Source organism: Thalassophryne amazonica, chromosome 7 (genome assembly GCF_902500255.1).
Source record: "Thalassophryne amazonica chromosome 7, fThaAma1.1, whole genome shotgun sequence".
Classification (NCBI taxonomy): domain Eukaryota; kingdom Metazoa; phylum Chordata; class Actinopteri; order Batrachoidiformes; family Batrachoididae; genus Thalassophryne; species Thalassophryne amazonica.
The window spans coordinates 60,356,431-60,933,146 of record NC_047109.1 but is presented as its reverse complement, the minus strand read 5'-3'; the positions used below and the strand labels follow the sequence as shown (position 1 = coordinate 60,933,146).

Sequence of the window (576,716 nt, the reverse complement as noted above, 5' to 3'; positions counted from 1 at the left end):
CATTCTGGAATAACAAACTGTGGATAAAGTGAAGCACTGTGAATACTCTCGAGAAGCACTGCACATAATACTAAAGCAACAGAGAACATTGAAAGTAAGCACAAATGTCAAAAACCCTGAATACAAATGGTAGGCATGTGCAGTTTATCTGATTTATGTACAGTTCATGGAATATTCTGTCGAGCTTTTTCCAGAGAATCAGAAAACCAGATACACTGTATTTCAACATAAACAAATGATGCAATCAACCAAGCAACCAAACAAACAACTTCAATTTCAGGAAAACTGGCTGAGCTTCAAGATTACAGTTTGTTCTGGGTGGAAACAATCAAACGTTAAGCAGTGTAGAGCTTGGCTTGTTTCAGTTGTCGCGTTTTAACTCACACACCTCTCATCCCCAGCAGCACAAGTGCACCGAGCGTGCATGCAGAGATTCGGAGAAACTTCCAACTCAGTTTTCTCAACAGTGACGCAAATCAGATCCGCATTGATCCGACACCCTGAAAGTTTAGTCGAGCTGTGGAGGCTCCAGTTGATATGACCGCGCCAGATCTGCTTTAGTGCCACGGGTCTGTCTGTTAGCCCGCAAGCTCTCTGATTCATTCCCTCAGAAACACCCAGTTCCTGGCAGGTTTAATTAGGCTCCAAAGATGGCCAGCTACAGTGGGAAAGAGGCCCAGTCAGAGATTAAACTGGATAAAATGTAGCCATTTGGACAATATTGTAAAATTTTAGTCTGTGGGTTGATTCCACTGTTAGGACAATGACGTTTGTCATAAGTGTTATGAAGCTGTCTGTGGTGTGTAGGTAATGGCATTTTCCACTGATAACATCCTTAGCCTTTGAGTTAATAAGAGTCAGATGACTGGCCGTGCAGTCGGCCAGTTATATTTCATCATGCACAGCTGCAGCAAAAATTGCTTCCATTTCGATTAGTCTCATGCCGGCATTTATCTGAACTCATGTTACAGTATGTGCCAATGACCTTCTTTCATTTCCTGTTTGCGCCTCAAAATCTATGGCTAGCAATCGGGGCTGCAGAAACTACTGTTTACGTTTTCCTGTTCCTTGTAAAAAGATGTTTAGACGCCACCCATCTTTCCCTTCCTAATTTAGACTGGTGATGCCTTTTACAGGAGCCCTAGTCTTCACGAAGGATGTTTGTCTATAGCGCAGTTTCAGTAATTTTCCTGCTGTGGTGTCAGAGGGACGTGGTGAGTTGTGGTGCAGTACAAAAAAGAAAATTAATTTCAGACGCCTGTTCTTTTACATCACACCATTCCAATGTTCAACAAGGTTCCTATGGTTTTGCTGGGCTGTTGTACTGATACTGTCCTTGTGACACACAGTGACATCTTTTGCCTCAGGCCTGCACAGTGTTTCTTCTAAGTGGGAACCTCCCGTGCTGAAAAATTCAGCCAAAGCGGAAGTGCCAAATCTTAGTTTCTTGAATGCCAGCTGTAGCTGGCTCCAAAAACAAGATACTCCACAAAGACCTCCCGTGTTAAAATACCCAAATGTATTGTAGAAAGAAACATTTTTTTCTAGCCTGGTAAAAAAAAAAAAAGAAAAAAAAAAGACTGTTTTGGTCTGTATAGTTAATTTCCCTGTTCATGATAAGGGGGGGGGGGGGGGTATGCACCTCATTAGTTTTCGCTATTTTAACCATAGATTCTATATATACTAAACAAAACCTGTGTGACTTCACTGTTAGGTTTTCTATAGAGACACAGAACAGCCGATATGAAACTCATGTCTGGGCGTCGCCATGTTGGCAGCAGTGAGCTCGCTGATTCATGAACTCATTAATGCATGAAGGGGTGGAGCGTGGGTGGCTCAGTGTGTGACAAAAGAAGCCTGAACACACCTTTCTCTTCGAATCCAATCACCTGACTGGCTATCCTCAGTTTGGGTGTTTATTAAATCATATTTTTGTGAACTGCGTGGTGGTTCCCCTAATGAGTTGCTTTCGTGTGGATATTAAAAGTTATGAGCCACTTATTTTCTCAGTAATCGTGTGTTAAGTGGACCTAACAGATGAAGCTACCGACTGCTACTAAAAGTGATAATGCCATTAGCATACAACATTAAATCCGCCGAGACTTTCATTTAACCCAAATATTGCAGTAGAGACATCTTAGATTATCTGTGATGACGTTTAACCATACAACAAGCCGGAATATTCCATGTCTTTAATAAAATACTCCAAAGGACAAACACAGCCTCCACGGCAGCTACCAGACACATCGAGCGGTTAAACCTACGGTCTAAAGCCCAGGTTACACATAGACGGTTTTGTTGGTGGGTAGTACGTAGACCGAAGTTCGCAGTAGTTCCGGCTGTTTTCGTGGTGAAAAGGGGCGGAGCATTTCGCCTGCGTTTTGAGTGCTGTACTAGCCGCAAATACGCAGATAAAACGGCGCTACAGCCGCCGAATAAAGCGGCGTTTTGACGCCGTAGCATCCGGCACACGTCAGGCAACGGGGGTTAATACCCAGTTATATCCTTTACAATCGCAGGTTAAGACGCACATGAGAATGGCTGTGTTCTGCTGCCGCCGATAATGCCCTGTGTACCGCTGGATTTATCCAGGCAAATCCTGCGTTACTCCAGGAACTTTTGCATATAAGCACCGCCCCCAGAGTATAATAGGCTGAAGCAGCTGTCACTGCAGGGGGAGGGAGCTCATCCTCAGCCTTTTCTTCTCCTTTCCTTTTCCCCTCCTCAACGTGTTGCTCGTCTCCACCACAGGGCTACCCTCTGCTTCTGAACCAGACCTCTTGGTAAGTCCTTGCTGCTGCCAATTTTCTTTTAGGAGGCATACTGGAGCTTCTCTGCAAAAATATCTGGAGCTGGCTGCGAGTGAGAGGCCTGCATGCAGCGCGCTAGCGTTTTTATACTGACCGCCGCCTATCGGCCATTTGGAACGCCGTTAACCGGGAGGTGGCGTTTAGAACGGCGTACTGTCCGCTAGCGCCGCGGTTTTGTGTTCCTCTGTCGCCGGTTAAAACGCCTTTGAGGACGCCGATGTGGGCTCTATCGCCGTTTTACATGCCGTTGATTAGGGATACAACGCTGGCCGCCAATTACGGCGGTGTAAACTGTGGCACTACAGGAAGGGGCAGGATGACACGGCGATTAAAAAGTATCAAACACCGTTGTTTGCGTTGTCTCCGTTGTCACGCGAATTCTCCGGGAGCGCTCCCGGAATTATTCGACATGTTGAATAATTTTTTCGATGACTCCCGGTAAAGCCGGAACTAAGCCACGCCCCCTAGTGCCGGCGTTAACAACGGCATGTGATCCTTAAGACGGCCAAAAACTCTTCCGGGACGCTTCCGGGAGCTCTTACCATCTATGTGTAAACGGGGCTTAAGAGTCGGAGATGCCCGGCTCAGCCGCTGACACTCAAAGTGGCGATGCCCTCGAATTTACTGACCTTTATCTCTTAAAAAATCTTAAACTAAGAAGTCAGAAAAAAATCTCAGCCCCTGTACAGTTGTCATGCAGGAGAAAACTACCCATAGAGACCAAAACCCTTTTTTGTACCAGGCTGTAAAAATGTTTATATCTGCTTTAAAGTTGGACATTTTAAAGTGGACTCTTATGGGAATGTGCTGTGTTTTGGAGCCAGCCTCAAGAGGCCAGTCAAGGAACTGCAACTTTTTGTACTTCCAGCACGGCCTCATGAGGCCATCAAAGTGTACTGCTTGATTTTAACCTATAAAGTTACAAATAAGGGGTGCGATGCTCTGAGTGACAACTCGTGTGTGCACAGGCTGTGAGCTTCCGTGTTTGACTGCATTTCAAAATGTGAGATATTATAGTTTGTGTGTTGCGAGCTAACGGACCAGTTAAGAGTTAAGTTATGTTTGTGCAATTACCACTAATTAGCAGGTACTAATAGCTTGCTCACGTTAGTGCCACAGATGGTGCCAAGCCACCTGTTATGATCACCACTGCCAGTCTGCAAAACTATGCATTAATCAAATACATGTCATTGTTAGCCTAAATGCTAAATGGGGTGTTCACTCGGGCTGTGTTTGTCCCACCCAGGTCAGCCCAGCCTAGCCTACCCTCCACCTGTTTAGCCATTGGGTTCAGTAGGAGTTAGGTGGAGTCAGACACTGCCAGGATAGTGTCATTTAGAGCTGCATCATCTGAGGCTCAAACCAGCTCTTCAGAAAACCTGTGGGTCAGGGTTTGTCCAGTACATATACAGTCGATGGTTTCTTCATTACAGTGTTGTGCGATCATAACACACAGGAAAATGCAAGCAAGCTATTATGACTCTTGGCTCTGCTGAACTGCTTTTAATGTTTAAAGCTTGATGCCTCCTTTCTCCATCAACTTTGATAGATCTCATCCTCTCCGTCAAATCTGAGTGAGCGGCAGTAAACATTTATCTGACGCACACTTGTCTCGCAGTCGAATGATGAGCTTTTGACACCAAATTGTGTTCGTTAGGCTGCAGCAATTCTCTCTGGCTGAGATCGATACTTCGTCTCGTCTTTTTCAGGCTGTCCATTTTTACAAGTTGTTAAAACAGACAAAGTGGAAAGACAGACAGCAAAAGTGAGATTAAGAAAGAAAGAGGGCCATAAAGGGAGAAGGAATCGGCAGTCAACCGTGGAATTGCTGGAGCATGGCTTTCCCAGTGTCTTCTCTTTGGCCAGTTTTCAGGTATAAGTTACTGCATTAACAACATCGTCATAACATTGTCATAACATACCATTCAACGAGCCTTGTTGAATGATATGTTCCAGCTTTCACCAAATTAACTATTCCTTTTCCAGTGAAAGAATGGAAAAACATTCATGATTTGTTTTCTATAATGACAAAAATAGATCCTTGTCATTTGATATGTTATTAATTTATAAACAACAGAAAAGGGACTTTTTCAATTTGGTGCTTGTCACTGGTGCTTAACAGTCCAACATGAACTTTAAAAAGGAGTCCATGATGCCGTGCATTTATTTTGTGTACAGACTGCTGTCTGCTTTCCCCACTCCAGCGAAAAATTGTGAAATTTGTCCAGTTTTTCATCCTAACTTCATCCTGATAGCTCTTCATGCCTCCAGACAGCTTACGACGTGGTGGATTTTTTTTTTATTTGTGTGTGTTGTTTTTTTTTTTGTTGGAACAATTAGCAGCATCAATTAGCATCTTCAAATCGTTATCTACCAGCAAAACAAACTCTGCTATGTTTCGCTAAACACCGCCCCCGGTATTGTGAGAATGCACGGTGGTCGGAGCGTGCAATAGCACATTTCATATAGCACCAAAACTGCACGCTAAAAAAGAATAATTGCACGGTCAATGAAACACAACAGTAAATGGTATGAATAATCCATGTCACGTGACATACAAGCCATCAATCAAATGACAAGGATCCACTCAGCCGTTATATAAATGTTGTTAATGAATAGGGGCTTCCTGTGGATAAAGCTCTTCCACTGTCCAATATGACCAGTTTCATACAAACACACAATGCGTTGTTTCTTTTGTAACTAAACTGCTATTTAGATTAAGGGCCCCTTCACACATAGTGTGAATTTTGTCAAATTGCGCACAAAGTGCGTATGAAGCAGGAATCGTATGCAATACGTGTAAAATTGTAGCTGCTTCTAACGCCTCGTACACCTGTTGCTACAACTATGTGTGCACACCAGCGGCTTAAAGACAGTGTGCGCTGTGACAGCCCATTGAACCCTCTCGTGGCAGGTGTTGGCCAAATTAAAGGTGGCACGCACAAACATCTAACACCGCTTGTATGACACTTAGAAAATGTGTGCCCATTTGCACTATTAACATAGCAACAGTCAGCAGATAATCACTGTCGAGATGGTTGTGAAATTTGTCTAATGGCCTGGTCACACGGCATACAACGATTCCTGAATGAAGGGAAAAAGTAAACAGAGTCACAATTCGTTGACAAAAGGTGGATGAAAAGGTGGATGAAAGAGCTTTATCACCGAACAGCCTACGAAGCAACAGCGCAAAAGGGACGAAAGAGGAACTAAACGAAACCGAAGCTAATGTTGATCTCAACGCTTTACATGAAACGCACCTGGAGCCAGTGGTGGAGCAGTGTGTGTCTGGATCTCTGCGATCCAGGACTCGGCGCTGGGATGGAGCTCATAGCGCTGAGTCCTGGAGAAACTGCAAACAGAAGCTGCAGAGATCTGTTCGTACATTGGTGGGTCCACCTGCCCTGGTTCCTTGTCCAGAAAAAAAGAGGGATCATCTCCATCATCATCAGAACGCTCACTGTCTGACGACACGCTGCACGCGCCGTCTTTCTCCAATAAAAAAAAAACAAATAAACAAACAAAAAACTCTGGTGTGCCGTGGTCACTGCTGTGTCACGGTATTATGTTACTAAGCCATATATATTGATTTATAACAGAAAACTGTCAAATGGTGGAATAAATATAAGTGTAAAGATGACTGAATATATCAAAGCAGTAAATTGATCAGTACATGTGAACGCACACTGACTCCCCATGTGCGCTTATTTCCACCAGCTGCAGTTGATCCACAATGTGAATTCTGCCTTCCAGAACAGCTCTTTATATAATCATTTGAATTATCTACCTGTTGCCACATTTACATAAGGGCTGGATTGTAATTCCTACACTCATAATGTTATATTTAATAAAAAATAAGTGCACGCAGGAGCTGCTGCTGCCGCTGCATTCAAGTACCGTTGGAAATTACACAACTTTTTTGTTGTTTCAAATTCAGCAGTTGCTTGTGGCAACACAAAAGATTAATTCTTCCCTATATAAGGAGCCTGAGTGCATTGAAGCTGATCCCCCACCCAGATAAAAAAAAATCCAAGCAAACAGGCTGAGTTTGCCCTGTAATTTCCAATGGTACATGAACACTGCAGCCGCAGCAGTGATCAGAAATGGCGTCTGCACTGTGTGAAAACATTCAGCTGGTCAAACGAAGTCAAACTAAATGCTAACATTACAAAAACTAAGCAAACGGTAAAAAAAACGTCAAGAACGACAGCAAAACAAAATACGGACGAATTAGGTTTTCGCTGCCCTTCGTTCAAATTTTTCGACAGCTTAAAAATCCTGATGAAGTGACCACTGCAGGAACGAAGCTGAGCGAAGGTTAAATGATGCCAACAAAAGTCAACGAAAGTCCAGATTTATTGTTTCATTTGGCTTCGTTGCCCTTCGTTGAGTGCCGTATGACTGGACCATAAGTGCCCCCATGAGTGTGGCTTTGCAAACAGACACGGTGACACTTTTGTGTGTGTGCTGAACTGACAGGAGGTGTGGCCACCGACAGGAGCGGCTGCGGAGATCTGTGGTTCTGGACGTCACGGTTGGGGAACATGTATTGTGTTTGGATGGACATGAACTAGCAACTGTCCACTGTGACGCACGTGTGTCTGCTTGCTGTCATCACGTGGACATACATAAAAACATATATCGCTGTTGCAATGGGCTGCAGCGAGCGCGCGCACGCTACGCAAATTGACAGGCTACCCCAGGTGAAATGGACCATCAGATCATAACATGCAGCGGGTGATCTGAATGTCACATCACCCATGTGACCTCTGTTCCACATGATGCGGTGTCTGTCCTGCGGTGCTCCGTCCACAAGACACGCCTGTCAGGCAGGATACACGCGCAGGGCTGGCTGGACACATCGGGTTCAGTAGATGTGGACATGATAAGAGCGCTCTGCTTCTCATTCATGTCATTTTATGACTGAACGTCTGTGACGATGGGTCATCTACAGAGGAACAGATGGATCAAACTTGTTTTGCCCACTTGAATCAAGAGATTCAATAAAATGCAGTGTTTTTATATGGTGTGAGGTTTTATTTATTTTTTTTAAATATGTCCATGTCCGTCTTGATATCAGGAATTTTCCCACACCTTTCACAGGACAGCGATGGTAGCTCAGTGGTAAAGCTTCTGGCTGGCAATCAGAGCTTTTGGAAAGTGCAGGTTCGAATCCTGTAGTTGGCATATATATTTTTTGGGGATTTTCACAGCAGCTGCGTGATGTGGTTACACATGCTGCAGCTGCTTGCACTGTGTTCCCGCATGCATGAACCGTCGCAGCGGGAATCGTGTACACCTGCCTGTCGACTCGATGTTTTCGTGGTTCGCTCATTTGAGCTGTTCCGCCGTGAATTGCCCTGAGTTGTACTTATTCATACTATGTGTGAAGGGGCATGGACACACACACACACACACAGAGTGGTGTACCATGGTACACACAGACATACCCGAAGGACAAGGTCCCCATTTCGAGCCCACCTTTGTGCTATACGCTGTGTACATCTGGAATCGTGCCTGGAAAAGCTTCCAGCATAAAACGTGCTAAATCAACATGCAGATCCAGACAGCATATATAAAGCAACTTGTCACCCACTTACAGTTGCAATCCGTGGAACGGATGAGGCCCTAAAATGAATGCTTCACTTCCAAGACATTCAGTGTAATTGAAGTCTCCCATATTCTGATTAAAGCAGTCAGCTGGAAAACAGGAAGAGTCTCTTATTCCCCTCCAGTATCCCCCTTGTTCATGTTAGTATTCAGAGCACCTTTTTTACTACTCCATTTCAAGAGCAGACAATATGTCATTCTTCTTGATATAATTAAGCAATTAAATGAACAGCTAAAATGTGAGCAGAAAATGAGATTTAATTACACAGTTACAGAAGGTACCGTCTGAAAGAGATTGATGGCACGACTGGCTGATAAGATAATATCAATGTTCTAAATTAGCTGAACCCTGGATGCTGATAGTGACATAAACATCCATTACAGAACTGTGGACGTGTTCTAAAGACAGCTCTGCTGTGACAGGGTTCTCAGATATTGTCCTTAATGTTTCCAGATATTACTGTCTGTGGATTTTTGTAATTTGCCCCTTTGCAGAGAACCAAGCTTTAGGCAACCTGGATTCACTACAGTTTCAAAAATTTCCAAAGGTGACCTTGGCTGTGGTTTGACAAGTATTTTTTTTTCTGCTGTGACATCTAAAATTGGACTCAACACCAAATCTCCTTAAGCTACATCTGATATTTGTAGCTGTGATCACATTTCACCATTCCATCTATACTACGTAAATCCAAATATAAGCAGTATGCTCAATACTTTTTGAGGTAAAGATTTTAGCGCTTCAATTTTTATTTGAATGTTACTCACATACCTGCTGACCTTGTACATTATTTCCTTATAAAATACTTTATTTTTATTGTTACTTTCCAGGCACCGTGGCATCATATGGAGAGTAAATACCAATACAGGTTGTGGTCTTGACTTTATGACATTTTCTCAGTCCATAAAAACTCATATTGTAACAGGAGTACAAGCAATTTTAAAATTAATACAAGGGGTCTGCTTCAGTAGAAATATTTCTACTCATTGTTAAAACCTACCTGAATACTGCAGTTTATAATTAGACAGATTAGATAATGGATAGATTAGATAGATCCCTTTATTGATCCCTTGGGAAAACTCCCTCGGGAAAATTGAGGTTCCAGCAGCATTGTATAGCAGCACACAGCGTAAGAAGCACACAGAGTATCAAAAGTGAAAGTAAAAAAAAAACAGTTTGCAAATATAAACATAAATATTAGACATACCGATCAATATTGGTTTACTGGCTACTACTGTTCCTCTCCTTCCTGTCGTCTGTCTTCCTGTTACTCCTCCTCCCCCCCTGAGTGAGGAGTTGTACAGTCTTGATGGCCTGAGGGACAAAGAAGTTTTTCAGTCTGTTGGTCCTGCACTTGGGAAGGAGCAGTCTGTGGCTGAAGAAGCTCCTCTGGTTCTTGATGGCGGTGTGCAGAGGGTGACTGGCATCATCCATAATGTCTGGCAGTTTGTCCAGTGTTCTCTTCTCTGCCATCATCACCAGAGAGTCCAGCTTCATGCCAACCACAGAGCCAGCCCGCCTGATCAGTTTGTCCAGTGTTCTCCTCTGTGCTACCGTCACCAGAGAGTCCAGTTTCATGCCAACCACGGACCAAGCCCACCTGACCAGTTTGTCCAGCCTGGATGTGTCCTTCTTGAATGTGCTACCCACAAGGACACCACGGTGTAAAAGAGAATGCTGGCTACTACGGACTGGTAGAACATCCACAGGAGTTACCTGCAGATATTAAACAAGCACAACCTCCTCAGAAAGTACAGCCTGCTCTGTCTCTTCCTGTACAGGTGGTTGGTGTGGGTTGTCCAGTCCAGTATGCTGTCCAGCCACAGCCCGAGGTACTTGTAGAATCCAGCCTCCACCTCAGCTCCCTCGATCAGAACTGGTTGTGGACTTAGTGAATGCTTTTAATTTATTTTAAATCAATTTGTTGTTGGGACTGTTGCTGTTCGATCTCAGCACTGTATTTGACACGATAGATCATCGTATAGTACTAGATAGGCTTGAGATCACTTTGGGATCATTGGAAATGCCCTCGAGTGGTTGACTTCCTATTTAACCAGTTGCTTTCATTGTGTTCAGCCTAATAATGTCACTTCAAATCTTGATCCTATGAAATAGGGGGTTCCACAAGGGTCCGTCTTAGGCCCGTTACTTGTCTCCCTCTATATAGCACCACTTGGGCAGATACCATGTCATTGTGGGATTACTTTTCACTGTTATACTGATAATACTCAGCTGTACATGCTGATAACTGGAGGTAACATTACTCACATTAAGACTTCAGAGGATTGCCTGGCATAAGTGAAAAGTTGGATGTCTAGCAACTTCCTGCTTTTAAATTCAGACAAGACTGAGATGAGGGTCATTGGTCCCGCAAGGCATAGACACCATTTTGAACAGCGAATGTTAAACTTAGATTTGTGTGTTATACATGACAGTGATGAAGTGAGGAACCTTGGGATGTTCTTCGAGTCCTCATTATCCTCTGATCTACACATTAGAGAAATCACTAGGACTGCTTTCTTCCATCTTCATAATATAGTGAAGATTTGTCCCATTCTGTCTATGGCTGATGCCGAGACTCCGATCCATGCCTTTTTCTTTTCCAGACTGCTGCTACAATGTTGACTAGAAGCAAAGAGCTTGACCTCCATACCCCAATTTTGGCCTGTCTTCATTTCCTTTCCCTGCGAGGTCCAATTTTAAGGTTTTGTTAATAACTTACAAAAACATTCATGGACTTGCACCTTCCTACCTAGCTGATCTAATTAAACCATATGTATAGGCCTGTGTTCTGCATGCTCAGAATGCAGGATTACTACGAGGTCTATTAGATAATAAATCGACCCTTTTATTTTTTTTTAACTATATGGATTTGAATGACATGCGATTACACCAATCATGCTTGAACCCTCGTGCGCATGCGTGAGTTTTTTCACGTGTGTCGGTGACGTCATTTTCCTGTGGGCAGGCCTTGAGTGAGATGTGGTCCCGCCCTCTTGGCTGAATACCTTTGTTTCACACGCTGCTCGAGACGGCGCGCGTTGCTTTATCAACATTTTTTCTGGACCTGTGAGGAATATCCGAGTGGACACTATTCGAGAAATTAAGCTGGTTTTCGGTGAAAAGTTTAACGGCTAATGAGAGATTATGGGGTGTTTCTGTCGCTGTAAGGACTTCCCACGGACCAGGACGTCGTGCAGCGCTTCCAGGCGCCGTCGTCGGCCTGTTTCGACCTGAAAACATCCTTATTTAAGGCTTAATTCACCCAGGACGTCGTGAGAGAACAGAGAAGATTCAGAAGAGGCCGGCATGAGGACTTTATGCCGACATTCCACTGTTTAAGGACATTTTTTAATGAAAGACGTGCGCGCAAATTCGCCGAGTCGTTTCCGTGACGACTCGGCAAATCTGTGTGCGCCGCGTTAGGAAAAACACCTCCGTGTTGAAAACCATTTGTAAAATTCAGGCGGCTTTTGATGGCTTCCAACAAGTGAGTAACTGAGAAATTGTGAGTAACTGAGAAACAGCTTGGGCATGTTCCAACTTGCCCGTTAAGGTTTCCAACACGGAGGTGTTTTTCCTGTCGCGACCCCCGCAGTTGGGTCCGGCCCGACATGCGACTCTGCCCGCACGTTCTTTCATTACAAAATGTCCGTTAACAATGGAATGTCCGAATAAACTCCTCATGCCGACTTCTTCTGAAAGTTCTCTGTTCTCTGACGACTTACTGGGTCAACAGTGCCTGAAATGTGGAAGTTTTCAACTTGAAACGGCGAGACGCTGCCGCCTCGAAGCGCAGATCGCCATCAGGCACCATGGGCCATCCTTACGGCGACACTACCAGACCAAAATCTCTCATCAGCCGTTAAAATTTTTACCGAAAACCAGCTGAATTTATCGAATGGTGTCCACTCAGTTGTGCCTTACAGTTTTTGAAAAAAAATGTATCAAACAAAGCAGCAGTCTCTGAGCCATTCCTAAACAATGAAAAACGACGAGAGGGTGGGCGACTCCTCACTCAAAGACTGCCCACAGGCGAATGACGTAACCGACAGGCGTGAAAAAACTCTCGCATGCCCACGAGGGTTCAAGCATGTCTGATGTAATCACACATGATTCAAATCCATATGGTTTTTGAAAAAAATAATATCGTCGGATACTTTTCTAATAGACCTCGTATGTGTCCCTAAGGTTAAAAATACACTCAACAAAATATAAATGCAACACTTTTGGTTTTGCTCCCATTTTGTATGAGATGAACTCAAAGATCTGAAACTTTTTCCACATACACAATATCACCATTTCCCTCAAATATTGTTCACAAACCAGTCGAAATCTGTGATAGTGAGCACTTCTCCTTTGCTGAGATAATCCATCCCACCTCACAGGTGTGCCATATCAAGATGCTGATTAGACACCATGATTAGTGCACAGGTGTGCCTTAGACTGCCCACAATAAAAGGCCACTCTGAAAGGTGCAGTTTTATCACACAGCACAATGCCACAGATGTCGCAAGATTTGAGGGAGCGTGCAATTGGCATGCTGACAGCAGGAATGTCAACCAGAGCTGTTGCTCGTGTATTGAATGTTCATTTCTCTACCATAAGCCATCTCCAAAGTCGTTTCAGAGAATTTGGCAGTACATCCAACCATCCTCACAACCGCAGACCACGTGTAACCACACCAACCCAGGACCTCCACATCCAGCATGTTCACCTCCAAGATCGTTTGAGACCAGCCACTCGGACAGCTGCTGAAACAATCGGTTTGCATAACCAAAGAATTTCTGCACAAACTGTCAGAAAACCGTCTCAGGGAAGCTCATCTGCATGCTCGTCGTCCTCATCGGGGTCTCGACCTGACTCCAGTTCGTCGTCGTAACCGACTTGAGTGGGCAAATGCTCACATTCGCTGGCGTTTGGCACGTTGGAGAGGTGTTCTCTTCACGGATGATGCGAAGGAGATGTGTTGCACTGCATGAGGCAAATGGTGGTCACACCAGATACTGACTGGTATCCCCCCCAATAAAACAAAACTGCACCTTTCAGAGTGGCCTTTTATTGTGGGCAGTCTAAGGCACACCTGTGCACTAATCATGGTGTCTAATCGGCATCTTGATATGGCACACCTGTGAGGTGGGATGGATTATCTCAGCAAAGGAGAAGTGCTCACTATCACAGATTTCGACTGGTTTGTGAACAATATTTGAGGGAAATGGTGATATTGTGTATGTGGAAAAAGTTTTACATCTTTGAGTTCATCTCATACAAAATGGGAGCAAAACCAAAAGTGTTGCGTTTATATTTTTGTTGAGTATATATCAGCGGGTCACAGAGATTTCTGTTATTTTGGGGCTGTTCTGTGGAATAATCTAACTGCATAGATAAAATAGTCTGATTTTCATATGTCTAACATATCAAATTTAAATTTGTGTTATTAACAAACAGGTCTCTGCCTCATTTTCTAAATTCTGGGTTTGTTAGGGAAGCACAGGGGTAGCTGCTGATGATCACATTAGTACCCTTTCTGCTTCTCTTTTGATCTACTGTTAGTGACACTAATGTTTTAATTTCTGGTAGTTCTGCCTTATTGATTCTGTTCTCTTTCCCTTTCTGTTTGAGGCATTGCTGGTGTGCCTTGGACCTTACTGAACCGCATGCTGAGCGATTGGATGAGGTGCTACCTGCACTGTTCAGATGGTATTGTGAACTGGAGTAACACAGACTATTTCACTGGACAAGCTTGAGGACCCGGACTTCGTTGGGAGAATTATTGACTTTCATACAACATGGTGATACATCCGATGTTCTGGGGCAACACCAAGTGGAAACAAGAGAGCAGCCAAAAAGACTTTCATGGTCTTGATGGTGCTACTTGCCTGCTATTCATTTTTTGGTTGTTTCTGTTTTTTTCTTGTCACTGTCATTTGGTAAAATGTTTTGAGCAGTGGGCCACCCCTCTGAGTCTGGTCTGCTTGAGGTTTCTTCCTCAAAAATGGCAGAGAACGTTTTTCCTTACCACTGTCGCTGATGCTTGCTCAGGGGGGCTGCTAAAGTTAGACTTTACCCCGTGTGATGTACCTTGAGGCAGCTTTGTTGGGATTTGGCACATTATAAATAAATTGAATTAACGTGTATGGTGTTCATGTATTTATAATTTTATAATGTTTTTGACTTTGTTTAAATTGTACAGCAATTTGTAATTTTAGTCTTGACAGTGCTTTATAAATAAATACATTATTATTGCTGATGTTGTTGCTCATATATTTACCTATTTTAAGCTAAGCAGTGCGGGACCTGGTTAGTACTTGGATGGGAGACCTCTTTGGAACACCACCGACTGTGTGTGTTTTTCCAGATAACACTGATGTTGCGTCAGGAAGGGCATCTGGCGTAAAACTTGTGCCAAATATCAATGCAGATCTGGTTGTATCCGCTGTGGCGACCCCAAACACAAAAGGAGAGCAGCCGAATAGACAACAACAAAAGTCATATTATTATTATGGTGGCCCTAGATTCCACCTGGCACAGAGCAATCCACAGTGCATGTGTCATTGCTGTATACAGGTTTACCACATCCCAGCACTGATGCTTTTATAACAGTATGTGTGCTGTACTTGTACTCATTTTGCACCCAAAGGTGCATCGGTGTTCAGACGAGGAGAGGTCAGGTGTAGTGTTGCATTTCTATGTTGAGGTAACAGACAGCGACTGCGTTATGGAAAAAAAAAAACTTCAAGCGGAGAGATTTCTTACTATGGCAATTTCACCACATGCGTACATTCAGTTATTACACATGGTTTATCATCACACAATGAACTGTAATGAAATGACTGCAAAATCAAATGAAAGCTAAAATATATAACGCAGTGCTGTAATACCCTCAGCCGTATGAGCATTGTGTTGTGTGGGCCGCCAGAAGAGGAGGTACTGCTGGCCCACCTCCAGAGGGCGCCCTGCCTGAAGTGCAGGCTTCAGGCACGAGAGGGCGCTGCCGCCACAGACACAGCCGGGGTTGACAGCTGTCCCTCATCAACTCATGACAGCTGTCACCCATCTCCAATTCATCAATTCACTCCATAAAAGCCGGACGTCATCTCCACCTCGCTGCCGAGATATCATCTACCTGTGAAGGTAATATTCTCTGCTGTATCCAAACTGTGACTTACATCTGATCTGTTTTGCAGCCGTTTTTCCTGTGGTGCACTCTGCTGGGTTGGCGTTTAGTGAGAGAAGCGACGTCTTCGCCTCTCACTCCTTCCAGATAAGTGATTTAACAGGAGCTGCACGAGTGTGTGATTAGAGGTGGAGGTGACTTTCCACCTTCTGTTTGTGTACTGGGTGTGCACACACCCACATCTCACTGTTTGTGCTCCTCGCCAGCAGTACCAGATCCGACGGGGACGGTGATCACTGGGAATTCGGGACTTGGCGGCTCCATATTCACCAGGTTCAGGTGGCAGCGGAAATCGGTGGTTCCGGGCTCTTCTCCGGACAGATGTCTTCTATCCGCGAACCTGCCCCACACGTCCCCTTTGTGTATTGACTGCTATCAGATTCTGAGATTGTCTGTATAATCGTTGTGCACATTCACAACATTAAATTGTTACCTTTTGGCTCATCTATTGACCGTTCATTTTGCGCCCCCTGTTGTGGGTCCGTGTCACTACACTTTCCTCACACACATTGTCTTCTTTGTAATTTGCAGTTAAGAGCGGACATTCGTGCACGCTGATGTCTGTGAAATGTCTTGTATATCCACTCCAGAGGTGTTAACAGGTAACAAAACAGTGTTTTCAGTTTTAGAATTGTTTATTTCTCTCGCTAGCTTTTACATAATATATGACAAAGAGGTTATATTTACACACAAAGAAAACGGAGCTTGCAGCTAGCTTGACCAGCCACTGACATCATAGTGCCACTCTACTCTGATTGGCTCTCACCCTGAACACAATGAAACAGAATGTGACTTTTAACCTCTTAAAATACCTCTTAAAATAGGTCAAGGTTAGCCATCTCCAAACTTGTCCAAAGTCTGTGTCCCAAGAATGTTGCCTGTGAATTTGAAGACTCAAGCAGTAATAGGACTGGAGTTATGCTGAGCACAGACGGATGGGCAGATGGATGAATGGATGCAAAGTCATTGCAATTCCCGATGGCCATATTTGATGGTCTTGGGTAATGAAACAGAAGTAAAAACTATAGCCTTGATCTAATTGATAAACTTTCAGAAACATTTTTATAAGCTGTTTCGGCTCCTGCTTTCTTCTTTGGGGTCATAACAGCAGACCTGAAGTGTATCTGCTTGTTGATGTTGCATACCAGATGCCATTTCTGATACAACTCCATATTACATGTAGAAGGGTACAGATGGTCTGGAACCAATATACTTCTGATTTCAAAGCAAGTGCACTAACTACTTGGCCACCATGCTACCTCAACCTATCCAAAATGTTTTACCAGACACAAATATAGGCTCATGTAGGCTCATCTGTGCAGGCCCCTATAAATCTCCACAGGTGTTTTCACTGATTTTGCCTAATTATACTACACTGTACCTTCAGTGAGGAGAAATGCAGAATTCCCGACAAATCAAAAGTCAGATTTTTTCAATCTATTATTTTCAAAAGTATGGTGGAATGACAAAGTTGGAGCTTTGACTTTGAAAACTGGAACAAATCCACCACCATATCCCCGATGGGAATACAGTGTAAGTGAACATCTAACAACTGAAGACTCCTTTTATTTATAACTTATTTATCTAGACTGGTGTTAACATATTTTGACAACATTCCTTTTTATACTCATTTAAGGCCATTAGGTACAGCTGTCCCCATAATAAAGAGGTATGTGAGCATGTAAATAATGAAAAGAAATCAAATTATTACAAATTATTAATCCGGTTGTTTCAGTGTTTCTTGTTCTACCCCTCACAAACAAAATTTAGAGTGTATATTTGAATCACCCCATCTGTGCCTCTGTAAGTTTTGTAAGTGCAATTCCTATCCCATGTGGTGTATTTCAGTGAAACATCAAAAAATAATAGTATGCTATGTGAAGATGTGCTTAAAACAATTTCTGGTCCAACAACTTCAAGGGGAGATAAGTGGCCATTTGCTGTTTACAGGTACAGAGGCTGACCAGTTTATTCACTTATGTTGTCACTTACTATATACAATTTACTATAATATATTCAATTCAATTCTATACATGCAAGCAACTAGTATGGGAGCATTTGTTGGCTTGCATACAGATCTTTAGTTTATATTTGGTATCATGGTATCATGACATTAGACTTTGAAAGGAAAGAGACAAATCTACAGAATGTGGTTGAGTGATATTTAGTCTCACTGTCACAGTTTTTCTTACATATGTTGGGGTGTGGCAGTTGACAGCTACACTACTTTAATCAGATTATGGATTTGGTAACATCTAATGGTAGCACCACTCATCTGAAGAACCATTCACTGGTTTATTGACAATAAAACCTCTGAGTGAATCAGTATAATTCATCACAATTCATTGGGACTGGCTCAAGGAGGCAAAATGTTTGCTCAATAACTTTCATACATATTTTGATTGTTCAAACTTGGTGAATAATGGCAATTTTCATTCGTGCAGGCTCCCAATCAAACTGAGGAGGCAGAAATGTTCAAAATGGAGGTGGCTAGCTATATAGTATCTGCACATAAGTAAGCCAGTTTTATGTATAAATTTCAAACCAGTGTCTTTTAACTGACTACAAAATACGTATAATACTGTGTAAGTAATTATTTTAAATTTTATCGGGAGATGGCAAAAGATCTGTACTCTTAGCCTGTATGCTGCTCTAGTTTAGCAATATGGCTCATGTTTGTACTGTATACGTGTCTTAAGAATGATAATAGTGAAGTCTTTTGTTATTAAATAATCCACTGTATGAAAATGTGTGTTCATCAGGTAATATCAGATTGTTACCCAGTTGGTTTAATGATTACATGTCTTTGGTACTAGGTCTCTTTGGAGGATCCTTTTGTACCACTTGAATGATTTGTGTAAAATTAATGTTTATTTCAGGAGACTCAGGTGAGGTCTATCACTGCGAGGAATGAATGTCAGCTAATGATATTTAGCCATATGATGTGTTTCTATGGGCTTGATTCAGCAGTGTTAACAACCTCTGTGCCTCAGTGTTAAGAAACTCTGTGCCTGGACAAGGCAAAGGGGAAACCCACATTTCACCTGGCTGTGGCTGAGAGATAGTTACTTTTGAGAAATGCGAGTGGACCACTTTTCTGTCTGCGTGGTTGGCATCAAGTACTGTGGAAGTGGACTGGACGCCTGCATGGACTTCTCCTCAAATGCATCTTCTTTTGTTGTGTTATATCCTGTTTTGTAAAACTTTGCAAAATCTTGTAACTGTTAGAATGGCCTAAGCAGCATCACCCCTTTGAGTCTGGTCTGCTAGAGGTTCTTCCTCAATATCATCAAAGGGAGTTTTTTTCTTATCACTGTCACCTGTGTGCTTGCTCTAGGGTTGGTAACGTTAGACCTTACTGTGTAAAGCACTTTGATGTGATTTGGCGATATATATAAACTAAATAATTGAATTGGAAGTGGTGGTTCTGTGGCGTGATGGATGTTGCAACACATGGAATGAGCACATGGTCCAAGACCTGATGTAATCCAGTATGTAATTTTATGAAAAAATTTAACTTGGTACATGTTCATATAGCCGTGGAAGGGCCTGCAAGAAGTAAGTCACAAATCCTCCACTTCCATTTCACTGGACCGCTTAGATGAAATGGGCATTGCTGATCCCAAGCATGACTGGGCTGTGACAACTTGAATACAACTCTAATCAACTACAAGGTGAACAGTTTGTGTAACTGAAGCATCAATTTTGTTAACATTCACAATTCCAGTTTAACCATGATTAAAGTAAAGTCCCCTTTCTGCCTAAAGTATCACAAGCAAATATTCTCCAGTGATCATCTTTGAAATTGCTTTACAATCATTTCTTATTTGCACACTGAAACTTCACTGAAGGCAACCACAGTGCCCGTCCTTCAGTATGTTTCCAATTACCTCATTGGGAAATAGCTGGGATGGGTGGGGGGGTGCAGTGGAGTGGATAGATGTTGAACAGAACTGCAAGTACACTATGCTTTGATCCTTTCTGCTGAGAAACTTTGAAAAAAAGAAAGCAGGATTGGAGGCATGTCCACTGTCTGGTGAGTGGTCGACCATTACAGAGTCTGTAGCTGCGACATTTTCAGGCTTCTGGATTAATTTTAGAAGCAACTGGATGTCTTGCTGCAGTGGTTTTACGCGTTATTTTATTTCTTAACAATGCTGGGTGACATTTAACAGAGTAGAAAAGGGCACATATCTTCAGTCAACATCTCATATAACTCATATAAGTATTTTTGTCAAAAATAAAAGTCTTTTTCACAAACAGGTTACTGGATAGCTCACGACTGCAACTCAGATTGGTGAAGGGAAAGGGAAGCAACTACAGAGCTGATGGTTCAACTGCAGCTTTTATTTACAGCTCTGATACATAGATTTCTCTGAACATAAACTTGAGCCAGTGGGTGGCGCTAAATCAAATAAATAAGCAAAACAACAACAACAACAAAAAATACCTAATTGAACAGGCTCTCACCTGACTTACTAATGGGACTTTTCTGGTCCACAGTAGTTGTTTGATTCGGACTTGATCCTATCTGACTTTTTTAGTTTTCCACACTGTAACAAATTCAGTTTTAATTTGCAGTACCCTACCGGCAAGAGCTGTAATTTAGCAGTGGGACAGTACTGTAATGTTTTTGCAGAAATAAAATGTTGCATGATGCTGCAACACAAGATTTACACTTTAGAATAATAGTACCATGTAGTATGACAGCAAATTAAAACAGAATTACAGTGTAATATTACAGTGTATTGGCCAAACCGAGTACCTGGTACCTGGTCCAGTTTCTGGTATCACCTCTGTTGCAGTCCTATGTGATCTCAAGAAATGGCAAAATGTGATTGTGAAAACACTGCTGGTTACTGATTGATTGAAGAGAATCCTAACCTTCAATGCACTATCATAGTGTAATGGACCAGCTGGGCCCGCTTAATGGGGCGAATAATTACACTACTCTGGATGGCCGAGAATGCAGATGGGTCTCAGCCCCTACCCCAACTCGGTTAGCTTCCCCAAATACTCTGTGTCAGCCTAACAGGTGGCATGAGTTGGGCCCAGGATTTAATGTGAATCACGGTGGCCACCTGGGGGTGTAACGTGTATGAGGTTCTGCGACCTACCTTATCTACCCTGACTAAAGGCGCTTTACTACTACAAAGCTCCAGCACTACTCGGCTCTACTCTACTCAGCTCTACTCGGTTTGGTTCCAAGTGCGTCCTTTTCTACTGCAAATAGTACCTCTTCAACATGGGCGGGGTCAGCAGAGCAAACTGCGGTGACGTCGTTTTATACGCGACATAACATAAACAATGGCGGATTCCGTTGTGTTTACTGCTCTGTAAGTTTTTAAGAGAAAGTTTGTTGGCGGCGAGACAAACACGCTTGAGAAGTACAGAAGACTTTGGGAATTCATACAATATGAAGATGAAGACGAGAAGATACAAGCTGCTAGAGATGAAGAGGCAAACCATGACGGTAAGCTAATTGTTAGCTTCCTAAGTAGCTCGTAAATAAGTAATAACTGCAGGCTCTCGCTATTAACTATTAAAATTGTGGCTGTCAAAATAAAGCGTTAGTTTAGATTAATTACAGCACCTATCAGGCCTTCAGTCACACGTTTTGTTTTGACGTCAGTGACTTGGTCTGTAAATAAAGACGCGTTTCTGAGAGCAATAAACATGTTAATGTCAGTACTTTTTTTTTTTTTTACCAAAGTAACTTGCTTTGATAACTTGTTAGATATCAAATGTGGGAGTTTGTGCGTTTACTGACGTTCACGCACAAAATGTTAAGTTGGTTTTAATGACCGTTAATCAACATCGTCACTGAACTCGAACAGACTTAAAACACTTTAAAAACGTTTGTTTTTCATCCAGATTTTAATGTTCAATGGACAAATTTAAAATATGAAATCAATTAAGATAATTATTAAAGGAGTCATATTGTGCAGTAAGAATCAGCCTCCAAACTCCCACAATTCTGTTTTTATAGACAGCCTTTTATTGTCGTACACATAAATACAATGAAATTTGTCTGCATTTAACCCATCAAAATTACACTTACAGTTCTCCCAATTTAAGATCAATTTACAACTTGTTTAATAACGCCTTGATATGTAACAGAAATAACCCTGATCCTTTTTTACCTGATTATTAAGTGCCCCAAACACACACAGATCTGAGTTTTTTTTTAAATATACCTGCAATTAAATGATTCATTTAGATTGACTAATCACAAACCCTGTAATCAATTGCATTATTTTTTAATTACCTGACAGCACTAATTAAAATATGTATGCTGTGTGTGTTTCAGATGGTTTTCTCAGTGTCACCGCTGCAGAGGTTCATGCCACGGAATGGGACACCTGTCATCATCATCATGTTATACATGTTATGTTTCACTATGAATTTTGAATCAATTTTTGTACTTTTTGCTAAAATGTCTCCACTTTTGTGTGTTTGATTTGTAAAAATTACCAAGGTTTACTGATTTAAAGGCTAACAGTTTGAAAAGCTGTTTAAGCATAATCCAGTAGTAAAATAAGTTTTACATTTAATGGGGTCATAAATGTAAATTGAAGTAAACAGACAGTTAAACTGGTTGTTCAAAATTCCTTGATGTAATGGTGCCTTCACTGAAGTGACTAAACCTTTTTGTTTATGTTAAATACCATTTGGTAAAATCTCAGTTTAGACATGCTTATTCAAGCATCTGTGTAAAGATTCAGCCAGGTGTAGTGTGCAGTGTCTTCTGGAGCGGCAAAAACCCAAAAAATTAAAATTAAATTAAATTAAAAATTCTTAGAAATGAACCTTCATTGCACCAAAACATCAATGACAAAATGTTTTTTACTGTTGACTCAGCCTGAAATGACAAATTATGATACAGTCACATGAGTCAAATTGTTAAAGAGCAAATACAAAAAAAAAAAAAAAAAAAAAAAGCGCAACACAAACTATACAAAAGTTTCATGACATGTGTCATGTGTGTAGAAGGTTGACCACATTACTCCCATTCTGCCAGATCGGATTTTAAAGTTTTATTGTTGGTTTATAAAATTGTTCATGGACTGGCACCTTCCTACCTGGCGGACTTGGTTAAGTCCTACGTACCTACGAGGCCTTTGCGTTCGCAGGGCGCAGGGCGTCTGTGTGTTCCGAGGATGAACAAAAAGTCTGTCGGGTATAGAGCCTTCTCCTACCGTGGTCCGGCTCTTTGGAACGATCTACCTGCTGTTATTCGGCAGTCTGACAACGGTGGAGATTTTAAATCAAGACTGAAGACCCACTTTTTGGACTGTCTTATCATTAATCTTTAATCTGTTGTGTTTGCTTTGTAATTTCTTTTTATTCTACCGTGTTTTATCTTTTTACTGTGCTTTTCTTGCTTTTAATTGATTTTAGATTAATTTGTGTTGTTGTGAATTATGTGAAGCGCCTTGGGCGACTTTGTCGTGATCTGGCACTATATAAATTAATAAATTGAATTAAATTGAAATTGATGTGTGTGTAGTCTGGGGTGGGGGGCGCAGATCACATGCCCTGGTCACGCATCGCGTGCACAAGGTCACCCAGCACGCCAAAATATGCCTGATTAAATGCAGCTTCCACCACCGTTGCTTCCTCAAGGATCAGTCGGATGTGTCGATCACACTGGGCCCAGTTCAGCTTCAGCCTCAACGTCACTCAAGATGGACAGATTCTCCTGCTGGAACAGGCTCCTTTTTCTCTTGCCTGGACAATAATGAAGGTAGAAATTGGAAAGCAAGTTTAAAAAAGAAAAAAAAAAACCTTCAGTCTCTATGATCATTGCCCAGAGTTTCAGTTATCTTGGTCACTTTGCATAAAAATTCTGTTCTTTCAAAATGATCCTCCAACAAATCAGACCATTTAGAGCATCATTTTGAAAGAACATGACTTTTATGCAAAGCGACAAGATAACTGAAACTTTCGGAAGGTCCAGCAAATTTGTTGGACCTTTGTGGGATTTATTACAATATTTATGGGTTCCTGGTTTTTGTTTTTTTGTGTGGGGGGGGTGTCACCCTGTATATATGGTATTTGGGAAAGTTACGTGATGTGAGACACGTTATTCTTACCTGTGATGACACGTTGCTGTGTGGTGCTGGACGTTCATACAGATGTTGAAGCTGGTGTTCGAACCCTCCTCGCTTATGGAACTGGATTCTTCAACAAAAACACAAAATGGCGACATGTCAAAAAAAACACCAAAAGACACATCACCGTAATGACACTAAATGAGTCAAATGTACACGTTTGTTGTCATGCTGACTTTAGGTGTTTTTCTGTCAGAAGTTAATATTTTAAAGTGGAGCACGGAGTTAGCTAGCTCGCTAGTTAGCAATCAGCTAGCTCACTGTCCGCATACATGAGACAACGATGATACTTTAACACAAGTTTAGACTCGCAATCTTCGTTTGTTAAAGTGTGCTTCCCACCAATGGGATAAGTAACATTAAACGGTGCTTTCAAGCAGACTACAGACACGAAAACACTTACCATCCGTCGCTTCTAACAAAGCCGAGTCGCGGTCATCCTGCCTCCGGGTGTTCGCTGTTCGGTGTCCGTAAACAGCGTTCCTGCAGTCGAACCATTTCCAGCCCTTACGGTCCGACCTACTCTGGTTATCGTGGTCCTGTAATCATTTTTAAGCTTTTTCAGCTGCTCTCTGCATTGCTGTAATGTCCGGTGAGCCGGGCGCGGCCAAAGACTGGGAAATTTTCTAATTTTGGATCGTTTCATCCACCTCTCTCCTCCGCCACCAAACACAAACGTCCGTAAATCATCCACAGACCACGGTGTTGTTTTGTACGAGTAAAAAAAATAAAAAAATAAAAAAATAAAAACTCGCCGTGAAAGGAAAGAAAAGGGACGGTCCGCTGTAACGCCGCTGTGACTATTTAAAAATGGCGGGTTTTGATTTTCGTCTCAGACGGCGCGCTCATGACACATCCAGTGACGACATTCTCTGACCAATCAGTGGCCGGCAGCCTGTTGATGTCACATTTTAGTACCCGGCTCGGCTCGCTTGGAAACCGCTTCTGAGCAGGTACTAAAAAAAGCACCTGGTACCAGGTACTAACCCTTGTGGAAAAGCAAAAAAAAACTGAGTAGAGTTGAGCCGAGTAGTGCAGAGTAGTGCTACTTTTGTGAAGTAGAAAAGCGCCTTAATGCAACCCTACAGCGGTAAAAGGGAAGCCCCCCCCCCCACTAAAGAGTAGAAACCTGACTGAACCAACAAAGAACTCAATAATGTCTCTGAAACAAACACTTTGAAAGAATTACAACTCCAATTCCAATGAAGTTGGGACGTTGTGTAAAATGTAAATAAAATGGAATACAATGATTTGCAAATCTTCTTCAACCTATATTCAATTGAATACACCACAAAGACAAGATATTTAATGTTCAAACTGATAAACTTTATTGTTTTTGTGCAAATATTTGCTCGTTTTATGATTTAACATAGTGATGTGAGTGAGGTGATGTAACACAGTAGTATGTTGCATCACCTTTCCTTCTAACAACACTCAATAAGCATTTGGGAACCGAGGACACTAATTTTTGAAGCTTTGTAGGTGTAATTCTTTCCTATTCTTGCTTGATGTGTTTGTGTGGGGCCGCTGAAGAGGAGGTACTGCTGGCCCATCACCAGAGGGCGCCCTGCCTGAAGTGCGGGCTTCGGGCACGAGAGGGCGCTGCCACCTCCCAGGGACAGCACAGGAGTGACAGCGTCACACATCAATCATCAATCACAACATCCCATAAAAGCAGGCAGCAACCTCCACCTCCCTGCCGAGAAATCGTCTACCCGTCAGGTAAACTGCTCAGCCTGCAAAAACATTACAGTAGTAACGTCTTTACTTCTGTGTGTGTAATCCCTAACTTTGCAGACGAACCTTTTGTACACTAAGGAGTAATGGTTGTGTTTGGGGAGTTGGCGTACTCCGCTCCTCGGTTGTGGACTGCTAGTGTGACATCAGGATCTGCATTTATTTCGGGAGTATTGTGATTAAGAGGTGGAGGTGTTTCCCACCCTTGTACTGACTGTTTGCTGGGTATTCACGCACCCACCATCACCTGTCTGTTCTTCCTGCCAGCAGTACCAGATCTGACAGTCGGAGGCAGTGGCCACCTGGGGACTCAGGGCTTGGTGGCTCCGGTGTGCTCCAGATCTGCTGGCAGTGGAAAGAGTGTGGGATCCGGCTCTTCTCTGGACAGGCGTCTTCTATCCTCGAGCCTGCCCACACGTCACCTTGTATTATTCACTGCTATTTTCTGTTATGAACATTCACAACATTAAATTGTTGTATTTTGGCTTATTCCATTGTCTGTTCATTTACACCCCCTGTTGTGGGTCCGTGTCCCTACACTTTCCCAACAGGATTTCTCGGCCAGCTTCATGGATCCCGAGGGGCGTCAACCATCGAGTGAACCACCAATACGCTCACCTAATACGCAGGAGGCGTATTAGGTGAGCTGCAGCAAATCTTAACCGCCTTCACTGCTTGGTTGGACTTGGTGACCGAGCAGAATGTTATACTCAATCGGAGGATGGAGGCTCTCACCGTCCAGGTGGAAGCGCGCACGCAGGGCACTGCTGCAGCACCTCTTCCTGCTGTTCAAGCGCCGAATACAGACATTCCAGTCGTGATTCAACGAACCGCCCCCTTCCCCTGAAGCATACATAAGCCCTCCGGAACTGTACGGAGGTTGTGTCGAGATGTGCGCTGACTTCTTGATGCAGTGTTCGCTCGTCTTTGCACAGCGTCCCGTCATGTATGCGTCAGATGCCAGCCGGGTGGCTTATGTTATAAATTTGCTTCGAGGAGGAGAGGCCACGCGCCTGGGCTACGGCGCTCTGGAGCAAAATTCAGGGCTCCTAACCACATATACTGGGTTTGTGAGGGAATTTAAACAGGTGTTTGATCATCCCAATAGAGGCGAGACTGCTTCGACCGTGCTGCTGTCAAGAGACAGGGACGTCGGAGTGCAGCCGAGTATGCAGTCGACTTCCGCATCGCGGCTGCAAGGTCCGGCTGGAATACTGTTGCACTCCGTGCCGCCTTCATAAACGGACTGTCTCCGGTCCTGAAGGAGCATCTGCTGGCTAAGGATGAAGCCGCGGGATTTTGACGGGCTTATCGACCTGGTCATACCGGTTAGACAACCGATTAGAGGAACACCGTCGGGAGCGGGGTGAGGGTGTGGCCGGGCGCGAGCCGTCCTCTTCCTTCCGGGTCCGAAAGGGTGCCCGCCGTCCCCACGCTCCACAGCTGGAGAGCTCTGTGTGGCAACAGCTCCCCCTGCTGACGAGCTATGGACACGAGCAGGGTCTAAAGTAAAATCTAATGACAGACAACGGAGGCTGGCTCACGGAGAATGTTTTTTCTGTGGCTCGAGTGAGCACATACAAAGGAACTGCCCCAAGCGGTTAAACTACAACGCCCGCCCCTAGAGACTGGGCTAAGGGTGGGCCATAACATTCACGCGGGGAGATCCCGTAGATTCGCACGCATCCCAGTGACGATCCTGAGTGGGGATCTTAACCTTCACGCCCCAGCACTGGTGGACACGGGGTCGGAAGGGAATCTGCTGGATAGCAGATGGGCTAGGGAGGTGGGGCTCCCTCTAGTGGCTCTACCTTCACCATTGAAGGTACGGGCACTAGATGGCACCCTTCTCCCGTTAATCACACACCAGACACAGCCCGTGACTCTGGTTGTGTCTGGGAATCACAGGGTGGAGATTGTGTTCTATGTAACACCTTCTACCTCCCGAGTGATTTGGGATTTCCATGGATGGTTAAGCACAATCCCCGGATAGATTGGCCGTCTGGGGTAGTGACACAGTGGAGCGAAACCTGCCACCGGAAATGCTTAGGATCCTCGGTTCCACCCGGTGTGACAGCTAACGAGGAGGTTAAAGTCCCCCCCAATCTGTCGGCGGTGCCTGAGGAGTACCATGATCTTGCTGACGTCTTCAGCAAAGATCTGGCACTCACTCTTCCCCCACACCGTCCGTACGATTGTGCCATTGATTTGATCCCGGGCGCTGAGTACCCGTCCAGCAGGTTGTACAATCTCTCACGTCCTGAGCGGGAATCAATGGAGACCTACATCCGGGACTCTTTAGCTGCCGGGTTGATCCAGAACTCCACCTCCCCGATGGGTGCAGGTTTCTTTTTTGTGGGCAAGAAGGACGGCGGACTCCGTCCATGCATTGACTACAGAGGGCTGAACGAAATCACGGTTCGCAATCGATACCCGCTGCCTCTGTTAGATTCAGTGTTCACGCCCTTGCATGGAGCCCAAATTTTCACCAAGTTGGATCTTAGGAATGCGTATCACCTGGTTCGGATCCGGAAGGGAGACGAGTGGAAGACGACGTTTAACACCCCTTTAGGTCACTTTGAGTACCTGGTCATGCCGTTCGGTCTCACCAATGCGCCCGCGACGTTCCAAGCCTTGGTTAATGACGTCTTGCGGGACTTCCTGTATCAGTTCTTCTTCGTATACCTTGACGATATCCTCATCTTCTCCCTGGATCCTGAGACTCATGTGCGACATGTACGTCAGGTCCTTCAGCGGTTGTTGGAGAACCGGTTGTTTGTGAAAGGTGAGAAGTGCGAGTTCCACCGTACTTCTTTGTCCTTCCTGGGGTTCATAATCTCCTCCAACTCCGTCGCCCCTGATCCAGCCAAGGTTACGGCGGTGAGAGATTGGCCCACACCGACGATCCGTAGGAAACTGCAGCAGTTCCTCAGCTTCGCAAATTTCTACCGGAGGTTCATCAAGGGTTACAGCCAGGTAGTTAGCCCCCTGACGGCCCTTACCTCCACTAAAGTCCCCTTCACCTGGTCGGATCGGTGCGACACCGCGTTTAGGGAGTTGAAACGTCGGTTCTCGACTGCACCAGTTCTGGTGCAGCCCGATCCCAATCGCCAGTTTATCATTGAAGTGGATGCCTCTGACTCAGGGACAGGAGCCGTGCTGTCCCAGAGCAGGGAGTCCGATAAGGTCCTCCACCCTTGTGCCTATTTTTTCCCGCAGGTTGACCCCGGCAGAGCGGAACTATGACGTCGGCAATCGGGAACTCCTAGCGGTGAAAGAGGCTCTTGAGGAGTGGGAGACACCTGTTGGAGGGAGCTGCGGTACCATTTACGGTTTTCACGGACCATTGGAACCTGGAGTACATCCGGACCGCCAGCGTCTGAACCCCAGGCAAGCCCGCTGGTCACTGTTCTTCAGGTGTTTTGACTTCGAGATCAGCTACCGCCCGGGACCAAGAACCAGTGATCTGATGCCCTGTCCCGGGTCCACGAAGAGGAAGTCAAAACCGAGCTGTCAGATCCACCGCATCCCATCATCCCCGAGTCCACTATCATGGCCACCCTCACCTGGGACGTGGAGAAGACTGTCCTGGAGGCCCTGGCACGGAAACCCGGACCCGGGGACCGGCCCAAAGAACAGACTTTACGTCCCACCAGAAGCCAGAGCTGCAGTCCTGGAGTTCTGTCATGGTTCCAAGCTCTCCTGTCATCCAGGGGTGCGAAGAACCATGGCAGTGGTCCGCAGCGCTTCTGGTGGGCGTCCATGGAAGCCGACATCCGGGAATATGTCCAGGCCTGTACCACCTGCGCCAGGGGCAAGGAAGACCATCAAAAAACACAAGGACTCCTCCATACGCTGCCTGTGCCTCATTGCCCCTGGTCCCACATTGGCCTGGACTTCGTCACGGGCCTCCCGCCGTCCCAGGGCATGACACCATCCTCACGATAGTGGACCGGTTCTCCAAGCCGGCCCACTTCGTGGCCCTCCCGAAGCTCCCGACAGCCCAGGAGACCGCAGACCTCCTGGTCCACCATATCGTACGTCTGCATGGGATTCCATCCGACATCGTCTCAGACCATGCTCCCCAGTTCTCTTCACAAGTCTGGAGGAGTTTCTGTAGGGAAACTGGGGGCCACCGTAAGCCTCTCGTCGTCCGGGTACCATCCCCATACGAAACGGACAGGCAGAGCAGGCAAACCTGATTTGGAGCAGGCCCTCCGCTGCGTGACCATCCGCGCACCCGATGGCCTGGAAGCAACCATCTGGCCTGGATCGAGTACGCTCACAACAGCCAAGTTTCATCTGCCACCAGCCTCTCCCCGTTTGAAGTATGTTTGGGGTACCAGCCCCATTGTTTCCCCGCTTGTGGAGGGAGAGGTCGGGGTGCCCTCGGTCCAGGCCCATCTGAGGAGGTGCCGTTGGGTGTGGTGCACTGCCCGTTCTGCCCTACTCAAAGCCAGGACAAGGGCCAAGGCCCGTGCAGACCGCCGGCATTCCCCGGCCCCTGCATACCAGCCCGGGCAGGAGGTTTGGCTGTCAACAAAGGACATCCCATTACAAGTGAAATCCCAGAAACTGAAAGACCGTTACATTGGCCCATTCTCAATCCTCAAGGTCCTCAGCCCGGCCGCAGTGAAGCTGAAGCTGCCAGCTTCACTGCAGATTCACCATCTTCCATGTCTCCCGCATCAAGCCATACACACCGCTTCCCTCTGCACCTCCGGACCGGTGCCGCCTCCTGTCCAGATCATCGATGGGGAGCCTGCGGACTGTGCGCAGGCTCCTGGATGTCCGTCGACAGGGCCGGGGATTCCAGTATCTGGTGGACTGGGAGGGTTATGGACCCGAAGAACGCTCCTGGGTGAAGAGGAGCTTCATCCTGGACCGGCCCTCTGGCCGATTTCTACCGCCGACATCTGGACAAAGCTGGTCGGGTGCCAGGAGGCGCCCGAGAGGGGGGTCCTGTTGTGTGGACCGCTGAAGAGGAGGTACTGCTGGCCCATCACCAGAGGGCGCCCTGCCTGAACTGCAGGCTTCGGGCACGAGAGGGCACTGCACTCCCAGGAGCAGCCAGGAGAGACAGCTTCACACATCAATCACAATCACCACATCCCATAAAAGCCGGGCAGCAACTCCACCTCCCTGCCGAGAAATCGTCTACCCATCAGGTAAACTGCTCAGCCTGCAAAAACATTACAGTAGTAATGTCTTTACTTCTGTGTGTGTAATCCCTAACTTTGCAGACAAACCTTTTGTACGCTAAGGAGTAGTTGTTGTGTTTGGGGAGTTGGCGTACTCCGCTCCTCGGTTGTGGACTGCTATTGTGACATCAGGATCTGCATTTATTTTGGGAGTATTGTGATTAAGAGGTGGAGGTGTTTCCCACCCTTGTACTGACTGTTTGCTGGGTGTTCACGCACCCACCATCACCTGTCTGTTCTTCCTGCCAGCAGTACCAGATCTGACAGTCGGAGGCAGTGGCCACCTGGGGACTCAGCGCTTGGTGGCTCCGGTGTGCTCCAGATCTGCTGGCAGTGGGAAGCGTGTGGGATCCGGCTCTTCTCTGGACAGACGTCTTCTATCCTCGAGCCTGCCCACACGTCACCTTGTATTATTGACTGCTATTCTAAATTGTGTTGTCTGTTTTTCTGTTGTGCACATTCACAACATTAAATTGTTGTATTTTGGCTTATTCCATTGTTCGTTCATTTACGCCCCCTGTTGTGGGTCCATGTCCCTACACTTTCCCAACATGATGTACAACTTCAGTTGTTCAACAGTCCGGGCTCTCCCTTGTCATACGCTTCGTAATGCACCACACATTTTCAATGAGCGACAGGTCTGGAATGCAGGCAAGCCAGTCTAGTACCCGTACTCTTTTACTACGAAGCCACGCTGTTGTAACACATGCAGAATGTGGCTTGGCATTGTCTTGCTGAAATAAGTAGGGACATCCCTGAAAAAGACGTTGTTTGGACGGCAGCATGTGTTGCTCCAAAACCTGGATGTACCTTTCAGCATTGATGGTGCCATCACAGAATTGTAAGTTGCCCATGACATGGGCACTAACCACCCGTACCATCACAGATGCTGGCTTTTGAACTATGCGCTGGTAACAATCTGGACGGTCTTTTACGTCTTTTGTCCACAGGACATGATGTCTATGATTTCCAAGAACAATTTGAAATGTGGACTCATCAGACCACAGCACATTTTTCCACTTTGCATCTGTCCATTTCAAATGAGCTTGGGCCCAGAGAAGGCGGCAGCGTTTCTGGATGTTGAGTTTTAACTTACACTTGTAGATGTAGTGACGAACTGTGTTAACTGACAATGGTTTCCTAAAGTGTTCCTGAGCCCACACGATAAGATCCATTACACAATGATGTCGGTTTTAATGCCGTGCTGCCTAAGGGATCGAAGGTTACAGGCATTTAGTGTTGGTTTTTAGCCTTGCCACTTACGTGTAGAAAGTTCTCCAGATTCGCTGAATCTTCTGATTATATTATGGACTGTAGATGATGCAATCCCTAAATTCCTTCCAATTGAACATTGAGAAACATTCTTTTTAAACTGTTGGACTATTTTTTCACGCAGCTGTTCACAAAGTGGTGATACTCCCTTTGTTTGTGAATGGCTGAGCCTTTTGCAGATGCTGCTTTTATACCCAATCATTACACTCACAATAGTGTCCTCAGTTCCCAATTATTGAGTGCTGTTAGAAGGAAAGGTGACGTAACACAGTGGTAAACATACCACTGTCCCAACATTTTTGTTGGGACAGTGTTGGGACGTGTTGCAGGCATTTAAAATGAGCAAATATTTGCACAAAAACAATAAAGTTTAGCAGTTTGAACATTAAATATCTTGTCTTTATGGTGTATTCAATTGAATATAGGTTGAAGAGGATTTGCAAATCATTGTATTCTGTTTTTATTTACATTTTACACAACATCCCAACTTCATTGGAATTTCGGTTGTAGCAGTATAATTTATTTACAAAAATAAAGAAAAATAATAAAGATAATAACTGGCTTGTTGCAAAAAGAAAACTTTAGATACCTCAAAAATAAAATAAAATAAAATTTCTTCAGAGGCAAATCTCACTCGAAAGAATAATAAATGATTCACTTCTAAACACACCATGCGATGACTTCCCAACCAATGAGTTTCTTTCAGAATTTGAACAATTTCCTTAGGAAACTATAGCCTACTCCATAAACATGGATATCAAAACAAAACCGCATTGACCGGGAAACACTGCACAAGAAAAATGTCCTCAATGTCCTCAATCTACATACAAGGTTATTTTAAATATAACAAAACAGAAATGGGTACTGTAAATCCGTGGATGTTGCGTCAATCAGGGACCCGGCGATGAAAAGGAGTCACTGGTTGGAAGGGATAATGGCTTTACTCCATACGATAAACGAGGACCACATGTTGGACTTCCCCGCACGTTCACAGTCTACGCGATACAGTTTCCCATCTGGAACAGACTCGAAATGTCAAGTCGCAATGTGGATGCGACCACCTTCCTCCAATGCTCTGGTAAAGGATGACATAGCACCAATGTGTGTCTCGCTTCTCCTCTCCGTACCGGCACAGCGACACCACGGACTCTGCTCTCTCCCCTCTTTGCAGGTGAATCGGGCCCTCTCGTCCTTACGCGCTTCCATCTCCTCCCTCTTTGGCTGGCGTGGCGTAACTGCGGACCCTGCTCTCTCTCCATCTCAACAGGTGAAGCAAGTCCCTCACATCCTCACTCACCCAGCATGGGCAGGCAGCGGTAATCTTCCTGACTCAATGTATAGGCCCCTTCCTTCAGCTTGCTGCACACAAGCCACAAACATGTGAATGGCAAACAACGAAGCTAGCGCTAACTTTAGCACAACGCAGCAGGGACTTCACGGTAGTCTATCAGCACTAACGAGCCCAAAGTGTCCGTAAACGGCGGGTGGCGGCAGGAAAATCCTCCCTTAATCAGCGACAAGCCCCATAACTCTTGCTTCTGCTCTAGGACTTTTTTTTCTTCACAATCCATCTCACCCAATGGTGGGCACAGTTCCGCTAATCCACTAACCGGCAATTATCAAAGCTAATGTTTTCATTATCGGATTAGCTTTTCAGATAACTTTGAAAACCATCAGCGGACTAATTATCTTCCAATAAATTTTGGTCCGATAAATTTTAGACCGCTAACCTATTTTTGCAGGCGTGGTGAACAAAGCTTAACAGTTTCAAACATTTATGAAGTCCAAAATCAAAGATTTGAGTATCTACCTGTTAAATGTTTTGTAGTAGATGCACAGCTCTATCCTCTGCAAACAGAAGAGAGCTGGTTCCAGAAGAAACTGCTCTATCCTCTGCAGACAAAGGAGAACTGGTCACAGAAAAAGAAAAGCTCATTTCTTTTGACTCCATACGGATGTGCTGGCAATATCACCCAAGTCATCCAGGGGCATACAGTTTTAACTTATGGTTAAAATTTTAACCAAACTAATTTCGGACAAGGTGTTAAATTAACGTCACGTCTGAAGTTTTATAAAGTGAAAATATCAGATATATGTTTTAGTTTTAAAGTAATGCAGTAATTTTGGAGGTTTTAGTGTGGACATTGTGTCTCCACAAAGTGCATTATAATCTCAGTACATTCACGACAGAAGAAATGCATTTGAGACGCTCTGATCAGGCTCCATACGGACAAGAACATTAAACCCTTTGTATATTTTGCCTAAAACTCTCATGAATATATCCTCTGGGTTTATAGATGTTGTTATTGTGTTTGTTTTATGTAAAAATGCCAGAAGAAACTCAGGTTGCTTCTCCATTATTTTCAATTGGAATCATTGTGAGCTGAAATGCTTCATGTTCTTTAACGTCTTGCTTTTGTCAAACACTGACTGTCTTTGTTCCACAGTAATATTATAAGATGTCTGTTTTCAGTTTGCGTTTATTAAATTCCACGCATCTTAAACGTAGCAGACACGGATGGATTATTTAGAGGGAAAAGAAAAAGAGTCACAATTCGTTGACAAAAGGTGGATGAAAAGGTGGATGAAAGAGCTTTATCACCGAACAGCCTACGAAGCAACAGCGCAAAAGGGACGAAAGAGGAACTAAACGAAACCGAAGCTAATGTTGATCTCAACGCTTTACATGAAACGCACCTGGAGCCAGTGGTGGAGCAGTGGTGTCTGGATCTCTGCGATCCAGGACTCGGCGCTGGGATGGAGCTCATAGCGCTGAGTCCTGGAGAAACTGCAAACAGAAGCTGCAGAGATCTGTTCGTACATTGGTGGGTCCACCTGCCCTGGTTCCTTGTCCAGAAAAAAAGAGGGATCATCTCCATCATCATCAGAACGCTCACTGTCTGACGACACGCTGCACGCGCCGTCTTTCTCCAAAAAAAAAAACAAATAAACAAACAAAAAACTCTGGTGTGCCGTGGTCACTGCTGTGTCACGGTATTATGTTACTAAGCCATATATTGATTTATAACAGAAAACTGTCAAATGGTGGAATAAATATAAGTGTAAAGATGACTGAATATATCAAAGCAGTAAATTGATCAGTACATGTGAACGCACACTGACTCCCATGTGCGCTTATTTCCACCAGCTGCAGTTGATCCACAATGTGAATTCTGCCTTCCAGAACAGCTCTTTATATAATCATTTGAATTATCTACCTGTTGCCACATTTACATAAGGGCTGGATTGTAATTCCTACACTCATAATGTTATATTTAATAAAAATAAGTGCACGCAGGAGCTGCTGCTGCCGCTGCATTCAAGTACCGTTGGAAATTACACAATTTTTTGTTGTTTCAAATTCAGCAGTTGCTTGTGGCAACACAAAAGATTAATTCTTCCTATATAAGGAGCCTGAGTGCATTGAAGCTGATCCCCCACCCAGATAAAAAAAAATCCAAGCAAACAGGCTGAGTTTGCCCTGTAATTTCCAATGGTACATGAACACTGCAGCCGCAGCAGTGATCAGAAATGGCGTCTGCAGTGTGTGAAAACATTCAGCTGGTCAAACGAAGTCAAACTAAATGCTAACATTACAAAAACTAAGCAAACGGTAAAAAAAACGTCAAGAACGACAGCAAAACAAAATACGGACGAATTAGGTTTTCGCTGCCCTTCGTTCAAATTTTTCGACAGCTTAAAAATCCTGATGAAGTGACCACTGCAGGAACGAAGCTGAGCGAAGGTTAAATGATGCCAACAAAAGTCAACGAAAGTCCAGATTTATTGTTTCATTTGGCTTCGTTGCCCTTCGTTGAGTGCCGTATGACTGGACCATAAGTGCCCCCATGAGTGTGGCTTTGCAAACAGACACGGTGACACTTTTGTGTGTGTGCTGAACTGACAGGAGGTGTGGCCACCGACAGGAGCGGCTGCGGAGATCTGTGGTTCTGGACGTCACGGTTGGGGAACATGTATGTGTTTGGATGGACATGAACTAGCAACTGTCCACTGTGACGCACGTGTGTCTGCTTGCTGTCATCACGTGGACATACATAAAAAACATATACGCTGTTGCAATGGGCTGCAGCGAGCGCGCGCACGCTACGCAAATTGACAGGCTACCCCAGGTGAAATGGACCATCAGTCATCATAACATGCAGCGGGTGATCTGAATGTCACATCACCCATGTGACCTCTGTTCCACATGATGCGGTGTCTGTCCTGCGGTGCTCCGTCACCACAAGACACGCCTGTCAGGCAGGATACACGCGCAGGGCTGGCTGGACACATCGGGTTCAGTAGATGTGGACATGAAGAGCGCTCTGCTTCTCATTCATGTCATTTTATGACTGAACGTCTGTGACGATGGGTCATCTACAGAGGAACAGATGGATCAAACTTGTTTTGCCCACTTGAATCAAGAGATTCAATAAAATGCAGTGTTTTATATGGTGTGAGGTTTATTTATTTTTTTAAATATGTCCATGTCCGTCTTGATATCAGGAATTTTCCCACACCTTTCACAGGACAGCGATGGTAGCTCAGTGGTAAAGCTTCTGGCTGGCAATCAGAGCTTTTGGAAAGTGCAGGTTCGAATCCTGTAGTTGGCATATATATTTTTTGGGGATTTTCACAGCAGCTGCGTGATGTGGTTACACATGCTGCAGCTGCTTGCACTGTGTTCCCGCATGCATGAACCGTCGCAGCGGGAATCGTGTACACCTGCCTGTCGACTCGATGTTTTCGTGGTTCGCTCATTTGAGCTGTTCCGCCGTGAATTGCCCTGAGTTGTACTTATTCATACTATGTGTGAAGGGGCATGGACACACACACACACACACAGAGTGGTGTACCATGGTACACACAGACATACCCGAAGGACAAGGTCCCCATTTCGAGCCCACCTTTGTGCTATACGCTGTGTACATCTGGAATCGTGCCTGGAAAAGCTTCCAGCATAAAACGTGCTAAATCAACATGCAGATCCAGACAGCATATAAAAGCAACTTGTCACCCACTTACAGTTGCAATCCGTGGAACGGATGAGGCCCTAAAATGAATGCTTCACTTCCAAGACATTCAGTGTAATTGAAGTCTCCCATATTCTGATTAAAGCAGTCAGCTGGAAAACAGGAAGAGTCTCTTATTCCCCTCCAGTATCCCCCTTGTTCATGTTAGTATTCAGAGCACCTTTTTACTACTCCATTTCAAGAGCAGACAATATGTCATTCTTCTTGATATAATTAAGCAATTAAATGAACAGCTAAAATGTGAGCAGAAAATGAGATTTAATTACACAGTTACAGAAGGTACCGTCTGAAAGAGATTGATGGCACGACTGGCTGATAAGATAATATCAATGTTCTAAATTAGCTGAACCCTGGATGCTGATAGTGACATAAACATCCATTACAGAACTGTGGACGTGTTCTAAAGACAGCTCTGCTGTGACAGGGTTCTCAGATATTGTCCTTAATGTTTCCAGATATTACTGTCTGTGGATTTTTGTAATTTGCCCCTTTGCAGAGAACCAAGCTTTAGGCAACCTGGATTCACTACAGTTTCAAAAATTTCCAAAGGTGACCTTGGCTGTGGTTTGACAAGTATTTTTTTTCTGCTGTGACATCTAAAATTGGACTCAACACCAAATCTCCTTAAGCTACATCTGATATTTGTAGCTGTGATCACATTTCACCATTCCATCTATACTACGTAAATCCAAATATAAGCAGTATGCTCAATACTTTTTGAGGTAAAGATTTTAGCGCTTCAATTTTTATTTGAATGTTACTCACATACCTGCTGACCTTGTACATTATTTCCTTATAAAATACTTTATTTTTATTGTTACTTTCCAGGCACCGTGGCATCATATGGAGAGTAAATACCAATACAGGTTGTGGTCTTGACTTTATGACATTTTCTCAGTCCATAAAAACTCATATTGTAACAGGAGTACAAGCAATTTTAAAATTAATACAAGGGGTCTGCTTCAGTAGAAATATTCTACTCATTGTTAAAACCTACCTGAATACTGCAGTTTATAATTAGACAGATTAGATAATGGATAGATTAGATAGATCCCTTTATTGATCCCTTGGGAAAACTCCCTCGGGAAAATTGAGGTTCCAGCAGCATTGTATAGCAGCACACAGCGTAAGAAGCACACAGAGTATCAAAAGTGAAAGTAAAAAAAAACAGTTTGCAAATATAAACATAAATATTAGACATACCGATCAATATTGGTTTACTGGCTACTACTGTTCCTCTCCTTCCTGTCGTCTGTCTTCCTGTTACTCCTCCCCCCCTGAGTGAGGAGTGTACAGTCTTGATGGCCTGAGGGACAAAGAAGTTTTTCAGTCTGTTGGTCCTGCACTTGGGAAGGAGCAGTCTGTGGCTGAAGAAGCTCCTCTGGTTCTTGATGGCGGTGTGCAGAGGGTGACTGGCATCATCCATAATGTCTGGCAGTTTGTCCAGTGTTCTCTTCTCTGCCATCATCACCAGAGAGTCCAGCTTCATGCCAACCACAGAGCCAGCCCGCCTGATCAGTTTGTCCAGTGTTCTCCTCTGTGCTACCGTCACCAGAGAGTCCAGTTTCATGCCAACCACGGACCAAGCCCACCTGACCAGTTTGTCCAGCCTGGATGTGTCCTTCTTGAATGTGCTACCCACAAGGACACCACGGTGTAAAGAGAATGCTGGCTACTACGGACTGGTAGAACATCCACAGGAGTTACCTGCAGATATTAAACAAGCACACCTCCTCAGAAAGTACAGCCTGCTCTGTCTCTTCCTGTACAGGTGGTTGGTGTGGGTTGTCCAGTCCAGTATGCTGTCCAGCCACAGCCCGAGGTACTTGTAGAATCCAGCCTCCACCTCAGCTCCCTCGATCAGAACTGGTTGTGGACTTAGTGAATGCTTTTAATTTATTTTAAATCAATTTGTTGTTGGGACTGTTGCTGTTCGATCTCAGCACTGTATTTGACACGATAGATCATCGTATAGTACTAGATAGGCTTGAGATCACTTTGGGATCATTGGAAATGCCCTCGAGTGGTTGACTTCCTATTTAACCAGTTGCTTTCATTGTGTTCAGCCTAATAATGTCACTTCAAATCTTGATCCTATGAAATAGGGGGTTCCACAAGGGTCCGTCTTAGGCCCGTTACTTGTCTCCCTCTATATAGCACCACTTGGGCAGATACCATGTCATTGTGGGATTACTTTTCACTGTTATACTGATAATACTCAGCTGTACATGCTGATAACTGGAGGTAACATTACTCACATTAAGACTTCAGAGGATTGCCTGGCATAAGTGAAAAGTTGGATGTCTAGCAACTTCCTGCTTTTAAATTCAGACAAGACTGAGATGAGGGTCATTGGTCCCGCAAGGCATAGACACCATTTTGAACAGCGAATGTTAAACTTAGATTTGTGTGTTATACATGACAGTGATGAAGTGAGGAACCTTGGGATGTTCTTCGAGTCATTATCCTCTGATCTACACATTAGAGAAATCACTAGGACTGCTTTCTTCCATCTTCATAATATAGTGAAGATTTGTCCCATTCTGTCTATGGCTGATGCCGAGACTCCGATCCATGCCTTTTTCTTTTCCAGACTGCTGCTACAATGTTGACTAGAAGCAAAGAGCTTGACCTCCATACCCCAATTTTGGCCTGTCTTCATTTCCTTTCCCTGCGAGGTCCAATTTTAAGGTTTTGTTAATAACTTACAAAAACATTCATGGACTTGCACCTTCCTACCTAGCTGATCTAATTAAACCATATGTATAGGCCTGTGTTCTGCATGCTCAGAATGCAGGATTACTACGAGGTCTATTAGATAATAAATCGACCCTTTTATTTTTTTTTAACTATATGGATTTGAATGACATGCGATTACACCAATCATGCTTGAACCCTCGTGCGCATGCGTGAGTTTTTTCACGTGTGTCGGTGACGTCATTTTCCTGTGGGCAGGCCTTGAGTGAGATGTGGTCCCGCCCTCTTGGCTGAATACCTTTGTTTCACACGCTGCTCGAGACGGCGCGCGTTGCTTTATCAACATTTTTTCTGGACCTGTGAGGAATATCCGAGTGGACACTATTCGAGAAATTAAGCTGGTTTTCGGTGAAAAGTTTAACGGCTAATGAGAGATTATGGGGTGTTTCTGTCGCTGTAAGGACTTCCCACGGACCAGGACGTCGTGCAGCGCTTCCAGGCGCCGTCGTCGGCCTGTTTCGACCTGAAAACATCCTTATTTAAGGCTTAATTCACCCAGGACGTCGTGAGAGAACAGAGAAGATTCAGAAGAGGCCGGCATGAGGACTTTATGCCGACATTCCACTGTTTAAGGACATTTTTTAATGAAAGACGTGCGCGCAAATTCGCCGAGTCGTTTCCGTGACGACTCGGCAAATCTGTGTGCGCCGCGTTAGGAAAAAACACCTCCGTGTTGAAAACCATTTGTAAAATTCAGGCGGCTTTTGATGGCTTCCAACAAGTGAGTAACTGAGAAATTGTGAGTAACTGAGAAACAGCTTGGGCATGTTCCAACTTGCCCGTTAAGGTTTCCAACACGGAGGTGTTTTTCCTGTCGCGACCCCCGCAGTTGGGTCCGGCCCGACATGCGACTCTGCCCGCACGTTCTTTCATTACAAAATGTCCGTTAACAATGGAATGTCCGAATAAACTCCTCATGCCGACTTCTTCTGAAAGTTCTCTGTTCTCTGACGACTTACTGGGTCAACAGTGCCTGAAATGTGGAAGTTTTCAACTTGAAACGGCGAGACGCTGCCGCCTCGAAGCGCAGATCGCCATCAGGCACCATGGGCCATCCTTACGGCGACACTACCAGACCAAAATCTCTCATCAGCCGTTAAAATTTTTACCGAAAACCAGCTGAATTTATCGAATGGTGTCCACTCAGTTGTGCCTTACAGTTTTTGAAAAAAAATGTATCAAACAAAGCAGCAGTCTCTGAGCCATTCCTAAACAATGAAAAACGACGAGAGGGTGGGCGACTCCTCACTCAAAGACTGCCCACAGGCGAATGACGTAACCGACAGGCGTGAAAAAACTCTCGCATGCCCACGAGGGTTCAAGCATGTCTGATGTAATCACATGATTCAAATCCATATGGTTTTTGAAAAAAATAATATCGTCGGATACTTTTCTAATAGACCTCGTATGTGTCCCTAAGGTTAAAAATACACTCAACAAAAATATAAATGCAACACTTTTGGTTTTGCTCCCATTTTGTATGAGATGAACTCAAAGATCTGAAACTTTTTCCACATACACAATATCACCATTCCCTCAAATATTGTTCACAAACCAGTCGAAATCTGTGATAGTGAGCACTTCTCCTTTGCTGAGATAATCCATCCCACCTCACAGGTGTGCCATATCAAGATGCTGATTAGACACCATGATTAGTGCACAGGTGTGCCTTAGACTGCCCACAATAAAAGGCCACTCTGAAAGGTGCAGTTTTATCACACAGCACAATGCCACAGATGTCGCAAGATTTGAGGGAGCGTGCAATTGGCATGCTGACAGCAGGAATGTCAACCAGAGCTGTTGCTCGTGTATTGAATGTTCATTTCTCTACCATAAGCCATCTCCAAAGTCGTTTCAGAGAATTTGGCAGTACATCCAACCATCCTCACAACCGCAGACCACGTGTAACCACACCAACCCAGGACCTCCACATCCAGCATGTTCACCTCCAAGATCGTTTGAGACCAGCCACTCGGACAGCTGCTGAAACAATCGGTTTGCATAACCAAAGAATTTCTGCACAAACTGTCAGAAACCGTCTCAGGGAAGCTCATCTGCATGCTCGTCGTCCTCATCGGGGTCTCGACCTGACTCCAGTTCGTCGTCGTAACCGACTTGAGTGGGCAAATGCTCACATTCGCTGGCGTTTGGCACGTTGGAGAGGTGTTCTCTTCACGGATGATGCGAAGGAGATGTGTTGCACTGCATGAGGCAAATGGTGGTCACACCAGATACTGACTGGTATCCCCCCCAATAAAACAAAACTGCACCTTTCAGAGTGGCCTTTTATTGTGGGCAGTCTAAGGCACACCTGTGCACTAATCATGGTGTCTAATCGGCATCTTGATATGGCACACCTGTGAGGTGGGATGGATTATCTCAGCAAAGGAGAAGTGCTCACTATCACAGATTTCGACTGGTTTGTGAACAATATTTGAGGGAAATGGTGATATTGTGTATGTGGAAAAAGTTTTACATCTTTGAGTTCATCTCATACAAAATGGGAGCAAAACCAAAAGTGTTGCGTTTATATTTTTGTTGAGTATATATCAGCGGGTCACAGAGATTTCTGTTATTTTGGGGCTGTTCTGTGGAATAATCTAACTGCATAGATAAAATAGTCTGATTTTCATATGTCTAACATATCAAATTTAAATTTGTGTTATTAACAAACAGGTCTCTGCCTCATTTTCTAAATTCGGGTTTGTTAGGGAAGCACAGGGGTAGCTGCTGATGATCACATTAGTACCCTTTCTGCTTCTCTTTTGATCTACTGTTAGTGACACTAATGTTTTAATTTCTGGTAGTTCTGCCTTATTGATTCTGTTCTCTTTCCCCTGTTTGAGGCATTGCTGGTGTGCCTTGGACCTTACTGAACCGCATGCTGAGCGATTGGATGAGGTGCTACCTGCACTGTTCAGATGGTATTGTGAACTGGAGTAACACAGACTATTTCACTGGACAAGCTTGAGGACCCGGACTTCGTTGGGAGAATTATTGACTTTCATACAACATGGTGATACATCCGATGTTCTGGGGCAACACCAAGTGGAAACAAGAGAGCAGCCAAAAAGACTTTCATGGTCTTGATGGTGCTACTTGCCTGCTATTCATTTTTGGTTGTTTCTGTTTTTTCTTGTCACTGTCATTTGGTAAAATGTTTTGAGCAGTGGGCCCCCTCTGAGTCTGGTCTGCTTGAGGTTTCTTCCTCAAAAATGGCAGAGAACGTTTTTCCTTACCACTGTCGCTGATGCTTGCTCAGGGGGGCTGCTAAAGTTAGACTTTACCCCGTGTGATGTACCTTGAGGCAGCTTTGTTGGGATTTGGCACATTATAAATAAATTGAATTAACGTGTATGGTGTTCATGTATTTATAATTTTATAATTTTTGACTTTGTTTAAATTGTACAGCAATTTGTAATTTTAGTCTTGACAGTGCTTTATAAATAAATACATTATTATTGCTGATGTTGTTGCTCATATATTACCTATTTTAAGCTAAGCAGTGCGGGACCTGGTTAGTACTTGGATGGGAGACCTCTTTGGAACACCACCGACTGTGTGTGTTTTTCCAGATAACACTGATGTTGCGTCAGGAAGGGCATCTGGCGTAAAACTTGTGCCAAATATCAATGCAGATCTGGTTGTATCCGCTGTGGCGACCCCAAACACAAAAGGAGAGCAGCCGAATAGACAACAACAAAAGTCATATTATATTATGGTGGCCCTAGATTCCACCTGGCACAGAGCAATCCACAGTGCATGTGTCATTGCTGTATACAGGTTTACCACATCCCAGCACTGATGCTTTTATAACAGTATGTGTGCTGTACTTGTACTCATTTTGCACCCAAAGGTGCATCGGTGTTCAGACGAGGAGAGGTCAGGTGTAGTGTTGCATTTCTATGTTGAGGTAACAGACAGCGACTGCGTTATGGAAAAAAAAAACTTCAAGCGGAGAGATTTCTTACTATGGCAATTTCACCACATGCGTACATTCAGTTATTACACATGGTTTATCATCACACAATGAACTGTAATGAAATGACTGCAAAATCAAATGAAAGCTAAAATATATAACGCAGTGCTGTAATACCCTCAGCCGTATGAGCATTGTGTTGTGTGGGCCGCCAGAAGAGGAGGTACTGCTGGCCCACCTCCAGAGGGCGCCCTGCCTGAAGTGCAGGCTTCAGGCACGAGAGGGCGCTGCGCCGCCACAGACACAGCCGGGGTTGACAGCTGTCCCTCATCAACTCATGACAGCTGTCACCCATCTCCAATTCATCAATTCACTCCATAAAAGCCGGACGTCATCTCCACCTCGCTGCCGAGATATCATCTACCTGTGAAGGTAATATTCTCTGCTGTATCCAAACTGTGACTTACATCTGATCTGTTTTGCAGCCGTTTTTCCTGTGGTGCACTCTGCTGGGTTGGCGTTTAGTGAGAGAAGCGACGTCTTCGCCTCTCACTCCTTCCAGATAAGTGATTTAACAGGAGCTGCACGAGTGTGTGATTAGAGGTGGAGGTGACTTTCCACCTTCTGTTTTTGTTACTGGGTGTGCACACACCCACATCTCACTGTTTGTGCTCCTCGCCAGCAGTACCAGATCCGACGGGGACGGTGATCACCTGGGAATTCGGGACTTGGCGGCTCCAATATTCACCAGGTTCAGTGGCAGCGGAAATCGTGTGGTTCCGGCTCTTCTCAGGACAGATGTCTTCTATCCTCGAACCTGCCCACACGTCACCTTTGTGTATTGACTGCTATCAGATTCTGAGATTGTCTGTATAATCGTTGTGCACATTCACAACATTAAATTGTTACCTTTTGGCTCATCTATTGACCGTTCATTTGCGCCCCCTGTTGTGGGTCCGTGTCACTACACTTTCCTCAACACATTGTCTTCTTTGTAATTTGCAGTTAAGAGCGGACATTCGTGCACGCTGATGTCTGTGAAATGTCTTGTATATCACTCCAGAGGTGTTAACAGGTAACAAAAACAGTGTTTTCAGTTTTAGAATTGTTTATTTCTCGCTAGCTTTTACATAATATATGACAAAGAGGTTATATTTACACACAAAGAAAACGGAGCTTGCAGCTAGCTTGACCAGCCACTGACATCATAGTGCCACTCTACTCTGATTGGCTCTCACCCTGAACACAATGAAACAGAATGTGACTTTTAACCTCTTAAAATACCTCTTAAAATAGGTCAAGGTTAGCCATCTCCAAACTTGTCCAAAGTCTGTGTCCCAAGAATGTTGCCTGTGAATTTGAAGACTCAAGCAGTAATAGGACTGGAGTTATGCTGAGCACAGACGGATGGGCAGATGGATGAATGGATGCAAAGTCATTGCAATTCCCGATGGCCATATTTGATGGTCTTGGGTAATGAAACAGAAGTAAAAACTATAGCCTTGATCTAATTGATAAACTTTCAGAAACATTTTTATAAGCTGTTTCGGCTCCTGCTTTCTTCTTTGGGGTCATAACAGCAGACCTGAAGTGTATCTGCTGTTGATGTTGCATACCAGATGCCATTTCTGATACAACTCCATATTACATGTAGAAGGGTACAGATGGTCTGGAACCAATATACTTCTGATTTCAAAGCAAGTGCACTAACTACTTGGCCACCATGCTACCTCAACCTATCCAAAATGTTTTACCAGACACAAATATTAGGCTCATGTTAGGCTCATCTGTGCAGGCCCCTATAAATCTCCACAGGTGTTTTCACTGATTTTGCCTAATTATACTACACTGTACCTTCAGTGAGGAGAAATGCAGAATTCCCGACAAATCAAAAGTCAGATTTTTTCAATCTATTATTTTCAAAAGTATGGTGGAATGACAAAGTTGGAGCTTTGACTTTGAAAACTGGAACAAATCCACCACCATATCCCCGATGGGAATACAGTGTAAGTGAACATCTAACAACTGAAGACTCCTTTTATTTATAACTTATTTATCTAGACTGGTGTTAACATATTTTGACAACATTCCTTGTTATACTCATTTAAGGCCATTAGGTACAGCTGTCCCCATAATAAAGAGGTATGTGAGCATGTAAATAATGAAAAGAAATCAAATTATTACAAATTATTAATCCGGTTGTTTCAGTGTTTCTTGTTCTACCCCTCACAAACAAAAATTTAGAGTGTATATTTGAATCACCCCATCTGTGCCTCTGTAAGTTTTGTAAGTGCAATTCCTATCCCATGTGGTGTATTTCAGTGAAACATCAAAAAAATAATAGTATGCTATGTGAAGATGTGCTTAAAACAATTCTGGTCCAACAACTTCAAGGGGAGATAAGTGGCCATTTGCTGTTTACAGGTACAGAGGCTGACCAGTTTATTCACTTATGTTGTCACTTACTATATACAATTTACTATAATATATTCAATTCAATTCATATACATGCAAGCAACTAGTATGGGAGCGTTTGTTGGCTTGCATACAGATCTTTAGTTTATATTTGGTATCATGGTATCATGACATTAGACTTTGAAAGGAAAGAGACAAATCTACAGAATGTGGTTGAGTGATATTTAGTCTCACTGTCACAGTTTTCTTACATATGTTGGGGTGTGGCAGTTGACAGCTACACTACTTTAATCAGATTATGGATTTGGTAACATCTAATGGTAGCACCACTCATCTGAAGAACCATTTCACTGGTTTATTGACAATAAAACCTCTGAGTGAATCAGTATAATTCATCACAATTCATTGGGACTGGCTCAAGGAGGCAAAATGTTTGCTCAATAACTTTCATACATATTTTGATTGTTCAAACTTGGTGAATAATGGCAATTTTCATTCGTGCAGGCTCCCAATCAAACTGAGGAGGCAGAAATGTTCAAAATGGAGGTGGCTAGCTATATAGTATCTGCACATAAGTAAGCCAGTTTTATGTATAAATTTCAAACCAGTGTCTTTTAACTGACTACAAAATACGTATAATACTGTGTAAGTAATTATTTTAAATTTTATCGGGAGATGGCAAAAGATCTGTACTCTTAGCCTGTATGCTGCTCTAGTTTAGCAATATGGCTCATGTTTGTACTGTATACGTGTCTTAAGAATGATAATAGTGAAGTCTTTTGTTATTAAATAATCCACTGTATGAAAATGTGTGTTCATCAGGTAATATCAGATTGTTACCCAGTTGGTTTAATGATTACATGTCTTTGGTACTAGGTCTCTTTGGAGGATCCTTTTGTACCACTTGAATGATTTGTGTAAAATTAATGTTTATTTCAGGAGACTCAGGTGAGGTCTATCACTGCGAGGAATGAATGTCAGCTAATGATATTTTAGCCATATGATGTGTTTCTATGGGCTTGATTCAGCAGTGTTAACAACCTCTGTGCCTCAGTGTTAAGAAACTCTGTGCCTGGACAAGGCAAAGGGGAAACCCACATTTCACCTGGCTGTGGCTGAGAGATAGTTACTTTTGAGAAATGCGAGTGGACCACTTTTCTGTCTGCGTGGTTGGCATCAAGTACTGTGGAAGTGGACTGGACGCCTGCATGGACTTCTCCTCAAATGCATCTTCTTTTGTTGTGTTATATCCTGTTTTGTAAAACTTTGCAAAATCTTGTAACTGTTAGAATGGCCTAAGCAGCATCACCCCTTTGAGTCTGGTCTGCTAGAGGTTTCTTCCTCAATATCATCAAAGGGAGTTTTTTTCTTATCACTGTCACCTGTGTGCTTGCTCTAGGGGTTGGTAACGTTAGACCTTACTTGTGTAAAGCACTTTGATGTGATTTGGCGATATATATAAACTAAATAAATTGAATTGGAAGTGGTGGTTCTGTGGCGTGATGGATGTTGCAACACATGGAATGAGCACATGGTCCAAGACCTGATGTAATCCAGTATGTAATTTTATGAAAAAATTTAACTTGGTACATGTTCATATAGCCGTGGAAGGGCCTGCAAGAAGTAAGTCACAAATCCTCCACTTCCATTTCACTGGACCGCTTAGATGAAATGGGCATTGCTGATCCCAAGCATGACTGGGCTGTGACACTTGAATACAACTCTAATCAACTACAAAGGTGAAACAGTTTGTGTAACTGAAGCATCAATTTTGTTAACATTCACAATTCCAGTTTTAACCATGATTAAAGTAAAGTCCCCTTTCTGCCTAAAGTATCACAAGCAAAATATTCTCCAGTGATCATCTTTGAAATTGCTTTACAATCATTTCTTATTTGCACACTGAAACTTCACTGAAGGCAACCACAGTGCCCGTCCTTCAGTATGTTTCCAATTACCTCATTGGGAAATAGCTGGGATGGGTGGGGGGGTGCAGTGGAGTGGATAGATGTTGAACAGAACTGCAAGTACACTATGCTTTGATCCTTTCTGCTGAGAAACTTTGAAAAAAAGAAAGCAGGATTGGAGGCATGTCCACTGTCTGGTGAGTGGTCGACCATTACAGAGTCTGTAGCTGCGACATTTTCAGGCTTCTGGATTAATTTTAGAAGCAACTGGATGTCTTGCTGCAGTGGTTTTACGCGTTATTTTATTTCTTAACAAATGCTGGGTGACATTTAACAGAGTAGAAAAGGGCACATATCTTCAGTCAACATCTCATATAACTCATATAAGTATTTTTGTCAAAAATAAAAGTCTTTTTCACAAACAGGTTACTGGATAGCTCACGACTGCAACTCAGATTGGTGAAGGGAAAGGGAAGCAATACAGAGCTGATGGTTCAACTGCAGCTTTTATTTACAGCTCTGATACATAGATTTCTCTGAACATAAACTTGAGCCAGTGGGTGGCGCTAAATCAAATAAATAAGCAAAACAACAACAACAACAAAAAATACCTAATTGAACAGGCTCTCACCTGACTTACTAATGGGACTTTTCTGGTCCACAGTAGTTGTTTGATTCGGACTTGATCCTATCTGACTTTTTTAGTTTTCCACACTGTAACAAATTCCAGTTTTAATTTGCAGTACCCTACCGGCAAGAGCTGTAATTTAGCAGTGGGACAGTACTGTAATGTTTTTGCAGAAATAAAATGTTGCATGATGCTGCAACACAAGATTTACACTTTAGAATAATAGTACCATGTAGTATGACAGCAAATTAAAACAGAATTACAGTGTAATATTACAGTGTATTGGCCAAACCGAGTACCTGGTACCTGGTCCAGTTTCTGGTATCACCTCTGTTGCAGTCCTATGTGATCTCAAGAAATGGCAAAATGTGATTGTGAAAACACTGCTGGTTACTGATTGATTGAAGAGAATCCTAACCTTCAATGCACTATCATAGTGTAATGGACCAGCTGGGCCCGCTTAATGGGGCGAATAATTACACTACTCTGGATGGCCGAGAATGCAGATGGGTCTCAGCCCCTACCCCAACTCGGTTAGCTTCCCCAAATACTCTGTGTCAGCCTAACAGGTGGCATGAGTTGGGCCCAGGATTTAATGTGAATCACGGTGGCCACCTGGGGGTGTAACGTGTATGAGGTTCTGCGACCTACCTTATCTACCCTGACTAAAGGCGCTTTACTACTACAAAGCTCCAGCACTACTCGGCTCTACTCTACTCAGCTCTACTCGGTTTGGTTCCAAGTGCGTCCTTTTCTACTGCAAATAGTACCTCTTCAACATGGGCGGGGTCAGCAGAGCAAACTGCGGTGACGTCGTTTTATACGCGACATAAACATAAACAATGGCGGATTCCGTGTGTTTACTGCTCTGTAAGTTTTTAAGAGAAAGTTGTTGGCGGCGAGACAAAACACGCTTGAGAAGTACAGAAGACTTTGGGAATTCATACAATATGAAGATGAAGACGAGAAGATACAAGCTGCTAGAGATGAAGAGGCAAACCATGACGGTAAGCTAATTGTTAGCTTCCTAAGTAGCTCGTAAATAAGTAATAACTGCAGGCTCTCGCTATTAACTATTAAAATTGTGGCTGTCAAAATAAAGCGTTAGTTTAGATTAATTACAGCACCTATCAGGCCTTCAGTCACACGTTTTGTTTTGACGTCAGTGACTTGGTCTGTAAATAAAGACGCGTTTCTGAGAGCAATAAACATGTTAATGTCAGTACTTTTTTTTTTTTTACCAAAGTAACTTGCTTTGATAACTTGTTAGATATCAAATGTGGGAGTTTGTGCGTTTACTGACGTTCACGCACAAAATGTTAAGTTGGTTTTAATGACCGTTAATCAACATCGTCACTGAACTCGAACAGACTTAAAACACTTTAAAAACGTTTGTTTTTCATCCAGATTTTAATGTTCAATGGACAAATTTAAAATATGAAATCAATTAAGATAATTATTAAAGGAGTCATATTGTGCAGTAAGAATCAGCCTCCAAACTCCCACAATTCTGTTTTTATAGACAGCCTTTTATTGTCGTACACATAAATACAATGAAATTTGTCTGCATTTAACCCATCAAAATTACACTTACAGTTTCCCAATTTAAGATCAATTTACAACTTGTTTAATAACGCCTTGATATGTAACAGAAATAACCCTGATCCTTTTTACCTGATTATTAAGTGCCCCAAACACACACAGATCTGAGTTTTTTTTTAAATATACCTGCAATTAAATGATTCATTTAGATTGACTAATCACAAACCCTGTAATCAATTGCATTATTTTTTAATTACCTGACAGCACTAATTAAAATATGTATGCTGTGTGTTTCAGATGGTTTTCTCAGTGTCACCGCTGCAGAGGTTCATGCCACGGAATGGGACACCTGTCATCATCATCATGTTATACATGTTATGTTTCACTATGAATTTTGAATCAATTTTTGTACTTTTTGCTAAAATGTCTCCACTTTTGTGTGTTTGATTTGTAAAAATTACCAAGGTTTACTGATTTAAAGGCTAACAGTTTGAAAAGCTGTTTAAGCATAATCCAGTAGTAAAATAAGTTTTACATTTAATGGGGTCATAAATGTAAATTGAAGTAAACAGACAGTTAAACTGGTTGTTCAAAATTCCTTGATGTAATGGTGCCTTCACTGAAGTGACTAAACCTTTTGTTTATGTTAAATACCATTTGGTAAAATCTCAGTTAGACATGCTTATTCAAGCATCTGTGTAAAGATTCAGCCAGGTGTAGTGTGCAGTGTCTTCTGGAGCGGCAAAAACCCAAAAAATTAAAATTAAATTAAATTAAAAATTCTTAGAAATGAACCTTCATTGCACCAAAACATCAATGACAAAATGTTTTTTACTGTTGACTCAGCCTGAAATGACAAATTATGATACAGTCACATGAGTCAAATTGTTAAAGAGCAAATACAAAAAAAAAAAAAAAAAAAAAGCGCAACACAAACTATACAAAAGTTTCATGACATGTGTCATGTGTGTAGAAGGTTTGACCACATTACTCCCATTCTGCCAGATCGGATTTTAAAGTTTTATTGTTGGTTTATAAAATTGTTCATGGACTGGCACCTTCCTACCTGGCGGACTTGGTTAAGTCCTACGTACCTGCGAGGCCTTTGCGTTCGCAGGGCGCAGGGCGTCTGTGTGTTCCGAGGATGAACAAAAAGTCTGTCGGGTATAGAGCCTTCTCCTACCGTGGTCCGGCTCTTTGGAACGATCTACCTGCTGTTATTCGGCAGTCTGACACGGTGGAGATTTTTAAATCAAGACTGAAGACCCACTTTTTTGGACTGTCTTATCATTAATCTTTTAATCTGTTTGTGTTTGCTTTGTAATTTCTTTTTATTCTACCGTGTTTTATCTTTTTACTGTGCTTTTCTTGCTTTTAATTGATTTTAGATTAATTTGTGTTGTTGTGAATTATGTGAAGCGCCTTGGGCGACTTTGTCGTGATCTGGCACTATATAAATTAATAAATTGAATTAAATTGAAATTGATGTGTGTGTAGTCTGGGGTGGGGGGCGCAGATCACATGCCCTGGTCACGCATCGCGTGCACAAGGTCACCCAGCACGCCAAAATATGCCTGATTAAATGCAGCTTCCACCACCGTTGCTTCCTCAAGGATCAGTCGGATGTGTCGATCACACTGGGCCCAGTTCAGCTTCAGCCTCAACGTCACTCAAGATGGACAGATTCTCCTGCTGGAACAGGCTCCTTTTTCTCTTGCCTGGACAATAATGAAGGTAGAAATTGGAAAGCAAGTTTAAAAAAGAAAAAAAAAAACCTTCAGTCTCTATGATCATTGCCCAGAGTTTCAGTTATCTTGGTCACTTTGCATAAAAATTCTGTTCTTTCAAAATGATCCTCCAACAAATCAGACCATTTAGAGCATCATTTTGAAAGAACATGACTTTTATGCAAAGCGACCAAGATAACTGAAACTTTCGGAAGGTCCAGCAAAATTTGTTGGACCTTTGTGGGATTTATTACAATATTTATGGGTTCCTGGTTTTTGTTTTTTTTTGTGTGGGGGGGGGTGTCACCCTGTATATATGGTATTTGGGAAAGTTACGTGATGTGAGACACGTTATTCTTACCTGTGATGACACGTTGCTGTGTGGTGCTGGACGTTCATACAGATGTTGAAGCTGGTGTTCGAACCCTCCTCGCTTATGGAACTGGATTCTTCAACAAAAACACAAAATGGCGACATGTCAAAAAAAAAACCAAAAGACACATCACCGTAATGACACTAAATGAGTCAAATGTACACGTTGTTGTCATGCTGACTTTAGGTGTTTTTCTGTCAGAAGTTAATATTTTAAAGTGGAGCACGGAGTTAGCTAGCTCGCTAGTTAGCAATCAGCTAGCTCACTGTCCGCATACATGAGACAACGATGATACTTTAACACAAGTTTAGACTCGCAATCTTCGTTTGTTAAAGTGTGCTTCCCACCAATGGGATAAGTAACATTAAACGGTGCTTTCAAGCAGACTACAGACACGAAAACACTTACCATCCGTCGCTTCTAACAAAGCCGAGTCGCGGTCATCCTGCGGGTGTCGCTGTTCGGTGTCCGTAAACAGCGTTCCTGCAGTCGAACCATTTCCAGCCCTTACGGTCCGACCTACTCTGGTTATCGTGGTCCTGTAATCATTTTTAAGCTTTTTCAGCTGCTCTCTGCATTGCTGTGATGTCCGGTGAGCCGGGCGCGGCCAAAGACTGGGAAATTTTCTAATTTTGGATCGTTTCATCCACCTCTCTCCTCCGCCACCAAACACAAACGTCCGTAAATCATCCACAGACCACGGTGTTGTTTTGTACGAGTAAAAAAAATAAAAAAATAAAAAAATAAAAAACTCGCCGTGAAAGGAAAGAAAAGGACGGTCGCTGTAACGCCGCTGTGACTATTTAAAAATGGCGGGTTTTGATTTTCGTCTCAGACGGCGCGCTCATGACACATCCAGTGACGACATTCTCTGACCAATCAGTGGCCGGCAGCCTGTTGATGTCACATTTTAGTACCGGCTCGGCTCGCTTGGAACCGCTTCTGAGCAGGTACTAAAAAAAGCACCTGGTACCAGGTACTAACCCTTGTGGAAAAGCAAAAAAAACTGAGTAGAGTTGAGCCGAGTAGTGCAGAGTAGTGCTACTTTTGTGAAGTAGAAAAGCGCCTTAATGCAACCCTACAGCGGTAAAAGGGAAGCCCCCCCCCCACTAAAGAGTAGAAACCTGACTGAACCAACAAAGAACTCAATAATGTCTCTGAAACAAACACTTTGAAAGAATTACAACTCCAATTCCAATGAAGTTGGGACGTTGTGTAAAATGTAAATAAAATGGAATACAATGATTTGCAAATCTTCTTCAACCTATATTCAATTGAATACACCACAAAGACAAGATATTTAATGTTCAAACTGATAAACTTTATTGTTTTTGTGCAAATATTTGCTCGTTTTATGATTTAACATAGTGATGTGAGTGAGGTGATGTAACACAGTAGTATGTTGCATCACCTTTCCTTCTAACAACACTCAATAAGCATTTGGGAACCGAGGACACTAATTTTTGAAGCTTTGTAGGTGTAATTCTTTCCTATTCTTGCTTGATGTGTTGTGTGGGCCGCTGAAGAGGAGGTACTGCTGGCCCATCACCAGAGGGCGCCCTGCCTGAAGTGCGGGCTTCGGGCACGAGAGGGCGCTGCCACCTCCCAGGAGCAGCCAGGAGTGACAGCTGTCACACATCAATCATCAATCACAACATCCCATAAAAGCCAGGCAGCAACTCCACCTCCCTGCCGAGAAATCGTCTACCCGTCAGGTAAACTGCTCAGCCTGCAAAAACATTACAGTAGTAACGTCTTTACTTCTGTGTGTGTAATCCCTAACTTTGCAGACGAACCTTTTGTACACTAAGGAGTAATGGTTGTGTTTGGGGAGTTGGCGTACTCCGCTCCTCGGTTGTGGACTGCTAGTGTGACATCAGGATCTGCATTATTTCGGGAGTATTGTGATAAGAGGTGGAGGTGTTTCCACCCCTTGTACTGACTGTTTGCTGGGTATTCACGCACCACCATCACCTGTCTGTTCATTCCTGCCAGAAGTACCAGATCGGACAGTCGGAGGCAGTGGCCACCTGGGGACTCAGGGCTTGGTGGCTCCGGTGTGCTCCAGATCTGCTGGCAGTGGAAAGAGTGTGGGATCCGGCTCTTCTCTGGACAGGCGTCTTCTATCCTCGAGCCTGCCCACACGTCACCTTGTATTATTCACTGCTATTTTTATGGTTATGAACATTCACAACATTAAATGGTTGTATTTTGGCTTATTCCATTGTCTGTTCATTTACACCCCCTGTTGTGGGTCCGTGTCCCTACACTTTCCCAACAGGATTTCTCGGCCAGCTTCATGGATCCCGAGGGGCGTCAACCATCGAGTGAACCACCAATACGCTCACCTAATACGCAGGAGGCGTATTAGGTGAGCTGCAGCAAATCTTAACCGCCTTCACTGCTTGGTTGGACTTGGTGACCGAGCAGAATGTTATACTCAATCGGAGGATGGAGGCTCTCACCGTCCAGGTGGAAGCGCGCACGCAGGGCACTGCTGCAGCACCTCTTCCTGCTGTTCAAGCGCCGAATACAGACATTCCAGTCGTGATTCAACGAACCGCCCCCTTCCCCTGAAGCATACATAAGCCCTCCGGAACTGTACGGAGGTTGTGTCGAGATGTGCGCTGACTTCTTGATGCAGTGTTCGCTCGTCTTTGCACAGCGTCCCGTCATGTATGCGTCAGATGCCAGCCGGGTGGCTTATGTTATAAATTTGCTTCGAGGAGGAGAGGCACGCGCCTGGGCTACGGCGCTCTGGGAGCAAAATTCAGGGCTCCTAACCACATATACTGGGTTTGTGAGGGAATTTAAACAGGTGTTTGATCATCCCAATAGAGGCGAGACTGCTTCGACCGTGCTGCTGTCAATGAGACAGGGACGTCGGAGTGCAGCCGAGTATGCAGTCGACTTCCGCATCGCGGCTGCAAGGTCCGGCTGGAATACTGTTGCACTCCGTGCCGCCTTCATAAACGGACTGTCTCCGGTCCTGAAGGAGCATCTGCTGGCTAAGGATGAGCCGCGGGATTTTGACGGGCTTATCGACCTGGTCATACGGTTAGACAACCGATTAGAGGAACACCGTCGGGAGCGGGGTGAAGGGTGTGGCCGGGCGCGAGCCGTCCCTCTTCCTTCCGGGTCCGAAAGGGTGCCGCCGTCCCCACGCTCCACAGCTGGAGAGCTCTGTGTGGCAACAGCTCCCCCTGCTGACGAAGCTATGGACACGAGCAGGGCTAAAGTAAAATCTAATGACAGACAACGGAGGCTGGCTCACGGAGAATGTTTTTTCTGTGGCTCGAGTGAGCACATACAAAGGAACTGCCCCAAGCGGTTAAACTACAACGCCCGCCCCTAGAGACTGGGCTAAGGGTGGGCCATAACATTCACGCGGGGAGATCCCGTAGATTCGCACGCATCCCAGTGACGATCCTGAGTGGGGATCTTAACCTTCACGCCCCAGCACTGGTGGACACGGGGTCGGAAGGGATCTGCTGGATAGCAGATGGGCTAGGGAGGTGGGGCTCCCTCTAGTGGCTCTACCTTCACCATTGAAGGTACGGGCACTAGATGGCACCCTTCTCCCGTTAATCACACACCAGACACAGCCCGTGACTCTGGTTGTGTCTGGGAATCACAGGGTGGAGATGTGTTCTATGTAACACCTTCTACCTCCCGAGTGATTTTGGGATTCCATGGATGGTTTAAGCACAATCCCCGGATAGATTGGCCGTCTGGGGTAGTGACACAGTGGAGCGAAACCTGCCACCGGAAATGCTTAGGATCCTCGGTTCCACCCGGTGTGACAGCTAACGAGGAGGTTAAAGTCCCCCCCAATCTGTCGGCGGTGCCTGAGGAGTACCATGATCTTGCTGACGTCTTCAGCAAAGATCTGGCACTCACTCTTCCCCCACACCGTCCGTACGATTGTGCCATTGATTTGATCCCGGGCGCTGAGTACCCGTCCAGCAGGTTGTACAATCTCTCACGTCCTGAGCGGGAATCAATGGAGACCTACATCCGGGACTCTTTAGCTGCCGGGTTGATCCAGAACTCCACCTCCCCGATGGGTGCAGGTTTCTTTTTTGTGGGCAAGAAGGACGGCGGACTCCGTCCATGCATTGACTACAGAGGGCTGAACGAAATCACGGTTCGCAATCGATACCCGCTGCCTCTGTTAGATTCAGTGTTCACGCCCTTGCATGGAGCCCAAATTTTCACCAAGTTGGATCTTAGGAATGCGTATCACCTGGTTCGGATCCGGAAGGGAGACGAGTGGAAGACGACGTTTAACACCCCTTTAGGTCACTTTGAGTACCTGGTCATGCCGTTCGGTCTCACCAATGCGCCCGCGACGTTCCAAGCCTTGGTTAATGACGTCTTGCGGGACTTCCTGTATCAGTTCTTCTTCGTATACCTTGACGATATCCTCATCTTCTCCCGGATCCTGAGACTCATGTGCGACATGTACGTCAGGTCCTTCAGCGGTTGTTGGAGAACCGGTTGTTTGTGAAGGTGAGAAGTGCGAGTTCCACCGTACTTCTTTGTCCTTCCTGGGGTTCATAATCTCCTCCAACTCCGTCGCCCCTGATCCAGCCAAGGTTACGGCGGTGAGAGATTGGCCCACACCGACGATCCGTAGGAAACTGCAGCAGTTCCTCAGCTTCGCAAATTTCTACCGGAGGTTCATCAAGGGTTACAGCCAGGTAGTTAGCCCCCTGACGGCCCTTACCTCCACTAAAGTCCCCTTCACCTGGTCGGATCGGTGCGACACCGCGTTTAGGGAGTTGAAACGTCGGTTCTCGACTGCACCAGTTCTGGTGCAGCCCGATCCCAATCGCCAGTTTATCATTGAAGTGGATGCCTCTGACTCAGGGACAGGAGCCGTGCTGTCCCAGAGCAGGGAGTCTGATAAGGTCCTCCACCCTTGTGCCTATTTTTCCCGCAGGTTGACCCCGGCAGAGCGGAACTATGACGTCGGCAATCGGGAACTCCTAGCGGTGAAAGAGGCTCTTGAGGAGTGGAGACACCTGTTGGAGGGAGCTGCGGTACCATTTACGGTTTTCACGGACCATTGGAACCTGGAGTACATCCGGACCGCCAGGCGTCTGAACCCCAGGCAAGCCCGCTGGTCACTGTTCTTCAGGTGTTTTGACTTCGAGATCAGCTACCGCCCCGGGACCAAGAACCAGTGATCTGATGCCCTGTCCCGGGTCCACGAAGAGGAAGTCAAAACCGAGCTGTCAGATCCACCGCATCCCATCATCCCCGAGTCCACTATCATGGCCACCCTCACCTGGGACGTGGAGAAGACTGTCCTGGAGGCCCTGGCACGGAACCCGGACCCGGGGACCGGCCCAAAGAACAGACTTTACGTCCCACCAGAAGCCAGAGCTGCAGTCCTGGAGTTCTGTCATGGTTCCAAGCTCTCCTGTCATCCAGGGGTGCGAAGAACCATGGCAGTGGTCCAGCAGCGCTTCTGGTGGGCGTCCATGGAAGCCGACATCCGGGAATATGTCCAGGCCTGTACCACCTGCGCCAGGGGCAAGGAAGACCATCAAAAAACACAAGGACTCCTCCATACGCTGCCTGTGCCTCATTGCCCCTGGTCCCACATTGGCCTGGACTTCGTCACGGGCCTCCCGCCGTCCCAGGGCATGACCACCATCCTCACGATAGTGGACCGGTTCTCCAAGCCGGCCCACTTCGTGGCCCTCCCGAAGCTCCCGACAGCCCAGGAGACCGCAGACCTCCTGGTCCACCATATCGTACGTCTGCATGGGATTCCATCCGACATCGTCTCAGACCATGCTCCCCAGTTCTCTTCACAAGTCTGGAGGAGTTTCTGTAGGGAACTGGGGGCCACCGTAAGCCTCTCGTCCGGGTACCATCCCCAGACGAACGGACAGGCAGAGCAGGCAAACCAGGATTTGGAGCAGGCCCTCCGCTGCGTGACCTCCGCGCACCCGATGGCCTGGAGCAACCATCTGGCCTGGATCGAGTACGCTCACAACAGCCAAGTTTCATCTGCCACCAGCCTCTCCCCGTTTGAAGTATGTTTGGGGTACCAGCCCCCATTGTTTCCGCTTGTGGAGGGAGAGGTCGGGGTGCCCTCGGTCCAGGCCCATCTGAGGAGGTGCCGTTGGGTGTGGTGCACTGCCCGTTCTGCCCTACTCAAAGCCAGGACAAGGGCCAAGGCCCGTGCAGACCGCCGGCATTCCCCGGCCCCTGCATACCAGCCCGGGCAGGAGGTTTGGCTGTCAACAAAGGACATCCCATTACAAGTGAAATCCCAGAAACTGAAAGACCGTTACATTGGCCCATTCTCAATCCTCAAGGTCCTCAGCCCGGCCGCAGTGAAGCTGAAGCTGCCAGCTTCACTGCAGATTCACCATCTTCCATGTCTCCCGCATCAAGCCATACCACACCGCTTCCCTCTGCACCTCCGGACCGGTGCCGCCTCCTGTCCAGATCATCGATGGGGAGCCTGCTTGGACTGTGCGCAGGCTCCTGGATGTCCGTCGACAGGGCCGGGGATTCCAGTATCTGGTGGACTGGGAGGGTTATGGACCCGAAGAACGCTCCTGGGTGAAGAGGAGCTTCATCCTGGACCCGGCCCTCCTGGCCGATTTCTACCGCCGACATCTGGACAAAGCTGGTCGGGTGCCAGGAGGCGCCCGTTGAGGGGGGGTCCTGTTGTGTGGACCGCTGAAGAGGAGGTACTGCTGGCCCATCACCAGAGGGCGCCCTGCCTGAACTGCAGGCTTCGGGCACGAGAGGGCACTGCCACCTCCCAGGAGCAGCCAGGAGAGACAGCTGTCACACATCAATCATCAATCACCACATCCCATAAAAGCCGGGCAGCAACTCCACCTCCCTGCCGAGAAATCGTCTACCCATCAGGTAAACTGCTCAGCCTGCAAAAACATTACAGTAGTAATGTCTTTACTTCTGTGTGTGTAATCCCTAACTTTGCAGACAAACCTTTTGTACGCTAAGGAGTAGTTGTTGTGTTTGGGGAGTTGGCGTACTCCGCTCCTCGGTTGTGGACTGCTATTGTGACATCAGGATCTGCATTTATTTTGGGAGTATTGTGATTAAGAGGTGGAGGTGTTTCCCACCCTTGTACTGACTGTTTGCTGGGTGTTCACGCACCCACCATCACCTGTCTGTTCTTCCTGCCAGCAGTACCAGATCTGACAGTCGGAGGCAGTGGCCACCTGGGGACTCAGCGCTTGGTGGCTCCGGTGTGCTCCAGATCTGCTGGCAGTGGGAAGCGTGTGGGATCCGGCTCTTCTCTGGACAGACGTCTTCTATCCTCGAGCCTGCCCACACGTCACCTTGTATTATTGACTGCTATTCTAAATTGTGTTTGTCTGTTTTTTCTGTTGTGCACATTCACAACATTAAATTGTTGTATTTTGGCTTATTCCATTGTTCGTTCATTTACGCCCCCTGTTGTGGGTCCATGTCCCTACACTTTCCCAACATGATGTACAACTTCAGTTGTTCAACAGTCCGGGCTCTCCCTTGTCATACGCTTCGTAATGCACCACACATTTTCAATGAGCGACAGGTCTGGAATGCAGGCAAGCCAGTCTAGTACCCGTACTCTTTTACTACGAAGCCACGCTGTTGTAACACATGCAGAATGTGGCTTGGCATTGTCTTGCTGAAATAAGTAGGGACATCCCTGAAAAAGACGTTGTTTGGACGGCAGCATGTGTTGCTCCAAAACCTGGATGTACCTTTCAGCATTGATGGTGCCATCACAGAATTGTAAGTTGCCCATGACATGGGCACTAACACACCCCCGTACCATCACAGATGCTGGCTTTTGAACTATGCGCTGGTAACAATCTGGACGGTCTTTTACGTCTTTTGTCCACAGGACATGATGTCTATGATTTCCAAGAACAATTTGAAATGTGGACTCATCAGACCACAGCACATTTTTCCACTTTGCATCTGTCCATTTCAAATGAGCTTGGGCCCAGAGAAGGCGGCAGCGTTTCTGGATGTTGAGTTTTAACTTACACTTGTAGATGTAGTGACGAACTGTGTTAACTGACAATGGTTTCCTAAAGTGTTCCTGAGCCCACACGATAAGATCCATTACACAATGATGTCGGTTTTTAATGCCGTGCTGCCTAAGGGATCGAAGGTTACAGGCATTTAGTGTTGGTTTTTAGCCTTGCCACTTACGTGTAGAAAGTTCTCCAGATTCGCTGAATCTTCTGATTATATTATGGACTGTAGATGATGCAATCCCTAAATTCCTTCCAATTGAACATTGAGAAACATTCTTTTTAAACTGTTGGACTATTTTTTCACGCAGCTGTTCACAAAGTGGTGATACTCCCTTTGTTTGTGAATGGCTGAGCCTTTTGCAGATGCTGCTTTTATACCCAATCATTACACTCACAATAGTGTCCTCAGTTCCCAATTATTGAGTGCTGTTAGAAGGAAAGGTGACGTAACACAGTGGTAAACATACCACTGTCCCAACATTTTTGTTGGGACAGTGTTGGGACGTGTTGCAGGCATTTAAAAATGAGCAAATATTTGCACAAAAACAATAAAGTTTAGCAGTTTGAACATTAAATATCTTGTCTTTATGGTGTATTCAATTGAATATAGGTTGAAGAGGATTTGCAAATCATTGTATTCTGTTTTTATTTACATTTTACACAACATCCCAACTTCATTGGAATTTCGGTTGTAGCAGTATAATTTATTTACAAAAATAAAGAAAAATAATAAAGATAATAACTGGCTTGTTGCAAAAAGAAAACTTTAGATACCTCAAAAATAAAATAAAATAAAATTTCTTCAGAGGCAAATCTCACTCGAAAGAATAATAAATGATTCACTTCTAAACACACCATGCGATGACTTCCCAACCAATGAGTTTCTTTCAGAATTTGAACAATTTCCTTAGGAAACTATAGCCTACTCCATAAACATGGATATCAAAACAAAACCGCATTGACCGGGAAACACTGCACAAGAAAAATGTCCTCAATGTCCTCAATCTACATACAAGGTTATTTTAAATATAACAAAACAGAAATGGGTACTGTAAATCCGTGGATGTTGCGTCAATCAGGGACCCGGCGATGAAAAGGAGTCACTGGTTGGAAGGGATAATGGCTTTACTCCATACCGATAAACGATGGACCACATGTTGGACTTCCCCGCACGTTCACAGTCTACGCGATACAGTTTCCCATCTGGAACAGACTCGAAATGTCAAGTCGCAATGTGGATGCGACCACCTTCCTCCAATGCTCTGGTAAAGGATGACATAGCACCAATGTGTGTCTCGCTTCTCCTCTCCGTACCGGCACAGCGACACCACGGACTCTGCTCTCTCTCCCTCTTTGCAGGTGAATCGGGCCCTCTCGTCCTTACGCGCTTCCATCTCCTCCCTCTTTGGCTGGCGTGGCGTAACTGCGGACCCTGCTCTCTCTCCATCTCAACAGGTGAAGCAAGTCCCTCACATCCTCACTCACCCAGCATGGGCAGGCAGCGGTAATCTTCCTGACTCAATGTATAGGCCCCTTCCTTCAGCTTGCTGCACACAAGCCACAAACATGTGAATGGCAGAACAACGAAGCTAGCGCTAACTTTAGCACAACGCAGCAGGGACTTCACGGTAGTCTATCAGCACTAACGAGCCCAAAGTGTCCGTAAACGGCGGGTGGCGGCAGGAAAATCCTCCCTTAATCAGCGACAAGCCCCATAACTCTTGCTTCTGCTCTAGGACTTTTTTTTCTTCACAATCCATCTCACCCAATGGTGGGCACAGTTCCGCTAATCCACTAACCGGCAATTATCAAAGCTAATGTTTTCATTATCGGATTAGCTTTTCAGATAACTTTGAAAACCATCAGCGGACTAATTATCTTCCAATAAATTTTGGTCCGATAAATTTTAGACCGCTAACCTATTTTTGCAGGCGTGGTGAACAAAGCTTAACAGTTTCAAACATTTATGAAGTCCAAAATCAAAGATTTGAGTATCTACCTGTTAAATGTTTTGTAGTAGATGCACAGCTCTATCCTCTGCAAACAGAAGAGAGCTGGTTCCAGAAGAAACTGCTCTATCCTCTGCAGACAAAGGAGAACTGGTCACAGAAAAAGAAAAGCTCATTTCTTTTGACTCCATACGGATGTGCTGGCAATATCACCCAAGTCATCCAGGGGCATACAGTTTTAACTTATGGTTAAAATTTTAACCAAACTAATTTCGGACAAGGTGTTTAAATTAACGTCACGTCTGAAGTTTTATAAAGTGAAAATATCAGATATATGTTTTAGTTTTAAAGTAATGCAGTAATTTTGGAGGTTTTAGTGTGGACATTGTGTCTCCACAAAGTGCATTATAATCTCAGTACATTCACGACAGAAGAAATGCATTTGAGACGCTCTGATCAGGCTCCATACGGACAAGAACATTAAACCCTTTGTATATTTTGCCTAAAACTCTCATGAATATATCCTCTGGGTTTATAGATGTTGTTATTGTGTTTGTTTTATGTAAAAATGCCAGAAGAAACTCAGGTTGCTTCTCCATTATTTTCAATTGGAATCATTGTGAGCTGAAATGCTTCATGTTCTTTAACGTCTTGCTTTTGTCAAACACTGACTGTCCTCTTTGTTCCACAGTAATATATATAAGATGTCTGTTTTCAGTTTGCGTTTATTAAATTCCACGCATCTTAAACGTAGCAGACACGGATGGATTATTTATTTGGAATAATAAATGATCCATATGATCCGTATGAAAACTGCAAGTTTTCAGGGTATCTACTGTCATCTACTGACCAGTAGTGTTCATAGCAGTATTCGCACTAAGTACTAAGTGTCTGGGCACCAGTAGATGGCAGTGTTCTATTTATTTTGACCCCGGTTATATCCGACAGTTGTCAAATCAACTTTTTGGCTTTGCAAATGGCTTTGTTTTTTTTACAATAAAAAAAATGGCATATTTTACAAATGCACATTTATATATAAACACCAACACACACCTCACATTAACGTGTTGGTTTTTACATAGAATGAATGAGTCAACCAATCAGTGTTAGCGGAGGCTCATTTACCCATAATCCCTTTGGCATCTGTCTCTGTTTGTTACAAAACTTCAGAATTAGTGCATTATTTACAATTAAAGATATCTGTTAGATTTTAACTTTGTACAAATGACAGAATTGACATTAATGGAGTTATTCTGTCTGTATTAATTTTATTTACACTTCAAAACCATAAGTCAGCACTGCTTTATTTTCCAAGACCTCCGCCTCACGGTGTCACTGCTATTGCATAGAGAGTTGAGCTTCGCAGCTCCTCTCACCTGCTTCACTGTTACAAGCTACATAGTAAACAAGAGCTTCCAACAGTGGGCAGGGCGCTCAAAGACAGAAGTGCTTACTCATTGTTTGGGTCTGTGGTTGTCTTTGACACTACCAGAAGTGATTCAGCTTGTTAACTGCAAGTGTACCGGAGCCAATACTGAAAGGTTATTGGTTAGCTGTAGCTTTTGATAATTTTTTGGGTGGTTTATCCGTTTAGCTTCATAAAAGATAAATTTTCAGTTAGCTGATTATCTCTTATCGAAGCTAACCTTTTGGTTCACTGTGCCCACCACTGGTCTCACCACACCTGTCGCCCACACTGTCCGAGAGAGACTACGCCTGAACCAAAAAAAACCCTGCACCCTTCACTTCCGTTTTTTTTTGTCCTACCAAAATAAAAGCTCCAATAAAAAGGTAAAACTTTTATTCAAATTGAGTCTTTTTCTGGCTCTCCGCCACAACAGTGTTATGTGTCGGACGCAGCTCGGAGAACCGACCAGCGTTTGAAGGACCCAGTATGAAATAAGCAGAGCACGGTACAAAGGCTAACTGAATTTAATACATAACAGTGATCATAATAATAAGAAAAGGTGCGGTCTGGCGTGGTGCGCTCCCAGCAGCGCTAATGGTCCGGAGCCAGAAGCTGTTTCGGACCCAAGGACCCCGCCGACACCCCCCAGGTGGCCGCAACAACCGAGTCTGTGAAAGAAGGAACCATTATGTGAGTCCACACTCTACACACAGAACACTTAAAGGTGTACAAACAGCAAACACTTCCTGGCTTGATTACTGATCAGCTTCCAACCTGCAGGCATGGAACATCCCGTTCACAAATCACCACCGCAGTGGAAGCTGATACATGACTAACATACAGCTCAATACAATAAGGTGTGAGGGACACCACATTTACTGACTGTATAACTGTTAGTCACAAAATCCAACGTACCTCAGGAAGTGTGCTGACGAGCGTGAGACCTCACCCTCTCCTCTTTCACAGACCGTGCATCAAACCTGGACATTCTCAGCGTCCGCTGCTGATGAGATGGCTCCCAAGACGACGATCTCACCCGTCTGGTCACAAGGTCGAGTCTCTGGCAAATGCACACTGTGCACTTCAGTCTTAAATGCCAACATACTCCAATCCCTCCAGATGCACCTCAGCTGTGAGTCCTGATGAGTCGCAGGTGATCAGGGTGAAGTCCTCCTAACAGCCTCAGCAACACAGCCACTCAGTCCCAAATGCACGCCACCTGGGAGGAAACACAAAAGGCAAACAAACCAGCAGCCAGGCCCCCCCAGCCATACAACAAACAGTACAAGATAGGAGACAAAAGACATCCTGAACAGACTCGACATTTTAGAAATATCATTCGGCAAGTACTGCTGTCAATATTGTAATGTAACATAGACTTTAAACTATTCAGTGATTTATGTGTGGCATTCTTCTGCTTTTGTGTGCCGCTTGGACAATCATAACGTCACAACAGTTTCATGTAGTGTCACTGTGGCTAATTAGGAATAATAAAATTGGCTGAGGAAAGGGAAGCACCTGCTACCAAAAGCACGTAGCACTGAGCGGAGTTACATTTGAGTTGGCACCTTCAAGTGAAAAAGCACTACAACAATCAAACAACAGGCAGGGCGGCAGGGGCAAACTAGAACCATAAGAATGAGCGCTCACAGAGTCTAACACCTGCATGTTATATGTTTGACACTGATTCATGCAAACACATTATTTGTGATTGCTTACGGGGGACCGTTCGGTCAGCAACACTGCTCCAAATCTTGCCCATTCTACATGTAATGAGTCATGAGTTGCATCATGAAAGTCATCCGGCATAATACTTGTGCCAATTCAACATGCAGATCCACCTTGGATCTGCCGTGGTGATCCCCAGGTGAAAACAAGAGAAAGGCCGATACTTACTAAACCCAATCTCTTATTTCAAACATTTAATTACTGTTCTGTCCATGGTATTTAAGCAACCTGGTGAATAATTATGCTGCGTTCTGCAGGTGGAACACACAAACAACTTTGCATGCAAGCATGAAATAATCCATTAACTCTTGCCTTTTGACGTTTACAATGAATGACTTTTTAAAAAAAAATTGTGCACCAAGAGATGGTGACCTCTGTGCTGCTGGAACGTCAGTCTGTCAAGTGCAATACGTTAATGCCAAAGTTTCAAATGTGGGAAATATAGATGCTATCAGTACCTGTCAAATTTCCTTTTGACCTTGATCAAGCATGTTGCATGTGCAAACCTCACCTATATGCATGTTCACTCCCTGGAATTTTGCAAACTCATGTGGACACACCAGAAATTGAATATTCATGACGGTAAATGCAATAAATGGACAATACTCACTGTTTAGAGCAATTGAAAGATGCTAACCTCAGCATGCAGTGTTAACGCACCTTGACACTCGCACAAATTTCATCCGTGCACTGGCACACAATCTGGCATGCTCGTGAGTAAACCCGCTGTAGACTGTGCGTGAACTGTGCAAGGCTGTGTGCCAGTGCGTAAAGAAAATTTTGAAATGTTCCAAACTTCTGGCACGCAATAATTTTGTGATCTACTTGTGAACATTGTGTAACCTATTCAAAAACACTGCGTGTCTATAATAAACATTACTTTACAGATACATTATCTAACTCATTAGAAGGAATGAAAATGCAACTGTTTCACAAATCCATTACTATATATATCATAAATAATTACCTTTGAAACAAGATTGCAGCCGGTCTGCTCTGTGTAAGCCAGATCCCATCAGATCTCAGAATCTAAGCAGAGCAGGATCTGGTTAGTACTTGGATGGAAGACCTCTTTGGAACACCAGCGGCTGTGTGTGTTTCTCCAGGTAAAACTGGACTTGCGTCAGGAAGGGCATCCAGTGTAAAACTTGTACCAATTACCAATGTGGATCTGGCTGTATCCGCTGTGGTGACCTCGAACATAAACTGGGAGCAGCCGAATGAACAACAACAACCTTTGAGACAAGACTGCAAATGTGTTCTCCAGACCAGTCTTCACCCAACTCAGGGGTGCCCAAGTTCGGTCCTTGAGATCTACCGTCATGACACTTTTAGTTGTCTCCCTGTTCCAACACACCTGAATTCAATGAAAGGTTCATTGAAACCCTGCTAAAGTGTTTTTCATTGGATTGAACAGGGAGACATCTACGAGGTCTGTTAGAAAAGTATCCAACCTTTTTATTTTTTGCAAAAACCTGATGAATTTGAATCACGTGTGCTTGCATGAGCCAACCTTGAACCTTCGTGCGCATGCGTGAATTTTTTCACGCCTGTCGATTGCATCATTTGCTAGTAAGCAGCCTTTGTGTGAGGATGGGTGTAGTCTCTCATCGGATTTTCTTTGCAGGGAAAATGCCGAAGCCATCGGCATGAATTTCGCTGCAACTCTTTTCATGGCCAAATCTTCTGTCACAGTGGAATGTGCCGAAAAAGTGCTGATGTCCATCTCTTCCGCAATTAGTCACATGACGGTCCCGCATCACCACAGCATTCACTTTGGAAATGATCCGGTCATTTCAGCATGTTGATGGCCGACTGGAGCGTGGCTCACTCTCCACCGTTGTGCAAATGTCTTTAAACCGGTTGTACCGCTCCTTAATCTGTGTGATGCCCATAGGATTGTCACCGAAAGCCATCTGAATAATCCGAATGGTTTCCACCTGGCTGTCACCCAGTTTCTGGCAAAATTTGATGCAGTCGCGCTGCTCCAGTTGTTCCGCCATTTTCCTTGCAAAGAAAATCCGACGAGAGACTACACCCATCCTCACACAAAGGCTGCTTACCAGCAAATGACGCACTCGACAGGCGTGAAAAAATTCACGCATGCGCACGAAGGTTCAAGGTTGGCTCTTGCAAGCACATGTGATTCAAATCCATCAGGTTTTTGCAAAAAATAAAAAGGTCGGATACTTTTCTAACAAACCTTGTAAGAGTGTCAGGAAGGTTTGTTGTATATGAGTGAAATTTTGTTGCATGGGTGTCTAATAAATTCAATTTAATTCAATTAAAAAAAGGTAGATCTCGAGGACCAAACTTGTGCACCCCTAAAAACTGAATAGCAATGACAGCATGAAGGCTTGTGAGTGATATGGAACTGCACCACAGGTGGCAGCAGAAAGAATCCAACAAGGGTTGTAAGTGCAAACAGATACATGCTTCGTTTCAAGCCAGATAGATAATTTTTATCCCATTTCAGAGCAAGGATTCATACAGCTGCTTTGCTCCTGCAAGTGTTTTAACCTGCAGGTATGCGCGGTTATCTCCTGCATGTTTGCTATTCACCAAATAATATAAAACACATGGCGAGGAAATGGTGGGAAACCAGAATCAATCCCACAAGACTTAGTGGGAGGGATGCGGGCCACAATGCTGGCCACACACATGTAGGTGGGTTACACACAAGCCACATTTGAAACGGTACAGTTTAACGTAGCTGTGGGCTTCAAAAACCCTCCATCATGGTCACTGGTCATCAGCGTAATACTCTACTTAGAAGAGATTGTGGTTCAGTCAGTAGTGGCCTGCACTTTTTCATCTAGGGTCGAGTTTCAACTTGTGCAGTTATGACATTTCTCTATGTGAATGACTCATAATCGCTTCTCCATCCAGAGCAAATAAAAATGAAATGCTTCAGCCCATTAATTTTGTTTTATTTCTTGGATCTCTTGCAGCGTTGTCATGGCATTGCAGATCGGCGCTCCTCTAGCTGTGTGGTGATGATTGATGTTGCAAAGCATTACAACATCCTGCATTACACTTGTTAGTATGGACAAGTAGTCACATCACATGCACGGAAGGAAAAGAAAAATTCAACCTGAACACAAATACACAGATTAAAAAAGGTAGGTTTTTAACTTGTCATAAACCTCTAAACCATTGAATTTTTAATTTATTGTACATATCATTTTTAGTTTTTTGTTGTGAACAACACAAGAATCTATAAATGTCACTTTTGTTTATTTGTTTAATTTTAAACAATGTAATAGTACCTGTATGAGTATGATGGCAATCTGACATTTGACCCTATTGGCATTGACCTTCACTCAAATGACTGACATCTGGATGACCTTTGAGAAATTGTGCATAGTGAAAGTTCTGGGGTTTCTGGTGTGGGTTGGCCTCTGCCAGGGCTGCACCTTGTCACCAATCCTGTTTGTGATATTCATGGACAGGATATTGAGGCGTCGTCGGGGGGACGCTTCAGTTTGGTGGGGTCAGGGTCTCATCACTGCTTTTTGCAGATGATGTGGTCCTGTTGGCTTCACTGGCCTGTGACCTCCAGCACTCACTCAGTTGGTTCACAGCTGAGTGCGGAGCGACTGCGATGAGGATCAGCACCTCTAAATCTGAGGCCATGGTTCTCAGCAGGAAACTGATGGATTGCCTACTGGGCGTAGGGAATAAGGTCTTGTCCCAAGTGAAGGAGTTCAAGTATCTTGGGGTTTTGTTCATAAGTGAAGGGACAATGGAGCGTGAGATTGGCCAGAGAATTGGTGCAGCAGGGACAGTGTTGCTTTTGCTCTACCATACTGTTGTGACAAAAAGGGAGCTGAACCAAAAGATGAAGCTCTCAATCTACTGGTCAATCTTCGTTCCTACTCTCACCTATAGTCATGAGGTGAGAGTAGGAACAATGAGCCCACACTATGAGCTACATAGTGCGGTTACAAGCAGCCAAAATGGGCTTCCTCAGGAGGGTGGCTGGTGTCTCCTTAGAGATAAGGTGAGACGCACAGTCATCTGTGGGAAGCTCAGAATAGAGCCACTGCTGCTTTGCCTTGAAAGGAGCCAGCTGAGGTGGGTCAGGCATCTGGTGAGGATGCCCCCTGGGCCCCCTCCTAGGCAAGTGTCCCAGGCACGTTGAGCTGGGAGGAGACTACAGGGAAGACCCAGGGACTAGGTGGAGAGATTATATTTTCACACTGGCCTGGGAACACCTTGATTTCCCCCAGTCAGAGGAGGTTAATGTGGCTTTGGGAAGTTTGGGGTCCCCAGCTGGAGCTGTTGCCCCTGCGACCCAGTCTCAGATAAGCGGCTGAAGATGAGTGAATGATGAGTGACAGTTACACAATATCAATTCAAAGACACGGAGGAAGGCTCTGGCAAATAAATCTTAGAAAGAAGGACAAACCTAGACAATCTGGTGATTTGTGAGCATCCCTGTTTTGCTTAAAAAGATACCAGAATAATTACAAACTGATGCTCAGCTGCACACAAACACAGACGTTCCAAAATGCAAAAGCAAATTTACACGGACTCAAAATAGAACAGACATCAGAATAAAAGTGAACAGAATATTGATCCCAGGACGAAAATTTGAGATGACACATATAAAACACAAAGACAGGCCAGACTAATGAAGTAACAGAAATGGAGCAGAACCCAAAATGCAAACCATGATAACCATATTTCACCATAAAAGGAAAATACGTAAGATCATACCCTTTTAAAGTATGTTGGCACATGGTAAGTAACTCTTGCAACTCCTTCAAGGCCAAGATGATTTGAATTCTTTCTTTGAGTCTTACAAGTCCTCATTTGTCTGCTCCTGTTCTCCTCTTTCTTCAGCTTTACACTAAATTCCCTCTCTGCTCTGCTGGCAGAAGGCTGTAAAAAGTGGCGCGTCTGCCTGTTGATCAGATAGCCCTATAACTAATGAAAAGCGTCATTGAAGTGACAGCAAGATTAATGAAGTATCCTGTGCTGCACTCACATGTGGCACAGTGGGGCTTATCCAGCAGGGCTGCCGCCACTGCTTAACTGCTATTTATGGTGACATGTAATGCCCCGTTCTGCCACTGACACCTGCATGTCAAGGTTAAAAAAAACATCCAGCACTACCACGGTACAGCGAGGACGACCGGCTGGGGAACATGGATAAAGGCACGTTTAGTGAAGAGGAAAGACAGGATAGGGAAAATTTCCATTTCATATTGTGAAGAGTTATTTACGAGAAGTGGGCTCAGTTGGCGGTGGAGATGGAGACAATGGGAATCCAGGATTAATTGAAATAAACATCTGTGCTCCACAAAATGGCTGCAGTAGCCTGAAGGACACAAGAAGATCATATGCAACTCTTGAGAACATTTCTAATGTTTCATTGCGTCAGTCAAATAACTGTTGCTTTCACAGACATCTGTTTGGTGCCTTGTTGGTAGGTTTGTTTGGACTGTTGGCAGGGTACTAAAAACTAAACCAGCTGTTATATAACGTGATGAATACGTTGGTTCTGACCTGAAATAATCTGTCACAGCATAAAATGGATAAAGTTGAGGATTAAGAAATTAGATTTTTGAAGTTTCCAATTTAGTTGCACAGTAAATGCAGTATATTTAATTTTGTATCTGGCATTACCGTTTTGTTTGTGATAGTTTTGTTGTGCATTAGACTGGTTTTTGTTGGAGGCAAAGACCTGGCAACCCTGTCTAGAGCGGAACTCCATGTTGTAATTGTTGTAGTGCCATTTCAAGTTAAACTTTATTAATGTCCTTTGCAAATTGTGTTAAAACAGACTTCAACATGTATTACAGCAACAAAGTTTTAAAATATTGACTATCCAGCCTAGATTTCACTGCATGTGTGACAACACATAATAAAAAACAGTCACATGGAAAAGTTTACTGAATACTTAGCAGCTTGCTATGCTGGAGTTGTATTTTAGCAAATCTCATTTTTATAAGATAAAGAAGAAAGATATGTAGCCACACAATCTATTATCCTCCACCAAGGACTTAATGTTTTTGGCTTTTCTTATATGGATGTCAGCAGAATGACTCAAAAAGATATGAATGGATTTTCAGTGGAGACTTTTTGGATCAAGAAACAGTTGACATGATTGAGACAGATGGAGACCCACTGTTATTTTTATTTTTTTAATTAATGTAGCAGATATAAGTTATGACAATATTTAATTAAATCTGAAATTTAATTAAATACCTCAAATCCTAGTTTTTGTGACATTCTGCCTGATTCAGCTTGGCTCGTGCTCATTCATACTAAGGGTGATGAGGGTTTAAGACATGAACAAGAATGCTTTGAGGGCCCCTTCTGGAGATGTGAGATGCTATAATTTAATTACACAGTACTTTGGTGTTGATATTTCCTGGCACCGTGTCAACAAGAACCTTTGATCCATAAGGAATGTTTGTTGAAACTTTCTAGACACCTCGTAAATTCAGCTAGGAAATGTTTAAGACTGGTCACTTTGTGAAAAGGTGAGTCAAGTGATAACACAGTCCTTCAGCTTGCGACATTCCAGCCTTAGGGCCCCTTCACACGATTGAGACAGAATGGCATACAAAGGAGGATTCGAATGGCACTTGTGTAAAATCAGAGCCACACTCGAACATACGGCAGTCGCCACATCCATTCGGGCACAGCACACGCATTCTACATTCGCATGCTGCTCACGCCAGAAACCCATTCAAATGCGGGCAAGATGAGGTTGCACTGCCATCTGATCTTGCTCGCAACATTCGCACAGCATGATGTGCGCAGGTTGGATTCAATGGCCATGTTGAACTGTGGTGGAATGGCACGATAGAGTTTTCAGCCTTCACACCAGCGGCCGAATGTCGGCGAATGCTGAACGAGTGGCCATTTGACCCACCCTCTGAGTCCGGAGTCCAGGTGCCACCCACAAACATCCAACACCACTTGCGGGGCGCTTGAAAAGGTGGAGCCATTCGAGCAGCCAGCATGAGAGTAGAGAGCAGGCGACCACTTTCGAGCTGGCTGAGCAAATAGCGCTGCATTGTTTAGGTGCCCCGCGAGTGTGCCATCACCAAGCAACACAAATGGCAGACGAGTGTGTGGTTCCCCTCCCCCCGCAACACAAATGGCATGTGAATGTGTGAGCTCCCCCTCAACAGAAATAGCGTGCGAGTGTGTCAGCCCCCCCACACCATGATCCAGAGGGTGATTACTATCTGGCACAGTGCTCATATGGATGGCTGTCATGTCCATGCTGGAACAGCTGACAGCTGTGCAACTCACAGCTGGAGAACACATATCGTGCCATGAACAACATCAGTGCTCCAAAATCCACGCAATGTGCATGTGTGGGCGGGCTCTCATGCTCTCATAACATGCTAATAAATACGTACAGACAAGATCACATAAGCACCAGACAGCCATGTCTCAGTGTGCACGGCGCAGTGTGAACATTGCTATCAGCCGGCCGGCCAAGCTAATGTCACTTCCGCCACGTAAATTGTGGTCCACATGACAGACAGAAAGAGTGGAAAATAAATAAAACATATATACAATAAGGGGAAAGGCGTGAACTCATTCATGTGTGATTGCTTTGCTCATAGCGCCGTGGACACAGGGGGTGTGTCAGCTGACCGTCAGCCAGCGACTCACTCTTAGGTGGAACTCAGAGAGTGCACATGATGTGATAAATTAAAACACAGAGAACAGAGAGGAGGACAAATAAATAAATACTACAATAACTAAATACATATTTACATAGGAAATACATAAATAATCACAGAACCTCTGGACAGAAGGTGAGACTTTTTTCTGTGACCTGTGAGTTGGTCCGGACAGGTGCACATGTCAGCGGCAGCAGCAACTGCTGGGTGCTGTGTACTCGCAACTTGCTGCTGGGGAACACATATCGTGCCATGACAACCATCACCTGTCAACACCCCACTGCGATGCGCATGTAGCGGCATGCTGTCCTCACGTGGTAATAAATATAAACACATATCACCTTTGCAAGTGGTCAGCAGCGAGCACGTCTGAGGGGGCTCACTCTTTTTTGGCCGATCTCTGCTTCTTTCACCAAACTTCATGTTATGTGTGAAGGGGCCCTTAGAAATGTCAGGAAAATCAGTTCTTTTTAAAAATTGAAATATTAAGGCAATTTTGATTCTGTAAAGATATGTCTGTGACCATATTTTCAATTTCAATTTTTCAATTATATAGCGCCAAATCATAACAGTTGCCTCAAAGAGCTTCACACAGGTAAGGTCTAACCTTACCAACCCCCAGAGCAACAGTGGTAAGGAAAAACTCCCTGTGAGGAAGAAACCTCAAGCGGACCAGACTCAAAGGGGTGACCCTCTGCTTGGGCCATGATACAGACACAAATTACAGAACAATTCACAGAACAATTCACGGATGAATATACAAGAAAATGCTAATTCATATCACTTTGAGCAGATGGAATCAGTTAATCAGTGAAATCACCTGGTGGAGTCAGTGGCTGCAAAGAAAACCTGCACCCTCTAGGCCCTTTCTGGAACAAGCTGCCCACCCCTGATTTAGAGGGACAATTGTGGTGTGTAAAATGACATTTTGGGGGCCAAGTAACACAGTGCAATAAGCTGGGGCCTCAATTAACACATTTTAAAATGGCTGCTAAATCATTATAATATTGCAATTCTCTCTGGGTTAACTAACCCACTCCAGTTAAATAATAATGTTTTGCATATCTGTAGTGGAGGTGTAATGGTCTTTTTTGTTTCAGATTGAATAAAGATGGATGAGCTCCAGTGCCCAATCTGCAAAAAATCTGTGTTAGAAAGTCAACCTTGTGCAAATCTTACAACAAAAGGACATGAAACCATTCAGAAAGCCAGAACACTGTAGGCAGTCCGGTGTCCCTGACCCTTAAGGGGCTTTCACAGTGGTGTATTCGTAGAGCTGCTCATTACAGCATATCATCTGTATCAGCTGTAATGAGCAGCTCTCCGCCCACTTCACAAGGAGTTTTTTCTCAATACGTAGCAGTATGTTGAGGGCTACGCGCGTAGGATGGAAGAAATTAAACCTGTTTAATTTTCTTCGGCATACAGCACAGAGCCTTCACGCGAGTACACGCAGCGCCGTGCTACTGTCCGCTATTGTGAGCCCGCCCATGCTTCAATACGGTACTGTGCACCACTTCACATCTCCCTGTTGTTCTTCTGGAGCTATATAGATACAGATACTGCAAGATCATTGCTTCACTTTATCATACTGGACTAATTATATAACTGTTTCACTGTGTCGCATCATTTCATAAAAGCGCTCTCTCTCTCTCTCTGTGTGTGTGTCTAATCGGAGCTGTGACTTTAAAATAAACGTGCACTCGCTGCATGTCGGTGCGCTCATCAGTCGCCCTGATCGATCAGTCTGATCAAAGCTGAAAAGTGCTGTGAATCTTTAAAATACACGCGCACTTGCTGCATGTTGGTGCGTTCATCAAACGCCCTGATCAATCAGTCTGATCAAAGCTGAAAAGAGCTGTGACCTTAAAATAAACTCGCACTCGCTGCATAAAAAAAAAAAAAAAAACTAATAATAATAATGTTTTGAGCCGCACCACACCATGCAGTAGAGAACAGAGCACACTTCCACAGAGACAGAAAATAGCACTGAAACTGGTGCAGCATAGCACACGCGACTGTGTGCCACATATTAAAACGCAAACACACGCAGCTACAAGTATGAACGAACACTGTTAACGGCTGAGTACGCACGTATTTCGGGCATATTTAAATGAAACAACGCTGTAAATGAGCAGCTCTACGAATACGCCACTGTGAAAGCCTCTTTATGCGTCATTTTAAGAGCGTCAGCAGCGATTCACTGATTATGACCTCGTTTCTGCTTAACACTAGAATTACCAGGCTTTTCTCACTACTCCTTTTTCTACCGGAGGGTGCCAAAAGGCACCGCTGGGGTAGGTAATTTACAACTCATTAGGCTACCTTTTCTTATGTGAATGCAGCCATTAGATCAGAATGTGCCAGTACCAGAATCACCAGCAGTTTGAGCCTAGTGTTCATTCTTATTCTTTCCCTTCAAATGATCATTTGTTGCTCTGTTCCATTTGCCTGCACAGAACTGGGAAAAAGGGCTTTTGCTTACTCGGCTCTGTCTACATGTATCATGTTGCAAAAAGACTGGAAATTAACTGAACTTATTTCATTGAGCACGTTTAAGTCCAGACTTGAGATGACCTCTTTAAATTGTAACTGTTTTTGTTAATCTTTTTTATTTTAATTGTGTGAATTTAATTTGAATTGTAGTGTAACTTTTTCTGCCTCTTGGCCAGGACTCCCTTACAAAAGAAATTTTTAATCTCAGTGAGACTTTTCTGGTTAAATAAATGTAAATAATAATAATAATAATAATAATAATAATAATAATAACAATTTACTTTGATGTCCACGAATGTATGAAGCTAACTGCTTTTTAATATATACAAGTACATCTCACAAAATTAGAATATTGTGAAAAAGTTCAGTACTTTTTCTCAGATATTTTAGAAAGTGACATATAAACATTACATATCAATCAATCAATCAATCAAAGTGACATATAAACATTACATATCAATCAATCAATCAATCAATTTTATTTATATAGCGCCAAATCACAACAAACAGTTGCCCCAAGGGGCTTTATATTGTAAGGCAAGGCCATACAATAATTACATAAAAACCCCAACGGTCAAAACGACCCCCTGTGAGCAAGCACTTGGCGACAGTGGAAGGAAAAACTCCCTTTTAACAGGAAGAAACCTCCAGCAGAACCAGGCTCAGGGAGGGGCAGTCTTCTGCTGGGACTGGTTGGGGCTGAGGGAGAGAACCAGGAAAAAGACATGCTGTGGAGGGGAGCAGAGATCAATCACTAATGATTAAATGCAGAGTGGTGCATACAGAGCAAAAAGAGAAAGAAACACTCAGTGCATCATGGGAACCCCCCAGCAGTCTAAGTCTATAGCAGCATAACTAAGGGATGGTTCAGGGTCACCTGATCCAGCCCTAACTATAAGCTTTAGCAAAAAGGAAAGTTTTAAGCCTAATCTTAAAAGTAGAGAGGGTGTCTGTCTCCCTGATCTGAATTGGGAGCTGGTTCCACAGTAGAGGAGCCTGAAAGCTGAAGGCTCTGCCTCCCATTCTACTCTTACAAACCCTAGGAACTACAAGTAAGCCTGCAGTCTGAGAGCGAAGCGCTCTATTGGAGTGATACGGTACTATGAGGTCCCTAAGATAAGATGGGACCTGATTATTCAAAACCTTATAAGTAAGAAGAAGAATTTTAAATTCTATTCTAGAATTAACAGGAAGCCAATGAAGAGAGGCCAATATGGGTGAGATATGCTCTCTCCTTCTAGTCCCCGTTAGTACTCTAGCTGCAGCATTTTGAATTAACTGAAGGCTTTTCAGGGAACTTTTAGGACAACCTGATAATAATGAATTACAATAGTCCAACCTAGAGGAAATAAATGCATGAATTAGTTTTCAGCATCACTCTGAGACAAGACCTTTCTAATTTTAGAGATATTGCGTAAATGCAAAAAGCAGTCCTACATATTTGTTTAATATGTGCTTTGAATGACATATCCTGATCAAAAATGACTCCAAGATTTCTCACAGTATTACTAGAGGTCAGGGTAATGCCATCCAGAGTAAGGATCTGGTTAGACACCATGTTTCTAAGATTTGTGGGGCCAAGTACAATAACTTCAGTTTTATCTGAATTTAAAAGCAGGAAATTAGAGGTCATCCATGTCTTTATGTCTGTAAGACAATCCTGCAGTTTAGCTAATTGGTGTGTGTCCTCTGGCTTCATGGATAAATAAAGCTGGGTATCATCTGCATAACAATGAAAATTTAAGCAATGCCGTCTAATAATACTGCCTAAGGGAAGCATGTATAAAGTGAATAAAATTGGTCCTAGCACAGAACCTTGTGGAACTCCATAATTAACCTTAGTCTGTGAAGAAGATTCCCATTTACATGAACAAATTGTAATCTATTAGATAAATATGATTCAAACCACCGCAGCGCAGTGCCTTTAATACCTATGGCATGCTCTAATCTCTGTAATAAAATTTTATGGTCAACAGTATCAAAAGCAGCACTGAGGTCTAACAGAACAAGCACAGAGATGAGTCCACTGTCTGAGGCCATAAGAAGATCATTTGTAACCTTCACTAATGCTGTTTCTGTACTATGATGAATTCTAAAACCTGACTGAAACTCTTCAAATAGACCATTCCTCTGCAGATGATCAGTTAGCTGTTTTACAACTACCCTTTCAAGAATTTTTGAGAGAAAAGGAAGGTTGGAAATTGGCCTATAATTAGCTAAGATAGCTGGGTCAAGTGATGGCTTTTTAAGTAATGGTTTAATTACTGCCACGTTAAAAGCCTGTGATACATAGCCAACTAATAAAGATAGATTGATCATATTTAAGATCGAAGCATTAAATAATGGTAGGGCTTCCTTGAGCAGCCTGGTAGGAATGGGGTCTAATAGACATGTTGATGGTTTGGATGAAGTAACTAATGAAAATAACTCAGACAGAACAATCTGAGAGAAAGAGTCTAACCAAATATCGGCATCACTGAAAGCAGCCAAAGATAACGATACGTCTTTGGGATGGTTATGAGTAATTTTTTCTTTAATAGTTAAAATTTTATTAGCAAAGAAAGTCATGAAGTCATTACTAGTTAAAGTTAAAGGAATACTCGGCTCAATAGAGCTCTGACTCTTTGTCAGCCTGGCTACAGTGCTGAAAAGAAACCTGGGGTTGTTCTTATTTTCTTCAATTAGTGATGAGTAGTAAGATATCCTAGCTTTACGGAGGGCTTTTTTATAGAGCAACAGACTCTTTTTCCAGGCTAAGTGAAGATCTTCTAAATTAGTGAGACACCATTTCCTCTCCAACTTACGAGTTATCTGCTTTAAGCTGTGAGTTTGTGAGTTATACCATGGAGTCAGGCACTTCTGATTTAAAGCTCTCTTTTTCAGAGGAGCTACAGCATCCAAAGTTGTCTTCAATGAGGATGTAAAACTATTGACGAGATACTCTATCTCACTTACAGAGTTTAGGTAGCTACTCTGCACTGTGTTGGTATATGGCATTAGAGAACATCAAGAAGGAATCATATCCTTAAACCTAGTTACAGCGCTTTCTGAAAGACTTCTAGTGTAATGAAACTTATTCCCCACTGCTGGGTAGTCCATCAGAGTAAATGTAAATGTTATTAAGAAATGATCAGACAGAAGGGAGTTTTCAGGGAATACTGTTAAGTCTTCAATTTCCATACCATAAGTCAGAACAAGATCTAAGATATGATTAAAGTGGTGGGTGGACTCATTTACATTTTGAGCAAAGCCAATTGAGTCTAATAATAGATTAAATACAGTGTTGAGGCTGTCATTCTCAGCATCTGTGTGGATGTTAAAATTGCCCACTATAATTATCTTATCTGAGCTAAGCAGACAAAAGGTCTGAAAATTCACAGAGAAACTCTCAGTAATGAGCAGGTGGATGATAGATAATAACAAAACTGGTTTTTGGGACTTCCAATTTGGATGGACAAGACTAAGAGTCAAGCTTTCAAATGAATTAAAGCTCTGTCTGGGTTTTTGATTAATTAATAAGCTGGAATGGAAGATTGCTGCTAATCCTCCGCCTCGGCCCGTGCTACGAGCATTATGGCAGTTAGTGTGACTCGGGGGAGTTGACTTATTTAAACTAACATATTCATCCTGCTGTAACCAGGTTTCTGTAAGGCAGAATAAATCAATATGTTGATCAATTATTATATCATTTACTAACAGGGACTTAGAAGAGAGAGACCTAATGTTTAATAGACCACATTTAACTGTTTTAGTCTGTGGTGCAGTTGAAGGTGCTATATTATTTTTTCTTTTTGAATTTTTATGCTTAAATAGATTTTTGCTGGTTATTGGTGGTCTGGGAGCAGGCACCGTCTCTACGGGGATGGGGTAATGAGGGGATGGCAGGGGGAGAGAAGCTGCAGAGAGGTGTGTAAGACTACAACTCTGCTTCCTGGTCCCAACCCTGGATAGTCACGGTTTGGAGGATTTAAGAAAGTTGGCCAGATTTCTAGAAATGAGAGCTGCTCCATCCAAAGTGGGATGGATGCCGTCTCTCCTAACAAGACCAGGTTTTCCCCAGAAGCTTTGCCAATTATCTATGAAGCCCACCTCATTTTTTGGACACCACTCAGACAGCCAGCAATTCAAGGAGAACATGCGGCTAAACATGTCACTCCCGGTCCGATTGGGGAGGGGCCCAGAGAAAACTACAGAGTCCGACATTGTTTTTGCAAAGTTACACACCGATTCAATGTTAATTTGACTGCAGGCTTACTTGTAGTTCCTAGGGTTTTTAAGAGTAGAATGGGAGGCAGAGCCTTCAGCTTTCAGGCTCCTCTCCTCTGGAACCAGCTCCCAATTCGGATGTCTTTTTCCTGGTTCTCTCCCTCAGCCCCAACCAGTCCCAGCAAAAGACTGCCCCTCCCTACTACTTTCTACTACTACTTTATTTATTCAGTGTCTCCAAGGGAGCAACGAGCTGTACAGCAATGGGTATACAGAAAAGCACAGAATAAAAGAAAAGAAAAGAAAGAAAAGAAAAAACACACCAAACATTCAGTACACAAGGGGGACACAGTACAGACCTGGATCGATGGAAAAGGAACCGAGTTACCTAACACGATTTGCCATCAACCCTATGTATCTGCTTCTCTCCTCCGATCAGCATTCAGAACAGAGATAGCCACAGGTACAAAGGAATGCTTATATCTGTTACTCCTCACTGTAGGAAACCTAAGCCTCGCTCCAGATGGCAAAAAACAAAATTCACCATGGAGAGGGTGGGCCAGATCAGATAAAATTCTCTGAGCCTTCCTCCTCACCTGTCTGGAAAACAAGTCAGACAGTGAGGTCTGTTGGGCCCCCAAAAGCTTGCTGCACAATTCTACAATGTTGTGAAGTGGCTTCCTTGCTTTAATGCTGAGATTTCCGTACCAGCACATCATCAAAAAATTTAAAACCGATTCAATACAAGATTTATAAAATAGGGTCATTATTGTCCTGTCCACTTGAAAATATGACAACTTACGAAGACAAAAACAGATGCTGCTGCCCCTTCTTGTACAGCAGGTCTGCATTGTCATTAAAGTTCAACTTGCTATCGATCAGCGTTCCCAAGTATTTATAGTTGTCCACATACTCCACCTGTTGGCCTTTGATTGTAGTGGTTTTGGGTGAGGACATCCGTTTCCGAAAGTCAATAACCATATCTTTTGTCTTGTCAACATTCAGCTGCAAGAAGGAGTCGTCACACCACTGAACCATATCTGCCACGACAGGGCCATGTTCCCTTTCATCACCATGCAGGAGACTGATTATAACAGAATCATCTGCAAATTTTAATATATGGCGATTCTTATAGAGGCTGCAACAGTCATTTGTATACAAAATATACAAGAGAGGGGACAGCACACAACCCTGTGGTGAGCCTGTTGAGGAATATAAAACATCAGAAAGGCAACCATTTACCCTCACTCGCTGAGATCTCCCTGTTAAAAAGTTCAAAATCCAACCTGCCATAGTAAAATCCAGTTTAAAATCCTTAACAAGCTTATTTATTAAAATATGTGGTTGGATAGTGTTAAAAGCAGAAGAAAAGTCTAAAAAAAGAAGACGTGCATGTGCCTTAGAACTTTCTAAATGCTTCAGGACCAAATTTAAGAGGGTGGCAGTAGCATCCTCCACACCTCGACCAGCCCTGTAAGCAAACTGAAGAGGATCGAGTAAATGCTCCACCTTGAAAGAAGTTCATTCTTCATCAATTTTTCAAAAGACTTCATTACTAATGAAGTAAGAGCCACAGGTCTAAAATCATTGAAGACCTTAGGGGATTTGGTTTTGGCCACAGGGATTATTGTGCTTTGTTTCCAAACATTAGGAACCCTCTGTTCATTGACTGACCTTTGAAATATATCAAAAAAGACTGGGCCTAGTTGTTCTGCACAAGAGGATAATAAACGGCCGCAGATATTGTCTGGCCCTGGACTTTTTTTGGCCTTGATTCTTCTAAAACAGGTAACCACAGCCTGTTCATTAAAAGGAGGAGAACCTGGGCATAACAAGTCATTTTTCCATTTACAGATTTCATGATTAAAATCCAGAGACTCAAATCTCAAATAAAAATTATTAAAATCTTGGGCCAATTCTTTTCCAGATTTAGTGTCATTAAGAGTTATCTTGTGATTATTATTTTTCCCAGTCAGTGCTTTCAAAGCAGCCTTGAAGGCCCATAAGAGCATCCTCTGTCCACAGCTTGGACGGCCTGGTCAAAGCTCTGCCCTTCCTCAAAACAGAGCGATACGTTGGGATGAGCTGCACGCAGTTGTGGTCAGAACTTCCCAAAGGTGGGAGAGAGTAAGACCTATATGCTCCTTTAACCGAACCATAACACATGTCAAGGATTTTATTTTGCCTAGTTGTGCATATGACATACTGATAAAAGTTCCTCAGAACATGCTTCAGAGAGCATTGGTTAAAATCACCAAGAACAAAGATGGGTGCATCTGGACATCTAGACTGCAGTTTTTGAGTCACATTAAAAATAGTCTCAGACGCTCTGTCGACTTTTGCTTTGGGATGCACATACGCCACAATAACAAATATTTGTGGAAATTCTCGGGGTAAATACGGTGGCCGTAAGGACACCGCTAAAAGCTCTACATCTTCAGTGCAGAGTTTGTCTCTCACAATGACATTCTTACACCAGCGCTCATTGACGTAAAGACACACTCCTCCCCCCTGTGATTTGCCAGTCACATCTACATCACGATCGAGACGAAGGGGTTCCCCGAAGTTATCCAGTGCCAAATTTGCATCAGCGTCATTAGCCATAAGCCAGGATTCCGTTATTGCTATCAGGCACGCCTCCCTGAATTCATGTTGGAAACGTATTTGTGCCTGTAGCTCGTCAACTTTGTTTCTGAGTGACTGAACATTCATGAGAATCATAGATGGCAGGGGGATCCGATTCATGGCTTGTCTCCGCAGCCGCTGACGCGCGCCGCCCCTTTTCCCTCGCTTCCTGGTTTTGCGAGGAGAAACATATTGAGAGTTTTTAAAATAATCCGATCCCTGAGCCTGGTTCTGCTGGAGGTTTCTTCCTGTTAAAAGGGAGTTTTTCCTTCCCACTGTCGCCAAGTGCTTGCTCACAGGGGGTCGTTTTGACCGTTGGGGTTTTTATGTAATTATTGTATGACTTTGCCTTACAATATAAAGCGCCTTGGGGCAACTGTTTGTTGTGATTTGGCGCTATATAAATAAAATTGATTTGATTTGATTATCTATCTTACTTCAGAAACCTTCTTTTTCTTCCATATATTCATCAGTCATTTCTTCAATTTCCAGCTCCACACTCATCATTCTGTCAGACACTCTCTTCACCTCCAACATACACTTATCCCTAAACCATTTTCCCTCCCATCTCCACCATGATAAAACTGTTTGACCCCACATCTGATGTTGCTGGCCATATATTCCTTTTTGCTTTGGCTCTTGGATACACAGTATGTCTACCTATCTTCCCTTCACTCTACAGTGCACCTGGAAAGCATTGACAGTGCTTCACTTTTTCCACATTTGTTATGTTACAATCTTATTCCAAAATGGAGTGAAAAAAAAAAACTTTCACTCAAAATTCTACTCACAACACCCCATAATGATAATAGATTATGGGGACAATGCAGATTTATTAAAAATAAAAAAGAAACTAAGGAATCACATGTACATAAGTATTCAAACCCTTTGCTCAATACTTTGTTGATGCACCTTTGGCAGCAATTACAGCCTCAAGTCTTCTGGAATATGATGCCACAAACTTGGCGCACCTATCTTCCTCTTTCCTCTTTGCAGCACCTCTCAAGCTCCATCAGGTCGGATGGAGAGCGTCATTTTCAGACCTCTCCAGAAATGTTCAGTCGGACTCAGGTCTGGGGTCTGGCTGGGCCACTCAAGGACATTCACAGAGTTGTCCTGAAGCCACTCCTTTGAAATCTTGGCTGTGTGCTTAGGATCATTGTCCTGCTGAATGATGACCTGTCACCCCAGTCTGAGGTCAAAAGCTCTCTGGAGCAGGTTTTCATCCAGGATGTCTCTGTACATTGCTGCATTCATCTGCCACCACCATGCTTCACTGTAGGGATGGTGCCTGGTTTCCTCCAAACATGACACCTGGCATTCACACCAAAGAGTTCAATCTTTGCCTCATTAGACCAGAGAATTTTGTTTCTCATGGTCTGAGAGTCCTTCAGGTGCCTTTTGGCAAACTCCAGGCAGGCTGCCATGTACCTTTTACTAAGGAGTGGCTTCCATCTGGCCACTGTTGTTGTGGGCTGCCTGTTCCTGCTGCTGCTGTTTCTCTTCTGCACAGGTGGCGCGCCTCAAGCTGATTGACACACCTGCTCCTCATCTCATCAGTACCTGCATATAAACCCTGGCTCTTCACTCCATCGTCACCAGAAACTCAGAGTGTCTTTCATGCTAACTGGCCTATCTTAGTGCATTCCTACACAGTGATAATTCTGAGCTCCCATGCTCTTTTGATTGCGCGCTGTAATTTTTCCTGCAGCCTGTCTGAGTTTTCAAGCTCAGCATTTCTTGTTGTCTTTTTTCTAGCTTCAGCTCTTTTCAACAGCTTCAGCTCATTTCACCACTCTGGACTCAGCTAAAGCTGGGCAGACACTGTACGATATTTTCAATCGAACTCGGCTCCAGCTCAAACTGTATGACAAAACCGCAGAGTGTAAAAGTTCAGAGTGCACAATTTATGTTCTCACACTGTTGGCCCAATGATTTGATGCAATCTGACTACTCACATTGTACGTTCAAAAGCCACATGTCAGACTCGTGTTTCCAGAGGCAAAATGTAAACAGAAGCTTTTTTTTTTCTTTTTCTTTTTTCAAACTTTTTCAAACTACATTTCTTATTTTTACAAAAACTTGATGGGAGACATCAAAGTTTTAACCAAAAAAAAATACACAACTTTACATGAGTTGAAGAATAAAGGGCCTTTCACACTGAAAGCATCAAACACGTCAGAAGTGTCAAAAATCGGTCTAAAAAGCATTATTTTCAATGAGACGCGTTGCTTTTTAGACACATCAGAAGAGTCACGTCAAAAGCCGAGCTAAAATGACACTTCTGACAGGAGCGCACATTGCCGCTTGTCGGCAGGCTGACGTGGTCAAAGTTCAATCCAATCCAACTTTCGACGCTCTGAGCTGTAACGTAGCTTCGCGCTGTCCAATAGGAACGACGTGTCGGGCCAAAACACAGAAGACTAGTGGCAGAAACCACTGATCTGTACAAAGACAGAAACGTGTCACAGGACTGTTCATTTATAGAGCAGTTTTCTGAAGAAAAATCCTTGGAAATGTTTTTTGTTGTTGTTGTTTGTTACCTCAGAATTTCTGATTACTGTAAAAAAAAAGTTTAGAACACTTGTAATTAAAATAGCAAAATAAATCAATAAATGGTTCTTTAGAAACCTTTCATCTGTAAATTAAAACCACCTGTTATTTCAGATTAGATAATTTCTTGTTTAACATAAGGAACCTTAGACATTTATTTTTAGACAAATAAAATAACATGGAAACGTATATTTTTTAAAGTCTGGTAGATTATTTATATCTCATTTCAACCAGAAAAAAACAGACACTGTAAATAAATACAAATGTTTATTAGAAATGCAACAGGAAATAATTTACCAGTGACTGCACTGTGATAGTAAAGTGGGATTTCTGTGACATAAATTTCATGATGAATTTGTTAATGGTCATTTCAACTATTTCACCAAAATATGTAATTCCCTTTAATGTTGTTATCAGGACAGAGTCATTTCTAAAATATGAATTTGAGTGCAATAAGTGGAGAGCTTCTATCTGTGCAAATGTCTTTTGACTTTGATTAGTGGACATTTTTAATGATCCGTTCATTTATTGTTAAAATATAAAATGAAACAGTTTTTAAAAAAAAAAAAATAAAATAGTTGCTGTTGAAAGTGCCTTTTATTTAGAAGCAGGTGATGTTATGCTGGATTCTCAGGACCAGATGAAGGTCTCTTCTGCAGCTTTGAACTCTGGTGGTGTTGCTGAAGACACTTTTGTCCTATTTTGAAGAGCAGAGATGTTTTCTTTCGACTGGACTTCGTGGTGTTCAGCTCATCAATGGAAGTTTGGTTGTCTGCACAGTAAATGTTCCTGATTGGGACAAATAAAAATATTTCTTTAAATATAAAGAAACACTAAACAGTTTATATATAAAAAAGAAGGGGAAAAAAATGGAAAAAAAAAACGATGGAAAAAAAAAAAAACGCCTGAAAAAAATGTATTTAAAGTTGAGCTTTTGTGGTCTCCGAAAGAAGCTGTGGCTTTATTTGGTAAAAATAAAAAAGACTGAACCATTTACAAATTAAAGCGTTCACTCAGATCAACTGTACTAAAAGACTGAGCTAACGTTAGCCGATCATTAAACTTTCACAGCAGTTCAGTAAACGTCATTTTAATAAAACGTCGTTTTATTTTTGCATTATTCTCACCTCGATAAAGCTGCAGAACTAAACTCCGTTTGGCAAACTGGGACTTCGCATATATCCAAAAGGTGGGAGATTTCGGACTGAGTGGGTTTGCTCCATCCCCCCGGCTGCCTGCCTCGGTCTGCCAAGGGATGATGCCTGAAGGCCGGCTTCTCCGTGTGGGTCGGCCCGCTGTCGCAGTTCGATCGATATCCCACCAAGTTGTCAGTCCTTCCTCAGTCAGCGTCACTCCGAAAAGTAGCTGAAAAAAAGCTTCTCCCAGCAGGGTGATGGGAGAATCGTTCTACTGCTGTTTTTTAAAGCTTTTTTGTGGTTCAGGCGACCCAAATTCAAGATGGCGATCGCTGAACTTTTTTCAGGTTTTGGAAACAGCCAGAGTGTGACGTGTCGGACGCGTTAAAGCGTTGGTATGCGTTGCGTGAAGCTTCCGACGTTTTCAATGTGAAAGGCCCATTAGGGGGAAAAAAGAAAGCTGCTCTCCCAAAAGAGATGATCACTGTTTATGCTCTCTCCAGTGTTTGCAAAGGCACAGTGTGAGAGGTAATCAGCGCGTAGACGCTTGTAGTGCTGCTTCAGCAGCACAATACCCTCACGACGGCAGACCAGAATATCAAACAGGTTTGATTTTCATCCGACCGGATGGCGATCGGAGATGGTCGTGAGTTGTTAAACTCAGCTCGCTACTCCATGTATACTACACGATGTAGGACGCGCGATTAAGCTGAAACTCGGCGCAATCCAGAAAATTCTTTCACGAGGGCCAAAGGGCCAAACCTCAGTGTAAGCCCATCTTAAGATAAACTGTCACTTAATTTGATTGTGAATTAAAGTTGATCTACTTCTGTAACTGACTCGGTTCATGTGCACAGTAATTCACTCACCTGTGTATCTTCTCCAGATTCCATGTCGCCGCTTGTAGGCGGCCACCTGGCTCCTGGATTACATCACTTGGGTTTGATGCCACCTGGACTGTGGTTCCCTGGTTCAACCGCTGAGCGGGCCCTGTCTCCACCTTGCAAGGCTGCCTCTTCATCCACATCCATAACATTCCATTGTAAATAAACCAGTGTTCTGATCCACTCTGTTTCATTTCTGCTCCCAGCTTTTTGGTTCGCCGTTCCACTCCAGCCCGAACCACAACAACTCTGCCACACAGGCCTGATTGGTGGATTGCTGCAGAGATGGCTGTCCCTCTGGAAGGTTCTCCTCTCTTCACAGAGGAATCCTGGAGCTCTGACAGAGTGATTGGGTTCTTGGTCACCTCCCTGACTAAAGCCCTACACCCTCAATCGGTCAGTTTAGATGGGCAGCCAGCTCTAGGAAGAGTCCTGGTGGATCCAAATTTCTTCCATTTATGGATGATGGAGGCCATTATGCTCATAGGGACCTTCAAAGCAGCAGAAATGTTTCTGTACCCTTCCCCAAATTTGTGCCTCGAGACAATCCTGTCTCGGAGGTCTACAGACAATTCCTTTGACTTCATGCTTGGTTTGTGCTCTGATGTGCACTGTCAACTGTGGGACCTTACGAGGTCTGTTAGAAAAGTAACGTACCTTTTTGTTTTTTGCAAAAACTATATGGATTTGAATCATGTGTGATTGCATCAGCCAAGCTTGAACCTTCGTGCGCATGTATGAGTTTTTTCACGCCTGTCGGTTGCGTCATTCGCCTGTGAGCACGCCTTGTGGGAGGAGTGGTCCCACCCCCTCGTCGGATTTTCATTGTCAGGAAATTGGCTGATCGACTGCTGCTTTGCTTCATCAAAATTTTTTCAGAAAGTGTGAGAGACAGCCAAGTGGAAACCATTTGGAAAATTCAGATGGCTTTCGGTGAAGATCTTATTGGGATCACACAGATTAAGGACAATTACAACTGGATTAAAGATGGCCCACAGCGGCGAATGGAGCGCCGCGCTCCGAGCAGCGATCGACAGGCTCAAATGACCAGATCACTTCCAAAGTGAACGCTTTGTTGATCCAGGACTTCGTCTGACTACCAGAGAAATGGCAAGACAGCTGGACATAGCACTTTTTTGGCACATTCCACTGTTACAGGAGTTTTTGTAATGGAAAGAGGAGCGGAGAAATTCGCCATGGAGCCGCTCATGGTGCGGGACGAAAGCACCTCCGTGTTGGTCTCACAGGACAAGCCCTAACATGCCCAGCTCTTGCACCATTCGGAAGATTCAGACGGCTTTCGGTGGCTTTTCAGTCGTGACTATCCGAGAAATTGTGGACGAGCTGGGCATGCCACAACATGTCCTATGAGGCTTCATCACAGCGTTGCTTTTTGTTCTGTGCCCTGCGCCTCCGACCCGATGCGCGAATTTCTCCGCTCAGCAAGGCGTGCTCACAGGTGAATGACGCAACCGACAGGCGTGAAAAAACTCATGCATGCGCACGAAGGTTCAAGCTTGGCTGATGCAGTCATACATGATTCAAATCCATATAGTTTTTGCAAAAAATAAAAAGGCCGTTACTTTTCTAACAGACCTCGTATATGTAGACAGGTGTATGCCTTTCCAAATCATGTCCAATCAAGTAGAAACATCTCAAGGATGATCAGTGGAAACAGAATGCACCTGAGCTCAATTTTGAGTTTCATGGCAAAGGCTGTGAATACTTACGTACATGTGATTTCTTAGCTTTTTGTTTGATACACACACACACACACACACACACACACACACACACACACACACACACACACATATATATATATATATATATATATATATATATATATATATATATATATATATATATATATATATGCAAGGAAATGGCGGAACGACTGGAGCAGCGCGACTGCATCAAATTTTGCCAGAAACTGGGCGACAGCCACGTGGAAACCATTCTGATTATTCAGACAGTTTTCGGTGACGATCCTTTTGGGCATCACACAGATTAAGGAGCAGTACAACCGGTTTAAAGACGGCCGCACAACAGTGGAGAGCGAGCCGCGCTCCGGTCGGTCATCAACATGCTGAAACGACCAGATAATTTCCAAAGTGAACGCTGTGGTGATGTGGGCCCGTCGTGTGACTATCCGAGAAATTGTGGAAGAGGTGGACATCAGCACTTTTTTGGCACATTCCACTGTGAAAGAAGATTTGGCCATGAAAAGAGTCACTACACAGTTTATACACTTTCTCAATCAGGCATGAACATTTTCTCACTTTTCTCTCGTGTGTAAACACTCTCAAAGTTCAAACCTTAGTAGGAAAATAATACCAAACTGTTTCAGGCCCAAACATTTGTTTGAGAAACGTTTTCCTATAAATAATTATGATGGCATTTAGAACTAACAAATTAATTTTAACGATCAACGAACGAGGTCTGACACATAAGAAATTATTAATAGTGACTTTATTTCCTCTAGGCTGGACTATTGTAATTCATTATTATCAGGTTGTCCTAAAAGTTCCCTGAAAAGCCTTCAGTTAATTCAAAATGCTGCAGCTAGAGTACTAACGGGGACTAGAAGGAGAGAGCATATCTCACCCATATTGGCCTCTCTTCATTGGCTTCCTGTTAATTCTAGAATAGAATTTAAAATTCTTCTTCTTACTTATAAGGTTTTGAATAATCAGGTCCCATCTTATCTTAGGGACCTCATAGTACCATACCACCCCAATAGAGCGCTTCGCTCTCAGACTGCAGGCTTACTTGTAGTTCCTAGGGTTTGTAAGAGTAGAATGGGAGGCAGAGCCTTCAGCTTTCAGGCTCCTCTCCTGTGGAACCAGCTCCCAATTCAGATCAGGGAGACAGACACCCTCTCTACTTTTAAGATTAGGCTTAAAACTTTCCTTTTTGCTAAAGCTTATAGTTAGGGCTGGATCAGGTGACCCTGAACCATCCCTTAGTTATGCTGCTATAGACTTAGACTGCTGGGGGGTTCCCATGATGCACATGATGAGTGTTTCTTTCTCTTTTTGCTCTGTATGCACCACTCTGCATTGAATCATTAGTGATTGATCTCTGCTCCCCTCCACAGCATGTCTTTTTCCTGGTTCTCTCCCTCAGCCCCAACCAGTCCCAGCAGAAGACTGCCCCTCCCTGAGCCTGGTTCTGCTGGAGGTTTCTTCCTGTTAAAAGGGAGTTTTTCCTTCCCACTGTCGACAAGTGCTTGCTCACAGGGGGTCGTTTTGACCGTTGGGGTTTTTCCGTAATTATTGTATGGCCTTGCCTTACAATATAAAGCGCCTTGGGGCAACTGTTTGTTGTGATTTGGCGCTATATAAATAAAATTGATTTGATTTTGATTTGATTTGATTTGACTCACCAGTATTTCACAGATCGGGCGTCTGCGTCCTGGCGCTGCGCCTTTTCCCACTCACACCTGGCTGCAGGTGTCTGTTTCCGAGTGACAAACACAGTTATGAGTAGTTGTTGGCGCTCTTTTCTCTTCTTGGCAACAAGATTCTTATAAACAGATACACAGAACACTGTAAAAAAAAAGGCATGCAAAATTGGACTAAATACTCCACGAGACTCCGAGGCCACGACAGGTAAATGGCGTTATAGCGAGGGACCACTGTATTCTCTTTTCACATGTCAATAATTCTTGACATGTGGCTATTTGCTCGCTCAATTAATAAGACACACCTAATCTGTCAGATTTCTTTATTTTTTAAATGCATTTCTGTATTTATTTTATTGTGACAACCGAATGGAGACGACAAAACCTGGTTACAGCACGGGCGAATTAAGGGAATGACGAAACTACAGTTGTTATTATCAATTTCATAGTCTAAAACGATCACACCACATGAAGTTAAGATCAGCGCTGCTCTGGCTGCAGGCTCAAAGTCTGGAGAAAAAGGCGAGCAGCGCTTTCTTTGCAGTCAGCGCTGTAGCCACGGATCGTGCTCGCAAAGGCGGGATTTGTATTGATTATTATGTAGTATAATCAGGAAAGTGTTATTTATGTAACATATGCATTGATTTGTATAATGGCACTGTTTATCATGTTGATCATTTTCATTTTTATGTGGATTCCTGCGCTGGTTCATTTTGGTGTATAATTTACGCCACCTCTCGACCTGGTGTATATTTTCAGCACAGCGTACGCCAACGACCACATTGATAAATGCCAAGTAGCGCAGCCGTTTTGGCGTACACCCCATATACGCTCAAATATCGCCGTACGCAACATTGATACATGAGGCCCAATGTGTGCAAGAAGGTCCCACCTCCCATGCATCATGTGTTTATTCTTAATCTATTTCAAACAGTGAGATCAAGACAGACCCAACTCCAGGAATTGGGCCACGGCGGCAGGTAATTTCGCCTCAACATATAGGTAAGGACAAAGTGTTCCAGTTTTCAGCAGGCTTTAGGAATGACACTGAGGTTAGGGCTCCTTCACACATAGTACAAATAAGTACAAATCATGGCAAATCATAGTGGAACAGCTCGTATAAGTGAACTACGAAAACATGGAGCTGACGGGCAGGCGTGAACAAACATGCTGTGACGGTGTCGTGCAAGCAGGAGCACAGTGCGAGCAGCTGGGACGAGGCGCACCACATCGTGTCACTCATGTGGAGAACAATAACATAAAAACCTGCTGTATAATTAGTGAATATCACTGGGTTGATATAGATAATAAATAAAAGGGGATGCAATACAGAACCCTGCGGTTAAATAACCCTGGTTAATTAACAAAAATAAAATGCCACTCACGGGATTCAAACCTGCTATTTACAAAAGCTCTGATTATCAGGCAGAAACTTTACCACTGCACTACAATCACTGTCTTGTAACAGCAGCATGAAATTACTAAAATCAACAAGCAGATATGCATTTCTTTTTTTAAAACGAAAAGAAAGTGCCATGATAACCGACCAAACAGCGCTTGTGATGGCGTATTTCTACTGATACTTGACTTGTCATATAGTCCTGTGCCACTCACAGGACACGCATGTCGGTCCGGGTCCATGCGCATGTCCTGCCCGACGCATGTCCTGTCAGACAGACGTGACATTCAGATCGCCTGTTGTGTGTCCACATGAACTGATGGTCCGTTTCTCCAGCCCGTCGCAAAAGTGATATATGCTTTTATGTATTTCCAAGTGAGGACTGCAAGCACATGCATGTGAATGTACGTCAAAACACGGCATTGAAATCGGTTTCAGGGCCAATTATCCTAATTTGCAAGTAAATCCTCGCGTTCCCTGCGTACACGTTCACGTCTGACTGCACCATTTACAGGGTCCTCCAACAACGCAAACGCAGTCACTGTCAGTGCCATTTTACTCATCACTTTGCGCATGCTTTTATATCCATCAGTATAATTGCAAACACGTGGGTGTGTTAAATGTGCATCAATGTGTCTCTGATGTGCACATCACCCTGATGACTTCTTGTTTTCACACTATTAATGGTTCCCTGCGTCACCTGTAGAAGTCGGTGGCACAATAGCTTGGCACAATAGCTGTAGAAACGTGCGTACGCCAGCCAGGATTTTTGCGTTAAGACAAGTGCTTTACTGTTAAGACAAGTGTATGTACATCCTGCTTTGTTGTTAAATAGCTGGTTTCCATTGGTTTCCATTGTTTGGGAGGACTTCCAACCCCCACTGAGTGATGGCGAATGGTTCCACAGCACACTTGGTTCTATGATTCAAACCCATCCTGCACAAGTAAATCAAGGAAACATCCCAGTAGTGTGGAACGATAGTAGGCCGAGATTCAGTTATCTGGATGTGAGACTTTGTTCACATCACAAAACATGGCAGAATTCCTAGTGGGTTTCACCGATAGCATTTCAGCACTCTTGGCTACAATTACTCAAGTGACTCAAAGGACTCATAAAACCTGGATGTTTCCTGAGTGACTTAGGAAAACTCAAGTCTATAAAATAAGCTGAGTTTGCCATCTCTGGCACTAACTGACTGTTGAAGGGACAGTTTATTCGAAAGGAAAAATAATCCATGAGTAGTTGTGCATAACTTCTTTCCCTGATATTTCTTCTTTTCCTTTTTCTTTCTTACATTGGAGGCAGTCCTCTGTAAGTTATCAGCTGTGATGGCTGCTCAGATTCAACTCCAGAACCTTGCTCTCTTGCTATTGGTCTCTTGTTTAGGAGAAGAAAAGTTTCAATTTTTGCACATGCCTGACTTAGACAAAGGAATTCACTGAGGGATATTATCACATTGCGGAACTAAATGTAATCATAGACCATTTTCACACTAAAACTTTTGACATATCCATCCATCCATTTTTTATACCCACTTACTCTTATTAAGGGTCACGGGGGGCTGGAGCTAGTGTGCCTTGATAGAGTGGTGACATGACGAGTCGAAACAAATCGGTCACGTGACTCATGGTACCATCTTGGATTCAAAATAGAGTTCACTGTCAATCTATCTCTTCTAAATCCAGCTATAGTTGTGCATTTGGAGGCACAAATAGACACAGCAAAGGCTTCAAGATGTAAAGATTCCCTTCAGATCCGAACAGAAGAAAAATTTGAGAAAATAAAGTCAGCCGTGTGGGATGGAAGTCGACATCATCTTCAAAGCTTTTCCGAGGTAAATTTATTGTTCAGTCCAATGTACAGTAAAACTCACCTAAACCATCAACGTATAAACCAGATATTGGCAGTAGTCACCAGACAAAAAAGTCCTAAAGTTTTTGTATTGTTTTCCATGCAATATACACTGTATATCACAGATTTTGTACAACGGATTTTTCGCTCACATCAGATAAAATGTCCCGTCCGATCGCAATGTATTTCCATTAAAAACCCCTCACATGTGGGACTGAGGTCATTTCCATGATTAAAAGTCTGACCGTTTATTTTTTTCACACCATGCTCAGACTCGGACCTGAAACCTGACGTGCACCTGTTAAATCAGACACACATTTTCTGCTTTCAACCCTTCGTCTGCCAAAATATTATAATAGTTTTTACAGTGCACACACTGATTACAAGTGGATCAGAAAAGGCTGCAAATTTACAGCACAAAGTCAGTAAAAGAGGAAATTGTTCAGCTTACCTTTGATTTGGAGGTGCTGATTGTAGACAGAAAAGCTTGTTGAGGGTCAAATTAGTCCAGAATAATCCAGAGACGGAGAACTTTAAAACTGTCACACACGTCATTGCATGACACGGATTTACAGCTGTGCAGCTGCATAAATCAGGCTTTAAATTAATTAAATAAATCATCAGAAATTGTAAAATGATGTAAATCAGATAGCTTAACTATTTTTATATTTATTTTTGATAGCACCTGTACCTGGATGTGTTGCTGTATGTGGTTAAATGATTAAAAAAATGTTGAAAACATGAAAGGTTCATTCAGTAGTTCAGCGCAGTTGGAACCAAAATGGCGCCATGTTCTGAGTTGACAGCACACTCTCTAATTAAGGCACTCTAGCTGGAGCCTATCCCAGCAGCTTTTGACATATCACTGTTTTAAAAATAATCAAATGAAAGTTCTTACCTCTGGGGAAGGCCGAGCTTCCATTTGCAGGTAAGTAAAATAGAATGAAAAATTCATGGTCTCGCATTGTTACCAGAATGAACACAAATATTTAGTAGTTCTAATCAACCTCAAGTCCAAACCTTTCCACAGGTTTTATGAAAAAAAAAATGTTCTGTGTGTAGTCATCATGCCAAGTACCAATCAAATCTTATCTATATGTGGAGGTTTCCATAAACCACCAGAAAGTTTTCATTTAAAGAAAGCCACATCTCACCATTAAATTGTTTGTCAATCATTTATCCAATTATTTATGGCCTCTGACAATTTAATGTGCATAAAAATGGTTGTTATTGTTCCTAAGTGGTTAGTGTAATATTTTTGATATACCCATCGAATAAAAGCTGCAAGTCTACGCTACAAGCACATCTGTCAAAATATCTCATTGTAACACATTCCAGCAAAATTTGTACAATATTCACACATGATTGTGTACATGTTGTCGCTTTCAATTTATTAGCTATAACACACAGTCGGATTCCAGCTGTGACTTCACTGTCGATATAAGGAACAGTGCTACTTACAGCTAACACGCTATCTTAGCTGTGCACAGGTGGACCAGAGAAGAGCATCGACTTTATTGCACTTTCATACGTGTTTGTGAAACTTGTAAAAAGCTTGGAGGCACAGTACCAGTACACTGCACTTTTGAAAATATTATTTACAGCACAAATTAGCCACCTGCTAGTTCCAAAGTCACTATGTGCTAAAAATACCAGCGGGCTTAGTTGTTTTCTGAGTGATTGTCTTTAATGTACCCTGTCACACATATAGTATCAGTTTAAGGTATCGTGTGTCTCAGACTGACGTATAAATAAAATGTGAAGTATTGACTTTGAACTTTCAGTCCTAGCGTGAAGGTCGCTAATGTTGAATAGCATGACCGGCCTGCGTAGTGTCACAGTGATGACCTACACAATAAAATGTTTTCTAAGCACATTCAAAAGGGTGCAGCAGCTTGAGCAGCTAATTAACACATCTTATTTGCTGTAAAATGTTTTTTTTTTTTTTTTTTATCCTACCTCTAGATTTATCCTGATCTAAAATGGAATGCTTGCTTCAGGGATTGCAGTGATGTTGAGACTGAAATTGTTTTTGCTGTTGTTATTGTTGGAATGGATCTGTGGAGCCAGGCACAGAACAAATGAGAACATCAGAGGTATAACAAAAGGACATACATAAAATAAAAAAATAAAAACAAAATAACAGGAATGTCACCTGATGTGGCTTGGGTATGTGATGAGAAGAGATGATAGATATGTCACTGAAAGATTTATGAGAAAGTACATGAGCAGAGAAGGTCAGGGTGGAGGTGGATGGATCAAATAAAGAAGGTTAATCAGACACTTCCATGACACTTTTCATTAGTTATACGGCTATATGACCAACAGGCAGACTCACCCAAATTTCACAGCTTACTGCCAGCAGAGGAAGGAGGGAATTTAAACCTTTATGGTCTTTCAAATTTCACAAAACTGAGAAAATTTTGTTTTTACTGAAATTCAAGTATTATAACACAGCTTTATATTGTAGCATTGCAAAATTACAGCTCATTTTAATGAAGAGAGCATATTTCCGGGGCGTTACAGATGTAAGATGTCTTGTAAATCACTTCAGATGTGTTATCTGTTTACAAAACAATGTTTTTACATTTAGAAGTGTTCATTTCTCACTGACTTTTACAAAATATATGACAAACATTTGATTTATGCAGAAGTAATGTGTTTCTGAATATTTTCCACTAATTTTGTTTTGTCTGAGTGAGCAGCCGCTGAAGTCACATTGCCACAGATTTTCACAAATGTCACAAATTTTTGCATTCCTGTGAAGTAACGTATGGCTGGGGCTCTGCTTTGATGGGTGCCATTTTTTGAAGAACACACCTCTGGAAAGAACACTGATACAGCATAGTGTATGGTTCACTGACACTGAGAGGTGGATGTAATTGTGCATTGATTTGTGATATTTGCCCTTAAAGCTAATATCGCTGAGTTTCATAGACATGAAAAACATCAGCAACTTCCCTTTGATGGATGCCATTTTTTGACCAACACAAGCCTTATTTTAATGGTAAATGTTAAAATAATTTGTGCAGAGTCCACGAACCCATGTTGGGCATTTCCTAAAGCCCTTTACTTGTTTGTTGTCGTTGGCAGTTTCCTCGCTTGCGAGGATAGTGGGAAGGCCTTTTTTTTTTTTTTTTTGTTAGTTTATTTTCTACAAGCCCTCTGGTGGCTGAAAAGTCCGATGCGGGATGCACAAGACCTGTTACACTTGGGGCAAATGAACACTTGAGTAGGCTGGGCTTGTGCTGCTGCCCGCTCTTTCTGTCTTTGACGCTTCTGGCGTGAGGCCTCACTTCTTTCTGCCTCAAACTTCAGGCTGGCGGATTTGATGCTGGAACGCCAGCTGAGTCTATCTGTAGCTAGATGCTGCCATGACTGATGCTGAATGCCTGCAAGGGAGAGCTGTTTTTTCAGCTGGTCCTTATAGCGCTTTTTGGGGGCCTCTTGGTTTCGTCTCCCTTCCTTGAGCTCGCCAAAGAGAATTAATTTCGGCATGCATGTATCATCCATTCTGACTACGTGGCCTGCCCAACGAAGCTGTTGTTTGAGTATACTAGACTCCATGCTGGGCAATTTGGCTCTGGTAAGGATGTCCTCATTTGAGACGTAGTCCTGCCACTTGATCCCGAAGATGTTTCGGAGACAACGCTGATGAAAGCATTCCAGTAATCTGATCTGCTGGTGATACAGAACCCAGGTTTCAGCTCCATACAGGAGGGTAGGGACCACAATGGCTCTGTAGACCTGCAGTTTTGTGGAAAGGTGCAGTGCATGATTCTGCCAGACTTTCTTTGAGAGTCGACCAAAAGAACTGCTGGCCTTGTAAAACAACAACAACAAAACCAAAACTCTTATGGTGAAGACATCAACGGCCTGATCCAGTGTGTCACTGACTACGTGAACTTCTGTGTGGGGAGCACTGTGCCCACCCGGAGGGTACGGTGCTTTCCCAACAACCACCCCTGGGTGACCCCCGAGCTGAAGGCCCTGATGAACCAGAAGAAGAGGGCTTTGAACTAGGGGATACAGAGAGGAGCAGCGTAGAGTCCAACAGGAGCTCCAGTGGAAGATCTGTGCAGCCAAGAAGGTGTATGGAGGGAAGATGGAGGAGCAGCTGGCCTGGAACAACGTCAGAGACGTATGGAGATGCCTCAAGACCGCCTCTGGATTTGGGCAGGGTGCCAGCAGGACTGCAGATGGGGATTCTCGGTTCACAGAGGAGCTAAACAGCTACTTTAACCGTTTTGGCTCCTCCACGCCTGCCCCCCCCGCCTGCTCCCGGCCACACACGTCTCCAGCAGGCAGCCCTCCAGTCCCCCTGACCCACCACCTTCTACCCCCTGGTCACCTTCACTGCACCCCAGACCTCGTCCCTTCCCCCCCACAACTGTATCTGTACCAGCCCACCTCAGCTCACACCCCAGCTTCCCCCCCCCCCCAAACACACACTGTAACTCCAACTGAGGTGAGAGGCCAGTTCCTGCGGCTGAAGCAGAGGAAAGCAGCAGGACCTGATGGGATCTCCGAGAGGCTGCTGAGGACCTGTGCAAATGAGCACTGTGAGGTCCTCAGCCACATCTTCAACATGAGCCTCAGCCTGGGGGTGGTCCCCACCCTGTGGAAGACCTCCTGTGTGGTCCCGGTTCCCAAAACACCACACGCCAAGGAACCGGCCCAGATGGTGATCGACTTCAGGAGGAAACCACCACCTCATCCACCGGTGAACATCCAGGGGGAAGACATAAAGACCGTGAACAGTCTCAAATACCTGGGTGTTCACCTCAACAGCAAACTGGACTAGACTCACAACACCGACGCCCTGTACAAAAAAGGTCAGCATCCCCTCCACCTCCTGAGGAGACTGAGATCCTTTGGAGTGAGCAGGCCTCTGCTTAAGACCTTCTACGACTCTGCTGTAGCCTCTGCTCTCCTCTATGCTGTCGTCTGTTGGGCCCCAGGCAGCACAGCGTGGGAGAGAAAGATACTGAACAAGCTGGTCAGGAAGTCCAGCTCTGTCCTGGGCTGTCCTCTGGAGTCTCTGGAAGAGGTGGCCGAGAGGAGGGTGTTAACCAAGTTCAAATCCATCATGAACAACTCCACTCACCCTCTGCACCGGACTGTAGTGGAGCTGACCAGCTCGTTCAGTGACAGACTGAGGCACCGTCAGTGCAAGAAGGAATGATACCACAGGTTGTTCCTCCCTGCTGCTGTCAGACTGTACAATAACACTGTGAAATAACCACATGCAATAGTATGTCCACAAATCACGTGCAATATCAATATTAATATGTCCACATATCATTTACAATAACAACTCATTTACAAATCCCAGCACTAATGTCTCCTTACCACATCTAAACTCCATTTCACATATTGTAAAGAAGATGCTCCTATCTACCTTTCAATCCCAATCATGTTTATATATATGCATATGTATATGTGTATGTGTATAGATATGTGTGTGCATATGGGTATGCGTGTATGGGTGTATGTGTATGTATATGTGTATATGCATATGTATACATATATATGTATATAGGTATGTACGTGGGTGTGTATATGTGTGTATGTATGTATGTATATATATATATATATATATATATATATATATATATATATATATATATATATATATATATATATATATATATATATCCTTGCACACGCTGTTGATGAACATTTTCCTCTACTTGCACCCACCTTGTGTGTTTTCTTAAGAGCTGACATAACGTGGATTTCTCCTCTGTGAGATCAATAAAGTTTATCTATCTATATGCTCGAACACAGCCCCACACAATTGTAAAGGATGGCTCCCACCCTTTGCACAGTGATTTTAAACTTCTTCCCTCCGGATGGAGGTTTTTAATCCCAAGGTGTAGAACAAAGCGAAACAGAAATAGCTTTGTTCCCGCTGCTATCACTGAACTGAATAAGCAGTAGCAGCTATTGCACATGGATTTTTACTGCCTTTTTAGTCCAGTAAATGTATGAAAAATAGGTGGTCAACCCACCACTAATTGCAACAGAATTTATTTCTTCACTAATGGGTGCAGAAATTCCTCAAGAATAACATACTAAAAGTCCCCTAAAATTCAAGCAGTGGAACAGTACCTAATTCACTGGAATCTGAGCATATGTACAGCGACAAAATTGATGCATTTTGTGGGCATATGCTTCATATATACCCAGTCTCTTCAGTACAGTTAAGCTATAAATGTATGAATAACTGAGAAAGAATTGATCTTGTCATGCATTTGGATAAATTATTAATGGAAAAAACACAAATATAAAATGTAATTCAGGTTTCATGACATTTTACTTTGGTATATTGCGACGATAAATGGATACATAATGTATTTCCCAATATACTTTCTAAATACACAGATGTATAGGGTTTAACTTCTGCAACATATATCAACACTTCCAGTGCCATGTTTGGTATTTCCTTGCATGGAATAGGGCTTTGACTGAGTAAAACTGTACTTGAATAATGAAGCTTCAATGTGGTTGCACCTGTTGCATCCTCGTGCGGCTCTTTATCAGGATGATCTGCAACACCTGTGACATTCACGTGCAGACTAAGGACTCTCAGCTGGCGTCAATGAAGAAATGAGGAGTTGCATTTAAGCCAGCAGTGATGAGGGCTGTTTGCCCGAGAATACAACCTTGTTACGACCTTGTATCGACCGTTGGGGACGCTGAGGGCCGCTCCAGAGTTTGACGTTGATGACGTCTGTGAAGGAGGACTAGGGTGAGAGGCAAAAGCTGTCAGCACACATCAGAGGTGATTATCGTTAAAGGCTTATTTGTGAATATAATGTGGTGTTTTTTGCACAGCTAAATTTGAACATTGAAGAAATTGTCTTGTTTGCTCCTCGCGGCTGTGGTGTGCGGAATAATAAACCTACGCAAGCCGTGAGCAGCTGTTCATCTGAATTAACTCTGAAACCTGAACTGAACGTGTTGCTGATAAGTGTGCCTTTAATAGCTTTCTGGTAATAGTATTGAATAATCTCACCTCTGTTCCCCCTCCACAGAGTACAGTTCTGGGAAAAGCCACCTGGGGGGTGTCGGCGGAAAACCTGAGTCCAGAACGTTCGGGCTCCGGTCCGTTGAGGCGCTGAGAGAGCGCGCAGCCTCTTCACCCCACCAGTATTATTTAATTTGTATTTCTTGTACAGTACCGAAGGGTGATTAGAAAATAAAATTGTTTCTTTTGGAGCTGCTTCTGGTTATTTAGCGCTGGGTTCAGTCAGACGCTGGACCGCTCCTCGAGCCGCGTCCCACACATAACAATATGCTGTAGCATCTGTGCCAGCCAGGTAGCTTTCCATTTCTCAGTCAGGTCATTGACTGTGGTCTACTCCTCATCACTTTGTTGCAGATATTCTACAACCCCTGGCAAAAATTATGGAATCACCGGCCTCGGAGGATGTTCATTCAGTTGTTTAATTTTGTAGAAAAAAAGCAGATCACAGACATGACACAAAACTAAAGTCATTTCAAATGGCAACTTTCTGGCTTTAAGAAACACTATAAGAAATCAGGAAAAAAAATTGTGGCAGTCAGTAACGGTTACTTTTTTAGACCAAGCAGAGGGAAATATATATGGACTCACTCAATTCTGAGGAATAAATTATGGAATCACCCTGTAAATTTTCATCCCCCAAACTAACACATGCATCAAATCAGATCTGCTCGTTAGTCTGCATCTAAAAAGGAGTGATCACACCTTGGAGAGCTGTTGCACCAAGTGGACTGACATGAATCATGGCTCCAACACGAGAGATGTCAATTGAAACAAAGGAGAGCATTATCAAACTCTTAAAAGAGGGTAAATCATCACGCAATGTTGCAAAAGATGTTGGTTGTTCACAGTCAGCTGTGTCTAAACTCTGGATCAAATACAAACAACATGGGAAGGTTGTTAAAGGCAAACATACTGGTAGACCAAGGAAGACATCAAAGCGTCAAGACAGAAAACTTAAAGCAATATGTCTCAAAAATCAAAAATGCACAACAAAACAAATGAGGAACGAATGGGAGGAAACTGGAGTCAACGTCTGTGACCAAACTGTAAGAAACCGCCTAAAGGAAATGGGATTTACATACAGAAAAGCTAAAAGAAAGCCATCATTAACACCTAAACAGAAAAAAACAAGGTTACAATGGGCTAAGGAAAAGCATTCGTGGACTGTGGCTGACTGGATGAAAGTCATATTCAGTGATGAATCTCGAATCTGCATTGGGCAAGGTGATGATGCTGGAACTTTTGTTTGGTGCTGTTCCAATGAGATTTATAAAGATGACTGCCTGAAGAGAACATGTAAATGTCCACAGTCATTGATGATATGGGGCTGCATGTCAGGTAAAGCCACTGGGGAGAAGGCTGTCATTACATCATCAATAAATGCACAAGTTTACGTTGATATTTTGGACACTTTTCTTATCCCATCAATTGAAAGGATGTTTGGGGATGATATCATTTTTCAAGATGATAATGTATCTTGCCATAGAGCAAAAACTGTGAAAACATTCCTTGCAAAAAGACACATAGGGTCAATGTCATGGCCTGCAAATAGTCCGGATCTTAATCCAATTGAAAATCTTTGGTGGAAGTTGAAGAAAATGGTCCATGACAAGGCTCCAACCTGCAAAGCTGATCTGGCAACAGCAATCAGAGAAAGTTGGAGCCAGATTGATGAAGAGTACTGTTTGTCACTCATTAAGTCCATGCCTCAGAGACTGCAAGCTGTTATAAAAGCCAGAGGTGGTGCAACAAAATACTAATGTGTTGGAGCGTTCTTTTGTTTTTCATGATTCCATATTTTTTTCCTCAGAATTGAGTGATTCCATATTTTTTTCCCTCTGCTTGGTCTAAAAAAGTAACTGTTACTGACTGCCACAATTTTTTTTTTCCTGATTTCTTATAGTGTTTCTTAAAGCCATAAAGTTGCCATTTGAAATGACTTTAGTTTTGTGTCATGTCTGTGATCTGCTTTTTTTCTAGAAAATTAAACAACTGAATGAACATCCTCCGAGGCCGGTGATTCCATAATTTTTGCCAGGGGTTGTATGACCTTTGCAAAAGCCTCTGCTTGTACTGCATCTTGCGTTCGACCAAGTTGAAAACATTTGGTACTTGCATCATCAGGGATATATTTTTTAGGTATCTGCTTACCAGGTCTAAAGTTCACACGACAGGCCTGCTGGTGTACAGCATCTGCTGCAGGTAAGACAGAGACAAACTCCAGTCGTGACTTCACCTTATGACTCCAGTCATCCTTTCTATCCTCACATGCAACTAAAGCTGCAGTTTTGAAGTCATATGTCCTGACAGGTGTGAGGATGAAATCCTTCTTATTGCCATCATAAATATTTCCTGTTCCACAAGAAAAGACAGTTTCTTTTCTAGTCAAATGGCTTTTCAACAGACCTCAGTTTCTGTGTCTTCTCCTCAGAAGCTTTATTTTCTCTTTTGCAGTTATGAGCCTCAATGCTGGTGTCGCGGAACGAACGGTCCGCCCTAAAAATTGGTCTGCTCTGCCTTCACTGTGCATGCATCATTTGGAACCACAGCAGCACGTCTGAGTCTGATTCTCTGAGTCTGACTCTCTGAGTCAGACTCTCTACACCCAAAGTGATCAAAGGGACTAATGTGATTATTAATCATCAGATGACAAAGTAAAACCTCTTACAACCCCAATTCCAATGAAGTTGGGACATTGTGTAAAATGTAAATAAAAACAGAATACAATGTTTTGCAAATCCTCTTCAACCTTTATTCAATTGAATACACCACAAAGACAAGCTATTTAATGTTCAAAGTTATAAACTTTATTGTTTTTGTACAAATATTTACTCATTTTGAAATGGATGCCTGCAACACGTTTCAAAAAAGCTGGGACAGTGGTATGTTTACCACTGTGTTACATCACCTTTCCTTCTAACAACACTCAATAAGTGTTTGGGAACTGAGGACACTAATTGTTGACACTTCGTAGGTGGAATTCTTTCCCATTCTTGCTTGATGTACAACTTCAGTTGTTCAACAGTCCGGGGTCTCCGTTGTCATATTTTGCGCTTCATAATGCACCACACATTTTCAATGGGCGACAGGTCTGGACTGCAGGCAAGCCAGTCTAGGACCCACACTCTTTTACCACGAAGCCACGCTGTTGTAACACGTGCAGAATGTGGCTTGGCATCATCTTGCTGAAATAAGCAGGGACGTCCCTGAAAAAGACGTTGCTTGGATGGCAGCATGTGTTGCTCCAAAACCTGGATGTACCTTTCAGCATTGATGGTGCCATCACAGATGTGTAAGTTGCGCATGCTATGGGCACTAACACACCCCCATACCATCACAGATGCTGGCTTTTGAACTTTGCGCTGGTAACAACCTGGATGGTCTTTTTCCTCTTTTGCCTGGAGGACACGACATCCATGATTTCCAAAAACAATTTGAAATGTGGACTCATCAGACCACAGCACACTTTTCCACTTTGCGTCTGTCCACTTCAAATGAGCTCAGGCCCAGAGAAGGCGGCAGCATTTCTGGATGTTGTTGATGTATGGCTTTCACTTTGCATGATAGATGTATATGTAGAGTTTTAACTTGCACTTGTAGATGTAGCGACGAACTGTGTTAACTGACAATGGTTTTCTGAAGTGTTCCTGAGCCCACGCGGTAAGATCCTTTACACTATATGTCAGTTTTTAATGCAGTACCGGATTGAAGGTCACAGGCATTCAATGTTGGTTTCGGCTTTGCCGCTTACGTGTAGAAAGTTCTTCAGATTCTCTGAATCTTCTGATTATATTATGGACTGTAGATGATGGAATCCCTAATTTCCTTGCACCTTAACGTTGAGAAGCATTGTTCTTAAACTGTTGGACTATTTTTTCATGCAGTTGTTCACAAAGTGGTGATCCTCGCCCCATCTTTGCTTGGGAATGGCTGAGTTTTTTGGGGATGCTCCTTTTATACCCAATCTTGCCACTCACCTGTTTCCAAACAGGTGTTCTTTGAGCATTCATCAGCTTTCCCAGTCTTTTGTTGCCCCGTCCCAACTTTTGAGTTGATGTAAATGAGCAAATATTTGCACAAAAACAATAAAGTTTATGAGTTTGAACATTAAATATCTTGTCTTTGTGGTGTATTCAGTTGAATATAGGTTGAAGAGGATTTGCAAATCATTGTATTCTGTTTTTATTTACATTTTACACAACGTCCCAACTTCATTGGAATTGGGGTTGTATTTAGTTCATGCACTTGTATCAAAGCGTTTTTTTTTTTTTTTTTTTTTGTGGTGTTGTCATGTTACTTTTTTCAAAATTTTTTGGTTTCTGAATTCTATTTCTATTTCTATTTTTTTTTTTACAGAACATTGCTTAGCTCTGCTATGCACAATTTGTCATTGGTTTCCTAGTGATAACTGGAAGATAGACAAACAGGCATAAAATTGTAACCTCCATCCAATTTTGGTGGTGTAGGTAACAGAACAAGAGCACTGTGCTCGTAGAGCGTGAACCTCCGCCAACACTAGTTTCCAGTTCCACAAATTTTTACCTTGTAAAAACATTTTCAAGGTCAAAGTCCTGTTAGAAGTGACTTTCATAAGCTAAAATACAATACAAAATATAGATCAAAAGGGCTTTTCAATGTTAAAATCAAATATCCACTAAATCTGCAATATCAGATGTGGATCAAACTTAGTGTATTCATTGAGAGTGCCAGTTTGTAGTGATGTTATGCTTGATGCAGATGGCTCGACACAGTATCGATATTTCAAAGCAGAAGTGTCGCTGCAAGATGTTTCGACTCCCCACGTCACGCTGTGAAAATTCACATGACACACCCCAAATGAAGCTTCGTTAAGTCACGTGCGTATCTGCAATGTGTCACACGGATTTGAAACTCTCACAGAGCTGATAAATGGACACAATCCCTCGGTAGTTCATGGGTCTTTTAAGAGTAGGAGGGTTTTGGCATGTGTTATTACTATGGTCATCGACTGATAGAGAGAGAGAGAGAGAGAGAGAGAAAGAGAGAGAGAGAGAGAGAGAGAGAGAGAGAGATTTAAGTTAGATTAGCATTAGATTAGATAAACATGATACATTTATACACACACTGGCACATAGACATTCAGACACTATACATACTGATTTACACACTTACTGACATATATTCAGTACACATACAGAGAAAGATTAATAGGTTAGTGGATCAGTGTAAAGTGAGTGTGAGAACATTAGAAAGTGTTTGTGTGATAGTTTGTGTAGTGAGTGTTTGACAGTGTGAGGAAAGGAGAGATAGGGACGATGGAGGCAAATGTTATCCAACTGTTTACAAGCTGGATAAAATCTATATTCATATGCCAGCAACTTCCATGCCGCGTGAGAGAGTCTTGTCCAAAACTGGAGAGGCAGGAACAAAGAAGAGGAACAGACTCAAGCATAACACAGCTGAAATGCTCTTCTTTTTAAATAAAAACCTTTAAACCCCCAAATCGCCATCATTTTGTACAACTATGGTCACAATTGCACTAGCATTTCTCAATTTATATCTGTTACATACAGTATTTTATGATGGCACAGTCACATTATAACACAAGTATATTATTAATGTCTTTAAAAGAAAAAATAGTAAAAAATCTCAAGCTACACATAAAACCTTTATTATTAAACATACATACAGTAACAGTTCCTGACTGTTTCATGACTTCTCCCTTTATTGTTCCATGTGAGTGCTATGTTGAAGATGGGGGAGCAGATGTCATCATCAGCACCAATGATGTTAGAATGAAGCACTTTGAGGTGACAAAAATGGACATAGAGAGGACTTGTGACCTAGCCAGAAAAGATGTGTCGGCATCAATTATGCTTTGCAAACTTAATACCCATTACTACATTCGATGACATTGAAATCAAGGATGGCTGTTCCAGCGGTATCAAACATTTTGTGTCTGCTACCTACAACCCGCGTGAATGTCTCAAACCTCAACCAACTTCTAGGCATCTTATATATGCTACTCTGGGTCCCGGAGTCTCCTTGCAGCTGGATGTGCCTGGAACACCTCCGTAGGGAGGCGCCCAGGGGGCATCCTTACCAGATGCCCGAACCACCTCAGCTGGTTCCTTTCAACGTGAAGCCTCATACAAAAAAGTTTTGCTCTGTCACTCGTTTTCTCATACATGCCACCTGTATGGGGTGAATTGTCATGTAACTCATCTGCTGAAATTTTTTCAAGTCCTAAAGTTACGTATGCATAATTATGAGCATGGTAGATTTGAGTGACAGCTAGGTGTGGGTGTTTGTGATCGAGGCGGACACCCACTAGTAGATCCCAAGAATACTGCTTGTTTTTGTCTGAGCATTTGAATACAAATATCTGAGGTAATATGAACTGCTGCTCTGGCTTCCTCCCACATCAAAAGACATGCAGGTTAGGTGAATTTGAAAATAAATTGTCTGTAGGTGTGCATGTGAATATGTTTGTCTGTCTATATGTGGCCCTTGATAGACTGGCGTCCTGTCGAGGGTTTACCCTGCCTCACGCCCTGTCCCTGCTTGGATAGGCTCCAGCCCCCCCTTAACCCTTAGTTGAAATAAACGGGTATAGAAAATGGATGGATGGATAGATGAATATGGATTGCTGTGTAATAACAGACCACCTTGTCAGTAACTAGGTTACTTTTGGTACACTGTTAGTGCCATGGTTGAACCAATATGCTGGTCATAATTTTTAATACTCCCACCCACCTCCCCATTGTTACAAAAACAAGCATCAATCAATCAAATTAAACTCATGTTACCTAGCTTGTTAGCCTTAACTAGCTTATTCATTTCCAGATAGGTAAGAGTGTTCAGTCTTCATTTGTGCCACCCAGGTAATGGTGGTCTTGCCCACGCTATACCCTTCACCCATTTATGGTGAGCTGGGAGTTAGATGGTGTCAGGCATTGCCAAGATGGCAAGTTGCCCTATTGGAGTTGCTTCAAAACAGCTCTTCAGAAAGCCTCATTATTTTTAGAGTTGATGGTTTATGCAAATCGATCTGTGTTATTTTTTCCCAGCATGTCAGCTTGTAGGAACAGTGTTTTGTAGACTCCAGAGCGTTGCTGTGATGTTACTAAGAATACAGACAACCAACAGGTCGAGCACTCTGCTACAACATTGTGACATTATTTTAACAATTGTATGCCACACCCCCCTAATAAAACAACGCCGGTGAATATGATAAAAAATACTTAAATAATTATACATTAATTTAATTTAAAAAGGTTATTGAGGCATGGACTTGTGTTGATCAAGGAATATGAAAAACTAAAGGTAAATATAAAATATACATGGTACAGCTATACTGACTGATGTCGGTTATTGTTCGTTTTGCACCCATATTATTTAATTTATTATTACATGCATATAGAATACTAAAATATGACATTCTACATCTATAACAATGGCTCTACACAATCTTTCCAAATCGCCATTTTTGCTTTAAAGACAAATCAGAGTGAAATGTTTGGACATTTTGCATCCTCATGGACATTGGTTGTTGGATATAAACCCTGAATGCTGGTTATTTGTAATTGACCACCACTGAGTTCTGGCCAGAGAACTCAGATTGAAGTTTTTGTTATGTGTCGGACGCAGCTCGGAGAACCGACCAGCGTTTGAAGGACCCAGTATGAAATAAGCAGAGCACGGTACAAAGGCTAACTGAATTTAATACATAACAGTGATCCAAAAACAACAAAAGAAAGTGCGGTCTGGCGTGGTGCGCTCCCAGCAGCGCTAACGGTCCAGAGCCAGAAGCTGTTCGGACCCAAGGACCCCGCCGACACCCCCCAGGTGGCCGCAACAAACCGAGTCTGTGAAAGAAGGAACCATTATGTGAGTCCACACTCTACACACAGAGAGAACACTTAAAGGTGTACAAACAGCAAACACTTCCTGGCTTGATTACTAATCAGCTTCCCAACCTGCAGGCATGGAACATCCAGTTCACAAAACTCCACTGCAGTGGAAGCCGATACATGACTAACATACAGCTCAATATAAAAAGGTGTGAGGGACACCACATTTACTGACTGTATAAATGTTAGTCACAAAATCTAACGTACCTCAGGAAGTGTGCTGACGAGCGTGAGACCTCACCCCCTCCTCTTTCACAGACCGTGCATCAAACCCTGGACGTTCTCTGCATCCACTGATGATGAGATGGCTCCCGAGACGACGATCTCACCCGTCTGGTCACAAGGTCGAGTCTCTGGCAAATACACACTGTATACTCCAGTCTTAAATGCCACCATGTTCCAATCCATATAGATGCACCACAGCTGTGAGTCCTGACGAGCCGCAGGTGATCAGGGTGAGGTCCTGATAACCTCAGCAACACAGCCACTCAGTCCCAAATGCAGCCACCTGGAAGGAAAAACAAAAGACAGAAACAAAAAGGCAGCCAGGCCCCCCAGCCACACAACAGTTTTAGTATGAATGAATGTGAGTATGGCAGAATGAACGCTTGAAGTTGGACAGAAGTTTCTACTAAAATACAAACAAAATACATGTCATTAGTGCAACTAATCCAAATTTATACTGCTCTGAAATTAACAGTAAATACCAGAGCCGGAGTATTAAATAATAGGTACGGTCGGCAACGTCATTTCCACTTAGTTACGGACGCTATTTTGGACTCGCCGCTTGAAAACAAAACTGTACGTGCACTCACAACCATTGTTGATATAGTCATCTTTACTGTTATTTGTAAAGGCCTGCCGATTTGGTCATGCCAAATGGCATATGAGTATGTAGAGAGCCTTGATAGGTGTGCAAAAGTTGCTGCAGTTAAAGTTAAAGTTGCTGCAGTTAAAAAACTCATAGTTGGATCTCGGGATCAAGCTGATGGCCCATTGTGAGGCGAGCTGCCATCTGTCCCACCCCTGCCTCTCGGCGCCCCCTCGATGCTCTTAGCTGAGTGTCCTTTGGAGTCCGAAGCACTTACTTTGAAAAAAATTGTGTTCAAAGCAGACCCTGTTGCCTCAATACCCCAGCTTGGAATAAAGGATTAGGACTCCGGTTCTATTTTGTAGGCTTTCTTTCTCTGAACTGGGGCCATGATTAAGAGGGACGGCCAGGGGCGTTCATATTGTGCTGCTAGAGGTGAAATTCTTGGATTGGCGCAAGACAGATGAAAGCAAAATCATTTCCCAGAAATGTTTTCATTAATCAAGAACAAAAGTCGGAGGTTCGAAGACAATCAGATACCATCGTAGTTCTGACCATAAACAATCAGACACTGATAAAGTTACCCTGAAACATAACGAACTGAACAACTCACATCATCAGGGACTTCTGACCAACTGTGTGACCATTGTGGAGTCGTGCTGAAACTGGAGGTTACCACACACACACACCCGAACATTCCAACCTAAAGCACAGAACTGAGTGATTCACCTCAAAACGGGACTTCAAAATAAAAGCCTGTAATACCAACGTCTTAACATGAAGCATTCACAACATTGGTGATGGATTAAAGAAATAAGGTAAACTATTTATACATTTTTATTGTGTTAATCGTCAGTTTGGTGACAGAATATTAATTTTGTTTGTATATGGAGTGCCTGCAGAGGCCTTCGATATTTACAAAACCTTCGACACCACAGTTACACACTGCAAACTCAGAGCACCACAGACGTAAACAGAGGACTCAGTACCCACAGTCACGAAACAGCAACACTTACCACTGCATTGTAACTTTTTCCTTAAATGCTAGCTCACAAAATTTCCCCCTTGGTGTTGTGGTTTTGGCTCATTAGTAAAGTAGGACACTCATGGGCTATTGTGAACACTTTCATTTTAACCCTAGAAACCATTTGTATTGAACCAAAGATGCACTTGACAAGGGGCTCCACCAATGTGCACACAGCGAATGTGTACTGGATCCACAGTCGCATCCCTGACCAGACAGGGGTGGCCAAACAACATGATAATCAACTCTTTGACTACTACAGTAACATGAATACAGCTTAAGACAGTCTAGCGAGAAGGGTAGAAGTCAAAGAGTTGGGGTCACAGTGTTGCCAAGTGCATTTTTAAAGTAATCATGGTAATCATATCATCATCAATCCTCAGCAAGTAATCATCATAATTCATCAGTTTATGTGTTCCTTTAAAGATAACATATAGTACCTAAGTTCTTAGGTTTCCATTTGATAGCATAATGGTTATACTTTTTATTTTCCTATAGTATGCTAACAGAGTTACTTTAGATAGATACCAGTACACTCACATACTCATAGCTTCTGTTTCTACAATAAAATACCAGATTTATAGCTTAGCCTGCTAACTATATTTAATTTTACTACTAGTCTACATACTAAATTACCTATACTACAATATTCTCCTGTGATGTCTTATCCTTCTTATGTCTTATTATTTATTATATATATATACCTTTTCTTGAGCTGCTTGGGTGGGTAGGGAGAGTTCCTACCCACCCAAAAGCTTTTCAGCCTACCATCCCTGGTTCTCAAGACCAGGCACCTAAGTGGCTCTACTCTACTCTTTTCTACTCTCCTATTTTACTCTTCCTTTTTAGATATTTAGATATAACTTTATATACTAGCATAGTTCCACCTTAGAATTGGAATATAATAGATATTCCAATTCCTATATTCCAATTAATAATAAAAGATATACCTTACTGAATTTTCTTGGCTGTGTGTGACCTGTGTGCTGCCATGGAAGCCTGACAGCCATCGAGCAGTAAGAGCGTCCTGTGGCAAAAGAACATTACCAAACCAGCTCCGTCCACTAATAAACAGAAAACAGGATTCCTTTCCATTCCTTCATGGAATGGTAAGGAATCCTGTTTCGTGCAGGAATCCTGTGCAGGAAGGAACGCTGAAAGAACGAACGCTGAAGTAAATCGCTATTCTTGCAAATCGCCGACTTTAGGGACAGCAAGAGAAGACGAAGAGAAATGCAACATATAAGAAGCAAATCAGAGTGTGTCGCCAGTAAAGGGTGAAAAAAACCCCAACAAGTGTTAATGTGTGGGGAGATAAAAAAAAAAAAAGAGCGAGAGGAAAGAACAAAGAAACCATAAAAGGGAGGAGATAAGAAACAAAAAAAGAGAAGCTGTCTGTGAGAGTGAAATACTGCAGATATATAGAGAGTTAGAAAGTGAGAGCGTTCACAGTAAGAGGGAGCAGTAAGAATAAAAACTAAATTAAAAAAAGGAAAACGAGCAGGCTGAAGATAGCAAGCAGAGAGAGCGGAATTAGATCAAATAAAGGAGGTACGGGACCAATGTAAGGAGAGAGAGAGAGAGAGAGAGAGAGAGAGAGAGAGAGAGAGAGGGGGGGGGGGGGGCTTCCTTGACACATAACAAATATGAGACATCTACAGAGAGAGAACGAGAGCAAGGCATCTGTGGGAAGAAGCTGTTGCTGGAAAATGTAGATAGACACCGAGAGAAAAGAGGCGAAGGGATCCAGAGCACGGAGGGGCCAGCACTGCTCAGGCAAAGGAGGAGGAGGAGGAGGAGGAGGAGAAGGAGAAGGAGAGGGAGGAGGAGGATAGAAGCAAGCCAGGACTGTTTGAGGAGGAGAGAGAGGCAGCTCCGGAGGTCCACAGACAGCAGACTGGCCACTAACGCTGCTGAGGGACTGAACTGTGAGCAGGCACACTGAGACACGCACACACACACACATCCTATAGGAGGGTACGAGACATGTCCAGGCTGTCCATGGACACACACACAGGACGCCAGAGAGGACAGACCGCAGACGTCCGAGCCTGAGGAGCCATGGAGAGCAGCATGTTCTTTGGTCAGTGTTTTGTGTGTGTGTGTGTGTGTGTGTGTGTGTGCGCGCACGCGCGCGTGCATCTGTGCATGTTAACACATGATCTAAATGTTCAGTTAATGTGCTGCAGGGTGATTATTTTTATGTGTTCTGGATACTAAAATTATGAGGAAGAGCTGTTTCCCCTCAAAGGGAAAGAGTTCCAAGTTAAAGGACCTCAGAGAGATGGCTGTGGGGTTTGTGTTCCCTTCTAGCACTTCATCACAGTCAAATGTAGGTTTTATATCTACAGAAAAGTGTGTTTAAAGCTCTCCAGGCTGTTTCTTACAGGAGAACAATGGACCAGAAGGGCGGTTGATTCTGAGAGCAAAAAGTATGAAGTTTGACACTGAGAGCTTCAGTAACAAGTCATTTATTGGATAGACAGGATTTACATTATTATTATTATTATTTTAAAAATGTATTTTTCATTTGCCAAGATATCTGTAATTAGAGTTTGATAACAAAATTCTAAATTAGGATACGTCCAAGTAATAATAATGTGCCATTGTTGTCTAATCCAAGAGATACTGTTCAATTTTGGATGTCTGAGATACAAATCTGAGATATTTCCATTTCAAGTTTGTCCTCAGTTATTCTAGTGTTATGACTTATTATGACTTGTCAAAACGCAGCTGTAGATATCCTCAGTTTAAGTTTGCACTATAAACAACCCCTCTGGAGACACCGATAATGAAATTATGTGTATGTTGAAAGCATTTATGACTCAGCACAATTTCTATCATATAAAATTACTGATTATCACATATCTTGTCATCCTGACTGCTCACATCATCATTAGATATCTGATGTTTACTTGTAAAAAAAATCTTGATATATCTACAGATAATCAGATTTGATTAGCTTGTGATTAGCTTGTTGCTAAATTCATTCATTGCTAAATTCATTATCATACGAAGAGATGACAATTTAGCAAAAATTATTAATTTGTTACCCATGGAACAAAGGTAATTGAGAGTGATGATAAGCACTTTTAAATGTTTTTTCCCCTCCTTGTTTCATTCTTTGTAGCGTAATTGCTAACATACAGCACAACATTTGAAATGTTGCTTTCTGGAACGATTACTAGGGTTACACAGCGAGTCAAATTGCTACTGTAAATCTGTGCCATCATAATAGAGATTAAATTCTTACTAGGAAAAATGTAGTTCGAGATGTGTTAAATTACAGTTCTTTGTTGTCAAATCAAACCGAATTTCATTTTTAACCCAGAGTAGTCATGTTGCAATTTCAACTATTCAACTATTCACCTTTGTATACTGGCATAGTTCTACCTTAGAATTGGAATATAATATATAAGATATACCTTACTGAATTTTCATGTAATTACGGTTTATTAATTGAAACTTTTCTTTTTTTTAGCTGGGTGCCATATAGTCTTTAAAACTTTAACAATACTTGCAGGTAACACACACACAAGCTTTTGATTTCATTGTGGTCAATTTTTACTCACTGTCCATTGACAGGAATAACATAAAATAGGTGTAACAAGTGGAGTTAGATGGTTCCCTGCTTTTAAAGGCCCTTGATATTCTCTGTGGATATCTAAGGCTCCTTCCATTAGTTCTTATTGAAGAGATTGAGGAGGCTTAGGAGGACTTAATGCATGAGTGGCTCCTCGTGGAGTGCTCTTCTCACGGTTGGCTTACAATCACAGTGGAGAAATAATTACACTGGGATCCAGATTTCTGAGGGGGTGATTTGTTCAATGAAAGTCTCTGTTTTCATCCTTCGGGATTAAAGCGATCTGAAGTCACAGACCGTGGCTTGTAAGAACGAGCAGGATTTTCCCTTGTTGTACCATACACAGTGAGCAGGGGGAGTGAAGTGCAAAGGAAAGGGAGCTAGCTCATAAATGAATAAGCTGTCAGGTGCACAGACAGCCAGGTGTGACACTTCAAGAAAGCACAGAGAAAAATAGAGGTGACAGAGGTCTGGCTGGATGGACGACTTCTGAATTCGGCCTCATTTAGCCTAAAATCGTATGAAGTGAAAGAGGATGAGCCGCTGGCTATCAAACGTGCTCAGACGGGGATCACAGCCTGCAGATGGTGATGCATTTGTGTGGGGGTGTTTTTTTTTTTATCTCCGATTTGTTCCTGATGATATACTTTGAGCTGTGTTGTAAGTAAAATGCGAACATCTGATCTCCACTGTGCAAAATGTGAATAAAAAAATAAAAAAGAAGAAGAAGAACAAGCAGAGGAAAGGTCACAGTTACGTGACGTGCATCATATTGGCATTCCTGAATGCAATCCTATCTGTACTGCACGGAGAAGGCGGATGGTATCTCTTAAAAGATTAATAATGCTGTTTGCGTACCAGCCCTGCAGCAGCACTACTGTTTAACCGAAGCGTATTTTCTGTTACACTGATTTATTCTGGTTGAAGTAAAGCCACGAGGCTCTTGACCTGTATAAAAAATGATGATGTAATGAATGAAAAACACAAGTTGTCCAACAGCATCAAAAGCAGACAGTTAAAGAACCGTAACCCAGCGGGGTAATGGGTCCTTAGTGCGAGCTACAATCATACAACCTATTAGTGTTGTTGAGTCGGAGGCCCAGAGGATTTCTAGCGGTTGCGTCTGGCTTTGCAGTTGAAGTTTAGCGGCACATAAACTTCTTTTTGGTGAACCTCAGATTACAGAGTGCATGGGAAGTGATTGTTGGATGTGATTCAGAGACAGCTGTGTTTATTAGCCTTCATGACAGCGCCGATGTAAAGGCGGCAGCATGCAGCTCTGAGCCAAAAGGCACGCTAAGTGAGAATTATATATGCTCTTACATCCACACTTTATCTTGAAAAGATTTACTGTGAAATCAGTGCAAGTGTGTTAAAAAAAGATGAAAGTTTTAAATCTACCCTTTGGACACACTTTGTTCATTTTATTTGCAGCAAAATTGATTTTATCCTCTCCAGCTGAAGGGACTCAGTGATGTGGGCACACATCAAGGGTCACGGAATATAATCGGCAAACTCAATGAAAACATGAAGGTGTTAATCACATCAGCATGTGAGCGATTTTGAGCGGAACTCACATTTATCTCATAATTGGATTTGTGTTTTGTGAAGGTAGGCAAAGTCTCCGGGAGAGATATGCTCTTTTTTTTTATCGTGGAGTCTCGGCCTCTCTGGACAGATCTTATCGCCGGGATCAGAACATGAAGAGAAGCGGAGATAGAGGAGAACGGCACAAGATGATTAATTATTAATGCCAGTCAGCGTCCTCCAGACATCGTTTTTACTCTCTCCCTCTCTCTCTTTTGACACACTGCCGCAGGAGTAAAAGCGCTTCAGCCCAGATAAGTGAATTGCTCAGAAAGGGCAATGCAGAGGACGGTCAGGGTCGAAAGCAGGCCATGATACTGTAGCTGTCCTCTCCCCTGTGGACACAACATGCAGTTAAAATCCTAAAGTTTATGTGCTGAATCATTAAGCTCACAGATACAAACATGTAGGCTTTGTAAAGGTCATTTCCATCCAGCATTTACTGTATATTGTTACTCTTAAAGAACCTCAGAGTCCAAAATGTCTCATAGGATAACTGTCAGCATTCATGGCAAGGCACCACCGTGTCTTCCACACAATGGGTCATGGTTAGCAACCACCCGTGCAGACCACCAGTGATAATTGGGCACCTCCATGGCATTTTTTCCACTTACTGGGATCCTTAGCAGGGAAACACACTACATTGCCAATAATGTCATAAACGTTCACAATACATGCAAATAGTATGGTTGAACTGAGTCTCCCTAACACCCCTACAGGGTACCATTCTACAACCCCTGGCAAAAATTATGGAATCACCGGCCTCGGAGGATGTTCATTCAGTTGTTTAATTTTGTAGAAAAAAAGCAGATCACAGACATGACACAAAACTAAAGTAATTTCAAATGGCTACTTTCTGGCTTTAAGAAACACTATAAGAAATCAGGAAAAAAAATTGTGGCAGTCAGTAACAGTTACTTTTTTAGACCAAGCAGAGGAAAAAAATATGGAATCACTCAATTCTGAGGAAAAAATTATGGAATCATGAAAAACAAAAGAACGCTCCAACACATCACTAGTATTTTGTTGCACCACCTCTGGCTTTTATAACAGCTTGCTGTCTCTGAGGCATGGACTTAATGAGTGACAAACAGTACTCTTCATCAATCTGGCTCCAACTTTCTCTGATTGCTGTTGCCAGATCAGCTTTGCAGGTTGGAGCCTTGTCATGGACCATTTTCTTCAACTTCCACCAAAGATTTTCAATTGGATTAAGATCCGGACTATTTGCAGGTCATAACATTGACCCTATGTGTCTTTTTGCAAGGAATGTTTTCACAGTTTTTGCTCTATGGCAAGATGCATTATCATCTTGAAAAATGATTTCATCGTCCCCAAACATCCTTTCAATTGATGGGATAAGAAAAGTGTCCAAAATATCAATGTAAACTTGTGCAATTATTGATAATGTAATGACAGCCATCTCCCCAGTGCCTTTACCTGACATGCAGCCCCATATCATCAATGACTTTGGAAATTTACATGTTCTCTTCAGGCAGTCATCTTTATAAATCTCATTGGAACGGCACCAAACAAAAGTTCCAGCATCATCACCTTGCCCAATGCAGATTCGAGCTTCATCACTGAATATGACTTTCATCCAGTCATCCACAGTCCACGATTGCTTTTCCTTAGCCCATTGTAACCTTGTTTTTAATCTGTTTAGGTGTTAATGATGGCTTTCATTTAGCTTTTCTGTATGTAAATCCCATTTCCTTTAGGCGGTTTCTTACAGTTCGGTCACAGACGTTGACTCCAGTTTCCTACCATTCATTCCTCATTTGTTTTATTGTGCATTTTCGATTTTGAAACTTATTGCTTTAAGTTTTCTGTCTTGACGCTTTGATGTCTTCCTTGGTCTACCAGTATGTCTGCCTTTAACAACCTTCCCATGTTGTTTGTATTTGGTCCAGAGTTTAGACACAGCTGACTGTGAACAAGCAACATCTTTTGCAACATTGCGTGATGATTTACCCTCTTTTAAGAGTTGATAATCCTCTCCTTTGTTTCAATTGACATCTCTGATTCATGTCAGTCCACTTGGTGCAACAGCTCTGCAAGGTGTGATCACTCCTTTTTAGATGCAGAGTAACGAGCAGATCTGATTTGATGCAGGTGTTAGTTTTGGGGATGAAAATTTACAGGGTGATTCCATAATTTATTCCTCAGAATTGAGTGAGTCCATATTTTTTTCCCTCTGCTTGGTCTAAAAAAGTAACCGTTACTGACTGCCACAATTTTTTTTCCTGATTTCTTATAGTGTTTCTTAAAGCCAGATAGTTGCCATTTGAAATGACTTTAGTTTTGTGTCATGTCTGTGATCTGCTTTTTTTCTACAAAATTAAACAACTGAATGAACATCCTCTGAGGCCGGTGATTCCATAATTTTTGCCAGGGGTTGTATTATGCTCGCCCACAATCCAAAAAAAAAGTGCAAAACGGGATGAAATGGCTTACTTCCTTACAGGCTGGCTTATAAAGTGCAGACCTGGCAAGCCACACGAAAACAAAAGTAAGGAGCTGCGCCGGGGTGGATGCGCTCTCAGTCAGAACTGCAGAAAACACTGTTTTTTGATTAAAATTTTTACCTTGATGGAGCACGATTAAAAACAAGTTTCAGTCTGTACTCACTAGGAATAACCTGTTTAGGGCCCCTTTCCACATAGTTCGAATTTGGTCGAATTGCGCATGAAGTGCACATGAAGCAGGAATCGGATGCAATATGTGTAACATCGTAGCTACCTCTAATGCCTCGTACGCCTGTTGCTACAACTATTGCGCCACACCAGCGGTTTTAAAGGACAGAGTGTGCGCTGTGAGAGCCCATCAAACCCTCTCGCAGCAGGTGTCAGCCAAATTCCAGGTGACACGCACGAATGTCTAACACCGTTTGTTTTGCAATTAGAAAATATGTTGCCATTCACACTATTAATATGACAACAGTCAGCAGACAATCACTGTCAAGCTGGATGTGAAATTTGTCTAAGTGCCCCACATGTGTGGCTTTGCAAACAGACACGGTGACACATTGGTATGTGCACTGAACTGACAGGAGATGTGGCTGCCCACAGGAGTGATATGGAGATATGTGGTTCTGGACGTCCCAGCTGGAGAACATGTACTGTGTTTGGACGGACATGAACTAACAACTGTCCACTGTGACGCACGTGTGTCTGCATGCTGTCATCCCATGGACATACATAAAAACACATATCGCTGTTGCAATGGGCTGCAGCGAGCGCGTGCACACCGTGCACAATGACAGGCTACCCCAGGTGATCCGGACTGTCAGATCATAACACGCAGCGGGCAATCTGAATGTCACGCCACCCACGTGAGCTCTGTTCCACATGACGCGGTGTCTGTTCTGCAGTGCGGCATCCACAAGACATGCGTGTTGGGCAGGACACGTGCACGGGGCCGGCTGGACACGCTGCCAGCAGATGTGGACATGATAAGAGCGCCCTGCTTCTCATTCATGTCATTTCATGACTGTACATCTGTGACTGTCTGATCCTCTTCATATTTGTATTGCCCGCTTGATAAGAGGGATTCAATAAAATGCAGTGTTTTTATATGGTGTGTGGTTTTATTTTTTTAAAAATACGTCCATGTCCTTCATGATATCAGGCATTTTCCTGCACCCTTCAGAGGACAGCGATTGTAGCTCAGTGGTAAAGTTTCTGACTGGCAATCAGAGCTTTTGGAAAGTGCAGGTTCAAATCCTGTGGGTGGCATGTAATTTTTTATTTTTTTTTTTTTGGACCACAAAATCACTAAGGGCTCTTGAGCAGCGTCCTTAATCCCCAGGTTGCTCCTGTTGTGTAGTGAGTGTCTTGCATGGCAGCACCCTGACATCAGTGTGTGTGTCTGTGTCAGTGGGTGAATGGGAGGTATAACTGTAAAGCTGTTTGAGCTTCTGATGTAGATGGAAAAATGCTCTATAAATGGAGTCCAATTACCTATGCAGTCCATTCAGGATTAGATGAGAAGGAACAGTGCTCTGTGCAATAGCCCTATATGTCACCATTCCTTTGACAGAATGTAATTTCAGCTATACCCAAGGACACCTGAGACAATGAGAGTAAGAGTGGACGCTCCAGGAGATTGATGGTGCGGACCTTTGTTCTTCTGCAAAGGTATCAGGATCATCTCTGTTTACATCTCTGTTACCTTCCCAGACATCTCACCCTCTCAAAGGGTGATGTCCCAGAGACACAAATGTCACTGTCTGCCAGGGTCGGACTGGGAACAAATTTTGGCCCTGGCATTTTTCCTCTGGACCAGCCCACTATTGGCCCGACGAATCCACCCCCAAACACGCATACCCACCAGTCCATACCGAACCCCCAATGAACAAATACTATACACCTAAACACCATGAACACACACCTAAACACACACTTTCACTGTCATTTCACCTTGATCATAGTACAAAACGCGGACCCGGCGCCACGAGGGGGGCAATTACATATTTTGACGAATTACAAGTTTAAATGACTATATATATATATATATATATATATATATATATATATATATATATATATATATATATATATATATATATATATATATATATAAAACATCATGAGGTTTATGTCACAGAAATCCTACTTTACAATCACACTGCAGTCATTGTTAAATTATTTCCTTTTGCATTTATAATAAACATTTGTATTTATTTAGTGTTTGTTTTTCTGGTTGAAATAAGATATAAATAATCTACCAGACTTCAAAAAATATACAAGTTTCCATGTTATTTTATTTGTCTAAAAGTTTTAATACAGATGAAAGGTTTCTAAAGAACCATTTATTGATTTATTTACCTGTTTTAATTATAAGTGTTCTAAACTTTTTTTTTTTAACAGTAATCAGAAATTTTGAGGTAACAACAAAAAAACATTTCCAATGATTTTTCTTCAGAAAACTGCTCTCTAAATGAGCAGTCCTGTCACACGTTAATGTTTTGTACAGCACACAAGCGGAAAAACGTTTTTGTGTCTCCAAAGTGTGTGTGTGAGTGAGAGAGAGAGAGAGAGAGAGAGAGAAGAGAGGTAATGTGTAACCACTGCTATGATTCACACAGCAGCAAATTAAGGAGCTGAAGTCCGTAGCTGTTGCATTTAAAGATTAACAAAAGTAAAGCACAGTTAACTAAGATAAAAGAAACGATTCCAACCTTGTATCAGTAGAAGAGTGGAGAGAAGTCCAGGCGCCGAGGACTCAATCCATTCACAGGGGTGGGAGCGGCCGCCTGCTCTTCCTGCAATCTGATTCGCCACCCTGTACGCTTCTCCATTGTCACTGGCTGTTGGTCATGTCAATCATTGTGCTCGATTGTAAGTCTCCATTGTGTGATCAAATGGAAACAAAACTGAAACCTAGAATAAGACTGCGCCGTGTATGAAACACTACAGAACTTTTATTTTGACACAAATTCAGGAAGTGGCTCTGTAGCTGCGCCGATTAAATGCTGTAGCTTCACCGATCACAGACTTTCCTCGTGTTGACAGCAGCGCGCGGTTTGAGAACACTGTATATTTCCATAATCTGTATAAATATGGGATGGCCGGCCCACGCATGTCTAAACGTGCAGCGGCCCACCGGGCAAATGCCCAAAATCACAGATTACCAGTCCAAGCCTGCTGTCTGCATTAGTGAATCGATCAACAAGTTTGACACTTGCACCAGATATAGACACATCAGCTGTTGGCTGTGTCCAAGAACTCATTCAAAGCCTGTATCTTAGTCTTCAAAGAAGATTGCAAACACCGACACTCTGAGTCCTCACTCAACTTTCCACATGCTGCAATCAGGACATCATTGATTCCACCAAGATAACAGCTTCATCTGCAAACTTAATGTTATTGAATCTCTTCTCACTACCAATGGCACCAAAGTAGCTGGACTCTATCCTAACCCAACACCCACTCCATTGCAAGCTCTCAATACAGCAGGAGTCAGAATACACTCCTGATTAATGCTTAGCCCAGCAGTCACTGGGTGAGAGGTGGCGTATACCTTGGACAACTGGCAGGCTTTCACAGGGCAATACAAGTGGGAGGAAGGTGGAGCACCCGGAGGGAACCCATGAAAACACGGGAGGACATACAAACTCTACACAGAAAAGACCAGATGGGAAGCGATCCCAGGATCTTCTGCTGTGACGCAGCAGTGCTAAGTACACATGAAGATAACATACAGAAAGAGTTTTTTTTTTAATGTAATGAAAAGCAAGGAAGAGGCAAGAGGATGGCAACTCTGGATCACTGGACTGAATACCAATTTGACAGATACCACCATTTGAAATGATCACCGATTCATGTTCATGTATGATTCTTCTGTATGATTCTTTTCATGTGCCGCCTCCAATGAAGAAGAAGAAGAAGATGAAGAAGAAGACAAACCCCTTTGAATACAATGAAATAATCACATTCTTCACCATACATGGCCAAAAATGTGCAAGATGCGAAAATTTTCTCTAGCATATACAAGTAGCATACTGGGCTTCTAGTAACTTAGAACTAAAGATGCCAATTGTACTGGAATTTTGTGATGAAACCAAGGTTTTTATTATCTATTTCTTCACTGTTTTAAGTGGTTTTATACCAGGGATCTCCAGCCTTGTCTCTAGAGAGCACTTTCCCTGCATGTGTTCCATGTCTACCTTCTCTAGTCACAGCAAATTTTTAAAAAGCTGGTGTGTTGCAGCTTTTGATTGGCTGAGTACACCTAACTGAGCTAATTATGTGTGAGCGGAGTGGAGAGTGTTAGAAAACATAGAGAACTGGAGACAGCCCGCTTATATAGCAAACTCTGTGTGCATAAGCAAGTTTCAAACATGTTAAACATATCTGACAAACTGAGCATGATGATTTGCCTACGTCTCAGCTCTGGTTTAAAAAAATAACAAAATTTCAATGCAGCAATATGAAGTACACATATTTTACATTTTAAAATGTTGGAGTATATGTGGCAGGGTGTGATGCTGGCCCCGTTTGGAAGATGAGGATCACAGCAGAGCTGTCTTGTGAGCAAAAGAGCATGCTTTTAATTAAGCACGGAATGCTCCTGCCAGCAGATGAGCTGATGTTAGATGAGCCAGATTTGCTCCAGAGATGACAATTCACCAAGCTGGACACCAAAGACAGCAATCATCAGATAGTTGGCAGTCCAAGGTGCACTCAAGGTGACTGAAGATAGAAAGGTTTGACTTGGCACAGCAATCCAGAGTGGGTGGAAAGAAAATTCCACAAGGAAAAAAGGGGACAGATGGCTCTAGTCTGGAAGACTTGCAGAACCCAGAAGGGAGAGAAATAAGCAGTGCAACAAAAGACTTACAATTATGATGGCATGTGTCTGCTTGAGTTTAACCATGTCCTCTCCTGGGCATGAAGTAGGTCATGAAGTTCACTGGAAAAGTGTCACCCGATGCTTTTAGTTTGCGAGCCCACGTTGCCCAAAATTTAAAGCAACTGTTGTTTTTTTATGTTAAAATCGTGGCTTCAAAATCATTTTGCTGGTGCATCAACTTATAGGAAGAACAGCATTTCTGTCATTGCCACATCCCTCCAAAAGGCCTGGTATTGCAGTTTACGAGGTCTGTTAGAAAAGTATTGGACCTTTTAATTTTTTTCAAAAACCTGATGGATTTGAATCACGTGTGCTTGCATGAGCAAACCTTGAACCTTCGTGCGCATGCGTGATTTTGCCATGAAAAGAGCTGCAGCGAAATTCATCGGCACGAAGCTGATGGTGCAGCAACAGAGCCTCCGTGATGAAGTCTCACAGGACATGTTGTAACATGCCCTGACATGTCCAGCTTGTCCACAATTTCTCGGATAGTCACACGACTGAAAAGCCACCAAAAGCCGTCTGAATCTTCCAAATGGTTGATGAGCTGGGCGTGTTACAACATGTCCTGTGAGACTTCATCACGGAGGCGCTGTTGCTGCACCATTAGCTTCGTGCCGATGAATTTCGCCGCCACTCTTTTCATGGCAAAATCTTCTGTCACAGTGGAATGTGCCGAAAAAGTGCTGATGTCCACCTCTTCCGCAATTTCTCGGATAATCACACGACGGTCCCGCATCACCACAGCGTTCACTTTGGAAATGACCCAGTCGTTTCAGCGTGTTGATGCCAATTGGAGCGTGGCGCGCCCTCCACCGTTATGCGGCCGTCTTTAAACCAGTTGTACCGCTCCTTAATCTGTGTGATGTCCAGAGGATCGTCACCGAAAGCCATCTGAATAATCCAAATGTTTCCACCTGGCTGTCGCCCAGTTTGTGGCAAAATCTGATGCAGTCGCGCTGCTCCAGTCATTCCGCCATTTCCTTGCAAAGAAAAAATGACGAGAGACTACACCCATCCTCACACAAAGGCTGCTTACAAGCAAATGACGCAACCGACATGCGTGAAAAAAATCACGTATGCGCACGAAGGTTCAAGGTTGGCTCATGCAAGCACACGTGATTCAAATCCATCAGGTTTTTGAAAAAAATAAAAAGGTCCGATACTTTTCTAACAGACCTCGTATAACTCTGGTGTGACGTGGTGAAAAACGTCTTGCAACAACTGTAAATTCTAATTACCAGGCAAAAGATTTTATATAGCTGGCATTCACCCACCAGCTAGCTGTAAGAAGAAGCTAGCTCAGTGTATGATCAGAAGCTAGGTAAGCCCATTTTGATAGTTTAGCCTGTAAGTAATTTGAGGTCATGTTAGCAAATTTGCTACACATCATGCGCAGATATTGAACTGTCTAATGCATATTATAGACAATGTGCTTGTAACATTGTCTTTTATATAATGGCTGAGTTGTCATTTGACTGGTGGCTTGTATGTCACATGACATGGATTATTCATACCATTTGCCATTGTGTTTCATTGACAGTGCAATAGTTTTTTTTAGCGTGCAATTTTGATGCTGTATGAAATGTGCTATTGCATGTCCCGACCACCGCACGTGCTCACACCCGGGGGGGGGGGGGCGGTGTTTAGCTAAAAATAGCAGAGTTTGTTTTGCTGGCAGACGATGATTTGAATGAGCTAATTGACGATGCTAATTCTTCTAATGCACAAAAAAAAATAAAATAAATAAATAAATAAATAAATAATCCACTACACTGTAAGCCTTCTGGAGGCATAAAGAGTTATTACGATGAAAAGTTGGACTAATTTCTGATGTGATTTTTTGTTGGACTGAGCAACTACACAAAGTCTTTTTTTTTCTTCTTCTTTTTTTTTTTGGAAGTTCACAAAGTCATTGAACGGCATCACGGACTGCATCTAACTGTTTTTCCAAGTTCACTGAGAACAATTTTGGACTCCAATTTAAAGTTCATGTTGGACTGTTGACATCAAACCACCAGTGGAACAACAAATGTAAGTCCCTTTCTGTTATTTATAAATTAATAAAATATCAAATAACAAAGATTTATTTTAGCTGTTACATATAAAACAACTAATGAATTCGGCGACGCCTCATTGAATGGTACGTTCCATCTTTCACGTCACGAAATATTCGTACCATTGAACTCAAAAACATTCATTATTTGTATACCATTACCCTCTCCAAATTAAAATGGTTAGCAAACAAAATAGTGTTACAGTATATGGGCTGAAAATGCAAGTGGTATTTTAGCTAGAGTACAACATTATCATTCTTTTTGTCATCAAAACCTGTATTGAATCTTATTAAAAACGTAGTATCATGATCAAATGAATAATCACTCCTGCATGGAAGAAATTCTCTTAAAGAAGAATCAGAAATGACCGTTATCATCAAGGATTACAATTTATGCTTACAAATAATATTACTTTAAAGATAAAATATTTGCCACACATTCCTTTCTCCATAATTTATGGGGACGGTGATGTAATTATGCTTTGGGATATGTATCGAATTGTGCAGCTCATCTCTCATTGCACTCCTACAACAAATATAAACATGGTGTCATATCTGTGTGAAATCCTGCATGATTGTGCTGCCTCGTTAATTGACATGCTTCTTTGGTTCCTGGTGTTGCTGACTCCGTTTACATCAGTTTGTCAACAAATGAACGTCTATTGTTGTCCATGGGGAAGCTCAAACTGTGGATGTATTTATGACAGTAGTGAAAAGAAAAATTAGACTTGGCACCTGTAGGGGGACCCAGAGAGCAATTTTGTGTTATGTTGCTTTGTCTGTTCCTATGCTGCTGTTTCAGGGTTTTGACGTTAAAGCTACAGTGTGTAGGATATAGGGGGGGTATAGAATATGGATGGATGGATAGCCATCTGTTCATTAGTGCAGCAGTGATTCAGTCTTCTTCTTTTTTCAGCTGCTGTCGTTAGGGGTCACCACAGCTGATCAATAGTTTCCATCTCACCCTGTCCTCTGTATCTTCCTCTGTCACACCAACGTCCTGCATGTCCTCCCTCAGCACATCCATAAACCTCCTCTTTGGCCTCCCTCTTCTCCTCCTGCCTGGTGGCTCCATTCTCAGCATCCTTCTCCCTATGGTCCCTTCTCTGCACATGTCCAAACCATCTCAATCTCGCCTCTCTGACTTTGTCTCCAAACCGTCCCACCTGAGCTGTCCCTCTAATATGTTCCTTCCTAATCTTGTCCATTCTTGTCACTCCCAAAGAGAATCTCAACACCTCCAGCTCTGCCTCCTGTCTTTTTGTTAGTGGCACTGTCTCTAAGCTGTACAACATAGCTGGTCTCACTACTGTCTTGTAAACTTCCCCTTCACTCTTGCTGATATTTTTCAGTCACAAATCACTCCTGCCACCTTTATCCACCCACTCCACCCTGCCTGCAGTCTGTTCTTCACCTCTCTGCCACAGTTGACCCCAAGCATTTAAACTCATCTACTTTCACCACTTCTACTCCTTGTAACTGCAGTATTCCACTGGGCTCCCTCTCATTCATATACATTTACTCAGTCTTGCTCCTACTGACTTTCATTCCCTTGCTCTCCAGAGCAAATCTCCACTTCTCCAGGTTAGATTCAACTTGCTCTCTACTCTCACTGCAGATCACAATATCATCTGCAAACATCATAGTCCATGGAGACTGCTGTCTGATCTCATCCGTCAACCTGTCCATCACCAATGCGAAAAAGAAAAGATTCAGAGCTAATCCTTGGTGTAATCCCACCTGCACCTTGAATGAGTTTGTCATTCCAACTGCGCATCTCCCTGCTGTCACACCATCCTTGTACATGTCCTGCACTACCATCACATACTTTTCTGCCACTCCAGACTTCCTCATACAATACCACAACTCTTCTCTTGACACCCTGTCATAAGCTTTCTCTAAATCCACAAACACACAATGTAACTCCTTCTGGTCGCAATACTTCTCCATCAATATTCTCAGAGCAAACAATGTATCATAGTGCTCTTTCGTGGCATGAAACCATATTGCTGCCCACAGATGTTCACCAGTTTTCTAAGCCTAGCTTCTACTACTCTTTCCCATAACTTCATGCTGTGGTTGATCAACTTTATACCTCTGTAGTTACTGCAGCTCTGCACATCACCCTTGTTCTTAAAAATATGAACCGGCACACTCCATCTCCACTTCTCAGGCATCCTCTCACTTTCCAAGATTTTATTAAATAATCTGGTTATAAACTCCACTGCCGTCTCTCCTAGGCATTTCCATGCTTTCGCTGGAATGTCACATGGACCAACTGCCTTTCCACTCTTCATCCTCTTCATAGCTGCCTTTACTTTATACTTACTAATCTCTTGCACTTCCTGATTTACTCTCTCCACATCACCCAGCTTTTTTCCTTTTCTTTCTCTCAATTTCTTCATTCATCAGCTCCTCAAAATATTCCCTCCACCTTCTCAACACACTGTCCGCACTTGTCAGCACATTACCACCTGCATCTTTTACCACCCTAACTTCCTGCACATCCTTTCCAGCACTGTCCCTTTGTCTGGACAATCGGTGCAAGTCCTTTTCTCCTTCCTTACTGTTCAACCTCTTGTAAGTAAGTCCCTTCGGCTGCTCCCTTGTTTTCACTCGGGGTCGCCACAGCAGATCATGTTGAATTGGCGCATTTTTTTTTTTGTGCCGGATGCCCTTCCTGACACAACTCCCTCACTACATCTGCAGTACTTTCCCAGTTGTCCAAAATTGCTTCCCCTCCATCCAGTGCCTCTCTCACCTGCTCACTGAATTTGACACAACAGTCTTTCTCCTTCAGCTTCCACCATCTGATCCTTTGTTGAGCTCTACCTGTCTTCTACTTCTTCTTTACCTCTAATGTCATCCTACACACCACCATCCTATGCTGTCTCGCTATACTCTCCCCTGCCACCATCTTACAGTCTCCAATTTCTTTTAGCTTGCATCTCCAGGATGAATCAGAGTGTGTTCTTAAGCTTAAGAATGAATCCTTCAGCTTGCTTAAAGAAGATCATAATCATTGCTAAGGGACTTTAGGTGCAGCAGATCCCACTTCTGGAAACGTGGGTGTCTCAACAACCCCTGAGAGATGACAAAAATATAATAACAGAATAAATTAATAAACATATTAAACATTTAGATTTGTTTCTCTGTTGTTATTTACATCATTATTGTCATATTCAGCAAACAGCATTTAGAGTATTCTATAAAATGGTATAAACAGGGGTTAAAGTGGGCCAGAATGGTCTGGAACTGTGTGCTGGAACCTCAGACAAAAATGAATAATTTGATTCAAAGTAACAACAGTGCAATGCGTGGCTAATAGCTAAGCTCATTTTTCGTGTGCTGCCTGCAGGTAAATTGGCCTGCTTGCTGTCCCTCAGGCTAGCTCTAATTCAGCGACATGAGGGTGATTCTTTAACTACGGGCACTATTGGCCTTGTAAATGTAATTTCCACCACACCATTGCCTTACAATATAAAGCGCCTTGGGGCAACTGTTTGTTGTGATTTGGCACTATATACATGTGCTCTGATGTCACTGTTTATCTCCATAGAAACTACCCAAACAATCTTTCATACAAACTGTTTAAAGGGACATTACAGTGTTGTGGTGGAAATTACGGCAATAGTGTGGGACAACTACATTTTGTTTAAAAAAATCACAACAGTTGTATGACATTGAATACCCCAATTATGTTTTGATTATTTTACTGATATTTTATTCAGAGATACTTTAAAACATTAGAAAAAACGTTTCTTTACCATTCATTTTTATCATTGAAGATTAAAAGTCTGAGTGTGGGACAAGCACAAAACGGCAATATTTGCATATAATGATGCTGAAAAAAGGTGAAAAAGTCATCATATACTACTAGAACAAATTTCTTAAAACACTTTCATTGTAAAGATAACTATAAAAGTGTGAAATTTCCCCTTTTTTCTGTTTTTCATACAATATGATCAAAGGACATAATAAGTGCCCATAGTCTAAGAATCACCCATGAATGTGTTCAGCAAATCAGATCATAATATCATGCTCTGACCCCACCTTCAGAAACATGCAGTTGTTCTCACGGTCGTGTCCCCTTGCTGTGCTTCTTTTGAGTGCATCTGTGTTCCATGTTGGTCCACAAGAAACTCAGTGTTCAAAGCCCTGTGCACACAGAGACAAGTTCAGATGTGTGCCATATTGGCATTTCGTTCCACATGGAGCCAGCGTTCTCACAGTCTGAAAATGCTACTTTAAAAAAAATGACTCCAAGTGGAGAAATGATTTAAACACCTGATTTGCATTTTCATGTGGACAGCCTGTACAGAACTTTTTTCTGAAACCTTGTCATAGCCCTGCGTCTCTAAGCACAGATGCTCATAATTAATGACGATGTTGTTGTTGCTGTTAACAGTGGAACTTTTTTTTGGTGGATCTTTAAGTGGATCTTTTGTTTCTAGCATATGCTGAAGAGACGAGGGATGGCTGTTGTGAACGCTGATCGTGAATAAATGGAGCACTGTGACACGAATAAGATAATTACAGAAAAGAATAAAAAGAATGAATTCTTCATATCTACATGGCAGTCGTTATGTTGCACCACTAAGTTATTACAGTAGCTGAAAAGGGACATATTTCATCTTTTTGGGGTTTGCATTGTGGCTGCAAGACTGAAGCACAAAGAAGCAGAATCATTCATTGCTCCCCTGTATAGACTGTCTGCTGGTTGCTAGTTAATGCCTCCAGGTTTTTGTGATTCTGCGGTCACAGAAATTAATGCAAAATCAATGATTTACTGTATTTTTTGCGAACACTGCTTATTTTCTTTTTTTTACCACATAAGTTGTGGCTAAAATGACGAAGACACAGACAAAACACCCCTCATTCATGGCCACTGTCACACACCATGCAAAGGACTGAGCAAAACAGTAACCTGTGTTTCATTTGTGCTCACCAAGAGAAGTCCTGTTAATATTAATATTAATTCCTTGTTAATATTAACAAGGAATTAAACTTCAGCACGTGATGGAGTGTTTGCAGAAAATAAAAGAAACAGCACAATTAAGAAACTATTTCTGTGAATGTAATATTATAGTTCACCAAGCCCAACTGTGTCATGAACCCAACCCAATCTTTCAACATTTTGTGATGACATCGCGAAAAGTACATTAATCTATTGGTTTGTAATACTGTTACGAAAAGTGCCACTCTGGAAGCGTATTGAATTCACTGGATTAAAAAAAAAAAAAATTGACCACTGACATTGTAATTACGAGAACAGATCTCATCATTACGAGATAAAAATCTCAAAAAATACAAGAAAAGATCTCATAATTACGAGATCTCGTAATTATGAGATAAGATCAGGTGTCTAAATTGTTTTATATATATAGCTTCCGTACTTCCAGTCCCTCAGTAAAGAAGCGGGCTAAGGTTAGCCTGTGATAACACACTGTACTCAAACACAAAGTGTGGATTTTGTTCTGGTTGTGATCAAATCATCTTATGACCTACAAGAGTTATATGATTAATATGGTAAGAAAAATGAATTAAATACATTATACACAACACAAATGGATGTTATTGTTTCCTACATTTCTCAAATATTTTCTTTTTGCTGTGAAATTTGTATATTGAGCTTCACTGAGGGCTGCAGAGAGAGCAGATGTTTTTACAGTTTTCTTTACAGCCTAAAATACAAATCACTGGTAAACTTTTAATGGACAAACTTCACAACCACAAACTTGAATTTAGTCATCAGCTGCTGCCAGAGCCTGTAGCTCTGAGTGAGAAATCTTCATTTAGCTTGATCACTATCTAAACAAATCAGCACAGCGGGACTGTTTAGGAGGAGCCCCGCTGATATATATAATCAGGCTTCTAATTCCAGCAGTCTTCCTTTGTCTTGGCTTTTTTCCATTAGCTTGCATCTTAATCATTTCAGGTGTTTTTCATGATTTGTTCTGGAATCGAGACAAATACAGAATACTAATTCAAGCTGGCTGAAAACACAACTCTGTTTCCCATGTAATTTAGAGTTTTTCCATTTTATGTTTTATGCCGCCTGTCTCATTTCCAAGATATTCAGGCACTTTGTTATCCAATATTAATGAGTATGACGTGTCAAACGTGTTGGTGAGAAACAATTTTAGAAAATAGCAGTCAGGCTACATGCAGAGTAAACAACTATGTGGCTAAAGAGTCTCAATGGCCCCAGAACTTGGCACTCTGGAAGTGGAGTCAAATTTTAGTTTTAGCCCAACTCAAGTCAAATATTGACATTCCTAAATATGCACATACTGATTCTATCCCTCTTGCACCCTGTGCCCTGGTTTGCACTAAGATTTTACACTGCATAACTAGTAATATGGAGTTAGACACATCCCTAATTAATCTGTGGGGTGTATTTTAGACTGTGTGCCAGAGGTCATCAAAGTAGGACTCTGAGACTTGAAAGATGTCTTTCAACATTCACTCAGATATTTTCAAAATGGGACCCTTTTAAAACTCAGGTCAGGCTTGGGAGCATGCGCTGGTGTCATTTGTCATTGCATCCACCATACCACGGAATTGCGGGTGATGGACGGCAACCACCCAGACAAATATCCAGTCCATATCCGCCTCTCAAAAGTAACCATGTATCAACTTGAGTCACATGAACCATGAGCTTTCCCTTAGCCTTTCACTTTGGGTCCACAACACTGAGGCACCTGTGTGCTGGATCATGCATGCCCCATGGTCAAAATCTCATAGCTGAGATTTGCTTAAGATGCAAGTGTTACTCCTCATCGTAGTCTCCCTGAGTAAATGTTTGACTGACACCAAATCATTCAAGCAACATAAAAGCATTGTCCAAGACACCTAGTACCAAAGAGTACCATTGAGCTGTCGCATTAAGTGACTGGTTAGTGTCCAAGTCTCAGAACTATGCAATTAGGCATGAAGCACAAAGATCCGAAAGACTTGGACCTTGGACGTACAGTGACCTCATGAATCTATAAGCTCTTCCTAGGCATCTCGCGATCTCAAAGGTTGTGGACCCAGAGACAGGAACGTCACTGGCAAAACAAGCGAGTGCCTTTAGACATTCAATACCTTCACCACATACTCATACACTTTTGATGGCCAGGAAATCATTGAAATCCTGACTACTAGGCTTGACCTAAGCCAATCACAAAACCAGACTGTTATGTGTCGGACGCAGCCCTGGAGAACCGACCAGCGTTTGAAGGACCCAGTATAAAATAAGCAGAGCATGGTACAAAGGATAACAGAGTTTAATGAACATAACAGTGCTGTGAAAAAATATACAAGTGCGCGGTCTGGCGTGCTGGTTTTTGCGGTGCGCTCCCAGCAGCGGCAACGGTCCGGAGCCAGAACCAATTCGGACCCAAGGACCCCGCCGACACCCCCCAGGTGGCCGCGACAAACCGCGTCTGTGAAAGAAGGAATCATTAGTCTGCACCACAGACTAAAACAGTTAAATGTGGTCTATTAAACATTAGGTCTCTCTCTTCTAAGTCCCTGTTGGTAAATGATATAATAATTGATCAACATATTGATTTATTCTGCCTTACAGAAACCTGGTTACAGCAGGATGAATATGTTAGTTTAAATGAGTCAACACCCCCGAGTCACACTAACTGTCAGAATGCTCGTAGCACGGGCCGGGGCGGAGGATTAGCAGCAATCTTCCATTCCAGCTTATTAATTAATCAAAAACCCAGACAGAGCTTTAATTCATTTGAAAGCTTGACTCTTAGTCTTGTCCATCCAAATTGGAAGTCCCAAAAACCAGTTTTATTTGTTATTATCTATCGTCCACCTGGTCGTTACTGTGAGTTTCTCTGTGAATTTTCAGACCTTTTGTCTGACTTAGTGCTTAGCTCAGATAAGATAATTATAGTGGGCGATTTTAACATCCACACAGATGCTGAGAATGACAGCCTCAACACTGCATTTAATCTATTATTAGACTCTATTGGCTTTGCTCAAAAAGTAAATGAGTCCACCCACCACTTTAATCATATCTTAGATCTTGTTCTGACTTATGGTATGGAAATAGAAGACTTAACAGTATTCCCTGAAAACTCCCTTCTGTCTGATCATTTCTTAATAATATTTACATTTACTCTGATGGACTACCCAGCAGTGGGGAATAAGTTTCATTACACTAGAAGTCTTTCAGAAAGCGCTGTAACTAGGTTTAAGGATATGATTCCTTCTTTATGTTCTCTAATGCCATATACCAACACAGTGCAGAGTAGCTACCTAAACTCTGTAAGTGAGATAGAGTATCTCGTCAATAGTTTTACATCCTCATTGAAGACAACTTTGGATGCTGTAGCTCCTCTAAAAAAGAGAGCTTTAAATCAGAAGTGCCTGACTCCGTGGTATAACTCACAAACTCGTAGCTTAAAGCAGATAACCCGTAAGTTGGAGAGGAAATGGCGTCTCACTAATTTAGAAGATCTTCACTTAGCCTGGAAAAAGTCTGTTGCTCTATAAAAAAGCCCTCCGTAAAGCTAGGACATCTTTCTACTCATCACTAATTGAAGAAAATAAGAACAACCCCAGGTTTCTTTTCAGCACTGTAGCCAGGCTGACAAAGAGTCAGAGCTCTATTGAGCTGAGTATTCCATTAACTTTAACTAGTAATGACTTCATGACTTTCTTTGCTAACAAAATTTTAACTATTAGAGAAAAAATTACTTCATAACCATCCCAAAGACGTATCGTTATCTTTGGCTGCTTTCAGTGATGCCGGTATTTGGTTAGACTCTTTCTCTCCGATTGTTCTGTCTGAGTTATTTTCATTAGTTACTTCATCCAAACCATCAACATGTTTATTAGACCCCATTCCTACCAGGCTGCTCAAGGAAGCCCTACCATTATTTAATGCTTCGATCTTAAATATGATCAATCTATCTTTGTTAGTTGGCTATGTACCACAGGCTTTTAAGGTGGCAGTAATTAAACCATTACTTAAAAAGCCATCACTTGACCCAGCTATCTTAGCTAATTATAGGCCAATCTCCAACCTTCCTTTTCTCTCAAAAATTCTTGAAAGGGTAGTTGTAAAACAGCTAACTGATCATCTGCAGAGGAATGGTCTATTTGAAGAGTTTCAGTCAGGTTTTAGAATTCATCATAGTACAGAAACAGCATTAGTGAAGGTTACAAATGATCTTCTTATGGCCTCGGACAGTGGACTCATCTCTGTGCTTGTTCTGTTAGACCTCAGTGCTGCTTTTGATACTGTTGACCATAAAATTTTATTACAGAGATTAGAGCATGCCATAGGTATTAAAGGCACTGCGCTGCGGTGGTTTGAATCATATTTGTCTAATAGATTACAATTTGTTCATGTAAATGGGGAATCTTCTTCACAGACTAAAGTTAATTATGGAGTTCCACAAGGTTCTGTGCTAGGACCAATTTTATTCACTTTATACATGCTTCCCTTAGGCAGTATTATTAGACGGTATTGCTTAAATTTTCATTGTTACGCAGATGATACCCAGCTTTATCTATCCATGAAGCCAGAGGACACACACCAATTAGCTAAACTGCAGGATTGTCTTACAGACATAAAGACATGGATGACCTCTAATTTCCTGCTTTTAAACTCAGATAAAACTGAAGTTATTGTACTTGGCCCCACAAATCTTAGAAACATGGTGTCTAACCAGATCCTTACTCTGGATGGCATTACCCTGACCTCTAGTAATACTGTGAGAAATCTTGGAGTCATTTTTGATCAGGATATGTCATTCAAAGCGCATATTAAACAAATATGTAGGACTGCTTTTTTGCATTTACGCAATATCTCTAAAATCAGAAAGGTCTTGTCTCAGAGTGATGCTGAAAATGTAATTCATGCATTTATTTCCTCTAGGCTGGACTATTGTAATTCATTATTATCAGGTTGTCCTAAAAGTTCCCTAAAAAGCCTTCAGTTAATTCAAAATGCTGCAGCTAGAGTACTGACGGGGACTAGAAGGAGAGAGCATATCTCACCCATATTGGCCTCTCTTCATTGGCTTCCTGTTAATTCTAGAATAGAATTTAAAATTCTTCTTCTTACTTATAAGGTTTTGAATAATCAGGTCCCATCTTATCTTAGGGACCTCGTAGTACCATATCACCCCAATAGAGCGCTTCGCTCTCAGACTGCAGGCTTACTTGTAGTTCCTAGGGTTTGTAAGAGTAGAATGGGAGGCAGAGCCTTCAGCTTTCAGGCTCCTCTCCTGTGGAACCAGCTCCCAATTCAGATCAGGGAGACAGACACCCTCTCTACTTTTAAGATTAGGCTTAAAACTTTCCTTTTTGCTAAAGCTTATAGTTAGGGCTGGATCAGGTGACCCTGAACCATCCCTTAGTTATGCTGCTATAGACGTAGACTGCTGGGGGGTTCCCATGATGCACTGTTTCTTTCTCTTTTTGCTCTGTATGCACCACTCTGCATTTAATCATTAGTGATCGATCTCTGCTCCCCTCCACAGCATGTCTTTTTCCTGGTTCTCTCCCTCAGCCCCAACCAGTCCCAGCAGAAGACTGCCCCTCCCTGAGCCTGGTTCTGCTGGAGGTTTCTTCCTGTTAAAAGGGAGTTTTTCCTTCCCACTGTAGCCAAGTGCTTGCTCACAGGGGGTCGTTTTGACCGTTGGGGTTTTACATAATTATTGTATGGCCTTGCCTTACAATATAAAGCGCCTTGGGGCAACTGTTTGTTGTGATTTGGCGCTATATAAAAAAATTGATTGATTGATTGATTATGTGAGTCCACACTCAACACACAGAGAGAGACCACTCAAAGGTGTACAAACAGCAAACACTTCCTGGCTTAATTGCAAATCAGCTTCCCACCCTGCAGGCATAGAACACCCTGTTCACAAAACTCCACTGCAGTGGAAGCTGATTTAAACGACCAACATACAGCTCAATATAATAAGGTGTGAGGGACACCACATTTACTGACTGTATAAATGTTAGTCACAAAATCTAACGTACCTCAGGAAATGTGCTGACGAGCGTGAGACCTCACCCCCTCCTTTCACAGACCATGCATCAAACCTGGACGTTCTCTGCATCCACTGATGATGAGTTGGCTCTTGAGACGACGATCTCACCCGTCTGGTCACAAGGTCGAGTCTCTGGCAAATACACACTGTGTACTCCAGTCTTAAATGCCACCATGTTCCAGTCCATTGTAGATGCACCACAGCTGTGAGTCCTGACGAGCCGCAGGTGATCAGCCTCAGGTGATCAGGGTGAGGTCCTGATAAACTCAGCTACACAGCCACTCAGTCCCAAATGCAAGCCACCTGGAAGGAAAAACAAAAGACAGGACAGAAAACAGAAACAAAAGGCAGCCAGGCCCCCCCAGCCACACAACAGCACCCCACCCTCACGGGAAGCCTCCCGGCGACCACACAAACCCGGCCCAGGAGAAACACCCCCCTCCAGGGGCCATGGCTGGAAACCGTATCTGCATTCGTCTTCCAACAGAATGGTTGATGTCTTCTCCTCTGGCTGCATCTTTGCCTTTGTTTCTGTCAGTCACTTAGCACAGGTGTGGCCAGGAGTTCTTAAACCTGTGCGGTCAGCCTTTGTCCAACCATGTTCACAGTCTGATTAGTCATAAAACAAAAAAAGACAAACACAAACAACCAAACCACCCCCCCCTCCCCAGGGGACCGTCCCATCAAACCCCGGGAAGAGGAGAAAAGAAAAACACAACCCAAACTTAAGCTTACAAATAAAAACGCTAACACCCCCCCCCCCTCCCCAGAGGACCGTTCCATCAAACCCCGGGAAGGGGAGAAAAGAAAAACAACCCAAACTTAAGCTAACAAATAAAAACACTAACACCCCCCCCCCCCCTAACGACATGTAGGGACCAACACCCCCCAGAGGACATCCCGCCAGCTCCAGGAGTAATAACCACAGCCGAGGTCCCTCTGGGATCCAGTGTTACCCACGGGGACTCCCAGCGCCTCCCCGAGGACCATTCCATCAACCCCAGGAGACGCCTCCCCTCATGACCAACGGACCCAGCCCCGGCCGTCTATGGCTAGATGGACCCACAGCCCTTTCCCCCCCAGAGGACACCACAGTCAAACCCTGAGGGCGGAAACTGGGGGGAAAAACAAAAGGAGAAAAAAAAAACATACAAACAAAACAACCCCACCCCCTTGGCGCAGTGGAAACTGGAAGCACGTCCAGTGTCACCAACCGTGACTATACCCCAGAAGCCAACCGGGAGGAGTGGAACAGCGGTTATGGCAGACGGCACAAAACGGCGCCACTCCTCCGACTCCCAAACCAGCCACCAGCTGCGGGTATATCCCACTGCCCCAAACCTCAGCCACGCCGATGGCAGACGGCTCAAAGGCGCGCTGAAGCCGGAGGTGGAACAGGGAATCAACAAACAAAAACACCCCCCCCCCCCAGGTGCAGAGGTTACCTGGGAAACACCCAGCATAACAAAACTGCACCACTCCAGCAACGCCGACACTACGGCTCACACGGCTGGAGCCAGAGGAGAAGAGAGGGAACAAAAAGAAAATACCCCAAACCCCCCCCCCCCCCCCCCCCCCCGGGTGCAGAGGTTACCTGGGAAACGCCCAGCATAACCAAACTGCACCACTCCAGCGACGCCGACACATACGGCACACCCGGCTGGAGTCAGAGGAGAAGAGAGGGCATAACAAAAAACAAACAAAAAAAAAAGAAAAAAGAAAAAACAACCCAATTACCACCCCATCACCCCCCAGGGGACCGTCCCATCAAACCCTGGGGAGGTGAAACTAAAAAAAAAACAAAAAGAAAGACTAACAGACTAACATAAAGTTGCTTGGGTCCTGTTTTGTTGCTCCAAACAGGCTGCAGGGTCACAACCCCAGACACTAATAGTGGAAAAAAAAAAAAATCCCACACAAAAACCAACTCAAAAAACACCCACACAAAATGAACTAACACAAAACAAATAAGTGATTTATACCGTCAAGCTCAAACAAATGGAACACACCTGTTCCAACTTAAGAGCTTGGTAATGTGACTCAGTCACCAACAGAGGGAGCCAGAGTGCTAAAAATGAAAAACCGCCTTTGGTGACAGAGAAAACAAACGAGCTGCTTTTCTGTGCGCAGCTGAGTGCAACACACAACCAAAAATGTGATTCAACTAAATAACACCGGAGCTGACACAACAGACGCAGTAGCTATCATTACCCGGGGAAACGGGGCTACGACTGTAACACAGGAAGCACCGCGACCCGTGCCACAGAGCTCCGCCGTGCGCGTTCACCCATTACAGACCCACTCCTGCAGCTCCCGTTTAAACCTCTTATCCGGTCGAAGTGTGACACGAAGCCGTCACCAGTCACACTCCACCACGACCCACGGATAAGGCACAAACACAGGAACACGGCTGCATGAGCGCTCAAATCAGTATTCAGTAATGGGTTCTCCAACGCGCACCATCCGGGCGGAGAGCACCCGCAACTGATCTGGATAACTTCTGAACGTCTGCTGCCGCCTTCCTGGCGCATTACCGTCTCTGCTACCGCTGGGTCCGTGATGTTTGGCCAGAGACTACTGTTATGTGTCGGACGCAGCCCGGAGAACCGACCAGCGTTTGAAGGACCCAGTATAAAATAAGCAGAGCACGGTACAAAGGATAACAGAGTTTAATGAACATAACAGTGCTGTGAAAAAATATAAAAGTGCGCGGTCTGGCGTGGTGGTTTTTGCGGTGCGCTCCCAGCAGCGCCAACGGTCCGGAGCCAGAATCAATTCGGACCCAAGGACCCCGCCGACACCCCCCAGGTGGCCGCGACAAACCGAGTCTGTGAAAGAAGGAATCATTATGTGAGTCCACACTCAACACACAGAGAGAGACCACTCAAAGGTGTACAAACAGCAAACACTTCCTGGCTTAATTGCAAATCAGCTTCCCACCCTGCAGGCATAGAACACCCTGTTCACAAAACTCCACTGCAGTGGAAGCTGATTTAAACGACCAACATACAGCTCAATATAATAAGGTGTGAGGGACACCACATTTACTGACTGTATAAATGTTAGTCACAAAATCTAACGTACCTCAGGAAGTGTGCAGACGAGCGTGAGACCTCACCCCCTCCTTTCACAGACCATGCATCAAACCTGGACGTTCTCTGCATCCACTGATGATGAGATGGCTCTTGAGACGACGATCTCACCCGTCTGGTCACAAGGTCGAGTCTCTGGCAAATACACACTGTGTACTCCAGTCTTAAATGCCACCATGTTCCAATCCATTGTAGATGCACCACAGCTGTGAGTCCTGACGAGCCGCAGGTGATCAGCCTCAGGTGATCAGGGTGAGGTCCTGATAAACTCAGCTACACAGCCACTCAGTCCCAAATGCAAGCCACCTGGAAGGAAAAACAAAAGACAGGACAGAAAACAGAAACAAAAGGCAGCCAGGCCCCCCCAGCCACACAACACAGACACTGCAATTCCTCACTCAGCTTCTCAAGTATTGCAATCAGGGTAACTTCTGATTCTGCAAAGATCACTGTCTACAAAGTTAAGGTTAGTAAAGACTTTCTTGCCAGCAAAGACAACTACACTGCTGGCTTCCACAACACTATTCAACACCAAGTCCAATGAACAGTGTAGGAGCCAGACACATCCCTAATGAACACCAGTATTCACTGGGAAAATGTCAGAGATTTTGCTGTTGCTCTCTACAACACTCACAGTATCTGTGTGTTGGCTAGCTGTAATGTCCACATCTTAGGAATTGAATTTCTAAAGATTGACCACTTTTAGAATATTTGTCTTTTTTAATCCAAGTGGGCCGTGTTAAAAAACTATATGGTGTGTGATTTTTTTCGCCCATGCTCACTGGCAGAACAAACCTAACCTCCATTGTTGTGACATCTTAGTTGTCATTTCCTATCAACGACAAACTTTGACATGATCCCACCAAACAATTTTCACACATATCGGTGTTTTGACGGTGCACTTTGCTCTGGTTGTCGGTGGACTCAGCTAACCTGAGGCACGGTGTTGACCCAGGCTGACGTCAGGCCGACATGTTGAGAGATAGCGTGGTTGGTTGATCCCTACAGAAAGACAGTCTTGGTTAAAGTTGGGACTAGGACGTGCCTCCACATGAGAAACGGCATGTGCTCTTTTTCCAACAGATGGCAGCACCCCGGCAACTGGAGGGAGAAGACAGAAGACAGAGGGAGATAGGAGTGGTGGTGGGGAGGGGAGGATGCAGACTGTGGCTTTTCCTCCTTCTGTGCTTTATGACTTGCTTTTATTTGCCCTGTATCACTGTCCATCAACCAACATGTGGCAAATATCTTTTTTTTTGGTCTCTAGCTGCTGGTTTGATCCATTATTTGCCAATGTATTAAAGTCATATGGTCCAGAATTCTATTATCATAAAATGTGCAGCAATTAAAAAAAAATCCCCCTAGTTCTCATTACAGTTTTGCGAAATGACTTCTTTAATTCCCAAAGTTTGGAAAGCAGAGATAGTTTTCTCCCCCACCATTCCTTATTTTTTCTAATCTCATCATGTTGAAATCAGGCCTCTACTGCTTCCAATTCATGGTTTATAAAGCACTTTGCTGGTATGACAATAAAAGTAAAGAATTTACTATTGTTTTTTCTGAGATATGTGTGGGCCAGACATCTCCTGCCATTGAATCATCACATCTGACAGACTGCGCCTGTTGTTTCACAATGGCTGTTTGTAGGAATACTTTTTTAATCTCTGTTTTGAAGAGATATCACAGCATTACGTAGTGATCATCTTCGTGTACAACGTATTGTCTGTCTACCATTCATGTCTCACTGAGATTATAAGGAAAGAAATTCATATCAGTGGTGATATTGATGCTATCTGCTGTGTGCAGATGGGTGGAGATGCTATTGTCCTGGTATTGCAAACTATCTTTATTTTGATCTGGGAAATGGGTATCATCCCTATGGACTGGAAGAAAGGACTTGTCCCACTCTGGAAAGGAAGCAACAATGGCCTGAATTACGATAGCTACATGTGTATTACACTACTCTAGGATGTGGTCAAAATTCAATCAATCAATCAACTTTTTTCTTATATAGCGCCAAATCACAACAAACAGTTGCCCCAAGGCGCTCCATATTGTAAGGCAAGGCCATACAATAATTATGAAAAACCCCAACGGTCAAAACGACCCCCTATGAGCAAGCACTTGGCAACAGTGGGAAGGAAAAACTCCCTTTTAACAGGAAGAAACCTCCAGCAGAACCAGGCTCAGGGAGGGGCAGTCTTCTGCTGAGACTGGTTGGGGCTGAGGGAAAAAAAACAGGAAAAGACATGCCGTGAAGGGGGGCAGAGATCGATCACTAATGATTAAATACAGAGTGATGCATACGGAGCAAAAAGAGAAAGAAACAGTGCATCATGGGAACCCCCCCACAATCTACGTCTAAAGCAGCATAACCAAGGGATGGTCCAGGGTCACCCGATCCAGCCCTAACTATAAGCCTTAGCGAAAAGGAAAGTTTTAAGCCTAATCTTAAAAGTAGAGAGGGTATCTGTCTCCCTGATCTGAATTGGGAGCTGGTTCCACAGGAGAGGAGCCTGAAAGCTGAAGGCTCTGCCTCCCATTCTACTCTTACAAACCCTAGGAACTACAAGTAAGCCCGCAGTCTGAGAGCGAAGCGCTCTAATGGGGTAATATGGTACTACGAGGTCCCTAAGATAAGATGGGACCTGATTATTCAAAACCTTATAAGTAAGAAGAAGAATTTTAAATTCTATTCTAGAATTAACAGGAAGCCAATGAAGAGAGGCCAACACGGGTGAGATATGCTCTCTCCTGCTAGTCCCCGTCAGTACTCTAGCTGCAGCATTCTGAACCAACTGAAGGCTTTTTAGGGAACTTTTAGGACAACCTGATAATAATGAATTACAATAGTCCAGCCTAGAGGAAATAAATGCATGAATTAGTTTTTCAGCATCACTCTGAGACAAGACCTTTCTGATTTTAGAGATATTGCGTAAATGCAAAAAGGCAGTCCTACATACTTGTTTAATATGCGCTTTGAATGACATATCCTGATCAAAAATGACTCCAAGATTTCTCACAGTATTACTAGAGATCAGGGAAATGCCATCCAGAGTAACGATCTGGTTAGACACCATGCTTCTAAGATTTGTGGGGCCAAGTACAATAACTTCAGTTTTATCTGAGTTTAAAAGCAGGAAATTAGAGGTCATCCATGTCTTTATGTCTGTAAGACAATCCTGCAGTTTAGCTAATTGGTGTGTATCCTCTGGCTTCATGGATAGATAAAGCTGGGTATCATCTGCGTAACAATGAAAATTTAAGCAATACCGTCTAATAATACTGCCTAAGGGAAGCATGTATAAAGTGAATAAAATTGGTCCTAGCACAGAACCTTGTGGAACTCCATAATTAACTTTAGTCTGTGAAGAAGATTCCCCATTTACATGAACAAACTGTAATCTATTAGACAAATATGATTCAAACCACCGCAGCGCAGTGCCTTTAATACCTATGGCATGCTCTAATCTCTGTAATAAAATTTTATGGTCAACAGTATCAAAAGCAGCACTGAGGTCCAACAGAACAAGCACAGAGATAAGTCCACTGTCCGAAGCCATAAGAAGATCATTTGTAACCTTCACTAATGCTGTTTCTGTACTATGATGAATTCTAAAACCTGACTGAAACTCTTCAAATACACCATTCCTCTGCAGGTGATCAGTTAACTGTTTTACAACTACCCTCTCAAGAATCTTTGAGAGAAAAGGAAGGTTGGAAATTGGCCTATAATTAGCTAAGATAGCTGGGTCAAGTGATGGCTTTTTAAGTAATGGTTTAATTACTGCCACCTTAAAGGCCTGTGGTACATAACCAACTAACAAAGATAGATTGATCATATTTAAGATTGAAGCATTAAATAATGGTAGGACTTCCTTGAGCAGCCTGGCAGGAATGGGGTCCAATAAACATGCCGATGGTTTGGACGAAGCAACCAATGAAAATAACTCAGACAGAACAACCGGAGAGAAAGAGTCTAACCAAATACCGGCATCACTGAAAGCAGCCAAAGATAACGGTACATCTTTGGGATGGTTATGAGTAATTTTTTCTCTAATAGTCAAAATTTTGTTAGCAAAGAAAGTCATGAAGTCATTACTAGTTAAAGTTAATGGAATACACAGCTCAATAGAGCTCTGACTCTTTGTCAGCCTGGCTACAGTGCTGAAAAGAAACCTGAGGTTATTCTTATTTTCTTCAATTAGTGATGAGTAGAAAGATGTCCTAGCTTTACGGAGGGCTTTTTTATAGAGCAACAAACTCTTTTTCCAGGCTAAGTGAAGATCTTCTAAGTTAGTGAGACGCCATTTCCTCTCCAACTTACGGGTTATCTGCTTTAAGCTACGAGTTTGTGAGTTATACCACGGAGTCAGACACTTCTGATTTAAAGCTCTCTTTTTCAGAGGAGCTACAGCATCCAAAGTTGTCTTCAAAGAGGATGTAAAACTATTGACGAGATACTCTAACTCCCTTACAGAGTTTAGGTAGCTACTCTGCTCTGTGTTGGTATATGACATTAGAGAACATAACGAAGGAATCATATCCTTAAACCTAGTTACAGCGCTTTCTGAAAGACTTCTAGTGTAATGAAACTTATTCCCCACTGCAGGGTAGTCCATCAGGGTAAATGTAAATGTTATTAAAAAATGATCAGACAGAAGGGAGTTTTCAGGGAATACTGTTAAATCTTCTATTTCCATACCATAAGTCAGAACAAGATCTAAGATATGATTAAAGTGGTGGGTGGACTCATTTACTTTTTGAGCAAAGCCGATAGAGTCTAATAATAGATTAAATGCAGTGTTGAGGCTGTCATTCTCAGCATCTGTGTGGATATTAAAATCGCCCACTATAATTATCTTATCTGAGCTAAGCACTAAGTCAGACAAAAGGTCTGAAAATTCACAGAGAAACTCACAGTAACGACCAGGTGGACGATAGATAATAACAAATAAAACTGGTTTTTGGGACTTCCAATTTGGATGGACAAGACTAAGAGACAAGCTTTCAAATGAATTAAAGCTCTGTCTAGGTTTTTGATTAATTAATAAGCTGGAATGGAAGATTGCTGCTAATCCTCCGCCACGGCCCGTGCTACGAGCATTCTGACAGTTAGTGTGACTCGGGGGTGTTGACTCATTTAAACTAACATATTCATCCTGCTGTAAAATTCTTAGCAACTTCTGCAGGTGTATCACTGAGAGTGTCCTCACCACTGTGTGGTATGATAATTGCACAGTCCAAGACAGGAAGGGTGTACAGCGTGTGATTTTGACCTCACAGTACATCTCTGGGGCAGCCTTCCCCTCACTGCAGGACATTTACCAAACCACAGTCCTATATGGGACACACAACCTCATCAGGGACAGTACACCCGCCCCCAAACACTCACTCTTCACATTCCTGCCATCAGCAGACACTACAGGAGTCTGAAGTCCAGGACTACTGGGCTTGAGAACAACTTCTACCCACAGGCCATTAGGCCTCTCAATAACTCTCTTACACACTGACCCCTCCACCACCTGAGTGACTTATTTCCTCATCCTTATTACTATCATCCTCTAAGTATTTATTATAATAGCTCTGTTCACTATTTATGCATCCATGCACCTTACATCTCCTGCACAGCAGGGATGCTACTTAAAACTACTCAATATTGCACAAAATTGCCAATACTGCATCAATTGCACATCTGCACATCCTCTAAACTGTACATCCTTTAAATAGTGTATATAGTACATTCTTCAGTCTAATAATGTGTATTTTATAATGTGTTTTCTTTTTGAAATCATCTGATGTGAACTTTCTACATGCAAATTTTCTAGGGAGAATGAACAGAGAAAGAATTTCATTATGTGGTATAACTGCCTGTTTTTACTGTCCACACAACACTAAAAAAACTCTTAACCACTAACCACCTTGCTCTGCAAGTACTCACTGAACAGATGCATTAATATCAGTGGTGCTTCATTGCAGCTTATATTGATTTTCACAAAGCACTTGTTTTGGTTGCCCGGGCTGCTGTCTGGGATATTTTAACAATTTGCAGGATCTCCAAGAAGTTGCTGTCAGTGCTGAGCATGAACAGAATCTCTTGAGTTTCTCCCATTGAATACTGGAATTCCTCAGGGATATGTTCTAACACCTACTCTGTCACATGCTTGCATGGGCTGGGTATTGGATAGGGTTGTGGAATCCAGTGCTTTAGGTGCCTTTTTTTAAGTGAGAAAATGTTTATTAACTTTGACTTTGTGGATGATACTGTGATATTTGCAGAATCAATGAATAACTTAACAGCAGTATTTCAGATGATGAGTGAGATATCACAGTGTCTGGGTTTGTGATTTTCCTGGAAGTCTAAGAATCAGGGTGGGCTAAGCTGTCAGAATTGTATCTGTATGTGGTGAAAATGCTGAATTTGTGGAGACTTTTATTTATCTCAGCGGTGACATTCCCCTGGGTCCTTAGCATTTGAAATCGACAGGCACCTGGGAAAAATTTATGGAGTCATGAGGTCTCTAGACCTTGTAACTCCTTTGCAGGAGACAGAAGGTCATAGTCTGTAAGTGTCACTTTCCTGTCTTACGACGTTGTGAGACTTGGACATTAACCATTGACTGAAGGTGACAAGTGGATGTCTTTGGCTCTTGGTCTGTTCGGAGGATCCTTGGGTACCACTGGAATGATTGTGTCTAATAAACAGTTACTTAGGGAACGTGAGATGAGGAGTATTGCTTGCATTGTGAGGAATATGCCTGGCTGTGATGGCGGCAGTGACATAGACCACTCGTGCATGCTCCGGGACCTGACCTGTGATGCTGGAAGAAGTATCCAGTAAAAGTAAGTAAGTTATTTCAAGTTCCCCCTATTTTTCTACTCAGGGTTACCCAGTGGATATAGATTCACGTTTTTATTTGGCACATTTTACACCAGATGCCCTTCATGACATAACTCCACATTACAGGGAGAATAGGCAGGGGTGGTCTTAAACCAGAACCTTCTGTATTTGAAATACGTGTACTTTCCATTTGGCTACCATGCTGCATGAAAGTATTCAGTACTAGATGTAAATCATGCATTTAATATGTACCATATTAGTCATAAATGTCTATGCATATATATACGAGGTCTGTCCATAAAGTATCGTACCTTTTTATTTATTTTTTTAATCTATATGGATTTGATTCATGTTTTCACGTCAGACAAGCTTGAACCCTTGTGTGCATGTGTGAGTTTTTCCACGCCTGTCGGTGACGTCATTCGCCTGTGAGCACGCCTTGTGGAAGGAGTGGTCCCGCCCCGTCGTCGGATTTTCATTGTCTGGAAATGGCGAAATGATTTGGGGTTTTTTCCATCAGAATTTTTTCAGAAGCTGTTAGAGACTGGCACCTGGAAACTATTCAAAAAATGTATCTGGCTTTCGGTGAAAATTTTACGGGCTTCACAGAGAATAAGGTCTGTTAGTACAGCTTTAAGGACCCCTTTAAGGACCCCTTTAAGGACGCTCAGCGCGCCGCGGTCCGAGCTGCGGCGACACGGCACAAGCCACCCGACCATTTCTGAGCTGATGGCTCTGTGGATACGAGACCGTCGTGTGCTCTTTCTCTGGTTATCACAAGAGCTGGACATCAGCCTTTTTCCAGCAGATTTCACTTTTAACAAGAGATTTTGTCATGGAAAGCCGCGCGGAGGCTTCGCGCGTCACGACCGATTCGCTTTGGAAGCGAGACAAAGGAACACCTCCGTTTCTGCGTGTCAGAGGACAAGTTTGGACATGTCCAGCTCTCCACAATTTCACTGATACTTACTGGACTGGTAAGCATTGAAAGCCAAGATAGACATGTCCAAACTTGTCCTCTGACATGCCGAAACGGAGGTGTTCCTTTGTCTCGCTTCCAAAGCGAATCAGTCGTGACGCGCGGAGACATGACAAAATCTCTTGTTAAAAGTGAAATCTGCCAGAAAATGGCTGATATCCAACTCTTGTGATATCCAGAGAAAGAGCACACGACGGTCTCGTATCCACAGAGCCATCAGCTCAGAAATGGTCGGGTGGCTTGTGCCGTGTCGTCGCAGCTCGGAGCGCGGCGCGCTGAGCGTCCTTAAAGGGGTCCTTAAAGCTGTACTAACAGACCTTATTCTCTGTGAAGCCCGTAAAACTTTCACCGAAAGCCAGATAAATTTTTCGAATAGTTTCCAGGTGCCAGTCTCTAACAGCTTCTGAAAAAATTCTGATGGATAAAACCCCAAATCATTCCGCCATTTCCAGACAATGAAAATCCGACGACGGGGCGGGACCACTCCTTCCACAAGGCGTGCTCACTGTTGTGTGGGCCGCCAGAAGAGGAGGTACTGCTGGCACACCACCAGAGGGCGCCCTGCCTGAAGTGCGGGCTTCAGGCGCGAGAGGGCGCTGCCGCCTCACAGGAACAGCCGAGGTGACAGCTGTCACTCATCAACTATGACAGCTGTCACCGATCATCTGCACTCACCCCGGATAAAAGCAGGATAACACCTCCACCATGTCGCCAAGATATCGTTCTTCTACGGAGGTAACTTCTCAGCTGTCGTCAACTCTGACAAATAATCTGAGCTCTTTTTGCAGCCGTTTTCCTGTGGTGTTTCCTTATCTGCTGGATTGGCGTTTGGTGTGATTAGCGACGGCTTCGCCTCACACCCCAACCAGATAAGTGGTTAAACAGGAGCTGCACGAGTGTGTGATTTGAGGTGGAAGTGGAATTCCCACCGTTGTTGTTACTGGGTGTACACACACCCACACTTGACTGTCTTTGCTCTTCGCCAGCAGTACCAGATCCGACACGCGGAGACTGTGGCCACCTGAGGGACTCCGGACCTGGCGGCTCCAGTATCCTTCGGGTTCGGTGGCGGAGGAAATCGTGTGGTTCCAGTTCTTCTCTAGACGGACGTCTCCTATCGTTGAGCCTGCCCACACAACACCTTTATCCATTGACTTTGTATTTATTCTATAATCTGCTGTGTGTGGTTGTGGCATTCACAACAGTAAAGTGTTCAAATTTAACTCCTTCTATTGTCCGTTCATTTACGCCCCCTGTTGTGGGTCCGTGTCACTACACTTTCACAACACTCACAGGCGAATGACGTCACCGACAGGCGTGGAAAAACTCACGCATGCGCACAAGGGTTCAAGCTTGTCTGACGTGAAAACATATGAATCAAATCCATATAGTTTAAAAAAATAAAAAGGTACGATACTTTATGGACAGACCTCGTATATATATATATATATATATATATATATATATATATATATATATATATATATATATATATATATATTTATATATTTGGCAACAGTAAAATGATGTGATGTGTGTTTGGGTACCTGATTTTGGTGAATTGTAATAGTTTTCCAACGTACATGCCTAATTTACAGGTTTATTTGTCTCATAAATTGGAGATAGGAAACAAAGATTAATTTTGAATGAAACTAAAAGGGCATTCCATAGATACAGCTGCCATACCTCTTATCTGAAATACTGATCTTTATCCCAATCTCAGAACTTTGATCCCACTTGTGACCTCCTTCTCGACTGGGATGTAACTTTGATTTTGATTGTTGAACTTTTATCCTCGAAACTTTCATGCATATTAAAACTGAGTTTTCATGCTGATAACCAATATTTGATCTTGATTGCTGAACATATATCCCAGTTGCTCACATTTCATTCTGACCATTGACCCTTGGTATTTATGTGATGACTGACATTTGATATCATGATCTCTAACCTTTGATCCTGTTCCTGATCTTTGACTGTGAACTTTGACCCTTTGTCCTTAGTATTGATATTTGATACTGACTGCTGAAGTTTGATCCTGATATTTGATCTTGATTGCTGAACTTTTAATGCTATGGCTCACATTTCATCATCACTAGTGACACTTAATATTCACGTGATGACCTTTGATATCTTTATTACAGTAATGATATTTGCTTCAGTCTGCCAACTTTTGTTTCTAATTACAGGGTCACAGGTTAATACTTAGTAGCAGGGTGAAAATATGATCATATCCCAGGATTAAGCAGCCAGTCAGGATCTGCCCTTTGATCTAGAAACATGTTCCACTCTTCCATTGCCTTTCATTTTAATAAATCAATTGGGCTCTTTATGCAGTGCTGCTAAGAATCAATCCAACAAACAATCAGAAACTGTTGATCACAAAACCTCCTCTATTGGAGGTAATAATAGACCATTTTCTTGCACGAACACAGCAGTGTGATTCAACATTATCCTGCCAACTGCAGAGTCTCACAGGAGCCAAGTTAGTGCCAAGTTTTGAAAAGCATCTCAAGATACTCTTTATGTCTTTCATTTTCTTGGTTTCATTTGTAACATATGGTTATGCCTCACTCTGTGCTTCTATCTGCTCAATTTTCTTTTTTCTTTAAAATGTCTTTGAAAATGACGTAGTTTGCACTTTTGGGAACAAAGCTATCATTTAATGTTTTAATTCAGAGGTGTTACAGTGTTAGATATATTTGTGTGTTCAATTATGGTTTTCTTTGTTTTGGTATTAAAGTACCTATCTTAGGACTGTATTCTTAGTTTTCAATATTATTATTATTCTTACTTTCCTTTGTTCTCTGTTGGTATGTGCATGTTGAACCGGAGTTAACCATTTTTTTTTACCATTTAGGACAAAGAGAGTTAGGTTACATTATAAATCATATATGTTCCATTACTGCGCGGGGGTTGGACCTCCTTCAAATGCCCACAGCGGCCAGTAAGGAAAGGATTTTACAAAATAAGGTCTGCCTGTGTCATGCCTATGAAATGTTTTATAAAAACTGTTTGTGTCCATTGTTCGGGATTCTGTTCTGTGAGAGACGTTCACAGAATCCAGGTCTGATATGTTTTCACTGTGACTTTGAATAAATTTAAAAGTGCAGACTAGTTTGCATTTGTACTTTGTGAAAGGCAGTGTTACAGAAAGAACCGGAGGAAAAATAACAACAGGAAATCTAATTTAACATCTAGCTTTGAAGGAAACAAATAACATCATAGGTGTGTGCCTTATTGGATTGACTGGTACAATACAGAGTCAAAAAGATGATTTGAAGCCATGTTAAACATACAGAGGAACAATAGAAAACAAATTCTAACACACCTTGGTGATTCAGTGTGAACGTACAGTGAAATATTTTTGGCTGCAGATCATGTTCCTGTTGCTGACTGCAGTTCATTATGTTGACTTTGCCCCTCCCTCCTACAGGTAACACATGTCAAAATGGCCTCATGCCTGCTCTGATGCGTCCAGCGCTGCCAGCCTTCCAGCCCTCACTGGGCATGAAACAGTTTCTCCCATTTCCCTTGGATACCACCTCAGCAGTCAGCCTCCTCCCAGGATTCAACACGGTGAGTCTTTTCCTTACCTCCTGTTCACTGCGATCTACCAGCTGGCTTTCCGATGCTGTTTGATTCTCGCTGAGGAGGCACTCAAGGTTACCTGCTGTGCTGTGAGAAAACCAAATCTATCATTTTTGATGTTCTCACATTTCTACATATTACTAAGGGCATAACTAGATAAAGCTGTGGATCTCTTATAGCATTTTCAGACCTCTTGTCTTGGTTTTGGAAGATTCTACACATGCATGATCTATTGCAAAATGCAGTCATGAGTCATAAGTATACGAGGTCTGTTAGAAAAGTATCCAACCTTTTATTTTTTTTTTTCAAAAACCTGATGGATTTGAATCACGTGTGCTTGCATGAACCAACCTTGAACCTTCGTGCGCATGCGTGATTTTTTTCACGCCTGTCGGTTGCGTCATTTGCTTGTAAGCAGCCTTTGTGTGAGGATGGATGTAGTCTCTCTTTGTTTTTTCTTTGCAAGGAAATGGCGGAACGACTGGAGCAGCGTGACTGCATCAAATTTTGCTAGAAACTGGGCGACAGCCAGGTGGAAACCATTCGGATTATTCAGACGGCTTTGTCCACAATTTCTCAGATAGTCACACGACTGAAAAGCCACCGAAAGTCGTCTGAATCTTCCGAATGGTGGACGAGGTGAGCATGCCACAACATGTCCTGTGAGGCTTCAACACAGTGGCGCTTTTTGCTGCGCCATCAGCTTCATGCCAATGTATTTCGCCACCACTCTTTTCATGGCCAAATCTTCTGTCACTGTGGAATGTGTCGAAAAAGTGCTGATGTCCACCTCTTCCACAATTTCTCGGATAGTCACACGATGGTCCCACATCACCACAGCATTCACTTCGGAAATGATCCGGTCATTTCAGCGTGTTGATGGCCGACCGGAGCGCGGCTCACTCTCCACCGTTGTGCGGCCGTCTTTAAACTGGTTGTACCGCTCCTTAATCTGTGTGATTCCCAGAGGATTGTCACCGAAAGCCATCTGAATAATCTGAATGGTTGGTTCAAGGTTGGCTCATGCAAGCACACGATTCAAATCCATCAGGTTTTTGAAAAAAATAAAAAGGTAGGATACTTTTCTAACAGACCTCATATAAGGTGATGTGTAATTAATGATGACTACAACATTTTTATGGCCAGGTTTGGAGTATGTCCATTTCCCTGCAGGCTTCAATGAAGAAAATATATGTAAACATGCTCAATAACTCTGCCACCATGATGACTGAACAACACTAGTTCTCGTATTCACTGATATATCGCCATGTAAGCATGCATCTATTCCCACAATACCGCAAGAATGGTCACACTTTTGGGTGCGGGTAAATGATCATAAATTCATGCATTCCCTCATGCCTTAGTTTCTTGATCATTCATGTACAATAACTGTGGATTTAAAACAGTGAATAATACATTATGATCATGATGTATTATTCACTATAGTTAATGCTTTAATGAATGTGCTGTTTATGCATGAGGTCACACATGAATTAATTTGAATGTTAATTCCTAATTGTACATGAGATAGTCATGCATGAATTCATGTATAAATTCATGATAAATCATTTACCTTACATGGAAAGTGTTACCAAGAAACATATTCAGTTACTTTTTTGTGCCATCTCCTGAGTTGAGTAAGGAAAAATGGCTGTAAAAGTGATTATGCATACCTATGAAAGCCATTATTTTGAGTTTATGTTTATTTATTTTACATCATATTGTAGAGATCTGGTTTTGCATTAAAATTAAACAGCATCTTTTAAAAATATAAGCAAACAAGAGCAATCAGAGATTTCTGACGTCTGCCAGTCCGGATCCAGATCACCTCCAAAATGCAGTGGAGTATTCCATGATCTATCCGAGGTGCAAATTTGGTGAGAATCCGTAAAGTAGTTTTGAAGTAAAGCCTATATAAAGGGTAATCTTGATCCAGAATCCACATCCAGATCCAGATCACCTCTAAAATTCAGTGGAGTCTTCCATGCCCTAACATCTATCTGTAGTGCAAATTTGGTGACAATCCATGAATTTGTTTTAATGTAATCCCTCAAAGACTATATAAAGTAAAATCTTGATCCAGAATCTGGATCCGGATCATCTCCAAAATTTAACGGAGTCTTCCACAGCTTAATGTGTATCTGTGTTGAAAATTTCATCAAAATCTGTGCAGCGGTTTTGACATCCTTGGTGGATGTCATAAAATATTTTATAAAGTATCCTGAATTTTATCATTTCAGTCCCAGCTGCTCCATTGTTTTCACACGGGGTCGCCACAGCAGATCTAAGGTCGATCTACATGTTGATTTGGTTTTACGCCGGATGCCCTTCCTGATGAAATGTGTCAGGGGTGGAGTTTGAACCTTGTGCACTGAAATCAAGCACACTAACCACTTGGCCACCATGAAACAAACGAAAGCACAAAACAAGTGGGCTAATATTTTAACAGTGCACTTCACACAGCCTGTAACTTTCATGAGGCATAGGAGCAGATAATACCACGGCTCTTGACACTGATGTGACTGCATGCAGCTGCTCTTTGTGTACGCCTGGTCCTGTCAGCTCTCTGAAGCTAAGTGGGTCACGGTTAGTACTTGGATGGTAGACTTCTTAGGAAGATCAGGGGGTGTATGTGTTTCTCGGTGGGTGAAAGCGGAGTTGCCTCAGAAGGATCATCCGGCGTAATTCGTGTGCCAAATCCCAATGGAGATCTGTGTTGGGTCTGCTGTGGTGACCCAGAACTGAATAGGGCAGCTGAAAGACAAACAACTTGATACTGATATGACTGTTTGAAATGCTCTTTGTGAAAACCTTCCAAAGATTATACTTCATAATCTTTGATGCAATAGCTTGAAAATGTAAGAAAATGTGGAATGGCATTGGCTTCAAATATTTGTCTGTGGTGTTGCCCAGAAAAGTACAAGAAGAAAATGCATAAATGGCACGTCACTATTTTTCTGTTCATAACAGACAAAAAATTTCTGTCATCAAAAAAATGCAGAGTAGAAAAGTGCATTATCTGATTATTATTATTGAGCAAAAAGGAGCCATCTCTTTCATATACTTACAATCCACATACTTTGTTTTTTTAAAACATATTTTGATCTTTTGGAGACAGTTGGGTTCACTGACCCAATTACTGAGTCCCAAGTACTGACCAAATGGAATTGATTGGATTGTCTCAGAGTGATGCTGAAAAACTAATTCATGCATTTATTTCCTCTAGGCTGGACTATTGTAATTCATTATTATCAGGTTGTCCTAAAAGTTCCCTAAAAAGCCTTCAGTTAATTCAAAATGCTGCAGCTAGAGTACTGACGGGGACTAGAAGGAGAGAGCATATCTCACCCATATTGGCCTCTCTTCACTGGCTTCCTGTTAATTCTAGAATATAATTTAAAATTCTTCTTCTTACTTATAAGGTTTTGAATAATCAGGTCCCATCTTATCTTAGGGACCTCGTAGTACCATATCACCCCAATAGAGCGCTTCGCTCTCAGACTGCAGGCTTACTTGTAGTTCCTAGGGTTTGTAAGAGTAGAATGGGAGGCAGAGCCTTCAGCTTTCAGGCTCCTCTCCTGTGGAACCAGCTCCCAATTCAGATCAGGGAGACAGACACCCTCTCTACTTTTAAGATTAGGCTTAAAACTTTCCTTTTTGCTAAAGCTTATAGTTAGGGCTGGATCAGGTGACCCTGAACCATCCCTTAGTTATGCTGCTATAGACGTAGACTGCTGGGGGGTTCCCATGATGCACTGTTTCTTTCTCTTTTTGCTCTGTATGCACCACTCTGCATTTAATCATTAGTGATCGATCTCTGCTCCCCTCCACAGCATGTCTTTTTCCTGGTTCTCTCCCTCAGCCCCAACCAGTCCCAGCAGAAGACTGCCCCTCCCTGAGCCTGGTTCTGCTGGAGGTTTCTTCCTGTTAAAAGGGAGTTTTTCCTTCCCACTGTAGCCAAGTGCTTGCTCACAGGGGGTCGTTTTGACCGTTGGGGTTTTACATAATTATTGTATGGCCTTGCCTTACAATATAAAGCGCCTTGGGGCAACTGTTTGTTGTGATTTGGCGCTATATAAAAAAAAATTGATTGATTGATTGATTGATATTTAAGGAATTCTGGCACCGGGTGCAACTCATAACTTGTGTGACATTCACACTTTGTCTGTTTGCTCGTCACAAGGCTGTCCATGTAGTCAATTCAATTTATTTCATTTATATACCGCCAAATCACAACAAAGCTGCTTCAAGGTGCTTTGCACAAGTAAGGTCTAACCTTATCAAACCCTAGAGCAAGCACACAGGTGACAGTGGTAAAGAAAAACTCCCTCTGATTATTTGAGGAAGAAATGTCAAGCAGACCAGACTCAAAGGGGTGACCCTCTGCTTGGGCCATGCTACAGACACACTTGATAATAGTCCACAATAGATTTCAAAATCTTGTTCTTGTCTCCTATGAGAGCAGAAAGAGGGAATTCTAAGCTGCCATCTGTCCATTGCACAGTTTCCACAGGTGTGATAATAATCAAGCTGTTAATATGCTCCTAATATGTCTTTCAAGAAGTGCAGAACTAATCTAGCTGCAGGGATGAGAGTCTGCATCCTCTGATGGTTCCTAGTTCTTCATGATTTTTCTCAAGAGGTATCTATAGTTGCCTTTTCTTTTCTAAGGAGCTCAGATCATGATTGGGTTAAAAAAAAAAAAAAAAATCCATTAAGTGCTTGTGGCGGTTTGCAATAATGCCATGTGAACAAAAGCCACTGTTTCATTGAATTGGCTGTTCAATATGTCACATTGGGTGTTTGGACAAAACATCTGATGCAGCTGGGAAAACTAATCAAAACAGTGAAAGCAGTTTTTCATTTGAAGACAGGCACACTCTGTTTAAAATTCTGTTACACCTTGGTATTTTGTCATTTTTAAAAATAATACTAAACAATATAACACAGGATTTCAGAAAACATGCACAAGATAATTGCAAGATCTCGGAGGGAAGGACAAAAAAAAAGAATCAAAAGTGCAAAAAGATGATCGGTGCAATTGTTCCACATACCATCGTCTCAGCATGATACAGAACAACAAATGTTGCAACATCACAGCAAAGTCACAAAGCAACAAATTGGTATGGGGTCCGACAGTATGAATATATTTCTGTAAGGTGAGAAGCACTGTACTGGCATATTTTAACAGGCATATTTTTGTACATAGGTGGATTGTTAGGTCAAATACAGCAATATGTTAAAGGACAATGCTACTGATCAGCATTATGGATGAATACATGCAGAAAAGCCTGTATAGTTGGGTTTATAAATAGTTGGACATGAAATAGTTTTTGTAAATTTTCTCTCTGTACACCACCACAATGGAGTTGAAATAAGGCTGGTCTCCCACTGCCAATTCTTTGGCCCCAATTGAGGTATGCATTGCATACATGAGGTGATTGGGTCTGATTGTCTGCAACAGCAGTCTAATGCTGTCACACAGTTCTCACCAGATCACTGCTGATTGCAAGCGGCATTAAACCACCATGTGCTCAGCGACTGTGGTCCCCCATCTTTTATTATGAAATAATGGTGAATTTATGTGGAAATGGTTGCTGTACAAAAGCTTCAGATATTTGTTGCTGAGATAGATGATGACTGGAGTGCAATTTGAAGCAGAAACGAGGTGATAATTGGTGGATTGCTGCTGACGCTTAGAAATGACGCATATGCAGTGAAGGCGCAGTGAAGGCAGGGGGGACCAATTTTTAAGGACAACACCGGCTCAAAATAGTTAAAATGTGCTTATAGTGCAAACTGTTTCAGAGATGTCAGAAATGTTTTGGGAGCTCCCCTCACAAGATGACTTCTTGCACAGAACTGCCTATTCCAGAGAAACTGAGCACGCACCACTGTATTGTTTGTATTTATTAATTGACGTAAATGAAGTGTAACATAGTTGCAGATATGAAAATATTAACATATCCATTCCCTGACCTGTCTAAAGTAGTGATTTGGAAACCTTATATTACTTTTGTGCAATTACTTATGGGCTCTGAAAATGGAGGCAGTGTACAATTGGCTGTAATTCCCAAATGTTTAAAGTGATTTTTTTTTTTGTTTTTTGTTAAACCACTTCAATGAAAGCTGACAATCGAGCAAAGACTGATGACCACAAGACCACCACTGTAACTGCATGAGTAGTTACAGTGGTGGACTCAGGACCAGAGAATCCTCAGTCTGATTCTCCGTGTGAGTGGAAAATCACTGAGGTTCCTTGAGCAAGACCCTTAATCTCTAAGTTGCTTGCTGTGTTTAGTTCAATGCCTTGCATAGTAACATCGATTAAAAGCGGCCTGGAAAAAAGCACTATATAAATGCAGTTTATTGGCATAGCTGACTGGACACTGCATTCATCAGTGCTACTTTTATTGGACAATTGCCACACCCACCAAATAAATAAATAACATAAATGCACTCCATTCATACAGAAAAAGTTTTTTGCAATGTGTACTCAAGATGATGAAACTTTGAGTAATCCTTTTCTTTGTCAGCTGGTCAACACAAAAATCTCTTTTGAAATATTCAAATATTTCTATGCACTAAAAATAAGAGGATTTTATTGGACTTTCATTATGTAATTTCTGAATTGTTAAGTGACAAATATTAATTTCAGATAAAAAACAAATGATTTGTTTATAGGTGTACTGTTCAGTACATGACAACAAACACATTTGTTGCTACTCAAGGATAATCTTACTGTGAAATTGTGATCAAATACAACCTGATGAAATTATGTAATTTAATCACCTAAATTCATCTGTTCTCTATTGAAGCCTTTACGGTGTCAAATATCGTGCATAATCACGTTCTCGCTGGGGAGGCTGAGATTTCATTGTCAGTGTAAACAAGTGTTTGCGGGTGGTGGAGTGGACAAGCAACAAGCAACTTGTTTGCAACATTGTGTCGTTATGGAGGTGAGTTCAACCAAAATATGTATTTAGGTGTTTAACTAAGATAATTGTGTTTTTATTGTGAGTTTTATAAAAAAAAAGAAAAAAAGTGCATTGCTGTTAGGGTTGTGTGTCGGGAACCGGTTCTTTTTGGGTATCCTTAAGAAATGATTCAATCCATCAACATCAATAGCCTTTTTGCTTAACGATTCCCTTATCAGTCCTTCAGAGTGATTTTTTGTTGTGAAAATTGTTTTTGGGGGTGTTTGTCAGGAAAATGATCATTTCTGTACACTGATTACAGACCCTGCAGTGGGTCTGTATAATAACAGTTTGTGCAGCGCAGCTTTGCTTTGAACCTTGAACCATTGAAGCAGTGCTTCGATCTGCTGCTTTGTTGGTTCTTTGTTTTATGTCACTTTCTTAATTTTTCCCCACTAAAACCCTAAAGAGCATATGTCTGTGAGTAATATTTAACTTTTTTATGAATGAATGAATGAATGAATGAATGAATGAATGAATTTATTCAGCACACACATAAACAAAACAAAATACCAACATAAACTCTTACTAACATACATAAAAAACAAACAAAAGAAAAATACAACAATAACTCAGTTTCTCAAATTAGGTGCAGCCGAAAGGGCATGGGCTGAAGCAAAAGCTTGTAAATGCCCACCCCGTACACCATACACCCGTTACCATCCACAATTAAATACACTCAAATAAGATAGAAATCAGAAAATAACATAACTAAACAGAATAGAACAATTTCATATTTACATTTTACATTTTATATCTACATTAGAATATAGTTAGGTACTAACAATTGCATCAGTGGCATTCCATTATTTTCAATTCATTTAAAGTTTAACACATTTTTACCTTCTAAGCAATTACAAATAGTCTTGCACCCTGATCATTACTGACATAATGTCATACACCAAGTACTGTTCAATGTCTATGCAATCGTCTACACTTCTTACTAACTCTATTAACATTTTTACTCGTTTGTGTACTGTGCTAACATAATTTCTTTATATTTCTTTTTGAACTTATAAATGTTTCCACACAATTTAATGTGGTTATCCAAATGATTCCATAATTTAACTCCACATACCGACACACCCCAACTTTTCAGAGTAGTTCTTTACTATAAAGTTACCACATCCCCTCAATCCATACTGTCCTTCTCTCTTACAGAACAGTTTCTGTATATTACATGGCAGTTCATTTTTATTGGCTTTAAACATTAGTAATGCAGTATGAAACTTTACCAAATCAGTCATTTTTAATAATTTTGACCTGATAAACAATTCATTTGTGTGGTCTAGATATCCTACTTTATGCAAAATTCTAACTGCACGTTTTTGTAATATAATGAGGGGATGAAGTGAACTCTTATAGTTGTTACCCCATACTTCTATACAGTAAGTTAAATAAGGCAAAATCAATGTACAATATAACACTCGAAGGGCATCATGCTCCAACAAATATTTAACTTTATTAATAACTGCGAGACTTTTGGAAACTTTACTCTGTATATATCTAATGTGCTTTTTCCAACTTATTTTTTCATCTATTATTACACCAAGAAATTTACATTCTGATACTCTTTCAATTTGAACACCATTTATACATATCTTTATCTCAGAGTTTACTTTGTAAAAACATTATTTTAGTTTTATCTAGATTTAAAGATAATTTATTTGTGTCCATCCAACTTTTTAGTTTATTCAATTCCTCATTAATAATACGGGTAAGTTCACTATAATTTTCATTTGCATAAAATATGTTTGTGTCATCCGCAAATAAAATCATTCTCATCACTTTGGATATATTAAATATGTCATTTATATATAAATTAAATAACTTTGCTCCCAAAATTGAACCTTTGGGTACTCCGCATAAAATCTCCAAGTTATTTGATGTAAACTCACCCATTTTCACAAACTGCTTTCTCTCCGTTAAGTAACTCTGTATCCATTGCAGTGCAGCTCCCCTAACACCATACATTTCTAATTTTTTAATCAAAATTGAATGATTAAGAGTATCAAAAGCTTTCTTTAAGTCTATAAAAATGCCAACTGCATATTTCTTTCTCTCTATAGTATTGGTTATCTCCTCTATGGTTTCAATTACTGCCATTGAAGTGGACCGCTTACTCCTAAAACCATATTGGCATTCATTAAGAATTTCATACTTTCCAATAAATGACTCTAATCTATTATCATATAGCTTTTCCAAAATTTTAGAGAATTGTGGGAGTAAAGAAACTGGTCTATAGTTTGTAAAAATGTGTTTATCTCCACTTTTAAATAGAGGGACAACTTTAGCCATTTTCATTTTGCTTGGAAATTTTCCCGTTATAAAAGATAAATTACAAATATATACAAGTGGTTTGACAATACTTTCTATTACTTTTTTAACCAGTATCATATTAATATCTTGAAAATCAGTTGAAGATTTACTTTTAAATTTTCTAACAATAGTAATAATTTCAAGTTCATCTACAGGAGAGAGAAAAAATGAATTTCTATTTCTCTTAATAAGTATTGGAGAATCAGGACCTTTAACAGAAATTTTATTGGCCAAATCCGGGCCAATATTAACAAAAAATCATTAAAATGATTTACAGTTTCACTCATCTCATAGTTATCTTTATCCTTCTCAATAAAATAATCTGGATATATCGTTTTTCTCCTTCCATGCTGCATAAGATCTTTTAATATTCCCCAAACCTTTTTTGTATCACATTTATTCCTTTCCAGTTGATTTCTATAATATAAATTTTACTAGTTCTTAATAGCTCTGTTAGTTTATTCTTATATAGCTTATATTTTATTTCAGCTTCCTTAGTTTTCAATTTAATAAATATTTTGTAAAGACTATTTTTCATTCTACAAGCATTCTGTAGACTTTTGGTCATCCAAGGACGTTCCACAAATCTTTTTTTACAACTATATTTCTTAATTTGACAGTGTGTGTCATATAATTCCATAAATATCTCCATAAACTTACTATAAGCCCTGTCCACCTCTTTCTCACAATAAATTAAGTTCCAATCCTGGGAATTTAAATCATTGTTCAGGGATTTAATTGCTTCCTCCAAACAAACCCGTTTATAGATGTGTTTTTTCCCTCTACAATCTGTAATTTTGTTGTTATATATAATTAACACTGATGGTCCGATATATCACAGACCATTATGCCGCCTGTAATGTCATTCATAGTGCTATTTGTGAAGATGTTATCAATTAAAGTGGAACTGTGATCTGTTACCCTGCTAGGTCTAGTTATAGTCGGATAAAGGCTCATGTCAAACATCATATTAAGAAAATCATTAGTCCATTTGTGCTTTGTGTGATTTAGTATATCTATATTAAAATCTCCACATATAAACATAGTTTTATTTTCCTTCTTTGAAAATATTTTTCCTACACAGTCAATGAATAATTCTACATCAGTTCCTGGAGACCGATACAAACAACTCACAATTACATTTCTCTCCGTATCATTATGGATTTCAATTGTAACAACTTCTAAAACATTATCTATAGCCAGAGTCATATCCTCTACTAATTTAAACCTAATGCTATTATGAATATATAGTGCCACTCCTCCACCTATTTTATTTTTCCTATTAACATACTTAAGTTCATATTCTTCTATTTCAAAGTCAATACCTTTGTCCTCATTAAACCAAGTTTCTGACAAAGCAATTATACTAAATGTATGTGCAAACTGCTGTATATATTCTTTGATAACATTAAAATTAGCATACATACTTCTACAGTTAAAGTGGATAATTGACAGTTTTTCCTTCATTGTCATAGCATGTAGAAAATCATCAACAGTATAATATTTAGAATCAACATTAAATGTAGAGTAAAAAGTATTATCCGGGTCTAGTTCATTTTCTAAGTCTTGAAAATTATAATCAGTATATGAAAATAGATTCAGTTGCTCCAAATGCATTGTCCTTTGATATAATTCTGAATCTGTACTCATCTTTTTTTTTTTTTAAATAAAATGAATTCTATACTATTAGTAACAATCGATCAAGAATTACCATCTCTTGATTCATCTTTGTCTTTGTGTTCATCAAAGGCTCAAAATTCACCAGTAACTAAATCTCTAGTAGTAGTAGTAGTAGTAGTAGTAGTAGTAGTAGTAGTAGTAGTAGTAGTAGACGTCCCCTCATAAATATCTAAGTCACTGAGGTTCTTAACCACCAACACCTTAGCCTCCTCCGGTGACCCATTGAGCTTAATAAAGACTTTACAGTTATTTACCCAAGTGCTTTGGATCTTTTTTAGTTTCCTCAGGTGTCTGGCTTTTCTGGCAATTTCGGCATTTTTCCGTGTCAGGTGATCGTTCATATAGACATTAGTACCTTTCAGTTTTCTTCCTTGTTTAATTAAGGTAATCTTTTTCTTGAGATTTGCAAAACGTAATATCAGGGCTGGCACGTCCTCTCGTCTTCTTCTCGGTAATGTGTGACAGGCTTCCAAATCACTTACATCCAGTGAAATATCGTGCACATTGAGAAAGGCTGCTACCTGTTGCTCAATAGAGCTTGACTCTTCCTCAGTGGGCTCATTCTGTTTGTTATTCGCAATCACCGCATGAGCATACGACCTGGGTTTGATCTTAAACCCCGTGATTACAATATCTTTCATTCTTGTATATTGTTCCAACTCATCAACTTTCCTTTCAAGCTCTGTGATCCTCCTGTTCTTTTCCTTATTTTCTTCTCGTAATTGCTTCACTTCATCCAGAAGCGCAATGATTCTCTTTTGGTCCTGACGGATTAAAGCAACATCTTCCGTTAAAGTATCAAGTGACTTTCTGATTTCGTCACACTCCTCCAAAGAAAGGTTTCTCTCGATGGCATCTTTGGACACAAATAGTTTGTTTGCTAACCTACTTCTCGGCTAACTCAGTAGCTGGCTCACCGCTATCGCCTGCGTCGGGCCTGATGAATTCTGCCTCGCCGCTGTAGCCTGCGTCAGATCTGGTGGAAGCTGGCTCACCGCTGTAGCCTACGTCGGGCCTGGTGGATGATGGCTCGCCTCTGTAGCTTGCTTCGGGCCTGTCGGTAGCTGCTCGCCGCTGTAGCCTTGTTATGGTCTTCTGAAACAGTTGATGGATGTATTTTATAACTTAAAAACGAGACCGACGCTAACGTGTTAGCATGTCTATGTCATTTTCAGTGTTAAAGTTAGCATTAAGCTAAGCCATTATCAAGCCTCCCTCCCCAGCACGCAAAGGATTCTAGGATACTCTAAAACCGTGAATATCCACTTAGTCCAATCAGACTGGAGCCCACGCCTACAGTCATAGGGTGAGAGGCAGGGTACATCTTGGACAGGACACCAGTCAATCGCAGAGCCACATGTCGACAAACACATTCATGACTACTCACACTCACATCTTCAACCGCTTGGTCCAACCAAGGGTCACGGGGGGCTGGATCCTATCCAGGCAGTCATAGAGGGTCAAGGCGGCGTACACCCTGGACAGGATACCAGTCTGTTGCAGGGCACAGACTGGTACTACAGTCAATTTAAAGTTTCCAGTTCACTTAAGCTGCATGCCTTTGAAGTGTGAGAAAGCAATAGCACCCGTGTGATCACAGGGAGAACAAGCAAACTCCACAATCGGGGAGAAAGGGATTCCAGGACCTTCTTGCTGTGAGGCAATGGTGCTAACCAATAAGCCACTGTGCTGCCATTACCTCAATGAAATAATGTATATTTGAAGGTGAAAAGTCAACACATTTCTCATTTGTTTATAAATATTAGATACTGAGATTTTTCATTATTTTATTTTCCAACATTTTTAGGCACAGTTTTTGTGGCTTTACTTCCTATTCATGAGAACTCGAGCTTCTGGTTCACATGCATGCTGATTTCTGTATCCGGAATTTTCCCTACAGTTTGTGGAAACATTTGCTTAGCATGTTGATTGATTGTTTTGACCATCTGCCTGTTTGCCTGTGTCTTTCATTTGCTAACTCCCTCATGAACACTGTTACTTTGCAGACTGCCTCTCCTGTGGGTTTCAGACCCCCATCTGTCTAACATAAGCAAATAAAGTCTGTGAATTTCACAACTCTGTGTTGTTCTCTGCATTGGGGTCTTCAGTTATACTAAAACCATTACAAAATGTGGCTACCAAACACATTACATTGTTGAGGATGCCTATTACGTCTCTATGTAAAGCTTATTCAAAAATATTTGAAGACAGTTGTCTGGTTTTGAGGTATTTACATTGCCATACTCAAAACTGCCAGTCACTGTAATTTTAGGCTATCAGGAGTTATTTTGGGATGATGATTATTAACATTTTAAATCTTTTCCTCGAGTGCAAAAACAAAACTGACCTTCTTCTTCAATATCAATAACAGATGTAAAGAGCTTTCTGAAATTCAGCATTAACTTTAGAGACCTTATTGGATTTGAGACCACTGAGGCGCCGTCATTTAAAGCACTTACTCCAAATGCACTTACAGTACCAGGAGTCACGTACATATGTGTATAGATAGATTTATTGATCACCTTGCTCAAAGTAATTATGAGGAAATATGTGGGTCTGAATCAGCAACGTCAACAAAAATATTTGATGACTGGTGAAAAGGAAACATCTGAAAGATAAAAGCCTAAAGGCATAGGGGTGTCTTCTGTTGAATAAATAGAAAAGCCCAATTTAAAAGTCCTGCTGAAATATGACACACAGCTGGCTAATGGTGCCAGAGACACACAAACATGAAGGGATGTTTCAGAGAAAGGCCTAGAAACCCAAAGCCTGAGTGTGTTGTATCGCTTTTCTCTCCTAATGTGAATTTAAAAGACCTGTCCACAGATAATTAGTAATACAGCAGACAGCCTCCAAACAGTGGAAAAGTGATACTACATTAACACAAAGTCATCACCTCATACACACAGAAACACAGTATTCTTTCTCTTCCAACCTGCTATTGTCCTCTATGTCTGTTTCGCTTTGTTTCACGTCATCTCTGAAAGTTTTCTCCCACCTCATGATTTTCTAATCACCAGCAGAAACTAGTGCAAATTAAAAATGCCAAAAACACCGTGTGAGGGTTCTGTGCAGGGGTTTGTGTTCTGATCTGGTTTCTGCACAAAGCTATTAGCTGCGCTTTCAACGCAAATCAAAGTTTGGTTTCTGGGGCTTAGCATGTACGACGGATCAGGTTTCTTTCAGTGTGACGCAGCAGCAGGCTGGCTAGGTGGGAGAACGACATTTTACTAATTGTATAAACAGTTCTGCAAGAAGTGCTAAAGTGTCATTTGCAGCTTGGCAAAGCCTGTCAGCTCAAACACATTTCAAAGAGACACATCCCTCTTTCTGCCTTCATGGACATTTATATTACTGTAGTAGTAGTCATAATATAATAACAGCACCAACAACAATAAGGAGAAAATCCTGTTTCTGTGCATTGGCTCAGTTTAAAGTAAATTAGTTGTGGTATACGCTGCATCCAGAAAGTATTCACAGCACTTCACTTTTTTCACATTTTATGTTATAGCCTTATTCCAAAATGGATAAAATTGCAATGAACTGTTTACAGGATTCAGTGCGCCACTCGAAGTTGTCAGCGATCTGTTGTCAGCGCTGGCATTGGCGTGGGTTGCAAATACATTGGCGTGGGTTGCAAATACAGCAGACAGAGTAAATATGCAATGAACAGGAAAAACATTGAAGCCATTCACAGATGAAATCCATTGTAGAATTTATCAAAAAGATATGAAAATTGTCAAAATACATTAATTTGCTGGAACCGCAGGTGTGAGTTGTTTTGTTTTCTGTACACAGTAAGCACACAGCACTGAGGTGGATCATCCATTACGGGTTTCCAATTACAATTTTCACATGATGCTTTGTGTATTTCGGCCTATCAGTACCAAATGACTGGGAAAGTGATCAATTAAATTAGTTATGCACTGATGCACTGGCAACGGCAAAGCAAAATGCAGTGCAATAGTTTGTTGAGATCTTTCCAAAATTGTTTTTCCATTTCATACCAGTCAGAAAAACGTGATACTTGAGGTGAACATAATTTTATGCAAACTGATCAGTACAGTGGTAAAATACGGCCACACTTCACTCTGCTTTGCCATTTACAGTTCTAATAATAACATTCAGAAGTGACAACAAACCTAACTGTTGTCACATATTGGTCTTCACTCACAAATATTGCGTATACACAAATCTGTGCTTAAACTGTGCATACACACATTTCATGCACAAATCTGGGATTCAGCAGTATGTTCATATATAAACGTGTTCACTGATTACGAGTACAAACATATTTAGACCTTCCTCACACCATGTGCACAGTTGATGAAGGCCCAGTATTCCTGTAAGATATAAAAACATACCTACTTAACGAAATGCATAGTATATGAACACTTTTTTAAAGGCTTTATTCATAATTTAATATTATTAAATAATTTAATTCCCTGGCAGGGGTTTCAGTGCAGAAAGTTCCCGGTTCAAATTCCATACCTGCCACCATGTGATGTGGAGTTCCATCAAGGAAGGGCATCCAGCGTAAAACTTGTGCCAAATCAACGTGCAGCTCCACTTTGGATCTGCTGTGATGACCCCAAGTGAAAACAAAGGCGCTGCCAAAGGGACTTACAAAATACAGTGGGGTAAGAAAGTATTTAGTCAGTTCCTGATTGTGCAAGTTCTCCTACTTAGAAAGATGAGAGAGGTCTGTAATTTTCATCATAGGTACACTTCAACTGTGAGAGACAAAATGAGAAAAAAAAAAATCCAGGAAATCACATTGCAGGATTTTTAAAGAATTTATTTGTATATTATGGTGGAAAATAAGTATTTGGTCAATAACAAAAGTTCAACTCAGTACTTTGTAACATAATGTTTGCTGGCAATGACAGAGGACAAAAGTTTCCTGTAAGTCTTCACCCAGTTTGCACACACTGTAGCTGGTATTTTGGCCCATTCCTCCATGCAGATCTCCTCTAGAGCAGTGATGTTTTGGGGCTGTCGCTGAGCAACATGGACTTTCAACTCCCTCCACAAATTTTCTATGGGGTTGAGGTCTGGAGACTGGCTCGGCCACTCCAGGACCTTGAAATGGTTTTTATGGAGCCACTCCTCCATTGCCCGAGTGGTGTGTTTGGGATCATTGTCATGCTGGAAGACCCAGCCATGTTGCATCTTCAATGTTCTCACTGATGGAAGGAGGTTTTGGCTTAAAATCTCATGATACATGGTCATTCATTCTTCCCTTAACACAGATCAGTCGTCCTGTCCTCTTTGCAGAAAAACAGCCCCAAAGCATGATGTTTCCACCCCCATGCTTCACAGTAGGTATGGTGTTCTTGGGATGCAACTCAGCATTTGTCTTGCTCCAAACACGACGAGTTGAGTTTTTATCAAAATGTTCTATTTTGGTTTCATCTGACCACATGATACGAGGTCTGTCCAAAAAGTAACAGACCTTTTTATTTTTTTTTCAAAAACTATATGGATTTGAATCATGTGTGATTGCATCAGCCAAGCTTGAACCTTCGTGCGCATGTGTGAGTTTTTTCATGCCTGTCGGTTGCGTCATTCGCCTGTGGGCAGGCTTTGAGTGAGCACTGGTCCACCCCCCCTCGTCGGATTTTTATTGTGAGGAAAATGTCAATGATTTGGAGCTTTGCTGCATCAAATTTTTCCAGAAACTGTGAGAGACAGTTAGGTGGACACCATTCGCTAAATTCTGATGGCTTTCAGGGACGATTTTATGGGGATCACACAGATTAAGGAGTGTTACAGCCGGTTTAAAGACCGCCCACAGCGGCTGAGAGCACGTCACGTTCTGAGCGGCGATCGACAGGCTCAAACGACTAGATCATTTCCAAACTGAACGCTGTGTTGATCCGGGATGTCGTCTGACTACCACAGAAATGGCAGAAGACGTGGACATCAAGACTTTTTCGGCACATTCCACTGTTACAGGAGTTTTTGTCATGGAAAGAGGAGTGGAGGAATGCGCCACAGAGCCACGAATGGCGTGGGACAAAACCACAGGAATTTGCGCATCGGGATGGAGTCGCATGGCGCAAAGCAACGCCGTGATGAAGCCTCACAGGACATGTTCTGGAATTTCCAGTTAATCCACAGTTTCTTGGATAGTCACACGACTGAAAAGCCACCGAAAGCTGTCTGAAAGCCATCTGATAGCCGTCCTGTGAGACCAACACGAAGGTGGTTTTGTGCCGTGCCATTCGCGGCTCTGTGGCACATTCCTCCACTCCTCTTTCCATGACAAAAACTCCTGTAACAGTTCTTTGGAAATCATCACTTTCTCAGTCATTCCTCCAACAAATGCCACTGAATGATGACTGCAATCCTTCTCCTAATCCTATTTATTTTTATTCTGCTTTGATTCGCTTTTTGTCAGCAACTTTGGTGTCAAAACTGTCTCAACCTCAGGTGAGCGCATTCAGCATCCAGAGTGTCAGTCACTGCAGCCGCAGGCTTCTATAATATTATGTTTTTTTTCAGACTTAGAGCAGGTGGAAAACTGTGCCTTTAATAGCTTCTACCTCCGACACCATTATTTCACTTTCCACTGTTGTGAAAAATCTTTTTTTTTTTTTCACTTTTTGGGACCATTTCTCATTCATAACTAAACTTGGTTCACCTTTGTCCTGCACAGCGCTACTCTCCATGGCATGCCAAATGAATGTCCTTGTGTAGACAAATAGAAGCGCGGTATTGTGCAGATTGCAGCTTGCGGGCATGCGCCTGTTAGTTTAGAATGATTCTGATTCACAAACATATGGAAAGTGGTGAGAACAAATTTGCTGGTATGCATTTGTCATGTATCCAGTGGTGATTTTGCACACATGCTTATTTTGTGTGGAGAGACTCAAAAGTTTACATACCCTGGCAGAATTTTTTTTTTTTTTTTTGGCCATTTTTTTCAGAGAATATGAATGATAACACAAAAACATGGGTCTTCTTTTTAAGAAAATACTCCTCTATACCATTTCATCATGAAGCTGTATAACTGGTGATAACTGAAGATCAAAGGGGGCGATACACGCGATACACAGTATTAAGAACAGGGGTATGTAAACTTCTGATCAGGGTCATTCAGGTAGTTTCAGTTGTCATTATGATTTGAAAAGAGTAAACAGAGTTGTTTGACAATAAATGGCTTCACCCAACCACTAACCATGAGTGAAACAAAAGTTTTTGTGTTATCATTCATATTTGAAAAATTCTGCCAGGGTATGTAAACTTTTCAGCACAAACTGTATGTCTGAAAATGGAAATTCATGAATGACAGTGAAAATAATTTGTGATGTCTGACGAAGTACTGCTCATGCTGTTACACACACACACACACACACACACACACACACACACACACACACACACACACACACACACACACACACACACACACACACACACACACACACACACACACACACACACACACACACCGAGCCATAAGAGCAGCAGGATATGAAGCTAGAGGTTTTAGATTTTGAAATTAAAAGAGAAGATAAAGTTCAGCTGGATGATTTAGACAGCTGCTGACAATCCGTGAGCTGTTTCTTCTTCTTTTCTTTTTTTTTCTTTTTTTTTTTTGCAGTGAGAGCTACTGCCTGAAAGTCTGTGACACACATGAGATCAAAGAGGCACCCCTCTGTTGGGTGTTTGAGCAGCAGCAAAAGATGAAGTCTCCATAGATATTATCCTAGTTTTTTCAGGCCAAAAAGTGAACAGAATGGCGCATCATTAGGAAGGAAAGAAGGAATAAGAGTGAATTGGGCAGCTGTCAAAAATCTACTCTGTACTTACGGGAGGTTCTTGTGTCAGGAGCCACTCTTTTTTCTTCACTCTGCACTCTGAAGATGTTAAATCTTCAGCGGACATTCAGACTAAAAGTGTCACCAATTTGCAAATATTCCCTATAGCAAATGTAATGGTAGCACTTTATAACTACACATTTGCAAGCCATTAGTTAATGTCTATAGTTATTATAAAGGTCTGCCTACCTAGTTATTACAAAGTTCATAATATCACCACCAATATGTGCTGTAAGTGATAACAAAATGTAAAATAAATATACTATGCAGTCGGAAGACTCATAAAAATGTGAGTGCTTATGCTTTTCTTACACATGCAACAAAAACATTATGTGATAGTATACAAATAATGAATGTTTATGAGTTCAATGGTATGAATATTTCATGAACTGAAAGATGGAGCATTTCATCTTTCACCTCATGAAATATTCGTACCATTGAAAGAATGGAAAAACATTCAGTATTTGTTTTACATAAAGGCTAAAATAGATCCTTGTCATTTGATATTTTATTAATTTATAAACAACAGAAAAGGGACTTAAATTTTGGTGTTCCTCACTGGTGCTGAATAGTCCAACATGAACTTTAAATAGGAGTTCAAAATTGTTCTCAGTAGTCCATGATGCCGTCCACTGACTTTGTGTACAGACTGCCGTCTGCTTTCGACACTCCAGCGAAAAATCACGTCAGAAATTTGTTCAACTTTCCATCTTGACTTCATCCTAACAGCTCTTCATGCCTCCAGATGGCTTACGGCGTGGTGGATTTGTTTGTTTGTTTGTTTTTTGTGTGTGTTAGAAGAATTAGCAACGTCAATTAGCTCTTTCAAATCGTCGTCCGCCAGCAAAACAAACCCTGCTATGTTTAGCTAAACACCGCCCCTGGTCGTGTGAGCATGTGCGGTGGTTGAGGCGTGCAATAGCACATTCCATATAGCACCAAAATTGCACAATAAAAGAACTACTGCATGGTCAGTGAATCACAATGGCAAACGGTACGACTAATCCATGTCACGTGGCATACAAGCAACCAATCAAATGACAAGGATCCACTCAACCATTATATGCCCCAACCAGTCCCAGCAGAAGACTGCCCCTCCCTGAGCCTGGTTCTGCTGGAGGTTTCTTCCTGTTAAAAGGGAGTTTTTCCTTCCCACTGTAGCCAAGTGCTTGCTCACAGGGGGTCGTTTTGACCGTTGGGGTTTTACATAATTATTGTATGGCCTTGCCTTACAATATAAAGCGCCTTGGGGCAACTGTTTGTTGTGATTTGGCGCTATATAAAAAAATTGATTGATTGATTGATTGATATAATTGTTAATATGTAATGCATGTGATTGCAATAGTGTTGCAGGTCCTGTGTTATGTGGGCCGCTGAAGAGGAGGTACTGCTGGCCCACCACCACCAGAGGACGCCCTGCTTGGAGTGCGGGCTCCAAGCACGAGAGGGCGCCAGACCCAGAAGAAGTGACAGCTGTCACTCATCGCACCAGCTGTCACTCATTCTACACCACTATATAAGCCGGACTGCAACTCCACCTCCGCGCCGAGAAATTGACTACCAAAGAGGTAATTTTCTCTGCTGACTCATATCGTTGAGTGATAATCTGAGCTTCTTTTGCAGCCGTTATCCTGTGGTGTTCGTCCTTGTCTGTGGGATTGGCGTTTGGTGTGACAGCGACGGCTTCGCCTCACACCCCCAAACCAGATAAGTGGATTAAACAGGAGCTGCACGAGTGTGTGATTGGAGGTGGAGGTGCTCCCTCCTAACTGTGTGCAGACTGTGGATTACTGAGTGTGCGGACTCACACTCATTCATCTTGTCTTTGCTTTCTGCCAGCAGTACCAGGGTCGACAGCCGAAGACGGAGGCCACCTGGGGACTCGGGACTTGGCGGCTCCGGTGTTCTTCAGACCGTTGGTGGTGGAAGCCGTGTGGGACGCGGCTTCTCTCTCGTCGGGGGTCTTCTATCTTCGAGCCTGCCCACACATCACCTGGTGTTAATTGACTTTGCAAATTTTGTGTATTTAGTTGTGTGTTGTCACAACATTAAATTGTTACATTTGTTATGTGTCGGACGCAGCTCGGAGAACCGACCAGCGTTTGAAGGACCCAGTATGAAATAAGCAGAGCACGTTACAAAGGCTAACTGAATTTAATACATAACAGTGATACAAAACATAACAAAAGAAAGTGCGGTCTGGCGTGGTGCGCTCCCAGCAGCGCTAACGGTCCGGAGCCAGAAGCTGTTCGGACCCAAGGACCCCGCCGACACCCCCCAGGTGGCCGCAATAAACCGAGTCTGTGAAAGAAGGAACCATTATGTGAGTCCACACTCTGCACACAGAGAGAACACTTAAAGGTGTACAAACAGCAAACACTTCCTGGCTTGATTACTAATCAACTTCCCAACCTGCAGGCATGGAACATCCAGTTCACAAAACTCCACTGCAGGGGAAGTCGATACATGACTAACATACAGCTCAATATAAAAAGGTGTGAGGGACACCACATTTACTGACTGTATAAATGTTAGTCACAAAATCTAACGTACCTCAGGAAGTGTGCTGACGAGCATGAGACCTCACCCCCTCCTCTTTCACAGACCGTGCATCAAACCTGGACGTTCTCTGCCTCCACTGATGATGAGATGGCTCCCGAGACGACGATCTCACCCATCTGGTCACAAGGTCGAGTCTCTGGCAAATACACACTGCATACTCCAGTCTTAAATGCCACCATGTTCCAATCCATATAGATGCACCTCAGCTGTGAGTCCTGACGAGCCGCAGGTGATCAGGGTGAGGTCCTGATAACCTCAGCAACACAGCCACTCAGTCCCAAATGCAAGCCACCTGGAAGGAGAAACAAAGGACAGAAACAAAAAGGCAGCCGGGCCCCCCCAGCCATATAACAGTACCCCACCCTCACGGGAAGCCTCCCGGCGACCACACAAACCTGGCCCAGGAGAAACACCCCCCTCCAGGGACCATGGCTGGAAACCGCATCTGCATTCCTCTTCCAACAGAATGGTTGATGTCCTCTCCACTGGCTGCATCTTTGCCTTTGTTTCAGTCAGTCCCTTAGCACAGGTGTGGCCAGGAGTTCTTAAACCTGTGCAGTCAGCCTTTATCCAACCATGTTCGGTCTTTAGTCATAAAACAAAAAAGACAAACACAAACAACCAAAACATCCCCCCTCCCCAGGGGACCGTCCCATCAAACCCCGGGAAGAGGAGAAAAGAAAAACCCCAAACTTAAGCTTATAAATAAAAGTGCTAAAACACCCCCCCCCCCCCCCCCCAAACGACATGTAGGGACCAACACCCCCCAGAGGACTTCCCGCCAGCTCCAGGAGTAATAACCACAGCCGAGGTCCCTCTGGGATCCAACGTCACCCACGGGGACTCCCAGCGCCTCCCAGAGGACCACTTGTCAACCCCAGGAGACGCCTCCCCTCATGACCAATGGACCCAGCCTCGGCCGACTATGGCTAGATGGACCCACAGCCCTTTCCCCCCCAGAGGACACCACAGTCAAACCCTGAGGGCGGAAACTGGGGGGAAAAAAAACAAAAGGAGAAACCCCCCCCAGGTGCAGAGGTTACCTGGGAAACGCCCAGCATAACCAAACTGCACCACTCCAGCAACGCCGACACTACGGCTCACCCAGCTGGAGTCAGAGGAGAAGAGAGGGAACAAAAAGAAAACACCCCCCCCCCTCCCCAGGTCCAGAGGTTATCCGGGAAACGCCCAGCATAACCAACCTGCACCACTCCAGCAACGCCGACTCTACGGCTCACCCGGCTGGAGTCAGAGGAGAAGAGGGCACAAAGAAAAAAAAAAAAAAAAAAAAAAACAACCCAATTACCCCCCCATGACCCCCCAGGGGACCGTCCCATCAAACCCTGGGAGGTGAAACTGAAAGAAATAAAAAGAAAGACTAACAGACTAACATACAGTTGCTCGGGTCCTTTTTTTTTTTTTTTTTTTTTTTTTGGCAGAACTGCAGGGTCACGACCCCAGACACTAAATAGTGAAAAACAAAAAAAATCCCACACAAAAACCAACTCAAAAAACACCCACACAAAATGAACTAACACAAAACAAACAAGTGATTTATACCGTCAAGCTCAAACAAATGGAACACACCTGTTCCAACTTAAGAGCTTGACGGTAATGTGACTCAGTCACCAACAGAGGGAGCCAGAGTGCTAAAAATAAAAAAACCCCTTTGGTGACAGAGAAAACAAACAAGCTGCTTTTCTGTGCACAGCTGTGAGCAACACACAACCAAAAATGTGATTCAACTAAATAACGCCGGAGCTGATACAACAGACGCAGTAGTTATCTTTATCCGGGGAAACGGGGCTACAACTGTAACACAGGAAGCTCAGCGACCCGTGCCACAGAGCTCCGCCGTGCGCGTGCACCCATTACAGACACACTCTTGCAGCTCCCGTTTAAACCTCTTATCCGGTCGGAGCGTGACGCGAAGCTGTCGCCAGTCACGCTCCACCACGACCCACGGATAAGGCACAAACACAGGAACACGGCTGCAAGAGAGCACAAATCAGTATTCAGTAATGGGTCTCAAACACGCACCATCCGGGCGGAGAGCACCCGCAACTGATCCGGATAACTACTGAACATCTGCTGCCGCCTTCCCGGCGCGTTACCGTCTCTGCTACCGCTGGGTCCGTGATGTTTGGCCAGAGACTACTGTTATGTGTCGGACGCAGCCCGGAGAACCGACCAGCGTTTGAAGGACCCAGTATGAAATAAGCAGAGCACGGTACAAAGGCTAACTGAATTTAATACATAACAGTGATACAAAACATAACAAAAGAAAGTGCGGTCTGGCGTGGTGCGCTCCCAGCAGCGCTAACGGTCTGGAGCCAGAAGCTGTTCGGACCCAAGGACCCCGCCGACACCCCCCAGGTGGCCGCAACAAACCGAGTCTGTGAAAGAAGGAACCATTATGTGAGTCCACACTCTACACACAGAGAGAACACTTAAAGGTGTACAAACAGCAAACACTTCCTGGCTTGATTACTAATCAACTTCCCAACCTGCAGGCATGGAACATCCAGTTCACAAAACTCCACTGCAGGGGAAGTCGATACATGACTAACATACAGCTCAATATAAAAAGGTGTGAGGGACACCACATTTACTGACTGTATAAATGTTAGTCACAAAATCTAACGTACCTCAGGAAGTGTGCTGACGAGCGTGAGACCTCACCCCCTCCTCTTTCACAGACCGTGCATCAAACCTGGATGTTCTCTGCATCCACTGATGATGAGATGGCTCCCGAGACGACGATCTCACCCGTCTGGTCACAAGGTCGAGTCTCTGGCAAATACACACTGCATACTCCAGTCTTAAATGCCACCATGTTCCAATCCATATAGATGCACCTCAGCTGTGAGTCCTGACGAGCCGCAGGTGATCAGGGTGAGGTCCTGATAACCTCAGCAACACAGCCACTCAGTCCCAAATGCAAGCCACCTGGAAGGAGAAACAAAGGACAGAAACAAAAAGGCAGCCAGGCCCCCCCAGCCATATAACAACTTTTTGGCTTATTCATTGTCCGTTCATTTGCGCCCCCTGTTGTGGGTCCGTGCTACGACACCTTCCCAACAGGATTTCTCGGCCATTCGTCATGGATTCCGAGGGGCGTCAACCCGAGCTTGAATGGCCAATGGAAGAGCCAGGAGCGCAGGCGTCAGCGGGAGGCGTGTTGAGTGAGCTGCAGCAGATCTTAACCGCCTTCACGGCTCGGCTAGATTTAGTGACCGAGCAGAATGTTCTCCTTAACCGGAGGGTGGAGGCTCTCACCGCCAGGGTGGAAGCGCGCGATCAGGGCGCTGCTGCAGCCACTCCTCTTGCTGGTCCTGGGCCCGTAACAGACGTTCCACTGGTCGTTCAACGACCCCCCCCCCCAACGTCCCCTGAAGCATACATAACCCCTCCGGAACCGTACGGGGGCTGTGTTGAGACGTGCGCAGACTTCCTCATGCAGTGTTCGCTCGTCTTTTCACAGCGTCCTGTCATGTACGAGTCAGACGCCAGCCGGGTGGCTTATGTTATTAGTCTGCTTCGAGGAGAGGCACGCGCCTGGGCTACGGCGCTTTGGGAGCAGAATTCACGGCTCCTAACGTCTTATGCTGGGTTTATACGGGAGTTCAAACAAGTGTTTGACCATCCCAACAGAGGCGAGACTGCTTCGAGCGTGCTGCTGTCAATGAGACAGGGGCGTCGCAGCGCAGCCGAGTATGCAGTCGACTTCCGCATCGCGGCAGCGAGGTCCGGCTGGAATAACGTCGCGCTCTGCGCCGCCTTCGTAAATGGACTGTCTCCGGTCCTGAAGGAGCACCTGCTGGCTAAGGAGGAACCGCGGGATTTTGACGGGCTTGTCAGTTTGGTTATACGCTTAGACAACCGTTTAAATGAGCATCGTCGGGAGCAGGCCGGGGGGCGTGACCAGGCACGAGCCATTCCTCCCCCTTCCGGTTCCGAAAAGGTGACGTCGTCCCCACGCTTCACTGCCAGAGAGCTCCGTGTGGCTACAGCTCCCCCTGCTGAGGAGGCTATGGACACGAGCAGGGCCAAAGTAAAAACAAATGTCAGACAAAGGAGGCTGGCCCGCGGGGAGTGTTTTGTCTGCGGCTCTTGTGAGCATATGCAGAAGGACTGCCCCAAAACGGTCAAACTACAACGCCCGTCCTTAGAAACTGGGCTAAGGGTGGGTCATAACACGCACGCGGGGAAATCCCGCAAATCTGCATGAATCCCAGTGACGATCCTTTGTGGGGATCTAACCCTTCACGCCCCAGCACTGGTAGACACGAGGTCGGAAGGGAATCTGCTGGATAGCAGATGGGCAAAGGAAGTAGGGCTCCCCCTGGTGGCTCTGCCGGCACCATTGCAGGTGCGAGCACTAGATGGCACCCTGCTTCCATTAATCACACATCAGACACAGCCAGTGACCTTGGTTGTGTCTGGAAATCACAGGGAGGAGATAGTGTTCCATGTAACACCTTCTACCTCCCGAGTGATTTTGGGATTTCCATGGATGGTGAAGCACAATCCCCGGATAGATTGGCCGTCCGGGGTTGTGACGCAGTGGAGCGAAACCTGCCACCGGGAGTGTTTAGGATCCTCGGTTCCTCCCGGCACGACGGCTAATGAGGAGGTTAAAGTCCCCCCCAATCTATCGGCGGTGCCAAAGGAGTACCACGATCTTGCTGACATCTTCAGCAAAGATCTGGCGCTCACTCTTCCCCCGCACCGACCGTACAATTGTGCCATCGATTTGGTCCCGGGCGCTGAGTACCCGTCCAGTAGGTTGTACAACCTCTCACGTTCGGAACGCGAATCAATGGAGACCTACATCCGGGACTCTTTAGCTGCCGGGCTGATCCGGAACTCCACCTCCCCGATGGGTGCTGGTTTCTTTTTTGTGGGCAAAAAGGACGGCGGACTCCGTCCATGCATTGATTACAGAGGGCTGAACGAGATCACGGTTCGCAACCGATACCCGTTACCTCTGTTGGATTCAGTGTTCACGCCCCTGCATGGAGCCCAAATTTTCACAAAATTGGATCTTAGAAACGCGTACCACCTGGTTCGGATCCGGAAGGGAGACGAGTGCAAGACGGCATTTAACACCCCGTTAGGTCACTTTGAGTACCTGGTCATGCCGTTCGGCCTCACTAACGCCCCCGCGACGTTCCAAGCTTTGGTAAATGGCGTCTTGCGGGACTTCCTGCATCAGTTCATCTTCGTATATCTGGACGATATACTCATCTTTTCCCCGGACCCTGAGACCCATGTCCAGCATGTACGTCAGGTCCTACAGCGGTTGTTGGAGAACCGGCTGTTTGTGAAGGGTGAGAAGTGCGAGTTCCACCGCACTTCTTTGTCCTTCTTGGGGTTCATCATCTCCTCCAACTCCGTCGCCCCTGATCCGGCCAAGGTTGCGGCGGTGAGAGATTGGCCCCAACCAACAAGCCGCAGGAAACTGCAGCAGTTCCTCGGCTTTGCAAATTTCTACAGGAGGTTCATTAAAGGCTACAGTCAGGTAGTTAGCCCCCTGACTGCCCTGACCTCCACCAAGGTCCCCTTCACCTGGTCGGATCGGTGCAAAGCCGCGTTCAAGGAGTTGAAACGCCGGTTCTCGACTGCACCAGTTCTGGTGCAGCCTGATCCTGATCGCCAGTACATAGTGGAAGTGGACGCCTCTGACTCAGGGATAGGAGCCGTGCTGTCCCAGAGCGTGGAGGCTGATAAGGTTCTCCATCCTTGTGCCTATTTTTCCCGCAGGTTGACCCCAGCTGAACGGAACTATGACATCGGCAATCAGGAGCTCCTCGCGGTGAAGGAGGCTCTTGAAGAGTGGAGACACCTACTGGAGGGGGCGTCGTTGCCTTTCACGGTTTTCACGGACCATCTGAACCTGGAGTACATCCGGACCGCCAAGCGGCTGAACCCCAGGCAAGCCCGCTGGTCTCTGTTCTTCGGGCGCTTTGACTTCCGGATCACGTACCGCCCCGGGACCAAGAACCAAAAATCGGATGCGTTGTCCCGGGTGCACGAAGAGGAAGCCAAGGCGGGGCTGTCGAACCCCACCGAGACCATCATCCCCGAGTCCACTGTCGTGGCCTCCCTTACCTGGGACGTGGAGAAGACCGTCCGGGAGGCCCTGGCAAGGAGCCCGGACCCGGGGACCGGCCCCAAGAACAGACTGTACGTCCCACCAGAGGCCAGAGCTGCCGTATTGGACTTCTGTCATGGATCCAAGCTCTCCTGTCATCCGGGAGTGCGTAGGACCGTGGCAGTGGTCCAGCAGCGCTTCTGGTGGGCGTCCCTGGAAACCGACGTTCGGGACTACGTCCAGGCCTGTACCATCTGCGCCAGGGGCAAGGCAGACCATCGGAGGACCTCGGGACTCCTCCAACCCCTGCCGGTGCCTCACCGCCCCTGGTCTCACATCGGCCTGGACTTCATCACGGGCCTCCCGCCGTCCCAGGGCAACACCATCATCCTCACGATAGTGGATCAGTTCTCCAAGGCGGCCCACTTCGTGGCCCTCCCGAAGCTCCCGACGGCCCAGGAGACGGCAGACCTCCTGGTCCACCATGTCATGCGACTGCATGGGATGCCATCGGACATCGTATCAGATCGTGGTCCCCAGTTCTCTTCGCAAGTTTGGAGGAGCTTCTGTAAGGAGCTGGGGGCCACCGTGAGCCTCTCGTCCGGGTACCACCCCCAGACAAACGGCCAGGCAGAGCGGGCTAACCAGGAGTTGGAGCAAGCCCTTCGCTGCGTCACCTCCGCGCGCCCAGCAGACTGGAGTCACCATCTGGCCTGGATCGAGTATGCCCATAACAGCCAAGTCTCGTCTGCTACCGGCCTCTCCCCTTTTGAGGCATGTTTGGGGTACCAGCCCCCATTGTTCCCGCTGGTGGAGGGAGAGGTCGGTGTGCCCTCGGTCCAGGCCCACCTCAGGAGGTGCCGCCGGGTGTGGCGGACCGCCCGCTCTGCCCTGTTGAAGGCCCGGACGAGGGCCAAGACCCATGCGGACCGCCGGCGTTCCCCGGCCCCCACATACCAGCCCGGGCAGGAGGTGTGGCTTTCAACAAAGGACATCCCTCTCTGTGTGGACTCCCCTAAGTTGAAAGACAGATACATTGGACCATTTAAAATCCTCAAAATCATCAACCCGGCCGCAGTGAAGCTGGGAGTTGGAGCTTCACTGCGGATCCACCCTGTAGTCCATGTGTCCCGCATCAAGCCACACCACACCTCGCCCCTCTGTGCACCTGGACCTACGCCGCCTCCTGCCTGGCTCATCGACGGGGAGCCTGCTTGGACAGTCCGCAGGCTCCTGGACGTCCGTCGTAAGGGTCGAGGGTTCCAATATCTGGTGGACTAGGAGGGGTATGGACCTGAAGAACGCTCCTGGGTGAAGAGGAGCTTCATCCTGGACCCGGCCCTCCTGGCCGATTTCTACAAAAGACACCCGGACAAGCCAGGTCGGGTGCCAGGAGGCGCCCGTTGAGGTAATTTTCTCTGCTGACTCATATCGTTGAGTGATAATCTGAGCTTCTTTTGCAGCCGTTATCCTGTGGTGTTCGTCCTTGTCTGTGGGATTGGCGTTTGGTGTGACAGCGACGGCTTCGCTTCACACCCCAAACCAGATAAGTGGATTAAACAGGAGCTGCACGAGTGTGTGATTGGAGGTGGAGGTGCTCCCTCCTAACTGTGTGCAGACTGTGGATTACTGAGTGTGCGGACTCACACTCATTCATCTTGTCTTTGCTTTCAAGACGGAGGCCACCTGGGGACTCGGGACTTGGCGGCTCCGGTGTTCTTCAGACCGTTGGTGGTGGAAGCCGTGTGGGACGCGGCTTCTCTCTCGTCGAGGGTCTTCTATCTTCGAGCCTGCCCACACGTCACCTGGTGTTAATTGACTTTGCAAATTTTGTGTATTTAGTTGTGTGTTGTCACAACATTAAATTGTTACTTTTTGGCTTATTCATTGTCCGTTCATTTGCGCCCCCTGTTGTGGGTCCGTGCTACGACACCTTCCCAACATCCTGGTTGCTGATAGTGTCACACTTGTGCTCTTGGTTTTGTTTTGTTTCCCTGTTTTTTGTCAGTGTTGGTGACATTCTCGCAGTTAGTGTGCAAATAATCTGCAGTTTTTGAACATTTCCAAAACTCAGCATGAACCTTGTACCTGCCCAACTTCACTGTGATGCAGATGATTACCTCCAACACGCAACATATGTTTATTTGCAGCACTAGGAAAAAAGCCTTTTGATTAGAATGCATAATGCAAAGGATAAAAAAATGAATGCAGTGACAGTCTTATATTAGTCAGAGAATGAACTGATTGAAAAATACAGTAAATACTGGGTGCTGGGTGCTGTCATTTCTGGATGGAAAACAATGATTAATGTTATCTTTTAATGTATTGTTGCATAAATCATAAGTTGAAGAACTGAAAGCAACTTCGATGAAAATACATGTAAGATCAAAGCCAGTGGTATAATTTAAACACATATTTTCTTTCAGACATCATCATGTTCAATATGAGCAAAGCAATGTTCCTAAAACATCATGTCACTATGGTCATTCAGAGACTGCTGGCTGCAGCTGCTGTGAAGGCCTGTCTTTTTTTTTTTGTATTTTATTGCTAATATCTGTACCACAGTTGCAAAAATTACATTAGTAACACACTACATCGTCATGGTTTAAAATCCTTTAGGGCACGCAAGGTCCCCGAAGGAACTGAGGAAACTAATTGTGAGTGTCATGATTGGGTATAAAAGGAGCATCCCCAAAAGGCTCAGCCATTCACAAGCAAAGAAGGAGTGTGAACAACTTTGTGAACACCTGCATGAACAGTTTAACAGTCCAACAGTTTAAGAACAATGTTTCTCAATGTTCAATTGCAAGGAATTTAGGGATTCCATCATCTACAGGCCATAATATAATCAGAAGATTCAGAGAATCTGGAGAACTTTCTACATGTAAGCGGCAAGGCCGAAAACCAACATTGAATGCCCGTGACCTTCGATCTCTCAGGTGGCACTGCATTAAAAACCGACATCATTGTGTTAAGGATCAAGAACATTTCAGAAAACCATTGTCAGTTAACACAGTTAGTCGCTACATCTACAAGTGCAAGTTAAAACTCTACCATGCATAGCAAAGGCCATACATCATCAACATCCAGAAACCCTGCCACCTTCTCTGGGCCTGGGTTCATTTGAAATGGCCAGACGCAAAGTGGAAAAGTGTGCTGTAGTCTGATGAGTCCACATTTCAAATTGTTTTTGGAAATCATGGACATTGTGTCGTCCGGACAGAACAGGAAAAAGACCATCCAGATTGTTACCAGCGCAAAGTTCAAAAGCCAGCATCTGTGATGGTATGGGGGTATGTTAGTGCCCATGGCATGGGCAACTTACACATCTGTGATGGCACCATCAATGCTGAAAGGTACATCCAGGTTTTGGAGCAACACATGTTGCCATCCAAGCAACGTCTTTGTCAGGGACGACCCTGCTTATTTCTGCAAGACAATGCCAAGCCACATTCTGCACGTGTTACAACAGTGTGGCTTCATAGTAAAAGAGTGCGGGTACTAGACTGGCCTGCCGGCAGTCCAGACCTGTCATCCATTGAAAATGTGTGGCACATTATGAAGCGCAAAATACGACAACAGAGACCCCGGACTGTTGAATAACTGAAGTCGTACATCAAGCAAGAATGGGAAAGAATTCCACCTACAAAGCTTCAACAATTAGTGTCCTCAGTTCCCAAACGCTTACTGAGTGTTGTTAGAAGGAAAGGTGATGTAATACAGTGGTAAACATACCACTGTCCCAGCTTTTTTGAAATGTGTTGCAGGCATCCATTTCAAAATGAGCAAATATTTGCACAAAAACAATAAAGTTTATCACTTTGAACATTAAATATCTTGTGTTTATCGTTTATTCAATTGAATGTAGGTTGAAGAGGATTTGCAAATCATTGTATTCTATTTTTATTTATCTTTTACACAACGTCCCAACTTTATTGGAATTGGGGTTTTGTATATATATCTATCTATCGATCGATCGATCGATAGATAGATATAGATTTCTAGATAGAGTGTGGTCTTTCAGTTTTAAAGCATGATTTATTCATTTCACTCATTCTCTCAGCCCCAGCATGCTCATCTCATCCAGATCTTCTTTTTCTTGTTTTACAGTGGTTGGTATCAAGCTTAATGGTACATTACTACCAACGTGTTCTTTGGAGAGCGAACTGCAGTACCTGTTTTAGATCAGTATACAGGACCACCTTTTCACATATATGCTGCCATCATCTGGCCATAGATGATAATGCAGCATTTTTTCAGATGTATCACTTTGAAATCCTGGGCCAGTACAAAAGCACCAAATGCTTTGAGAATGAAGAATTGATACAAATTATTAGTGTTATTTTATGAGTTAATTGAAATAAATTGTATTTACCCATGTCAAATAAATGTAATAAAATTAAAAGCATATTTAGTTGGCACATTAGCCTGTACGAATGTGTGTAATTACTGTTTTCACTGCTGCATGTTTTTATTATTTTTTTATTAGAACATACAGATCTGAGATTATAATTGTGCACAGAAAGGAAACAGCTGCTTAATTCACTGCAGCGCATTCAGTGATTTACAGATCGGGTAGAAGCCAGTTTCCATCTGAAGTCCCACAGAAAACATATTTTTCTATCTGCTGAGATGAGGTCGGGGTTGCTTATATGCCTCCAAAGTCCAATAAACATTTATGCTCTTTTCTTCTTCTCCTTCTTCAAAAAGGATCCTAAGGATGATGATGACATTCTTCCATTAGGCTGGTGCAGCAGTTCATCCCTACATACACATCGTTGATGCTTTTCTTATGAAAAGTGGAGGTCTGTGTGTGTGTGTGTGTGTGTGTGTGTGGTGTGTGTGAGGAGAGTCATACCTGCATGAAAGAGAGGTACCACTTTCTGTTGTTCAACCTGTGTACAATCATGTTCTGGACTGAGTGACTGACACAAGCCAGAGGGAAGGAATCAATGTTTGTTATCACACTGCAACGTGTTGGTGTCCTAACTGAAGAAAATAGAGCAATTTCAAGTTTAAAAAGGAGCAATGTGTGTAATTTTAGATGCACAACAAAGGATTCATTGATCTGAAGTGGAGTTGCAGCTCAGAGCAGTGTCCAGATGACCATGTTATCTTGTTGTATTTGTGTCACTGCTGGCACTCATTTAATAGTTAATGTGGATTTTAAATTTTTTTTATTTTTTTTATCATACTTCCATTTATCCAGATTCACTTTCACAAAGTGTGCCACCGATTTGCTTAAGGGTCTGAATGTTTCGAGTTGGGTTTTGGTTTACTGTGTTCAGAGTTAGTGACTCTTAAAATTAACCAATGAAAACATTGTGAGGACCTTATCTTGATGGTCTATGGGGCACAGTCTGCGATGTGTATGTACCCTATTTCTGATCAAGCTCCACTGGCTACCTATTTTCACCCACATCAAATTCAAGTCATTCATGCTTAACAACAAAGTGACAACTGGCTCTGCACCCATCTATTGAAATGCTCTTATGAAGTCTTGTGCTATGCCTCAGCTGCTGCACTCCTCCAGGAAGTGGGGTCTGAGACTGTCATCCCTACACAAAAGGCAACCAGAGAATATTTATTTGTATGATATGATATGATATACTTTACTGTACCATAGGAAAATTTATCTTGGACTCACAGAACAATAAAAGCAATCTACATAGTAGACTAACACACACACAACATGGTATAAATAACACATAGCAGACTGACATCACAACAGTCTAACCTCCCCTCCACCCGATGAGAACTAGGCATTAACCTATATTTCACTCACCCCATAACCACCATGAAACATTGCACAATTCTTGCAGCCTCAGGCAACATAAAAAAAATTGGTAGAAGTAGGCATAAATGATTTTTTGAAATGATTATGTTTTCAGTGGGGGACTCTATAATGTCTACCAGAGGGCAAGAGCTCATATTGTGTGTTTTGGACATGTGATGGGTCACTCACTGTCCACTGAGCAGCCTCAGCACAGATTGGTCATACGTAGAATGAAGGGATCCTTCCTTCCACTCACGCTCATAGCTGTGTGAATCAGATGACCGAGCTTAGTTTTAAATTGCACAGAGAAGTTGTCAAACCATGCGGACATCACATATCTGACTGAGCTCATCGTATACAGCCTGATAGAATAAGAACATAATTCTCTTGTCCACACCAAATACTTTGAGTCTGCATAAAAATTAAAGTCTCTGCTGTAAGCGAGAATACAGACTATCAACATGGACCTTCCAGCTAGGCATGGGCCGGTATGAGATTTGGACGGTATGATAACCATGGGCAAAAATACAGCAGTTTCACGGTATAGCTTTAAAATGTGCTTTAACAACATTATGGCTATTTGCATATGAAGCGTGCGTGATTCAGGCGCACTAATTGATGTGATGTCTACCGCTACAAGCACTATACCACTGATAACTTTAGAGAAAATACCAAAATAATAGTCACTCTTTTAGACATGTAGCATCTGCTCTGTGGGAAACATGACTTACTTGCTTAGGGAGAAAAGTGGCTGGAATATGGTCCGGAACTCCAGATGCTCAATATTGACCCAAGTTCACCAACAAAGTGCTTGGAATAGATTTATTTGTCCTTCTTGACATGTTTGTGGGAGAAATTTGGTCAACCACAAGCATGACTCAAGTCCACCACTTCTTCTCAGTGGTTTCAAAGATGGGATAAAGTTTACTCCTTCCATGTAATCCTTTGTGGGTATCTTGAATCGCTCCACGTCCTACACAGGCCATAGCTATGGTGCTTTGTTGCCACCGTTTTTGGCTTGAAGGGATATTCCGCAGAAAATAAAATGAAAAAGCCAACTTGGTCCTTTTAGACAGAGGGAAAAGTTCAGTGCAGTCATCCTTCAGTCATGATGCAGAGCTAGCTAACGTTGGTTACCTGTTTGTAAACAGAGACAGAGGTGTGCGCCGGGGGAAGGGCGGCAGCGGCTGCCTCCGCTCTGCCTGTCAAGAATTCTCATAACCCATTCATACTGTAGGGACGGTATAACGGAAAATTTTAGTGGTTTTGATATTGTGACTTTTTCATGCCGTGGATACCATGACACCAGTTGTCAACCCATGTCTACTTCCAGCTAAAGGTCTGATCCAAGTGGATCCCAAGGTATTTGTATGAGCAGTATGACCACAGGACTATGGTCCACCACTGAACTGGGGTCCAGGACCATCTCCTTGGTCTTAGCAACATTTAAAAAGAGATGATTAGTATCTTACCATTGCACAAAAGTTTTTCTACTTCTAGGAAATAGGCTGATATGTGTGTGTCTTTGTGCAGTAGGATGAGGATAGCACTATCATCTGAAAATTTAAAAACAAAGTACCCAGAGTGACTGTTACTACATTCATTTGTATACAGTGTGAAAAGAACTGGAGAGCTGATGCACCCGTGAGGGACACCTGTGCTGATTTTTCTAGCTTCTGAGAGGGCGTGATTGACTCTGACACGCTGACTTTGATTTGTTAAAAAGGTTTAAAAAGGGAGTAAACCCGATGGTGAAACAAACTATCAAAAGCAACCAAAGCAAGGGTGTCCCTCTCTACTTTCAAGAAGGTCTTGAGAACCCAGCTCTTCTGAGAGTACCTGTTCCCCTAACATCTCTAACAACCCCAACATGCTTTCGTTGCCTTTTCAGATTTCACTCTCTGGTATCTATTTAGATTTTTGTAGAGCATTTTTAACAGCAAAATATATTACAAGTCCTTTTGGGAATATCATGCCAGCAAGTCCATAAATGTTTCAGTCATAGATATTTGAGCATTTATAGCAAACTAGCACAGTGAAGAGTACTTAACAAGTTGTAAGGGCTTTTCTTAAAAAAGAAAAAATAAGGACACTGTTGGAATCAATGCATTAACACTGATTTTAGGCTATAAATAAAATACAGCACTCATAGAATGCTTTTCTTCAGTCTTTTAAAAGTGCTGGATAATTGTGTTAAAACTATCAAGCTTCTACTGTTTCCATATTGTATTGTGCTTACAATAATTAATGCCAGGGTTCTCCACAGAAATTTGTAGTATAGCGGTGCTGTTGGGAGCTATCACCTGAGGCAGTGCACATGTTGACTGTTTCAAGTACAAATGGAGGCCACTCATCACTCTTCACTTATCTTCAACCGCTTTTCCGGGTTAGGGTCACGGGGGCAACAGCTCCAGCAGGGGACCCCAGACTTCCCTTTCCCGTACCACATTGACCACCTCTGACTGGGGGATCCCGAGGCGTTCCCAGGCCAGTGTGGAGATGTAACCTCTCCACCTAGTCCTGGGTCTTCCCCGGGGTCTCCTCCCCAGATGGATGTGCCTGGAACACCTCCCTTGGGAGGCGCCCAGGAGGCATCATTACCAGATGCCCGAACCACCTCAGCTGGCTCCTTTCAATGTGAAGGAGCAGCGACTCTACTCTGAGCTCCCCACGGATGACCGAACTTCTCACCCTATTTTTAAGGGAGACACCAGCCACCCTCCTGAGGAAGCCCATTTCGGCCGCTTGTACCCGTGATCTAGTTCTTTTACATACCATGTTTCTAAAAATATTGGACAATCAGGTACTTAAGCTCACAATAACATCCAAATCATGAGCTCACAACAACATTTATTGAAACTATAACAGTTACATGTACATTTTTTATCATAGATTTGATTAAAAAATGTTCAGGCAGTAACATCAATTCTTCTTTTATTCATCTTGGCCCAGTTGTTGCAAGCTGAGTCAAAGCTGAATGTTTCTGCCTCATCTCCTTCAAAGAAATCATAATGGATCACAATGGAAATAACTGTTTTCGCTTTCTGTTGTCATCCATGTTTTTTTAATGTATTCACAATAATATTATGTACTTACATCGAACTTACAAAATAAAAGTAATCAAGCAATCAATCAAGGAGGTTGTCCAGGGTGTGATGTCATTGTTGCATGATTGTGCATTGTACGTTGATGAATGTCGAGGATTTAGCAAATGTAAACAGTAATGGAGTTTTCACTTGGAAAATGAGCAACCAGTACCAGGATAATTTTGTTGGTGAGGAGTTAGCAAACGCTGTGTCATCATGATAACGTCACTGTTGTTTTCTCTGAGTTTGTACAACGTATTTGTTAAGCTGGGCAGACACTGTACGATATTTTCAATCATTGTACTCGGCTCCAGCTCAAACTGTACGACAGAACTGCACGGTGTAAAAGTTCAGAGCACGATTTATGTTCTCACACTATACGGCCCAATGCTCTGATGCGATCTGACTGCTCACATTGTACGTTCAAAAACCACACGTTGGACTTGTGTTTCCAGAAGCAAAAACGTAAACAGAAGCTTTTTTTTCAAACTTTATTTACATTTCTTATTTTTACAAAAACTCTCGATGGGAGACATCAAAGTTTTAACAAAACAAAACAAAACAAAAACAATACAAGACTTTATATGAGTTGAAGCGGGCGGGGGAGAACAGAAGCTGCTCTCCCAAACAGATGATCACTGTTTAGGCTCTCTCCAGTTCCGCATCGGTGTTTGCACAAGCACAGTGCGAGAGGTTGGATGCTTGTAGCACTTCAGCAGTGGGATACCCTCACAACGGCCGACCAGAATATCAAACAGGTTTGATTTTCATCCAACCGTACCATTGCCAATCAGGAGGTGGCTGTGAGAGGTTAAATGCAGCTTGTTACTCCATGTATACTACACGATGCAGGATGCGCGATTAAGATGAAACTCGGCGCAATCCAAATTCTCGCACGAGTGAAAAAATCGGCTGAAAAAAGGCCAAAACTCGCACAGTGTAAGCCCAGCTTTAGTCATTTTCTATGGCAACCGGCCTTCAAACATGCTCCAACAGACAGCCTGAAACAAGAGACATTCAGAACTGGGCCAGAAGAGCAGCAGGAATGAATCGACAGAGAAGGAGCTTCTCGCCAGTCAGGCCTGTGGCCCAGAGAAGAGATGCGCAGTCGGTTACAGACATTAACATACAGTGGCAGCAGCAGGAAACAGCAGCATTTGGAGGAAAAGTGCTTAATCAGTGAAGTTCCACAAAAACAACACACAAAGGATATTATTATTGTTATTATTTCCTTTACAGGAGGGGTCGTAACTTCAGTTTACGATTACAGTTTATTAATATCTCCCGGTGAAGTGGGAGATATTAATGGTTCAGTCCACGCCAAAGAACTTGTGGGCTGCACCATGAAAAAGGCACATTATCCAGGAACAAATAAAAACTGGCCAGTGTGAAATGGTGGACAATTCTCCTTTCTTGCCTGCAATAATAGACCAGAGTCCTGGTTAGCGACTTTAATCAGCAGAAAGGTGAGTCACGATTGCTACTGTAGCGATTGCCGGGTGGGACGCTAAAACTGTAAATTGTTGTGCTGCACTGCATTATGGGAGTTCAGAGTTTTGGGGTTTTAAGTGCTGTTATTGTGGTTCATGTTAGTTTAACAATGTTGTTAGTGCTATTGATTTATTATGTTTTTGTAGTTCACTTGGTTTAGTCAGTTTAGTTAAGTGTCATGTTCTCACCATAAGTGAAAACTGTATTGCGCTTGATACCTTCCGCCACGTCTGTGTTGTTTCATGTGTGAAAAATAAAAGCACCTCCTTGCAGCAGAGTGCAGAAAAGACAAAAGCTGAATGAAAGAATGAATGAACAAGTCTATCACGAATATTACGGGCACGCCTAAATATAAATTTAGGCAATTCAGCACAGATGTCTTTAAGTTTGGGATCACTCTTAAGAATGTGCCAGTGTTTATAAATGATGTCTTTTATTCTTCCCGCCAATGGAGTATAGCAGGTAGAAAAAACAATTTAGATTTTGAAGAATCTTAGATTTTTTCTTAAGTAAAGAGGCACGATCAGTATTTAGAGCTCTATCCCATGCTTTACCAACATCAATTTTATTATAACCACGTTGTTCAAACAGAGTTGCTAGATGAGCTGCTTTTGACATAAAATCAGTAATAGTAATACAGTTTCTTCTGACTCGCAAAAACTGACCCACCAGTATGTTACGAACTAAATGGTGCAGATGATTATTATCTGCTCTCAATAAAGTGTTTCTACTAAGAGGTTTACGGTAAATAGTTGATTGCAAAAAATTATTAGCATCCTAATAAACAGTAAGATCTAAGACGTCAATGGAATGAGAATTATAATTCATAGTAAAAGATAAATAATCTGTGGTAAAATAAATATAATTCAAAAACTGATGTAACTCATCATGTGTGCCCCTCCAAATTAAGAGGACACCATCAATATGTCTACGCCATAATGATATTTTTGAGTGAAAAGGGTTATTTTCAATACTAAAGATATATTTCTCTTCCCAGAAACCCATCACTAAACAGGCGTATGATGGAGCAAAAGCACTCCCCATAGCAGTCCCCTGTAATTGTAGATAATATTTATCTGAGTATTTAAAAAAAATATTCGATAAGACAATCTCAACCAATTTAATCAAAAAGTCTGAAGGTGGTAACACATCAGTAGGACGTTTAGCAAGATAGAAGGAAATGGCTTCTAAGCCTGCATGGTGAGGTATGCATGTATACAGGCTTTGTACATTCAGAGACACAAGGATATCATCACTTGCACAATTCCAATTATTAATTAAGTTTAGGACATCAGTGGTATCCTCAAGATACAAAGGTAAATTGCGAACAAATTTTCCCAGAAAAAAGTCAACAAATTGTGAAAGAGGCTCAATAAGACTTCTAATATTAATAGTATGATTCATGAATTTATTGACTTATTGCATAAGAAAGGCTGGATAACAGAAAAAGAGAAGTTTTTTCTTTGAAGTGAATATCCTCACTGTCCAGTATTTTATGGTTTACCCAAAATTCATAAACAATTGGATGACCCTCCATTACGGCCTATTGTTTCTGGAACAGGGACTCTGTGTTACAACAGCGTGGCTTCGTAGTAAAAGAGTGCAGGTACTAGACTGGCCTGCCTGCATACCAGACCTGTCGCCCAATGAATATGTGTGGCGCATTATGAAGCGCAAAATATGACAACAGAGACCCCGGACTGTTAAACAACTGAAGTCGTGCATCAACCAAGAATGGGAAAGAATTCCAGCTACAAAGCTTCAACAATTAGTGTCCTCAGATCCCAAACACTTATTGAGTGTTGTTAGAAGGAAAGGTGATGTAACACAGTGGTAAAGATACCACTGTCCTAGCTTTTTTGAAACTTGTTGCAGGCATCCAATTCAAAATGAGCAAATATTTGCACAAAAACAATAAAGTTTATCAGTTTGAACATTAAATATCTTGTCTTTGTGGTGTATTCAATTGAATACAGGCTAAGAGGATTTGTAAATCATTGCATTCTGTTTTTATTTACATTTTACACAACGTCCTAACTTCATTGGAATTGGGGTTGTATTTCATTGTCTGGGCAGAACCCTGAATGCCATGATTCCACATACTCTGATACAGTAGATTGCTGTATGCACCTCTAAAGTTGGTTTGCAATCCAATGATAAACACAAAGAATAAGTTTTACTTTTATTAATTTTTAAGTGTTATTTTCAGACTGCAAAGGTGAACACCTCAAAGCAATGATTCATGATGGATCTTATTGTTCATGTGCCTTCACAATGACATTGCTAGATTACATAGTGCAATGCTAATGGCTAATATTAGCATGGCCATTTGGCTCCTTTGTAAGCATTTTCTGATAAATATCTGTAATAATATGCCTTGTTGTGCAGTTAATTGGCCTAATGGATCATCTAAGAAGCATGTGCTGCAGTTTTTCTGTGGAGTGAGGTGCATAGACTGTATGTATACTGGACAGAGTCTGTGTGACGTCACCCATTGGCTTTCTATAGAGACCTGAAAAATCAGAAATGACCCCCTTTTCTGGGCATCGCCATTCGCCTCATTCCCATCTCCCATAATCGTTTGTGCTGTCAGACAGGTTCCGGTTTCATTCGCCGCTGACTCGGCCATTGAAAGCCGTTAGCCGCCGACTCAGCTGTGGAAGCTTTATCAAGAAAAATGTTAGAAGTACTGAAGTAGTATCTTCTCTCCTAACATTTTATGTCTTTTAAAACTGTTTATGTGCTTACAATATGGAGAAAAAATGTCAGGGAAAGGTTTGTTTTTGTAGTTCAATAGGGGAGGTGATGGTCTAGTAATTAAAACGTTGGGCTTGAGACCAGAGGATCCACAGTTCAAATCCCACCCTGACCGGAAAATCAATAAGGGCCCTTGTGCAAGGTCCTTAATCCCCTAGTTGCTCACGGTGTGTAGTGGGTACCTTGCATGGCAGTAGCCTCACATTGGGGTGAATGCGGGGCATTGATGTGTAAAGCACTTTGAGCATCTGATGCAGATGGAAAAGCGCTATATAAATACAGTCCATTTGTTTACATGGGTGATTTTTTTTTTAGCACTGTACTGCTGAGGCTTGCACAACACGCCACCCCCAGAGCACCAGAGGTTCACCCGTCACAAATACAATAACATGCTTTAAGGGCGGTATGCATTTTCAGAGGCCCAACGTCCATGCCCTCCCGCCCAAAATAATCGATATTCGCCCGAGTTCGACGATGCGCTATGACGTCATCAGTTTATGCACAGCGGGCGGGTATTGGGATACCCGCTCGTTACTGCGGGCAGGTATAGCTAGGTAGTGTAAATGTAAATCTATGCTACCAGTCAAACAACGCCTCAGTAAGTGATAATAATGCCCAATATCTCTCTAGCTGATTTTTTTTTAGCCATCTCATGAAGTTAAATGACAAAATTGAGGCCTGTTCTTCAGCATTATGGGTTTAGTATTCTCATTTTTGTGGCCAATTTGGACAGTAGTTTCACTGACACCCCACTCACTTGCTGTCTTGTTCAGAAGTACTGGCACCACCAATGATGCATTTTCATTTTGGGCATCTTATTGAAGGAAAGATTCATCTCAAAGCAGAGATAGGTGTGTTGAACTATTTTTCAAAGGAGAGATAGGTGTAATGAACTGTTTTTGTCCCTTGTAGCTGAAGTTGATTTATGTTATAATACTCAAACTAAACCGAAATTTTATCTCGCCAATCTTGGCAAAATAGATAGGGACAGTTTTCATCCCTGCAAAAGCTAGTTTGTTAAATAGCCATCATAAGCATATTAGTTTCTATTTTTTCGTAGGTCTGAAGCCAGTGGCACCAGTTCATCACTTTCAAAGGGCTTGCGAAAGATCCATCGCAAGAAAGGAGGCTACAGCTATAGTGGAAACTGGTGCAAATCCCCTGGCTGTCAGAACCAGTCAGGTAGAGACAAGGAGCTAGGGATCAAGAGAAGCTACTACCTCTTCCCAAAAATGATGCCAAGAACATTGCAAGGAGGAAGCTTTGGTTAAAAGCTATACCCTGAGAGAAATGGGAGCCCAGGACTAGCAATCGTATCAAATAACACATCACATCAAATACATATTTAGTGGCTGTTTCCCCCTCTGGAATAATCTTGATTATTTGTGATGCTTATGGTGGAGAATGTGACATGTACATAACACAGATTTTTTTTTTTGGAACATTTTAACAATAAAAACTAAACAACTCAAAGTGCCTTATTTCCATCCTTCATTTTCCTTCACACAGTGCTCTTTTGTTGTCTGTAACACACAGTGGTTTGCACAGCTAACCAAAACGTTAGCTTCGATAACAGATAATCAGATAACTGAAAAGTTATCTTTTATAAAGCTAAACCGATAAACCATCCAAAGATTTATCAGAAGCTACAGTTAACCGATAACTTCCCGTATTGTCTCCGGTACACTTGCAACTATTAACAAGCTGATTTTGAGTTTTAACACCACGATCGCTTCTGGTATCATCAAAGGGGACCACAGACCCAAATAATGAAAACTTATCGGAAGATAACTGGTCCAGTGATGGTTTTCAAAGTTATCTGAAAAGGTAATCCGATCATGAAAACATTATCTTCAATAATTAGCAGTTCGCGGAAGTGTGCCCACCACTGGTAACGCACATTACACCTGATAAGTGATTACTGTATTTTTAAGAGATTCAGATATTTGGGGCAGAGCAGAACCTTCTTTGCAATAAATTCATCCACTAATGTTGGAAGCATATGAGAAAAGTAGAAATTCTGCAGGTATTTCATGCGTCTGTAAAGACTGTCAAATGAAATGTCCAACTCCAGGTGCTCAGTTGGTGTCCAGATAACCAGCTACAGACAGACACATCACTGTCAGCTGGACCTAGAGGGATGTAAAAATATGTCTTAGTTTATTTTAATGAAGGCTCACATGTATTCTGTCACATTAGTTCATAGATGATAATAAACAAAATGTATTCACCTGGAGATCTGCCTTGACCTGCACTGCATGAACACCCTGCTGTTTGTGTTTCACCTGATGCTGAAACTCAAACCCAGGCTCTGTGATCAGGGACTTTAAGGTTTTTGCTGGCCTATACGTCTGTCTTAAGGCAAATAAGTTGTGTTCCAAGACTCTTTTAACAGAACGGGACCAACCTTGTTCCTGTGCAGGACCTGATACGCCTCAGAGCTTTTCACATTATTCATTGCCTCCCCATGTGAAGCGAGAGCTAATAAAGGAGCTAAAAGTGCTCTCTTATGTTATCTTAGACCACTTCATGTTGTCCTCCCACCTTTTTATATTTGTAGACAACGGAATTGTAATGTTGTCTCGTCTGAGCTGTGACAGCTGCTGTTTATGTCTCTAAGCCTCGTAGACAGCAGATTCGCATGAACAGTTTACATGGAAACAAACGCTGGTTCCAGTTCATACTGTAATACGCATAATTCATACAAAGCTTCATGGGAGCTCGGAATAAGGTGGATATTATACACAAGTTTCATACTCATCTTCAAAGAAATGTGAGAGAAATCATGAAGTAAACAAGCAATGACGAACGAAGATCTTAATGCAGTGTCGGACAGGAACCTGTCTGGGTGAAATCTTATGAGGCGCGTGATTTGGGTTGGAAAATCAACTGCACTGATTCAGTATGAACTCATTAATACATAAAGGGGTGGAGCATGGGTGGCTCAGTGTGTGACGGAAAAGATGGAACATGCCCCCATCCCAGATCTGAAGCATCAGTCTTGGTTCGGGTGTTTATTAAATCATATTTTTGGGAACTGTGTGGTGGTTCCCATAATGGTTTGCTTTGGTGTGGACAGTAAAAGTTAACAGCCATGTATTTCCTTAGGAGTCGTGCATTAAGTGGACCTACCGACAGATGCTAAAAGTGCTAACACCGTTAACATAAATAAGATGAGAGTTTCAGTGAATGCGAATATTACAGCCGGGACATCTTAGATGATCTGTTTTGACGTTTCACAACACAACAAACCCTATTATTCCAGGTGTTTGTAATACTCCAAACAGACACAACAACACAACAGCGAGTGTTTCCACTATGGCCGGAGGAGAAGTTGCTGGACCCAGCCGATGTCACTCAAAGCAACCACCCCCACTATTATACAGAATTTTACTCCTTAAAATGCCTTAAACTAAGAAATTAGAAAACAAATTCACCTCCTGTACAGTTGTAATTGAGGCAGAAACTATCTATAGAGACTTTTCTGTCTGCGTACATACACTCGGTATCAGTGAAAATGTGGTTGAACAATTGTAGACAAGATCACTGACTTGTTGATGTGTATATCTTGGTCTTACTGCTATTTCTTTTTCACAAATGCTATCATGTAGACACGTATATGTTGACGGTGTCAAACAAGCGTGGAAAAGGAAGAGTTCTTAGAGTAACCTAGAACTTTTTAGATTGCTCTCTAACTTTCAATTGAAGTCATGGAGCAGTTATCAAAATTGCCACCTTGAAAGAAATTGAGCAAACCAGAATGGGGGGGGGGGGGAGGCACGTATTGAAAGAGAAGAAGGATGGAGGAGGGGCTGTGAGGATGAGGTGTGTTTCAGTTGTCTTTCTTTTGGCCTTGGAAATAAGAGCTATCTTGCCGGGAGCCTACATTTGTTTTGGAGAAACAATACAAATTCCATTTCTCCCTACAGAGTAATCAGGAATGTGATTTATTGATTCTATGTGCAGATCTGCACACCGGGAAATTGCTTTGTAGTCTTGCAGCAGCAGTGACTCACACACTTCAGTCTGCACTCTCTGAGGCTTCACAGTCCATTTCAGTGTGTGCCCAACTGCACTGAGTCCATGCTTGTAACAAAGACCCAAATGGAAGTGTGCTGTTCGGGAAAGCACGCACAATATGGCTTTGATTTTTTTTGTTTGTTTGTTTGCTTTTTTTGTTTTTTGCACACACACACACACACACACACACACACACACACACACACACACACACACACACACACACACACACACACACACACACACACACACACACACACACACACACACACACACACACCTTTCAAATGATTGCTCACAGCATGAATCGTATCATGACAGAATGAAAGCACACAGGATGAGTCAGAGCTGTTTTGCAGCCTCTCATTTGATTTACACATGTCCCATAAGTATCTAATGGTCTCTATAAATTGTGTTCCCTGGGGGAAGCGTGCGAGCTCATGAACAGCAGGACAATGATCAAAGTGAGAGCGAGATGGACCACCGCCGTGCCAGCCGCCTTTCAGCGAGTCACACCTGCTGTAGTGGAATGGGTATTTCTTATCACCCCAATAGAGCGCTTCGCTCTCAGACTGCAGGCTTACTTGTAGTTCCTAGGGTTTGTAAGAGTAGAATGGGAGGCAGAGCCTTCAGCTTTCAGGCTCCTCTCCTGTGGAACCAGCTCCCAATTCAGATCAGGGAGACAGACACCCCTCTCTACTTTTAAGATTAGGATTAAAACTTTCCTTTTTGCTAAAGCTTATAGTTAGGGCTGGATCAGGTGACCCTGAACCATCCCTTAGTTATGCTGCTATAGACGTAGACTGCTGGGGGGTTCCCATGATGCACTGTTTCTTTCTCTTTTTGCTCTGTATGCACCACTCTGCATTTAATCATTAGTGATCGATCTCTGCTCCCCTCCACAGCATGTCTTTTTCCTGGTTCTCTCCCTCAGCCCCAACCAGTCCCAGCAGAAGACTGCCCCTCCCTGAGCCTGGTTCTGCTGGAGGTTTCTTCCTGTTAAAAGGGAGTTTTTCCTTCCCACTGTAGCCAAGTGCTTGCTCACAGGGGGTCATTTTGACCGTTGGGGTTTTACATAATTATTGTATGGCCTTGCCTTACAATATAAAGCGCCTTGGGGCAACTGTTTGTTGTGATTTGGTGCTATATAAAAAAAAAAAATTGATTGATTGATTGATTATCATTTTGCTTGTGTTCAGGGCATTTAAACCATCTGAACTTCAGTGAGGGCTTTATGTTGGCTGAGTCCGGCCTGATGTGTTCAACCATGATAACATTTCACTCTCTGGATCGCTGCCAACTCACTACGCTCCGTCACTTACCACTGGAATGCAGAGATAATAGGTGAAGAGCTCAAGATTTTTTTTTTTTTTAACGGGGGTGCTGTCCACTGTCTCCACCTTGTCTGAGTAAATGTCAGCACACTATACTGCAAATCTCAGTATGCAAAGCTCCCACAACTGATGTTTGCATAAATGAAATTAAGGGTGGTAATCAATAAAGACCCATTTTAATTAATGGAAAAATTTTGTACAACCTCTTCCTTCTGAGGTTTCAGCCACCATCCTCCATCTGCTGACAGTGCAATGTTTTTGGTTTGTCAATTTGGACAAATCAATATGTTTTTTTTTTTCTTGGATTTTAAAAACGTAAATTTATTTATTTATTTATATAGGAAGCGACACATTTTATCCTGGTGGAGAACAAAGCAGATATTAACATTGGCTCACTGTCACAATGACATGTTTTGGGGGGCAGGGATGGAAAGGTTTTGGGCAATTGTGGTCCACCATATGAGGGCCAATTGAGAAGTTTAGAGCCTGGCCCATGTTGTTGGTTGGTTTCTCAGAATGCAAAAGATGAAGAATCATGCCCTACTTTTTCTGGTTTGGGATCAACACTTCTCAATTGCCCGTCATATTTCCCAATGGGCACCAATTTGAATGTTTTGAAATCTCAAGGTTAAGGCTGCAGTTTTGTTTTTATAAAGTTGCGCAGCTGAGTTTGTCATGTTGGAAGATATAATGTAAAATATACATTAAATGGCGTTTTCAATGTTAAATGGCCATAAAATCTGCAATCTGGATCACATCCAAGTCAAACTCTGTCAGTCGATCCTACATAAGGGCCCCTTCACACATAGTACGAATGTGGCTGATTTGCACATGAAGTGCGCATGAAGTAGGAATCGTATTCAAAACGTGTAAAATCGTAGCTGCCTCTAATGCCTTATTTAAGGGCCCCTTCACACATAACGTAAATATAACACATAAAGCCGCGCACACAGCAGCGGAAGAAAAAAATAAAAAAACACCACAATTTATAATACTTAATTCCTGTTATAAAGATTGGATTTAGCCTCCGCCAAGACCTATACCAGGAAGTAATGAAATTACGTGGATTACTGTTCTCCTTTTCATGTTTTACATGAATTGCCTGATGTGCTTGTCTTATGAAGAGCCAGCTGGCTCCCATGTCATGAAGAGTTGGCTCCCGTGTCATGAAGAGTCGGCTCCCATGTCATGAAGAGCCGGGCTCTCTCGTCGTGAACACATCAGCAGTGATCTGCTGCAAATGCGATATGTGTTTTACTTATTACAAGGTGGGGAAATCCTACAGTGACACGCGCCTCACAGGGCGTCCCGTGGGGGGTGATTTCCTGCATGGCACGATATTCAGCAGCTTTGCGGTGAAGCTGAAGCAATGTGCTTTAATTTATTCCCAGGTGAGGACAGCATGCCGACGTCCGCGCTTCATGCTGTAGTTACGCGGCTTCATATCCTACAAGCCAGTAGAGGTGTTCCCGAGCTGTGACTTGCGAGCACAGATATTTGAACAGCTGCACATCACAGGGAGACACGCCCACCACTGTCAGCTGACTGGCTTCACACCGTGCAGCGCGCTAAGATGCTGGACAGTCCTCATGAGGGCATGAGCGCCCGCACACACATGCACTGTGTGTTCTCCAGCTGAGGTGCAGGACACAGCGGTCAGCTGGTCCAGCACCGGACACTGGGACTTTCAGCCACAGCTGACAATATTGGATTCATTGAGTCTGTGTGTTGTTATTGTTGGTGGTGTATGTGTGTGTGTGGGGGGGTCTTTGGCACAGTCACACACGTATGTTGCTAGGTTATGCCACTTTCGTGTGGCACTTAGACACTTTTCACAAACAGCTCGAATGTGACCACCTGTTCTCTACTATTGTACCAGGTCCCCGAATAGCCCCGCCTTTTCTAAGTGTGCAGCAAGCAGTGTTAGATGTTCATGTGTGACAACTGGAATTTGGCCGACACCTATTGAGAGGGGGATGGAATGAGCACGCGCAGGACATTCGCTGTCTTTTGGCCGTTTGTGTGCACGAATGTTGTAGCAACAGGTAACGTTTGAGGCGGCTCCAATTTTTTATGAATGACATGCAATTCCTACTTCATACACTAGTTGGCTTCAATCGTGTTATGTGTGAAGGGGCCCTAATATTGAAAGGCCCATTTGGTGTACATTTTACATTATATTTCAATCAAAAGTGCCTCAATCACTCTAATTTTTCTGTTATGGATTTACCTACACATCTAAAATTGGATGGAGGTTTCAATTTTATGCTTGTCTGTCTATCTTCCAATTATCAGTTGGAAACCAAGAGCCAAAAAGCAATGACAAATTGTGTATAGCAAAGATAACCAATGTTCTGTGAAAATTATCTGAAAAAGAATTCAGAAAATGAAAAAGTTGGAAAAAACCTGACAACACCACAAAAAAAAAAAAAAAATGATTCAAGTGCATGAACTAAATACATACTTCTGACATTTGATCACCTGTAATTTAGATTATGAAAACCCCTTCTAACAGGACTTTGACGTTGAAAATTTTTTCCAAGGTAACAATTTGTGGAATTGGAAACTAATTTTTGCGGAGATTTGGGCTCTATGAGCGCGGTGCTCTAGTTTTTTTTTTTTCTCTCTGTCCATGGGTTGATGAAACAGTTGTCTCATAATCTTGATTTTGTTGTTGTTGTTGTTTTGACCCACAGCCCTAACAGAAATTTGTGTTTTTATTCAGCACTGTTGCACTTTTGAATCCCAGACAGTGCTGTCTGCAAAGGCAAATGCTGCAGCTTAAAAGCGATCTCAGAGTCCTTACACATCAGTGTTGTAGACTTCAGTGTGTGTGGCATCATTCAAGATTGGAAGAGGCTTATCATGGATAGCATGATTTCTTGGCTGAGCACAAACATGCTCCGCCAGTTGCCAAAACAGCCTACTATTTAAAATGTATTAATAACAAGTGCAAACATAGATTTTTATTTAACACTGGGAAATCTCACTCACAGTGGAGGATATCAGACAAAATCCCACAGTCTGTGTGGCTGCGTTAGGACATTTTCCGTATTATCAAATGTCATCCCTGGCTGAAGACTGCTTTTGTTTTACTTTGACACTATTTCTTTAGAGAAATTGTCTCTAATTGAGCTAAATGTACTCCACATTTTCTTGGCAGATTGGTTTGAGATTTTTGTTTATTTCTAGGGCCATTCTTGCTGAGTATTGTAAAGTTATCATTTGTCACAAGAAGCATTCCATCCAGCTTTGAATGTGCTGTAATAAAACACCTTAAGAAAGCCAGTTTGAACACTGGGCTGCTGAAAAATTATAGACCTATTTCCAAGTCATCATTTTGCTTTCCTGAAGTACTGGAAAAAGTGGTAACTAAGAATGGAGGTTATTTATCAGAGAAAGAGTTTTTGAGCCTAATATTTAGGGCTCATCATTCAGTAAAGTGAAGTGGTGACTGATTTGTGGCATTCTGGTGTGTCTCGACTGGTGATTGCAGGTTTTCTGCAATTCCACATAGAACAACTTCTGAATTCTCAACTGGGATGTATAGGATACCTCATGGTTCTCTTCTGGGTAGAGGTGCACTGATCAGGATTTTTTAGGCCGATCATCGATCACTGAAATTTCGATCTGCCAATACCGATCAAGGCCAATACCGATCAAGTACATATTTGGATCATGCCCAAAATAAGAATATAGGTCTAATGTATAGGACTATTTTTGCATTAAAACGTAATGATGAAAACAAAAAAACATGCATTCAAATATTACACTGACTTTGTTCTACCAGCAAGCTTTTTTTTTTTCCATGTTTCATGTTGCTCAGGTTACAGCCTACAGAGAATACGTTGAGAATGTAAAATACAGCCCTCATTCTATGGGGTTAAAATTGTCTCATAAATATTTGTAAATGCACACAGGGTGATCTACAAATAATCATTGATTTGCAAATGTGTTCAGATATCCACAAATGCAAATTTCATATTTGTAACTTCTAAATTGGTCTTTGTAAATAATGTTGTATTTGCAAATATAAAACGTAATTTGTAAAAAAAAAAATTACATTTGTAAAACTGGAAATTGTATTTGTGAATTGAGTTTCAGCATTTGTGGATCACCAATTACATGCATTCATCGCTTTCCTCTGTGACGTAATTTTGAGACATTCTTTTCGCGAAATCCACAGATCCACAAACAAATGCCTACTGATTCACAAATACACACTCATGCACACTGGATATCCACTAGATGGCAATGTGGTTCCATTCATTACACAGCAGTCTATTTAGATTTCTGAGCCATTTGACCCATTTTGACTTCTGATATGAGCTGGACGGACATGGACTACATTAGATGATGGCGACTGCTCTCCTTGACCGTCCAGCTCATATCAGAAGTCAAAATGAGTTTACGTCACAGAGGAAAGCGTGTCATGACAGGACCAAGCGCTCCCTGTGCTACTGCCTGCACTGTTGTGATCGGTCCTTTTGATCGGCGCATTTTGCCGATCACCGATCAAGGCACGATCGCCCGATAATGATCGTGCCCGATCGATCGGTGCACCTCTAGTTCTGGGTCCACTTTTCTCTCTGTATGCAGCACCTTTTGGTCAGAGTATACAGAGCCATGCTTTTGATTTTCACTATTGTGCTGACAACCTGCAGATTTAAGTTAGTAATGTCTTCTACTTTTCTGCTTTTGAATTATTGGCGGTGGGCCCATAGGGGATGCTGGGGCGCCACCCTCCCAGATGTGGAGGGGAAAAATTATATATTTAAAAAAATATTATCATTGTCAGTTTTACATAATAGTAGGTGCCTACATGTAATCTGAATTATTAAACAACATTTCCACCAACTGACTCTCATTCAACAGTGCATTTCCACCGACAGAAGCACAGAACGTATCATTTCTCCTCTTGCGCGATCACTCATGAGCCCCTTGAAGTGCAGCGAAATGACCAATTGTGTATGTTGCTAAGGAAAAATAACAAATATTTGGCCAATCACCATGGGCAAATTTAATATCTTGGGGCGAGAGATATTTTTGCCGCTGGACCAACTGTGTGGGGTTGCTAAGGAAAATAATAAATATTTGACCAATCAGCATCTCCAAATTTAATGGCTTGAGTCCCCCCTGGATTTATCAAAGTGCTGCTGTTTTTGGTGGAAACAAAAACCCCACCGACATTTGGGTTATATTTATTTTTTTGACTCCATGTGTTTTGCTGGAGTAAGTTGAAGAACTTTGGGACTTAACGACTGCTGCTCCTCCTGGCTGTTTTATTTCCTCTGAGGTTTTCAGCTGTGGATTCACTTTCGGATCCCACTTCAGCTCAGGTGAGCCCGCGAGATGTTAGGATTTAGTCCCGAATGTTGCTCCTGATGTGGAAATGAGGATGAAAATTTAAGATAAAACGGATGAGTGATGTATGTTTGTTTATTTCTTTTAGGGGGACGAACTCAAGTTTAGCAAAGAATTTAATTAAATGGTTTTGTATACTTAATTTGCTTTGTCCTGTACACTTTTAATTAATTTGAACCAATTTAACTTAAAGGGTTTGGTGTTATTACCTAGCCGAATTATTTAAGTTATTCCTGCTTCTTTATTTTGCCTCCATTCCACTCAGTAATGTTCATGTAAATTATTACCTAAATTTTACCTTAATTTTCTCTCTCTCTCTCTCTCTCTCTCTCTCTCTCTCTCTCTCTCTCTCTCTCTCTCTCTCTCTCTCTCTCACACACACACACACACACACACACACACACACACACACACACACACACACACACACACACACACACACACACACACACACACACACACACACACACCATCTCTCTCTCTCTCTCTGTCTTTAGAAGGTGATGTGAACATTGTAGTATTTGTCAATTGAAGAATTTTTCCATATTTTGAAAGAGTCTAAATTTGGTGATGTTTTCTATTCTGTTCAGGGGGCATCATTGTGAAATCCAGGATCTGTTTGTCTGAAGATAATGGCAGTTCAGTACAGTTTGGTGTACTATGTGTGTAATTGGTGTCAAATGATGAAATGTTCTTTGCTCAAGAACTTGAGTGTTGTATTGATACTGTTCCTTTCCAAAGTATAAATGAGGCCTAATATAGCTGTAAATGGTTAACTTTATCTGTGAAACTGCTGATTTTGAGAAGGACATTAAATGATTATTGTGGAGTTGTAGTAATTTTCTGACTGTTCTTTTGAATGCCTGTACTGGACTAGGCAGGGAAATCTATTGGCACAGCAGCCCCACCAAGATTTTTTTTCACCAGCCGACTCTGTTTTGAATGCAGAGAAGATCGAGGTGATCATTGTTGGCCTCGCCAGATAGAGACAACTACACAATTAGTGTCACTGGATGACTGTGTAATTCATCATTTCAGTTTTAAATTATTTTCATTTATATAGCGCCAAATCACAACAAAGTTGCCTCAAGGTGCTTCACACAAGTAAGGTCTAACCTTACCAACCTCCAGAGCAAGCACACAGGTGACAGTGGTAAGGAAAAACTCCCTCTGATGAATTGAGGAAGAAACCTCAAGCAGACCAGACTCAAAGGGGTGACCCTCTGCTTGGACCATGCTACCGACACAAATTACAAAACAATTCACAAAACGAATATACAAGGTCTATTAGAAAAGTATTGGACCTTTTTATTTTTTTCAAAAACCTGATGGATTTGAATCACATGTGCTTGCATGAGCCGTCCACAACGGTGGAGGGCACGCCGCGCTCCGATCGGCATCAACACGTTGAAACGACCAGATCATTTCCAAAGTGAACGCTGTGGTGATGTGGGACCGTTGTGTGACTATCCGAGAAATTGCGGAAGAGGTGGACATCAGCACTCTTTCAGCACATTCCACTGTGAAAGAAGATTTTGCCATGAAAAGGAGTGGTGGCGAAATTCATCGGCACAAAACTGATGGCACGGCAACAGCGCCTCCGTGTTGAAGCCTCACAAGACATGTTGTAACATGTCCAGCTCGTCCACAATTTCTCGGATAGTCACACGACTGAAAAGCCACTGAAAGCCATCTGAATCTTCCGAATGGTGGACGAGGTGAGCATGCCACAACATGTCCTGTGAGGCGTCATCACGGAGGCGCTGTTGCTGCGCCATCAGCTTCGTGCCGATGAATTTCGCCGCTACTCCTTTTCATGGCAAAATCTTCTTTCACAGTGGAATATGCCGAAAAAGTGCTGATGTCCACCTCTTCCGCAATTTCTCGGATAGTCACACGACGGTCCCACATCATCGCAGCGTTCACTTTGGAAATGATCTGGTCGTTTCAGCGTGTTGATGCCGACTGGAGCGCGGTGCGCTCTCCACCGTTGTGCGGACGTCTTTAAACCAGTTGTACCGCTCCTTAATCTGTGTGATGCCCAGAGGATCGTCACTGAAAGCCGTCTGAATAATCTGAATGGCTTCCACCTGGCTGTCGCCCAGTTTCTAGCAAAATTTGATGCAGTCGCGCTGCTCCAGTCGTTCCGCCATTTCCTTGCAAAGAAAAAATGACGAGAGACTCCACCCATCCTCACACAAAGGCTGCTTACAAGCAAATGACGCAACCGACAGGCGTGAAAAAAATCACGCATGCGCACGAAGGTTCAAGGTTGGCTCATGCAAGCACACGTGATTCAAATCCATCAGGTTTTGAAAAAAATAAAAAGGTCCAATACTTTTCTAACAGACCTCGTACAAGAAATGTTGCCAATGCACAGGACAGGAGGGTTTCTCAAACAGACACCACACCCATCTCTGGATGGTGCCGCACCTCAAACAGAGAGAAAAAAAACAGAATCAGGCATCAGAAAGACAAAAAATACAGTATAATTTGTCAGCATTAAGCAACAAGCATAATCATGCAAATGTAAAACATCTTGGTATGATTTTTGATCCATCATTGTATTTTGATCTGCACTTTAGAGAGGTGGTCAGGGCGGCCCATTCATTTGTGTGACACTGCAAGGATTAGACCTGTCCAATTTCACCAGATGCTGAAATTTAAAGTAGACCTGCATTGAAATAAATGCAGTCAGATCTTTGGACCAAAAAATGACTTACATTTACACATAAGATCCTTCTGAATGTAGTAAAGTAAATCTGCAAGCCCAGATCTGTCATTCAATGGAGAAATCTTCATTTAAAAATGACAAATTTACAGCTAATATTTAGCCCTCCGCAAAACTGTCCTTCTCATCATGGACGCTGCCGAGACGTCACAGAGAAGACCCTCTCCCAGCATGCATTGCGCGCCAACTGTAATTTGTGAATTTACATCAGTTTGCATCTGCACCTTTTTCTTGTCTTATATGGAAGGATCTACTTTTTTTAAAATTCATATTGTCTTGCGGCACATTTGGTGAGTACACATTTCTTTTATTTGTGCTTGAAAATTATTTTGGGGGACTTTTTCATATGCCTGTTTGATTGAGTGGTGTCACAATGAAAATCTACTGTCTTTCGCCTCCGGTACCATCGCGGGATATGGAGGCGAGACCCGCAAAGACCCAGTCATTAAAAATATATAAACCTCTCTCAGTGTCCATGGAGCTCTGGGGCTCCGATTGCCGAGACGTGCGGTGCTGTGGATTTTGCCACAAGAAGTCTGTCCTTGCAGCAACAGGTGTACCGGCCGCTTCGCATTAAAACAGCAAGCGTAATCTCAGGACTTGTGCCAAGTGTGCTGCAGCTCCATTCAGGAGACAGAGAGGTGATGCCGGTGTTGTGCGCTGAATCTGGCACAACACCAGCTGCAAAGCAGACACGGGCGGTATGAGTGGCCCGCGTCGGCGGTTAACGAGCTCGTTAATGAGCCCGCAGACTTAATAAGCGCAGCGGAGGCAGAGAGCGGGAGAGGAAGAACGGCACCCGCTGTCGATGTCGTTGCTGACCTGAGCACACAGATCTGTATCTCACATTCATTGCAGCTTACTTTTGGATGTTGAAACCAGGACGTGTATAAGTAACATTACTAACAGATAAAATCAATTTCAATGCGGGATCGGACTGAAGGCGGGAAAGCGTCGTCTTGTCCCTGACGTCATGGAAATGATACGGCTGTACAAACTGTTTTCACAGAGGGCTAAATTTTAGCTGCAAATTTGTCATTTTTAAACGAAGATTTCTCTGCTGAATTACAAATTTGGGCTACAGATTTAGTTTACTGCATTCACAAGGGTCTTATAAATACATATCAACTATTTCTTTCTGAAATCTGACCACATTTATTTCAATGCAGGTCTACTTTAAATTCTTTTGTATCCTTCACAACTGACTATTGCATTGTTTTATTGTCTGCATTACCATATAGAAGAGTGAGATGTCGTCAGATGCTTCCAAATATGACTGTTAGAGTTTTGATTAAAAGCAGGGGATTTGATCACATTACACCTGCTTTCGATTGCCCTCACGGGCTTCTTGTCAGTGTCAGAAGAGATTTTACAGTTTTGCTGCAGATTTATAAAGTTGTCAATGGCCATGCATCAACCAAGTCTTACTGAGCTTATTATTTAACCTTATGTGATATCTGGACATCAGGCTGGTTTTATGCCACTTAGGAAAAGGTCTGTGCGATTTAGAGATGTTGCTTATCCTGCTCCTACTTTGTGGAACAGTTTGCCTGTTAACATGAGGAAGCCCATTTCCACTTAATCGTTGAAACCTCTTCTTAAAACCTATTTATTTTCTACTATCTAGAATTAGTTTCATGGGTTTGTCTTGTTTTAACTATCGCTGTTGGTTTGCATGTTTTATTTGTATTTGCATTTTTTTCCACCTGAAAATGCAATATCAATAAATAAGTAAATTATTATTATTATTATTAATATGTATATGTCGCAGATATGCACGAGCGAAGCTCTTCAGCATCTCACCATGCCATTTAGGTCCTTCAGACTTTTTGTGAGTAAATGCTTAGCATGGCTAAAACCTTTCAGCTTCTATGGGGGACACCCCCCCCCCACCAGACCCTCCACCTTCTTAAGCAATTTTCTTTTTTTTTTTGCCTTTCACATGTCTGGAAGCTCCTCACCTTCTAACCATGTCATTTAAGCCCCTTTCACTGTTGGGAAAGTGTAGTGACACAGACCCACAACAGGGGGCGCAAGTGATCGGACAATGAAAGAGTCGAATATGAACACTTTACTGTTGTGAAAGAGCACAACAAAAACACAGAGGATTACAGAATTTGAGCAAACAGTCAATCCACAAAGGTGACGTGTGGGCAGGCTCGAGGATAGAAGACGTCTGTCCTGAGAAGAACCGGAACCACACGATTTCCTCCGCCACCGAACCCGGAGAATACTGGATCCGCCAAGTTCCGAGTCCCCAGGTGGCCACCGTCTCCGAGTGTCGGATCTGGTACTGCTGGCGAGGAGCAAAAACAGTCATATGTGGGTGCGTGCACACCCAGTAACAACAATGGTGGGGATTCCACCTCCACCTCTAACACACACTCGTGCAGCTCCTGTCTAACCACTTATCTGGTTGGGGTGTGAAGCGAAGCCGTCGCTGATCACATCAAACGCCAATCTCTCAGATAGGGAACACCACAGGAAAGCGGCTGCAAAAAGAGTTCAGACTAAGACACAGTTAAGGCTGAGAATATTACCTTCACAGGTAGATGATATCTCGGCAACAAGGTGGAGATGACGTCCGGTTTTTATGGAGTGGAATGATGAATTGTAGATGGATGACAGCTGTCATGAGATAATGAGTGACAGCTGTCACCCCCGGCTGTGTCCGCGGCAGCGCCCTCTCGTGCCTGAAGCCCGTACTTCAGGCAGGGCGCCCTCTGGTGGTGGGCCAGCTGTACCTCCTCTTCTGGCGGCCCACACAACATTCACACCGGGCCCACTTTGAGTTGCTTCCTGTGGCGTCATGACGATGCAGGAATGTCTGTGTCAGGTGCGCGCAGCAAGGGGGCAGAGAGGAGGTGAGAACGCAGAGGAGAACCTGCAGGTGTCAGGGCCTGACGGTTTATCTGGTCTGTTGCTTGGTTTTTGGTTTGTTTTTGTTCTCATTTTGCTCAAGTATTGCTTTTCTCTGTATTCTTTTCTTATGGGGATTTTACTGCTGGGGTCTGTCTGTGGTTCTCTATCTCTCCCTTTCTGGCCACAACCTGTTTCTGGTTTCTTCCATGCACACCTGTTCGTGATCTACTGACTGACACCTGGGGTTTTATTAGCTCACGGGTTGTGTTAGTTCTTTGCCAGTTTGTTGCGCCCTGTGCCTTGATCCCAGCTCTTGTTTTCGTGTTTTCTAGATCTGCCTGCTTCATTGTGAACTCGACCTTCTGCCCATTTATTCCGACCTAATTTAGCCTGATGATCTTTGTGCTGCTGCTGTGTTTTTTGGACTGCCTTCCTGTGTACCGACCATCGCCTTCCTTCTCATTAAAGCCTTTTTCCAATCAGAGCTGTGTCAGTGAGCCTTGCAATTGTCTCCTACCACACCAGCCTGTCAGAAGGCAGAATGGCTGCACAGAGAAATCAGAGTGCACAGTCTGGCTGCAGCAATGCGTCATTGCATGCATCAGGCTCAGAGCTGAATGGATTTCATGCTGTAATAAATGATCATCTTCTAAACTCTATAGGAGATATGATTTGGAATTGTTGCGCCAGGCCGTGACAGAATTAATAAACATGAATCTCACCTCCAACAGCAGTCCAGGGGTGTTTCCTAGCATGGACGTGGATGTGGAGCCAAAACCGCAGCCTGTGGTTAAAATCCTCTCACCCAAAATAAAAAAATTAATCCCATGTGTTAATCCGACCATCGCGGTGTCCAGAGTTGCATTGTGCTCCTGAAGTGAGCAAAAAAGAAAAAAGACATTAAAGTTTGCTGGAAAGGCTCCGTCTGACACAGGGGACAGCATGGCACACTGCCATCAAAATTTCAGCGAAGCTGTCCAGTGGCACTAAACACGCGCTTCATGCCACTGGCTCATGCAGCATTATGCACGCACGCACACACACACACACACACAGATACGCTTTGGATGCCATCATGCAGGTGTGGACGAGGTAATCCGGATGCGTTCTGTGACACGGCTGACCACGTCTCTTTTCCTCCCGACTGCATCGGATTATCGCAATATTTGCTGTTCCTCCACATTCTTGCTATGTGTGACAGGGGTATTAGTTTTTTATTTCTAATAAATTTACAAAAATCTCAAAAAAACGTGTTTCACATCATTATGTGGTATTGTATGTCACATTTTGAGGAAAAAAATGAATTTCATCCATTTTGTAATAAGGGTGCAACAGAACAGAATGTGGAAAAGGTGAAGTGCTGTGAATACATTCCAGATATACCGTATATCAATAGGTATGGGGCTGAAAGCATTACATCTTTGGTAGATAAAATAATTTGACTTAATTTGAGTTGCGCTAAAATCTTTTTTTTTTTTTTTTTGCATTAAATTTGCTCATCTTTTTTTTCAGGTGTTTTTTTTTTTTTTTTTTTTTTTTTCAAGTCTTCTTTTTCATCATCATTTTCACACTCTGTATGGGGTCAACATGCCTGTTGGTTTGGCATGGATTTTGAGGGCCAGATGCTCTTCGTGACACTAACCTTCTTTATTTATCTGAGCTTTGGAAGAGACTTTGCCTCATTTGGCTCGACATACCTCTATGTCTTTAAAGTGACACTCCTTCATAATCGTGTCAGTGTAAAACATCCTCCCAAATCAATTTTTAAACCCCACAGCGTTGTTTTTCATTTGCAGCAGTGCAGTGTGTCAAAACAAAATAAAACAAAAAAAAAAAAGTCACTGGGCAGAAAAGTGGGCGTAGACGTGCTTTGTATATGTGAACATTTAAAAACGAGTGTTCCTTAGTTAGAAAACCACAAACTCTTGCATTCTGTTCATACTCCACACAGAAATATGACCTTTGGATTCAAATCATGATCTACATCCATCTGTATTTGGTGCCGTTAGATGGTATTATTGCACATACCACAAATGGCCACTTGGTAACACTCATAGCAAAGCAAGCAAACAAGCAACAACAACAAAAACCACAAGTACCTATACATTCAGACTAAAATATTAAATTGACGGAACGGAATAAGATTTTAAGTTGAGGAAATTCCCAAAAATACTCTGAGGTGGAGTCAAATAATTAAAATAGTTATCCTACTCTGTTTTAGGTCTATGACTAATTGGAAAATTGATTATTAATGATAATTAAATTAATTTCCAACTACAACCCCAATTGCAATGAAGTTGGTACATTGTGTAAATAAAAACAATACAATGATTTGCAAATCCTCTTCAACCTATATTCAATTGAAAACACCACAAAGACAAGACATTTAATGTTCAAACTGATAAACTTTATTGTTTTTGTGCAAATATTTGCTCATTTTTAAATGGATGTGTTGTGTGGGCCGCCAGAAGAGGAGGTACTGCTGGCCCACCACCACCAGATGGCGCCCTGCTTGGAGTGCGGGCTTCAAGCATGAGAGGGCGTTGGAGCAACGGAGAGTGACAGCTGTCATTCATCATCTGCACCAGCTGTCACTCATTCACCACATCACCATAAAAGCCGGACTACAACTCCACCTCCCTGCCGAGAAATCAGCAACCAAGAGGTGATCTTCTCTGTGGTAAATTTCTCTGCTAACGTAACTCTTCCTTGCAGCCGCTTGCCCTGTGGTGTTCTTATCGGAGCTGGAGAAGGGCGTGACCGCGACGACTTCGCATCACGCTCCGTAGCAGATAAGTGGTTACACAGGAGCTGCACGAGTGTGTGATTGGAGGTGGAGGTGCTCCCTCCCAAAAGAACATTGACTGTGAGTGGACTACTGAGTGTGCGGATTCACACTCACCTGGATTTTCTCTGTTCTCTGCCAGCAGTACCAGGGTCGACAGCCGAAGGCAGGGGCCACCTCGGGACTTGGCGGCTCCGGTGTTCTTCAGGCCCGCTGGTGGTGGAAGCTGTGTGGGAATCGGCTCTTCTCTCGCCAGAGGTCTTCTATCTTCGAGCCTGCCCACACGTCACCTGGTGTCTCATTGGCAATCCATATCTCTGTCTGTATTCCATTGTGTGTTTTCACAACATTAAATTGTTACTGGTTGGCTTATCCATTGTCCATTCCTTAGCGCCCCCTGTTGTGGGTCCGTGTCACGACACCTTCCCAACAGGATGCCTGCAACACGTTTCAAAAAAGCTGGGACAGTGGTATGTTTACCACTGTGTTAAATCACCTTTACATTTTACACAATGTCCCAATTTTATTGGAATTGGGGTTGTACATTGACAATAAATTAATAACTTTGAGTCATTTTTAAAATGCCCAAATCCTGTCATTTCACCTTCTTAAATGTTAATATTTACTCCTCTCTTATGGTAAACAGAATATTTTTAGGTTGTGGACAAAACAAGACATTTTATGATCTCAAGAACTAATAGATTAAATGAGAAAGTAATCAACAGATTAGCAGATGATGAAAATAATTGTTGGTTTCAGCCCTATTCTACTTTCCATGCATGTTTACTTTTTCATTATGTGCATTTGTTTCCTCTGTATTTCAGTGCTATTGCACAATCTGCAGCACAGAAACTTGAAATGTGCCAGTAAAACAGAAGACAGCAGCAATCTGTTTTTGCTTATTGGTTGATGTGCCTTTTTTTATAAGTGATTTTAAAAATATGTTCCTTATAAAATGGCCATCTGGTTGTTTCAATAAAAGGAAGAACAATAAATTCAAGAATTCAAAAATTAATAGCAGACATCAATCTAATTTTGAAATTGTGATGTTTTTGTGTGATACAGAATTGTTCATGGCCACAGACATAGCGGTCGGACTGATGTTTTAAAAAAAAAATGCTGAAATGCCATCAAAACAGATGTTTACTTGAGCTTTCTGTCAGGTTTGGATATATAAGATGTGTGATTCCAGAGAAAATGGCCTTGTAGTGATGCCAGATTTGACTGGAAAGAAAAATGAAGTTAAACAATCCGAAACACAGCCATGTGCTACAATAATAAAATCTTAGGTTTTGGAAAAAAGTTACAAAACATTTTTTGTTTACATTATACAAAGTCAGACTGAAATGAAGCACAGATCCTTTAATAATCCAGCCATATGTTTTAAATGAAACTGGAGACCTGCATTGAGTCGTGACATTATGCTTGGCACCACTATGTCAAGATTTAAATGCTGACATTCTTATCAAGATATTGAAGATGATGATTTGTGTTTTAACTTCTTGTTTGAAAAGACCAATAATGTATTATTTTGCAGGTTTTTGTGTCTGTGTATATATATATATATATATATATATATATATATATATATATATATATATATATATATATATATATATATATATATATATATATATATATATACAGTGAGGAAAATAAGTATTTGAATACCCTGCGGTTTTGCAAGTTCTCCCACTTAGAAATCATGGAGGGGTCTGAAATTTTCAACTTAGGTGCATGTCCACTGTGAGAGACATAATCTAAAAAAAATAAAAAATCTGGAAATCACAATATATGATTTTTTTAAATAATTTTTTTGTATGTTACTGCTGCCAGCAAGAATTCTGGCTCACACAGACCTGTTAATTTTTCTTTAAGAAGCCCTCTTATTCTGCACTCTTTACCTGTATTAATTGCACCTGTTCACACACTCAATCAATCACACTCCAACCTGTCCACCATAGCCAAGACCAAAGAGCTGTCTAAGGACACCGTGGACAAAACTGTAGACCTGCACAAGGCTGGGATGGACTACAGGACAACAGGCAAGCAGCTTGGTAGAAGACGACAACTGTTATGATTATTTATTAGAAAGTGGAAGAAACACAAGATGACTGTCAATATCCTTCGGTCTGGGATTCCATGCAAGATCTCACTTTGTGGGGTAAGGATGATTCTGAGAAAGCTCAGAACTCCACAGGAGGACCTAGTCAATGACCTGAAGAGAGCTGGGACCACAGTCACAAAGATTACATTAGTAACACATGATGCTGTCATGGTTTAAAATCCTGCAGGGCAGCAAGGTCCCCCTGCTCAAGCCAGCACATGTCCAGGCCCGTTTGAAGTTCACCAGTGACCATCTGGATGATCCAGAGGAGGAATGGGAGAAGGTCATGTGGTCAGATGAGACCAGAATAGAGCTTTTTGGAATCAACTCCTCTTACCATGTTTAGAGGATGAGAACAACCCCAAGAAAATCATCCCAACCGTGAAGCATGGGAGTGGAAACATCATACTCTGGGGGTGCTCTTCTGCAAAGGGGACAGGACGACTTCACCATATTGAAGGGAGGATGGATGGGGTCATGTATTGTGAGATTTTGCCAAACAACCTCCTTCCCTCAGTAAGAGCATTGGAGATGGGTCATGGCTGGGTCTTCCAGCATGACAATGACCCCAAACACACAGCCAGGGCAACTAAGGAGGAGCTAAGGAGGGACGTAAGAAGCATTTCAAGGTCCTGGAGTGGCCTGGCCAGTCTCCAGACCTGAACTCAATAGAAAATCTTTGGAGGGAGCTGAAACTCCAAACTTGAAAGATCTAGAGAAGATCTGTATGGAGGAGTGGACCAAAATCCCTGCTGCAGTGTGTGCAAACCTGGTGGAAAAACTACAGGAAACTAATTGCAAACAAAGGCTACTGTACCAAATATTAACATTGATTTTCACAGGTGTTCAAATACTTATTTGCAGCAGTAACATACAAATAAAATTAAAAAAATCATACATTGTGATTTCTGGAATTTTTTTTAGATTATGTCTCTCACAGTGGATATGCACCTAAGATGAAAATTTCAGACCCCTCCATGATTTCTAAATGGGAGAACTTGCAAAATCGCAGGGTGTTCAAATACTTATTTTCCTCACTGTATATGTGTGTGTGTGTGTGTGTGTGTGTGTCACCTTACTTCCAAGAAGGCATGCCAGACTTGGAATAGAGGTTTCAGTGGTGGGTAAGGCGGCTGCTAGCAGTAATAAATCTGACAGCACAATGGTAAACAAGACTGTACACAAGTGTTTGAAGCACACAATTACACAACATCACCATAGTCAAGTACAGGCTTGAGAGTAACATTTATCAGATGCTTCTGAGCTCTGAGGGAAAACATGACTTATTTCTATAAAAGACCTGAGCTTCACCCTCAGTTTAGAGATCAGGTGTTTCATATGAGCTTTGAAAGAAAGCTCTGCATCTTTAATTAAACCCAAATACTTGTATGTAGTGACTAACTCAAGTGTTTGACCTGTGGCAGTTTTAATAACTGGTATGCTACACTCCCACTTGCATGCACATCTATGGTCAATTTAAAGTGTCTAATTCACCTGACATGCATGTCTGTAGGTGTTGCAGGAAGCCGGATCACCTGGAGGGAACCCACACAAACATGAGCAAAACTTGCAAACTCCACACAGAAAGGCCACAGGTGGGAAGCGATTCTACAACCTTCTTGCTGTGAGGCAACAGTGCTAACCACTAAGCCACCATGTTGCCCTATGATTTATTTGCTGTCATAAAAAATGAAAATGAGGAAAATTGCAAGAGGTGCCAAAGTATTTTCATGCCACTGGACCTCTAATAATTAGAGCTTTCACAAATAGATTTCAAGACTGGCTACCTTGAATCTGCAAGGTTAAGTTGACATGCTAGCTAAATTTGACCATACGGTCCATTTACTTTGTATCAGCTTGTAGGAAGAATGCTACTCTTGACGTAGTTAGCGTCCTACGTGGCCATAGGCTTGATTCTGGTGTTCCTTAGCTCAAAAAGCTGAGGCCATTTCTGGCCACTTTGGTCTCAAATCAACCAGATAACTTTTTTCCTCAAAGAAATGTGTGTGGGCCGCTGAAGAGGAGGTACTGCTGGCTCACTACCACCAGATGGCGCTCTGCTTGAAGTGCGGGCTTCAAGCATGAGAGGGCGTCATAGCAACCGGGAGTGGAAGCTGTCACTCGTTATCAGCACCAGCTGTCACTCATTCACATGACCACCACCATAAAGGCCGGTCTGCAACTCCACCTCCCCACCGAGAAATCAGCTACCATTCAGGTAACTTCTCTGCTGACTTAAAACTGAATAATAGTCTGACCTCTTTTGCAGCCGTTTTCCTGTGGTGTTTGCCTTATCTGTGGGATTGGCGTTTGGTGTGATCAGCGACGGCTTCGCTTCACACCCCAACCAGATAAGTGGTTAGACATGAGCTGCACGAGTGTGTGATTGGAGGTGGAGGTGCTCCCTCCTAACTAAACACAGACTGGGGGATTACTGAGTGTGCGAACTCGCACTCATCAATACTGTTTCTGTTCTCTGCCAGCAATACCGGGTCTGACTGCTGAAGACAGTGGCCACCTGGGGCGCAGGGCTTGGTGGCTCCAGTGTTCTTCAGATCCGTTGGTGGTGGAAGCTGTATGGGATCCGGCTCTTCTCTCGCCAGGCGTCTTCTATCTTCGAGCCTGCCCACACATCACCTTGTGTATAATTGACATTCCACCATATTGTTATTGTCTGTACTTCGTTGTGCGATTCACAACATTAAATTGTTACTTTTTGGCTTATCCATTGTCCGTTCATTACCGCCCCCTGTTGTGGGTCCGTGTCACGACACTTTCACAACAAAATGTTTGTTTTAGTTGATCACTGAAACTACAGTTAAGCTGCCCCTTGTAAACATGAAAATTCCTAAATTGATGCTTATAAAGACAGCTGTTTCTGAGTTTCGACTTTGATGTCCATCCCTCAGTATTCAGCACTCTGCGTGCGTGCAGGCTGGATCTGAGCTGTAACCGTAAACCTCACCAGTAAAGCAGAATCAGCTGCAGTGCGAGCTCATGCAGTTTGCACCTGCAACCTCACTGTTGTAATGAAAAGCACACTGGTCCCAGGGGTCAAATTCAGCAGCGTCTCCTTTGGACTGAGACAAGTGACTGGTGGATTTATGAGAGGGACAGACTCTTAAACCTAAATTATCATTTTGACAAGGTGGCTCAGGGCTCGCCCCGCTGTATGCCTGCTGGTTCGGGCTGTCAGGCATTCCCCATTTGTCTAAAGCGATACTTCCCCTCTGCAGGTCCAGGCTTGTAAAGCTTTCTGATGTCTACTTTTTCTCATGAATGGTGGTTTTCACTTCATAAGATGAAACAAATGTCTCCTGCATGCCCAGCAAACTTAAACAAGGGTCAAAAATAAATAGTTTGCATTGTAAAAATTTAACATAAGACAGTGGCAACTGAAAAAATATCTGTAGTACCAAAATGACATTCTGAACTACTCACCAATCTTTTGCAGCTTGAACATGCTACAAAACATTCATGCAATGCTCCAGAATTAAAGAGTAAAAGTCATTTCTGCTGTATTTGATATGCAGAATGATGCACTGGGAGACGTTTCTTGCATTAGCAGAGCTGAAAACGCAGAGATCAGCAAAAACCACGAGTAGAACTGCCGAGCACCATCAGACCTGTGAGGGGCGTTACATGAATCCAACGTGTATGACATATTAACATTCAGTGTTTGCAGGTAGCTCATGCATTTTTCTATTGGGGAGCATTGATTTTGTAAATCCAGTAGATGGTGGCGCTCCATGGACTCCTCTCTCATTACCATGGTATCAGCCTTGTTTGACATTCATGGTAAGATATTGTGAGAAGATAAATCGTTTAATCTCACTTTTTATTGAATCCTGTCAGGAGTGAGATGCTCCTCTCTGTCCTGTGGGTGTTGGTAAAGAAGTCTGATAGAATGATGAATTACAAAACGTCCTGTGAGGGAATTTAGTAAAAAATACGGTCGAACACCATCCGCTTGAGTTTCTCTGAACAAATGGGTGAAAACTCTTTTGTCCTGACTATGCACTTTTATAAATTTTACTCATGTGAACTGTATGATTCAAGACAAATAATTATGTTATATTTACAGCTGAAGTTTACCTGTACCTTGGTTAAAAATTTTCTAATTAAATTTTTCCCATTCCATTTTTATCAAACACTATGAGTTAAGTCAATATTAATGTGTGCTTTAATACCATATAAAATTACTTAAAAATAATACATCAAAGATACAGCTGATTTATTTTAGTTTTTAGCCATGATACTAGATTTTCATTCAGTCAAAGATTGCTGCATATTTACACAGAATTGAAGATTGCAAAACATTCCAGAAATTGATGGAATTACTTTTAAAAACTTCTGAATGACAACTGTTACAACTAATGTATAACTGGGGACCTTTGGCTGTATTCAAGGGCCTAGCTGTCAAACCAGTGCCTTCTTTACAGTTAGTGGGGCTGCATAGCTAACCTGTTGTTCATTTTGTTATTAAAACACCTAATTTGGCACACATATTCTAAATTAATTAACTCATGCTCATTTTCAGATGTCGGGGCATCCTGGAGCCAAACTGTAATGACCTACAGGGGTCAATGTTACACAGGGGTCCAAATTGAACAATGATCCAATCATATTGAAAGGTATACCACATTATTTGTCTGATCATAAAGATTCCAAAAAGGTATAGTTTGTACTATCTATGAGTGAATGTTATGGCATTATGGGGTAAAAATCACAAAAAAATGGTGACAAAGGTCAATTTCAGTTTGTACAGGGGTCAAAAATTAAAGTGGCTCCAATTTTGGTAAATAAAGTGATGCAAATTATTGGTTTGAGATAAAATGATTAATAGATGAAAGTTTTGATTGTGTTGACTGCTTGGCCTCCAAAGTAAAGGTCAAACAAGGTCAATGTCGATTGGATTCTATGACATGTGACATATGTCCACCAATAACATAATAACTAAGCATGACAGATGGTGCAAAGTATTCCTTTTTAAAACACCCTGCTCCAAAATGTAAGAAGGCAGAGATTCTACAGGTACACCTACAACCAAACATTCTCTAGTCAACTCTGAATAATGTCACTTAGTCTTTCAGAAGCTTTTAAAAGTAATGCGACGCAAGTTGTTTTCACATTCATCATGGTTTGAAAAATTGCTTGAGGGCAGAACTGTAATAAATGTTCCTTCGATTTTTGTTGTTGTTGTTGAATGATTATGGCTTTACAGTTGTGTTATAAGCCATGCATGTTATTTGGCGTCCCACAGAGCTGTATAGTATATATATATATATATATATATAAAGGTTGGGTAGAATTACTTTGAAAGAATACAACCCCTGGCAAAATTTATGGAATCACCGGCCTCGGAGGATGTTCATTCAGTTGTTTAATTTTGTAGAAAAAAAGCAGATCACAGACATGACACAAAACTAAAGTCATTTCAAATGGCAACTTTATGGCTTTAAGAAACACTATAAGAAATCAGGAAAAAAAATTGTGGCAGTCAGTAACGGTTACTTTTTAGACCAAGCAGAGGGAAAAAAATATGGAATCACTCAATTCTGAGGAAAAAATTATGGAATCATGAAAAACAAAAGAACGCTCCAACACATCACTAGTATTTTGTTTCACCACCTCTGGCTTTTATAACAGCTTGCAGTCTCTGAGGCATGGACTTAATGAGTGACAAACAGTACTCTTCATCAATCTGGCTCCAACTTTCTCTGATTGCTGTTGCCAGATCAGCTTTGCAGGTTGGAGCCTTGTCATAGACCATTTTCTTCAACTTCCACCAAAGATTTTCAATTGGATTAAGATCTGGACTATTTGCAGGCCATGACATTGACCCTATGTGTCTTTTTGCAAGGAATGTTTTCACAGTTTTTGCTCTATGGCAAGATGCATTATCATCTTGGAAAATGATTTCATCATCCCCAAACATCCTTTCAATTGATAGGATAAGAAAAGTGTCCAAAATATCAACGTAAACTTGTGCATTTATTGATGATGTAATGACAGCCATCTCCCCAGTGCCTTTACCTGACATGCAGCCCCATATCATCAATGACTGTGGAAATGTACATGTTCTCTTCAGGCAGTCATCTTTATAAATCTCACTGGAACGGCACCAAACAAAAGTTCCAGCATCATCACCTTGCCCAATGCAGATTCGAGATTCATCACTGAATATGACTTTCATCCAGTCATCCACAGTCCATGATTGCTTTTCCTTAGCCCATTCTAACCTTGTTTTTTTTTCTGTTTAGGTGTTAATGATGGCATTCGTTTAGCTTTTCTGTATGTAAATCCCATTTCCCATTTGACTCCAGTTTCCTCCCATTCGTTCCTCATTTGTTTTGTTGTGCATTTTCGATTTTTGAGACATATTGCTTTAGGTTTTCTGTCTTGACGCTTTGATGTCTTCCTTGGTCTACCAGTATGTTTGCCTTTAACAACCTTCCCATGTTGTTTGTATTTGGTCCAGAGTTTAGACACAGCTGACTGTGAACAACCAACATCTTTTGCAACATTGCGTGATGATTTACCCTCTTTTAAGAGTTTGATAATCCTCTCCTTTGTTTCAATTGACATCTGTCGTGTTGTAGCCATGATTCATGTCAGTCCACTTGGTGCAACAGCTCTCCAAGGTGTGCTCACTCCTTTTTAGATGCAGACTAACGAGCAGATCTGATTTGATGCAGGTGTTAGTTTTGGGGATGAAAATTTACAGGGTGATTCCATAATTTATTCCTCAGAATTGAGTGAGTCCATATTTTTTTCCTCTGCTTGGTCTAAAAAAGTAACCGTTACTGACTGCCACAATCTTTTTTTCTTGATTTCTTATAGTGTTTCTTAAAGCCAGAAAGTTGCCATTTGAAATGACTTTAGTTTTGTGTCATGTCTGTGATCTGCTTTTTTTCTACAAAATTAAACAACTGAATGATCATCCTCCGAGGCCGGTAATTCCATAATTATTGCCAGGGGTTGTACATGTGGATTACATGTATATATGTACATACATTTGGATTACTTGTAATCTGATTACCTTTGGATTACATTTCAAAGTAATCCTACCCAACCCTGAAAAAAAAAAAATATATATATATATATAGAGAGAGAGAGAGAGAGAGAGAGAGAGAGAGAGAGAGAGAGAGAGAGAGAGAGAGAGAGAGAGAGAGAGAGAGCGCTCCATGCCAGGTGTCACGTTCTCACCCACAGGCATGTGTGCTCAGCGGTGCATTCCTAACCATCTTTAAAAAAAATGAAGCAATCTTCGCTATATAAATGTAGTTATTGTGTAATATTAAAAATTAAAGTGTGCTCTAAGCATCACCTTTGAGTTATAACATTTGTTGGAATTTTAAGGCATTTGTACTCAATTGAAAGGGACATAAATCTGAAAGTGATCTCGAGAAAATGAAAGAAAAGAAATCCCTTTTCCTCATTTGTCTTTTTCCTTTGCATTCCAGTGTCTATGAGCTTCCTTCCACTGATAAATTACAGAAGCAGAAGAATTAGTAGGATTCATAGAATTAATCAGAGCATAAGAATCCTTTAAAACAAACAAACAAAAAAACAACAGCATTGTGGGTGTTTGTGCCAATACATAATAAATAATGGCTGGTGCTGGAGCAGACTTGACCATGCTATAATAAATATTAAGAACACTGCAAAACATTTAATCCAAAACATAAATTGTAGTACTGTGAAAGATAATATTTTAACTGGACCCCCCCCACCTAAAAAAATAAAATAAAATTCAAACAAATTCGCACTCACACAATTCCTATCTGTTTTGCTTTTTCTTTTCAAGCACAGTGTTTTTTTTTGTGTCCTTTCTATGTGGAGTTTACATGTTCTCTCTGTGTCTGCATGGGTTCCTTCCATGTGCTCCGACTTTATCCCACTTCCAAAGACATGCAGGTTCAACCCTCTCTCACAGCATTTTGTTATGGCATCACAAAAGTACAGTAATCGCTTGGTTCGTGATATTGTCACAAAAATGTGGAGCTTTCGTGACTGGAGCACAAATTATTTTCATAGCAGGAACACAAAATGCAGGGTGATGTGGGCGAGGCTGGTGGGGGGTATTGGAAGGGGTCGGGCTAGAAATAGTAAAATAATAAAAAAAAAGTGTCATGAAGATGTGACTCATTTCATGACAGGAGCACAAAAAAGCATGATGCTGGGCTGTGCAGGTTAGGTGAATTGGTGACTTTAAATTGACCATAAGTATGCGCACAGGTGTGAATGCGTTTTACTGTCTATATGTGTCCCTGTAATACACTGGTGTCCTGTCCATTGTGTACCCCACCTCTGAGAAGGTCCACTAGGATAGGCTCAAGCCCCATGTGTCCCTTGACTGGAGTAAGCAGGTATAGAAAATGAATGAATAAAAGTGTCTGTTAAAGTATTATGTAATAAAATGCATATTTAAAAAGTCCAATTTTGGCTGCATCAAATTAAATTTGAGTACTAATATTAAAGGATGATTAACTAAGTGTGAGGTCTGTACAGGAAAATACATCAGACCAAGGTGTTGACAGTACGGACCGAGCGTAGTGAGCTCCGTGCAAAAACACTGAGGTCTGATATTCTAGTACAGACCGAGCAAACAAGGTTAATAATTATTTTTTTATATGGCTATTATGTATATAAACATGCGAATGTCTGGTATCAACCAAATATGAAAGTTGCTGATGGTGTTGGGCTCGTAGTCAGACCTGTTCGCTTTCTTCACCTCCATGAAGAACTTGCTAACAGATGGTCCAGTCATTAGCTTGTAAGCTTCAATCGTTGTGTTTTTTGTGATGCTGTTTAGATATTTATGGAGTATGTTCATGTCCGACTTAGTTTTTCTAATCATGTTTTTAGCTTTCTGGTTTGTAACAAAGTTTTCAATCTGTTCTTGACTGTTTGGAGCTGTGTTTTCATGTGATTGGTCTTCATCTCATTTTGCACATGCACTCCGGCCTTGTTTGCTATTAATTTCTCCATTTTCTTTGTTCACTTTTTTGTTTAGTTTTATTCCGTACCATGAAAATGGTAAACAAAGTCACAAATCTGATGTGACTGTGTTTCGGACCGATGGTTATGGTAATGGTCTTATAAGGGAAAATATCAGTCCGGAAATCAGCCAATCAGAGTGTGCGTACTGTTGTAGCCATATATTAGACTGTAATATTATCACAGCTGTACAGGGATACACCGGTGTCGCAGACGAAACGGTCTACCCCTAAAAATCGATCCACCTTTTGCATCTGCGCATGCGTCATTTTGGACCGCAGCAGCACATCTGAGATGGAGTCTCTTCACCCAAAGCAATCAAATGGATTAATGGGATTATTAACCATCAGATGATAAAGGTAAAACCTCTGAAATCATTCAAAAGTCGGTTTTAAGCAGAAACTCAATGAAATTCCGTGATCCTTTGAAATGACCAATGCGCTGTAAACGGATCAGCTAGCAGCTCATTTAGCCACGGCGCTCTGATCGCTTCTGCTGCCTTTTATGATGAAATAATGCTGAATTTACGAGGTCTGTTAGAAAAGTATCGTACCTTTTTATTTTTTTCAAAAACTATATGGATTTGATTCATATGTTTTTACGTCAGACAAGCTTGAACCTTCGTGCGCATGAGTTTTTCCACGCCTGTCGGTTGCATCATTCGCCTGTGGGCAGGCTTTGAGTGAGCACTGCTCCACCCCTCTCGTCGTTTCATGCTGAGGAAATGGTGGAATGATTTGGGCTTTTTTCCATCAGAATTTTTTCAGAAACTGTTAGAGACTGGCAGCTGGAAACCATTCGAAAAATTTAACTGGCTTTCGGTGAAAATTTTACGTGCTTCACAGAGAATAAGGAGTGTTACTACAGCTTTAAGGACGGCCCACAATGGTGCATGGCGCGCCACGCTCCGAGCCGCCATCGAGAGGCAGAAACCACCACATCATTTCTAAACGGATCGCTGTGTGGAGCCGGGACCGCCGTGTGCAATTTCTCTGGTTATCACAAGAGCTGGACATCAGCCATTTTCCGGCAGATTTCACTTTTAACAAGAGATTTTGTCATGGAAAGCGCGCGTCACGACCGATTCACTGATGAAGCGAGACAAAGGAACACCTCCATTTCGGAGTGTTAGAGGACAAGTTGGGACATGCCCAGCTCTCCACAATTTCTCTTATACTCACTCGACTGGTAAGCACTGAAAGCCGAGATAGGCATGTCCCAACTTGTCCTCTGACAAGGAGGCGTGGAAAAACTCATGCATGCGCACGAAGGTTCAAGCTTGGCTGACGTAAAAACATATGAATCAAATCCATATAGTTTTTGAAAAAAATAAAAAGGTACGATACTTTTCTAACAGACCTCGTATGTGGAAATGATTGTTGTACAAAAGCTTCAGATTTGTGTCCCTGAGATAGATGATGACTGGAGTGCAGTTTGAAGCAGAAATGAGGTGTTAATCCGTAAACCGCATCATCAAGGGGGACTGATTTTTATGGGGACCGTTCAGTCAGAGACACCGGCATGCAGTATGCAGGTGGAAAGGAGAAGTTAGCAATTTGGACATGTACAGTATGTTAAAATAAATGAAGATGACAAAAGTAGATCAGATTGCAACCTTTGCTCTGCAAAACTGTCAAGAGGGACAGTAAAAAAGTACCTCAAACCACAACAAGCTGTCTTCAAGACAGTCTGCTATGTGAAAATCTGCTCATTGCTGTGGCTCATTGGAGGAGTTAAACAGAAAAGTGTGATTCCTGCTGTCACTGAGCTGCTCCGCTTTCTGTCCAAAATAACAGTTGACAACCACAGTATCAAAACAATGAAGGAAACTTTAACTGACTGTAAAACATTTCAAGATCATTTAACTTGGAAATGAAAGTTCATCCTCTGCGAGTTCCAAGATAAACAGTTTAAAGAATACCTTTGATGTAGTAACTCAGAAAGAAAGGTGAAGTTGTCCTTTTTTTAACCTCTTAGTTTATATTTTAGTTGGAATCCCGATATGTATGACCTATGTGCAGTATTTAACTATTTGATTATATCTGTGATTCCACAATGGTTTAAAAAGACTGAGCTACTATTTCATAGTCCAGTCATTTTTTTTTTTTTTTTTTTTTTTTTGCTGGGTTTTTTTTTTAAACAGATAAATTACAAACCCAGGTACAATCAACAAGTACATATCTGACACGTCTCCAACACAATTAATTATTGTAAGTTTAACTTTCTCAAACTTATAGAATTGAGTTAAAAATCCAAACTTGTCAGATCACTTTGAGTCAAAGAGAAGAAGAAAGTTGCCAGAACTAAATGAGGCTGTTAACATGTATTTGTCTAATAAGTGGTAGTTTGGGGGGCATCCAATACTGTATCATAACTCAGTGTTAGTTTGTTTTTTGTATTTTGTTTTTCCCATTGTGTATTTGGGACAGAGAGGACAAACTAAACTTGATGTCTTTCAAAGAGTGTCTGAAATAAATTGTGTTTAAAGACACTGCATGCTATAGCAACTGAAATTTCAAAAGATATACTAGATTAAAGTAGCCCTCACACCTAGCTGCGGTTTGTATTATTTGGCAGTGGAAGCCCCCGCCGGGCAGCAGTCAGTGTGTATTCCTCCTGTGTGCCTGAGAGAGCAGGAGCACCACTCCTAAATGTTAGGAAAAGTCTCTTTTTTCCACAGCTCAATAGACTCCTCGTTACCTAGAACCTGCCTTTGGTCAATGCAGGATGGCTTGGGGAGTCTAGAAATAACTCACTGATCTGGGTAGTCTTGATGTGTACTCTGCCTTCTGCATCTCCTGGCATCTCTGAGTATTCTGTCCTACTCTGTGTGAAAATTAGAATTTCAGTTTCTTTGAACCTGCACGGTGGTGCCCAGAGCTGAACTCCAGGTGGCAAGAAAGTCTGGATGAGCAAAATGTTAAACATGTTCAAAACTGGCACAAGTTTAACAAACCTTTCCCAACTTGTGTTGATCTTTTCAGTATTCATGTTGACACACGCATGAGTAACACCAAGGTGCTCAGTAAAACTCAGAACCAATCCCTCCCATTTGTGAGAATTCATGCTCATAGTTGTTCATAGAACACATAGATATCAGACAGTCCCTCCTTATGTAGAAGAACATACAGACATACAGTAGGTTGGGTTTCAACTGTAGTTAGGAGACTGTTCAGTCAATCATAGTGCAAATCGAGTCAAACCAGTATGACCAAACTATGCAGCTCTAGTAGGTCCACATAATGTGATAGTTACCTGTGCATATGTAGGTAAATAGTTTTTGGCTCATTCTATAATCAGTATTATATCACGGCTGAGTGGATCCTTGTCATTTGATTGGTGTTTTGTATGTCACATGACATGGATTAATTCATCCCATTTGTGTTGCATTGCATTTAGAGTGCGGCTTGGCTCCATTTAGAGTGCAAATTTGGTTCCATATGTTTGGTACCATTGCACTCTGCACACACACACACACATGAGCGCGCACGTACGCACACATGCACATCCTCGTGCACACGCACACGCGCCCTCATGCACGCACGCACATGTGATCATGTGCATGCACACACACACAAAACAAATCCACTGTGCTGTCTGGAGGCAGTTAGCAGGGAGAAAGAAAAGCTGGTCTCATTTCAGACGTGATTTTTTTTTCCGCTGCACTGAGGACATACACAGTCTCTTTTTGGTAGTATACGCATGCAGAAGTGCCGACCAGGTTGTGTGTGTGCGGGGGACAACAACTCTCCCGAGACATAATTTGATTGAGCTAACTGATTCACTCACTCACACACACACACAAAACAAATCCACTGTGCTGTCTGGAGGCTGTTAGCAGGACGAGAGAAGAAATCTGGACTCATTTCTGACATGATTTTTTTTTTTGCTGCACTGAAGACCAAGCCAGTTGCGTGTGTGTGTGCGCGCAGGGGACAATGACACGATGATTTGATTGAGCTAACTGACACTGCTACACACACACACACACAAAATCCACTCCGCTGTAAGCCGTCTGGATGATGAAGACCTGTTCACATGAAACACTGATGTGATTTTTGGCTGGACTGAGGAACTACACAAAGTCTTTTTTTTTTTTTATGGAAGTCTGAAGTCAGTGCACAGCATCACTGGACTACACGTCACAATGGAACACCAAAATGTAAGTTCCTTTTCTGTTGTTTATAAATTAATAAAATACCAAATGACAATGATCTATTTTAGCCCTTATATAAAACAAATAATGAATATGTTTACATTCTTTCAATGGTACGAATATTTCATGAGGTGAAAGCTGGAACATACCATTCAACAAGGCGAAGCCAAGTTGAATGGTATGTTTCTCCTCATAAACATTCATTATTTGTATATTAATTGCTCCAGATTTGATTTGAAGAAGCCCTCAGTTTTGTTCTTCTGCAGGTTTTTTTTTTTTAAATGTAATGAGTGTGTTTTTAGTGTTTATCTGAACTGACAAACCCTGGAGGGTAAAGCATCTGTTCACTTTGAACAGCCAGCTCTGTCATTATCGGTGATTGCAGTCACAGTTAAATGTACTCTGAGACTCCAACATGTCAGACTGTGTTTTTATTTTTGTGACCTTACTGCACACCATAAATTATATTCTCTTAACGTAGGGAAACCTCATCCTCTGCTCCAACATAATCAGGGTTCTGTGAAAGAATGAAACAAAATTGTTACAATATACAGTGTATCCGGAAAGTATTTACCGTGCTTCACTTTTTCCACATTTTGATATGTTACAGCCTTATTCCTAAATAAAGTAAATTTAAAAATTCAACTCACAACAGCCCATAATGACAACATGTTTTTTTTTCATTTTATTTTTGCAAATTTATTAAAAATGAAGAAAAAAGTAAGAAATCACGTGTACATAAGTATTCACACCCTACTTTTCGAAGTGATGCCGACTGAGGGAGGACTGACGACTTGGTGGGATTTCGATCGAACTTCGACAGCGGGCCGACCCGCACGGAGAAACCGGGATTTGGGGCATAATCCCTGGGCAGACCGAGGCAGGCAGGTGATGGAGCAAACCCACTCAGTCCGAAATCTCCCACTTTTTGGATATATGCGAAGTCCCAGTTTGACCAGTGGAGTTTAGTTCTGCAGCTTTATTGAGGTGAGAATAATATAAAAGTAAAATGTGACGTTTACTGAACTGCTGTGAAGGTTTAATGATCAGCTAACATTAGCTTAGCTTTTTAGCACAGTTGATCTGAGTGAATGCTTTAATTTGTAAATGGTTCAGTCTTTTTTTTTTTTACCAAATAAAGCTACTGCTTTTTTCGGAGACCACAAAAGCTCACCTTTAAATAATTGTTTTCGGGTGTTTTTTTTCCATTGTTTTTTTCAATTTTTTTTCTTTTTTATATATAAACTGTTTAGTGTTTCTTTATATTTTAAGACATATTTTTATTTGTTACAATCAGGAACATTTGCTGTGCAGACAACCAAACTTCCATTGATGAGCTGAACACCATGAAGTCCAGTCGAAAGAAAACATCTCTGCTCTTCAAAATAGGACAAAAGTGTCTCCAGCAACACCACCAGAGTTAAAAGCTGCAGAAGAGACCTTCATTTGGTCCAGAGAATCCAGCATAATATCACCTGCTTCTAAATAAAAGGCTCTTTCAACAGCAACTATTTTATTATTTTTAAAAAAAGCTGTTTCATTTTATATTTTAACAATAAATGAACAGATCATTAAAAATGTCCACGAAATCAAAGTCAAAAGACATTTGCACAGGTAGAAGCTCTCCACTTATTGCGCTCAAATTCATATTTTAGAAATGACTCTGTGCTGATAACAACATTAAAGGCAATTACATATTTCGATGTAATTACAAGTTGAGGTTTATGTCACAGAAATCCTACTTTACAATCACACTGCAGTCATTGGTAAATTATTTCCTGTTGCATTTATAATAAACATTTGTATTTATTTACAGTGTCTGTTTTTTCTGGTTGAAATGAGATAAATAATCTACCAGACTTAAAAAATGTACAAATTTCCATGTTATTTTATTTGTCTAAAAATAAATGTCCAAGGTTCTGTTGTGAAAGTGTAGTGACACGGACCCACAACAGGGGGCGCAAATGAACGGCCAATAGATGAGCCAAAAAGTAACAATTTAATGTTGTGAAACGTGCACAACTAATATACAGACAATCTCAGAATATAATTACAGTCAAATCACAAAGGTGACGTGTGGGCAGGCTCGAGGATAGAAGACGTCTGTCCTGAGATGAACCGGAACCACACGATTTCCTCCGCCACCGAACCCAGAGAATACTGGAGCCGCCAAGTCCCGAATTCCCAGGTGATCACCGTCCCCGACTGTCGGATCTGGTACTGCTGGTGAGAACAAAGACAGTCAAGTGTGGGTGTGTGTACACCCAGTAACAACAGCGGTGGGAATGCCACCTCCACCTCTCACTCAATATGCTGATGTGTTTGTAGTGATCCCTCAGAGAAAAAGAGTGCCGTCCTGCACTCACTCAGCTTCCACAAAACAAGGGACCGGTACGCCTGCAAACACTCACAATGTACATATTACAGATAAACACAAAAAGGCTGAGGATATTACCTACAATGAAGTACGATATCTCGGCAACGAGGTGGAGATGACGTCTGGTCTTTATGGAGTGTGATGATGAAGAATGTGTGACAGCTGTCAGGAATTAATGAGTGACAGCTGTCACTCCCGGCTGTGTCCGTGGCGGCAGCGCCCTCTCGTGCCTGAAGCCCGCACTTCAGGCAGGGTGCCCTTTGGTGGTGGGCCAGCAGTACCTCTTCTGGCGGCCCACACAACAGGTTCCTTATGTTAAACAAGAAATGATCTAATCTGAAATAACAGGTGGTTTTAATTTACAGATGAAAGGTTTCTAAAGAACCATTTATTGATCTATTTAGCTATTTTAATTAAAGTGTTCTAAACTTTTTTTTAACAGTAATCAGAAATTTTGAGGTAACAAACAACAACAACAAAAAAACATTTCCAAGGATTTTTCTTCAGAAAACTGCTGTATTAATGAGCACTCCTGTGACACATTTCTGTTTTGTACAGATCAGTGGTTTCTGCCACTAGTCTTCCGTGTTTTGGTCCGACGCATCGTTCCTATTGGACAGCGTGAAGCTACGTCACAGCTCAGAGCGTCGAAAGTTGGATTGGGTTGAACTTTGACCGCGTCAGCCTGCCGACAAGCGGCAATGCGCGCTACCGTCAGAAACGTCGCTTTAGCTCGACTTTTGACGCAACGCTTTTGATCCATCTAAAAAGCAATGCGTCTCATTGAAAATAATGCTTTTTAGACTGATTTTTGATGCCTTTGATGTTTCCTATGTGTTCAGTGTGAAAGGCCCATTAGGCTCTTCTCTCCCGATTGCTCAGTTTAGATGGGCTCTAGGAAGAGTCCTGGTGGATCCGAAGTTCTTCCATTTATGGGTGATGGAGGCCACTGTGCTCATTGGGACCTTCAAAGCAGTAGAAATGTTTCTGTACCCTTCCCTAGATTTGTGCCTCAAGACAATCCTGTCTTGAAGGTCTACAGTCAATTCCTTTGACTTCATGTTTGGTTTGTGCTCTGACATGCACTGTCAACTGTGGGATCTTATATGTAGACAGATGTGTGCCTTTCCAAATCATGTCCAGTCAACTGAAATTACCCCAGATGGACGCCAATTATGCTGTAGAAACATCTCAAGGATGATCAGTGTTAACAGGATGCACCTGAGTCCAATTTTGAGCTTCATGGCAAAGGCTGTGAATACTTATGTACATTTTTTTATTTTTAATAAATTTGCAAAAATCTAAAAAAACAACAAAAGAAAAACAGTTTTTTCATATTGTCATTCTGGGGTATTTCTTGTAGAATTTTAAGGATTGTACATAACTGTTTACATATTCTACCTGTTGTGGTGAGTATGATGACGTTTCTTACACTTGTTTAAATTATATCCATGTGATTTTGTTGTCTAAATTAACTAACAATTTGCATTACATTTTTCATCTAAATTGGAGAAACTTTAACTTTGACCTCTGTACAAACTGAAATTGACCTTTGTCATGATTTTTTTTTTTTTTTTGAGTTTTTACCCCATGAATCTATAACATTCAGACACAGATAGCCCAACTATACCTTTTTGGAATCTTTACGATCAGACAATGTGGAATATTTTTCAGTGTGATTAGAGCATTTTTTTTTTTTTTTTTTTTTTTTTTTTCAATTTTGACTGCTGGGTCATCCTTCCTTGACCCCTACCTGGCTACAGCTACCTCCCTGGGATGGCCAGCATACATTTTTGTGTAAGCCATGGTACACTGAAGCTGTACTGCAAGTCCTGTTTAGCCACCTTAAGTGGTACTGAAAAACCTGCTTGGCCCATGGTCTAATTCAGCAATTTAATGAGTGCTGTGAAACAAACCTTTGGTACAGAAAAGATACCAGCTGGAGTCACTGATCCATTACCACTAATGGGAAGACATACAACTTCACAAAGTAAGACCTTTTGGAACTTTGAGCACTACTAAATAAGTACAAATTACTACAATTGTACACTGTCAGACACCTGTTGTGATTGGCGGGGTTTAATGAGTGGTTGATATTCTCCTGAATTTTTACATTTCTCAGTACAGAAGATGATGATACAGAGATGCTGAAAAGCCCAGGAAAAATAATTCAAACTGTTATTCACATTATAACATAGAAGGTCACTACAGGATACATTTACACAGATAACACTGCAGCTGCTTTGCAGAATCTGATTTCATCAATAAACATCTGAATTGAAGTACATTGTATCCAGCTGTCATATTTGAGAAGATTTCCACACCATGCTATTGGCCATTTTAGAAGTGACTGGTGTAAAACCTCATGGAAAAGTCATAAATTCTGTTGAAGAAAGATCCCTGTCAAAGCAGAATTTTCTTGAAGCTGCAAATTGTGAAGGACAGAATTTATGTTAATAAGCTCTCGTGTGACATTTACAGTCCAGCACTGGCCATTATGCTATTTCAGGTTTGACTAGAGTACGTGAAAAGACGTTGTCGAAATGGGACTGATAACACTGTTTTATGCAAGTTCCCAAAGAAGCCAAATGGACATTTATCTGCATCCAAATAAAATGGATAATGACTTTAAATTGCTTTGCAGCCAGGATTAGCACCATCACAGCAGACGGACGTAACACTGATTATGCTGAGTGCAGTGTAATGTTTTAAGGTGTAAGTACACCCTCACTTTCTGCCTGTGTCTGACATAATTTAAAACTGCAGAGACTTGCAACACCACATGAATCCAACGACAACATACAGAATTACATGAAGGCTGATGTTTGGATGGGAACTGAGAATGAATAAAAGAAGAATCAGAATCACTTTTATTCGCCAAGTATCTACAAGAATAGAAGGAATTTGACTTTGGGTTGAGCTGCACTCTCTCTGTACAAGCTTGTATAAATATACACTAAACACTAAATAATTCATGATAAAAATGTGCAATAAAAAATGTGTGTAAAGGAGAAACAGACAAACGATTGAAGTTGTACATGAGGTATATGAGTTTGTGAGTTTTTTGGCAGGTTAAATTGTTGAACAGTGTGATGGCCTGTGGAAAGAAACTGTTCCTGTGTCTCGCTGTTTTGATGTACAGAGCTCTGTAATGTCGACCAGAGGGGAGGAGTTTAAACAGTGTGTGTCCAGGGTGTGAGGGGTCTGCACAGATGTTACCAGCTCACTTCCTGGTCCTAGTCCAGTATAAGTCCTGAATAGAGAGTAGGCTGGCTCCGATTATTTTTTTCTGCAGACCTGACAGTTCATGTCATGTCTGGAGGCGGAAGGAAACCAAAAAGAGATGGAAATGCACAGGACAGACTGGATGATGGATGTGTAGAAGATGATGAGCAGTTCCTGGGGCAAGTTGAACTTCCTGAGCTGTCTGATGAAGTACATCCTCTGGTGTGCCTTTTTCCTAATGGACTCTATGTGGGAAGTCCACTTCAGATCCTGGGAGGATCCCAGAGAACCGGAAAGTGTTCACAGTACACACAGTGTTGTTGAGGATGGGGGGTTCCCCTGAAGTCCACTATCATCTCCACAGTCTTGATCGGGTTTAGGTCTGTTTGCACCCTGATCACCATCCTGGATGAGAACAATGATGGTGGTGTCCTCCAGAAACTTCAGGAGTTTAACAGAGGGGTTCCCTGAAGCGCAGTCGTTCATATACAGGGAGAAGAGCAGTGGGCAGAACACACACCCTTGAGGGGCGCCAGTGCTGATTGTTGGTGGGCTGGATGTGATGTTCCCAAGCCTCACCTGCTGAGTCCTGTCCATCAAGAAGTTGGAGATCCACTGACAGGTGGGAGCTGGCACAGACAGGTTGAAGAGTTTTTGGCGGAGAATGTTGGGGATGATGGTGTTTAATGCCGAGTTGAAGTCCACAAACAGGATCCTCACGTACGTCCCTGCAGAGTCCAGGTGCTGCAGGATGTAATGCAGACCCATGTTGACTGCATCGTCAACTGACCTGTTTGCCCGGTAGGCAAATTGCAGAGGGTCCAGCAGAGGAGAAGACTAATGAGACTGAATATTTGGCTCCACCACCATTTCCATGGAGATCAGTAAATTATGGACTGCGCCTTCATCAAACGACAGGTTACTCATAGCCGACTATTTTGTAGCAGGTTGTTAATATGACAATGGATGCAAAAATAATTTAGGGTGGCGTCAGAACGGGCTGTATCACGTCATTATCAATATACCAGTAGAAGTTCATCCTGCAATATAAACAATATAACTAATGATGCATTTTCATATGCGCTGCATATGGGCACTTCATGTAGAATGATGGCAGAAGACTGGTCCAAAGCATGCAAGTAGGAAAGCTGACCATACAACACATGATACAGTGTGATCCTGCCTTGTCATAACTCATCAACAGGAGGTAGAAGTGTGTTGCCGAATGATCATTGTGTGATCCTGTCTGCAGCTGAAGAGCAAGGCAGACGGCACGCACACTGCGCAGTAGATCAGTCCTGTATGTGCTCCATGCAAGTCACTAATATACCATGTCATGCCCTACTTTTCTTGTTTGTATTTTTTTTCTCTTCACTGACCCTCCATTGCTCTGTGGTTGTGCTGTGTAAACATTCAAGTGCGCACCTCAGAAGTCAGGTCCTTTGACGATGTGCACTTTTCTTTTTTCGGCTGCGCCCATTGAGGATTTTGACCACTCACGAGTGTGATGAAATTATCATAGCATTGTTAATGCCAAGAATTCACCCCACAGCAAGCCATATTATCTCAGATATTTGCATTAAAATGCTCAGAAAGCACACAGCATCTGGCAACCTCTGGAGCAGTGCTGACTTGGCACACAGCTGTCACTCAGAGCAACCATGCCACAATTATTATTAACTTCAGGGCCTAAGATATTGTAAATTTGAGAGGTAAAAATTTACCCCTGTACATTTGTCATGAATGGGGAAACAACATCAAACCATAATACACACACACACACACACACACACACACACACACACACATATATATATATATATATATATATATATATATATATATATATATATATATATATATATATATATATATATATATATATATATATATATATATATATATATACATTGGTGGACACAGATAACCAAAAATTTACTTTGACAACAGATAATAAGATAACTGAAAAGTTATCTTTGATAAAAATAAACCACCCAAAAATGTATCAAAAGTTACAGATAATCGATAAATTCCGGTGTTGTCTATGGGACCTTTGCAGATACTAAAGAGCTGAAATTGATTTTTAATACGATCGCTTTTGAAAGCATCAAAGCGGTAAAAGACCTAAAAAATAATAACACAGACCGCAAAGCATTCTGGGTAAAAGTGCTAAACAGTGATTGGTTCAGTAATCCATTATGTAAATCAACACGTTAATGTGACGTGTGTCGTGTGTTGGTTTAAAGATAAATGTGCTTTTGTAAAATATTCCATTTTTATTTGTAAAAACAGGCATTTTTACGGAGCCCTGGAAGTGTCATCGCAATTGCATGTTTTAAAACTTTTATGATGTTGTAAAACGTGCACTCAATATTAGTAAGTAAGTAAGTAAATTTATTTATATAGTGCCTTTCACAGACATAAGGCCATGTACACACGTTGTCGGGTATTTGTAAAACTGAATATCTTACTCTTTCAGTTTGGGGAAAAAACTTCATCCACACTACGTCATTTAAAAAAAAAATCCGTCCACATCGAACCATATCAATGTGTTGTAATTAGTCTGCCAAACCTTTGGGTGGCGGTACTGATTAAAATTCTATCCAATCAGGAGCCTTATTCTCTTGTCGTCACTTCCACAAAAACTAAAAACATGGCGCCAACCTCATTCGTGTGGACCGATAAGGAGTCTGAATTACTTCTAACCGTAGTTTTAGAATACAAAGTTAACATATATGCACACAAAAAGCGCCTGGACAATGGACAATACCAACACTTTGAGAGCAGCCATGTACCCAAGACGTTTAATACTGCCATGAACACTCCTGGCCACTAGATGGCAGTAGCGGCCTTGAAATATATATATATACACACACGAGGTCTATTAGATAAGAAACTGACACTTTTATTTTTTTTTAACTATATGGATTTGAATGACGTGCGATTACACCAATCATGCTTGAACCCTCGTGCGCATGCGTGAGTTTTTTCACGCGTGTCGGTGACGTCATTTCCCTGTGGGCAGGCCTTGGGTGAGATGTGGTCCCGCCCTCTCGGCTGAATTCCTTTGTTTCACACGCTGCTCGAGACGGCACGCGTTGCTTTATCAAAAATTTTTCTGGACCTGTGAGGAATATCCGAGTGGACACTATTCGAGAAATTAAGCTGGTTTTCAGTGAAAAGTTTAACGTCTGATGAGAGATTATGGGGTGTTTCTGTTGGTGTAAGGACTTCCCGCGGAGCGGGACGTTGCGCAGCGCTTCCAGGCGCCGTTGTCTGCCTGTTTCGACCTGAAAACATCCTAATTTAAGGCTTAATTCACCCAGGACGTCGTGAGAGAACAGAGAAGATTCAGAAGAGGCCGGCATGAGGACTTTATGCGGACATTCCACTGTTTAAGGACATTTTTAAATGAAAGACGTGCGCGCAAATTCACCGAGTTGTTTCCGTGACGACTCGGTGAATCTGTGTGTGCCGTGACAGGAAAAACACCTCCGTGTTGAAAACCATTTGTAAAATTCAGGCGGCTTTTGATGGCTTTCAACAAGTGAGTAACTGAGAAATTGTTTAACAGCTTGGGCATGTTCCAACTTGCCCATTAAGGTTTCCAACGGAGGTGTTTTTCCTGTCGTGACCCCCCGCGGTCGGGTCCGGCCCGACATGCGACTCTGCCCGCACGTTCTTTCATTACAAAATGTCTGTTAACAATGGAATGTCTGAATAAACTCCTCATGCCGACTTCTTCTGAAAGACAATCCCACAACATCCAGAGACTTAAGGTACTCAGGACGGATTTCATCCACCCCAGGAGCCTTGCCACCGAGGAGCTTTCTAACCACCTCGGTGACTTTGGCCTGGGTAATGGATGAGTCCGCCTCTGAGTCCCCAGTCTCTGCTTCCTCTTCGTAAGACGTGACGATGGGATTGAGGAGATCCTCAAAGTATTCCTTCCACCGCCCAACAACATCCCTGGTCAGGGTCAACAGCTCCCCACCCGCACCGTAAACAGTGCTGGTGGAGAGCTACTCCCGCCTCCTGAGGTGTCGGATGGTTTGCCAGAATCTCTTCGAGGCCAACCGATAGTCCTCCTCCCTGGCCTCCCCGAACTCCTCCCAGACCCAAGGTTTTGCCTCTGCGATCTCACGGTTACTGTACCGGCATGCTTGGCTTGCCGGTACCTGTCAGCTGCCTCCGGGGTCCCACCTACCAACAAAGTTATATATATATAGTTGTATGCAAAAGTTTGGGCACCCCTGATAATTTTCATGATTTATCTTTAAAAATCAATGGTTGTCTGGATCAGAAATTTCAGTTAAATATATCATATAGCAGACGAACACACTGATATTTGAGAAGTGAAATGAAGTTTCTAGTATTTACAGAAAGTGTGCAATAATTATTTAAACAATATTGGACATGTGCATAAATTTGGGCACGCTTGTCATTTTATTGATTTGAATACATGTAGCACTAATTATTGGAGCACAAAATTGGTTTGGTAAACTCAGTGACCCTTTACCTCCTTACACAGGTGAATCTAATCATGACAAAGGGTGTTTAAGGTGGCCATTTGCAAATGTTTCCCCTCTTTGCATCTCTTCTAATGAGTGGCAACATGGGAGCCTCTAAACAACTCTCAAATGACCTGAAAACAAAGATTGTTCAACATCATGGTTTAGGGGAAGGATACAAAATGCTATCTCAGAGATTTCAGCTGTCAGTTTACACTGTGAGGAACATTGTGAGGAAATGGAAGACCACAGGCACAGTTCTACTTAAGGCCCGAAATGGCAGGCCAAGAAAAATCTCAGATAAGCTGAAGCGAAGGATAGTGAAAACAGTCATAGTCAACCCACAGACCTGCTCCAAAGACCTGATCTTGATCTTGCTGCAGATACAACCCCTGGCAAAAATTATGGAATCACCGGCCTCGGAGGATGTTCATTCAGTTGTTTAATTTTGTAGAAAAAAAGCAGATCACAGACATGACACAAATCTAAAGTCATTTCAAATGGCAACTTTCTGGCTTTAAGAAACACTATAAGAAATCAAGAAAAAAAATTGTGGCAGTCAGTAACGGTTACTTTTTTAGACCAAGCAGAGGGGAAAAAATATGGACTCACTCATTTCTGAGGAATAAATTATGGAATCACCCTGTAAATTTTCATCCACAAAACTAACACCTGCATCAAATCAGATCTGCTCATTAGTCTGCATCTAAAAAGGAGTGATCACACCTTGGAGAGCTGTTGCACCAAGTGGACTGACATGAATCATGGCTCCTCCGCCACAGGAAAAACACCTCTGTTGGAAGCCTTAAGGACAAGTTGGAACATGTCCAGCTGTTAAACAATTTTTCATATACTCACTCCACTGAAAGCCATCAAAAGCCGTCTGGATTTTACAAATGGTTATCAACACAGAGGTGTTTTTCCTGTGCCGCCGCACCGCGCCGGCTGCGTCCCAACGCGCAGACCCGTCCGCACGTCTTTCATTAAAAAAATCTCCTTTAACAGTGGAATATCCGGATAAAATGCTGAAACTGACTTCTTCTGAAACTTCTCTGTTCTCTCACGACATCCTGGATCAATAGAGCCTGAAATGTGGAGGTTTTCAGCTTAAAACAGGCTGACGACGGCGCCTGAGAGCGCTGCGCGACGTCTCGCACCGTGGGAAGTCCTTAAAGTGACAGTATCACCTCAAAATCTCTCATCAGCCATTAAAATTTTCACAGAAAACCAGCTTAATTTTTCGAACCGTGTCCACTTCGATGTGCCTTACAGGTTTAGAAAAAATTTTGGTCAAACAAAGCGCCAGTCTCTCAGCAACTTCTCAGACAAAGGAATTCCGACGAGGGGCTGGACGACTCCTCCCACAAGGAGTGCTCACAGGTGAATGATGTCACCGACAGGCGTGGAAAAACTCACGCATTTGCACGAGGGTTCAAGCATGTCTGACGTAAAAACATATGAATGAAATCCATATAGTTTTTGAAAAAAATAAAAAGGACCTATACTTTATTGACAGCCCTCGTATATATATATAAATAAATATATATATATATTTATTTATTTATTTTTGCCACCAACATGTTTATTTCAGCTGTAAAGTTGGGCATTTTAACATGGGGGTCTGTGGGGAGTGACTTGTTTTTGGAGGCAGCCTCAAGTGGCCATTTAAGGAACTGCAAGATTTGCCATGTTGGCATTTTTGGCCTCATTTTTCAACACGAGAGGTTGGACCTTGGACTTTTCATTTTCTGTCTCTCACAGTCTGCGTGGGTGTATCACACAATGTACAGACCAGCCCAGTGGGGTAGTCCTACAACAAACAAGAGTTCCAAATTGGATTTCCATCACATATGTCACAGAAATCTAAAATGAAATCTAAAATTCAGGCATGAATTATTGTTATAATAGCAGGTTAGAGCTATGTGTGTACACATAATTTTAATTTTTAAAAACTTTTTGGGTGTTACACAAAGGCCTACACATATTTAACTGTAAAATGCAAATAAAAACTGATTATGAGTAATATGTCCCTTGTGAGGGAGGCCCATGTTATGGTGTTATATTTTGGGCATTGTTATTTTTCATTTTGATGACATGAAAGTGTGAATTTGCCAAGTGCCTGGAAGCAGCGCAGTGACTGTTTCCAGTTCAATATTTCATCCTGACGGCTCATGATGGTGTGAGAAGGGTCAGCAGTGAAGAGCAATGGGAGACGGCACAGGGAACATTAGTATCTGAGGAAAAGTACTGTGTACAAGAGGAGGAAAGGGAGGAAGGAATGGAGTGCAGATAAAGGCTCAAGCTTACACAAAAATGTAATCGAATGGATGAGGCACAGGACACAGGGTTTATCCCACAATTATTGTAGGGTGGGGTGAGTTTGGGGCTTTGCAGCTGACCGTCAAGCCAACAAGGTGGTCCCAAGGGAAATACTGCTGGCTGTAATGACATGAATTCTTTACAGCAAGCTAAAGACAGATCAGAGAGAAACTGCAAGCAAATTAAGTGAAATTTATGTCCTCCCTCATATAATAAGCTATTATATAATGGCTGAGTGGATCCTTGTCATTTGATTGGTGCTTTGTATGTCATGTGACATGGATTATTCGTCCCATTTGTGTTACATTGCATTTAGAGTGCAATTTGGTTCCATTTACACATTAAAGTCATGAGTTTTAAGTTAACACTGACAGTGAAATTAAATTAAAACTAACTGAGCAGTGTAGGACCATGTGTACACTGGCGGTGTTAATTTAACACTGTCAGTGTTAGTTTTACACCTGTGATTTTACTGTGTAGTGTGCAAATTTGGTTCCATACGTTTGGTACCATTGTACTCTGCGCGCGTATACACACACACACACACACACACACACACACACACACACACACACACACACACACACACACACACACACACACACACACACAACAAATCCATTGTGCTGTAAACTGTCTGAAGGCATGATGAGCTGTTAAGAGGAAGTTAGAATGAAAAGCTGGACTAATTTCTGATGTGTTTTTTTATTCGCTGCACTGAGGAAGTACACAATCTTTTTTTTGGGAAGTACACGCGTGCACAAGCGCTGTCCCACTTGTGTGTGCATGCGCACCGCACACACACAACGATTTGATAGAGCTAATTGACGGTGCTAGCGCTTCTAACACACACACACACACACGCACACAAAAGATCCACTCTGCTGTAAGCCGTCTTCATGAAGCGTTGTTCAGATGAAAAGCTGTAAAGCTGAAATGATTTTTCGCTGGACTGAGGAACTACAAATAGTCTTTTTTTTTTTTTTTTTGGAAGTACGAAGTCAGTGCACAACATAACCGGACTGCACGTCACAATTTGGACTCCTATTTAAAGTTCATGTAGGACTTTAGCAGCAGTGATGCTCCAAAATGTAAGTCTGTTTTCTGTTGTTTAGAAATTAATAAAATATCAAATGACAAGGATCTATTTTAGCCATTATATAAAACAAATAATGAATGTTTTTACGTTCTTTCAATGGAACAAATATTTAATTCGGTGAAAGATGGAATATACCATTCAACGAGGCAAAGTCGAGTTGAATGGTATGTTCCAGCTTTCACCTCATGAAATATTCATACCATTGAACTCAAAAACATTCATCATTTGTATATCAGTTTACTTTGAAAAGCATCTTCTTCTCATTTTCATGTCACCCCTGCTTCACTCTGATTTTATTTCCAGGGATTAGCAAAACATCAGATTAATGGATTTTGGAACTCAGTAGGTCTACAAAATTTCCGTAAGTAACTCCATAAAATCTACCTCATATTCAGCTCTGAAATTTTGGGTTCTGATAGATATAAGTGAGGACTAGTGAACCTCCTGTTTTGAGTCATGTCAGCTTCTTTCAAGATGCAAAATGACTGTAGCGTAAAATAAAGATAAGCCAATCAAATTGCTTTAAAAACCTTATTGCTAATTGTAAGGTCCTTGCCACTAAAGTTGGTCTCCCATTGCTGATACTTGATGCCGAAGCAGCATTTGTTGCAGTTTTTGATATGTATGTCCAACCCTACCCATAACCACTGCGGAAAGTTTTGACTCACTGGGTGCAATGTTGAGAAATGTTTCTATTACAGTAGTGTTCAGAATAATAGTAGTGCTATGTGACTAAAAAGATTAATCCAGGTTTTGAGTATATTTCTTATTGTTACATGGGAAACAAGGTACCAGTAGATTCAGTAGATTCTCACAAATCCAACAAGACCAAGCATTCATGATATGCACACTCTTAAGGCTATGAAATTGGTCTATTAGTAAAAAAAAAGTAGAAAAGGGGGTGTTCACAATAATAGTAGTGTGGCATTCAGTCAGTGAGTTTGTCAATTTTGTGGACCAAACAGGTGTGAATCAGGTGTCCCCTATTTAAGGATGAAGCCAGCACCTGTTGAACATGCTTTTCTCTTTGAAAGCCTGAGGAAAATGGGACGTTCAAGACATTGTTCAGAAGAACAGCGTAGTTTGATTAAAAAGTTGATTGGAGAGGGGAAACCTATACACAGGTGCAAAAAATTATAGGCTGTTCATCTACAATGATCTCCAATGCTTTAAAATGGACAAAAAACCAGAGACGCGTGGAAGAAAATGGAAAACAAGCATCAAAATGGACAGAAGAATAACCCGAATGGCAAAGGCTCAGTCATTGATCAGCTCCAGGATGATCAAAGACAGTCTGGAGTTACCTGTAAGTGCTGTGACAGTGAGAAGACGCCTGTGTGAAGCTAATTTATTTGCAAGAATCCCCCGCAAAGTCCCTCTGTTAAATAAAAGACATGTGCAGAAGAGGTTACAATTTGCCAAAGAACACATCAACTGGCCACAGTTCACAGTGAAGACAGTGAAGCATTGTGATGCAAGCATCATGATATGGGCATGTTTCTCCTACTATGGTGTTGGGCCTATATATCGCATACCAGGTATCATGGATCAGTTTGGATATGTCAAAATACTTGAAGAGGTCATGTTGCCTTATCAATCAATCAATCAATCAATTTTTTTATATAGCGCCAAATCACAACAAACAGTTGCCCCAAGGCGCTTTATATTGTAAGGCAAGGCCATACAATAATTATGTAAAACCCCAACGGTCAAAACGACCCCCTGTGAGCAAGCACTTGGCTACAGTGGGAAGGAAAAACTCCCTTTTAACAGGAAGAAACCTCCAGCAGAACCAGGCTCAGGGAGGGGCAGTCTTCTGCTGGGACTGGTTGGGGCTGAGGGAGAGAACCAGGAAAAAGACATGCTGTGGAGGGGAGCAGAGATCGATCACTAATGATTAAATGCAGAGTGGTGCATACAGAGCAAAAAGAGAAAGAAACAGTGCATCATGGGAACCCCCCAGCAGTCTACGTCTATAGCAGCATAACTAAGGGATGGTTCAGGGTCACCTGATCCAGCCCTAACTATAAGCTTTAGCAAAAAGGAAAGTTTTAAGCCTAATCTTAAAAGTAGAGAGGGTGTCTGTCTCCCTGATCTGAATTGGGAGCTGGTTCCACAGGAGAGGAGCCTGAAAGCTGAAGGCTCTGCCTCCCATTCTACTCTTACAAACCCTAGGAACTACAAGTAAGCCTGCAGTCTGAGAGCGAAGCGCTCTATTGGGGTGATATGGTACTACGAGGTCCCTAAGATAAGATGGGACCTGATTATTCAAAACCTTATAAGTAAGAAGAAGAATTTTAAATTCTATTCTAGAATTAACAGGAAGCCAATGAAGAGAGGCCAATATGGGTGAGATATGCTCTCTCCTTCTAGTCCCCGTCAGTACTCTAGCTGCAGCATTTTGAATTAACTGAAGGCTTTTTAGGGAACTTTTAGGACAACCTGATAATAATGAATTACAATAGTCCAGCCTAGAGGAAATAAATGCATGAATTAGTTTTTCAGCATCACTCTGAGACAAGACCTTTCTGATTTTAGAGATATTGCGTAAATGCAAAAAAGCAGTCCTACATATTTGTTTAATATGCGCTTTGAATGACATATCCTGATCAAAAATGACTCCAAGATTTCTCACAGTATTACTAGAGGTCAGGGTAATGCCATCCAGAGTAAGGATCTGGTTAGACACCATGTTTCTAAGATTTGTGGGGCCAAATACAATAACTTCAGTTTTATCTGAGTTTAAAAGCAGGAAATTAGAGGTCATCCATGTCTTTATGTCTGTAAGACAATCCTGCAGTTTAGCTAATTGGTGTGTGTCCTCTGGCTTCATGGATAGATAAAGCTGGGTATCATCTGCGTAACAATGAAAATTTAAGCAATACCGTCTAATAATACTGCCTAAGGGAAGCATGTATAAAGTGAATAAAATTGGTCCTAGCACAGAACCTTGTGGAACTCCATAATTAACTTTAGTCTGTGAAGAAGATTCCCCATTTACATGAACAAATTGTAATCTATTAGACAAATATGATTCAAACCACTGCAGCGCAGTGCCTTTAATACCTATGGCATGCTTTAATCTCTGTAATAAAATTTTATGGTCAACAGTATCAAAAGCAGCACTGAGGTCTAACAGAACAAGCACAGAGATGAGTCCACTGTCCGAGGTCATAAGAAGATCATTTGTAACCTTCACTAATGCTGTTTCTGTACTATGATGAATTCTAAAACCTGACTGAAACTCTTCAAATAGACCATTCCTCTGCAGATGATCAGTTAGCTGTTTTACAACTACCCTTTCAAGAATTTTTGAGAGAAAAGGAAGGTTGGAGATTGGCCTATAATTAGCTAAGATAGCTGGGTCAAGTGATGGCTTTTTAAGTAATGGTTTAATTACTGCCACCTTAAAAGCCTGTGGTACATAGCCAACTAACAAAGATAGATTGATCATATTTAAGATCGAAGCATTAAATAATGGTAGGGCTTCCTTGAGCAGCCTGGTAGGAATGGGGTCTAATAAACATGTTGATGGTTTGGATGAAGTAACTAATGAAAATAACTCAGACAGAACAATCGGAGAGAAAGAGTCTAACCAAATACCGGCATCACTGAAAGCAGCCAAAGATAACGATATGTCTTTGGGATGGTTATGAGTAATTTTTTCTCTAATAGTTAAAATTTTGTTAGCAAAGAAAGTCATGAAGTCATTACTAGTTAAAGTTAATGGAATACTCAGCTCAATAGAGCTCTGACTCTTTGTCAGCCTGGCTACAGTGCTGAAAAGAAACCTGGGGTTGTTCTTATTTTCTTCAATTAGTGATGAGTAGAAAGATGTCCTAGCTTTACGGAGGGCTTTTTTATAGAGCAACAGACTCTTTTTCCAGGCTAAGTGAAGATCTTCTAAATTAGTGAGACGCCATTTCCTCTCCAACTTACGGGTTATCTGCTTTAAGCTACGAGTTTGCGAGTTATACCACGGAGTCAGACACTTCTGATTTAAAGCTCTCTTTTTCAGAGGAGCTACAGCATCCAAAGTTGTCTTCAATGAGGATGTAAAACTATTGACGAGATACTCTATCTCCCTTACAGAGTTTAGGTAGCTACTCTGCACTGTGTTGGTATATGGCATTAGAGAACATAAAGAAGGAATCATATCCTTAAACCTAGTTATAGTGCTTTCTGAAAGACTTCTAGTGTAATGAAACTTATTCCCTACTGCTGGGTAGTCCATCAGAGTAAATGTAAATGTTATTAAGAAATGATCAGACAGAAGGGAGTTTTCAGGGAATACTGTTAAGTCTTCTATTTCCATACCATAAGTCAGAACAAGATCTAAGATATGATTAAAGTGGTGGGTGGACTCATTTACTTTTTGAGCAAAGCCAATAGAGTCTAATAATAGATTAAATGCAGTGTTGAGGCTGTCATTCTCAGCATCTGTGTGGATGTTAAAATCGCCCACTATAATTATCTTATCTGAGCTAAGCACTAAGTCAGACAAAAGGTCTGAAAATTCACAGAGAAACTCACAGTAACGACCAGGTGGACGATAGATAATAACAAATAAAACTGGTTTTTGGGACTTCCAATTTGGATGGACAAGACTAAGAGACAAGCTTTCAAATGAATTAAAGCTCTGTCTGGGTTTTTGATTAATTAATAAGCTGGAATGGAAGATTGCTGCTAATCCTCCGCCCCAGCCCGTGCTACGAGCATTCTGACAGTTAGTGTGACTCGGGGGTGTTGACTCATTTAAACTAACATATTCATCCTGCTGTAACCAGGTTTCTGTTAGGCAGAATAAATCAATATGTTGATCAATTATTATATCATTTACCAACAGGGACTTAGAAGAGAGAGACCTAATGTTTAATAGACCACATTTAACTGTTTTAGTCTGTGGTGCAGTTGAAGGTGCTATATTATTTTTTCTTTTTGAATTTTTATGCTTAAATAGATTTTTGCTGGTTATTGGTAGTCTGGGAGCAGGCACCATCTCTACGGGGATGGGGTAATAAGGGGATGGCAGGGGGAGAGAAGCTGCAGAGAGGTGTGTAAGACTACAACTCTGCTTCCTGGTCCATGCTGAAGAGGACATGCCCTTGAAATGGGTGTTTCAACAAGACAATGACCCCAAGCACACGAGTAAATGAGCAAAATCCTGGTTCCAAACCAACAAAATTAATGCGTCACAGATGTGAAGAAATCATGAAAAACTGTGGTTATACAACTAAATACTAGTTTAGTGATTCACAGGATTGCTAAAAAAGCAGTTTGAACATAATAGTTTTGAGGTTGTAGCGTCAACAGCAGATGCTACTATTATTGTGAACACCCCCTTTTCTACTTTTTTACTAATAGCCCAATTTCATAGCCTTAAGAGTGTGCATATCATGAATGCTTGGTCTTGTTGGATTTGTGAGAATCTACTGAATCTACTGGTACCTTGTTTCCCGAAATATACTCAAAACCTGGATTAATCTTTTTTTAGTCACATAGCACTACTATTATTCTGAACACTACTGTATATATATATATATCTTTGACTCACATACTGACTTTCCACTGTTTTTAATTCACATTGGTCACAAATGGTTACTATGTTACTAATATGACAAACCACTAATATGACTTCATATTAGTGGTTAATAATAGATAACCATCTTCAGCTAATCCCCCAAAGTAACCATTCTATATATCCCTTATATGAGCATTCTGCAAAAATCAGAACCTTAGCTTGCGGCCTTGACTATTTACTTTGTGCTTTCCTTATGTTCAATCACTACAAGAAGTTTGGCTCAAACTGTATTAAAACTCAGGTTATTTTGTTGACACACAAACACACAAAACACAACAGTACCTCTGCATGCATGAGCATGTTTGGATGTAAAAACACAAAACTGTACGCTAAAATGTTTCCTTTCAAATGCAGCTGTCACATAAAACAAAAAGCACATTTGTTTGCCAAGTATTTCCTCCCAGCTATTTGTAGCATGCCATTCAATGTGCTTAGCGTTGGCTTGAACACTTTGGTCAATAAATGAGGAGATATTCCCTGATGCATGTCTTTTGTGTTCAGTCAGCTGTGCTTCTGACCTAACCATGCAACCACACTCATACTTCAATATATAACAATAATGACAGACCTGCTTTCTATAATTATAGCTGCTACATTTACAACTGATGCAGATAGATGTGTTTTTTGTGGCTGATTCCTGAGGGCAGGTATTTTTTTAAATCTGGGGATTTAAAAAACTACTGCTGACTAATGATCATGATGATGATGATGTGCGATTGGTTGTCTATCTGCTGCCCCTGGTTGTTCAGGGTCACGTATAGTAGATTCAATACAGATGAATATTGGTATTTTGCACAAGTTTGACATCAGTTGCCCTTCCTGATGTTCCTCCACTTCTACATGGAAAAACACAAACAGCTCCTGGTCTTCAGAAGCAGTGTCCCAGCCAAGTACTTATCAGGACCTGCTCTGATTCACTTCTGAGGGGATCAGGTGGCTCCTGGCTGATAACAAATTATCATTAATCTGTACTTTGTTCAGAAAAGCGGAGCACCTTTGATGGTCTTGCTGAATTCCAAGCCCTTTGATCATGCCCTCATTTGGGACATACAATTAAAATTTTGTGAAAATTACTTAAATTTTGTTAGTTATCAATAGGCAAAAGAATACTATGTTCACTAAAGTAGGCGGTCCTTAGGGGATCATTAATCTAAACATGCTTAAATGCCCACCTAAATTAAAGTGAAAATCACTGCCATATCCTTCATGTTATTGTGGGCACAATAATGAATACTGTGTTTAGTAAAGTAAGAGGTCCTTAGAGGGATTTTGTGAAACCTGATTCAATTTCAAACCCATCTGAGATACACTCATGAGGGATGTCCAGTTCAAATGTGTTGAAAATCTGACACAGATTTCTGTTCCATTTCCTTCATCTTGCCTTAGAGTGGTGGGGTATAAAAATAGACTGAAATAAGTGCTGTGAATGTAATTGATTGGCATATCCAATGTTCACTATTTTGAGAAAAGAGTGCAAAGCAGAAGTAAGTATAACATGTTGACACTTCTGGGGTGGTAAAGATGTCCTCGCTGGACGCAGAGCAAGAGACAGCAATAATGTAAGCACACCTTTTGGCCTGTTGTCATTTTATATATACACCCTCTGGTTTGAACCCACTGAATGTAGAAACCACAGACCCCCCCGCGGTCGGGTCCGGCCTGACATGCGACTCTGCCCGCACGTTCTTTCATTACAAAATGTCCGTTAACAATGGAATGTCTGAATAAACTCCTCATGCCGACTTCTTCTGAAAGTTCTCTGTTCTCTGACGACTTCCTGGATCAACAGAGCCTGAAATGTGGAAGTTTTCAACTTGAAACGGTGAGACGCTGCCGCCTCGAAGCGCAGATCGCCGTCAGGCGCCGTGGGCCGTCCTTAAAGCGACACTACCAGACCAAAATCTCTCATCAGCCGTTAAAATTTTTACCGAAAACCAGCTGAATTTATCGAATGGTGTCCACTCAGTTGTGACTTACATTTTTAAAAAAATTTTGATCAAACAAAGCAGCAGTCTCTGAGCCATTCCTAAACAATGAAAAAATCGACGAGAGGGTGGGCCACTCCTCACTCAAAGACTGCCCACAGGCGAATGACGTAACCGACAGGCGTGAAAAAACTCTCGCATGCCCACGAGGGTTCAAGCATGTCTGATGTAATCACACGTGATTCAAATCCATATGGTTTTTGAAAAAAATAATAAGGTCGGATACTTTTCTAATAGACCTCGTATATATATATATATATATATATATATATATATATATATATATATATATATATATATATATATATATATATATATATAGCCTGATCCCATCAGATCTCAGAAGCTAAGTAGTGCGGGACCTGGTTAGTACTTGGGTGGGAGACCTCTTTGGAACACCAGCGACTGTGTGTGTTTCTCCAGGTAACACTGGAGTTGCGTCAGGAAGGGCATCCGGCGTAAAACCTGTGCCAAATATCAATGCGGATCTGGTTGTATCCGCTGTGGCAACCCCGAACACAAAAACGGGAGCAGCCAAATGGACAACAACAACATTCAGATCCTATTATGTTATGTACAATTAATACATGTTCAATCAAGCCCTCTTATTTTGTCACATGATAATTTCACAAGGACCACAATGGGAATAAATGTTTATGGTTTATTGTATTATCAGTGTATCACTGATACATTCACCTCTGTATGTTTATATTGATGTTGCAGAATAAAGTCATTCAATCCATCAATCAATCATAAATATTTATTTACATTTCAACAGCATCTGCAGCAAGGTGTGTATGTGTGCATACATGAGCTTTTGACAAGAACGGAAGTTACATTTGAGTTTGCATGCTGTGCATGCTAATGTCCAAGAAATGTCTTGTAAATCACTTCAGAGGTGTTATCAGGTTCCAAAAATAGTATTTATTTTTCCCATGCGTTACATAATATATGAGAAACATGTTATATTTACATGTAAACGGTTCTAAAAACGTGTTCAGCTACACTACCAACCAGTACAAAATGAATAGAGGAGCAAACCTCTTCTTTTTCTTCAGTCTTCTGTCCATGCTGCAAAATGAGATAGAGTAAGTAAGTATGAAAATTCAGTAAGGTATATCTTCTATTATACATTTACTTACATAAGTAAGTATGTGTCTTTTGGGCAGCTGTGTCAACATGGCCACCTCCATGAGTGAGTCTGCTCCTATGTAGACATGAAGGGCTCATTCTAATCTGGTGGAAACACATTGGTTTTTTCTTACAAGTCATCATACAATAATGAACAGTTGATTATAAATGCAATGTTCCATTTCTGCTCATACGCAACCCTAAATCCTACACATTATAGCTTTAAGAGATATGCTCCAACAAATAGATCTTTAGTAGCACAGGTAAAACCATTACAATTTGAAACACATCTGGAAACAATAATAATAATAAAAAAAACATATTCTGTGAGTTTCATTCAAAGCACAGTCAGGGAGAATTTTCTTATCCAGTGAAGCGCTCTGCAATGATATTTCTCCTTACTAGTTTTTTCCAACCTTTGATGTGTCTAACACTGCACATAATCCCGCATTTTTGATCTAAAATTCCAAATTAGATCATTGATTTGGTAGAACATATAATGTTAAAACTCAGCTTTCAGACTTTAAAGCTCTTTAAGCCTTTTTCTTTTGTATCACCGCAGCTGCAGCCTTCGCTCCTTATAAATGCATAACCTCTTGGTGGTCACTCACTCGCGTCACTCCACATCCTCCTGGGTAATAATAATAGTCTGTGAATTTTATTTTTAAAACACCTAGGAGGTTGTTCTGTCTCATTATATGCCAAAGAAACGCTCCACCTTCAGATTTGACTTGCTAATTTCTGAGGAAAATGTGGCAACAAGCTGCATCATGGACATCGGCTGATGAACTAACAGTTTCTCTCGATCAGGCGGTGGAGGTAATTGGGAGAAGCATCGGGGTGAGAATTATATTTGACAGGTCATTCATTCCACTTTAGTTAATAGTAAGCGAGGCCAGCTGTAGGGAACGCAACATTTAGACCTCACCAGTTTTTCCTTTTGTATGTACGTTCATAGAAATCAATGTGTTTAATACCTTCTTGTCATCACATATTCCTTTATGTGTCAGGAGCATCTGAAAGGAGCAGCCAATATAAACACGGCACACTTGAGTGTTTATACTATAGTGCGTTATATTTTGCCGACATTGTATATATTATGTGATTACACAGGTATTGGGTGGATGGGTGCGTGCCACCGAACAGCGTTCCACTAAAAATAACTCAAGAGTAGTAATGCAGCAATATGTAAATCCTGTGCTGATGACAAGCAAGAGCAGAGGCTGAATATCATGCACCATAAATAAATCATCTATTTGCTAACTGTGGAATCATAAAGACCCCAGAGTAATTAGGAAATGAAAAGCTGTGAATATGTTCTTATCCAAACATTTGGATTTTTGTTATGTCATCAAATGAAAATCCAAAAATTCAGACGTATTTATACAAATAGCTAAATAAAAAGCAAAAACAAGTGACATTTTGACATCTTTTCCAGGCACATCCATGCATTTTTCAGCAAGACAATGCAAAAATGTGTTGAAGGTCTGAAACACAGGAATCGATGTATGTTAACAAATGATATGAAGTTGACCACACAAATGGGAAATATCTTGGGTTTGTGCTGTCTGCAATGAAACAAAATTCAAAGTAAATGTAAGAACCACTGTTTTTGCATTTTGCCTATCATCCCAACATTTTCTGATCACCTTAAGTCACTGCATCCAAGTATCACAACTATATATTTGGCTTAGTGGCAGTGGTGGGCACAGTTCGCTAATCCGCTAACTGCTAATTATCAAAGATAATGTTTTTAATTATCGGATTAGCTTTTCAGATAACTCTGAAAACCACCATCGGACCAATTATCTTCCGATAAGTTTTGGTCCGATAATTTTTAGAGGCTAACATTTTTACAGATGTAGTTCTTGTAGTAGATGCGTGGTTCTATCCTCTACAAACAGAGAAGAGGTGGTTCCAGAATAAACTGCTCTATCCTCTGCAGGCAAAGGAGAACTGGTCATAGAAAAGAAAAAAAACTCATTTGTTTTGACCCCATACTAAAATGCTGGCAATAGCACCCAAATCATCCAGAGGCATAGAGTTTTAACTTATAGTTAAAATTTTAACCAAACTAATTTCGGACAAGTTATTTAAATTTAACGTCATGTTTGAAGTTTTATAAAGTGAAAATATCAGATATATGTTTTAGTTTTAAAGTAATGCACTAATTATGAAGGTTTTAGTGTGGACATGGTGTGTGCGTATAGTGCATTATGGGTAAAAGTTCACAACAGGAGAAATGCATTTGAGACGCTCTGATCAGGTTTCACACGGACAACAGCATTAAACTCTTTGTATATTGTGCCTAAAACTCTCATGAATATATTCTCTGTGTTTATAGATGTTGTTATTGTGTTTGTTTTATGTAAAAATGCCAGAAGAAGCCCAGCTTGCTTTTCCAAAAGCCGAAATTGTGATTCAGGCCATGTGATATAACCGGCGTCAAAATGCATAGAACACTGCCATCTACTGGTAACCGGTTATATCACAGTGTTGTCAACCACAGCATTTTAACATTATCTTATCTTTCCAAAACCTGAGAGACCACACACGTGGAGATAAAAACAAATCATAGATCTGACAGGTTTAGTTGTACAGTGTGTGGTGTCAGCCACACGGTAAAAACAACACACACGAACATATTTGACACACAAACATTCCCAGGACCTCGCTTTCTGATTGGCTGCATGTCACACTTAGCTCCTCACGTCCTTCTAAGCAGATTAGAGTGCTCTTACAAACCACACATGGCAGGAATATCTGATAAGATTATATTTAGTGTCATCACGATTGTCGGGGCATCCTTAAGATCGTCAGAAGGGGAAGATCGGGTCCGATATCGGCCTAATTATCTTGCCATGTAAACAAGGCTTGATGTTATGACGCCTCATGCAGCGACTGATTGATCTGTTATAACACCGCACAAAACATGTTTTCACTATTGTTGTGTGGGCTGCCAGAAGAGGAGGTACTGCTGGCCCACCACCAGAGGGCGCCCTGCCTGAAGTGCGGGCTTCAGGCACAAGAGGGCGCTGCTGCCACGGACACAGCCGGGAGTGACAGCTGTTACTCTTTATGTCCTGACAGCTGTCACTCATTCTTCATCATCCCACTCCATAAAACCCAGACGTCATCTCCACCTCATCGCCGAGATATCGTACTTCAATGGAGGTAATATCCTCAGCCATTTGTGGTAACTAATAATCTGTCTATTGTGAGTGTTTGCAGGAGTACCGGTCCTTAGTTTGTGGGGGCTGAGTGAGTGCAGGACGGCACTCTTTTCCCCTGAGGAATCACTGCGGTACTCATCAGCATATTGAGTGAGAGGTGGAGGTGGCATTCCCACCGTTGTTGTTACTGGGTGTACAAACACCCACACTTGACTGTCTTTGTTCTTCGCCAGCAGTACCAGATCCGACAGTCGGGGACGGTGATCACCTGGGAATTCGGGACTTGGCGGCTCCAGTATTCACCAGGTTCGGTGGCGGCGGAAATCGTGTGGTTCTGGCTCTTCTCAGGACAGACGTCTTCTATCCTCGAGCCTGCCCACACGTCACCTTTGTGGATTGACTGTAATCATATTCTGAGATTGTCTGTGTATTCGTTGTGCACCTTCACAACATTAAATTGTTATATTTTGGCTCATCTATTGACCGTTCATTTGCGCCCCCTGTTGTGGGTCCATGTCACTACACTTTCACAACAGGATATCTCGGCCAGCGTCATGGATCCCGAGGGGCGTCATCCATCTGTTGGACAGCCAATGGAAGAGCAAGGTGCACAGGCGTCTGCAGGAGGCGTGCTCGGTGAGTTGCAGCAAATCCTCACTGCCTTTACCGCTCGGCTGGATTTGATGTCCGAGCAAAACATCATCCTTAATCACAGGATGGAGGCTCTCACCGCACAGGTGGAAGCGCGCGATCAGAGTGCTGCTGCGGCTCCTCCTCCTGCCGACCCGGTGCTGGGTATTAACATTCCACTGGTCGTTCAACAAACCCCCCCTCCATCCCCTGAAGCATATATAAGTCCCCCTGAGCCGTACGGGGGTTGTATGGAGACGTGCGCGGACTTTCTGATGCAGTGTTCACTCGTCTTTGCACAACGACCCGTGATGTACGCGTCTGACGCCAGCAAGGTGGCTTATGTTATTGCTTTGCTTCGGGGTAAGGCACGCGCCTGGGCTACGGCGCTCTGGGAACAGAACTCACGGTTGTTATCAGCATACACTGGGTTTGTGGGGGAGTTCAGAACAGTGTTTGATCACCCTAACAGAGGAGAGACCGCTTCAACAATGGTGCTGTCAATGCGACAGGGGCGCCGGTGCGCAGCCGAATATGCAGTCGACTTCCGCATCGCGGCTGCGAGGTCCGGCTGGAATAACGTTGCGCTCCGCGCCGCCTTCATAAACGGACTGTCATTGGTCCTGAAGGAGCATCTGGTAGCTAAGGAGGAACCACAGGATTTAGATGGGCTTATCGATCTCGTTATACGGTTAGACAATCGGTTGGAGGAACGCCGTCGGGAGCGAGGCGAAGGACGTGGCCGGATACGCGCCGTCCCTCTCCCTTCCGGGTTCGAAAAGGGGCCGCCCTCCCCATGCTCCACAGCCGCAGCGCTCCGTGGGGCAACAGCTCCCCCTGTTGACGTTGTTAGGGAAACGCACAGGGCCAAAATGAGGAGGCTGGTCCGCGGGGAGTGTTTTCTCTGCAGCTCAAAGGAGCACATACAGAAAACTGCCCCAAACGGCCACAACAACAACCGCCCTCAGAGACTGGGCTAAGGGGGGGTCAAAACATTCACGTGGGACACACACAGATTGCCACACGACTCCCAGTTAAAATTCTGAGTGGGGATTTAACCCTTCAAGCCCCAGCACTGGTGGACACGGGGTCAGAAGGGAATCTGCTAGACAGCAGATGGGCAAGGGAGGTAGGGCTCCCTCTGGTGGCGCTTCCTTCGCCATTGCAGGTGCGGGCACTAGATGGCACCCTCCTCCCTTTAATCACACACAAGACACAACCAGTAACTCTGGTGGTGTCTGGAAACCATCGGGAGGAGATTGAGTTTTTTGTAACTCCTTCTACCTCCCGCGTGATTTTGGGCTTCCCATGGATGTTGAAGCACAATCCCCGGATTGATTGGCCGTCTGGGGTGGTGGTTCAGTGGAGTGAAACCTGCCATCGGGTGTGTTTAGGATCCTCGGTTCCTCCCGGTTTACAGGCTAAGGAGGAGGTCAAAGTCCCTCCCAATCTGACGGCGGTGCCAGTTGAGTACCACGATCTTGCTGACGTCTTCAGCAAGGATCTGGCACTCACCCTTCCCCCGCACCGTCCGTACGATTGTGCCATTGATTTGGTTCCAGGCGTTGAGTTCCCGTCCAGCAGGCTGTACAACCTCTCACGACCTGAGCGCGAATCAATGGAGACCTACATCCGGGACTCATTAGCTGCCAGGCTGATCCGGAACTCCACCTCCCCGATGGGGGCAGGTTTCTTTTTTGTGGGCAAGAAAGATGGCGGACTCCGTCCATGCATTGATTACAGGGGGCTGAATGAGATTACAGTTCGCAACCGATACCCGTTGCCATTGTTGGATTCCGTGTTCACCCCCCTGCATGGAGCCAAAATCTTTACTAAGCTGGATCTTAGAAATGCGTATCACCTGGTTCAGATCCGGAAGGGAGACGAATGGAAGACGGCATTTAACACCCCGTTAGGTCACTTTGAGTACCTGGTCATGCCGTTCGGCCTCACCAATGCCCTCGCGACGTTCCAAGCCTTGGTTAACGACGTCTTGCGGGACTTCCTGCACCGATTCGTCTTCGTATATCTGGACGATATTCTCATCTTTTCTCCGGATCCTGAGACCCATGTCCAGCATGTACGTCAGGTCCTGCAGCGGTTGTTAGAGAACCGACTGTTTGTGAAGGGCGAGAAGTGCGAGTTTCACCGCACGTCTTTGTCCTTCCTGGGGTTTATCATCTCCTCTAACTCCGTCGCCCCTGATCCGGCCAAGGTTGCGGCGGTGAGAGATTGGCCCCAACCAACAAGCCGTAGGAAGCTGCAACAGTTCCTCGGCTTCGCTAATTTCTATAGGAGGTTTATTAAGGGCTACAGTCAGGTAGTTAGCCCCCTGACAGCCCTGACCTCTCCAAAAGTCCCCTTCACCTGGTCGGATCGGTGCGAAGCCGCGTTCAAGGAGTTGAAACGACGGTTCTCTACTGCGCCAGTTTTGGTGCAGCACGACCCTAGCCGCCAGTTCGTGGTTGAAGTGGACGCCTCTGACTCAGGGATAGGAGCCGTGCTATCCCAGAGCGGAGAGACCGATAAGGTTCTTCACCCGTGTGCCTACTTTTCACACAGGATGACCCGGGCTGAACGGAACTATGACGTCGGCAATCGAGAACTCCTTGCAGTGAAAGAGGCTCTTGAGGAGTGGAGACACCTGTTGGAGGGAGCGTCTGTGCCGTTCACGGTTTTCACTGACCATCGGAACCTGGAGTATATCAGGACCGCCAAGCGGCTGAACCCCAGGCAAGCCCGCTGGTCACTGTTCTTCGGGCGTTTTGACTTCCGGATCACTTATCGCCCCGGGACCAAGAACCAGAGGTCGGATGCCTTGTCCCGGGTACACGAAGAGGAGGTCAAAACTGCACTGTCGGATCCACCGGAGCCCATCCTGCCTGAGTCCACTATCGTGGCCACCCTCACCTGGGACGTGGAGAAGATCGTCCGGGAGGCCCTGGCACGAAGCCCGGACCCGGGAACTGGACCAAAAGACAAGCTATACGTCCCACCAGAGGCCAGGGCTGCAGTCTTGGACTTCTGTCACGGTTCCAAGCTTTCCTGTCATCCAGGGGTGCGAAGGACCGTGGCAGTTGTCCGGCAGCGCTTCTGGTGGGTGTCTATGGAGGCCGACGTCCGGGAGTACATCCAGGCCTGTACCACCTGTGCCAGGGGCAAGGCTGACCACAGGAAGTCCCAAGGTCAGCTCCAACCGCTTCCTGTGCCTCATCGCCCCTGGTGCCACATCGGCCTGGATTTTGTCACGGGTCTCCCACCGTCCCAGGGCAAAACCACCATCCTCACGATAGTGGACCGATTCTCCAAGGCGGCCCACTTCGTGGCCCTCCCGAAGCTCCCTACGGCCCAGGAGACAGCGGACCTCCTGGTCCACCACGTCGTCCGTCTGCATGGGATACCAACTGACGTAGTCTCGGATCATGGTCCCCAGTTTTCCTCTCACGTCTGGAGGAGTTTCTGCAGGGAACTGGGGGCCACCGTGAGCCTCTCGTCCGGGTACCATCCACAGACGAACGGACAGGCAGAGCGGGCCAACCAGGAGCTGGAACAGACCCTCCACTGTGTAACATCCGCGCACCCGACGGCCTGGAGTAACCATCTGGCCTGGATCGAGTATGCGCATAACAGCCAGGTGTCTTCTGCCACCGGCCTCTCCCCATTTGAGGTGTGTTTGGGGTACCAGCCCCCATTATTTCCCGTGGTGGAGGGAGAGGTCGGTGTGCCCTCGGTCCGGGCCCACCTTCGGAGGTGCCGTCGGGTGTGGCGCACCGCCCGTTCTGCCTTGTTGAAGGCCCGGACGAGGGCCAAGACCCATGCAGACCGCCGGCGGTCCCCGGCCCCTGCATACCAGCCCGGGCAGGAGGTGTGGTTGTCGACGAAGGACATCCCACTACAAGTACAGTCACCGAAACTGATGGACAGGTTCATCGGCCCATTTTGCATCCTCAAGGTCCTCAGCCCTGCCGCAGTGAAGCTCCAGCTCCCAGCTTCACTGCGGATCCACCCGGTGTTCTACGTCTCCAAACTCAAACTGTACCACACCTCACTCCTCTGTGCTCCCGGTCCGGCACCGCCTCCTGCCCGGATCATTGACGGGGAGCCGGCTTGGACAGTGCGCCGGCTCCTGGACGTCCGTCGAATGGGCCGGGGGTTCCAATATCTGGTGCACTGGGAGGGGTATGGACCCGAAGAACGCTCCTGGTTGAAGAGGAGCTTCATCCTGGATCCGGCCCTCCTGGCCGATTTCTACCGCCGACACCCCGATAAACCTGGTCGGGTGCCAGGAGGCGCCCGTTGAGGGGGGGGTCCTGTTGTGCGGACCGCCAGAAGAGGAGGTACTGCTGGCCCACCACCAGAGGGCGCCCTGCCTGAAGTGCGGGCTTCAGGCACGAGAGGGCGCTGCCGCCACAGACACAGCCGGGAGTGACAGCTGTTACTCATTATGTCCTGACAGCTGTCACTCATTCTTCATCATCCCACTCCATAAAACCCAGACGTCATCTCCACCTCATCGCCAAGATATCGTACTTCAATGGAGGTAATATCCTCAGCCATTTGTGGTAACTAATAATCTGTCTATTGTGAGTGTTTGCAGGAGTACCGGTCCTTAGTTTGTGGGGGCTGAGTGAGTGCAGGACGGCACTCTTTTCCCCTGAGGAATCACTGCGGTACTCATCAGCATATTGAGTGAGAGGTGGAGGTGGCATTCCCACCGTTGTTGTTACTGGGTGTACACACACCCACACTTGACTGTCTTTGTTCTTCGCCAGCAGTACCAGATCCGACAGTCGGGGACGGTGATCACCTGGGAATTCGGGACTTGGCGGCTCCAGTATTCACCAGGTTCGGTGGCGGCGGAAATCGTGTGGTTCCGGCTCTTCTCAGGACAGACGTCTTCTATCCTCGAGCCTGCCCACACGTCACCTTTGTGGATTGACTGTAATCATATTCTGAGATTGTCTGTGTATTCGATGTGCACCTTCACAACATTAAATTGTTATATTTTGGCTCATCTATTGACCGTTCATTTGCGCCCCCTGTTGTGGGTCCGTGTCACTACACTTTCACAACTATTTGATTTCTTTGTGCAACTGAGATCGTTATTCAAGCATTCAAAAGGCGATTCCTATCACCACACAACTCCAACACACGAGAAAGTTTTTTGAAAGTTCTTGTTATTGAAAGAAACCTTGTTTCCCTAACCGGATAGAGTTGTGATGTCATCACACGTGCGCTTAGGCGCTGTCTCGCGGGATCTTGAAAATTTCTTTCTTTTTTTAATACAAATGAAAGAAATGACATATTTTACAAAAGCACATTTATTTGTAAATACCAACACATTACATTGATTCACTTGTGTTTGTTTTTACATAGAATGAATGAATCAACCAATCAGTATGAGTGGAGGCTTAGTTGCCCATAATCTCCTTTGGGCATCTGTGTGTTAATGTTCAAATCTTCAGAATTAATGCATTATTTTAAAATTAGCAGATATTTATTATATATCACTTTGTACATTTTAAGAGGTTACATTAATGTAGTTATTCTATCTGGAATAATTTTATTTTTAAAGCAAAACCATAACTCAAACCTGCTTTCCATTTCAAGACCTCTGCCTCATCGCAGGACCACTGTATCTCGTCAGGGTAAATGTTGCTTTCCTACAGCAGGGGGCAGAGTGCTTGGTCCTTCTATCGTCTGCAAAGGTATTGGCATCACCAAACACCTCTGTACGCTGACCTCATGACTCCATGAGCTCTCCCCATGCATCTCTCGATCTCAAAGACTGACAACCCAGACACATGAATGTCACTGCTGAGGAAAGTGAGTGTCACTACAAATTCATCATATTCATATCTAACTCAGCCATTCATCTAATGGATGAATCCAGAAAGCCATTGAACTCTTGGATCTTATTTTGAGCCAGAACAATCACAAACCACTCTGACTCCTTGTTTAGCTTCTCAAGTGCGGCAATCATGGTATCCACTGATTCGCAAAAATGACAGCATCACCCTTGAATTCAAAGTCAGTAAACCTTCCCTCAACAACAAATGAATCTAAACTGCTGGTCTCCACAACCATACCCAAATCAAATCAAATCAATTTCATTTATATAGCGCCAAATCACAACAAACAGTTGCCCCAAGGTGCTTCATATTGCAAGGCAAAGCCATACAATAATTACAGAAAAACCCCAACTGTCAAAACGACCCCCTGTGAGCAAGCACTTGGCGACAGTGGGAAGGAAAAACTCCCTTTTAACAGGAAGAAACCTCCAGCAAAACCAGGCTCAGGGAGGGGCAGTCTTCTGCTGGGACTGGTTGGGACTGAGGGAGAGAACCATGAAAAAGACATGCTGTGGAGGGGAGCAGAGATCAATCACTAATGATTAAATGCAGAGTGGTGCATACAGAGCAAAAAGAGAAAGAAACAATCAGTGCATCATGGGAACCCCCCAGCAGTCTAAGTCTATAGCAGCATAACTGATTAAGATTAGGCTTAAAACTTTCCTTTTTGCTAAAGCTTATAGTTAGGGCTGGATCAGGTGACCCTGAACCATCCCTTAATTATGCTGCTATGGACGTCGACTGCTGGGGGGTTCCCATGATGCACTGTTTCTTTCTCTTTTTGCTCTGTATGCACCACTCTGCATTTAATCATTAGTGATCGATCTCTGCTCCCCTCCACAGCATGTCTTTTTCCTGGTTCTCTCCCTCAGCCCCAACCAGTCCCAGCAGAAGACTGCCCCTCCCTGAGCCTGGTTCTGCTGGAGGTTTCTTCCTGTTAAAAGGGAGTTTTTCCTTCCCACTGTAGCCAAGTGCTTGCTCACAGGGGGGTCGTTTTGACCGTTGGGGTTTTACATAATTATTGTATGGCCTTGCCTTACAATATAAAGCGCCTTGGGGCAACTGTTTGTTGTGATTTGGCGCTATATAAAAAAAAAAATTGATTGATTGATAACTAAGGGATGGTTCAGGGTCACCTGATCCAGCCCTAACTATAACTAACTATATTAGGGCTATCTGGAAGTCCTGAGCAATTTCTCTCACCAGGCGCTGGAAGGGCAGCTTGCGGATCAGCAGCTCGGTGCTCGAGGACCACAGTGTAAATAAGCATCCATATTGGAAGCGTTCATGTGTTATCCTCGGCAGTATTTTTATATATCTTATATCATTTTATTGCCGAATAAAATAAAATAAAATTCTGGGAGCAGTGGATTTCTGTTAGCGGCGGATCTCTCTCAGCGCCATGGTGCCGTGAGGCTTCTTCACACCAATGTTGAAGCTTCTGCAATTGTTTGCCAAATGCACGTAGTGTATCGCAGCGGCCACCGCGTCGTAATCCAGAATGGCCGCGGGACACAAAATGACGTGACCGATACGTCACATGAAAACCCTCTATACACAGTCTCCAGTTCCTAAATGGCCGGTGACCATTCCACATGAAAGTTCACAGGTCATTTTGGAACTGTCAATCAGCCACTTTTTTGAGATATGACAACTGATGCCAATACTGGGTTCCCTTGATCAGACAATATAAATGGAACAAACAAATATTTACACTTCTGATGAATTACATTTTCTCACCCAACACTTTTTAAGAACCAATCTCAAATTTGTTTGCTGTGTAAATATCATCATACATAATTTAAGAGTCTGAATTATAGATGGCTAATTATCATTTTTGACTGAAGTTATGTAAAATGTCTGCATTTTTTATAGATGAAAACAAATTCATAATCAGCAAACTCACTCGACTTTCTTGTTTATTATTTGGTTATTAAAAGACCTGTCAGCCTGCTTTTCATTGACAGCACATTCAAGACTTATCCTGTCACGTCTTTAGACTTCTGGCATATATAGTAGTTTATTACAGTCACATTCAGAGGTGGTGCAGTCAAGGGTGTTGTTTTCGGTTTTGTGGAAGGGTTTAGGTTGAAAATGTTGAACTTGCAGAGACATTCATTTAGCTCAGCACTGACATTCATATCTCTGGGTTCTGGGCCTTTGAGAATGAGAGGCGCCTGAGTAGAGTTTATGGGGTTGTGAGGATGAGTCTGAGGCTTTAGGGTTGTGACGCTTCCTGTCTTACTATTTGGTTGTGAGACCTGTATATTAACCAGAAACCTATGGTAACCAGTGGTGGGCACAGCTAACCAAAAAGTTAGCTTCGATAACAAATCAGCTAACTGAAAAGTTATCTTTTATGAAGATAAACCGATAAACCACCCAAACATTTATCGAAAGCTACAGCTAACCGATAACTGATAACTTGTGGAATTTAATAAACGCAAACTGAATTTCAGACATCTAATATATATTACTCTGGAACAAAGATGAGAGACAGTGTTTGACATAAGCAAGACGTTAAAGAGCAAACGGGAATCGAGTGCAATGATTCCAATTGAAAATAATGGAGAAGCAACCTAGGCTTTTTCTGGCATTTTTACTTAAACACAATAACAATGTTTATAAACCCAGAGAATATATTCACAAGAGTTTTAGGCACAATATACAAAGAGTTTAATGCTGTTGTCCATGTGGAGCATGATCAGAGCATCTCAAATGCATTTCTTCTATCGTGAATGTAATTGAGTGAGATTACCCATAATGCACCTGGACACAGCATGTCCACAGTAAAACCTTCAAAATTAGTGTATTACTTTAAAACTAAAACATATATCTGACATTTTCACTATATAAAACTTCAGACTTGACAATTTAAATAACTGAACAAACCAAAATCAGTTTGGTTAAAATTTTAACCATAAGTTAAAACTGTATGTCTCTGGATGACTTGGGTGATATTGCCAGTGTATCAGTATGGGGTCAAAAGAAATGAGCTTTTTTTCTTTTCTGTGACCAGTTCTCCTTTGTCTGCAGAGGATAGAGCACTGCTCAAATGACCTTGTGTCAAATTAATAGCTCGTTAGGGAGACTCAACCAAGTAGTATCCTTTGCATTGTGAGAGAATTTCAGCTAAGACATTGTGGACATGTGGTCCAGTTCTCAGTGCATGAACCAACATGAAGGCCAAAGGGACATTCCCATTTCACTTGGCTGTAGCAGATAGATGGTTACATTCTAGAGGTGGGGGTGGACAAGGTGTCCCTGGATAGTTGTCATCCAGGACCCTGGCTAGTTCTGTGGTGTTTTGGATGCAGCACAAGCTGATCTGACCAGTTGAGAGTCAACCAAAGGCAAGGTGTTTCAATTTTGAGAAGAACTGGCCCAATGCCAAGGTTACAAGCCAAGGTCAAAATTTTGGCCCAATGCTGATGTGACTGGCCATTTCAGTGAACTGGTTAAAGAGACATCTATGGTTACTATTAGGCACTAATATGAAGACATACGTATATTGTTTTTGTGGTGATCACATAATTTGCAGCCATTCTAAACACTTCAAATATAAACAAGGTGAAGTACTTGATTTGATTTAATTGTCTTTATGAATTGTAAGGAAAAATAAAACATGCAAATTCAGGTTTATGGTCTGCTACTGCAATGTCAAGACAGCGAGTGTATGTTGGATTACTTATGGGTTGTTTTTTTCTGGAAGCACTTGTGGAGAGATAAAGTTGAGAGGTTCGGAGTGAGGAGGACAAGCAGAATTTAAACAGTCTGCCAAAGCATTTTGAATCTTTTGCAATACCTATGTTTCCGAACAGAGATCAGGAGTCAAGAGATCAGAGATGAAGGAATTACGTTTTTTTGTTCCATGCAGTATGCGAAGGTGGACCAAGTCAATTTTTGCACGTCAGACACTGAGCAGCTTTTGAGGGGCTTTCTTGTTCAGTCTGCCAGTAAAAATCAAATTTTTTTGCAGGTTTGATTTGAATCTGATTCCTTATTGCAAATGTGAACAGTCAAAAGTCGTATGAAATCCCTTTTTTCTTAATTAATTTTAAAATTTATTCATAGGGTGATGCAACATCTGATTCAAATCACATTTGCAATTTTTTTGTCTGACTGCTGGGTTTCGAGTGTGCTACAGCTGAAATGCACTGCATGTTGCGTTGGACATGCACGTCACACACGCAAGGAGTGTTGCATGTTTGTGTATTTACACCCAGCAGTGTTTCAGCTGCTGCTCAGTCTGTCAACATCATTTATCTTTGTTGAAGCTTTTAATTACACACTTTGCCTTTTCTTTGACTGTTTTTGGAAATGACTTTTACAGTTCCCATTATTGCTAAACTGTGTGTGTGTGTGTGTGTGTGTGTGTGTGTGTGTGTGTGTGTGTGTGTGTGTGTGTGTGTGTGTGTGTGTGTGTGTGTGTGTGTGTGTGAGAGAGAGAGAGAGACCTCATAATGGACAGTTTCTAATACATAAACTTAAAATCCAAATATATAAATACATATTAAAATCATCATAACCTATGATTATTTTCAAAATCCACATCCTATGAGTCACACAGATCCGTGTGAGTTGAGTTGCAGCTGTCGGACAACGGACAGCAATCATGTAACTGTTTCCACATGTGTAACTTTTATTACAATAGCAACCGGTGTGAAAGATGGCAGATGAGGACTACAACATGGACACACAGATCAGATCTGGTCACTTGCTATATATAATGTGGACAGTCAGTCAGTAAGATCAGATTCGAGTCAGCTATGCAAAAAATCCAATTTTAACTGGCAGTCTGAACAAAGCCTTCATGTCACCAATTGCTCTGAAATTTTCACACCAGATCTGACTGAAACATACCTTTGGCCACTAGATTTGATGTCACAGTAATGTAATAAACATGATGGTAAAAACTAAATCTGAATATTTTGTACACCATCCATTTGCATCACCTGAAAAAAGAGCACATATATGGGTGTGAGAACAACCACCAAATAAAAAAAAGATAAATAAAAAGAGAAAAGCCATTAGTTAGTATACCTCCTTTGACCTTGGGCAGCCTTGACAGGGCAAACTCTGTGAATTGTTATTTTCAAGAATTGTTATAGATACACATATAGTTACTATTAAACAGTCAATGAAGTCATATGTCACCTTTCAAATTGTTATATGAACTTTGACTTTGAATGACCTTGAAAGGGCAAACTCATTTAGAGTAACTTTTTTGATGAACTGGTTAAAGATACAATTATGGTTACCATGAAAGACTAATATTGACTTATATATCAACCTTTGACCCTGAAAGCTCAAACAAAAGGCCATAAATATTTAACTCAAACAGTTTGGGACCAATGTGGGCTAAATATAGAATTCTCGCCTGCCACACGGGAGGCCTGGGTTTGATTCCCAGCCAATGCAAATGTGTGCTTTAGCAGCATGGTGGCTTAGTGGTTAGCACTGTTGGCTCACAGCAAGAATGTCATGGGATTGATGCCCACCTGTGGCCTTTCTGTTTGGAGTTCTCCCCGTGTTTGCGTGGGTTATCTTCAGGTGCTCCAGTTTCCTCCCACATTTAAGGACAAACGGGCTAGGTGAATTGGAAACTTTAATTCCCCAGGTCTCCCTTGCAAAAGAGGTCTTGATCTCAGTGGGACTAACCAGATTAAATAAAGGTTAAATAAAAAAGTATATACTCAACAAAAATATAAACGCAACACTTTTGGTTTTGCTCCCATTTTGTATGAGATGAACTCAAAGATCTAAAACTTTTTCCACATACACAGTATCACCATTTCCCTCAAATATTGTTCACAAACCAGTCTAAATCTGTGATAGTGAGCACTTCTCCTTTGCTGAGATAATCCATCCCACCTCACAGGTGTGCCATACCAAGATGCTGATTAGACACCATGATTAGTGCACAGGTGTGCCTTAGACTGCCCACAATAAAAGGCCACTCTGAAAGGTGCAGTTTTATCACACAGCACAATGCCACAGATGTCGCAAGATTTGAGGGAGCGTGCAATTGGCATGCTGACAGCAGGAATGTCAACCAGAGCTGTTGCTCGTGTATTGAATGTTCATGTCTCTACCATAAGCCGTCTCCAAAGTCGTTTCAGAGAATTTGGCAGTACATCCAACCAGCCTCACAACCGCAGACCACGTGTAACCACACCAGCCCAGGACCTCCACATCCAGCATGTTCACCTCCAGGATTGTCTGAGACCAGCCACTCGGACAGCTGCTGGAACAATCGGTTTGCATAACCAAAGAATTTCTGCACAAACTGTCAGAAACCGTCTCAGGGAAGCTCATCTGCATGCTCGTCGTCCTCATCGGAGTCTCGACCTGACTCCAGTTCGTCGTCGTAACCGACCTGAGTGGGCAAATGCTCACATTCGCTGGCGTTTGGCACGTTGGAGAGGTGTTCTCTTCACGGATGATGCGAAGGAGATGTGTTGCACTGCATGAGGCAAATGGTGGTCACACCAGATACTGACTGGTATCCGCCCCAATAAAACAAAACTGCACCTTTCAGAGTGGCATTTTATTGTGGGCAGTCTACGGCACACCTGTGCACTAATCATGGTGTCTAATCAGCATCTTGGTATGGCACACCTGTGAGGTGGGATGGATTATCTCAGCAAAGGAGAAGTGCTCACTATCACAGATTTAGACTGGTTTGTGAACAATATTTGAGGGAAATGGTGATATTGTGTATGTGGAAAATGTTTTAGATCTTTGAGTTCATCTCATACAAAATGGGAGCAAAACCAAAAGTGTTGCGTTTATATTTTTGTTGAGTTGAAGGGTGGTGTGTTGCAGGAGCATAAAATTATTTAATAATAAAAGAATCGATCACTTGTTGAGACCAATTTATTACACCATTATGGTATCACAGATTCAAAAAGAAACTAATTTCTATGAATCAATGTTGCACACTCAGAGAACCTGTTGTTGTTGCTCTATTATTGTGTTAAAATGTAAGCCATTTGAATGGAATATTGTTCCAAACATTTTCACAAACAGACCCCATACCTTCTATGAAGGAGGATAATTAACACATCTTCCACCCACATCTGAGCATCCATATTCTGATGTCAGTTAGAGACAAACAAATAACAGTTTTCAAAATTCACAGCAGTGTTTTGTTTTTTTTTTTACAAAAAGAAAATTCCAGCCAGAACTGTGCATCTGTTTGAGTAAATGCTGAGATTATGGCATTGAGAAAGCGGCCCCCTGCAGTTCTCGTCTTATTTCTGTAGGCTGCAGCGCTGTGGTAAAAGCTGACTGTAATCTTCCTGTAAAAGTGCCAGCTTAACTCAAACAAAATGTCATATAATTGATTCTTTGATGCACTGTTGTGTTTTTCGCTAAAGTCAGCCTGTTTGTTTAAGAGTGCGTCTGTCTGATCCAAACCGCCATCACGCAGGGCTTTTAACCAAAGCCAAAAATTGTCTACGCTCAGTGTTTTTGTTCTTCTGTCAGTCATTTGCTGTTAAAGTCATTCAGTCTCTGCCGCCGTCGCAGCTCATCACTGTAGTGACCTGTCACATAATCCAGCAGCACTGAGTGGGGAAGCATCAGCGGACGCTACTGTGCTGAACTTTGAGATGGACAGGCCTTCTGTGGGCTGTCAGATCGTATCCAGCAAATGACCCACTCGTTGTCCCTCGCTGTCATTGCAGTGTGACGTCCCTCTTGACAGCAACACATCAGTGAGACAAACAGACCAATGAAAGGAGACACCTTGGCACATTTGTTCTCTTCCCTTTTATCATGAATTTGGAGTTTATGAACAAGCCGGTGCTTTCCAGTCTGTCACACCTACACCTACCATGTGGGCATATTTTTATGCTTGATCAGGGCTCCATTCTGTCATGATGTGACGAGTTGGGTACCCCCATTGCTTCAGTTTGTGATGGGTGGGGAGATGTGTTTTTTTGACACCTGCATCATTTCTTTTTGACAGCGCACTGAGCTATGTGCTTCATTTAAGCATCATAAGGGAACATCCATCTGTTTTGACTGTGGTTGTGGTCATGGTTGGGGTTAGCATTTCCCCACACATCACAAATCAATGCAACTGGTGCATATTGACATTCTGTCAAAATGTGATGACTTCGGTGTGAGACTGGACTGGTCACACAGAGGATGTGTACATTAGAGGGTGACACGGGAGTAGATTTCACTCCTGTCCCATCTGATTCCCACAGAAAAATTCCTGTCCCATCCCAATCCCCAGCCAGAGTAAAAAAAAAATAAAAAAATTCCTGTCCCATCCCACTCCTGGTAAAATGACTCCCACTCCCATCCCACTCCCATTCACAATGACTCCCACTCCTGTACCATTCCCATTTTTTTTCCTTCTTTTAGTTTTTAGACAATACACTGAATTTGATTTGACCATCTCCCCATTCTTTTTTAGATTACTTTGTGTTCTGTAGTTTTATTTCAGAACATATGGCAACAAGAACAGTTCATCTGTGGTAATACAGGGAGGCACTTATTGCCTAAATCCAAATAAAAATAAACTTCACTAAAAGACACAAAACAAATAATGCATGGCCTGTGGTCAACATGTGGTGGTGATGGACACATAATGATCCTGACATTTACTTTGACTTCTATTTCTGTAACTGCAGACTGTATGAAACCAACATATTTCATGTTTTGTGAGATCAGCTTTATTTTTTAGCTATTTTTGTTAATATATATCCATTCCTACATTTAAGACCTGCAGCATTTTCCAAGGAAAAAAAAAGGCTGGGACAGGGCAGTTTATTCTAAATGTAAGAATTAATCATTTTTACAGCCAGTTTTCTTGAGAAATGTCAGAGGATGAATACATGAACATTTCCAAGTCACTGAATATTTCTTAGACTTCATTTATATCAATCATTCAGAAATACTAACAGTGTGGTACTTTATGGTAAATCTGTGTCATGTAGGCAGTTCTCAAAAACTAAATGTCCATGCTGGAAGGAGACAAGTGAGGGAAGCCACCAAGACACAACTCTGGAAGAACTTTTGGCTTCTGTGGGTGTGAGTGGAGAAACTGGGAATAGTTCAACATTTTGATTTTTATCTTCATTTTATACATAGTCCCTTTTCTGATTTGTGGTTGTTTTCTGTAATTACAGAACTGCTATAAAGAAAAGTGTTAACATTTTATTGTTTTTTTTTTTTTTTCAAACTTTGTAAAACAAACACAAACATCAAATTCTTATGAAGAAGGAAAAAATACACAAACATGTTCAAGAAAAACAATGCAGACTGATTTGACTCTCATGACTTTTGAAAATAATAAGAGGTAACTTACTTTGAAATAAATGAAATGCAGACCTGCAGCCTAATAACTGAAAAATAACACAAAAATCAGCAGCTTGTGTTTTTATTCTGACTAGAGTTCATTTCTGCTTTTTTTTTCACCTCCTCAGTCACGTTTTGTGCTTGAACATAAAACAACTACATTAAATCATCTAAAATAAATATCTTTGGAAAATAACAGCCTGTTAAAGTTCAGAGTTCTCAGCTGCTTTATGTGATTTCTGCTTCTGAACATCACTGCAGAGTTTCTGCACATCAGGTTTTTTTTAACACACGTGTGTGTGATTTTATAATGTTCATTCCTATATTCTCATTTTTTAAAGGAATTTTGACCATTTATTTCATCTCATAATTTCAGTATAACTGTCACTGACACGCACACGGTGTGAACAGGACGTACCGTCAGAACAATCCAGGGAGAAATAAAGGCAGTGCCACACTTTTGTTTCTTTTCTTAACATGTTGCTTCTCTCTGTGCTCAACGCGCACCCTCTCCATGCACTGACTGAAGCAGCTTAACACCCCCCCCCCCCCCCACAGCCAGCCGACTCACACACACAGATAGCCGCAGCAATTGAACCCAGTACTAATTTTAGACGGCTTTAAACAATGCTGTCTATTTTTTCGGCCATCTTTTTTGAAAATTGACCATCCAAATTGACGGCAGGACGGCTCGCTGCCTAAAACCTTGGTTCCCGCTCCCGTCTGTTCCCGCTAACTTTAATCCTGTACCGTCCCAATCACATGATAATAGCAAAGTTGACTCCCATACTGTGGGAATTAAATCCCACGGGAATCCCACGGGATTCAATTCCCGAAAAAATGTCAGCCTCTGGTGTGCATGACAAGTTCATGGTGTGAAAATGGGTAACTGTACAAAGAACTGAATAAAGTGGCAAGTGTTTTGAACATTTCCAAACCACTTACCATGTCATTTCGAGCACCCGCAATCATTTGGCATTGTGTGACATGTTTGTGGCAACAGCCAGTCTGCTCTATATAAGCCTGATCCCATCAGATCCCAGAAGCTAAGCAGTGTTGGGCCTGGTTTGTACTTGGATGGACGACCTCTTTGGAACAGTAAGGGCTATGTGTGTTCCTCCAGGTGAAACTGGAGTTGCATCAGGAAGGGCATCCGGCATAAAACTTGTGCCAAATATCAATGTTGATCTGGCTGTAGCCGCTGTGGTGACCCCAACCAAGTGAGAGTAGCCAGTAACACCAACAACACAATGACGTGTTTGTGGCAGACAGTGGCAAGTTGGGTGTGAGAGGGCTTTAGGTAGTTGGTTCCACTCACAAATTGAATGAGAGAAGAAACTCTCATTATAGTAGTCTTGTGGTTTTGGTAAGTAATATATTTGTTTGTGTGACTTTTTCTGAGGGTCTTGGTTGTTTACACCTTCCATACATTTCCAAGGGAATAGCAACTAGGCCATTGATGTTTCTGTAAGTCATAGACATTCTACAATAATACTCACCAGTGTTTTAGTGATTCCCAACCTCAAGACTCAAGCATAATATCAACATGACTACCGTATTTTCCGGACTATAAGTCGCACCGGAGTATAAGTCGCACCAGCCACTTTATCCATTATAAAGAAAAATAAACCATAAATAAGTCGCACCGGAGTATAAGTCGCACCAGCCACTTTATCCATTATAAAGAAAAATAAACCATAAATAAGGTCCCCTGGACTATAAGTCCCATGGACATATAGGTATGTTAACATGAAAAGTTCAGATGATAATATTGTGACGGCTACCGTTTTCGGATGCATAGTTCACCAGTCGCAACTTGTAATCTGCAGAGTATGATTTTCTTTTTGGTGGCATTTTTTCGGGCCTTCTCCGTTGTCTTGTTAAGTTATCAGTAACGTTAAAATTTTTATTTTTCTATGGTAGTCAGAAGTCGCAGGAACAGTCACACAAGCCTCGAGTGCCCTCTCGTGAGCTGCATTTTACCTACGGATATGTTTGTATTTTGCGGACCACATTGCGAGCCGAACCATGCAGCACCTACCTGCGCAGCTCATGACCACCCAGCGGTGTCGATCCAGCTCCTTCCAAGTGCAGACGCTAATCCTCCGCCGTCGCTCAGTGCTCCCATGCAGCTCTCAGCGTCAACTCTGCTCACACTGATATCCAAGGGTTGAAGCTGTCTTGTTAGCCGTCCCGGAATAAACACCATGTTCGTCTGCTTCAAACGCTTTTCACAATCATCGACGCCAGCTCCTTCCAAGTACACACGCTAATCCTCCGCCGTCGCTCACCCAATGCTCCCACGCAGCTCTCAGCGTCAATTTAAACACTCTGCTCACATTGATATCCAAGGGTTGAAGCTGTTCTGTTCGCCAAGCCGGAATAACAGCAAGCACCGAGTTCGTCAGCTTCACACGCTGTGGGTGAGGTGAGGAATACGCATCCAAAGTTCTGTTCTCTGATTGGTTATCGCGACCAGCGTGAACTATAGGATGGCCGTCATACTACAGTGCCCATGATGCATTGCATTTCCTTTTCCGGTGGCCATTGTAAAACATAGATCGACTCTGTCACGTAAAATTGTTTTGTTACAGTAAATTAATTGAGATCCTACCGGTATATTTTTCATTTATAAGTCGCACCGGAGTATAGGTCGCACCCCCGGCCAAAACATGTAAAAAAGTGCGACTTATAGTCCGGAAAATACGGTACTCTTGTGGAAACAAACATATCTGTCTGTTCTGTTTTTGCCCATTCACAGCTTGTTGATGTGTTCAGAAGTGTAAGGATTCCACGCTGTAGTACAGAATTGTAGTTTGAGTCAGACTAGGGCTTTTTTTATGCCCTTTTTATGTCAGTTCTGTTGGTTTTTATGTTTCTTTTGAGTACTCTCAAGGTTCTATTGACTTCAGCCACAAGGTGTAAAATGTGCAGTGTTAAAAACTGTTCCTGACTATTTGGAGCACTAGAGCTTAAAAAATGAAAAGTAATTAATTTTCTTTTATTGCATTGTTGCATAAATAAATTGTTTGTTCAATATTCTTCAGTTTTTGATGAGAAGTGTGAGCTAGTAATAGAACCTTGCAAATCAGCTGTGACTGTTAATTTCTATTACCAGACACAAAATTCTAAAAGAACAAGCAACCCCTCCCATGAGGTCTCCCTAACTCCTAAGAGGTCAGTTTGACCACATGTCTCAGGTTAAATTCAATAACATAAAACAGGTTCACAACATATTACTACAGTGTACAGAATTTAATCTGGATGTTGTCATTAAGTTACTCAAGATGCCTCAACATTTCAGTGAGGACATGTCGCATAATTGAGATGTGACATCACTGAGATGTGGCAAAGCCCGTGATGGTTTGTACCCAATCAGGACCATAGTTTCATGAGGCAGCACTGGGACCCTTCGGCATATGGACAGCACAACACACAGACTTTACGTATATCTTGCTATGACTTAGAACACCACAAATTTGGGACATTTATTAGCTTATCTGATAGTTGGATGGAAACAGTTGACCGTTGGGGTTTTTCATAATTATTGTATGGCCTTGCCTTACAATATAAAGCGCCTTGGGGCAACTGTTTGTTGTGATTTGGCGCTATATAAAAAAAAAGTTGATTGATTGATTGATTGAAATCTTGTAAACTCCCACATTTTTATCTTCTCAGACATCCCTTTTCTTGTAAAGGGAGATGCACAAAGGAGAAATTAGTCATCAGTAAATTAGAGAAAATGAGCTCAAATCAGAGTTGCATAATTTACAGTAAATTACAGAGATTATCCAGCAAGAACACTAATCATCAGATGTCTGACTTCATTTTAAAATACTTTTAGTTTTTCAGAGAACAACAAGGAAAGGCTGCGTGCTTTGCCATGTTTCAGATACATCCCATTTACAACAAGACAATCTGTGTTGTAAGCAGAACTTGTTGCATTTTGTCATTTCCTCAAGAGAAATCCTAGACTTCACGATCAGTCAGCCTGATCTCAGCCTGGCCTCAATAACTCAAGTAAGGGGTCTCTACAGAACAAAAGTGGGCCTTTCTCAACACGGGCGTTCTCTCTTACACATAGTGAAAGAACTTAATCTGTCTCATCCCCTTTCCCCTAATCCACGTCCACATTTAAAGTTGTAAGATGTTCACTGGTGGAGAAACAGCCACTGTTATTGAGGACAAACACACTGTGCTTTACATTGACACATGCTTATTAATCTCTGGCTATTTCTCCCAATGAGAAGACATTTTGAGAAGTAAGAGACAAGATAGATGTCTCACTGGACACATATAATAAAGTATCCCATCTGGTGTGTTGGCAAACTGTTCTTTTGTCAGCAGAAGCTGTACCAGGCCAAAGTCACTTAGGCTAATGTCAGATTTCTAAACAAAGACTTTGGCTGGCTTCAAGCCTCGACAGACCACAACACTCCTGCCAGTCTATCTATGACATTTTTATTGCCACTGCAAGCTGGGCAAAAACCTGCAGAATTAATTTCTTGCTCAAGTAATATGAGCCAACATTAACAGAGTCAGCTCACATTGCAGACACTTCTACACTCAACAAAAATATAAACGCAACACTTCTGGTTTTGCTCCCATTTTGTATGAGATGAACTCAAAGATCTAAAACTTTTTCCACATACACAACATCACCATTTCCCTCAAATATTGTTCACAAACCAGTCTAAATCTGTGATAGTGAGCACTTCTCCTTTGCTGAGATAATCCATCCCACCTCACAGGTGTACCATACCAAGATGCTGATTAGACACCATGATTAGTGCACAGGTGTGCCTTAGACTGCCCACAATAAAAGGCCACCCTGAAAGGTGCAGTTTTGTTTTACTGGGGGGGTGATACCAGTCAGTATCTGGTGTGACCACCATTTGCCTCATGCAGTGCAACACATCTCCTTCGCATAGAGTTGAAGAGAACACCTCTCCAACGTGCCAAACGCCAGCGAATGTGAGCATTTGCCCACTCAAGTCGGTTACGACGACGAACTGGAGTCAGGTCGAGACCCCGATGAGGACGACGAGCATGCAGATGAGCTTCCCTGAGACGGTTTCTGACAGTTTGTGCAGAAATTCTTTGGTTATGCAAACTGATTGTTTCAGCAGCTGTCCGAGTGGCTGGTCTCAGACGATCTTGGAGGTGAACATGCTGGATGTGGAGGTCCTGGGCTGGTGTGGTTACACGTGGTCTGCGGTTGTGAGGCTGGTTGGATGTACTGCCAAATTCTCTGAAACGCCTTTGGAGACGGCTTATGGTAGAGAAATGAACATTCAATACACGAGCAACAGCTCTGGTTGACATTCCTGCTGTCAGCATGCCAATTGCACGCTCCCTCAAATCTTGCGACATCTGTGGCATTGTGCTGTGTGATAAAACTGCACCTTTCAGAGTGGCCTTTTATTGTGGGCAGTCTAAGGCACACCTGTGCACTAATCATGGTGTCTAATCAGCATCTTGATATGGCACACCTGTGAGGTGGGATGGATTATCTCAGCAAAGGAGAAGTGCTCACTATCACAGATTTAGACTGGTTTGTGAACAATATTTGAGGGAAATGGTGATATTGTGTATGTGGAAAAAGTTTTAGATCTTTGAGTTCATCTCATACAAAATGGGAGCAAAACCAAAAGTGTTGCGTTTATATTTTTGTTGAGTACAAACAGTAAGTATCCTCAAGTGATGGCATGCCTGTCTGAAGGATGCAAAGCCAAGACAAATAAAGGATGATCAACTTATCCCTCCTTGATGCATGAATCAATGAAATTGGAAAGATCCCCATCTGCACAGTACTCCATTATAACTGGGGTGTTCATGACTAAGGGCCCCTTCACACATCGTATGAATAAGTACAAATCAGGGCAAATCACAGCGAAACAGCTCGTATGAACGAGGCGTGAATTATCACAGTGTGAGCAGATGGATCATGTATAACCATATCGCGCACCTGCTGTGAAAAAAATAAATAAATATATGCCACCCATGGGATTCGAACCTGCAATGTACAAAATCTCTGATTGCCAACCAGAAACTTTACCACTGTGCTACCATCGCTGCCCTATAAAAGGTGTGGAAAAATGCCTGAAATGAACAAGGAGATAGATGTGTTTAAAAAAAAAATAAAACCACACACCATAAAAAAACGACACCTCATTTTATTGAATCCCTCTTATCGAGCAAACAATACAAGTATGAACCGTCTGTGCCTCTGTAGATGACCTATGGTCACAGACCTACAGTCATCAAATGACATGAATGAAGCAGTGCTCTCTTATGTCCACATCTACTGGCCTGGATTGTCCAGCCGGCCCCGTGTGTGTCCTGTGAACGGCACGCCACAGAACAGACACATGACGTGACATTCAGATTGCCTGCTGAGTGTTATGATCTGACGGCCCATTTCACCTGGGGCAGCCTGTCAATGAGCATGCCATGCGCGTGCTCGCTTGCTTGCTACAGCCTGTCGCAACAGCGATATATGTTTTTATGTATGTCCATAGTTGCAGTTCAAAGACTAACAAGAACTGGTGGTCAGTGGACCTCATTGGTCAAGATTCAGAGCTGAATATGCAGTTGTGTTTACTGAGTTACTTACTGCAAATTTTACAGTCAACAGACTGACTCCATTAATCCTTCACTTGTCCTGTTAATCGCATGGAAAATGTATTGTAGCTTGAGCTGTGAAAGATAATTCTTGAGTATACACATGAATAAAATCAGTTTTGGACAAACAGTATTGCTGAATGTCCAGACAAAATACTTTGAGTCTGTTTTTAGAAAGTCTGTGTTTACTGTTTTTACGTACTGTTAATATTTGAAATATACACACCTTTAACCTGACACAGGTTCTCAATGAAATTTCAATGTTGATGACACAAACAAAAGAAGACGGAAAAAAATATATAGTCCATGATCCATTCATTTGCTTCTTTCCTTTTTTCCCATGACATTTTCTCTTCTCCCTGTTGTTATGCTGGATATTATTTGTCTTATTGCAAATGACTGTTACCAGCTTGCCCTGTGACAGACTGGGGTCCTGTACCTGCCTCATACCCTATGACTGCTGGGATAAGCTCCAGCCCCCTGTGACCCTTAACTGGAGTAAGCGGTTGAAGATGAGTGAGTGAGTGAGTGTTATCAGCTTCTGCAATGCTGCTCATTTGAGGGTGGGCACTAAAGGGTTAAAATATGGCACACTTGACACAATAATCCTACATCTGGGGACAGCCCTTGTATGTCCCCATCAGAAACATGGCACTTTCTCTGAGTTTTTGGGCAAATTACACAACACACAAAGTAGAAAGAAAAAGTGACGATGCGGTGGAAAGCGGACATGTGTTGCAGTTTATTTATGACCCGGAGTTCAAACATGTTGAGGCGGTTGTGCAGGCGAGAGACCACAGCTACTCTGTCAAAGTGTGTAGGCTAAAAGTTACCGACATGACCTCTCCCATTTGCCTTGTCTTTCCTCTGGGAACCGAAAACAACTGCACTTTTTTACACTATCTTTCCATTAAAAGTGATGCTGTCTTTGTGTTGTGCAATGGCAGTCTCCCCGAAAGTGGTCAAATCCCACAACATCACGCAGGGGTTCAAATGAGACTGTGCTGCCCCATTGTGTTGTGTTTTTGTGAGTCCAGTGCACCTCCATGCTTCAAAATGTCCTTCAGAGTGTCCTTAAAACTCAATAAAAGATGATCAATCCATCTAGAACCCTCTGGCAGGTCTCCATATAGGAGGGCCTTGACTGGCTGCTCTTCTACCATATGTGCACCATAACCAAATCCAATCTGTTATTGATGAGGATGATTTTAATATCTGTGCTTTTGAAAGGCAGCAGCATTACTGGTTTTGCAAAGGTGTTGAAACTTTGTTACAATAAAGTAGTTAAATAGAGCGCAGTTGGGAAATAGTTCATCTCCATTAGCAGCAGCATGACTCATCTTCTGTGTTCAAAAATTTGAAACAAAATCCCACATTTTGCTTATTTATCAACAACTTGAAAACTTAATGATTTTGAAGATTTGTAACAGCTGGTTTATTGTATTTTCTTAGTAATTCTGCCAACACACCAATCAACAGAAATAGGGGAAAATGTAGTGTGTTTGGTGGAGTTAATAAACAAGCTAGACCACAAATTACGTCTGTCTTTTTATCTTTGTATAGAAGCCAAAATCCCCTCTTCAAAACTGCTGTGAACTTTTTTTTTTTAACTGCCTGTTGGCTGCACTCAACATCATCTCCTTCAGTCTGTGTTGTGTGGTTATTTTAGCCTGCGGCTAAAGACGTTTTCAAGGCAGACATCTTGTCAGAATGATTGACAAGTGTTGGTGCCCAACTCGACCTGCTGAAAATTACATTTGACTTGAAAGATGATACCAATGAGGTGCACTGGATACTGCTGCTGGCATGACAAGGGGCATACGTGATATGCTTTGGCACAAGTGGATGTGTAACAGGGTTGTTTGTGTGTAGAGGAACATTTGCTCTTGCAACATTTGTATCCCTGACAGGCATGGGCCACATGCAGTGTGGAGCTTAGTGGTGGTTGATGGGAGCAAAACTCTAAGAATAACATGTCCCTTGTAATCCAGCTCTTCGCTGCAGACAGGAGCTAAACACATCATACATCATCACAACAAGGCAATGAAATGGTACACAACATGGTGATTTCTTTAAAGGATATGTGAGAAGATGAACAAGAGTTGATGGAATTTCTGTGCTGATGTGAGGTAGAACCATTGACACCGCAAGAATAGCAAAAGTGCCAATTCAGACAGAATTTTAAATCAAATTTTTCATCACTTTATATGACTAATGGCATTTCCACAAACTGATACTGAAAACTGGTGTGATCATTTTTGCACGGGTTTGACACTTTTTTGTGACTTCATCACTACATACAGTACTTCACAGCATCTGCAGCAGAGGGAGGTTGAAATAATATGTTTTAAGCTCGATGCATGTTTCTAGTAAGAGGTCATGCATTCTGTTGTGGCCCAGATGTTTTTAACTGGTGTTAGCTTTGCAAACCTCAGACCTCAGTTTCCCAGCAGGCTGCAGTGCGTCTGTTCCTCCTCTGTTGTGTTTTCTCTGCCAGGAACCCTCGCCAGCTCCATGTGTCATCTTTGATTTTCTCTAAAACTTGGGTGAGATTTGCAGAACAAAGGTCGACTGTTGCATAATGCTTTCCATTCTTTTTTTTTTTCCCAACTTCTGCTAAGGTAAAAGTAGGCACTGCTCAAGTATCACAATGCAGTTCTCATTATTTTCATGGTAAGAAGGCCAAGCAATTCAGTTCATGATGATGCATTTCCTTCTACCTTTTGAGCATCACTAACAATTAGGACAGACTTAACTGATTTGAATCATAAGATTTTATTAAACAACAAAATTGGTCAAAGTGTTCCTGCACAAAATTCTGCTTGAAATCAGGGTGGAGATTTGCACAAACTCAACTAAATATTATATTTGTTGGACTGCCCGCTTCAATAATATGTCTGACTTCCCCACAAATAAAGAGCAAATCGCCTGTCTGTGTTGGGTTTTTCCTATTGTTTTGTCAGTTATTACATGTGTTCCTTGTCAGCTGATGTCTGGCGCAGCAAAAAAAAAAAAAGGTGACTTGACATGCACAGTCAGTTTCAAATATTAACCACACGGACAATAATTTACTTCACTGAAGCATTTTGTACAGCATTTATATTAAAGCAGAAAACTCATGGAAGCTTCAAAAGTTCCTACCTATGTAAGGGCCCCTTCACACACAAAGTTGGGAGAAAGAAGTAGAAACTGGCCAAAAAAGAGTGAAAAAAAAAAAAAGATTTGGTGATCGGCGAAAAGTTCCATCTGTTGTTGGGAGAGACACACGGTCAGACAGGCGTGAACGATCCCGTGGTGACAGTTTCGTGCACGCTCATGCATGCACGAACACAGCGCGAGGACGTACATTGCGCTCAGACAGCAGCGGCAGCGATTACATGTTGGACATATTATTTATGCTGTGCAGACATCAACGGAATATGACAGCGCAAAATAATGTGAGTGCACAGAACAGCATAAGAACAATGAATGTACTGTTTAAATGTAAGACAATCATGTTACTGGCCATGAGTCTGTTCTCACTGTAAAAACACACACACACAAAACACAACTGCACTTTTTAATATTTAATTCCTGTTATAAAGAGCGGACAATACAAGAATTATCCTCCTCCTGGGCGTACACAAGGAAGTAATGAACTGTCATAGATGACTTTTTCTTCCTTTTAATTTTTACATGAATGACCTGATGCACTCGTATCATGAACACAACAGCCGGCTCCATGTGTTTCTTTGTCCAGCGCACACTGAAGCGCTGCTGACCGTGTTGCAAAGGTGATATGTGGTTTTATTTATTACAATGTGAGGACAGTCCACCAATGCACGCACCTCGCAGTGGCATCTTGTTAGGTGATATTCTGCATGGCACGATGTGTTCCCCAGCTGTGCGTAGCGATGACACCGCGTCCAGGTGCAGCTTTGAATGCATGGTCGCCGTGCGCCCTGAGACATGGTTGGGGTGATCTAGTGTGTTTTTATTTTTTCCATGTCGTCATCGTTTGAAGACACACCTGCAGTAATTGAGCTGGCCACACTGATTAATCTGTAAGGCTGTCAGTCAGGCTAAGACACGATGAACAAACGTGTGGATATTGCGATCGCATGTCAAGTGACGTGCCTGTGCGGGCGGCTGATGCTGTGACACGCAGGTGGGTTGGGTTCTTATTTTCAGGTCCTGTCACACCTTGACGATTTAGCCTGTGTATCCCAACCATATTAAAAACACTGTCATACGCGGGTGCACGTCAAATAAATTAATGTAGCTGTCACACCTTGATGACTTAATCACACTGACAGCCCCGTTTCCACAGAGTGGTTCGGGTTGATGCTGCACGGCATTATACGTGCCAGAATGGTTAAGTCTGGCTTGGTTTGCATTTCGACCACAGGGAGAACCCTTTTGTTTGGCAGGTGGAACACTTAAATATTGACGAGCATGTCATCAAGCAATTGCACAGTGTCACGTAGCTCCTCCACTCCACACAGAGACAAAACGAGTAATTTAAACATTATTTCATTTTATTTCTTTGTGGATCATGTGTTTTTAATTTCATTGCTTGGAGACAGAGTCACCTGACACCTTTAATGAATGACGTGCTGTGACTTTCAACTTCTTGTGGTGCAAAGACAGGCTTGGTGAGGGTGAGAGGAGGCTCTGCTGACAGCAAACAGCAATGGATTCACCAGCAGCAGCTGATGTCGAATCCATGATGTGATGGAGCCAAGTGTGCAAAGTGCCGGTATCGACTAGGGTTGAGCCGGATACTTGTTTCAGACGAGTATCCGGTATGGATAAAGCATTTTTGACAAGCACGAGCATGATCCGAAAAAAACTCATCAATATCTGTGCTCGTGCTGAAGGAAAATTCTCATTGGCTAACTGACTGTCTTCATGCTCTGTCTGCAGTCAGACCTGTGGCTTTCTCTCACACACACACACACACACACACACACACACACACACACACACACACACACACACACACACACACACACACACACACACACACACACACACACACACACACACACACACACACAAACAGGATCTCTCTCTGTGCTTGGCTGGATTCTGCCTCATGTTGCTCTGTCAGTACTCTAAGTTTTCTTCAGCTCGCCTCTTTTTCGGTTTGTCTGATATTTAAAGTTATTTGGTGTTTTTCTCATTTCAGGAACCCTGAAGTTTGTTCTGCAAGACATGAAAGTCCATGAAAAATGCAACACTTGGCCCTAACTCAGAGAACAAAAATGGTTGTGTTCTGTGCAATGCATACTCAGGGCTGACTTGCATCTCTTTCCATACAAAATTCAGTCTCAGAGTGAAATAACTCCCCAGCAAATGACAAGGAGACTTGAATTTGCTCGGTGGTTTTCTGGAAAACTGGAGACGGATGATTTGTTTCTTAGGAAACTTCAGACAAGGAGGTTACATTGACCATGTGTTGTAACAGATAAAGGGTTAAAACATCAAAAATGAAAGACTGAACTAAAAGCTGTGCATTGGAAAAATTACATGCATTGGCCACATGGTCATGCAGAAATATCTGATAATACTGAATGCGTTTTCTGTGCTGTCAGAATATTTTGGGTACATTTTTTGGCGACACTCTATATCTATCTATCTATCTATCGATCGATCTATTGACATTTTTGGCGACACCCTATATCTATATCTATCGATCAATCTTTTGACATTTTTTAGCGACACCCTATATCTATCTATCTATCTATCTATCTATCTATCTATCTATCTATCTATCTATCTATCTATCTATCTATCTATCTATCTATCTATCTATCTATCTATCTATCTATCTATCTATCTATCTATCTATCTATCTATCTATCTATCTATCTATCTATCACCAAAAAATGTACCCAAAATATTTTGACAGCACAGTTCCAATGCACAGTTTTTCTATCGATAGATCGATCAACAGACAGACAGATAGATAGATAGATATTAGGGATGAGCAAGTACACCACTATCTGTATCTGTATCTGTTCAACCATCTAAATTATCTGTGTCCGTATCTGTACTCGTAGCGGGCGTGGCCTAAACCGGAAGTGGGTGTGGCTTAACCCAAAATGGCTGGGGCTTTAATCAGTACATTATTTTAAGTCTGAAATTGATCAGAAGTTGCTATATTGATTGTTTATTTGAAAACTATTTACAGAACAGCCTCAAAATTGAGATTCAAATCAATGTTTTTGATCACAAAAGTAAGAGAACTATTTACAGAAAAAGTTTTTTTAATGAACTCAGAACATGAATATTCTTAAGTGTATGAATGAATATTTACAGAACAGCTTCAGAATTGAGATTCAATGATTTGATCACAATAGTAAAGGAACTATTTTACAGAACAAGTTTTTTTTCTAAACTCAGAACATGAATATTAAGTGTATGAATGAGTAACAGAACAGCCTCAGAATTGACATTCAGTGTAGCAGGAAATTATATGAACTACTACGTATGCATGAATTGTCACACTCAACACAACTTTTTTTTGAAATTTTATGATCAAACTGTGATTTTTTTTTTTTCATTTTATTTATTTTTACTACCTAACATTCTTGGCATTTTTTTCCACACAAAGTTAAACAATATTAAGGTGTGTGTGTCTGTGTCTGTGCGTGCATGTGTGTCTGTGTGTGCATGACTGTGTGACTGTGTGAGAGGGAGCGAGAGGTTGTTCGAACTGCAGTAAGAAAGTGTCAGATACTGTGTAAGTTATCTGTAAGACTATTTTTTAATGATCTGTGTGAACTTGGTGATTCATGCAAACATCCAGTGATGGCAAACAGGGAAGTAATATGTCAGCCTTGTTCACTGTATTCTTCTCAAAAGCACCTCGCTCAGTAGGAGCAAAGTTTTCCAACTGACTTTATATTACCAGCCAAACGAAGAGCAAGCAAATGGTTAAAAAATAAATAAATAAATAAGAAACCCGACTGGAGGTGCAGCACGCCACGAGCATTTTCAGCTCTGTCTTTTCAAAAGCACCGCGTATGACACAAAACAAGTTCACCAAGTAACTTAAAAGAGGCGAGCTGAAGAAAACTTAAGGAATACTGAGAGAGAAAAGGGAGGCAGCCAAGCACAGAGAGAGAAAGAGATCCTGTCTGTGTGTTTGTGAGAAACTGCAGTGAGACATGTCTGTGTAGGGAGGGGTGGGCGCTTTGTGTGACTGGCCAATCACAGAGAGTGAAGACAGTCAGTTAGCCAATGAGAATTTTCCTTCAGCACGAGCACAGATACTGAGTTTTATTCGGATCATGCTCGTGCTCGCCAAAATGCTTTATCCGTACTGGATACTCGTCTGAAACAAGTATCCGGCTCAACCCTAATATATATATATATATATATATATATATATATATATATATATATATATATATATATATATATATATATATATATATATATATATATATATATAATGTGAACAACAAATGAACACTCGTATGAAACAACACATCTGATGTACTTCTACCCCCAACTTTTCAACTGATTTCCAACTGATTTCAGCATTTGATAAGTGTAAGCAATATATTCAGACAATGTAGCATGCAAATTATGTTGATATTTAGTAATTGTGATGCCAAGTTTAAGGTTGTCACATTCTAATTGCTATTATGTTTATTAATGCTGCAGTAGCCACCTGCCCAGGGCCTGCTGGTCGCTACAGGGTGCTGCTGACCCCTCAAAATACTGAGAAGAGGAAATATGATCAAAAATAAGTATAGTTTGCTCAGACTCAGAGAACGCAGTTTTTCAGTGTCAATATGCATTTTAATGTGTTCCATCACTTCATTTCAGGGTTTTCGTTTCAATTAATTTAATTTCGGTTAGTGAGAGTAAAGCCCACATCTTATTTGGGCCACTGGTTATATAAAAGGTCATAAATGTTTCAGAATCATGCGACCTGAGGCTGTGTTTTAATTTGAGCATCACACTTTCCCTCAGAGACTCTGTACATCCCAGACCAATTGGCATCATTTGTCATGTTTTTGTTATCTAATTTTAATGTATAATGGACAAATCAGTCACACTTGTGAATTGTGAACTGAAGTGAAATTGAGTATTGAAGTGTATGTCTGTGTTGATATGTAGTGTGTTGTGAATTTGTGTTTATGTTATTATGACTGTTATAACTGTTCTATAATTGTTGGACTCACAGGCTTTTATATAACATTCATGTTATTTGTATGTTTCTGTTCTTTCAGATTTGTGTGTGTGTGTGCCGAATAAATCCATTCATTCATTCAAAATCATCAATTTGCATTTTATTGCATGAAATAAATATTTGATTACCTACCAATCAGCAAGAATTCTGTCTCTCACAGACCTGTTAGTTTTTCTTTAAGAAGCCCTCTTATTCTGCACTCTTTACCTCTATTAAATGCACCTGTTTGAACTCGTTACCTGCATAAAAGACACCTGTGCACACACTAAATCAATCACACTCAAATCTATCCACCACAGCCAAGACCAAAGAGCTGTCTAAGAGCACCAGGGACAAAACTGTAGACCTGCTCAAGGCTGAGATAGGCTACAGGACAACAGGCAAGCAGCTTGGTGAGAAGGCAACAACTGTTGGTGCAATTATTAGAAAATGGAAAAAACACAAGATGACTGTCAGTCTTCCTCGTCCTGGGGCTCCATGCAAGATCTCGCCTCGTGGGGTAAGGATGATTCCGAGAAACCCCAGAACTACACGGGAGGAAACTGGTCAGTGACCTGAAGAGAGCTTGGACCACAATCACAAAGATTATATTAGTAACACACTATGCCATCATGGTTTAATATCCTGCAGGGCAGCAAGGTCCCCCTGCTCAAGCCAGCACATGTGCAGGCCCTTTGAAGTTCACCAGTGACCATCTGGATGATCCAGAGGAGGCATGGGAGAAGGTCATGTGGTCAGATGAGACCAGAATAGAGCTTTTTGGTATACAACTCTACTTGCCGTGTTTGGAGGATGAGAACAACCCCAAGAACACCATCCCAACCATGAAGCATGGGGGTGGAAACATCATTTTTGGGGGTGCTTTTCTGCAAAGGGGACAGGATGACTGGAGGATGGATAGGGATGGATAGGGTCATGTATCGCAAGATTTTGGCAAACAACCTCCTTCCCTCAAAAAGAGCATTGAAGATGGGTTGTAGCTGGGTCTTTCAGCATGACAATGACCTGAAACACACAGCCAGGACAACTAAGGAGGGGCTCCGTAAGAAGCATTTCAAGGTCCTGGAATAGCCTAGCCAGTCTCCAAACCTGGACTCAATAGAAAATCTTTGGAGGGAGCTGAAACTCAAAACCTGAAAGATCTGGAGAAGATCTGTATGGAGGAGTGGACCAAAATCCCTGCTGCAGTGTGTCCAAACCTGGTCAAGAACTACAGGAAACGTCTGACGTCTGTAATTCCAAACAAAGGTGTTTGTACCAAATATTAAAGTCTGTTTTTCAAATAGAATGTAACCAGCCTTATTTAAGACCAGGCCCACAATTTCCCACTAGGCTTGCAAAAGTCAAACAATCATCAACACAGCATCAAAATAGTTTGCTAGTTAAATGAAAAGGTACCCCTGTAGATCTGTGTCCATTTAAACTGTCCAGTCTATTCCACAACAGAGCCAGCTTTTCAAACACATTTTTATGAAAATGAATCAATATGAATTTGAAACCTCCTGCAGCACAAGACAAGAGAACATGCACAGCTAAAAACATAACCTTGGTGAAAGTAATGACTCAGCTCAAGAGTGACTATGTACCTTGTTTGTATGTATCTTCCGACCCAACTAGTTTAACGTTATCATCCACTGATGGACCAACACTTTCTTTGGGAATATATTCTATACAGATTGACAACACCTCGATGTCAGAACAGAAATGCTGCTCTGAATTTGCTGTGATGCTGAAATATAATGCCATTCTGCAGACCTTTTATGCTGTGTGCCTCAGAGGATCATCAGTGTCTGAAAACACTCACCAAGGAGTAGTTTAGTCTACAAACACAAGTAATATGAATGATTCATGTGCATCTCTGTGCCTTTGCTGACAGCTTAGTTGTTACCATGGTTTTGCTGAAAGAGACGCATTTTATTGCAGATCGATTGAAATTCACTGACATTCATGTTCAGCATATTATTGTCTGGGTTATCTACCTATCTATATCAATATTATATATATATATATATATATATATATATATATATATATATATATATATATATATATATATATATATATATACTTTTTAGATTTGTTGTGGATAAAAGACATGAAAGATGGCAAAAACAAAATATGCAATTGCATATGACCTCATTTAACTATGACTTTATACTTAATTACAAGTGCTGTCAGGTAATTTAAAAATAACATAATTAATGACACGCTCTGTGATTAATTAATCTAAATGAATCACATGTATTGTTTTGGTGGAGGAACAAACCTCAAATCACAACTCACATTTAGTGTAAAAATATGAGGCACTCAGGAGTGCAAAAAGAGTGAGCACAAAGAAAAGTACTCATCAAAAACATTTACAGAAGTATTGTAATGTATAAAAATAAAACGTGCAATCTAAGAACTTTACAAAAAATTATACATCATGAATACACTGAAGATGATTCATTGTTGCACGACAAAGTGTATTTTCATAAAATGTGCTGCCTTGTTTTGCCTGATGTGTATGTGTGTGCATATATGTGTATTGGGGGAGGGGTTGAGGGGTTGATTGTCGACTGTGGAGAGTGTTGCTTTCAATAGCCTTAAAAGGCTTGGTTACACATAGACGGTTTTGTCGGCGAGTAGTACGTAGACCGAAATTTGCGGTAGTTCCGGCTGTTTTCGTGGTGGAAAGGGGCGGAGCGCACGCAGCGGGGCTCCTCCTCGCTCTTTCCCCCAAAAAACTGTCATAATTGTGTTTAGAAACTAGTCACCATTTGCTTTATTATACATCTGTGTAGTTAATTAATAAAATATTCTCTACAGACGATTCGCTCATGCGCACGTAAAAAAAGAGAAAGAAATAAAGAAACTCCGCTCCCTGCTGCTGCTGTTTGCAGCGGGGCTCCTCCTCGCTCTTTCCCCCAAAAAACTCTGTCATAATTGTGTTTAGAAACCAGTCACCATTTGCTTTATTATACATCTGTGTAGTTAATTAATAAAATATTCTCTACAGACGATTCGCTCGTGCGCACGTAAAAAAGAAAGAAAGAAAGAAAGAAACTCCGCTCCCTGCTGCTACTGTTTGCAGTGGGGCTCCTCCTCGCTCTTTCCCCCAAAAAACTCTGTCATAATTGTGTTTAGAAGCCAGTCACCATTTGCTTTATTATACAGCTGTGTAGCTAATAAGCAAAATAATCTCCAGGACGATTCGCGCACGCACGCACGCACGCACGCACGCACGTAAAATAAAAAGAAACTCCGCTCCACGCTGCTGTGGTGCTGCTGCTCGCTCCAAAAACTCTGTCATGATTGTAAAATAAAGGACAAAAGAGACATAAGTCCTGCTGACAGGCTGCTACCAGATACAGGACATGTTCACATCTTCAAACTCCAGACATCTCCACGTCACTACATATTCAGTCCCTGATTGGTCATCGCGGCGCGACAAGAACTGTGGCACTACAGGAAGTGGCAGGATGAAACGGCGATTAAAAAGTATCAAACGCCGTTGTTCGCACTGTCGCTGTCGTCACGGGAGGTCTCCGGGAGCGCTCCCGGAATTATTCAACATGTTGAATAATTTTTTTGACAATTCCTGGTAAAGCCGAAACTAAGCAACGCCCCCTAGTGCCAGCGTTAACAACGGCGTGTGATCCTTAAGATGGCCCAAAACTCTTCCGGGACACTTCCGGGAGCTTTTACCGTCTGTGAGTAAACGCGGCTTAAGAGCTATGGAGCCCCCCCCCAAAAAAAAAAAAAATCTGACGTGGCGTGCACAGTGTTAACCACACAATTTACTTCACTGAAACATTTTGCACAGTGTTGTATTAAAACAGAAACTCTGGCTCTTATGGAAGATTAAAAAAAAAAACCTTTCTGCCTGTTTAAATCCAGGCGACTCTGCAGTTAAATAATCCGTTTGTTGGTGTTTGTGATTCCTGCTCATTAAGATAAAAAAAAAAATCCATAATTTTTCTATGTCTCTTATTGAAAACACTAGAACAGTGTTGGTGACTCAACACTTAAAGCCAGTTTTTGTTGTGTTTTCATCCAGAAGCGCTTGTTCCACCCTCTCACTCTCAAAACAGCAAGCAAATGTCTAGGCAGTGGGAAAGATCCATCTGAATGCCCCTCAAAGTTCTGAACATGCACAAAGCTTAATGACAAACTTTGTGGACATCATCTGATAAGAAACCCATTTTGGTGGATGGAAAAAAGACTTTTGTCGGAAAAAATGAACACAGCTCATTCAATGTGTGACTGTGGCAAAGCTAGCCACATTGTCACACAACATTTCCTGTCTCTTGAAGAATACTCTTTCACAATAAGAGCACTGGGCAAATAGATGACGTCATCACAAGTCCAACACAGAAGAGGAGAAAAACATTGTGAAGATTAATTTGTTTTATGGTTTGTGGTATTAGAAGAACCCAAATATGTAGACATGGAAACTCTGGGGTTTTCATGTCTGGGCCAGTGTCCAGTGTAACCACTTCAACAAACAGTCATGGAGCACACAGTACTTAAGTAATCCTGACGAGGGAGTAGAACAACCGGGAGGCACAAGGAGCAACAACCAGGAAGTCTAATGACAATGGAAATACTCAGAGGGCACAAAAATACATACATAAGGCCCCCTTCACACATAACACGATTGAAGCCGACTTGCGCATGAAGGAGGAATTGCATGCCATTCGTGAAAAATCAGATACCTCGTGCACCTGTCATCACAACATTCGCACACACAAGCGGCTGAAAGACAGCGTATGCCGGCAGGTGTGGGGCTAATTCCAGGTGTCACACACGAACATCTAACACCACTCTCTGCACACTTAGAAAAGACGTGGCTTTTAGCACTGTTAGCAAGAAAATAGTGAGCAGACAATCACTTTCGAGCTGGATGTGAAAATTGTCTGTTTAAGAGTAATTGATACGAATCAGTATCTACATACAAATGTGCATGATGCAAGTGCATCAATTCATTCATTGTGCATTGATTCAATTGACCGGTTGAATCATGTTGCATCGCTCGCTGCCTGCTTGCATAGATTTTTTTCTGAGGCACATTGAATGCACCGCGGAAACTCAGCCACATGGGGTGTGCAGCCAGTACATTCTGAGTGCCGGTCCCAAGCCCGGATAAATGAGGAGGGTTGCGTCAGGAAGGGCATCCGGCGTAAAACAAGCCAACCCAGCTATGCAGACTCAGAATCGAATTCCCATACCGGATCGGTCGCGGCCCGGGTTAACAACGTCCGCCACTGGTGCTATTGCCCAACAGGGTGCCGGTGGAAATTGGGCTACTGCTGGGCGAAGACGACGAAGAAGAGGAGGAAAACTATGCCACGAACAGCGGGAGAAGAAGAAAACTAGAAGGGTGGAAATGAGAGTAGGGACTTTGAATGTTGGTAGTATGACTGGTAAAGGGAGAGAGCTGGCTGATATGATGGAGAGGAGAAAGGTAGACATATTGTGTGTACAAGAGACCAAGTGGAAGGGAAGTAAGAGCAGGAGCACTGGCGGTGGTTGTTGTACCTCACCATGGTACAAGTTGTTGTACCATGGTGAGGACAGGAAGAGAAATGGTGTTGGGGTCATTTTAAAGGAAGGGTATCTTAAAAGTGTGTTGGAGGTTAAGCGAGTGTCTGACAGGGTGATGAGTGTGAAGTTGGAAATTGAAGGGGTGATGATGAATATCATCAGTGCATATGCCCCACAGGTAGGTTGTGAGATGAAGGAGAAAGAAGATTTCTGGAGTGTGTTAGATGAGGTGGTGGAGAGTGTGCCCAAGCATGAAAGAGTGGTGATAGGAGCAGACTTCAATGGGCATGTGGGTGAAGGGAACAGAGGTGATGAGGAAGTAATGGGTAGATATGGTATCAAGGATAGGAATGGGGAAGGACAGATGGTAGTTGATTTTGCAAAAAGGATGGAAATGGCTGTGGTGAATACCTACTTTAAGAAAAGGGAGGAGCACAGGGTAACATATAAGAGTGGAGGAAGGTGCACACAGGTGGACTACATTCTTTATAGGAGATGCAAGCTAAAAGAAATCACAGACTGTAAGGTGGTAGCAGGAGAGAGTGTCACTAGACAGCATAGGATGGTTGTTTGTAGGATGACTTTAGAGGTAAAGAAGAAGAAGAGAGTGAGAGCTCAACAAAGGATCAGATGGTGGAAGCTGAAGGAGGAAGACTGTTGTGTGAAATTTAGCGAGCAGGTGAGAGAAGCACTAGTTGGAGAGGAAGCAGTTTTGGACAACTGGAAAAGTACTGCAGATGTGGTGAGGGAGACAGCTAGGGCAGTACTGGGTATGACATCTGGACAGTGGAAGGAAGACAAGGAGACTTGGTGGTGGAATGAAGAGGTCCAGGAAAGCATAAGGAGAAAGAGGTTGGCGAAAAAGTTTTAGGATAGTCGGAGAGATGAAGAAAGTAGACAGGAGTACAAGGAGATGCGGCGTAAGGCGAGAAGAGAAGTGGCAAAAGCAAAGGAAAAGGCATATTGCGAGCTGTACAAGAAGTTGAATAGTAAGGAAGGAGAAAAGGACTTGTACCGATTGGCCAGACAAAGGGACAGAGCTGGAAAGGATGTGCAGCAGGTTAGGGTGGTAAAAGATGCACATGGTAATGTGCTGAGAAGTGAGGAGTGTGTGCTGAGAAGGTGGAGGGAATATTTTGAAGAGTTGATGAATAAAGAAAATGAGCGAGAGAAAAGGCTGGATGATGTGGTGAGAGTAAATCAGGAAGTAAAAGAGATTAGCAAGGAAGAAGTGAGGGCTGCTATGAAGAGGATGAAGAGTGGAAAAGCAGTTGGTCCAGATGACATTCCAATGGAGGCATGGAAATGTCTAGGAGACATGGCAGTAGAGTTTCTAACCAGATTGTTTAATAAAATCTTGGAAAGTGAGAGGATGCCTGAGGAGTGGAGACGAAGTGTGCTGGTTCCTATTTTCAAGAACAAGGGTGATGTGCAGAGCTGCAGTAACTACAGAGGCATAAAGTTGATCAGCCACAGCATGAAGTTATGGGAAAGAGTAGTAGAAGCTAGGATTAGAAAACAGGTGAAGATCTGTGAGCAGCAATATGGTTTCATGCCGAGAAAGAGCACTACAGATGCAATGTTTGCTCTGAGAATACTGTTGGAAAAGTACAGAGAAGGACAGAAGGAGTTACATTGTGTGTTTGTGGACTTATAAAAAGCTTATGATAGGGTGCCAAGAGAAGAGTTGTGGCATTGTATGAGGAAGTCTGGAGTGGCAGAGAAGTATGTTAGGGTAGTGCAGGACATGTACAAAAATAGTGTGACAGCGGTGAGATGCGCAGTCGGAATGACAGACTCATTCAAGGTGGAGGTGGGATTACACCAAGGATCAGCTCTGAGTCCTTTCTTGTTTGCAGTGGTGATGGACAGGTTGACAGATGAGATCAGACAGGAGTCCCCATGGACTATGATGTTTGCAGATGACATTGTGATCTGTAGTGAGAGTAGAGAGCAAGTTGAGTCTAGTCTGGAGAAGTGGAGATATGCTTTGGAGAGAAGGGGAATGAAAGTCAGTGGAAGCAAGACTGAGTACATGTGTGTGAATGAGAAGGAGCCCAGTGGAATAGTGCAGTTACAAGGAGTAGAAGTGGTGAAAGTAGATGAGTTTAAATATTTCAATCAATCAATCAATCAATTTTTTTTTTATATAGCTCCAAATCACAACAAACAGTTGCCCCAAGGCGCTTTATATTGTAAGGCAAGGCCATACAATAATTATGTAAAACCCCAACGGTCAAAACGACCCCCTGTGAGCAAGCACTTGGCTACAGTGGGAAGGAAAAACTCCCTTTTAACAGGAAGAAACCTCCAGCAGAACCAGGCTCAGGGAGGGGCAGTCTTCTGCTGGGACTGGTTGTGGCTGAAGGAGAGAACCAGGAAAAAGACATGCTGTGGAGGGGAGCAGAGATCGATCACTAATGATTAAATGCAGAGTGGTGCATACAGAGCAAAAAGAGAAAGAAACAGTGCATCATGGGAACCCCCCAGCAGTCTATGTCTATAGCAGCATAACTAAGGGATGGTTCAGGGTCACCTGATCCAGCCCTAACTATAAGCTTTAGCAAAAAGGAAAGTTTTAAACCTAATCTTAAAAGTAGAGAGGGTGTCTGTCTCCCTGATCTGAATTGGGAGCTGGTTCCACAGGAGAGGAGCCTGAAAGCTGAAGGCTCTGCCTCCCATTCTACTCTTACAAACCCTAGGAACTACAAGTAAGCCTGCAGTCTGAGAGCGAAGCACTCTATTGGGGTGATATGGTACTACGAGGTCCCTAAGATAAGATGGGACCTGATTATTCAAAACCTTATAAGTAAGAAGAAGAATTTTAAATTCTATTCTAGAATTAACAGGAAGCCAATGAAGAGAGGCCAATATGGGTGAGATATGCTCTCTCCTTCTAGTCCCCGTTAGTACTCTAGCTGCAGCATTTTGAATTAACTGAAGGCTTTTTAGGGAACTTTTAGGACAACCTGATAATAATGAATTACAATAGTCCAGCCTAGAGGAAATAAATGCATGAATTAGTTTTTCAGCATCACTCTGAGACAAGACCTTTCTAATTTTAGAGATATTGCGTAAATGCAAAAAAGCAGTCCTACATATTTGTTTAATATGCGCTTTGAATGACATATTCTGATCAAAAATGACTCCAAGATTTCTCACAGTATTACTAGAGGTCAGGGTAATGCCATCCAGAGTAAGGATCTGGTTAGACACCATGTTTCTAAGATTTGTGGGGCCAAGTACAATAACTTCAGTTTTATCTGAGTTTAAAAGCAGGAAATTAGACTTCATCCATGTCTTTATGTCTGTAAGACAATCCTGCAGTTTAGCTAATTGGTGTGTGTCCTCTGGCTTCATGGATAGATAAAGCTGGGTATCATCTGCGTAACAATGAAAATTTAAGCAATACCGTCTAATAATACTGCCTAAGGGAAGCATGTATAAAGTGAATAAAATTGGTCCTAGCACAGAACCTTGTGGAACTCCATAATTAACTTTAGTCTGTGAAGAAGATTCCCCATTTACATGAACAAATTGTAATCTATTAGACAAATATGATTCAAACCACCGCAGCACAGTGCCTTTAATACCTATGGCATGCTCTAATCTCTGTAATAAAATTTTATGGTCAACAGTATCAAAAGCAGCACTGAGGTCTAACAGAACAAGCACAGAGATGAGTCCACTGTCCGAGGCTATAAGAAGATCATTTGTAACCTTCACTAATGCTGTTTCTGTACTATGATGAATTCTAAAACCTGACTGAAACTCTTCAAATAGACCATTCCTCTGCAGATGATCAGTTAGCTGTTTTACAACTACACTTTCAAGAATTTTTGAGAGAAAAGGAAGGTTGGAGATTGACCTATAATTAGCTAAGATAGCTGGGTCAAGTGATGGCTTTTTAAGTAATGGTTTAATTACTGCCACCTTAAAAGCCTGTGGTACATAGCAACTAACAAAGATAGATTGATCATATTTAAGATCGAAGCATTAAATAATGGTAGGGCTTCCTTGAGCAGCCTGGTAGGAATGGGGTCTAATAAACATGTTGATGGTTTGGATGAAGTAACTAATGAAAATAACTCAGACAGGACAATCGGAGAGAAAGAGTCTAACCAAATACCGGCATCACTGAAAGCAGCCAAAGATAACGATACGTCTTTGGGATGGTTATGAGTAATTTTTTCTCTAATAGTTAAAATTTTGTTAGTAAAGAAAGTCATGAAGTCATTACTAGTTAAAGTTAATGGAATACTCAGCTCAATAGAGCTCTGACTCTTTGTCAGCCTGGCTACAGTGCTGAAAAGAAACCTGGGGTTGTTCTTATTTTCTTCAATTAGTGATGAGCAGAAAGATGTCCTAGCTTTACGGAGGGCTTTTTTTTATAGAGCAACAGACTCTTTTTCCAGGCTAAGTGAAGATCTTCTAAATTAGTGAGACGCCATTTCCTCTCCAACTTACGGGTTATCTGCTTTAAGCTACGAGTTTGTGAGTTATACCACGGAGTCAGGCACTTCTGATTTAAAGCTCTCTTTTTCAGAGGAGCTACAGCATCCAAAGTTGTCTTCAATGAGGATGTAAAACTATTGACGAGATACTCTATCTCACTTACAGAGTTTAGGTAGCTACTCTGCACTGTGTTGGTATATGGCATTAGAGAACATAAAGAAGGAATCATATCCTTAAACCTAGTTACAGCGCTTTCTGAAAGACTTCTAGTGTAATGAAACTTATTCCCCACTGCTGGGTAGTCCATCAGAGTAAATGTAAATGTTATTAAGAAATGATCAGACAGAAGGGAGTTTTCAGGGAATACTGTTAAGTCTTCTATTTCCATACCATAAGTCAGAACAAGATCTAAGATATGATTAAAGTGGTGGGTGGACTCATTTACATTTTGAGCAAAGCCAATAGAGTCTAATAATAGATTAAATGCAGTGTTGAGGCTGTCATTCTCAGCATCTGTGTGGATGTTAAAATCGCCCACTATAATTATCTTATCTGAGCTAAGCACTAAGTCAGACAAAAGGTCTGAAAATTCACAGAGAAACTCACAGTAACGACCAGGTGGACGATAGATAATAACAAATAAAACTGGTTTTTGGGACTTCCAATTTGGATGGACAAGACTAAGAGTCAAGCTTTCAAATGAATTAAAGCTCTGTCTGGGTTTTTGATTAATTAATAAGCTGGAATGGAAGATTGCTGCTTATCCCCCCCCTCGGCCCGTGCTACGAGCGTTCTGACAGTTAGTGTGACTCGGGGGTGTTGACTCATTTAAACTAACATATTCATCCTGCTGTAACCAGGTTTCTGTAAGGCAGAATAAATCAATATGTTGATCAATTGTTATATCATTTACCAACAGGGACTTAGAAGAGAGAGACCTAATGTTTAATAGACCACATTTAACTGTTTTAGTCTGTGGTGCAGTTGAAGGTGCTATATTATTTTTTATTTTTGAATTTTTATACTTAAATAGATTTTTGCTGGTTATTGGTGGTCTGGGAGCAGACACCGTCTCTACGGTGTCTATTTGGGGTCAACTGTTCAAAGTAATGGAGAGTGTGGTAGAGAGGTGAAGAAGAGAGTGCAGGCAGGGTGGAGTGTGTGGAGAAAGGTGGCAGGAGTGATTTGTGACCGAAGAATATCAGCAAGAGTGAAGGGGAAAGTTTACAAAACAGTAGTGAGACCAGCTATGTTGTATGGTTTAGAGACAGTGGCACTAACAAAAAGACAGGAGGCAGAGCTGGAGGTGGCAGAGCTGAAGATGTTGAGATTCTCTTTGGGAGTGACAAGAATGGACAAGATTAGGAATGAACATATCAGAGGGACAGCTCAGGTGGGACGGTTTGGAGACAAAGTCAGAGAGGCGAGATTGAGATGGTTTGGACATGTGCAGAGGAGGGACCCAGGGTATATAGGGAGAAGGATGCTGAGGATGGAGCCACCAGGCAGGAGGAGAAGAGGGAGACCAAAGAGGAGGTTCATGGATGTGCTGAGAGAGGACATGCAGGTGATTGGTGTGACAGAGGAAGATACAGAGGACAGGTTGAGATGGAAACGATTGATCTGCTGTGGCGACCCCTAACGGGAACAGCCGAAAGACAAAGAAGAAGATTGAATGCACCGCGGATGGTTCGGGCACCAGAGCGGCCGTTGTTTTTGAGGGTGTTTATTGAGAAAATTATTATTTCTCTACATTGATTGCAGACTGCAGTGAATCTGCTTGAACCTTGAAGCATTGAAGCAGCACTTCAACCTGCTGTTCGCTGGTTCTCTGCTTCACTGGTTTTCGGAAGCGACAAGTCCACTGGCGTGAGCACCAGCCGGTGCTTAACTGAAGTTGTCCATCAGCTATTGGAAATAATTCTAATAATAATAAAATTATAATAATAATCATTATTATTATTGTAATAATAATATCCTCTGTTTGGTGGGACTAAGTGTGCTGCTTCAAAGCGCTGCGCAGATTTTGGTTGTAGTTAATAACTTCAAAGCGACTTACCATTTTAAATCAAATGACACCTCTTTCCAAATGTTATAATACAAACAATAAACTACAACCAACCAAAACCGTGTTTTTTTTTTTCCAAAAATGAGACGCCCTACGTTTTTTTATGAATTACATCCTGACATGCAGTGCAGCTGGCTGAAGAGCTCAGCTCAGAGTCTATGGAGTTATGTTTGTGCGTATCGCATCTTATTGTCAGTGTCATCATGTATCGCTATATGTATCATGTTGCTGGTAGTGTGTCAAGTTGCATATCCAATCGTCAGTGATGAGATTCACATGCCTAAAGCACACACTCATATCCACACACCCTGGAGGAGGGAGACAACGATACACAAACACATCCACAAGACACAGTGAAGGCACACACACACACACACACGCAGGTGCACAGACCGGATGAGGGGAGACACAGCCACACACAGGCAGCAAGGAAGTCTGAGTCTGTGGACATTTTTAAGTCAAGACTCAAAACCTATTTTTATTCTCTTTCTTATGGATAGTTTTTATTTTTATTTGTTTTATTCTTTTACTTCTGTTTTTATTTATGTATTTGAATTTTTTATTCATTTTTAATTATTTATTCAATTTTATGTTGACTTGTTTTATGTAAGGCGCCTTGAGACGGCTTTTGCTGTGATTTGGCGCATTATAAGATAATTAAATTAAATTAATTAAATTAAATTAAGGAAGAGGGGACACATGACAGACAATAGGAGACACGCCCACACAGGAGACCAGGGAACAACTACATACAAAAACCCAAAATCAACCACAAACTCAAACACACGGGAAAATGTGCCGAAGGGGCGGAACCGCCACAATTTTTTAGTTTTTACAATATACTGGGGATCACGGAATTAATTTATTTTAGGTGGGTATTTAATAAAATTTAACAAAAAAAAAAAAAACTTATTTCAGGTGGGCTGATGCTCGGCCCTGAGCCCTCAGACGCGTGAATACGGTAATAATTTGAGGTATCATTAAAAGATGTGGGGGGTATTTCTGTTACACGTGTCACAGAGTTTTCAAACAATCTTTGTCAGAAATAAAATTATGCTTAAAGCAGGAGAATATCTTTAAAAGTGCTCAGACAATTGTGCAGCTTAGAATATACTGAACATTAAAGTGATTTGGCACAATATAACCCCTTTAATAATTCTCTTATTGCATCCAGACCATTTCATGTTCAAGTCTGCTCCTTGAACATTAATACCTGATTGAAATATATCATGAATCAAGCGTTTTGAGACATTTATGCGTTCTGTGGCTGTTTAATTAATGATAGTTAAAGTCCAACAAGCCTTTCAGCAGACAAAAAATGAAACAAAAACACCAAAAATCAGCTAGTTTACACCCCCCAACACACAAACATTTTAACAATTACTTAGACAGTTATTCGAACAAGTTACTCAACTTATGTGTGGAGCAGACCACTATGAAAAATCAGTGGACCTCTTTTTATTCCTAACGTCTTACAACAGCATAAAGTGCTGAACTCAGAGTTGTGGTTGTTCAGGCCTAGTATAACTTGAATCACGATTAATAATTTATAAGATGTTTGTTCCTGAATATTATGGTCATTTTTGGTGCGCGTATTTGTATAAACGTGCAGCAAACGGGACTCTCACTTCCTTGTTCACCCAGCTATGTCTTATGCAGGGGAAAAAACATAACTTCCCTTTTATCATTGGTGGAAAAATGCATGACCTGAGTCACTCAAAATCACCAACCCACATGGGTTGCTGATGACATTCTGGTAAAAATGCCACCAAAGGCAGACTAAAGTGTCAACAATGCCTCCAGGTGGACAACAGGAAGAGTGACACTCCTGTGGGTGAGGCCTGTGTCCACTGTTTTGTGTTAGACAGGAATCATTTTTTGAGTGGCACAAATCATTTATGTAGCAAAAACACCTGAAGTATTTCCTGCATTTTAATGTAAATAGTTGTATGTAACTTTGTTGTTTGCTACATTTGTACATATGTTTTTGAAATTTACAGTTTATATTTGCATTCTAAGTTATAAAAATGATTTGTTAAATATCCTTGTGGTTTTCACAGTAAAAAAAAAATTTTTTTCAATTTGGAATGTATGTTTTTTTTCTGTGAATTTAGGTTAATTGTGTTAATACAGTATGTAACAATGAAATAAAAACTCTAAAGTCACACAGGTGAGGTTGTGCTGAAAAAAATGACACCAAACAAGACAAAGTAAATAGTTTTTTTTTAAAAGGTAAATTGTGAAGGTAACACCAAAAGTAGTCAAAAATGGACAATTACACCCTGGATCCCAGAGGGTTAGCATGAAGACTTTTTGCAAATGTTCTTCAACATATATTCAATTGAATACACCACAAAGACAAAATATTTAATGTTCACACTGATAAACTTTATTGTTTTTGTGCAAATATTTGCTCATTTTGAAATGGATGTCTGCAACACGTTTCAAAAAAGCTGGGACAGTGGTATGTTTACCACTGTGTTACATCACCTTTCCTTCTAACAACACTCAATAAGCATTTGGGAACTGAGGACACTAATTGCTGAAGCTTTGTAGGTGGAATTCTTTCCCATTCTTGCTTGATGTATGACTTCAGTTGTTCAACAGTCCAGGGTCTCCGTTGTCGTTTTTTGCGTTTCATAATGCACCACACATTTTCAATGGGTGACAGGTCTGGACTGCAGGCAGACCAGTCTAGTACCTGCACTCTTTTACTATGATGCCACGTGGTTGTAACACATGCAAAATGTGGCTTGGCATCGTCTTGCTGAAATAAGCAGGGACCTCCCTTAAAAAGATGTTGCTTGGATGGCAGCATGTGTTTCTCCAAAACCTAGATGTACCTTTCAACATTGATGGTGCCATCACTGATGTGTAAGTTGTCCATGCCATGGGCACTAACCACCCCATCATCACAGATGCTGGCTTTTGAACTTTGTGCTGGTAACAATATAGATGGTATTTTTCCTAGTTTGTCCGGAGGACACGATGTTCATGATTTCCAAAAAACAATTTGAAATGTGGACACAGACACAGCACACTTTTCCACTTTGCGTCTGTCCATTTCAGATGAGCTCAGGCCCAGAGAAGGCGGTGGCGTTTCTGGATGTTGTTGATGTATGGCTTTGGCTTTACATGCTAGAGGTTTAACTTGCACTTGTAGATGTTGCGACGAATTGTGTTACCTGACAATGGTTTTCTGAAGTGTTCCTGAGCCCACATGGTAAGATCCTTTACACAACGATGTCGGTTTTTCATGCAGTGCCACCTGAGGGATCGCAGGTTAAGGGCATTCAATGTTGGTTTTCGGCCTTGCCACTTACGTGAAGAAAGTTCTCCGGATTCTCTGAATCTTCTGATTATATTATGGACTGTAGATGATGTAATCCCTAAATTCCTTGCAATTGATCGTTGAGAAACATTGTTCATAAGCTGTTGGACTATTTTTTCACACGGTTGTTCACAAAGTGGTGATCCTTGCCCCATCTTGGCTTGTGAATGGCTGAGCCTTTTGGGAATGCTCCTTTTATACCCAATCCTGACATTCACAATTAGTGTCCTCAGTTCCCAAATGCTTATTGAGTGTTGTTAGAATCAAAGGTGATGTAACACAGTGGTAAACATACCACTGTCCCAGTGTTTTTGAAACGTGTTGCAGGCATCCATTTCAAAATGAGCAAATATTTGTACAAAAACAATCAAGTTTATCAGTTTGAACATTAAATATCTTGTCTTTGTGGTGTATTCAATTGAATATAGGTTAAAGAGGATTTGCAAATTATTGTATTCTGTTTTTATTGACATTTCACACAACGTCCCAACTTCATTGGAATTGGGGTTGTAAAGGCACAATCACAATCAATGTATGTCTTCCTTTTAATACAGAATTCAGAAGAAAGTTTTGATGTTTAGGTTTTTTTGAGCAGTGTTTCAAGTTTCCCATCAATAATTTGCAGTGCCAATGAAAGGGTTGGGAACCATCCCCAGCACCTTGTTCTATCCATTCTGTAATTTCAGCTTTCCATTTTCATTCTGTTGAATAATTTATCCCGTGTTTGCCAACATGTTGGGCAACATGTTTTGCCCTGAGGTTGCTAGCTGGTTAGCTTTGAGGACTGCACCATATTTCTCCTCGCAGATGCTAGCTCATTAGCTGGGCTGAGTGCATTATATCTCTCCCCGCGGTTGTTAGCTTGTTAGTTTGGCAGAATTCATCATATTTTTCCCAACAATTTCTAGCTTGTTAGCTGAGATGAGGTCCACAGAAATGACCATGTGACATGTCCAGTATTCAGAAAGCAGACATTGTACATGAGTTCAAAGACAGGTGTTCAGAATTTGTGATAAGCTGTCCAGCATCCACTCACCTTCCACCAGGGGGCAGACAGGGATATTACATAAGCATTAATGGTCACCAGATGCAATAGCACATACTCTCACGAGCGCCCCGAGCTTAGCTTATGGCAAACTAAAAGTGGACACACTGGTTTTGGCCGAACGCCTATACAGTTTTTGTATATTTTGTGTTAGTACGTGCTCACGGCCAATGTGCTTGATGAATTCCTGCCCAAAAAGTAGTTCCCAGATAATTGGGAACTACTTGGGAACTACTAATTGGGAACTAATGGCACAAGAACTGTATCTCGTGTGTTTTTATGCCTAAATGATCATAAGTCAATACTCCCACTCATCCAGCAGCATCTTCTCATGTCGGCAAATTCAGCGCCATTTTGCAAACAACCACACACTGGGTCAGGCGAAAGTAGTCCAGCGAGCTCAATCTGTGGGCGAGCTATCCAACAATGCCAGAATAGCAGAGATGTTGCTCCAACAAGAGTGGCACACTGAGCAGGGTGACAATAGCATTTGTCCTCATTATACGAGGTCTGTCCATAAAGTATAGGTCCTTTTTATTTTTTTCTAAAACTATATGGATTTCATTCATATGTTTTTACGTCAGACATGCTTGAACCCTCGTGCGCATGCGTGAGTTTTTCCACGCCTGTCGGTGACGTCATTCGCCTGTGAGCACTCCTTGTGGGAGGAGTCGTCCAGCCCCTCGTCGGAATTCCTTTGTCTGAGAAGTTGCTGAGAGACTGGCGCTTTGTTTGATCAAAATTTTTTCTAAACCTGTGAGACACATCGAAGTGGACATGGTTCGAAAAATTAAGCTGGTCTTCAATGAAAATTTTAACAGCTGATGAGAGATTTTGAGGTGATTCTGTCGCTTTAAGGACTTTTCACGGTGCGAGACGTCGCACAGCGCTCTCAGGCGGCGTCATCAGCCTGTTTCAAGCTTAAAACCTCCACATTTCAGGCTTTATTGATCCAGGACGTCGTGAGAGAACAGAGAAGTTTCAGAAGAAGTCGGTTTCAGCATTTTATCCGGATATTCCACTGTTAAAGGAGATTTTTTTTAATGAAAGACGTGCAGGCGGATTGCAGCATCGGCTCGCAGCCACCGCGACGCGCCGCCACAGGAAAAACACCTCTGTTGGAAGCCTTAAGGACAAGTTGGAACATCTCCAGCTGATAAACAATTTCTCATATACTCACTCCACTGAAAACCATCAAAAGCCGCCTGGATTTTACAAATGGTTATCAACACGGAGGTGTTTTTCCTGTGCCGCCGCACCGCGTCGGCTGCGTCCCGACGCGCGGACCCGTCCGCACGTCTTTCATTAAAAAAATCTCCTTTAACAGTGGAATATCCGGATAAAATGCTGAAACCGACTTCTTCTGAAACTTCTCTGTTCTCTCACGACGTCCTGGATCAATAGAGCCTGAAATGTGGAGGTTTTAAGCTTGAAACAGGCTGATGACGCTGCCTGAGAGCGCAGCACGACGTCTCGCACCGTGAAAAGTCCTTAAAGCGACAGAATCACCTCAAAATCTCTCATCAGCTGTTAAAATTTTCACTGAAAACCAGCTTAATTTTTCAAACCATGTCCACTTCGATGTGTCTCACAGGTTTAGAAAAAATTTTGATAAAACAAAGCGCCAGTCTCTCAGCAACTTCTCAGACAAAGGAATTCCGACGAGGGGCTGGACGACTCCTCCCACAAGGAGTGCTCACAGGCGAATGACGTCACCGACAGGCATGGAAAAACTCACGCATGCGCACGAGGGTGCAAGCATGTCTGACGTAAAAACATATGAATGAAATCCATATAGTTTTTGAAAAAAATAAAAAGGACCTATACTTTATGGACAGCCCTCGTATGTTCCTTTAAAATGGTGACTTATGTACACGGTGATGGCATTTATTGTTTTTGAGTTATTGTCTACACCACTCTGCCTGGATGGACACACACACTGGTCTACATATTTGCTTTTTAAGACAATAACAATTAAACAGGTATTATTAATGAAGTGGCCAGTAAGTGAATGTTTCACTTATTAGAGGGACATCACCCAGGACAATAGGAATAGACTAAACTGTGAGCAGACAAAAGTGTAAATAGCTAAAATCTGTGAGACAGATTTGTTAAGGCTAAGAAGATGCTTGAGGGCGAAAAGAAGCATGGCAGGAGGGACTGTGTGTTCCTTCTCTTTGTGTGCCCGGTTGCTCTTTGATTCTCGTTAAACAACCGGACATAGATTGCAAACAAACAAACCACTCTGCCATCATGTGCAGAACGAGTCTGCAAGCAAACACCAAAGCAGCACACGCACAATTTGCACATTTGCTTCCTGCAGCCGCTGTGTGTGTTCGCACAACTTTCAAAGCACAGACTTTTATGATTTTGTTGCTTAACCCTGGTTGTGTTTGTATTACGGAGAACCTGCCTGTTCCTAATACTCTGCTTGAACCTGCCTGTCTGTGCGTGTGAGCAGGGCTGAGTTTAAATCAGTTTTTCTTTTTCGGCCGGAATCTGCTTCTCAAGCCGAACAATTTTCCGCTTGTCGGTTAGCTTTCCTGATTTTGTGCTCTTTGTCTGTCAAGCTGCCAGTATACTTCAAGGGAAAATAAAATGAAAGAAAGAAAGAAAAGAATGGTTCAGTGCAGGCAATTCAGTCCTAAAGAACTATGTTTTTATATGCCACTAGGTGTTCGTAGGAAGTGCAGAAAAATCTACTTTATGGTCGTGTCTTCATGCACAGGAGACAACATCACCACACAGAGCAAGGCTTACCGACGTTACAGATGAAGTTCAACAGTTTTCAACCTGGGCTTTATTTTTAGAAGTTGTGGTGTTTATCTTTTAACTCAGGACAAAAATAATTTTAATCAGTGCAATATGGATTTACAAAGCAAACAGGATAACTTGCCTTATAACGTAATGGCACAAGGAAAGCTAAAAACAAAGTAAACCAATTGTTGTTGCTGCTGAACTTGTAAAGTACACGTCTATGTCACTAAATGCAAGGAAACTTTTTAATACATCTTCAACCATTAGTGGCTTACCTTAGCCTCCAGTCCATTCTGTGGTGCTGCTGACCACTGAGTCATTGCAAGTCAATTGCAGATAACAGGCTCACCATTAAGGACTGCTGAACTCTGTAATCATAGTCTTATAAAGTTTCTTTACATTTCTTGAGGTAAACCTCTATAGACAGTCTACTTCCAGGCACTTCAAGTGACATTTTTACCTTTTCAGTGGCAACAAGAAGCAGTTTGCTGTGAGTGGTTTTAGCTTCCTCTGTGCAATCACAGCCTGAGATGGCATTTGCATTCTAAACCAAGACTATTCAAATTGCTTTCATTTTTGTGAAGTGAAAACTTCAATAAACAGAGCGCGGGTTGAAAAATGGGGTCGAAAAATGTCAAAGTTTCCCTTTACAAGGACAAACTGACAGTGGTTAAAGTTTACTGAGTACTGAACTAATCCAAAGAATAAGAACACAGTTTGTTTGTTTTTTCACACCTGTCATGTTTGGTTAGCACATCAATGCTTACTTTCTGTCTGAGAGGCAGGAAGGCCACTTTGGATCCCTTTCTGGACCAAACAGACCTTTTTGTCTAACCAAAAAAGATGATCTCATTCTGGATCAGATTATATTGTGGTTCAATTTGACAAACATTGTTAAAGGTGCTGCTTACCACCAGGCAAGGCGAGCAAATGCTTGGGACTTCAGGCCAGTATCCCCCACCCCCCACTAAAAAAAGCAGTCATGACATAGTGACTGACAATAAAAGACATCGGTTACACTTGTAACATAATGGTGATGAATGCTGTTTGGAGAAGCTGCTGTGAATTTTTGCGTAGGGGCCCGGTATGTTCTAGAACAGGGGTGGCCAAGTTCGGTCCTCGAGAGCTACCTTCCTGACACTCTTAGTTGTCTCCCTGCTCCAACACACCTGAATCCAATGAAAGGCTCATTAAAAGTCTGCTAACGAGTCTTTCATTGGATTCAGGTGTGTTGGAGCAGGGAGACAACTAAGAGTGTCAGGAAGGTAGCTCTCGAGGACCGAACTTGGCCACCCCTGCTCTAGAATCACCACCGTACCTTGTAATAATTATTGTCTGTGAGTCATACTTTCGGATCAATTACAAGAAGTTCTCGCAAAGTAGACTGCTGTCAGTCACCTTACTGGTGTCTCCCAATTTTGAATTGCTGTGGCACGCTTAATTATTTGCACTTTTCTCATTCTGTTAATGAAAACACAATTTTGTCATTTGGCAAACTGGAACTACTTTTAGATATTGCATGTGAAGTTGATGCCTTTGTGTATAATACTGCATAGGTATTATTACACTATGTAACAAATTTTTATTTTTGTTTTGTTCCTGGGTACACAGTGTGTTTTCCTAACCTGTTATGCCTTAAATAAATAGAAAATAGCTGTTATTCCACAGAAACTTTGCTTCTGTGATCAGGACAATGATATTTTGAAATTTGTCTGTTGTCAAGAATATTCTCGATTCGCCTTCACTACTACTGAGTAGTCTTCTAGAATATTTTATAACTGCCAGAACTGTCCAGAATTTTCTAGAAGTTTCCAGAATTATCTAGAAATTTCTAGAATGTTAAAAATAATAAAATCAAAGTTTGTGCTGAATGTAGTCATTTTTCCATAGACTTTAGACATAAGCAGTTGAAATATAACACTTAGAAGCCAGGAACAAAAATTGTGTTACATAGTGTTATTATTATTATTATTATTATTATTATTATTATTATTATTATTATTATTATTATAAGAGCAACAAAGGGGAACTGAAATCAACCCACAAGCATTTTGCTGTACTGACTGAGTATTTTCTGATACTGAGTGTAATACACTTGGAATTAAGAACCCGCCAATCTAGTCCACAAACCAAACCATTTCCAAACCATCAATTATAAGTACAGTGAGCTGCAGCTCATGTAGTTAAGGGTGACAGGTTGTGCATATTTTACAGTTAGTATTATTTATTTTTTAAAACATTTGGTCTTCTTGCATATTGCAATGTATAATCACACCAAACTCCCCTCATCACCATCACCACCACCAAAAAAAAAAAAAAAATCTTGTGAACTTTGGGTTTGAGTCTACAGAAGTGTAGTATCTGCAAAGCAGGTGATTCTATGGCAAAGGAATTGAACTACCAACTTACACCCATCAGCCATAATGTGACCACTGACAGGTGAAGAACAACATTGATTGTCTCATTAAAATGGTACCTGTCAGTGACTAGGATATGGGAGCAAGTTAAGAGTTTGTCCTGGAAGATGATGTGTTGAAAGCAGGACAAATGGGCACAAATAAAGGCCAGATAATGATGGCTAGATGACTGGACCAGATCATCTCCAAGACTGCAGGTGTTGGGGTGTTCCCTGCCTGTCATGGTCAGTACTTTCCAAAAGTGGTCCAAGGAAGTAAACCGGTGGCACACACATCAATGCTCATTGTTGTGTGTGAGGTGAAGACTCGCCCATGTGGTCTGATTCTACTTAAGGATCTGCTGCTACCATCTTGGGTTCAGATATAACAGCACACCTTCAGAAGTCCAGTGGAGGCTAAGGAGGGATGAGGCAGGGATGTTTTGGTGGGAAAAGGGGGACCTATACAATATTAGACAGGTGGTCACAGTGTTATGGCTGATCTATGTGTATAGACCTGCGTTTGATACCAAGTGTGTCTGCTTTATGCTATGTCTCTGTGTTCTGGCATGATACGCTTCATCTGTCTTGTCCTAGTGCATGCAGCTGTAAATGTGTGTCAAAGGGTACCAAAGATGGCTGGGGACTACACCGCAATGGGTATAGTCATAGACTTTTTCTGAATTGGGCTTCAGAAACCATTAACCTATATTTTAAATCTGTGGACATCCTGCATTGACACACACATAGACTATTTTAGAAGTTTTCTAGACTTGAGAAAGTCACTTGGATGAGTAGGAAAATGTCTTATGAGGTCATACGAGGTCCAGCTAAAACAAAGTGGGGTCCTGAGGCTCTATGTTCCTTTGGACCTCTGATCAACACTTTGTTGTTGTGTATGCGTGCCATTTGTGAAGTGTTACATTTGGTTGTTTCAAATGCAACTTCTGTTATGTCACTGCATCTTGTGTGGTGGCCATAGCAGATGGCTACCACACTGAGCCAGTCTGCTTCAGGTTTCTTCCAGTAAAACGACAAGAAGTGATTACATAGTTTTTCTTTACCACTGTTGCCAATATGCTTGCTCACAGGGTTGGTGCTGTCTTGACATTACACATTTATAGCACTTTGAGGTGATGTTTGGCATGTTTTGGCACTATACCAACAAATTGACATCTGAAGGTAAATTTAACAAGTTTACTTGTGAATTTGTGCATATTATGCTAACGCTTATATTACTCTCACAGATGCGGATGTACTGAATGTATCTCGTACAGCGGTCAGTGTTGAGTTATATTAGCTAATATTGTGATTTATCACAACTGAGGGAGAGTTAAGAGCAGAAGATACAAACAGGATGCGGCACAAAGAAGAAAAAGTCTTAAAGGACAATTTTGACATGTTCTTTTCATCCTAATTGAGACTGTTGTGGTGTCTTTCATCCCCAACCACTGACAGACTATTTCCACGCAGCTGCTCCTTTGCAGTTGGTCGCAGTCTATATTTATATATACTTATCAGATTGTCTGTGCTACTGGGCCACTGTCACAGTCCAGCTCTTCCTGGTTACATCGCATGTCCGAGCTTCTTTGGATTTCTTTTTGCCGGCAGTAATGTTACATTGTGGGTAGTTCATTTTGTGGTTAAATTCACAATCAGAGGTTCTTAAATGTAAAGAAAAAAAAAATAATATGCAGTCCAAATTACACCTTCAAAAAGCAACAAGGTCTGAATCAGCTCTCTGCTGATAGTGTTGGCAAAAACCAAACACTATAAGCTTCATAAATACAAGATTTGTGTCGCTCCATTGCAACATTACAAAATGCCTGATTTCAGCAAGTTTTGTTTCTAACCTTTACTGAGTAAAATGTGTCTGGAGAATTATTTTTAAAAATGATAATGTATAAAGAAAAATGGATAAATACTTGAATTCTGAGCAAAGTAGTAAAAATGATCATGTCAGCAGGGTTCAGTAGAACTGTTGTTTTCCAATCACAAGCATGCATTTACTTATATTAAAAAAATATCGCAAACAACTACAGAGGTACCAGGATTTTACTTTAGTATTTTTTGAGAAGCAGTGTTTTCTATAGGCACATTTGGACAGGATATGATTCACACATTCTAAAAAATTAACTACTGTCTCAATGAGAAAAAGTGATGTAACAATTTTCAGAGATTTTTTTTAAGTTATTTTAACTTAACTCAAGTTATTTCAACTTAACTCAGGAAGTTTTGTGGCATTAATTAAGTTGAAAGCTGAAATAACTAAGTTGAAATAACTTTTAAAAATCTGTGCAAATTAGTACATCAATGCTTCTCATTGAAACAGCATTTCCTTTTTTAGAGTGCATGGAGAGATTAGTTAATGTAATTATTACTGTTGTTTGTCACTGATTTTTGTGTCAGTAAGGATTCCAGCGACTTCTGCCTACTTAGATATAACACCAAGTTATATTATTCCCATGCAAATCAGCACAACAGTAATATCCTGCAGAACAGGAGCCTTCCTTTGTTTATGGATAGTATGGTGTAATTTGGAAGACAGTCAACCTGGAAACAACAGAGATAAGGCATTACACTTGTTTTGTTTGCATAGAATTTCTGTAACAATCTGTTAACACATATTACAGCTACGAAATCATGTCATCATGTTCAAGTTGCGCCTCAACTCACTGAACATGATCAGATGGAGCATCTTCTTCATGTTGGCATGGGGACAGAGTATGCATTAGATAAAATCACTGGGATTGGACACATTTGGTTTGCACTTGTATGGGCATTGTTCAGACCACCTGCTGACCACAATGAACGGGCCGCAAGTCCAACGCAGAGCCGACACACATATAGACAAACTCATCCATGCCTATGGCCAATTTCAGAGTTTCCAATTCGCCTAATCTGCATGTTTTTGGAGGTAGGAAGAAGACGGGCCACCTGGAGGGAACTCTAACAAACAGGGAGAGACATTCAAACCTGGGACCTTCTCGCTGTGAGGCAACAGCATTAACCACTAATCCAAGTGCTGTACAAATTTAAAATGAAAAACATAATCAGACTACTGTATTCACACATACATATTTATGACTGCTTTTTTGTAGCTTCCTCTAACATAATGTTAAATTGAGTTACTTTTAGCAGCAAAAAGTAACAGAGATTATTGTTGCAATAAGGATAAATGTTGTCATTACAGTTGCGATCAGAGGGATTACAGTATAATTCCTTATGGTTTGACCTCTGTTAATGTTCGAGCCTTAAATCAGCTGTTTGATCAACAGTTTGGTGCCTTGCTTCCGGGAAGCTTTAGGCAAAGTGTTTTCCCTTTTAGCACACAGTGAACAATGGAGGAGAACCTCTGATTTACAGGTCAGCCTGAGCACTCTTTTAATTACTCTCCACTTCTGTCTTCTTCTGTCCATCCCTCAGATGGACCCGGTGAAGAAAGCCGTCCTACATCACACTTTCAGACTCCCTCCCACCGCCAAGAGGAAGCATGTCTCCTGCAGCGTTTGCCAGCTAAGGTTCAACTCACAGGTGAGGAAGTTTTCTTCTGAAGCACAAATAAAGTTCAGCAGTCACACAGACTCCTGATACATCAGCAAACGCACCAAACACCACTATGACCACTGATGAATGAAACATCAATGCCCATCTAGGTTTTCACTTTGCCTATGACCCTGAACCATCCCTTAGTTATGCTGCTATAGACTTAGACTGCTGGGGGGTTCCCATGATGCACTGAGTGTTTCTTTCTCTTTTTGCTCTGAATGCACCACTCTGCATTTAATCATTAGTGATTGATCTCTGCTCCCCTCCACAGCATGTCTTTTTCCTGGTTCTCTCCCTCAGCCCCAACCATTCCCAGCAGAAGACTGCCCCTCCCTGAGCCTGGTTCTGCTGGAGGTTTCTTCCTGTTAAAAGGGAGTTTTTCCTTCCCACTGTCCCCAAGTGCTTGCTCACAGGGGGTCGTTTTGACCGTTGGGGTTTTTACGTAATTATTGTATGGCCTTGCCTTACAATATAAAGCGCCTTGGGGCAACTGTTTGTTGTGATTTGGCGCTATATAAATAAAATTGATTGAATTGATTGATTGATGTTTACTTTTACAAAAGTGTGTATTTTCAAATGGCTGAAGAATGAATTCTGAACAGCAGGAATAAAGTTCATGCAAATGTCAGTATATGTGGATCAGTCCTAAAGGACCATGATGCGAAAAAGAAAACCTCAGTGTTTCTAAAATACGTTTCTGCAGAACACAGCATGAGATGAATGAAGAACAATGCATTTTGAATGGCAAAATGTTGTGTCTCTGCTTATATGTGGTGAATACTATTTTGTATTCTGTCTTGTAAATTGTGGGTCAGTTTAGCTGAAATATGAATGGCATTGAAATGGAATTGTACACAGCTTTTGAAAAGAATGAAAAGGATGTGAATAAAAAAGGAACTGTGCGAAATTCAGCAGCCAAAATTTACATTTTTACTGTGTGGGAATAATAGGAAAATGTACAAGTGATGAAATAATTATGTTAAATTACAGTTTTCAAACACTGTTAGCAATTTAACACAGAAGAATATGAATAAAATTAGGGGGAAAGACAGGTCTAACAATAGATCCATTTTTTTTTTCTTTTATGTTGTAGGACAACTTTTTGAAGACAAAATCCACTTTTTCATTTTTTTTTAAATAATGCTTTTAAGACCATATTTTGAGAGAGTAACACACAGGTAAGATGGCATAAAACTGCAAACTGGCCTGCCCTGGCTCCTCGGATCATCGGGTCATTGTGTCACTCAGTCAGTTGTTCACAGGCGGAACCTTCTGCACACCCTCACCACTTGTGAAATGACAGAAGACCTGCAATGCTCTTAGAAGGCTTTTCAGATGAATAAATGCCTGAAAGGTGCCAGGGGATTCTGGTAAAGCATTATGGAATGCGACTGTGGAGGTTTTAACAGAGCTGTACAAACAAAGTTTAACTGTTTTAATAGCCTGAAACAAACAGAAGGAGCAGTTCCGGTTGCAGAGTCTGGTGAGAAGTGTCTGGCTGCAGAATGTGGAGACAGTGGAGCACTGCATTTTGTCAGAGAGAGAAACATTCAGAAATAACGAAGTGCATGACGTGGTGGTATTCTGCTGCTCTCCATATATCTCACCTGATGCTGTTTCAGCAGCAAAACTATGTGGGTTGATTGTTGAAATAAAATACAGTAGGTGTGGGGTGGGGGGTGCAGGAGCTGCTTTGTGCACATGTCAAGATAGCCATATGGTAGCAGTCAAGAGAGGAGTGGAGGAGCAAAAGCAATCGTGAAAGAACTATAAATAATTGGAAATGTTTGTGATTTATTGTGTTATTTGTGAATGTCGCATGCTGGTTCTTATGGTGAATGTGTGCCTGTGGTTGCCTATAGACTCTTTGCAAGTGACATCACAGGTCACATGCAAGGGGGTGCCACACATGGCCAAAGGTCAAGTTTATCTGATCACAATGCACTTGGCTGTGTAAATAAGCCACTTCAACTCGTCTTTCCTATGATTTTCGAGGTTTTTCCGCTAATACACCATGCAAGAGACTTGTTGTGCAGTTCACTGTCACAACAGACATGGGCAGATGGGGAATATGAGCTTCTACAGGATTCCAGTGGACACAGAGTGCTGGGTTTTGCCCCAGAATCCTACAGCAGCATACACAAAATTCATTAAAGTTAATGATGATCATTATCACTGAGGGTAGGGTTAGAAATAGTAAAATAAAAAACTGCATCACGAAAATGTTACTGTTTTGTTACAGAAGCCGCAACTGGACCACGAATAAAAGAGTGAGACTCGGCTGGGTTTTGCCCTGCAATCCCACATAGGGATGGGTATTGATAAGATTTTATCGATATTGATGCCATTATCGATTCCGTTTATCGATCCAATTCCTTATCGATTCCCTTATCGGTACCTCTTGTGAATTTGCTGTGTATTAAAAGTAGGCTTTACAGGTTTTCTATGCCAACAACATTTTATTGAGTCTTAAAATAAATAAATATGAAAATGGTCACAGGATCCTTGAGCTCTGGACATAAATAGAAATAAACAAAATCTGTACTTTTAGCCAAAAGCATGTCCTTTCAGACATTTTGGCATGAATGTCACTCCATACCTCTGAGCTGAGCCCATCTGGCTGCTGCATGTCAGTGCAGGATGTCTCATTTTTTGGGGGGGGGGACGTTTTGATTGATTGCAGTTTATTGTTTGTATTACAACGTTTGGAAAGAGGTGTCATTTGATTTAAATGGCGATTTGCTTTGAAGTTATTCAGTCCGACTGGACTCTATCTTTCAACTTGACTTGGCAGAGAGCCGCGCAGCGTTTGGAGCTGTGCGAACAGAACAGAGGAAGATTCTCATTTCTTTCTCGCAACAAGACAGAGTCCCATTTAGTGACTTTAATCCACAAAAAAATGGGCTCACGATTGACATATTGTAATGGCTTTGGGAGGGGTTAAGAAGCGGAGTTGCCACTTCTGAAAAGCAGCGAAGCAAAGAACCAACGAAGCAATGGGTCAAAGCACTGCTTCATTGCTTTAAGCTTCAAAGGAGACCCGCGCTGCAGAAGTGGTAAGAGAAATCGTCATTTTCCTGACAAACACCCTCAAAAACAACGGCTGCTCTAAAGGGCCGATAAGGGAATCATTAAGCAAAAAGGCTATTGATGTTGATGGATCGAATAATTTCTTAACGATTCTCGAAAAGAACTGGTTCCCGATACCCAACCATAATCCCACAGCTCTTGTGGGCTTTCATTGTTTGTAAGGTGTATGGTGAAGGGTTCTCCATGAGGTACACCATGATGTCGCTGAACTCCAAGGACGGCAATGTCATTCCAAGTGCAGTCAACAAAGAAAACAACACACCCGGTGTTACGTATGGGTGATGGCAATTTTCTCCTTGTACCGTTGTAATTCAGTGTCAGAAAGATGCCTGGTATGTTCGCTTACTCCACGATCAGGTTCAGACATGATGAGTTTATCTCTTAGCTTGTCCCACACTTCGCAGTACATATGTTGTTTCTCGTGTAAATACGACCTCAATTCCAATGAAGTTGGGACATTGTGTAAAATATAAATAAAAACAGAATACAATGATTTGCAAATCCTCTTCAACCTATATTCAATTAAATACACCACAAAGACAAGATATTTAATGTTCAAACTGATCAACTTTATTGTTTTTGTGTAAATATTTGCTCATTTTGAAATGGATGCCTGCAACATGTTTCAAAAAAGCTGGGACAGTGGTATGTTTACCACTGTGTTACATCACCTTTCCTTCTAACAACACTCAATAAGTGTTTGGGAACTGAGGACACTAATTGTTGAAGCTTTGTAGGTGGAATTCTTTTGCATTCTTGCTTGATGTACGACAGTTGTTTAACAGTCCGGGATCTCCGTTGTCATATTTTGTGCTTCACAATACGCCACACATTTTCAATGGGCGACAGGTCTGGACTGCAGGCAGGCCAGTCTAGTACCCGCACTCTTTTACTACAACCCCTGGCAAAAATTATAGAATCACCGGCCTCGGAGGATGTTCATTCAGTTGTTTAATTTTGTAGAAAAAAGCAGATCACACACATGACACAAAACTAAAGTCATTTCAAATGGCAACTTTCTGGCTTTAAGAAACACTATAAGAAATCAAGAAAAAAAGATTGTGGCAGTCAGTAATGGTTACTTTTTTAGACCAAGCAGAGGAAAAAAATATGGAATCACTCAATTCTGAGGAAAAAATTATGGAATCACCCTGTAAATTTTCATTCCCAAAACTAACACCTGCATCATATGAGATCTGCTCATTAGTCTGCATCTAAAAAGGAGTGATCACACCTTGGAGAGCTGTTGCACCAAGTGGACTGACATGAATCATGGCTCCAACACGAGAGATGTCAGTTGAAACAAAAGAGAGGATTATCAAACTCTTAAAAGAGAGTAAATCATCATGCAATGTTGCAAAAGATGTTGGTTGTTCACAGTCAGCTGTGTCTAAACTCAGGACCAAATACAAAAAACATGGGAAGGTTGTTAAAGGCAAACATACTGGTAGAACAAGGAAGACATCAAAGCGTCAAGACAGAAAACTTAAAGCAATATGTCTCAAAAATCCAAAAATGCACAACAAAACAAATGAGGAACGAATGGGAGGAAACTGGAGTCAACGTCTATGACTGAACTGTAAGAAACCGCCTAAAGGAAATGGGATTTACATACAGAAAAGCTAAACGAAAGCCATCATTAACACCTAAACAGAAAAAAACAAGGTTACAATGGGCTAAGGAAAAGCAATCGTGGACTGTGGATGACTGGATGAAAGTGATATTCAGTGATGAATCTCAAATCTGCATTGGGCAAGGTGATGATGCTGGAACTTTTGTTTGGTGCCGTTCCAATGAGATTTATAAAAATGATTGCCTGAAAAGAACATCTAAATTTACACAGTCATTGATGATATGGGGCTGCATGTCAGGTAAAGGCACTGGGGAGATGGCTGTCATTACATCATCAATAAATGCACAAGTTTATGCTGATATTTTGGACAATTGAAAGGATGTTTGGGGATGATGAAATCATTTTTCAAGATGATAATGCATCTTGCCATAGAGCAAAAACTGTGAAAACCTTCCTTGCAAAAAGACACATAGGGTCAATGTCATGGCATAGGGTCAATATCAATGAGCAGATCTGATTTGATGCAGGTTTTAGTTTGGGGGATGGAAATTTACAGGGTGATTCCATAATTTATTCCTCAGAATTGAGTGATTCCATATTTTTTTCCTCTGTTTGGTCTAAAAAAGTAACCGTTACTGACTGTCACAATCTTTTTTTCTTGATTTCTTATAGTGTTTCTTAAAGCCAGAAAGTTGCCATTTGAAATTACTTTAGTTTTGTGTCATGTCTGTGATCTGCTTTTTTCCCACAAAATTAAACAACTGAATGAACATCCTCCGAGGCCGGTGATTCCATCATTTTTGCCAGGGGTTGTATAAAGCCACTCTGTTGTAACACGTGCATAATGTGGCTTGGCATTGTCTTGCTGAAATAAGCAGGAACGTCCCTGAAAAAGACATTGCTAGGATGGCAGCATGTGTTGCTCCAAAACCTGGATGTACCTTTCAGCATTGATGGTATCATCACAGATGTGTAAGTTGCCCATGCCATGGGCACTAATACACCCCCATACCATCACAGATGCTGGCTTTTGAAATTTGCGCTGATAACAATCTGGATGGTCTTTTTCCTCTTTTGTCTGGAGGACACGACATCCATGATTTCCAAAAACAATTTGAAATGTGGACTCATCAGACCGCAGCACACTTTTCCATTTTGTGTCTGTCTATTTCAAATGAGTTCAGGCCCAGAAAAGGCAGCCCTGTTTCTGGATGTTGTTGATGTATGGCTTTTGCTTTGCATGGTATAGTTCTAACTTGCACTTTTAGATGTAGCGATGAACTGTGTTAACTGACAATGGTTTTCTGAAACGTTCCTGAGCCCACACGGTAAGATCCTTTACACAGTGATCTCGATTTTTAATGCAGTGCTGCCTGAGGGATCGAAGGTCACGGGCATTCAATGTTGGTTTTCGGCCTTGCTGCTTATGTGCAGAAAGTTCTCTGGATTCTCTGAATCTTCTGATTATATTATGGATTGTAGATGATGGAATTCCTAAATTCCTTGCATTTCAACATTGAGAAAAACTGTTCTTAAACTGTTGGACTATTTTTTCATGCAGTTGTTCACAAAGTGGTAATCCTCACCCCATCATTGCTTGTTAACAGCTGAGCCTTTTGGGGATTTTAATACCCAATCATGACACTCACAATTAGTGTCCTCAGTTCCCAAATCCCTCATTGCATGTTGCAGTGGAATCACTGTCCCCTACTCGTGCATGCACACAGTGAAACCAATGTACATCATATTAATATGCATAATTACTTGTGGGACACATAAAATCATTTTTACAGAAAGAACAGTGTGCTAACGTCCCAGTACCATACATTGACAAAAGGCCTGGCTCACTCTACACATACTGCAGCACTTATGTAGTACATCTGTAGCCTATCAGTTAATTTTGCTGATCATCATCACAGGACTCCATCAAAAAACTAATAAAATGTGCCTCCCTGCTTCACCTGGACCAAACTTTAACAAATACATTACTGAGTCTTATGTCAAGCTTTTAGTTATTTGTATTTCTTAACAAACCCACTTTCACACAGCTCATTTTTCCTTGTTGTCTCTTAAAACCTTTCCTGAAATTTATGTCATTGCCATCTTTTCTGACCTTTGGATTATGTTTCTGCTTTGACTCAGATGATGTTTACTTGCTCGGGATCTTTGAAAGTTCAGCAGCAGTAGACAAATTTAAAAAAATGATTTGTACTTTGTTGTACCTTGTCCTATTGTGAGAATAGATTCAGGTTTACACTTATCTCTGGAAGTATTGGAACATCAAGGCTTGTACTGTTGATGTTGCTTTAAATTAAAGATACTTGTGATCAACATCAAAGGGTGATTCTGAGACTGTTGAAAATATCACCTTTATTTCCTGTAATTTACCTCTTGATATTGATAGAAGAGATCATCAAATGTATCACAACCACACGTCTCCATAATTTTTCTCCATTCTTCCATCTTCCTCACTGCTTTCTCCCATTTGGTGCTGCACAAATTTGATAAAAGTATGCACTCTTTTCTTGATTGCATACTTTTTGCTTTTTCTGTATCTGTATTTCAGAAACTTTTTTGAATGTGGGTCTTCACTTCCTCATGCATGCGCATATATATATATATATATATATATATATATATATATATATATATATATATATACTCAACAAAAATATAATCGCAACACTTTGGTTTTGCTCCCATTTGTGTGAGATGAACTCAAAGATCTAAAACTTTTTCCACATACACAATATCACCATTTCCCTCAAATATTGTTCACAACCAGTCTAAATCTGTGATAGTGAGCACTTCTCCTTTGCTGAGATAATCCATCCCACCTCACAGGTGTGCCATATCAAGATGCTGATTAGACACCATGATTAGTGCACAGGTGTGCCTTAGACTGCCCACAATAAAAGGCCACTCTGAAAGGTGCAGTTTTATCACACAGCACAATGCCACAGATGTCGCAAGATTTGAGGGAGCGTGCTATTGGCATGCTGACAGCAGGAATGTCAACCAGAGCTGTTGCTCGTGTATTGAATGTTCATTTCTCTACCATAAGCCGTCTCCAAAGGCGTTTCAGAGAATTTGGCAGTACATCCAACCAGCCTCACAACCGCAGACCACGTGTAACCACACCAGCCCAGGACCTCCACATCCAGCATGTTCACCTCCAAGATCGTCTGAGACCAGCCACTCGGACAGCTGCTGAAACAGCAACAGAAATTCGCGCGTTGGGACGGAGCCGCATGGCGCAAAGCAACGCCGTGATGAAGCCTCACAGGACATGTTCTGGCATGTCCAGCTCATCCACAATTTCTCGGATAGTCACACGACTGAAAAGCCACCGAAAGCCATCTGAAAGCCATCTGAAAGCTGTCCTGTGAGACCAACATGGAGGTGCTTTTGTCCCGGGCCATGAGCGGCTCCGTGGCGCATCCCTCCGCTTCTCTTTCCATGACAAAAAATCCTGTAACAGTGGAATGTGCCGAAAAAGTGCTGATGTCCACATCTTCTGCCATTTCTGTGGAAGTCAGACGACGTCCTGGATCAACAAAGCCTTCACTTTGGAAATGATCTGGTTGTTTCAGCGGGGTTTCAGCCTGTCGATCGGTGCTCGGAGTGCGCCGCGCTCTCAGCCGCTGTGGGCGGTCTTTAATCTTTTTTAATCTGTGTAATCCCCATAAAATCATGCCTGAAAGCCATCTGAATTTTCCGAATGGTGTCGACCTGGAAGTCTCTCACAGTTTCTGGAAAAATTTGATGCAGCAAAGCTCCAAATCGTTCAGACTGTTGTGAAAGTGTCGTGACACGGACCCACAACAGGGGGGGTTAATGAACGGACAATGGATAAGCCAAAAAGTAACAATTTAATGTTGTGAATCGCACAACAACGTACAGACAATAACAATATGGTGGACTGTCAATCATACACCAGGTGACGTGTGGGCAGGCTCGACGATAGAAGACGCCTGGAGAGAGAAGAGCTGGATCCCCACACAGCTTCCAACACCAACGGAGCTGAAGAACACCGGAGCCGCCAAGCCCTGCGCCCCAGGTGGCCGCTGTCTGCAGCAGTCAGACCCGGTACTGCTGGCAGAGAACAGAGACAGTCCAGATGAGTGTGAGTTCGCACACTCAGTAATCCCACAGTCTGTATTAAGTAAAGGAGGGAAAACCTCCACCTCCAATCACACACACTCGTGCAGCTCCTGGTCAACCACTTATCTGGGTTGGGGTGTGAGGCGAAGCCGTCGCTGTCACACCAAACGCCAATCCCTCAGATAAGGACACACTCCAGGAAAACGGCTGCAACAGAAGTTCAGGTTATTACACACAAAGTGTCAGTCAGCAGAGAAATTACCTGAATGGTAGTTGATTTCTCTGCGAGGAGGTGGAGTTGCAGTCCGGTCTTTGTAGTGGTGGTGATGGGTGACAGCTTGTGTTGATTAATGACAGCTGTCACCTCCAGCAAGCCGACGCCCTCTCGTGCTTGAAGCCCGCACTTCAAGCAGGGCACCATCTTGTGGTGGTGGGCTAGCAGTACCTCCTCTTCAGCGGCCCACACAACAGGACCCCCCCCTCAACGGGCGCCTCCTGGCGCCCGACCAGGCTTGTCCGGGTGCCGCCGGTAGAAGTCGGCCAGGAGGGCCGGGTCCAGGATGAAGCTCCTCTTCACCCAGGAGCGTTCTTCGGGTCCATACCCCTCCCAGTCCACCAAATACTGGAACCCCCGGCCCTTCCGACGGACGTCCAGGAGCCGGCGCATGGTCCAAGCCAGCTCCCCGTCGATGATCCGGGCAGGAGGCGGCGCCGGTCCGGGGGCACAGAGGGGTGACACGTGGTGAGGTTTGATGTGGGACACATGGAAAACTGGGTGGATCCGCAGTGAAGCTGAAGCTGCCAGCTTCACTGCGGATGGACTGAGGACCTTGAGGATAGGGAAAGGTCCGATGTATCTGTCCTTCAACTTTTGGGATTCCACTTGCAGGGGAATGTCCTTTGTAGAAAGCCAAACCTCCTGCCCAGGCTGGTACGCAGGGGCCGGGGCACGCCGGCGGTCTGCATGGTTCTTGGCCCTCGTCCGGGCTTTGAGCAGGGCAGAGCGGGCGGTACGCCACACCCGACGGCACCTTCTCAGATGGGCCTGGACCGAGGGCACCCCGACCTCTCCCTCCACTAGCGGGAACAATGGGGGCTGGTACCCCAAACACACTTCAAATGGGGAGAGGCCGGTGGCAGATGAGACTTGGCTATTATGAGCGTACTCGATCCAGGCCAGATGGTCACTCCAGGCCGTCGGGTGCGCGGAGGTCACGCAACGGAGGGCCTGCTCCAGTTCCTGGTTTGTCCGCTCTGCCTGCCCATTCGTCTGGGGGTGGTACCCAGACGAAAGACTGACGGTGGCCCCCAGTTCCCTACAGAAACTCCGCCAGACCTGGGAGGAGAACTGAGGACCACGATCCGAGACAATGTCCGATGGAATCCCATGCAGACGCACGACGTGGTGGACCAGGAGGTCTGCAGTCTCCTGGGCCGTCGGGAGCTTCGGGAGGGCCACGAAGTGGGCCGCCTTGGAAAACCGGTCCACTATCGTTAGGATGGTGGTGTTTCCCTGGGACGGCGGGAGGCCCGTGACAAAGTCCAGGCCGATATGAGACCAGGGGCGACGAGGCACTGGCAGAGGCTGGAGGAGGCCTTGGGCCTTGTGATGGTCAGCTTTGCCCCTGGCGCAGGTGGTGCAGGCCTGGACATACTCCCGGACGTCGGCATCCATAGACGCCCACCAGAAGCGCTGCCGGACCACTGCCACGGTTCTTCGCACCCCTGGGTGACAGGAGAGCTTGGAACCATGACAGAAGTCAAGGACCGCAGCCCTGGCCTCTGGTGGGACGTACAGTTTGTTCTTCGGACCGGTCCCCGGGTCCGGGCTCCGTGTCAGGGCCTCCCGGACGGTCTTCTCCACGTCCCAGGTAAGGGCGGCCACGACAGTGGACTCGGGGATGATGGTGTCAGGGGGGGCTGACAGCTCGGTCTTGACCTCCTCTTCGTGCACCCGGGACAGGGCATCAGATCGTTGGTTCTTTGTCCCGGGGCGGTAGGTGATCCGGAAGTCAAAACGCCCGAAGAACAGTGACCAGCGGGCTTGCCTGGGGTTCAGACGCTTCGCGGTCCGGATGTACTCCAGGTTCCGATGGTCCGTGAAAACTGTAAATGGTACCGACGCTCCCTCCAACAGGTGTCTCCACTCTTCAAGAGCCTCCTTCACCGCAAGAAGTTCCCGATTGCCGACGTCATAGTTCCGTTCAGCTGGGGTCAACCTGCGGGAAAAGTAGGCACATGGATGGAGAACCTTGTCGGACTCCCCGCTCTGGGATAGCACGGCTCCTATCCCTGAGTCAGAGGCATCCACTTCAACAATAAACTGGCGCTTGGGATCGGGCTGCACCAGAACTGGTGCAGTTGAGAACCGGCGTTTCAACTCCCTAAACGCGGCTTCGCACCGATCCGACCAGGTGAAGGGGACTTTTGTGGAGGTCAGGGCTGTCAGGGGGCTAACTACCTGACTGTAACCCTTGATGAACCTCCGGTAGAAATTTGCAAAACCGAGGAACTGTTGTAGTTTCCTACGGTTCGTTGGTTGGGGCCAATCTCTCACCGCCGCAACCTTGGCCGGATCAGGGGCGACGGAGTTGGAGGAGATGATGAACCCCAAGAAGGACAAAGAAGAGCGGTGGAACTCACACTTCTCGCCCTTCACAAACAGCCGGTTTTCCAACAACCGCTGTAGGACCTGATGTACATGCTTAACATGGGTCTCAGGATCCGGAGAAAAAATGAGTATATCGTCTAGATATACGAAGACAAACTGATGCAGGAAGTCCCGCAAGACGTCATTAACCAATGCTTGGAACGTCGCGGGCGCATTGGTGAGGCCGAACGGCATGACCAGGTACTCAAAGTGACCTAACGGGGTGTTAAATGCCGTTTTCCACTCGTCTCCCTCCCGGATCCGAACCAGGTGATAAGCATTCCTAAGATCCAATTTCGTGAAAATTTGGGCTCCATGCAGGGGCGTGAACACTGAATCCAACAGAGGTAACGGGTATCGGTTACGAACCGTGATCTCGTTCAGCCCTCTGTAATCAATGCATGGACGGAGTCCGCCGTCCTTCTTGCCCACAAAAAAGAAACCAGCACCCATCGGGGAGGTGGAGTTCCGGATCAACCCGGCAGCTAACGAGTCCCGCATGTAGGTCTCCATTGATTCGCGTTCCGGACGTGAGAGGTTGTACAGCCTGCTGGACGGGTACTCAGCGCCCGGTATCAAATCAATGGCACAATCGTACGGACGGTGCGGGGGCAGCGTGAGTGCCAGATCCTTGCTGAAGACGTCAGCAAGGTCGTGGTACTCGGCTGGCACCGCCGCCAGATTGGGGGGGACTAAAACCTCCTCCTTAGCTGTCACACCGGGTGGAACCGAGGATCCTAAACACTCCCGGTGGCAGGTTTCGCTCCACAGAACCACAACCCCAGACGGCCAGTCAATCCGGGGATTGTGTTTTAACACCCATGGAAAACCCAATATCACTCGGGAGGTAGAAGGTGTTACATAAAACACAATCTCCTCCCTGTGATTCCCAGACACCACCAATGTCACTGGCTGAGTCTGGTGTGTGATTAGTGGAAGAAGGGTGCCATCTAGTGCCCGCACCGACAATGGTGACGGTAAGGCCACTAGAGGGAGCCCGACCTCCTTTGCCCATCTGCTATCGAGCAGATTTCCCTCCGACCCCGTGTCCACCAGTGCTGGGGCGTGAAGGGTTAAGTCCTCCTCAGGATCGTGACTGGGATTCGTGCAGATTTACGGGGTCTCCCCGCGTGGGTATTGTGGACCCACCCTTAGCCAGTCTCTAAGGACGAGTGCTGCTTGTTTTGATCGTTTGGGGCATTCTCTCTGTGTGTGCTCAGTTGAGCTACAGAGAAAACACTCTCCACGGATCAGCCTCCTTTGTCTCTGATCTGATCGTTTTTTGGCCCTGCTCGTTTCCATAGCAACGTCAGCAGGGGGAGCTGTTGTCACGTGGAGAGCCCTGGCAGTGGAGCGTGGGGAAGTCGGCTCCCTTTCAGACCCGGGAGGAAGAGGGACGGCTTGTGCCTGACCACGCCCTTCGTCTCGCTCCCGTCGGTGTTCTGTTAATCGGTTGTCTAACCGTATAACCAGGTCGATAAGCCCATCTAAATCCCGCGGCTCGTCCTTCGCCACCAGGTGCTCCTTGAGGACCAGAGACAGTCCGTTTACAAAGGCGGCGCGGAGCGCAACAGCATTCCAGCCGGCTCGCGCTGCCGCGATGCGGAAGTCGACTGCATACTTTGCTGCGCTCCGACACCCCTGTCTTATCGACAGCAGCACACTTGAAGCGGTCTCGCCTCTATGAGGGTGGTCGAACACCTGTCGGAACTCCCTCACAAACTCAGTATAAACCGTTAGGAGCCGTGAATTCTGCTACCAAAGCGCCGTAGCCCAGGCGCGTGCATCTCCTCGAAGCAAGTTTATAACGTAAGCCACCCGGCTGGCGTCTGACGCGTACATGACGGGACGCTGTGAAAAGACGAGCGAGCACTGCATCAAGAAGTCCGCGCACGTCTCCACACAGCCTCCGTACGGCTCCGGAGGGCTTATGTATGCTTCAGGGGAAGGTGGGGGGGGGGGTCGTTGAACGACCAGCGGAATGTCTGTTTCTGGCATACGGTCAGCAGGAGGAGGTGCTGCAGCAGCGCCCTGATCATGCGCTTCCACCTGGGCGGTGAGAGCCTCTATCCTGCGATTGAGAACACTGCTCTGCTCGGTAACTAAGTCCAACCGAGCGGCAAAGGCGGTTAAGATGTGTTGCAGCTCACCCACCACGCCTCCTGCCTGTGCACCTCGCTCTCCCATTGGCTGTTCAAGCGATGGTTGACGCCCCTCGGGATCCATGACGCTGGCCGAGAAATCCTGTTGTGAAAGTGTCGTGACACGGACTCACAACAGGGGGCGTTAATGAACGGACAATGGATAAGCCAAAAAGTAACAATTTAATGTTGTGAATCGCACAACAACGTACAGACAATAACAATATGGTGGACTTGTCAATCATACACCAGGTGACGTGTGGGCAGCTCAACGATAGAAGACGCCTGGAGAGAGAAGAGCTGGATCCCCACACAGCTTCCAACACCAAACGGAGCTGAAGAACACCGGAGCCGCCAAGCCCTGCGCCCCAGGTGGCCGCTGTCTTCAGCAGTCAGACCCGGTACTGCTGGCAGAGAACAGAGACAGTCCAGATGAGTGTGAGTTCGCACACTCAGTAATCCCACAGTCTGTATTAAGTAAAGGAGGGAAAACCTCCACCTCCAATCACACACACTCGTGCAGCTCCTGGTCAACCACTTATCTGGGTTGGGGTGTGAGGCGAAGCCGTCGCTGTCACACCAAACGCCAATCCCTCAGATAAGGACACACTCCAGGAAAACGGCTGCAACAGAAGTTCAGGTTATTACACACAAAGTGTCAGTCAGCAGAGAAATTACCTGAATCAATCAATCAATCAACTTTTTTCTTATATAGCGCCAAATCACAACAAACAGTTGCCCCAAGGTGCTCCATATTGTAAGGCAAGGCCATACAATAATTATGAAAAACCCCAACGGTCAAAATGACCCCCTATGAGCAAGCACTTGGCCACAGTGGGAAGGAAAAACTCCCTTTTAACAGGAAGAAACCTCCAGCAGAACCAGACTCAGGGAGGGGCAGTCTTCTGCTGAGACTGGTTGGGGCTGAGGGAAAGAAACCAGGAAAAAGGACATGCCGAGAAGGGGGGCAGAGATCGATCACTAATGATTAAATGCAGAGTGATGCATACGGAGCAAAAAGAGAAAGAAACAGTGCATCATGGGAACCCCCCCACAGTCTACGTCTAAAGCAGCATAACCAAGGGATGGTCCAGGGTCACCCGATCCAGCCCTAACTATAAGCCTTAGCGAAAAGGAAAGTTTTAAGCCTAATCTTAAAAGTAGAGAGGGTATCTGTCTCCCTGATCTGAATAGGGAGGGTGAATGGTAGTTGATTTCTCGGCGAGGAGGTGGAGTTGCAGTCCGGTCTTTGTAGTGGTGGTGATGGGTGACAGCTTGTGTTGATTAATGACAGCTGTCACCTCCAGCAAAGCCGACGCCCTCTCGTGCTTGAAGCCCGCACTTCAAGCAGGGCGCCATCTTGTGGTGGTGGGCCAGCAGTACCTCCTCTTCAGCGGCCCACACAACACAGACATTTTATTCGCAATAAAAATCTGACGAGAGGGGTGGACCACTGCTCACACAAAGCCTGCTCACAGGCGAATGACGCAACCGACAGGCGTGAAAAGACTCACGCATGCGCACGAAGGTTCAAGCTTGGCTGATGCAATCACACGTGATTCAAATCCATATGGTTTTTGCAAAAAATAAAAAGGTTGGATAGTTTTCTAACAGACCTCGTATATATAATTAAAGAACTCGATTCTTTGAACAACAGGTGAAGCTACATGGAGATAATGTCCGATGTGACATGGGTATTTCTTCTATATTTGTTGTTGTGAAAACTGTTTTTCACAGTGACACAGTGATAATGCAGACCAGCCTGCTGTCACAGTGCTCTGGTAGATAAATTAGGAAATATTCACTGAAGCATGTCTTTTGTGTTCTGATACTATATTTGGAAATAAAATCAGCTATGTTTCAGACCTAACCGCACCACCACATTAGGATTTGTGTATTTACAATATTGGCATTTCAGCTTTCAAAATTGAATGCTCCAAGGTTCATGTTTTATGTTTGTCTCTTCAAATTTAACATTTTTATTTTTGCCACAGTTATTCTTAGACTAGTGGATCACTGTTTAATGATCAAATGTTTGCTCAGTTTTTATCTGCAATAGTCTGTATTATCATCTTGATATTTTGATGGAACTTTCCTTCTAGGTGCAGGCTTTGAGTTGTGGATCTAAGAGCTGAGCAGTAGCTCTCAGGGTTGCGTTGGGGTTTTTTAGCCTTATCTCTTGGAATGTGATGGGGATAGTTTTAATTCTGATGCTGTTAGAGTGGACAGCTTTCACTTTCAGCCAATCACAGTTTAGTTAACAAGAGCACCAAACCTCAGTAAAACTGTCAGATGAGCTTTATTTTACACCTTTTGTTATCCTTGATTACACTGTCCTTTGAAAATGTATCTTTTAGACAGCGCATGTTACCTGAATGCAGTGAATCTGGGTCATAAAGATTCATCCATCCATCCATTTTCTTCCGCTTTATCCGGAGTCGGGTCGCGGGGGCAGCAGCTCAAGCAAAGCCGCCCAGACCTCCCGATTCACACACACCTCCCCCAGCTCCTCCAGGGGAACCCCAGGGCGTTCCCAAGCCAGCCGAGAGATGTAGTCCCTCCAGCGTGTCCTGGGTCTTCCCCGGGGCCTCCTCCCAATGGGACGTGCCCGGAACACCTCTCCAGCGAGGCGTCCAGGGGGCATCCGGAAAAGATGCCCGAGCCACCTCAACTGACTCCTTTCGACGTGGAGGAGCAGCAGCTCGACTCCGAGCTCCTCCCGAGTGACCGAGCTCCTCACCCTATCTCTAAGGGAGCACCCAGCCACCCTGCGGAGGAAACTCATCTCAGCCGCTTGTACTTGCGATCTTGTTCTTTCGGTCATGAGCCAAATCTCATGACCATAGGTGAGGATCGGAACATAGATCGATCGGTAAATCGAGAGCTTTGCCCCCCTACTCAGGGGGGGTCATAAAGATTTATGGCGGGCTAAAAATGCAGCATAAATGATATCTCCCTCCCCCCCCACAAAAAACCCCAAACCAAACCAAAAAAAAAAAAAAAGCAGGAGAGGACATATTTTTTTAATTAAGTAAAGTAGTATGTAGGACTTTGTTGGTTTACCCTAATTTATTTTTTTTTAGAAATTACATCAATTTTTTAAACAAATTGATTTGTTTTGATTTTGATCATTTTGATTTGACATTCCTAATTCCTCTATCTTATCTTGTTACTTTCATGTCCTACCTGATTAGATAGTGTGTCAGGCGTGGCTATATAATTTAAAATAGCATTCTTGTAATCTCACTAATGTCTGAAGGACAGTACCAGAGCAAAGAATGTCCCAAGATTTTTAGCTTTATTAATATGATGAATGAAATGACACTGAGGTCTAAGGTTCTAAAAACATTCGGGACTCACACGCCATTCCAACTCATTACAGAAATTTTGCAAACTTTATTGCCACCCTTGAAAAATGTCCACTACCTATTTTATAAACACTATCCAATCGAGAGTCCGTGGATCACAATGGGCAGCGCACTAGTGTAACATATAATTTGCTCATAGTGTGCGTGCAGGCTGCAATCTGTTTTCGTGAAATGCAGTCCTTCACAACTTGTTTAGCAGTGGACCAGCTGATGATTTCCACACACCTATTTTGCATAGCATTTTGGAAGGAATCAAAAAATGAATTGGCAGCATAAATATAGCATGGGGCACTTTCATTAAAGAAGCCTTCACTCAATTTCCAACACAGGCAATGTATTTGATGACTCTGAAAGATGTTATTATGTTTTACATGGTGGAATCTGTCTCAGCATATATTTACCTTCCGTCGTCTGCTAATTTAAATGCTTCATTAGAGAGATAGAGTATCTGCCAGTCACCAGGTAGCTCCACGCAGATATGAGGAGGTCCGAAATAAGCTGGGCGGTTATTTATTTATTTCAGTGAAGCCACAAATTGCATTTAATATGCAGTAGTGATGTCTTGTCAAAGTATGAGACTGATAGTGTAGCTTGGAATGAGATGTTGCAGAGCAAACTGTTGCAGCTCTGCTGTGTTCTGAAAAAAAAAAAAAAGATCCATATGATTCTGTATGAGATGCATTATTATCATTCTTCTTATTATTATTATCTATATTTTAATAGCTGTGTTGCAATGCACCATGGGAGTTTGGGGTTTTAAATGTTATTTTGCTTCATGTCAGTTTAACAATGTTGTTGGTATTATTGATTTATTGTGTGTTGCAGGTGAAGTGGTTTAGACACTTTAGTTAAGTCTCATGTTGTCATTACCTTGAGTGAGTTAAGTGTCATGTGGCTGGTAACATAAGTGAAAACTGTGGTGTGTTTGATGTCTTCCACCACTGTCTCTGTTTCTGCTTGTGTAAAATTAGAAGGACCTGCTTACGGCAGAATGCGGGAAAGACAAAACACCGTGTGTGTGTGTGTGTGTGTGTGTGTGTGTGTGTGTGTGTGTGTGTGTGTGCACGCGTGCATGTAACTTCAGTCACACAGAAACTGTGGAGAGCTGACATTTGTCGTTTGGTATACTTATGTATTTTGGGTCAAGGATGAATGCTGCCAAAATGGAATATTGATAGGACTAACATTTTTGGAGAAACTAAGGATATTAGCTAACAACACTGAACAATGGATGTTGCTAACTACATTCTGGACTCACACACCATTCCAGCAGGAGGCAGTAAATCATCTTGATATTAAAAATGTGAGTGTGGTGAGTGATTTTATTTAGTGAGTTCAATGTAAGTGCATAATATAATTGTAAACATGTTAATAATACATGGATGACACAAGAAAGTGAAAACACTTATTTTTATTGTGGTTCATTTAAAAATCATACAACCTTAATTCCAGTTAAGTTGGGACGTTGTGTGAAATGTAAATACAATCAGAATACAATGATTTGCAAATCCTCTTCAACCTATATTCAATCAAATACACCACAAACACAAGATATTTAATATTCAAACTGATAGGTTTTTTTTTTTGTGCAAATATTTACTCATTTTGAAATGGATGCCTGCAACACATTTCAAAAAGCTGGGACAGTGGCAACAAAAGACTGGGAAAGTTGATGAATGCTCAAAGAACACCTGTTTGGAACATTCCACAGGTGAACAGGTTAATTGGAAACAGGTGAGTGTCATGATTGGGTATAAAAGGAGCATCCCCAAAATGCTCAGCCGTTCACAAGCAAAGATGGGGCGAGGATCACCACTTTGTAAACAAATGCATGAAAAAATAGTTCAACAGTAACAATGTTTCTGAACATTCAATTGCAAGGAATTTAGGGATTCCATCACCTACAGTCCATAATATAATCAGAAGATTCAGAGAATCTGGAGAACTACCATGCAAAGCGAAAGCCATACATCAACAGCATCCAGAAATGCCGCCGCCTTCTCTGGGCCTGAGCTCATTTAAAATGGACAGACGCAAAATGGAAAAGTGTGCTGTGGTCTGATGAGTCCACATTTTAAATTGTTTTGGAAATCATGGACGTCGTGTCCTCCTGACAAAAGAGGAAAAAGACCATCTAGATTGTGACCAGCGCAAAGTTCAAAAGCCAGCAACTGTGATGGTATGGGGTGTGTTAGTGCCCATGGCATGAGCAACTTACACATCTGTGATGGCACCATCAATGCTGAATGGTACATCCGGAGACCCCGGACTGTTGAACAACTGAAGTTGTACATCAAGCAAGAATGGGAAAGAATTCCACCTACAAAGCTTCAACAATTAGTGTCCTCAGTTTCCCAAACGCTTATTGAGTGTTGTTAGAAGGAAAGGTGATGCTGAGACCCTGATCCATGCGTTTATCTCTTCTAGATTGGACTACTGCAATGTTCTATTTTCTGGTTTACCGCAGTCCAGCATTAGGGCTCTCCAACTGGTTCATAATGCTGCAGCCAGACCTTTGACACAAAGCAGAAAGTTCAGCCACATTACACCCATTTTGGCATCCCTTCACTGGCTTCCTGTCCTAGTGAGATCAGATTTTAAGGTTCTGGCTACTGGCACCTCCCAACTTAGCTGACCTAATTAAATCCTACGTACCGGCCCGGGCTTTATGTTCTCAGGTTGCAGGACTACTTTGTGTACCTAAGGCGAATAAGAAGTCTGCGGGTCACAGAACTTTCCCTTTTTTTCTCCTAGTTCTGTGGAATGATCTACCTGCATCAATAAAACAATCAGTCAGAGTTGTGATTCGCCAAATCACATCTCTGTTGTGTTTTGGTGCTATATGAATGAAAATAAATTGAAAATTGAAATTGATGTAACACAGTGGTAAACATACCACTGTCCCAGTTTTTTTTAAACATGTTGCAGGTATCCATTTCAAAATGAGCAAATATTTGCGTAAAACCAATAATGTTTTTCAGTTTGAACATTAAATATCTTGTCTTTGTGGTGTATTCAATTGAATATAGGTTGAAGAGGATTTGCAAATCATTGTATTCTGTTTTTATTTCAATTTCACACAACGTCCCATCTTCATTGGAATTGGGGGTTGTATGACAAAATAGAAGTAAAAAATAAATAAATAAATACATAATAGTGTGTATATGACAACAGGAACCTAAACAATTCATAAATACTTTAAGACAGTAAATTAACATTTAAAAAAACATAATTAACAAGCAATAATAGGGTGGAGTTCCTCTTCTAAAAACTGTTGAGGTCTAATGGCCCAGTCACACGGCACACGACGATTCCTGAACGAAGGAAAAAAGTAAAAAAAGTCACAATTCGTTGAGAAAAGGTGAACGAAAGAGCTTTATTACTGAACAGCCTGCGAAGCAAGAGTGAAAAGGGACGAAAGAGGAACTTAAAAAAAACAGAAGCCCACGATCTCGACGCTTTAAATGAAACGCGCCTGGAGCCACAGCTGGAGCAGTGTGTGTCTACATCTCTGCGTTCCAGGACTCGGTGCTGGGACGGAGCTCATAGAGCCTGAGTCCTGGAGAAACTGCAAACAGAAGCTCTGGAGATCTGTGTGCATGTCGGTGGACCACTTGCTCTAGGGATCATCTCCTTCATCATCAGAATCCTCACTGTCTGTTGACACACTGCGCGCTCCATCTTCCGTGTGCTGTGGTCACTGCTGTATCACAGTATTATGTTCTAAGCCATATATATTGATTTATAACAGAAAACTGTCAAAAGGGAGAATAAATATAAATATAAAGACAATTGAATATATCAGAGCAGTAAATGAATCAGTGCGTGTGAACGCGCGCATTGACTCGTGCAGTTATTTCCACCAGTTGATCACTGATCCATAACGTGAATTCTTCCTTCCAGAACAGCTCTTTATATAATCATTTTGATTCATCTGCCTGTAGCCACATGTACATAAGGGCTGGATTGTCATTCTTACACTCATATTGTTTTATTTAATACAAAATAATAAGTGCACGCAGCAGCTGCTCCTGCTGCTAATACTGCATTCAAGTGCCGTCAGAAATTACACAACTTTTTTGTTGTTTCAAATTCAGTAGTTGCTTGTGGCAAGATAATTAATTATATCCACACAAAAGATTAATTCTGGCCTATGTAAGGTGCCTGAGCCCATTGAAGCTGCCCCCCCACACAGATTAAAAAAAAATCCAAGCAAGCAGGCTGAGATTTCCCTATAATTTCCAATGGTACATGAAGCAGCAGCAGCCTCAGCGCTCACAAACTGGCTTCTGCACGGTGTGAAAACATTCAGCCGGTCGAACGAAGTCAAATTAAACAATAACGTTACAAAAACTACACAAACGATTAAAAAACGTCAAGAATGACAGCAAAACGAAACACAGAAGAATTGAGGTTTTTGTTGCCCTTTGTTCGAATTTTTCAACAGTTTAAAAATTCTGATGAAGTTCCAGCTGCAGGAACGAGGCTGCACGAAGGTTAAACAATGCCATCGAAAGTCAACGAAAGTCCAGATTTCTTGTTTCGTCAGGGCTTCGTTGCCCTTCGTTAAGTGCCGTGTGACTGGGCCATAAGGTTCTAAAAACATTCTGGACTCACCCACCATTCCAACTCATTATACAAGCTTTACTTAATTTATTACCACCGTTGAAACATCAGCTACCTATTTTATAAACATTACCCAATCTAGAGCCCGTGGATCCCCACAGGCAACACGCTAGTTAAAAACATATTAACCATAATATCCCCACTACCAGTGTGATTACAGATTTGATCAAAGGCTCATATTGGTCACTAAAATATTTATAATCCATTAGAATAAATGACTTCATGATGAACTCACAAAGAAATCATAATATGATGTGATAATTAGGAAAATAAATGCTCAGGTAATGTATCAGCCAACTCTGATGCCTAAGAGAAAATTATTCAGCAGTCATGTTGTTGTGAAGGTGTGGAATAATACATGGGTGAGGTATAGTGCATTTTGAAAACTGGTGGACATGAGGAGCAAGTGAGGAGTTGCCATCAATGTAAATTTATGAAGCATCATCATAGGTGTCTGCAAAGAAAATTCACTCATTCACGGGGCATCAGCAGCTTTAACCCTGATGTGCTGGAGTATTTGCTGAGTATTTCACGTGGACAGAGGTAGTGTACTATGTGAGTTGTGAGTACAGCACTGTCTCCTAGATTCCTCGCTCGGCAAGGTGATTTCATTTCCTTGCACCTAATTGCCATACTACTTTACAAGTGATCAAAAAATGTAAAAAGAAAATTGGTGCTGATGCTGTTAAATGCTTAAGTTGGCAACATAAGTGGTGTTGTCATTGCTCTATGATTAAAAATGTTGTCAGTGGATTTCTAACACATTGTGTCATTACTTCGGAACAGATTACTGTGGTTCACAGTGGAATTTGTCTGTGTGTATTTACTGTCCATCTTCTGGTAATTTAAATGTTTCATTAGAGAGGGAGATGTTCTTATGGTCTGTCAACGAGATGCTTCATGGAGAGATGAGAAGGTGTGAAATTACCTCTCTGTTTATGTGTATGCATGAAGCCACGAATTGCATTTAATTTGTTATGGTAACGTCTTGTCTAAATTGTGAGACTGACGGTGTAACGTGAAAGGAGATGATGTAGAGCTTAAAAAAAAACAAAAAACAAATCCACAAGGCTCCACAGGACATGCGATTGGATTTAATGGTCTATAATCGCAAATATAAAAAAGTCTCTCTCTCTCTCTCTCTACACACACACACACACACACACATATATATATATGAGGTCTGTTAGAAAAGTAATGGACCTTTATATTTTTTGCAATAACCTTATGGATTTGAATCACGTGTGACTGCATCAGCCAAGCTTGAACCTTCGTGCGCATGCATGAGTTTTTTCACACCTGTCGGTTGCGTCATTCGTCTGTGAGCACACCTTGTGGGAGGAGTGGTCCAGCCCCCTCGTCGGATTTTCATTGTCAGGAAATTGGCTGATCGACTGCTGCTTTGCTTCATCAAAATTTTTTCAGAAAGTGTGAGAGACAGCCAAGTGGAAACCATTTGGAAAATTCAGATGGCTTTTGGTGAAGATCTTATGGGGATCACACAGATTAAGGACAATTACAACTGGATTAAAGACGGCCCACAGCGGCGGATGGCGCGCCGCACACTGAGCGGCGATCGACAGGCTCAAACGACCAGATCATTTCCAAAGTGAACGCTTTGTTGATCGGGGACGTCGTCTGACTACCAGAGAAATGGCAAGACAGCTGGACATAGCACTTTTTCGGCACATTCCACTGTTACAGGAGTTTTTGTAATGGAAAGAGGAGCGGAGAAATTTGCGCGTCGGGACGGAGGCGCAGGGCACAGAAGAAAAAGCAAAGCCGTGATGAAGCCACACAGGACATGTTGTGGCATGTCCAGCTCGTCCACAATTTCTCAGATAGTCACACGACTGAAAAGCCACTGAAAGCTGTCTGACTTTTCTGAATGGTGCAAGAGCTGGGCATGTTAGGGCTTGTCCTGTGAGACCAACACGGAGGTGCTTTCGTCCTGCGCCATGAGCGGCTCCGTGGCGAATTTCTCCGCTCCTCTTTCCATTACAAAAACTCCTGTAACAGTGGCATGTGCCGAAAAAGTGCTATGTCCAGCTCTCTTGCCATTTCTCTGGTAGTCAGATGACGTCCTGGATCAACAAAGCGTTCACTTTGGAAATGATCTGGTCGTTTGAGCCTGTCAATCGCCGCTCGGTGCGCGGCGTGCCATCCGCCGCTGTGGGCCGTCTTTAATCCAGTTGTAATTGTCCTTAATCTGTGTGATCCCCATAAGATCTTCCCCGAAAGCCATCTGAATTTTCCAAATGGTTTCCACTTGGCTGTCTCTCACACTTTCTGAAAAAATTTTGATGAAGCAAAGCGGCAGTCGATCAACCAATTTCCTGACAATGAAAATCCGACGAGGGGGCTGGACCACTCCTCCCACAAGGCGTGCTCACAGACGAATGACGCAACCGACAGGCGTGAAAAAACTCACACATGCGCACGAAGTTCAAGCTTGGCTGATGCAATCACACATGATTCAAATCCATATAGTTTTTGCAAAAAATAAAAAGGTCCGTTACTTTTCTAACAGACCTCGTATGTGGGTGTGTGTGTGTGTGTGCACAGTGGTGGGCACAGCTAATCAAAAAGCTAGCTTTGATAACCACTAATCAGCTAACTGAACTAACTTTTGTAATGCTAAACCGATAAACCACTAAAGATTTTGTGGAAGCTACAGCTAACTGATAACCGATAGCTTTCAGTATTATCTCCGTACACTAAGCTACTGACAGGCCTGTTTCGAGTTTAAACACCGACCCATAATGCAGTTTGGCATCTGTGTGTATAATGTTCAAAGTTCAGAATGACTGCATTACTTTAAAATAAAAGATATTTTCACTTTGTACAAATGATAGACTTGACATTAATGTAGTTAAACTCTCATCTTCAACCGCTTCGTCCAATTAAGGGTTGGGTTGGAGGGTTATGAATTCAATCATCTGAATAAATGAAACAGAGGAGGAGGAGTGGCTTTGTATGTTGACAAAAGGCTTAACTACAAAATTAAAGATCAAATGACAATGGCTGTAGAAAATCTTTTGGATTCCATCACAATTGAAATAGGTATGGAAAAAGGCAAAAATATAATTATTGGCTGCATATATAGAGCTCCGGGCTCTAAAATTGAAGAGTTTCAAAATTGTACAGAGAAGTTGTTTTCACAGATGTGTAATAAGCGAGTATTTGTCTGTGGAGATATAATCACTGATCTCTTAAACCCGTATCAGCATAAAGTAACTGAGGATTTCAATAACACTATGTACAGTCTACATTTATATCCAAAAATTATTAGGCCTTCCAGAATCACTTCATATTCAGCTACTCTCATTGATAATATACTTACAAATGATATTGATACCAAAACATTAAGTGGCTTATTAATTAATGATATTAGTGACCATTTACCAATTTTTATAGTAACTGATCTAAATTTCAATAAAAAATGTTCTGCAAAAACACAATATTGCAAGCGCCTGCAATCTGAAGAAGCTATCACTGCCTTGAAAAAGATGTAATTTTACATGATTGGAATCCCATTTATGAAAAGCAAGATGCGAATTTAGCATATTCCGAACTTGAAAACATATTTCTCAATATATACAACAGAAATTGTCCAATTATACAATATAGTAAAAATAAATATAAAGCTAACACATGGATAACAAAAGGTCTTCAAAAGGCTTGTAAGAAGAAAAATATGCTATACAGAGAATTCATTAAAAGCAAATCAAGAGAGGCAGAGATTAAATATAAGAACTCTAAAACAAATTAACAACTATTATGCGAAACTGTAAAAAAAAAAAAAAAAAAATCATACTTTGGAAAAATGCTAAACGATAATAAAAACAACATAAAGGAAACATGGAAAATACTGAATAGTATAATGGCAAATAAACCCAAATCAAATAACTACCCAACATACTTTACTTATAACAATATAGTTGTTTAACAATATGTTACTTATAACAATAAAGAAGAATATAACATGAGCCAAGTAGTGAATAGTTTCAATAAATGTTTTTGCTAATGTTGGGCCAGGCCTGGCAGCTGAAATTCCACACAGCCCATGGGAAAATCAGCAATTAATCGCCAGAAATCTGTACACAATGTTTCTTGGTCCAGTAGATAAAAGGGAAATTATTAACGGAGTTAGTACATGTAAAAGTAAAAAGTAGGCAGATCATAATGAGGTACATATGTCCTTAGTAAAGTAAATAATTACTGAAATCACAAAACCATTATCATATATTTTTAATAAATCATTTCAAACTGGAATTGTTCCTAACAGTATGAAAGTGGCAAAAGTGATACCTTTATTCAAATCTGGTAGCAACATCTTTTTACTTTACAGGCCTGTGTCTCTATTGTCACAATTTTCAAAGATACTGGAAAAACTTTACAACAGCAGACTGGATAAATTTATAGAATGACAGAACTTGCTTGATGAAAGTCAATACGGTTTTAGAGCAAAAAGGTACACTGCACTGGCATTGCTCGATTCAATAGAAGAGATCAATAAATATGAGGACCAAAGGGTAATCGTAGCAGGTTTATTTACTGACCAAAGAAAGGCTTTTGACACAGTTGATCACAATATATTATTTCAAAAGTTGGAACTGTATGGGATCAGAGGGGTTGCTCTGAGTTAGATTAAAAGCTACTTACAAAACCGGAAGCAGTTTGTTAAACTCGGGGACTACTGTTCTTCATGTCTGGACATCATTTGTGGGCTTCCACAAAAACATATATCACTGTTGTGATGGGCTGCAGCGAGTGAGCACGCAGCACACACATTGACAGGCTGTCCCAGGTGAAAAGAACCATAAGATCATGTGAACATGCAGCGGGTGATCTGAATGTTACACCTGTCTGACAGGACACGTGTGTCCTGTGAGCAGCACACTGCAGGACTATGCCAAGCCAACAGTGCGACAAATACAGCACTTTCAGTCATGTATCACCAAAAACACGCCGTAACAAACGCCATTTTCTCAGTTATTATGACGCTTTTATTCACCGTAATTAGAGGACAACAAAACTTCCTCTTCGCCTACTTCATCTAATTTCTTTAATACGTTTATCTCCTAGTTGATTTAGGTATTTTATGCTCCTGTTACAAGACAGTGGTTGTAGTACATTGGTAAAGTTTCTGTCTGTTAATCAGAGCTTTTGTAAATTGCAGGTTCGAATCCCGTGAGTGGCATTTATTTTTTATTTAATGTGAGCTCTGTTCCACATGATGCGGTGTCTGTCCTGCAGCGCACTGCCCACAGGACACGCGTGTTGGGTCGGACACGCACGGAGCTGACTGGACACGCCGGGCCAACAGATGTGGACATGATAAGAGCGCACTGCTTTATTCATGTCATGTCATGACTGTCTATGACCACGGGGTCATCTACAGAGGAACAGGTGGTTCATACTTCTATTGTTCGCTTGATAAGAGGGATTCAATAAAATACAGTGTTTCTTTTATGGTGTGTGGTTATTTTTTTTCTCCACAGCAAAGGCACAACACGTTCCAGCTGCTCACACAGTGTTCATGCACTCGCATGAGCGTGCACGAAACCGTTGCCGGTGCGCCGTGCACGCCTGTGCAACCCTGCGTCCCTCATGACAACAGGTGGAATGTTTCATGGTTCTCCATTTCGTGTTTGGTTTGTGGATTTTCTTCCAGTTTCTGCATCTTTCATGTTATGTGTGAAGGAGCCCTAAATGTTGTGTGGGCCGCCAGAAGAGGAGGTACTGCTGGCCCACCACCAGAGGGCGCCCTGCCTGAAGTGCGGGCTTCAGGCACGAGAGGGCACTGCCGCCACGGACACAGCCGGGGGTGACAGCTGTCACTCATTATCTCTTGACAGCTGTCACCCATCTACTCTACATCATCTCACTCCATAAAGACCGGACGTCATCTCCACCTCATTGCCGAGATATCATCTACCTGTGAAGGTAATTCTCTGCTGTATCCAAAACTGTGTCATAAGTCTGAACTCTTTTGCAGCCGTTTTCCTGTGGTGTGCCTTATCTGCGGGATTGGCGTTTGGTGTGAACAGCGATGGCTTCGCTTCACACCCAAACCAGATAAGTGGTTTAACAGGAGCTGCACGAGTGTGTGATTAGAGGTGGAGGTGACTTTCCACCTTCTGACTGTTTTTGTTACTGGGTGTGCACACACCCACATCTCACTGTTTGTGCTCCTCGCCAGCAGTACCAGATCCGAGAGTCAGGGACGGTGATCACATGGGAATTCCGGACTTGGTGGCTCCAGTATTCACCAGGTTCTGTGGCGGTGGAAATCGTGTGGTCCCGGCTCTTCTCAGGACAGACGTCTTCTATCCTCGAGCCTGCCCACACATCACCTTGGTGTATTGACTGCTATCAGATTCTGTGATTGTCTGTATAATCGTTGTGCACATTCACAACAGTAATTGTTACCTTTTGGCTCATCTATTGACCGTTCATTTGCGCCCCCTGTTGTGGGTCCGTGTCACTACACTTTCCCCAACAGGATATCTCGGCCAACGTCATGGATCCCTAGGGGCGTCAACCATCTGTTGGACAGCCAATGGAAGAGCAGGGTGCACAGGGGTCGGCTGGAGGAGTGATTGGTGGGTTGCAGCACATCCTCACTGCCTTTACCGCTCGGATGGACCTGATGACCGAGCAAAACATTATCCTTAATCGCAGGATGGAGGCTCTCACCGCGCAGGTGGAAGCGCGCGCTCAGGGCGCTGCTGCAGCTCCTCCTCCTGCCGACCCGGTGCGGAATACAGACATTCCACTGCTCATTCAACGACCCCCCCCCCACCATCCCCTGAAGCATATGTAAGCCCCCCAGAGCCGTACGGAGGTTGTGTGGAGACGTGCGCAGACTTTCTTATGCAGTGTTCGCTCGTCTTTGCACAGCGTCCCGTGATGTACACGTCTGATGCCAGCAAGGTGGCTTACGTGATTAATTTGCTTTGAGGTGAGGCACGCGCTTGGGCTACAGCGCTTTGGGAACAAAGTTCATGGCTCCTTGCCTCTTATACTGGGTTTGTGAGGGAGCTCAGAACTGTTTTTGATCACCCTAACAGAGGCGAAACCGCGTCTGCCGTGCTGCTGTCAATGAGACAGGGGCGCCGGAGCGCAGCCGAATATGCAGTCGACTTCCGCATCACGGCTGCGAGATACGGCTGGAATATGACTGTCGTCGGTCCTGAAGGAGCACCTGGTGGCTAAGGAGGAACCGCGGGATTTGGCTGAGCTTATCGATTTGGTTATACGATTGGACAATCGGTTAGAAGAACGCCGAAAAAAATGAGGTGGGCTTCATAGATAATTGGCAAAGCTTCTGGGGAAAACCTGGTCTTGTTAGGAGAGATGGCATCCATCCCACTTTGGATGGAGCAGCTCTCATTTCTAGAAATCTGGCCAATTTTCTTAAATCCTCCAAACCGTGACTATCCAGGGTTGGGACCAGGAAGCAGAGTTGTAGTCTTACACACCTCTCTGCAGCTTCTCTCCCCCTGCCATCCCCTCATTACCCCATCCCCGTAGAGACGGTGCCTGCTCCCAGACTACCAATAACCAGCAAAAATCTATTTAAGCATAAAAATTCAAAAAGAAAAAATAATATAGCACCTTCAACTGCACCACAGACTAAAACAGTTAAATGTGGTCTATTAAACATTAGGTCTCTCTCTCCTAAGTCCCTGTTGGTAAATGATATAATAATTGATCAACATATTGATTTATTCTGCCTTACAGAAACCTGGTTACAGCAGGATGAATATGTTAGTTTAAATGAGTCAACACCCCCGAGTCACACTAACTGTCAGAATGCTCGTAGCACGGGCCGGGGCGGAGGATTAGCAGCAATCTTCCATTCCAGCTTATTAATTAATCAAAACCCAGACAGAGCTTTAATTCATTTGAAAGCTTGACTCTTAGTCTTGTCCATCCAAATTGGAAGTCCCAAAAACCAGTTTTATTTGTTATTATCTATCGTCCACCTGGTCGTTACTGTGAGTTTCTCTGTGAATTTTCAGACCTTTTGTCTGACTTAGTGCTTAGCTCAGATAAGATAATTATAGTGGGCGATTTTAACATCCACACAGATGCTGAGAATGACAGCCTCAACACTGCATTTAATCTATTATTAGACTCTATTGGCTTTGCTCAAAAAGTAAATGAGTCCACCCACCACTTTAATCATATCTTAGATCTTGTTCTGACTTATGGTATGGAAATAGAAGACTTAACAGTATTCCCTGAAAACTCCCTTCTGTCTGATCATTTCTTAATAACATTTACATTTACTCTGATGGACTACCCAGCAGTGGGGAATAAGTTTCATTACACTAGAAGTCTTTCAGAAAGCGTTGTAATTAGGTTTAAGGATATGATTCCTTCTTTATGTTCTCTAATGCCATATACCAACACAGTGCAGAGTAGCTACCTAAACTCTGTAAGTGAGATAGAGTATCTCGTCAATAGTTTTACATCCTCATTGAAGACAACTTTGGATGCTGTAGCTCCTCTGAAAAAGAGAGCTTTAAATCAGAAGTGCCTGACTCCGTGGTATAACTCACAAACTCGTAGCTTAAAGCAGATAACCCGTAAGTTGGAGAGGAAATGGCGTCTCACTAATTTAGAAGATCTTCACTTAGCCTGGAAAAAGAGTCTGTTGCTCTATAAACAAGCCCTCCGTAAAGCTAGGACATCTTTCTACTCATCACTAATTGAAGAAAATAAGAACAACCCCAGGTTTCTTTTCAGCACTGTAGTCAGGCTGACAAAGAGTCAGAGCTCTATTGAGCTGAGTATTCCATTAACTTTAACTAGTAATGACTTCATGACTTTCTTTGCTAACAAAATTTTAACTATTAGAGAAAACATTACTCATAACCATCCCAAAGACGTATCGTTATCTTTGGCTGCTTTCAGTGATGCCGGTATTTGGTTAGACTCTTTCTCTCCGATTGTTCTGTCTGAGTTATTTTCATTAGTTACTTCATCCAAACCATCAACATGTTTATTAGACCCCATTCCTACCAGGCTGCTCAAGGAAGCCCTACCATTATTTAATGCTTCGATCTTAAATATGATCAATCTATCTTTGTTAGTTGGCTATGTACCACAGGCTTTTAAGGTGGCAGTAATTAAACCATTACTTAAAAAGCCATCACTTGATCCAGCTATCTTAGCTAATTATAGGCCAATCTCCAACCTTCCTTTTCTCTCAAAAATTCTTGAAAGGGTAGTTGTAAAACAGCTAACTGATCATCTGCAGAGGAATGGTCTATTTGAAGAGTTTCAGTCAGGTTTTAGAATTCATCATAGTACAGAAACAGCATTAGTGAAGGTTACAAATGATCTTCTTATGGCCTTGGACAGTGGACTCATCTCTGTGCTTGTTCTGTTAGACCTCAGTGCTGGTTTTGATACTGTTGACTATAAAATTTTATTACAGAGATTAGATCATGCCATAGGTATTAAAGGCACTGCGCTGCGGTGGTTTGAATCATATTTGTCTAATAGATTACAATTTGTTCATGTAAATGGGGAATCTTCTTCACAGACTAAAGTTAATTATGGAGTTCCACAAGGTTCTGTGCTAGGACCAATTTTATTCACTTTATACATGCTTCCCTTAGGCAGTATTATTAGACGGTATTGCTTAAATTTTCATTGTTACGCAGATGATACCCAGCTTTATCTATCCATGAAGCCAGAGGACACACACCAATTAGCTAAACTGCAGGATTGTCTTACAGACATAAAGACATGGATGACCTCTAATTTCCTGCTTTTAAACTCAGATAAAACTGAATTTATTGTACTTGGCCCCACAAATCTTAGAAACATGGTGTCTAACCAGATCCTTACTCTGGATGGCATTACCCTGACCTCTATTAATACTGTGAGAAATCTTGGAGTCATTTTTGATCAGGATATGTCATTCAAAGCGCATATTAAACAAATATGTAGGACTGCTTTTTTGCATTTATGCAATATCTCTAAAATCAGAAAGGTCTTGTCTCAGAGTGATGCTGAAAAACTAATTCATGCATTTATTTCCTCTAGGCTGGACTACTGTAATTCATTATTATCAGGTTGTCCTAAAAGTTCCCTAAAAAGCCTTCAGTTAATTCAAAATGCTGCAGCTAGAGTACTGACGGGGACTAGAAGGAGAGAGCATATCTCACCCATATTGGCCTCTCTTCATTGGCTTCCTGTTAATTCTAGAATAGAGTTTAAAATTCTTCTTCTTACTTATAAGGTTTTGAATAATCAGGTCCCATCTTATCTTAGGGACCTCGTAGTACCATATCACCCCAATAGAGCGCTTCGCTCTCAGACTGCAGGCTTACTTGTAGTTCCTAGGGTTTGTAAGAGTAGAATGGGAGGCAGAGCCTTCAGCTTTCAGGCTCCTCTCCTGTGGAACCAGCTCCCAATTCAGATCAGGGAGACAGACACCCTCTCTACTTTTAAGATTAGGCTTAAAACTTTCCTTTTTGCTAAAGCTTATAGTTAGGGCTGGATCAGGTGACCCTGAACCATCCCTTAGTTATGCTGCTATAGACGTAGACTGCTGGGGGGTTCCCATGATGCACTGTTTCTTTCTCTTTTTGCTCTGTATGCACCACTCTGCATTTAATCATTAGTGATCGATCTCTGCTCCCCTCCTCAGAATGTCTTTTTCCTGGTTCTCTCCCTCAGCCCCAACCAGACCCAGCAGAAGACTGCCCCTCCCTGAGCCTGGTTCTGCTGGAGGTTTCTTCCTGTTAAAAGTGAGTTTTTCCTTCCCACTGTAGCCAAGTGCTTGCTCACAGGGGGTCGTTTTGACCGTTGGGGTTTTACATAATTATTGTATGGCCTTGCCTTACAATATAAAGCGCCTTGGGGCAACTGTTTGTTGTGATTTGGCGCTATATAAAAAAATTGATTGATTGATTGATTGAGGCGAAGGGCGTGGTCAGGCACAAGCCGTCCCTCTTCCTCCCGGGTCCGAAAGGGAGCCGTCTTCCCCACGCTCCACAGCCACAGCGCTCTGTGTGGCTACAGCTCCCCCTGCTGACGATGCTAGGGACACGAGCAGGGCCACATTCAGACAGAGGAGGCTGGTCCGCGGGAAGTGCTTTGTCTGCGGCTCGAGTGAGCATCAGCAGAGAGACTGCCTCAAACGGTCACAACACAAACGCCCGCCCTTGGAGACTGGGCTGAGAGGGGGTCAAAACATTCACGTGGGTCATACACATCTTTCAACACGACTCCCAGTTACAATCCTGAGCGGGGATTTAACCCTTCAAGCCCCAGCACTGGTGGACACGGGGTCAGAAGGGAATCTGCTGGACAGCAGATGGGCAAGGGAGGTAGGGCTCCCTCTGGTGGCGCTTTCTTTGCCAGTGAGGGTGCGAGCACTAGATGGCACTCTTCTACCTTTTATCACACACAAGACACTACCTGTAACCCTGGTGGTGTCTGGGAATCACCAGGAGGAGATTGAGTTTTTTGTAACTCCTTCTACCTCCCGCGTGATTTTGCGTTTCCCGATGATTAAACACAATCCCCGGATTGATTGGCTGTCTGGGGTTGTGGCTCAGTGGAGCGAAACCTGCCACCGGAATTGTTTAGGATCCTCGGTTCCTCCCGGTGTAAATGCTAATGAGGAGGTTAAAGTCCCTCCCAATCTGACGGCGGTGCCGGTTGAGTACCACGATCTTGCTGACGTCTTCAGCAAGGATCTGGCGCTCACCCTTCCCCCGCACCGTCCGTACGATTGTGCCATTGATTTGGTCCCGGGCATTGAGTTCCCGTCCAGCAGGCTGTACAATCTCTCACGTCCTGAGCGCGAATCAATGGAGACCTACATCCGGGACTCATTAGCTGCCGGGTTGATCCGGAATTCCACCTCCCCGATGGGTGCAGGTTTCTTTTTTGTGGGCAAGAAAGATGGCGGACTCCGTCCATGCATTGATTACAGGGGGCTGAACGACATAACGGTTCGTAATCGATACCCTTTACCCCTGTTGGTTTCAGTGTTCACACCCCTGCATGGAGCCCAAATTTTCACCAAACTGGACCTTAGGAATGCGTACCACCTGGTTCGGATCCGGAAGGGAGACGAATGGAAGATGGCATTCAACACCCCATTAGGTCATTTTGAGTACCTGGTCATGCCGTTCGGCCTCACTAACGCCCCCGCGACGTTCCAAGCATTGGTAAACAACGTCTTGCGGGACTTCCTGCACCGATTCGTCTTCGTATATCTGGATGACATACTCATCTTTTCCCCGGACCCTGAGACTCATGTCCAGCATGTACGTCAGGTCCTGCAGCGGTTGTTGGAGAACCGGCTGTTTGTGAAGGGCGAGAAGTGTGAGTTTCACCGCACCTCTTTGTCCTTCCTGGGGTTCATCATCTCCTCCAACTCCGTCGCCCCTGATCCGGCCAAGGTTGCGGCGGTGAGAGATTGGCCCCAACCAACAAGCCGTAGGAAGCTGCAACAGTTCCTCGGCTTTGCAAATTTCTAGAGGAGGTTCATTAAGGGCTACAGTCAGGTAGTTAGCCCCTTGACAGCCCTGACCTCTCCAAAAGTCCCCTTCACCTGGTCGGATCGGCGCGAAGCCGCGTTCAAGGAGTTGAAACGCCAGTTCTCGTCTGCACCAGTTCTGGTGCAGCCCGACCCTAGCCGCCAGTTTGTGGTTGAAGTGGACGCCTCTGACTCAGGGATAGGAGCCGTGCTATCCCAGAGCAGAGAGACCGATAAGGTTCTTCACCCGTGTGCCTACTTTTCTCGCAGGTTGACCCCAGCTGAACGGAACTATGACATCGGCAATCGAGAACTCCTTGCGATGAAAGAGGCTCTTGAGGAGTGGAGACACCTGTTGGAGGGAGCGTCTGTGCCTTTCACGGTTTTCACTGACCATCGGAACCTGGAGTATATCAGGACCGCCAAGCGGCTGAATCCCAGGCAAGCCCGCTGGTCACTGTTCTTCAGGCGTTTTGACTTCCGAATCACCTACCGCCCCGGGACCAAGAACCAGATATCAGATGCATTGTCCCGGGTGCATGAAGACGAAGTCAAGACTGAGCTGTCGGATCCACCGGAGCCCATCATTCCGGAGTCCACTATCGTGGCCACCCTCACCTGGGACGTGGAGAAGACCATCCGGGAGGCCCTGGCACGGAGCCCGGACCCTGGAACAGGGCTGAAGAACAGACTCTACGTTCCACCAGAGGCAAGAGCTGCTGTCTTGGATTTCTGTCATGGTTCTAAGCTCTCCTGTCATCCGGGGGTGCGAAGGACCGTGGCAGTGGTCCGGCAGCACTTCTGGTGGGCGTCCATGGAGGCCGACGTCTGGGAATATATCCAGGCCTGCACCACCTGTGCCAGGGGCAAGGCAGACCATCAGAAGGCACAGGGACTTCTTCAGCCACTTCCTGTGCCTCATCGCCCCTGGTCCCACATCGGTCTGGATTTTGTCACGGCCCTCCCGCCGTCCTAGGGCATGACGACCATCTTCACGATAGTGCACCGGTTCTCCAAGGCGGCCCACTTCGTGGCCCTCCCGAAGCTCCCCACGGCCCAGGAGACTGCAGACCTCCTGGTCCACCACGTCGTCTGTCTGCATGGGATACCTACCGACATCATCTCTGATCGTGGTCCCCAGTTCTCCTCACACGTCTGGAGGAGCTTCTGCCGGGAACTGGGGGCCACTGTGAGCTTCTCGTCCGGGTATCACCTGCAGACCAATGGACAGGCAGAACGGGCCAATCAGGAATTGGAGCAAGCCCTGCGCTGTGTGACGTCCGCACACCCGATGGCCTGGAGTGAACATCTGGCCTGGATCGAGTATGCGCATAACAGCCAGGTGTCCTCTGCCACCGGCCTCTCCCCATTTGAGGTGTGTTTGGGGTATCAGCCCCCATTGTTTCCCGTGGTGGAGGGAGAGGTCGGTGTGCCCTCGGTCCAGGCCCACCTGCGGAAGTGCCGTCGGGTGTGGCGCTCCGCCCGTTCTGCCTTGTTGAAGGCCCGGACGAGGGCGAAAACCCATGCAGACCGCCGGCGATCCCCGGCCCCTGCTTACCAGCCCGGGCAGGAGGTGTGGCTATCCACAAAGGACATCCCCCTCCAGGTGGACTCCCCGAAACTCAAGGACAGGTATATTGGGCCATACAAGATCCTCAAAATCCTCAGTCCTGCCGCAGTGAAGCCGGGAGTTGGAGCTTCACTGCGGCAGGACTCCACCCGGTCTTTCATGTGTCAAGGATCAAAACTCACCACACCTCACCCCTCTGTGCTCCCGGACCGGCGCCGCCTGCTGCCCGGATCATCGACGGGGAGCCAGCTTGGACGGTGCGTCGGCTCCTGGACGTCCGTCGGATGGGCCGGGGGTTCCAGTATTTGGTGGACTGGGAGGTGTATGGACCCGAAGAACGCTCCTGGGTGAAGAGGAGCTTCATCCTGGATCCGGCCCTCCTGGCCGATTTCTACCGCAGACACCCGGACAAGCCTAGTTGAGGGGGGGGTCCTGTTGTGTGGGCCACCAGAAGAGGAGGTACTGCTGGCCCACCACCAGAGGGCGCCCTGCCTGAAGTGCGGGCTTCAGGCACGAGAGGGCGCTGCCGGACACAGCCGTTATCTCTTGACAGCTGTCACCCATCTACACTACATCATCTCACTCCATAAAGACCGGACGTCATCTCCACCTCGTTGCCGAGATATCATCTACCTGTGAAGGTAATTCTCTGCTGTATCCAAAACTGTGTCATAAGTCTGAACTCTTTTGCAGCCGTTTTCCTGTGATGTGCCTTATCTGAGGGATTGGCGTTTGGTGTGAACAGCGACGGCTTCGCTTCACACCCAAACCAGATAAGTGGTTTAACAGGAGCTGCACGAGTGTGTGATTAGAGGTGGAGGTGACTTTCCACCTTCTGACTGTTTTTGTTACTGGGTGTGCACACACCCACATCTCACTGTTTGTGCTCCTCGCCAGCAGTACCAGATCCGACAGTCGGGGACGGTGATCACTTGGGAATTCGGGACTTGGCGGCTCCAGTATTCACCAGGTTCTGTGGCGGTGGAAATCGTGTGGTCCCGGCTCTTCTCAGGACAGACGTCTTCTATCCTCGAGCCTGCCCACACGTCACCTTGGTGTATTGACTGCTATCAGATTCTGTGATTGTCTGTATAATCGTTGTGCACATTCACAACATTAAATTGTTACCTTTTGGCTCATCTATTGACCGTTCATTTGCGCCCCCTGTTGTGGGTCCGTGTCACTACACTTTCCCCAACACTAAAGTTTATTCAAGATTTTGTTTGTAGCGCTGCAGAACTCCTAAGAACCTGCTTTCAGGAATATTAAGAGATGGGATTTTTCATTTTTTTCATCATATGATTAAGGGAATCTCTGTTCTGCACTTCATAATAATAAGGTGACCAATGCTGTCAGACCTCAACAAAATTTACAGATGCGTTTTAATTTACACTTTTTATGTGTCCTTAATAACAGTTTCTTTTTAAAACTTGTATCCTGTTATCCCTGGTTACCAGAATGCTGTGAATCTGGGTCATAAAGATGTATGGCTGGCTAAAAATGCTGCATTCACATGTTCTACAAATAAAATGCAAGGTGACACACATGCTAAAAAGCCTGGAAGTTTGTTTTTGTGAGTTTTGTGTTTAAGTGGGCTTAAAAATAACTGGGTTCATATATCACTCATGACAGCTTAGATCAGAAAACAATAAAAGCACAACCAGCTTTGACACATCATAACATTTCCTATATATTTATTCTTTTTGTCTGTAGTATATGGAAAAGTCAACATCATACATGCCAATCATCTCAGTGTTCTCTGAATTCAGAAGTACAAATTAAATGACATCCATCTTTTCACTATAGCCAGACAAGCCTCCAGTTGTGCAATAAGACACATTATCTGAAACAAGTAACCCCCCCCCCCCCCCCCATATCATCAGCATTACATTGAAAATTAACTGCATGGTTGTGTATAATTATCTGACAAAGAGCTGCTAATGCAAAAAGAGAGAATAACAGTGGTACAAGAACTGAACCCTGAGATATCCCATTCTGTACTGTGCAAAATTCAGATGTAAAGCTGTTGTTGAAAACAAAATGTTATTATAGATATAGTTGAAAAATTGAAATATAGGTTTGGATTAGTATGGCTGACGAACCTTTTACGTGTTGATGGAGTTATGTGCTTTGCAGAGTGCGTCTCCAGCTTGGACATTACATTGGCACTTGGGGCAAACCTGGTGTGACAATAAGAATGTGCAGATGTTCTTTTGCATGCCTCTGTGGCCAGATGCATACAGGTGAAAGAAAAGTATGTGGCATAACAAACAAACATGAAGTTATTTATTTTTACAACAAATTATAACATGTCACCTGAAAGTAAGTTCGAGATCTTACCCACCCCATTAGCAAGTGCATTGTGACAGTGGCGATGAAAAACCCCTACAGTATTTTTTGATTACAGGAAGAAACTTTGAACACATCAGATTCAGTGGCATGACCATCTGCTATGTAACAAGACAAAACAAACAAAAACAGCTTAAGAGTCACAGAACATGCAATGACAGCAATGTTTCAACTAAACAACATATGTAAATTACTGCTCACATTGGCAGGGTAACTGCAGAGCTTATGAGGTGTTGGTCAGAGTCCTAGACTGCATTATTGTGCCAGTGAGGGTTTTCATGCTTACAGCTGACTCTGAACCAGGTTGGCCTCCAATTTCTGAAATTATCAGAGTAATGTTGTTTGTTCATTTTTTTTATTATTATTATTAATTTCTCCTCTTGCTAGACACATAATTTCAACTCCACAAATTTTGTGACCCACCACATACTGATAACAGGAAGATCCTCAACTCAAGTCAGTGGGTGTCACATAAATTGATTGCATCAAATGCAGAATCTCGTGGCTGTGACACTGTGGAAACACAGGTCCCACCAGGACCCTGTGCAATGTGGCTCCTATAAAGGGGCGCGTGACAAAGTGTCTGCTGCCAGATTTTCAAATTATACGTTTGGAGGTACAGAGACCACTGAACCAAACGCTGTTTAGGTGCCTTAGCAGAGGTCAAAAATGTTAGTGGATTATGATCAGTATAAACAGTAATTTTGGCACCACCACACAAGTACACTTCAAAATGCTTTAAGGCCAAAATTAATGCAAGTGTCTCTTTTTCAACAGTTGAATAATTTAGCTAATGTTTGTCAAATTTCTTTGAAAAATAGGTCTATCCAAACCAAAATTATCAGATTGTGTCAGAACCGTTCCTGGCACAAGAAGGTGGCCTGAGAAACTGGCTGCTTTAGTGAATGGTGATGTCTCTAGTGATTATTCATCTGTATGCCTGTAACCGATATGTGATTACACAAATCTTTGCATTTTACAGCATATAGCAATTTTAATGTTAAATTAATTTCATTTCAATTTTAAATTTATTTTCATTTATATAGTGCCAAATCACAACAAAGTTGCCTCAAGGCATTTCACACAACTAAGGTCTAACCTTACCAACTCCCAGAGCAAGCACACAGGCGACAGTGGTAAAGAAAAACTCCTTCTGATGATTTGATGAAGAAACTTCAAGCAGACCAGACTCAAAGAGGTGACCCTCTGCTGGGCCATGCTACTGACACAATTTACAAAACTATTTACAAAACGAATATACAGAAAATTTTGCCGGTGCACAGGACAGGAGGGTTGCAGAAACATACACCACACCCATCTCTCGATACAGCTGCACCTCAGAGAGAAAAAAAAAAACAGAATTTGGCATCGGAAAGACAACAAAAACAGTATAATTTGTCAGCATTAAACAAGAAAAACAGGAAATACTAAGGTGATTGCCGGCCACTAGCCCTAAGTTTCACTAAAAGACCCAGACGTTAGATAATGTTGAGGCCCACTCCATTTCCTAATAAAATGAATTTAAAGAGTAAAAAGCATAGTAACATAAAACCCCAATTCCAATGAAGTTGGGGAATTGTGTAAAATGTAAATAAAAACAGAATAGAATGATTTTTTTTTTTTTTTTTTTTTTTTTTTTGATGTTGTGCAAATATTTGGTCATTTTGAAATGGATGCCTGCAACACATTTAAAAAAAAAAGTTGGGACGGGGCAACAAAAGACTAGGAATGTTGATGAACGCTCAAAGAACACCTAATTGGAAACAGGTGAGTGTCATGATTGTGTATCAAAGGAACATCCCAAAAAAGCTCAGCCGGATCACCACTTTGTGAACAACTGTGTGAAAAAAGAGTCCAACAGTTTAAGAACAACGTTTCTCAATGTTCAATTGCAAGGAAATTAGGGATTCCATCATCTACAGTCCATAATATGATCAGAAGATTCAGAGAATCTGGAGAACTTTCTACACATAAGCATCCAGGCCGAAAACCAACATTGAATTCCCGTGACCTTCGATCCCTCAGGTGGCACTGCATTAAAAACCGACATCATCGTGTAAAGGATCTCACCGCATGGGCTCAGGAACACTTCAGAAAACCACTGTCCGTTAACACATTTCGTCGCAACATCTACAAGTGCAAATGTTAAAACTCTACCATGTAAAGCGAAAGCCATACATCATCCAACAACATCCAGAAACGCTGCCGCCTTTTCTGGGCCTGAGCTCATTTGAAATGGACAAATGCAAAGTGGAAAAGTGTGCTGTGGTCTGATGACTCCACATTTCAAATTGTTTTTGGAAATCATGGATGTCATGTCCTCCAGACAAAAGAGGAAAAAGACCATCCAGATTGTTACCAGCGCAAATTTCAAAAGCCAGCATCTGTGATGGTATGAGGGTGTGTTAGCGCCCATGGCATGGGCAACTTACACATCTGTGATGACACCATCAATGCTGAAAGGTACATCCAGGTTTTGGAGCAACACATGTTGCCATCCAAGCAACGTCTTTTTCAGGGACGTCCATGCTTATTTCAGCAAGACAATGCCAAGCCACATTCTGCACGTCACAACAGCGTGGCTTTGTAGTAAAAGAGTGCTGGTACTAGACTGGCCTGCCTGCAGTCCAGACCTGTCGCCCATTGAAAATGTGTGGCGCATTATGAAGCACAAAATACGACAACGGAGGCTCCGGACTGTTGAACAACTGAAGTTGTACATTAAGCAAGAATGGGAAAGAATTCCGCCTACAAAGCTTCAACAATTAGTGTCCTCAGTTCCCAAACACTTATTGAATGTTGTTAGATGGAAAGGTGACGTAACACAGTGGTAAAGATACCACTGTCCCAGCTTTTTTGAAACGTGTTGCAGGCATCCATTTCAAAATGTGCAAATATTTGCACAAAAACAATGAAATCTATCAGTTTGAACATTAAATATCTTGCCTTTGTGGTGTATTCAATTGAATATAGGTTGAAGAGGATTTGCAAATCATTGTATTCTGTTTTTATTTACATTTTATGGCCCAGTCACACGGCACTTAACGAAGGGCAATGAAGCCCTGACGAAACAAGAAATCTGGACTTTCGTTGGCATCGTTTAACCTTCGTGCAGTTTTGTTCGTGCAACTGGCACTTTGTCAGGATTTTTAAACTGATGAAAAATTTGAACGAAGGGCAATGAAAACTTCAATTCGTCCGTGTTTTGTTTTGCTGTCGTTCTTGACATTTTTTAATTGTTTGTTTAGTTTTTGTAATGTTATTGTTTAATTTGACTTCATTCGAGCAGCTGAGTGTTTTCACATAGTGCAGAAGCCAGTTTGTGAGCACTGAGGCTGCTGCTGCTTTCATGTACCGTCAGAAATTACAGGGAAAACTCAGCCTGTTTGCTTGGATTTTTTTTATCTGGGTGGAGAGTCAGGTTCAATGCACTCAGGCACCTTACATAGGGAAGAATTAATCTTTTGTGTGGATACAATTAATTATTTTGCCACAAGCAACTGCTGAATTTGAAACAACAAAAAAGTTTGTAATTTGTGATGGTACTTGAATGCAGCATTAGCGGCAGCAGCTGCTGCGTGTGTTTATTATTTTTTATTAAATATAACAATATGAGTGTAGGAATGATAATCCAGCTCTTCTGTACATGTGTCAACAGGTAGATAATTTAAAAGATTATATAAAGAGCTGTTCTGGAAGGCAGAATTCACGTTGTGGATGAGCTGCAGCAGGTGGAATAACGTGTTCACATGCACTGATCAGTTTACTGCTCTGATATATTCAGTCATCTTTACACTTATATTTATTCCCCTTTTGACAGTTTTCTGTTATAAATCAATATGTATGGCTTAGAATATAATACAGTGATAGATCAGCGACCACAGCGCACCATTTTTTTTTTTTTTATTGGAGCAAGACAGTGTGGATTCTGATGATGAACGAGATGATCCCTCTTTTATTCTGGAAGAGGAACCAAAGCAGGTGGGTCTACAGATGTGCATACAGATCTCCACAGCTTCTGTTTGCAGTTTTTCCAGGACTCAGGTACTATGAACACCGTTCCAGCGCAGAGTCCTGGAGCTCAGACACACACTGCTCCAGCAGTGGCTCCAGGCATGTTTCGTTTAAAGCGTCGAGATCGTTAGCTTCGATTTTGTTCATTTCCTCTTTTGTCCCTTTTGTGCTCTTGCTTCGCAGGCTGTTTGGTGATAAAGCTCTTTCGTCCACCTTTTCTCAACAAATAGTGACTTTTTTTTACGTTTTCCCTTCATTCAGGAATCATCATGTGCCGTGTGACTGGGCCATTACACAATGTCCCAGCTTCACTGGAATTGGGGTTGTACTATGCCAGTATGCGAGCCATACGAAAGGGAAAATAAGGGCGTCTTAAGTCTGGACTTGAAAATCTGGACTTACTGACGCAGGGTGTTATGGCCTGGCTCAAAAGCCGCAACAAAAAGTGAGGCACACACAGAAGCACAGATCTTTTTAACCCTTTGTAGAGCATTTATTATAAAAAGTAAAGGAAAAGGAAAAGAAAGGAAGGCGTAGCAGAATAAGCCAGAGGACCAAGCCAGGACCAAGCGCGAGCAGCCACTCCCCATGCCGCGATCCGGAGGAGGAAGAATGCGAGGGAGAGAACAGAACTTCCCCCTTTTATAGCACCCAGGACAGGAAACAGGAACAGCGCCTCCCGGTGGCCAAGACCTCAGGACACACAACACACACATTAAGACAGCAGCACAACAAACACATTAGGACGGCCGCAAAGCCCCCCCCCCACCCACAAAACACAGGTCCCACCAGGACCCTGTGCAATGTGGCTCCTATAAAGGGGCGCGTGACAAAGTGTCTGCTGCCAGATTTTCAAATTATACGTTTGGAGGTACAGAGACCACTGAACCAAACGCTGTTTAGGTGCCTTAACAGAGGTCAAAAACGTTAGTGGATTATGATCAGTATAAACAGTAATTTTGGCACCACCACACAAGTACACTTCAAAATGCTTTAAGGCCAAAATTAATGCAAGTGTCTCTTTTTCAACAGTTGAATAATTTAGCTAATGTTTGTCACATTTCTTTGTCTATCCAAACCAAAATTATCAGATTGTGTCAGAACCGTTCCAGCCCCCACGTGACTTGCATCCACGTAAAACTGAAATGGTTGGTTTAAACGTGGGGCGGCCAACACCAGAGCTGCACAGAAGAGCTTCTTCACACTTTCAAACGCCTGATGACAAAGAGAAGACCAGACAAATTTAACATCTTTGCACAACAGATTAGTCAACGGCACAACAACTGAAGAAAAGTTCTTGCAAAAACAACGATAATAACCAACCACTCCAAGAAAACGCATAAGTTCTTTTTTAGTACTAGGAACCGGAAATTCCTTGACGGCTTGAACTTTAGATGCAACAGGACGGATTTGCCCCTGACCAACTACATGACCCAAATAGGTAACAGTCGCCCTCGCAAACTCACACTTTGCAAGATTGACAGTCAACCTCACCCCTGCCAGACGAGTGAAAAGCTCCTCCATGGGCTCCAAATGTTCTTCCCAGGTGTCAGAATAAACCACCATATCATCCAAGTACACGGCACAACCAGACATATCGCCCACAACAGCATTCATCAACCTTTGGAACGCAGTAGGTGCATTTCTAAGTCCAAACGGCTTCACTGTGTAAGAAAATAAACCTGACGGAGTAATAAATGCAGACACCTCACGTGCACACTTAGACAACGGCACTTGCCAGTAGCCCTTCAAAAGATCCTCCTAACGCCTGTCAAACAGAGACTTCATTTTATTCTGCACAGCAGTCATTTTCAACTTGACCAAATCTCTTGCAACATACAAGTGCTGTCTGAACCCATCGATATAATCTATAAGATTTTTAGGTGGGTTTGGCTCCTTTAATCTGTCTGCCACTACAGCCAAAGGACCTTTCACTGTATATGCGAAGACCAACTCATTTGGGCTAGACCCAGTACTCTCTTGAGTGACTTCATGAGCAGCCAGCATCAGCCAAAGCAAACATTCTTCCTAGTCGCCACCAAATTCAGAAGAGTAAGCACGCAACAGCGACTTCAAGGACTGGTGAAAACGCTCCAAAGCGCCTTGCGACTCAGGATGGAAAGCCGTCGCTCTACTATGCCGCACTCTGAGTTGCTTCAAGACCTGGCCAAACAGATGAGATGTAAAGTTACTGCCCTTATTTGGGTGTATGACTTTCGGAATACCAAACACAGAAATAAACTGAGTAAGCGCCCACACCACTGCCCTAGCAGTTATCGTCTGCAATGCATAAGCTGCCGGATACCGTGTAACGTGACACATCACTGTGAGCAATATAATGACCCCGACCTTGAATGAGGAAAAGGCCTGACACAATTAATTATTAAATGCTCAAATGGTTCAGATGCAACTACAGTTGGACTCAACGGAACTGGCTTCAACACTTGATTAGGCTTAGCAGTCAGCTGGCACACATGACAGGTCTTAATATATGAAGAAACGTCCCTTTTTAGACGCGGCCAAAAAAAAGTCTCAGGACCCAGTCATACGGTTTAGTCACCCTGGAGTGTCCAGACTCATCATGTGCAACTTTTAACTCAGCAGCGCGAAATTTACTGGGCACCACGATTTGAAACACGGGATCACCGACAATACCCGCATGGGGCAACCATTTTCTCACCAACAATAAATCCTGAAAAAGTAACCACACGCGCAATCCAGAACCTCACTCGCTGGGCGCACCTGATCAAAGAGGCCTTTTAAAGACATGTCACCATGCTCCCTGCCACCAGCTCACTACGAGACAAGGATACAGGAAAATCAGACAGAGGTACATAAACATTTTTTACACATCTCTCCTTCTTAACCTCATCCCGCACCATAGCCCAAGTAACAGCACACGCAGTGAACACCTGGGGGAACTGTTTACTGCTCTAATCAGTTTGAGGAAGTAATAAGGAACTGGCTCCACCTCCTTCTGTACAGCTGACCAAGCAACGTCCGTCCACAAACGCGCACCAGCCAAACCATTGCCCAAGATAACGGAGACACCTTCCACTGGCAATGCAGGACGAACAGCCAAAAATGCATCCCCGCTGAACAATTCACACTCAAGCGACACTATGCAAAGGAACAAAGAGCACATTCAGACCCATGCCTCGAACTGGAATATAAACGAATCAAACATGAATCAAACTAATTTACCTAACTTTTGGCGGTGGGATGATTAGGCACACAACCAGCGCAAGACGCGCAAAAACCCCAAACTTTATCGCACACCACAACACGGGTCTAGGGAAAGCAAAACAACAAAAAACTGTTCGGACGTGCCCCCATTTGTTATGGCCTGGCTCAAAAGCCGCAACAAAAAGTGAGGCACACACGGAAGCACAGATTGTTTTAACCCATTGTAGGGCATTTATTCTAAAAGTAAAAGAAAAGGAAAAGAAAGGAAGGTGTAGCGGAATAAGCCAGAGGACCAAGCCAGGACCAAGCGCACATGGCCACTCCCCATGCCACAATCTGGAGGAGGAAGAGCGCAATGGAGAGAACAGAACTCCCCCCTTTTATAGCACCCAGGACAGGAAACAGGACCAGCGCCTCCCGGTGGCCGAGACCTCAGGACACACAACACACACATTAAGATAGCAGCGCAACAAACACATAAGGATGGCCGCAAAGGGCCGTCACACAAGGAGATCATTCCACAGTGGCATGATAAGAGAAAGCTCTGTGACCCACAGACTTTTTATCCACCCTAGGGACACTAAGTAGTCTTGCACCCTGAGAATGCGAAGCCCGGGCCGGTACGTAAATTACATCAGTTTATTGAACACTGTACTTCTGAATGACTGTAACTGTCCTTGCAGACAATGCAATTTCCTTTCCCCTTGCTTCCTAAGGATTTTTTGCAGCCTGATTTGGTCTGGATCACAGACCGGAGACTGGTACCAGTCCACAGCCTGGGTACTGGAGACCCCTGCTTGTACTTATTGTCTGTACTTGGCATTTGTTTGCAATTTTACAGTGCCCAGAAGTGTCATGTTTCTGTAAGGCGAAAGGCTGTTGATGACTACACCAGAGATTTAAACTCTGACCTTTTCCTTTCCACACAGCTCGTCTAAAATCCTGCAACAACCCTGTGAATTTGTTCTTTTTCCCCACACAGAGTGCAAAAACAAATGATTCTCTTTCCACTTTTAATCATGCGTATGTCAGACCGGCAACTCACTGGTAATCCTTCCAAATCATTGCTCTAATGAAAGATGAATTATTGCTGCAGTTGCATTAAACACTCATCCATATCACTTGTGTTTGATGACAAGAGGGGAAATACTTAAAGCCTCCGGTGTTGTAACCGGAGAGTGATGTACGTGGGTCAGAATGAATGGCTTCATGCCAGACCACGATATACGCTGCATGAAAAAGTGACTCAGTTTAAAAACAAAAGGTTCCAGGTTCCAAGAAACACATCAAAGCCATTCCAGAAATTTTAAGAGCTTTGCAAACAAACTTCTTTAAAGTTCTTTTTATTTAGTTGTCACAGGTTTTTGCACAACTATATTAATTATCCAAACCACATTCTAGTTCTGCAAATAAATGTCGTTTAAGCATTATTCATCCAGCAAATTAAGCTGTTTACTTATAATGAGAGCAATCTGGTTAGTGCTCAAATACCTGGCATAACAATTCCTCAAAAGGTAAAAAAGCTGAACAGGAACAGTATTTTAACTTGGATGATTACGCAGATCAAACCAAGTGGAATGGCTTCTTTGTCCCAGTAGTCTTTAGTGAATATCCCCACCATGGCCCATAAATAAAGATGCTTACAAAAGCCTCTGAGGACATGTGGCTATTTATTCCAAGAGGCAATTGCATCCCTCCTGATCCCTTCCTTCCTGCCACAGGCACCGTATGCAGGGAAGTGTGCAGAAGTAAACAAGGACAGCTCAAAGTCTGTGCACATGTCCCACTTCTGCGTGCCGGCGTGAATCTGTTGTGAAGGTGAATCGTTGTGGTGCGCCGTGTTCTGACTTTAAATTCTCCCCAACTAGATTAAACACAATAGGCTAGGGAGTTCTTAATCAGATCGGTTCCACATATTATTATTCATCAAAAGGTTCAGCAATTATCATCATATGCAGACTGAATGGTGATTTTGTGCAATCACTTTTATTGTTTGAACATCTACACGAATTTTAAAAAAGGCTGTGAAGAAATGCTCGATATGACAGAGTAGTTTGTTTGTTTTTACGTTAACAATGGTTGACCATGTGGACAGTTAGGTCATCTGTTGGTGACAACGTGTACCCAAATAGGATCATATGCAAAATGGAGCATACTGCAGTTGCTTGTCTTTTTTCTTATTATTGCTGTTGTTGTTTTACAGGGTTGGTTTGTTTCAAATGGATTTTTATTTATTGCTTTCAAGAATTTTACTCCTGGTCAAATCTAATTGCCAACTCTTGTTTTAGATTTTTTTTTTTTTTTTATGTTGACATGAGTTATATGTTGTATACCGTGAATGTACAGTGCATTGGGAAAGTATTCACATCGCTTCAGTTTTTCCTTATTTTGTTATGTTGCAGCCTTATTCCAAAATTGACTAAATTAATTTTTGTTCCTCAAAATTCAACTCACAATACCCCATAATGACAACATGAAAAAAGTTTTTTTTTTTTTTGCAAATTTATTAAAAATGAAAAACTAAGAAATCAGATGTACTTAAGTATTCACACCTTTTGCTTTGTTGAGGCACCTTTGGCAGCAATTACAGCATCATGTCTCCTTGAATATAATGCCACAAGCTTGGGGCAGCATTGCCCATTCCTCTTTCTAGCACCTCTCCAGCTCTATCAGGTTGGATGGAGAGTGTTGGTGCTCAGCCATTTTCAGATGTCTCCAGAGATGTTCAGTCAGATTCAGGTCTGGGCTCTGGCTGGGCCACTCAAGCACACTCTGTCTTTCAGCCGCTGGTGTGCGCAAATAGTTGAAGCAACAGGTGTCTAAGGCAGCTACGATTTTACATGTTTTGCACACAATTCCTGCTTCATGCGCACTTTATGCACAAATTGACCAAATTCGCACTATGTGTGAAGGGGCCCTACATACCTGTGGGACCTTGACTGCAATTGTGGAGCAGTGATGCAACTTCTTTCTTGACTCCCAATACCACACATCTTGTTGAACCTACCTTTCTGTGAACATAGATTCATAGCTTTCTCACATACATACACATATATTCATTCATGCAACTCACATTCACGCAGTGTAATCTGTGGCTCGTAAACTTGTGCACATTTTCGGCAATCATCATGAACCCTTATTAAACATGTTCATGATTTGTTTTTATTTTTTAATAATTTCTGCTTGTATTTCCATGCTTTCTTTTTTTTGGCATCTGAGTTGATGTTTTAGACACCGTTTTTATTGTCATTTGTCTGTTACCATCGCTGACATTGTTTGTCTAATGCAGGTTTTGTACGGGGAGTGTGGCAAGGCAAATGAATTGGGTTTGTTGCTGAAGGATTTTTATGTACAAGTATGCATCAGCTGCATTGCTATTTATGATACACTAAGCAACCGAGACAGACAATTTTCCACTATTTATTTTGTTTTGTTCAAGAAGTTGTTGTTATATATAAATAACAATGTTTAAAATAAATTCCAGTGGAGTTTGGAAGCAAATTCATGTGTGTCTCTGTCGGAGTCGGGGAGCTTGAAAATACATATTCTTGTCAAAAGGGGGGCATCACACTAAAACATTCTTGCCTCGCAAAATGCACATTTGGGAATTGTGCACAGCGTCAAACACAAATCTTGAAAAGGCATCTACATAAATTTTTTTTTAGTTCTCTTGTGCACAAACAAAACCCAAAGCATTTTACTGTAGAAATCCTACAAACACATATCCTGTGGGGGGAAATAAAAATAAAACTTTTCCTTGTGTTTTTTACATTGTGTAAATAATGCATGGGGTATTTGCAATATTGGTAGGCACTGATACAAAATCAAATGTTCACTCTCTTTGCTTGACTGCGAGGCATATCTAGTGCTCCTTTAATTATGTTTAGTCTGCTTCATTGGCTCTGACTGTGTTTGTGCAGTTTTCATTTTTCATTTCTTTCTGGCACTGTGTTTAGCTGGTTCCTCTGTGTTAAATAGTGCCTGTGATTTGTTCTCCGCACAGAACCAAGCTTTGACCCACTACAAGGGGACCAAACATGCCAAGAAGCTAAAAGCCCTGGATGCTCCCAAGAGTAAGCTCAAACGCTCTGTAATCTCCAAGGCAACCGCCAACCAGGAAATGGCCAAGGTCATCAACACCTCGCAAGTCCCCAGCGGCCCTGACAAGAAAGGTTTGTGTTTTACTGCCTGCACCAAATTCCTTGGCACTAGTTGTTTGTTCATGGAGCTGCTGTCCTTTTGTTTGGAATTAATACCAGATGCACAAACGTACCTTGGCTTCCCTTTTAGATTTGATCAACACAGTCAATTAAGCTGCAGTTGTTGACGGAGTTGGATGTTCTTATTTTTGATTTCTGCATAAAGTCCTTATGTTAGATGGATTGCCAGGCAACAGAGAACACTTTGATCCTTGATGGTCATAAACGCTACATGAGTAAGCCTTTTGGAGGCACGCAGGTTTCTGAAATACTGCAATTTATCAGAATGTTTACTGTGATCCATATGCTTTAGATTTTCAATATTGGATTTTGACTTAGCATTTGTCTATTATTGGATATTACTCTTTTGCTTGTGTGCTTTGTTGTTCACTGATTGTGTGTAGCTTACTATTCCGCATGTTGCAGCCAGATGGCTGCTTAAATCTGGTGATCTGGACCAGGTGTGTACTGAACACTTGGTTTGACTACTGCTTAAAAACATGTTGGAAAAAGTAAATAAAAAGTGTCTGCAAGTTTCTGACAGGAAGCAGTTTTTAGCTTCCCTGTTTCATATTGGTTCTGCAGAGGATACGATAATGTCTGGAATCTGAAAGTACCGCTGAGGAACCGTCCCTTCCGCAATCGAATATCTTTTATACTGCCTGTTATGTCATAAAATTGGCTGAATGAAAAGTATTCCCTTTTACTGTAAGAATATCAGGAATTGGAAACATATTTAGCGGTCATGCGCTGGAATTAATGCTGTATTTTTTTTATTGTTCCATACATATTTGAATTAGAAGCACCTTTCTAAAGTTCCACGTGTTTTGTGACCTATTTGGTGAGTTCTGACTGCATCACATTTAAGGATTGACAAGTGTGATGGTAATATTTTGTCAGATGTAGGTGAGAAAGTTCCATTAACATGAACCCAATTACACATCGACACTGTTTGCACATCACGTGCAGGTCATCTGTTAGTCTTTATGTTCTTTTAGAACTAACCACTGGCAGCAGTTTGTCTGCAGCTCAGTGTTAGACAAAAGTCAAACCATTAAGTGGAGCAATTTACACTCAAGCTTCCTTTGAACTAATCTATACAGCACTTAGTCTACATTTAAGGTAATAAAGCTTCCTGTTGATGTCATGAAAGTCTGGCTGCCACATTGGTGATCTGCTGCTCTCAGTGGGCGGTAATTAATACATGGATTTGTAATTGCCCTGCTTGTCGGCAAAGCGGCGAGCAGGGTGTTGTTTTCATTGGTGTGTGTGTGTGTGTGTGTGTGTGTGTGTGTGTGTGTGTGTGTGTGTGTGTGTGTGTGTGTGTGTGTGTGTGTGTGTGTGTGTGTGTGTGTGTGTGTGTGTGTGTGTCTCCATAGGCAAGATGAATTAAAAACGGCTTTCTTCAAACTTGGTGGGAATATCACTTGGACAGACAGATATCTAGAGGTGATTAGATTTTGTAGTAGTTTGGTCAAAGGTCAATAAAAATTGGTCTGTAACAACACCTTTTTTGTACAGCTTTTTTTTTTTTGTATAGCTCAACAACCAAGTTTTTTTTGTATAGCTCAACAACCAAGAAGCCAAGATGGATCAAACTTGTTGGGAATATTACTGGGATGAATATGTGGAGGTGATGAGATTTTGAATCAGTTTGATCAAAAAAATCAAAAGGTCAATATAAAGGAACACATGGTCTGAAAAAAAACTTTTTTTAATTAAACCAAGTAGCCCATATGAGTCAAATTTGGTGAGAATATTTTTTGGATCAATATCTAGATGTGATTAGATTTTGGATTCTTTTGAACAAAGGTGAAAGGTCTAGGAAAATGTGCCCCCCACCCACCCCCACAAAAAAACAAAACACTTTTTCTGCATCTCAACAACTAAGAAGCAGAGATGGATGACCTACAGCATATGTGAAGATTTTGTAGAAGTTTGGTCAAGTACAGGAAAACATGGCCCAAAAAAACTACCACCTTTTTTGGTATATCTCATCCAAGAAGCCTGGAGGGTTGAGCTAAGAGGATTAATACATAGAATAGTTTTGACTGTGCTGAATGCTTAGTCTCCAAAGTGAAGGTCAAACAAGGTCAATGTCTAGTGGATTCTATGACACGTGTTACCCCGTAACATGTAACTAAGCCTAACAGATGGCATAAAATATTCATTTTTAAAACCCTGTTAACTCAACCAGTAATTTGCATCACTTTTGACTAACATTTGAGGAACTTTAACTTTTGACCCCTGCACAAATTGAAACTGGCCTTTGTCACAATTTTTGCTATTTTTACTCCATAACTGTATGACATTCAGTCATAGATAGTCTGAACTATACCTTGTTGGAATCTTTATGATCAGACAAATAATATGGTATAGTTTTCAAAATGATTGGAGCATATTAAAATTTTGACCCCTGTGTAATTTTTCATTGACCCCTACCTGGCTACAGCTGCCACCCTGGGATGACCCGCATATATTTTTGATACACTGGTGCATATATGGTACACTGAGGCTGGATTGTAAGTGTTGTTTTGCCATCTTAAATGGAACTGATTAAGTCAAAATTTTCTCCTGGCTCATGGACTATAGACCATAGGTCAAGATGCCTCCTGTGTTTGGCAATGCCAATACTGCTGCTCTTGTACCTGTTGTGTTTGTTTTGTTGTTAGTCCTCCTGCTGGTCTACAATGGTCTTGTAGCTCGCTGGGTGTACAACCGTCAGGCTGTACTTAATATCTGAGCTTCTATGGAGAATTATGGTGCTCCATTTTCATCCTTTGGTGATGTTCCCTTTTGGTGGCCTCTCTTTGTGCCATTAGCCGGTGATACGTACTAGCACCAGTCAGCGCTACAGGAGCAGCCGCAGATGCAGACGGAGGACGGAGACAAGAGCTGGTGTCCAGGTGAGGCTGTTCTGGAAACGTGGAGTTCTGGGAAAATATCGCTGTTCCCGTTTGATCAACATGCCTTCTCAGAATGTGTGGACGTATGACGCGTCTCCCTCGCTGTATTATCACGGGGGGGGGGGGGGGGTCCTTCTGTCTCCGCCAGGTGTTTCCTGACCTTCCCACAGCTGTGCTGGCCCGCCCATGGTGTGTGAAACCACAGGCACAGTGGTTCATCTCTGCTGGTCCTGTGTGCCGTCCCCTGGCAGTCCGCTGCAGGGAATTGTGCTACAGCTGCTCCCAGGATGGCACTGTTAAATGCACACTCAGTTACTAATAAGACTTTCATCATGAATGATTATATTCTATCCAAGGACCTGGGGTCTCATGTACAAAGACTTGCGTAGATTTCCTTCTACAACACAGCATATGCTAAAACCCAGAAACTGTCGCACACACAAAAATATCCAGATGTATCAAAGTGTGTGTATGCATGGGTCCAACCACATTCCGCTTGTGCATCCCAATCAACATGGGATTGAGCACACATGCAGATGTACGAAAGTTCTCCCTTTCCGTGCCAAATTTAAATATGTACATTTATTTAAATAGGCCCTGGGAGCTGGGATTCTCCATTCCATCAGATCAGCCAACATGAACACAGAAAAGAAATTATACCAAGTGTGAGACTCAGATGAATGGAAATGAAGGAATAGTTTATTTGGTAACCTGTCATGTGGAATAAACATGAAACGGAAAAAAGATAGTGGGAGCTTGTGTTTATGAGGCTGTAAATGCTGTGGGGTCAGGGCAGCGCACACACACTAAGTTAAAAAAAAAGGTGCACTGCGGCTGATACTGTGTGACATTCATAACTTTACAGCTGCATTTATTGACAAATACTGAACACAGGGAAACAATTGGAGGCTTGTTAAGAAACTCTGCACCTCTAGTTTCACAATCAAGAAAAAACTTTACTAATAATAACAAAAAAAATTTGAATACGCACATGCCCAAATGTGCCCGCACTGGTTTTCATTTACCATAATTACACAAATAAGCTATTTACTCATAAAGCAGCCACTCACTGCATACCGTGCCACCCCCTAGCCTGTTCCCAACCCAACCTAATGTATTTGCGCATTACAAATTGAACATTGATGGAATGAAAATATTTCCTATTAACAAAAACAAATTCATCATGTGATGCGCCTTTATAGCAATATGTGTGCAGTCAGTAACTCTGATTACATTAGGGAAACTGGCTCTCGCTGCAAATTGCCCTTTAATGCTGGAATGTGATGTACCTGGATGACATTCGGATGATTGCATCCCACATGCTGGCATGGCTCAGCTCAAGGTTGACTGGCACACTCCTGACCACTGGAATGCCCCTGTTGCCAGGAAGCCCAGCATGGTCTGCACCTGTCTGGGCACAGACAACCCCAGGCTCCTCACTGTATTGTGCTGTAGGGCCAGCTGCAGTTCTGCGCACAACTCCAGTAAAGGTGCCCTGACACTTGCACGACTTTGATCCACGCACTTGCACGCACATCATCGTGACGATCTTACCTGCTGTCTTCCCAGCTGGATGCCATGCTTTGTTCCATTGGATGCCACGCATTGTGCACTGGACGCTGCATATTTATCATTTTCTGTCCAAATTGGCTGTTGAAAACGCCTCCAATCGCTTCTGGAATCACAAAGGACCGCTCTAGCTGCTGCTTTTCTCGTGCGCCTGCATGTGCGCTTAATGAGGTGGAGCACATATTTTGGAGCTGTAAAACAGTTGCATGTTCATCCCTTCTTGTGTGCAGCTGTAAAAGTATGTTTATGATAGATTTAACATTTCATTATAATTGTTCAGACGAGCTTCCCTCTGCCGTGGTGCACTGACGCAGTCACTCACACTCACGCGCTGTGTTTTTTGACTTGTTTGCGCAATGTTCACTTGAAGTGGAGGAGATGATGGTCTAGAGGTTAAAGTGGGCTTGAGACCAGAGGATCCTCGATTCAAATCCGAGCCTGACTGGAAAATCACTAAGGGCCCTTGGACAAGGTCCTTAATTCCCGAGTTGCTCCCGGTGTGTAGTGGGCGCCTTGCATGGCAGCACCCTCACATCAGAGTGAATGTGAGGCAATGATGTGTAAAGATGGAAAATCACTATGTAAATGCAGTCCATTTAAGTTCACGTCATTAATGCATGATGGAGAATTTGAATATTTCAAAATTTTCTTTGCGCACGTGCACAAAGCCACGTACAGTTTACACTGGTTTACAACAGTTTACAGCAAGTTTGAGACGCGTTTACGCTCATGCATGGCAGAGTGCGTGCAAGTCCGTGGATCAACGTAATGCAAGTGTCAGGGGGTCTTAATATTCGACTTGGGAATCGAAACTGGCCAATTGTCTCCATTTGCAGGTAAATCCTCGCATTCCCTGAATACACACTCACCTCAGACTGCACCATTGGCAAGGTCCTCTAACAACACTAACACAGCAATTGTTGATGCCATTTTCCTCATCACTATGTGCATGCATGCTTTTATATCCACCCATATAATTGCAAACACGTGGGTGTGTTAATTGTTCATAAGTGTGCCTCTGATGTGCACATCAGTCTGATGACATCTTGTTTTCACATTATTAACAGTTTCCCAGCATCACCTCTACGTGTCACCAGCGGACCAATAGCGGTAGAAACGTGCATATGCCAGCCATGAATTTAGCGTGATGCACTGCACATTTCCACAATCATTTCACTTTTGATTTATCTGAACGTTAGCGTGAAAATGGACATACGCCACATTTTTGTGCATACACAGCCTTTGTACATGAGGCCCCGGGACCATTTGTTTCTGACTCAAACTTGGCAGAGGGAAATGGAGTTTGCCCCTTGTTGAAGTCTGTCCCAAAAATGACAGATTTCTCAGCTCATCGTGTGTGTCAGAATGTGGTGGAGGACTTGCTGCAGTTTGTAAGAGCAGCTATATGTGTGACGACGGATGAGCTCAGAATCGTTCCCATCATTTGAATTGCAGAGTTTAAAAGTTGGGACAATTAATCCTTTTTTATTGTGTCTTAATATATCGTCCACCCAGTCAATGCAACTCCTTCCTCAAGGAGTTTAGTGACTTTTTATCTACAAGTCTCAAGCTGTCGAGGCTTAATTATTGGAGATTTTAATCTCCATGTTTATGACACCTCAGATAAATCTGCAGTGAAATTCATCAGTCTGATGGAATCTTTTAATCTGATCCGACGTGTCTGGCCCCACACACATAACATGTTTGAGATCTTGTTTTTACTCTTGGCTTAACCCTATAACACCAAGTGTATCATATTTGATACAGGATTTTCTGAGATCGCTACATCACCAGTGTGATATTCCCCCCCCCCCCCCAAAAAAAAAAACATCGTATACAATGAGATACTTGTAGTGCACAGGCAAACCACCAGATGTCAGTATCTTATGCATCAGAGGGCCTTCAGATGAGACATTCAAAATGGCTGCCTGCAACAAGTGATCCATGTGGTTTTTCGGTCACATTCTTGACAAATTAGAGGATTGAAAGGTAAGAATTTTTTTTCTGAAACAACAATAGAAGTAGTTAGTGGGTTGATTCAATGTAAAATACTCAATATTTTATATTTTCATTTTGAGTTACATTGTGATGAGATTGTGTGTATCAAATTTGATACACTGGATATTAGAAGTAATATGTTTGCAAGTCCGTCAATCGTAATTTTATTGAATTTAAAGCTTATGCATTCAACAATACATTCCATAAACAGTGCAACAATATTTCTGAGACGAAATACAAAATAATTTGGGTGTTTTTGTTTGTTTGTTTTTTTCCAGATGGAAAAAAAGTTCAGTGTTCTGGACGGGAATGTGAGTGACATGGAGAAGAGAATGAGGAATGGACTCCCAAAAATAAAGTTTACAGAAGAAAAGTCATCTGATAGTGATATGGAGGATCATCGTATCATCGAGAGAGTGCTGACGGGCTGCCTCACAGTGTGGTACGGGAGCTGCACCAGCCAGAGTCAGAAAGCACTGCAAAGGGTGGTGTGCACGGCTGAGGACCTCACTGGCAGCAGTCTTCCCACCATCCAGGACATTTACCACAGTCGGTGCCAGCGTAAGGCACGCAGCATCATTAAGGATCACACTCACCCCGCAAAAGGACTATTCGAACTGTTACCCTCTGGCAGGAGGTATAGGAGTCTGTCAGCCCGTACCAAAAGACTCAGGAACAGTTACTATCCACAGGCTGCCAGACTACTGAACTTTAAATAACACAGAACTATGATAATAACAATGCACTAAGCCACTTCTTTAACACTATATGTCTATTGCTGTTATCAAAGTGACTGTAGCTTGTATGTCACCACCTGCCCTTTCATAACTCATCTCTGTTTTTACTATTTATTATTACCTGTGCAATAACTTGCTACACAACTGTGCAATATGTCATGTGCAATAATACTATGTGCAGTATGAACAATACTACAACCTGTGAATACTACAACCTGACTACTGCTGACTATTTTTTTAACATGTGCTTATATTTTCGGTATTTATATTGCATGCTATTAGTACTTCCTGCAAGTTTGAACAGTCCTTCTCATCCTAAGCATTTCATTGCACTGTTGACTCTGTTAACCTGCATATGATCAATAAATTATCTTGTATCTTGTATTCAAGAACCCCCTTTTTAGCAGATATAGACATTGTTTATTGTTGTTTTGTGGAAAAAAGTATTTTGTTAGGTTTACAGCAATTTGCCTAAGAAACGCCAGCATTTTTTTTTTTTTTGCCAGCTTGCACTCGACCGAGACGGACGCACTTTTCTCCTCTCCCTCCCTCCTTATCTTTCCTGCTTCTGTGGCGTGTTGTCTGTGAGGCTGCAGCTTTGCTCTTCTGGAAACGACAAAAATGGATCTGTTAAAGTGGTCTCTGAACGCAATTGACACTATTTTTTCTACAAGACATTCGGGAGCGGAGGACCCGACCTGTCCTGCTGGGACGCATGTGATGGGTTACGTGATGGACTCGTGGAGGAGATGGCAGGTCATGTGCCTTTACATGCTTTCTGTGGAGGACGTCGAAGATGTGTACATATTCGGCTTGCTGGTGACCGGCTTTCTGATGTGTGGTGCGGGCACTCTGCTGGTTTACCGGAAAATCAAGAAAGTGGAAGCAGCTTTGATTGGTCGTTCCAGGCTGCCCTATATGATTGATTCGATTGGAAAGGCAGTGGCTGCGCAGTCGGCGGGGGTTAACCGCGCGTTGGAAGACATCTCAAGCAATATCGCAGCCCTGGAAACCCGCTATGACCATCTGTGAAGACCACATTCTACATTCAGATGCATTGAGAGCCACTCTGTTCTCAGAACTGTGGAATCTTTCAGGCGTCTGTTAATCTGGCTATTCATTTGGCTTCCCCAAATACAGCTGCACTTCAAGGTCGCTGTGATAAAAACCTCCTCAGAAGATCAACACTTAAGCCTCGCTCCCTGGTCTTCCCCCCTCCCCTCAGCTTCTCCAGCTCTGACGTGAACTGTGTTAGAACTGTCCAGGACTTCTCAGACCGCGCAGGGCTGTTCCCTCCCCCCTCCAGACTGTCGGACAGGGCCGTTTACGGCGCCGAACTGGCTGCCTTCCGGAGTGTTCTGATAAACTGGTCCTTTCAAATCTCGGTTGTCATCCTGTGTCCTTGTTTTGTCTCTGTGATTATTGTTTTTTGTGCTGATGGGATTTTTTTTTTCCTCATTGCCACTGTGTAATGCAGCAGCTATGAGGGGTTTTTTTTCTTCTCCTTTTCCCTCCTGTTTTGCTTTCATATATATGTTTTATGTACCGGGCCGGCCTATGTGTTGTGTGTTGTGTGTGTTGTTTGTTATGGGTCGGTGTTGGTTTGCTCAGCCCTGCTGTTGACCAAGGCAGGGATGTACATCTGGAGCTGGTCCCCGGGCGCCTAATGGCGACTTCTGCTCCTACTGGCAAATAGGATGGGTTAAATGCAGTAGCCACATTTCATTGTGCAGGGAAGATGTTCTTCTGTTCTGTGCATATGACAATAAAAAATTTCCTTGAATTTTATAGGTTTGAAATGTTACTAAAAAGATTAATCCAGGTTCTGAGTATATTTCTTATTGTTACATGGGAAACAAGGTACCAGTAGATTCAGTAGATTCTCACAAATCCAACAAGACCAAGCATTCATGATATGCACACTCTTAAGGCTATGAAATTGGTCTATTAGTAAAAAAAAAAAGCAGAAAAGGGGGTGTTCACAATAACAGTAGTGTGGCATTCAGTCAGTGAGTTCATCAATTTTGTGGAACAAACAGGTGTGAATCAGGTGTCCCCTATGTAAGGATGAAGCCAGCACCTGTTGAACATGCTTTTCTCTTTGAAAGCCTGAGGAAAATGGGACGTTCAAGACATTGTTCAGAAGAACAGCGTAGTTTGATTAAAAAGTTGATTGGAGAGGGGAAAACTTATATGCAGGTGCAAAAAATTATAGGCTGTTCATCTACAATGATCTCCAATGCTTTAAAATGGACAAAAAAACCAGAGACGCATGGAAGAAAATGGAAAACAACCATCAAAATGGATACAAGAATAACCAGAATGGCAAAGGCTCACCCATGGATCAGCTCCAGGATGATCAAAGACAGTCTGGAGTTACCTGTAAGTGCTGTGACAGTTAGAAGATGCCTGTGTGAAGCTAATTTATTTGCAAGAATCCCCCGCAAAGTCCCTCTGTTAAATAAAAGACATGTGCAGAAGAGGTTACACATTGCCAAAGAACACATCAACTGGCCTAAAGAGAAATGAAGGAAAATTTTGTGGACTGATGAGAGTAAAATTGTTCTTTTTGGGTCCAAGGGCCACAGACAGTTTGTGAGACGACCCCCAAACTCTGAATTCAAGCCACAGTTCACAGTGAAGACAGTGAAGCATGGTGGTGCAAGCATCATGATATGGGCATGTTTCTCCTATATATATCGCATACCAGGTATTGTGGATCAGTTTGGATATTTCAAAATACTTGAAGAGGACATGCCCTTGAAATGGGTGTTTCAACAAGACAATGACCCCAGGCTTACTAGTAAACGAGCAAAATCTTGGTTCCAAACCAACAAAATTAATGCCTCGCAGATGTGAAGAAATCATGAAAAGCTGTGGTTATACAACTAAATACTAGTTTAGTGATTCACAGGATTGCTAAAAAACCAGTTTGAACATAATAGTATTGAGTTTGTAGCATCAACAGCAGATGATACTACACTCAACAAAAATATAAACGCAACACTTTAGGTTTTGCTCCCATTTTGTATGAGATTAACTCAAAGATCTAAAACTTTTTCCACATACACAATATCACCATTTCCCTCAAATATTGTTCACAAACCAGTCTAAATCTGTGATAGTGAGCACTTCTCCTTTGCTGAGATAATCCATCCCACCTCACAGGTGTGCCATATCAAGATGCTGATTAGACACCATGATTAGTGCACAGGTGTGCCTTAGACTGCCCACAATAAAAGGCCACTCTGAAAGGTGCAGTTTTATCACACAGCACAATGCCACAAATGTCGCAAGATTTGAGGGAGTGTGCAATTGGCATGCTGACAGCAGGAATGTCAACCAGAGCTGTTGCTCGTGTATTGAATGTTCATTTCTCTACCATAAGCCGTCTCCAAAGGCATTTCAGAGAATTTGGCAGTACATCCAACCAGCCTCACAACCGCAGACCACGTGTAACCACACCAGCCCAGGACCTCCACATCCAGCATGTTCACCTCCAAGATCGTCTGAGACCAGTCACTCGGACAGCTGCTGAAACAATCGGTTTGCATAACCAAAGAATTTCTGCACAAACCGTCTCAGGGAAGCTCATCTGCATGCTCGTCATCCTCATCGGGGTCTCGACCTGACTCCAGTTCGTCGTCGTAACCGACTTGAGTGGGCAAATGCTCACATTCGCTGGCGTTTGGCACGTTGGAGAGGTGTTCTCTTCACGGATGAATCCCGGTTCACACTGTTCAGGGCAGATGGCAGACAGCGTGTGTGGCGTCGTGTGGGTGAGCGGTTTTCTGATGTCAATGTTGTGGATCGAGTGTTGTGGCTGGGGTGCCTGGCTGGCTTTTGTTTCTGTCTTCTGTTTTCTGTCTTCTGTTTTTCCTTCCAGGTGGCATGCGTTCAGGACTGAGTGGCTGTGTGGCTGAGTTATTAGGACCTCACCCTGATCACCTGAGGCTGGTCATGTGCAGCTCGTCAGGACTCACAGCTATGGTGCATCTATATGGATTGGGGCATGGTTGCATTTAAGTCTGGAGTACACAGTGTGTATTTGCCAGAGACTCGACCTTGTGACCAGACGGGTGAGATCGACGTTTAGAGAACCATCTCATCATCATGGACGCAGAGACCGTACCAGGTTTGATGCCATGGTCTGTGAAAGAGGAGGGGGTGAGGTCTCACGCTTGTCAGCACACTTCCTGAGGTACTTTAGGTTTTGTGACTAACATGAGTACAGTCAGTAAATGTGGTGTCCCTCACACCTTATTATATTGAGCTGTTATGTTAGTCATTTAATCAGCTTCCACTGCAGTGGAGAATTGAACTGGGTGTTCCATGCCTGCAGGGTGGGAAGCTGATTGGTGATTAAGCCAGGAAGTGTTTGCTGTTTATGTACACCTTTGAGTGGTCTCTCTGTGTGTGGAGTGGTGGACTCACATGATGGTTTCTTCTTTCACAGACTCGGTTGGTCGCAGCCACCTGGGGGGTGTCGGCGGGGTCCTTGGGTCCGAACTGTTCTGGCTCCGGACTGTTTGTGCTGCTGGGAGCACACCGTTCTTCCACCTCGCCAGACCACGCACTTATTTGTTTAGCACTCACTGTTATGTCATTAAATTCTGTTATCCTTTGAACCGTGCTCTGTTTCCTTTATGCTGGGTCCTACTTCAAACGCTGGTCGGTTCTCCGACTGCGTCCGACACATAACAGTAGTCTCTGGCCAATACATCACGGACCCAGCGGTAGCAGAGGCGGTACTGTGCCGGGAAGGTGGCAGCAGACGTCAGAAGTTATCCGGATCAGTTGCGGGTGCTCTCCGCCCGGATGGTGCGTGTTGGAGAACCGATTATTGAATAGTGATTTGAGCTCTCTTGCAGCCGTGTTCCTGTGGTGTGACCTTATCTGTGGGTTGTTGTGGAGTGTGAATAGCGACGGCTTCGCGTCACACTTCGACCGGATAAGAGGTAAAACGGGAGCTGCATGAGTGTGTCTTTAATGGGTGAACGCGCACGGCGGAGTTCTGTGGCACGGGTCGCTGTGCTTCCTGTTGTTACAGTTGTAACCCCGTCTCCCCGGGTGAAGATAGCTACTGCGTCTGTTGTGTCAGCTTCGGCGTAATTTAGTTGAAGCACATTTTGGTTGTGTGTTTACACGTAGCTGCACACAGGGAAAGCAGCGTGAGTTGTTTTCTCGGTTACCAAAGGGGTTTTTTATTTTTAGCACTTTGGCTCCCCCTGTTGGTGACTGAGTCACATTACCGTTATTGCTCTTAAGGTGGAACAGGTGTGTTCCATTTGTTTGAGCTTAACGGTATAAGTCACTTATTAGTTTTGTGTTGGTTCATTTTTGTGGGTGTTTTTTGAGTTGGTTTTTGTGTGGGATGTTCTACACTATTAGTGTTCTGGGGTCGTGACCGTGCAGGCTGTCTGGAGCATAGAAAGGACCCAGGTAACTTTATGTTAGTCTGTTAGTCTTTCTTTTTATTTCTTTTGGTTTCACCTCCCAGGGTTTGATGGGACGGTCCTCTGGGGGGTGATGGGGGGGTAATTGGGTTGTTTTTTCTTTTTTCTTTGTTTTTTTTTTGTGCCCTCTCTTCTCCTCTGGCTCCAGCCGTGTGAGCCATAGGTTGTCAGCGTTGCTGGAGTGGTGCAGTTTGGTTATGCTGGGCATTTCCCAGGTCACCTCTGCACCCGGGAGGGGGGGGGGGAGGTTCGGGGTGTTATTTTTTTTGTTGATTCCCTGTTCCACCTCCGGCTTCAGCGCGCCTTTGAGCCGTATGCCATCGGCGTAGCTGAGGTTTGGGGCAGTGGAATATACCCGCAGCTGGTGGCTGGTTTGGAAGTTGGAGGGGTGGCGCCGTTTTGTGCCGTCTGCCATTACCGCTGTTCCACTCCTCCCGGTTGACTTCTGGGGTATAGTCGTGGTTGGTGACACTGGACGTACTTCTAGTTTCCACTGCGCCGAGGGGGTGGGGTTGGGGTTGTTTTGTTTGTATGTTTTTTTTTTTTGTTTTTCCCCCAGTTTCCGCCCTCAGGGTGTGACTGTGGTGTCCTCTGGGGGGGAAAGGGCTGTGGGTCCATCTAGCCATAGACGGCCGGGGATGGGTCTGTTAGTGATGAGGGGGGGCGTCTCCTGGGGTTTGACGGAACGGTCCTCTGGGAGGCGCTGGGAGTCCCCGTGGGTGACTTTGGATCCCAGAGGGACCTCGGCTGTGGTTATTACTCCTGGAGCTGGCGGGATGTCCTCTGGGGGGTGTTGGTCCCTACATGTTGTCCGGGGGGGGGGGGGGGTGTTAGCGTTTTTTGTTTGCAAGCTTAAGTTTGGGTTGTGTTTTTCTTTTCTCCTCTTCCCGGGGTTTGATGGGACGGTCCTCTGGGGAGGGGGGGGGGGTGGTTTGGTTGTTTGTGTTTGTCTTTTTTGTTTTATGACTAAACAGACTTTAAACATGGTCGGACAAAGGCTGACCGCACAGGTTTAAGAACTCCTGGCCACACCTGTGCAAATTGATTGACAGAAACAAAGGCAAAGATGCAGTCAGAGGTGAAGACGTCAACAGTTCTGTTAAATGAAGATTCAGATGGAAGATGAATGCAGATACTGTTTCCAGCCATGGTCCCTGGAGGGGGGTGTTTTTCCTGGGCCAGGTTTGTGTGGTCGCCGGGAGGCTTCCCGTGAGGGTGGGGTGCTGTTGTATGGCTGGTGTGCCTGGCTGCCTTTTGTTTTTGTCTTCTGTTTTCTGTCTTTTGTTTTTCCTTCCAGGTGGCATGCGTTCAGGACTGAGTGGCTGTGTGGCTGAGTTATTAGGACCTCACCCTGATCACCTGAGGCTGGTCTTGTGCAGCTCGTCAGGACTCACAGCTGTGGTGCATCTATATGGATTGGGGCATGGTTGCATTTAAGTCTGGAGTACACAGTGTGTATTTGCCAGAGACTCGACCTTGTGACCAGACGGGTGAGATCGACGTTTAGAGAACCATCTCATCATCATGGATGCAGAGACCGTACCAGGTTTGATGCCATGGTCTGTGAAAGAGGAGGGGGTGAGGTCTCACGCTCGTCAGCACACTTCCTGAGGTACTTTAGGTTTTGTGACTAACATGAGTACAGTCAGTAAATGTGGTGTCCCTCACACCTTATTATATTGAGCTGTAATGTTAGTCGTTTAATCAGCTTCCACTGCAGTGGAGAATTGAACTGGGTGTTCCATGCCTGCAGGGTGGGAAGCTGATTGGTGATTAAGCCAGGAAGTGTTTGCTGTTTATGTACACCTTTGAGTGGTCTCTCTATGTGTGGAGTGGTGGACTCACATGATGGTTTCTTCTTTCACAGACTCGGTTGGTCGCAGCCACCTGGGGGGTGTCGGCGGGGTCCTTGGGTCCGAACTGTTCTGGCTCCGGACCGTTTCTGCTGCTGGGAGCGCACCGTTCTTCCACCTCGCCAGACCGCGCACTTATTTGTTTAGCACTCACTGTTATGTCATTAAATTCTGTTATCCTTTGAACCGTGCTCTGTTTCCTTTATGCTGGGTCCTACTTCAAACACTGGTCGGTTCTCCGACTGCGTCCGACACATAACATCGAGTGGCCCATGGTGGCGGTGGGGTTATGGTATGGGCAGGCGTCTGTTATGGACGAAGAACACAGGTGCATTTTATTGATGGCATTTTGAATGCACAGAGATACTGTGACGAGATCCTGAGGCCCACTGTTGTGCCAATCCAAGAACATCACCTCATGTTGCAGCAGGATAATGCACGGCCCCATGTTGCAAGGATCTGTACACAATTCTTGGAAGCTGAAAATGTCCCAGTTCTTGCATGGCCGGCATACTCACCGGACATGTCACCCATTGAGCATGTTTGGGATGCTCTGGACCGGCGTATACGACAGTGTGTACCAGTTCCTGCCAATATCCAGCAACTTCGCACAGCCATTGAAGAGGAGTGGACCAACATTCCACAGGCCACAATTGACAACCTGATCAACTCTATGCGAAGGAGATGTGTTGCACTGCATGAGGCAAATGGTGGTCACACCAGATACTGACTGGTATCCCCCCCAATAAAACAAAACTGCACCTTTCAGAGTGGCCTTTTATTGTGGACAGTCTAAGGCACACCTGTGCACTAATCATGGTGTCTAATCAGCATCTTGATATGGCACACCTGTGAGGTGGGATGGATTATCTCAGCAAAGGAGAAGTGCTCACTATCACAGATTTAGACTGGTTTGTGAACAATATTTGAGGGAAATGGTGATATTGTGTATGTGGAAAAAGTTTTAGATCTTTGAGTTCATCTCATACAAAATGGGAGCAAAACCAAAAGTGTTGCGTTTATATTTTTGTTGAGTGTATTATTGTGAACACCCCCTTTTCTACTTTTTTTTTACTAATAGCCCAATTTCATAGCCTTAAGAGTGTGCATATCATGAATGCGTGGTCTTGTTGGATTTGTGAGAATCTACTGAATCTACTGGTACCTTGTTTCCCATGTAACAATAAGAAATATACTCAAAACCTGGATTAATCTTTTTAGTCACATAGCACTACTATTATTCAGAACGCTACTGTATGTTTGCTCTGGATTTAAAATTGATGTTTTTATGCTAGAATGCTCAATGTAGCAAATATCATACAATTCAAAAGTCATATATGCAAATTTATTTATTTTATTTTATCTTATTTTAATTTTTTTTGGTGGGTTTGTTAAAAGGTCCAATAAATACTCCTGTTTCAAAAAAATTGAATTTTCTGGAAATTATTTCACGGGGTGGGCTTTATAGGTTAAATATTGACTTATTTATTCTGAGGACATTTTTATTTCTGACCATGTTTGTATTTTTTATTTGTCTCTTAATTTGGATTATCTGTCTGCACCGCTCTCTCTCATTTTTAATCATCTTTCTGCAGATGAATTGTCTGCTACTTTTAATCTTGATGAGATTTTTATTTCAGATGATGCAAATATTTTAGTTAATTCCTTCAGTCATCATTTCCTGTCTATTTTAGACAGAGTGGCTCCTTTTAAAATCAGACACGCCCCTTCAAATAACTACTCCCCCTGGATGATTGACAGTATTCACAGTTTGAAGAGAACGTGTCAAAAAAGTGGAACATTTGTGGAAATCTACAAAGCTCCAAGACCACCTCCTTTATTTAAAGGCACTTTTATTTTCTTTTAACAATATCGTTAAAGATGCGAGGGCTGCTTATTTTCTACACTAATTTCGAATGGCTGATGGAACCCAAAAATTTAGTTTGATAGAATCAGGGTTACACCTGCATCTCCTGCTGCAACCATTGAGTCGAATGAAGACTGTGACATTTCTTTTGTCCTTTTTCATCAGTAAAATTTGCAAAATCAAGGCAAACATCAACCCCTCCCTTTCTTCTCCTGTCCATTGTCTTATTCAGCTGTCAGTTCTAGATAGTTTTACGTCTATATCACTGAAAGAGCTCACCGGTCTGGTTGATAGGCTGAAACCTTCCTCCTGCCCTCTTGATATCGTCTCTACTTCCCTATTTAAAAAGGTCTTCCATTCTACTGGCCCAGCTGTTTTATTGATAATCAACAGATCACTGCTTTGGGGATGTGTCTCTCAATAATTCAAACAGACAGTTATCCACCCTTTCTTAGAAATCCTAATGCTGGCCCTTCGCACCTTCAAATTTTTAGACCGATTTCAAAGTTGCCTTTTATTTCCACAGTTTTAGAAAAAGCAATGGCCAACATAGGTGGGGCGAAGTCACCAGCAAGTCACTCAAGTCATGAATCAGCAAGTCTTAAGTCAAGTCTCAAGTCAGCTTGCAAACAATTGGTGGTCATTATGACTTGAGATTTGACTTGGGACTTGACTTGAGACTCGAGACTTGCTGATTCACGAGTAGACAGTGACTTCGTCCCACCTCTGATGGCCAAACATCTTAATGAGGTTTTAGATGAACATAATATTCTTGATAAATTCCATTCTGGGTTCTGTCACTTGTGCTCTACAGAAACTGCCCTTCTCAGAGTTTCAAATGATATTTTAATGTACAGAGATGCATGTGAATATTCACTGTGGTATGCATCAAGGTTCTGCTCTGGGACTTATAATATTTGATCTATATTTGCTCCCACTTGGTCATGTTTTGAGCTCTTTTTAGGATGTCTGATACTGTTATGCGGATGGTATCCAGTTGTATATTTCATTTACTCCTCAAATGTTTACTAGGGTAGCTGTTCTTCAGAGTTGGGTTGAGGTTATTGGAGACTGGATGGTGGTGAACTATTTGTCACTTAATACAGCAAAACCTGAGGTCTTTGTTTATGCCCCTGATGAGTTTGTTCCCTCGGTGCTTAGGAACCTTGGCTTTCTGGCCCCTTTTGCTCCCTCAGCAGTCAGAAACCCAGGTATAACATTTGATCATTCCCTCAATTTTGACACATATGTTACCCGCCTGGCACAATCTTGTTTCTTTCATTTGCACAATATTGCCCGCCTGAGCAGCATTGTGTCTAGGTCTGCGTTGGACATGATCATTCATGTGTTTGTCTCATCACATGTTGGCTACTGTAACTCACTGTTTTTTAGCCTCAGCAAGTCCTCTCTGGACTATTTACCTGAATGCGGCTGCAAAAGCTTCTTATGGGGTCATCAAAGAGGTCACACATAACACCAATTCTCTCAGTCTTGCACTGGCTCCCCATCCACTTCAGACTGCAATTTAAAAGTCTGGTGCTGGCTTTTAGAGCACAGTAAAATGCCACCTTATATCACTGAACATTTACACCCATATGTCACAAGCAGGCCTCTGATGTCTTCAGACCTGGGCCTGTTGGTTATGCCTAGGACAAAGCTGAAGACCAGGGAGACTGAGCATTTGAGGCTGTGGCACCTAAATTGTGGAATGCTCTGCCTTTGGACCTATGCTCTGTGGATTCTGTTAAAACTTTTAAAGTGAAGTTCAAGCCCCATTTGTATAGACTGGCTTTTACCAAGTTCTATATTTCTGCTGTTTTGAATTTTCTGTGTTTTTATGTCTTATGTGGAGCACTTTGTGATTTTTGAAAAAGTGCTATATTAATAAACCTTGCTTACTTACTTACATAAAGAAAATATTTAAGGTGCCCTGACACTTGCACGCATTTTGGCTCCGCACCTTCACGCACTTTGTTGTGACCCATGTTCCCAGCTGGATGCCATGCTTTGTGCGCTGGATGCTGCGTATATAAAATATTTATTATGTAGAGGATTAATCATTTTCTCTCCGAGTTTGGCTGTTGAAAAACCCTCAAATCGCTTCCGGAATCACAGAGGACCGTTTCATCTACATCTTTTTTTTCTATCTCTCTTTCCTGCGCTTCATGAAGTGGAGAACACTTTTGGAACTGTCTAAAATGTTAAATGTAATGGCTTGGTAAAACAGTTGCATGTTCATTCCTTCTTATGAGGAACAGTAAAAGTATGTTCATGATAGATTTAACATCTCGCTATAATTGATCAGATGAGCTGCACTGTGATGCGGTGCGCTGAAGCAATGACTCACACTGACACTCGTTTTTTTTAATTGGTTGTGCAATGTTCACATGAAGTTCATGTAATTCATGCATGACAGAGATTTTGAACATTTAAAATTTTCCTTTGCACACTTGCACGAAGACACGCACAGTTTACAATGGTTTGCGATGAGTTTACTCTCCTGCACGGCAGAGTGCGTGCAAGTACACGGATCAAAGCTGTGCAAGTTTCAGGACACTTTTACACTGTAAAACTACAAAGAACTATGTATGTATGTATACACACGCACATACACTACAGCGTTTGGTGAAATGCTATTATACCTGCTTTAATGGTAAACGTCCACCTTGAGTATAGGCTGCTGTGGGACACCACCATTGATGACCAACCTGTTGCTTTCATACATATACACACACACACACACACACACACACACACACACACATATATATATATATATATATATATATATATATATATATATATATATATATATATATATATATCTCCCTCTCACCCCACTGTGGCAACCCCGACCGAAAACAAGGAACAAGCCAAAATGTATAAAACAAAATATGTATGTGTATAAACAAATAATAATAATAATAATAATTATATAAACAAAAATATAAAGGCAACACTTTTGTTTTGCTCCCTCTCAAAGACCTAAAACATTTTCTATATATACAAAAAACCTATTTCTCTCAAATTTTGTTCACAAATCTGTCTAAATCTGTGTTTGTGAGCTCTTCTCCTTTACCGAGATAAGCCATCTCACAGATGTGGCATATCAAGATACTGATTAGACATTCTGATTATTGCAAAGATGTGCCTTAAGCTGGCCACAATAAAAGGCCACTCTGAAATGTTCAGTTTTATCACACAGCACAATGCCACAGATGTTGAAAGCTTTGAGGAAGCATACAATTGGCATGCTGACTGCAGGAATATCCACCAGAGCTGTTGCCCATGAATTGAATGTTCATTTCTCTACCATAAGGCATCTCCAAAGGCTTTACAGAGAATTTGGCAGTACATCCAACCGGCCTCACATCTGCAGAACATGTGTAACCACACCAGCCCAGGACCTCCACATCCAGCATGTTCACCTCCAAGATTGTCTGAGACCAGCCACCCGAACAGCTGCTGCAACAATCAATTTTCAGAACCAAAGAATTTCTGCACAAACTGTCAGAAACTGAGAGAAGCTCATCTGCATGCTCATTGTCCTCATCAGGGTCTCAACCTGATTACAGTTTGCCGTCGTAACCTACTTGAGTGGCCAAATACTCACATTCGATGGCATCTGGCACACTGGAGAGGTGTTGTCTTCACAGATGAATCCTGTTTTCACTGTTCAGGGCAGATGACAGACAGCATTTGTGGTATGTGAGTGAGCGGTTTGCTGATGTCAACGTTGTGGATCGAGTGACCCATGGTGGTGGTGGGGTTATGGTGTGGGCAGGTGTATGTTATGAACAATGAACATAGGTGCAGTTTATTGATGGCACTTTGAATGCACCATCGCGTCGAGATACTGTCGCAAGATCCTGATACCACTCTTTCACTCTTGGAATCACTGCAGTCATATGCTTTAAACATCAACCCCAAATCAGAAAAAGTTGGGACAATATAGAAAATGCAAAAGACAAAACAAACAAAGGAAAAAAATGCAGTGATGCTTATTTTGACTTGAAATTCATTGCAATTACATAGTATGAACCCAAGATATTTCATATTTTTTTCCACGTCAACTTTATTTTATTTGTTCATTTACCATCCATTCCTGCATTTAAGGCCTGCAACACATTCCAAAAAAGTTCAAATACTGAAACATTTACAACTTTGTAATGTTTCCATTTCTTCTCATAACACTTAAAATATATTTTGGCATTAAGAATATCGATAGTCCATATCAGGTGTTATTTTTCCCCATTTGTCCTGCAAATATGTCTTGAGGTGTGCAACAGAATAGGATCATTGTTGGTGAGTTTTTCATTTCAAAATTCTGTGCACGTTTTGTATTGCGGATGGGTCGGGACTGCAGGCAAGCTAGCTTGTCTAGTATCTGCACCATCTTCTTCAATAACTTCTGCAGAATGTGGTTTTGACATGTTGGAAAGTGTTGTCTTGTATGCAGCATATGTTCCTGTAAATTCACAATGTAATTTTCTGCATTCATGTTGCCCTTTGTCAAGAGCACTGACAGACCCTTTTGGACTGTTGCTAATAATGTCTGTATGGTCCTTTTCATCTTTGCACACGACTAGCACATAACATCCATTTCTTCCAAAAAAGCTTTGGAATAATAATTCATCTGACCACAATACAAGTTTCCACTATGTGATGTTCCAACACAGATGCCTCCAAGCCCATAGACACTTATGTAATTTCTGGACAAGGTTAACATAAGGTTTGTTTTTTACGTGGCTTTTGTGAATGCGTTTATATCAGCTATTGATGTATCACTGTTCTTGCTGCAGTGAGTTCATCTTAGGCTTGTGCCATTGCCCTTTAAGCACTGAAATTACAACCCCAATTCCAATGAAGTTGGGACGTTGTGTAAAATGTAAATAAAAACAAAATACAATGATTTGCTAATAATCTTCAACCTATATTGAATTGAATACACCACAAAGACAAAATATTTATTGTTCAAACTGACAAACTTTATTGTTTTTGTGCAATTATTTGCTCATTTTGAAATGGATGCATGCAACACATTTCAAAAAAGCTGGGACAGTGGTATGTTTACCTATGTGTTACATCACCTTTCCTTCTGACAACACTCAATAAGTGTTGGGAACTGAGGACACTAACTGTTGAAGCTTTGTAGGTGGAATTCTTTCCCATTCTTGCTTGATGTACGACTTCAGTTGTTCAACAGTCCGGGGTCTCCGTTGTCGTATTTTGCACTTCATAATGCAAAACGCATTTTCAATGGGCAACAGGTCTGGACTGCAGGCAGGCCAGTCTAGTACCCGCACTCTTTTACTACGAAGCCACAATGTTGTAACATGTGCAGAATGTGGCTTAGCATTGTCTTGCTGAAATAAGCATGGACGTCCCTGAAAAAGACGTTGCTTGGATGGCAGCATGTGTTGCTCCAAAACCTGGATGTACCTTTCAGCATTGATGGTGCCATCACAGATGTGTAAGTTGCCCATGCCATGGGCACTGACACACCCCCATACCATCACAGATGCTGGCTTTTGAACTTTGCGCGGGTAACAATCTGGATGGTCTTTTTCCTCTTTTGTCCGGAGGACACAACGTCCATGATTTCCAAAAACAATTTGAAACATGGACTCATCAGACCACAACACACTTTTCCACTTTGTGTCTGTCCATTTCAAATGAGCTCGGGCCCAGAGAAGGCAGTGCTGTTTCTGGATGTTGTTGATGTATGGCTTTCGCTTTGCATGGGAGAGTTTTAACTTACACTTGTAGATCTAGCGACGAACTGGTTAAACTAACAATGATTTTCTGAAGTGTTCCTGAGCCCATGCGGTAAGATCCTTTACACAATAATGTCGGTTTTAATGCAGTGCCACGTGAGGGATTGAAGGTTATGTGCATTCATTGTTGGTTTTCGGCCTTGCCGCTTACATGTAGAAAGTTTTCCAGATTCTCTGAAACTTCTGATTACGAGGTCTGTTAGAAAACTATCCAAATTTTTTATTTTTTGCAAAAACCATATGGATTTGAATCACGTGTGATTGCATCAGCCAAGCTTGAACCTTCGTGCGCATGCGTGAGTTTTTTCACAACTGTCGGTTGCGTCATTCGCCTGTGAGCAGGCTTTGTGTGAGCAGTGGTCAACCCCCCTCGTCGGATTTTTATTGCGAGTAAAATGTCTGAACGATTTGGAGCTTTGCTGCATCAACTTTTTCCAGAAACTGTGAGAGACAGCCAGGTGAACACCATTCAGAAAATTCAGATGGCTTTCAGGGATGATTTTATGGGGATCACACAGATTAAGGAGTGTTACAGCTGGTTTAAAGACCGCACACAGCGGTTGAGAGCATGCCGCACTCTGAGTGGCGATCAACAGGCTGAAACGACCAGATCATTTCCAAAGTGAAGGCTGTGTTGATCCGGGACATCGTCTGACTACCACAGAAATGGCAGAAGACGTGGACATCAGCACTTTTTCGGCACATTCCACTGTTACAGGAGTTTTTGTCATGGAAAGAGGAGCGGAGGAATGCGCCACAGAGCCGCGAATGGCACGGGACAAAAGCACCTCCGTGTTGGTCTCACAGGACGGCTTTCAGATGGCTTTCAGACAGCTTTCGGTGGCTTTTCAGTCGTGTGACTATCCGAGAAATTGTGGATGAGCTGGACATGCCAGAACATGTCCTGTGAGGCTTCATCACGGCATTGCTTTGCGCCATGCGGCTCCGTCCCGACGCATGAATTCCTCAGCTCCTCTTTCCATGACAAATGGAATGTGCCGTTCATTTCCAAACTGAAGGCCGAACATTGACTACCAGAGAAATTGCAGAAGACATCAGCACTTTTTCGGCACATTGAGACAGACGTGCGGAGGAATTCGCGCGTTGGGGGACGGAGCCGCATGGTGCAAAGCAACGCCGTGATGAAGCCTCACAGGACATGTTCTGGCATGTCCAGCTCATCCACAATTTCTCAGATAGTTACAGGACTGAAAAGCCACCGAAAGCCGTCTGAAAGCCATCTGAAAGCCGTCCTGTGAGACCAACACGGAGGTGCTTTTGTCCCGCGCCATTCGCGGCTCTGTGGCACATTCCTCCACTCCTCTTTCCATGACAAAAACTCCTGTAGCAGTGGAATGTGCAGAAAAAGTGCTGATGTCCACGTCTTCTGCCATTTCTGTGGTAGTCAGACGATGTCAAGGATCAACACAGCCTTCACTTTGGAAATGATCTGGTCGTTTCAGCCTGTCGATCGCCGCTCGGAGCGTGGCGCGCTCTCAGCCGCTGTGGGCGGTCTTTAAACCAGTTGTAACACTCCTTAATCTGTGTGATCCCCATAAAATCGTCCCTGAAAGCCATCTGAATTTTCTGAATGGTGTCCACCTGGCTGTCTCTCACAGTTTCTGGAAAAATTTGATGCAGCAAAGCTCCAAATCGTTCAGACATTTTACTCGCAATAAAAATCTGACGAGGGGGGTTGACCACTGCTCACACAAAGCCTGCTCACAGGCGAATGACGCAACCGACAGGCGTGAAAAAACTCACGCATGTGCGCGAAGGTTCAAGCTTGGCTGATGCGATCACACGTGATTCTAATCCATATGGTTTTTGCAAAAAATAAAAAGGTCGGATAGTTTTCTAACAGACCTCGTATATTATGGACTGTAGGTGATAGAATCCCTAAATTCCTTGCAATTGAACATTGAGAAACATTGTTCTTAAACTGTTGGACTATTTTGTTCACGCAGTTGTTCACAAAGTGGTGATCCTCTTTTGAACTGAGTTGTTTCACCCTGCGATGAAAGGAGCCAGTGTTGTGTGCCGTGGTTTATAGGCCTCCTAAATATAATAAGGATTTTATCAGAGAATTCTCTGAGTGTGTTGCTGCTTTTATGTCAGATTATGACAACATTGTTGGTGATTTTAATTCGCATGTTTGCTGTTCATCCAAACCCTTGTCTCGAGAGTTTTTAGATTTAATTGATGGTTTTAACTTAATCCAACATGTTACGGGTTCCACTCATATTCATGGACATACGTTGGATGTTGTTCTTACATACAATGTACAGATTGAAAATTTATTTGTGGGTAACGCATTTGTATCGGACCACTGTTCCATTTTATTTGATGTGATTTTAAGTGATGGTGATGCTCTGAATTTACCTGCCCCTGCGCGCTTGTGTCGCACTCTTAAGCCTGAAAGAGCGGCTCGTTTCTCCTCGCTCTTTGTTGTTGAGAGGGAGAAAGTAACTGCCAGTGGAAATACAGAACTAATGGAAGACTTTCTTTCTACCTGCAGCAGTGTTCTCAATGCTGTAGCCCCTTTTAAAGCTGTGCACCCTAAAATGAAACGGGTGCCGTGGCTGAATGACAGGACGCGTGATGCCAGGCGTGTGTGTAGAAGAGCGGAGTGCAGGTGGAAAAAAGATGGACTGCAAGTCTCTTATGATATTTTAAAGGAGACCTGGCTCACATATCAGAACGTGGTGAAAGATGAAAAGATTAAATATCTTTCTGAGGTGGTCTCTAATAATGTTAATAATTCACGTCCATCCATCCATCCATCCATCCATCCATCCATCCATCCATCCATCCATCCATTTTCTTCCGCTTTATCCGGAGTCGGGTCGCGGGGGCAGCAGCTCAAGCAAAGCCGCCCAGACCTCCCGATCCACACACACCTCCCTCAGCTCCTCCGGGGGAACCCCAAGGCGTTCCCAAGCCAGCCGAAAGATGTAGTCCCTTCAGCGTGTCCTGGGTCTTCCCTGGGGCTTCCTTCCAATGGGACGTGCCCGGAACACCTCTCCAGCGAGGCGTCCAGGGGGCATCCGGAAAAGATGCCCCAGTCACCTCAACTGACTCCTTTCGATGTGGAGGAGCAGTGGCTCAACTCCAAGCTCCTCCCGAGTGACCGAGCTCCTCACCCTATCTCTAAGGGAGCGCCGAGCCACCCTGCGGAGGAAACTCATCTCGGCCGCTTGTACTCGCGATCTCGTTCTTTCGGTCATGAGCCAAATCTCATGACCATAGGTGAGGATCAGAACGTAGATCGATCGGTAAATCGAGAGCTCCGCCCCCCTACTCAGCTCTCTCTTCACCACGACGGTCCGATACAGCGACCGCATCACTGCAGATACTGCACCGTTCCGTCTATCGATCTCACGCTCCATCCGTCCCTCACTCGTGAACAAGACCCCGAGATACTTAAACTCCTCCACTTGAGGCAAGGACACTCCACCAACCTGAAGAGGGCAAAGCACCTTTTTCCGGTCGAGAACCATGGCCTCGGATTTGGAGGTGCTGATTTTCATCCCGGACGCTTCACACTCGGCTGCAAACCGCCCCAGTGCACGGTGAAGGTCCTAATTGACGAAGCCAACAGAACCACATCGTCCGCAAACAGCAGAGATGAGATTCTGTGGTTCCCAAACCAGACCCCCTCTACACCCTGGCTGTGCCTACAAATTCTGTCCATAAAGATAATGAACAGAACCGGTGACAAAGGGCAGCCCTGGCGGAGGCCAACGTGCACTGGAAACAGGTTTGACTTACTACCGGCAATGCAAACCAAGCTCCTGCTGCGGTCGTACAGGGACCGGATAGCCCTTAGCAAAGGACCCCGGACCCCGTACTCCCGGAGCACCCCCCAGAGGGTGCCCCGAGGGACACGGTCGAACGCCTTCTCCAGATCCACAAAACACATGTGGACTGGTTGGGCGAACTCCCATGAACCCTCGAACACCCAATGGAGCGTGTAGAGCTGGTCCAGTGTGCCGTGACCATGGACCAATAATCCACGTGTTCTTTTTAAAACCACTGAGACAGACAAAGCCCACAACTTTTTAAGTTTAAATGAGGATAAAACAGAGGTCATTTTATTTGGAAATATTGGCCCCCTCTTGGACTTGGGCCCTCTTAAATAGCATGTGAAACAGTCTGTCACCAACCTTGGTGTCATTATTGACAAAGATTTTAAATTTGACAAGCAGATAAATGTGGTATCAAATCTGGATTTTATCATTTGCGTCTTTTATCCAAAGTTAAAACTTTTATATCTTTTAATGTTTTTGAACAAGTCGTGCACGCTTTTGTCTCCTCTCGTTTAGACTACTCTAATGCACTTTTTATCAGTATCAGCCACAATGCACTTTCTCGCTTACAGTTGGTCCAAAATTCTCCTGCGCGTCTCTTAACTGGTAGCAGAAAGCGAGAGCACATCACTCTGGTTTTGGCGTCTCTGCACTGGCTTCCAGTTCCTTTTAGCATTGATTTTAAGATTTTTTTTTTTTGTTTTGTTTTTAAAGCTTTGAATGGACTGGCTCCAACATACATTTCGGACCTCATCCAAATTTATCAGCCTCCCCGTGCTTTGCAGTCCGAGGGTCAGCTCCGGCTTGTGGTGCCCGTAACGAGACTTAAAACCAGAAGGGACAGGGCTTTTTCTGTGGTGGGCCCTCAGCTGTGGAATGATTTGCCCCTTAACATCCAAACAGCCCCCAATGTAGAGTGTTTTAAGTCTCATCTAAAGACCCATTTTTATGCTTTGGCTTTTAACGCGCGTGAGTGTGTGGTCCTCTGTGTGTGTGTGTGTGTGTGTGTTTTGTTGTACAGCACTTTGGAAACTATGTTTGTGAAATGTGCTCTATAAATAAAGGGTATGGTATGGTATCCTCACCCCATCTTTGCTTGTGAACGGCTGAGCCTTTTGGGGATGCTCTTTTTATACCCAATCATGACACTCACAATTAGTCTCCTCAGTTCCCAAATGCTTATTGAGTGTTGTTAGAAGGAAAGGTGATGTAACACAGTGGTAAACATACCACTGTCCCAACTTTTTTGAAATGTGTTGTAGCCATCCATTTCAAAATGAGCAAATATTTGCACAAGAACAATAAAGTTTATCAGTTTGAACATTAAATATCTTGTCTTTGTGGTGTATTCAATCTTTCTAATCTTGAAGATGATTTGCAAATCATTGTATTCTGTTTTTATTTATATTTTACACAACGTCCCAACTTCATTGGAATTGGGGTTGTACTCCAGACTCCTTCGATTGTTTTAATGGTATTATGCACTGTAGAGGGATATATATCCAAATCACTTCCCATCTTTTTTTTGAGAAAAATTGCTTTTAAAGCTTTAAATAATTTTGTCACACATTTCTTGACATACTGGAGATACTCTGTCCATCTTTGCAATTCTAAGGCTCAGCCTTTTATGGTGACTGCTCTTATACTAAATCATGATAACAATCATCTGTTGACATCCCCTAAACTGCTCCTGTCTGAAATATGCTTGGAATGTGTTGCAGTGAAATGCGGAAATGGATGTATATTAAAAAATGACCACACAAAACATGAAATATCATGGGTGGAAGTATACAGCATGTAAAAATTGTCAAAGTAAATCATCGCAGTGTTTTTTTATTTTTACTTTTCATTTTCCATCCCCTCTACCTTTTTTCGGATTTGGGTTTGTATGATTTGTATGATAATCCTTGGTGGAACTAAACTTTGTGCTGCACAACATGATTCCTGATGCCTTGACACTGTGATTCCTTTGATTTTCTGAGCAGAATCCCAGCAACCTACAATTTGAACAGGTGCTGATTTTTTTCCTCACTAAGTTATTGTAAAGTTACAGAGAAGTTGGTTTGGGGCTGTCGATTATGTGTTTTATGGGTAAGTACTGTTGATGTTGGACTGCTTTGCATGACGCAGTTTGAAAGAGGAGTTTGACATGAGAACATTTGATGGCAGAAGCCAAGAAGTAACACTTGTTTTCAATCACTTATCCTTAAGTTGTATGTACAAATTAAACTGTATATGACTACGTAACAGCCTGGTTTGTTAATGTGACTTCGGTATGAAAAAAAAACTTTCTGTCAAACTTTGTTGCTTGGAAAAAGGAAAGTCAGGTCAGCTTGTGAAGGCTTTTGTGCACCTAAATAAAAACAAGTGTTTTGTTGTCCTGATTTTATTTAGCAGGTGAAGAGAATCTAACGTAATGTTAATGAATTTTGGTTCAACAGCAAGTCATTTAAACACTTCATAATATGCATAATTTACAAAGTTGCAAATGTCAAAAGCACATTAACTGTGAATGCATTTTAGCATGGTGGCACAGTGCTTAGTGCATCTTCTCACAGCTAAAAGATGTGATCAATTACACAACCTGTGTGGACTTTCCATATTCGTCCTGTCTCCATGTGGTGCGTAGTTCCTCCAGTTTGCTCCCAGTTGTAGCACTCTTGCCTAAGCTTCCAGGCTCACCATGCTCAATCTCCATGTGCATGTGGAGTGTATCAGTAAAGACAACGTGTATAAAGCTTTTGCCATATCAGTGCAGGTTCATACTTCATTTCCACTGTCAAAACATGCACTCAGTTGCTGGAGAGCAACAGTAACAGGATCCAGTGCACATGCTGTGCTGGTAACCAAACCCAGACAAAATGAGGACTGCATCAAGACTGCAGTCTTGCATAAATAAATGTGCATATTACAGACTAGATGCATCACAGAATTGGACAGACTTCTATATGTAGAAGAAAAAGTGTAAAACATTACAATAATTCAAATCAACTTCAGTTGTAGCACTTTCTGGTTCAGATTACTCAATTAAAAGTGCTTTTACAATTAACCTAAACATGTCCAGAAATAACAGTATGCTAAAAATCAAAACATGACCAAAAAAAAAAAAAAAAAAACTAAAATTAAAATTAAATGCAATAATTAATTGAAAATCAACCACTTAGAATTTACAAAGAGCCAATGCCAGAAATTAAATCAGACACAATAATCTCCAGCAGATTACTGACCGAGTCTAACTGACATAAATATATTTAATGTACAGTTGGTTCAAAATCAGCATGATGACAGAACAAAAGCTACTGAAGCATCATGTATGGTAACCAAGAGTTAAGGGTTTTGGAAAAAAGTTATTTCATTCATACAGGAAGTTGTTTGTGGAACAGTCTACCTCAATCAGACAAATTGTGTCAGATGAAAGTTACTTTTAAAAAACAAGTTAAATTTTTATGGAGTAAATTTCAGAACCGATACAATGATTTATTACTAGTTTTTATGATATTTTAATGTGGTGTGCCGATGGTAAAATAGTTTCTTAAAAATTTGATTTGTCTGTTTTTAGCTACATTTTAATTGAAATAGTACAATTTATGTTGTGTTATTTTTAAGCTTGTATTTGATGTTGTATGAGGAGTACATTGGAAATATATGTTTTTATGCTTTAATGTGTTTTCTTTGGTTTTATTTGTACCTGTATTTTTATAGGTATGACTTCTCCCAAATAAATCCATCCACCCATCCATTATTCATAAGTTATATGTCTTTGAGAAAAGATATTTCTTAGGTCTTTGATTTCAAAGAATCAGCTGAATCAAACAGTCTTGCACCTTTAAGGCTGTTCCAAAAAAACAGGTGCATTACACACACACACACACACACACACACACACACATATATATATATATATATATATATATATATATATATATTATATATATATATATATTTAAAATCTGACCATAACACATTGTAATTAACATCTATTTGCTGGCAAGTCTAGCTGCTTGTTAACTTCTGTATTTTGAGTAGAATTCAAGATCATGTAAAAAAAAAAAAAAAAAAAAAAAAAAAAAAGAATTGAATAAAATTAAGAATGTTGTAATCTTTATACAACATATACTGCACAGTACATTTTAACAGTAATTAACAACAATTTTACAATATTTTATTGGCAACATTTTTTTCCCAGGTATTTACTGTAAATTCCAGTCTTTTTTTTTTTTTACAGTGAATGCATCACTAGTCTCTCTTTTCACTCCTTTTTTTAGCTTTATGTGAATTTCTACCCATATTTTATAAAATACATTTTATATAAATACATTATGTATTTAGCGCATCCATCCCATTTCCAGCCTTCATTACAAAGGTTTTGACTTCTTTTCTAACCTATTCTAAACACTGATAGCCATCTATAATGGCTAAAGATATACATATTTTAGTCACTCATATATTACTGTAAACACATTATATACAGGAGGGATATTGAAACCTTTAAACAGAAAGTCATCAAACAAAAAACAACAAACAAAAAGTTACAAATCATCCCAGCACACTTCTCCATCTGACTATCATATCTACAGTGTTTGGAGGCAGCGGTTTGTCACAAGTGGCACTAAGTAATGAATATTAATGTGCTCAGATGTCATAAGAATTAATTGCTGAGGCGGGTAAATGCTGCTTTATCTGGAAGGCTGAAGTATTTGACAGTATATCAGCGGTAGAAAACTCCCTCTAATGAAAAGATGACTTCGGGGAAGACTAATGGCTGCCGTCAGAAGAGAAGGAACACTCCGGCAATGTTTCACAGTGAGCTGAAATGGGTTTATGTTTCATGAAATTTATATGTGTGTGTGTGTGTGTGTGTGTGTGTGTGTGTGTGTGTGTGTGTGTGTGTGTGTGTGTGTGTGTGTGTGTGTGTGTGTGTGTGTGTGTGTGTGTGTGTGTGTGTGTGTGTGTGTGTCTAAAGAAAAATTTAACCAAATGCACATTTTACTCATGCTGGGAACAGATTTGACTTTTGTTAGAAACATATTCAAGACCTGGCCTGCAGTTCAATAAAATGTTTTGCAAGTATAAATCATAAACTGTATTTTTACTGGACAGAGCCTGCGTGATGTCACCCACTGGTTTTCTATAACACCTGGAACAGCGCCACAATTTTAAAACATTCACAATCACTAGTCAGATTCATATTTTAGAAAGTAGTTTGTCCTGATCACAACTTTAAAGGCAATCACACATCATGTAAAGCTGAAATGATTCAATTAAAAAAATGATTTCATCATGAGGTTTATGTTATATTAAGAAATCCTACTTTACAATCACACTCCAGTCATTGTTAAATCATCTCCTCTTGAATTTATAATAAAAATTTGTATTTATTTACAGTGTCTCTTTGTCTGGTTGAAATGTTGATATGAATATCTGCCAGACTTAAAAATGTACACATTAATTTCCATGCTATTTTATGTCTAAAAATAAATGTCTAAGGTTCCTTATGTTAATCAAGAAATCATCTTATCTGAAATCATCTTATCTGAAACAACAAGGTAAGTATGGTTTTAATTTAGAGATGAAGAAAGGTTTCTAAAGATTTTTTTTATTTTTTTTACTATTTTAATTACAAGTGTTCTAATGTAAGAAACTTTTTTCCCAGTAATCAGAAATTAATTTTGAGGTAAAAAAAAAAAAAAAAAAAATTGCAAGGATTTACTTCAGAAAACTGCTGTGTATAAATGAGCAGTTCTGTGACATTTTTCTGCACTGTAGTCTTCCTGTTTTTGCCTGATGTCTCGTTTCTATTGGAGAGCGTGAAGCTACATCACAGTGCACAGTGGTGAAAGTTGGACCGGGATGAACTTTGCCCGTGGCAGCTTGATGACAAGCAGCAATGCACGCTCTCGGCGAAGCATCGCTTTAGCTCTGCTTTTGATGCTATGCCAAGCATCGCTTCAAAAACATTGAAAATAATGCTTTTTACAGCGATCCGTCTAATGCCGTCAGTGCTTGCAGTGTGAAAGGCCCTTTAGGATGGTGCAGCAGAAATGTTTCTGTACCCTCGAGACTTCATGCTTGGTTTGTGTTCTGATATGCACTGTCAGCTGTGGGACCTTATATGTAGACAGGTGTGTGCCTTTCCAAATTATGTCCAGTCAACTGAATTTACCCCAGTTAGACTCCAATTAAGTTGTAGAAACATCTCAAGGATGATCAGTGGAAGCAGGATGCACCTGAACTCAATTTTGAACTTCATTGCTAAGGCTGTAAAAAATTAAATGTACATGTGATTTCTTGTTTGTATGTTTTTTTTTTTTATTTTATTTTTAGTAAATTTGCAAAAATCTTTAAAAAAATCAAATTGTCATTCTGGGGTATTGTTTGTAGAATTTTGAGGAAAAAAAATGAATTTCATCAATTTTGGAATAGGGCTGTAACATATCAATCAATTCAATCAATTTTTTTTTTATATAGCGCCAAATCACAACAAACAGTTGCCCCAAGGCGCTTAAAAATGTCAGATTTGTTGTTGACATTAAACGTTATGAGGCTCTTATTTTATTTTATTATTAATCATACATTAAGTGGACCTAACGGATGAAGCTACCGACAGCTGCTAAAAGTGCTAACACCAAGCAGAATCATTTTATAAGATCCGTTAGGATGTTTCACCACACAATAAGCCAGATTCCAGGTGTTTGTAATAAAACACCCCAAACAATCTAACACAGCATCGAGCAACACTGTCACTCAAAGCAACCACACCCACAATTATACAGAAGTTTATGTCTTAAAACGTCTTAAACTAAGAGGTTGGAAAAATCCACAGTATAAAGTTGTCAGGGAGGAGGAAAAAACGTTTTTGTATCAGACTTTAAACATGTTTATTTCTGCTCAAAATTTGGACATTTTAACTTGGAGTCCTATGGGAAAGTGCTCTGTATTGGAGCCAGCCTCAAGTGGCTAGTCAAGAAATTGTATTTCCGGGTTGGGGTCAAAATACAGAATCAAAGTTTACCACTTAGTCTAAATATGGTTTTAATTGTAGTTGATATTTACCAGTGCACAACAGTCAGACATGCTATACTATATCTAAGAAATTTATATGTTGGTTTTCACTGGAGAAGTCCCGATCCGGGTTCAAAGATCAGTCGTGGGTCTGATCCAAGCATATCTGGACTGACCGCAAAGGTCAGAATGGTTTCTTGAAGGAACATGTTGATCTTGCTGATGTGCTTCCAGATAATGTTTTCTGCATCACCAGCAGCAGTTTTACCAAAATCATTCACATTCATTGTCTTTGTCAAAAAATATTAAAGCATCACAAAACTTATAACCGGAAGGCAGGGCAGTCATAACGTAAGAAGAGTACTTAATGTTATTCACTATAAGAAAGATGCCAGAGATACTGCCTTTGACAGGGTTGAATGGCCCTATCTTTTTAAGGCAGGGGTTTTCAAAGTGTGGGAGAGCCCCCTCTCGGAGAACAAATGAATGGCTGCCCCCCCGACACACATACACACAATTTCAACATCTTTGTGTGTTTCTTTTTATTCTTTGACACATGTTAAACACATTTTAAATATATGTATGTGTTTTTAAGGAACTGGCTATGCATTTACACATTTTACTGCCTTTGTAAACATTTTAAACATATTTTTAAAGTACCTTCTATTTTTTCACACATTTTACTCCCTTTTCAAACATTTTAAATGTGTTTTTAAAAACGTTCTATTCTTCTGTTTTTACCTTTTGTCATATTTTAAACATAATTTTTTTTTAACATTTAAACATCTCTGTGTGTTTTTAAACATCTTTGACATAACTAACAAATTTTAACATAAATAATATTAATTAAACTTTTATACATATTTAGTCTCTCATATAGTCTCACGTCTTCTTTAGTATGAGCAATGAGTCTGGGTCTTTGACGCACACAGGCGGCTGATGCGGGGATGCATTGTGGAGAGGAGCAAAGGAATATCCTCTATTTTCTTCTTCTTTTGGTTGCCCCAACTCTGTCTTCTCACTGGTAGATGTATGCACTAAAAATTTGTACATTTTGCTCCTGGCATGTCAGCTAACAATGTCCCCCCCCTCTTCTTTTGTTGGTTATCAGTGTTTACAGTTAATTTTTTGCACCCCCCTTGAAGAACTGTCACACACACACACACACACACACACACACACACACACACACACACACACACACACACACACACACACACACACACCCACATCTCACAGTTTGAAAACCACTGTTTTAAGGTATTAGAAACATTTGGCTGTGGAAGCAATTTTATAAAATGGATCAAAGAATCTAACAGCAGAAATTCTATCAAATAGAAATATCTCAAAGCCAACTGAAATTCAGAAAGGCTTTCAGCAAGGATGTTCTCCTTCTTCCTTATTGTTTACAGTGACAATAAGCTTTTTGCAATAGCTGTACATACGCACTCCCAAATTTTTGGAATTACAGTAGGACCCACCGAACATAAAATTTCTTTATTTGCTGATGATGTCATCTTATTTCTATCAAATCTAAAAGTGTCAATCCCCGCAGTTTTGGAAGTGACTCAAGATTTTGGGAATGTTTCAGGCTATAAAGTAAATAATACCAAATCTGTTGGGAAAGTGTAGTGACACGGACCCACAACAGGGGGCGCAAATGAACGGTCAATAGATGAGCCAAAATATAACAATTTAATGTTGTGAATGTGCACAACGAACATACAGACAATCTCAGAATATCATAACAGTCAATACACAAAGGTGACGTGTGGGCAGGCTCGAGGATAGAAGATGTCTGTGTTGGGTATTTTCTCCTCCAAACATTCTTAAAACCTTTGATAAGACAAACAGAGTCACAAAACACCAGTGAGACAGAAAGTCAAATTTTACGCGCGGAGTGCAGTCAGGCTATACACCAAAGCTACACTAAAGTCTGGCCTGCGCTTCGCTCTTTTTATTAGTGAATCCCTCATCACATAAACAAAAACTTGTCCTAAGGGTGGGGAGAATGACGCAAGACAAGTTTCTTCCCGTAACATAAACACACACGTCAATAAGTGCAGCTGTAAGCAAAACAGTTTCTTTCTTTTACTCTTATCGTCGAAGGTCAGCACATCTCGTTCGCAGTTATCAGCTGTTTTGCATCTGCCTGGAACACTAAGCATCACATCACAATCAGAATAATAAGTACATCCAGCTTCTCATTCCCAGTTCAGATTGACCCCAGCATGCTAAAACAAGGTTGAATAACACATACATTCTCGGGGTTAGGTGCAAACAGCACAACACCGTTCTCATCAGAAAGAAGACAAAAGGTACAAATGTTTAACAGTGATAACATATATATATATAAAATCCTTAACATTTCCCACCTGTTTATCACCTGTTAAACATACAGTAGGCATCACCCAGCTTAGTTAGTTAGTTTATTAACTTAATCTATTCTGTCCACGTTTTTATTAATTGAACACCACCAACAGATGGAAGATTTGAATCCAGCTGCTATTTGATCAACCAGTTTATACTCGTCAGGCACTCCTCTGGGGACTCCTATTGCGTCAGTATATGTTGGATTTCCTACTCCTTTCCAATCTCTTTTTACTCTATGTCTGGCTATGCCTTTCTGCCAATCCTCAGGAATAAGAGAGGCTGCATATGTCGTAACGTCTTCAGGGGTCATGGGTAACAATAATGATATTAATGCACAATAACCTGACACATTTCGTGGCAGTCTGTCAAAGATTCTGTTATCACCACACCACCACCATACATCACTCCTACCGACTGGTATAAATGAACCGTTTTTCTGTATTATTCGACTACACCACTTGTCTTATTACTTTTTCAGCTAAAGCTTCATAGGCTAAGAGTGTGTTAACTCATCACGTCAACAGTTCAAGCTTGAACTGGAGTTGTGAGCTTTTCAATATCATCATAATTCTCAGTACAGTCATTACAGTTTTCTCCACTAAGGTCTGACTGTTTCAATGCTTGATATTTTGGCATAGTTTGTTGGAAGGCCAGATTACACTGTACAAATGTATTTGACACCATTTTGCCAACCATTGTTTTGATATAAGGGATCACACAACACATGCAAAGTCCAATCAGAATTAGGACTATAATAACTGGTGTCACCATTTTCAATAGTAACTGCCAACATGGTCCTGAAGTCAACCAGGACCAGGGATTCCACCGGTTCACGGCTAGGGTGTCTTTATGCATTGCATCACGAAGTTTATTCAGCTCTTCCAATGCGTCCTGCATATCCACTGAATGAATGGAGTCTGGGATGAAAGTACAGCATGTTGTGTTCAGCAGAACACAAACTCCTCCCTGTGAACCAGTAAGCAAGTCTAAAACCATGCGATTTTGCATCACCATGGTACGTAAAGCATCTATTTCAGTGTTTTGAGCTGCTACTATTTTTTTTTAGTTACATTCATGAACAGACCCAATCGATAATTCAGAGTTTCAATCATTAATGAATTTTTTTCCACTCCTATCCAGGGGAACAATGAATGTGCTATTTTATCTCCTACAGACCACAATTTTTTGGTCCTTTAGTACATCCGAGCCCCACATGTGATTATGTGGTAACACATCTGGGTATATCAATCTCCTCCGTCTGGTGCTGCCATTCTTCTCTGTGGAGGTCCTACCACATATGTATGGTCAGTCACCTGGGTAGGTGCACACACACCACCCCAATTTGGTGGGAGACTCATGTACAGTCTGGAACCATAAAGCCAATAGATGTCATCATACACCGGAGTACCATTTACAGGTGGTAGCAAAAACTTACTAACATAAGCACATGATTCATCCGTTCCCCATGGACAGGAGCCTGTATAATTACATCCCCGTCCAATGTGATGAAGATAAGTACCATCCACATATTATGTTTTGGTTAGGCTTAAATTATTTGATAAAACATACGTTTGGGTACACAGACGTTTCTTAATTTTACCTACATTTTTATTCCCTGTCCCGTAAAAGCAAATTGGGAATGGCCGTTGTGATGACAATTTAACGTGATGATATTTTTGCGTTTCCCTTCAGTCTAGTCAATGGAGCAGCACTTGGGCACGCTTGTACGTCCTCTGTTGAAATCCCTATCATATAAGTGGTTGCACTGAGGCAAGTGGTGTTACATCTTATCAGATTTGCTGAGAACTGCTGCCCCCGAAATACAGTTTGATTATGCATCCGTATGATAAGACATTCTGTCACCCTAGCAGGGTACGGTTTAGCCGTCAGAGCTGGGTGTGTTGAGGATATAGGTATTTGTGAACAAACATAACAATTAGTAACGTAATTCCATAGCCAATAAATGAATATATCTGTACCACATATTAGTATGGTATATATGAGGGTGTCCATCTGTCTCATTCACATTATGAATAAACCTCTTCTGACGTTGCTTGCGTTGTTCTCTGGCTTGGTCCACAGTGAGCTGCAATTCTTGGGTCAACCACCAGGCCAGGAATCCGAGGAGCACGAAACACACTAAGATCACAACGCAACCGGCTGCCCTACCAACAGTCCGGCAGCGGCGGCGCTGAGCACGTCGCTCCGGGGTCTGCTGTAGTTCAGTCATGATTGCTAGGATACAGTGTTGTTAACCACCTCACCTAATAGTGCAAGGATCTCCCTGCTTCACTGGCATTGAGACAATCTATTGCTAATTAAATAGACTCCCTTTGTAGCCAGACTTCCCCTTACACTGTGGAGGCCGCCAACACACGCTGTATCGTACAGTGATGTATCCACGTTGATCTCTCCGCTATCTTTACTGCAGTTGGTGTTGTTAACAGCACTTGGTATAGACCTTCCCAACGAGGACTGGACCAGTTCTTCCTCTTAATCACTCTGATGAACACCCAGTCTCCTGGCTAGACTACTGGAAGGCCGTCCTGTGGAAGATCAAAATTATTCGGCAGTAAATGTGTTTAAGTTATCTCTTTCTGTGTTAATGTCTTTTTCATAAAATTTGCTAATGTTTGTTCCTCATCTGCTGTTTTAGTATCCATGTCAAAATTGGTAGACGATATGGTCGTCCATAAAGTATCTCAAATGGTGTTAACCCTGATGGTGTTGGTGTTATTCTCATATACAATTTTACTAGGTCCAACATTCAATCCAGGTTCGTTTTGTCTCTTCTATACATTTCCTTAATCTTATTTTTATTGTGCCCTTTGTCCTTTCCACTAATCCGGCACTGTGTGGTTGATAAGCACAATGATTTTTGAGATTGACCTGTAGCGCTTCTCCTACGGATTGCACTATTGTATTAACAAAATGCGCTCCATTATCTGAATAGACTATTTCTGGTATTCCAAATCATGGAATGATGTCTTTGCACAATGCCTTAGCCACTGTAAGTGCACCTGCATGTTTTGTAGGGAACAATTCTACCCATTTTGAGAAGGCGTCAATTATGACTAAACAAAATTCCTTCCCTTCATGTTTACTCAGCTGTATATAATCCATATGAATCACTTGAAAGGGATATTGTGGTGTTGGAAATTTGCCTCTTTGGGGTCTCAAATTGCCTTGTGAGTTGTGTTTTGCACATGTCATGCATGCTCTACAATGCTGTTTTTGCATATGCATCGAACCCATAAAGACAAAAAATAGATTGCAATTGCGATATCATACCCCCTGATGAGACATGCGTCACGCCATGGCTCATAATAGCTGCCCATTTAAACATATTTTTTGGCAATATGGGTTTCTTTTGTGGTCATATCCGGAGGGGTGTCATATAGGAGAAAAATAGAAAGAGCTGTTGCCGCCTTTGCGGTTTTGTCAGCAACGTCATTTCCTTTTGAAACACTGTCAGAGCCTTTGGTGTGAGCCGCACATTTGCATATAGCAATTTGGTTAGGCAATTTCACAGCTTTCATTAGTGCAGTTAGGAGAGTGGCATGAGTCACTGGCTTTCCAGATGATGTCACCATTCCACGCTCTTCCCACAGTTTTGCAAACACATGCACTGTGCTAAAAGCGTACTGGCTGTCTGTATAAATTGTTACAGCCGTACCTTTAAACAGATAGCAAGCTGCAGTTAAAGCAACTAATTCAGCTGCTTGTGCTGAAAATGAGGATGGCAATGAAGCAGAATCCAATACTTCTGAATTTGTGACAACAGCATATCCAGATTGTGTTTGTCCATAAGCGTTTTTAGTGGAAGAACCATCCACATACGCAATTGTACTGTTTGGAATGGGTGTGTCCTGGAGGTCTGGGCATACTTTCGTACAGACCGTAGCTACATCAAGACAATTGTGCGGCTCACCATCCTCAGGTAAGGGTATCAATGTGGATGGATTCAATGTTGTACAGCGCTCTACCGTAAGATGTGGTTGTGATAATAGCAAGGACATACACGAAAGATGTCTTGCTGGGGACAAAAGGCTCATGTTTGTCTGCAACAGAAGTGCAGAGACTGCATGTGGAACTTTCAGTGTCAACTGATGGAATAGAACAACATTACTGCTACTTTGAACAGCCATAGAGGCTGCAACAACAGCCTGTACACATGGTGGTAAAGCACTTGCTACTGCATCCAATTTAGATGAGTAGTAGGCAACTGGCCTCAATTTTGAGCCATACACTTGAACCAAAACACTAGTCATGAACTTATTCTTACAATCAGCTGTTTGAATGAATGGTTTACTATAATCTGGTAGTGCCAAAACTGTGGATGACACTAATGTTTGTTTTACTTTTACAAAAGCTTCCTCAGCATCTTTGTTCCATTCCAACACGGTTGACATTGAAATATCATCCTTGTACATCAAATCAGAAAGTGGACTAGTCAATTCTGCATAGCAGGGAATCCATGCCCTGCAGTAATTAGTCAGTCCAAAAAATGACATCATCTGCTTTTTGGTTTGTGGTTTTGGAGCGTGCAAAATTGCTTCCTTCCTGTCAGACAGGATCGTGCGCCCTGTGGCTGATAATTCATGTCCTAAATATTTTACTTTATCCCTACACAACTGAACTTTGTTTTTACTCGCTTTGTGGCCATTATCAAATAAGAAACATAATAATGCTACTGTGTCAGTTATGCAGTTTTCTCGTGTGTCAGAGGCAATCAGAATGTCATCAACATACACTAATAGTTGGCTATCTGCCGGTGGAACAAAATTGGCTAAACATGCTGACATGACTTGAGAATAAATAGTTGGGCTCTCTGCGTAACCCTGCGGTAATCTGGTAAATGTATATCGTTGTCCTTTAAAGGTAAAAGCAAACCAGAATTGACTATCTGGGTGTACTGGCACAGAAAAAAAAAAAAAAAATGCATTACTGATATCTATTACAGAAAAACAACTAGAATTTAATCTCAATGAGCTTAACAGTGTGTGCGGATCTGGTACACATGGAGCTCTTTTTACTACAGCAGCATTTACTGCCTGCAGATCTTGAATCATTCTCCACCCCACTGAGGGCGGAGCCTTTTTCACAGGAAATATGGGTGTGTTACATGGTGAATCTGGACATGGCACTATTACTCCTGCTGTTAACAAATCCTCTATTACTGGCCTGATTCCTTCAATTGCATCAGGTTTCAATGGATACTGTCTTACACATGGTCTGTATTCTGTTTTTGGTCTTATAACTACAGGTTGTGCATTTTTTATCAGTCCTACGTCTGAAGGACCTGTTGTCCACAATCCTGATGGTACAGAAGAGAGAGATCATCCTCTTCAGGACTCAACTGAAACACTCAGGATTGTGAAGTGGACACATCAATGTGTGTTCCAGCTGTCAGCACCAATGAGACATTAACTGGCACTTTATACAATTTAGTTGATGGACTGAACTCCGTTCCTGGTCCAACTCTGCTCCAATCAGTGGCTGACAAAGCTGTTATGACTGTCAGTCCCAATTCTTGCCATTCTGTCAAATATGGTTTACAAAGTGACACATGTAATGGCATACCTGTGAATCTCAATTTTAAAACATCTTCAGTGGCACCTGTTACTGTTATGACAGCTGTTGAGTTGCCATCATGAATCAAATCGGTCATTGTCAGCTTCACAGGTGAAATATTTTTCAATTTGTTTTCATACACTGGTGTTCCTGGCAATATGCCACTATGGACTCTAAATACACTCTCAAATCTGCATCTAAACTCTATCCATGGCTCTCCTTCTTTCTGAGTTGTCCTGGTAATTTCAGTATAATTTATCTTTGGTCCTAACACACCTTTTGCCCGTGTAATCATAGCTTCCACTCTTGTTTCTAAGACTAGATCATCATGTGTCAGTGGTACGCCTTGTTGGTCTGCAGGATTCCAGTCTCCGCGTACCTGACTCCATTTAGGGCCACATGCTTTCATCCACACCTGTTGGACTTCAGGTCCACTAAGGTGGTAAGAACTTTCTAATGTTTCCTATATCCTGCATAAATCCCTCAATATTGACATGTGGCGATGGTATCATGTCGACTGCTGCTTTGATATCATCAACATTCCATGTTCGATATACGAGCATGGTTGATCGATATCCTGCTGTTCCTGCACGAGGATTTGGTACTTCTATCATAGGATAGGCACCTCCCTGGTCACTGTGTTCCACCATGGGAGGGGCTGTAGGCACTTTCGCTTGACTGCGTGTTTGTGGTTTTTCTGGTTTTTCACTTTTTACCTTAGGTTTTACTGCTAAATCATACTGTGGTGGCGGTACATCGTCATCCTCTGGTAGAGGAGATAAAGGTGTTGTTGTCACCGACGATCCAGCCGTCGGTGGTTGCTGAAGCTGTTCTGGTTCTCTGTGCTGAATTATCACATCTTCTTCTGCCTTACCTACAGCTTTCTTTTCCTTGCTTTCTCTAATCGTCGCTTCTCTGCTCCCTTCTGTCTGTTCTCTGCTTCCTCCTCCCAAAATGCCACTAAATCTGCCCCTACTTTCTGCATCTTTTCTCATCACCTTTATGTTGCTGTTCTAACTCCTTCTTCAGCTTCTGTATACTGATCAGGTTCAGTCGTCCGTCAAAGTCATGTTTATTTATCCAGGTCTCCAATTTCTTTGTTGCTTTTGGATTTTTTGCTTCCATAAATTTCCAGTCGTCAGTTGATAAATTTCCCTTATTTATAGACGTCTTACCCCCCATTTTTATTATCCCTTGTTATAATTTGGACTTCAGACGGGGGCACACCTAGGGTGTTCTAAATCTGAAGTTTTCACACTTTCTTTGGACGTGACAATTAATTTGCCGTCGTGTGGTTGATTCCTTTCACCTCCCCGTAGGAAGCGGAATCACTTGCCTGCTGCTTCCACACGCACGGTTGTCACTAACGTTGTCCAAAGTATTACACTTTCACACAGTTATTTACACTTACACAAAACACTATTTACACATAGAAACACTTTTAATAATCGTACGCGTATTCTTATGCCAGGGGAGCTCGCCCTCCCGTGAAATTTAACTAATGTCCTGCATTAGGGGACTCCGCCGTCCCTGCCAGATTTAACTGCTTTTTTACAGTGCACGTATTTCTACCCGGGATTTCCTTTACGTATTAAAACAGAGGAGTCCGTATCCTCCTTCCGGAATTTAACTACGTGCGTCCCTCGCAACCGTAGAAGAGTCCGCCCTCCTTACAGAGTTTAACTGCTTTGCATTAACAGACGATTCTGTATCATCGCTTACGGAGTTTAACTGTTTTATGTGATCACTTTTATCCCCTACCGGTACGCGTATATAAACAGAGGAGTCCGCACCCTCCTTACAGAGTTTAACTGCTTTGCATTAACAGACGATTCTGTATCATCGCTTGCGGAATTTAACTGTTTATGTGATCTGATCACCACTCACTCAGTACTGTTTACAAAGAAATTCTACTCACTGACTCGACTTCCTGTCTGTCTTCTTCGGGAAAATCTCGTCAACCAGACGATGCCAACGGTGGTCGACAATTGCAGACACGATCAATCGATCGGACCTTGGCCAAGGATTTACGTCTGGACTTGACAACCTCCGCTGGACACCTCCGGTATTGTTGAGATCCCGGACGTAGCCCCCAGTCAATGTTGGGTATTTTCTCCTCCAAACATTCTTAAAACCTTTGATAAGACAAACAGAGTCAAGAAACACCAGTGAGACAGAAAGTCAAATTTTACGCGCGGAGTGCAGTCAGGCTATACACCAAAGCTACACTAAAGTCTGGCCTGCGCTTCGCTCTTTTTATTAGTGAATCCCTCATCACATAAACAAAAACTTGTCCTAAGGGTGGGGGGAATGACGCAAGACAAGTTTCTTCCCGTAACATAAACACACACGTCAATAAGTGCAGCTGTAAGCAAAACAGTTTCTTTCTTTTACTCTTATCGTCGAAGGTCAGCACATCTCGTTCGCAGTTATCAGCTGTTTTGCATCTGCCTGGAACACTAAGCATCACATCACAATCAGAATAATAATAAGTACATCCAGCTTCTCATTCCCAGTTCAGATTGACCCCAGCATGCTAAAACAAGGTTGAATAACACATACATTCTCGGGGTTAGGTGCAAACAGCACAACACCGTTCTCATCAGAAAGAAGACAAAAGGTACAAATGTTTAACAGTGATAACATATATATATATAAAATCCTTAACAGTCTGTCCTAAGAAGAGCCGGAACCACACGATTTCCGCCGCCCCAGAACCTGGTGAATACTGGAGCTGCCAAGTCCCGAATTCCCAGGTGATCACCGTCCCCGACTGTCGGATCTGGTACTGCTGGCGAAGAACAAAGACAGTCAAGTGTGGGTGTGTGTACACCCAGTAACAACAACGGTGGGAATGCCACCTCCACCTCTCACTCAGAATGCTGAGGTATTTACAGTGATCCCTCAGAGGAAAAGAGTGCCGTCCTGCACTCACTCAGCCTCCACAAGAAGAGGGACCAGTACTCCTGCAAACACTCACAATATACAGCTTATTAGAAACACAAATGGCTGAGGATATTACCTCCAATGAAGTATGATATCTCGGCAACGAGGTGGAGATGACGTCTGGTCTTTATGGAGTGAGATGATGTTGAGTAGATGGGTGACAGCTGTCAAGAGGTGATGAGCGACAGCTGTCACCCCCGGCTGTGTCCATGGCGGCAGCGCCCTCTCGTGCCTGAAGCCCGCACTTCAGGCAGGGCGCCCTCTGGTGGTGGGCCAGCAGTACCTCCTCTTCTGGCGGCCCACACAACAGGACCCCCCCCTCAACGGGCGCCTCCTGGAGCCCGACCAGGTTTGTCGGGGTGTCGGCGGTAGAAGTCGGCCAGGAGGGCCGGATCCAGGATGAAGCTCCTCTTCACCCAGGAGCGTTCTTCGGGTCCATACCCCTCCCAGTCCACCAAGTACTGGAACCCCCGACCCATCCGACGGACGGCCAGGAGCCGGCGCACCGTCCAAGCCGGCCCCCCGTCGATGATCCGAGCAGGAGGGGGCGCCGGTCCGGGAGCACAGAGGGGTGAGGTGTGATGAGGTTTGAGACGTGACACGTGGAAAACCGGATGGATCCGCAGTGAAGCCGGGAGTTGGAGCTTCACTGCGGCAGGAATGAGGACTTTGAGGATCTTGAAGGGGCCAACGTACCTGTCCTGGAGTTTCGGGGAGTCCACCTGGAGGGGGATGTCCTTCGTGGAAAGCCACACCTCCTGCCCGGGCTGGTAAGCAGGGGCCGGGGATCGCCGGCGGTCTGCATGGGTCTTCGCCCTCGTCCGGGCCTTCAACAAGGCAGAGCAGGCGGAGCGCCACACCCGACGGCACTTCCGCAGGTGGGCCTGGACCGAGGGCACACCGACCTCTCCCTCCACCACGGGAAACAACGGGGGCTGATACCCCAAACACACCTCAAATGGGGAGAGGCCGGTGGCCGAAGACACCTGGCTGTTATGCGCATACTCGATCCAGGCCAGATGGTTACTCCAGGCCATCGGGTGCGCGGATGTGACGCAGTGGAGGGTCTGTTCCAGTTCCTGGTTGACCCGCTCTGCCTGTCCGTTCGTCTGTGGATGGTACCCGGATGAGAGGCTCACGGTGGCCCCCAGTTCCCTGCAGAAGCTCCTCCAGATGTGTGAGGAGAACTGGGGACCACGATCTGAGACGATGTTGGAGGGTATCCCATGCAGACGGACAACGTGGTGGACCAGGAGGTCTGCTGTCTCCTGGGCTGTTGGGAGCTTTGGGAGGGCCACGAAGTGGGCCGCCTTGGAGAAATGGTCCACTATCGTGAAGATGGTGGTGTTGCCCTGGGACGGCGGGAGGCCCGTGACGAAATCCAGGCCGATGTGGGACCAGGAGCGATGAGGCACCGGCAGCGGCTGGAGGAGTCCTTGGGCCTTTGTGTGTACTGCCTTGCCCCTGGCACAGGTGGTGCAGGTCTGGATATATTCCCGGATGTCTGCCTCCATAGACGCCCACCAGAAGCGCTGCCGGACAACTGCCACGGTCCTTCGCACCCCTGGATGACAGGAGAGCTTGGAACCGTGACAGAAGTCCAAGACTGCAGCTCTGGCCTCTGGTGGGACGTACAGACGGTTCTTCGGACCTGTTCCTGGGTCCGGGCTCCGTGCCAGGGCCTCCCGGATGGTCTTCTCCACGTCCCAGGTGAGGGTGGCCACGATAGTGGACTCAGGCAGGATGGGCTCCGGTGGATCCGACAGTGCAGTTTTGACCTCCTCTTCGTGTACCCGGGACAAGGCATCCGACCTCTGGTTCTTGGTCCCGGGGTGATAGGTGATCCGGAAGTCAAAACGCCCAAAGAACAGTGACCAGCGGGCTTGCCTGGGGTTCAGCCGCTTGGCGGTCCTGATATACTCCAGGTTCCGATGGTCAGTGAAAACCGTGAATGGCACAGATGCTCCCTCCAACAGGTGTCTCCACTCCTCAAGAGCCTCTTTCACCGCAAGGAGTTCTCGATTGCCGACGTCATAGTTCCGTTCAGCCGGGGTCAACCTGCGTGAAAAGTAGGCACACGGGTGAAGTACCTTATCGGTCTCTCCGCTCTGGGACAGCACGGCTCCTATCCCTGAGTCACAGGCGTCCACTTCAACCATGAACTGGCGGCTAGGGTCGGGCTGCACCAAAACTGGCGCAGTAGAGAACCGTCGTTTCAACTCCTTGAACGCGGCTTCGCACCGATCCGACCAGGTGAAGGGGACTTTTGGAGAGGTCAGGGCTGTCAGGGGGCTAACTACCTGACTGTAGCCCTTAATGAACCTCCTATAGAAATTAGCGAAGCCGAGGAACTGTTGCAGCTTCCTACGGCTTGTTGGTTGGGGCCAATCTCTCACCGCCGCAACCTTGGCCGGATCAGGGGCGACGGAGTTAGAGGAGATGATAAACCCCAGGAAGGACAAAGACGTGCGGTGAAACTCGCACTTCTCGCCCTTCACAAACAGTCGGTTCTCTAACAACCGCTGCAGGACCTGACGTACATGCTGGACATGGGTCTCAGGATCCGGAGAAAAGATGAGAATATCGTCCAGATATACGAAGACGAATCGGTGCAGGAAGTCCCGCAAGACGTCGTTAACCAAGGCTTGGAACGTCGCGGGGGCGTTGGTGAGGCCGAATGGCATGACCAGGTACTCAAAGTGACCTAATGGGGTGTTAAATGCCGTCTTCCATTCATCTCCCTTCCGGATCCGAACCAGGTGATACGCATTTCTAAGATCCAGCTTAGTAAAGATTTTGGCTCCATGCAGGGGGGTGAACACAGAATCTAACAATGGCAACGGGTATCGGTTGCGAACCGTAATCTCATTCAGCCCCCTGTAATCAATACATGGACGAAGTCCGCCATCTTTCTTGCCCACAAAAAAGAAACCTGCCCCCATCGGGGAGGTGGAGTTCCGGATCAGCCCGGCAGCTAATGAGTCCCGGATGTAGGTCTCCATTGATTCGCGCTCAGGTCGTGAGAGGTTGTACAGCCTGCTGGACGGGAACTCAGCGCCTGGAACCAAATCAATGGCACAATCGTACGGACGGTGGGGGGGAAGGGTGAGTGCCAGATCCTTACTGAAGACGTCAGCATGATCGTGGTACTCAACCGGCACTGCCGTCAGATTGGGAGGGACTTTGACCTCCTCCTTAGCCTGTGAACCGGGAGGAACCGAGGATCCTAAACACCCCCGATGGCAGGTTTCGCTCCACTGAACCACCACCCCAGACGGCCAATCAATCCGGGGATTGTGCTTCAACATCCATGGGATGCCCAAAATCACGCGGGAGGTAGAAGGAGTTATAAAAAACTCAATCTCCTCCCGGTGGTTTCCAGACACCACCAGAGTTACTGGTTGTGTCTTGTGTGTGAGTAAAGGGAGGAAGGTGCCATCTAGTGCCCGCACCTGCAACGGCGAAGGAAGTGCCACCAGAGGGAGCCCTACCTCCCTTGCCCATCTGCTGTCTAGCAGATTCCCTTCTGACCCCGTGTCCACCAGTGCTCGGGCTTGAAGGGTTAAATCCCCGCTCAGGATTGTGACTGGGAGTCGTGTGGCAATTTGTGTGTGTCTCACTTGAATGTTTTGACCCCCCCTTAGCCCAGTCTCTAAGGGCGAGTGTTGTCGTTTTGGCCGTTTGGGGCAGTTTCTCTGTGTGTGCTCAGTTGAGCTGCAGAGAAAACACTCTCCACGGATCAGCCTCCCCATTTTGGCCCTGTGCGTTTCCCTAACAACGTCAGCAGGGGGAGCTGTTGCCCCACAAAGCGCTGCGGCTGTGGAGCGTGGGGAGGGCGGCCCCTTTTCGAACCCGGAAGGGAGAGGGGCGGCGCGTATCCGGTCACGTCCTTCGCCTCGCTCCCGACGGCGTTCCTCCAACCGATTGTCTAACCGTATAACGAGATCGATAAGCCCATCTAAATCCCACGGTTCCTCCTTAGCTACCAGCTGCTCCTTCAGAACCAACGACAGTCCGTTTATGAAGGCGGCGCGGAGCGCAACGTTATTCCAGCCGGACCTCGCAGCCGCGATGCGGAAGTTGACTGCATAAGCAGCTGCGCTCTCGCGTCCCTGTCTCATTGACAGCAGCACGGTTGAAGCGGTCTCTCCTCTGTTAGGGTGATCAAACACTGTTCTGAACTCCCCCACAAACCCAGTGTATGCTGATAACAACCGTGAGTTCTGTTCCCAGAGCGCCGTAGCCCAGGCGCGTGCTTTACCCCGAAGCAGAGCAATGACATAAGCTATTTTACTAGCATCTGACGCGTACATGACGGGACGTTGTGCGAAGACGAACGAACACTGCATAAGAAAATCCGCGCACGTCTCCACACAACCTCCGTACGGCTCAGGAGGGCTTATGTATGCTTCAGGGGATGGTGGGAGGGGTTGTTGAACCACCACTGGAACGTTTATATCCTGCACAGGGTCGGCAGGAGGACAAGCTGCAGCAGCGCCCTGAGCGCTCGCCGCCATCTGTGCGGAGAGAGCCTCCACCCTGCGGTTCAGGAGGATGTTTTGCTCAGTCATTTGATCCAACCGAGCCATAAAGGTGGTGAGAATGTGCTGCAGCTCACCAATCACGTCTCCTGCAGACGCCTGCGCTCCCTGCTCTCCCATTGGTCGTTCAACAGCCGGGTGACGCCCCTCGGAGTCCATGACGCTGGCCGAGATATCCTGTTGGGAAAGTGTAGTGACACGGACCCACAACAGGGGGCGCAAATGAACGGTCAATAGATGAGCCAAAATATAAGAATTTAATGTTGTGAATGTGCACAACGAACATACAGACAATCTCAGAATATCATAACAGTCAATACACAAAGGTGACGTGTGGGCAGGCTCGAGGATAGAAGACGTCTGTCCTAAGAAGAGCCGGAACCACACGATTTCCGCCGCCCCAGAACCTGGTGAATACTGGAGCCGCCAAGTCCCGAATTCCCAGGTGATCACCGTCCCCGACTGTCGGATCTAGTACTGCTGGCGAAGAACAAAGACAGTCAAGTGTGGGTGTGTGTACACCCAGTAACAACAACGGTGGGAATGCCACCTCCACCTCTCACTCAGAATGCTGAGGTATTTACAGTGATCCCTCAGAGGAAAAGAGTGCCGTCCTGCACTCACTCAGCCTCCACAAGAAGAGGGACCAGTACTCCTGCAAACACTCACAATATACAGCTTATTAGAAACACAAATGGCTGAGGATATTACCTCCAATGAAGTATGATATCTCGGCAACGAGGTGGAGATGACGTCTGGTCTTTATGGAGTGAGATGATGTTGAGTAGATGGGTGACAGCTGTCAAGAGGTGATGAGCGACAGCTGTCACCCCCGGCTGTGTCCATGGCGGCAGCGCCCTCTCGTGCCTGAAGCCCGCACTTCAGGCAGGGCGCCCTCTGGTGGTGGGCCAGCAGTACCTCCTCTTCTGGCGGCCCACACAACAAAATCATCTATATTATTACTGAATAAAACTGAAAGGGCAAATCCTGTTCAAGAAATAAAACCATTCAATGTAGTGAAACAGTTTGAATATTTTGGCATCCAGATTTTTCCATTACTTGCAAAGATTGTTAAAATTAATTACAATTACTTAAGGGAAGTCATTAAGAAGTCAGTTGACAGGTGGATGTCCATTATCAATAATGATAGGAGTTAATATTCTTAAAATGAAATATTACCAAGGTTGTTATACCTCTTTCAAAACATTCCTCTGCCGCCTCCTCCAGAACTGTTCGCATGGATTAAAAAAGCTACAGTGGGTCTTACATGTAACAAAGGAAGGACAAGATTACGTCTCTCATTGCTTTACTTACCTTTTGATCGAGGATGTCTAAATTGTCCTAACTTTAAGTGGTACTACTGCGCTGCAGAACTGAGGTCTATTATCTATTATCTATAGGTCTATTATTTTTCAAACAAAGAGAATCCACACTGGGTATATGGAGTCCCACAATTTAAAACTACTGCTTCCCACATTTATATACACTGATACAGTCAGAAAGCTGCAGAAACAAGTTAAGAATCTCATTCTGAGGCACATGATTAGAGTGTGGTATGATGTAAAATAAAATTCTAAAACAACCAATTTCTTTGTCACAGTTTAGTCCAATATGGGGTAATGGCCTCTTTGCACCAGGAAGAGAAGATGCAATATTTAAAATATGGGCATCCAGAGGAATTAAAACCATTAATGACCTCTATCTTCCAGAGTCTGATATATTTATGTCCTTTGGGGAATTACAATCTACATTTAATCTGGATTAAAAAAACACTATTTTAAATATTTTCAAGTCAGAAGTTTTGTGAAAACACATCTAAGCAATCTTAGCAAATGTCCACATTCTCAGTTGGAAAAAGCGATGGTTAAAGATAACTTAAGAAAAGGCATCATACCAAATTTCTAAAACATGTTGATTTCTAACCTACCAGAGAATTCAAAACATAAGTTAATGTCCTGGAATGACAAAATTTAAGCGAGCAAGAGTGGGAAAAAGCATGTGCTAAAGCTCATACAATGTCTATAAATAGTTGTCTTACTGTCTTACAATTTAAATGGATTATGCGTACATATGTTACATCTGTGCAATTAATAAAAATATTTTGGGATGAGGTAAAGAATATAATCGAAAATATCATTTCTAAACAAATTATGTTGGACCCAAAATTATTTCTGATGGCTCTATACCCAGAGAAACATAACAATAGCAAGACTGAATATGCATTTTAGATCTCAGTGTTTTGACAGCAAAAAAGTGCATAGCCTTGACTTGGAAAAACATCAGGAGACCCAGCACCACCCTGTGGTTTAAGCAGATGTTATCTAGCTTACCACTTGAAAGAATAACATATATCCATAAATGTACACTATGCAGTTCCAAGTAAATATATGTACCCATATTTTTTTTTCTGGGATCAGATTCTTGTATTGTAAGCCAAGTTGAAAAATTGAATTACCTTAGTTGCCAAGAGAACCTTTGGTTGTTTTATTTTATTTTTTATTTACTCATTTTTCTTTTACTTTATTTTTATTTATTCTTTCTTTGTTTGTGTGTGTTTTTGATGTTCTTGTTTGAATATAAATGCCATATAGCCAATAATCAAGCAACAAAATCAAAAGTACAGTGAGACTAATGTGATGTTGTACTGTCATGGAGAAAACCTTTAATAAAATTTTGTGGTAAAAAAAAAAAAAAATCACAAAACAATAAATTTTGCAGAGTAAAATTTACTCCACTGGGATAACATTTGGTCCCAGTCAAAACAGAGTTACATACATTCTATCATATGCTAAATCAACTCTGTCACAGTGCAAAATCAACTCTTATTGGAGTAGAAACACTTGATTTGACAAGACGGTAGAGCTGATTTACTCTATTTTTTACTCTGTTTAGACTGTGACCAAATGTTATCCCGGCCGAGTATATTTTACTCAGCAAAATTTACTGTGTAGATAACATTAACAAGCTAAATACGAGGTCTGTTAGAAAAGTAGCCGACCTTTTTATTTTTTGCAAAAACCTGATGGATTGGCAGCGAAATTCATGCCGATGGCTTTGGCACCTCTGTGTTGAAGCCTCACAGGACATGCCCTGACATGCCCAGCTCTTCCACAATTTCTCGGATAGTCACACGACTGAAAAGCCACCGAAAGCCGTCTGAATCTTCCGAATGGTGGACGAGCTGGGCATGTCACAACATGTCCTGTGAGACTTCAACACGGAGGTGCTTTTGTTCCGCCATCAGCTTCATGCCGATGAATTTCGCTGCAACTCTTTTCATGGCAAAATCTTCTGTCACAGTGGAATGTGCCGAAAAAGTGCTGATGTCCACCTCTTCCACAATTTCTCGGATAGTCACACGACGGTCCCACATCACCACAGCATTCACTTTGGAATGATCCGGTCATTTCAGCGTGTTGATGGCCAACCGGAGCGCGGCTCGCTCTCCACCATTGTGCGGCCGTCTTTAAACCGGTTGTACCGCTCCTTAATCTGTGTGATGCTCATAGGATCGTCACCGAAAGCCGTCTGAATAATCCGAATGGTTTCCACCTGGCTGTTGCCCAGTTTCTGACAAAATTTGATGCAGTTGCGCTGCTCCAGTCGTTCCGCCATTTCCTTGCAAAGAAAAAAACGACGAGAGACTACACCCCTCCTCACACAAAGGCTGCTTACAAGCGAATGACGCAACCGACAGGCGTGAAAAAACACCCATGCGCACGAAGGTTCAAGGTTGGCTCATGCAAGTACACGTGATTCAAATCCATCAGGTTTTTGAAAAAAATAAAAAGGTCTGATACTTTTCTAACAGACCTCGTATGTCCTGATGGCTTTGTACATGCGTAGCTTCTGTGAAGTGCATCACAAACATCTGCACAGCACAACACATAAGGCACGTCATGGCTGCCACATTTTGCAGCAGTAGATGACGCATTCTTTACATAACGGATGTTTCGATTGTTATTGTAGGAAAAGTACTATAACAAGACAAATAATAACACAAACTGATTGTGCCTAATGGAAGGAACTGGTTGTGGAGTGAAACACTTTGATTTCTTAATTCCATCTGCTTGGAGCGGTTTACAATAATGTGCAGCTTCACAGAAACACAGAAGTGCATCTGTGAGGAGTAATGTATCTGTGAAAGCTTCTAATCACAGGGTGGATTTGCTGAAATGAGCATCTGTGTTCCTCACTTCATTTGTGAAATGTGTGTGTTCAGAAATGGACAGCTGGACACAGCGAGATAGTATAGATTAGTGAGACGACTCTGCGGCCGCCTGTCAAATATCCTTGTGTGTGTTCTTACAAAAGCGCCGGGGAGAGAGTGGGCAGGGAGCAGAGGGAGAGCGAGTAATGCCCACAGCACAGCCCGCCATCTCTCAGTTCCAGTCCAGTGCCTGAGGAAATGTACCCTGATATTAGCTATTAAAGAGCAGATTGTCAGGGGAGCCATGCCAGCACTGACAGCAGCTGTACAACAGAGCAGGCTGCAGAGAGGCAGGAGCCTAGCTCAGGCCGTTTTCCTCCACACTCGACCTCCTCAGGCCTGCATCGCCTGCTGCCGCCCTCCCCCACCCTCCTCCAACAAACAAACTGCTTCTGCATACGCACTGGGCTGGAAAAAGGCTGTCCAGACAGACGTCGGCGACAGCAGCAAACTTGATGAGTGTGTGATTAGGTTGGCTCTGTACCTGCGCGGAGCCGCACATGTTCTCATTTGTGGTGGATTTGGGACAGCGCCGTGACGCCGCAGAAACCTCCCAACAGAAATGAGTCTTGGATCGTTTGCTGGTGGGTGGAATTAGAAAGTGATAAATTAGTGTGAAATGTGTTAAAACAGCACACAATGTGCCCCATCCAGCCCAGTCTCACGTTTTGTTTTTTGTTGTTTTTTTTGATCCTGTGAAAAAATGAGTCAAATTTTTGTGACTTTTTTTTAACTCACTATTCCTAACCCTACTCCCACCCCCAACCCTAACCTTAACCATAACCTAATGTTACTATTTCCCCCCACCCTAACCATAATCACCCCGACACCCCCCCGCTTCACTTTTAATTTCGTGCAGTCATCACAGAATGAATTAGAATGAATTTGTGCTGCTTTGACGAAAATGAGGCGCCTTTTGTCACAATATCACAAACCAATAGATTAATGTATATTTCGTGCTGCTGAATCATGACTTGCCATGAGACCAGGTTGCCCCATACCTGTAGGTTCCACCTATGTAGGTGTGCAGTAGCAGGGTGGATGCTGTGCATAACTGGGGAGTGGCTCTGGTGTGGCTTGTTTCCTGATAACCTGCAGCTTTGGGGTGCCTGCTTCTCTGCTAGGAATCCTTCCTTCAACTCACTATCCTGATGCTACTGACTCATGTTTTGACTAAATTTCCCTTTTATTGGATCCTGCACAGACAGACAGTCTTGTTTGTATGTTTGTCTTCATTTGTATCTGCGTGGTGCTTCTCCTCATTTTGGCAGGCATAACTGTTTGTTGTCATTTCAGCATTACTGGCGTCCCAAAGAGTTTTTGAGCAGACAAATTTACCATGTTTGTATTTCTTGGTGATTGATATAAGTTAAGTCCAAGGTATGTTCAATGACTTGGAAATGTTCAGGTATCATCTCCTTACTTGTTTAAAGAATACTAGCTATAAAAATGTTGATTTTAGACCTTATATTTAGAATGACTTTAGTATGTCCAGTTGTTGGTGACAAAGCAGTTAAATGGGCTTGTTTCTAGTGCAGAAAGCACACGGTTCAGACCCACCCCTGCCCATTCTCCAGGAAATATGGAGTTGCGTCCAGCATAAAACCTGTGCCAAATCAATGCGTAGGTCCACCTCAGATCTGCTGTGGCAACCCTTTAGTCAAAACAAGGGATTAGCTGGAGGGTCTGTTCAGTTACTTAAATTACAAAAGTCACATCACCATCTAGGCAGCACAGTTAGTAGTGGTTAGCACTGTTGCCTCACAGCAAGAAGGTCATGGGATTGATTCCCACATGGGATTGATTCCCACCTGGTCCTTTCAGTGTGGAGTTTGCATGTTCTCCCCGTGTTCACGTAGGTTCCCTCCAGGTGCTCCAGCTTCCTCCCACTTCCAAAGACGTGTGAACTGGTGACTCTACATTGACTGTAGTTGTGAGTGCAAGTGTGGTCATGTTTGCCTGTCTATATGTGGTCCTGTGGTAGACTCACGTGCTGTCCAGGTTGTCCCCCACCTCTCATCCTATGGCTGCTGTAATAGGCTGTAATAGATGGATGAATTTATGGACCTGTCTGTATGTACAGACAGGTAGAAAAAAAAATCTGAATGCAAAACCCTGACATGTTTCTCTTTTCTGACAAAAGAGATGGTTGCAAATGTGTCTTTAAATTTTTGCTCAAGGAATATTCAACAGTGATGCTTCGTTTCGAATTTTGACAAGTTGAGAAAAAAAATTGATTTTGGCAGAATTCAAGAGCCATGAGGGATTTCTGTCCTTTAAGTTGTCAGGGCATACAGCCCAATAATTTCAGTTAAAGTGCTTAATACAGCTCCATTGAGAAAAATAGTCAGATCTCAGTTGTAATGGTCTGAAAACCAAAGTGGTGTGGACGGATTTAGAGCAGTGTGTCTCCTCTGTGTCCAAAGCAAATGTTTGGAGAAATTCAGGAGGTGAGGAGCTACAGCTAGAGTTAAAAGGAAAGTGGTGGTGTCACATCTCAAAGCACTTGTCCTGGTGCATTTTCCTGGATTTCTCCATCTGTATTACTTTCCACACTCTCACCATCTAAGATTGAATAATAACTCTGGCCTCTTTCTCAGGCAGCAACCAACACAGAAGTGCCAAAACTAGCAGTTCCTTGAATGGCCGCTTGAGGTTGTCTCCAAAAGTGAGTCATCCGTATTCGACACCCCTTTGATATCTACAGTGAGGAAAATAAGTATTTGAACACCCTGCGATTTTGCAAGTTCTCCCTCTTAGAAATCATGGAGTGGTCTGAAATTTTCATCTTAGATGCATGTCCACTGTGAGAGACATAATCTAAAAAAAAAAATCAGGAAATAACAATGTATGATTTTTTTTAATAATTTATTTGTATGTTACTGCTGCAAATAAGTATTTGAACACCTGTGAAAATCAGTGTTAATATTTGGTACAGTAGCCTTTGTTTGCAATTACAGAAGTCAAACATTTCCTGTAGTTTTTCACCAGGTTTGCACACACTGCAGCAGGGATTTTGACCCATTCCTCCACACAAATCTTCTCTAGATCAGCCAGGTTACTGGCTGATCTAAACATGGAGTTTGAGCTCCCTCCAAAGATTTTCTATTGGGTTTAGGTCTGGAGACTGGCTAGACCACTCCAGAACCTTGATATGCTTCTTACGGAGCCACTCTTTGGTTATCCTGGCTGTCTGCTTCGGGTCATTGTTGTCATGACCCATCCACGACCCATCTTCAGTGCTCTAACTGAGGGAAGGAGGTTGTTCCCCAAAATCCCGCAATACATGGCCCCGGTCATCCTCTCCTTAATACAGTGCAGTTGTCCTGTCTCATGTGCAGAAAAACACCCCCAAAACATGATGCTTCCACCCCCATGCTTCACAGTAGGGATGGTGTTTTTGGGATGGTACTCAGCATTCTTCTTCCTCCAAATATGGCGAGTGGAATTAAGACCAAAAAGTTCTATTTTGGTCTCATCTGACCACATAACCTTCTCCCATGACTCCTCTGGATCATCCAAATGGTCATGGGCAAACTTAAGACAGGCCTGGACGTGTGCTGATTTAAGCAGGGGAACCTTCCGTGCCATGCATGATTTTAACCTATGATGTCTTACTGTATTACCCACAGTAACCTTGGAAACAGTGGTGCCAGCTCTCTTCAGGTCATTGACCAGCTACTCCCATGCAGTTCGAGGCTGATTCCTCACCTTTCTTAGGATCATTGATACGCCACGAGGTGGGATCTTGCATGGAGCCCAGTCCGAGGGAGACTGACAGTCATGTTTAGCTTCTTCCATTTTCTAATAATTGATCCAACAGTTGATCTTTTTTCACCAAGCTGCTTGGCAATTGCCCCGTAGCCCTTTCCAGCCTTGTGGAGGTCTACAATTTTGCTTCTGGTGTCTTTGGACAGCTCTTTGGTCTTAGCCATAGTAGTAGTAGTTGGAGTCTTACTGATTGTGTGGGGTGGACAGGTGTCTTTATCCAGCTAACGACCTCAAATAGGTGCTTCTCATTTGAAATAATAAGTGGAGTGGAGGTGGACTATTTAGAGGCGGACTAACAGGTCTTTGAGGGACAGAATTTCTGCTGATTGGCAGGTGTTGAAATACTTATTTGCAGCAGTAACATGCAAATAAATTATTAAAAAAAATCATACATTGTGATTTCTGGATTTTTTTTATTTATTTTTTTTTAGATTATGTCTCTCACAGTGGACATGCACCTAAGATGAAAATTTCTGACCCCTCCATGATTTCTAAGTGGGAGAGATTTCTAAGTGGAAGAAATCGTAGGGTGTTCAAATACTTATTTTCCTAACTGTATGTTACATTGCTGAGATTTACAGCAAAAGTAAACATATTTACAGCCTCGTCCAAAAAATAATTATGGCCTCAACAACTAGTTTTCCCCATTCATGACAACTGTATAGACGATTTTCATGTAACTCAGACGTTTATGCTATTTTAAGCTATTAAGTTATGAATAATCAATGTGACGACCCCGAACAATAACGGGAGCAGCCGAAATGACAACAACTTGTGTGATGTAGCTTTGAATGACAGCTACTGTGCCTAGTCAAGACAGCATTACGCAAGCCACTAGCTGCAGCAGACTTAACTGTTTGTCCTTTCTGAGCACTTTATTGCAGGTATCTGACATAAAGTAAGATAAAGTGACATAAAGTACAATTAACCATGCTTATTGTGTGGTTAATTGTATGAAAGAACATCTAGCAAGTTTGTGATCCAGTATTTCTGTTTAGTGACATTTCAGTAGGGATGGGACGACTAGTCGTAATAGTCAACTTCGACTAGCTAACATCAGACTAGTCGACTATTTTTTATTAGTCAACTAGTTGAAAGCCATTTATTAAGTTTATTTAACCCTTAAAAGAATAGACCTGCTGGAGCTGCCACCACTGCCTTTACTCAGTGAAGAAAGTGTGTGCAAATCTTGGCAGGTGAATTAGTCAGTTAAACCAGGTAGTCTAGGGTAGCCTAGTAAATGAATGCAGGTATTATCTTCAAGCTAATGCTGTTTTTTGTATTTGTGATTTTGTTATATTTGTTAAAATAAATGTCACATTTGAGTTCCACCATGAAGATTTGATATTGGCTGAATTCATTCAATATCAAATTTAGTCGCCAACTAGCCGACTAGTCGATGATTAATGGTATCGACTACTCGACTAATGATTTTCATGACCTCTTTACCCATTTATGGATTGACTGAGCGTTAGGCACTGGCATGATGTCAACATTTGAAATTACAAATCACTGAGAGTATGTCCACTATATATACAGTCTATGCACGCTGTGTTTCTCTTTCAAGTGTTTCTCAGTTTTTTCTCTTCCCTTTCACACCCCTCCTGTAACTTCCTTTTCTTTTTTCTTCATTTCACAACACTTAATTTATTCCCCCCTCTGCTCAAGCTCTTTTATGTGAGACTTTGCTCTTGCTTCCAGTCTCCTCTTTCACTTTCACTTAACATTTTTCATTTTTGACATCCATTGTTTTCCTTCTTCCAAACTGTATTTCCCAATCTCTTTGTTTATCCTTTTTTTTTTTACCTTCTAGTTTAGTTACGGCATAAGTCTTATTCCCTCCTGCTCTGCTGTCGGCCTGCGTGCACCCACACCAACTTTAGATTGATCACAGTCATTACCTCCATTAATGAGAGGGGATTGAGTTCTTTACTGGGCTTCACAGAGCCAGTTAGGTCACAATGACTGAAGATATGGATTACTGAAGGCTTCCCAGAGAGGAGGGCATCCTAAACCAGCCAAAGAACACTTTAATCACCTGGCTTGTGAACAGCAAATAGCTCTTTAATGACACTTTGGTAGATGGGTTCACCGTAATGCAAGGTCAAGTACACATGCGGTGTAACAGCAGATGTCCTGCACAGCCCAGCTCTGAAATGACAAGATACAAAGACCCAAACTCTTCCTTTTGATGATTAACTGACCTCAGGTTTCTACAGGTGGCTGCATTTTCAACATGTTGACCGCATGATACGCTCTGTGACGAAGTGGTTTCAAGTCTGGATGACAATCTGGCTGACGGAGGTGGAAAAATACCATATGCACCAATTTCCAAAGTCAAATCAAATCAAATTGCTTAACATTCCATTTATCTGAAAAATGTCAGTTTAAAGAAAGATGTTTCTGTCCCTGGTCCACTCTGTCCTTCCTGGATCAGTAGATTTTGAAGATTTATATCTTTTTCCAGTTTTAAAAATGTAACTGTGTATCAATCTACAAACCCTAATAAGAAAAAGCTGGGCTGCTATGGAAAATGAAAAAGAAAAAATATTTGAAAGTAGGGAAAAATGCAGTGACATTTATATTGACTTGAAATTTATTGCAGATGTGACGGAGGCCAGCAGGAGTCTCTGTGCCATAGTAATCAATAGGCCTCACTCCCCCAGCAGATAAAGGATACTCTGGCCGCTCAGGCTAGAGCCCGGGTTTTTACCCGATTGGTCAGAGCGTCTGCCTCCAATGCTGGAGATCGCAAGTTCGTATCCCAAGGGGAACGAAGGGGAGGAGTCACAACAGAAACATAATGCAAAGGAAAGAGTACAGCCACAACACAGACAGTAATAGTAGGTCCCTTTGGCTGCTCCCTTGTTTGCACTCGGGGTCGCGACAGCAGATCTGAGGTGGCTCTGCATAGTGAATTGACACAAGTTTTACACAATATGCCCTTCCCAACGCAACTTCACGTTACATGGAGAATGTAGCAGGGTTGGGGTTTGAACTGGGAACCTTCCGCAATGTAACCAAGTGCACTGGCCACCACGTAGCCACCACCCCTACTGCAACACAGACAGTAATAACCTAAGATATTTAGTGATTTGTGAAATGATATAAAACATCATTGCATTTGTTAATACACTGTTATTGTATGCTAATGGTGTCAGCACTTTTAGGAGCTGTCGGTAGGCCCACTTAAAGGACATGTCGCACCGAAATCATAATAATTAAGATTTAGGCTGTTAGTGACCATCTGATAACCCAGTGGGATTACTTTGTGCACTTACGTGACCAGTTTCAAAGTATATGGCATTCGCAACAAACAGTTAAGGAGACTCACGGAAACAAAGTACTCAAGTGTTTCCAACAGCGGTGACGTAGCTTTTAGAGCGCACGCTTGAATGACTGCATCTGCTAACGTTAAAAACTGAGCCACAGATTAATTCCAAAGTTTACATAAATGTGATGTTGTTTTATGATGCTTCATTTTTAAGTGATGATTGTTAATTTTGATGCAGTCAAGGTAAAAGCAGCAGGCGTGAGAAGATTGAGTGCACCTGCACGACTATTACTCGTAAATGCAGCCTGTTGAACATGGTAAATGATATATGGTAAATGGACTGCACTTATATAGCACTTTGCCATCTGCATCAGACGCTCAAAGTGCTTTACAATTATGCCTCACATTCACACAAACACACTCACACACCAATGTCATATAACTGTGGAAATCTAAAAAATACATTAGGCAGCCTGTGAAAAACAGCGGCGAGGAGACATTAAAATATCCAGGGTTTTATTAAAAGAAGACCAGAAAGTTCAGCTACAATTTGCCAGAAGGTACATCTGAGAAGCAAGCCTAGATTTAATGTTTTGGTGAAAGAAAACCCTCCTTTGTACCACTTCATCATGAAGCTGTATAACTGAGGATACAAACTGCACATGCACTATGCACAATTTCTCCAATCACAGCCACAGAAGCCTGTAACTTCTTCTGGGTTTTCTGGGTTTTCTTTCCTCAATCTTCTCCTTCTTGCACAGTCACTCAGTTTTTGAGAACTGTCTACTCCACACAGATTTACCATAGAGTGACATACTGTTTGTATTTCTTCATAACTGATGTAAATAAAGTCCAAGACATATTCAGTGACTTGGAAATGTTCATGTATCCATCCCCTGACTGTCTGAAGAAAACTGGGAATTAAACTGATTATTTACAGGTAATATACCAAAGGGGTCCATTACTTATGCAACCCATGATCTTGGCTTTTATACTTTTATACTAATATGCAAATTATATTCCAAGAAATCTTGGAAAGCCAAGACCATCTTTGCTCCTCATAGAGCTTGTCTATTGGAGATACCGCTTGTGTACCAAATCATGATTAGAATAACCTGTAGATTAGATTAAATTAGATTAGATTAGCTAGAACTTTATTAATCCCTTGGGAAGACTCCCTCAGGGAAATTGAGGTTCCAGCAGCATTGGACAGTAGCACACAGGGTAAAAATCACACAGAGTATCAAAAGTAGAAGTAAGAAACAATTTGTAAAAAAGTAAATACAAATATAAATACCAGAACTACTGGTTTACTGGCTGCAACTGTTCCTCTCCTTCCCGTCCTCTGTCTTCCTGTTATTCCTCCTCCCCCCTCGTGAGGAGTGGTACAGTCTGATGGCCTGAGGGACAAAAGAGTTTTTCAGCCTGTTTGTCCTGCACTTAACACCATGTCACCTCTTTGAGATAACAGCATTATTTCGTTATTGTGTGTTTGTTTGTTTTTTGCTTCATTACTGGTACTAAATTGCCCCCTTCCAACAATGATATAGATCACACAAAAAATTTTAAATTGTGGCTTCATCCTGTCTGAGAAGAAATAGAAGTCAAAGTAAATGTAAGGATAACTGCATGCTGTTGTTTTTTGTAGGTTTCTTTTTCCATTTTCTGCATCATCCCATATCTTTTCTGATTTGAAGTTGCAAAAACTATTCTCTCTCTCTCTCTCTCTCTCTCTCTCTCTCTCTCTCTCTCTCTCTCTCTCTCTCTCTCTCTCTCTCTCTCTCTCTCTCTATATATATATATATATACAGTGATGCCAGTAACGCCTCTAATCTGACCACTTTTTTTAGTAACGAGTAATCTAACGCGTTAATCTTTCCAAATCAGTAATCAGATTAAAGTTACTTCTCCACGTTACTATTATTTTACATTGTGGGTCAATAGCAGCATTAAACTTGTTCCGTGGGCAGGAGGTCGGGGTTCGACTGAATTGCCCACTTTAAGTGAGCTTTTCATCCACGGTTTTTTTTGCAGCTGCTCGACTCGTCCTCACCTCTTAAAGCGCGGTGATCAGCACACCTGCACTGAGCTTTACAAAGACATTTTTATACTTTTTCCCCTCCTTTATTTAGAATTCTGAGCTGAGTCGCTCCGTATCGTCTCGTTAAAAACAGCTGATCCTCTGCGACGCATCAACAACTAACACTATTTTCCACTCAAATGCACCTAAACTCTCTTTCTGAGGACCACATGATGTGAAAACGCAATAAAACTTTCTTACCTGTAAATCTGGTCATGTTTTCTGCATAAATAAATGTTATCCATTCTTTGTGCTCAAACGCCAAAGCAGGGGCGAATCCAGATGGAATGGGGGCATGGGGCAAGGATGTGCCCCCCCCCACAACACCCCTAGATTAAAGGTCCAGTTTTGAAGCCGTTTTTTTTTACTACAACTACTAATATTGCTTGAAATAATAATAATTTCGACAAGTAAAATGTTTAGAGAGAATTTAAATGTTAGAAAAATGTTAGAATTTAATAGTTACATTTATAAACAATGTAGGTTTGAAATTGCAACTTTTACTGTTACAGTGCTGTCAACAGTTAAATATGAGGTCAAGAAAGAGGTCTTTATTTTACTTTTTATAAAACAAGTATTTATTTTCATTGAAGTCAAGAAAGGGTGACTATAAAGTGAGTTTTGGCAAAACAGGTATCATTGTCATGTTGACGTGGGTTGTTGTCGGCAGCTGGGGAAAGTAACTAAAAAAGTAACTAGTAATCTAACTTAGTTACTTTTACAATTGAGTAATCAGTAAAGTAACTAAGTTACTTTTTCAAGGAGTAATCAGTAATCAGTAATTGGATTACTTTTTCAAAGTAACTGTGGCAACACTGTATATATATATATATACACACACACACACACACGTGTTGGGAAAGTGTAGGTACACGGACCCACAACAGGGGCCGCAAATGAACGGACAATGGAGTAGGTCAAATAACAACACTTTACTGTTGTGAATGTGCACAACAAATACAACAGATTACAACAATGGACAAAAGTCAATTCACAAAGATGTCGTGTGGGCAGGCTCGAAGATAGGAGACGCCTGTCCAAAGCAGAACCGGAACCACACGATTTCCTCCGCCACCAGACCCCAGGAATACTGGAACCGCCAAGTCCCGAACTCCCAGGTGGCCACTGCCTCCGTGTGTCGGACCTGGTACTGCTGGCGAGGAACAAAAAGCAATTAAATGAGGGCGCGTTTGCACCCAGGAATCCGTATAGCAGGAATGCTACCTCCACCTCTCGTTGGAAAAGTAGTCCACACTAACAACGCACAAGTCACAAAAAATACTGTCTAAACAGTCAGCTGAGGTACGTTACCTTCCAGGTAGACCGATATCTCGGCAAAGAGGTGGAGGCGTCGTCCTGCTGATATTCCCCTGTTGATCAGATGATGGGTAACAGCTGTTGCAGGTGATGCGTGACAGCTGTCACCCTGGCTGCTCCTGTGAGGCGGCTGCGCCCTCTCCTGCCTGAAGCCCGCACTTCAGGCAGGGCGCCCTCTGGTGGTGGGCCAGCAGTACCTCCTCTTCTGGCGGCCCACACAACAACAAGGTTGGGTAGGATTACTTTGAAAGAATACATGTGGATTACATGTATGTATGTACATACATTTGGATTACTTGTAATCTGATTACTTTTGGATTACATTTCAAAGTAATCCTACCCAACCTTATATATATATATATATATATATATATATATATAAAAATAAATTACACTTGGTGTAACTACACTCAGTTTACACAGTCACAGGCATCATGTTAGTTTGATACCATGAAACACAGCCATGTCAGTGGGAAACAGCCAGTATTGCTGCTTCAAACCTCTTCTTCAAGCTGCAGCTATATGTAAGCTATGTGTTTTGAACAATGGGTCTGTAACAGGTTTGTTGGTGCCAGAGAAACATTTTCTGGCATGGAAAGACACAGATTGTTTTCTGACTGCACAAACCATTTGTTTGGAATTGACAAATGGGAGCAAATGAGAAGTTAAGCATGATCACAATCGCCAACATTGCATTACAGAGAAGGAAACAAAAGGCCATCTCCAAAAAAACAAAACAAAAAAAAAACACCACCAATCTACAACACACAAAAATGGCAATGCAGCAACGATAAATTGGCACCAAAAATAATCCTTGACAAACATCAGAGAATCTCACTGATTACCACTTTAAGATTGCTCTGCAAGCGTGTTCGTTTTAGCTTTCTCTCAGCAGCACCATCAGCCAAAAACAACTAAATGATGTCTCACAAGCAAAAACCGGTTGGCAAGCACACATCCCGAGCCTGCACTTGCATTTTTTCTGAAGCCTGTCACTGCATCATTGAAAAGCTGCCCAGAGAAGCAGGTGTGATGGCAGGATGGTGTGCACGTTTGTGACTGAGTGAGTTGCTGTGATTTCAGGATGTTTTGATGCCTGGCATGCCACTGCAGGCTGGCTGTAGGTGGTTGTTAATTGAACGGAGCAAAAAGGTCACCGTCGCTCTGTTCTTGGCATAAACATTATTCATCAGGAGTGACAAGGTCATCTGCATCATAAATAGGTCAGTGATTAATTATGTCCTCTTGTGGTAATAGTTTGCAGTGGATGGGACCCGGTGATGTAAGGCTGCACTGGACTGTGACTGTGAAGAAGGGAGGTTTGAATACAACAGAAAGTCTGGATTATTGGAAATAGAATCAGTTCAACAGTCTTTTATCTATGTATTCATCTGTCTTTCATTCATGTACACACACAACGGAGACTGAGGTAAATTTAGTTTTAGGTTGGATATTAATATGGATATATTGGATATGAACACTACAAAAATGCACCTCACATGTTATGCGCTCACTATATATGTCTTTTTAGGTATATACAGTGCATCTGGAAAGTATTCACAGTGTTTCACATTTTCCACATAATATGTGGAAGATATTATTCCAAAATGGATGAAATTTATTTTTTTCCTCAAAATTCTCCCCACAACACCCCACAAAGAAAACATGAACAAAGTTTTTTTTTAATTTATTAAAAATGAAAAGCTAAGAAATCACAGGCACATAAGTATTCACACCCTTTGCTCAATACTTTGTTGATGTACCTTTGGCTGCAATTACAGATGTCAGAGATCGTTTTGAGGCACAAATCTGGGGAAGGGTATAGAAACATTTTTGCTGCTTTGAAGGTCCCAATGAGCACAGTGGCCTCCATCATCTGTAAATGGAAGAAGTTCAGAACCACCAGGACTCTTCCTAGAGCTGGCTGCCCATCTAAACTGAGCAATCGGGGGAGAAGGGCCTTAGTCAGGGAGGTGACCAAGAACCCGATGGTCACTCTGTCAGAGCTCCAGCATTCCTCTGTGGAGAGAGGAGAACCTTTCAGAAGGACAACCATCTCTGCAGTAATCCACCAATCAGGCCTGTATGGTAGAGGGCTAGACGGAAGTCACTCCTTAGTAAAAGGCACATGACAGCCCACTTGGACTTTGTCAAAAGGCACCTGAAGGACTCAGATGATAATAAACTAAATTCTCTGGTCTGATAAGACAAAGATGGAAAAGACTCTTTGGCGTAAATGCCAGGCATCATGTTTGGAGGAAACCAGGTACCATTCATCATCTACCCAATACCATCCCTGAGGGAAAGATGAATGCAGCAATGCACACAGACATTCGCTCTGACTGGGGTGACAGTTCATCTTTCAGCGGAAGAATGACCCTAAGCACACAGCCAAGATATCAAAGGACTGGCTTCAGGACAACTCTGTGAATGTCCTTGAGTGGCCCAGCCAGAGCCCAGACCTGAATCAGATTGAACATCTCTGGAGAGATTTTAAAATGGCTGTGCACCGACACTCCCCATCCAACCTGATGGAGCTTGAGAGGCACTGCAAAGAGGAATGGACAAAACTGCCCAAAGATGGGTGCACCAAGCTTGTGGCATGATTTTCATGTAGACGTGAGGCTGTAATTGCTGCCAAAGGTGCACCAACAAAGTATTGAGCAAAGGGTGTTAATACTTATGTACGTGTGATTTCTGAGTTTTTATTTCTAACAAATTTGCAAAAAATTCAAAAAACAACTTTTTGCATGTTGTCATTATGGGGTGTTGTGAGTAGAATTTTGAGGGAAAAATTAATTTACTTCATTTTGGAATAAGGCTTTAACATAAAATATGGAAAAAGTGAAACATTGTGAATACTTTCTGATGCACTGTATGCCATCACCAGTTACAATTTTGTTTCCCTTCATATTTTTTTCTTCCTTTGTGATGAATGCTTCCTAGGCTTCTCTTGTGATAAGCAATATATGTGATTCTCCATTTCACAAATATAAGGGTTCTTAAACTGGTGAGCTTGCACTGTTGGCCAGTTGACAGTATATGACAGTGCATCGTGGCAAGCCCTGATTCCTCTTCTTTTCTCTTCCGTCTTCCAGCCATGCTTGAAAATGCAGAAGGCAAAGTAATTATGTCTCTTTTCAAAGACTGTATCAGCGTAGCGTTGCAAGTTTGCGGCTTCCTTAAAGGGACCTGCTTCCATATAGATGTGAAAGGCTCATTCTAAGCTCATGAAAACACATCATTTCATTATGTAGGCAATTGTGCACAAATGAATACATAGTTATGAATGCTATATCACATTTCTGTTCATAATCACTCGCTTGTATCTGGTACCAAGAAGTTAGCAGTAGATCCTTCTGTTGTCTCAGAATGCATAGGCCAGGCTTCATTTCCCAAATCCATCAGTGAGCCTTGGTGGCTGATGAGCCTGTCACCAGTTTACTGGTTTTCCTTTCTTTGACTGCTTTCAATACTGACTCCTATAGACAGGGAACATCTCAACATCTGCAGTTTTGGAGATGCTCTGGTTTATTCATCTAGTCAATCATAATTTAGCCCTTGTCAAAGTCATTCAGGTATTTACACTTGGCCATTTTTCCTACTTCCAACATGCCAACCTCGAGGAGAAAATGTTAACTTGCTGCCTAATATATCCCACCCACTGACAGGTGCCATTGTTATTCACTTCACCTGTCAGTGGTCAGAATGTTATGGTTGATCGCTGTATGCTTCTTTTATGACAACTACGGGTCCTGCTAAAATAATCCAATTACTGCCATCCTGGTAAATGCAAATGTGACACCTTCACAGGGTATGGATGTGAAGAATACTACAGATTTGTTTCAGTTTCCTGCCAGCAGCATATTCTGCAGGAATTAAACAGAACACGACCGAGCAGTGAAGCAAATGTTCCTTTTAGAGTTGAGTCACTGGGTTTTAAATTGTTCTTGTCGTGGTACTGAGTGTAACAGCCAGTAATTATGGGTCTTTTCAGGTCAGCCGTACAGATGTTGTTTACACACAGGTATTGCCGACACAAAGGCACAGATATAATAGTAGAGGTGAATTAGTCCCCACTGCACCGCCAAGGCGCAGTCCTTTTGTGGTGACATTAATCAATAGCTGTCCTTGTTCGAGGTCACATGGTCATGTGATCCACACATCCTATCAAGTCTGAAAGAAAGCAGCAAAGAAACACTGGATGATTGAAAGAGAAGCATGAGGCACTGAATGTGTGTGTGTGTGTGTGGGGGGGGGGGGGGGGGGGTTGTTTTTTGTAGCACTTCCATGTAATTCAGCACAGAATATAAATGCAGGCCTCTGTTATATTTTGTGCACCCGAATTAAACAAAGTAGTATTTTCAGTGATGTTTGCAGTTTAAAAGTTGTGGTTACCCCAAATTTTCTGATGTGCTGAAGCTTTTCCAAAGCATAGGCAGGTACCCATTAAAATCCAGTGAGTGTACAGATTGACATTTATGACAGATAGACAAATTAACAAGTGTATCCCATCCAGTTTGTTAATGCAATAATCCAAAACAATGCAAATCATATTGTGCACCTCCAAGTTAAATAGGTGGCAGTTCCCAAAAACTTGTGCAGAATGTGCAAGAAGATGACTGGTGAGGAAGATGACAAGACAACCCTGAAGATGTTGTTGGCTTCTGTATCTGTGATTGGATAAATTATGCGCAGTGCAAGTTTTGTATTTTGCATCACTGGTTATATAGGTTCCTCATGAAATGGTATAGAGAACTATTCTCTTAAAAGAATTAAAAGTTCGGCTACAGTTTGCCAGAAGAACGAGATTTGAAAATCCTTGTCTGCTCAACTCCAGTATGAAGCTATTAGTGGCGATTTTCATTTTAGAAATATAAAATACAAAAAGCCTAATTTTTAATATTTCAAAATTTTTAATGTCATAAAAATTCAAATGTGTAAAAGATCAAGAGTGCACAGAATTGTTCACATCACTGTGTGTGTTACACAAACATATACATACACACACTGTCACATGATTAGCTAAATAGGGTATTCAATATAGCAGCAACTGTGTTTCTCCCAACAACTCGAAAAACTGCATTTCTTACATCAGCATTACATATGGTCCCCAACAGCAATAATATTGTAATGTAAACTTAATTTCCTTCAGTACCTTTATTAGTTCATCTTTTTTGCCTTTCTTCTCTTTTTTTGCACAATCTTTTATCATTTTTCTCTCTCCTGCCACAAATCATAAAAAGAATGTTGTTATGATCTTGGTCTTGCAACAATCCAGTGACAGTGCCCTCTGAGATAAATGAGAACTGTATATAATGGCGCACAAAAATTACATGACATAATTCACTATTGATCATCTCTCTTGGCTGGTTGATCTTCATTTCGTGACACTGGAGTATGGAGAGCACAAGAGACATTGGGATCGATCAAGTGATGCCGCCAAGACAAAATCCCATTTTGGTAAATGTGGCAACATTCCTTTGTATTCTCTGCACTGACGCGTGGAGTTGTTCTATTGGTCAAACATATTGATCCTCTGCTGTCTTTCTTCTGAAAATAGCCCTTATTTCTTTCAGTACGCTGCAACTATCTTTATAACATGTTAATTTGATCTCAGTGGATTAGATTTCTGAGTACTTTGTAACTTATTCCTCTTGATAACGTGGGTTATGTTTGTCTTATATGGCTTGGCAGCATGATTAATTCATTTGCCTTGATGCTCGAACATCTTTTCTTCTGAGTTCTTTGTGTTTAACTAGAAATATGAATAATTCTGATGGTTTGTGTGCTTTTTGTTTTGTTTCCAACAAAAATTTCAAGACAATTTACCTTCCAAAAACTGTTTTATACACGCTGATGGGATGCTTGCTTAATCTAAAATGATTCTTTCATAAATTCATCTACAATGTGCCAATCAGTGACGGATGGAAGCTCACGATTACAAACAAACTGTTTCCCTCTGCAGATGGTATTCCTGGAACCTCGCCACAGCCTCTATCCCCTGTTCTCAGAACAGCACAACCCCTGGCACAGTCAGTGACCCCTGCAGTGACAACGCTGGCACCAGTAGCCTCGCCTTTAGTCCATAGCACAATGGCAGCCGCAGCTCCGGAGACTACCTCAGCTGCTGGAGGGGAAGAACTTTTATCAAAGCTCAGCATGGCCTCAGATCCAGATTTGGAGCGAGAGGCTGAAACAGAAGCGGCGACCGACACAGAAACAGAGGAGGAAAAAGCGAGACGTCTTCTCTACTGTTCGCTGTGCAAAGTGGCCGTCAACTCGGCATCACAGCTGGATGCTCACAACAGCGGTAAGAAACGTGATTAACCAACGTGGTGTCATGTTTTATTTTATTTGTTTCACAACACTGGAATTGCTGCTCAGAGAGTTCAACACCTGCACATCATATTTTTGACACTGATTAATGTAAATTAATTTGATGTGATCCCGTGACCTTGACATTGGACCAGTTCTGTCCAAGCTCAAACCACTTTATCCTCCATTCAAATACAGTCCTCCCACCATGTTTCATCCATACTGGCTGTTTGATTTCATTTGTTATAATCTTGAGCTTGACCATTCAAGGTCACCCAAGTTCAAAGATCACATGAGCAATACACAGTAAATTTTACAGAGTAAAATATACTCTGCCAGGATAACATTTGGTCCCAGTCTAGAGTTAAATACACTCTATTATAGCGTGAAATCAGCTGTACCGTCTTGTCAAATCACATTTTTCAACTCCAATAAGAGTCATTCACAGCATAACAGAGTTGATTTTACACTGTGATAGAATTGATTTAGCACTGTGATAGAGTGTATTTGGACTGGGACCAAATGTTATCTGTACAGAGTATATTTTATTCTGCAAAATTTACTGTGTAGAAAGGTGATATACAGTATAAGTAAAAGCTTCTTTGAATTAGCCATTCTAAAGATCTATCCAAATTTTGACTTTGGCCTGTGACCTTCACGTATTCTCAAACTCCAGTAACTCTGTCCTTGGCTGACCCACAGTTGTTCACATGGCCACATTTGTTCACACACAGATGGAGAGATGGACTCAGGGGACTGAAAACAATACCCCTGCATGTGGGTGTAATTATGGCTATGGAAATTGTTCAGAAATGGAGAGAGGCTGTAGATGTGTTTACCTGTTGTGTCATCAGTCACCATGACTTTACCATGATGTTGTCATAAATGGACTACATTTACATCGCGCTTTTCCTCAAAGCGCTTCCATATCATCATCCATATTATAATTCTCTAAGGCCCAAATCTGCGAGTCTGCTATGCGTTATATGACATACAATTTAAACATTTTTATAATAGACAGCATCGTACAGGCATTCTGCATGTTTCTGCACTGTCCTCAATAATGAGCATGATCAATCCATTAAACTTAGAATGTATTACTATTTGTCACTGGTTTCCATGGGAACCATTTATCTGATCTGACAAAGTAAACATTTTGCCTTTGATTGTGATTGTGATCTGGATTATCATTTAAAAAAATGTCTCATTCCAAAAATGTAGATATGTTGCAGTGCACTGAGTATCCATACGTTTAGTTTGTGCATAGAAAGGTCAAGCTGCTGTTATTCTATCACACTGTCCTCTGTCCATTCTGTCCTCTGGCTGTCATGTGCATAATCACAAGGCCACTCTTCAATTTGAACAAAACATCCCATAACTTTAACATAACAGGATAACAGGAACAGATTAAGTATCTGCTGGCTCTGGAAAGTTTTGTCAATGACTCACATAGATCCAGTGACTCTACAGCCACCCTGATTCATTTGCAGTCTGTGTAACACAGCTGTATGCAAGAATATTTTAGAAGGCTCTCAGCTTCACTTCTGACTCCAAAAATGGTTATATCAATGGGTCTTCCATTTGGGGAAACAGGTTGAAGTCACCTGAAACCTATTAAGGTGAGTAAGGGTCATGAGGCAACATCTGAATGTCATGATCAGCCAACCTGTGTTGTGTGGATGTTGGGGTTGTCTTGGAAACAGGTGTTCCCAGGTCCAAAGTGTGAAACCGATCCAAGATGGACTTGAAGAATTGGTACCCAAACCAGGATGTGCAAAAATTATTTCTAAAAACAAAGATTGGTGGATATTAAAAGAGCAGCAAATGTCTGTGTGGCATGACACTGATTCTGAATCTTAATGAACTCAGCAACTTTACAAAACTATTGCAGAGAAAATGCAAATAATTGCATGGGAAAAAAATACAAATAAGTGCAGAAGAAAACAGTCCATTTATCCATGGACCCTTTGTTATCTCTTCCTCTCTAATGATCATGAACTCACAATAATCCTGCAGGGTCATGGGCTTTACCAGGTATAGGCAACCTAGGCAGTTGCTGAGAGTGCCACCAGTGCGGGGGGGGGGGGACTACAATACAGTAAGTGAGTGCACCAGTCGACAGTTTACTGTACTTTTAAATTATTCTGATGGTGTGAAAATGAAATGATCAAAGCCTTTGGGGGCATAGTTGATGACGGAGAAAAACAAAGAAGAATGGAGACAAAAGTACTGAGGTATCAGGGATCTCTCAAGCCCTCACTATGTTACACATTGGGTAGTGTTTATAAAATAGATAGCTGACATTTTTCAAGGGTGGTAATAAATTAAACAAAGTTTCTATAATGATTTGGAATGGCATGTGAGTCCAGAATGTAATTATCAATGTCCATTGTTCATTATTGTTCCGTAATATCTGTAATTTCTCCAAAAATATTAGTCCTATCAATGTTCCGTTTTGGTGGCATTCATCCTTGATCCTTGATACATAAGCATACCAAACTACAAATGTCAGCTCTCCCCAGTTTATCCGTGATTGAAGCCATGTGCACGCACACATAAAGTTGTGCTCAAAAGTTTACATATCCTGGCAGAATTTTTGTTTTTTTTAGCCATTTTTCAGAGAATATGAATGATAACACAAAAACCTTTTTTGCACTTATGGAGAAATTGTGCACAGTGCAAGCTTTGCATTTTGCATCTCCAGTTATCCAGCTGCATGATGAAGTGGTATCGGAGGTATAGGAGGATTTTCTTAAAAAGAAGACCTGTAAGTTCAACTACAAAATGCAAGAAGGTACATCTGAGATGCAAGCCTAGATTTGATCTGTTTTGGTGAAAGAATATCCTTCTTCTCGCTACTCCACTATGAAGCTAAGAGTGATGATGCAAAATGAAAATTTGTAGTCATCATTCATACTCCCTGAAAAATGGCCAAAAAAACAAATGTCAGGGTATGTAAACCTTTGAGCACAACTGTACATGTACACAGAGGCCACTTGGCTTTTAATATATAGATGTGGGGAGCCGAGTTTGCTTGTGAATCCCCACAGTGGCAAATATAAAGATAACCTTAAATATTGTGCCAGTGCTAGTGGCATGGTTACGGCCCACTGAAACATTATTTTCAACCTCACACATGCTGTGCGCTGCAGCCTTGGACTTAAAAAGAAGCTTTTATATTGATGCCACAGGCTCCTTGTTGACAGAAAAAATATAGAATTCATTGTAAACCTTTCTGAGTTTAATTTAACAAGATACTTCAAGCTTACTTTGTGCTTCTTTCTTGAATGATGAATGGCTCAGTGCATAGCATTTCTGTGCTGAGCACAAAATACACTTTAATGCGACAGTGGATCATTATTGTAATTGATAAGCCATTTTCATGTGAAAGCTGCAATGAATTTCATGAAAACTGGGATAAAATGTTCTGATTCTATAATGTGAACTGCGGAAAAGAAACTAGACATCGGCCTCCAGTTAATTCCGTTTTTAATGTGCTTTGTGTCACATTTAATGTGCAACATCTCACACACATGCACACACTCAGAAACACACACTCACTCACACACACACGCATCTCAGAATGTGATGTGTGTAATAATCACAGTAGATTTGAGCCTTTCACCGTGTACTTCCAGCCTTCCAGTATTCTTCGTTTGTTTAAATATCAAAGTTGGAACACTAATTAAACATCTGAATTTGCAGATTTATTTCTTTTTTAATAAGCGTATAAACTTGAACTCGTACACAGCGCAACACATGGGGCCATGGACATGGAACACTTTTCAGCCGCTGTGCAGCGCATGAAACTTTGTGAATAAAATTTTCCAATGAATTCTTCAGAGATCTCACATCGTAAAAAGCTGCATCAAGCTATGAATGAAGTATATAGGGCCCTTTCACACATAGTGCAAATATGTACAACTCAGGGCAACTCACGGCGGTAGAGCTTGTATGAGCGCACCACGAAACATGGCGCTGATGGGCAGGCATGCACGATGCCATTGCTACGGTTTGTGCAAACGACAGTGTCTTTGGAGCAGGAACACAGTGTGAGCTGCTGCAGTTGCTCGCACTGCATTCCATGGTACGAGCTGCACCATATCACGCCGCTGATGTGGAGGAAAGTAAAATAAAAACCAGCTATATAATTAGTGAATATCACTGGGTTGATATAAATAATACATAAAAGGGGATGCAATACAGAAGCCCGCGGTGAAATAACCCTGGTTAAATAAAATAAATACATAAATGACACTCACGGGATTTGAACCCGTATGCTCTGATTATCAGACGGAAACTTTACCACTGTGCTACAATCACTGTCTTGTAACAGGAGTGTGAAATGGTTAAACTCAATAAGCAGATAAATGTATTTTCTAAAAAAAAAAAAAAAGCACTGTGATAACTGACCAAACGGCCTTTGGTACAGCGTATTTTTGCTGATACGTGATTTAAAGTGGTGCATTTGTCATACTGTTGGCCTGTCGTATGGTCCTGCGGCACGCCGCTCACAGCCCTCACGGCCTGACACGGGTGTCCTGTCAGACGTGACATTCAGATCGCCTGCTGCGTGTCCACATGAACTGACGGTCTGTTTTTAATGTTTTTATGTATTTCCCACACAAGCACACACAGGCGTGTCCGTCAAAACATGGGACATGTGCTGCAGCTGTGCTGTCCAGAAATGTAGATGTTTCAACAGCTGTGGGCAGCCAGCCACACCCCCTGTCCTGTCAGCGCACAGACCAAGATGTCACTCTGTGATCAGATGAGAGATGCCTCACCTCTCCACCCCAACACATACACGTGTTGGGTGGAGCGCACGAAACACACGCACATGTGTTGGGGGAGAGCCGACACTCTGGCACGCCACATGTGCACTCGGCGACTTCACAGTCATGAGGCACTTAGACAAATTTCACTGCCAGCTCGACAATGATTGTCTACTGACTGTTGTTGTGTTAATAGTACGAATGGCCCCACATTTTCTAAGTGTCATGCGAGCGCTGTTAGATGTTGGTGTGTGTCAGCTGCAATTTGGCTCTCTGCAAAATGGACTCTCACAGAGCACACTCTGTCTTTCAGTCACTGGTATGCACAAATAGCTGTAGCAACAGGTGTATGAGGCATTAGAGGCAGCTATGATTTTGCACGTTTTGCACACTATTCCTGCTTCATGCGCACTTTATGCGCAAATCGACCAAATTCACATGTTTGGATCCACTCAGCAACAGAACCAGTGGCAGATTAACAAATACTTCAACTGTCAGAATTTTGACAAAAGAAGAGGAATGTTATGTGTCGACGCGGGTTGAGGAGCGGACCTGCGTCTGACGGAACCCAGCGCTAAAACAACCAGAAAGCGGTTCCAATAACAAAAAATTTATTTTTCCACCCTTTGGTGCATAAAAAAGTGTACAAACAAAAACTGCGTCGGTCTGGCGGAGTGAAGGACGGCACGCTCTCCAGCGCCCACAAGGATCGAAGCCTGGCGCTTCTGGACCCACGTTCACTGCCAAACACCCCCCAGGTGGACACGACAAACCGACTCTGCGAAGGATAGAAAAAGTGAGGTAAGTCAGCAGCTACAACTAATATCCTTCAAAAAGCACACACTATCAGCAACACATTCAGGTCTGAATTTAAGCTTTATGTAAATGAGGAGCTTCTCACAACAGGTGGAGGATCATCAGTCCGCATGCCACGGCAGTGAGAAGCGAGCTGCACAATTCTCATCAAAGTTCAAATATACTGCGTAACGAAATACCAAGTTACTGTTAACAATTATTCAGATAATCAATCACCTCTGATGTGTGCTGACAGCGTGTGTCCCTCACCCTTCCTCCTTCACAGGCACGATGTGTCAAACCCAGGTGCGGTCCTCAGCGTCTCACAAACGAACATCACAAGGTCGAGTTCCCGGCAATTCTGCTTGAATCACACATGACTTAAATGCAGAACGCCATCCCATTATCTGCTTCAGCTGAAAGTCTTTAAGGTTGCACGTGAGCACCATACACAGGTGCTGCACATCATGTTGATGAGGATGAAGGACTCTTCTGCCAGCACTTTCTCCACAGACAATAAATCAGTTTGCATACCACCTGGAGAGCAAAGAAAAGAAAAGAACACCAAAACGTCCAGCCACACCCCCCAACACACAACAGTACCCCCCCTTTAACGGGAAGCCTCCCGGTGACCGAACAGACCAGGTCCGAGAACAGCACCTCCCTCCGGGGTCCTCGTCAGGAAGCAGACAGCGTAACGCTCCCGAGGTCCACCGCAGACAGCAAGACAGGGCACCGCAGCTGGAAGGCCGGCTGGCATCAACAAAAACCCCAAAACAGTCCCAGATACAACCCAACACACAAAAAAAAACATAAAACCCACCCAAAACCTCCCCAGGGGACCGTCCCATCCAACCCCGGGAAGAAAAGAAAAACTCCCAAATGCAAAAACCCAACACAGCCCCACAAACACAATACAAACATAAATGCATAAAAGAAAAATAACAAACAACTTGACTTGCAGAGCCAAACACCCCCCAGAAGGCTGATACCGCCGGTTCCAGGAGGAATAGCCAAAACCGGGATCCCACAAAGGTCCCCAGGTACACATGGAGCAAACGGCGCCCCCCAGAGGACCGTACCATCAAACCCCAGGAGGCACCCTCCCCACAACCCAGGAACCCCAGACCCGGCCACACTTGGCTAGGTGGCCCCACAAGCCAATTCCCCCCCAGAGGACCGTCCCATCAACCCTGGAGGTGGAACCTGGAAGGAAACAAAAAACATCAAAGTCCAACCCCCGGAGGAATACCTTAAACAACCCCGGGGGCAAGGAAAACAACCGATAAGCCCTGTTACCCTCCCCGGCACCCCGAAAGACCCCAGGTCCCTCCCAGAGCCCCTCGGCGGCTCAATTTTGGCAAACGGCACAAAACATCAAGCCGGGGAAGGGAACAGGAAAAACTAACCCGGCCCCAACCCCAAGGCACAGAGGAAAACCGGAAATACGTCCGGTGTCTCAACCCGACCATACCCCAGCCTATCGGGAGGGGTGGAACTACCGAAATGGCGAACGGCAACAGATCGGCCCACCCCTCCGACTGAGGTATGTTCCCGCTGCACCACACCCCGGCAACACCAATGACGAATGGTACAAAGGCCCACCGAGGCTGGAGTGAAACCGGGCCCTAACTAAACCAGAAAAAAACGCCCCTAACAACCCCCCCCTAGGTGCAGAGGTCTTCTGAGAACGCTCAGCGTGACCAACCTGCACCACCCCACCGCCCACAAGACGAACGGTCTTGGGGCGAGTGAGGTTGGGGTTAGGGAAGTAGGGAAATAATAAAAACAACAAAACAAAATGACCCCAGAACCCAACAAAAAATACATAAACACACATAAAAAAAAAACAACGATCAAGTGAGTCCAGACGGGCTTCTAACCGCCTGTCGTTCACTCCACCAGACACGCCTCTGACTCCCCAAACAAGTTATAACCCCTTTCAAAGAAACAAAACATTAGCCCATACAATTTATTTTTTTGTGTGTGTGTGTGTGTGTATTATTTCGCCTGTCCCAGAACACCTGGAGATATGTCACCATTATTTTTCTTGACGCTTATATGACGGGGCAATACAGCGGCCTCAGCTCTTCCGAGCTGCATGGGCTCATCTGCAAGAGGAGCCAGAAGTCCCGTCGGAGGAGTCTCAGTGGGGCGAAGAAGAGGCAGCCCAGATCTGTGTCGGGGAAAGCCCCGAGACAAAAAACCCGTTCTGATGGCCGCCCTCTCTCGCGTCCATGCTCCTTCATCCGATCATCTAGACGAATCACCAACAATATTAGCTCATCTAAATCATTTGGCTCGTCATGGACTACTAGCTCGTCCTTTAATGGATCATTTAAACCAACCACAAACACTCTGCTTAATGCTGCGGCATTCCAACCGGACTGAGCAGGAAAAATTCGGAAATCCACAGAATAATCCGCCGCACTCCGCCTCCCCTGCCTGAGATTCAGCAACCGCTGGGCAACGGTATGAGCAAAAACCAGAGAACACTGCATCAAAAACGGAGCACAGGCTTCAACGTTTCCCGCATAAGGCTCCGGACAACAACTAATCAATTCGGAAGCCGAATCTCTGGGTGACGGAGTTATCTGCACCGGTATCGATGGTGCCGCAGCTGGAGCAGCAGGAAGCGGAACGGCTTGCGCTGCAAGCTCCGTAACGCGGACATCTGTTTGTTTAATTTGGTTTGCGAGATACTGTAATTGCTCCCATATTTTCTCCAAGTGTTCTTGAACTCTTTCGGCAAACGGAACCGCCTCTGCCGCTGGGTCCATTATGGAATGGCCGGGAACTACTGTTACGTGTCGACGCGGGTTGAGGAGCGGACCTGCGTCTGACGGAACCCAGCGCTAAAACAACCAGAAAGCGGTTCCAATAACAAAACAATTTATTTTTCCACCCTTTGGTGCATAAAAAAGTGTACAAACAAAAACTGCGTCAGTCTGCCGGAGTGAAGGACGGCACGCTCTCCAGCGCCCACAAGGATCGAAGCCCGGCGCTTCTGGACCCACGTTCACCGCCAAACACCCCCCAGGTGGACACGACAAACCGACTCTGCGAAGGATAGAAAAAGTGAGGTAAGTCAGCAGCTACAACTAATGTCCTTCAAGAAGCACACACTATCAGCAACACATTCAGGTCTGAATTTAAGCTTTATGTAAATGAGCAGCTTCTCACAACAGGTGGAGGATCATCAGTCCGCATGCCACGGCAGTGAGAAGCGAGCTGCACAATTCTCATCAAAGTTCAAATATACTGCGTAACGAAATACCAAGTTACTGTTAACAATTATTCAGATAATCAATCACCTCTGATGTGTGCTGACAGCATGTGTCCCTCACCCTTCCTCCTTCACAGGCACGATGTGTCAAACCCAGGCGCGGTCCTCAGCGTCTCACAAACGAACATCACAAGGTCGAGTTCCCGGCAATTCTGCTTGAATCACACATGACTTAAATGCAGAACGCCATCTCATTATCTGCTTCAGCTGAAAGTCTTTAAGGTTGCACGTGAGCACCATACACAGGTGCTGCACATCATGTTAATGAGGATGAAGGACTCTTCTGCCAGCACCTTCTCCACAGACAATAAATCAGTTTGCATACCACCTGGAGAGCAAAGAAACAAAAAGAACACCAAAACGTCCAGCCACACCCCCCAACACACAACAAGGAAAGCTGAATGATGCTGCTCCATGTGGAGAGCTTCTCCTCATGTCTGATGATGTGGGACTCAGTCCAAGACTTGAGTCAGATGGAGTCCAAATATCAGTCAGTCTAGTCAGGAATGGTTCAGTTTTTGTGTGTCTCAGATCTGTATGACTTGAGGGTTCAGAGCACCACAGGAGAGAGTGCAAAAATAGCAAAGAGTGGTGAGCAGTGTTGCCACAGTTACTTTGAAAAAGTAATCCAATTACTGATTACTGATTACTCCTTGAAAAAGTAACTTAGTTACTTTACTGATTACTCAATTGTAAAAGTAACTAAGTTAGATTACTAGTTACTTTTTTAGTTACTTTCCCCAGCTGCCGACAACAACCCTCGTCAACATGACAATGATACCTGTTTTGCCAAAACTCACTTTATAGTCACCCTTTCTTGACTTCAATGAAAACAAATACTTGTTTTATAAAAAGTAAAATAAAGACCTCTTTCTTGACCTCATATTTAACTGTTGACAGCACTGTAACAGTAAAACTTGCAATTTCAAACCTACATTGTTTATAAATGTAACTATTAAATTCTAACATTTTTCTAACATTTAAATTCTCTAAACATTTTACTTGTCGAAATTATTATTTTAAGCAGTATTAGTAGTTGTAGTACGAAACGGCTTCAAAACTGGACCTTTAATCTAGGGGTGTTGTGGCGGAGGGGGGCACATCCCTGCCCCACGCCCCCATTCCATCTGGATTCGCCCCTGCTTTGGCGTTTGAGCTCAAAGAATGGATAACATTTATTTATGCAGAAAACAGGACCAGATTTACAGGTAAGAAAGTTTTATTGCGTTTTCACATCATGTGGTCCTCAGAAAGAGAGTTTAGGTGCATTTGAGTGGAAAAGAGTGGTAGTTGTTGACGCGTCGCCGAGGATCAGCTGTTTTTAACGAGACGATACGGAGCGACTCAGCTCAGAATTCTAAATAAAGGAGGGGAAAAAGTATAAAAATGTCTTTGTAAAGCTCAGTGCAGGTGTGCTGATCACCGCGCTTTAAGAGGTGAGGACGAGTCGAGCAGCTGCAAAAAAAAAACGCGGATGAAAAGATCACAGCTCACTTAAAGTGGGCAATTCAGTCGAACCCCGACCTCCTGCCCACAGACCAAGTTTAATGCTGCTATCGACCCACAATGAAAAATAATAGTAACGCACAGTGACATGGAGAAGTAACTTTAATCTGATTACTGATATGGAAAGATTAACGCGTTAGATTACTCGTTACTAAAAAAAAAGTGGTCAGATTAGAGTAACGCGTTACCGGCATCACTGCACCAGTGGTGAGTGCAGTGTTTTGACATTATTTTAAAAGAAGATTATAAATAAGAGTTGTGGATTTGGATGACAGTGAGAGTCTTGAATATTCCACGGAACAAGAAGCATCAGTTACACATAGAGTGTCACACAGCTCGCTCGCTCTCTCTCTCTCTCTCTCCACCATTAATGTACTTTGCCAAATGTTGTAGAACAAATAAGGGATTCCAATGCAAGACCCAGGAAGTCTATTTTTTAATAGAGAAAATCTAGTTTGAAATAGGGATTGTAAATTACATCACATTAGAAAATGCATGGATTTCCATAAACAAAATGAAAATTGTATGTTCATATTCTTTAATATGTTGCACACTGATAGTTACCTAAACAGCCAAGTGCATATTGGCTTCAACTAAACATTTGTGAGTTTGGAGATGCTGGCTTGTGCATCTGAACTCTTCATGTGAATCAGGCTTCATTTTTTTTTTTGTAAATGTGACTTAGAGCAACACTCTTTTCCTCCCTTCACCACATCTGTTTTCTGGTTGTGATATGTGTGTAAACTTGTCATGGTTGGATTTTCAAGCAGATCATCAGAGAATATTTTAATTACTGTATCTGTGTGGATCTGTAGGAATGTGGGATTTGTAGAAATACTCTGTACAATGGCGTTTCTGGCCAATCTGGGGCCCTTGCCTGTGCTGGTCTTCAGCACAGGCAAGCCTGTGGATTAACACATGGATTTCCACTGACCTTCAAAGAGCCTCATCTCAGCAGTCCTTAAAGCTACATATATGGCTGTTGAAATTCCACAATATTGTCTTTTCCTTCATCTCTGTTGTGCAGACTAACTGCAGGAGGAAGTGCATGTGCGCATGTGCGCATGCGTGTGGTTTTGGGATTACCTGTGATCTGACCCACTTGCTTGATGTGCATTCCTGGGTGTGCACACTAACATCCGTATGATGTCTTGTAAATCACTTTAGACGTGTTATTTGGTTTCAAAAACAGCATTTTTACATTTAGAAGTGTGTATTTCTCGCTAACTTTTACAAAATATGAGAAACATATTAGATTTATGTAGAAATAAGCTGTTTTGGAACATTGTTTATTTTGGTCAAGTGAGCAGCTAGATGATGTCATGCTTCCTTTTTTTACTCTGATTGATAGTCACCCTGTCCTTCCCAGAACGGTTGCAATCGTGGAAGCCCCCATGTGATTGATGACATTGCTACCAAATGTTGATCATGGTGTTTGATTGCTTGAATTTCTACCCTTCAGTGGTCAAATTTCTAAATTGTTTCCAGACAGCATGAATTTTGACCATATTGGCAAAATCCAATTATGAATCCCTTATTTAAGTGTTGAGGAATAAAATTATAGTAGTGCCAAAGAAAATTATTTTATGACTTAAATCTTTAAAAAAAAATACAGCTACAATATAGTAGTACTTAATGAATACTTAATATCCTTAATATCCTTAAATGAGCTGTTGTAACATATACAGCAGTCATAATGAGTAACATTTCCACCAGTGGCATAACATAATGGAAAATAGTAACACGTAGTGCAATGACATAATTTCTTTCTTGCATGCTAGCTCAAACAATTCCTCATAGTCACCTACAAAATAATTACAACTTTCTACATGATCAGTTTTGCAGAAATTCTCACCTTACTGTGGGGGTCTCTGTTGATCAGAAAACTAGGATGCAAACGAGGGCACTGTTCTTCTCTCTCTCTGTCTGTCTGTCTGTATCTCTAAACCTTTTGTGTAAAGCCAGCTGAGGGGCTGTGACACCATCACCTCAAAGCTTTATTGTGGGAGGATAGCTCTGAAGACACAAGTCTTAAATGCACAGCCCAGCAGGGGCACCAAGGGTCCACCTTTCATCAACATTTCCTTGTTTTCATCTACAAAGTTTTAGTGTCAAATACCCTTTGACTGTATGTTTTCTGCATAGAAAAAATGTGAAAATTGTATAAAATGTGGCTGCAACAGCTTTAACCAACATCTCAAAACATTTGGATTACATTATTCTGTATTAGTTTCTTTACTTTTTGTTTGTTTGTTTTGCATGTGTACTTGTGTTTAGGATTTTTAACCTATAAAAGTTTGAATGGCTGTATGTCCATTTACTTGTTTTTTGTTCACTCATTTTGTTGTTTTGTTTTTTAACATCATGCAGCTTCATTGTCTTTGCTATGAAATTGCAGAGCTACTCTGTATCCCCAAGGTGACTCGAAGAGATCCCCTATAGCGGCCCATAGGGGATTTCTCTTTGTGCTTTTTATCAGAGAAGAACCAGCTGGCCTTGGTTAGACTGATTCAGTTGAATCTCTTAAATTGAGACTGAAGACTTGCCTGTTCTCTTTCACTTCGTATGATCAGTCACTGATGGGAATAATGCAGTTAAAATAACGCCATTTTTTCAGGAACGGGTAATACACACTGATAACTAATTACTGTTTCCATCGTTACAACAATCGTTACTGACAATAAAATGCGGCGAGCTGCTATAACTAAGCTCAATGAAGCTGGTTTCATCTGTTGGCTGCAGCTGAGCTGCAACTTTTCCCCCCTTTGGTGAGCGGGGGTGGGGGGGCCGGCAGGGGCAGGACAACTGCAAAAGTGATGGTGATTGGCTAAAGCCCCAGTCACACATCAATAACGAAGGACACCGAAGCCAAAACAAAACAAGAAATCTGAACTTTCGGAGACATCGATTAACCATCGCCCAGCTTCATTGTTATAGCTGGCACTTCTTCAGAATTTTCAAACTGTTGAAAAATCTGAACGAATCCTGATGACATCCTCAATTCATCCGTATTCTGTTTTGCTTTGTGTCTTGACGGTTCCGCATCGTTTGCGCAGTTCCCATACTGTCAGCGTTACATTTGATTGTTGTCCAACTTCGTCCAACCTCCCAAGTCCAACTTCTTGCAGGAACATTGATGATATCTGAACGGATCAATAACTAAAGATCCAACGAGTTGAACGTGACTCTTCCATGTGTGGGATGAAAAGCAACGTTTTCATAAAGAAACAATAGAGGCAAAAAGGTTTGATCAACTACTTTAACTATTTATGCATGTTGCAGCCGTCTCTGGCTCCAAAGTGCGTGTGCGTGCACACGTTGTAATGAACACAGACCTGTTGTCAAGACAGGGTAACTGCAGGTGGCTGTGGAGAGCACAGACTCACTGCAGAAATGATCACAGTTTCAAGGTCATTGTTCTCCTTTTGTTAGTTTCGGTTTTATTTTGGTCTTTTATGCACTCTGCACTCGCAGGCTTTTTGGTAATGGGAGAAGTGCCGGATCATTTGTCCAGTTTTTCTTGACGATTTGTGGCTTTGTGACTTTTTTCCTTCATTCAGTTAATGCCGTGTACCGTGTGGCCGGGGCTTACGGAAGAGTAAAATTTCATGCTAAGCCAACCAGAGACAGAGGTGGGCGAGAGTTCACGCACAAATACAAACACACACACACACACACATTCACTCACACCAACGACCAATGACCAAGACAGACATGCATCATTTGCATTTTCCCAATGAAAGTACATGCGTGCATGCATGCAACTTTGATTACAGATAAACTGTGGAAAGTTGACATTTGCCATTTGGTATGCTTATGTATTTTGGGTCAAGGATGAACGCCACCAAAACAGAACATTAATAGGAGTAATATTTTATGGATAAACTATGGATATTAGCTACCAACACTGAACAATGGACACTGATAATTGCATTCTGGACTCACATGCCATTTCAGCGAAGGGGCAGTAAATCATCTAGATTTTAAAAGCAAAGTGCCATCTGTGTACGTGTATGTGTGTAATTATATTTAGTAAGTTCAGTAAGTGGATAAAAAGTACTTTTGCTAAATAAAGGAGGGGAAAAACAGTGTTTTTTAAAAAACAGACAAACACACTGCTTCGCTTTAAATGCGTAGTAAGCTATTTCAGATGATCAGCGTGGACCATCTTTCTCCTAAAATACTTTAATTTACTCTGTGTGTCACGTTGGAAAGGTGTAGCTTTTGTGCTAAATGAATTAGCTGTTACACTGCCTGTGCGCATGCTCTATTCTTCTTTTGTGTTTTTTTTCTGGGGACGTTAGAGTGCAAAGTAATGAATTAGCCATGCTATAATGTTAAACGAAGCTTCAAGGCACAGAATTTGTCTCAAACATTTTTTTGTAATTGAATTATTCCAGTTACTCGATTAATTGTTTCAGCCCTAAAGCACATAATATAATTGTAAATATGTTAAAAAATACATGGATGACACAAGAAAGTGAAATCACTTATTTCCATTGTGGTCCATTTAAAAAAATCAAATGACAAAATAGAAGTAATAATAAAATAATAATAATGTCTATATGATAACAAGAACCTAATCAATTTATAAATACACTAAGATAGTAAATTAACATGAAAGATGACATAATTAACAGGAAATAAAAGGGTTGAGTTATTCCTCCAAAAACTGTTAAGGACTCACACGCCATTCCAACTCATTATAGAAGTTTGCATAATTTATTACCACCCTTGAAAAATGTCAGCTACCTATTTTATAAACACTATCCAATCTACAGCCAGTAGATCCCCATGGGCAATAAGCTAGTTGGTGTTATAATGCTGTAAATCAGTTATTAACTCAGTTACTTTTTGGGAGAACTAGTAACTGTAACTAATTACTTTTTAAAGTAGCATGCCCAACAGCAATGATCAGTCACTGCAGCATGCAGCTTATTTCATTTTTAATTTATTCTTGGTTTAAATTTTCTGACTGTTTCTTTTATTACAAAATGGTCATTGGTTGTCTTAATGCCTATGTATGCAGTGGTGTCAAAAGTACACACATTTGTTACTTAAGTAGAAGTATAGATACTGCAGTTTAAAAACACTCTGGTAAAAGTTGAAGTATCAACTTGACCTCTTTACTCAAGTAAAAGTGAAAAAGTATGTGCTCCAAAACCTACTTAAAGTATAAAAGTATAAAGTAACCTTAAAAATAAAAAAAAAAAGTAGATGCCACTAGATGAATTGAAAGCTTAATTTAAAAACTGATTCATTCTACATGTGGCCCAAGACCCAAAACCCAAAATTACCCCCCAACACCACCTGCACGAAAATGTTTCAATTCTAGAAGCTCTGAAATGCAATCTGGGACTATTCCAGACAATAAACTGCAGTGAGTGCAGCATCCATTTAGTGAGAAAAAACAACTTCCCTTATTCAGATTCATTCCAGTAGGATTCTGCTCTTACTAGGATGCAGCAGTTTTCTAGTTTGTCAGATAGTTCTGGAGGAAATCACTGAAGAAATTAACAAACTGAAAATATGGTTTGACCGAAACAAACTCTCATTAAATAAGACAGGGATGAAGTGGAGGTGTAAGAGTCACTAGGTGTTCACAGGAAACATTTATTTATGTATGTATTTATTTATGTATGTTCATTGTTAGTTGCTTTTATATTTTCTGTTGTGTTTCTATTCAGGTTCTTTTTGCCTCTTTCTCTAAAATTGTATATAATAATCATTAGATTATTAATATATAAACAAAAATAAATTTAAGAAATTACAATTTGAAAACAAATGCACCTGAACGTTATGAGAGCTGCAACTGCTTAATGCTAAGTTTTAACATTGAAAATGCCGTAGACATGCTAACGCGTTAGCGTCGCTCCCGTTTTTAAGTTATAAAATACATCTATCAACTGTTTCAGAAGACCATAACAGGTCGGTTTAACATAGAAAAGGTAAATAATACTCACAGACGTATGCTCTTTAGGGTTTTAGCGGGGGAAAATTAAGCGAAAGAAAGAAAGAATAAACGAAGCAATAGGTCGAAGCATTGCTTCAATCTGCAAACCACTGCTTGGATTGGTTCACGGTTCAAAGCAAAGCCGCGCTGCAGAAAAGTTGATTACAGGCGCACATGACGTGAAATATATATATATATATATATAAACATTAAACTGAAGCCAAGAGTAACGAGGCTGTTTGTTTTAAAAATGTAAGGAATAGAAAGTACAGATACTTGTGTGAAAATGTAATGAGTAGAAGTCAGAAGTAGGCAGAAAAATAAGTAATGGAGTAAAGTATAGATACCTAAAAAGTGTACTTAAGTACAGTAACGAAGTATTTGTACTTCGTTACTTGACACCTCTGTATGTATGTTATTATTGTTATTATTATTATTATTATTACTACTGCTACTAAAAGGACATATGTTGTGAACATAGCATGGCTAATTCATTACTTTGACGTGTTGGTTACCTCCCTTGCAGGGCTTGTCAGCTTGCTGTTTGGTTATCTTTTTAGCAGACTACAGCAAGTAGGCGCCACCATTCTTTAAATAAACTATGCAATGACATTTCATCACATGATGATCCAACTCTGGGGTTTCTGAGAAAGCTATAGATAGATTGTTGGAGATGGATAACAGATGTCAGGACAGAACCCTTCTTTACTCTGCCATCCATCTTTGGAAGTCTTTTGACAAATTTCTTCTTTGTGGAAGGACATTTACCTTCAGTGTCTCTTTTGCAATATATAGGTTATTGGTATTCCTGTGATCATCTTGGATATTATTGTCCTTTTTTGCACTACTTTTGAGGTTTGAGTGGTTCAGATTTAGGTGCTAAATTCAATTCAATTTGTTTATACAGTGCTTCATCACAACATAGGTTGTGCCAAGTTGCTACATGAGCAAGATTTAAATCTTACTGACCCCATAAGCAAGTGCACTGGCAAAATGGTCATGAAAAAGTCCCTTGAGCATTATTGTTATTATTATTATTATTGTGCTCGAACATGGTGTTCATGATGGACAAACTGTGACTAGCACAGAGGTCCAACAACTGAACACCACTCGGGTTCAGATCAGGGAGGCCGTGCTTCCCAATCACCCCCCTCCAGGTCTCACTGTTGCCGCCCACGTGGGCGTTGAAATCCCCCAGGAGAACAATGGAGTCCCCAGTCAGAGCACTATTTAGTACCCCTCCCAGGGACTCCAAGAAGGTCGGGTACTCTGCACTGCCGCTCAGGCCGTAGGCCGAGACAACAGTGAGAGACCTGTCCCTGAACCAAAGGCGTAGGGACACGACCCTCTCGTTCACCAGCGTGAACTCCAACACATGACGACTGAGCTGGGGAGCAATAAGCAATGCTACCCCAGCTCTCCGCCTCTCCCCATGGGCAAGGCCAGAAATGTGGAGCATCCAGCTCCTCTCCAGGAGTTGTGTACCAGAGCCCAAGCTGTGCGTGGAGGTGAGTCCGACTATTTCTAGTCGGTATCTCTCAACCTCCCGCACAAGCTCAGGCTCCTTCCCCCCAGTGAGGTGACATTCCACGTCCCAACAGCCAGGGGCTGTGAGCGTGGACCGGGCTGCCGGGCCACCCGCCCTCGACTGCCACCCAATCCTCTCTACACCCAACCCCCATGGCTGCAGGTGGTGAACCCACAGGAGGGCGGTCCCACGTTGGTCTTTCGGGCTGAGCCCGTCCAGACCCCGTGGGCTGAGGCCCAACCACCAGGCATGCGAGCCCTAACCCCAGGCCTGGCTCCAGGGTGGGGCCCTGGCTCCACCATACCGGACGAGGTCTCAGTTCTTGATTTTGTATTGGTCATGGGAGCTTCTGAGCACAAGGGTGTCCATAAGTGCACGTGGCACCAGGACACCCTGAGCCAAAGGTCGATGATCGACTTTGTAGTCGTATCATCTGACCTTCGGCCACGTGTCTCGGACACTCGAGTGAAGAGAGGGGCTGAGTTGTTGACCGATCACCACCTGGTGGTGAGTTGGATCCGCTGGGAGGGGAGGAAGCCGGTCAGACCTGGCAGGCCCAAACGTATTGTGAGGGTCTGCTGGGAACGACTGGCGGAACCCTGTGTCAGCGAGGTCTTCAACTCCCACCTCCAGGAGAGCTTCTCCCAGATCCCGGGGGAGGTTGGAGACATGGAGTCCGAGTGGACCATGTTCTCCACCTCCATTGTTGATGCGGCCACTCGTAGCTGTGGTCACAAGGTCTCTGGTGCCTGTCGCAGTGGCAATCCCCGAACCCAGTGGTGGACACCGGAAGTAAGGGATGCCATCAAGCTGAAGAAGGAGGCCTACTTGTCTTTGTTGGTAAGTGGGACCCCAGGGGCAGCTGACAGGTACTGGCAGGCCAAGCAGGCGGAAGCAGCTCTCCACCGGCACTGTCTATGTGCGGGTGGGGAGCTGTTGACCCTGACTGGGGATGTTGTCGGGCGGTGGAAGAATACTTCGAGGATCTCCTCAATCCCATCGTCATGTCTTCCGAAGAGGAAGCAGAGACTGTGGACTCCAGTCCATCATCCAGGCCGAAGTCACCGAGGTGGTCAGAAAGCTCCTCGGTGGCAAGGCTCCTGGGGTGGATGAAATCCGTCCTGAGTATCTTAAGTCTCTGGATGTTGTGGGACTGTCTTGGTCGACATGCCTCTGCAACATCACGTGGCAGTTGGGGACAGTGCCTCTGGATTGGCAGACAGGAGTGGTGGTCCCTCTGTTTAAGAAGGGGGACCGGAAGGTGTGTTGCAACTATAGGGGGATCACACTCCTCAGCCTCCTTGGTAAGGTCTATTCCAGAGTACTGGAGAGGAGAATTTGACCGATAGTCGAACCTCGGATTCAGGAGGAGCAGTATGGTTTTCGTCCTGGTCGTGGCACACTGGACCAGCTCTACACACTCCATCGGGTGCTCGAGGGTTCGTGGGAGTTCGCACAACCAGTCCACATGTGCTTTGTGGATCTGGAGAAGGCGTTTGACCGTGTCCCTCGGGGCACCCTGTGGGGGGTGCTCCAGGAGTACGGGGTCCAGGGTCCTTTGCAAAGGGCTATCCGGTCCCTGTACAACTGCAGCAGGAGCTTGGTTTGCATTGCCGGTAGTAAGTGAAATCTGTTTCCAGTGCACGTTGGCCTCCGCCAGGGCTGCCCTTTGTCACCGGTTCTGTTCATTATCTTTATGGACAGAATTTGTAGGCACAGCCAGGGTGTAGAGGGGGTCTGGTTTGGGAACCACAGAATCTCATCTCTGCTGTTTGTGGACGATGTGGTTCTGTTGGCGTCATCAAATCAGGACCTTCCGCGTGCACTGGGGTGGTTTGCAGCTGAGTGTGATGCGTCCGGGATGAAAATCAGCACCTCCAAATCCGAGGCCATGGATCTCGACCGGAAAAAGGTGCTTTGCCCTCTTCAGGTCAGTGGAGTGTCTTGCATCAAGTGGAGGAGTTTAAGTATCTCGGGGTCTTGATCACGAGCGAGGGACGGATGGAGCGTGAGATCGACAGACGGATCGGTGCAGCGTCTGTAGTGATGCGGTCGCTGTATGGGACCGTTGTGGTGAAGAGAGAGCTGAGTAGGGGGGCAAAGCTCTCGATTTACCGATCGATCTACGTTCCAATCCTCACCTATGGTCATGAGATTTGGCTCATGACCGAAAGAACGAGATCGCGAGTACAAGCGGCCGAGATGAGTTTCCTCCGCAGGGTGGCTGGGCGCTCCCTTAGAGATAGGGTGAGGAGCTTGGTCACTCGGGACTGCTCCTCCACGTTGAAAGGAGTCAGCTGAGGTGGCTTGGGCATCTTTTTCGGATACCCCCTGGACGCCTCGCTGGAGAGGTGTTCCGGGCACGTCCCATCGGGAGGAGGCCCTGGGGAAGACCCAGGACACGCTGGAGGGACTACATCTCTTGGCTGGCTTGGGAACACCTCGGGGTTCCCCTGGAGGAGCTGGGGGAGGTGTGTGTGGATCGGGAGGTCTAGACGGCTTTGCTTGAGCTGCTCCCCCCGCGACCCGACTCCGGATAAAGTGGAAGAAAATGGATGGATGGATGGATGGATGGATGGATGGATGGATGGATGGATGGATGGATGGATGGATGGATTATTATTATTGTCGTCATACGAAACAACGTCAAGCAGACCAGACTTAGTGGGGTGACCATCTGCACTGGTTCTTTCAGGAAATAAAACAAAACAACAAAATAAAACAAAAACACAAGGGATTTTCAAACATGCAGGGACAGAAATACTGCAGCTAATCAACCATGTATAGTCCATAAGGAGTACAGTGACGACATTGACAGATGGCTGAAAAGACATCCAGGCGGTGAAGAGGCAGTAAAATGTACTGCAACTGGTCAGTGCATGTTTTGATGCTAGATCAGTCATTAAAATAGGACATGCCTGTTTTCACCCCAACATGTCAATACCCCTCCACATGATGCTCTATTTGTCCTGCAAGCACATTCTTGATTTCAAATAACTCCCATGTTGACCTCATATGTCCTACTCATGGACAGATCCCTCAAAGGTGCAACTCCACGTCTCCTGACAGGAGCTCGTACTCCCCGCAGCATTTCTGCATATCCCTAGTGTCCAGCCATGGGATCTCCTGAACCTGATGGTTGTCTGCTGACCCCCCCTCACCTCTCATTCAGACAGGATCTCAGACAGAGATTATGATTTTTATTTTTTTTTTTGGATTGCCAACATTCCAAGTGTAGTTTCCTATGGGTTTGTATTTAAACGCTGAAACATACATTCTATTTATTAAATGCACCACCATGTGGACACGTTGGAACAAGATGAAGATTTCTGCACAGATTGTAATACATTGATTTAGTGCATGATCTGGAAATGTTTTGCTTTGTCTTTATGGCTTCTGTATTGGACAGTCCACACTGCACGTGTATGAATGGTAGCACATCACCAGATGAGTCTTTTTTAATTCACTGTCCAACCTGCCAACCACACACACACACACACACACACACACACACAAACCCAAAAACAACTCTTTTGCAGTTGAACTTCAAATTGTTGAAAAATAGAAAAGTGATAACTGGAGCAGAATACTTGTAACCTCATCTTTCAGGCCACATCTATTGGGAAATGTTTCTATGCTGATAAACCTTCTTGCTTTTTGATCCTGCAGGTACAAAGCACAAGACCATGCTTGAGGCCCGAAGTGGTATGGGTTCAATCAAATCCTTCCCCCGGCCAGGAGTCAGAAGCAAACTAGCCACGTCTTCGAAATCCACAACGGGCCTGCAGAACAAAACATTTTACTGTGAGATGTGTGATGTGCATGTCAACTCAGAGATACAACTGAAGCAGGTGAGGATACAGACCAACAGTTAGACAATAATACCCAAGTGGGATCAATATCCAGAGATAGAAAAAGAATTCAACAATCATTATTTGAAATGAAACACAAGGAGATGCACAATAAATAGAGTAAACTCTCCTAACGTTCATGTTTTAATGAAATTTGACTTAAGTTCATTGTGTAATAAAGAGTTTAATGCTGCATACAGTTTACTGTTCACTGCAAAAAATGCAGAATTAGGTTTTTAAATGCTAAGATGAAAATCAAGTTTATCTGTAATTCATTAAGAGATTTAATGTAAAATAGCATATTTTTTAATAATATTACCCCAGGGATTTTTTGGTCCATGGCACACTTGCTGCTTCACATACAGCAGGAAAACAGATTGCAGGAACAAATAAGGTCCAGACAGAAAAACACTTACATGAGGTGCAGTAATGTGGTTATTGATGCATTTACAGTAATACACAAGTAATAAGAGGCATGAAATAGTTTTGGGGAAAAAATGCACTGTATTTAATTCTATATTAGCACAATATTATTTTTTTAATTAAATGTAGACAGGACTGAGGCTGAGTGTGAAGTGGGATCATCCCCTCTGGGTCAAGGGAGAGTTATTGCCCCTAAGCAGAGGAGTTAAAGTATCTGGGGTCTAGTTTATGAGTGTGTGTGTGTGTGTGTGTGTGTGTGTGTGTGTGTGTGTGTGTGTGTGTGTGTGTGTGTGTGTGTGTGTGTGTGTGTGTGTGTGTGTGTGTGTGTGTGTGTGTGTGTGTGTGTGTGTGTAGGTGGGGGTATGTTGCGGTGCAAGATTAATAGATGGATTGGGACCGCATCTGATGTTTTGCAGGCACCATTCTGGACCGGTGTGGTGAAGAAAGAGCTGAACCAAAAGACAAGTCTCTTGATTTACCAAGTGATTTATTTATCCTCACCTATGGTCATGAACTTTCAGTTATGACCAAAAAGAACAAACTCACAGGTACATGAGGTGGAAATAAAATTCTTGTGTTGGGTATCTGGGCTTACGCTTCAATATCCGGTAGGGACTTCGAGTAGAACTGCCACTTGTTGGCATCGAAAGAAGCCAGTGTAGGAGATATAAGTTTAAACAATACTCAGTTAAATCTGAAATGTAATTAAATACCTCAGAAGGGGCACCACCAGTTTACAAGGGTAGGAAAAATTAATATGATCGATATTAATCAGTCTTTGTTCTGAAAATAATAAGTTCTTGATATGATTGATTTAAAAGCATCTGCCTTCAACTGGACACAAGGCAAACAACTGGCCTAATATTTCCAGATTTATTTACATATGTACAGGTACAAAGAAATGTGATTGGGATTTTGACAATATGGCCAATTATTCATAACTTTATTACTGAGATGATATGTTGAAAAAGAAAAGAATGAGGCATTTAATATAGAAATGAATAAGAGTAAACCTGGTTGGAATTTAGCTGTGAATCTTTGGTTCAGGAATTATTATTAAGAAAATTAAACAAAGAAAGCCACTTTTCATCACTGACAGCAAAGACCATCAGAACAGTTGAAGGTCGGGTGGAGGGACAAAGTTCGGTCCGGTTTCCTGATCAACCATTTGCTGGCCTTCTTTAACTGACCTGTGTCGAGGTAAACCCACCGGGTTTCCCAGATGACTACAGGCAAGTATCCGGCTCATTTTCCAAGCAAGACTGAACATGACAGTTCGGCAGTTTCATAGAAGTTTGGTTCACCATCCGACCCAGGATGAAGGTTCCAGTGTTTGCTGTCAGAAATGCTCCAGCGGTTTCCACTTGTGGGAGATCAATAGTGAACAAAATACTTTTGTCATTCAGCAGAAAATTAAGAATTTGCAGACTCACAAATTAACTCTTAATTTGAAAAACTCAGGTAGGAAGTTATCTTTGAAGCTCGGCAACTTTACTAATGCCTTAAAAGTTATTAAAAACTGGTGCATCAAGCAACAAAAGTTACAGAACAAAAAGAAACACAATGAAACAAAAGCCACAAGCTAAAATTAAGGATGAGAAAAAAATGGAACAGAAGTAGTTCAGGGAAAAAAAAAACATCTAGTGGGCAAGAGCCCAAGAGAAAGAGAAAAGCATGGAAGAGAGAGTTTGTTTGATCAGGGTCATTTTAAAGAGGCTAAACACATGGTCATAAGTTCCATCCACTTGGTCTCAGATTTCTCCCAAAGTTATTTGAAAAACACACCAGATACAATAAATGACATATACCTTCTTTGTTCTTTGGCTAACAAAATGTAAGCTAACTGAGTTTCCTAAACCCATACTAGAAAAGGGAAGTGATTAACAGAAACACTGTTTTCACCATGACAATTCATTAATAATTCAACAAATAACATTTCAACATGCACCAAGAGTTATAAACGGAATACTCATGTCACATGAAAGAAACATGTAACAGATTAAATTGCAGAGGTGAGATGAAGTCACTGTCAAGTCATTCTCAAGTCATCAATCTGCAAGTCCCAAGTCAAGTCTCAAGTCAGCTTGCAAACAATTGGTGGTCATTATGACTTGAGACTTGCTAATTCATGACTTGAGAGTGACTTGATGGTGACTTTGTCCCACCTCTGTTAAATTTGAATATAAATTTTATCTTTGGTCAACTATAACAACAGGAAAAGAAATGACAATTTCTCTCTTTTGTTAAAAGAAAGTATAGTCACATATTGAAGAGTCCATGTCTTTTCTCAAGGTGGCACTGTGGTTCCATCCCAATGTTGTTGTTATTGTTTTTATGACCATTGATCTTTTGCCATCTAGCTGGTTGGGATTCTAGGTTTATGGAGCTGTTATCCGTAGGTGTGTCCTGTTGGTGCCTGGGTGTTCTCTGTATTGGACAAGTTTCATTGTCTAATAAATTCTGTCTAATAAACTGTTGTTGAACTGGACTTGCCTGGAACCATTTCAACAAGTGTTTTTGATCCATAGGAATTGGTTGTTGAAACTTTCTGGAGGTGTCGTGACTTAAGCCAGGAAATTCACCCTGGTCACTTTGTGAGAAGGGAGGATTTTGGTGCAGGGTGATGATATCAAGTCAGTCCATTGTCACACATTCCAACCTTAGGGCCACTTCACACATAGTTTGAATTTGGTCAATTTGCGCAGAAAGTGTGCATGAAGCAGGAATCGTGTGCAAAACGTGTAATTTCATAGCTGCCTCCAATGCCTCATACACCTGTTGCTACAACTATTTGCACACACCAGCGGCTGAAAGACAGAGTGTGCACCGTGCACACCTATCGATCCCTCTTGTGGCAGGTGTCAGCCAAATTCCAGCTGACACGCAAGAACATCTAATACCACTCGCATGGCACTTAGAAAATGTGTGGCCATTCGTACTATCATCACGAAAACAGTCTGCAGACAATCACTGTCGAGCTGGATGTGAAATTTGTCTAAGTGCCCCACGACTGTGAAATTGCCGAATGCACATGTGGTGTGCCAGAGTGTCGGCTCCCCCCACAACACACGTGTGTATGTGTTTCATGCGCTACTCCCCCCGCACACACACACACACACACACAACACATCTGTGTGTGTGGTCCCCCCCCCCGCAAGCGAGGTATCTCTCATCTGATCACTGAGTGACATCTTGGTCTGTGCGCTAAAAGGACAGGGGGCATGACTGGCTGCCCACAACTGTTGGGACATCTCAGGTTCTGGACATCGCAGCTGCAGCACATATCCCATGTTTTGACGGACATGCGCGCGTGTGTGTGGTTGTGTGGAAATACATAAAAACATATATCGCTGTTGCAATGGGAGGAGAAATGGGCCGTCAGTCCGTTTGGACAAGCAGCAGGTGATTTGAATGTCATATGGTGGGAGGTTTATTTCATTTTAAGTACGTCCATCTCCTTCCTCATATCAGGCAGGTTCCCGCAACTTTCACAGGACTACGATCGTAGCTCAGTGGTAACGTTTCTGACTGGTAATCAGAGCTTTTGGAAGGGGCGGGTTCGAGTCCATGGGTGGCATGTAATTTTTTGATTTTTATTTTCAGCAGCTGTGCGATGTGCACCCACAACTCTAACCCTAACCCTAGCTACTGTGAAAAGCTGCTGTGAAAAGCAATGTGTTCCCACGTGCACAAAACTGTTGCAGCATGTATTTTTTATTTTATTTTTTTATTTTTTCTTCACAGCAGCTGCACGATGTGGTTACACTTTGTGCAGCTGGCTGGCAGTGTGTTCCCGCATGCATGAACCGTCGCACCGGCATTATGCACGTCTGCCCATCGGTGCGATGTTTCATGGTTCGATCATACGAGCTGTTTCGCTGTCAGACGCCCTGGAGTTGTACGTATTTTCACTATGTGTGAAGGGGCCCTTAATAGTGTCTGGAGAGTCAGTTCTTTGTTAAAAGTGGAAAATTAAGGCAGCTTTTGATTTTGTAACCTACCGCGTGCTGGGTAATCGGGAGAGTCGGGAGTTTTCCCGGTGGGCTGGTCCAACCTGGGGCCATTGTGAGGGGGTGTTAATATATATATATACATATATGACCACCACTAACTGTTATGCTGCGTTCACACCGGGCGCGATCAGACGCTACAAATTTGCGGGGGTCACGTGGCAACGGACGTGCCTTGTGGCGACGGACGCGCCTCCTTCGCCCGATGTGTCGCTCTGCTTGGGTGGACTTTCGCTGCGAAAATTCACTCCGGTGTGTCATCAAATAGGAGGAGCTTCCATTTCGCTCGCCGTCAAGTCATCATGACGGACCTTGATCACACGGCGCGAGTTGTTGTGAAATGCTCCCAATACAGAGAATATCATTATTTGCTGCACGAGCTGCGTCTGGATGACGGCCGCTTTCAGTGGTACTTCCGCCTCTGTGGGACCCAGTTTGAGGACCAACTGTCCCGTTCACGCGCGCACATGTAAACAATAAAAAAAAAAAGAAACTCCGCTGCTTGCTGCAGCTCTCTCTTCCCCATGCGCGCACAGTGAGTGGAATCAGGTGGGGGGAGACTGAACGTATATGCGCGGGCGCGCGCGCACACACACACACACACACACACACACACAGCAGACAACAACAGGATTTACGACAGATGAGCACAGCTGTAAGACTCCATATGAAATATAGTTTATTTATACAACAGTGTAAATAGCAACACCTGTTATGAATGTTTATGTTTTCTTTTTTTAACCGTCCTCTCATGAATCATGTTGCTGTCTGCTGTGTGTGCGCGCGTGCGCATATGCGCTCAGTCTCCCCATCTGATTTCACTCACTGTGCGCGCTGATAGGCATGAAATAAATTTAAAAAAAAAAAGAAAAAAAAAGCTTCCGTTACGTTTTGCTTCCCAATGTGTGGTTTTTGAACGTACAATGTGAACAGTCAGATCGCATCAGAGCATCGGGCCGTACAGTGTGAGAACACAAATCGTGTGCTCTGAACTTTTGAACCCTGTGGTTTTGTCGCACAGTTTGAGCTGGAGCCAAGTACAACGATTGAAAATATCGTACAGTGTATGCCCAGCTTAACTAACTTCTACTTTCTATTATAAGCCATCCAATTTTCACAGTCAGTCAGCACATAAATGCCACAGCAGAACTCTTATTATCCCTGTGCGCTGGCGGTTTGTGGGCCGGTTGGATATGAAATTCCCAGGCTGAAAAATGTTCCCAGCACGCCCTTGTCTGTAACGAAATGTCTGTGGCCATATTCACTATACCAGCTGAGCTGGTTCAGGCATCTGTTGAGGATACCCAATGGTCATGTCCCTAAGGAAGTCTTCTAGGTATATCCAACTGGGAGGAGGCCCCTGGATATCCTCTGCCCTTCTTTGCTCCTCAAACACTCATCCTGTCATCAGTACTGCTTTTGTACCAAATCCAGATCACCTGTTTGAAATAACATTATTATTATTTTATTAGATTTTAACCTCATTACTGTCACAAAATTGCCCCGTCCCAACTTTTGTTGGAAAGCCTTGCAGGTCTGTAACGCAGGAATAGACATATATTAACAAGTGAAGCTGACCACAGAAAACATGAAAATCTTGTGTTCATACTGCCTGTAATGAAATAGAAGTCAATGTAAATGTAAGAGTTACTGTGTTATTTTTATTTATAGTCTCTATACTGTCCCAACATTTTCTGAGTTGGGGTTGTATCTTAGCTGTAGTTTTGGTGCACACTATAAATCTTTTTCTTGTACTTAGTGATCATTCTGTCACAGGGGGATTTTATCTTCAGCACTTTTAAAACCACAGTTTTGTCTGCACTAACCTTGAGATTCCTCACTGAAAATAGATAGGCTTTGTATGAATTTTTCATGTGGAGTCTTATTTAGCACTTTAGAACAGCAGTGTTGCTCTGTGAAAAGAATCCACTGTAACAAATTTCACTTACAGCTCAAGCCTTGAAATGGGAGGAAATGTGTTGTTAATTCCACTGCAAAGACTCGTGAAATTTCGTCTCAGCCTGAGAACTGCCTTTTACTGCCAACACGTAAATCCACAGTGAATCCTTGTCATTTCATTTAGTCATTTTATTGACCAACTCCACATATCACACTTTTCCAGCTGCTAAACACCAGCGTGTAAGTCTATATATTACGTAGAAAGCCACACAGTGTGGCATTTTGGGAAACAGTTTCTTCCCACTTCCTGACTGTGCTGTAAACTCAGTTATTTTCTACATGGGTACCTCAAGCAGGAGTGAAACCTTTAAAGCTGGAATATCTTTTGCTTTAAGACAGGAGATGTATTTTTAGTTCTGCTCCTCCTGTGTTAGTCAGGTCGCACCACAAAGCATGATACATTATCTACCTCGAACTTACATCTAGCCTGAAACTGATGTAACTGCAGTGTAATCCATACGTATTTGGACAGTGGCACTTTTTGTAATAACGTCAGATAAGATAATCCATTAATAGTCCCACGACGGAAAAGTTTACGATGTTAATTTTGCCTCTGCGCAGCAAACCAATGGAGTTAAAATCAATTAATATGCCATTGCAGTGTTAACTTTTAGTTTTAAGTCAAGGAGTTTTTCAGAGGCTAATTGAATAGACTGATTAGGAAAACAAATCATGACTTTTAAGCCCCCGTCACACATAGCAAGAGGAGGAACCATGCCCAACACAGTAAATATTGCCATAACCCGATGTAGTCGGGAGGAAAAGAGGTATGGTCAGCCATGTCAGAATGCATCCATTGTACCTCGTCCACACCTGCATGTTGGCATCCAAAGCACATGTAGACAACATTTTAGATGACACAGACTGCTGTCAGATGGCCATAAAGTCGCTGCAGACTCCCTGATATTCAAACGTCTGGATGGTAAACAAAGGACTGAATTGCTGTGTTCCTTACACGCACGTGTGTGCAAGTGCACGGCACGCGTGTGCTTGGCCCACGGGCGCTCCACGCACACACTTGGGGCTGCAATTATCACTCAGCCGTGTGTCTGTGTGTGTGTTTGTATGTGTATATATAAGCCACCAAGTGCGTGGGCACAGCACACTTAGTGGCTTAGTGTCACTGGACAACTTCGCTGAAAGTTTGCTGGCAGTGTGCCATGCTGTCCCCTGCATCAGACGGAGCATTTCCAGCAAACTTTAATTTCTTTTATCTTTTTTGCTCACTTCAGGAGCACAACGCAACACTGGACACCGCAATGGTTGGATTATCACATGGGAATTAATTTTTATTTTGGGTGACCACAGGCTGCTGGTTTTGGCTCCACATCCACGTCCGAGCTGTGAAACACTCCTGGACCGCTATTGGAGGTGAGATCCATGTTTCTTAAAGCTGTCGTGGCCTGGCACAACAGTTGTCATATCTCCTACAGAGTTAGAAGGTAATCATTTATTACAACGTGAGGTCTGTTCAGCTCTGAGTCTGGCACGTGCAATGACGCGTTAATGTGCACCATGGAGAGGCGCAGCTGCCCGTGTTATATACAGATATGATGGAGACAATATTCACATTATTTATGTAAGTTGCCCATGGGAAGGAATAGACAAATATCTGTACTGTAAGATCTATTGTGGATATAAAAGCCTGTTCAGATTTGCGGTGGAGAGCGCACAGTAGCGCATGGTGCTTCCAGTTTGATAGTCGCTGTTCACATTCACTGTACATGATAATAATTCATAATTATTATCATGATGAAGCATGCCACATACATTTCAACAGTTCCGGAGGGTGGACATTATTATATGTGGCACACACAGGTCATCCTGGCAGGCTTTGCCATACCAGATCCATCTCGAGGTCCCCTTGTATGCGCTCAAATCATTTCAGATCCCATTTTGCTGCCATCAGAAGATATAAATTGCGGTCAGATGGTCCTCAGATTGCACGTGGACCGCTGTCAGATAGGTGTCCCATCTCGACAGCGCCCGGAGAGTTTTTAACTGTGTGGACTTCCACAGATGGCTGTCAGAATGTTTCGGAACTGAAATCCGACATGTTTTGGATTCGTAATTCTGACACCATTCTTTGTGATTCTGGCTATCTGTGAAGGGGTATTATGACCAGAAGCTGATTCATGAACTTTCCCAAGTCACTGAATATGTCTGAACAGTCTGTTACTCTATGGTAAATCTGTCTGGAGTAGACTGTTCTCAAAAACTGAGCCACCATGAAAATCGGACACGAATGAGGGAACCCACCAAGACATCCATGACAACTCTGAAGACGTTATAGCTAATGTGCCATTATGACATGTGCATAGTGCTGAAAATGGCTTTAATTCCTAAATTTTAATGCATTACTTTTGATAATCCTCTTGAATTAAAGCTGGCCATCTCCACTACAAGCCCATTTTCATTGTTTCATTTCAACTCCATTGTGGTGGTGCACAGAGACAATAAGTTCCATAAGCTTCTCCCTTTGTCCTTGGGATCACCACATCAGATTTCATTTGTGTTTGTGTGTGGATTCGGCACAGGTTTTTTTGCTGGATGGCCTTACTGATGAAACTCTACATGGAGAATGGACATGGGTGGTGTTGAACCAAAACCACTGTTATGGAAACAGATGCACCAATCACATGACCACCACAGAGAAATGTTTGTTCAAATTGTGTCACTGACCAAATACTAATGAATCATAATGTATTCTCCTGTTGGGAAGGTGTCGTGACACGGACCCACAACAGGGGGCGTTAATGAACGGACAATGGATAAGCCAAAAGTAACAATTTAATGTTGTGAATCGCACAACGAAATACAGACAATAACAATAATGTGGATTGTCAATTATACACAAGGTGACGTGTGGGCAGGCTCGAAGATAGAAGACGTCTGGCGAGAGAAGAGCCGGATCCCACACAGCTTCCACCACCAACGGATCTGAGGAACACCGGAGCCGCCAAGCCCTGCGCCCCAGGTGGCCACTGTCTTCAGCTGTCAGACCCGGTACTGCTGGCAGAAAACAGAAACAGTTAATGGTGGGTGTGTAAATACACACCCAGCAATCGTGTAAAGCTTAGTTCCTCCAGGAGGGAAAACCTCCACCTCCAGATACAGAATCACCCGTGCAGCTCCTGTCAGTCACTTCCCTGGAAGGAGTGAGAGGCGAAGACGTTGCTCTCACACTATCCGCCAATCCAGCTTCAGACTGTCACCACAGGAAAACGGCTGCACACAGAACAATATTCAGTCTCAGAAAACTCACAGCAGAGAAGGTTACCTGGAACGGTAGCTGATTTCTCGGCAAGGAGGTGGAGTTGCAGTCCAGCTTATATGGTGATGAGTTGAACGAGCGACAGCTGGTGCTGATAAGTGACAGCTGTCACTCCCAGCGGCTCCGACGCCCTCTAATGCTTGAAGCCCGCACTCCAAGTAGGGCGCCATCTGGTGGTAGTGGGCCAGCAGTACCTCCTCTTCAGCGGCCCACACAACATTCTCCCACTTATCAAAGTTTAATGAAAATCAGTAAAAGGTGTATTTTAAAAAATTTTTACCAATTCAAAGTTGAACACAGTTGAACATTACCCTTGTATATCTGGAGTGCCGTCAGGAAGGACATTCCTCATAAAAAACACACAACAAATCCATATTGCATCCACTGTGGCAACCCAGAGGGTACAAATGGTGAAGCCAAAAGAAAATACAATGCAAGTGTTGGGAAGGTGTCGTAGCACGGACCCACAACAGGGGGCGCAAATGAACGGACAATAAGTAAGCCAAAAGGTAACAATTTAATGTTGTGATATTACACAACGAAACGTGTCTTAATGTTCACAGTCAATAAACACCAGGTGACGTGTGGGCAGGCTCGAAGATAGAAGACGCCCGACGAGAGAGAAGCCGCGTCCCACACGGCCTCCACCACCAACGGCCTGAAGAACACCGGAGCCGCCAAGTCCCGAGTCCCCAGGTGGCCTCTGTCTTCGGCTGTCGACCCTGGTACTGCTGGCAGAAAACAGAAAGATGATGTGTGAGTGTGAGTCCGCACACTCAGTAATTAACAGTCCAGACACCGTTAGGAGGGAGCACCTCCACCTCCAAATCACACACACTCGTGCAGCTCCTGATCAACCACTTATCTGGGACGGGGTGCGAGGTGAAGCCGTCACTGTCACACCAAACGCCAATCCTCCAGACAAGGAAAGCACCAGGAAAACGGCTGCAACAGAAGTTCAGATTACTATTCAACGTATAAGTCAGCAGAGAAAATTACCTTAGTACTGGTAGTCAATTTCTCGGCGGGGAGGTGGAGTTGCAGTCCGGCTTATATGGTGGTGTAGATGAGTGACAGCTGGAGTAATAAGTGACAGCTGTCACCTCCTCTGGGTCTGGCGCCCTCTCGTGCTTGGAGCCCGCACTCCAAGCAGGGCGCCCTCTGGTGGTAGTGGGCCAGCAGTACCTCCTCTTCAGCGGCCCACACAACAGGACCCCCCCCTCAACGGGCGCCTCCTGGCGCCCGACCAGGCTTGTCCGGGTGTCGTCTGTAGAAATCGGCCAGGAGGGCCGGGTCCAGGATGAAGCTCCTCTTCACCCAGGAGCATTCCTCAGGTCCATACCCCTCCCAGTCCACCAGATATTGGAACCCCCAGCCCTTACGACGGACGTCCAAGCAGGCTCCCCGTCGATGAGCCGGGCAGGAGGCGGCGTAGGGCCAGGTGTACAGAGGGGCGAGGTGTGGTGTGGCTTGATACGGGACACGTGGAAAACAGGGTGGACCCGCAGTGAAGCTGGGAGTCGGAGCTTCACTGCGGCCGGGTTGATGATCTTGAGGATGGGGAACGGGCCGATGTATCTGTCCTTTAATTTGGGTGAGTCCACACAGAGGGGGATGTCCTTTGTTGACAGCCACACCTCCAGCCCGGGCTGGTATGTGGGGGCCGGGGAACGTCGGCGGTCCGCATGGGTTTTGGCCCTCGTCCGGGCCTTTAATAGGGCAGAGCGGGCGGTCCGCCACACCCGGCGGCACCTCCTGAGGTGGGCCTGGACCGAGGGCACACCGACCTCTCCCTCCACCAGCGGGAACAATGGGGGCTGGAACCCCAAACATGCCTCAAAAGGGGAGAGGCCGGTAGCAGACGAGATTTGGCTGTTATCGGCATACTCGATCCAGGCCAGATGGTGACTCCAGGCCGCCGGGTGCGCGGAGGTGACGCAGCGAAGGGCCTGTTCCAACTCCTGGTTAGCCCGCTCTGCCTGGCCGTTGGTCTGGGGGTGGTACCCGGACGAGAGACTCACGGTGGCCCCCAGCTCCTTACAGAAACTCTTCCACACCTGTGAAGAGAACTGGGGACCACGATCTGAAACGATGTCCGATGGTATCCCATGCAGCCGCATGACGTGGTGGACCAGGAGGTCTGCCGTCTCCTGGGCCGTCGGGAGCTTCGGGAGGGCCACGAAGTGGGCCGCCTTGGAGAACCGGTCCACTATCGTGAGAATAATGGTGTTGCCCTGGGACGGCTGGAGGCCCGTGATGAAGTCCAGGCCGATGTGAGACCAGGGGCGATGAGGCACTGGCAGGGGTTGGAGGAGTCCCGTCGTCCTCCGATGGTCTGCCTTGCCCCTGGCGCAGATGGTACAGGCCTGGCCGTAGTCCCGGACGTCGGTTTCCAGGGACGCCCACCAGAAGCGCTGCTGGACTACTGCCACGGTCCTACGCACTCCGGGATGACAGGAGAGCTTGGACCCGTGACAGAAGTCCAATACGGCAGCTCTTGCCTCTGGTGGGACGTACAGTCTGTTCTTGGGGCCAGTCCCCAGGTCCGGGCTCCTTGTCAGGGCCTCCCGGACGGTCTTCTCCACGTCCCAGGTGAGGGTGGCCACGACAGTGGACTCGGGGATGATGGTCTCGGTGGGGTTCGACGGCCCCGCTTTGGCTTCTTCTTCGTGCACCCGGGACAATGCATCTGGTTTTTGGTTCTTGGTCCCGGGGCGATACGTGATCTGGAAGTCAAAGCGCCCGAAGAACAGAGACCAGCGGGCTTGCCTGGGGATCAGCCGCTTGGCGGTCCGGATGTACTCCAGGTTCCGATGGTCTGTGAAAACCGTGAAGGGCAACGATGCCCCCTCCAGCAGGTGTCTCCACTCTTCAAGAGCCTCCTTCACCGCAAGAAGTTCCCGATTGCCGACGTCATAGTTCCGTTCAGCTGGGGTCAACCTGCGGGAATAAAAGGCACAAGGATGGAGGACTTTATCAGCCTCCACGCTCTGGGACAGCACGGCTCCTATCCCTGAGTCAGAGGCGTCCACTTCTACTATGTACTGGCGATCAGGATCAGGCTGCACCAGAACTGGTGCAGTCGAGAACCGGCGTTTCAACTCCTGGAACGCGGCTTCGCACCGATCCGACCAGGCGAAGGGGACCTTGGTGGAGGTCAGGGCAGTCAGGGGGCTAACTACCTGACTGTAACCTTTAATGAACCTCCTGTAGAAATTTGCAAAGCCTAGGAACTGCTGTAGTTTCCTGCGGCTTATCGGTTGGGGCCAATCTCTCACCGCCGCAACCTTAGCCGGATCAGGGGCGACGGAGTTGGAGGAGATGATGAACCCCAGGAAGGACAAAGAAGTGCGGTGGAACTCGCACTTCTCGCCCTTCACAAACAGCCGGTTCTCCAACAACCGCTGTAGGACCTGACGTACATGTTGGACATGGGTCTCAGGGTCCGGGGAAAAGATGAGTATATCGTCCAGATACACGAAGACGAACCGATGCAGGAAGTCCCGCAAGACGTCATTTACCAAAGCTTGGAACGTCGCGGGGGCGTTAGTGAGGCCGAACGGCATGACCAGGTACTCAAAATGACCTAACGGGGTGTTGAATGCCGTCTTCCATTCGTCTCCCTTCCGGACCCGAACCAGGTGGTACGCGTTTCTAAGATCCAATTTTGTGAAAATTTGGGCTCCATGCAGGGGCATGAACACTGAATCCAACAGAGGTAACGGGTATCGGTTGCGAACCGTGATCTCGTTCAGCCCTCTGTAATCAATGCATGGACGGAGTCCGCCGTCTTTCTTGCCCACAAAAAAGAAACCAGCACCCATCGGGGAGGTGGAGTTCCGGATCAGCCCGGCAGCTAAGGAGTCCCGGATGTAGGTCTCCATTGATTCGCGTTCCGGACGTGAGAGGTTGTACAACCTACTGGACGGGTACTCAGCGCCCGGGACCAAATCGATGGCACAATCATACGGTCGGTGCGGGGGAAGAGTGAGTGCCAGATCTTTGCTGAAAACGTCAGCAAGATCGTGGTACTCCTTTGGCACCGCCGATAGATTGGGGGGAACTTTGACCTCCTCATTAGCCGTAGTGCCGGGAGGAACCGAGGATCCTAAGCACTCCCGGTGGCAGGTTTCGCTCCACTGCGTCACAACCCCAGACGGCCAATCAATCCGGGGATTGTGCTTCACCATCCATGGAAAGCCCAAAATCACTCGGGAGGTAGAAGGTGTTACATGGAACACTATCTCCTCCCTGTGATTCCCAGACACAACCAAAGTCACTGGTTGTGTCTGATGTGTGATTAATGGAAGCAGGGTGCCATCTAGTGCTCGCACCTGCAATGGTGCCGGCAGAGCCACCAGAGGGAGCCCTACTTCCTTTACCCATCTGCTGTCCAGCAGATTCCCTTCAGACCCTGTGTCTATCAGTGCTGGGGCATGAAGGGTTAAATCCCCGCAAAGGATTGTTACTGGGATTCGTGCAGATTTGCGGGGTTTTCCCGCGTGCGTGTTATGACCCACCCTTAGCCCAGTTTCTAAGGACGGGCGTTGTAGTTTGACTGTTTTAGGGCAGTCCTTCTGCATGTGCTCGCAAGAGCCGCAGACAAAACACTCCCCGCGGGCCAGCCTCCTTTGTCTGATTTTTGATCTTAATTTGGCCCTGCTCGTGTCCCTAGCCTCCTCAGCAGGGGGAGCCGTAGCCACACGGAGCTCTCTGGCAGTGAAGCGTGGGGACGACGCCACCTTGTCGGAACCGGAAGGGGGAGGGACGGCTCGTGCCCGGTCACGCCCCCCGGCCTGCTCCCGACGATGCTCATTTAAACGGTTATCTAAATGTATAACCAAATCGATCAGCCCGTCAAATTCCCGCGGTTCCTGCTTGGCCAGTAGGTGCTCCTTAAGGACCGGGGACAGTCCATTTACAAAGGCGGCGCGGAGCGCAACGTTATTCCAGCCGGACCTCGCTGCCGCGATGCGGAAGTCGACTGCATACTCGGCTGCGCTACGGCGCCCCTGTCTCATCGACAGCAGCACGTTCGAAGCGGTCTCGCCTCTGTTGGGATGATCAAACACTTGTTTGAATTCCCGTACGAACCCAGAATAAGACGTTAGGAGCCGTGAATTCTGCTCCCAAAGCGCCGTAGCCCATGCGCGTGCCTTTCCTCGAAGCAAATTAATAACATAAGCCACCCGGCTAGCGTCTGATGCGTACATGATGGGGCGCTGTGAAAAGACGAGCGAACACTGCATGAGGAAGTCCGCGCACGTCTCGACACAGCCCCCGTACGGTTCCGGAGGGCTTATGTATGCTTCAGGGGACGGTGGGGGGGGTTCGTTGAACGACCAGTGGAACGTCTAATACGGGCCCAGGACCAGCCAGAGGAGTGGCTGCAGCAGCGCCCTGATCGCGCGCTTCCACCCTGGCGGTGAGAGCCTCCACCCTCCGATTAAGGAGGACACTCTGCTCGGTCACAAATACTAACTGGGCCTTGAAGGCGGTTAAGATCTGCTGCAGCTCACTCAACCCGCCTCCCGCTGACGCCTGCGCTCCTGGCTCTTCCATTGGCCGTTCAAGCTGGAGTTGACGCCCCTCGGAGTCCATGACGATGGCCGAGAAATCCTGTTGGGAAGGTGTCGTAGCACGGACCCACAACAGGGGGCGCAAATGAACGGACAATAAGTAATCCAAAAGGTAACAATTTAATGTTGTGATATTACACAACGAAACGTGTCTTAATGTTCACAGTCAATAAACACCAGGTGACGTGTGGGCAGGCTCGAAGATAGAAGACGCCCGACGAGAGAGAAGCCGCGTCCCACACGGCCTCCACCACCAACGGCCTGAAGAACACCGGAGCCGCCAAGTCCCGAGTCCCCAGGTGGCCTCTGTCTTCGGCTGTCGACCCTGGTACTGCTGGCAGAAAACAGAAAGATGATGTGTGAGTGTGAGTCCGCACACTCAGTAATTAACAGTCCAGACACCGTTAGGAGGGAGCACCTCCACCTCCAAATCACACACACTCGTGCAGCTCCTGATCAACCACTTATCTGGGACGGGGTGCGAGGTGAAGCCGTCACTGTCACACCAAACGCCAATCCTCCAGACAAGGAAAGCACCAGGAAAACGGCTGCAACAGAAGTTCAGATTACTATTCAACGTATAAGTCAGCAGAGAAAATTACCTTAGTACTGGTAGTCGATTTCTCGGCGGGGAGGTGGAGTTGCAGTCCGGCTTATATGGTGGTGTAGATGAGTGACAGCTGGAGTAATGAGTGACAGCTGTCACCTCCTCTGGGTCTGGCGCCCTCTCGTGCTTGGAGCCCGCACTCCAAGCAGGGCGCCCTCTGGTGGTAGTGGGCCAGCAGTACCTCCTCTTCAGCGGCCCACACAACAGCAAGTTCAGCATTCAGTGTCCAAATCAATGTTGATGGTCTTTTTTTATGTTTCTGTTTCTTTTTTTTATGTTTCTTTTTTTATGTTTCCTTGAAGGTTAAAACAAATTTGTGGTATTGCTGCATGAAACTGCAATTTTTACTCTGCATATCTGCGTACTGGCAGCCTGTCCAGGGTGTACCCCACCTCTTGCCCAATGACTGCTTTGAAATCCTTGAACACCTCATGACCCTTAATTGGAATGAGTGGGTTTATGAAATGGATGAATGAATCTCTTTTTTTTAATTATGAGAAGTTTAGAATAGTCAGAGTCTTTTACTCATTCAACCACTTATTCCAATTAAGGATCACGGGGGGGGGGGGGGGGGACCTAGTGGCTATCCCAGCAGTCATAGGGCATGAGGCGGGGTACACAATAGACAAGACACCAGTCTGTCACAGGGCCACTTGTCAATTTTAATTTCAATTTATTTAATTTTATATTGCGACAAATCACAACAAAGCTGCCTCATGGAAGTTCACACAAATGAGGTCTAACCTTACCAACCCTAAGAGCAAGCACATATAGATAAACAAACACATTCACACCCCACACGCACACCTAGGTACAATTTAAAGTTTTCAATCCACCTAACCAAACATGGGGAGAACATGCAAACTCCATACAGAAAGGTCACAGGTGGGAATCGATCACATGACCCTTTTGCTGTGAGGCAACAGTGCTAACCACTAATACCCCGTCACACATGGCCAGAATGAGGCCGAATGGGCGACAGAATGACAATTCGGCCCACATCCGAAAAGTGTCCAGTTGTAGTTCCAAAACGTTCTGACAGCCATCTGCGAGAGTCCACACAGCTGGTCCCAATCAGCCAGAGCGCGAGTGTGTTGCACATGTTCAAAACCCTCCAGGCCGTTGGATAGGTGTTCCATCTCAACGGCAGTCCATGTGCAATCTCAACACTATCTGACCACAATTTACATATTCTGATGGCAGAAGACAGGATCTGAAATGATTTGAGTACGTACAAGGGAACCTCGAGATGAATCTGGCATAACAAAGCCTGCTGGTATGACCTATACGTGCCACATATAATAACTGTCATTATCTTAGACTTCATTCACATTAAGCTCTAAGAAAAACGAACAGTATGGTACTAAATATGTCTGTAGTAAGCAGTTCTCAAAAACTGATTGACTGTGCAAGAAGGAAACTATTGAGGAAAATCAACAAGACACCAACGACAACTCTGAAATATATGTAGACAGTGGTGGGCACAGTTCAGCTAATCTGAAAACAGATAATTATCTAAGCTAATGTTTTTACTAGCGTATTAGCTTTTCAGATAAGTTTTACAACCATCATCGGACCAATTAGCTTCCGATAAATTTTGTTCCGATAACTTTCAGTCCAATAACATTCTTTTTGCTAGTAAAGTGAGCAAAGTTTAACGGTCAAAAACATTGGTAAGCCCTAAAATCAAGCATTTTAGTCCATCTGTTGTGTGTTTATTTATGGCAGACTGGCTGTCGCTTGCGGATGACATCATCATTAAGCACAAAATGTGATTGGCCGGTCGACGCAGGGACCATTGTGGGTAGTGTAGTTCAGGTTCACGTTACAATGTTTCCTTCCCTTGGAAATCTGCTGCAAAACCCATCACACATCATGCAAAAAGAATTATTTAGATATCTAAAGGACACTGGATTACTTCATCGCATCTAAACAAATGAATATGGCTGCCAGGAATTAAGGTTTTGTAAAATGTCAGCGATCACTCACCAGCCCGGTAAGTGGCGGTAAATGCACCTTAAACTGGTGCCGTTCGCCACTGGATCCGAAACAAGAAGAAGAAGAAGTGTTATCGTCTGCCCGACACAAAAACAAAACAGAGTAATTTTAACATCATTTTATTTTATTTCTTTGTGGCTAACGGTATTGCCAAGACTTGGTGAGAGAGAGAAGCTCTCACGGCACAGCTGTGTACAGATTGTGATGTTTCTTCACTGTTTAGACTGTTTTGGATAATCACAGGATGATTATTTTTTCAGATAAATCCCACTGAAACTAACAGGTAAGAATTTACATTTACTGCATGTATTTTACTCTGCCAATCAATCCATTAATGGATGTATTTCGGTTGTTTAAGCCACAGGGTTCAAAGCGTGTGAGAAAAGCGGCAGCTTTTAACTCGTAAATGACGGTGTATCTAATACCGAGATAAACTATGACATCTAATACTGTGTTTTACTGCTTTTGAAAGATGACAGTGTTTGGGGATTTGCTTTTTTTTTATTCATTCATTTTTCATGCATTGTTGTGCATTTGTGATCCTTGAATTACATCAGATTACGCCGACAGCGTAATCTGATGTGGCCGCATCCAAATCAATACTAAAAGTTATCGGTTATCTGTAATAAAGATAAATTTGTTAGCAGTTTATTGTCATAAAAGATGACTTTTCAGTTCCCTGATTAATGGTTATTGAAACAAACTTTTTAGTGAGCTGTGCCCACCACTGTATTCATGGTTTTCACGTATCCCATAATTCCTTGCGCGCCAGAGAGTCGCTGCAGTCAAAACAACAGAGAATCCACATGATACCAATTGTAAATGAATATTATACTACAAAAATGTAATTTTTTATGCTTTTCATCACGTTAATAAGAGGCTGCTGCATGATACCCTGAAAACTTGCTAAAACAATTATAAAAAATAACACGATGTAACAAATTTTTATTTTTGTTTTGTTCCTGGGTACACAGTGTGTTTTCCTAACCTGTTATGCCTTAAATAAATAGAAAATAGCTGTTATTCCACACAAACTTTGCTTCTGTGATCAGGACAATGATATTTTGAAATTTGTCTGTTTTCAAGAATATTCTCGATTCGCCTTCACTACTACTGAGTAGTCTTCTAGAATATTCTTTAACTGCTAGAACTGTCCAGAATTTTCTAGAAGTTTCCAGAATTATCTAGAAATTTCGTAAAAAAAACGTAAAAATAAAATAAAAAAAAAAATCAAAGTTTGTGCTGAATGTAGTCATTTTTCCATAGACTTTAGACATAAGCAGTTGAAATATAACACTTAGAAGCCAGGAACAAAAATTGTGTTACATAGTGTAATCTGTGTCTGCTACGTTTATTCTGCGTGGAATTTAATAAATGCAAACCGAATTTCAGACATATATATTAGTCTGGAACAAAGAGGACAAACAGTATTGTAAAGAACAATAATCAAGACGTTAATCAAGAGCAAACTTCACTTTCCCCCAGAACGACATGAACAGGAAGCGATTGTAGCTCACAGCAGCTCCCACTGAAAATAACGGAGAGACAGCCTGTGATTCTCGCATGTTTACATAAAACAAACGCAATAACAACGTCTATAAACTGTCTATAAAAATATATTCACGAGAGTTTTAAGCACAATATAAAAATAGTTTTATGTTGCAATGTTAATGGTATTGTCCGTGTGCAGCAGTTAAAGTGCAGCGTGATCAGAGCGTCTCAATGCAGATCTCAATGTTACTGAGATCTCGCAGCACGGTGACCTCTCCGAGGTTTTGCGGGATTTGAAACCTGAAAAGGGTGGATATAGACATGTATGGATGAAACTGGGCATAGTGTAACTTTTGCCAGTTCTCAGAGCTTCTTGGTGGAGAGGAAGAAAATATTCTGATAGAGGAAAATAGATCATCTCTAGGCTTAAGTGTCACATGTGACGTTTGCAAACTGTTACTGCAATTTCATGTCTTTTGTGATGAAAATCATTTCCTGTGTTGCTCCACCGTGGCTTTGTGTAACTGGTCATGCAACAGACAAATGTTGTTGAAGCATTGTTGTTAAAGCAGCACCGTGTTGTACTTGGGTCCTACTCCAGCCATTATGGAAAAGTTTTAAAAGTAGTGATGAAGTATTCTGCAAAATTACGGTACAAAACTTATTGTGTGACCTTGTTTCTGCTCCTAAACAGGTGCTAGTAGTGTAATAAGGGACCAGTACCTGATAAAAGGGGCTTCATTCATCTTTGCCTCGCTGAAGGTACTTTTTGTGGATCTAGGTCCAAAGCAGTGGAGCAGTCATCCTTAATTAGCTTGATACATGTATGAATGTAGAAGTGCCATAATAACAAATGGTGATAATAAAATTAGATGCACAGTGCTTTCACGAAAATAAATTTGACATGCTTTTACAGCATTTCTCCAACCTACAAAGGCTTTCAAATTGCAGTGTACATCAAAATACACAAGAAAAAAACTTAAGCATAAGAAGAGTTAAATTGAAGGGCACTCAGGAAGCTCTGCTCTAGCCAATAGTCTTCAGCTTACATCTCTGTTGACATTTTCCTTTTATCTTTCGTTTTCATTATGAAAGACTTGTTACTTTGATGTCCAAATATTTTATTTTAACATTATTTTTATTTTATTTTTGATGATGATCTGTAATCATGATTTCTGAACTGTGATGTATATATTGCTCAGTCATCTTTGTCACTATTGATGGGCTTTGAACCGGATTACTAATTTTGCTGCTCTTTTAATTATCTTATCAAGGAGGTTATCATTCTTTGCTGTATGTTTGTCTTACTTTATTCATGTAATCATTATCAATGGAAAAAATATCAAATCAACTCAAATTGATTAATTTATATCGTGCCAAATCAAGACAAGTCGCCTCAAGGCGCTTCACAAACATCATTTAAAAGGCAGAATAAAATGAAATAAAGATTAAAAACACAATAAAAAAAAACATAAATAAGTAAAAGGAATAAAATAAATATAAGGAATAAAAGAAGACACACAAATGTATAAAATACTAATGATAAAACAGGGAAAAAGTGTGTCTTCAATCTAGCCTTAAAAGTCTCCACAGAGTCTGATTATCAGATCTGCGTAGGCAGATCATTCCACAGAGCTGGGGCGCGGTGAGAAAAGGCTCTGTAACCCACTGATTTTTTTATTCACCCTGTGAACTCAGGGCCTGAGCCGGTACACAGGGCTCAACCAGGCCAGCCAGGTAGGGTGCCAGTCCGTGAACAATTTTATAGGCCAATAATAATACTTTCAAATCGGATCTCAAAGAGACCGGAAGCCATTGAAAAAAATATGCCTTTGATTATATTTCATAACACAGAGCCGGACAGTTTTGTAATCAGAATTGACACAATCAGACTCAAGGATCATCAGAATCCTTTGTTGCCCGAAGACAGCCAGTTATGGTTACTCTCAAGTTACCTTTATCCAGTGACCTGAAACCAATCAATTACTTCAGTGACTTCAACTCAGCTATTGCCTTGCAGTCAGTTAATCATTATCATTATTATTATTCATTGTGGTTATGGACACTACATTATGTGGATGATCACAACTGGAAATGTGGGTCCATGTTTCAAGTTATACTTTGCATGTGTACGAGTGAAGCATCATGCGGATGCACAGTAAAATTTGCCAAGTAAAATTTACTCTGCTGAAATAACATTTGATCCCAGGCAAAATAGAGTAAAAAACACTCTATTATCAAGTGAAATCAGCTCTACAGTGTCGCTGACCGAACAATTCTCCCTCCCCGAAACATTGGCCCACCCTACCTCCACTGCGCATGCGCCATTTCAGAGCTCAGCAGCTCGTCTGAGACACAGGCTCTTCACCCAAAGCAATCAAATGAATTACTGGGATTATTAGCCATCAGATGACAAGGTAAAACCTCTTAAATCACTCTAAAGTCAGTTTTAAGCAAAAATGAGGGTGTTTTATGCAGAAATGAAGCGAGACTCTGTGATGCTTTGAAATGACCGACGAGCAGTGAACGCATCAGCTAGCAGCTCATGTAGCTGCAGCGTTCTAATCGCTTCCTCTGTCCTTTATGATGAAATAATGCTGAATTTATGTGGAAATGATTTTTGTACAAAAGCTTCAAATATCTGTCACTGAGATAGATGATGACTGGAGTGCAGTTTTAAGCAGAAATGAGGTGGTAATCGGTGATAAGCAGCTGATGACATATGCGCAGTGAAGGCAGGGCTGGCCGAGTTGTAGGGGGACCATTCGGTTGGCAGCACCATCTAGTCCAGGGTTGGGCAATCATGTGCCATGAAGGGCCGAGACACTGCAGGTTTTCTTTGCTATCTACAGTATCACCTCATCAGGTGATTTCATTAATGATCAGGGGCCTCATGTACAAAGCAAACCTGGCGTACGTCCGTCTCCACGTCCACGTGCAAATGTATCAAAAGTAACGTGAAAGTGGAAATGTGCAGTGCGTCACGCAAAAATCCTGGCTGGCGTATGCACATTTCTGCAGCTATTGTTCCACTGTGGACATGTAAAGGTGTCACTGGGAACCATTAATAGTGTGAAAACAAGAAGTCAGCAGAGTGATGTGCACATAAGACACGCACTGATGAGCAATTAACACACCCACGTGTTTGCAATTATATGGGTAGACATAAAAGGATGCGCAAAGTAAAATGTCACTAACAATGGATGCGTTAGCGTTGTTAGAGGACCTTGCAAATGGTCCAATCCAACGTGAGCGTGTACTCTGGGAATGCAAGAATTTACTTGCAAATGACGATAATTGGCTCATAAACCGATTTCGATTACCAAGGCCACTGTTACTGGAGTTGCACGCAGAGCTGCGGCTGACCAGAGCACAATACGGCGACGACCCAGGGGTTGTCTGTGCCCACATAGGTGCTGATCACGCTGGACATCCTGGCATCATGGGCATTCCAGCATGAGCTGGCTGAACGGTCAGCTGTGTGCCAGTTAACCTTGCGCCGAGCCACCAGCTGTGTGGAACGCAATCATCCGAAACTCATCAGGTACATTCCAACATTACAGCACATTTTGCAGGGTTTCTCAAATGTAATCGGAGCTATTAACTGCACACATGTTGCTATAAAGGCGCCATCACGACGAGTTTGTTTTTGTTAAAAGGAACCATTCCATCAATGTTCAAATCGTGTGGAGCGCAAATGCGCCTCAGGCTGGAGGCACAGTGTGTGATGGGGGGGGGGGGGGGGGCTGCATTTGGGCATGTGCACATTCAAATATGTTTTTTTAAATTACTATTATTATTAATATGTTTTCTTTTTCTTGATGGTACAACTGGAGAGCTTCTTAACAAGCCCCCGACTGTGTTCAGTATTTGTCAATAAAAGTGTGTGTAATGTTAATGTCACACACTATCAGCTGTCATGCACCTAATATCTTTTTACAGTGTGTGCGCGCAGCTCAGTTCAGCATTTACATACACAAACATATTTATTTAATTTCCGTTTTACATCACAGTGAGCTGAGAGAACAGCGACCTAACCACAGCTTTCGTTGTTTTTGTATGCTGTCTCTAAACATTTTTTAATTTTTACACACAACAAAACAGAGAGGATGGCAGACATCATCAAACACACAACACTCTACACTTATGGTGTCGTCAGCATGACACAACCAAACTCTTTGAATACAATTGCATATTCAGATAGAGGTGTGGCCAGGGAGGAGTTTGGTGTGTGTACACATGCTAAATTCCACATTCAGTGGGTTGTACAAACTGAACGTGCGTGGATTCATGCCTACGCACATTTTAATACATCTGAATATATTTGTGCGTCTGCCTGATTCAGGGTTTTGGCGTACGCCACCTTTTAGTAGAAAGTAAACACAAGTCTTTGTACATGAGGCTCCGGGTGTTTATGTTCAGGAGAGAAAGCTCATCAGCAACTGCACCTCATGCAGTTGCCTCGTTGCCAACCCCTGGCCTAGTAAAATCAACTCCAATAAGAGTTGATTTTACACTATGTTGAGTTGATTTAGCCCTGTGGTATATTTAACTCTAGACTGGGACCAAATGTTATCCCAACAGAATACATTTTAATCAGCAAAATTTCCTGTGTGTATATCCAATATACACATATATTCAGTATACACACATATATACTACATCTTACTTTACTTTTGTTGTTGTGATAGACATTGCGAAAGCACAATCAATGCCTGAAACATCTGTGCATTAAAGATGTTTCTGTATTATTGGAGTGGTGTCCATGTTATTACCTTTTTGATCTGTCACCACAACCTGAAAAATATTTAAATAAAAAATATTCAATAGTCTATTTGTCTTCAGTGACACACATTCTACACAATGATTAACAGCAGAATGAGACAGTGCTCAGTCGTCCCTCCAGTGCAATTACCAGCTTTTATTTACAACATATATATTGTAAGGTGTATTTGCAGCTTGTAATGGGCAAATATACATATTAGAGCTGCATGACAGAAATACAAACATGTCAGTTACAGTGAAGTACAGCTGGATATGCAGTCAGTCAGTCAGTCAGTCACAAAAAACAAACTATTTTAATTTTCCTCTATGGGTCAATATAATGCAGATGAGGTCGGATGGCAGCCATCTTTTGCAAACAAGTGAATGAAATGAGTTGTGCACTTTATGTGAACTTTTTGTTTTCATTTTACTGAACATAAATACTTTTAAAGTTTTTTTTCTCCCTAATAACATAGCTTCATTTCATTCGATGAACTTTATTGTTGCTTTTCTTCTTTGTTTGGCTTCTCCCTTTTGGCTCAGGATCACCACAGCATAATCTGTATGGATCCACATGTTAATGTGGCACAAATTTTACGGCAGGTGCCTTTCTTGATACAGCTCCACATTGCAGGGAGAATGGTGACAAGTGGTACAAAATCAGCAGCTTTCTATTTTGGAAGCAAGTATACGCACCATAATAACATCAGTATTTTTGCTTTTAATGAACCTGTATATGTCGTGGACATGAACGAGCGAAGCTCTTCAGCATCTCATCATGTCGTTTAGGTCCTTCAGACCTTTTTTTGAGCAAATGCTTCAGGGGAGCTTTAGCGTGGCTAAAACCTTTCAGCTTCTTGGGGAGCTCTGCCCCCAGACCCCACTAATTACAGCCCTCTTAACCCACCTGCCACTTTAAGCATTTTTATGTAGATGAAAATGAATATTCATAGTTTTCAGCTAGTTGACAGTAGGGCTGTACAGTATGGCCAAATTATCATTTCTCAATATTGTCATATCAATATGATATACGATATGACAGCAACAGTGAAAATTAAACATTCTTAAACAAAACAGTAATAATACCACACTCATTTTGCACTCATCATAAGGTTAGGATACAGTGCCCTCCAAAAGTATTTGAACACTTGGTATTTCACACATTGTAATTTGTTAATGCTATTTCAAATACAAGAAATACAAAAAATATAAAAAATAAAAAATTCTAAAACTACCTTCCTCAAACTCAAACTGAAAGCAAATCTCTAAAACTTGATAAAACCTGTAAAAATCAGTTTTATCACCAGTTTTCTCCAGACAAGTCGGGGGATGGAAACATGAACATTTCCAAGTCACTGAATATGTCTTGGACTAAATTTACATCAATTATGAAGAAATTCAAACGTTTCTTTCACCAAAACATCAAATCTAGGCTTTCATCTCAAATGTACTTTCTGTCAAATTGTAGCTGAACTTTCAGGTCTTATTTTTAAGAAAATCCGCCTCTCCACACCTCATCAGGAAGGTGGATTTTATATTTTTAATTAATTTATATCAAGTTGTAGACATTTGCTTTCAGTGTGAGTTTAAGGAAGATCATTTTAGATTCAATTATTTATTTGTATTTGAAATTGCATAAACAAATTAAAATATGTGAAATGCCAAGTGTTCCAATACTTTTGAGTACAGTTGAGAAACACTCTGTAGGATGTGTATTTTTAAGTGAAATGCATCCATCATCCTGGTGTCACTCAGAGAACAAAATTAAGAGGTTATTTAATAAACAGCTGCCTGCTCATTTAAAAATCACTGGATACACACGCATATATAAGACAAACCGAATTAAAGGATAAATGTCACTTTTAACAACCTGGACCTCATTGCTGGGATAAAATACGGTCATTTAGTCACCAATATAAATTTGGTGTCATTATTAGTCCATGGTTCAAATGATGTGGTCAGTTCAAATCTGAGGAAAACATTTTTCTTCTTCTACTAAGGTGGATTAGAGTTTTTGTGGTACACAGCACCAACTACTGGACAGGAGGAACCTAGCAGTCAATGTGACTGATTTCAAAATGCAGCTCTTTTCAACCAGCTGTGCATTGCTGTGACATGTTAATCATCTGGGTCCAATCAGATTCCAGGGAAGTCCAGTGCAACAATGGCCTCTGCTCTAGCTCCACCCATGCTAAGAAGTGTTTAACATTTGACATTTCCTGTTTCACTGTGGACTCAAACTTTGGCACTTCCTGTTTCAATGTGAGCTTACCACTGAGTTCCCACGAGATTCCATGGGATCTCATCTGTCAGTCCAGGAAGTGTCAATCCAGGAAGTGTTTGACATTTGACATTTCGTGTTTCACTGTGGACTCAAAATTTGGCACTTAGTGTTTGGGACTCCCTGTACCATGAGCGACCTTTGCGCAGCTGTGCGGTGCTTTGCTCGTAATATGTTATAGAAGCTGAACCGCTTACTCTAAAGGTGACAGGTGGGCTGGAGCCTATACCAGTAATTGATAGGCCATGACTGGCGACAGCAAAATGCAATCTGCAGCCTCACCATGAGATAGTAAATGTTCTAAATGGACCGCATTTATATAGTGCTTTTCCATCTGCATCAGATGCTCAAAGCGCTTTACAATAATGCCTCAAATTCACCCCGATGTCAGGGTGCTGCCATACAAGTCGCTCTCTACATGCTGGGAGTAACTAGGGGATTGCCCAAGGGCCCTTCGTGATTTTCCAGTCAGGCTGGGATTTGAACCAAGGTGAATGTGAGGCATTATTTGTAAAGCGTTTTGAGCATCTGATGCAGATGGAAAAGGGCTATATAAATGCAGTCCATTTATCCTCTGGTCTCAAGCCCAATGCTTAATTACTAGACTATCACCTCCCCCACTGAGCTCCAATGTGTAAGGTTTCGATGGCACAAAACCTTACACATTGTAGCTTTAATTCAAACCCAATGTTTTGATGTTTTGAGCGCGACTGAATGTTTCCACCTGGTGGTTTGTTTGTATCAAATAGAATCAGATTACAATGAAAACACAACATTACATCTTTTTTTTTTTAAACACTGTGTTTCAGAGCAGAATGCTAATGAGTATAAACTATGTGAAAACCAAAAGTTGAGTTTTGAGCTGGATATCACATCATCAGATTCCACAGCCATGTTGTTAGTCCTTCCGGGGTGACCTGAGTAAAATTCTATCCACATGTGTAGAACTTTTGGGAAATGCAAGCAATGGTTTTGTCAGCTGCCTTCCAAACACACTGACAGGTGACATCACGCTGTGGTGGGTTACGAAAACCCACAAAGAACAACTGGAGGGGTTAGACAGTCACCCTTGTCACACTTGATTGAACGCATCCCAATGTGCCAGAATGCATGAGTGAAACACTGCAAAGAGAAAGAGATTCTGTGCTACACAGGACAAACAACAAAAGGAAACTTGTTTGAATTTCTTGAAGCTATTTGTTTTTCCGTCTCTTCTTTGCAGCACATCAGCAGCCGGCGTCACAAAGACCGAGCAGCAGGTAAACCAGCCAAACCCAAGTACAGCCCGTACAGCAAACCGCAGAAAGGCCAAGCCAAGCAGCCGGTGAGTCACGGCACAAGTCAGTCGTTGCATCAGCAGCAAAACTCCCCACGTCAACACAACTGACCCACAGCATTAGACACAGAAAAACAAGCAAAGCATTGTGTGACGTTTGATGTCTGAGACCGTCCTTGTCATTGTTTTCCTCTTCTAGATACTTAGGGGAAAAACCCTGTCGTGTCTGATGATTTGCAGACATTCATGCTGTTAAACGGTCACAAATTGTGCTTTACCGGAAACGCGTTAGCAGAGCTGGTAAAAAGGAGTTTTGCCAGTGACGCGTTAGTGGAGCCGGTAAAACGGATATTTGCGACTGTATAACAGCATGAACGTCCGCAAATCATCAGACACAAGGGGGTTATTCCCATTCTAATCCAATGCCATTGTTTGCATGTTTATTTTTCTGTAAATAATTCAGTCAGCGATGCTTACCGTGAGGCAGCGTCGCTCCAACAGCATGCGGAGTAATCCATCAAATGTGAATATCCATCAGCTGTGAAACAGTAATTCTGTGTCAGAATCCACATCAATGCTTTCCTATGGTAGCTTAAATTCACCCATTTTGGCGGCGGGGTCGGTATGCGACTTTCTCTGGCTCTCAGCTAACAAGCACCATTATGACATCTGCATAGCACCGCGATCAGCTGGTGTTCTGTCGAATTCTGTATCTCGAAAGTTCCGTGTCCCAACAATATTGCGCATGCATGCGCTGTTGTGCAGAGGGCTGCCCTGTCGACAGGAATGACATTAGGAACAACAGTCATGGCACAGAGTAATACATCAAAATCTGAAACGGTTGAATATTTTGCCACCATTACCCCGATATTATACAGTCTGAAATCACACACAAAATTGGATTAGAATGAATGTTTCCACAGTTTGGATGAAGTTTAGGTCTCTGCTAAACCTTAGTGCGTGCCATTATGTCTGTCTCTGTGTTCACTGAACAAACCCTGTAGAAATGAATGATGCCAGGAGTTCAACAATAAATTCATCTAAGATACATTTATAGAAAGATATCTCTCTAGAGATATACAACCCCTGGCAAAAATTATGGAATCACCGGCCTCGGAGGATGTTCATTCAGTTGTTTAATTTTGTAGAAAAAAAGCAGATCACAGACATGACACAAAACTAAAGTCATTTCAAATGGCAACTTTCTGGCTTTAAGAAACACTATAAGAAATCAGGAAAAAAAATTGTGGCAGTCAGTATCGGTTACTTTTTTAGACCAAGCAGAGGGAAAAAAATATGGAATCACTCAATTCTGAGGAAAAAATTATGGAATCATGAAAAACAAAAGAACGCTCCAACACATCACTAGTATTTTGTTGCACCACCTCTGGCTTTTATAACAGCTTGCAGTCTCTGAGGCATGGACTTAATGAGTGACAAACAGTACTCTTCATCAAGCTGGCTCCAACTTTCTCTGATTGCTGTTGCCAGATCAGCTTTGCAGGTTGGAGCCTTGTCATGGACCATTTTCTTCAACTTCCGCCAAAGATTTTCAATTGAATTAAGATCCGGACTATTTGCAGGCCATGACATTGACCCTATGTGTCTTTTTGCAAGGAATGTTTTCACAGTTTTTGCTCTATGCCAAGATGTATTATCATCTTGAAAAATGATTTCATCATCCCCAAACATCCTTTCAATTGACGGCATAAGAAAAGTGTCCAAAATATCAACGTAAACTTGTGCATTTATTGATGATGTAATGACAGCCATCTCCCCAGTGCCTTTACCTGACATGCAGCCCCATATCATCAATGACTGTGGAAATTTACATGTTCTCTTCAGGCAGTCATCTTTATAAATCTCATTGGAACGGCACCAAACAAAAGTTCCAGCATCATCACCTTGCCCAATGCAGATTCGAGATTCATCACTGAATATGACTTTCATTCAGTCATCCACAGTCCATGATTGCTTTTCCTTAGCCTATTGTAACCTTGTTTTTTTCTGTTTAGGTGTTAATGATGGCTTTCATTTAGCTTTTCTGTATGTAAATCCCATTTCCTTTAGGCGGTATCTTACAGTTCGGTCACAGACGTTGACTCCAGTTGCCTCCCATTCGTTCCTCATTTGTTTTGTTGTGCATTTTCGATTTTTGAGACATATTGCTTTAAGTTTTCTGTCTTGACGCTTTGATGTCTTCCTTGGTCTACCAGTATGTTTGCCTTTAACAACCTTCCCATGTTGTTTGTATTTGGTCCAGAGTTTAGACACAGCTGACTGCGAACAACCAACATCTTTTGCAACATTGCGTGATGATTTACCCTCTTTTAAGAGTTTGATAATCCTCTCCTTTGTTTCAATTGACATCTCTCGTGCTGGAGCCATGATTCATATCAGTCCACTTGGTGCAACAGCTCTCCAAGGTGTGATCACTCCTTTTTAGATGCAGACTAACGAGCAGATCTGATTTGATGCAGGTGTTAGTTTTGGGGATGCAAATTTACAGGGTGATTCCATAATTTATTCCTCAGAATTGAGTGAGTCTATATTTTTTTCCCTCTGCTCGGTCTAAAAAAGTAACCGTTACTGACTGCCACAATTAGTTTTCCTGATTTCTTATAGTGTTTCTTAAAGCCAGAAAGTTGCCATTTGAAATGACTTTAGTTTTGTGTCATGTCTGTGATGTGCTTTTTCTACAAAATTAAACAACTGAATGAACATCCTCTGAGGCCGGTGATTCCATAATTATTGCCAGGGGTTGTATTAATTGAATTCTTTGTTGAATTAATCTGATCTGGCTAGGGTTTGAACTAAGAATCTTCTGGTCTTAAGGCCACCGCTTAACCACTAGACCAAGTCTGTTAGAAAAGTATCGGACCTTTTTATTTTTTGCAAAAACCTGATGGATTTGAATCACGTGTGCTTGCATGAGCAAACCTTGAACCTTCGTGCGCAGGCGTGAACTTTTTCACGCCTGTCGATTGCATCATTTTCTGGTAAGCAGCCTTTGTGTGAGGTGTGTGTCGTGCGCTCAGCGTTTTTTCATTCCAAGGAAAAAGACAGAACGACTGGAGCAGCGCCGCATCAAATTTTGCCAGAAACTGGGCGACAGCCAGGTGGAAACCATTTGGATTACTCAGACGGCTTTCGGTGACGATCCTATGGGCATCACACAGATTAAGGAGCGGTACAACCGGTTTAAAGATGTCCGCACAACGGTGGAGAGCGCGCCATGCTCCGGTCGGCCATCAACACGCTGAAATGACCAGATCATTTCCAACGTGAACGCTGTGGTGATGCGGGACCATCATGTGACTATCCAAGAAATTGCAGAAGAGCTGGACATCAGCACTTTTTCGGCACATTCCACTGTGACAGAAGATTTGGCCATGAAAAGAGTGGCGGTGAAAATCATGTAGATGGCTTCGGCACGAAGCTGCCGACGGCGGAGCAAAAGCGCCTTTGTGTTGAAGTCTCACAGGACATGCTGTGACATGCCCACCTCTTCCACAATTTCTTGGATAGTCACAAGACTGAAAAGTCACTGAAAGCCGTCTGAATCATCCGAATAGTTTCCACCTGGCTGTCGCCCAGTTTCTGGCAAAATTTGATGCAGCGCTGCTCCAGTCGTTCCGTCTTTTTCCTTGAAATGAAAATCCGCCGAGCCCGCTGCGCACATCCCACATGAAGGCTGCTTACCAGGAAATGACGCAATCGACAGGCGTGAAAAAGTTCACGCATGCGCACGAAGGTTCAAGGTTTGCTCATGCAAACAAACGTGATTCAAATCCATCAGGTTTTTGAAAATAAATAAATAAATAAATAAAAATAAACAAAAATAAAAATAAAAATAAACACAACAATAATGAAAAGGACTGTGAGAAGGTTAGGAAGAGCATGAAGGTTGAAAGATGCTCGCTTTGGATTCTGGGACTTGCACTGCGTTATGGGATAAGAACTTCCTTCATGTTTAAAAGTAATTATTTGCAGTCTTGTATCTTTGATTTTTATTTATTTTATCTTGATTTTATTCAGATTTTTACTGAGCCAAATCAAATCTTTTTATGGTTATGATTCATCTCATAGTTTATACCCCCTTCACACTAGAGGCCGAATCGAAAATTCGGCCCACATTTTAGTAGTGTCGAGGTGCGAGGATGTCACACATCATTTTGAGAGCAGTCTAAACACTTGGGTCACCGCCTCAAATGTTTTGCACATGTGCAAAACAGTCGAGGTGCAGTTGAGGTGAAAAATATTGAACGACGACTGTCTATCAGACGACTGTCCTCCAGATTCCGCCTGATTCAGCTTGGTTCATTCTCATTCGTATGGGGCCCTTAAAAAGCTTTATGTAAGGATTTTCCGAAAGGTCAATGGAGAAAATGAATCAGATTTTTACTTCTGGAAAACGTGGGCATTCACTGTTGAGCTCAATGCTCTGCTGAAGCAAGTTGAATAAATGAAAACTTAGATCAAAATATATATGCCAATGGTATAATTTAAATATAATGTAATGCTCAAATACTCTCAGCCATATGAGCATAACAATAGGAAACAGAATGTGACCTTTTGACCATCTTAAAATAGGTCAAGGTTAGCCATCTTTGAAGTTGTCCAATGTCTGTGTCCCAAGAACATGTGGACCACACAAAAAGCAAGACATCTTTATATATATATATATATATATATATATATATATATATATATATATATATATATATATATATATATATATATATATATATATATATATATATGTGTGTGTGTGTGTGTGTGTTGTGTTGTTTGTTGTCCGGGGGTGGGTAGGTTGATGGCAGTAGGTCTGTGGGTGAGTGTGTGTATCTGTGTGTGTGTCCATGGGTGTTTACAGTACGTATGGCCCAGGGGAAGAAGCTGTTTGTCAGCCTGCTGGTGTGGGACTTTGTTGACCTGTAGCATCTCCCGGAGGGCAACAGGTCAAACAGGGGTAGGCAGGTTGTGAGGGGTCTCCTGTGATGGCCTTAGTTCTCCTCAAGCAGCAGGATGTTGCAATGTTTTCCAGGCTTTGGCAGAGGGCAGCCAATGGTCTTTGGAGCAGTGTTTGTGACCCTTTGCACTGCCTTCCTGTCCTCGGCTGTGGAGTCCACGTACCACACTCCCAGGCAGTATGTCAGTACGCTCTCCACTGAGGAGTGATAGAAGGACAGCAGCTGCTTCGTGCCCAGGTTGTTCTTCCTGAGGACACACAGGAAGTATAGCCACTGCTGAGCATTCTTAACCAGAGCCCTGATGTCAAAGGTCCAGGAGTGGTCTGCAGAGATGTGGATGTCCAGAAACCTGAAAGTGGTAGCAATTTCCACCTGTTCTCCATTTATGAGGAGGGAGAGGTGATCCTGCCTGTTTTTCCTGAAGTCCATGATGAGTTTTTTAGTCATAGTTCAAGGTCAGGTTGTTCTCTGAGCAACAGTTCCTCCACCTGGGCCCTGTACACTGTCTTGTCCCATTGCAGATGAGTCAAACCACTGGGTCAAAACCCATCTGTAGCAACTCTAATTGGTGTGTTCAAGTTCTCATCATGTCTCCATGGAAACACTTTGACCTCACCCCCCCCCCCCCCCAAAAAAAAATCTATAGTCTGATGATATGTGACATGAAAAGTCTGAGGAAGTTAACTCTCCTGTAACTAATTTAGTGCCACTATACTCTATGTCGCACTAAAGCACCAGCATCTCAGAATAAATCACTAGCGTCCCTTCATATGAGCTAAACGTGCACGCACAGTTGATCTGGCTGTGAAAAAAGGGAACAGAAAACCTTGGATTACAACACACACACACACACACCCCCAAATAGTTTTTTGCTTCATTGTGTGTGCAGGATGCCATTATGCCACAACATCTTTACATCAAAAATAGTTGTCTGCTATGAAGCCATTAAAGCTAACGGCGTACACTTTCACTTCTTATTCGTAACGCTTTTAAGACTATGTGCTTTAACAGACAGCTAAAACAGCAGCATCCCTGTCTGTGTCTAACTACATATGTACCTGATGGTATGATTTATTGACAAGCCATGAGGAGTGAATGCAGAAAAAGATAAGTGAGCCAAAATGTTCCATCTTCCAGAAGCTCTCACAAAATGGCATTCAGCACACCCACTGTTTGCCGAGACGAAGCACGGGGGGTTACCAGTGTGGGTGAAATGACTTTTTCTGAAACCCATCATTGACTGAGTTAACGGAGAGGAGCTTCTTTGATGAGCGGAGAGTAAAGAATGCTTCCCATAGGGTTACGAAGGCTCAGTCGGTGATTGATAACCCGTGACAACGGCTGCCATCCTGGTGCTGCGAAACCGGAGCTTTTCCATTACTGATACAGAAGATTAAGCCAGATAACTCGGCTGACCTTTTTACCCTATTAGTTAGTTTTTGGAGTCAGAACTTTTTTCTTTCAAATTAAATTATTTTATACAGATAAAAAGTTATGTTATTGCAGAACTACAAATTATTGCGGATAAACTGCCACGTTGTAGGATTTAACAGCTATAAAAGATGTGCATGTTAACGACTTCAATTTTCATGCCTTTAATGTTATCCAGTTAGTGTTCAGAAATAAATGTGACTTTTAAAAAGTGTCCAAATGCTAAAGTTGTAAGTCGTCACATACACTCAACAAAAATATAAACGCAACACTTTTGGTTTTGCTCCCATTTTGTATGAGATGAACTCAAAGATCTAAAACTTTTTCCACATACACAATATCACCATTTCCCTCAAATATTGTTCACAAACCAGTCTAAATCTGTGATAGTGAGCACTTCTCCTTTGCTGAGATAATCCATCCCACCTCACAGGTGTGCCATATCAAGATGCTGATTAGACACCATGATTAGTGCACAGGTGTGCCTTAGACAGTCCACAATAAAAGGCCACTCTGAAAGGTGCAGTTTTGTTTTATTGGGGGGGGATACCAGTCAGTATCTGGTGTGACCACCATTTGCCTCATGCAGTGCAACACATCTCCTTCGCATAGAGTTGATCAGGTTGTCAATTGTGGCCTGTGGAATGTTGGTCCACTCCTCTTCAATGGCTGTGTGAAGTTGCTGGATGCCGGCCATGCAAGAACTGGGACATTTTCAGCTTCCAAGAATTGTGTACAGATCCTTGCAACATGGGGCCGTGCATTATCCTGCTGCAACATGAGGTGATGTTCTTGGATGTATGGCACAACAATGGGCCTCAGGATCTCGTCACGGTATCTCTGTGCATTCAAAATGCCATCAATAAAATGCACCTGTGTTCTTCGTCCATAACAGATGCCTGCCCATACCATAACCCCACCGCCACCATGGGCCACTCAATCCACAACATTGACATCAGAAAACCGCTCACCCACACGACGCCACACGTGCTGTCTGCCATCTGCCCTGAACAGTGTGAACCGGGATTCATCCGTGAAGAGAACACCTCTCCAACGTGCCAAACACCAGCGAATGTGAGCATTTGCCCACTCAAGTCGGTTACAACGACGAACTGGAGTCAGGTCGAGACCCCGATGAGGACGACGAGCATGCAGATGAGCTTCCCTGAGACGGTTTCTGACAGTTTGTGCAGAAATTCTTTGGTTTTGGATTGTTTCAGCAGCTGTCCGAGTGGCTGGTCTCAGCATGTTCACCTCATCTTGGAGGTGAACATGCTGGATGTGGAGGTCCTGGGCTGGTGTGGTTACACGTGGTCTGCGGTTGTGAGGCTGGTTGGATGTACTGCCAAATTCTCTGAAACGACTTTGGAGACAGCTTATGGTAGAGAAATGAACATTCAATACATGAGCAACAGCTCTGGTTGACATTCCTGCTGTCAGCATGCCAATTGCACGCTCCCTCAAATCTTGTGACATCTGTGGCATTGTGCTGTGTGATAAAACTGCACCTTTCAGAGTGGCCTTTTATTGTGGGCAGTCTAAGGCACACCTGTGCACTAATCATGGTGTCTAATCAGCATCTTGATATGGCACACCTGTGAGGTGGGATGGATTATCTCAGCAAAGGAGAAGTGCTCACTATCACAGATTTAGACTGGTTTGTGAACAATATTTGAGGGAAATGGTGATATTGTGTATGTGGAAAAGGTTTTACATCTTTGAGTTCATCTCATACAAAATAGGAGCAAAACCAAAAGTGTTGCATTTATATTTTTGTTGAGTGTGTATGAAGGCGATAGCAGGTCCAGTGCTGTATACTGTTGGTTTGAAGCACTTTCAGCCTTTGGCATCTGTTTGATCTCCTGCAGAACTGCAAGGTCCACTTTCTTTTTGCTGTGGGGTAACTCTGCAGCAGCACAGTTGTCAGCCTCCACGTTTTGCCTTTTTTCATTTCACATGAGAAATTTCATTTTGCAAGATCAACCAGTTTAGTGATTCATTGTCGCTGTGCTGTCTGTAATGTGTCAAAGATTAAACAAGGCAGAGTGAGTTAAATCATGCCAAACACACTCTACCCAGTAAAAATTGATTTCTCAATCATACTGTGGATTAACCTGACTGAAATGTAAAACGTTTTCTCACAGAATCTATCCTCCTTTGATCTGTGCTTTGATTTGCAATCTGCTGTGACTCAAAGGGGATTCAGATTTGACACAGTCGTGCAGTCAGGTCCATATCTATTTGGACATCAACACAATTTTTTTCTCATTTTGCCTCTGTACACCAACAAAATGGAGTTAAAATTGACCAATCAAGACTTGTAATGCAGACTTTCAGCTTGACGTCAAGGCAACAAAAATACTGCATGAACCAGTTTGGAATTACAAGTATTTGTTGTGAAAGTGTAGTGACACGGACCCACAACAGGGGGCGCAAATGAACGGTCAATAGATGAGCCAAAAGGTAACAATTTAATGTTGTGAAACGTGCACAATGAACATACAGACAATCTCAGAATATAATTACAGTCAAATTACAAAGGTGACGTGTGGGCAGGCTCAAGGATAGAAGACGTCTGTCCTGAGAAGAGCCGGAACCACACGATTTCCGCCCCCACAGAACCTGGTGAATACTGGAGCCGCCAAGTCCCGAATTCCCAGGTGATCACCGTCCCCGACTGTCGGATCTGGTACTGCTGGCGAAGAACAAAGACAGTCAAGTGCGGGTGTGTGTACACCCAGTAACAACAGCGGTGGGAATGCCACCTCCACCTCTCACTCAATATGTTGCAGAGTACCGCAGTGATTCCTCAGGGGAAAAGAGTGCCGTCCTGCACTCACTCAGCCTCCACAGAAAAAGGAACCGGTACTCCTGCAAACACTCACAATATACAGATATATTGCAAAAGACACAAACGGCTGAGGATATTACCTCCAATGAAGTATGATATCTCGGGGATGAGGTGGAGATGACGTCTGGTCTTTATGGAGTGCGATGATGAAGAATGTGTGACAGCTGTCAGGAATTAATGAGTGACAGCTGTCACTCCCGGCTATGTCCGTGGCGGCAGCGCCCTCTCGTGCCTGAAGCCCGCACTTCAGGCAGGGCACCCTTTGGTGGTGGGCCAGCAGTACATCCTCTTCTGGCGGCCCACACAACAGTATTATGGTCATATGTATGTACAGTCCCTCCATTTTTAAAGTCTTTAAGTAATTGGACATTCAAAATATGATGATTATTTTTAACACAAATCATATTTTTGACACAAACCATGCATTCGCGAAGAGAAGCTAAGGGGAAAATTAATATTATTGTATGAGGCACAAAGAACCCAAAAGTAAAATGCTTGTAAACAGGTTCAAACATCTGAACGTTTACCTCACTAAATGTCATTCAATGTTTTAATACTCACATGTGTTTTTAAAACATTTTAGCTAGGCTTACCTTAACCTAGCCATCCTCCTCATTGCAATTCTGGGTGTCAGTTTAGGGTTAAAAATGACAGAATTGTGGTAAAGAACTTTCAGATGGCTGTCATTTTATTATAAATTGATTATCAATGGATCTTGAGTTTCTATACAGGATTTCTTTTTTTCACTGTGTGACTACTTGTGGGCAGCATGGTGGCTTGGTGGTTAGCACCATTGCCTCACAGCAAGAAGTTCATGGAATCGATGCCCGCCTGTGGCCTTTCTGTGTGGAGTTTGCATGCTCTCCCCATGTTTGTGTGGGTTCCCTCCAGGTGCTCTGGTTTCCTCCCACATCCAAAGACATGCAGGTTACGTGGATTGGAATCTTTAAATTGTCCGTAGGCATGTGTGAATGTGTTTGTTTGTCTATATGTGCAACAGACTAATTTCCTGTCCAGGGTGTACACCACTTCACACCCTATGACTGCTGGGATAGGCTCCAGCTCCCCATGACCCTTAATTGGAGTAAGTGGTTAAAGAGTGAGTGAATGAGTGGCTACTTGTTACTTTACAAAGCAAGGTATTTGTAATGATCCATAATAAATTAATTTTCAATACATTCTGTAATAGCTCAGCCATATTTGCACCTGTGTAGATATAATTCACTGATTTGAAATTCTAAAACCCTGGGGGGTTGTTGCTCCCCAGCTCCCCTTGCTAAAACCTCCTGTGTAAATGTGACTTTAGACTGACTCCACTCCAGCAAAACAGGTCACCCCTATATCAGCAGCTTCTTCCTCAGTGTACCTCATTGCAATGCACGTGCACAATGCAAATATACTTTGTACTTTGCATTGTCAGAGTAATTAAAACATGAACATGCATTGTGATAATGTTAAAACTTTGTGGCACTGCTGAATTGCTGACACTCTGCAGAAAACCTGGCACTCAGCATCTGTTCTCATCGTGTGCGTGTGTGTAGTTTGCTTTAATTACACTTCAAGTTCAGTGGGATGAACTGTGCACTGGTGCACTCCACCACAATGCATAAGAAAATTAAAATAGTAGTGAAAACAATTTTAGGTGATCAACCATGATACTTGGTAAATAATCTTTATGGATTCTTTCTTAGCCCTTTATGAAACAAGATAATGAGTCTGCTTTGAGCTGCACCTTTGCTGATGGAGGGTGAAGATAAAGTGGCAATTTTCTATTGTGCTGCAAACAAGTGCTCCATCATGAAATTGTTTTGTTCATTTACCCCCCCCCCCCCCCCAGTGTGAAATGTGGGGGAATATAGTCATCAACATGTCCGTCTGTTTCGCTTGTTAGCATGATATATCAAGAACCATGTGACCATGTCCACTTCTGCATCGTGATGCATCTGAAAGTTTATCCAATGTGTTTATAAATTATGCACATTATTTATTAGGCTAGATGGTTTTAAAAATTTATTTTGTACCACCTGTTACATGTCATAAATCATAGGCTCAATGGATGCCAGCCTTCTTTGCCCTTTATTCTGGGAATGCAGCATTCATCAATTTAGTTTCAGTGTTATGATACACAGAAGCAAAAATGACAAACTCTCTCTCTCCATATACTTATGTACATACCTGACTGGATAAGACCAGGCAATATTAGCTGAAAATATGGTTGCAATAGTCGTATTTCTGTATGCCTGTTTTCAAGCTTCATGTTTGAAGAGTCATTTGAATTTCAAACCATCAAACCCATGTTTGGATGTCTGCAGTCACACAGTGAAAATGACTAATGTGGATTTGATGGACATAAAAATACAATACATAGAGGGATCATAGATCATATAGCTGCAAGAAAGAGAAAACTGTACAAAAGTTTGAGGCACAAAGAACAGTCACAACTAATATTGAGTTATTTTATACAATTCAACATTATGTTGTTTATTAATGAAAAATCATGACACAATTATTAAAATCACCTTAATCTCACAGCATTTTCCTCTAGGTGCATAAATCTTCAGCGCAGTGATGTTTGTGAGCCCATGTTAAAGCAGAGTTTGTACCTGTGATGTCATATTTTCAAAGACTTCAGTGTGCGTTATCATTTGACTCGCAACTCTGAAAGTAACGACTGACTGTGTTTTGTCTTTGTCCAACAGATAAAGTTCTCCTTGTTTAAGGACAGACAGTCCCAGCCTCTGTCCACCCAGATCCTGCCTGCTCATCTGGCAGCAGTAGCTGCAGCTGCTGCCGCCATCAGAAACACTTTCACACACCGCACGAACCACGCCCCGACGTCTGCCTTCTTCCAGACACAGACCCTCCCTGCTGCATTGCTCCGCCCGGCCCCGGGGCCTGTCAGGACCTTTCACCCACCAGTCCTATTTGCCCCATACTGACCTGTCATACCCTCTTCTTCACCCAGACCACATGCAGGTGTAACGCCGGCGTGTATACTCCTTCTATGCATTTGGGATTGTGAAAATGTCCTTACAGAGATGAGACGTCCATACCCTCTCAGCCCGACTTATCTGGAACACAGAGCTTTCATTAAAGCTAAATCAGACCGATCTCTCACAGTGGATCTAACCCTGTGACGTGAATTCCACTGAAAGCCAGAGTGAGTCCACTTTGTCGCCCTGCAGCCCCCGGCTAACACCCCAACCTACCCCACACCTACATTGTTCTGCAATAATATATAAGACTAACCCTGTAAACTATGCAGTGTCATTATTTCATGATGCAAGGCACAGTTTGAGCTGAAACGGATAAGAATCTGGTCATTGTAAAGATTATGATCATTGGTTTAGTGGAGGTTACCGTCGCTCTGAAGTTAAGAGGGTGATACCGATCACGAGAGCTAGAACGGCCCTCCTCAGTTCCCGTTTGCACTTTAAGCCCCTCCTCTGTTGATGTCGTCATTAGATGGGTAGATTTTGTCAGAGTATGTGTCGTATTTGTGTATTTGTCCTTGCATAACCTTGTGTGTGAGCGTGCGTTTCTGCATGTGTGTACTTTTCCACACGAGTTTGTGTATTTGAGTGTATGTGTGAGTAAGAAGCTTTCCATCATCATCATCATACGTCATCCTAGCTGATATCCAGCACACATTGTCACCGGCGGTGTCTCGTTAGCCAAAGGGACCACAAAAACTTGTGTATATTACCTGTCAGTGTATAAAAGGTGAACAATTTCAAATAAAAGAGTCCTACTTTGTTAATGCTGGTGATTCTCTGTACCATGAGACGTTAATTTTCATTTCATTTCTTCACTTTGCTGACTAAGTAGTGCTTCACCACTTCCACATCATACTGAATCATGTCAGGCACTCTGACCTAAATGTGACGCCGTCTTTAATCTACCATGCATCAATCCTTCAAATATTTGAGATAAATTTGGGGTTTTAGCAGGATTATTTTAAAAGGCAATGAAACTTCACAAAATATAGGATGCACCATGTCAAAGTAAAATGTCAGATTGTTGCCTGAAATTTAAAAATAACATTCCATTTTGGGGCATAAATGTCAATGCTGTTATACCGTTAATACATACTAGTAATCTTCTGCTCCATCCCCCTAGAAGTGCTAATGTTTAAAAAAAAACTTGTTAAAATAGTTTGATATGTCCTGAAATAAATGGCATTCCATTTTGAAAAAAATCTGGGTGGAGTTGAGAGGACACTGCGTGCGCAACTTTTAGTCCAGTGAGTATTCTGACCTTTCTATGGTGATGAGTATTTATGTAATGAGGGAGGGTGTGGCCTAAAGTGATTAACACCTTATATGAAGATATTGTAGAAGTTGTGATGAATGAATGAGCCACATTTCAACCTTTTCGACAATACATCAGCGTGTCACTTGTCTCGTTAATTCCACATTTCTCCCCGTCATCACACAATTCACAGACCTTTTATAGTAGCCCATTAACCTCACAGGAGTTCTGACAGGAAATGAACCACAGGGGGCTGTATAGCAGGGATAAACATGGGTAATTACAGGACACATGTACATGAACTGTCAGAGACAGTTTGTAGTATGCGTAGCTGGAATACAGAGACCTTTGTATGTGCTTCACACAAGGCAGCATGTGACCATAACACAAATACACTTTGGCGAGACAGGAAAGAGCTTTACATGTACAGAACAGAGAACAAACAGAGGACACACTCTAACCCCCCGTGGCACCAGTGGCGACACTTTGGTATGGTGAATTATGTACAATACATGCTGAATGTCCGCTACAGTATGCACAATTATTAGGAACCTTTGTATTTCAGGAAAACAACAGACACCAAAAAATAAAAAATTGGAAATGCCTTTCAGAGGAATTAAAACACTCTTGAACTAGCTAAGATATCAGGCATGATTACCAAGCAATCAAACGTTTTGTTGCAAAACAGTCAACAGGGCTGCAAGAAACTGCAAAGGACATAAGAAGAATTAAATGTGATGCTACCAGGAACTCATTATCCATCAGTGCCAACATACTGCAGAACTGCAAACTACCAGAACAACAAGAAGTTCATTACTGAGAAACATGGCTAAGGTAAGGTAGGCTGAGACGTTACCACCACTGAACAAGACTCATAAACTGAAACATCAAGGTTAGGCCAAGAATTATCAGAAGAAAAAAATTTCAAAGGTTTAACAGGCAGATGAAATGAGGGACTCTTGATGGACCAGATTGACGGGCCTGTGGCTGGATCACTTAAGGACACACAGTGCCACTTTGAGTCAGACGCCAGCAAGGTGGAGGAGGGGTACTGCTATTCTTAAGGATGACCTTTCTACCTTTTCAGGTTTAAGATGAAAATCAACTCTCAAACCAACCCAATCTCACGGCAGTTCGTGGTGGCATTGCAAAAAGTACATTAATCTATGGGTTCGTGATGGGGGCATGGAAAGGGGTTGCTTTTCGTGATGGGGGCACAATTTCATTTCGTGACGGGCGCAGGGAATGTGGGCTTACAGGGGGGTATGGGGGGGTTATGGTTAGGTTTAGGGGAGGGGACACACTTGCGCTATGGTTATGGTTAGAGTTAAGAGAAGGGGGAGGATTATAAATAGCAAAATGAAAAAACTGTCACAAAAATGGGGTGCTTTTCATGACAGGGCACGGAAAAAAAAAAAAAAAAAAAAAAACGTGAGACTGGGCTACCCAAACCTAGTGCCAGTTTTTAGAAGATATTTTCTTCAAGCAGTGGTACAAGAAAAAGTCTGTATCATTTAAGAAGGCAAGGATTTTAATGAGGACAATGCGCCATCACATAAATCCAAGTGCTCTACTATTTGGCTAGCCAGCACAGGCCTCAAAGATGACAGAATGATGACAACATCTCCCCTTTCCTCACCCAATGTAAATTTTAGACTCTTAAACTCAAGATTTACAGTGAGGGAAAATGATATACCTCTGTGAACAGCATTTGGGAGGTGGTGGTTGCTGCTGTGCCAAACAGTGATCCTCAATAAATAAATAAATAAACAAACAGATTAAATGGATGGAAGGATCATCACAGTGACTGAAAAGAAGGGTGGCTATTTGTGTCACTGAATATTTTTGAAATGTCAGAATTATTTGTTAATTTTGAGTTGTGTATTTGTTATACCTACGATTATAAATAATAACTAGAAGCACTCAGAGAGCGCAAACCTCCACGAAGGCCATAGGGTCACTGATGTCACATGGAATACCCTTTGGCAAAGAGACTTATTCCACATTGTTTCACGCATCTACCATCATGTTTCAGATTCAAAGGTTAAACCCATATGGGCCTTTCACACTGAACACGACGGAAGCGTCAAAGGCGTCAAGAATCAGTCTAAAAAGCATTATTTTCAATGAGACGCGTTGCTTTTTAGAGGCGTCAGAAGCGTCGCATCAAAAGCCAAGCTAAAGCGACGCTTCTGACGAAAGCGCGCATTGCCGCTTGTCGGCAGGCTGATGCGGTCACAGTTCAACCCAATCCAACTTTCGACGCTCTGAGCTGTGATGTAGCTTTGCGCTGTCCAATAGGAACAACGCGTCGGGCCAAAACATGGGAGACTAGTGGCAGAAACCACTGATCTGTACAAAACAGATCGGTGCAGAAACCACTGATCTGTACAAAACAGAAACGTGTCACAGGACTGCTCACTTATAGAGCAGTTTTCTGAAGAAAAATCCTTGGAAATGTTTTTTGTTGTTGTTTGTTACCTCAAAATTTCTGATTACTGTTAAAAAGTTTAGAACACTTGCAATTAAAATAGCTAAATAAATCAAATGGTTAGAAACCTTTCATCTGTAAATTAAAACCACCTGTTATTTCAGATTAGATAATTTCTTGTTTAACATAAGGAACCGTGGACATTTATTTTCAGACAAATAAAATAACAAACCTGTGACATAAACCTTATGATGAATTTGTTTTATACGAGGTCTGTGAGAAAAGTGTCCGACCTTTTTATTTTTTTCAAAAACCATATGGATTTGAATCACGTGTGATTGCATCAGCCAAGCTTGAACCTTCGTGCGCATGCGTGAGTTTTTTCACGCCTGTCGGTTGCGTCATTCGCTTGTGAGCAGGCTTTGTGTGAGCACTGGTCCACCCCTCTCGTCGTTTTTTTATTGCGAATAAATGTCTGAACGATTTGGAGCTTTGCTGCATCAATTTTTTTCCAGTAACCGTGAGAGACCTCCAGGTGGACACCGTTCGGAAAATTATATGGCTTTCAGGGACAATTTTATGGGGATTACACAGATTAAGGAGTGATCCAGGCGGTTTAAAGACCGCCCACAACTGCTGAGAGCGCGCCGCGCTCCGAGCGCCGATCGACAGGCTCAAACAACCAGATCATTTCCAATGTGAAGGCTTTGTTGATCCGGGACGTCGTCTGACTTTCACAAAAAGGCAGAAGGTGTGGACATCAGCACTTTTTCGGCACATTCCACTGTTACAGGAGTTTTTTTCATGAAAAGAAAAGCGGAGGGATGCGCCACGGAGCCGTTCATTACGCGGCACAAAACCACCTCTGTGTTGGTCTCTCAGGACGCCTTTCAGACGGCTGTCGGTTGCTTTTCAGTCATGTGATTATCCGAGAAATTGAGCATGAGCTGGACATGCCCCAACATGTCCTGTGAGGCTTCATCACGGCGTTGCTTTGCGCCATGCGGCTCCACCGTGACACGCGGAACTCCGCTCCTCTTTCCATGACAAAAACTCCTGTAACAGTGGAATGTGCCGTTCATTTCTAAACTGGACGCTGTCTTGATCCGGTATGTCGTCTGACTAGCACAGGAATTGTGAAAAGACGTGGACATCAGCACTTTTTCAGTACATTGAGACAGACATGCGGAAGAGTTCCGCGCGTCGTGGTGGAGCCGCATGGCGCAAAGCAACGCCGTGATGAAGCCTCACAGGACATGTTGGGGCATGTCCAGCTCATGCTCAATTTCTCGAATAATCACACAACTGAAAAGCAACCGACAGCCGTCTGAAAGCCGTCCTGAGAGACCAACCAACACGGAGGTGGTTTTGTACCGCGTAATGAACGGCTCCGTGGCGCGTCCCTCCGCTTTTCTTTCCATGAAAAAAAATCCTGTAACAGTGGAATGTGCCGAAAAAGTGCTGATGTCCATGCCTTCTGCCTTTTTGTGAAAGTCAGACGACGTCCCGGATCAACAAAGCCTTCACGTTGGAAATGATCTGGTTGTTTAAGCCTGTCGATCGGCGCTCGGAGCGCGGCGCGCTCTCAGCAGTTGTGGGCGGTCTTTAAACCGTCTGGATCACTCCTTAATCTGTGTAATCCCCATAAAATCGTCCCTGAAAGCCATCTGAATTTTCCGAACGGTGTCCACCTGGAGGTCTCTCACAGTTTCTGGAAAAAAACTGATGCAGCAAAGCTCCAAATCGTTCAGACATTTATTCGCAATAAAAAAACGACGAGAGGGGTGGACCAGTGCTCACACAAAGCCTGCTCACAGGCGAATGATGCAACCGACAGGCGTGAAAAAACTCACGCATGCGCACGAAGGTTCAAGCTTGGCTGATGCAATCACACGTGATTCAAATCCATATGGTTTTTTAAAAAAATAAAAAGGTCGGATACGTTTCTCACAGACCTCGTATAGTCATTTCAACTTGTAATTACATCAAAATATGTAATTGCCTTTAATGGTGTTATCTGGACAGTCATTTCTAAAATATGAATTTGAGCACAATAAGTGGAGAGCTTCTACCTGTGCAAATGTCTTTTGACTTTGATTTCGTGGACATTTTTAATGATCCGTTCATTTATTGTTAAAATATAAAATGAAACAGCTTTTTTTAAAAAATAATAAAATAGTTGCTGTTGAAAGAGCCTTTTATGTAGAAGCAGGTGATGTTATGCTGGATTCTCTGGACCAAATGAAGGACTCTTCTGCAGCTTTGAACTCTGGTGGTATTGCTGAAGATACTTTTCTCCTATTTTGAAGAGCTGTTTTGTTTCATTTGGTATTTTGAAGCTGTCTTCTTCTGACTGGACTTCATGGTGTTCAGCTCATCAATGGAAGTTTTTGAAGTGCATCTGTATTTAGGTTGTCTGCACAGCAAATGTTCCTGACTGAGACAAATAAAAAACATGTCTTAAAATATAAAGCAACACTAAACAGTTTATATATAAAAAAAGAAAAAAAAGGAAAAAAAGACAAAAAAAAAAAAAAAAACGCCCGAAAAAAAAGTTATTTAAAGTTGAGCTTTTGTAGACTCCGAAAAAAGCTGTAGCTTTATTTGGTAAAAATAAAAAAGACTGAACCATTTACAAATTAAAGCATTCACTCAGATCAACTGTGCTAAAAAGCTAAGCTAACGTTAGCCAATCATTAAACCTTCACAGCAGTGCAGTCAACGTCACATTTTATTTTTATATTATTCTCACCTCAATAAAGCTGCAGAACTGAGTGGGTTTGCTCCATCCCCCCGGCTGCCTGCCTCGATCTGACAAGGGATGATGCCTGAAGGTCAGCTTCTCCATGCAGGTCGGCCCGCTGTCACGGTTCGGTCGATATCCCACAAAATCGTCAGTCCTCCCTCGGTCAGCGTCACTCCGAAAAGTAGCTGAAAAAAACTTCTCCCAGCAGGGTGATGGGAGAATCGTTCTAGTGCTGTTTTTTTAAAGCTTTTGTTTTGTGGTTCAGGCGACACAAATTCAAGATGGCGATCGCTGAACTTTTTTCAGGTTGTGGCAACAGCCAGCCCCCTTGCTGCTTCCGAAGCAAAGCGTCTGACGTCACAATGCGTTGGGAAGTTTTGACGCTTTGCGCTGAAGCATTCAATGCGAAAGGCCCATTAAGCCGCGTTCACACCAGACATGACGCAACACCACAAATTCGCGTCCGTCGCGTGACGCGCCACCATTGCCCGGTGTATCGCTCTGCTTTCACTGTGAAAATTCACCCCAATGCATCATCAAATAGGAGGACCTTCCATTCCGCTCGCCATCAAATCAACATGGCGGACCTTGATCACACGGAGCAAGTTGCTGTGCTCTATTTGTTGTGGAAAGCTGACAAACATTGCCAGCGGCGCAGTCCCTGGGTTCACAACATCCTCATGAGACGTTGCCAACCCGGGGAGTATCATTATTTGCTGCAGGAGCTGCATCTGGATGATGGCCGCTTTCAGCGGTCCTTCCGCCTCTGCAGGACCCAGTTTGAGGACCTTTTGTCCCGTTCGCGCGCGCACATGTGAACAATTTAAATAAAAAACTGTCCGCTGCCACGTATTTATAAACCAGTCACCATTTGTTTTATTATACATCTGTGTAGTTAATAAATAAAATAATCTTCACGGATGATTCGCTCGCGTGCGCACGTGAAAAAAACTGTCCGCTGCCGCTGCTGCGGGGCTGCTGCTCGCTCTTCCCCCATAAACTCTGTCATAATTGTGAAATAAAGGACAAAAGGGACATAAGTCCTGCTCACAGTCTCGCTACCAGAGACGGGACATGTTCACATCCAACTCAGTCAAACTCCAGACATCTCCACATCACTACATATCCAGTCCCTGATTGGTCATCGCAGCATGAAAAAGTTCATATTTTTCAACTTGGGGAGGAGGGCGATGCGACGCGATATCGCGCCACAAACGTGCCAACTGACTGACCAATGTTTTTGAGTTGGTCAGTCAAAGCAGAATCTTCAGGCTGCTGCAGAAGATCGGCTGTCTCCCAAGACTTCTCGCAGTGATCTCTTCATTCCATGAGAACATGCACAGTACAGTTTGCTTCAATGGCGCAACATCAGAGGCCTTTCAAGTTAGCAGTGGGGTGAAGCAGGGCTGTGTTCTTGCGCTGACACTCTTCGGAATGTTCTTCTCCATGCTCCTCGAGTGCACCTTGAAGGATTGCAGCGAGGGAGTGTACATTCACACCAGGGCCAATGGCAAGTTCTTCAACATCGCCCAACTTCACGCCAAGACCAAGCTTGTGGAGGTACTCATCCATGAGATGCTCTTTGCCAATGATGCAGCCTTGATATCACACTCCAAAGATGGTCTGCAGCAGCTTGTTAATCACCTCTCTCATGCCTGCAAGGAGTTTGGGCTGACCATCAGTCTGAAGAAGACAAACGTCATGGCACAGGGCACAGTTGCTCCACCTAACATTGACATTGATGGGTACAGCCTGGAAGTCATGGAGCACTTCACATACCTTGGGTCAACCTTCTCTAACTCACTCTCCATTGATGCAAAGATGAACAGCAGGATTGTGAAGGCAGCAGCAGTTATGGCAAGACTAAGCCACAGAGTCTGGAACAACTCCAGCCTCACTGAGAAGACAAAACTGCACATCTACCAGACCTGTGTGCTCAGCAACTCCTCTATGGTAGCGAGACATGGACCACCTACGCCAGACATGAGAAAAAGCTCAACAGCTACCATCTGAGGTCCCTTAGATGAATTCTGCATATCAGATGGCAGGACAAGGTGCCCAACACAGAGGTCTTGAAATGCGCCAACATAAGCAGCATGTTTGCCATTGTTGGTGAAAGGCGCCTTCATTGGCTTGGCCACATCAGCAGAATGGATCTGGGCCACATTCCGAAAGATCTACTGTGTGGTGAGCTGGCAGAGAGCACTCATTTGGCTGGTCGACCACACCTGCGCTTCAAGGATGTCTGCAAGAAGGACATAAAAATGTGCAGCATCAATGTCAACACGTGGGAGCAGTGTGCAGAGGACAGTGCACCCTGGCGCCTTACTGTCAGAACAGGTGCACAGAGGGCTGAGCAGGAGAGAAACCAAGGCCTTGCTGAGCAACGAGCTAAGAGGAAGGAGCAACAGTGGCAGCCTCAGCAGGCATCACAGGTTGTGGCAGGAAAACCTGCATTTGTTGTACATGTGCAACAAATACAGCAGAGATTGTCGTTGGTGCATTGGACTGATAAGGCATTCACATAGGTGCAGACAGAAACAAAAGACAAATATTTCCTGTATATTTGTATTGTCAACTTTGTCAGCAGCATGGCCCAAGCAGAGGGTCACCCCTTTGAGTCTGGTCTGCTTGAGGTTTCATCCTCAAATCATCAGAGGGAGTTTTTCATTACCACTGTTGCCTGTGTGTTTGCTCTAGAGGTTGGTAAGGTTAGACCTTACTTGTGGTAGCTTTATTGTGATTTGGTGCTATATAAATGAAATTAATTAAAATTTAATTGAAAAGTTTAAAAAAAAGAAAAAGAAAAAAACTAACTGGACACTACACCATCGTTTCCCGCAGACAGACGGATGCCAGGAGTAGTAGTAGTAGTAACAGTAGTCGTCGTACTGCTCCGGGTATACCAGATCCTGTCAGATCTTCTCAGATTTGAAGCAGAGTAGGTCCTTATTAGTACTTGGCTGAGAGAACAGAGGCTGTGTGTGTTTTCCCATGTACAACAAGAGTTGCGTCAGGAAGGGCATTCCGTGTAAAACTTGTGCCAATTCCAAGTGTTGATCTGTTGTGATGACCCTGAGCAAGTGGGGAGCAATGGACAGACAAACATCCAGAAGGACATGTCAAAATAGGCTTTTTTTTATTAGATTTTATTAGCAGCTATATGTCATTTTTAAACATGATGAAGAAAACATTATATTTTTAATAAAAAATTTATGGTAAACTAAAATATTTGCACAGAACTAAAAATATCACGAAATCCAAAAATATGCCAAATCTGTCTCTGGGATATTTTTAATGTAATATTTGTATTTGCAGTGAGTGATTATTCAGTTCTGCATGTAGATCACAAAGTTGAGGGTGATCATATTCACCCTGAATGTTTATTCCTGCCTGATCCCGATTGTTATCGAGGAAAAGAGTAGCTGACGTGGAACACCTGCAGCTGATAATACGCACCGTCTGGCCTTGTTTGTGCAGTTGGCCATGTGGAAAAAGTAGAACAATCAACGTGAGTTTGTGTTCAAGACTGTTCCATTTTTGTGCCAAAAGTCAGCTGTGCACACTGCGCCCAGCGTTGTACATGAACAAGAATAAATAGACAGTAAGCAGTTCATCCGCTGTTGCTTGGGCAACCTCTCAGTTTTATCACCAGGCATGTTTTAGCAAATTGATCAAAATAAGTGTGACAACTATTGGGAAGAGTAACAGTAGCACCTGCATATTTTAATAATTGATGCACACCTGCAGGCAGACATGCACCACAAATAGTAGAGTAGCTGACATCTTAAAGCCTGAATGGACTCCTTCCATGCAGGAAAACACATCAGTGAGAAAAGCAGACCTGAGCGCCTTAACGCTGACATTTTGAAGAAACCCAATCACCGCCTCATAAGTCATACACTACATATTCACTTTTCCACAAACCTATAAGCTTATTCATCCATCCTCAGCTGCAGCACAGCTCCCTGATGCATGAAACCTGGCTGTTCTTCCAGCCGAGAGAGCTTCTTTCCACTGGAGCTCCTCTGCTTCCACTCCAAAACCAACAGAGGCATAGCCATCTGCCTGAGGAACGGGACGCTGCTCCTCAACGTCCATTTACTCTCACTTGAGACATGATCACAAACACCTGCACATGGGAAGAACCGCTATCGATTGTTTGGGAGAGCTAACAGGAGGAAAAACACTCTCACTCCACTGCCGTCAGCGGGAGAAAATTCTCAACAGCTGGATGCCTGAGCAAGCGAGCGCTGGAATGTAGATTAGGCCTTACTCAAGAAGACAAATTGACAATAAAGAAGAAACTCAAAGTTATGTCTGCATAATGACAGTGCGCGACGAAATGCGATGGACCTCATCTGAAACGTGTTTCAAGAACATACACACAGTAATGATAATCACAGCTGAGAAGCACATTATGACAATCAGAAGCATGTAAATAATATATAACAGTGGGACTTTTAAACTCATGTTAATCATTATTTTTGGCAACATTTTAAAGAGGTTATGAGGTGCTGAAATAGAACATCCCAACATGGAGCAGGAAAGCACTCACAATTGAAATTGATCACAGTCAATATAATCCATGGATACACAGCCGGCTTTACTTTCTTGATGTATGGAGCATTCACTTGTCATCGGAAAAGAGCCAACTATCTTTATGGCATGATCGTGTACAATCTTTGGTCCCAATTTTCATCCTGATTTTAAAATTGAAGAACTCAGCCTCGGAAGGCAATATTTATATTATCTACTTTTTTAATGAGCTTACTTTTAAGTGTAACTGAGTATGGCCAAATACACCCAAGTATGTACTATTCACATTACTTCTAGGTTTTTCGCATACTTTTACTAAAAAGCTATAATTTCTCTTAACATCTAAAAAAAAATGTCACCTGTTGAAGAGTGCAACATGCTTTTCATGGGTTTCATGTTGAGGGAGGCTTCTGCCCAGAGAATGGTAAATCCTGATGAATACTGTACTCACTTGTCCACATTGACCTAGATTTATAGAAAATCACCCTGCTCTGCATAATTAAATCTATTTATTTGTGCTGTGTGGACCATATTTATGCTGAAAAGTTTGAAAAAAACATTGAAAATAAATTCTGGCGAAGTTAACTGATCATTGAGCTTTGTGCCATACGGTTTAATACTTTGCTTGCTGAAGGACACGTAGAACCTGACAGATGTCTGGTTGTGAACAATCAGCTCTACCCACATCCTCAGCTACACTCAGTCCCCCTGCTTGAAGGTTGAATAAAATACTAAATTACAAGTCCTCAAAAAGCATAACAAGCAGAGCATTCATATGTAGGTGTACATCAGGTGAGAACTTTGATGAAGTCATGACAGCTGTGATTAAAAAAAGAAAAAAAAAAAAACTTTCCCAAAATGTGTTAACAGTAAGAAAAATACCAAAGAGGAAAATGCTCTCTTATTATTACAGCATATATGTGGTTAAAAACCAGGGGAAATGAAATTAGTGCAAAAGAATCTTTTTCCATTTCATTAGATTTTAATGAGGAAAACCTGCATCTGATTATCACTGAGCCTAATGGAGCTGCAAGCAAAGCACACATTTGAATTATAGAATTATTAAAAAATTATTTTCCACAAAGTTTGTTGTTATGGTTCAAGTCATACATCGGTTTTATGTTTAGCTTCGGTGATCAGACATCATCTTCACAAATATCTGATATTTCAGTGCAGTGAGTGATAAAAACACACAAAAAAATAGAAGCATCACTTTGTCACCTTATCAAAACTATTGGAAAGTAGCTGAGTAGATTTACTCAAGCAGTTACTGTAGCTTGTGCAACTGAAAATACACTCTGGAGTGTTACATCCCTTAAAGTGTAGGTGACACAATATGCCTCTTTTTTTTAAGACTAAAACTAAACAACAGTTTGAAATCTATCCTTTCCTGGTGCGCAGTTACTGAAGAGATAAATATTCAGATTTTGAACTGCGTGCCACTAAAATCCAGGAACTTCCTGGCAAGTCCCGAAAATTGGAGAAGGAGGAAGTGATATCAGCATGAGAACTATTATCTTAATAGTCCCATTAATTTATGGATTTACACAGACTACTGACAGCCCCATTTCCACCGAGTGGTTCGGGTCGGAGCTGCACAGTGTTACTGGTGTCAGAACGGTTAATTCTCGCTGGCAGAATCCTTTTGATTGGCAGGTGGAAAACTATATTAATGACCGTGCACGTACAGTATCTGCAGCTTTTCCACTCAAGATGGGACAGAGTCACTGTCAAGTCATTATCAAGTCATCAATCTGCAAGTCCCAAGTCAAGTCTCAAGTCAGCTTGCAAACAATTGGTGGTCATTATGACTTGAGACTTGACTTGGGACTTGCTGATTCATGACTTTGGAGTGACTTCATGGTCACTTCGTCCCACCTCTGCTTGACATGGAGGCAAAACTGAGTATTTACACATTATTTTATTTAATTTTATTGTTTTGTGGATCATGGGATAATTTCGTCGCATGCAGACTGAGATGTGCAAATGAAGGACTGGGAGTCTTTTAACTTGCATCGCAAAGCGTCCACGGTTGAACAAGAGGATCCACTCGCACCAGAGACTCGATCCATCAGCCGTGCAATTAATGGATTACACCTGTAGTTGACTGTGCCGCTCCCGGATCGGTACAACGGAGACTCGACCCATCATGGACTTTTCTTCAGCCAGGACAATGAATTACATTATTTTCAGACGTTTTCATCAGACTAAAGATGATCTCACTGAAACAGCCAGGTAAGACTATATTATTTTGGTCACACGGGTTTGTTGCTGAGATGTTTTGTTGTGAGTTTTGTTATTGTCTTGTGTGTCGAATAAATTCATTCATTAATTTACTCCTTGTGTGAATGGTTTTGATATCTAATAATAATGTGTTACGCTACTAACATACAGTACACAAACTGTATTCAAGAAGGAAACAATATTTATTTGTTAAAAGCTGATATTTTCAGTCCCTCTGGACATTTTTCAGATTTGAAATGTATGTACCTGTTTCTCAGAAAAAAAAAAATCATAAATAAAAATTCCACATTTCTTCTGATGTCACAGATAGTAAAACAAAGTTTTTTTTTATCAGTTGATTACAACCAAAGAGCTGGCAAAATGTTTATCATCACCTGTATGCCAAAATTCCCTGCATTATTCATTTTTTTAATATACTCACCATTCTGTGTTCCTAACTCTGCCAATATCATCACTGTTGTCAGACTGAAGGCAGAGGCAATTTTATACTTCCAGTTTTAGGGGTGCTTAGCACATTTTTAAAAATTTGAAAATCTAGATGTCCAGAAATATAATTTCCCATGATTTCAGAATGAAAATATTGCTTGTAAAAGCTGCATTCATTGTCAAAATGATTAAAAAAACAAACAACAACAACAAAAAAACGCATATTAGCAATGGATAATGGCCTATACATAAGATTCCTGCATTCTGGTGCTGTTTATATAACAAATAATTTAATCTCCTAATGTGGTGAGGGCAAACAGTAATTGCAACTTAGGAGCAGGTCTGAAATATTCAGAGGCTGAGTAATGTATATTATGCTTGTTTTTATATTAGTCTTATGAGCCTATAGTTATTGGAGATTTTTTTTATTTCATCTTAACAGATTATTATGTCATAGTACTTGGTACAGAACACTCACCCTGGTATCACTTTTCAATTACATTTAGACAGTTTTAGGCATTACTCAGATTGTGTTTTAGTTTTGGCTATTCATTTATTTATTCTACAAACTGATTGATGTCTCGGTTTTTCTGGCAGCACGCACATCCACGTTATAAGTCATAAAAATACAGTAGCTGCAGTTGTTATGATCTGAGGGTTACAGGGTCTATTAGAAAAGTATCCGACCTTATTATGGTGTTTTTCCTGTCGCGGCGCACACAGATTCACCGAGTCGTCACGGAAACGACTCGGCGAATTTGCGTGCACGTCTTTCATTACAAAATGTCCTTAAACAGTGGAATGTCCGCATAAACTCCTCATGCCGGCCTTTTCTGAATCTTCTCTGTTCTCTCACGACGTCCTTGGTCAACAGAGCCTTAAATTAGGATGATTTCAGCTTGAAACAGGCCGCCGACGGCGCCTGGAAGCGCTGCAGGATGTCCTGCTCTGTGGGAGGTCCTTACAGCGACAGAAACACCCCACAATCTCTCATCAGCCGTTAAACTTTTCACCGAAAACCAGCTGAATTTCTCAAATAGTGTCCACTCGGATATTCCTCACAGGTCCAGAAAAAAGTTTGATAAAGCAACGCGCGCCGTCTCAAGCAGCGTGTGAAACAAAGGAATTCAGCCGAGAGGGCGGGACCACATCTCACTCAAGGCCTGTCCACAGGGAAATGACGTCACCGACACGCGTGAAAAAACTCACGCATGCGCACGAGGGTTCAAGCATGATTGGTGTAATCACATGTCAATCAAATCCATATAGTTTTTTTTTTTTATAAAACTGCAGGTTAGTTTTATAAGATACCTCGTAGTGCCGTGTGCAGGAGGACCTGGTTTAGCACAACAACAGTAGCACTTCACTATAAGGCTGGATGGAGAACACAGATGGTACACTGCACATAAATGGGTTCAGGATAAGAAATATATGAATATGAATTATTTATTGAATTAACAGCAAAGCATAGAAAGGACAGACAAGATCGAATGAAGTCCTTAAAAGTAAGAAAAATAAAAATGTGTGACTTAAAAGTCAGAATTCATACCAAAACACCAGTAACACAAGTAAGACACCTTCACAGTCTGATACACATATTCAATTACCCTTAGCTTCACTTTCCATCCTTTGCTATTCTCAATGTCCATATCTACTATCACATAAGGACTACAGAGTGCACAAACCTCACCTGAAGCTTTTTTTGCTTTTGAAAAAAAATGCTCCAATATCCCTCACTGCACTGCAGGCTTGACACTTACTGCCAACAAATAAAAATACAAAATGAGTTTTATGATTTATGCGTTTTTAGCAGGAATTTAAATTATTCACGTATTATCATGCTGTGCATTAAACTTTGTGGTAAAGTTTACTGTCTTAATTCTGAAATGCTTAGTTACGGATCTTAACCCCTTAACGCCTGAATTTATATAGCTGTATATAAAAAAATGTTTTGTGTGTGTTTTTGCCTTTAAGTAGATGGTAAATAATGTTGAGATTATTAATTACACTTTGCACAAAAAATAAATAGTAATTTGGTAATAATTTATGTTATAATAATAATAATGGTATATAACAGGCATATTGGTCAATTTGGTATGTTGCATATTTGAGTCAAATATTGTAGCATATATGCGACAATAGGCGTTAAGGACCTTAACTAAGCATTTAAGGTCAGATCTGTGTACATGGTGTTTGAGGTAGGAGAGTGATTTGTTAATGGAAGCTACACAGATTGAAGGGCCAGCACCATTTAGTAGCTGACAAGAGGATTTAGTTGAAGAAAAAAAAAAAAGACAACACTGATTCAATCTTACATTTGACCATGCACACCACGCACTAATTTGTAGAGCAATATACTGTGTTTGAGCGCCCCTAAAAATAGGCTAACTCCGCCCCAATTGAAGGTTTTCCTCCAAGGTTTCTTCTCCCTCACTGTCATCTAAATAAGGCTCAAAACCATAAGGCTTCTTAAAAACACCTTCAGACTGGACTTACAAAAAAAAAAAAAGCTCCACAGTTGAAAAAATCATCTGAAAACAGCTCGACCTCGTGTGTTTACAACTGATTTGGGCTTGAATCAGCAGGTGCTGTTCTCGTGATGACGTAGCAACAATATGGCCACAGCTGAGGGCTGAAATACAGCGCAGGCTTCAGACAGCTGTTCACCTGCACACTTGTTGACTTTTATTGTTCATAATTTTTTAAATTTCATCATTTTTAGTGATTATTTGTGCACATTTTTTGGTGTCACTGACACTTTAATGCCAGGCCTGATACTCCAGCACGTAGCACATGATGCGTGTGTATGTACGGAATGCAAGTTGCAATCAAAGCAGGAATGTCTACCCCAGCTCAGATAACAGCTTTGTTGAATGTGTTCTTGTCAAAACAAAAATACCTGACCCAATTGAGGCCCTGATAGTCTACAGAAGCCCAAAGTCCCACCATGCATGTTCCATACCAGACCTCAGTTTTTGAGAACTCTCTATTCCATGCAGATTTAGATTTAGATGAGTGGGATGAGATGAGTGTGCCATACTGTTTGCATTTCTTCGTAACTGATGTAAATAAAGTCCAAGACATATTCAGTGGGAGATTACCATCAGAGAGCCTCGTCCACAACTACCACAAAAGACTCCAAGCTGTCACTGATGTTAAAGGGGGCAACACACGGTATTAATAACAGGGGTATGTAAACTTTTGATCAGGGTAATTTGGGTAGTTTATGTTGTTAGTATGATTTAAACAGAGTAAACACATTTGTTTGACAATAAATTGCTTCACCCAACCACTACCCATGACTGAAAAAAACTTTTTGTGCTATCATTCATATTCTTTGAAGAAAGGCCAAAAAACTAAAAATTCTGCCAGGGTAGGTGAACGTTTGAGCACAACTGTACATAAGTATTCACACCCTTTGCTCAATACTTTGGTGATACACCTTTAGCAGCAATTACAGCCTCAAGTCTTCTTGAATATGATGCCACAAGCTTGGTGTACCTATCATTGGGCAGGTTTGTCCATTCCTCTTTGCTGCTGTTGGATAGGGAGCGTTGGTGCACAGCTATTTTCAGATCTCTCCAGAGATGTTCAATAGGATTCAGGTCTGGGCTCTGGCTGTGTCACTCAAGGACATTCACAGAGTTTTCTTGAAGACACTGCTTTGATATCTTGGCTGTGTGCTTAAGCATGTTTACACATAGACGGTTTGTCGGCGGATAGTACGTAGACCGAAGTTCGCGGTAGTTCCGGCTGTTTTCGCGGTGGAAAGGGGCGGAGCATTTCGCCGGCGTTTTGACCACCGTACTAGCCGCAAATACGCGGCTAAAACGCCGCTAAATCCGCTGAATAAAGCGGCATTTTGACGCCGTAGCATCCGGTACACGTCAGGCAATGGGGGTTAATACACAGTTCTATCCTTTACAATCGCAGGTTAAGACGCGCGTGACAATGGCAGTGTTCTGCTGCCACAGATAATGCCCTGTGTACTGCTGGATTTATCCAGGCAAATCCTGCGTTACTCCAGGAACTTTTGCATATAGGCACCGCCCCCAGAGTATAATAGGCTGAAGCAGCAGGAATACATGCCTCTGTCACTGCAGGGGGAGGGAGATCATACTCAGCCTTTTCTTCTCCTTTTCCCCTCCTCAACGTGTTGCTCCGTCTCCACCACAGGGCTACCCTCTGCTTCTGAACCAGACCTATTGGTAAGTCCTTGCCGCTGCCAATGTTTCTTTAGGAGGCATACTGGAGCTTCTCTGCAAAAATATCTGGAGCTGGCCGCGAGTGAGAGGCCTGCATGCAGTGCGCTAGCGTTTTTATATTGACCGCCGTTAACCGGGAGTGGCGTTTAGAACGGCGTACTGTCTGCTAGCGCCGCCGTTTTGTCTGCCCTCTGTCCGCCGGTTAAAACACCCTTGAGGACGGCCGATGTGTGGCTCTATACGCTGTTTACACGCCGTTGATTACGGTATACAACGCCGGCCCGCCAAGTCCGGCGGATGTAAAACTGACGGCACTACAGGAAGGGGCAGGATGAAATGCCGATTAAAAGTACTCAAACGCCGTTGTTCGCGGTGTCTCCCGTCGTCACACGAATCGTCGGCAGCGCTCCCGGAATTATTCGACATGTTGAATAATTTTTTCGACGATTCCTGGTAAAGCCGAAACTAAGCCACGCCCCCTAGTGCCGGCGTTAACAACGGCCTGTGATCCTTAAGACGGCCAAAACTCTTCCGGGACACTGCCGGGAGCTCTTACCATCCTATGTGTAAACGGGGCTTTAGGGTCATTGTCCTGTTGAAAGATGGAACTGTCATCCCAGTCTGAGGTCAAGAGCGCTCTGGAGGCAGGTTTTCATCCAGGATGTTTCTGTACATGCTGTATTCATCTTTCCTTCAAATTGGTTCTGTACCCTTCCCCAGATTTCTGCCTTGAGACAATCTTGTCTCAGAGGTCTACATTCAATTCCTTTTACTTCATGCTTGGTTTGTGCTCTGACATGCGTGTGAACTGTGGAACCTTATATGTAGACAGGTGTGTGCCTTTCCAAATCAAGTCCAATCAACTGATTTTACCCCACATGGACTCCAATTAAGCAGTTAAGCTCCAAAGGCTGTGAATACTGAAGTGCATGTGATTTGTTTGTTTTTTATTTTAATAAGTTTGCAAAAATCTCAAAGAATTTTTTTTCACATTGTCATTATGGGGTATTGTGTAGAATTTTGAGGAAAAAAAATAATTTCACCCATTTTGGAATAAGGCCGTAACATAAAATGTGGAAAAGGTGAAGCGCTGTGAATATTTTCTGGATGCACCGTATAGCTATCTTAAGAATAAAATTATTCGGGCAGAAACTTATGTTTGTGTTGTTCGTACTTCCACTGTGTTGTGGCTACTTGCAGCGCATCTGTGCTTTGGTTGCAGTTTGAATTAACAGCAGACAGATTATCAAATTAAACTATACATGCAGTGCAAACTCAAATTTCCAGACAATTAAGTGAGCTTAATTTTGCATAAATATATAAATAAATCGCCTGTCCCTGAGCAGGAATCTCATTTCCACTGCTTGTGACCAAAGGTGAGGACAGGAGTATAAACTGACTGGTCAATCAAAAGTCTTGATTTACCAGTCGATATCACTTGAATATCCAGGAGGCACTCAGCGTAGCACCGCTGCTTCTGTGCATCAAAAGGAGACAGCTGTGGTAGTTTGAGCATCTGGTAAGGATGGCCCCCTAGTTAACTCCCTAAGAAGTCTTCTAAGCATGTCCAAAAGGGAGGAGGCCCTGAGGAAGACCCAGGACATGGAGGGATTATATTTCCCACCTGGCTTGGGAATGACTTGGTATCCCCCAGGAACAGTTAAAAAACAGCAACTTGGTCTTCTGCCACTATGACCTGGACCTGGATAAGTGCAGAAAATGAATAACTAAATGAAATGGGGAAAGTTCACTTTACTTATTTCTGCTGTGCAACTGCAGCAACACAGTGCATGTGTGTGGTGAAGAATAGGAACTGGAAAGAATCTACATGATTTATGTACTGAGGAGACCAATGCACATTATACTAAATATGATCAAGAAAGAGAATTTAGGAAGAGTGGAGTTTAGAAGCTTTGCATTAAAATTTTAATGAACCTGCCAAATGGCATGAGCAGGAGAAATTTGTTTGAGTTTATTTGTCACATCTGATTAATGGGTATTTAGTCTTTGATCCACACTCCAAAGCAGAAGGTGGCAGTAACAAGCCACATATGAAGAGGACATTTACTCAAATTGTTAAATTAGCTGTACTCGATGTAACTGAGGCAACGAATTGCAATGGAAGAAGTTTAAAAAGAGCGTCATTTAGCAACATTCAAATGAATGAAAGTTGATTCAAATTAATTTAACAGGTAACATTTGCTCCAACTTGTTAACCTGAATGAGACAAACTTAATTCATTTGAGTGTTGCCGGTTAAGGCAGTTTATTTGTTTGATCTTGTTTCAGTGTCGCACACTGTGACCAAAAAATAATATATACTCAACAAAAATATAAACGCAACACTTTTGGTTTTGCTCCCATTTTGTATGAGATGAACTCAAAGATCTAAAACTTTTTCCACATACACAATATCACCATTTCCCTCAAATATTGTTCACAAACCAGTCTAAATCTGTGATAGTGAGGACTTCTCCTTTGCTGAGATAATCCATCCCACCTCACAGGTGTGCCATACCAAGATGCTGATTAGACACCATGATTAGTGCACAGGTGTGCCTTAGACTGCCCTCAATAAAAGGCCACTCTGAAAGGTGCAGTTTTATCACACAGCACAATGCCACAGATGTCGCAAGATTTGAGGGAGCGTGCAATTGGCATGCTGACAGCAGGAATGTCAACCAGAGCTGTTGCTCGTGTATTGAATGTTCATTTCTCTACCATAAGCCGTCTCCAAAGGCATTTCAGAGAATTTGGCAGTACATCCAACCAGCCTCACAACCGCAGACCACGTGTAACCACACCAGCCCAGGACCTCCACATCCAGCATGTTCACCTCCAAGATCGTCTGAGACCAGCCACTCGGACAGCTGCTGAAACATCGGTTTGCATAACCAAAGAATTTCTGCACAAACTGTCAGAAACCATCTCAGGGAAGCTCATCTGCATGCTCGTCGTCCTCATCGGGGTCTCGACCTGACTCCAGTTCATCGTCGTAACCGACTTGAGTGGGCAAATGCTCACATTCGCTGGCGTTTGGCACGTTGGAGAGGTGTTCTCTTCACGGATGAATCCCGGTTCACACTGTCCAGGGCAGATGGCAGACAGCGTGTGTGGCATCATGTGGGTCGGTTTTCTGATGTCAATGTTGTGGATCGAGTGGCCCATGGTGGCGGTGGGGTTATGGTATGGGCAGGCGTCTGTTATGGACGAAGAACACAGGTGCATTTTATTGATGGCATTTTGGGACATCAACACAATTTTTTCTCATTTTGCCTCTGTACACCAACAAAATGGAGTTAAAATTGACCAATCAAGACTTGTAATGCAGACTTTCAGCTTGACGTCAAGGCAACAAAAATACTGCATGAACCAGTTTGGAATTACAAGTATTTGTTGTGAAAGTGTAGTGACACGGACCCACAACAGGGGGCGCAAATGAACGGTCAATAGATGAGCCAAAAGGTAACAATTTAATGTTGTGAAACGTGCACAATGAACATACAGACAATCTCAGAATATAATTACAGTCAAATTACAAAGGTGACGTGTGGGCAGGCTCAAGGATAGAAGACGTCTGTCCTGAGAAGAGCCGGAACCACACGATTTCCGCCCCCACAGAACCTGGTGAATACTGGAGCCGCCAAGTCCCGAATTCCCAGGTGATCACCGTCCCGACTGTCGGATCTGGTACTGCTGGCGAAGAACAAAGACAGTCAAGTGCGGGTGTGTGTACACCCAGTAACAACAGCGGTGGGAATGCCACCTCCACCTCTCACTCAATATGTTGCAGAGTACCGCAGTGATTCCTCAGGGGAAAAGAGTGCCGTCCTGCACTCACTCAGCCTCCACAGAAAAAGGAACCGGTACTCCTGCAAACACTCACAATATACAGATATATTGCAAAAGACACAAACGGCTGAGGATATTACCTCCAATGAAGTATGATATCTCGGGGATGAGGTGGAGATGACGTCTGGTCTTTATGGAGTGCGATGATGAAGAATGTGTGACAGCTGTCAGGAATTAATGAGTGACAGCTGTCACTCCCGGCTATGTCCGTGGCGGCAGCGCCCTCTCGTGCCTGAAGCCCGCACTTCAGGCAGGGCACCCTTTGGTGGTGGGCCAGCAGTACATCCTCTTCTGGCGGCCCACACAACAGTATTATGGTCATATGTATGTACAGTCCCTCCATTTTTAAAGTCTTTAAGTAATTGGACATTCAAAATATGATGATTATTTTTAAACAAATCATATTTTTGACACAAACCATGCATTCGCGAAGAGAAGCTAAGGGGAAAATTAATATTATTGTATGAGGCACAAAGAACCCAAAAGTAAAATGCTTGTAAACAGGTTCAAACATCTGAACGTTTACCTCACTAAATGTCATTCAATGTTTTAATACTCACATGTGTTTTTAAAACATTTTAGCTAGGCTTACCTTAACCTAGCCATCCTCCTCATTGCAATTCTGGGTGTCAGTTTAGGGTTAAAAATGACAGAATTGTGGTAAAGAACTTTCAGATGGCTGTCATTTTATTATAAATTGATTATCAATGGATCTTGAGTTTCTATACAGGATTTCTTTTTTTCACTGTGTGACTACTTGTGGGCAGCATGGTGGCTTGGTGGTTAGCACCATTGCCTCACAGCAAGAAGTTCATGGAATCGATGCCCGCCTGTGGCCTTTCTGTGTGGAGTTTGCATGCTCTCCCATGTTTGTGTGGGTTCCCTCCAGGTGCTCTGGTTTCCTCCCACATCCAAAGACATGCAGGTTACGTGGATTGGAATCTTTAAATTGTCCGTAGGCATGTGTGAATGTGTTTGTTTGTCTATATGTGCAACAGACTAATTTCCTGTCCAGGGTGTACACCACTTCACACCCTATGACTGCTGGGATAGGCTCCAGCTCCCCATGACCCTTAATTGGAGTAAGTGGTTAAAGAGTGAGTGAATGAGTGGCTACTTGTTACTTTACAAAGCAAGGTATTTGTAATGATCCATAATAAATTAATTTTCAATACATTCTGTAATAGCTCAGCCATATTTGCACCTGTGTAGATATAATTCACTGATTTGAAATTCTAAAACCCTGGGGGTTGTTGCTCCCCAGCTCCCCTTGCTAAAACCTCCTGTGTAAATGTGACTTTAGACTGACTCCACTCCAGCAAAACAGGTCACCCCTATATCAGCAGCTTCTTCCTCAGTGTACCTCATTGCAATGCACGTGCACAATGCAAATATACTTTGTACTTTGCATTGTCAGAGTAATTAAAACATGAACATGCATTGTGATAATGTTAAAACTTTGTGGCACTGCTGAATTGCTGACACTCTGCAGAAAACCTGGCACTCAGCATCTGTTCTCATCGTGTGCGTGTGTGTAGTTTGCTTTAATTACACTTCAAGTTCAGTGGGATGAACTGTGCACTGGTGCACTCCACCACAATGCATAAGAAAATTAAAATAGTAGTGAAAACAATTTTAGGTGATCAACCATGATACTTGGTAATAATCTTTATGGATTCTTTCTTAGCCCTTTATGAAACAAGATAATGAGTCTGCTTTGAGCTGCACCTTTGCTGATGGAGGGTGAAGATAAAGTGGCAATTTTCTATTGTGCTGCAAACAAGTGCTCCATCATGAAATTGTTTTGTTCATTTACCCCCCCCCCCCCCAGTGTGAAATGTGGGGAATATAGTCATCAACATGTCCGTCTGTTTCGCTTGTTAGCATGATATATCAAGAACCATGTGACCATGTCCACTTCTGCATCGTGATGCATCTGAAAGTTTATCCAATGTGTTTATAAATTATGCACATTATTTATTAGGCTAGATGGTTTTAAAAATTTATTTTGTACCACCTGTTACATGTCATAAATCATAGGCTCAATGGATGCCAGCCTTCTTTGCCCTTTATTCTGGGAATGCAGCATTCATCAATTTAGTTTCAGTGTTATGATACACAGAAGCAAAAATGACAAACTCTCTCTCTCCATATACTTATGTACATACCTGACTGGATAAGACCAGGCAATATTAGCTGAAAATATGGTTGCAATAGTCGTATTTCTGTATGCCTGTTTTCAAGCTTCATGTTTGAAGAGTCATTTGAATTTCAAACCATCAAACCCATGTTTGGATGTCTGCAGTCACACAGTGAAAATGACTAATGTGGATTTGATGGACATAAAAATACAATACATAGAGGGATCATAGATCATATAGCTGCAAGAAAGAGAAAACTGTACAAAAGTTTGAGGCACAAAGAACAGTCACAACTAATATTGAGTTATTTTATACAATTCAACATTATGTTGTTATTAATGAAAAATCATGACACAATTATTAAAATCACCTTAATCTCACAGCATTTTCCTCTAGGTGCATAAATCTTCAGCGCAGTGATGTTTGTGAGCCCATGTTAAAGCAGAGTTTGTACCTGTGATGTCATATTTTCAAAGACTTCAGTGTGCGTTATTTGACTCGCAACTCTGAAAGTAACGACTGACTGTGTTTTGTCTTTGTCCAACAGATAAAGTTCTCCTTGTTTAAGGACAGACAGTCCCAGCCTCTGTCCACCCAGATCCTGCCTGCTCATCTGGCAGCAGTAGCTGCAGCTGCTGCCGCCATCAGAAACACTTTCACACACCGCACGAACCACGCCCCGACGTCTGCCTTCTTCCAGACACAGACCCTCCCTGCTGCATTGCTCCGCCCGGCCCCGGGGCCTGTCAGGACCTTTCACCCACCAGTCCTATTTGCCCCATACTGACCTGTCATACCCTCTTCTTCACCCAGACCACATGCAGGTGTAACGCCGGCGTGTATACTCCTTCTATGCATTTGGGATTGTGAAAATGTCCTTACAGAGATGAGACGTCCATACCCTCTCAGCCCGACTTATCTGGAACACAGAGCTTTCATTAAAGCTAAATCAGACCGATCTCTCACAGTGGATCTAACCCTGTGACGTGAATTCCACTGAAAGCCAGAGTGAGTCCACTTTGTCGCCCTGCAGCCCCCGGCTAACACCCCAACCTACCCCACATACATTGTTCTGCAATAATATATAAGACTAACCCTGTAAACTATGCAGTGTCATTATTTCATGATGCAAGGCACAGTTTGAGCTGAAACGGATAAGAATCTGGTCATTGTAAAGATTATGATCATTGGTTTAGTGGAGGTTACCGTCGCTCTGAAGTTAAGAGGGTGATACCGATCACGAGAGCTAGAACGGCCCTCCTCAGTTCCCGTTTGCACTTTAAGCCCCTCCTCTGTTGATGTCGTCATTAGATGGGTAGATTTTGTCAGAGTATGTGTCGTATTTGTGTATTTGTCCTTGCATAACCTTGTGTGTGAGCGTGCGTTTCTGCATGTGTGTACTTTTCCACACGAGTTTGTGTATTTGAGTGTATGTGTGAGTAAGAAGCTTTCCATCATCATCATCATACGTCATCCTAGCTGATATCCAGCACACATTGTCACCGGCGGTGTCTCGTTAGCCAAAGGGACCACAAAAACTTGTGTATATTACCTGTCAGTGTATAAAAGGTGAACAATTTCAAATAAAAGAGTCCTACTTTGTTAATGCTGGTGATTCTCTGTACCATGAGACGTTAATTTTCATTTCATTTCTTCACTTTGCTGACTAAGTAGTGCTTCACCACTTCCACATCATACTGAATCATGTCAGGCACTCTGACCTAAATGTGACGCCGTCTTTAATCTACCATGCATCAATCCTTCAAATATTTGAGATAAATTTGGGGTTTTAGCAGGATTATTTTAAAAGGCAATGAAACTTCACAAAATATAGGATGCACCATGTCAAAGTAAAATGTCAGATTGTTGCCTGAAATTTAAAAATAACATTCCATTTTGGGGCATAAATGTCAATGCTGTTATACCGTTAATACATACTAGTAATCTTCTGCTCCATCCCCCTAGAAGTGCTAATGTTTAAAAAAAAACTTGTTAAAATAGTTTGATATGTCCTGAAATAAATGGCATTCCATTTTGAAAAAAATCTGGGTGGAGTTGAGAGGACACTGCGTGCGCAACTTTTAGTCCAGTGAGTATTCTGACCTTTCTATGGTGATGAGTATTTATGTAATGAGGGAGGGTGTGGCCTAAAGTGATTAACACCTTATATGAAGTATTGTAGAAGTTGTGATGAATGAATGCCACATTTCAACCTTTTCGACAAACATCAGCGTGTCACTTGTCTCGTTAATTCCACATTTCTCCCCGTCATCACACAATTCACAGACCTTTTATAGTAGCCCATTAACCTCACAGGAGTTCTGACAGGAAATGAACCACAGGGGGCTGTATAGCAGGGATAAACATGGGTAATTACAGGACACATGTACATGAACTGTCAGAGACAGTTTGTAGTATGCGTAGCTGGAATACAGAGACCTTTGTATGTGCTTCACCCAATGGCAGCATGTGACCATAACACAAATACACTTTGGCGAGACAGGAAAGAGCTTTACATGTACAGAACAGAGAACAAACAGAGGACACACTCTAACCCCACGTGGCACCAGTGGCGACACTTGGTATGGTGAATTATGTACAATACATGCTGAATGTCCGCTACAGTATGCACAATTATTAGGAACCTTTGTATTTCAGGAAAACAACAGACACCAAAAATAAAAAATTGGAAATGGCCTTTCAGAGGAATTAAAACACTCTTGAACTAGCTAAGATATCAGGCATGATTACCAAGCAATCAAACGTTTTGTTGCAAAACAGTCAACAGGGCTGCAAGAAACTGCAAAGGACATAAGAAGAATTAAATGTGATGCTACCAGGAACTCATTATCCATCAGTGCCAACATACTGCAGAACTGCAAACTACCAGAACAACAAGAAGTTCATTACTGAGAAACATGGCTAAGGTAAGGTAGGCTGAGACGTTACCACCACTGAACAAGACTCATAACTGAAACATCAAGGTTAGGCCAAGAATTATCAGAAGAAAAAAATTTCAAAGGTTTAACAGGCCAGATGAAATGAGGGACTCTTGATGGACCAGATTGACGGGCCTGTGGCTGGATCACTTAAGGACACACAGTGCCACTTTGAGTCAGACGCCAGCAAGGTGGAGGAGGGTACTGCTATTCTTAAGGATGACCTTTCTACCTTTTCAGGTTTAAGATGAAAATCAACTCTCAAACCAACCCCAATCTCACGGCAGTTCGTGGTGGCATGCAAAAAGTACATTAATCTATGGGTTCGTGATGGGGGCATGGAAAGGGGTTTGCTTTTCGTGATGGGGGCACAATTCATTTCGTGACGGGCGCAGGGAATGTGGGCTTACAGGGGGGTATGGGGGGGGTTATGGTTAGGTTTAGGGAGGGGACACACTTGCGCTATGGTTATGGTTAGAGTTAAGAGAAGGGGGAGGATTATAAATAGCAAAATGAAAAAACTGTCACAAAAATGGGGTGCTTTTCATGACAGGGCACGGAAAAAAAAAAAAAAAAAAAAAAACGTTGAGACTGGGCTACCCAAACCTAGTGCCAGGTTTTTAGAAGATATTTTCTTCAAGCAGTGGTACAAGAAAAAGTCTGTATCATTTAAGAAGGCAAGGATTTTAATGAGGACAATGCGCCATCACATAAATCCAAGTGCTCTACTATTTGGCTAGCCAGCACAGGCCTCAAAGATGACAGAATGATGACATACATCTCCCCTTTCCTCACCCAATGTAAATTTTAGACTCTTAAACTCAAGATTTACAGTGAGGGAAAATGATATACCTCTGTGAACAGCATTTGGGAGGTGGTGGTTGCTGCTGTGCCAAACAGTGATCCTCAATAAATAAATAAATAAACAAACAGATTAAATGGATGGAAGGAATCATCACAGTGACTGAAAAGAAGGGTGGCTATTTGTGTCACTGAATATTTTTGAAATGTCAGAATTATTTGTTAATTTTGAGTTGTGTATTTGTTATACCTACGATTATAAATAATAACTAGAAGCACTCAGAGAGCGCAAACCTCCACGAAGGCCATAGGGTCACTGATGTCACATGGAATACCCTTTGGCAAAGAGACTTATTCCACATTGTTTCACGCATCTACCATCATGTTTCAGATTCAAAGGTTAAACCCATATGGGCCTTTCACACTGAACACGACGGAAGCGTCAAAGGCGTCAAGAATCAGTCTAAAAAGCATTATTTTCAATGAGACGCGTTGCTTTTTAGAGGCGTCAGAAGCGTCGCATCAAAAGCCAAGCTAAAGCGACGCTTCTGACGAAAGCGCGCATTGCCGCTTGTCGGCAGGCTGATGCGGTCACAGTTCAACCCAATCCAACTTTCGACGCCTGAGCTGTGATGTAGCTTTGCGCTGTCCAATAGGAACAACGCGTCGGGCCAAAACATGGGAGACTAGTGGCAGAACCACTGATCTGTACAAAACAGATCGGTGCAGAAACCACTGATCTGTACAAAACAGAAACGTGGTCACAGGACCTGCTCACTTATAGAGCAGTTTTCTGAAGAAAAATCCTTGGAAATGTTTTTTGTTGTTGTTTGTTACCTCAAATTTCTGATTACTGTTAAAAAGTTTAGAACACTTGCAATTAAAATAGCTAAATAAATCAAATGGTTAGAAACCTTTCATCTGTAAATTAAAACCACCTGTTATTTCAGATTAGATAATTTCTTGTTTAACATAAGGAACCGTGGACATTTATTTTCAGACAAATAAAATAACAAACCTGTGACATAAACCTTATGATGAATTTGTTTTATACGAGGTCTGTGAGAAAAGTGTCCGACCTTTTTATTTTTTTCAAAACCATATGGATTTGAATCACGTGTGATTGCATCAGCCAAGCTTGAACCTTCGTGCGCATGCGTGAGTTTTTTCACGCCTGTCGGTTGCGTCATTCGCTTGTGAGCAGGCTTTGTGTGAGCACTGGTCCACCCCTCTCGTCGTTTTTTATTGCGAATAAATGTCTGAACGATTTGGAGCTTTGCTGCATCAATTTTTTCCAGTAACCGTGAGAGACCTCCAGGTGGACACCGTTCGGAAAATTATATGGCTTTCAGGGACAATTTTATGGGGATTACACAGATTAAGGAGTGATCAGGCGGTTTAAAGACCGCCCACAACTGCTGAGAGCGCGCCGCGCTCCGAGCGCCGATCGACAGGCTCAAACAACCAGATCATTTCCAATGTGAAGGCTTTGTTGATCCGGGACGTCGTCTGACTTTCACAAAAAGGCAGAAGGTGTGGACATCAGCACTTTTTCGGCACATTCCACTGTTACAGGAGTTTTTTTCATGAAAAGAAAAGCGGAGGGATGCGCCACGGAGCCGTTCATTACGCGGCACAAAACCACCTCTGTGTTGGTCTCTCAGGACGCCTTTCAGACGGCTGTCGGTTGCTTTTCAGTCATGTGATTATCCGAGAAATTGAGCATGAGCTGGACATGCCCCAACATGTCCTGTGAGGCTTCATCACGGCGTTGCTTTGCGCCATGCGGCTCCACCGTGACACGCGGAACTCCGCTCCTCTTTCCATGACAAAAACTCCTGTAACAGTGGAATGTGCCGTTCATTTCTAAACTGGACGCTGTCTTGATCCGGTATGTCGTCTGACTAGCACAGGAATTGTGAAAAGACGTGGACATCAGCACTTTTTCAGTACATTGAGACAGACATGCGGAAGAGTTCCGCGCGTCGTGGTGGAGCCGCATGGCGCAAAGCAACGCCGTGATGAAGCCTCACAGGACATGTTGGGGCATGTCCAGCTCATGCTCAATTTCTCGAATAATCACACAACTGAAAAGCAACCGACAGCCGTCTGAAAGCCGTCCTGAGAGACCAACCAACACGGAGGTGGTTTTGTACCGCGTAATGAACGGCTCCGTGGCGCGTCCCTCCGCTTTTCTTTCCATGAAAAAAAATCCTGTAACAGTGGAATGTGCCGAAAAAGTGCTGATGTCCATGCCTTCTGCCTTTTTGTGAAAGTCAGACGACCGTCCCGGATCAACAAGCCTTCACGTTGGAAATGATCTGGTTGTTTAAGCCTGTCGATCGGCGCTCGGAGCGCGGCGCGCTCTCAGCAGTTGTGGGCGGTCTTTAAACCGTCCTGGATCACTCCTTAATCTGTGTAATCCCCATAAAATCGTCCCTGAAAGCCATCTGAATTTTTCCGAACGGTGTCCACCTGGAGGTCTCTCACAGTTTCTGGAAAAAAACTGATGCAGCAAAGCTCCAAATCGTTCAGACATTTATTCGCAATAAAAAACGACGAGAGGGGTGGACCAGTTGCTCACACAAAGCCTGCTCACAGGCGAATGATGCAACCGACAGGCGTGAAAAAACTCACGCATGCGCACGAAGGTTCAAGCTTGGCTGATGCAATCACACGTGATTCAAATCCATATGGTTTTTTAAAAAAATAAAAAGGTCGGATACGTTTCTCACAGACCTCGTATAGTCATTTCAACTTGTAATTACATCAAAATATGTAATTGCCTTTAATGGTGTTATCTGGACAGTCATTTCTAAAATATGAATTTGAGCACAATAAGTGGAGAGCTTCTACCTGTGCAAATGTCTTTTGACTTTGATTTCGTGGACATTTTTAATGATCCGTTCATTTATTGTTAAAATATAAAATGAAACAGCTTTTTTTAAAAAATAATAAAATAGTTGCTGTTGAAAGAGCCTTTATGTAGAAGCAGGTGATGTTATGCTGGATTCTCTGGACCAAATGAAGGACTCTTCTGCAGCTTTGAACTCTGGTGGTATTGCTGAAGATACTTTTCTCCTATTTTGAAGAGCTGTTTTGTTTCATTTGGTATTTTGAAGCTGTCTTCTTCTGACTGGACTTCATGGTGTTCAGCTCATCAATGGAAGTTTTTGAAGTGCATCTGTATTTAGGTTGTCTGCACAGCAAATGTTCCTGACTGAGACAAATAAAAAACATGTCTTAAAATATAAAGCAACACTAAACAGTTTATATATAAAAAAAGAAAAAAAAGGAAAAAAAGACAAAAAAAAAAAAAAAACGCCCGAAAAAAAAGTTATTTAAAGTTGAGCTTTTGTAGACTCCGAAAAAAGCTGTAGCTTTATTTGGTAAAAATAAAAAAGACTGAACCATTTACAAATTAAAGCATTCACTCAGATCAACTGTGCTAAAAAGCTAAGCTAACGTTAGCCAATCATTAAACCTTCACAGCAGTGCAGTCAACGTCACATTTTATTTTTATATTATTCTCACCTCAATAAAGCTGCAGAACTGAGTGGGTTTGCTCCATCCCCCCGGCTGCCTGCCTCGATCTGACAAGGGATGATGCCTGAAGGTCAGCTTCTCCATGCAGGTCGGCCCGCTGTCACGGTTCGGTCGATATCCCACAAAATCGTCAGTCCTCCCTCGGTCAGCGTCACTCCGAAAAGTAGCTGAAAAAAACTTCTCCCAGCAGGGTGATGGGAGAATCGTTCTAGTGCTGTTTTTTTAAAGCTTTTGTTTTGTGGTTCAGGCGACACAAATTCAAGATGGCGATCGCTGAACTTTTTTCAGGTTGTGGCAACAGCCAGCCCCCTTGCTGCTTCCGAAGCAAAGCGTCTGACGTCACAATGCGTTGGGAAGTTTTGACGCTTTGCGCTGAGCATTCAATGCGAAAGGCCCATTAAGCCGCGTTCACACCAGACATGACGCAACACCACAAATTCGCGTCCGTCGCGTGACGCGCCACCATTGCCCGGTGTATCGCTCTGCTTTCACTGTGAAAATTCACCCCAATGCATCATCAAATAGGAGGACCTTCCATTCCGCTCGCCATCAAATCAACATGGCGGACCTTGATCACACGGAGCAAGTTGCTGTGCTCTATTTGTTGTGGAAAGCTGACAAACATTGCCAGCGGCGCAGTCCCTGGGTTCACAACATCCTCATGAGACGTTGCCAACCCGGGGAGTATCATTATTTGCTGCAGGAGCTGCATCTGGATGATGGCCGCTTTCAGCGGTCCTTCCGCCTCTGCAGGACCCAGTTTGAGGACCTTTTGTCCCGTTCGCGCGCGCACATGTGAACAATTTAAATAAAAAACTGTCGCTGCCACGTATTTATAAACCAGTCACCATTTGTTTTATTATACATCTGTGTAGTTAATAAATAAAATAATCTTCACGGATGATTCGCTCGCGTGCGCACGTGAAAAAAAACTGTCCGCTGCCGCTGCTGCGGGGCTGCTGCTCGCTCTTCCCCCATAAACTCTGTCATAATTGTGAAATAAAGGACAAAAGGGACATAAGTCCTGCTCACAGTCTCGCTACCAGAGACGGGACATGTTCACATCCAACTCAGTCAAACTCCAGACATCTCCACATCACTACATATCCAGTCCCTGATTGGTCATCGCAGCATGAAAAAGTTCATATTTTTCAACTTGGGGAGGAGGGCGATGCGACGCGATATCGCGCCACAAACGTGCCAACTGACTGACCAATGTTTTTGAGTTGGTCAGTCAAAGCAGAATCTTCAGGCTGCTGCAGAAGATCGGCTGTCTCCCAAGACTTCTCGCAGTGATCTCTTCATTCCATGAGAACATGCACAGTACAGTTTGCTTCAATGGCGCAACATCAGAGGCCTTTCAAGTTAGCAGTGGGGTGAAGCAGGGCTGTGTTCTTGCGCTGACACTCTTCGGAATGTTCTTCTCCATGCTCCTCGAGTGCACCTTGAAGGATTGCAGCGAGGGAGTGTACATTCACACCAGGGCCAATGGCAAGTTCTTCAACATCGCCCAACTTCACGCCAAGACCAAGCTTGTGGAGGTACTCATCCATGAGATGCTCTTTGCCAATGATGCAGCCTTGATATCACACTCCAAAGATGGTCTGCAGCAGCTTGTTAATCACCTCTCTCATGCCTGCAAGGAGTTTGGGCTGACCATCAGTCTGAAGAAGACAAACGTCATGGCACAGGGCACAGTTGCTCCACCTAACATTGACATTGATGGGTACAGCCTGGAAGTCATGGAGCACTTCACATACCTTGGGTCAACCTTCTCTAACTCACTCTCCATTGATGCAAAGATGAACAGCAGGATTGTGAAGGCAGCAGCAGTTATGGCAAGACTAAGCCACAGAGTCTGGAACAACTCCAGCCTCACTGAGAAGACAAAACTGCACATCTACCAGACCTGTGTGCTCAGCAACTCCTCTATGGTAGCGAGACATGGACCACCTACGCCAGACATGAGAAAAAGCTCAACAGCTACCATCTGAGGTCCCTTAGATGAATTCTGCATATCAGATGGCAGGACAAGGTGCCCAACACAGAGGTCTTGAAATGCGCCAACATAAGCAGCATGTTTGCCATTGTTGGTGAAAGGCGCCTTCATTGGCTTGGCCACATCAGCAGAATGGATCTGGGCCACATTCCGAAAGATCTACTGTGTGGTGAGCTGGCAGAGAGCACTCATTTGGCTGGTCGACCACACCTGCGCTTCAAGGATGTCTGCAAGAAGGACATAAAAATGTGCAGCATCAATGTCAACACGTGGGAGCAGTGTGCAGAGGACAGTGCACCCTGGCGCCTTACTGTCAGAACAGGTGCACAGAGGGCTGAGCAGGAGAGAAACCAAGGCCTTGCTGAGCAACGAGCTAAGAGGAAGGAGCAACAGTGGCAGCCTCAGCAGGCATCACAGGTTGTGGCAGGAAAACCTGCATTTGTTGTACATGTGCAACAAATACAGCAGAGATTGTCGTTGGTGCATTGGACTGATAAGGCATTCACATAGGTGCAGACAGAAACAAAAGACAAATATTTCCTGTATATTTGTATTGTCAACTTTGTCAGCAGCATGGCCCAAGCAGAGGGTCACCCCTTTGAGTCTGGTCTGCTTGAGGTTTCATCCTCAAATCATCAGAGGGAGTTTTTCATTACCACTGTTGCCTGTGTGTTTGCTCTAGAGGTTGGTAAGGTTAGACCTTACTTGTGGTAGCTTTATTGTGATTTGGTGCTATATAAATGAAATTAATTAAAATTTAATTGAAAAGTTTAAAAAAAGAAAAAGAAAAAAACTAACTGGACACTACACCATCGTTTCCCGCAGACAGACGGATGCCAGGAGTAGTAGTAGTAGTAACAGTAGTCGTCGTACTGCTCCGGGTATACCAGATCCTGTCAGATCTTCTCAGATTTGAAGCAGAGTAGGTCCTTATTAGTACTTGGCTGAGAGAACAGAGGCTGTGTGTGTTTTCCCATGTACAACAAGAGTTGCGTCAGGAAGGGCATTCCGTGTAAAACTTGTGCCAATTCCAAGTGTTGATCTGTTGTGATGACCCTGAGCAAGTGGGGAGCAATGGACAGACAAACATCCAGAAGGACATGTCAAAATAGGCTTTTTTTTATTAGATTTTATTAGCAGCTATATGTCATTTTTAAACATGATGAAGAAAACATTATATTTTTAATAAAAAATTTATGGTAAACTAAAATATTTGCACAGAACTAAAAATATCACGAAATCCAAAAATATGCCAAATCTGTCTCTGGGATATTTTTAATGTAATATTTGTATTTGCAGTGAGTGATTATTCAGTTCTGCATGTAGATCACAAAGTTGAGGGTGATCATATTCACCCTGAATGTTTATTCCTGCCTGATCCCGATTGTTATCGAGGAAAAGAGTAGCTGACGTGGAACACCTGCAGCTGATAATACGCACCGTCTGGCCTTGTTTGTGCAGTTGGCCATGTGGAAAAAGTAGAACAATCAACGTGAGTTTGTGTTCAAGACTGTTCCATTTTTGTGCCAAAAGTCAGCTGTGCACACTGCGCCCAGCGTTGTACATGAACAAGAATAAATAGACAGTAAGCAGTTCATCCGCTGTTGCTTGGGCAACCTCTCAGTTTTATCACCAGGCATGTTTTAGCAAATTGATCAAAATAAGTGTGACAACTATTGGGAAGAGTAACAGTAGCACCTGCATATTTTAATAATTGATGCACACCTGCAGGCAGACATGCACCACAAATAGTAGAGTAGCTGACATCTTAAAGCCTGAATGGACTCCTTCCATGCAGGAAAACACATCAGTGAGAAAAGCAGACCTGAGCGCCTTAACGCTGACATTTTGAAGAAACCCAATCACCGCCTCATAAGTCATACACTACATATTCACTTTTCCACAAACCTATAAGCTTATTCATCCATCCTCAGCTGCAGCACAGCTCCCTGATGCATGAAACCTGGCTGTTCTTCCAGCCGAGAGAGCTTCTTTCCACTGGAGCTCCTCTGCTTCCACTCCAAAACCAACAGAGGCATAGCCATCTGCCTGAGGAACGGGACGCTGCTCCTCAACGTCCATTTACTCTCACTTGAGACATGATCACAAACACCTGCACATGGGAAGAACCGCTATCGATTGTTTGGGAGAGCTAACAGGAGGAAAAACACTCTCACTCCACTGCCGTCAGCGGGAGAAAATTCTCAACAGCTGGATGCCTGAGCAAGCGAGCGCTGGAATGTAGATTAGGCCTTACTCAAGAAGACAAATTGACAATAAAGAAGAAACTCAAAGTTATGTCTGCATAATGACAGTGCGCGACGAAATGCGATGGACCTCATCTGAAACGTGTTTCAAGAACATACACACAGTAATGATAATCACAGCTGAGAAGCACATTATGACAATCAGAAGCATGTAAATAATATATAACAGTGGGACTTTTAAACTCATGTTAATCATTATTTTTGGCAACATTTTAAAGAGGTTATGAGGTGCTGAAATAGAACATCCCAACATGGAGCAGGAAAGCACTCACAATTGAAATTGATCACAGTCAATATAATCCATGGATACACAGCCGGCTTTACTTTCTTGATGTATGGAGCATTCACTTGTCATCGGAAAAGAGCCAACTATCTTTATGGCATGATCGTGTACAATCTTTGGTCCCAATTTTCATCCTGATTTTAAAATTGAAGAACTCAGCCTCGGAAGGCAATATTTATATTATCTACTTTTTTAATGAGCTTACTTTTAAGTGTAACTGAGTATGGCCAAATACACCCAAGTATGTACTATTCACATTACTTCTAGGTTTTTCGCATACTTTTACTAAAAAGCTATAATTTCTCTTAACATCTAAAAAAAAATGTCACCTGTTGAAGAGTGCAACATGCTTTTCATGGGTTTCATGTTGAGGGAGGCTTCTGCCCAGAGAATGGTAAATCCTGATGAATACTGTACTCACTTGTCCACATTGACCTAGATTTATAGAAAATCACCCTGCTCTGCATAATTAAATCTATTTATTTGTGCTGTGTGGACCATATTTATGCTGAAAAGTTTGAAAAAAAACATTGAAAATAAATTCTGGCGAAGTTAACTGATCATTGAGCTTTGTGCCATACGGTTTAATACTTTGCTTGCTGAAGGACACGTAGAACCTGACAGATGTCTGGTTGTGAACAATCAGCTCTACCCACATCCTCAGCTACACTCAGTCCCCCTGCTTGAAGGTTGAATAAAATACTAAATTACAAGTCCTCAAAAAGCATAACAAGCAGAGCATTCATATGTAGGTGTACATCAGGTGAGAACTTTGATGAAGTCATGACAGCTGTGATTAAAAAAAGAAAAAAAAAAAAACTTTCCCAAAATGTGTTAACAGTAAGAAAAATACCAAAGAGGAAAATGCTCTCTTATTATTACAGCATATATGTGGTTAAAAACCAGGGGAAATGAAATTAGTGCAAAAGAATCTTTTTCCATTTCATTAGATTTTAATGAGGAAAACCTGCATCTGATTATCACTGAGCCTAATGGAGCTGCAAGCAAAGCACACATTTGAATTATAGAATTATTAAAAAATTATTTTCCACAAAGTTTGTTGTTATGGTTCAAGTCATACATCGGTTTTATGTTTAGCTTCGGTGATCAGACATCATCTTCACAAATATCTGATATTTCAGTGCAGTGAGTGATAAAAACACACAAAAAAATAGAAGCATCACTTTGTCACCTTATCAAAACTATTGGAAAGTAGCTGAGTAGATTTACTCAAGCAGTTACTGTAGCTTGTGCAACTGAAAATACACTCTGGAGTGTTACATCCCTTAAAGTGTAGGTGACACAATATGCCTCTTTTTTTTAAGACTAAAACTAAACAACAGTTTGAAATCTATCCTTTCCTGGTGCGCAGTTACTGAAGAGATAAATATTCAGATTTTGAACTGCGTGCCACTAAAATCCAGGAACTTCCTGGCAAGTCCCGAAAATTGGAGAAGGAGGAAGTGATATCAGCATGAGAACTATTATCTTAATAGTCCCATTAATTTATGGATTTACACAGACTACTGACAGCCCCATTTCCACCGAGTGGTTCGGGTCGGAGCTGCACAGTGTTACTGGTGTCAGAACGGTTAATTCTCGCTGGCAGAATCCTTTTGATTGGCAGGTGGAAAACTATATTAATGACCGTGCACGTACAGTATCTGCAGCTTTTCCACTCAAGATGGGACAGAGTCACTGTCAAGTCATTATCAAGTCATCAATCTGCAAGTCCCAAGTCAAGTCTCAAGTCAGCTTGCAAACAATTGGTGGTCATTATGACTTGAGACTTGACTTGGGACTTGCTGATTCATGACTTTGGAGTGACTTCATGGTCACTTCGTCCCACCTCTGCTTGACATGGAGGCAAAACTGAGTATTTACACATTATTTTATTTAATTTTATTGTTTTGTGGATCATGGGATAATTTCGTCGCATGCAGACTGAGATGTGCAAATGAAGGACTGGGAGTCTTTTAACTTGCATCGCAAAGCGTCCACGGTTGAACAAGAGGATCCACTCGCACCAGAGACTCGATCCATCAGCCGTGCAATTAATGGATTACACCTGTAGTTGACTGTGCCGCTCCCGGATCGGTACAACGGAGACTCGACCCATCATGGACTTTTCTTCAGCCAGGACAATGAATTACATTATTTTCAGACGTTTTCATCAGACTAAAGATGATCTCACTGAAACAGCCAGGTAAGACTATATTATTTTGGTCACATGGGTTTGTTGCTGAGATGTTTTGTTGTGAGTTTTGTTATTGTCTTGTGTGTCGAATAAATTCATTCATTAATTTACTCCTTGTGTGAATGGTTTTGATATCTAATAATAATGTGTTACGCTACTAACATACAGTACACAAACTGTATTCAAGAAGGAAACAATATTTATTTGTTAAAAGCTGATATTTTCAGTCCCTCTGGACATTTTTCAGATTTGAAATGTATGTACCTGTTTCTCAGAAAAAAAAAAATCATAAATAAAAATTCCACATTTCTTCTGATGTCACAGATAGTAAAACAAAGTTTTTTTTTTATCAGTTGATTACAACCAAAGAGCTGGCAAAATGTTTATCATCACCTGTATGCCAAAATTCCCTGCATTATTCATTTTTTTTAATATACTCACCATTCTGTGTTCCTAACTCTGCCAATATCATCACTGTTGTCAGACTGAAGGCAGAGGCAATTTTATACTTCCAGTTTTAGGGGTGCTTAGCACATTTTTAAAAATTTGAAAATCTAGATGTCCAGAAATATAATTTCCCATGATTTCAGAATGAAAATATTGCTTGTAAAAGCTGCATTCATTGTCAAAATGATTAAAAAAACAAACAACAACAACAAAAAAACGCATATTAGCAATGGATAATGGCCTATACATAAGATTCCTGCATTCTGGTGCTGTTTATATAACAAATAATTTAATCTCCTAATGTGGTGAGGGCAAACAGTAATTGCAACTTAGGAGCAGGTCTGAAATATTCAGAGGCTGAGTAATGTATATTATGCTTGTTTTTATATTAGTCTTATGAGCCTATAGTTATTGGAGATTTTTTTTATTTCATCTTAACAGATTATTATGTCATAGTACTTGGTACAGAACACTCACCCTGGTATCACTTTTCAATTACATTTAGACAGTTTTAGGCATTACTCAGATTGTGTTTTAGTTTTGGCTATTCATTATTTATTCTACAAACTGATTGATGTCTCGGTTTTTCTGGCAGCACGCACATCCACGTTATAAGTCATAAAAATACAGTAGCTGCAGTTGTTATGATCTGAGGGTTACAGGGTCTATTAGAAAAGTATCCGACCTTATTATGGTGTTTTTCCTGTCGCGGCGCACACAGATTCACCGAGTCGTCACGGAAACGACTCGGCGAATTTGCGTGCACGTCTTTCATTACAAAATGTCCTTAAACAGTGGAATGTCCGCATAAACTCCTCATGCCGGCCTTTTCTGAATCTTCTCTGTTCTCTCACGACGTCCTTGGTCAACAGAGCCTTAAATTAGGATGATTTCAGCTTGAAACAGGCCGCCGACGGCGCCTGGAAGCGCTGCAGGATGTCCTGCTCTGTGGGAGGTCCTTACAGCGACAGAAACACCCCACAATCTCTCATCAGCCGTTAAACTTTTCACCGAAAACCAGCTGAATTTCTCAAATAGTGTCCACTCGGATATTCCTCACAGGTCCAGAAAAAAGTTTGATAAAGCAACGCGCGCCGTCTCAAGCAGCGTGTGAAACAAAGGAATTCAGCCGAGAGGGCGGGACCACATCTCACTCAAGGCCTGTCCACAGGGAAATGACGTCACCGACACGCGTGAAAAAACTCACGCATGCGCACGAGGGTTCAAGCATGATTGGTGTAATCACATGTCAATCAAATCCATATAGTTTTTTTTTTTTTATAAAACTGCAGGTTAGTTTTATAAGATACCTCGTAGTGCCGTGTGCAGGAGGACCTGGTTTAGCACAACAACAGTAGCACTTCACTATAAGGCTGGATGGAGAACACAGATGGTACACTGCACATAAATGGGTTCAGGATAAGAAATATATGAATATGAATTATTTATTGAATTAACAGCAAAGCATAGAAAGGACAGACAAGATCGAATGAAGTCCTTAAAAGTAAGAAAAATAAAAATGTGTGACTTAAAAGTCAGAATTCATACCAAAACACCAGTAACACAAGTAAGACACCTTCACAGTCTGATACACATATTCAATTTACCCTTAGCTTCACTTTCCATCCTTTGCTATTCTCAATGTCCATATCTACTATCACATAAGGACTACAGAGTGCACAAACCTCACCTGAAGCTTTTTTTGCTTTTGAAAAAAAATGCTCCAATATCCCTCACTGCACTGCAGGCTTGACACTTACTGCCAACAAATAAAAATACAAAATGAGTTTTATGATTTATGCGTTTTTAGCAGGAATTTAAATTATTCACGTATTATCATGCTGTGCATTAAACTTTGTGGTAAAGTTTACTGTCTTAATTCTGAAATGCTTAGTTACGGATCTTAACCCCTTAACGCCTGAATTTATATAGCTGTATATAAAAAAATGTTTTGTGTGTGTTTTTGCCTTTAAGTAGATGGTAAATAATGTTGAGATTATTAATTACACTTTTGCACAAAAAATAAATAGTAATTTTGGTAATAATTTATGTTATAATAATAATAATGGTATATAACAGGCATATTGGTCAATTTGGTATGTTGCATATTTGAGTCAAATATTGTAGCATATATGCGACAATAGGCGTTAAGGACCTTAACTAAGCATTTAAGGTCAGATCTGTGTACATGGTGTTTGAGGTAGGAGAGTGATTTGTTAATGGAAGCTACACAGATTGAAGGGCCAGCACCATTTAGTAGCTGACAAGAGGATTTAGTTGAAGAAAAAAAAAAAAGACAACACTGATTCAATCTTACATTTGACCATGCACACCACGCACTAATTTGTAGAGCAATATACTGTGTTTGAGCGCCCCTAAAAATAGGCTAACTCCGCCCCAATTGAAGGTTTTCCTCCAAGGTTTCTTCTCCCTCACTGTCATCTAAATAAGGCTCAAAACCATAAGGCTTCTTAAAAACACCTTCAGACTGGACTTACAAAAAAAAAAAAAGCTCCACACTTGAAAAAATCATCTGAAAACAGCTCGACCTCGTGTGTTTACAACTGATTTGGGCTTGAATCAGCAGGTGCTGTTCTCGTGATGACGTAGCAACAATATGGCCACAGCTGAGGGCTGAAATACAGCGCAGGCTTCAGACAGCTGTTCACCTGCACACTTGTTGACTTTTATTGTTCATAATTTTTTAAATTTCATCATTTTTAGTGATTATTTGTGCACATTTTTTGGTGTCACTGACACTTTAATGCCAGGCCTGATACTCCAGCACGTAGCACATGATGCGTGTGTATGTACGGAATGCAAGTTGCAATCAAAGCAGGAATGTCTACCCCAGCTCAGATAACAGCTTTGTTGAATGTGTTCTTGTCAAAACAAAAATACCTGACCCAATTGAGGCCCTGATAGTCTACAGAAGCCCAAAGTCCCACCCATGCATGTTCCATACCAGACCTCAGTTTTTGAGAACTCTCTATTCCATGCAGATTTAGATTTAGATGAGTGGGATGAGATGAGTGTGCCATACTGTTTGCATTTCTTCGTAACTGATGTAAATAAAGTCCAAGACATATTCAGTGGGAGATTTACCATCAGAGAGCCTCGTCCACAACTACCACAAAAGACTCCAAGCTGTCACTGATGTTAAAGGGGGCAACACACGGTATTAATAACAGGGGTATGTAAACTTTTGATCAGGGTAATTTGGGTAGTTTATGTTGTTAGTATGATTTAAACAGAGTAAACACATTTGTTTGACAATAAATTGCTTCACCCAACCACTACCCATGACTGAAAAAAACTTTTTGTGCTATCATTCATATTCTTTGAAGAAAGGCCAAAAAACTAAAAATTCTGCCAGGGTAGGTGAACGTTTGAGCACAACTGTACATAAGTATTCACACCCTTTGCTCAATACTTTGGTGATACACCTTTAGCAGCAATTACAGCCTCAAGTCTTCTTGAATATGATGCCACAAGCTTGGTGTACCTATCATTGGGCAGGTTTGTCCATTCCTCTTTGCTGCTGTTGGATAGGGAGCGTTGGTGCACAGCTATTTTCAGATCTCTCCAGAGATGTTCAATAGGATTCAGGTCTGGGCTCTGGCTGTGTCACTCAAGGACATTCACAGAGTTTTCTTGAAGACACTGCTTTGATATCTTGGCTGTGTGCTTAAGCATGGTTTACACATAGACGGTTTTGTCGGCGGGTAGTACGTAGACCGAAGTTCGCGGTAGTTCCGGCTGTTTTCGCGGTGGAAAGGGGCGGAGCATTTCGCCGGCGTTTTGACCACCGTACTAGCCGCAAATACGCGGCTAAAACGCCGCTAAATCCGCTGAATAAAGCGGCATTTTGACGCCGTAGCATCCGGTACACGTCAGGCAATGGGGGTTAATACACAGTTCTATCCTTTACAATCGCAGGTTAAGACGCGCGTGACAATGGCAGTGTTCTGCTGCCACAGATAATGCCCTGTGTACTGCTGGATTTATCCAGGCAAATCCTGCGTTACTCCAGGAACTTTTGCATATAGGCACCGCCCCCAGAGTATAATAGGCTGAAGCAGCAGGAATACATGCCTCTGTCACTGCAGGGGGAGGGAGATCATACTCAGCCTTTTCTTCTCCTTTTCCCCTCCTCAACGTGTTGCTCCGTCTCCACCACAGGGCTACCCTCTGCTTCTGAACCAGACCTATTGGTAAGTCCTTGCCGCTGCCAATTTTCTTTTAGGAGGCATACTGGAGCTTCTCTGCAAAAATATCTGGAGCTGGCCGCGAGTGAGAGGCCTGCATGCAGTGCGCTAGCGTTTTTATATTGACCGCCGTTAACCGGGAGGTGGCGTTTAGAACGGCGTACTGTCTGCTAGCGCCGCCGTTTTGTCTGCCTCTGTCGCCGGTTAAAACACCCTTGAGGACGCCGATGTGGGCTCTATCGCTGTTTTACACGCCGTTGATTAGGTATACAACGCCGGCCGCCAATTACGGCGGTGTAAACTGCGGCACTACAGGAAGGGGCAGGATGAAATGCCGATTAAAAAGTATCAAACGCCGTTGTTCGCGTTGTCTCCGTCGTCACACGAATTCTTCGGCAGCGCTCCCGGAATTATTCGACATGTTGAATAATTTTTTCGACGATTCCTGGTAAAGCCGAAACTAAGCCACGCCCCCTAGTGCCGGCGTTAACAACGGCCTGTGATCCTTAAGACGGCCAAAAACTCTTCCGGGACACTGCCGGGAGCTCTTACCATCCTATGTGTAAACGGGGCTTTAGGGTCATTGTCCTGTTGAAAGATGAACTGTCATCCCAGTCTGAGGTCAAGAGCGCTCTGGAGCAGGTTTTCATCCAGGATGTTTCTGTACATTGCTGTATTCATCTTTCCTTCAAATGTTTCTGTACCCTTCCCCAGATTTCTGCCTTGAGACAATCTTGTCTCAGAGGTCTACATTCAATTCCTTTTACTTCATGCTTGGTTTGTGCTCTGACATGCAGTGTGAACTGTGGAACCTTATATGTAGACAGGTGTGTGCCTTTCCAAATCAAGTCCAATCAACTGATTTTACCCCACATGGACTCCAATTAAGCAGTTAAGCTCCAAAGGCTGTGAATACTGAAGTGCATGTGATTTGTTTGTTTTTTATTTTTAATAAGTTTGCAAAAATCTCAAAGAATTTTTTTTCACATTGTCATTATGGGGTATTGTGTGTAGAATTTTGAGGAAAAAAAATAATTTCACCCATTTTGGAATAAGGCCGTAACATAAAATGTGGAAAAGGTGAAGCGCTGTGAATATTTTCTGGATGCACCGTATAGCTATCTTAAGAATAAAATTATTCGGGCAGAAACTTATGTTTGTGTTGTTCGTACTTCCACTGTGTTGTGGCTACTTGCAGCGCATCTGTGCTTTGGTTGCAGTTTGAATTAACAGCAGACAGATTATCAAATTAAACTATTACATGCAGTGCAAACTCAAATTTCCAGACAATTAAGTGAGCTTAATTTTGCATAAATATATAAATAAATCGCCTGTCCCTGAGCAGGAATCTCATTTCCACTGCTTGTGACCAAAGGTGAGGACAGGAGTATAAACTGACTGGTCAATCAAAAGTCTTGATTTACCAGTCGATATCACTTGAATATCCAGGAGGCACTCAGCGTAGCACCGCTGCTTCTGTGCATCAAAAGGAGACAGCTGTGGTAGTTTGAGCATCTGGTAAGGATGGCCCCCTAGTTAACTCCCTAAGAAGTCTTCTAGGCATGTCCAAAAGGGAGGAGGCCCTGAGGAAGACCCAGGACATGATGGAGGGATTATATTTCCCACCTGGCTTGGGAATGACTTGGTATCCCCCAGGAACAGTTAAAAAACAGCAACTTGGTCTTCTGCCACTATGACCTGGACCTGGATAAGTGCAGAAAATGAATAACTAAATGAAATGGGGAAAGTTCACTTTACTTATTTCTGCTGTGCAACTGCAGCAACACAGTGCATGTGTGTGGTGAAGAATAGGAACTGGAAAGAATCTACATGATTTATGTACTGAGGAGACCAATGCACATTATACTAAATATGATCAAGAAAGAGAATTTAGGAAGAGTGGAGTTTAGAAGCTTTGCATTAAAATTTTAATGAACCTGCCAAATGGCATGAGCAGGAGAAATTTGTTTGAGTTTATTTGTCACATCTGATTAATGGGTAGGATTTAGTCTTTGATCCACACTCCAAAGCAGAAGGTGGCAGTAACAAGCCACATATGAAGAGGACATTTACTCAAATTGTTAAATTAGCTGTACTCGATGTAACTGAGGCAACGAATTGCAATGGAAGAAGTTTAAAAAGAGCGTCATTTAGCAACATTCAAATGAATGAAAGTTGATTCAAATTAATTTAACAGGTAACATTTGCTCCAACTTGTTAACCTGAATGAGACAAACTTAATTCATTTGAGTGTTGCCGGTTAAGGCAGTTTATTTGTTTGATCTTGTTTCAGTGTCGCACACTGTGACCAAAAAATAAATATATACTCAACAAAAATATAAACGCAACACTTTTGGTTTTGCTCCCATTTTGTATGAGATGAACTCAAAGATCTAAAACTTTTTCCACATACACAATATCACCATTTCCCTCAAATATTGTTCACAAACCAGTCTAAATCTGTGATAGTGAGGACTTCTCCTTTGCTGAGATAATCCATCCCACCTCACAGGTGTGCCATACCAAGATGCTGATTAGACACCATGATTAGTGCACAGGTGTGCCTTAGACTGCCCTCAATAAAAGGCCACTCTGAAAGGTGCAGTTTTATCACACAGCACAATGCCACAGATGTCGCAAGATTTGAGGGAGCGTGCAATTGGCATGCTGACAGCAGGAATGTCAACCAGAGCTGTTGCTCGTGTATTGAATGTTCATTTCTCTACCATAAGCCGTCTCCAAAGGCATTTCAGAGAATTTGGCAGTACATCCAACCAGCCTCACAACCGCAGACCACGTGTAACCACACCAGCCCAGGACCTCCACATCCAGCATGTTCACCTCCAAGATCGTCTGAGACCAGCCACTCGGACAGCTGCTGAAACAATCGGTTTGCATAACCAAAGAATTTCTGCACAAACTGTCAGAAACCATCTCAGGGAAGCTCATCTGCATGCTCGTCGTCCTCATCGGGGTCTCGACCTGACTCCAGTTCATCGTCGTAACCGACTTGAGTGGGCAAATGCTCACATTCGCTGGCGTTTGGCACGTTGGAGAGGTGTTCTCTTCACGGATGAATCCCGGTTCACACTGTCCAGGGCAGATGGCAGACAGCGTGTGTGGCATCATGTGGGTGAGCGGTTTTCTGATGTCAATGTTGTGGATCGAGTGGCCCATGGTGGCGGTGGGGTTATGGTATGGGCAGGCGTCTGTTATGGACGAAGAACACAGGTGCATTTTATTGATGGCATTTTGAATGCACAGAGATACCGTGACGAGATCCTGAGGCCCATTGTTGTGCCATACATCCAAGAACATCACCTCATGTTGCAGCAGGATAATGCAAGGCCCCATGTTGCAAGGATCTGTACACAATTCTTGGAAGCTGAAAATGTCCCAGTTCTTGCATGGCCGGCATACTCACCGGACATGTCACCCAATGAGCATGTTTGGGATGCTCTGGACCGGCGTATACGACAGCGTGTACCAGTTCCTGCCAATATCCAGCAACTTCGCACAGCCATTGAAGAGGAGTGGACCAACATTCCACAGGCCACAATTGACAACCTGATCAACTCTATGCAAAGGAGATGTGTTGCACTGCATGAGGCAAAGGTGGTCACACCAGATACTGACTGGTACCCCCCCCCAATAAAACAAAACTGCACCTTTCAGAGTGGCCTTTTATTGTGGACAGTCTAAGGCACACCTGTGCACTAATCATGGTGTCTAATCAGCATCTTGATATGGCACACCTGTGAGGTGGGATGGATTATCTCAGCAAAGGAGAAGTGCTCACTATCACAGATTTAGACTGGTTTGTGAACAATATTTGAGGGAAATGGTGATATTGTGTATGTGGAAAAAGTTTTAGATCTTTGAGTTCATCTCATACAAAATGGGAGCAAAACCAAAAGTGTTGCGTTTATATTTTTGTTGAGTATATATATATATATATATATATATATATAAATGCAACATTTTTGTTCATATTCATAATAGATTTCATTTCAAAATATTTCTTCTAAGCACAAAAAAAAAGACATTTTTTCCCAAAGGGTGATCAAAAATTTGTTAAAAATCAGTGTTAGTGATCATTCCACCTTTTCCAAGATAATCCATCCACCTGTTCGTCGTGGAGCAGTGTATGCGTCGCCCGAATTCCCCCGTCAGATACATCATGTTTGCTTCTCGCTGTAACCGAGAAGTTCATTAGTTATATTGAGTTGTTGTTGTCTCTCTCATTTAAAGGCTGTAAGGACAGAACGTGGCTAAAAGGTGGAGAATGTTGCAAGAGATTCCCGCAAAGTGCTCTCACGGGGCCTCCACAAAGCCGGGCGGATCCAGGCAGCCCACCTCCATGTGGAAAAGCTGGGACTTGACATGATGATAAATGTCTCCGTTAACATTCCAGCCCATTAAAGCTGACATTTTTACAATATGTGGACATTTACAATTTACAGTCAGCTGCACTGAGAGGCAGAGATCTTGTTTCCAAACACGGCCCTGATTTTACAAGTGATGGAACACCTGTATTAAGAACAGTCTGGTTGTCCTGACCTCTTTGTTTTTCTAAATTTCAGGCACCAGTAAGTAAACGTAAGGATTTAACAAGAAGGGGAGCTACTGAAAAGTTTGCTCACCAAAAATACTTTGAAATTTGTTCAAGTGACTCACCAAAGCAGCCAAACGCTCAAAATAAGTTTGGAGCAGAAGGCTGAAGACCTCTTTATGAGAAGGCACATATACACACATGCCTATAGAGGATATACACACAGGTATGCATTATACATGTACACACTCACATGTATACACACCATGTTGGTGTGGAGTTACACCAGATTTAGGATAAAATCAACTAAAATTTTCCTCACAGTCCTTGAATTGAGTCAAATAAGTTCCTTTCAGTCTTACTTTTATAGTGGAGGTGAGTGATTCCCAAAGTGTGGGCCACAAAGGGACATAAGAGGTCATTAAAAATATATACTATATATTTTAAAGTCCTTGAATTCATGTTTTATTTTTTCCAACTTGCTTCTGTTATATCACATAAAATGACAACACCCACGACAAGTACTTACAGAGCCTTTTTAATATAATTCATTCCTTGAATTACTAATATAATATGGTCACTGCATTTTATTATTATTATTATTAAGCTGTTTTGCATTATGCATTCTAACCTATGGGTATTTCTACAAGTGTTTGGTAAAAAGTACATAGTGAAGTGTTTCACTCACAGACACCAATGTCCTTCGAAGTCAGAGAAGGTCTGGAGCTACAGGAAAAGTACATGGGGATTATACGAGGGCTGTCAATAAAGTTACGGTCCTTTTTATTTTTTTCAAAAACTATATGGATTTCATTCATATGTTTTTACGTCAGACATGCTTGAACCCTCGTGCGCATGCGTGAGTTTTTCCACGCCTGTCGGTGACGTCATTCGCCTGTGAGCACTCCTTGTGGGAGGAGTCGTCCAGCCCCTCGTCGGAATTCCTTTGTCTGAGAAGTTGCTGAGAGACTGGCGCGTTGTTTGATCAAAATTTTTTCTAAACCTGTGAGACACATCGAAGTGGACACGGTTCGAAAAATTAAGCTGGTTTTCAGTGAAAATTTTAACAGCTGATGAGAGATTTTGAGGCGATTCTGTCGCTTTAAGGACTTTTCACGGTGCGAGACATCGCTCAGCGCTCTCAGCCGCCGTCATCAGCCTGTTCAAGCTTAAAACCTCCACATTTCAGGCTCTATTGATCCAGGACGTCGTGAGAGAACAGAGAAGTTTCAGAAGAAGTCGGTTTCAGCATTTTATCCGGATATTCCACTGTTAAAGGAGATTTTTTTAATGAAAGACGTGCGGACGGATCCGCGCGTCGGGACGCAGCCGACGCGGTGCGGCGGCACAGGAAAAACACCTCCGTGTTGATAACCATTTGTAAAATCCAGGCGGCTTTTGATGGCTTTCAGTGGAGTGAGTATATGAGAAATTGTTTAACAGGCAGGACATGTTCCAACTTGTCCTTAAGGCTTTCAACAGAGGTGTTTTTCCTGTGGCGGAGCGTCGCGGCGGCTGCGTCCCGACGCGCGGACCCGTCCGCACGTCTTTCATTAAAAAAATCTCCTTTAACAGTGGAATATCCGGATAAAATGCTGAAACCGACTTCTTCTGAAACTTCTCTGTTCTCTCACGACGTCCTGGATCAATAGAGCCTGAAATGTGGAGGTTTTCAGCTTGAACAGGCTGATGACGCTGCCTGAGAGCGCTGAGCGACGTCTCGCACCGTGAAAAGTCCTTAAAGCGACAGAATCACCTCAAAATCTCTCATCAGCCGTTAAAATTTTCACTGAAAACCAGCTTAATTTTTCGAACCGTGTCCACTTCGATGTGTCTCACAGGTTTAGAAAAAATTTTGATCAAACAACGCGCCAGTCTCTCAACAACTTCTCAGACAAAGGAATTCCGACGAGGGGCTGGACGACTCCTCCCACAAGGCGTGCTCACAGGCGAATGACGTCACCGACAGGCGTGGAAAAACTCACGCATGCGCACGAGGGTTCAAGCATGTCTGACGTAAAAACATATGAATGAAATCCATATAGTTTTTGAAAAAAATAAAAAGGACCGTAACTTTATTGACAGCCCTCGTACATGCAATTGAAAAATAAAATTCAGGACTAGTGTAAAGGCTGCACTTTGCCAGGGCTCATGAATATAGAAAGCACTGTCTTCTCTAGAGATTATACTGCATGATACCAGCTGAAACAGAAAATCATCTTCTAATTAAACTGTTCATCTTCTTTTTAGTCTTTTGTTTGAAACACACAAAGAATGCATAGGAGCAATAATGAACATAAAGTTCCTCACAAGCTGAGAAGAAGGCCTAAAATGCACCAAGCCTGCTGACATCTACTAAGATATCTGGCCAAAAAATACACAAAAATTTTAAAGATACCATGGGCTCTATCTTCCTGGGGTGGGGGTACTCATCAGAGGACAGTGATTCAGCATAAATGCCGATCAGTACACTTTCACTTTTAGGTTCATATTTCAGAAGAAAAAGGCAAATTAACCAGTTCCATTTATGCTTCCAAAGTTTCTGGGTGGAATAATGCAGTCTGTTGCCTCAACTGGGTGGTTTCGCCGTCTCTGCTGTTTGACTCAGACACAGTGGGCAGGCTGAGAGGGCTGACCACGGCTCCTGCACAAAGCATGAAACTAGAAGGATACAGTCTGTGGATATGAGCAGTGCAGCTCGTTGAAATGTTGGTGCAGAGGCATACCACGAATTTTTTGGACAGTTTTGTGCACCAAACTATCGTGTCTGTGCCAAACAAATGCACGTATTGACACCCCTTATATATATATATATATATATATAATGTACGAGGTCTGTGATAAAAGTATCCGACCTTATTATTTTTTTCAAAAACCATATGGATTTGAATCACGTGTGATTACATCAGATATGCTAGAACCCTTGTGGGCATGCAAGAGTTTTTTCATGCCTGTTGGTTACGTCATTCGCCTGTGGGCAGTCTTTGAGTGAGGACTGGCCCACCCTCTCGTCGTTTTTTTCATTGTTTAGGAATGGCTCAAAGACTGCTGCTTTGTTTGATCAAAATTTTTTCAAAAACTGTAAGGCACAACTGAGTGGACACCATTCGATAAATTCAGCTGGTTTTCGGTAAAAATTTTAATGGCTGATGAGAGATTGTGGAGTTTCTTTCGCTTTAAGGACAGCTCACAAAGCGGATCGGCGCGGTCGGAGGTGGCGTCCGTCTGGCTGTTTCAAGCTGAAAACTTCCACATTTCAGGCTCTGTTCACCCAGGTCGTCGTCAGAGAACAGAGAAGTTTCAGAAGAGGTCGGCATGAGGAGTTTATGCGTACATTCCACTGTTAAAGGAGATTTTGTAATGAAAGAACGTGCGGGCAGATTCGCATGTCGGGCCGGACCCGACTGCGGGGGGTCGCGACAGGAAAAACACCTCCATTGGAAACCTTAACGGACAAGTTGGAACATGCCCAGCTGTTAAAAAATTTCTCAGACACTCACTTGTTGAAAGCCATCAAAAGCCGCCTGAATTGTACAAATGGTTTTCAACACGGAGGTGTTTTTCCTGTCGCGGCGCAGACGGATTTGCGGCGTCATCACGGAACCGACTCGGCGAATTTCCCCGCACGTTCTTTCATTACAAAATCTCCTTTAACAGTGGAATGTCCGCATAAACTCCTCATGCCGACTTCTTCTGAAACTTCTCTAAACTGCGCTAAACTGACGGGGTGTGCTCACCGACAGAAGCAGTTGTGGAAATCTGTGGATCTGGGCATCCCAGCTGGACCATATGTACTGTTTTTGGACGGACATGGACTAGCAACTGCCCACTGTGTGTGTGTCTGCTTGCTGTCATCACGTGGACATAAATAAAAACATATATCGCTTAGTGACGGGCTGCAGTGTGCGCACGCTCGCTCGCTGCAGCCCATTGACAGGCTGCCCCCAGGTTGAAACAGACCATCAGATCATAACATGCAGCAGGCGATCTGACTGTCACACCACTCACATGAGCTCTGTTCCACATGAGGCGGTATCAGTCCACAAGATACGCGCGTCGGACAGGACACACGCACGCGGCCGGCTGGACACACCAGACCGGGAGATGTGGACATGAGAAGAGCAAAGTGCTTCATCATTCATGTCATTTCATGAATGTATGTCTGTGACCATGGGTCATCTACAGAGGAATGGATCACATTTGCATTGTCCACTTGATAAGAGGGATTCAGTAAAATGCTGTGTTTTTATATGGTGTGCGGTTTTATTTTAATATGTCCATGTCCTTCCTGATATGAGGCAGTTTCCCGCAGCTTTTGCAGGACAGCGATTGTAGCTCAGTGGTAAAGGTTCTGACAAGTAATCAAAGCTTTTGGCACAGGTTCAATTCCCGTGGATGGCATGTAATTTTTATTTTTTATTTTCACAGCACCTGCTGTGAAAATGTTTTGTGGTTCGCTCATAGGAGCTGCTCCGATGGGTGTCGCCGTGAGTTGTACATATTCGCGCTATGTGTGAAGAGGGGCCCTAAAGGCTTCAATGTCACAAAGGTAACAAATGTGTTTGCTCAGACTGACAGTCTGTCAACAACCTTTAGCAGCAGAACATCTCAGTGGAGAGCTGAACAGGTGAAGATATTAATAGTTCTTAATTACAATAATGTCCACAATTTTTTGTAACTGCTAACTGATGAAACATGACTGATAAAGTCAGGAGTTTCTTTTAAAGGTAAATTGAATCATGTTGGAAACTTACTCACCAGTTAACCAGCTAGATTACCAGTTATTTCACACTGAGGTAAGTGAGAAACCCTTGACCTTCATTGGTGGGTCCAGTAACAGCTTTACTCCGTGCGTGTGTGTGTGTGTGTGTGTGTGTGTGCGTGTGTGTGTGTGTGTGTAAAACTGTCAGTCTGATCCAAGAGGTAGATGTGTAGGCGATATATTGACAAAGACTTTATCCATCAAGGTAAACTTTGCACAAAAGGTCACCTCATGTATGCCTCAGGCAAGTTCAACATTGGGTGTGTTTCAGTTTTCACGGTGGCCACCAGGGGGCTGTGTCTCAGAAACCGAGTGCAGATGATAGCACCATAAGGACTTTGTGGATTGTGATAAAACTTGCTATTGCAGGTTATAACCTTGCTAAGAACTTGTGGAAGTCTGAGTTTGAGCTCAGTGATGAAAGTTCCTGTAAGGTTTCCTGTTTTTGAGCAGTTATTTGTCACTATTCAGTCACACAGCAAAACTATGTTGGTACTCACAAAGTGAAGTGAGTACATATGGGTGGCTGTGGTTTCTCATTCTTTACTTTCAATCATTAGCGACAGAAGGACAAAATTAAGGAAACGTAAACTACAAGGAACAAAGACCCAAGAACACAAAGTGGATGTGAAGACTCCATCTAACCCTAAAGCGACAGCTTCAGGGGATGACAAGTCCACCAACAGAAAAGTCTTGAGTAAAGTCCTGTGGTTCGAGACTGAGGATGGATATGGTTTCATCAAGAGGAACGATGGGGCAGAGAATGTGTTTTGTCACCATTCAGCCATCACAAGGAACACTTTAATTTTGTACTCGCCACCTCATATTTCACACCTGGTTGACAGAGGTGTGCACACGTTATGCATTTGTTTTTATATGGCATCCATCACAGTACTTGTGCCAGATGAACCTGAACAGCTCACATTCTCCACTCTGTTGTCACTATTTTCTATTAGCTCAGAACATTGATAGTGACTCTTTGACTGTGTGTAGAAACATTTGGCAGTTTGGTTGCAAATATTTACAGGCTGGTACCCAGTAATCAAAATCTGAGGATACCATTAATATAAATGTTTGTCTGGGGCTGCAGGTTGTGTTTATGGCTGTGGGTTTGTAATCAATCTTTGCGACTTTCTGACAATTTGTGAAATTCTCAGAAAGTTGCTGGACATCTTAGTTAGCCAACACACAGGCAGTGTGAGTGCTGTGCAGAACAGCGGGCAGAAACTCTGAATTTTTCCCCACTTCAAACTAGCATTCATCAGGATGTGTTCTGGATACACTATGTACTTTTTACATCGCCTGGATGTGAGGTAGATTTGTGGAAATCAGTGGCTGAGGTGCAAGAAAAGGTTCTGTGGCCTTGTCTTTTTTATGTTTGTGGAATCAATGGATACGCTAATAGCAGCATTTGAGAAGTTGAGTGACGCGTCTCAGTGTCTGGGTTTGTGATTGTCCTGGGTCAAGACATATATCCAGCCTTTTCCAGACTTCCTGGACTCGACCATCAGAAGTGAATGCGGTGAAAGTGTTGCTGTTGTAGAAATATTCACTTAACTCAACAATGACATTCTTGTCTCTGCGCCTCAGCATTTGAGACCAGGAGATGGTAAGTGGACTGCATTTATATCGCGCTTTTCCATCTGCACCAGAAGCTCAAAGCACTTTACAATGATGCTTCGCATTCACCCATTTACATAGATACACACCGATATCAGGGTGCTGCCATACAAGGTCCTCACTACACACCGGGAGCAACTAGAGGATTAAGGACCTTGCCCAATGGCCCTTACCGATTTTCCAGTCTGGCTGGGTTTTCAACCAAGAATCTTCTGGTCTGAGGTCCAATGCTTAACCATGAGACCATCAATTCCCAATGATGTCGGGGAAAGGTTTATGAAATCACGAGGTCACCAGACAAGAGGTATATAGTCAGAGCCGGCCCAAGGCATAAGCCAACTACGCGGTCGCTTAGGGCCTCCACACCACCAGGGGGCCCCGAGAGCACCGAGACGTTGTGATAAAAAAGTAAATATATACATGAAATTAAAATAATATTGAATAATTTAAACGAAACTGTATTACACCCGAAAAAAAATTAATTAATTTTGACAAAATACCAGTACTAGGTTAATTGATGCCTCCTGTTGGCTGCAGATGCACCGCTTGGGTCAGGTGGTCGATGACTAATCGTGAGGAATGAAGTGAGTGCAAGTCATGTCTCAGAAAAGAAATTAGGCGACCGCTATACAACAAGCCAGGCTCGTCCATTAGCTTAGTGCAGGCTATTCACCGAGCCTGGGAGCTCGGTGAATAGCAATATCTTGGCTATTCAACGAGCTGGCTCACTGAATAGCTACGTTTTGACTATTCAACAATCCCAAGGCCCTGTCTTACTAATGGCTCATACTGTATAATATGAGCTACTTTATGGCTCTTATGAGCCATATGAATTGTTAGTGCAGCGGGACTGAATTGTTGAATACCACAACTCCTTTATACCTCTTACTATGCTTATAGTGGAGTACATTTACTTAATTTTTGGTTACAGTTTTGTTACAGTTTTAACATTTACATATTTTTGTTTATTTCCATAATATTTACTAACATTAACTGTATACATCCTATAGTTAAGATAGTTAATTGCTTAATTAACATAGAACCAGTCTCCAGTTGTGGGAGTTTCAGTGACCCCACAAATGGTTCTTCCTGGGCCAAAAAAGAAGAAACCTGGCAGTGGGTTCTTACCGTGAAGTGGTTGCCAGGCGTAGGCGTTACAAAATTGAACCCACACTGAAACTTGGATGAAATTTTATAGGTTGAAACTTGAAACTCCCTTTTATCCAAATTTCCAATTTATGTTTGATATTAAATACAGTGAATATTGCCACCTTTCTTAAACTTTTTTTGGATACAAAATATATTTTTTCCAGTGGCATTTCGTTTTATTCCTGGTTTTGTCAATTGTATTATTATCAAAATATATGAGGTAAAATCCTGAAAACAGAGGAAGGGACTCATACTATATGTGCATCTGCACTCCCTTAGTATGGATTGTAAAGAACAACAGACACAATAGTTGAACTTATCAACAGTTAACAATGACAATTTATTAAGGACATTATTGACACTGAATAGGCCCATGAACTTGAGAAATCGATAAGACTGAAATTGATAGCAGCACCAACAGTTTCAAAGTTGTATTCACAGATTTTACACAGTAGCCTCACTATCAACCAAAACTGAACTCTAATTATCACAAGCCAAACAACAGACATTTGTACTGGTCTTCCTCTTGGACCAAATCCACACAGACCTGGTGATACCAATGAGAACAGTAGGAGCATTCAATCCAAAGTATGTTTTTTCCACAGGGATATTTGCATGTTGGCAGCATGCATGATGCATCACGCTCCTACGCTCTTGCCACTGCAAGTAGTCTTGCAGAAACATACTCTCTGTAGGAAGTAACGTTTTCCTGCACTCCCTTAGTATGGTTACTTCCACCTGATGGACTTAAGACATATTCTGCGTTCTGAAACATACAATGCAATATCCATCGTAATGATTAACTATGGTCAATTTAAATAATTATGCCTAGCACATCCTAGATACTTTAAGTATAATTCCATAGAATTTTGCACTCGGTTTACTAATATAAATGTATATATAATGCTGTTGATATTACCATCATAAGGAAGACACCACAACTATCTCCATCCTTTTGTCTGTTCGACTTATTCTGTGATGTCCTCACGTGTGGAATTTGCTCACCAACTCTGCTGTTTCGACACTTTATGTAGTTGCTGAAAACATGACATTGTTAGAACATATATGATGCATGTGTCTAATAGATCTGATAGAACATACGTAAAGCAGTATTCTAGTATCTAAATGTCTTATCTATGCTTACTGCCAGTGCCTTATGTACTTCTGTGAGCGGGAGGTCTGTTCCATGGAATCCATTATGGCAATGGTTTTGTCATCTAGATTAACTACCATGAGCAGCCAGTGTGCCTCATCATTAATGGGGAGTAAGATTGTCTTGTGATTTGAAAAGTCTGTCTGAAAGAAGACATATTTTCCATTGTCAAAAATTCTATGAAGATTTGCATTGTTGCACTTGCCAAGATATATTTTATTTATTTATTTAATATGGACATAACATTCACATTGGACAAACCAGATGCAGTGTTTTAAGTGTTATAGCAAAATATGCTAATTTTCAACACCTGTCCATAGAGGGCTTTTAGAATTAACACAATACAAAATTTACACAATTGCACCTCTTATATACAATACATTTCATTTTATACATCACCATGTGCACAGTTCTGTCCTGATTTTAGCCACAGTTTCACACACCTATTAAAGGTGGTCATATCAGTCTGCAGTTTTAAATGTGTGGGGAGTGAGTTCCACAGTCGGGCACCAGCAGAGGAGAAGCTGGACTGTCCAAAAAATGTTCTGTGCTTTGGAACCACACAGTCCCCACTCACAGAGGCTCTGGTGTTTGGTCTGAGAGAGCCTTGACGTCTGACAGTCAAACCAGTGAACAGTGGTGACACATGATTATGTAGACATTTAAAAAACAATTTCAATGTGCAAAAATGTACAAAATTCTCAAATGTAAAAAGTTTGTGCTTTTGGATGATATCACAATGGTGCCACCTCATAGGCTTTCTGTCAAACACCTTGATAGCCTGCTTGTACAAAGATATTACAGGCTTGAGCATGGATGCAGACGTTTGTGACCATGAGGTGAGACAGTATGAGAGATGGGAGAAGATCATGGCATGTAAGTACAGCAGAGCAGCTTGATGTTACAGCTCCCGTCTTATGAAGCGAAAGCAACATAAGTTTGGTTTTACTTTTTTACAGATGTACTTTACATGACTTTGAAACTTTAAGTTGCTATCAATTATGATCCCAAGATATTGTTTCTATTGCCTCTTGGATTATTTCATCATTAATGGATACGACAAAGGGGTCATTTAAAGGTCGTGATTTGATAGAAAAACAAACCACAACAGTTTTCTTGACATTTAGGGTTAAGTGTGATTGCTCAAGCCAAGAGGAGATGTGAGATAAGGCCTGGGTCAGCTACTGCCCTGCCTGAGTGGAAGTTTTGGCAGACACATGGATGACTGTCATCGGCAGAGAGCTGACAGTTTACGCCTTTGCAGCAGTCTGGAAGGTCATTTATATACATGGTGAACAGCAAAGGTCCAAGCACAGAACCTTGCGGTAGCCCCATGTTATTAGGCTTCAGGATTGATTTACTCCCATTCACCCTAAAACATTGTTGTCTGCCTTCAAGATATGTTTTCAGCCACTGTAGTGTGTTGGATGAGATTTTGAAGGACTGGCGCTTGTTTAATAAGATTCTGTGGTCGACAGTATCGAAGGCCTTTTTAAGATCTAAAAACACTGCACCAACAACTTGGCCTTTGTCCAGACAATTCTTAATTTTCTCCAACAAAAAACAATTGGCAGTCTCTGTGCTGTACTTTTGTCTGAACCCAAACTGCTGGGGATGCAGCAATTGGTTTGATTCGAGATGTTCTATTAGTTGTTCTGCAATGACCTTCTCCAGGACTTTAGACACAACAGGCAGGATTGCAATTGGCCTGTAGTTGTTGGGATCATCATTTTCACCTGACTTGTGGATTGGAGTGACAACGGCAACTTTCCAGCATTGAGGAAATGTATTTGAGTGGATAGAGAGATTCACCATATGTGTGATGGGTTTGATAAGAGTGTCTTGGTATTTTTTAAATCAGAGCTGCACTAATGTAATGGAAATCCTTTGACATTGAGTTGCTCATAGTTGAGATGATTTTCTTCACTTTGTCACAAGACACCTCCTCTATTTTAAATAGGTTAGTCTTATCCAGGTGTTCTTTACGATGTGACAGGGTGTTATTGAAGTGATTTGCCAATTGCTGCACTGAATCAATAAAGAAATTGTTTAAGGCATTTGCCATTGACTCATTATCACTGATGACCTTTTCATGCACTTTGAGACAATCTAACTGTTGATGTTTTTTTCCTGATAGGATTAGTCAAGTTATTTATCTACTTCCAAACTTTGGAACTGTTTCCATTGGCCTCTTCAATTTTCCTAGTGAAGAAATATGTTTTTGCTTTGCAAAGCTGACCAACAACCTGATTTCTAAGGCCAGTGTAAATAAGGTGGTCTGTTCCATTTTTTGTCTTTAAGAATTTTTTAAGTGCAAGGTCTCTTTTTTTCATTAGCTGCCAGATTTCACTACTGAACCATGGAAGGGTGTATTTTTTTGGTTTACACTTCCAGGATTCGGTGTATTTTTTTATTTTTTATTATATTGCTTAATTGATTTGTAAATATATTGGTGCATTGATTTAGGCTCTTTTGTAACAATATCCTAGTCAGTTTGGTTCAACTCACATTTAAAATCATTAATGTTTGCTTTTGGAATCCCTGTCTGAATTTTAGATTCTGAACTTTTATGATAGAGCAAACGCTTTTTGGTTAGTTTTCTTGCCAAAAGAATCATGTTATGATCTGAGAGCCCTGTAATAAAATTGTATATTTTAATTATCCTCTCTGGTCTATTTGCAAGAATCAGATCTATTAGAGTTTTACTTTGCCTTGTAATTCTAGTTGGCTTATCGACCAACTGTTTATATTTTAGTTTCTCTACCACTGATTTTAGTTTAGTTTTACTGTTTTTGTCCATCCAATTAATGTTCAGGTCACCCAGAATTATGCATTCAGTACCATTTGTATATTGAAGACAACATTTTTGAACTTGTCATAAAAATTTGCACCACCTGATGGTGGGTTATATACAACAATTAGATTGAATTTCATATTTGAAGACAATGACAATTTCAGACCAAGACATTCCAAGTTCACATTTATATTAATCACTTCACATTTAAATTGTTCTCTGATGTATATCAACACCCCACCACCAATATATATTTCAATAAACAGAAAATGTCTATATGTACCTTTTCAAATAGCCATTTGTCGTAGGTATTGTTCTCCCATAGCTGAGCCAAGAAGCATGGCAGGATGAATACTTTCTTTGTGGATGCTTTGGCTATGACATTCAGGAATGCATGGATTATCTGAAATTAGACAGTGTATTATAAGCATTCAAGCTATTTAGTTATTCAATTCAACTATTATAATCACACCTAACTACATGTATGACCATAACTATTACCAACCATAATTTTGTAAAAACAATAATTAACAATTTACCAAACCCTTTATCTGTTAATAATAAATTTCATTCATTCAATATACACTACCTGATCATTGATCCAATTGTTGCCTTGCAAAGTATAAAAGTCACTCTTCTGAAGGGTCAAGTTTCCAGATGTTATCTTTCTACTGGAGACCTGTAGCCCAGCAACTGGTATTTTTTGTGCAAAATCTGGGAGGATGGCTTCTGACGGCTCCAATTCTACAGCTGCTTTCTTTCTTAGAACAGACTCTGTGAGCAGATATTATTAATACATTTGAAAATGTTCTTATATGTAGGTCCATTTCCTGTTTATACAATGCTATCATGTCATTTAGATGTAAATATATATTTAATAAGTTTAGTTCAAATTTTGTTTTATCTGTTATAACATAGGTACCAATGAAACCATACCCGACATGCTTTCAGTAGGTTTTTTGCTCCGTTTTCCTCTCAGAAGACCACATGGTGTTAGATGACTTCCTTTTGGCCTTCCTCTAACCCGTGGCTTTGTAGGTAGCTTTATGTCAAGCTTTTTTCTCTTGCTTTCAGGTCCTGTGTCTTCCTCAGCTAGGCATTTTTTGGAGTTAGCAGCTTCCTTAAACACATAAGTGAAACAATTCAATGTAATGATTACTCCATGTTATTAGCTTTAGATTGCATAACAGTATTTTTATATCCAGTGACCACTATTTACTTTACTGACCATGGCAGGAGCATCTTCAGATTCTTCACTGGCTGCTGCACCACTAATTTCTTCTGCACTACTAGCTGTTGCAAGGGCATCTTCACCACTAGCTGCATCAGTATGGGTTGTCTGTAGCACAGGGAACAAACATATGTGTATGCTTTATCAAAATTACTTAGGCTAGAATATTTTCTCATCCCAATAACAAATTACCATATAATTCTGTTATGTTACAAATATCAGAATGTTTCATATATAAAATATTAGTTTGACTTACCAATTTGCAGGAACCTGATCCACTAGAGGAGGTTTCTCCTGCAGTTGAGCTTTCATCAATTTCTTCCTAGAACAAAGAAAGTGACATTTATGTTAAACTTTAAATAAGCAGATATTTACATTGCGTGTAATACAATGTATTTTGTGCTTTGTAGGTAATTACCTGGATTTTGTGTATCCTCAGGTCCAAGGGTGTATCCTCAGGTCCAGCTGCAGGCTGACTTGGTTCTTCCGGCTGACTTGGATCTTCCTCAGCAATTGTGAAGCTCTCTGAAGCAATGTCCTTTACCTGAAAATAAATCAATGAATTCAATTTTTAATATAACTGAGTTTTTTATAACTACATAAGAACATGGTACATACATTATTTTTGAGGTGTTTTGTTACTTGCATTAAAAACACACCTCATCAACAGCTTGGCCCAACTGCCACCTTTCTAGTAGACTTTCTAATTCCCTCAGCATTTGAGTATACCGCTCCATTGACTGCTCAGACATAGTATCTGCAATTTGTTTACATATAGTCAATGCTTCTTTGTATTTTTGAACTTTGGACAGTTTCTTGGGACGTACAGTGTTAGTCACTGTGACCGATCCAGGTGTTGGCGTAACAGCGCATTGAGTCTCATGCCATCTTTCCTCCACAAGCGAGATGTCGTAGAGACGCAATGACAACTCTGTCCTTCTTTTGAAGCTATGCTTGCATGGGAAACCTTTGGTAGCATAAGCAGGGCATTTGCACACTCTTTCAGTGGTTTCATAGCTGGCTTTCAGCATACAGGTTTCGGATGACCTCATGTTCTTGATGACAGCTGTTGATGCATATTTGGAGAGGTTCTGTGCATACTGCTTTTCTTCACCAGATAGTCCTTTAACATTGTAAAATGTACACAGGTTTTTCAGTTTTTTGATGGTGGTCAGTTTCCTCCATAATGTTGTTCAATTTCAGCAAAGAACTGACACATTGGGCCACTGTCATGTCCTTGCTGAGCAGGTTCTTCATCTTCTGATGTAATCATCATCATCTATTTTATTTGAGCAGAGGATAAGAAATACAGAAAACAGAAAAAAAAAATAAAAAAAAATAAAACAATTTAACAATAACATAAAAAACAAAAAAACTGAATTTACTATTAACTCAGGACATTGAATCTGCTCAAAAAGGAGTGGGAGGAAGAAAACTTATTTAATCCCACCCCTTTATTCAAATTTAACATAAAGTGCATAGCTGCTTCCCGTCAATTAGATAGAAAATTAAGAAAATAATACATTTAAATACTTGTAAATTCCCACAATAGATACCAACAGCAGCAAGAAAACAATACCAGTATAATAAACAAGCGACAAGCACATACCAACAATGGTAAGAAATCAACGATACCAGTTACGGCAAAGAAAACAAACATATGATGCTCATACCAACAATGGTAAGAAAACAACAATACCAATTACGGTAAGAAAGCAAACATATAAAAAACATACCAACAATAAGAGACAACAATACCAATTATGATGAAGAACCAAACATATGAAAGAAAGAAACATATAATGCACAAACCAACAATTGTGATACAGAGTCATGAGCCATGAATGTAAAATGGCTTTTATTGTTAAGTCTCAATCATTCTATACCGATCCCAGACCCTCTGTTTATAATGACTTGAATTCATGAATGTTTTGGCATTGCTTGAGTCTGACGTCCAAACCATTCCATAACTTTGCTCCACATACAGACACACAAAAAATTTTCCGAGTGGTTCTAACTTTTAATAATGTGAATTTGGCAAAACCTCTAAGATTATGAACACACTCTTTAACTGAGAAGAACTTTAGAATGTTACTTGGCAGTGATTTGTTAAATACCTTAAATAAAATCTGTAATGTAGAATATTTTACAAGATCATGAAATTTAAGCAATTTTGATTGCATAAAAAGATTATTGCTATGTTCTAAAAATCCAACTTTATGTATGATCCTTATTGCTCGTTTTTGTAGTATAAATAGTGGTTGTGTTGAACATTGATAGTTGTTACCCCACACTTCAACACAATATGTTAAGTATGGGAGAACTAAAGAACAGTATAATGTACGGAGTGCATTATGATCAAGAAATTGCTTTACCTTATTCATAATAGAGAGGCTTTTTGAAATTTTCATTTTTATGTGTCTGATGTGGGCTTTCCATGTTAATTTACTGTCTATTATTACTCCTAAAAATTTGTTTTCAACTGAGTTTTCAATTTGGACACTGTCTATACATATTTGTAATTTAGATTTAACCTTATAATTACCAAATATCATTGCTTTTGTTTTATTTAAATTTAATGATAATTTGTTACTGTCCATCCATTTTTTTATTTTACTTAGTTCGTCATTTACAGTATTTATAAGTTCATTGTAATTATCACTACTGTAGAATATATTTGTATCATCAGCGAATAATATTAGTTTCAGTGATCTAGATGCATTAAAAATGTCATTAATATACATATTAAACAGTTTGGGACCCAACACTGCCCCCTGGGGGACACCACAAGCAATGCCAAGACATTCAGATTTGTAATTTCCCATTTCCACGTATTGGACCCTATCTGTAAGATAACTTTTTATCCAATTTCCTGCAACTCCTCTGATACCATAATTCTCCAATTTGTTGATTAAAATTGAATGGTTAATTGTATCAAATGATGTTTGATGTAATGATTCAATCCTGCCTGTTGGTGTATTTCCCAAGTGGGGTACCTGCGTTGTTGCATAGCCTGCCCATAGCTCAGGACAGCTGCCCCACTTCTTTTCCAAGTAGTCACAAAAGGCGTTAGGAGCTACTGCCAACAGCTCCTCATGAAGTGCAGTGTACTCCTCGACAATGGAGCTGTGTACCATTCCAGTTAATATGTGGCAAACTGTTTCTTTTACATCTGCGGTGGTGATGTGGTTGGCCGTTTCCTTCTTAAATGTCTTGAGGGTATGAAAAGAACACAAAATCACTCTTGCATCCGGAAATACTGTTTTTGTGCTTTGTATCTCTGAACAGTCCTTGTCCATGACCACACATTTGGGGATTGTCTTGGTACTTTCCTTGTACTTGTCTAAATCAAATGTCAGATTTTCTGTTGTCTCTCTGGTCCCTGTTAGTAAATGATATAATAATGGATCAATATATTGATTTATTCTGCCTTACAGAAACCTGGTTACAGCAGGATGAATATGTTAGTTTAAATGAGTCAACACCCCTGAGTCACACTAACTGCCAGAATGCTCGTAGCACTGGCCGAGGCGGAGGATTAGCAGCAATCTTCCACTGCAGCTTATTAATTAATCAAAAACCCAGACAGAGCTTTAATTCATTTGAAAGCTTGTCTCTTAGTCTTGTCCATCCAAATTGGAAGTCCCAAAAACCCAGTTTTATTTGTTGTTATCTATCGTCCTCCTGGTCGTTACTGTGAGTTTCGGACCTTTTGTCTGACTTAGTGCTTAGCTCAGATAAGATAATTATAGTGGGCGATTTTAACATCCACACAGATGCTGAGAATGACAGCCTCAACACTGCATTTAATCTATTGTTAGACTCGATTGGCTTTGCTCAAAATGTAAATGAGTCCACCCACCACTTTAATCATACCTTAGATCTTGTTCTGACTTATGGTATGGAAATTGAAGACTTAACAGTATTCCCTGAAAACCCCCTTCTGTCTGATCATTTCTTAATAACATTTACATTTACTCTGATGGACTACCCAGTAGTGGGGAATAAGTTCCATTACAGTAGACGTCTTTCAGAAAGCGCTGTAACTAGGTTTAAGGATATGATTCCTTCTTTATGTTCTCCAATGCCATATACCAACACAGGGCAGAGTAGCTACCTAAACTCTGTGAGTGAGATAGATTATCTCGTCAATAGTTTTATATCCTCATTGAGGACAACTTTGGATGCTGTACCTCCTCTGAAAAAGAGAGCCTTAAATCAGAAGTGCCTGACTCCATGGTATAACTCACAAACTCGCAGCTTAAAGCAGATAACCCATAAGTTGGAGAGGAAATGGCGTCTCACTAATTTAGAAGATCTTCACTTAGCCTGGAAAAAGAGTCTGTTGCTCTATAAAAAAAAGCCCTCCGTAAAGCTAGGACATCTTACTACTCATCACTAATTGAAGAAAATAAGAACAACCCCAGATTTCTTTTCAGCACTGTAGCCAGGCTGGCAAAGAGTCAGAGCTCTATTGAGCCGAGTATTCCTTTAACTTTAACTAGTAATGACTTCATGACTTTCTTTGCTAATAAAGTTTTAACTATTAGAGAAAAAATGACTCATAACCATCCCAAAGACATATCGTTCTCTTTGGCTGCTTTCAGTGATGCCGGTATTTGGTTAGACTCTCTCTCTCTCCGATTGTTCCGTCTGAGTTATTTTCATTAGTTACTTCCTCCAAACCATCAACATGTCTATTAGACCCCATTCCTACCAGGCTGCTCAAGGAAGCCCTACCATTAATTAATGCTTCGATCTTAAATATGATCAATCTGTCTTTATTAGTTGGCTATGTACCACAGGCTTTTAAGGTGGCAGTAATTAAACCATTACTTAAAAAGCCATCACTTGACCCAGCTATCTTAGCTAATTATAGGCCAATCTCCAACCTTCCTTTTCTCTCAAAAATTCTTGAAAAGGTAGTTGTAAAACAGCTAACTGATCATCTGCAGAGGAATGGTCTATTTGAAGAGTTTCAGTCAGGGTTTAGAATTCATCATAGTACAGAAACAGCATTAGTGAAGGATACAAATGATCTTCTTATGGCCTCAGACAGTGGACTCATCTCTGTGCTTGTTCTGTTAGACTTCAGTGCTGCTTTTGATACTGTTGACCATAAAATTTTATTACAGAGATTAGAGCATGCCATAGCTATTAAAGGCACTGCGCTGCGGTGGTTTGAATCATATTTATCTAATAGATTACAATTTGTTCATGTAAATGGGGAATCTTCTTCACAGACTAAGGTTAATTATGGAGTTCCACAAGGTTCTGTGCTAGGACCAATTTTATTCACTTTATACATGCTTCCCTTAGGCAGTATTATTAGACAGCATTGCTTAAATTTTCATTGTTACGCAGATGATACTCAGCTTTATCTATCCATGAAGCCAGAGGACACACACGAATTAGCTAAACTGCAGGATTGTCTTACAGACATAAAGACATGGATGACCTCTAATTTCCTGCTTTTAAACTCAGATAAAACTGAAGTTATTGTACTTGGCCCCACAAATCTTAGAAACATGTTGTCTAACCAGATCCTTACTCTGGATGGCATTACCCTGACCTCTAGTAATACTGTGAGAAATCTTGGAGTCATTTTTGATCAGGATATGTCATTCAATGTGCATATTAAGCAAATATGTAGGACTGCTTTTTTGCATTTGCGCAATATCTCTAAAATTAGAAAGGTCTTGTCTCAGAGTGATGCTGAAAACTAATTCATGCATTTATTTCCTCTAGGCTGGACTATTGTAATTCATTATTATCAGGTTGTCCTAAAAGTTCCCTGAAAAGCCTTCAGCTAATTCAAAATGCTGCAGCTAGAGTACTGACAGGGACTAGAAGGAGAGAGCATATCTCACCCATATTGGCCTCTTCATTGGCTTCCTGTTAATTCTACAATAGAATTTAAAATTCTTCTTCTTACTTATAAGGTTTTGAATAATCAGGTCCCATCTTATCTTAGGGACCTCATAGTACCATATCACCCCAATAGAGCGCTTCGCTCTCAGACTGCAGGCTTACTTGTAGTTCCTAGGGTTTGTAAGAGTAGAATGGGAGGCAGAGCCTTCAGCTTTCAGGCTCCTCTCCTCTGGAACCAGCTCCCAATTCGGATCAGGGAGACAGACACCCTCTCTACTTTTAAGATTAGGCTTAAAACTTTCCTTTTTGCTAAAGCTTATAGTTAGGGCTGGATCAGGTGACCCTGAACCATCCCTTAGTTATGCTGCTATAGACTTAGACTGCTGGGGGGTTCCCATGATGCACTGAGTGTTTCCTTCTCTTTTTGCTCTGTATGCACCACTCTGCATTTAATCATTAGTGATTGATCTCTGCTCCCCTCCACAGCATGTCTTTTTCCTGGTTCTCTCCCTCAGCCCCAACCAGTCCCAGCAGAAGACTGCCCCTCCCTGAGCCTGGTTCTGCTGGAGGTTTCTTCCTGTTAAAAGGGAGTTTTTCCTTCCCACTGTCGCCAAGTGCTTGCTCACAGGGGGTCGTTTTGACAGTTGGGGTTTTTCTGTAATTATTGTATGGCTTTGCCTTGCAATATGAAGCACCTTGGGGCAACTGTTTGTTGTGATTTGGCGCTATATAAATGAAATTGATTTGATTTGGTTACTAAGGCGTGTGCCATTACAACTCCTGTACCATTGCTGCTGTGTCCAAGAATGGTGTACAGGGGAATTTTCCTGTCATTGATGCCATAAGTCCCATCAATAATGAGTACATCACCGTACAACACAGCTGCAGCTTTCATAGCTCTTGTTTGAATGAAGAGCACCTCCAGTGTAGCTTTCTCCTCGGAGCGCTTCATGTGCATACTGGCTTCGGGATCTGTTCCTATCAGATTGTTGATGACCTCCTCCAGCTCTTCATCCTCAGTGCTTGTTTTTTGGCGCCGTACTTTCTCCTTGACATTCTGTATGTCCTTGTTGATGACATGGATGCCCTGTGTTTGTTTTAGGTGTTGGCGTATGTTCTCTGTACGGACGCCAAGGTTTAGCATTGTAGAGACCTCCTTTTCCACCTCAGCTGCCATATGCCGGGCCTAGAAAAAGATAATACAGCATTATTTACCATCTCTGCCTATATCAACTATATTACTTTTGTCATCATATTCTCACTGCCATAAATATACCATATGTGTTTAAACTGAGACATATTTTGGTATGGTTTGGAGTAAAACTTTGAATACTTATTGGGATTTCTCAACTGTTACATCCTTAACACTGTTCCATCTCAGTATTACAGGTTATCCAAACTGACCATGAACTGACTTGTTTAATGATTCATACTTATTTTGACAAGCAACTCTTCAAACATACCTCTGGATAGCAGTGGTAATTGTCTGCAGAGCAGTCATGAGTGTGGTCAGTGTTAAGTGCTGTAATGTGCAAGGAAGGTCTGTCTGCCCCATTAGCTGTGACATGCATGTATGCAGGGCAATCATTCCTGAATGTCCTGTTAAATTAAAATGTAAAAGAAAAAGTTTACACAATGCTCACTGACAATAGAAATACATGTACATTCCAAGAATACCCACACTCCAGTAACTGTCATTGTTAGAATTCAAACTTCATTGAAGTAAAGAGGCATTAGCCATTGTGGCTACAAGCAAGCTCAAAGTTCAAAGTGCAAGCCCAGGACCATGATAGTAACTATATGGCTAAAGTTCTGCGACCTCAGTTTGACCTTTGGAGGGTACATTAGGTTAAAGGTGAGGGTGGGAAATGAAAGACCATACATGACTTCCTATTCGTCGGTAATAGTAACTATATGGCTAAAGTGAAGTATAAAGCCAGTAAAAGGACTCAAAAGTGCTGCGATTAATATATTAATTAATATGGGAGCAGCCATGGAAAAAGGGTCAGAGTGGCAAATCTGACACCTGGTTATAAAGATATGGCCATTTCTGTCAAGGTACAATATTAGGCAACAACCTACATACACTCTTCCCGACCTACATACACTCTTCCCGACCTACATACACGGTATATGGCCCCCAGATTATGGCCAGTGCTTTATGAACAAAATCAAGGCATTTATAAGGCTTAGAAACCTTTGCGGTTATAATCATCTTGTTCATAACTATTTCTAATTAATTTCTATAATTTCTTATTAATTTTACACAAATTGCACAGATTTGTGCTGGGTTTTCTGACTTGATACTTGAAACAAAAAAAATGTCGCAATAACAAAGAGTTTTGTTATAAACAATGCCGTGGTTTAAGGGTTAATATTAACATCATTATATTAACAATAATAATAAACAACTATTCAGGTTCTGTTTCTTTCTGGAAGGAAGTCAAATGTCACCTCCGAAGTGACATCTGTGACATGCACAACATACATCTGCCATATGCAGTACATCTATCTATGCAACATCATACTGCAACATGCATGACATGCAACATACACGACAATCACCTGTGACAAGTATGACATACATGTGCAACATGCATCAGCGACATGCATCTGTGACATGTGACATGCATCTCACATGAATGTCGTGTGTCACAAATGAATGTCATGAATGTGGTAAATGTCAGATACATGTTGTGCATGTCGCAGATGCATGTCATGAAAGTACCAGTAATAGGCTAGAATATTCAAAAATTCATAAAATATTCAGGAATGAAGATTTCACCTTATTATCTTAGGATAACAGTGGGGGCACATGGGACAATAGAAATTCCATTTTGTAAGCAAATCTGTGGCACTTTAGTTTCTAACCTGACTGACTACATGTACTAAGCTAGAATTTTCAAAAATTCATAAAATATTCAGGAATGAAGATTTCACCAAAATATTTTAGGATATTAATGGGGGCCCAAGGGACAATAGAAATTCGATTTTGTAAGCAAATCTGTGGCACTTTATTTTCTGACCTGACTGACTACATGTACTGAGCTAGAATATTCAAAAATTCATAAAATATTCAGGAATGAAGATTTCACCTAATTATTTTAGGATATTAATGGGGGCCCAAGGGACAATAGAAATTCAATTTTGTAAGCAAATCTGTGGCACTTTATTTTCTGACCTGACTGACTACATGTACTGAGCTAGAATATTCAAAAATTCATAAAATATTCAGGAATGAAGATTTCACCTAATTATTTTAGGATATTAATGGGGGCCCAAGGGACAATAGAAATTCAATTTTGTAAGCAAATCCGTGGCAATATAAACCCAATTCTGTGACACTTGAAGACAAAAAAATAACATTTTACTAACCTTTGTTCAGAACGCTGACCAGAAGATGCAGACTTGGATATTCCAAAATGCTTGCAGCATAGTTTAGCATAAGCATTGACCAACTCCTCCTTGTAATATGGTCCTTGTTTAAGGCGCTTATTGGCAACTGCAACACTCCTGTTTGAACGAATAGTCCAGACTGTGAATGTCCTCTTAGAAAACACTTCCAGAGCTTGCATAAATTCATCCCAGGTTGCAAAAGTAGATCCCACTTGGAGATCCATGGTGTTGAAGCACCAAAAACGTGTACAAGATATTAAAAAGTCATGAAGATGAAACAAATATAGTACAGAAAATTTGCTGGCTGAACACTATGGAATACACACAATAAACAGTTAAATATTACTTCAGCATTACCTTATATACGGAAGGCCTTCCCGCTGCCGACGGGCCTTCCCGCCGCCATGCATAAGATAAGTGCTTATAGCCAGCCTCGCTGTGTAGTCGGTGGCTATACGCCAAGCTTGGCTCGTCCTTTAACATTGCTCAGGCTGATCGCCGATCCCGGCTCGTGGAATAGCCGGTGGCTATACGCCAAGCTTGGCTCATCCTTTAACATTGCTCAGGCTGGTCGCCGATCCTGGCTCGTGGAATAGCCGGTGGCTATACGCCAAGCTTGGCTCGTCCTTTAACATTGCTCAGGCTGATCGCCGATCCCGGCTCGTGGAATAGCCGGTGGCTATACGCCAAGCTTGGCTCATCCTTTAACATTGCTCAGGCTGGTCGCCGATCCTGGCTCGTCGAATAGTCGGTGGCTATACGCCAAGCTGATCGCCGATCCCGGCTTGTTGAATAGTCGGTGGCTATACGCCAAGCTTGGCTCGTCCTTTAACATTGCTCAGGCTGATCACCAATCCCGGCTCGTTGAATAGACACTTCGAAGAAATTATCCCTCTGGAGCGGAGAAAAGAAAAAAGAAGAAGTTGGAAGACGAGAAAAAACAAGACAAAAGGTAGGTTTGCATGTCCAATATTACAATTTTTGTTGTCATTATTTGCGAAATGCTCCGTTCGTTTAGGTGTCTTAAAGACAGAGACGATTACTCTAAGACTGCAATGGAAGCTCAGCTTCTCCTAAAATGTCAAAAAATAAGTGATCAAATATATACTGTTGTGTGTACGTCAGTGACTAAATATGCGCTATAAAGCGCTCAACTATTGTTCAGAATCTGCTTCTTATCACTGGTGACGCGGCTTTCCTCTCACTCAAACCTGCAGCTTCACAGTGTTTTAAACAGTGTGGACCATAGGCATATATATGAATAGACCCCGCATTGGCTGCTGTGGCGCAAGAAATGCGGCCGCCATCTTGGAAGGGGCGTCCTACCAATTAGTTCTATTGTAAACAAAAGTCCACAAAGTCACAGAAGATGCCTGCCCACTGTGCGGCCTATTTTTGTTCACATAGGCGGACTATTGGCAGCAGGGATCAGGGGATTACTTTTCACAAGTAAGATTGAACATTATTATTGTATTTTGTGAATAGAATATTACTTACTGTACCACTAGCGAGATGCCGGCCGTCTAACTATAGTTTAGTGGCGGAGGCTAACTGAGACATAACAGCTATATTACAACTGACAAAAGAATGCTCCTGTCGAAATAAAATAAATATTACTGGTATAACAATGATCAGCTAATTTTACACAGGTGGCAGAGACTGCATTATTCACATGTAACAAATTATTTCACTCTGAAACAGTATAGGCTACCTCTCGTGTCTCAAACCCACCCACTTACATCCTTAAAAATCGTGACAACAGAATATCTGATTGTAGAATAGTTTGCAAAACAAGCTTACTCGCAATTTTCAGCAGCTTTGGTTCATTATCTGTAGATATGCATTAAAATAGGAGTCTGTGTCTGTCTGTCTTTCTGTCTGTGTGTTTGTATGTCTATCTTCTTTGCATGTGAATTTGAATGATTTGTCTATAATACTAAATACATGTCCCACTTTAGGACAATACCGAATGGGTTGTCTGAGAAATGTTGGCACTCTTACTATAAATGGTCTAAGTATTTCATTCTGGAGTGTGAGGTCTACATTTTCTTTTTTTATTTGAATAGAAAACAAAGTAAGGATTACAAAAATGTTATTGAGTGTATATATATTAATTTGACTTCATATCACAATTTACTTCAATATTCTGAAATGCAAAAAATTAAGGCAATGCATCCTATAGGTATATCAGAATATATTACTTTTAAGCCCACTATAAATATTAAAATTACATACATTGAACCATGTGCCCTGCCTCATGGCTACATGCATAACGTTTGAAACAAACAAACAAAAATCGTGAAAATCCGTTTTGTATACAGCGAGTTATGATTGATTAAACGCACTGACACTTGATTGCGCCTGTCAAATAGATGACACTGAGCGGAGCGGGTGCCCCTTCCAAGATGGCGGCCCTACGGCTCGCCAGCGCCAGTAGGAAGCAGCGGTCAATGCGGGGTCTACTCTTATATATGCCTATGGTGTGGACACTTCAATAGCGACACAAAGCATGCAGCGAAATGAGACGAGTCATTGGATAAATGCTGGGCTTTGTCCCGCCCATCGGACGCTCAGCGTGTCTGGGGTCTATGGGGCAGTGGGCTGGCCTCGGCTGGCCCGGACGTTCAGCTTCTGCATGATGATTGGATGATCTGTCTGAGGCTGAATCCCTTTTTGATTGACAGCGAAATGAGCAAATCAGCGATCTTTTGGTATAAACGTCCGTGGGAGTATTTTCATTCTGTTCTGAGTTGAACTGGAGATTTTCCTAATCCTCTTAGCGGCATTTTCTTTGTTAAAAACGACTAGCGACAAATCGAGCTTCTGTTTCTGGTGGTGGTGTTTTTTTGTAGCTGTGTTTGGAGGCTGACTTCTATCACTATCTATCTTTCTATCTTCTATCACTCTTTCTGACTTCTATGGCAGTTTCTGTCCCTACCGAGCAGCGGGTGCTGCTGAGCTCCTTCACCGTCACAAAGCCCTCACAGGCGGACACACTTCACACTAGCCTCGCGCCAGTCCCAGCTAGCGAGCTAGCTATGTAGCAAGCCACACATAATGGCAGACAATTTGAATGTTGTGGACCGGATTTTGGCGAAGCCATTTGATAGTCTTCCTTACAAAGAAAAACGTAGAGTTAAACAGCAGGGCAGATCAACTCCTCAGATTAATTTCGTGCAAAAGGTGAGGAAAAGTAGCTCAGCTCTCAATGATTTGCAGGCCAAAGTTAAAGCAATAGCCCCCAGTGCAGTGTGTGTGCATTGCTATGCACACACATTGCTGTTATGTTGAGGATTTCTATGTTCATTTTGGAGATTATTTAAGTATTGTATTTATTGTTTAAGTATTTAATTTTGATTACAACTTTATTTTTCTGTAAGATAATGTGAATGTCATTTGATTCTATTTTGTATTTGGATATTGAACATTTTGCACACCATTGCACATCTGAAAGAAACTATTTAATGTGTTTACTATAAATGCAGTCTCCTGCCTGCTGATGTTACTTTCAAATAGTTACATTAATGAGCCATACTTATACGTCACTCTGTATGTAGAAGTTAATTAAAACATATTTATGAGTTTGCTGCCCCTTTAAGGTTAAAAACAAGAATGACACCTGTATGATGTAAGATAATTACAAATAATGCTAATGACTGTGAGTACGTTACACACATAACAGTGTAGCCTATGGAATAATGAAGCATCTGGTGCTGAGGTGATGGTAGGGGGGCCCCCAAATGAAATTCTGCTTAAGGCCCCATAAAGGCTTGGGCCGGCCCTGTATATAGTCATGCTAATACCTTTGCATCTGAATGAAAATGTGGGTTCCGGTGCTTCATGGCTCTTTGTATGGTTCTGAAACTTTGACTCTAACCAGTGACAACTCAACATCTTTGGTAAAATATCGCTTTGGAGGCTCCTTGGTCAAATGAATGGTTACTTCAGGAGACTTGGACGAGGTCAGTCACTTGCACAGTGAGGGAACATCAGCTATGGCATTTTGGCTATGTGACACATTTCTCTTAACATGATCCTGTACACAGGTCCCTCAGTGTTGAGGAACCCAAAAAAGGGCAGTTCCAAAGTGTGGCACCAGCATATGCTTCCAGACATGACTTGAACTACAATGACCTTGATGTTTAAGTCGTTTAAAGTCTTTTCTAGAGCAAATTTTCAGTTGACAAACTCATACAAATATTAGTTGTGAGTTTTATTCACAACAGATCACTGTCCCCCAAGTTTTGTTGCTTACTGATCTGGTGGTTGTTGAACATAAACTACACAGTAAATTTTGCTGAGTAAAATAGACTTTGCCAGGATAACATTTGGTCCCAGTCTAAACAGAGTAAAACACACACTATTACTGAGGGAGATCAACTCTACAGCCTTGTCAAATCAAGCATTTCTACTCCAATAATAGTTGATTTTACACTGTGATAGAGCTGATTTAACACTGTGATAGAGTATTTTTAACTCTATTTGGACTGGGACCAAATGTTATCCCAGCAGAGTAAATTTTACTCTGCAAAATTTATTGTGTACCAGGATGTTCGTTCACAGGTTCACTTGGATGTGGATGGTCGACTCTCTGGTCACAGTGATTTTCAATGTGATCACTAGCATTGAAAACAAAATTTGAGATCTATATTTTATTTCAGATGATGATGGAAGAAGCACAACAGCAGCAGGATGTACAGAACCAAAGTTTGTCTGAAGACCCAGTTGTTCTTGTTAATACCAGCATCAACATAGTTCTGACAACAACTAAAGACTGCACAGAGGATCATCAAGATGTGTTGTTCAAGCTGAATGAGGAGCGAGAACAACGACAGAAGGAAGTGGAATTTGTCACAAGTCATTTCAGACAAGAGCTGCCTGCTACGAGGAATGACTTCAGCAAAGCCCGGCAAGTCAAGAAGGCAAACTTCCAAAAGAAACTGGAAGAACAAGACAGATTCCAAGAACAGTCAGATGTCCACGAAGAGGAAACAGAATCCAAGACAAGGAATTGCTGGTTTTATGTTTTTAGTGGTATCTGTGTTGCTGCTGGTCTCATATCAGCAAAGTATCTGTCAAAGAAAGAAAGAGTGATGGGGGCTGACTTAGCAGGCAACGTTTTAGAAACATCTGCTTGAAACTATTGAAAACTGAAAACTGCTCACTGTAAGATTTTTAAACAAATATAAACAATGTGCACCTGATTTTCAACTTAACAGTTTGTTTTTATTATATTGTTGGGCTTCAGACCAGACGATCCTCGGTTCAAATCCCACCCTGAGCGGAAAATCACTAACGGCCCTTGGGCAAGGTCCTTAATCCCCAAGTTGCTCCCGGTGTGTGGCGAGCATCTGGAAAGGCAGCACCCTGGCATCGGTGTGTGTGTTTGTGTGAAAGGGTGAATGTGAGGCATAATTGTACAGCGCTTTGAGCATCTGATACAGATGGAAAAGCGCTGTATAAATGCAGTCCATTTACCATTTAAAAAACTCCATTTATTTTGAGTGTTCTCTTGTCATTTAGAAGAAAATTATTATTATTTTTTGTCTTTTTAAAAATAAATGTGTTATTGACTGATTATAAGCAGTTGCATTTTTATGTAACCAACAATAGACTTGATTTTATTTTGGGGGGTGGGTGGGGAGGTGATGAAGTTTGCAATTTGATAATTTAACTGTTCCTTTGATGACAGGAAAACATAAACTGAATTTTTATATGTAAAAAAAAAAAAATCTTTCACCTTTTCAAATAAGATTTCCTGTTGTCCCATTGAAGAAAAAAGAAAAAAATAAATGAAATACTGTTGAGAGAAGTCAAGGACCTCCGTACTCTTCCTTTAGAAGGACCAAGGACAAGTTGATATTTTTTTGGGTTGTCTTGAATATGACAACTTGATGTTAATCAAAGCAACATAACCAGAAGTTGTCTTTGGCCTTTTTGGTCTTCAGTTGTATGACAACTTGTCAACTTGTCATTACAAAAACCGAATGACACTTAATGACAGCAGTCAAACATTTATGACACTGACATAATGTTTATGTCACATTCCTGACTGTCATGTAACAGCTATGACAGTGTCATGTCACTATTATGATGATACCACCAAATAAAGTGTTACCCAATGTTGTATAAACACACACACACGTATATATATTTCTTGAAACTTTTTAACTTGAATTAATTGTGGAAATGTTGCGAGGCCATGAGGCAGTTTGTCGGAGCTCTCAGCACACCTGGATCAGTGGATCCTCTCTTATTCAGAGTCTCCATATGTTGGACTGTCATGGATCCATCAGTTATATAATGTAGACCAAAGTGATTTCAGACTGTGAAAGATGATTTTGGTTGTGTTTGGCTTTTCATTATTGCCCCTTTAATTTCACACTCGTTACCCTCAGACACTCGCTTAACCTCCAACACGCCCTTAACGTACTCTTACTTTAGAAGGACCAGCACCATTTCTTCTCCAATCCACACTATGACATAACAGTTTGAACCCTTCTCCAGTGCACCTGGCCTTACTTCCCTTACACTTGGTCTCTTGTACACACATTATATCCACCTTTCTCCTCTCCATCATATCAGCCAATTCTTTCCATATACGAGGTCTATTAGAAAAGTATCCGACCTTATTATTTTTTTCAAAAACCATATGGATTTGAATCACGTGATTACATCAGACATGCTTGAACCCTCGTGGGCATGCGAGAGTTTTTTCACGCCTGTCGGTTACGTCATTCGCCTGTGGGCAGTCTTTGAGTGAGGACTGGCCCACCCTCTCATCGTTTTTTTTTTCATTGTTTAGGAATGGCTCAGAGACTGCTGCTTTGTTTGATCAAAATTTTTTCAAAACTGTAAGGCACAACTGACTGGACACCATTCGATAAATTCAGCTGGTTTTCGGTAAAAATTTTAACGGCTGATGAGAGATTTTGGTCTGGTAATGTCGCCGTAAGGACGGCCCACGGTGCCTGACGGCGATCTGCGCTTCGAGGCGGCAGCGTCTCACCATTTCAAGTTGAAAACTTCCACATTTCAGGCTCTGTTGACCCAGTAAGTCGTCAGAGAACAGAGAACTTTCAGAAGAAGTCGGCATGAGGAGTTTATTCGGACATTCCATTGTTAACGGACATTTTGTAATGAAAGAACATGTGGGGAAATTCGCCGAGTCGGTTCCGTGATGCAAGGATCTGTACACAATTCTTGGAAGCTGAAAATGTCCCAGTTCTTGCATGGCCGGCATACTCACCGGACATGTCACCCATTGAGCATGTTTGGCATGCTCTGGACTGGCGTATACGACAGTGTGTACCAGTTCCTGCCAATATCGAGCAACTTCGCACAGCCACTGAAGAGGAGTGGACCAACATTCTACAGGCCACAATTGACCTGATCAACTCTATGCGAAGGAGATGTGTTGCACTGCATGAGGCAAATGGTGGTCACACCAGATACTGACTGGTATCCCCCCCCCCCAATAAAACAAAACTGCACCTTTCAGAGTGGCCTTTTATTGTGGGCAGTCTAAGGCACACCTGTGCACTAATCATGGTGTCTAATCAGCATCTTGGTATGGCACACCTGTGAGGTGGGATGGATTATCTCAGCAAAGGAGAAGTGCTCAATATCACAGATTTAGGCTGGTTTGTGAACAATATTTGAGGGAAATGGTGATATTGTGTATGTGGAAAAAGTTTTAGATCTTTGAGTTCATCTCATACAAAATGGGAGCAAAACCAAAAGTGTTGCGTTTATATTTTTGTTGAGTGTATAAATATGATGTCCTAAAAAAAACACTATAACAAAAATTGACTGTAAATAGGATCAAATTTATTGCCAAAATCTTTCAGTTATACCTGAATCTATATCTGATTTTTTTTTTCAGTTGATAAAATCAGTAAAAATATGACTGCATATATTGTTAATAATAATATAATGAGATACGAGGTCTATTAGAAAAGTATCCGACCTTATTATTTTTTTCAAAAACCATATGGATTTGAATCACGTGTGATTGCGTCAGACAAGCTTGAACCCTCGTGCGAATGCATGAGTTTTTCCATGCCTGTTGGTTGCGTCATTCGCCTGTGAGCAGGCTTTGAGTGAGGAGTAGTCCAGCCCCCTCGTCGTTGTTTCATTGCCAGGAAATGGCGGAATGATTTGGGCTTTTTTTCCATCAGAATTTTTTCAGAAACTGTTAGAGACTGGCAGCTGGAAACCATTAGAAAAATTTATCTGGCTTTTGGTGAAAATGTTACAGGCTTGGTAGAAAATAAGGAGTGTTACTGTCACTTTAAGGACAGCCCCCAGCGGCTGTGGGGCGCGCCGCGCTTTGAAGCCGCCATCGACAGGCTGAACGACCATTTCATTTGTAAACGGATGGCTGTCTGGATCCGTGACCATCGTGTGCCATTTCTCTGGTTATCACAAGAGCTGGACATCAACCATTTTCCGTCAGATTTCACTTTTAACAACAGATTTTGTCATGGAAAACCGAGCGGAGGCTTCGCGCGTCACGATGGATTCGCTACTGGAGCGAGACAAAACCACCTCCATTTTGGTCTCACAGGACGGCTTTGAGATGGCGTTCAGACAGCTGTCGGTGGTTTTTCCATCGAGTGATTATCCGAGAAATTGTGGATGTGCCTGGACATGCCAGAACATGTCCTGTGAGGCTTCATCACGGCATTGCTTTGTGCTATGCGGCACCGCCACGACGCGCGGAATTCCTCTGCACGTCTGTCTCAATGTGCCGAAAAAGTGCTGATGTCCACGTCTTTTCACAATTCCTGTGCTAGTCAGACGACGTCCCGGATAAAACACAGCGTCCAGTTTGGATTGAACGGCACATTCCACTGTTACAGGAGTTTTTGTCATGGAAAGAGGAGCGGAGGCTTCGCGCGTCGTGGCGGTCCCGCCGCATGTCTGGCATGTCCAGGCACATCCACAATTTCTTGGATAATCACTCGATGGAAAAACCACTGACAGCTGTCTGAACGCCATCTCAAAGCCGTCCTGTGAGACCAAAACGGAGGTGGTTTTGTCTCGCTCCAGTAGCGAATCCATCGTGACGCGTGAAGCCTCCGCTCGGTTTTCCATGACAAAATCTGTTGTTAAAAGTGAAATCTGATGGAAAATGGTTGATGTCCAGCTCTTGTGATAACCAGAGAAATGGCACACGATGGTATCCAGACAGCCATCCGTTTACAAATGAAATGGTCGTTCAGCCTGTCGATGGCGGCTTCAAAGCGTGGCGCGCCCCACAGCCGCTGGGGGCCATCCTTAAAGCGACAGTAACACTCCTTATTCTCTACCAAGCCCGTAACATTTTCACCGAAAGCCAGATAAATTTTTCTAATGGTTTCCAGCTGCCAGTCTCTAACAGTTTCTGAAAAAATTCTGATGGAAACAAAGCCCAAATCATTCCGCCATTTCCTGGCAATGAAACAACGACGAGGGGGCTGGACCACTCCTCACTCAAAGCCTGCTCACAGGAGAATGACGCAACCGACAGGCATGGAAAAACTCACGCATGCGCACGAGCGTTCAAGCTTGTCTGACGCAATCACACGTGATTCAAATCCATATGGTTTTTGAAAAAATAATAAGGTCGGATACTTTTCTAATAGACCTCGTACAGACAGTTCACAGAAGACATTTTCCATTGTTACCAATCAAAATTAGGAACAGTCCAGCAGGTAACAATATTCATCATGTCCATGCCTAAATATACTAAAACAAATACGTCACAATTGTACACATACCATAATTGTGATATGTGTAGAATTGTGACATTTGTTTTAGTATATTTAGATTTTGTTGTGATTTGGTACTTTATAAGCAGATTAAATTGAAATTGAATTGAAATTGAACATTTTATTGAGTCTTAAAGTAAATAAATATGAAATTGTCACTGGATCCTTAAACTTTGGACATAATAAACTTTACATGGTGGATCCTTGATCTCTGGACATAAATAGGAATAAATAAAATCTGTAGTTTTTGTCAAAAGCATTTCCTTTCAGACATTATCGGCATGAATGTCTTTCCATATATCTGAGCTGAGCTCTTACAGCTGCTGTGCTTCACTTCAGGATGTAATTTGTCAAGAAATACAGCACGTTTCATTTTGGGAGGAAAAAACGTTTTAATCGATTATAGTTTCTTGTCTGTATTACAACGTTTGTAAGAGGTGTCATTTTATTTAAAGCGGCAATTCATTTTGAAGTTATTAATTCCGACCGGACTCTGTCTCAGCAGAGAGCCGCACAGTGTTTTGAGCTGTGACAATGGAACAGAAGATGATTCTCGTTTCTTGACAGCAAGAAACGAGAATCAAGACAACAAGACAAGAGTCCCAGTTAGTGACTTTAATACACACAAAAGTGACTCATGATATTTTAATGGCTTTGAGAGGGGTTAAGAAGTGGACTTACTGCTTCTGAAGAGCAGCGAATCAAAGAGCCACGAGTCATTGAATCGAAGCATTGCTTCAATGGTTCATGGCTTCAAAGTGGAGTCGCGCTGCAGAAATGGTTGATTACAGACCCGCTGCAGACCAAACCCTGAATATCCGACTTTATTTGTACGTCCGTTTGACTCTGAAACTCGGAAAAATACGTATAATTTATGGACTATAGGTTGACATGAAAACCAAAGCTGTGTTCACTGCGGGGACACGTTAGGCACTATTCGGGATGATTCAAGTTTTTTTTTTTTTACCGATGACGAACGATGCGTAAAAAAATTTGACTGATGCAACTGCATCGGTCCAAACCGGTCTAGATCCAGGCCTGAGTATGCCACTTTTTACCAGCACCCTGTTGGACAACACCACTCTTGGTGGTCACTGTTAATCCAGGCCTCGGAACAGAAACAGAAATTTTATTTGTGACCTACATATTTTATGTTGCAGAAATTACGTCAGATGTCCTTCCTGATGTAACCTGCTTTACCCAGGCTTAGATCAGATTACATTAGATAGAACTTTATTGATCCCTTGGGAAGACTCCCTCAAGGAAATTGAGGCTTGGGACAGTATGTACTGGCTTGACGCCCCATTTGGCTGAGATGTGACAAATCTTACGGTAGATGCCCTGCCTCTTCTATCCTGCTCATTTATTGAGACTTGGGACGGACACTCAGAATGCACTAGCCGCACACCCCATGTGGCTGAAACAAACGCAGGGTTCACTGTGTTGATCCCAGTGAGATGATTGGTCTGTCAAAACAACAAAGCATCATTACACCTTTGACCTTTGGAAGTGTCCGACTGGCCGAGAAGTCTGACAACCCAATAACTATAGCGTCTTGACCAGTGTTGCCACAGTTACTTTGAAAAAGTAATCCAATTACTGATTACTGATTACTCCTTGAAAAAGTAACTTAGTTACTTTACTGATTACTCAATTGTAAAAGTAACTAAGTTAGATTACTAGTTACTTTTTTAGTTACTTTTCCTAGCTGCCGACAACAACCCTCTGCCACCTCAACATGACAATGATACCTGTTTTGCCAAAACTCACTTTATAGTCACCCTTTCTTGACTTCAATGAAAATAAATACTTGTTTTATAAAAAGTAAAATAAAGACGTCTTTCTTGACCTCATATTTAACTGTTGACAGCACTGTAACAGTAAAACTTGCAATTTCGAACCTACATTGTTTATAAATGTAACTATTAAATTCTAACATTTTTCTAACATTTAAATTCTCTCTAAACATTTTACTTGTCGAAATTATTATTATTTTTAGCAATATTAGATGTAGTAAAAAACGGCTTCAAAATTGCACCTTTAATCTAGGGGTGTTGTGGGGGGGCACATCCCTCCCCCACGCCCCAATTCCATCTGGATTCGCCCCTACTTTGGCGTTTGAGCACAAAGAATGGATAACATTTATTTATGCAGAAAACAGGACCAGATTTACAGGTAAGAAAGTTTTATTGCGTTTTCACATCATGTGGTCCTCAGAAAGAGAGTTTAGGTGCATTTGAGTGGAAAATAGTGTTAGTTGTTGACGCGTCGCGGAGGATCAGCTGTTTTAACGTGCAGATACAGAGCGGCTCAGCTCAGAATTCTAAATAAAGGAGGAAAAAAAGTATAAAAATGTCTTTGTAAAGCTCAGTGCAGGTGTGCTGATCACCGTGCTTTAAGAGGAGACGACGAGTCGAGCAGCTGCAAAAAACCGCGGATTAAAAGCTCACAGCTCGCTTAAAGTGGGACGTTCAGTCGAACCCCGACCCCCTGCCCACAGACCAAGTTTAATGCTGCTATCGACCCACAATGAAAAATAATAGTAACGCACAGTGACATGGAGAAGTAACTTTAATCTGATTACTGATTTGGAAAGATTAACGCGTTAGATTACTCGTTACTAAAAAAGTGGTCAGATTAGAGTAACGCGTTACTAAGTAACGCGTTACCGGCATCACTGGTCTTGACACGGTGGATTCTTATTGCACACTGTGTATATTGTCCTATACACATACATAGAACCAAAAATAAAACACGGTATGGCTTATGGTGACTGTCATCTTGCCAGTATGAGGAAGAATAATGGTGTAACTGATGCCTGAGCTTTGCAGTCACTCAGAGACACATAAATCAAAAGTGATATGGGGTGCAAAAATTGTGTATCACACTGCACAAAAGACTGAAAAACACCAACTGCTATAAACATTTCTGCTGTAATAGCAGCAAGGAGGCCAACTCTGTTTTGTTTCTGTTGTGCTTTGACAAATGTGGTGCAAATCCAAAACAACCCCTGTTCCGGACATTGAAACACCCTCTCAGTTAGTGTTGATGTAAAAATACCTGATAGTACTGTTAAAAGTACAGCAGCTCAATGACCAACAATGACAGCCTGTAGTTACTTCCAATGGCGAAAGGATGGGATATTACAGAAGAAATGAAAGACCAAGTGCTTGCAGTGTGACTGTTGCAGGAGTCTGACTACACGGAGGCACATGGGCAAGGACCAAAGCCATACTCAAATGAAAGGCCTCCTTGACTTCTCTCAGCATAGGTGTCCACCAACGGGTTTTTTGGTTGTAGTTGCAGCAAGCAACGACACACACTGACAACCATCTGGCCACAACTCAAAGCAGATGCCTCAACAATGGATGCCTTGAACATGGACCACTACTCCAATTCCAGATCCCTAAACTTCCTGAAGGATGCAAAAAAGTTTCCTTGAAGGCCGTCTGGATAGGTTCTTCCACTGAACATTCTCAGAAAACCCTCACAACTCTTTTAGCCCTTCCAAGTCATCTTAGTGGCTTTCCCCAATATCGGATATTCCCTGAATCCACACCTTATTGCGGTGAAGGGATATGTGGGCTTCAGTGATCCTAATCAGAATCAAATTAATTTGCAAGTAAGTTCAAACATACAAGGAATTTGGTCTTGTGTAATTGGTGCATAAATAACAATAAAAAGAAAAGCAAATAGACAAATAGGTAAAACTATGTTCACTGTCAAATAAATATAACATAGTGGAATGGGGCTGTGCAAAGGGATGCAGATGTACAGTACCTTGCAGTGCAGGGATGATCACTCTGGACTTTGTAGGAGTGGGGGGAGGCAGGGTAAATGGGGGTCTCTGGCATTATTTATAAGTTTGAGGTTGGAAAAAAGCCGTTTTTCTGTCTTGAGGTTTTAGCCGTCTGCCAGAGGGGAGGGTGGCAAAATGTTTGTGTCCTGGGTGAGATGGATCGGCCACTATGTTCCTTGCTCACCTCAGGGTCCTAGAGGTGTACAGGTCCTGTAGGGATGGCAGATTGCATTCGATCACCTCCTCTGCTGTGTGGATGATACGCTGCAGAGCATTAGCTCCTGGTAGGGCCTCCATTGGCAAGTTGATCCCAGGTGAGGAAACAGACAAAAGGCAGTTAAAAAAAAGACACTTTATGACTGACATATATTTAAAGAGCCACTTCGCCCGGATTAGGGAAACCAGACCCTCCTCCACGAGCCAGGACTGGGATGGAGCTTGCATGTGAGTGCATGATAGCCAGGCTTACAGCCATGGAGCTCGGTTGGGCTCAGCCTGAAGAAAGAAGATGGTGTTGCCTTCATGTGGATTGACCACCCACAAGGACAGAACAAAGGGTTTGGTGCACATTTTGATGGGCAGCAGACAGGGGTGTGAACCCACAGAGACTGATACTCTAGCATAGTATTTAGGTTACAAATTATGTATTTAATGGCAACAAATGTCATCAAAGGCTAAATGTTGAACTTATTTTATATTTCAACTGAGGTTTGTGAAGCTATGTTGCTGTCAGGAAAAACTAAAAAACAACAACAAGAGTATGCTGTATTAAACATTATAACTGCCATAACTATCCATTAACAGTGACAGTAATCACACTCTGATGCCTCGTGCACAGCACCAAGTGGAATCCTGCAGAGGTCGTTTGGTGACCTCTCATTAGCATGCATTACAGTGACCTAACCTTGCTGTAATCTCCTTCCGTATATGACGGGCACATCAATTACTGAACCATTAATTATTGACTCAAACAGATGACAGTCGATTGAGACACACATGCTGACCACTGAACACGCTGCACTCTCATCCGTCATATATGAACAGATTTAAAATGTGCTATAAATATCAAGGGCATGGAAGCTGAAAGAGGTTCTGAGACAGTAACTGTCTCATGCATCAGCCTGTATGATGGTGCACATGTTTGCACTGCAGCATTTCACCACTCCCGCTGCAGACATTAAATTGGGCCACATGGGGGAGAAGCATCTGTAATCAAGCTGGAGATATAGGCAGAAAGATCCACTCTGCAAGGTAATGGCGGCTGAAAGATCGCAATCTGTTAATATAACTTTCCTGGTGCTCTGTACAGTGAGAAAAGCTCAGCTTAGGGTATGATTTTTATCTTCTGCTTCTTTTTTGATCTTATTTCAGTCTCTTTTTTTCCTTTATAAAGCACTCAGACTTCAGAGTTTATTCCCTCTGGAGCCACCAAGGCCATCAATGTAAGGTAAGGTGCCAGTCAGACTCTTGGTCTTGTGACTGGTGTGTGGCAATTCATCAAATGTGGGCTGTTTTGGATAAATGTCAATTAATTGCAACATAATAATATATTAAGTGATTTTTCATTTACATTTATATATTGTTTGATATCAGTTCAGTGACCTGTTCTACATCTGTGGATGACATTGATCTGGATTAAATGTGGCATGATCCCGGATTCCTGAATTATTTGAAACTTGCATGCACACAGACTGAAGAAGAATAAAGTGATTCTATTCTATTTAACTCTCTCTACTAACTTTAGTTAGTTAGTTAACTTTAGTTTAACTTTAGTTCTAACTTTAGTTATATTTTCACACATTTCTCTTTGGTTCATCCTAAAATAAACATTCCTTTTTTCCCCCTTTCATTTTTTGCACCTTATCCAGTTCTTAGTCATGCTGACAGTCGACCAGGCAGCTCATCCCACACTTTCTGATCCTTGTCCAAGTCCTCCAACTCTTCCTGTAGGATCCTGAGATGTTCCCAAGCCACCTGGAAAATGTAATCCCCCCCAGCATGTCCTGGGTCTTCTCTGGGGTCCCCTTCCAGTTGCCTGGACCTCTCTGCCAGGGGCCATCCTCACCAGCTGCCCAAACCACCTCAGCTGGCTCCTTTGATTTGAAAAAGCAGCAGATGTACTCCTAGTGTCTCCCATATATTTGATCTTAAACCCAGCTATCCAACGGTGGAATGTCATTTCTGCAGCTTGTATCCATAACTTTGTTCTCTTGGTTATTCCCCAAAGTTCATGACCACAGGTGAGCATAGGAGCATAACTTGATTAGTAAATCAAGAGTCTTGCCTTCTGGCTCAGGTCTTTCTTCACTATAACGGTTAGCACAGCGTGTGAAAAACATCACGGTACACCCCAGTCTGTCTGTTGATCTCATGCTCCAACTTACCCCCATTTGCGAACAAGACCCCAAGACACTTGAAATACCTCTACTTGAGGCAAGAACTCTCTCCTGACCCAGAAGGGACAATCCACCCTTTTCTGACCGAGGACTATGATCTCAGATTTGGAGGTGTTGATTCTCATCCCAGTCTCTTCACACTCGACTTCAAACCTGCCCAGTGATCAAGATAAACAATTATTTTTGATTTTCCTGTAAGTGGATTATTATTATCCCTCTCACACAGAAGGAATGAGCATGGTATGTTAGTGACCAACCACTGGCATGTAATATTCTCCAGCACTTGCCAACTGCTGGTGTATGTGCAGCGTATCATGGCTACATATGCACGGTTTTCAGTGGTGTTTAACTTAGTGTGTAAAACCTAGGCACTGTCTAATGCTTCCTGCACAATGTTTTATCAGATTTGCCTCTGGCTTTGTTTTGTTTGTTTTTTCCAAGCCATCATACATTTGGAATTTTTGAACAACCTGGTGCTTTCCAGCCTCTTGCATAGACAACAGACAGCATGTGTGTGGCATGTAAGAGGCAACTGTGCAAAGTGTGAAGCTGAGTGCTGGCAACCATGTGGCATTGTGTAGTATTGAGCGCTACATATACCTCTAAACTGCCATAAACACGCTATCTCTGTGAAAGTGGCTTATGACTTTATATAACGTGCACTTCTAATTTTCACATCCTTTGCGAAGAGAACACCTTACAATCCCCCTGTCATCTTTGGCAACTCTCTAAGTGGTCTCAGACCCCAGGTTGTAAACTAGTGGTCCCAAGGTTAGAGGGGCAGGTTTGTGACCAGTGGACCCTTAGTTTGAAAAACGCAATGGATAATTTGGCTATGTCTTGGATCCCCAAGTGTGTGTGTGTGTGTGTGTGTGTGTGTGTTTGTGAATGAGTTAATGTGAGGCATCTTCACAAGACCCCTGTCACACATAGCACGAATGGTGTCTGAATGATACATGTGCAAAACACTTGTGACGCAGTCCAGGTGGGACACCCATCGAGCGGCAGTCAATGTGCAGTCTGAGCGCCATCCCACTGCAATCTACATATTCATATGGCATCATAACAGCATTCGGAACAATTTGGTTGCAGTCGGGGTAAACCTGTAATGGATCAGACACGTCAGATCCTGCTGGCATGTCCTGTTTGTCTCACGTACGTGCACCTCCACTGGATCCCGTTCAAGGAGCACAAAGGAAATGTCGATATGCAACATGTATGTGGCATGCATTCATCATGTGAAGTGATCGTGATCGTTGCACAATCAAACCAAAAGCATCGTCTGTCACTGTGAGTCAATGCATCATTGTGTGCGGCAGGGGCTCGGTGTGGTGCCCACAATGCAGCTGAACGGGAAGACACCCCCATAATACACACATTATGACATGTTCACCATCTAACTCTGTCAGAGGAATGATGGTGGAACTGTTTCGCCAGCCCATGACGCCATAACTAAACATGCAAACTCACCTACGGTATGGCCCCAGATGTGTGTCACAGTGCAGGATGGACACCGGCCAGGGGCTACAACCTGCAGTGAAGTCCCTCTTGCCCCGGCTGCACTGCTGACAACACTGGCTTACAAATGCCTTGACCACCATGACATAAACGTTGTCCCACGGCATGCCACGAACCGATGATCCGACCAGACAGCTCGGTGCACAGCCCCACCGTGTACTCCGTGTGCTCATCACTCGGGATGGGACCGATCTGATCCCAACGTAATTCACGTATCGGAAAATACTGATCCAACCTGCAACATTTTCCAATACCAGGGAAGAGCCACTGTGAATCCTCTCAACTGCTGTTGTTTGCTCTCTGCTTGTTTACTGCCGAGTGGGAGGAGGAGAGAGGGGTTTTGAAGCTGGGCTGTTTGAGAAAGCTCTCTTTCGCAGTGTTCTACAACCCCTGGCAAAAATTATGGAATCATCGGCCTCGGAGGATGTTCATTCAGTTGTTTAATTTTGTAGAAAAAAAGCAGATCACAGACATGACACAAAACTAAAGTCATTTCAAATGGCAACTTTCTGGCTTTAAGAAACACTATAAGAAATCAGGAAAAAAAAAATTGTGGCAGTCAGTAACGGTTACTTTTTTAGACCAAGCAGAGGGAAAAAAAAATATGGAATCACTCAATTCTGAGGAAAAAATTATGGAATCATGAAAAACAAAAGAACGCTCCAACACATCACTAGTATTTTGTTGCACCACCTCTGGCTTTTATAACAGCTTGCAGTCTCTGAGGCATGGACTTAATGAGTGACAAACAGTACTCTTCATCAATCTGGCTCCAACTTTCTCTGATTGCTGTTGCCAGATCAGCTTTGCAGGTTGGAGCCTTGTCATGGACCATTTTCTTCAACTTCCACCAAAGATTTTCAATTGGATTAAGATCCCGACTATTTGCAGGCCATGACATTGACCCTATGCGTCTTTTTGCAAGGAATGTTTTCACAGTTTTTGCTTTATGGCAAGATGCATTATCATCTTGAAAAATGATTTCATCATCCCCAAACATCCTTTCAATTGATGGGATAAGAAAAGTGTCCAAAATATCAATGTAAACTTGTGCATTTATTGATGATGTAATGACAGCCATCTCCCCAGTGCCTTTACCTGACATGTAGCCCCATATCATCAATGACTGTGGAAATTTACATGTTCTCTTCAGGCAGTCATCTTTATAAATCTCATTGGAACGGCACCAAACAAACGTTCCAGCATCATCACCTTGCCCAATGCAGATTCGAGATTCATCACTGAATATGACTTTCATCCAGTCATCCACAGTCCACGACTGCTTTTCCTTAGCCCATTGTAACCTTGTTTTTTCCTGTTTAGGTGTTAATGATGGCTTTCGTTTAGCTTTTCTGTATGTAAATCCCATTTCCTTTAGGTGGTTTCTTACAGTTCGGTCACAGACGGTGACGCCAGTTTCCTCCCATTCGTTCCTCTTTTTTTTTGTTGTGCATTTTCGATTTTTGAGACATATTGCTTTAAGTTTTCTGTCTTGACGCTTTGATGTCTTCCTTGGTCTACCAGTATGCTTGCCTTTAACAACCTTCCCATGTTGTTTGTATTTGGTCCAGAGTTTAGACACAGCTGACTGTGAACAACCAACATCTTTTCAATTCAATGTTATTTATATAGCGCCAAATCACAACAAACAGTTGCCCCAAGGCGCTTTATATTGTAAGGCAAGGCCATACAATAATTACGTAAAAACCCCAAAGGTCAAAAACGACCCCCTGTGAGCAAGCACTTGGCGACAGTGGGAAGGAAAAACTCCCTTTTAACAGGAAGAAACCTCCAGCAGAACCAGGCTCAGGGAGGGGCAGTCTTCTGCTGGGACTGGTTGGGGCTGAGGGAGAGAACCAGGAAAAAGACATGCTGTGGAGGGGAGCAGAGATCGATCACTAATGATTAAATGCAGAGTGGTGCATACAGAGCAAAAAGAGAAAGAAACACTCAGTGCATTATTGGAACCCCCCAGCAGTCTAAGTCTATAGCAGCATAACTAAGGGATGGTTCAGGGTCACCTGATCCAGCCCTAACTATAAGCTTTAGCAAAAAGAAAAGTTTTAAGCCTTTTGCAACATTGCGTGATGATTTACCCTCTTTTAAGAGTTTGATAATCCTCTCCTTTGTTTCAATTGACATCTCTCGTGTTGGAGCCATGATTCATGTCAGTCCACTTGGTGCAACAGCTCTCCAAGGTGTGATCACTCCTTTTTAGATGCAGACTAACGAGCAGATCTGATTTGATGCAGGTGTTAGTTTTTGGGATTAAAATTTACAGGGTGATTCCATAATTTATTCCTCAGAATTGAGTGATTCTATATTTTTTTCCCTCTGCTTGGTCTAAAAAAGTAACCGTTACTGACTGCCACAATTTTTTTTTCTTATAGTGTTTCTTAAAGCCATAAAGTTGCCATTTGAAATGACTTTAGTTTTGTGTCATGTCTGTGATCTGCTTTTTTTCTACAAAATTAAACAACTGAATGAACATCCTCCGAGGCCGGTGATTCCATAATTATTGCCAGGGGTTGTAGCTGCGGTTAACAGCAAATTTCTGCCCGGTTCTCAGATTCACATTGTCTGTTCGTTGAGCACAGATTTTCTGAAAAATTAACTGAATTGTTGCTGAAAATGTGTGCTAAAAAATTAGCCGCTTCACTGTCCCGAGGCTGTCAAACATTATGAAAAGCCAGTGTGCAGCCGAGGAGGAGCTCAACAGAGATTCTGTTCGCTGAAAGGGAAAAGTTTCCATTAAAATCCTGCGCATGAGCGTCGATGATGATACACTAATTTTACAGTTGAAAGACTTTGTGTTTCCAAAAGTTCAAAGTTTGCACAGTATGAACACAGCGAGAGAGAAAGAAAAAGAGAGAGATGGAGGGAGAGCGATCGGATCGGAAAAGCATTGGTATCGCAGATATCCAAATTCAGGTATCGGGAATGGATCGGAAGTGAAAAATTGTGGATTGGTCCATCCCTACTCATCACACCACCGTTGCCATGCTGTGTCCATGGGCTCAGTGCTGACAGTCCGTCATATGTGAGACATGCATGTCCATCCTTCTAGCACAATGTCCTGCTCAGAGATCAGTGTGCGCGAGGGAGCGAGTGGACGAGCAAATCAATGAGTGAGTGAGTGAGTGAGTGATAGCACACGAGTGCATCCCTCTGGCAGTCTGGGCCCTTTATTCATGATTCTGGTGCAGTCTGACAGCAGTCTGTGTCTACGTACTGTTGTCCAACAGCGTTTGGGCTGCGGTCGTGCGGATGTGCATGACTCAGTCCGGACTGGATCTACCCACAGTCTACAGTCGTCCGGCAGTCGTACACGGCTGTCTGTCCTTCCTAAC

The 576,716-nt window shown here is 42.6% G+C and overlaps 1 protein-coding gene across 1 annotated transcript; it reads left to right on the top strand.

The window, feature by feature from the left end:
* Positions 1 to 111,634: 111,634 nt before the first annotated feature.
* znf385d (zinc finger protein 385D) lies at positions 111,635 to 487,625 on the top strand. The gene is made up of 8 exons (XM_034174297.1): positions 111,635 to 112,387; positions 150,250 to 150,392; positions 306,351 to 306,458; positions 355,665 to 355,833; positions 424,889 to 425,233; positions 446,751 to 446,932; positions 474,541 to 474,642; positions 486,549 to 487,625. Exons 1-8 carry the CDS (start codon positions 112,366 to 112,368, stop codon positions 486,786 to 486,788), a joined length of 1,311 nt encoding a protein of 436 aa, XP_034030188.1. The 5' UTR covers positions 111,635 to 112,365; the 3' UTR covers positions 486,789 to 487,625.
* Positions 487,626 to 576,716: the final 89,091 nt, after the last annotated feature.

What these genes read in the sequence shown, in the direction of transcription:
- znf385d (XM_034174297.1), top strand. Translation starts at nt 112,366, where the DNA reads ATGGAGAGCAGCATGTTCTTTG. An exon ending in AGCTAAGGTTCAACTCACAG is followed by an intron (nt 306,459 to 355,664) that starts GTGAGGAAGTTT and finishes TTCTCCGCACAG; the next exon opens with AACCAAGCTTTGACCCACTA. An exon ending in CAGCGGCCCTGACAAGAAAG is followed by an intron (nt 355,834 to 424,888) that starts GTTTGTGTTTTA and finishes TTCCCTCTGCAG; the next exon opens with ATGGTATTCCTGGAACCTCG.